The 576716-nt window shown below is 40.0% G+C and overlaps 12 protein-coding genes and 1 long non-coding RNA gene across 37 annotated transcripts; 6 read left to right on the top strand and 7 right to left on the bottom strand.

The window, feature by feature from the left end:
- Window positions 1–66259: 66259 nt before the first annotated feature.
- LOC142599448 (uncharacterized) lies at window positions 66260–71678 on the bottom strand. Its single transcript, XR_012833005.1, has 3 exons — window positions 71101–71678; window positions 70600–70637; window positions 66260–69091 (listed from the first exon to the last, which is right to left on the bottom strand). It is a non-coding gene; the product is annotated as an uncharacterized LOC142599448 (long non-coding RNA).
- Window positions 71679–72989: 1311 nt separating this feature from the next.
- Window positions 72990–103233, top strand: POC5 (POC5 centriolar protein). Its single transcript, XM_075741189.1, is given in 12 exon segments — window positions 72990–73005; window positions 73008–73093; window positions 82085–82232; window positions 89310–89506; window positions 89859–90035; window positions 92754–92858; window positions 94171–94350; window positions 95475–95637; window positions 98996–99114; window positions 99935–100048; window positions 100937–101113; window positions 102811–103233. Coding segments are annotated over 12 exon segments (1632 nt in total). The 3' UTR covers window positions 102961–103233.
- A 1389-nt stretch (window positions 103234–104622) lies between these two features.
- Window positions 104623–132469, bottom strand: ANKDD1B (ankyrin repeat and death domain containing 1B). The gene is made up of 14 exons (XM_010309702.2): window positions 132372–132469; window positions 130244–130342; window positions 125078–125176; window positions 124883–124987; window positions 122982–123080; window positions 121231–121329; window positions 119322–119420; window positions 118367–118465; window positions 116681–116779; window positions 112835–112933; window positions 109564–109659; window positions 105821–106019; window positions 104968–105099; window positions 104623–104701 (listed from the first exon to the last, which is right to left on the bottom strand). The coding sequence occupies exons 1-14, from the start codon at window positions 132435–132437 to the stop codon at window positions 104643–104645; spliced, it is 1449 nt and encodes a 482-aa protein (XP_010308004.2). The 5' UTR covers window positions 132438–132469; the 3' UTR covers window positions 104623–104642.
- An 8505-nt stretch (window positions 132470–140974) lies between these two features.
- POLK (DNA polymerase kappa) lies at window positions 140975–177773 on the bottom strand. 3 transcript variants are annotated; one of them, XM_075741182.1, is made up of 15 exons: window positions 177653–177773; window positions 166484–166660; window positions 164166–164285; window positions 158168–158320; window positions 157659–157790; window positions 155816–155969; window positions 153442–153654; window positions 151810–151934; window positions 151468–151634; window positions 149358–149390; window positions 147386–147482; window positions 145991–146162; window positions 144170–145126; window positions 142959–143010; window positions 140975–142813 (listed from the first exon to the last, which is right to left on the bottom strand). In XM_075741182.1, the coding sequence occupies exons 2-15, from the start codon at window positions 166616–166618 to the stop codon at window positions 142729–142731; spliced, it is 2595 nt and encodes an 864-aa protein (XP_075597297.1). In that variant the 5' UTR covers window positions 166619–166660; window positions 177653–177773; the 3' UTR covers window positions 140975–142728. The 3 variants fall into 3 exon arrangements, with proteins under 3 accessions (XP_075597297.1, XP_075597298.1, XP_075597295.1); XM_075741183.1 differs by lacking the exon at window positions 177653–177773 and adding an exon at window positions 177041–177343; XM_075741180.1 differs by lacking the exon at window positions 177653–177773 and adding an exon at window positions 170380–170704.
- Window positions 177774–177924: 151 nt separating this feature from the next.
- Window positions 177925–259766, top strand: CERT1 (ceramide transporter 1). Of its 2 annotated transcripts, XM_075741187.1 has the most exons (18): window positions 177941–178398; window positions 181941–182075; window positions 203663–203779; window positions 229313–229420; window positions 230224–230362; window positions 231322–231405; window positions 237136–237293; window positions 242317–242409; window positions 243847–243933; window positions 244923–245015; window positions 245567–245644; window positions 250607–250702; window positions 251368–251500; window positions 251613–251683; window positions 253133–253261; window positions 254019–254148; window positions 255495–255631; window positions 256812–259766. In XM_075741187.1, the coding sequence occupies exons 1-17, from the start codon at window positions 178303–178305 to the stop codon at window positions 255620–255622; spliced, it is 1875 nt and encodes a 624-aa protein (XP_075597302.1). In that variant the 5' UTR covers window positions 177941–178302; the 3' UTR covers window positions 255623–255631; window positions 256812–259766. The 2 variants fall into 2 exon arrangements, with proteins under 2 accessions (XP_075597303.1, XP_075597302.1); XM_075741188.1 differs by lacking the exon at window positions 245567–245644 and having other exon boundaries at window positions 177925–178398.
- On the bottom strand, window positions 206169–293952 carry HMGCR (3-hydroxy-3-methylglutaryl-CoA reductase). Of its 3 annotated transcripts, none has more exons than XM_075741178.1 (20): window positions 293808–293952; window positions 289118–289313; window positions 288597–288708; window positions 287972–288059; window positions 287796–287880; window positions 285298–285403; window positions 282735–282841; window positions 282186–282302; window positions 281526–281677; window positions 280411–280655; window positions 280106–280278; window positions 279460–279654; window positions 278706–278864; window positions 278407–278564; window positions 277222–277327; window positions 276110–276280; window positions 274138–274278; window positions 273872–274030; window positions 273409–273563; window positions 271287–273251 (listed from the first exon to the last, which is right to left on the bottom strand). In XM_075741178.1, exons 2-20 carry the CDS (start codon window positions 289280–289282, stop codon window positions 273197–273199), a joined length of 2649 nt encoding a protein of 882 aa, XP_075597293.1. In that variant the 5' UTR covers window positions 289283–289313; window positions 293808–293952; the 3' UTR covers window positions 271287–273196. The 3 variants fall into 3 exon arrangements, with proteins under 3 accessions (XP_075597294.1, XP_075597293.1, XP_075597292.1); XM_075741177.1 differs by lacking the exon at window positions 293808–293952 and adding an exon at window positions 293150–293173; XM_075741179.1 differs by lacking the exons at window positions 271287–273251; window positions 273409–273563; window positions 273872–274030; window positions 274138–274278 and adding an exon at window positions 206169–206250 and having other exon boundaries at window positions 293808–293930.
- MED18 (mediator complex subunit 18) lies at window positions 262625–263677 on the bottom strand. Its single transcript, XM_075741191.1, has 2 exons — window positions 263540–263677; window positions 262625–263314 (listed from the first exon to the last, which is right to left on the bottom strand). Exons 1-2 carry the CDS (start codon window positions 263610–263612, stop codon window positions 262761–262763), a joined length of 627 nt encoding a protein of 208 aa, XP_075597306.1. The 5' UTR covers window positions 263613–263677; the 3' UTR covers window positions 262625–262760.
- A 2142-nt stretch (window positions 293953–296094) lies between the features above and the next one.
- On the top strand, window positions 296095–383862 carry ANKRD31 (ankyrin repeat domain 31). The gene is made up of 26 exons (XM_075741194.1): window positions 296095–296212; window positions 297544–297599; window positions 301803–301882; window positions 306086–306132; window positions 306777–306871; window positions 307885–307925; window positions 317173–317829; window positions 320703–320977; window positions 321298–321425; window positions 328082–328261; window positions 331429–331571; window positions 333996–334140; window positions 340420–340481; window positions 342813–343356; window positions 343917–344165; window positions 349202–349396; window positions 350256–350398; window positions 354818–354977; window positions 356190–356293; window positions 357074–357152; window positions 362171–362267; window positions 364528–365581; window positions 367809–367949; window positions 368497–368593; window positions 371801–371998; window positions 382383–383862. Exons 1-26 carry the CDS (start codon window positions 296109–296111, stop codon window positions 382532–382534), a joined length of 5226 nt encoding a protein of 1741 aa, XP_075597309.1. The 5' UTR covers window positions 296095–296108; the 3' UTR covers window positions 382535–383862.
- Window positions 383863–386591: 2729 nt separating this feature from the next.
- Window positions 386592–407873, top strand: GCNT4 (glucosaminyl (N-acetyl) transferase 4). 7 transcript variants are annotated; one of them, XM_075740159.1, is made up of 4 exons: window positions 386681–386737; window positions 387886–387937; window positions 391089–391296; window positions 404637–407132. In XM_075740159.1, exon 4 carries the CDS (start codon window positions 404638–404640, stop codon window positions 406003–406005), a length of 1368 nt encoding a protein of 455 aa, XP_075596274.1. In that variant the 5' UTR covers window positions 386681–386737; window positions 387886–387937; window positions 391089–391296; window position 404637; the 3' UTR covers window positions 406006–407132. The 7 variants fall into 7 exon arrangements, with proteins under 7 accessions (XP_075596270.1, XP_075596274.1, XP_075596269.1 ...); XM_075740158.1 differs by lacking the exon at window positions 386681–386737 and adding an exon at window positions 387067–387103; XM_075740155.1 differs by lacking the exon at window positions 387886–387937 and having other exon boundaries at window positions 386592–386737.
- Window positions 407874–468586: 60713 nt separating this feature from the next.
- FAM169A (family with sequence similarity 169 member A) lies at window positions 468587–505459 on the top strand. 8 transcript variants are annotated; one of them, XM_075740775.1, is made up of 13 exons: window positions 468588–468726; window positions 484487–484624; window positions 485989–486088; window positions 487295–487380; window positions 488778–488949; window positions 491164–491343; window positions 492797–492925; window positions 493134–493243; window positions 496973–497027; window positions 497391–497529; window positions 499664–499829; window positions 500485–500691; window positions 501451–502133. In XM_075740775.1, the coding sequence occupies exons 1-13, from the start codon at window positions 468652–468654 to the stop codon at window positions 501988–501990; spliced, it is 2097 nt and encodes a 698-aa protein (XP_075596890.1). In that variant the 5' UTR covers window positions 468588–468651; the 3' UTR covers window positions 501991–502133. The 8 variants fall into 8 exon arrangements, with proteins under 8 accessions (XP_075596896.1, XP_075596890.1, XP_075596889.1 ...); XM_075740774.1 differs by having other exon boundaries at window positions 468590–468726; window positions 493131–493243; XM_075740780.1 differs by lacking the exon at window positions 468588–468726 and adding an exon at window positions 468736–469041 and having other exon boundaries at window positions 501451–505459.
- A 2245-nt stretch (window positions 505460–507704) lies between these two features.
- On the bottom strand, window positions 507705–512261 carry NSA2 (NSA2 ribosome biogenesis factor). Its single transcript, XM_075740784.1, has 6 exons — window positions 512060–512261; window positions 511630–511817; window positions 510492–510642; window positions 509997–510176; window positions 508655–508847; window positions 507705–507988 (listed from the first exon to the last, which is right to left on the bottom strand). Exons 1-6 carry the CDS (start codon window positions 512060–512062, stop codon window positions 507921–507923), a joined length of 783 nt encoding a protein of 260 aa, XP_075596899.1. The 5' UTR covers window positions 512063–512261; the 3' UTR covers window positions 507705–507920.
- Window positions 512262–512290: 29 nt separating this feature from the next.
- Window positions 512291–530221, top strand: GFM2 (GTP dependent ribosome recycling factor mitochondrial 2). Of its 7 annotated transcripts, none has more exons than XM_075740772.1 (21): window positions 512291–512309; window positions 513249–513338; window positions 513911–513995; window positions 515779–515824; window positions 516821–516918; window positions 517933–518058; window positions 518466–518554; window positions 519254–519342; window positions 519583–519643; window positions 519739–519918; window positions 522176–522256; window positions 522975–523123; window positions 523626–523766; window positions 523848–523947; window positions 524726–524915; window positions 526213–526289; window positions 526699–526837; window positions 526989–527174; window positions 528615–528730; window positions 528966–529148; window positions 529630–530221. In XM_075740772.1, exons 2-21 carry the CDS (start codon window positions 513276–513278, stop codon window positions 529756–529758), a joined length of 2328 nt encoding a protein of 775 aa, XP_075596887.1. In that variant the 5' UTR covers window positions 512291–512309; window positions 513249–513275; the 3' UTR covers window positions 529759–530221. The 7 variants fall into 7 exon arrangements, 6 of the variants coding, with proteins under 6 accessions (XP_075596887.1, XP_075596883.1, XP_075596882.1 ...); XM_075740768.1 differs by lacking the exon at window positions 512291–512309 and adding an exon at window positions 512376–512580; XM_075740767.1 differs by lacking the exon at window positions 512291–512309 and adding an exon at window positions 512376–512841.
- Window positions 530222–530674: 453 nt separating this feature from the next.
- Window positions 530675–547865, bottom strand: HEXB (hexosaminidase subunit beta). Its single transcript, XM_075740783.1, has 14 exons — window positions 547294–547865; window positions 547033–547190; window positions 544268–544333; window positions 543439–543485; window positions 543112–543222; window positions 541443–541544; window positions 539717–539846; window positions 537777–537957; window positions 536542–536628; window positions 535904–535976; window positions 535112–535286; window positions 533974–534064; window positions 533653–533757; window positions 530675–530871 (listed from the first exon to the last, which is right to left on the bottom strand). Exons 1-14 carry the CDS (start codon window positions 547584–547586, stop codon window positions 530808–530810), a joined length of 1683 nt encoding a protein of 560 aa, XP_075596898.1. The 5' UTR covers window positions 547587–547865; the 3' UTR covers window positions 530675–530807.
- Between the last annotated feature and the right edge of the window lie 28851 nt (window positions 547866–576716).

The raw sequence follows: 576716 nt of genomic DNA, 5'->3' as shown, positions 1-576716 counted from the left end.
ATAGACCTACCTATACTTCCAAAAATGCAGGGGAGGTTCAGTGTGCACCTAATCAAGGAACACCATGTGAGCCCTTAAGTTATTTCTACTGGCTTCTGAATATTTCCCTTTTTTATTGCCTCTTTCTCATTCTTTTTGTTCCGCTATGACTTACTCATTATGAAGCACTGCATCTTTTACTTTTCTACATCAATCAAGGCATTAGTCTTAGTTCAGTTCTCTATTGACAGAACATAAGAAATGCTTTCATCCCACATTGTCAACATGATCATTATATGATAATACAATCATAAATAAAATTTTCAGAATATTTCTCCATGTCTGCCAATAACTAGTCAGATCACAGCAAGTAAAAAATCACACTACCTGCTATAAACCTTGCTTGTTTAGGATCATTCTTGTCTCTAGAGAAGTCTCTTGTTTTTTTCTAACATCCTCAAACCTTTTTAGGGATAATGTGCTAAAAAGTAAAGACTCAGATAAAAAATTACTCAGATAAAAAATTCACTCTAAACAATTAATTCAGCAATACCAGTCCTAATAGTTCATCTGCATACTTCAGTTAAATTTCTCAGTGTTTGCAGATTAGCCTTTTACTTTTTGATCCTCCTTAAGGACTAATTAAAGTAATCAGACTGTTTAGTTTGCCTTCCATTTCATACTTTTTTCCACACTTGTAAATATAACTGTTTCCCCTCAGTTTTCTTCAAACTATCAGTTCTCACCTTGTTCAGAAGGGAAGCAACCCAAACATCTGGATATTCAACCAGGATTTTGAGAACAGCATGTTTATTAAAAGTAGGAAGATATTTATCTGAGCTGCTATCAGATATAACAAGAACTGTGCTACAGAAGACTCTTCCAAAAAAATGCATGTCTTTCTTTACATCTTGTATCAAAGATTCTTGTAATCAGTGCATTTTTCTTCATGATTCTTTTAAATAAACATCTACTGAAATCTGAACACAGGCTGTCATTACCATGAAATAACTGCTAAATTAAAAATGCAGATTAAATTAAGTACTTGTCTTTAAACACTAGTAAATAAAACAAGCATAAATGTGTAATTTTGCTAAGTTGTATATGGAAAAATAAAGATTTTAGCAATACACAACACTTAATTTTTTAAGACATATTGAATATTAACACTATGGCATTTGGAAACTCAAAAATACGTTTATGGTTTTCATGCAAGCATTCCAATAACACATAATAACATAGAAGCTTATAAAGAGGAAAACATTTAAATTCAAGATAAGCCCTAGATAGATACATTAAAAAATACACTGATAATCAGGTTTTTTTAAACAGTGGATTTTTCCACATTCTGAAACATACTGTATTTAAAAATACTCTATATGAGAATAGGATAATATATCTTATTTTTATCAGTGGTATGCACTACTGCAGTTTTAGAAGCAATTGCTGCTGTTCTAATAGAAAGTGAAGCCTTTTCACTACCCATGGGAGAGGCTACAAACTGCCTAGGAAACATTTGTGCAAAGACATGAATATTGTGCCTCTCATGTACAGTAGCGATGAAAAATTGAGAGAAAAGCCATAGAAGTCATTAAAATGTCACAAAGTACATCTTTTTGTGAAAGACTACAAAAGATCAATCTCTCATCAGAAAGAAAGAAAGGACTATGATCTGATTAATGTTGAGATATATGGAGACAACGTGAACTAAAGGCTAAAGCTTCAAACTAGATAATATTAGACAAATAGGCATAATATTTTAACAGGAAGAATAATTAATAGTTGGAGCAACTTCAAAAAACTAAGTTGTGTTTTCTGTCCTTGACATATTTCGGTTAAGCCCAGACATTGGTCTGAAGATGTACTCAACTTTGCATAGCAATTAATTAAAGGAAGACTCATAGCCTACAGAATGGAGACAGTCAGTCAAGATAACAAAGGTGCTGTCTGGCTTCATAATCAATGAACGTGTAAACTCTCATGCCTTTTATTGAAGTTGAGAGCATTCAGCATCTTGCCAGAAGTTCAAGCCTAATTGGTTTGTCAACAAAATATGTGTTCACAGTTTCTTGATACATAACCTTGGACCAGCAAGGTGAAAGCGTGGGCCTATAGTGGCATACCTGCCACAGAACTTAAGAAAATCAGAATTTCTCTGGGCTAGTAGCATTCCTCAGTACTGAAAAAAATGCAACTGCCTTTGAGTGTTTCCCCCCAAATACAGCTCCCTAGCCTCCTGTCCTGGTTTCAGCTGAGAGGATTGATTTTTCTTCATAGTAGCTAGTGTGGGGATACGTTTTGGATTTGTGCTGGAGACAGCATTGATAATATAGAGATGTTTTTGTTCTATGGACTTATTGTTGAGCAGTGTTTACACGAGGCCAAGGCCTTTTCTGCTTCTTGCACTGCCCTGCCAGCGGGATGGCTGGGGGTGGACAAGAAGTTGGGAGGAGACACAGACAGGACAGGTGACCCAAACTGACCAAAGGGGTATTCCATACTATATGACGTCATGCTCAGTTTATAAGGAGCTTGGAGGAAGAGGAGGGGGGGGGCGGCGGCGTTCGGAGCAATGGCGTTTGTCTTCCCAAGTAACCGTTACGCGTGATGGAGCCCTGCTTTCCTGGAGATGGCTGAACACCTGCCTGCCCATGGGAAGTGGTGAATGAATTCCTTGCTTTGCTTTGCTTGTGTACGCGGCTTTTGCTTTACCTATTAAACTGTCTTTATCTCAACCCACGAGTTTTCTCACTTTAACTCTTCCAATTCTCTTTCCCATCCCGATGGGGGGGAGTGAACGAGCGGCTGCGTGGTACTCAGCTGCCGGCTGGGGTAAAACCACGACACCTCCAAAAAGAGTTAATGTTTTAACTCTTATTAATATAATACACACTTGATTAAGGTATCTTACAAAAATTGCAAGGTAGTTGTTTTCCAAAGCCTGTAATTATATATTGCCTGCAAGACACCAGTCTAACATTGTTTCTGTGGACAACACTAAGAGTTCAGTTATAGTTATTAAATTTTCTGCACCTCATATGTTGTATTCATTTTTAATACTTGGATCAGAAATTGGAAACCATATTCAAGAAAACCCACACAAGTAACATGAAAGAATACATCCATTAAAATAAATAAGCAAAGTTAAATGAGAATTTGAACTATTTCCAAGCTTCCAAAAGATTTTCAGGATTATTAACAAAACTATATCTGTTCCTAGCACTTCATCTCTGCTGCTAGGTTTCTTTCTCAGTGTGTTTTTTACATTAAGACTCTTTCATTCGGACACATTTACATATTCCTTCACTTGCTTTATGGTATCCCAATTACTTCCATCTTCTTTTACAGATAACTTGAGAAAAAGGAATGTTGACATTTCTGACTAGTCCTGTCATGTTATGAATTTATTCCATTTAATACTAATTGGTTCTTTTAGGCACCTCCTTTCTAAGGCATCCAGAGACCTATCTATTGATATAGAGTATTTCCAATTTCATTTCCATAAATTGAGGCCAAAAAAAATTTAGTTGAAGACTTGTATGGGTTATAGATTCTCCAGTTACTAACTTCTGGATTATACTTTTTAAAAAAAAAAACAAACAAACAAATTTCATGTCAATTTACTACCTCATCTTCTAGGCATTCCTACTTACTATCATGTTACTACCAACTGTATGACTTCATTCTCTGTGTCCTTTTGTCATCTTTGTGATAGGAACTGTGGGTTTTGCTGAAGAAATTTTTTTCATAACTGATCATTTGTCCTATGTTTCATGGAATTAGAAGGATTTCTGGTCTTTTTTGCATGGTAGCTAGACTGTCAGGCAGAACAGCTGAGTTTTGCTAATGACATGCAATTTGGCTTTTCTTCTTCACCTCATTTTTGTTTTTTTCTCATGCAAAGTCAATGGCAGTCCTACAGAAGACAAGTAAAGTAATGTATTAGTATTTGACAGTTACAATCATTCATTTAAGGCTACACTTGTTTGAACTGTGAATGTTGAATCTTGAAGAAAATATTCCTAGTGAAAAAAAGACATCCAGCTTTTCAAAGGACTTCAGTGTAAAAGTTTAATTTTCTAAATGTCAAGAGAAACTCCTTCTTTATGCTCACATAACTCAGGATTGCCTTCCAATTTTCCCATTAAAATAATCACTTTTGATGAAGAATAAGCAGGAAAATGCCAGATGAAAAAGTAATTTTGGGAAGGTCATAAATCACTGGAAAGCTTCAAACAAAACTATTGTCTGACCCATAATTATAGCACTCAGAACAATGCTGTACTAAAATAGGCCTCACTGCCAAATTATGAGACAAACTTGTTGTTACACTACTGCTAAAATCATTCTTTGTGCAAAGCCAACAGGCATAACGTTTTGCTTTCAGTACCCACCCACAACTCCTCAGAAGAGAAAACACATGTACCACACTTGTACAATTAGCCAGTCAGATAGGAGAAACTCTTCAGCTCTGCCAGCTAAGTAAAACGGCATTATAAATACACCTAATACGGGTATGAATATAACTTTCTGTTCTCTGCATTTGCAGTGAGTCTTCATGAGTCCTCTACCACAGGACAGAATCAAAAGTCAAAAGCTGTAAGGTTACATTGCAGATTTCTTGCCCTTTAAAGGGCAGGGGATAGTATTTGGCATTAAACAGACTGCCTGAAAGGATGGTGATTCAAAGTAGAAATTAACTCAGAGTGAGAATTCACTGTCTTCATTTTCTCACTATTTATGGAAAGACGTAATGCCATTAATGCAGTGAAGTATTGCAAGAAATGCTAACTCTGGAAGAGGGACAGATTTTGGTGTCACATATAGGCACAAGCTTCTAGAAATTATGTTGTTATAATGCTGAAGATATTTTAAAATTTATTTAAAGAAATTATGAACCCAAGAGGAGAAATTCAACACTAATGGCAAGTCTACCACAAACAGCTGTGGAGAAGCCACTCTAAGATCTTCCTCTTTCAGTCCCCCAAAAAGAATGAAGATTTTTCCTTCCAATTACTGAGATGAGAAGAAAATATTTTCCATCTTTCTTTTTCCTTATTCTGCTACAACACAAGTCTATCCTGTGCACAGCAAAATAATCAAAAGAGGGCATTTCAACAGGCTACTATGTGGACTTATGTCTCACAATCTGACAGAGCAATGGAGAATTCATATCATTTACTGACGGCTGTTCAGTGCTGCTAGGTTCTGGGTCCTGTTGTCTACCTACTAGAGGGCTTTACCTTATTCCATAAACAGCATAAACTCTTAAAATTAGATGTCACAGTGAATATAGATGATAGACCTGTGTTAAATGCCATTATAGTGGTCTAATTCTATAGTTCCACAGTGAAGTTGCAGTGCACATTTATTTATCTTGCTTCATGGCTGTTTTACTTCCTGTGGTGGCTACACAGTTACTAGGACTAATTATTTTAAAGCTAGTTTAATTTACACTGCTATTCTTTTCACCACCTCCAATATGAACTTACCTACAGTTAAAATACAGCAGTTACATCTTTTACTGCGGTCTTCCCACTGTGGGATAATATAGCTGGAACAGAGTGCAGAAAATCTGTGTTGTGTAATAAATTCAGGCTTATGCTATTGCTTTAGGGAAAGTATTACTATACTGGTAGGTCTAAGGGCAAGTTTCTCCAGGACATGCTTGGTAACACAGCTATTTAAGAGAAACACCAAAAGTAAATTCAACAAAATCAACAAATTTAGCATACAAATAAGACAGTCATTAAGTTTCATCTGTTGTCCCTCCTGTCCCAAATAAAGAGAAGAAACTACTGTTGTGCTCATATATACTAAGGAATGCTGTAATATTTGTTACTAGAACTATTGCAGGGTTACACAATTATTTTTTATGCTGAATATTTTCAAGAGATCAAAACTCTGGGGGTTTTATGGGTTTTTTTTTTAAAGTTATTATTTAGCAAAATCGGAAAGAAATTCCCATGACACTTCCATGTTTAAGGTCCATGTTGATGGGTCTTAATGATAATGATACTGATGTTCAAGTTCCTCACTGCTTGGTTAATACCAAAGTGCTTCTCACTACTTAGAAGTTTAAATTTCCCAGCTGCTAGTTATCCTTCCTCAGGTTTTTGTAACCAGATTTGAGTTTGACTTACTGAAATTGACCTTGAGCAGTTCTTTTCTTGCCTGAAAAAGCCTCTGCCCCCCTGGAACATGTCTTCACTTTTTCTGGTTATTTTTGTTAAGGACTGTATCTAACCTGTCTTATTTGAGACATGTCCTTTGACTTCACTTTTGAAAGATGGGGCTGTCTGCATGGCTAGAGACTGACAGGATCAAATCCCTGATATGTAAATTCTTCAAGCTTTTGAACCCAGTAATACTAACTCTATGAATAAGAGTTCAATAATGTCAATAGGGAGTTCACAGTCTAACCCAATATCTGCTTAACATCTCACATACAAATAAAAACAAAACTTTCTCTATGCAGCATTTAAAAACTAAGGTCAACAATGTGACTAGGTATAGGAGAATGATGGGAAAGAGCAGAAAAAGGTCAGAAAGTGAGAAGCAGAGCAGAAACTACACATCCATTGTTCCACTATTCATTAAAAAAAGCTGCATCTAAATATTAATCCAGCTCCAAATAAACAAACTGATAAAATAGGAGGCAAAAGACCAGACAGGGCTGAGCATTGGTGGCCTGTTTTGCATAGTCCTGTATCAGAAGGGAAGTAGTGGGTCTTGGGGAAAACCAGTGAATATGCTGAAGGGCACGTTCTTGAGGAACAAAGTCTCAAAAGACCTACATAGATTGGAGGAATGGGCCAAGAGGAACTGTGCGAATGATGAATTTCAGCAAGGACAAATGCAAGTTCCTCCACTTGGGAGGGAGGAACCCCTTGCAGTCATAGAGATGAGACAGGAGTCTGTCTGGCTAGAGGGTGGCTCTGCAGAAATGCCAGCTAAGATGGTGTGGTGGGTTGACCCTGGCTGAGGGCCAGGTGCCCACCAGAGCCGCTCTATCACTCCCCTCTTTCATTAGACAGGGGAGAAAAGGTACAATGAAAAAAAAAAAACTTACGGGTCGAGATAAGGACAGGGAGAGATCATTCTCTAATCATCATCACGAGCAAAACAGACCAAACTTAGAGAGGGAATTCATCTTATTTATTACTAAGCAAAACAGAGTAGAGGAATGAGAAATAAAACCAAATCTTAAAACACCTCCCCCCACCCCTCCCATCTTCCCGGGCTCAACTTCACTCCCGGCTTCAACCTCCACCCCCCCCAGCAGCACAGGGAGACGGGGAATGGGGGTTACGGTCCGTTCATCAAGCGGTGTTTCTGCCGCTTCTTCATCCTCAGGGGGAGGACTCATCGTTCCCCCGCTCCAGCGTGGGGTCCCTCTCACGGGAGACGGTCCTTCACGGCCTTCTCCAACATGAGTCTCCTCCACGGGGTGCAGACCTTCAGGAGCAGACTGCTCCAGCGTGGGTCCCCCACGGGGTCACAAGTCCTGTCAGCAAACCTGCTCTGACGTGGGCTCCTCTCTCCACGGATCCACAGGTCCTGCCAGGAGCTTGCTCCAGCGCAGGCTTCCCATGGGCCACAGCCTCCTTCAGGTGTTTCCACCTGCTCCGGCATGGGGTCCTCCACGGGCTGCAGGTGGAATCTCTACACCCCCTCATCCTCCCTCCATGGGCTGCAGGGGGACAGCCTGCTTCACCATGGTCTTCACCACGGGCTGCAGGGGAATCTCTGCTCTGGTGCCTGGAGCACCTCCTCCCCCTCCTTCTGCACTGACCTTGGTGTCTGCAGAGTTTCTTACATCTTCTCACTCCTCTCTCTGGCTGCAAAAGCTCTCTCTAACTGTTTTGCTCTTTCTTAAATATGTTATCACAGAGGCGCTGATTGGCTTGGCCTTGGCCAGCGGCAGGTCCATCTTGGAGCCGGCTGGCATTGGCTCTATCAGACACAGGGGAAGCTTCTGGCAGCTTCTCACAGAAGCCACCCCTGTAGCCCCCCCTGCTACCAAAACCTTGCCATGCAAAACCAACACAGATGGCCAACAGAATCCTGGGCTGTATCAACAGGAGCACAGCCAGCAAATCAAGGGAAATTATTATCTCTCTACTCAGCACTTGTTGGACTGCATGTAGAAAACTGTGCCCACTGTTGAGCCCCCCAACACATGAAGGCTTGAATCAGCTGGAGTGAGTTCAGCGGAGAGCCACCAAGATGGTCTGAGGGCTGGAGCACTTGCCCTGTGAGAAGAGGTTGAGGAAACTGGGCTTGTTCAGCATGGGAAGAGAAGGCTTCAGGCAGAGCTAACAGCTTTCTTGCAACACCCATAAGAGGCCACACCAGTCACAGTGGTGCCTGCTGGGAGGATGAGAGACTGCAGATGCTAAAACAAGGCAATCTCTAAAGGTCCTTTCAAACCTCAACTAGTTCTGTGCAATTTTGTTGGAGGTTGTGTAGTTATGACCAGATTGAATAAATATCTGTGTATGAGTCTCTGATGCTCAGCTATAGAAACCCCATGAGTTACTCCAACACTGCAAATAATTTAATGGCACAGTCATGTCTGAACTTTTTTTTAGGTCTACTACTGTAAAAAGATAACAACGACCAAATATAAAACATTACTCTTGGGTCCATGAGAAGCAATGAAGACAAGCACACATTATCAAGTAGACTTCACAGGGAACATCACAGTAATACTATTTGATGAAATTATAACTGAAATAATGAAGCAAGCAGTTTTATTCACCCCCATATGCAAAGCTGCAAAAGATATGGTTGAGAGAAGATAGAGAGGTGACAGTAACATCTAAAGAAACGGCTACAAGAAAATTATAAGTAATATCTTACTGAAAGTTTTTTATTTGGAGAAACAGTTTGTCTGCAAGCATAAAAATGAACATCAATAAAATCTTTGTCATGGATTCAAAAGGAAAAGAAAAAAGAAAAATACAATTGCTGCTTACATCCTATGTGCAAGAAGTAGGCTAAATCTTGCTCAGTTATATACACCTGGAGTCCAGATTTTATAATGTATGTCTGATGATGGAAACTATCCTGTATAAGGAAGAGCAGAAATAAGGTCCATCCTGATTGCCTATTCAGAAAGAGAGAGACAGACACGTGCTCATCTAGTCTATCAATCTAGTTGATTGTTTTGGGTTAAGGAAAACAACTGAAAAATTACAAACAAGTTTCCATAACAAGGAGACCATGACTGACTAACAGCTTGGCATCCGAAGAGAAATCACAGTAACAGCTGCCTTTCCAGCAAAGTGGTAGTTCTATATATAATTAAACATAAGCTTACAGGAAAACAAAGTCTGCATAACCATCTGAATGTCCTCCAAATTAAAAGGGGTTTGGAGAATCACTTCCAAATGCTTGGTTCATCCTTGCTAGAGAGAAAAAAATGCTTGTACAGGCTACAGGGGAGAATAGGGCCCAAACTCTTTAAAAAACCCTCACAAACATGGATTGATTCAAAACAATACATACTGAACCCATGGCAAAAACAAAACTGGTTTCAGTTAGTCTGATGTGTCTATGTTAGGACAGCATTATCTGTGAAGGAACAATAGAAAAGAAAGCCATTACAAAAGAAGCAATTAACTGAAAGTTAGAGATTCTCAGCATCAGCAAAGAGAAGAAAATGCTGTGAAAAATTGAAGATGAGAAGGAAAATATTCAAAGTATTCTTCTAAAGGTCAAGGAAAATATCAAAGAAACTACTCAATGGAAATGTCATTAACTTTAAAATCCTGATAGTAGCAACAAATATGACTTGTACAATATGCTTTGTTGAACATACCTGAGTGGCCCTTACTACAACTACATTTAAACAATGTATTGTATTGCAAAGATTATTCATTTAAAAATTAAAAAAAAGTTGTCTGCCACCAACATTGTTTTACTTTCCAGTGAAGAAGAGAGAAGACCCTTTAAAAGCCCAATCAGCTTTACGTAATAAGAGCAAGAAAACAGTTGTCTCAGTGAATATACATCTCAGAGATGAAAACAGTTGAAACTAGAACCACAGTAAATCAGGTTTATTTCAGCATTTCAAGTTTAGCCAGAAAGTTCAGATCAATTTTACTGGATAAATGTCATCTTCTCCTACTGAATATACTTTTACTAAACATGGGCTTTGATCGCCTTTTTTACAATTGCTATAGTCTCTTTTAGAACATTTAAGCTTTTCTAGAAATACTTTTGCTTTCTACAAATCCATCTGACTTTTAAAATCCTGATGGTAATCCTCAGCAGCCATTTATCCAGATGAATTTTCATTTTCTGAATAGAGGAAAAATAAAGGCTAAAATTTTTCCACATTTTTATTTCCTATTGGAATATGGACCATGTCTCATTCAGTGCAGATGAACAAAATGTTGGGGGGGGGGGGGAAGGGGGACATGGGGAGGGAACAGTGAAAGAACTTATTCACTGCCAATACATCTTAAAATGTTTTAGTACTACTACTGTCTAGGAATATATCAGATAGCATAAACTGCAGCCTCTGCATGGACTGGGAAATGCACAATAAAAAAAGCCAGTTATTTATTATTTATTTACAGCTATTCTGTAAAGCCAAAGATTTATTTCAAAAGAAGGACTCAAAACTAAATCATTTGCAATACTGTTTTCATTATTTACAAGCTATTAGTACTACATAATAACAATTATAATATTGTAATTCTAGAAATTTGTGATTGCATGGTTTTAAATTTAAGGTTAAAAAAAGATCAAATGGCAGGAAAATCATACTATTAGGTATTCTGGGTGACACAGTCATTAGATCTAGGAATCTCATAATCTATCCAAATCTGAAGAGCATCAATTATTAAAACAGAAAACATAATTCTGTGTTTGCTGAAAACAGCAAAACTCATTTAACTTCAATTGGATCAATGTTTCACCTACATACAACTCTAGTATCTTTAGTGGAGACAACTCACTGAATTGGAATCTTATTGAGCTTATTTTTTTTAACAGATTACAAAATAGACTATATGTACAATTTACATTTGTGTAGCCCTTGCCAACTACTCTTTTCTCTTCTACAGAATTTCAGTACCCTTTCATTTTTCTTGAAAATCCCACAGGCTTTCACATAGAAGAATGGGTTTTGTCAAGGAGCTGACTTGTCACTGCTGCTATAAAGGTTACTTTGGTTGACATTGTTTGAATGAGTATGGGCCATTAACTTGAAAATGGCTTGGAAAGTCAGGGCACTATATTAAAATAAAATTTTGATCTGCCTTAAAAATATTGTTTAAAACATTTTCAATCTTACAATCTGAAGGAAGGTGGTAAAACACTCGAATAGGTTGCCCAGAGAGGTTGTAGATGCCCCATCCCTGGAAACATTCAAGGTCAGGTTGGATGGGGCTTTGAGCAACCTGACTTCGTTGAAGCTGTCCCTGTTCATTGCAGGGGGGCTGGACTAGATGATCTTTAAAAGTCCCTTCCAACCTAAAGCATGCTATGATTCTATAGATGAAGAAAAATTAGCATAAGCATTTTTCTTCTGTGCTCCCTGGCATATACCTCTGCCTCTTACAATTTCTTAAGAAAACCAGAACCATATTCTGGGTAGTTTTACATCAGAAAAAAAGCTGTGTCTCATTTTTAAACTGGATTACATTGTCTGAATAAAGATTGCTTCTCTACTCTACTCCCAGGCCCTTCTTTGTAACTTTGAGTGCATGTAAACGTACTGAATAACATACAGTCTTTGCATTATTCCCCTGTAATGTGGGTCAAGTGCCCAAGGAGCCTAAGCTGCTCCACAGAGAGGAAAAAAGCTGGCATTTCCCATAGCATAAGATCAACAAGGAAAGCTTTTTGATGTTCCATGCAAACATGCATTCTACAGTAGTCCTGAAGCAGTGTACTGCCCTTAGAGAAGACTGTAAAATATGAACTAGGGATTTTAACATGCAGAGGAAAAACCTGCATAAGGAGTCAAAAACTGTCAAGTGGTTGAGATACAGGTGTTTGGGCTATGTTTCATTAAAAACACCACAATAAGGAATTGTATGCATACATGTGGATTTTCTTATACGTAGCTTACAAGCATACAAAGATTGATTTGTTAACCATAAATGAGTACTCTGCAGTATTCCAGAATTTTCCTGCTTCAATTTGCACCACAGAATTACCTCTTTTGTTTTCTATTCTCATTACTTACTTTCTCTGTGACTTTTCCAACAAAATGATCCTGCTTCTCAGCAAAAGTTGTAAAATACTTTCCTTCTATATTCCTCCTACTTCATGGCTCAAGACCATCTGCTGGCATTTCTCCTCCAACATGCTCTGTTTTAGTAGATATAACAGATATTAATGAACAAGTATCACGGTAAAAGATGTGCTGGAAAGGGACAAGATGGAAAATAAAGTTGTAATGATATTTGATTTGCTCCTTCTCATCTCTTCTGTGTCATAATGTGACATGAAATACAAGGCAAGAAGTATGTTGCAGATTAGGAACTACAGTGCTTTAAGGGATCGAAGTACTGAGTCCTACACTAAAGGAGGAGGTGATGTGTAAACAAGGTGCATCAAACTGACAAAGATGGCTTAAAGGTATTACAGACCCGTCACTGGGAGCATAAAATGAGACACTCATCTTTCAATCAGATCAGGACAGAGTCAGATCTTTCAAAGGAATAACTGTTCATGACTACTTCTGCCATGTAAGTGAATCTCTGAGTCATTTTTCGTTTACAACTGAAGGGGTCAACCAGGGAAGATATTCCAAAATTCTACTGTATATACCTGAGAGCCAGATCAGTAAACAAGACAGAATATTGGTAATACATAAAATCTGCCAATAATTTAATCAAAATTATCTGTAAGTGGTTTAATATATGTGTGGTGTTTGTGATTTTCATCAAATTGCTTTTTTTCTTCTGTGTCACATAAGTTCCCATGGCCATTACTAGAATTACATGTGGGGTTTAATTTACCTGCCAGACACCTTTAAGAGAGAGAAATATGCCTGTGATCTTAGCTCAAACCTGAGCTTACAGAAACTGAGATCAGAATATGGCCTGTTTCAAGGCCATCGCAGATTGTAGTTCCTTACATGAGGGAAAGAGTAACAGTAAGTCTGGGAAAGAGCACTTATTCTACAATGTTATTTTCACAGTTCCATGAGTCATTTTTGTAATAATAATAATGTATGGCTGTAGTGCTGAATTAATGACAGACAAGTTCACATAGTTACAGAATTATGATATTTCATAGTAGTAATAGTAACAGTTGCCCTTATGAACTAATGAGAAAAATGCACCTTTGTGTTAAGAATGAAAGCTCTCTGGGGCTCTACTTATTTCCTGAACAAGTACACTGAGAAGCAGTGTTATGATATCACAGCTAACATCTGACAAGCTAGTCATGGTGGTGTAGGACTCTGCATTACTGGCACTGTACTATTTTACTCCTCAAAGCTCTTTCAAATCTTCAGTACACTGTGTTATGATGGGTACTAGACATGTATCCGCAGCATGAGACCATCTTATACTGCCTCACTTGTATTGTAATTATTTCTTCCTTGTGCTCACTTAGAATTAAAGATTGAACATGCCTTAAGTGTTGCCTTAGAGTTCAGTAGAGGCAAGTCAATTTAACATTAAGGTGTGTTTCTTTTAACTTCAAACACACCATTTATCCTGAAATGTTCTGTCACTTAGCATTCAATCATATTGTAGGAAATAAGAAACCTTGGACAAGCAGTGCCAACACTACCAGTGTCCCAGATATCTTGCCAAGTTTTGCCATATGGAAGGCTAAGTGACTCAGAGCAGGGCTAGTGAAGGAGTTTCCCACATAACAATTCTTCACTGGAAAATGATGATTTGAAGAAATATCAGCACTCAAAATACTGTCTATTTCATCTTAGTTATTAACATGAATTCACCAAAACATGTCCTTTCACAGACATTAGACCCTTTTCTTTCAATATGTTCATTTTGACTGTAAAATAAGCAGTTGCAAACTGATCTAACTGTAAGCAGTCACAAACTTTCTACCCCCAAACTAGTAATACCATCAACTACAAGCAAGGCATCATCACTTGCAAAAGAAAAATCTGACTCCTATAATTTCTATATCTCCATTCTTCAAGAAAACATAATAACATATTTAAAATTTGGAAATAGAACTATACAGACAACCAGTTTATTAATAAACTAGAAATATTCCTTTTGCCTCTGAAGTTATCTGTATTTCTTATAGGGATATGCAGATCTCTGAGACAATATAATATTTTATTCTGCAGCACTAAGTCTACTAGCAGTGGCTGAATGAAGTCCCATCAAGTTTCAATTTAAATTGAAAACAATTAGAAATGAAATGTTAATGTGTATAATTTTGACAAAGATATGTAGCCCTAATGTGTAGAGCTCTTAACCAAACTCTTAGAAGCCTAGTAGGAAAATAAGAGCTAAAGCGTTTCCTTCCCATCACAACACATAGTAAGTAAGCATTAATGCCAAATAAATAAGCATGGGTTGATGAGGAAAAGGGTCATGCAGACTTAAATCACACTTTGTATCAGCAAGTCCTGAAAATTCAGACAAATAAAAATAAACACCCATTTCCTATAAGTCCCAAAGATCATCTAGTCCACAAACCCAGCTTAACAAAATGATTCCAACACCTTACAACACACTTAAAACCTGTAGAAAAAAATATAATGTTCTAGATGAAGAGTAAAGAAGTTATTTCCAATGTCCTAGATCCATAATTGAGAATGTTTGGAAGGAAAGTATGCCTAACTACTACTAAAAAGTAGATTGTGCTCCATATTACACTGGGGAATAAAAAATAGGCTGTTCCTGATGAGATGATAATAGAAGGAATTTCTGGCTGATCCCAAGTGTGGCTGATTAACCATAAATGTACAATGACCACACATCAACCAGCCATCCATAGGTTATTCAACTAACAACATACATGTACATATGTACACACATGCACACACACTTTCAATATCTGAGATAACAGAAAAATATCTCCCTAAACTAAATTACGCACTTAGAGGAAAAGAAATTTTTTCTTGTTACGACTCTTGAAGCATGTGATTAATATAAAATAAATATTATGCAAACAAAGAATAAAAAGGCTTATTATAAATCTTCTTGGAGCTATCAGTGGAGCCAATATCCTAAAACTTTAAATGTTACTTTTATCCCTCCAAGAACTCTGCTATTTTGTGATGCAATCCTTCAGTAGTTCAGCAAATATAAAAATGGTAAAGTGTGGTCAACAAAACATTCAAGAAGTAATGTGGCAAATATATGTCCTCCATGGCTAGAACAGAATGGTATCCATCAATGAGAAAACAGCATTTATATGTCAAATTAGAGGTTATTTCTCCCATCTCCCAGCTGGAGTCTATTGGTTATTGTCACTTCTGACAAAGGAAAATAGTGGTTCAGGTAAAAGAAAGTCACAGGAAAATGAGAGGACTATGTGTTGTGCTAAGGCCCATGACTAAGTAAATTTTTCTCAAAATTAGTCTACCAATTTACCCACATTTCAGGTCAAAGGGATATGCTTTTCAATTATATTGAATGTCCTGAATTCAACTGATGAGCCTGAGTTTCCTTGCAAAGCTGCGATAAGCACCACTAGCTAACTGCTTTGTTCTGGCTGATTAGTTAAGTAGTATCTCTGATAAACACATGTCTTCAAATGTTTGACACAATCATATATGTTTTTCCTAGACTATATTTCCTAAAATATCCCTAAACCCAACAGCACATACTATGCCACCTCTTTTTCGGAATCTGTTTATAGCTTTTGTTAGTGCCTGCCTGTTCTATCTTTGACCATATCGTGATAAAAGGATCTCACCAACACTCTGTTAGATGCATTTGTAGGGACAGGTAGTGCTGTGCAAAACTGCAAGGCAGTTGTAGTGATAGGGCATGCAAGGCAGACTAAAGAATCTAGCCAACTCTCTTCTGTTACCACCTTCTTTACACAGATGATAAAACACTTAAGAATGTTAACTTCTTCAATTCAAAATATGTGACAGAAATCTTAGAAACTGTGATGCTGGTTTATGTTGAATCACAGTACAGTCAAAGATCTTTCCATTTTCCTTTTGAGTAGGTGCATAATCCAGCTATTCCATTAGAAATACATGTTTACAAGAGCAGAAGCTCCAGTATAACTAATGTTGTTGAGACAGAAGTTAGTTCAGAGACTGCAATGTATAAAATGTGATTAATCAAGACAAAAGTAATATGAGTCTGGATCCACAGAAATTAGCTTTTGATAATGTTATTTGATTTAAAAGGAATGTTAAGAGACCAGGCAATAAAATTGGCATGGTCTCTTTTTTAAGACTTACAGATGCACTAAACAGAAGAAAGCAATACAGTACACTATCAGTCTAATGATAACATTAATAAATACTTGACTTTTGGAATGTGGTGATTTAAGAAAATGTAAGTGGAAACTGCTAACAATGTTATTGTGCATGATTGCACTGTAATTGCTTTTATGTCATTGATATCAAGCTGTGCATGATTAGAGGCTATTTTAATTCTAATAATAATGCATCTTTGTATTGCTGAAATAAATTGTACAAAACTACTGTACAACAGTACTGTTGTTGTCACTAACAATAATTTTAGATAACAGTAACTAAAGTTACAAGCAAGCTACTGTGATTTAACTAATTAACACCTATTAGTTTACATTTGCAAACTGTTCATCTATGCACTTTTAGCCAGCTGAGAGAAGAGTATTACCAGGAGAGGTCATTCAAGCTAGCTTAGCTACCAGTGTAAGACATGGAAGCTTTATGTTTCTAGAAGGCTAGAAGCATCTCAGACAACTTCTGTGAATTGCCTGATGATGTATTGCCTGATGTATTACCTCGAGACTCTTTGTGTCATGGTAACTTGCTCATATTTCCAGTCTATTTCTTCATTTAAAATATACTTTTTTTTTTTAATAACCCATTTTTATTCTGTTGCAAAGATAATCAATCCCCCTAAATTTCTCCTCACAACAGCTTTTCTCCAAAGTAATATTTTTCCTTTAAGTTTTATAGAAGTCATAAAAGTTATGGTAATCTTGAGTGTTCCTCTCACTAGCACTTTTGTTTACACTAGCAGTACGTGTAGAATGACTTGGTCTACAAAACCCACATTTAGTTTTGCTTCTATAATTACCTGCTGGTTTTTATGACAGGAATAAAGGGATTGCTTTATTCCTGCAAAGGAATAATGAAGGGACTATAAACTTATAAAGAGCTAATATGAGAGAAAGGAAGAGCTGCTCTCAAAAGCACCAATAGAGACATTTCAAGGAAGTGCACAATACCATTAAGGGAATTCTATTTCTACATGAACTACAAATATCAATAAATTCTCCTTTTCTCCAACTGGTTTTTAAGTTGGACTCCACAGTCAGTTAGTGTTTATGAGCTGATACTGTTTCCTGTTCTTAGATACTTGCCATCTTCTGGCACTCTTGTTCCACAGGTGACAGTCCTCACAAAAGCAACAATCTCTGCCAATGCTTTTCCCAGTTCGAGAACTCTCCTTGGGTTAGTCCCAGTTTTAATCTTCTCAAACTGCTTCTCTTCTGTCCCAGATCTGTCTGTAACCCATGGAGCCTAAACTGATAGAAATCTTGGAATCAGAATAATAATGCCTGCCTGACTTTGACTAATTACACATAGGTAAATAAAAAGACAAAAAAAATCTAAAGGATCATTCAATAGATCATTAATTTAGAGACAAAGAAATAAATAGAGAGGTTGCACAATACAACCATATGTCCATATGCATTCTGCTGTGCACATAGACCTATCCAGCTATCACGATAGAGGTTCAATCACACAGTATTTAGATGGGTATAATTTAGCCATTTACTGCACGGACATAGCTTCCACCTGGTCTGCCGCAGGTCTAAACTATGCTTGCTCTTCTTTATTACAACAAGAAAGGTCAAGGAGTTTGGTCATTCCCTTAAGGTGCAGCACCAGCAGTTCTGCCTTTTTGATTCCTAGCTCCTCAGCGGTGGGGCTCACCTAGTCATCAGATTACCATTGGCACCACAGCTGGCTGCTGTGTTTGATTTCACTTTGGGGGGAAGAGTGAAGGGAGAAATTATGACATATTCTATCAATTTCATTGTCTGTAGTTTCTGGTCTGCTTCCTTTATTTGCCAGTGAATTAAAGAAAGGGCTATATTATGCAGGGCAAATATATATCCTTCCAGGACAAACCCTACAAAGTTCTAATATATTTTGACTTCCTTCCAATGAAATGCATATTGAACAGTAAAACTATAGAACAGCACAAAACCATAAAGCATCATCACAGAGAAGCTTTTGAAAAGAAAACATTTGCGTCTACTTTTTTAAAGGTTTCAGTAATATTCAGTGATGAACTTTGCACATTTTAAATAACACCAGATGAACATTAAATTCAATAATGGGATGGCTAATAAAATCAGGGGTGCTAGAAATAGAAAAGCAACATGTTTTTGCAGAGAAGTAATGAAGAATAATGAATAAACCCTCAAGAATAACCTATCCAATACACCAGCTGGGAAAAAAAATGAAAAAGCAGTATCTAGTGTTTACGTACTTTGTTACTGTATGAGAACAGAAAACACGTGTGCTCACAGATTTAGTTTTTCAATGCAAAATAACTACAAATTTAAAAAACAAAAAATAAAAAGCTGTGGTTAAAAACATTTTAGCAAATAAACATTAAAGGATGTAATTGTATCTATCATAACAATTAAATGCTTAAAAAATGCATTCAGTGATGAGAGAATAGGCTGAAGGTCAAAAAAGGTTAATTCGTGGTGATCTGAAAGTCTTACAATAATTCCATGTTGCAGAGCATTTCTCTGATCTGTCACTGTTTCATTATCTTTTCCCTTGCCATTTCTTTTCCACTTTCATTTCTTTCCTTATCTCAGTGATATTTTGCAGCTTCAAAGCTAAATCAGCAGTGCCAATGCAACATTGATCTGCCAAGAGCAGCAGATCCCTGCCAACCATAAATTAAGGTCAGGTGTGTGCATTAGGATGGGAGTCAGTCAATGGTTGCACCTTCCTGACATTTTGATGAGTCCCAACCCTGGAAGTTGCTGTAAATTCAGCCAGCTGACTATGATGGTAGAAAATCATATCCAGCCAGCAAGCAGGAGCTCCTTACTCTGTCTCTAAACATATCAGACATTTCCATGAGCTAGGAAAATAATTAGATACCTATGCATAGGTTTTATCCACACCTACAGTCTATAGCTGAAGTTGAAGGGAAAGATTTCATTTGTACATGTTCTCATCTTATACACTCTATTTTAATTTTAAGATCTGCTCATAAGTCATTTGTCAATGGATGACTATTTATACACACTTCTCCTTGTAAGTGTTATCATAATATCTGACACATGGTGAATATATTTGTGCTGAGAAATACTGTGTGCCTCCAATTTAACAACTTAACATTGAAGAACTTACAGGTAATTCCATTATTGTTTTCATAAAAATATGATTATTCTGTTCTTTATGTCCTATAACACACCAGTTAGTATGTACCTGTACATAGAAATTGAACCAAAATCATTACAGGTTTATGAATGAGGGCAATGCAGTACTACTAACCCAGCTGAAGAGAAGATAGCCAGTGTTCTGCCCTCAAAACCAGGGCTACCTTCATCTTGTGAGTAACTCCCATCTTTTCATAGTAACCATTACCTGCTCATTACATGGCTGATTTTAGGAACCAATCATGACCAGTATCTGTCATGGTTTAGCCCCAGCCAGCAGCTAAGCACCACATGGCTGCTTGCACATTCCTCCCCACCACCAGTGAGATGGGGAGGAAATCAGAAGAAAAATGTAAAACTTGTAGACTGGGACAGGGACAGCTTACCAGGACAACAATGGAAGACAAAATAACAACAACACTACTTATAACAGCATATACAAAGTGGGTGATACACAGCACAATTTGCTCACCTGACCCAATGCCCATCCCAGAGGTGCAACTCCTCCTCTCTGGCCAGCCCCCTTTATATGATATGAGCACGACACCATATGGTATGGAATGCTCCTTTGGCTAGTTTGGGTCAGCTGCCCTGACTGTGTGCCTCCCAGCTTCTTGTGAAAATTAACTCTATCCCAGCTGAAAATCAGGTCATTATCCACCTGTGGTGGGTTGACCCAGGCTGGAGGCCAGGTGCCCCCCAAAGCCACTCTGTCACTGCCCTCCTCAGCTGGGCAGGGGAGAGAAAGTACAACGAAAGGCTCCTGGGTCGAGATAAGGGGCAGGGAGAGATCACTCACCAATTACTGTCACGGGCAAAACAGACTCAACTTGAGGGAAAAAAAAAAATCAGCTAATTTATTATCAAGCAAAACAGAGTATAGAAATGAGAATCTTAAAACACCTCCCCCCACCCCTCCCTTCTTCCCAGGCTCAACTTCACTCCCCATTTCTCTCCCTCCTCCCCCCCAGCAGCACAGGGGGACGGGGAATGGGGGTTGTGGTCAGTTCATCACACGGTGTCTCTGCCGCTCCTTCCTCCTCAGGGGGAGGACTCCTCACACTCTGCCCCTGCTCCAGCATGGGGTCCCTCCCACGGGACACAGTCCTCCATCAACTTCTCCAACGTGAGTCCTTGCCACGGGCTGCAGTTTCAAAGTATGAAACTGTTGGTTTTGCACAGATGCAGATACAATGTATTTTTTTCATTTCTTCTGTCTCCCCACAGATAGGTAAAAGAGAGAGCAAATATCAGAGCAGTGGGAAAGAAGGAATAGTAAAGATTCTCTATATTTAGAAAGATAGGGATATAGATTATGTAGTTTATGAAGCCCAACCCCTGTGCTCTTCCATTTGAAGTCCTTAGCTTCTTCATGATACCATCTATTTAGAAGTTAGAATTTCTTATTCTCTACAAAGGCATTTTTCAGGCTGCTGATACTGGTGTAGAAGTGCTGCTGAGATTCTGTACAGGTTGGGAGGACATTTGCAGAAATAAAGCCCTGTTGGAAGCTGATTATATTTGTGATTATAAGAAAAATCCCCCTAGAGATTTTTGTAGGCAGAATTAGCAACCATAAAGACAGGAAGGTTTAATTATATGTGCTATTCTTCTGCTCTGTACTATGTAATCTTGACAGACAGTGCAGATTATCTGTAACATTTCTCTACTTTTTTAAAAAATATATTTTCCGTATATGCATATCATCTGCCAGGAGCAAAAACAACTCCAAAACTATAGTGCTACAGCTATTGATGTGGTGGAAGAAGGGAGGCAATACTGAAATGCTCCTCTTTCTTTCTTTTGTGGTTAATTACTGGAGAGCCATTGTCTGCTTGGGGTGTGAATGCCTTTAATAATACAGTTACTACTAAAAATCACATCTGGTTTCTCATTTCTCCTCAGGGAGAAATGGCTTATGTGGAAGTATATTATTCACACTAGAGTTGTGATTTTCAGAAGGTATTTCCACTGTAAGTAGAAATTTCATTCCACCACTAAGTGGCCGTCCCACAGGACTATTAGAGCCAGAGGATTCCCAGAGCATCGGCTTGAGAAAGCACTTAAATGGCTTCATTCATAATGAGAATGCATAAAGGTAAAAAGTTCAACAGTTCTTCTCTCATTGCTTTCACAACATAAATAAGAACACAGGATACAACAGTTTGTTCTTAACATCATAGTAAAGTATGAACACAAAAAGCCATGGCACAAAACATCAGCGTACAAATCAAGGACCCATTTTGAAAGTTATCAATGACTTTATATGTAGCCCCAACCGTCATGTGGAGAATCAGGTGCTTTCAAGCTGCAAAGCAGATCACAAAGCTACATCTAAATAACAAAAAGGAACTCTGTGACTAACTACAGAAAGAAAGGACCAGTATGCATTGCTATATACAATACAGATTGTGCATGGCTGAGGTCTTCAAAGACATTTAGACATAAAACTCCTATGCAAATTCTTAAATAGTACTATATAGATCAATACACTGTCACACACAATCCAATCTGTCACGCATTCCTAGTCCATGTGTACTTAGTTCTGTATCTAGCACCTTCTCTGCACATCACTTGTCAATGATGTCTTTCAAAAAAGAACTCATAGATTTAATTATATATTCAGAAAGTTCAGAGAACAAAAGAGTGTTAAGCTGGAAACGAGTTTCTGTCCTCATTTCTTTCATTTCCCACATTTACTTCAAAAATAATGAGAGAAGAAGATAACAATAACAAGGTTGGAAGACTGCACACCTCCCACAATATATGGCTCTCTCCTATTTTAAATAGCAAATGAATCTAATCGATTTTTGTGGCAGTAACACAATAAATAATAAATATCTTTCCATAATTTGGAATAAAGTGTGACATAACAATATCATTGAAGAGTCTTGTCCATTTTTCTGAAAGAATTTTAGGGGGGAATAAGTGAAGCAGTGGTAAGAAAAGTATGTGTTAAAAATATCTGACACAAAATATCCCAAGAAGACAGTAAAAACTGTGCTGTAGAAGTATTACATAAACTTCACATTCTAAAAATGCATGTCAAATTTAAACTTACCTCTTATGTACACAAGCAACAGCAAAAATATACATCTTCTGTTGCATCAGCTTGCTAGGTACAGAATATCATCCTATTTGGACTCCTGTTCCAGAATAGACTATCCACGTTAGGGAGTTTTACTGGCAAAACCATATGTTTAATTGTAACATTAATCTCCAAACAATACAGGGGAAATAACCAGGGCATACACATCTTCCTGAAGGATATGCCTTCAGAAACTCATAAACACACTTGACTGGAGGGGGGCGGGCGGGGGGGAGCTACAAATTAGACATGAATATGAGCCAGCCATGTGCCATGGTAAGTTGCCATATCCCTGCAATGGCTCCAATAGACTAGTATGGAAGCTGACAATCATTGCAGTATAACCCCTTTTGCTTTGGTCATCAAAGCTGTACTCTTTATCATCAACAGAAACTTCTATATTGCTGTAAGTTGCCTGTAAATGCCTAGAGCAAATTAAAGTCTGCCTCATACCAGCAACATGTTGTTTACAGGCTCCAGGCCACAGTAAGTATCAACAAGCGCAAAAGGAAATTGAGGGATGATCTGTCATATGAAAACATCACAAAAGTCTTCAATATACATCCATAAGACATACTAAAGGAGGAGCTGTGAAATTACTGGAATTACTATTAACAACACTTCTGAGTCATAACATCCACGACACAATTCGGGCTTCTGTTAACAGCTCACTAGCTAGCCTACATAATTATTTTAGAAGACAAGTCAAGCTATTGATGGAAGATAAATACAAACAGCAAGTTAAATACACCCATTATATTGTCAGATATATCAAGGAAAGCACCACTGTTGTTAGATTTATCAAACCAGCAAACAAAATAACCTGGCAATCTTGCCAGGAATACAGAGAAATTGGCCAAGCAGCTAGGGATCAGGTAGGAAAGCTAAGCCCTGATAGAATTAAATCTGGCCAGGGATGTCAAGGGCAACATGAAAACCTTCTATAGGTACCTCAGAGATAAAAGGAAGACTAGGGGAAACGTGTGCCCTCTCCAGAAGAAAACGGGAGACCTAGTTACCTGGGATATGAAGAAGGCTGAGGTGTTCAATGAATTTTTTGCCTCAGTCTTTGCTGGCAAGTGCTTGAGCCACACTGCCCAGGGCACAGAAGGCAGGGACTGGGAGAATGCAGAACCGCCCACTGCAGGAGAAGATCAGGTTTGAGAATATCTAAGGAACTTGAAGGTGCACAAGTCCATGGGACCTGATGAGTTGCATCCACAGGTCTTGAGGGAACTGGCGGATGAAGTGGCCAGGCCACTCACCATCATATTTGAGAAGTCCTGGCAGTCCGGCGAAGTTCCCACGGACAGGAAAAGGGGAAACTTAAGCACCATGTTTAAGAAGGGAATAAAGGAAGACCCAGGGAACTGCAGGCTGGTCAGTCTCACCTCCGTGCCTGGCAGGATCACGGAGCAGATCCTCCTGGAGACTATGCTCCGGCACATGGAAAATAAGGAGGTGATTGGTGACAGCCAACATTGCTCCACTAAGGGCAAATCATGCCCAAACAAATTTGGTGGCCTTCTACAATGGGGTGACAGTGTTGGTGGATAAGTGAAGAGCAACTGATGTCATTTATCTGGATTTGTGCAAGGCATTTGACACTGCCCCACACAACATCCTTGTCTCTGTATTGGAGAGACATGGATTCAATGGATGGACCACTTGGTGGATAAGGAATTGGCTGGATGGTCGCACTCAAAGAGTTGCGATCAATGGCTCGATGTTCAAGTGGCATCCAGTGACGAGTGGTGTTCCTCAAGGGTCAGTATTGGGACCAGCACTGTTTAACATCTTTGTGTGGAGCAGTTGACACGCTGGAGGGAAGAGGGACCTGGACAGGCTTGAGAGGTGGGCCTGTGTGAACTGCATGAAGTTCCACAAGGCCAAGTGCAAGGTCCTGCACATGGGTCAGTGCAATCCCAAGCACAACTACAGGCTGGGCAGAGAATGGATTGAGAGCAGTCCTGAGGAGAAGGACGTGGGGGTGTTGGTTGATGAAAAGCTCGTGACCTGGCAATGTGCACTTGCAGCCCAGAAAGCCAACCATGTCCTGGGCTGCATCAAAAGGTCAAGGGAGGTTATTCTGCCCCTCTTCTCCACTTTCGTGAGCCCCCACCTGGAGTACTGCATCCAGCTCTGGGGGCCCCAGTACAAGAAAGACATCGAGCTGTTGGAGCAAGTCCAGAGGAGGGCCATGAAGATGATCAAAGGGCTGGAGCACCTCTCCTATGAGGACAGGCTGAGAGAGTTGGCGTTGTTCAGCCTGGAGAAAAGAAGGCTCTGGGGAGATCTAATTGTGGCTTACCAGTACCTGAAGGGGCCTACAGGAAAGCTGGAGAGGGACTGTTTAGCAGGGAGTGTAGTGACAGGACAAGGGGTAATGGGTTTAAACTAAAAGAGGGTAGATTTAGATTAGATGTTAGGAAGAAACGTTTCCCTGTAAGGGTGGTGAGGCACTGGAACAGGTTGCCCAGAGAGGTTGTGGATGCCCCCCCCCGGAAGTGTTCCAGGCCAGGTTGGACGAATCTTTGGGGAACCTGGTCTAGTGGAGGGTGTCCCTGCCAATGGCAGCGGGGTTGGAACTAGATGGGGTTTAAGGTCCCTTCCAACCCAAACCATTCTATGATTCTATGAAATGCTGTAAACATTTAAGTATTTCTAAGGTATGGTAGAGAAGCCCATCAGAGCAGAATGGGACTACTCTCTGTACCTATAAAATATTTTTGGAAGTATAAAGAAATTGTTTAGAAGAGGTGATTTCTTTCAACATTTCTAATTGGCACAATCAGCTCCGCAATATTTTATAGTCCAGGCTTCCAGCAATATTTTATAGTGTATGTTTGAGATTATTTTTTTTTCCTTTTCAAGTACACACATGTAAATTTATCCTTATACCTATAAAGACAGAGACTAACCAAACTGAACTTGATGAGGAAACAGGCAGAGTTCTTAAATGATTGATACTTTTCATATTCGCAAAGATGAATGACAAACCTTTGAGATGCATTCTCCTAAAAAAACTATAGTATGGAATTCAAATGGATATTAATATAAGTGGTCCTGTACCATAGCCATGAATGTTACCAAACCAAATCTCTCAGTTCTATAATAAATCCTAGACTAGAGTACGTAACTGGAAAGGAAAGATCAGACATTTATACAATCACGTTTTAAGCATTCAGTTAGATACAAAATTCCAATAACTATAATCCACATGTTGATAACCACTTTAATAGGGAAATTATAAGTAATAGCCATTGTATTTAACAGAATGCTGAGGTCCATTTTCATCATCATTTTCACAACCAACACCATCTCTTGCTAGAATACAACGTCCACCCAAGTGATCTCTGTGGGAACAGATGGAAAACCCATGACAGATCAGCCAAAAGGTTTTGAAGCACATTCTGCAGAACTTGCATGCACTTTGCGATAAGCACTAATATATGACTGGTCAATTCAGAAGTTTTGAATCTTCTGTGTACCTAGTTTGAAATATTCTTTACTGTGATACAATGCATACTATGTCAGGGACAGCTGATTCAGTACATTGTACTTTTGCAGTATAAAGTTCTGGATGCCCTAGGAACTTTTTTGCAAAGCCTCACAATTTAGTAGTGTGTTTTCTGGTATTGTCTATTTCAGAAAGAGCTCCTAACTCTATTCTGCATACTGCACAAGCATATTCAGCCATTTCAAGAGAACACCTTTCTCTGCCTCCTGATCAGTCCTCACACAGTCCTTGATTTATCCCTATAGGAAAAGAGCAATTTTGAAAATAATAATCTTCTGGGACAGTCTGTAGAAATCCTTTGAAATCTGGACACTTGTGGATGTGTTATGACCAAAACTAAAATGCTAGGAACAACTGCCACTTTTTTTCAAAGTGCCCATTTTTGCAGGCATAAATGGTGACTTCTAGGCACAATGGTAATAAAAGTAGATAAAAATAAAAACGTGGCTTACACTTTGCGGGGTGACATAAAATTTCACCTTCCTTTCATCTTTTAAGATTTCATCAGCTAATTAGTGGGTGGGAGCACTTACCATCAGGAAATAGTAAGGTAATCAACAACGACAGAAATTTCAAAGGAGAAGTATCTAAACTATAAGTAGCCAGAAGCAAGCAGCAGTGAACCAATTTATCTGTCTTTAACACAGACTTATTTTTATTCACAATACCTTTCTGGTGATCAATGAGATGTTATCGATTCCATGGTCCACACTACAATGAAACTATTCAGGAAAAAGATTCTTTCTGTCAAACGTATGAACCCATAAAAGAGCCATTGGAAGAGCACTGGGGATTTTTCTAGGTTTTGTAAGAGTAAAAGATTTAGGTTTGCGCATTTTATTTCTAGTTACTGCTTACTTAGCAAAAATTCTATGTAGGAAGTTTGTTTGCACTGATATCAATTAAAAAAAAAAACAACAACTTCCACTGATTTCCATATCATGAACATACTCTCTAAATATTCAGTCCTTTGCCAGTGCAAACTGGTAGAGTTTTACTGAAGTCTGTTTTCCACATCCTGTTAAAATTATTGTGCTTCATGTCCCAGAGTTTACTCCTGTATGTTCTGTGTACTGGACCAAGTTAGTTTCATAAGGAAATTAATTTATACTTTGAAAGTGCTTCATCTTAGGGCTTTTAATACTTTCTCCATCAACTTAAGCAGTTTTTGCTCACATTTTTCAGAGATTACTTCCAAGTTTTTTAACCTAGTGTCTTTCCTAATATTTACAGTAGGGTACAAATCTGTCTGTGGCTTTGCAGTCATAATATTCATGCAGTAAACTGGTGAACAAACTTGATTTTTATATAGAAGGATGTTGAATTTGCAAATGTTTCACTCCTGTATCAAATTTGCAAACATTTCACTCCCATATCACAAAAACGATCCAGACTATAACTTCAAAGTTTAATGTATGCTGTATGTAATCTCTTCTTGAGTGGAAAAAAAAAAAATTATTATGATCATGTCCACCCTACCATTTATTAGATGGCTTGCTTTAAAAAGTCCAGGAAAATTAATAGTTTGAAATTTCAAATAGCATCCCCTCTATTTATTGAGATACTCAGAGGAGTTAAAGGCAAATTTATTGCTTCAACATCAAAAGAAATTAAACTAATCAATGTTTTTTTCTGAAGAGAGGCAATTACATTTAAGAAAGTAAAAAAGATGGTTTCCAAGCAACTACATTCAGCCTACATGTATTATCTATTCATAACCTCTAGCAGAGTACAGGAAAAGACAGGCTGTCACTACAGAACAGACATGCAGAATTATGCCATTTCTTTCCTGTGTTACCTCCTACAGCAGATAGGTCAATTATATCCTACATACATTGATTAGGTTAAATAACTTCAGAAAGTCTGAAATGCTAGGATGTCTCAGAGTAGTCACATAATGCAGTGAGAATGCTTCCAAGAACATAGCCACTTACCTCTAAAACATCACTGCCATCCATAAACTGGACAAGCATCTCTTGCATAGCTCTCTGGGTAAAAATGGGATGAAGTTCCCCCAGAGTTTCAGAGATAGAATTAGCATTTCAGTTTGGCCCATCAGTGTTGTAATTTACAAGTTATTGTCTCAATCCCGCAATTATAGCAGACGAGCAGATTGTTGTGCCAGCATGAAACAGCATTAACTTCACTGAGACTCTGCATGGGTGTGACCTGTGAATTACAGAACTAGGGCCTATGATGGTCCATCCTTGGCGACTTTCTGAATACATGACAGAATCAATGCCTAAATGAAGTTAATAAGAATTCTGCCATTAACTTCTATGACAATTTCATAAATTTCCTTATAATCTTTATGTCTAAAAGAACCATGAGATTAGGGGACATTTATTTTCAAAATCAATTTGGGAAAAAGAGAAAAGGAAAAGCTTGAGAACGGATATTGCTGCAATTTCAGCAATATGGCTGGGATAATAAGAACCAATTCCTGTGTTGCCATGATGGCAAAAGTACTTGAACGTGTACTCAAGCAGCATGTATCTCACTGTCAGCAGCAAATAGATACTGCAAAGTAGAATTTGGAATTTTGCAAAAACATTTCCTTTGACTGCACACACTTTGTTCTGTATTCCAGTAAAACCACAAAACAACAAACATGATTGAATATTCAGAAAACTATAGAAATGAGAATATCAATGTTTGCTTGTCTTTAGAACATGGACTTTATTCTCCATTTTCATCTATTTTTCCCTGCCATGGCTGCAGAAAAACTCTTTATAGCATATTTTCTTTTTCTTATTACTGCATTCATGCATGTCCAGTTAGGAAAAACTTACCCCTCTTCAACTGCAGGAACAGAAGTGTTTCCCATCTTGTTTTGTGCTAAGCTTTACAGATCCCATACAGAATTTACTTGCTGTAAACATCACCATGCAAGGATTTAGAGAAAGGCCAGGAGTGTTTAGAGTAGCAACAGAGCTTCATTTACCCCAACATAAAATACTGTTTGTGTAGAAAATCCCTTTTCTGCTCAGATGGCAAGAAAAGCTGCTTTCTTGGACTCCACACAACACTGATCAGCTGCTTAGGTAGTGCATAGGGAGCAAGCATCTTCTTGCACCCATATTCCATTTCAAATAATATACCCTGAAAGCAATTTAAATCTAGTTATCATGAGTGTTAGGAACACTGTAACAAACAACTCTTCTGGGGCCAACACACCAAACTATGAGGATTTTTGGGGGTGGGGGGAGTTCAGCTATGTAAGGAAGCATTACTTTCTGCTTCTGAATTAATTGCTAATAGCTAATCAATTAGTTTTACCTATTTATTAATGATTATGTATTTCTGGACCTAGCAGAATGCATCATTTACGTATACAGTTGTATATACTCCATGCTTCATTTATCATACTAAAAAACCTAAAAATGGTCTACATAAGGTTAATCACTAAAAGTACACCTAAGAAATACCTTGCTTACTTGCAAGGTTTTAATCAAGTTAATCATCAACAACTACAGTCTTTTTAATAATGGTCCTTCTAATCAAAACCAGAGGTGCCTCAAAATTTTGACTGAGCCCTTGACAAATCAAGGAAAGTGAATGGTATTAAATGAATGATGGTATGATTCTTCTTGCAAAGAATAGGGCTAGGTCCCAGGGATGGGAGAATGTAAAGGAAAAGCAGTGGAATCGACAGTGGCTGCATGTTCAAAGGAAAAGATGCAAATAAGTGATAAAGGATGAGAGAGTAACCATTAAGCAAAGGGTGCAGAAGAGGAGTTAAAATGGCTGACTTACAAGATAACAGAAACCAACTGTTCATCATGCACAAAAAAATTTCCTTTCACAGCTACCTAAGTTTTTCTACAATTTTTGTGATTTGCTTCTACTTCAAAAATTAAAAAAGTAAATAGACCATTAACATCTTCCATTCACTGCAAAAGTATTTTCCCTCCTTCTTATTAGCGGCAGTGCTTCATGGTCAGCTCCTTGTTACAGTCATTAAGTACATGCAACACACATATGACAGTCACAAAGTGGGACACAGTCCATGCCCTGGAATGCCTCAACAGCACAATTCATGTTCAACTCCTGTATCCTTTAAGTGGTTGTACAGATAATTCTAGCTACCCTGAAGACAGCAAAATGATGCTCCTCAGCAGAAATACATACAAGAGAGAGAGGATGTAAAATGTTGGTATAAACCTAGGCATTTGCATTTTTTGCCAGCTAGGTTATGATTAGGAGCATCTAAGGAAACTTTTCCAAGGGTTACTTCAGGCAAGTACTAACAAACAGCCCCATTATGACAAACAAATGGCTAGTGTGCTAGTTGTTCCTGTTACCAGCAAGTTGCCAAGTCAAATGTAGCAACAAAATTACTTTCTCTTGTGTATCAAAATAGCTTTAAAATAAAAAATCGTTGTACCTGAGCTTTACTACAGATGAATTGCATAGAATTATATTTCTTAGATTTGCAGAAGCATAGTATTAACTCAGTAAGGCAGAAGCAACCCTAATAGAAAACATCTGCGTAGCAGCTGTTGCTATGGAATGACCAGCAGAATATTTTTTTCAAGCATTTATTTAAACAGTGGAAGAGTTCAGAAGGTGTACAAAGAATCTTAAAACAAAAGAGCAAGAGCGAACAGCAGGAAATCTGTTCATTCTGTGCTCTCATCATTATTTTTTAAGTTATTACAGATTTACTGCTGCTGAGAAAGTCTTTTATTCTAATTAGAGACAAGGAAGTGGTGTGCATCAGTAGCAGCTGTTGCAGAATCAGTCTCCTTTCAGTTATTAGCCCAGGTGGTGAAATGGAGGAAAAAAATAAAACAAAAGATACCAAAAAGTGTTCTCCCTGCTTTTCTTTTCTAAGTTTCTGAACACCATTTTTCTGGTGGGAAAAAGCTTTACTGGTGTTTAACATTAAACTCTTCTTACCACGCTGGACCTAGGACACAAAACAAACTGTGCTTTAAGTCTCCAGCTTAGAGTTGATTTCACTCAACTTGCAGGGAATCCATTTTACTGATAGGCTCCTGAAGGCTAATAGTCCCACATGGAGCTTGGGATTTCTCCAACATATAATGCAGACTAGAAGTTCACAGGTCTGGAAGACAGATTTATCTCATTATCACAGGCCATTCACTCCCAGAGAGCTAAGCTTAAGAAACAATATAAATAGCAGGTGGCAGCTAAAGTTGTCCTGTCTTTCCTCTTCTTTATTCTCCTATTTATCTTTGATAATTCTTTTTTTTTTCTCTCTAATTTGGAGCAGTTTTGAACAATGATAGAGACTTTTATGCTGAAAAAGTGAAGAAAAAAGACACTTTTGTACCTTTTTTAGTACCAGTGTATTAGAGTAAAACTGTCTTAGCTATTCTAAAAGAAAGTCCCACAGACCTGCCTTCTCAGTATCAAACTAACAGCTCTGTAAGCTGCAACTTGCATTTTTATTTCTAATGGGCATAGATAAAGATGCAGGCTCCAAAATATCTCATGTTTAGTTCATTAATGGATCTATAGATTTAAACAAGGACATTGAGTTCAGCCCAACAACAGATAGAGAATATAAATCTTTCAAATTTTCAAATGGATGTACTTTCTCATCACTCAAGAGATGGAAATAATTGTGTCTGCCATTGTGCAGCATTCCTTGGGTCAAGAAAAGCAGAACTCTCCTTTGAAAGGAAAGTCTTGGGAAAAGGAACAATCTGGAATGCCCAATCTATTTGTTTGGGCTTTTCTTCTAAGTTTAGAAAAACTTTCAATCCTAATTAATGAACATTTTTGAAGCAGTCACAAAACTGTACTGAAAAATTCTTGAGCAGCTTCAATTCTGAACCAGGTAATAATCCTGAATAGTTTTCAGAAGTATCCACTGCCATAAGGTATTTAGTCCAACATAAGCCAAACAGCTTAAGCTCTTGTAAGGTTCAAAACGGGAAGATAAGATTTGAAGTTGCACAGTTACAGACAAAATAATGACTTAACTATGTCTCTCTGACACTTTAAAAGCAAAGACAAAGCCATCCATGTTTCAGGTGTGAATAGAATGAACAGGTATGTATACAAGTTAATTAAACAGTGCTAGGCAATGTTCCTGGGAGCTGGAATTTGACCATCTGTTCCTTTTGGTTGTTAGAATGGTGCCTGGACCTGTGACAACTAGTACTTATGCAAACAATGACAGGTTTGTGAACTAGCCTAGGCTAAAGATTTTTCCTAGTAGGTAGTTTGGATGTGACTATCCTGCTTTGGCAGGTAAGAGAATTCAATAGCATGGACACAGGCCACTCCGTGCCAGTTGACATTAATGCTAAAGATTAGGGACAAGCATGTTTATTTTGCTATCACAGTGTATACGGGTTGTACTTTTAGTAAATAGTCAGATAGTAGTACTCGATGATCAATAATACTGAAGATTGCTGATAATTCTAACATTTAGTAGGGACATTTACACCACTCTGTTGTCCTAAGTGGTTCCGTAATACCCAGGTTATTATGCACGTGTTTATTTTTGGTGTGCATCTCTGAAAACCACTTGATGCTGAATTTTGTTTACCACTGCTTTTTACCACCTTTTACAAAAAGACAGATTAGCAGCTTTAGCTTTAGTGTTTGTTATGATATTTGTTAATATCAACATAGTATCTTTTTGAAGAAGCAATGAACTGTTATTAATTAAAGGGCTTGAAAACCAGTTCCCCCCCTTCAGAGAATGTGCAGCCACAGTTTGCACCACACCTTCTAAGCTCTTGCTAATACTCAGGAGTAAACACTGGTGAGCAAAAAGGCAATGGTGTGATGTCACAGAACTCAAATGTCACAAGAATTCTATACAGTACATCAAAAAATATGCATTGCAACAATTTGATATTTAAGTGTCAAATACACGCATCTCAAATTAGCTTGGCCAAGACTTTAATCTCTCTCAGTCTCAAAAATCATGTGCTTCAAATTAAGACAATTTGATCCTAAAGAACAAGATACATTTTTATACAAATACCACACAAACATCAGAAAGCGTAAGAAGTCACTATCATTGGCCCAGTGACTGCCATCTAGTGTTCCAGGATCTGGTGCTGGGTTTTTTTCCGAAATTAGTCTTTGGCAGTTCTTACTTCAATTCTTACAGTGATCTCAAGTAGTATGGGCAGGTCTCTGAAATCCTCCTGTTGAAGGAATTTTATATGTGATGTTCCTTGCCGTATTGGGTTTGCGTGGCAAGGTTTTGGTAGCGGGGGGGTACAGGGGTGGCTTCTGCAAGAAGCTGCCAGAAGCTTCCCCCATGTCCAATAAAGCCAATACCAGCTGGCTCCAAGACCCACCACTGGCCAAGGCCAAGCCCATCAGTCATGGTGGTAGTGCCTCTGGCGTAACATAGTTAAGAAGGAATAAAAAAAAATAAAAAAGAAAGAAGCAGTTTTCTGAAGCCATACAGAGGATTGAGAAGATATGAGAGAAACAACTCTGCAGACACCAAGGTCAGTGCAGAAGGAGGGGGAGGAGGTGCTCCAGGTGCTGGAGCAGAGATCCCCCTGCAGCCCATGGAGAAGACCATGGTGAGGCAGGCTGTCCCCCTGCAGCCCGTGGAGGTCCATGGTGGAGCAGATATCCACCTGCAGTCCATGGAGGACCCCATGCCAGAGCAGGTGGAGGCACCCAAAGGAGGCTGTGACCCACTTCATGGGAAGCTTCTTCTGGAGCAGGCTCCTGGCAGGACTCACATTGGGGAAGCTGGTGGAGGACCATCTCCTGTGGGAAGGAACTCAAGCTGGAGCAGAGGAAGAGTATGAGGTCATCCCCCTGAGGAGGAAGGAGAGGCAGAGACAACATGTGATGAACTGACCACAACCCCCATTCCCCATCCCCCCATGCTGCTGGCAGGGAGGAGGTAGAGAAATTGGGAGTGAAGTTGAGTGTGAGGACTACTCACACTCTTCCCCTGTTCCAGCATGGGGTTTTTCCCACGGGAGACAGTCCTCCACCAACTTCTCCAACGTGAGTCCTTCCCAGGGGCTGCAGTTCTTCACCAACTGCTCCAGTGTGGGTCCCTTCCACAGGGTGCAGACCCTCAGGAACAGACTGCTCCAGCATGGGTCCCCCACGGGGTCACAAGTGCTGCCAGCAAACCTGCTCCAGTGTGGGCTCCTCTCTCCACAGGGCCACAGGTCCTGCCAGGAGCCAGGCTCTGCCTTGGCCAGTGGCGGGTCCGTCTTGGAGCCAGCTGGCATTGGCTCCATTGGATGTGGGGGAAGCTTCTGGCAGCTTCTCACAGAAGCCACCCCTGTAGCCCCTCCACTACCAAAACCTTGCCACACAAACCCAATACACTAAGGGAGTGATGACATCTATTTATAAGACTGCTACAAATACTAAATCTAATAAACATTTCCCTAGTTTGATTTCTTCTCTAATATGCACTGGTTTTGCTCCACTTCATACAGAAGTGAATGTATAATCAGGTCCATGGTCCTTTTCCTCTCTAAAGACATGTGCCTTTCTTCAGGTGGCCTTCATTTCCCCCAGCATCTCAGCCAGGCTCCAGCCAAGTTTACTACACCATCAGAACTGGAAGCATAAAACTAGGCCTATGTAAGATCTCCTGGGATTAAATTTTGCTTTTACCACAGTTTTTCAAATAACTTGCAGGACTGGAATATAAATGTAAAGAATGAAATCAACGGGAAGAAAAAACCCATTCCATGCAACTGGTTAATATACAGTTTCTCTACCAGCTGCACATGAATCCTTTCATGAGTACTCCTGTATTACCTGACATACCTCTTCCCTTCTCCAGCTTTAATAGCATCACACTTTTTAAAGGTAAACCAGTCATCTAAAATGCAACATGATACACAGGGACTAGGCTGTAACGTGTGTCTTTGCAAGTCATATCATCCTTTGTTTATAGAAATTAAATGCAAAGACTTGCACTTTTTAAAGTATGAAACATTTCTACAGCCAATCTAATAATATGATAGTATTCATTTGCTCAGCTGTGTGCAAGAGGATAGTACTTTCAAAATAATAAGTAACAAAATAGTAACAGTAACAAAAAACGAAATAGCAAGCACATACTGGATAGGACTAGGAATAATGCAAAAGCATTATTTTTTATTACATAGTAGGCTATATCAAAGGCGCAGGACATGTGAGCTTTCCTTAGTGCTGCTGGTCTACATGCAGAACTTTGCTGCCTCAAACCACAGTGGGGCATGCATCACCTATGAGATCCTTCCTGTCCCGCTCCCTTCCTTCCCAGGCATGGGAAGGGATGAAAGGAGACCTGCACACAAGGGTTGGCTGGAAGAGAACTGGACCGTATGCTGCCTTGTGAGCAGGGAATCAGAACTTCTGCCACTACATGGTAACATGAGATTCAGGCACAGGTCAGGATGCTGGAATGCCAGGTACAGAACACAGTGTCATCTTCAAATGCACAGGACAGGAATACTGCTCTCCAAAGAATGCTCAAAAAATATAAATGTTCTTCAACAATTCATCTATTTTATCAGTCAGCTTTCCTCTAGACATTTCATGAACACATAATAACTTGAAAAACACAATAGAGGGGGTAGTGTATTGTTACTGCTTTACCTTAAATCTCCAATATTTATACGGGCTAAAATGAAAAGCTTCTTTTCTTCAATGTTTCATCATCCCCATTACTTATGCACATTTCTGAAATTAGGGGAGGCGGGGAGGAGTTCTTGTGACCTTTGTGACAGCTTGATCCAAATTCTTTTGTGGTAGAACTGCATTTACTTCAGTTAAGTCATCGGAAGGATGAATTTGGTTTGCTGCATTCTTTCTTCTGAGTGAAGTGGCAGCCTCAGAATTTCAAAATGTTATTTTTCAGTTTCTCAGTTTCTGTCTCCCTGAAGGCCTGAGCCTCAGATTGACTCAGGTTACCCTATGTACTGTAAAAATACACAAAATCAATGCAAGTAACATGACACTGTCAAGCAAACAATGCATTTGCTTGGTAGAAAGAAAAGCAAAATACCATCTGTGATACTGTTTCTAAACTGGAAAAAAATCTAGACATTGTGAAGAGGGAAACATCATAGACAGGAGAAATATGTAGTACTAGCAGAACTGGAAAACCTTATATGGCACATCGATTTTTTTCATAGTAGACTTGCCAACAGGTTTGTGGGTTTTTTCCAGCAGATTTAGCAGCTAATTTTTCTAATTTAGCAGCTATCCCCAATTGGTAAGGACCTATGTTTTCATAGTGATTCAGAAAAATTAGATCCTAAACATATTTTATTCTCACTGAGGTTAGAAAGGAAGAGCAAGGGAAAAAAGGCAGCCCAACTTTTACTCTGGACTAAATATGTAATGAACAAAAAACATAATGAGAAGAAATCTAGGACAAACAAAAAAAATGTGGACCTGTTAAAACAAGAATATGCCAAGCAAATCAAGTGCAATTGGTATGTAACACAAAGCTTTATGTCAACAGATAAACTAGTCACTGGGAGGAGTTATATGATGGGAAGAGCAAGCAGTACCCACCAATATAAAGAAAAGTAGGTTTCTCCTCTTCTAGAGGAATCTTCTCTCATGACTCAGTACAAGGATCAGTAAGAAAATATGACAGTTACAATACATTTTCTTACCTTCAAGGAAGTAACATAATTTACAGTGACTTTTTTCCTCATTAATCTGCAAGACAGTAAGAATTTCCCAAAAGAAAGAAGGAAGGAAGGAAGGAAGGAAGGAAGGAAGGAAGGAAGGAAGGAAGGAAGGAAGGAAGGAAGGAAGGAAGGAAGGAAGGAAGGAAAGAAAGAAAGAAAGAAAGAAAGAAAGAAAGAAAGAAAGAAAGAAAGAAAGAAAGAAAGAAAGAAAGAAAGAAAGAAGGAAGGAAGGAAGGAAGATAAATGTAATTATGCAGGAGGTAAATATTTTGGTCCTTGTCATTAAGATATTGTAATAATCAAATTACCATGGGAAGCCATACTCATTCTGAATATTTCAGTTTTTGAGACTGTATAAACCAGGTTTTATTTAAGATATATACTGACCAATAAGCTGATCCAGCATGTCTGAAAAACAGTTCATAAAAATTTAGAAAACAGCAAAAGAACCAAAAGAAGAGCCTGGGTTTTAGAATTTGGACATGCCAAAGAATTCTCAATCCAAACATTACAGTTTGGCCCTATTCCTACCAAAGCTACAAATGAAGTACTTCTGAAAACTGATACATACTAATGCATCTGACCAGTCTATTACTAGCGCACCTTGACAGGAGGCACAAAGAAGAATCCCGGGAATTGGGCAACTGATGTCTGTAACATCAAAGAGAGACATGTTCAAACAGTTCAGATGCAGGACCTGATAGCAGCACAGAACTGGATGACTATAGAAGTACTTTAACAAATACATATTCTTTTTGCTATTAGGTACATCATTACATGGATATTTTTTGGCCCTCTACATGTTACTTTTTCTTTAAAGGGGTCTCAGGGCAAAATAAGCCCTCTGAGTGCTACAGTCTCAAAACGATTAGCTCAGCAGGTAACAGCACTCTCCAAATAAGACAGATTTTATATGTGTCCACATACATACTGCACCAACTGCAACAAATGGTTCAGTTAAAAATGAGATAAAAGCCATTGAAAACATGGATACTATCAAACCTAAAATGACAAAATAAAATGCTGTACCTAAATGCAGGACTCATGCTAGTCATAAACAAAGTTTGGAGTTGACAAGTTCAGAAGAGTCAGTAAAATTGTTACAGTCTACTACTTTACTCTATCAGAGTCCTAAAAAAACCCATTTACTACTGATGCCACCACTGAGAGATGATTCAGCAACTACTACTAGGGGAAAGACAGGAAGGAAAACGATACCTCCCAGTAGCCACAAATATAACTTCCGAGTCTTCCTTTCCCTTGAGGAACAGCAAGCTTGGCCCAGTTCTGACCTTTCTCTTTCATTAAATGTACTAGCAATAGTTGAATTCTAATTTTGTTTCAGTCTTCCACCACCTGGATGGCAAAACCGCATTCCAGGTATGCCACTAAAAAAGTTCTGAGCTGGAAATTTCTAAACCCAAACTACAGTGAAAAATATAAAACTGGAAAAACTCTTCAGCATAGAGTCAAACATACTCATTAAAATCTAATTTTTAGAGCCACATTACTGAATATCAATGTAATATTTAAGTTAAATTATTGCATGTTTCAAATAATCTCATTTATCTTCACTGACTATTTGAGGTAGAGATGACATTTAATAAAAGGCAACTCCTGCTATCGTTCATGTTAGTTAATCGAACACGTTCAGCTTTATACCCAGAAGGATTTGAAAATCCAACACAAACCAAGTAAAAATACTGGACTAAAACAATGTTTCCAAGCACAGATCAATGTCATGCATAAATAAAGAAGCAGGCAAAACAAATCATGTTAGCTTGAAGTCCTACTAGCAGTTCATCTCTAGAAATGAGGGATTTTTTTTAAATGGATAAGATGAAAAAACTTAAAATACATCCCTCCTCTTCCTGACACATATATATTTCCAAGTTATTAAAATGCATTTTGATATACACCAGAAGCTAGCAAAGTGCCAAAGCTCATACTTAATTTCAAGCATGTTAATTATAATCATTATATACAGTACAGTATATATACTTACAATAATATATATTATGTTATAAAATATAGTCTGATAATACCAAGTTAAAAAGCAAATAAGGATTGTTTTATTGTTTATTAATAAAACAAAAAAAAGGTAAGCAGCCCTTAGGAACTGACATGCTCACATGACATTGAAACTGCAGCCTGTAAGTACAGTGGGTGAAATCCTAGCCCCATAGAAGTCCTGGACAGATCCTTATATCTGCAGTACAGACAAGGTTTCACCGAGTATAGATAGTTTTGATATAAAATAAATTCTTGAAAATAACTTCCATTGTTGCTGTTACCGGAACATTGTCTATCTTTTGTATCAGAAAAGCAAGTTACCCCAGTTTTAGGACTGCCGGAAGACTTAGAATCACAGAATCATAGAACTATTTGGGTTGAAAGGAACCTCAAAGACCATCTAGTTCCAACCCCACTGCCATGGGCACGGACACCCTCCACTAGACCATGTTGCCCAAAGCCCCATCCAACCTGGCCTTGAACACTTCCAGGGAGGGGGCATCCACAACCTCTCTGGGCAACCTGTTCCAGTGCCTCACCACCCTCACAGGGAAGCGTTTCTTCCTAACATCTAATCTAAATCGACCCTCCTTCACCTTAAACCCATTACCCCTTGTCCTGTCACTACACTCCCTGATAAACAGTCCCTCACCAGCTTTCCTGTAAGCCCCTTCAGGTCCTGGAAGGCTGCTCTAAGGTCTCCCTGGAGCCTTCTCTTCTCCAAGCTGAACAACGCCAACTCTCTCAGCCTGTCCTCATAGGAGAGGTGCTCCAGCCCTCTGATCAGCTTCGTGGCCCTCCTCTGGACTCCCTCCAACAGCTCCAGGTCTTTCTTGAACTGGGGACCCTGGAGCTGGACGCAGTACTCCAGGTGGGGTCTCACAGGAGCGGAGTAGAGGGGCAGGATCACCTCCCTCAACCTGCTGGTCACACTTGATGCAGCCCAGGACACGGTTGGCTTTCTGGCCTGCAAGCGCACACTGCTGGCTCATGTTGAGCCTCTCATCCACCAACACCCCCAAGTCCTTCTCCTCAGGGCTGCTTTCAATCCATTCTCCCCCCAGTCTATAGTTTGGCTTGGGATTGCATCAACCCACGTGCAGGACCTTGCACTTGGCCTCGTTGAACTTCATGTGTTTCACACAGGCCCACCTCTCCAGCCTGTCAAGGTCCCTCTGGATGGCATCCCTTCCCTTCTGCGTGTTGACCACACCACACAGCTTGGTGTCGTCGGCAAACTTGCTGAGGGTGTGCTCGATCCCACTGCCCATGTTGCCGACAAAGATGTTAAACAATGCCAGTCCCAATACTGATCCATGAGGAACGCCACTCGTCACTGGTCTCCACTTGGATTTCTGCAGTGTTTGACATTGAATCACAGCTTTGCATGTATATACTTTTGAGACCAGTGGCAAATGACTTTCTGATTACAGAGACGAGTTCCCATTATTTCACTGGCCTGAATATTGCTGGCTTGACCGCTGTACAGAAAAGATCGTTACAGAAAAGAAATCACTCCATCTCTCTTGAGGAAGTATCTCCCTCACAGACATCCACATGGTCCCAAACACAGATTTTTTTCTGCTAGTGTTATAATCATAGTGGGCTTCCAACATTTTTACTATTGTGTCTTAAAATACCAAAGAAAAGTAATTCTCTTTAAGAGATGTTGAAGCCACTAAAGTTAACATTTATATCAACTGTATCAATTCCAATCACATCTTCATCCCACTTCCAATCTGGTAACTCTCCAGTTATGTCCATATTCCCATATTTCTAGTATGAGATGGTATTATGTTTTATTTTCTCTTCATTCCTAAAGTTTTGTACTGCCTTTCACAGGTCATTTCAAATTTCCCAGTTATTACCCAACATATTAATCAGAGAAGCAAACTCTCAAAGACTTTTAACCTGGACTGCTTCACTTTAAATACAAGTCAAAACTAAATAAACAAGCTGTTGGAAAAGGCAAACATGACAGAAATCTAACAAAGATTCCACTCAAGAAACATCTTTAAGTACATGAATAAATCTGATCCCTATTCAGCAAAGTCCTGAAACCTTTAAGCATATGTTTAAGTTAAGCTGTCCGCAGCATGACACAAGAATTTGTTCAAATTCTTTCCAAAGTTAGTGATATAATTAATGTGCATAATTATAATTTTTGCAAATTTTCATTTAGGCAGGTGATAAAAGGGGAGGTAGAGATTAACTTGATGTACACAGCATGTATTTTTGCAAGTACAGAACCTCAGCATGTTCTTCTTTAAGTTTTTCTCATTCGTGCATTCAAATTCTTATCAGACGGAAGACTGGTCACAGACAGGCATATGTGAGCATGCTAGAAAATAAACAAAAACCTTCCTAACCATTCATTTTACAATTCATTTAAATGCTTCAGCCAAGAAATCATCACTTAGTTGGCTTCATACACTGCAGAAGCTGACAAAGCCAATTTTGACAAGAAACTGAGCCTCAAGAAGAAATGCTGGTTCCAACAGCTGTTTACAAGAAAGCTATTAGACACTGGGTTGCAACGTTGATTTGACTGAAGAGTAGCTGACAGCTTCATCCAAAAATCATCTGGAAACTAACAAATTAATTCCTGCACCACCTTATTGCAAAGCTTCATTTCTCAACACTAATATCAGAGTTTACCTTAGCTAACATTCTGCTGCCATTTCCATTCCATTAAAAAACGTAAAACCTGCATGACAGAACTGTACATGCATTTCACACAGTAAAAATCAGTTTGTGGATGGATTTCAAACACCAGTAATATCCCATGGAAGGCTGAAAGCAGCAGCACCTTGGATATTGTAATTTCACTACACCTTTTCTTCTCTTATTTAAAGCAAGAAGAAAATTCTGGTGTATTTGTTACTTCTTTTTTCTTCTCAGCTCTTCTGCCACATTACAAATGTCAGAGTTGCAGTCACGAAAGAAACCCAGAAGAAGTACTCACTATTACAATTCAAGGATTTAAGAAATATTGCTCAGATGTCTTTGTGGAACTAGAAGTGCTGACTAAGATTTCCATAAAAGGTTTGCTTATGTCAGTATTGAGAAGAAAAATGAAACCAATATACTAATATCCTGCCCAGAATTTGGATGACAATGTCCTTCAGTTACTACTGGCTATTTTTCTCAAATCCTGCCTGTCACTTTTTGAATTTTAACCAATCTTGTGCCTATAAAGGAAGAAGCTTTTAAGTTCATTGGTACTCTTCTCCAGTACTGGGTGAAAAATGTAGCCTTCTACCCCAAGTACGAAACACGACTTTAAACAAAAAAGCACGTTGAATTTGCACGCCTGTGAAATGGGCATTCAGTTCCTTAATGTCCATAAATGTTGATGTCTTCTCCTAAGGTAACATTTTCCACTGTTACTATAATTTAAGAAGTACAGGTTTAAAAGTGGTTAAAAACGTCAGCATGGCTGCAGATTCATGATGTAATTGGTATGCCTGCAATTTTTTATACACAACTTTTAAGATGGAATTGTTGATGTAGTCACTTGATTTGGACACTGCCACAAGTTCTGTAATTCGCATCTCTAGTTTCATTTTGATGATGTTCTCCAGTTTTCCCTTGATAACTGATGAGCTGACTCCTGGCACTTCTATCTCAACTTTCTCATTCTGGGCTGTCAAACAGAAAACCCATCTCACACACCTTTTATTAACAAAGAAAGAGAATGTATGCAGCTGCTTCTCTCTGGAAAGGGCTAATGATTTGCTGTATTAGAACAAGTGATGTTCTATGTGGGGAAAAAAAAAAAAAAAAAAAGGTTTACTGAAACACAGAACCAGCAGATTATTAAAAATAAAAGTTGCAGGAGCAAAACCTACTGTGTATTACAACTGAGATTAGCTTACACCAAGCTATGTGGAACACATTGATGAAATGAATTCCAGCCCCCATTATGTTTCAAGGGGGGGGGGGGGGTGTTTGTGCATGCACACACATGCATGCAAAATTAATTTCTGAGCAGGAAATGGCAGGGAGAGAAACCAGCTTTTGTTCCCTGAAGCTGAGTCCTGCTGCTGCAATCACCACAGGCTTTCATAACACACACAAGGATATATACACACTGCTGAGAGGAAAGCTTTTAGCATTCTGGTCCCTTCTTTTGATTTCTAACCAAAAATAAGTGAGAAACAAGGGGCGGGGGGGGGGGGGGGGGGAATCAAAGAGAGAAAGAAAGGAAAGACTGCAAGATCAAATTAACATTTTATTTGCAATTTATACTCAACCATGTTTATCTTTACAATTGCAAAATAATGGTGGCATATTGCCAATGAAAAACAAAACTGCTGCTTCTGACACATTTTATGGATCAGACTTTGGGTATTACACCACTAGAGAATCAAAGACCATCCTGAATGCTTAAATAGCAGCTACTTGGAGATTTCATAGTTTAAGAGGGAATCCTTGCTTGCTATAAAGTTGGCATGATTTTTTCTTACAGATTTTCCTTCAATGTAGAGGAACATAAGAGGGCATTTGACAGTCTGGCTGTTGAAAGTATACAGCTGGAAAGCTCAGGTCCCTCAGCACCGTAGCGTTTTCCAGCTGTAAGCAGCAGATCCACAGTGGCTGTCACAGCTGAATGCAACTTAGAGTGGCCCACTACTTCCTTAGATGGGCCACAAAGTAAATGGGGACTTGGGTGGCCTGACAGTTAAGACAGAGATAATAAAAGTCACATGAAGTCACTTCTCACAGGTTCTCAGAATACAAACAGGAAGGCTGATACCTGAGTCAGTATTTGCAACATAAAAGCTTGACCTTCGTACATGTGTATGCTGGTATTCCTTGACAATACAGCATAGTTCAACTATTATACGCCCACAGTATTTCCTAATCTTAAATGGCTCTATGTTGTTATTTGTACAGTTTAAATAGTTTTGGATTTACAGTAATTGTCAGAGAGTTTTGTGATAGAGATTGAAACATTTAGTTATGTACCCTTTTGAGGGCTAAATTTAGGGGTTTTCTTCACTGCACAGACTTCAACTAGCAGCATCACTTTCCATCACACCAGAAGTGAGGCACTTAACTCTGTTGTTGATTTCACTGTGGATAGAGAAAAATCTAAATTTTCTCACTAATTTCTGTTGAATGCTCCCACATAAAAACTCTTAAAAGAGTAAAAGCCTCTAAAGCAAAGGACCAAAAATGGAAGTCTATGGTGCTTAAGCAAACTTGATCTGAGCATTTGTATGAAAATAATCAATCAATCAACTACATTCCTGTTGTCCTGTTTCTTATATGGAGTACCTATCCCATTCCACCACACAATTGTACTTATTTACCAATCATCTATTTGGCTTTATCTACACTGTTCGGTGCAAGACCCTAAATCCAATTTACACCATTCCACTCCAACATTTCTCTGATGTCCAAACCAGTATTAATGATTGTTGATTTTTTTTCAGTATAGTCACTACTTTAATATCTAACTGCTTTGCACAAATTATGGTCTCAATTCAGGTGCCTAAACATAGTTGTCTAGTGCTATGCTACAGAAAATATGAGTTACCTGCACAAGGCTGTTGTATAACACAGGATCTACAGAAGATTGGTGTCCTTCAGAATTGGCCAAGTGCAGTAGTTTATGGTATCACAAGTGCCTATGTTCATGCAACCGATTTAAACTCTGAAAAGCTTATTTTCATGATACCCCACCCCCTTACTATAATCCCCCTCCACGTTCACTGTGAAGTTTTCCATTCATGTAAAAAATAAGGCAGAATCCTACAAACCCTAGATCTCCAACTATAACACAGTATCATCTATTATCTGAAAAAAAAAAACCAGAAAGTGAGTCTGTAACTAAAGACTGTAGCACAGATTGTCTGCAAAGTGGCAGTTTGATGATCTCAGCTCTTGGTTGAAACTGGCTATCATCTCCATGCCTTCCCTGCTCACCTCACAGGGGCAGTGGGACAGGGACTGCCCTGCCATCCATGCTCCTTGCCCTTGGCTCCTTGTCCCTTAGGAAGCTGTCAGACTGACACTTGCCTCCTTATTACACAGATGCCAACACCTCCTGATACCAAGGAAGAAGTGAGGAATGCCAATTCCAATGCCCAGCCTCAACCTGCTGCAGGCCAGGCAAGAGCATCACAGAGCCATTGCAGCAGACGTAATTACTCTGCCTAAACATCTCATGCATGGCCCTGTCAGCACTGGGAGCTGTGTGAGACTGAAGCATGCCCTGACAGAGCAGGATTTGCAATTTGAGTCAATTAATACTAAAAGACTCGGCCTATGTAAATTAGAATCCTTCATGGATTTATATAAATCGAATGTTATAAGAACAGAAGAAATGTATCCTTGGCTGAAATGTTGTTCTTATGGTGAATATCAATATTATCCCAAAGGGCATAAGAATATCTGATTAAAGAACTCTTCTTTACCCTTATTTTAAGCACTGGGAAAACACACTTTTTCTCTATCTTTAATCCTAAGAATGGCTGAAAACAAACATACTATTGAAGTAAATCACCTAGAAAAAGCCTTCAGACCAAACAATCAAAATTTGGGGCAATTATAAGCATCATAGGAAACCTTGGGCAATTTTAATTAAAGATAACAGTACCACTCCCAAACACTATATTGAATGGGAACTTTGTCATAGGAGCTAGACTCTGTTCTCCGTACATGGAACATTGTACTATGTGCCTATCACAGTCAGTTTACTTGGTGCACACAATATGGCACACAGTATACATCTGTGTAACTCAGTTGATTGAGAAAATGCTATGCTGCTATACTGCAGTGTTTTAAGAAACACAGTTCAAGATTTTAGTGTACTACAGCTATAGTATTAGTACATACATAGTACATAAATAATGAATCTTTATTGAGGTGCTTTTCAGAGCTGTACCTTTCAAAATTAATATTCCTTTAATGACATTTTTCTCTCAAATTATGCATTTTTCTTATGCATTATGTCTATTAAAGCATAAAATTAATGTGTTTTTTAAAAAGAAGCTTTGATCCCCAAGATGTCAGTGTTATTTACCTCTAGGACAGAAGCAAATAGGAGTGTAAACTTTGTATTTGTCCTGGTATTTCTGGAACTACATGTTAGCAAGGCTCTCTTGCAATTTGTCAAAGGAATACTTCTTATGTTAAATTTCAGACAGCAGTATCTTGAATATCCATTGCATACATATGCAGTCTTCCTCATGTTTTCTCTGAAATTACAAACTACAAAACTGAAAATTCAATACATATATAGTTATTGAAGGCTCATATCTAAACTAAACTAAAATCAGAAGCTCATCTCAATGGAAATTACAGGAGAATCAATTTTAAGCTTCAGTTGCCAGCGTTTTGTTACATATAGTATCCAAATGAATGCTGCATTGCAAATATATTACATACATAATACATTTCCACAGATAAAATCATTGAACCACATAACATGTGTATTTCACATAATTTCCTCTTTGTCCAGGATTAAACCTCATTAATTGTACAAGCAAATAATATTACATATTGCACATCTATAGTAGCCTAAGACCACGCCCAGATGGCTCACAACAGCATTTTAAGTTGATCTTTTGGTCACTGACCATGTCCAGTTCCCTATTCATTACTCTAATATACAAGTTTATATCACCTATCTGAATCATATTTTCTAACAGTATATAAACTTAATGTCCTTTGGCTTTCTTAAACTAGTATCAGCACCAATAAATGAGGACCCCAGAACATACCACATGTCCACTGTGTAACACACATTTTTTTTCACTCCAGATCCTTTCCATTTCACTGAAATACACACCAAGTATAGTTGGTTTCAAGTTGCTATCCAATTTCCAATTAAACAAATTTGTTATACAAAAAAAGAACAGGCCAGATAATTACTATGTCTGTTTCACAGACAAACCATGCTACAAATTAAATGCCTTGAAATGAAAGCTTACATTTAAAAGGACACTGTCAAAATATTTTCATAAAATAGACTTTTCTCTTTTGTTATAAAGAATTGAATACTGAAAACTGAAATCTATTTCTTCACCAAATTTCTGTCTTTCCTCCATGCATATACGCTTCATGTTTCTGTATGGTTCCTCAGGAATAATAGCTTGCTATTCATTCTTTTTAGAAAACACCAGTACAACATTTATTTTGGGAAGAAAAGAATAGGTAGATACTGCAGTTTGTGCTTCTTTTTATAAAAAGAGAAATACCTATGGGAACTCCCCATATATTATCTTCAGAAGCTCCTTTCCATTCTGTAATAGCCAATACTCCTCAGGAGGGACTGCAACAATAATTCCAGGGACATCCTGGTGCCTTGGAAGGAACAGGTTATGCTTCTATGAATCCCAGCAGAATAGCGCAGGAAAAGGATGCCCAGGGTGCTCTCTTGACCAGCATCTTACCATTCAGCATCAGAACTCTCACTCTCTTGAAACTTGCTGCAATTATTTTTCCACTAAGCCCTAAGTATTGTCTCTTTAAGGTTAAGACAAGAAATTAAAGCTGGTCATAACAACACTGCATGAATTTACTGTCCAGCAGGTTGTGGAAAAGGTGGGCTACACAAAAGGCCAAAGACCTCAAGCCATACCGTTCAAGGTCTGGAGCTGCTTATAGCTCTGAGACTGTTAGGCTTGAGCTTATTAAGTGTAGAACACATTGGTATTATTTCAGCAAAACAACTAAATATTTGAACTGTATGTGAGTAGCCCAATGAAACCAAACTTGCTTGTTTCAAGTCAAACATGAATGAGCTGGGGCTAAAATGGTAATCAAATCAACATTTCTGATGAAACTAATTCTTTCTGCATTCTTCATTTAAACACATTTATCTTACACAGCTAAATAAAAAGCAAAATACTCTAGCTTCTCTGAAGCTCTCCACTGTATACTCCACTATGCTGAGAATAGTGTTAACAGTAAAAAGTGCATGGAAAAAAAGTAAGAATCTACTTCTGCAGCTCTCTCTCTGCTACTATGATCAGACAAGCTGCTCAGCTGACATCCATTTTTGAGACACTTCATCCGTCCACACAGAAAACACATTGAAAACAGCATAGGGCTGCAGCTTTAATCTAACATCCTTTATTGCTGTATTTATTATTTAACTTACAACTGTCAATAAGCTTATGATCTTACACCAGATTTACAATCTGCCCTGCTGAAATCAATGGAGTTAAAGCTGTTCAAAACAGGTTTGATGTAGCAGAAAAATACCAGGACTTCAATCTACAGAGACAACCTTTCAGATCACGAACTCCGTTATCTCTGAAGTTAACATGAAAGGTGATTTTTCTTTCTGTCTTCTCTTCATGGCGTGCAGATTAAGTTGGTGATCAAGAACGCTAATATAGGAATACTTCTTTGAGATATAGCTTTGCGAAAATCTACTCCTACAGGGTGGGGTTGGTTTGGGAGGCTGGGGTGTGCGTTTCTGTTTTTTTAATTGGGCAAGTGAAACACTTTCAAATTTTCCATGGAAATACCATCAGTTTAAAGGGAAGGCAAGCATATGTTTTGCCTGGACTGGTAAATCTTCATGACAATTTTGCAAGGCTGCTTAAAGATTTTTCTTCCCTCTTACACACACGCAATTACAGCATCACATGTAACTCGGAACAAAGACTACAGGGAACAGAGTTTAATGGGCTGTGATTACTGTTCTGGAACAGATTGAACCTCTTTATAGCCTATGAGAAGACGATGTGAACTGAATTCAAACAAAGAACTAATAATGGATTTTACTGAAAGCTACACAGTTAAAAAAGACTCATAATTCAAAGCTGTGGAAGGTATCTCAAAGCAAAAAGGGATTTAAAATAAGTAAGAAAGAGATGTATTACGTGTAAAACAAGACACACACATTTTATCTTCATATAATACTCTGCTTCCAAGAAAGGAAAAACAATGATATTATTTAATTTATTTTAAATTATTTAAAATTTAAATTAAATTAAAAATATTATTAAATTTATTTTAAATATTTTCATTAATAGTGTTGTGTTCTGGCTTTTTTCCACTATTACAGTAACTGAACCTACAGTTCTGCTCATGTTTCTATCTAACCTAAGTCCCTGCTGCTACCAAAGCAAATCAAATTGACTGTACTTCAACCAACACTTTGAAAATAAAGCATATTTCATGTTAGCCATTCTGTTTTGCTCTACTTCTTACTCCAAATCAACCATCCAGCCATCAGCGAGATGAGGGAAGAGGCAATTTTTCAGCTATCCATAATGATCATTCTTGCCTTGCTCACAGCATGGGGGAGGGAAGTGCCTCATTCCTGCATGTATACCTCCCTTCGTGAGTACAGACGTCACTTCTGATGTGCTGTCCTTGGTGGCTGTTTTCTTTAATCTGATATGTCTCCAAGTAGTGGAGGAGTAGGCTGCCTAATTCTGAATAAACAGGTTTTGAATTTTAGCCAGTAGATGAGAAAATCACTTTAAAATATATTTACTGTAGTACTATCTGCTTCAAATTCTACCTCTTATACATGTAGGGTAACCCTGTTTGTAAAACCAGAATACGCCCTATTAAATTTCTTACCAAATGAGATTGAAGGATTAAAACAATGCATACACATATATATATACACACCCCCAAGTAGACGAATCTTTATGATCTTTTTTCACTGTAATAAGGTGGATTAGTTCTGCATATGAACAGTCTTTTACATATCTCGAATTACATTCTACAAATATTTTTATATGGAAATATTGGTGAGTTTATAATAAGCAAGCTCAAGCTGAAGTTTTTCTAATAGATATTTTTCCTCTAACTTTGAATCCTCCCACCAGACACCCACATTCTCCTAGTCTTTTTGTACAGCCTGTGTAACAGACATCTCCACTAGAAAAGACTCAAACAATTACCTAATGGTGCAGAACTAGCATGACAGCCCTTGCTGCTGTGCACCCCATTTCAATGAGGATGTGTTTTGTATGACTCAGAATGAATCAGACTGAGGAAAGAGAACTGCAGTCCCAGAAATAATAAACAGCAGCATACAATCTGGAACAAAGATCCTATGCTACTTAATCTTCACTGCCCCACAGCTAATTGCATTGCACGTTATATTGCACGCCTTAATAGGATACGTGTGTGGATGTATGATCATTCTTCTAATGAGCTCCCCAAATATTAATCAATGCCCTTTGTTGAAAATATCAACCCCTAATCAGTCATGACTGGGTACTGATAAAAAGCTAGATGCATTAGCGAAAGACGTTAAGTCATTAAGAACTCCATTCCTATACTCATGCTTCTGTCTCTGCAAGCCAGCCTGGTGCCTACCTGTGGGAGGGGGGCACATCACTTAGGAGACACAAACCCACTTCTTCCAAATATCCAGCACAAAGACCAGACACAATAAGCTGTGGACTCAAGGTCCTCCACAATGGAGAATGCTTATGCATATAGCCCTTTCACACAGTCAGTCTCAAAGCTAGCAGAATGCCTACTGCTTTTAGAGGGTCAGCAGACCTGTCCTCCTCCTCTCCCAAGCAACAGTGAGATTGCTACTTACTTAACAAAGCCCAGGTGCCAGGTCTTCACAGCAAAGCCACACACCTATTATGAGGCTCTTAGGAGCTTTTGCCCTTAACCTCGTGTGTGAGGTTGGGGCACAGCCCTTGGAGAGAGCTGGGGAAGATCCCTATCGCTGCAGTGACCTCACACGAATCTTTCCCGTGGAAGGTCACAACTTAGACAGCATTACACCAGAATTTGTACAGTAACCTGTCATCACAGCTGTGTAAGGCTCAGCACACTCCCCAAACTGTGTCAGATTCATTTTCTAGAGTTGTATCAAAATCAATATACGATATACACACTGAAGGTATGCCTTACCCCAGCCAAAACTTCTACAGAGTTCTCCCGCTAAGTGCTGCTCTCTCACATAGTCACAGAGTCTCATCGTCACATAGTGCTCAGACCCCCATTCACATTTCTTAAGCACAGATCTGTGGAAGCTGCTTTTAATCACAGAAAATCCTACTCTATCTCTCCATAAAAACAAAAAGGAACAATCTGTTTATTAAAATGCTATCAACATACAGTACTTTCAGTAAAAAAGAAAATGGAAAGTTTTCTTAGATCATACAAAATAACAATAGAATCACCGCATTCCCATATCATGTTCCTTTTTTTCCCTCCTTAATCCTCCATTATTTACTTTCTGGCTTGGTTTGTCTAGGTTTTTCTCACATATATTGATGCTTCTAAGATCAATGTCTATTTAATCTGCTTCCTTCTTACATTTACGTAGAGATCTCTTTTTATTCCATTTTTGCATAATGCTTTTTATTTCTGTATTTTTAGAAGAATAAATAGGTTTTGTAGATCAAATTTTAACAGTTCACCACGAAGGGCAATAAACCTCTGTAAAGTCACCAAGTCCAGTTCCTTCACTTTTAGAAGAAGTCCAGTATTTAAAATCACTGCACACAACCAAAAATCCTTGAGATGTCCTGTACTGCACCATCTTATGGTCAACTGCATTTGTTTAAAACATCTGAAAGTATTGCAGTGCTCCCTGACTTTTCAAAAGAAGATTACATTCCCTGAGGCAGTGTCTCAGGGGTATCACAGCTGCATAGTTTTCCTAAAAAACATTATTTATTGATATTTTCAGTTCATTACCTTTGGCCATGAACAAAATGCCAACATCTTCTATCCCTAGGCCTGGAATGTCACAAAGGGCTTCCCTGAAGCTTTCTCCACATGACAAAAGAAAGGCACAAACACATTTCTTTGCCAGCTTTACTCCAACACTTATTTAATGTTAACAATTTACATGTCAGCATTTTCTTACTTCCAAAGGTGGAAAAACTAAATACAAAGGATAAATTATCTCAGCAGTCAGCAGCTATGCCTACTTTTGTTTTATAATCTCTTCATCAGCTTTCTGTTCCATCAGGGATTACCCACTACTGGGTTTGGTTTCCTCTCTAGCTACTATGCTGCACTTCTTTACAAGAGAAGAGAAAAAAGTTCTGGAATCTTCCCAGAGAGTGATAATGGCTCATAGGCCCCATATGTTGTATCACTAACCCCCAAGTAATTTTCTCCCTATGGAAAATGGAAGAAAGAAAGAGCATACTGGAAGGAATTGCACTCAGTGTATGGGTATCCTGACTTCCTTTGTTCTTTTTTTTTGTCTTTCATCTTTCTGTCACGCAATCTCTGGAACACCCAAGTGCCAGCTTTATTGTACTGACTTCCAGCAGGGCAGAGAGTGGCTTGGGGAGCACAGACATGATTTGGCCTTTTCTTCTGCAGACATTGACTGAGAGCACAGTATAGCCTGCGTAGCATTAGGCTGCTTTTAGTGAGGCTCTCAGAAGCTCACTTAGGGAGAGAAACATTATAGGTAGTAAGGAAATGCAGACCTGGACTGGCAGTCTGTTAATCCTCTGGGATGTCTGGACACATAGATCCCACTGGGCTTTCACAACTGAACTAGTATTTATTTGTAGTCTGGTTCCTGCATACCCTGTGAGCATGGTCTTGAGGACAATGCTGAAATTGCCCTGAGAAAAGAGTCTAGACACGTACACTGAAGAAAAAAAAAATCTTTATTTGTATGCTTTTCAATTTAAAAGAGCCAATTAATTTAAATCAAAATAATCCCAATTATAAGATATTAAAGTGATTGAGGGCACAAATTAACCCTAGACTTTTATGATCCATATAAACAGTCAAATCAATACTTCTGTGAGTCCAGGCCCTGAATTTCATAATAGCCAAAACCAAGAGCAAAAGGTCTGTATTTTCTCTGTACTAGACAGAAGAAAAGTTTCATTACTGCAGGGGACTGTTATCATCAGACCTTTTGCTTAAGGCAATTCACTGAGTGTCCCCAGTGGCTTTTGAGTTGAGCCCAGAATTTGTGTTTGAATCTTTTAGAAAGATACCCAAATAACTAGGAAAAAAGGAAATACCGTCTACTATGCCAAGCAGTTATGCCATAAAAAAAGAGGTGGAGAGATGTAAAACTTAGAAACTAAGTTTCTCAGCTGAGATTTCTGATGGAATACTGAAGATCACTCCATGCCTCTGGGATACAAATATTTCAGATTTCTGCAAAAATGGTGTCATCCACATTCATGCTGGATAATATTTCATCTTAATTCCATGTGTCATTATATCAGACTATAACTGCCCATTCTTATTAAAGATTTTGTTTATTTAACAGATTAAGTTTAGTTTATATTGAGAAAAACACTATGCCATTAGCTACACACAACACTGGGGGAAAAGATTTATTTGTACTTTAGAAAATAAACCAAGATTAAGACTGTTGAAATTTAAAGAATTACAATAGGAAAACCATTAACTATATACCAAAGATGGAACTATATTAACTATAAACTAACTATAAAAGTATATTAACTATAAACCATATACTATATGTCACTCAGTAGATTCAATTCACAGGCAAAACTGCTGTGAAGTTAGTGATCAATGAATGGGTTTGAAAACGCACATGCTTGAAATTATCCAAAAATATAATTCAGTGAGCCACAATTCCAATAAAGCTTTTTAAAAATATAAAATTGAGAAAAACCACAGCTTATATAAGGCAAGCATACATCATCTTTTATATTTAAAAGCCTTGAAGAGAACACCTTATTTCACTGTTTGAACTAAATCTTCACACCCTCTAAAACTCTCCTTTATGAAAAAGGTTCAGTCTAAGCCTATGAGCCCAGTGCTCCAGTTAAGATTAAATTAAGGGATACTTAAAGTATCCCATAATGGCTGTAAAATTATGAATTTCAACCACTAAGAGGATGACTTGATTAATTCTGCATTGTGTTGGGTTTGCGTGGCAAGGTATTGATAGCGGGGGGGCTACAGGAGTGGCTTCTGTGAGAAGTTGCTAGAAGCTTCCCCTGTGTCTGACAGAGCCAATGCCAGATGGCTCCAAGACGGACCCGCCGCTGGCCAAGGCCAAGCCAATCAGCGCCTCTGTGATAACATATTTAGAAAGGAAAAAAACCAGCTTTTGCAGCTGGAGAGAGGAGTGAGAAGATGTAAGAAACTCTGCAGACACCAAGGTCAGTGCAGAAGGAGGGGGAGGAGGTGCTCCAGGCACCGGAGCAGAGATTCCCCTGCAGCCCGTGGTGAAGACCATGGTGAAGCAGGCTGTCCCCCTGCAGCCCATGGAGGAAGGATGAGGGAGTGTAGAGATTCCACCTGCAGCCCGTGGAGGACCCCATGCCGGAGCAGGTGGAGGCACCTGAAGGAGGCTGTGACCCCGTGGGAAGCCCGCGCTGGAGCAAGCTCCTGGCAGGACCTGTGGCCCCGTGGAGAGAGGAGCCCACACTGGAGCAGGTTTGCTGGCAGGGCTTGTGACCCCGTGGGGGACCCACGCTGGAGCAGTTTGCTCCTGAAGGTCTGCACCCCGTGGGAGAGACCACACTGGAGCAGTTCGTGAAGGACTGTAGCCCGTGGGAGAGACTCACGTTGGAGAACTCGTGAAGGACTGTAGCCCGTGGGAGAGACTCACGTTGGAGAACTCGTGAAGGACTGTCTCCCGTGAGAGGGACTCCATGTTGGAGCCGGGGAACGATGAGAGGAGTCCTCCCCCTGAGGAGGAAGAAGTGGCAGAAACACCATGTGATGAACTGACCACAACCCCCATTCCCCGTCCCCCTGTGCCACTGAGCGGGGAGGAGGTTGAAGCCGGGAGTGAAGTTGAGCCCAGGAAGATGGGAGGGGTGAGGGGAAGTGTTTTAAGAGTTGATTTTATTTCTCATTCCTCTACTCTGTTCTGCTTCGTAATAAATTAGATGAATTCCCTCTCTAAGTTCAGTCGCGTTTGCTCATGACAAAAATTAGTGAGTGATATTTCCCTGTCCTTATCTCGACCCACAAGCTTTTCGTTACACTTTTTCTCCCCTGTCTGGTGAACGAGGGGAGTGATAGAGCAGCTCTGGTGGGCACCTGGCCCCCAGCCAGGGTCAACCCACTACATGCATGCCAAGAGTAACATCAAAGACAAGGTACCATGTTGTTCATTGAGATACTGAAGAAGAGAACCTTTCAGTGTCTATTTGGTGGGTGTTCTTAGACCAGAAGTTGTTGGAACATGAAATGCTGTTTCTTTACATAAAAAGCCTCAAAATACAGGCCTGCTGGAATTGCTCCAATTATTGCGAGAAAACAGATATATCTAAATGTATCTTTAAAAAAAAATGCATACACAAATATCAGATGGCTGTAAGAACAATGCCATTCTCCTAAAACCAGAATGATCCCATTTTTCATTAAGATGTAGTAATGGACTATCCTAAATATGCTATCAACCAAGGATAATACATTCTTCCAAGGTGATGAATAATTGCCAATCCCAGAACACAATACAGACAGGCAAATATGCCACGTACAGGGATGGCCTTCTGCTTTTATAGCCCAATACAGCAATGCAGAAAACAGGAATTCAAGTCTATTTCTCTCTGCCTCAGGTCATTGTGGACAAACCCCAGAGATCACCTTTACTGAAGCTGTAGCTTTTTAGTATCTAAGATGGTGAGTATGTGCAAAACTGTTGAAGAAGAATCTGCTCCTGTCATAACTGTCCCAGGAGCCTCAGGAAGGGAATGCTATGCAAATGTCTGCAAGTCATACCTTGAAAGAACACTTAAGAGTTCCATGGGTTCAGCTGCAAAATTTTATGCATCCTTTGCCTCTATGAGTTTCCCTTAGCAAAGAATACTTAACTTGTAATCTGTGTTTAAGCTTTAGGGCCAGAGAGAACTATCATTATTGTTCATTTTTACATTATATACATATACTGGCCTGCAACAAGCCCCACCATTAGTGACATTAATTCAGTTTTTCCTGCAAAGAATCAGCCCTCATCTCAAATAACTATCTAATGTTAAAAAACATATACAGAATTCAAAATGTGCATACTGAAATACTTTTCTACAGTTCCCAAGGGGAACTGGTTTGTTACCCTTTTATCTCTTCCAAATGTTGTGATTTTCAGACTCTGTTGAAGATTATGTCTATAGCACAGAACTAAACAACATCCAGAAACATCCCTGAACACTAGAACATACTTGTCTGTGCAAGCAAATTCTTAAAATATTCCCTAAAATAATTTTGTCATGTACCTCTCCCAAAGAATTCATGAGCATGATTTGGGAGGCACAGTATTCCCCGAACTATTCCTAAAAGTTAATTTGCACACAACCACCCTGGGTTTGGAGGGTAAGAGAGTTTACTAACATATGTGCACAGCATTTTCTGCCAATTAGTCACAGTGCCTGGGAGAGGTTTTAATTTACTAGTACAGACATAACCTTAATTTAGATAGCTAGGAGATTCTTACATTGGTAGGTAGAGGTAGCAACTGACATTGTTCATTTGCTGGCCAACATTATTTGGGCAGGTGTTGAACACATTATTAATGAGTCAGATCCTGTGAGATCCTGCATGGCTCATGAGAAGTACTGAGTATTCTAAAATCCAACTTCAAAAGAAAAAACGCTCTCTGTAGCCTCCAAGGAGGGAGGACATACAGGATTAGGCATGACTGTGATGATAATAATAAACATTCAAGCGCTGTGGTAAGAGAGTTCATTTTAGAGTCAATACAGTATCAATGAATATAACAAATGTCACAAAAGCACTGGCAGCAAAAGCTAATTGCAGTCACGCTAGAGAGCCATGTTCAAGGGAGGAGCTGGAGAGGTTAATGGAAGAAGAAACAAGCAGAAAGGACTCGTCACACCTTTATCTGTCTTCCTCCTCTTGTGTTGTATCATGTGCACACTACTTGGAGGAATGATTAGAAGTTTGCATCTACTCATGACATTGCAGGACATGCCGTATTTTAAAATTTACCTTTTTATAGAGCTTATATTACTGCCTTTCAAACTGGATGGATTTTACAGCACATTTTTCCTTCCTTCCTACCTTTCAAATTGCAGATGTTCCTGCTAGAAAACAGGCATGTTTTGTATCAAAAAACATCTCTTCAGCAAAATATGTCTTTACATAAGAAAATTTCATTTCTTTTGGAAGCCCAAATAGCTGAAATTATTTTTTCATTTATAAAAAAAAACTATAAAATGGTCTGTTGAGTAAAAATGCTCTGTTGAAAAAAAAAAAAACAGTGAATACCATAGCACTTTTTTCTACCATTCTTTTGTTGAAGATTTGGACTGAAACAATTAAAAAGCACCCAGTAATGACATAAATTTAGAAGATTGCTGTACATTGTCCCATTGCTGTATGTTGCTGGCTGTTCTCACAGCCTGTTGCTCCACTACAGGTATTTATATCAGCAGAGACCTGGCTCATAATCACAGAAGCTAACAGGAATTAAGAAAATTATTAGGCTGAGTGTCACTGGGCTAGCTAACCTTACTCCTGATGAAAAGCATGGGGATCCCTAAGAATCCTACTGGCCAGGGTCTGGAAGTTACAGTTCCTTCACACAAGACTTTAAGACTGGCTATTTGTTAAGCTAAGTGTGCATATTCTACACGAGTGAAGGAAAGGAATGGTTTGTGACTAGTAAACATTGCCAAGAATCCAATAACACTAGCTGACAAGTAAGTTCACGAGTACCATTCAGCTCCACATGCAGTGAACACTTGCAGCTTCTACCGCTCTTGAAAGAACCTGAATACTCAGCACATCTGAAGAAACACAACATGAAGTCCCCTCCTCAGTGGAGGACCCTTCTATCAAATTCTATTTTATCTTGTAGTCAGCACATCCAAATGGGCACATGCAAAATTAACACTTGATTTGAAAACTGTAAGACTACAATTCTCTACATTTCAATTTCTTAGTTTCTTAAAGCCCAGCAACAGTACTAATTAATGATATTTAGCTACTTCATCATTAAATAATATTTGAATACCAAATCACAGGTATTGGTAGGAATACAAGGCTAACTCAAAACTTCTTCTCAACCAGGCTGTATTTGTTCTACTGAATCATTTCTTGTGGACACCATCACCTCCTTTCTTCATTCACTTTTCTCCTTTTTCAAAATGTGGGACAACATGTTTGCTGAAAAAGCTCTTTTTAAAATTTCACACACATCCCCAAGAAAAGCTGCCTTTCTCCAAAAATATCCCCAAAGTACCTAGAAATCCTAACAACAAAATTGGTCCCAAAAACCTAACTTATTATGTGAAATGAATTGGTAAACAAAAATATAATTACACAGGCTATCAAATAAAATAAAAGTTAAACATTCTAAGCATTATTCTTCTCAGTACCACATTTTCAGGTGCTTACACATTAGCTGTTTTGGCAAAGGAGACAATACAAAGCGAACTACACACTCAGAGGATCTGTATTTGTGTGAACATTATGAAATCCAAAGGAGACTTCACAGGGCTAACAATTTATGCAGACAGGGGAGGAACATGACACAGCGTAAAAGTGCTAAATCTACAACACAACATAACTGAAATACCCATGACCAAATTTGAAGAGATTTGAATAATAAACATTGTGTAATGGAAAAGATAAGGGAGATCAGATAAAAGGATAAAAATAGTTTTCACTTTATATGAATGCTAAAATTCATGTAACCTCAAGAAAAAAGAAAAAAAAGAAAAAAATAGAATAATTATGATAAGCCTGACAAGTATAACCATCACATTAGTACTGTCTACTAGGATAAGCTGTATCAGAATATTCTGGAGATGGCCTGGCACTACAGAAGGCTTTCCTAAATGTGAAATTAACTGTGTAAGCACTGCTTTGTTAAGGTAAGCTACCACCAGTAGCTTTTAGTAAAAAAAGAAAAATGTAGCTTTTGGAAGATGTACTATAGCAATAAATCAATTAGTCAGTCAAACAAATTATAACCCTGGATCCACTCTAAGGCTTTAGAAATGTAGGCTTCTGTGTGTGGTTAAAAAAGAACAGAACAGTTAATGCTTCTCAAAGTCACCAATTAAGAATCCATATACCTTGTAGCTTTCCCAGCCATGAGCAGAGTCAGGCATCTGCTTGGTTTCCCTAACATGTCCTTTCAAATTTACCAATTCTCAATCCGTTGAGCTGCTGGTCTCATTGAATGGTGTTCATGACCTGAATGTAGAGGGAGTAAATAAAAAGACAAGTAGATGAAAAAGGATGTTGGATGTGATTACTTATTATGAATAATGATTATCTAATAAATCGGGGTATTTTGCTGTACATATTAGTATATTTTCTAGCAAGATTTCAAAGTGCTTCACAAACATATTGGGGTATCAAGCAACAATCCAGAACTCCTTAATGCCAACTATTTTCTCTGCCAGGAACATTAGATCCTTCTTTTTATCAAATATTAGCACGAATAGGAAGGACTATCTCAGGAAATCCTGATTTTCTGTACACAAAAAAAAAGAGAACAATGCCTGACTAATGTTAGAAACAGATGTAGTCATTATGACACAGACAAAACCTAAGAGTCTGTATCACTGAAGGGCTGGCCAAACCCCCTATCTCTGATTGAATATATATAACATATAAACACTTTTTATATTTAAAATTGTCCCTTAGGTACAAGGAATAAAATGAGCTATAGAGCTGACAGGCTGATGTCCCATCTGCATTCAGTTTCCAAACAGAAATCCAAACATTCAGAAATCCAAACAGGACTCTGACAGCGTCTAGACATGATATATTCTTGCTATATAAAATCAGTGATAATGCTTAACTGTTCTGCACTGATGCAATGCTACATCTGAGCGATCTGAAAAAAGAAAACCCCCAAAACCTACCTTTTGCATAACAATGTGAATTTTCTTAAGGGTTGCCAAGGCCACCAGCTAGTTAAGAGCCTTTATGCAATCTACTTAATACCACATTTCAACTGCTCCCTTTAGAAGTAAAGAAACATGTTCTTTTCAAGACATACCGGTATCTTTGTAAGAATTAAAAGTGAAATAATGAAACTGCAGCATGAGGCAGCATGAAGAAGAAAATTAAGATGCAATCTTGCAAATAAAGTCTCAGTTACTGAAAATTAACAAAGGGTTGCACAACTGTGCTTCACAACTATGGCTAAGACAATGCTTTATTCCCTCAAAGTATGTTAAACATCTCAACACAGATCACAGTCTTGGCTTACTGTACACATAACTTTGGGGATTATTAACAAAGCTCTTTAAGATCAAAATCTGTTCACACATAGTATCTCAAATGGGGAAGTTTAAAGCTTTAAGTCAATTAAAATTGTCATAACACTTTAAAAACTAAAGCCTATGAACTTGATAGAAACTCTAGAAATGGTTAGAAATATTGAAACATATCTTAACTATGTAACTAAAGGAAAATTGATTCCAACTATTACTCAGTTATCTCTTTTATTTCCAAGGTTTTAATCAAGACTTTGTGTTTGAAGAATCTGTTAATCATAAAAGTCTAGAAAGCAGCACTTCGCATGGTGTCTCACAGGAAATGTTCTTGGTGCATTATTAATTACCCTCAGTAATTCTCATTCTACTTCCCTTTTTACTCAAGTCATAATGCATTAACTATGACCTTTCTTTTCTGAATTATGTTTCTTAATCAAACTCCTAGTTTTAGAAGGATTCTCCTCTATCCCTGAAGAACTACTATAAGTTAACTGATATGACACTAAGACCCTTATTTGATATTTTCATTGCATTTATAGGCAAAATTTTAAGAATTGCAATGGTAGGCATTTCAGAGACTGTCAAGATCTCACCATAAATCAAAAACTTATTTATCACCTAGCTATTAAGTTTGCTATTACTCTACAGCAAAAACTGTCCTTCCTCTTCTGTGGTGCTGTACTTCACAGCTGTACTCAGAGCACAGCAGCAGTAACAGTATATTGGCCTCAGAGTTCTCCTAAACATGATTCATTATTGCAGGGAAAACCTGCTCAGTTTACACCAAAATCAGAATTGAAGCAATTTATTAACAACATGTAATTAACTAGCAATCAGTGAGCTGTATATTTAAGATTCAGCAATACAAGTAAACCACAATATTAGATGCATACAAAATGCTAATAAACCACACTATTAGACACATATGAAATGTTTACAATAAACATATACGAAACCAACCTCCTACAGCAATCTCCCCAGGGAGCTCTAATCACACACAGATAAACAATTACACACGCAGCTCTGTCTCTCACGGGACCTGTGAGTAGTTGCAAGCACACACCCCTCATCTGGGAGTGTTGGTTCCCCTCCTTACACATCTCCTGCCAAAGGTGTGGGTGCTCTAGCTTTCTGTGCATCTGTGCAGCTCCTTACAACCTGCTGAATCACATACGTGTGCAAAAGCACTCCATAACTTCATATATGCATTCCATAAGTGTGGGTACATATTGTTGCAGCCTACATTGACAGTTCACTAGCTGGATGCAGACACTTCACAGCATCCAACAGGGAGGATGCCTCTTGCTTCGACAGAGGTTTTGATGCCAGCAGAGCAACTTCTCACCCTATCAAACCATGTCATGAGCACCATAGTCTCCAGTCCAAGATCTCTCCCTCCTTTTTACAAATTTCCATGCTGATTTTATACTTATTTTCAGGCTGTCTCCTTCTTTCAAGAGTCAATACATGTAACTATGATTCTGTTAAGATAAAGAAGCTATAGTGATCAATCTCCCAATGTAATGTTCTCATGAAAACAAGATCATAAATATTGTGTTTCCTGAACTCGAATCTGAAAAAGAAGTTTTTCTCCCCATTCATCTTCCTCTTCCTGCACAACAGCACAATAAGGACACCCTTACAACAACAAAGAATGTAATATGTCTCGCTTAGCTTTAGATGTCTGCATCTGAACTAGTCATCTCAGTCCTGTAACAGGTTTTAGATGAAATAGGATTAAATAAATCACATTAAACATGCACGTTTCTTTCCACTTATGGGAAAGGGAGTTTTGACTTGTAGCTCAGATGTAATTCCAAGTTGTATAACTAAATTTATGCAAGGAGACTCTCATCCCAAAAGTTTACAATGTCTTCTAAATCGGCATGGAGCACCTCCTCATTTTTCTCTTTTCTTTTTTTCTTTTTTCTTGTTTTCTTTTTTCTTTTCTTCTCTTTTCTTCTTTTTTCTCTTCTTTTTGCTTTTTTCACTTTTTTCCTTTCTCTTTTGTCTTTTCCTATCTCTTTTCTATTTTTTCTCTTTTCCTCTTTTCTATTTTCTTTTCTCTTTTCTATTTTCTTCTCTTTTTTCCTTTCTTTTCTCTTTTTTCTCTTTTCCTCTTTTTTCTTTCTCTTTTCTTTTCTCTTTTCCTTTCTCTTTTCTTTTTTCTCTTTTCCTTTCTCTTTTCTCTTTTCCTTTGTCTTTTTTCTCTTTTCTCTTTTCCTTTCTCTTTTCTCTTTTTTCTCTTTTCTTTTTTCCTTTCTCTTTTCTCTTTTTTTTTCTCTTTTCTCTTTTCCTTTTCTTCTCTTCCATTCTTTCTGGAGAGGTTGTTTGGTTTCTTTTGCATTGGCTTCTGTCTTTGTCCAGATTAAAAGAGTTATAATTTTTAAGATTTTCAAGTCCTCTGCTGCATCCGCTTCTCCCCTTTTTCCTCCTGCCCCTAGCTACCATCCATCAAAGTCAACTTACAACCCAAAAATAGACTGGCACTAGCACATACCAATACTGTACTGGTCAGATACTTACTGGAACTAATTTCTCTATTTCAACACAGTAAGACTTAACTTACCACAAGAGCTCATCCATTCTAGGCATTCTTTAAAGGTCTGCTTCCTACTACAATCTTTCAGTCACTGATGACTATGCACACTTTGACAAAGACTCTTGATATTCTATTTTTTTGCAGGTTGCCTGCTGAAAAACTCTTTTTCAACATAACTTTGAGCACTGATTATGTAACAAAAAAGAAAGCTGGGAGAACTTTAATGTCTACCTACAGATGGGTGTTATGTTTCCAAGTAATGCAAAAAGAAATCCCCACATGGCAGTATCACAATAGGCTTTACTGAGTATCAGCTTGATGGTAGAGAAACTTAATACCTTTAAGGCTGTTCAAAATTCTAAGTTCTAAAATCTGTTAAAATAAAAATTACATTGAAGAGGTGCCTTTTATCTCTCAAGTCTGCCATACATTGCCATGACACTATCAAAGCAAATAGTTGTTTGTTTCCTTTTGCTTTCTTCTTCCAGGTTAAATTTCTTATCAGTGTGCTGTTCTTTCCCGCAAATGTAAGAGCCATCTGTATTCACAAAACACACTAGAAAGTATATAATCCACAGCCCTGAAGAAGAGAAGCAGGAAAACGTGAACGACTGTAGCACTTACCACAGATTTGGTATTACTGAGTAGATATGCTCTCCCATAAATAGAAAAGGAACACACTGATAAAATGGAAAATAGGAAGTGAATGTTTTCATTTTGGCGTAACTACACTTACTGCTCATCTAAAGCAAATGGGAGATAGCAAATTAAATAAACCTAGTGAACTAAACTGAAAAGAGAAGCAAAATATATATGTTTGAGGAAGAAAACTAGAAAACAGCAGATTTAAAGGTAACATTTCCCTTCACTATTTATTCTCCTATTTATTGTCTTCACTGGTTTTGCTACAGAACTCATATATTTGAAAATGTTAAACTTTTTTTAAGTGTGCTCCAGAAATGACAGTAAGGATACCTGTAATTCACACACAGAATAAAAAGCATTCATTCTACCTTAAATGAAATCTGATAAATTTCATGTATTTACCTGAAAAATATCTCAATATAAATTACATACTTTTGTTGTAAATCTATTTTAACACAATTAATTAAATCCATTATTATTTAAAATCAGCACTGTTTCTAATATAACTGCAATTCTAGGACAGAGCAAAGGCTAGTGATTCATCAAACTTAGTATCCTGTTTCCAAAAGTAAAAAGAAAACAATATGCTACATAGTGGGATTTCTCCTGAACAATCTCCTAACCTCCAAAAATACGTAACATTGGGACTTCCTCAGTCAGAGACAATGTCTTTGTATTCAATAAGTATTAGTGGATTTTGCTTCCATGAACTTGCCCACTCTTCTCCTGAAAGCATGTAAACTTTGTAGAGTGAATTTGTGGAGCTTCTTGCAAAAGATAGTACAGATGCCAATACAAAATGAAGAACCAAGTCTTCTTGTTTGCTTTGAATGAGGCTTCTGTTAGCTTCAAATGATGCTCCGCAGCTTTTTTATTGGAAGCCAGAATAAACAAGAAATTCCTAGTGCACCACCTTCATACCACTTGGGGTTTTGCAGGCCTCTATTACATTTCCATCGAACAGTCTTTCCTCTAGACTGAAGAACTCTGGTTTGCCTAATTGTTCTTCCTATTGTAGTCACTTCATACTTCAGATCATCCTTTTTACCCTTCTTTGAACTTTTTCCAGTTCAACTGTAGCTTTTTTAAGAGGAAGGGATAACAATTGTTAAGCCAGAAGCTCATGTTCTTAGGAAATCTGCTGTAAACTGAAGACCTTGTTCCTGAGTGAAGATGGGCAGCTCAAAATCCAACATATTATAGGTAAAGCTGGGGGTGGTTTTATGTATTTGGATACATTTGCCACCTCAACCTCTAATCACTGTCTCAGTCTTCTTGTAAAGATAATCAGAGATGATCTGTGAGTGCCAGGCAGTGTTTATTTCACCCTGTACTGCTAGTATCCTTGAAATAAGAAAACTTTGCAAAGTGGTAGCTTATGGACTACAAAAATTCATAATTAAAACCTAGTTATTCTTGCAGAATTTCCAGAACGGTAGCTTCTGACCTTGCTGATTAATCAATTCATTGTTAAGTAGTCCCATACAAGCTTACATTCCACCTTGTCACTGATTCTGTTTGGCTTCACCCCAATGGCAAAGCTTTTGACATTCTGCTAAAATATTGTCACTTATCTACATAGAAATGCCTTTATCTTCCTCCCTCTCATCGAATGGTTTGGGTTGGAAGGGACCTTAAAGATCACCCAGTTCTAATCCCACTGCCATGGGTAGGGACACCCTTCACTACACCAGGTTGCCCAAAGCCCCATCCAACCTGATCTTGAACGCTTCCAGGGAGGGGGCAGCCACAACTTCTCTGGGCAACCTGGTCCAGTGCCTCACCACCCTCACAGTAAAGAACTTCTTCCTAATATCTAACCTAAGTCCACCCTCTTTTAGTTTAAAGGCATTACCCCTTGCCCTATCTGCTCCTTCTTCTTTCATTTAAGGCTGCAAAAATTTCCACAAACACTTTTATTCGCTTAATTTCAGTTCACGTTCATGGATTTGATCTTGTCTGTATCATTCCTTCCATATATCCTTCTATCTTCCCATTCTCTTCCATAATGCTGTCTTTTGTAATAACTGTCTCATTTGTCAGTTTACTTGTTATTTGCATTTTAAATACTTCACAAACTTTTATTTAACCACAGCTATGTTTTGCTTTTTACATTTGTTGTACAAATCTCACAGAATAAGCCATTTAAACTTTTAACAAAGACTCCTTCCTTCCATCGCTTTTACTGTTTTTATTACATGAACACAGTGCTCTGGAATGGAGTCAGGCCCTTATATTCACCCCTCACCTATTGTAATGGGAGTTGTGTCTACTTACTCCAAAAATGGTTTAGAATTACTCAGATCAATATTTAAGCCAGGCATGCAGCATTTGGGTGCCAAATTGACAAATTCTGGGGTTTAATAATCAAATCCTCTGAGAGTCTGTAGTTCCATTTGAAGTACTATTAAATTCAAATGACAGGAATCATCTGAGCAAATGCAAATGTCTAAAATTTAGATATCTGAACTAGTTGTCTAGACTTTCTTTATAGTCACAACAGAGATAAGCACTTTTGTAGTATGATTCATCTGACCTTTCAAAAATGTATGAGATAAGTGAACCCTGCAGGCAATTGTTTCTCTGCTAGGACTATAAAAGACTAAAATACTTTTCAGATGAGGCTATCTCAGATGTCCCTTAAACAACTATAAGGGGAATCCAGAATAAATAGCCCAGAAGAAGATGTCTGCAATAACAAGGCCTTAAGTTAGCAGGATGAACACCACACAAAACATTTCAGCCTGAATGTCACATATATATACAGATACGCACCCTTTCTGAACACTTGTTTGAAAAGCATTTTAATAGCAACCAAAGTTTTTATTACAGTCTGCATTGGGGGTGCTAGTCCTTCAAAGACTAGGAATATTGCTTTATTAGCAGAGAGAACTTTTTTATTAACTAGGTGCAAGAAAATGTGAAAGAAAAACTATCATAATATATAGTATTTTGCATCTTAAAATGAATGCCAACAACCTTCTCTAAAACTTAAAAAGATACCTTTGGTGTACGCTCTCACACCATCTGGACCACCTAATTAAATTACTTTCTTCCTTTCAGTTAATGGCATTCCACGAGTCTTCGTCAACATTAATATAATTAATATAATAGAATCATAGAATCATAGAATGGTTTGGGTTGGAAGCGACCTCAAAGATCATCTAGTTCCAACCCCCCTGCCATGGGCAGGGACACCCTCCACTAGACTAGGTTGCCAATATAATATAATATAATATAATATAATATAATATAATATAATATAATATATAACAATACAAATTCCAGAAACACTTAATCTGATTTCCAAAAAAAAAGGAAGGGGTGGCAGAGCCAGGATATTGCTACTACATTTGTGATTCTAGGAGTAATCAAGAACAGTTGCTTACACCAATATTGAGTCTTATTTGTGACTGTCAAAAGAGCAAAAGTTTCCACTAAGCCCCAAATTCTAGAAAATTCTACAGCTCTAAAAGGTATCCAAAACACTCAGTCATATTCTGTGTTGTCACCTAAGCAAGAAAGACCAAACTGACTAAAGTTTCCTTTGTCGCTTTCGCATCCTGGCAAGCACAGCAGGGCAGCAGATGGTGGCTTTTATACAGCTTTGTGTTTCTACACACCTTAAGCAATGCAAGGTCAAGCTTCAGCCTAGTGTATGTTCATCCTAGTACACACTGAGTCCTGGGATGTGTCTAGAGAGCTATTCCAGAGCTGAATGTCACAACACTTCTTGCAGAACATCTCAAGCTGGTCAGAGAGTTTTCAGAGCTCTTTAAAATAGCAAAGCTCCTTTAAAGCTGAATAAAGGAGTGCTGGGAGGTCAGGGGGATAAGCAGTGGACAGAATATTAACAAATGAAGATTCAACACCTAAAACTGATTTTTCCTTTCTGTACTGACTGAATTCTACAGACTGCTACATATTAGAAGTGTTTATTGAAATCCAGTTCACAAGCAGAGCAGCATGGTATGTGGCCACCTGGTGTAGAGGTGATGTAAAAATGCTTTCTGACTCCTGTATGAGCAAAGGCTGTGTCACTGCAGAGGCACATCTTCGCGTGGCCCATCCCGGCAATGTCGTCAGCTCCCTTGCCTGCTCACTCACGTCTTGGAAAGAAATCAGCTCTGAGGAAAGCAACTGTCCTTCAGCCTGCGATGATGCGAAGCAGGCAAGTACAGGGACTGCAGAACTTGCCTGAGAAAGGGGAGACAGGGAGCAACAGCCACAGGCAAAGGAGCTGGAAACATTCAAACCAGAGTGTAAATGTACCTGTTTACAGCTGTCAACAGCCAATGTATTGATCCTGCCATAAGATGCTGGAGAAATGCTGAAACGTTACGACTGTTACACAATCACTCATGTAAATGGGCTGCTCTTAGAGGAAGGATAAAAGTCTGCTTCACATTAATCACTTCAAGCTTTTCTTGCACGTCATTTGCCAAACAGATCTGTGCTTTATAATGGAAACCTCATTCAAATAACCTGCCTAGTATTCCTTTGTGCAAAGGACCTCTTAAAAGTGGTAAAGCAAGTACAGTGTGCAGATTTTTTAAAGACAACACTAAACATCACAATTATTATTTATAAAGACTGTGTTTTCCTTAGGAACAGATCATTAATATAATTAAGCTTGGAAAACCTTTTACTTATTTTCAAAGAAAACAGTTTAATTGCTGCCAACTGCTTTCTATAGACTCCTACAAAGAAATATGGTTTTACCTTTCTTTAAAATCCTATGTGCTGCTGTGAGGAACAATTACAAAATCAAAACCAGCATTCGTTCTTCAGATATGATTTTCAATAGCAGATTTATGGGCAGCCTTAATGCTAGTCTTGAAAGAAGCTGATGCTGTGCATTTTGTGGTCATTCAATACTCTATAGCACAGTGGTGTTCTACTGCCCCTGCAGCAGAATATGTCATCACAAATATGTTGTACATGTGCACCCTGCCACTGAAAGATCTCTAGGGATGTTGACCTTTTGATTTCCTATGAGAAGAGATTTAACTGATCGCCTGTTCTCTACAGTTTAAAAGGAGAAAAGTAGCATTACCACAAAAATATTCCAGGTGCTGTTTGGTAAAATTGTTGACAGATCTTTTTTTGGACCAGTTCAAGAGTGTTTCTTATAGCAGGAACATACCCATGACCCTACGACTTATAATGCTCAGGTTTTTTATGCAGAGTATCCATAGCATTGTAAAATTTTATCAAGCTGCTTATATTTTTTTTCAATTCAGAAGCTGGCAACAGAAATTATTCTTTTAATTATTAAAAATGTAAACAATGCATTGCTATTAAGTACTTTACATAGAAGACTATTTGACTGAAACGGTATATTCTAGTCACTGCAGTACTACCATAATGTGCTACAGAGGAAGAGCCAATTACTGAAGTCATACATAGCCATGGAACAGAATTGAGACTACAGAGTGCAAGCAAGAATATTCAGGTGTCTTCCACTCCAATTCTTTTCAATATTCGGAACAGAACAATATTGAAATACCTTCCTTTTAATCAGCTGGTCTCCTATTTCACCCACTAAAGACACAGCAGAAGTTGCTGGTATTTCTCTAGCTTGAGGAAAAATAAATCTGCCAAAGGAAGATTAAATAATCTTGAGGAAAGCATTCTCCTCACATTCACCCAAAGCCTACAAAATCAGTTTGATATGTGGTATCACACTGGAAAAAAGTTAGAAGTTTGAAAAACAGGTGAATGTATTGTTACTCAATGCACTGTAAGAGAAGCACTTTTTTCCATGTAACTGAAAATCTTTTTCTAACATGCCAATAAGTCATTACGGTAGAAAAAACTTTCTTGCAATTCATGCAAAATCTATTCATAACTTTAGTTATGATAGGTTCTGTTACTAATGGGGAAAAGACTGACTGATGTGGAAAAGATTACTTGAGTGAAAAATTCAGATGCCCTAGGAGAAACTTTTAAGTATATATGAACACATTCACTAGGCCTACAGCATGTAGGCTCATCAACACTGTCTTGTGTCTGTCAAGCTATATGCTGATGCATCTGTGAAAAAAAAAAAAAAAGGAGAATGTATTTTCAGACATAGCAAATACTACACTCCAGACTATTTTCAATCTTTCAATACTAATTCCAATTCACATGTTTTCTTTGAAAAGGATACATACTTAATATATGCACTAACAAGGCTGGAGTTTTTGCTCATCACATCACGCAGACCTTACCAGATACTGCAGTTAAAAACAGTCCTTTGTTGCCACTTTCTCTAACTCCCAACTCCAAATATGTCTCCAAATTTTTCTTAGACAAATTCCATAAAACCTACAACAGTGGCCAGTCAGGCATTTCTATGGATTAACAGCCTCCATCCCCTTCCTGCGGATCTCCTGGAATGAAACTGATTTTCAAACCCTGCTGGATTCAAAACTGAACCCACCCCCTTTCCATTTTCAGTAATAACCAGAGTCTAATAAAGCACATGTGTAGCAGTCCCAATCACACTTCTGCCAACAGAAGGTCCCATCCTAGGTCTCAGACAATAAATGCAGTTTGTGACAATATAACCAATTGTTTGTGTTTAGGTTGGTGCAGACATTGATAACTTGGCTATGGCCAAGACTAAAAAGCAAGGATGTGCTTAGGGCCAAGTTTTGTAAAAGGAATGACTGAATGCAGTTTATTGCTCAGTTCTGAATATGTACTTAGCTAAGATGGAAACTAACACAGGCAAGGGCGAATACATCATATTTGGGTTTGGAACAAATATGGTTAAGACTTAGACAAGGTTTAAGGTTGGGGTTGGATTATTGTTTGGTAATCAAGAGTTGAAGGGTTTGGCTCATTGCAGGACCTTCAATAGACTACACTGCTGAAGTCATAGTGGTATTAGTAGGTTTGGGAATTATTTAAATTTAATTTTAGAAGATGCTTATCTTATTTATTATAACCTAGAAATGCTTCTAGATGTAGTTAGGGTTACAAATTTACAGAAAAATATGGGAAATTTGCTCTATTCCTTGAGCTCCTAGGCCTAATGGAAAGTCTAATGTTTCTAAGTGCCAACTGCTAAAGCATTTAGTATTAACAATGCCAGCACCTCTCTTTAGCTAAAGCTAAACTGAAATTTTCATTATGTCTTTAGAAAAGAAAAATAGAACAGGTAAACAGATGGTTACTGTGTAGATTGCTAGAATGGAGAATTGAGGCTGGAATGGAGAATTGAGGCTGATAAGGGGCAATGTTTTCTGTTAATTCTGATAGTTCTTGGTCACTTACTATAGATTCAAGTTATGACTGGGATTAAAGATTAGGTTTCAGAAAAGTAGGAATGAAGAATTTAGTTTACTGCATGAAAGCATATGGCTGGGGTAAGGAAATATCTTATGTTGATGTATACACAGACATCAGCCACCTGGATGTGATCAGGCCTGTGTTTGAGGTATGATTTGGGCAATCAATTTTCCACCAAAAATACATGAACACATTATAAATACAACAGACAACTATGTAACATATATAAAAATCAGAAAGCTATGAAAATGTAAAAAATATACTTGATATATGCCATGATAAAAGATTTATCTTGAAATCCCTGAAAAAAAATCTGTTAAAAAGAAAAATAAAAAAAAAAGCACAAAGATCATATTTCTACCAGCCTAACAATTTTACCAAACCATCCCTGGGATAATTTAAAACTATTCATTGATCTGGAGGCCGTGGTGGTCTTTTTTTTTTTTTTTTTTTAAGAGATGACCTAGAAAGTGGACATTTTTGTATTAATGTATCTTACACAGTTTGAAAAGTACTCTAAAAAGAGAAACTGAAGTCCTGGGTTTGATTATGTTCTGTATGGCTCAGATCTGAGACTGGGAAGCAGTAGAACTTTTGGGGAGCAAAAGCACTCCACATTAAGTGAAGCTTTGCATTAGGTAAAATTGGCAACTAAGTGAATGCTGCAATAGCCAAGAGGGTTTTTGAAGAAAAAAACCCCAACCACCCAACCAAAAAAAACCCCAGATGTTGAAGCAGGCTTTTTACTATGGAAAAAGGCTTACTTTGGGAGAACTTAGTGCCTCTCAGAGAGGTGAAATTTTGTGCTGGTTTCCTTATTAACTGTGTTTCACAGATGCAGAAGATTCTAGAACAAGATACATATATTGCTATAAATGTTTATAAAGTGCAAATTATAAATTATAATTTTGTGGATGTTTGGCTATTTTATGTCTATGCTATCTTTCTTATGTCATCAGACAAAACGGTGCAATATAAGGTATATTCACATATTATGGAGCTTGACCCAGATATCTGTGGCTCTAGTATACCAGATGATACAGCTGTGACCAGTTCAATGCTGTAAATTATTTTGAAACGATTTTCTGTGTCACAGCTTGGATTACAAAAAAACCAAGTAAGATGGTATCAAGACAAATGAAGGCTTGCAAACAGAAGGACTCTACTCCTTGATGCCTGATAGAAAATCTTTAAAACTTGCTGTTGAATTTATGTTTAATACAGCCTGAGACAAAAATAATAAAAGCAATTCTCTCAGGGATCACACCGAGCAGTTACTGCTCCAACTGCTGAACCAGCAGCTTTGCCTCAGATGGGGTGTGGTACACACAGCTCTACCACAGGGTAAACCGAATTCAATACTTGAAATCATTTAGTGTGTCTGACAATTAACTGTTTAGCTGCTTAAGGACATAACTAATGTAACTAACATACCACATACATACCCAGTTTATTTTAGAATGAAGTATACTTAGATAAGATGTAGCAAAGCAACCTTGAAGAGAGGAACAAACTATCGAAACAAGATGTACATTCTTGGGAGTCAAAAGTCAGCAAAATTCCTCTAGTTGGTGTCTTTAGAGTGAACTGTCTCATTATAATACGAAAACCATACCTCCAGTGCTGAATACAACCCCTCCCCAGATAAAGATCCCTACTTACTGAACATGTGTAGTGAATTTAAGAGGTACTGTATCCTTAAATCAAAGTGAGAAAAAGAGTTAACAAATTGCAGAACTAACATTCTGAACTGTGTAAGTATGCAATGTGACTACAACTGGGGTGCTAGCTTTGTGGAATTACCACCCCTCTCTGAGCAGATTATGTAATAAAGCAAGTATCTTGACTCTGTTAGTGGCACTTTGCACACCAGGTAAAGAACCCCATTTTGGGATGTCAACCTGTAAAAAGGTTTTATTGAAAGGCTAGAATGGAGAGAAATGCTGGAAACCACAAGCCCAAAGCACCTTCTGTAACATCAATGCAAAAAATTATTTAACGCACATACTCTAGGAGGTGTTCTAGCTTCATAACTAGCATAGATGGAAACATTTAAGAATCCTGTTTTTTTTAAAAATCTTCATTCTCCACAGGAATGCCCTTCAGCAGCTGCTCTCCAACGTGGAGAATACCAGGCTCCCCCACCATTGCCTTGCCCAAGCTTTTAGGCTGGCACGGTCACACACACACACACGCACACGCACACGCGCACACACACACCCCCCCACCCCCCCCACCCACCCCCCCCACCCACCCACCCACACACCCCCCCCCCCCGCAGTGAGAGGGCCATTAGCCGCTTTGGCGCTCAGTAAGGGGCGCAGGCCAGGACCACGGAGGCACCACAGCCTTCGCAGGACCACCGGACCGAACCCAACACCCTCCAGCCTCCGCCCGCCCTTCACGACCCCACAGGACCGCCCCGCCCCGCCCCTCACGCTCATGCACCCGCTAACGGCCCGCGGTGGCCCGCGCACCAGCCCCGGGAATGCTGCCGCCAATCAGCGTGCGGCAGCCGCTGACAGGCAGGAGCCGGCGGCAGACGTAGCAGCCGTAGGCGAAAGGGGGACGGTGATGGGACGGACTGTTACGCCCGCCCCCCCCGGCTGAGCTCTTAATTGGCTACTTTGCCACCAAACTGCCCAATCAGAGAATGCTTTGTAAGCGCACCCGAGCCTATCGGAAAAGCGCTTCTTCTTCCGCTCTGATAGTTTGAAACCGTCTGGCTCGGCGGCCGGGGGCGGCTGGTGCTCGCAGGTGAGAGGGGGGGGGTGCGGGGGCGGCCGGCGGTGCTGCGCCGCGCCCCGAGTGACCGTGACCGTGACCGTGACCTCCACAGTACCTTCTCCATAACCCCGGTGTTCCTGCCCGGCGGCTTAGCCGAAGCCCTCCCCTACCTGAGCTTCCCCCTGCTCTCTGAGGGGGTCTGTGGGCACCCCCTGCCCCCGGGTAGTTGGATTGGTTGCCTTTAAAGGTCTGGCTTTAAAAAAAAAAAAAAAATCTCCTGTTCACGTACGGAATTGTGCGTCTTCCTGCTGGTCCACCCGTGTGCCTACCCGGCTCTGCCTCCCAGGTGTCTTTGTGACGCCCTGCAGTTTGTCCTTATTGTCGCTGGTTGACATGACAGTGGTGGCCACCGTAGTATCAGCTCTGCAGGCTTCAAGGGTAGTTGCAGAGAAGCTGTAGTGAGATGCTTAAAAACGTGGACTTGAGCAGTGTTGCTTTGCAAGGGAGTACAGGAGAAGGGATATGTCCTGTGTGTACTGGGTGATTAAGTAGTTCTGTCCTAGTTGTGAGTCCTCTGATCTGAATGCAACATTAAATTATTTGGAAAGCATCACTTTTAGTGAAAAACAAACCCAAAAGCACAAAATCCTGAGCATAGCTCAAGCAATTCAAAATTAAGGATGAGAGCAGCTATGGTGAGTCAGACCAGAGATCTTTATAGTTGCAATCTGTTTCTAAAAGTAGCTGTCTTAGCATTGTAGGCATACACTTACGGTTTGGAAAAAACTACTGTTGTTAACAGGAATCTTTCTTTAATGAAGTCAGACATATGTTTTGGCAGATGCTCAGGGAAGATTAGAAGAACATGGGAAGTGTGAAGATGCTTCTCTCACTTTTCTCTCACCATGTAATGATTTGCAGCTTAGCAAATCAACTTGTTGACACAGAGGTGGTGTCTTAGTTAATATCCCTTTATTTCTCTTTTAGAAACTTAATGAGTATTTTCTTCAACTTAGTGCTTGTTCACTGAGATCAAAGCGGACAAGTTATTCTTAGCATGACATGGCAATGATGCCTGTAAACATCAACTTAAAAGAAGTGTATTTATCTTAATTTATCGTAGTAATCCAATCTGTTCTGTACGTAAGCAGACTTCTAGAATTTTAGGTTTACTGAAATTTTCACTGATGTTAAAGGAGAAGCTGCCTGAGCATTCACACACCATTCATGGTGTCACGCACACACTTATTCCTGGGTGTGCTTCCTCCTTCTTCAGGCTTGACCCTAGGTTTCCTGCAGCAGAGCCTCAGGCGTTGGGTTTTATAAAATAATTAATTTAACTGAAAGGTGCAGCAGCAGGATCAGCCCGAGCTGGGTGCCTCCAAAGAGAAGGACCTAGAACAAAGAACTCCTGGGGCAATTACACCCTTGGGTCCCATACACCCACCCCTCACGTGCTGTCCACATGTCCTTTAGTGCAATGGTGGTTTTTGTTCTGGTGTCTTCTAACATCTAATTGGATTCTTCTTCTGTGTCCAAGTAGGCAGGCTCTTATCTTGTTGATTTGCAGTTTCTGCTGAAGGTTGAAGCCTCCTTATCTTCTGGTTTAGACTCCTGGTGCACCTGCCCACGCTGGTGGAACATGGAGAACTGAAAAGCCCCAGACTTGGGAAAAGCACTATGCAGACATCAGTGTGATATCAAAATACTTTCCCATACTCAAAGACTGAACACAGCTCTGTACTGGCTGTTAAGAAAACTAGGAAAATTACTGAGAAAAGTACCTCTATTGCATCTTAAAAAGGGTTCACCAAATGTAGCCACTTATGCTAAGTAAAGCTAAGCAGACAGCAGAAATCACACTCTATTATAATCCCAAGTAATTTATTCTAATTAAAACCTACTTATTTACATTAAACAACTAATGTCCCTCAACAACTGGAATGTTGCAATAATCAAAATGCAGGGTTAGACTCTAGACTCAAACATTAGAGGTACAGACAGGCAAAACATAGAAATGTGGGAAAAGCTTGAACTTTAAGTAGTAACCTGTTAGTGGAATCTAAAGTGGCATTCAAGTCGGTAAAGGCAATCAGGTGTGAACTGGATGGACAAACACAGTAGGGGGCTAGTCTACGGGTATAAAGAAAAGGGATGGGAAGAGGAGGCAAACATACTGAGCTTGAGGTGACAGTGAGTGACTCTTGTAAGACAATGTCAAACAGGTAATCTGCAGTTATAGATTTGAAGGGAAGAGTGGTCTGGAATGGAGTGGTGCCATCACTTGTGATGAAGGAGCCTTTTGAGTTTTGGAAGACCACAAACTTGAGAGTAGTTTCGGTGATAAGCAGAGAACTAGATACACTAGACTGAATGCTGAGGACATGATCTCAGAAACCTGAAAACAGAAGTCAGGACAGTGGTCTGGAGTTACTGAACAAACTGTTCAGAAGAAACCTCTCTCCTCCACTTCCTTGGCCTCATCTGTGTTCATGTGAAACTCCATTTGTCCTCCTGTTTCTCAGAAGAATTGATGGTAGTTTAGTTCTTTTTAAGTGGACTGAGAAGAGTATTTGTAATTTTTGGCTGCAAATATACCTTTAATTGCTCTAAGTGCTAGATAGCTGGTCCTTTGTGATCCTCCCTAATGCCCCCACACACATGCAAACATGCGTTTGAATACCTCCAGGACTGTTAAGGTACTCAGGACCTACAATTTGAGAAACTATAAGAGTAGGAAGGCATATGGAGTTTAAGCTGACTTTTTAAGGTTACTGAAGTATTTTTTGGCTATTAAAAGAATTTATCACTTAAAGGAAGGGGAAAGTGCTAGCATAAAGTTATTTGATTAGGTAGAGAGGCCAAACTCAAAGGAAGGAATAGGGAATAATTTGTGGAAGAGAGGAAAGAAGAAAATTATCAGAGCAGGAGACAATGAAAATGGAAGAGAGGAGGAAGCTAGTATTTCTTCTCTCATCTATCTGTTATTTCTTCTTTCATCTACACACCGGTATACAGCAAAAAAGTAGTAAACGTCCCAAAGACTTCATATTTTGTACTTAAAAAACATGGTTGGTATGTTAGGGCTCAGCAGGAAGTAGAGAGACGTTAATCATGTCTTTTGAACCTTCGGCTATAGGAAATCTCAGCATTTAAAATTGTCTTTATACCATCTTTAAAACATCCATCTTCAGCACAGAAACTAAATTCCCATTCTGAAAGGTGCAGATACCTGTGGCAGAGAACTTTTGTGGTGCAGGCAGAATCAGCATCTAGAATAACTCAAAGAACAAAAAGGCAATTAATTTCCATCTGTATTCTTATATAGAGAGCTATGAGATTATTGCATTTTTTTGACATTTTGAAAAAAGATTGTGATATTCCTGCCAATTTAATGACAGTGCAACTAGCAATTTAAAAATAACATTTCTGTCAGAAAACGCGTCTGTTCAAAAAAACAATTGAAAATATTATAAATGACAGTTGTTAAGGTGTCTCTAAAAATAAATTTTTCTTGCAAGGTGGTTCGCTACATTGTACAAGCAGTCAGTTCCTCTGGTTATGGTGGTCTTCTTCCTGTCCTTACTCTCTGCTGGCAGCTCCCTGCTCAACATATCTAATGATTGTTTTTCATGTGCATCAGGCAACTATATAACTCTGCTATTCCTTCATTAACAAATTCATCTTGCTTAATACTAAGTTCCCACTCATTCTGTAATTCCTTCATTCTCCCCCCATATCCTTTAGAGTTCTTTTTCCCCATATCCTATGAAGTTTTATCACAAGAGCTTCAGTTCTTCACTGAAGGGCTTATTCAAGGCCGCAGTAGACAAGATACACATATCTTTCAGAAGGTCTTCAAGTTTCTTGTCAGTTCTACAACATTGCCTGCTTCCCAAATGTTCAAAGAATACCTCACTGTCTTACTTAGAAATTGCTGGAATGATTGACATTACCTGAACCTAAGGCATTACTTGTCCTCCCACATCTGTTTGTCTTTCTGGGCCTGTAAGGCAAGAAGACTCAAAAAAGTAGAGCGACAATGATGTTGACCACTAAGTGAAGACTTCAGGGTATTGAACTGGAGTGTTCAGGGCATCATCTGAGATTGGGCTGTGGTAAAGGTAGTTCAAGGGAAAAGAATAGCAGTGTAGCTCAGTCATTCCTGTGTCACTCTATACCAATTTTGTATTGAAATAAGATGATAAGCTCCAAAACAATACAGCATGAATAAGAAGCAGGGATGCACACAGGAATGTATTTGTAAATAAAGACTTATGTTATTCTTGATATATCTGTTTCTCTTTTTTTTCTTCCAGCAGTGTATTTTAGTTAGCAATAATGTAAAATTTTACATTGTGCATCAAGAAGCATTAGGTATTAAACTTATTCAGTCAATGTAAAATAAGCGAAGACTTCTATATTGTTGCTTTTGGGTCTTCCTTTGTTTTCTTTTAAAGTCAGTGGAAGTGTTTTCATGTTTTTGAGTGTAGTTTCAATCAGGCAGATCTTGCCTAGCATTATATAATGAGACTATATGATCAGTTTAGCCCACCAATTGGGTGTTAATGTAGTTTCTACAGTAAAGTCTCTGTTTCTAGGAAAAATGTTGGTGAACATGCAGTGAACATGTTGGAACTGAAAAATGAAGTTGAGCTTTTACTGTTTTATAGACTGTCTTTGTGCAGAATGTCATCAGATGAGGAGAAAAACACAAGTCCAGTTTTGCCAAAAGACTCTGTTCGGGGCAGTTCTGTTTCTTCAGATCTTCAGGTAGGAAAGAGGCAACCTCATTTGGTTCACTGTCATGGCATTTTATTTGGCAAAGGATAATTATGAGGAAATCTAGCAAAACTTGCATCTTTCTTATGTTTCACATGTACAGTAAAATAAAAATGTTAGTGAAAAAAAGCAAATTAGACAAATCTGAGATTAAAATAGCTTCACTTAGATTTCCTTTTGTGCATTTCACCAGAAATTTCAATTTATGTGAAAATTCTTAATCTAAACTTAAGAGGTTGATCAATGACAAGTGAAATAGTACAGTTTTCTGTACAGTTTTTTTTTTCCTGGTGTTATTTTTTATGTGTGTTATGTCTTATCAAGAAGCATAAATTTGACACTGTAAGTATGTGCTAGGCTTGAACTGTAAGTATGTGCTAGGCTTCTTACATGATGGTGTAACAACTGATTTATTTTTTTGTTAATGGTTTTATTTCCCTTGGAGTAGGATTGTGGCCAGATTAATCTCAGAAAGGAAATGCTTTTTTTTTCCCTGCATTAAATATGCCAAGCTATGCTGGGATTATAATGGTGGGGTTTTTTTCCTTTTCGGTGCTCGGCATTCTTTTGAGAGGATGCAAAGATACTGGATAAAGTCTTTTGTCCTATTCTTCTGAAAGTGGCAAATTTTCATCCTTTAGTAATTGGTTATTCCTATTTGAGTAGTGGGTGGGGGTTTTCTTCCCCTGTGATTGAATGCTATCCAATATAGATACCCTGTACAAAAGCATCTCTGTTTTTGTCACCTGGTGGAATGGGCATGTATAGCAGATGAATTGTTAAATTAAGGGTGGGTTCTTCATGTGAATTGTCTTTGTCCTTTTCAAACTACCTGTTTACGGGCAATTCATTTCTGCAGTTCGTATGCTTCTCTATTTTTGGTCGTATCTTATGGATAAGTTTTCTTAATCTTTGTTCAGCAATAGTAATTAATCTCTGTTTCCAATGCTTTTTGTAGTTAGAAAACAGGATGAAGGCGTTTGTGTAACAGATTTTTAAACACCAGAATTCTCTTTTATGATCCAATTGATTACCAAGGAGGTTCTAAGGCCACCTTGTAGAGAATAATAAAGTAAACTAATATTAATTAATGACTGCCTTGCAACTGAGAACACATTTAGAATAGAATAGTTCCAGTTGGAAGGGACCTACCAGCATCATCTAACCATCATCAACCATCATCACCCCTGACACAGCTTTGAACCATTCCCACACGTCTGGTCACTGGATCACAGGGAGAAGAGCTCAGCACCTCCCTCTCCACTTCCCCTCCTCAGGAAGCTCTAGAGAGCAACGTGGTCACCCCTCAGCCTCCTTTTCTCCAAACTAGACAAACCCAGAGCCCTCAGCTGCTCCACATAGGAGTCTATTACTGTTGGAAAAGAACACTAGGATCACAGTTAAGCAACAGGAATCTTGATGGGAAAATACTCCTTTTAGATAATTTTGAAGGGCCTTGTTTTGTTTTGTTTAGGCCTTTTTAATAATTTCATGCTTTCAAATAGAGGCCAGATTATTACCTTTTCTTAATAAAAAGAATCCAATGGCTCTTAGAGAATTTACGTTTACTTACAGTTGACTTATGCAAGACTTTTTACAGTTGACTTATTGACTCCATTCAATCCATTCTTTTCATGTTGTTTAGTAACCTTGACTGCAATCCTAAGCACAAATACTATGCAGCATCTATAGATTTTTATAATGCTTTAAGAAGGAGGGAAAAACCCAAAGCTCTGAATGCTCTTGTGCCCTTTGCTTGTTGCAACACTAATTATTTACTTCTACAAAACCAAGCTAGTAAGCATTAAATGATTAAAGGTCTCTGACCATCAGGCCTTAGAGTTATATTCCTGCAGTTTCATGCTCTAACAGAATTTTTGTAGTTGACAATACAGCTTGAAAGTTTTGTTTAAAGCAGAGCAAAGATAATAAGTAAACCAAAGGAATATTGTTAATTTGATTTTATTATGTTTTTATTTGAGATTTATTGATCAATATTGCATTCCAGTTGCAGCGTCCTTATTATGGAAGATTATTTAAGACCGACAGAGTGTACACTTAATCAGTCAATGTTTCCATTTCTCTGTCTTACATATTCTTGTTGCACTTTCCAGAATGTTTTTTTAAGTGTGTGTCTAAGTTTCTGGTTACAACTGAGATACTATACGTTTTTGTCATATTTTCTTTCAACTTCATTCCAGTAGTGTTGTAATACTGTAATTTATAAGCCTTTATTTCCAGATTTTTCACTGGATGCTGTCTATTGACACTTCCTGTTGGTGCATAAGAGAGTGTATTCTTGCACTTAGTGGATTCTTTGGGTTTTAATAACAGTGTTAGAACTTGAAAGACTAGATAAATTTTATGCCATAACTTGATATGTATATTTTGAATGCTCAGGATGTCTAGTAAGACAGACTGTGTGTTAGTGATTAAATTGGGTGACTCAAGCCACCTACTTGCACCTGACATATTACCTACTATGCCCCTTGAAATGGATAAGGTACTCACAAAAGTACAAGCAAAAACTCTTGGCTATGCTGGATCAGCTCTGACTAAAAACTAACTTGTTTGGGGCAAAGAATTAGTTTTCAGTTGCTATTTGGTCACATGGTCTCTTTGAAGAAAACAGAGAAGTGATCTAGTGTCTTCTACACAGTCATTGAATTTAGATGAGTTAAGATAAAGACTAATATATTGGCTTTTTTACTCTGCTGAAATTTTGCTGCAGGGAATTTTGTATAGATCCATGTAGTTCCAGGTTGAATAACTCATCTGAAGATACCTGTTTTCTTCTTCTGACATCTGATAAAATCTAAACTCTTATTTCTTTAGAAAGATATGGATATGGAAAAATTGGTAACTTGTTGATTTGCAGCTAACTATACCTTTTACGTGGAATGTAATACTTCCTTTTGCTTATCTAAAAGATACGCTATGTATTTGTTTGTGATTATATAGCTTCACATACATTTATTTAGCCTTTTAATTTTAACATGATAGGCCAGAAAATGGAAAATGGAAATTTGAAACAAAACTAGAATTCAGCTAAAATATACAAAATTTACCTTCTTGAAATGTTCTCTAATTAGTTGAAACTTACATATATGTAAGGATTACACTGAAAGTTTTAAAATATTATCCTTTTCAGGTGGTAGATTCAAAAACGTATTACATGTAATTGGTAACTTCAACTGATTTTTTCCACTCTAACTTTCCCCAGCTTGAAGAGGAAAATAATTTTTCAATTCACAATTGGTTTCTGAGGCTTGACCTCATTAGGATAGTAAACAGAATTAGTACGATAGTATTAAGTGAAGAAAAAATGATTGCTAGTGGCCTGGTTTAGTACTTTCCAACTGGTGTTTTTTTCCAAATGATTAATTAGTGGCTTTGGTTTCAGCATTTAACTGGTACTGGAACTTTTAAAATTAATTACTGGATTGCATGTTTAAGCTATAATACAGATTGTTCACAGTTTCACATTGAACTCTGTCATTCTGAAAATCTGTTAAACTAGGAGATTTCAAAAAAATGTTAATTGGCTTACTTTTATACATAGTATAATGCCACATGTAAGTTCGATTGGTTTACAACTTTTTTAACAGGGAAGCTTTTATATTAGTTATATATACATATTCCCTATACCTCTGTAATTTTAAAAATACATAATATAAATTGAGAATAATTATATATAATCTAAAGAAAATACTGGATAATCAAATGTGTTTTGATGATTGGCTTTAGAACTCCCACCAAAGATATTGTAATGTTACGGAATGTGAAATGTGACTGTGTTCAGTAGCGTCTTTGTCGTGGCTATAAAAATACATGTTTTTCTTTGCAGTGGTAGTAATGCTCAGAAATAATATCAGGTGATTAATAGCTTACATGATCTGGAATTTTTTTTTTAGTTCATGTTTTTTGTTTAAGGTGCCTATTATGGTATCCAATTCTGGCTTCTAGTAAAGTCTGTGTAACTATTACAGTGCATCTAGTTGTAATTGGAATGAACGTGAACATGAAACAAGAGAAAGATAAATTATTATAATCACGGTAGGAAAACAGCTTGCTTTTGCAACTTTGAGGAAAATCCTGTTTGTTTTCACCATAATAATAATAATAATCTAAAAAAAACTCTCAAAAATATTGAAAAACATTTCCACTCCTTCCCACATGTAACTACTTTTCTAAAAAGTAATTGTAGTTTTATAATTATTCCTTATCACTTTGTGACAGGATGAATATGAAGAGCTGCTTCGTTATGCTGTAGTGACTCCGAAGTTTGAACAGGGTGTCTCGAAGTGGTCAGAACCTCCTTCAGAACGGAGAGCAGGTGGCAGGTTTTCAAGTGTAACAGATGATGCCACTCACCATAAGACTCCAGGTAGTATGTGCAAAGCTATGTGTTGAGCTTACAAGAACAGTGATATAACTTTTTTGACTTAAGTTGTCTCATAGCTTCGGTTTGAAAAATATACATAGCTCATATATAGTATTTACATTTTGCACAACAAGATATCTAGGAAGGCATATTCACTGAAGGGTTCTCTCTCTGACATTGCTTTCAGACATGGTACTGATGTGCATACAGTTCTCTGTGTTTTGTGATGCAGATGTTTAAAGTGGTTCGTGTAATATTGCAGAAAGGGGTGCCCTTACTTACGGTGTACTTCATCAAAATTTGACCGGTCACAACTGTTTTTGTTCATACCTGTGCTGCCATGATAAATGAGTAGTTAAAATATGATTATTTGGAGGTGAGAGTTACCTTAGAGCTTTGTGTACTGACTAATCATATCACTACATGAATGTCATTCTTGCTCCTGTAGTTCAGTCACTCTATTCCAGTTTTACTTTATTGCTTGGTATTTAGGACTGTATAAACTTAGTGCCTTGTGATGGATTAGTAACACTTGTATTTACAGTTGTATGTTGTTTGCTTTTGTCACTAGCATTTAGATTGAGGAAGCTCTGTTAATTTTGCTTCAGAAGAAAGAGTAAGCAATCATACCTGCATTATTTCTTTACTAGGGAGTTTAGCTTAATCAGGAAGAACTTACTTTAACTTCTATTCTTTATCATGCTATTTCATGATAAAAATATTTACCTACAGTTTTCTCTTCATTCTTCTTTTTGTGATCCTTCAGGATGGGTTCCTCTCTACTATTTAGAGGAGAATGGGGTGCAAAATATGTATATAATTTTACTACTAGAGACTAAGCAGCCCTGAAGTGCTGTGTAAACCTGGTGCTAATTGTTTTGGAGTAAATGTTGTTCGTGGCTAATGTATGCAAAAACTCTTGGCCATGCTGATCAGACCTGAATAACTCTGCTAGCAGAAATTTACTAGTGCGATTGCAAAGGGCAATGCAGACACTGAAAGCTGTTTATTTCATGTTAGAAAAAGAACCATGAATAAAAATAAATGTTCTTAAATTGTATGTTGTTTTCACTGGAATATAAAGCAGTCTTAGTAAGCTGACAATTATCATTTAGTTACCTTATGTTAATATAGTATAATAAGTCAGCTAGAAACAGGTTCTTAAAATAAGGAATATGATTTAGGTGAGGGTGGTAGTATTGGTTATGCTCTGTATCGTTCCACAATGAGTCTGTGCAGTGGAGTTTAGGTACATTCAGACACCCAAGCCAATACCTCTCTTTCTAGTGTGCCATAAGAAGAAATGTTTTATCATTTTTATAAACTAACAGAGAATCTTAGTCCTTAAGGACATCATATCTGTAACTTCTCCCCATGCAGAATTAGGGTGGTTGTTCTTCTGAATATTAGACTGCCATAGGAAATGTAGAAGGCATTATTTTGGGTTCATTAAAAGCATGAGAATGGAGATTTGTAGAGACAGAATATTCTGTAATGGAAGTAGATCTAGAATTAGAATGTGAATGATGATAGAAAAACTTCTTTAAACAGAAAAGTTCCAACTGTAGCCTTTGCATTTTTATTTTTACATACTGAAGGTTATTAACTTCATTTGGTGTAATAATGTCCTGTATGGGAATTGTACCAAGTTGCATAAGAAATCAGATCAATAGAAACTGTTGGTGTTTTGTACTATGGCAGTTATTCTTGAATAGTGAAGCATTGTAAAAAAAAAAAAAAATCCACTATAGTAAGAGGTATTCCTGCAACTCCTAGAATGAGAGCAGTTGCTTGGGGTTTAAAAAATTATGATACAAAATATTTTGATTGGGGGAATAAAACATCCTCATCTGTTGTGTCAGGTTGACGTACCAAAATTGCAGTCTGATAGTTTCAACTAAAGGTGATTTCCACAGCCAAAGAACATTCTGTGGCTAATGTCAAGAGTCCAATACTCTCTGGCCAGGTTCCTTTAGATATTGCACACAAGAAGGCTGTATTCTTCTAATACCAAATTACTTGTCTGAAGATATTTGCTGTTACATGGGATCTTGGTTTAGCAGAGTGATAGAGCAATACACTGAAATTGTGATGCAAGCACATGTCACGGTCTGTTTGGATCTCTCAAATTTACAGGTCAGCATACTCTGTAAATTAAATTTTATTTTCTGAGCTCTATAGGAAAGAAAATGAACACATCAAGTAAGGGCTCAATCCCCTTTGTACAGGCTAGTCTAACATGCAAATTCACTAATTCTTCCCTTAATTCCTGAGCTTTCTAACTGAAAAGTTCTCTAGTTCATAACTTGCAACTTGTAGCTCACACTTCTCTGAGCAAAATAGTTGCCTAACTGACAGAGAGACTGCTCATCCTTCCTCCTCCATCACAGTGCGGGCCTTCCCTGCATCACAGCAGGAGGCACAAAAGCCTTAGCAATCTGACTGCTGTTGGTAAGCTGAGATATTTATACCTTGCAGCTTGGAAGTTTGTTCTATACTATTTCTGTAAGTTAGTAGATTCTGAAGGAACTGCCAGACAATCAATGTACAAGGATTATGGCTGCAGGAGACAGCAAGCTGCAGGTGATAACAGCTGCCCTTCTATCCATCATGTCCTGCCTACATGATGCCTTGACTTAATGGCATTACTCCCAGGATATACCAGGCCTTAGTGCGAGCTGTGTGTTAGCCCAAATCTAAGCAGGACTTGGTGAACAGTCACAGCATGGTAGAGTAATTGTAATATACAATTAGAACACAGTACAAATGTGATTCCTGTTACTGGTCTGTAACTGGGCATCCCCAGTTGCCAGGAAGGACTCTGTGGTTTAAAGAGCTGTTTACAAGGGCATGTAGGGATAGGACAAGGCATAATGGCATTAAGTTGAAGGAGGGGTCATTTAGATTAGATGTTAGGAAGAAATTCTTTACTGTGAGGGTGGTGAGACACAGGATCAGGTTGCCCAGAGAAGCTGTGGATGCCCCCTCCCTGGAAGTGTTCAAGGCCAGGTTGGATGGGGCTTTGGGCAACCTGGTCTAGTGGAGGGTGTCCCTGCCCATGGCAGGGGGGTTGGAATTAGGTGATACTAGAGGTCCCTTCCAACCCAAACCATTCCATGATCTCCTCTTAGACATTTGTTCTTTCCCTGTCCAGCTCTAACACTGTTGCTGTGTTAAAATAACAAAAGCATAAATTATTGCGGTAGTGTTCTATAACTTCATAATTCAAAATGCATGTCTGTGCTGGGTGTAGAGTTAATATATAAGTTTGGTCTTCTGCAGGGCTTCTCAAGCTCACAATGTTTTTTCCCCTTCTCCATGTGATATTGGTATTGAAATCAGCAGTTTCCAATGCCACATGATGTCTTCTGAAATGATGTTCTGTCTGTGGACTATTCTTTGGTCTGACGTTTTGACTTTCTCCTCAGGTTTTTGAAACTGAAGTGAATGTTTCCACCATGACAGTAGAAGTCTAATTCCTTGTACTCTCTATTTGTTGCAGTACATTTAATGATACATAATATCTTCACTAAAAGCTTCCAGTCAAATAAGAAAAATAATTGGAATAAAAGATGCTGTACTGTTCAGTTCAATGTCCAAATGCTTTTAAACTTTGAAACCTAAAACTTAATTTCCTGTTCTTGTTACCAGTTTAGTTGACTAAATTTGAAAATGACGAAGACTGGAGCACTAAATTACTTGTAGCAAAGGTGTGTCATGATGACTCACACCCAAGCAGTGGGAAAATTCCTTCTCTTCAGGCTACCAGTCCTCAGTATCGATCTATTAAACTTCTGAGAAGACTTTTTTAAAAAAACTATGCATTTTAGCAAATTGCTACCCTCAGCTTGGGCCATTGATAGCGGATCATGTGTGAGAATAGTCTATCAGGACTGACTGACTTAATAAAAGCAGAAGAATTCAGATGCTAGAGGAAAACAGGAAAAAAACCCCAAACAATAGTATTTGGATAACAGACATGTGGAAAAACAGCTAATTTCATTACCTTACTATAAACAATAATAAGGTCTAGAGATTTGTTGGAGTACATGCATGTAGGGATTATTTAATAAAGTACATTTTTATACTTTATCATATCCAAATGGTTCCACGTCCTTGGTAACTTAGTCCATTGTAGCTGAATGACATCATGTAATGCAGTAGAAGAAATAGAGGTGGCAGAAGGACAACATTAGGAATGAGAATGAAATTATTTATACATAGAAGTAGAAGATTATGCCAATACTGGAAGGCCAACATAAATTACATGAGATGATGATATAAACATGTAACAGATATACTCAGTGGATTCAGTGAAAGATACGTCCTATGGTAAATGAGAAAAATGGAAGCTGATAATCTGTACATAGGGAAGATTAAGGGGAAGAGAGTGAAGAACTTGTAATACTACAGCCTCGTACTATGGCAGTTGTCAGTCTAGGTTAATAACCTGGTTTTGGTGGTTACATTTTGTTCTCTTTTTTTCCTTGTAAATATTTTGCAAATTGTGCTATGTAAGTTGGATATCTTCGTAATCCAAGCAAATAATAGGAGTTTAAAAATAAAAACAAACCGTCAGGCATTTTACAGCAACGTCACAATTCAGGTAAGAGCACAGTGACATGCAGGTATGGGAACAAGTGGTAAAGGACAGAACTGGGAAAACTTGAGAGCGGTAACACTGCCAAATATTTTATTTGAAAGAATCTGGCTGTGAAAGGCCAGCCAGATTCTTAATCACTGAAATGAGAGATATTTCAAGTAATTTGGGTCATCTGTGTAGCATGTCATGCTCTTTGGAGATATTTACAAGCATTGAATATTCAAATTCTGCCATTAGCTAAGCTATACTTCTCTCATTTGCAGGAGAAACAATGACATAAAGCTAGACCCTGATCTTAATATACTGGTGTCATTGGGAATAATTGTTTATGGTCTTCTACTTATGTAATGGAGTAGGGAATTTAGTCTAGACAAAATGGTGCTTTTTTTAGCTCAAGCTGATTTTAATTTTATGATGTGTAGTTGTACATGACCTTGGGAGAAACACCAAAAAGCAGTTGCAACTGTGTCTTGGTTTTGGCAGGGATAGAGTTAATTTTCTTTCTGACAGCTGGTGTAGTGCTGTGGTTTGGATTTAGGATAAGAATAAAGTTAATAACACAGTGATGTGTTAGTTGCTGCCAGGTAGTCCAGGACTTTTCAGCTTCTCATACTGCCCCGCCAACGAGGTGAGGGGTGCCCAAGAAGCTGGGAGGGGGCACAGCCAGGGCAGCTGACCCCAACTGACCAAAGTGATTTTCTGTACTATATGATGTCATATCCAATTTACAGCTGGAGGATGGGTTGAGAAGTGTTGAAACTGGGGGCCTGGCATGGCAGCTGGAGGGTCTTGTGTGGTAGCTGGGGGTCTTGCACAGCAACATTTGGGGTGATAGCATTTGTCTTCCCAAGTAACTGTTACATGTGATGGAGCCCTGCGTTCCTGGAGATGGCCGAACACCTGCCTGCCGATCGGCAGTGGTGAAGGAATTCCGTGTCTTGTTCTGCTTGCACCTGTGGGCTGGGAGGCTGGGCAGCAGGGGGTCTTGTGTAGCATTGACTTTGAGTGATAAGAAATTGTGCTGTTCATCACTTGTATTTATTATTATTATTGTATCTTCCTTTTTTTGTGTGTCCTGTTAAACTGTTTTCATCTCAACCCACAAGTTTCCCCGCTTTTACTCTTCCAGTTCTCTCCCCTGTCCTGCCAGAAGGGAGCACACGGGCAGCTGCGTGGTGCTTAGTTGCCAGCCGGGGCTAAACCACGACAGACTGCCTCTGCATCACAGTTCTTCCTTATTTCCTTCTTGTTTTGAAGCAAGAGTGTAGTAGTTGCAATTCAACCTACTTGATGGGGGGCTGTCTTAGCAGACAGCTCCTCTCACTTCCTTTGGACAGGAGACCTAAAAGTGACAGTAACTGTGAAAGAGTGTCAGCCATCAGGCTCAGCCTTGAATAAATTAGAAACATGCATTTCCAGTGTCCACTGAAAATACTGCTTTGTGACAAACAGTTAAGCTTATCTCTACGTGCTTGTACCAAAAAATAGTACCCATCCACTATGAAACCAATTGTACAGACAGTATTTGTTTTCAGAAGTGAAGACTATAATTTTGAAGGTTTTCTCTCTCCATTTATGAAAGAAGGAGAATATTGTTTTGAAGTTGTCTTGATTTTTATTAATTCCAGGAATCTGCTAGTTCCTTCTCTTTCCAAATTTTTTTATTCAGCTGTCAACTCAAACAACAAATTTGCTGTAAGGAATAACTAAATATGAAACAGTGTTTCATTTCCTCTGTTTACTTAAATATTAACTTCTTTATTCTTAGCCCATTTTTTTCTTCCCATCAGTTGGAAATCAAACACATGCCTATTCGCTTCTGGGCATGGATTAATTATTACTGCAGTGGTAGTTAGCCCCAGCACCTGAAAGTGAGGCCTTATTGTGTAAGGCATTATACAAATTCATGGTAGATACTTCCTTTCTCAAAGAGTTTAAAATCTAGTTAGATGAGGAAATTAAAGTCTGTAAGAAAAATGGATGCAGGTACATACCAACACTGAAATATATCCACAGGTTGCATTGTGAATGCACAAAGGCAGGCCCCTGGGCTCAGGAGTTTACAGTCTCATTAAGGAAAATGCAAAAAATTTTAGATTTTTTTACCTGAGATGTTAATTGACAAAGTCTTTACTAAGAGATATGCTTTCTGTTTCTGGCAATGCTACTTTTTTGATACTTGCTGTAAGCATCCTCTTTAAAATGAAATGACATTAAAAGATTGTGTTCTTTAAGGGAGTGGTAGTTTTGATTTGACTAACATTACAATAGGACTGTTGGTTTAAATATACTTGTATCTTGGAAACATATATGTGAATTGGGTTGTTTGTTTTACGTGGGAAAGGTTTCTGATGGCATAAATGTTTTAGGGTTTTGTTGTTTTTTTCTTTTTAATGCCTGGCTTCTGACTTCTATCCAGAATGCAGACCAGTTAGCCTTTCCAGAGTATCGATGCTTATTCTCTGTTTCATTTTTAGTCTTAATATCAGTGAAGGAGCCTTCTGAGGCCAATATGGAACGACTTTGCCCTGCTCTTTCAGAAGAAACTTCTTCACAAGGGTCCACACGCGGTCCAAGAGAAGTCAAGGAAACTGTAGTGACAGAATTAACTTTACCCGATGAAAAAGTAACTCAAATAGAAAACATACTTGATCTCTGGAGTGGAAGTCTTAAGGTATTTATTTTGTATGGAATCCTTAAAAATCAGATGTCAATGTGTTGTAGAATAAGCAAGAGTGCAGTGGAAGTTGCAGTGTGATCGCACTGGGAAATGGTAGTTTTCTTTTTGATTGTTTTAGTTGTTGCGTATTGCATATAAGTACTAGAATCCACTAAGGATGTTCAGTTATTATCATTCAATAGTTCATTATGTCTGGTAGTATTTATAGATATAAACAGCCTGTGTAATGAAGGCATCACTCTAAATATTCCTGTGTCCTTAAGTGCTAAGTGTTTTAAGATTAAAAGATTAGGGAGGAGGCAATAATTTTACTAATTCCTCTACTGTCACCCCTTTAACTTTGCAGACAAATGTTCTGACTGAATTGAGAAAATGGAAGCTTAGTTTGATTGAACATCACAAGCTTCAAATGCAACAAGAAAAAGACAAACACACTGCACATGTGAGACAATTGAGCAATGAGATGGAAAACCTGAAGGAGTTGCTACATACTTATGAGATTTCTATTGGCAGAAAAGATGAGGTAGTAGTTCAATTTCATAATTCAACAGTTTCTCTTTTAAAAATATCCACACTGAATTTTTGGGTCCATCACTTTGAACAAAGTGTTTCTTGCAGCAAGTGACATAGAGAAGTAAATAGTATGTTTAGACTTCATAGTAGAAAAAGAATCATTTTTGCTGATAATGTTGTCCATACTAACAATGGAAACTTAACGTGTTGTATGTACATATTTCACCTTGTTTGCTTCTTAAATCTAGGATTTATTGTTCCTTATTTATTTCATGAAGATCACACTGACTTAGATGAGTCTGTTAGCTTTTACACTTTAAAAGCCTTTAAGTTTTCAATTATTGGATTGGTTTTCTTGAATTTTAAATGGGCAGCAGTCTCCTAAATGTCAAAGAGTCTGGTTTACAATTCTTAGGAATTATACATTTGTACAAATTCTTAGGATTGTACATTTGAGGCCTCCTAGTTATGCTTTTCTGCTATCAACAATATCAACAATTCCAAAATTAACTAGAACTGTGGAGGTCAATATAAAATTTTGGCAGCCCTGCAATCACATAACGTAATTCAGTTGTCTTATTGCTATCCTGAATTTTTAACCTTGTACTTGAGAACACTTAATGGAGTTTGGGGTTTTAAATTCCTATTCACCATTTTTTAAAAAACATCCATTGAAGGACTTGAAATATGGAGGAAGATGATATTCTGTGTCTGTCTGGGAAACAGTCTAATTTTACAGACCAAGCAAATATAAATATTGTAACATTACAAAAACAGGACTAGTGTAATATCATTTAAATAGTACATATGTGCAGACCCATAGTTATTTCAGTGTATACCATTCAAACATATTTAATTCTGTTGTATATTATTGTATGTCAGCCAGGTTTAATGTGTCATGATTCTCAATGATACTTTGAAACCAGTGGGGGTTTTCTGCCACCTAAGAAATTATTTTTTTCAGTCAATTTTATAGCTCTATTAAAAAAAATTTGTTTTCAGTAGAAAATTATTATTGCCACCATCTTAATGGCAGGTGGTAATGCTTCCACGTATCACGCCATAGTTATCAAAACTGCTGTGTTCTGGCATGGCCATAACCCAAACTGCATCAGCCTTACAAATGTTATGAATACTGTAGATTTTTTTTTCATATTGTAAATATCACAAATGCTTTTTAGTGGCAAAAATGTACTGATTAACAAACATGGATTTAGGCTAAGACTTCTGGTGTGTATCAACAGGTATGCAGCATCAAAACTTGATGGTTAATGTTAGTATATGACACTTTTTCAACAAAAGTAATTAATTTATTATATTCATTTCCTTTGCTTTCTATTTTCTTATTGATTCGTGCATAATTTATGCAAACTTACATCTAATTTTAGATAAATCGTTACTTGTATAGCTGAGACTTTTCAGTTATTCTGAAACTGCAAAAGTTAAAATGAGTCATATTTAAGCAAAGTAGCTTATACTAGATTTATTAATACAGTATTATGAAGAACTCATTCTTAAAACTCTAGAGATGGATCAGCTTTAAATTACTTTATATGTATCAAATTGCCCTATATTTGGTTTTGACTTTGAGATTTTGAACACCTTAAAGAAACCAAGCTTATGCCTAGTAATATTTCATTAAACATTCTGAAGATTGACTGAAACCGTTTGTATGAAATTCTGTACTGAAATGAAATAGGAGTTTTGTACTATTTGCTTGATAACTTTGTTGATTTAAGGGTAAATTTTATGTTAAGTATCATTCATTTCATTGATGTATGTTCAATAATTATTGCACGTAACACATGCAACATAACATATTAAAATATGTTGACATATAACATCATAGAATATTGTTCTTCTCAATTTTTATGCAGTAGTTAAAATGACAACTGTTACTCACAGGAGTCCCAAGATTAGCGACTATTGCCCACTGGAGTTGCTCAGATGTGACTGATGGCAGAACCTAGCTTAAGAAGTTAGGCAAAAATATAGAGAAATACTCAGTGATTTGGTGTACCCAATTTGCATCACGTATGGCCTAATGTTTTATTCAGGGAACCTCAGCTGTTTCTGTAAAGAAATTAAAACGTATTTACAGATTGGTGATAAAAGTCCCTAGCTGCATTCTCTGTCCAGTAGGCCATCTTGCCTCTCAAATGTTTTGATTGCTATAGGCCTATATGCTATCTTTCATGAGAACTTTTAAAGAGAATAACAATTTTTAATCAGATTTTTCTAGTTCTTAACTTAGCTTGTTTGTTCTGATCAGACAACTGAATAAGCTTTCTGCAGATAAATTGTTTCTTTATACTTCAGTTAATTAATAATTAAAACAAACTTAAAAATACAGATTTTCCTACTTATCAAAATTGTCTTTGAAATAAGCGATTCTTCTGACCTTATGCTACAGTAACATTTAAGTATAAGGAAGTAGCACAGAAGCCTGCAGATGCAGGATGAAATAAGTCAGTTGAACTTTTCTTAAAGCTACGCATTGAAAGTGTTTAAGTGGCGTAGCCTGAGTGTTGAAGCCACAGGAATTTTACTTTTGATTTGAATTCTGATTATTGTTTCCTGCTTGATTGGAATAAGGGGAAGATTCAGTCAAAAGTGTCTGTTAAAAGCAGGTGCTTTAAGTGGAAAAATAACTGATGCATAAAGTACATTCTATTTGACCCTACAAAGATCATAGCTATTGGAATAGTGTTAATAAATATTTTTGCAGGTGATTACTAACTTGACCCAAGCACTGGAGAGGCAAAAGGAGAGAGTAGAGTTGATGAGAAAGTTTTCGCTGTGGCGGATTCAGCACATTAAAGCCAAACAAGAGGTATGTGCACGGAATAAAAATGCCATGAAAACGAAACCTCTGAACTCAAAAGGGTCAGAGTTGCTGCAGTTCCTGTTACAGTTTGAAGAAATGACAGTGTTTCTATTTTGATGTGTTTGACAATGTCAAATAAAAGTTTGAAAACATCAGTTCTAAAAAGAACACTGCCATCAGAATAATCTTTGGGATAGGGAAAAAATCAAACCTGTACTTGTCTTATATTGTTCCAGTTATGTGATCAGCTCACAGCAAATCACCATAGTTTACAGTATCTGCATTTAGCAGTAGGTGCTAAGGGAATTTCTATCTAAATTTCAAACGCATTATGTTTGAACACAGTATCACCTTTTTTGGGGAAGACACTTTCACAATTAAAATTTCAGCTGCCCTCTTTTCTTTGTCTTGTGTTGCCAAAACCTGAAGTAGCTAAGAGCTAGTTGCACACAAAATGTTGGGCCTTATGTCAGTCATCTAACAGTAAACAGTATACTAAGTGAAGGATGACAGAAAAGAAGGATCCTATGTCAAGACTGCAAACCTTTCCCATTCCAGGTTGATAAAAGGAGAAACTGTAATGGGGATCTTTGTTCATTGATACAGATTCCTGGCTAGACTCAAGTTCATTGATGCTATCTAAAACTCTGCTGATTTGCCGAGAGGGATAGCCTTTTTGTGTTTTCCTTCCCTCTCATTTTAGAATTTAGTAATAATTTCAGTCTGGTTTTTACTCAGCTCTTTTTATTTTTTTCTAATTAATTTCTGAAAAAATAATTCAATGCTGAAGTATACTGTCTGGTGACTATTTTGGAATAGATTAGAATAATAGAATTGTCTTAAAGGACTTTTTAAAGCATCCTGAAGTCTAAATTTATTAAAAAGATAGATGGTTTATGCTAATCATCTGCAATCTTTGCGACGGCAGGTTTTACACGGTTCCTGCAGTGAATCAAAATGTGCCACATATCCACTAAATGGCTTCACACATGCATGGTTACACCCTATATGTGAAGTTGTTGCTTAAGTGTCATTAAGCTAAGAGTAAAACCATGAAACACTGTTCTATGTAACCTAGGAGTTTGCGAATTTGGTTTCTCATACTGGGGACAGTAATGCTCTGTGACATGTGCGGGTAGAAACATTGAGCTGCTGACACTGTTTGTGTACCACTTCACTGCAGCATGTATAACTCAGTTTAGGCATTCCTGCGGTGGTCTGTGTAATAAGTTATAAAACAATCATCCACGCTCTTGAGTACTTAAAATTTTTAAGAAACCTGAACTTGCATATGATGTGGTTATGTTTGTTTCCTAAGGAATACGCAAATAGAATAGCAGACAGACAATTCCGAACAGCTTTGATGAAGAAAGTATGGGCTGCATGGCGCTCCCTTAGTGAAGAAAAATGGAAAGAAAAAGTAGCAAAAGCCTGTCAGTTAAGGGCAGAAGATGTCTGTGTTCAGCTCACCAATGATTATGAAGCCAAAATTGCAGAGGTAAAATAAGGCTTCTTTTTTTCCATTCTTTCTCTCCTTCACTCCCCCAGCCCCCATCCCTCCAAAGTATCTTTCTCAGAAAATTTGAAAAACATGAGGACTTTCCAGCAGAACAGGGCTTGCAAGTACTCAAGAAGATCTGAGGAGAACTAAGATCTCTACTATGGTTTCCAGATGTGATTTTTTTTTTTTTTTTTCCCCTCTGTATATGATGTGAAATGTTGGTGATCTGCACGTACAGATGAAGTAAATTGGACTCCTCCTGAAATGAGACAAACCTCTATTTGCCCACCAATAGGGATGATACTTGTTTTCAAAGAGCACACTGTTAATACTGGCTATGCATTTTGAGGTCTTATTGAAGAAGATAATGGAAATAAAAGACCATTATTATGGTCATGATTGTACTCATGATGAGTACAATTTTTTTTCTTATAATGGCTACTCTGTTAAAGGCTGAATTTAAATATAGTTTTGCCTTCAAGCTTCTAAAGAATTTTCAGAGCTTAAGGTGAAGTTACTGCGTGCATTTGGTGCACACATAAAGATTTATAATACACATTTTTAAAGCTGTATATTTTAACAAGAAATCTAGAATTTTAAGAATCTAGAATGTTAAGAATAGGCTTACCAACTGTGGCTTACCAGCACAAAAATAGTAAGTAGTGAGTTACAAAGGTAACTTGGTCTGTCTTTTAGCAGCATTTTTAGGGTTTTTACAGTCGCTAGAAAAGAGAGACAATTCACCGTATGCTTAAATAGTTTTCTGGGAACAGTGAATGCATGTTCCTGCAGAAATCTAGCTTGTGCCAGATGCCTAACTTCTCAAAGACAAAAACTTGCAAGAGAAATTTCTGCTTAGCTGGTTCAGTAGGGTCTGACAGTCCTTTCGAATGCGCTGTTGTCTTTGGTATGCTCTAGTACAAATAATGTGCAGTAGTACAAAGAAATGACAAGTAGCTCTTAATCTCTGGTGAAACAGAGATTTCTAAGAGAAACAGAGATTTTGAGTGAAAATGTGTATCTTTGTAAACATGGTGTAAGGGACTGTTAAAGCTAATAGAGGAATATGTTTGTAGTTTGCATTCAGAAGTGTAAGACAGCTGTTTCCTTCTCTTTTGTAGCTAACTGCTACTTTGGAACAGACAAAGGCTGAGATTCTGCGACTGCAGAGTGAAAGAGAACAGTATGAAGACACCATGAAGAAAGCCTTTATGCGTGGTGTATGTGCTTTGAATCTGGAAGCAATGACCATGTTTCAGGGCAAGGACAGTAGGACAGATCCTGGTCAGTATAAAAAGCAGCTCTAATCTGGTGGGGGGTGGGGTTGTTGGGTTTATTTGGTTGGATTTTTTTGTTTGTTGTAAAGGATTCTGCCTTTTCTCTTTTTTTTTTTTTTTTTTTTAAATTTAATATGAGGACTTGTGACATTACAGAGTTTATCAAACTCTTATTGCTTTAAAAAGTCCTGTTGAATATGTTGAGAAATACTGTGATGCTGAAATTTGTAATGCTGTAGTTGAAAGGTGGAGCACGTTCTCCTCATGCCACCTTGCTGTGAGGGTGGTAACCTGCAACTGTAGGCAGAACAAGAAGCCAGGGATGGCACACTTCTTAAAATACTGTGGAGGATTATCCAGAATTCTGTCAGCACCCAGGTTATGGGGGCATGAGGAGAAATTTCTGTATAACCCTTCTCTGTTCTCTGGATTCTTAGTGTGCGATGAATCTGCTTTTCCCAGACAGCTCTCCCTTCTTTCTTAATCTTGCCTTTTAATGCAAAAAGGGCAACTAAATCTCCTAGGTTCTGTATCTAGTTGGGAGTTCTGTGCCAGAACAGGAAACACTGGTGTAATTATATCAGCAGCACACTCATAAAACTTGTGCAGCTGCACAGGAAAGAGCTGCGCACCCTTACTGATGCAATGAAATCGCCCCCAGAGTGAGACAGTCTATAGCAGTCGGAGCATAATCATGCTGATGCAGCAGTTATATTAAAGAGAAAATAGCTGTGCCAGCAGGAGTGTCACAGCTGTACACGTGGCTTAACAACGAGCTGTACTGGCAGCAGTTGTTCATGGCCTTAGACAAGTAACTTCAGTTGCTAAACTTAACGATCTTATACCAGAAGTTTGTGAACTACTTCAGAGAAATTTCTGCCCAAAGATGTAGGTCTGAAGAGGAAATAAAAACCTGAAGAAGGTCTAAGAGGATGCTTATCTGAGCAGCTGTCTAAGCCTGTATTTGTGGAGTTGCTTAGGAAACTAGAACATGACATTGGTTAAGTGCAGTAGCTGTGTGCTGGTAAAAACATAGGATCAGTATTTGGGGAAGATCAAGAATGAATGATTTCTTGGAGATACTGACTTTGGGAATAAAGTTACAGGGCTTTATTTTTCACTGTCTTATAAATTAAGAACTACTCTCTCTTGAAGCTGTATCTTATATTAATTGATTGTTTTCCAAAACCATGCAACAGACAGTGGGTCTCCCAAATAACAATGGGTAACTGAGCGGTGTGAAATAGGAAAGCATTTTTTCTGTAAACCTGTAAAGAAGAGGGTAAATACGAAGGAAATGAAGAAAATGGAGCTCTAGAGCTGCCACGACCACCCCTGGGATTCATGGACCAAACATTCTGCTTGATTTTTTTACTATGAAGCAGGTGCTGATACTCTACACAGGCACAATCCCTAGAGATTTTGCTGTGCCGGACAACACTGGGGTGCCTGTACCCAGCTGTTTCGGGTGTCCAGTGTCATGCTTTTTAATTTCCTGGGGTCACTGTAGTCCTCATTAGGCTTCGTAACATCTCACAGTCTCTGTTGTCTTTGGTGCCACGCCTGCCATCTTCTTCCACTGCCTCTTGTACCACCTTCTCCCCTGCCCCAGGCACGCTATTTCTTTCTTGCTACAGCCAGACGGTGCTTGTAATGAAGTTACTTACATAATTATTTAATATGGTTGTGCAACCATTTGTTTGCATTCTTCCCGGGTCTAACAGAACAGTTTACAGAACATCAGGGACTTCAAACATCAGATTAGATGGTTATTGTGATTTCTCTAGTCTTGTAATCTGTGGACATTAAAACTTCCATGTGCCAGAGTCAATCAGTGATTATATATTTATATGAGCACTGCAGTGCCACCTACTGTCATTGGAAATAAAAGCAGAATTTGGTGCCTTTACAGATTTCTTATAATTAGGTTATTATAATGTATATTTAATATACATCCAATATACAAGTAACATACGTATACATTATAATTTAGGTTATTAATCGTTTGCGAGTATCACAACCTTAATGGGTCCATAACATTTGGAGTCAATGTTGATGGTCTAAAATCTCTGGCTGATTTACTGACAGATGTTGGGGTGATATTATTGTTATTAATTATTGTTGTTACTATTGTTGTTGGTGGTGGTGGTATTATTAATTATTGTTGTTACTGTTGTTATTATTATTATCATTTTGAGATTATTTTAAACCTCTTTATGTAGTTAAACGAACAGTGAAGCCACAATAATTTATGACTTTTTACTTAAAAATACTTAAGACTGCTTTTTTAAGTAACATAGATCAGATCTGATTGGTCTGTAACCATGCATTGGTCTTGTCTATGCATAAGTTTAATGTCTATGTACGTACGTATATATGTTCAAAATGCATATTCTGGCATACTTTCACTTTTGAAATCTTTGAGTATTGCACCGATTCGAACTATTTTCCTTATATTTTTCCTGCTCACATCAAGAGTAAAAACAAAACCCAGAAAACCCACAGCTACCACATGGTGTCACTCTAGTCCTAGGAATGAGCAAAGTTCCCTTGTCCTGGAACTGCTGCTAGCATCATCTGCTTCAGAAGTAAGAAATAAATAAGAAGACCTCTTTCTGCTTCCTTTAAGGAAGTTTATATTCTAAAGGAAAAGGCTGAAACTGCTTGGAAAAGATATTGGGCTTAGGTTTGCAGATCTGACCTCCCCAGGATGCTTGCGAACTCAGGCTTACCCAGCTGGCAGGGGGAGGTGAGGGCTGTAGGGCGCCATAGATCATCCCACCCCTACAGCCAGGATGCGGCGGTGTCCAGCCATTGTATGTGGAGATGAGATACTGCTGAGCATGATCTATGGCTCCTTGAAATTGCAATACATTCTCAGGAAAGTTAAAATACCATTTTATTTTACTGACAGTGAGCCCCCTTAAAGATCTTATACCCTTGCAGAAGTCCAGTATGGCCTTTCTGTTTTACTGCTCTCCACCCACACTGGATTTTGGCCCTTAGCGTATGAGCAGCTCTTGCACACTGGATTTAGTATTGACAAGCAGTACAGAGAACCTCAGTTCTTTGCACTACAAGTATGTGACAAGTAAGTGCCACAGGGGTGTTGAGGCATTACACAGAAACAAACCCCTTGGAAAATACTATTTCCAAGCATCTGAAAAGAAGGGTCAAATACAGGATGCTTATGTATGTATATACATATATACACATCTATAAGGAACATGCTGATCCTTTTAATTAGATTATACAGAAATCCCAAAGGAACAGTAAAATTTTTACTGTGACTTATCTCTTTTTTTTTCCCCTTAGGGTTTGCTAGATTATGTGCTGATCCCATTACTTTGTGTTTCTAATAATAGATGTAGGAAGTAGGAGAAATGATAATGGTACCATTGTTGCAGGAAGGCTACCTCCTTCACAATGTACTCCACCTTCACCACCACCTCCACCAGCAACTACTCTTCAGCTGGAAGACATGGTAAGCATGTAGCTGGGACAGAACTGTATTTGCTAGTGACAAAAATGAACTTCCTTGGTTGGAGCCTTTTAAAGGTAAATTCCATAGCCTGTGAATTGAAGGAATTTGAAGACAGACGTCTAAGTGTAAAAAGAAACCTATGAGGTATGTTCAGACTGCATTGTGTAAATGAAGTAACTGGGCACAGCTGCTGTGACCTGCTATATTTTCATTAAGCTCTGTCTTTTATTTTAGTGAAAATGTGTTAAACTAATGAAGACAAGGTAACTATAATAAGCAGAATTTGCTCTCTAAGGTTCGTTCTGGAAAAAAAAGCTGTTCAGGAGTGTTTTGCAAAAAACCTGAGCTTGATATAATCTGAAAAGAGGAAAAGCTGGCTTGACTTGAAGCTCGTTTTTTTAAAAGTGTAACATATATAGACACTGCAGGAACTCAGCTTATTGTCCTGTCAAGTCAGCTTAGCCAGATCATTATCCAATAGCTTAGATGTCCTGGACCTGCCCTGGAGTCATGCTGCAGACATTGCCACTGTAAAACAATTTCACGCTTGAGTACAGGCTAGAATAGAGAAGGTGTGCTTGCCTGTCTTCCTGATTTTTCAGTCTGATTGGTATCAAATGTTATTCACACTGTTTCTACAATTTTTAGACAAGTATTTTTAAATTAGCCAAAAACCAGTAAAAATAGAGATAAAATATCTGCCAAGAAGTTAAATTTAGAAAGGTAGTTGGAGTAGTCAAAAAACGGACTAGGTAAAGAGTAAAACGGTGTTTTCTACAAACTTATACTCATTCTTTGTAAACTCTGGTTTCATTCACAGTTTTCTACCCACCTGGGTCATGCAAGCACTTCTCAGACCAGGCTAGATTCTGATTCTCCAGTAATCGTCACTAGCACAGCTGCAGGATCTGGTGGGGCGTCCACTCAGAAACTGGTAACATGTTAAAATTAACTTCTAATTTTTTAAGGCACAATTATAACAAATATTAGTTTGGGTATTGTTATTTCTGTGTTTTTGAGAGCAACACAAGTATGTAGTTGAGGAAACTGCCATAGAGTTTACATAGCTATATGAAGACGCTAGCTTGCAAACGCTCATTAATGTTACAGAAACCCATTTATGATAGGAGCAATTTTAAATTATTTTTGGAGTGGGGAGGGGGAAGTGTGACAAAATGAAGAAAAGAGCACACATACACTTGAGCATAGTGCAACAAGAACAATTAGTGTTTCATGTGATACTATTTTGTTCTGGAAAGAATATGCTTTGCTCTAGCATCCTGCTGTTTGAAATGTCTCTCTCATTACCTCTTCTGTATTTGTTGCTAAACTGTCCTTTTTACTTTTCTCCACTGTCTTCTGTATTGCTGCTCTTTCTTTTTGCCATGTGATACAGTTTGCTACCAGCTGTCAGAGAAAGATGCAGCATTTTACTGCACAGAAGATTTTTTTATATCTGCGATGTCATTGCTAGAAACACTTTCCAGGGTGATGGAAGTGCCTGCAGCTGTCACTCAAGTATGCAGCCAGTGAGCAAAGCTAAACCATCCATGCTGCTTGGTTTTTGTCAAGTCAGCCTTACTCCCCTCAGGATAGAAGTCACTTGCTTGAAACGCTATCTCATACTTGGAGTGGAAAAAGATGGAATAAACCAGGTTGCAAATAGATGGAGCAAATTCAGTCCTAAATAACATAACTGGATTACCTGCAACATCCCACGTTCTGTTTAGGCACATGGCTGATAAAACTAACCAGACATACTAGAGCATTGTAAATATTATGCTTAGCATTTTTTACCAACAAATACTTAATTTATTTGCAGCCCATGGCGAAAGTAATAACATCTGCTCAACAGAAGGCAGGAAGAACAATCACCGCTCGAATCACAGGCCGAGCTGATATGGGACAAAAGGCCAGAATTGGTGGTAGTTTAGCAGTGATGGGAGTTGCTCCACCCATGAGTTCAATCATTGTTGAAAAACATCATCCAGTCACTCAGGTAAGCCAGAATTATGCTTGTAACAGTATTCTTATTACAACGTGTCTGGTAGTAGTTTAGAGGAAAATGACCACCGTGAAGAGGTATTAGGCAAGGCTCAGACCTGAGTCCTGTTTAAAATAACAAGCAGTACTGTCTGTGAGCTTGGTAGAGGTTGCTAGTGAGGAGAGGAAGTAAATATCACCACTTCAATTTATTTGTCTTGTTTCTGTAGGAATTGTTTCACAGGTGTAGTAGTCTTGGCTGTCTCTTTCTTGGCCAGCTCGTCCTCTTGATAGAAGTGGTCACTTGGTATGGCAACCAAGTGTCATCACCATGCAACCACAGTTTAAAGACAAACTTCATGGTATGTAGCAGGAGGAGTGACGGAACCAGAGGTGGCAGAGATACAGACTTGACCAACAGCCTAGGCGTAGCAAATTATTGGGGAAAAAAGTAAAACCCTTGTCCAGAGGCAATCAAATTCATCAAGGCTGCTGCTTGTATTTTTGAGTCTTACCCCTCCCACCCCCCCATTTATCCTGTAAAAACCAAAAACCACTGAAGTAAGTGCATGAATAGGGTATGAAACCAACACACAAGAAGACTGTAAACAGCGGCCTACATGGCCTAGACAATTGCTATGCTTTTAGACCAATCTAAAAATGGTTTTGATTGGATGTGTATGAAACAGTTGAAGATTTTTTTTTTTATATATATATATTTTAACCGGTAAAGTAGGATCTGAGTTTCCTTTGTGCTATCGGAAAGCCCAGTTTCTCTTCAGTGATACTGCCAGAACAAGCAGAGCTACATCAAGTCCTTTCATTTGAGCTGGAGATACTGGTACCTTCTGTCTGAGGGATGTTCTGCTTTCACTTATTTCCTGCACTGAATGGGAGCCCTGTGGCAGGCTGCACATAGCTTTTGAGAATTTGGGCTCCTAAGCAGAAATTCATATTTAAATTGAATGTCCTTAGAGGTTTGGTGTGAGACTTCCTTCATTAAGAACAATTTCTGGATTCAGGTTGTGCGACTAGTGTGACAAGTAAAGTACCTGAACTACCGTACCAAAAACTGGCTTCGAAAAATGTAATAAACGTTGCAGTCCCAGGCATATGTTCCATATACTCCCTTCTGCAAATAAACGCCTAAGGGGAAATCAATTGGATTGAAGTATTTCTCTTGAATTAATCTGACAGGGGAGAGAGTTTACCTTAATTAAAACCAGAATGACTACTGTTTATTGCAGTAAGGTATTTTTTTAGGGACAAAATTCATTGTTGCTAAATAAATGCAAACCTTTTCCTTTCAGAGACCAGAGACCTTTCAGAGACTTCCTCATAGCAAATACTGAACTTCAAAAGGAATGTTGGCATGATTAAATTAGCACTACAGAGGAAAATTCTGAACAATTTGGTAAAAAAACAAACAAACCAACCCTGAAATAAGATCTAGGTGATAAAAGCTCCGGGTACCTAGTTAATTAGAAGTTCAGCACTTTATGTTCTAAAAAGTATACTACAGATAAGGAAAGAAAAAAGGTTACTCATTCTGTTAAAGTAACCCGCTTTTTTGGGTTTTTTTTTTTTGAGAAGTGTATTTCAGTTTGCTGGATTGCAAATCTTCCTGCTTAAACTACAGTTCACTTACAGCTATTTTAATGCAAATTTTTTTTTTTGCCATTGAGTGTTTTGATGTATCTGATTACTTTTCAGCAAACCATATCCCAAGCCACTGCTGCTAAATATCCTCGAACTGTGCTCCATTCTTCTGGTTCTACCACTGTGAGACCTGCAGGACAAGTTGGGCGAATGCTTCAGGGCCAAACTCATAACAGTGTTCAGTCAATAAAAGTTGTTGACTGAATGAATATCTTTCTCCTGGTGGGGATTTTTATCAAGGTACAATTTAAACCTCTTCCCAGTCTTTTCAGATTTGATGTAGCAAGGCCTAAAGTATGTATCATGTTTTTACCCTTTTCTAGAAAGAAAAAATTAAGTAAAAGTGGTTTTATAGTAAACATCTGGAGGGGAAAAAGAGAACTTGAAATGTTGTTCTACCTCCAAACTTATTTTATTAAGATGAACACTTGTTATTTAAGGAATCTTTTGCACACTTTTAAATAAAGTATAGAATGTGATTTTTTTTGTCTGAATCTCTTTGTTTAGTTCTAATGTTACAGTGAAAATTAAATTTATTTTTGCTATGTATGCTTTTAGTTGCTTATGCAACTAAATGTAGTTGACATGCATTTTAATTTTATCCTACAACAGCATAGTTAAATGAAGAATAACAGGGTGGTAGCCTTCATGCCCAGGGTGTGACTTGGGCCCAGTGAAGTGCCAAGTCCGTCAAATTGTTAAACATTCTCATTTTCTAAGCTAATGTTGGAGAGCTTGATGCATACATGGCAAGAGCTAAGAATTTGTGATCTTAGATCCCTAGTTCCAAAACCTGAGGATTTATCAGTCTGTTCTTAATATTCATATGATGCTCTGCAGCCATGTCAAAACAGGTTGCACACAAGAGGGCAGTTAGGCGTAAGACTTCAGACTAAGATACAGATCATCATCTTTTCAGTACAAACAGTAAGATCTAGTACAAAATAATGCTAGTTATATAGAGATAAGGCAATTAAATGCTTCCATTACATAAAACTATTGGTGTTTTCTTCTAGAGGAGACTACGAAAATAGACGTTTTACATATTTTTCAGGTGTGAAATATATTCAATAATGAGAAAACCTTTAAACATGTTCAGCAAGACACTACCAAATATTATTCAAGACATGAATAAGAAATAGGTAAATAATTGTGTTACGTATCAAATGTTCTTTTTTGGGTATGTATACAAGGTTATGTCATGCCAGCCACACAGAGTTTTAGACATGACATTTTTGTATAATTTCACTACATATATAAAATGTTGAAGAAGAAAGACTTGTCCTAATCCTAGCACTAATTAAACAAGAGAAAAGCCCTCTTCAGACAGGAACACTATAATCCTAGTAAGACTTTGTAAAAACCTGAATCCCAAGTGAGACCTATTTCTGGAAGTGTTGATTTATACATATAATTTTCACTTATTAAATTAAATTTCTTTCAGGTAGAAAACCTCTAATTTACATTTCATGCCAAACACAAAATAGCTTAATTTGCATTTCCAATACAGAATTAGTGTATCCATGTTAAGCCAGGTGTAGAAATTGTAGGGGGCTGGTTGTTGCTTAGCAGTATAGTCATAAATTACCAGCCAGCCATTCACTCTTAAATTCTTTAAATCATTGTATAGCAAGCATATGAGAAAGAACTAAGCAATGTTTCAGGAGTGCAAGTTCTAGGTTGGAAAAGGTCATACAACTTCAAAGTAGGTTTTTGTTTCAAGAAAAGTTATTACTTGTATTTGAAAGTCACTTTCTCTCTTGCATGTAATTCCATCATATTTTTATGATTTTTTTATTATTATTTTTATATAATTTATATATAAAAATATATATATATAATTTATATATATATTTATATAAAACTGCCAGGTTTTATTAATGAACTCATGAAATGGCACATTTTCTGGAGTCCATGTCAGTGTCACTTGCAGCTCTGATCTTCTCTGTAAAGCAAGAAGAGAAAAAGCTTGCTTGACATGCTCTACTTTTTATAAGGGTCAGACTAATCTAACTGAAGGATGGCAAATCATATTTTAACCGTGTTTGCAGGACAAAGGAGGGAAGCAAAGTTTGCACATTTTTATCTTCCTTTAGAAATCTCAAGTCTCACTTAAACTCCCTTCCTCAAGCAACCTCACCCCCCGGCAAGGGCACATTCCCAGAAAGGAAGAGAGTGTCCTCCAGCTCTGTACACCACAACACAACTTACCAGCTAAAGGCTGAAATCCTGCTTCCACCAGATTTTCATACATATGCTTGACAGGGTTCTGATGAGCCAGCAATATGCCGTGTAACCAGATGAGCAACATCCTGTTTCCGTGTTCCTTATAACTTTTTTTCCCTATGCAATACACAAAGCATTTATCTGTTCTACGTGCTGGAAACTGTATTTTGTGCTTTTGCACTTCTAGAGTTCCAAGAGGTTTTAAAACATACTCTTTTACTCTTATTTGTTTTCTCACCTAGAAGCAAAATGAAGACTGAGACTTAAAAAGGTTAAAAAAGAAAAAAAAAGCAAAACAAAATTCTAGTTTTATACTAAGGCTACTGTAAAGGGGAGAAGCTAATGTATCTTAAAATTAATTTTTTCCTTTAATTTTTGCTCAACATGTGGAAATATACCCTGGATTAGTAGTAAACAAGTACAATGCATGCTATAGAAATATTGCTTTCCCAGCACTTGAGATGCCTGAAACCAGAAACTGCTGTTTCATGGCAGCTGTGAAGACAGAGTGCGAACAAGGTCTTCATGTGTCACGGGGCTCCCCAGGTCCTCACTTGCAGCATGACCTGCAAGACCCTTCCACACTGCTCGCTGCTGCTATTTTTGATTTCTAAAGATGAAGGTTCCTTCAGGCCAAGAGGGGGAACAGAAGTGGCCTGTACTTCTACAGCATCATTTCCCAGGAACCAGGGACAAGGCTTGTATCCACTCTTTTTCATAATTTAAATAAGAGCATTATGGCCAGTGCATATCTGTGATACTCACATAGTTTAAAAGCAACTCTGCCTTGTGTTTTTTATAGCTTATATATTATGTCTAGCCATTCAGATATTGTTACCTGTCCATTGTTCTTCAATAGCTTTAATTTGTTCATCTGTGAACTTCCAGAACAGGGCCAGTTTTTTCCATTCCTGGGGTTTTAGCTGGTTGTATGCTAGATTCCACAGGGATGAACGAATTTGCTTGGTCTGTGTACTATGATCTTGTTTGAAGGACAAGCTGAAATCTGACCTATCGTCACTATGAGCTAGATGTTCCTGAAAAAGAAAGCAGGTGATAAATTTTGTAATGAAGCTGGGAACCTTTGCATAGCAAGCAGTGAACACTGTGTCCTGTACAGCCGTGTGTAGCTACTGACAGGATTTGCTCAGTGCAGGTAAAGGAACTCTGGCTGGTAGAGCTCTTTGGAAGATGTCTGAGCATGGATGATGTTATTACTGTCTTAATAACAGAACAAAAATGAAGTCCCCCTGTGTCTACTGCTATATCTTACTAAGTTAAATGCAAAATAAACCACTTTCTCTGGCGCTTGATACACACTAGGAAGTAAGGGCAAGTACTACACCAGCACTGGTGTGCTCCTTGGCTCTGCTTCATATGTCACATTTTGAACACCACAGTTTCAACCACAGTTCTTCCTCTCCTCTTGCTTCTCGAAGTGCTAACCTCTCCCTGAGAAGAGGCTAGGCACCACTGGTGTGGCAGCTGCTCAAGTTGTTCCTGCCTGTGCCCTATCAGCTCAGCTTGGCTGAAGCGGGGACTACCAGGTCGTGTGGTGGCAGGACAAGCCATTGGGTTTAGCACGCAGAGCCTCGTTCAGCAAAGTGTCTAAGGACGAATAAGCACATGCACGTTGCACCTGGATCTAGTTTTATTGCCTGCATCTGCAAAACCAGATAGATACCAAAACCACAAGTATTTTACCCTCCAGATTAAAAGTGATGTTGCCACCATGTGAATGGCTCATCTGAAACAGGAGTGATGGGGTTGCTTCTTGTTTGGCACCTCTGCAAAACTCTTCTAGCAGTGATTTCAGCCCTAGCTGGGCAGCGCCCAGGGAAAAGCCTCACTACTAGTGTAGGTAGGCTCACATGACTTTGATATTTCATTTTGTTTACGTGCTAGTCCTGTTTCAAGTCAGTGTCTTAAGTGAAAAATGTCTTCAGGAAGTTGACACAAGATTACAAAGTAGATACTAAGCAAGAAAAGGAAATGGCAGCATTTGAAAAGTGCTGAGCATAAAATACTCCATTCCAGATTAAATTCCAAAAAATAAACCAGAGTTATTTCCTAACCTTATGAGGGTCTTGCAAGAAAAAAAAAATAATCTTAGTTCAATAAACAAGCATTGTCATGTATGTTTGATTCCATTTTTCTTGTGCAGACTTTATTTCATGCTTCCTGACACCACCTGGTGACATTTAGGACATTCTACAGGACAGCTTCAGGCTCTCCCCAGTTCAGTGTTTCTCTTCAGAGGTTTAAAAAAAACAAAACAAAACCCCAAAAACCCCTCACAAACAAACAAACATTTTTCTCCTCCCTTTGCAGCAGCACAGCTTCTCTTTGCTGCTAGTTGTGTGTCTAGGCAATAGCAGGGTGGGACAGTAACAGCAGCCCTCGAATCCCATCATTGACAGCCTGGGCATTGACAGGGAAAGGTTAGATAGAAGCAGTAAATATAAAAAGGGTAAATGGAGAAGACGACACTCTCACACACATTAGTATCATGTGCACATTCTCACAGTAACATGAAATTTCCTTTTGTAATTAACGCCTGGGCACAGATGATAAGTAAGCTCAATGTAACAAAAAGAGTTCTTAAAATAATGGTTCAAAATGCTTCCATTTCCTATATGGTAACACCACCGGAAGAACAGCATATTTCATAACTGTAAGATCTAAGCTGCTCCCAAAGGCTGTGCTCTTAGCTTCAGGTAATGGGATGCAAATACTTCTGTTTCTCTATCCCAACATTTGTGGAGCTCTTGCAGAAAACCATCTGCTTAAACATCTCCTCTTCTTCCTAGGCAATTCAGTAAACAGTGCCGAAAGGTTAGGAGCATTATGGGCTCACAGCTGTCAGACTTGTCATGCCTTCTCTGGCAACAGATGACTTCACTTCTAATTCCCCTTTAAGCCAAAAGAAACAATAACATACATGACAACTCCAGCTGAACTGATGCAGATAAATATGCACAACACAGGGAGTTCATGGAGGTGTTTTTCATGATAATTAATCTAGATCTGTGATTTACCAGCACAATGCCCTGCAACATTAAGTGTCAGGGGTTTGGACACTTAGGTCTGGAGTGGAATGGTATAAGACCGGCTAATTGATGTCCCTGCACTCAGGCAGGGTCAGTATGCTTATACTGCTCCAGGACGCACTTGGCAAACCTAGTAAAATAAACATTTCCCAGCAGGAATGAGAATGAAGTTATAGATTTGCATGGCAGCTCAGCAATGAAAGTGCGAGAGCTGACAATCAAATGAATTCATTTCACCCATCCTTTTGCCCTGGTTTGCTAGCTCTGGTGCTCACAGAATTACTTGCTCTACATAAATAGATTGTGTTAGCATCTTCCTTCTTGCAGGTTTTATGGTGGATGCTACAAGAGATGTCTTTTACTGCCTCACTAGGACCAGGTTACAAACAAACAGTGTATTTGAGAGATGGGGATTTTAAACTGTATTGTGTCAAAACCCAGCAAATTGAATCAATTCTCAGGGAGCCCACATAAACCTATGGCTCCAAACAAGAAAAACTGAGTAAGCCAATACAAGACTGATTTATGGAGCATTAATAGGCCCTAAAATGAACCTTCACCATCCTGTGAAATACCTCCCTTTCATCAAGTGTGTAGGTATAGCAGGTTCTTCATGGCTCATTGCTACAACTGTCATTGACTGAATAAACTTTCTCAGAACTAAATGGTCCCATTAAGACCCCGTGACATGAGATGTCTTGAATTTTTCAAGACCCATTTGGGCTGTGTCTGAGTTTCAAGGCACATCACTAGGCACATGGGCCTCACCAGCAGCCCAGCTCCAAATACTCCTTTGATTTTAAGTACTAAGCTTAGCTTTTCTTGTTCAGACACTTACCGCCTATAGAGTGTATACATATTCATGAGTGATGTGGGATAGTCAATGCAGGCCAAAATAATTGTCATATACATTTGAATACATCTGACTCTTACTCCTTTAGGGAGGGCCATCAGTAAGCAGCCTATGTTTAAATAGTAACTAGGGAAAAAAGGTAAGAAATTCAGACAATCTGAGGTCAATCTAACCCACATCCTTCACACTTATTGCCTGGTTCTTTTGCATTTCATTGATTGTGTTTTATAATTAACACACATAAAACAGAAGAGGGAGCTCCTGCCAAAGCAGCTAAGCCCTTAGTAGCAAAGGAGTGGCAGTCACCTGCACCCCTCCATTTTTTCAACCACAGATTTTGCTGTACCAAAGGACAGGGGGATCAATGTGGATTCAGGTCGTCCCAGTCCTGATGCTGATGGCACAGTTTGAATTTGGGTCAGAATCTCTCTCCACCCCTTCATCTCTGTGTGTAGGGCATGATGCAAGAAAACTATAAGATCTGTCTATAATTTTATAGCTAGTCAGGAATAAAACCTGGATGGAGTAGAGACCTTCCTGTTTCCAATTCTAACCTCAATTTATCAAGGCCAGTCTTGCGACCTGCCAAAAGGAACCACCTCAGGCAAAAGGCGCTTCAAGATCAGAATCGGCTTTTCCCTTATAGTTCTTTTCAGTGTAATGAAAGATATCTCTTACCTGTTTCGTGGCATAATACCTTTCTGCTTTAATGATCATATCTACAATGAGGGCGTGATTGCTCCTTGATGCTACAGCTAGTGCAGTTTTTCCATGCTGAAAGCAGAGATAGTGAATCAGAACATTCATAGAATCATAGAATGGTTTGGGTTGGAAGGGACCTCAAAGATCATCTAGTTCCAACCCCCCTGCCATGGGCAGGGACACCCTCCACTAGACCAGATTGCCCAAAGCCCCATCCAACCTGGCCTTGAACACCATGCCATGGTGAACAGTCCCTCTCCAGCTTTTCTGTAGACCCCCTTCAGGTACTGGAAGACTGCAATTAGGTGTCCCTGGAGCCTTCTCCATGCAGAACCACCCCAACTCTCTCAGCTCCAGCCCTTTGAGCATCTTCGTGGCCCTCCTCTGGACTCACTCCAACAGCTCCATGTCTCTCCTGTACTGGGGCCCCCAGAGCTGGACGCAGTACTCCAGGTGGGGTCTCACGAGAGTGGAGTAGAGGGGCAGGATCACCTCCCTCAACCTGCTGGTCACACTTCTTTTGATGCAGCCCCGGATGTGATTATCTCATATATATGAGGATAAGTATATCATAGAAGAAACACAGGAGCTTCATTTACAGAGCTCCATCCCTTTTTTTCAAGAAAATGTTTTACTACAATTTCATGGCTTCAGGGTAGCTACAATCAAAGTTCTATGCTTTGCATGAGCTGTGTGCCCTCAGCCCAAAGGTGGTCAATTTTTTCCTGCACTGAACTCCCTAAAGAGTTTCTGGTGAGGTACAGCTGCTTTCAGAAGCCTCCTGCACTGAGACTGCTGCATACTTCATACCATCTTGTGCGCTCCAGTCGCTGCTTCCAACTTGATGCAAGCCCAGGCACCTGCAGCCTGAAAACTACCTCAAATACAGTTCATTCCCATGTTATGGTTAAACTGGCATTTCAGATCGATAAGCTGGCAATGGCTCTCCAAATTTAAGGGCAAACCTGTGTCTTGTTTTGGACAGTAAGAGAAGCTGGCTCACAAAACGTAAAGAGGGTGTGGGAATGACTTTCTCATGACAACTGAAGTGAGCACAACTGAAGGTGGTATTTCATGGTTTACAGACAAAGGAATTAAAAGCCATTGCTTTAGTTATGGCTGCAGAGGGCTGCTCAGTCAACCTGAACCCATCTCCACTATCAGCACTTTGACGTAAAGGCATATCAGGGGCTCTACAGGGTTCTCTCTGCAATTGTCCATTTCTCTCTGCAATTGTGTTTTCAGCAGGTTTGCCCTGAGTGGAGCTGCCTCAGATTTAAATATTCAGGGTATTCTCCACATACCAAGTGCTAGGCATTCTAGAAAATTAGACCTAAAAGAAGCCAACTCTTTAATTAGAAGGTTAAGTAGTTAAATTATAAGGTGTTTCAACTCTCCAGCTATTATGAAGTTCTCCAATATATACTGTTTGAGTTCTAGCTCCTCACTCTGCTCAAGATCATTCTTTAGGAAAGCATCACACTGGAAGCCAAGGCATTTGCATTTCATAAAATTTTTATAGCATGGACATACTTTATATGTGAAGAGTCCAGAGACCACAAGAGCTGCTTGGGTCACATATCTGGAAAGATGCTCTGCATTTCACAAGGAGGTGGAGGGGTGGAAAAACGGGTGTTTCTGGCCTCCTGTGCTAGTGCAAATACTGCTGGCGTCCTGCGTGTACAGGTAGCACAGCAGTCCTGCACACAGGGACCACTGTCTGCACTATCAATCATCACAACCAACTACAATTATATCTGCAGATGGGAGGCAGGAAGGAAGAACTCCGGAGAAACCATTTCCTGAGCAACAGTTTGCAACTCATGCCAATGCATGACATGCATGGAGTCTTACTTCTGGGAGATGGAGGCCAGGAAAAATGTGCAATCGAAGCAGGATTCCCTTTTTGCTGCCTACTGTTCAGTAAGGACGGGAACATTTTTGGCATTTCAGCACCAATTCAGTTCAGAGGGCTGTACTTGCAAATGTTCTCAGCGGTGGCATGGCCTCAGGTCATCCAGCAAACAGGCAAGTGAAAAGCTACTCCAGGAAATAAAACCAATGCAGAAAGGTGACAGAATTTGTGCTGGCTCAGAGTCATATTCTCATAACATGCCCTGAACTCTGTCAACACTGCTGTAACACCAGGGCACTACTCAGCCCAATGGCTTGCAGGTGCTTAATGTCAAAGCAGGCAATAAGAAGTCATTTTCTGTGCCTGCCCTTGGAATACAAATAGGTAGAGACAATTTTCTACTGGCTAAGGTGCTGTCTAAAGCAGACAAGATTTCATTCTGGGTTAGCCCATATGAGAACTGCAGCTCCCTGGCTAGTGTAGGCATGATTCTGAATGGGAAGGCTTAACTGCAATGCAGCACGTTACCTCAGCCTCCCAAAACACATCAACTGTGTCATCCACACTCAGAGCCCCAAGCCTCATGTCAGGATAGGGAAAAAAGAGATGATCCTAGTCTGTAAAACATTAGTCCTCATCAAGATAGTTTTGTGCAGGAAAATTACTTCTTAAAATTACCAAAGAGCTAGATTTTGCTCACAATAAACATCAAATCTGTCAAGTGAGTCATACAAAAACTCAATACAGTGGTAACAGTATAAAAAGGGGAAGATCAATCTTGAAGTAATTTAGCAAAAATTTTAGGAACTGGATTTGGTACTCTGTCCTTTCAAAAGCACTTCTCCAGTTTCTTTGCTTTGGTACTTCTTCCAGCCATTGCCATTCTTGCCTCAGTCTTTCCAGGCTGCCCATCAGCAACAGGGTCAAAGCACCCACCTGAATGTATCTGGGATGGCTTCTCAGGGACACCACACCCATTTCCAGATGGCCCACAGTGCTAAAGGGCAAATGCACCATGACTGCACTTAGTGAAGCCGCCTATACCTGTGCCTCTCCTGGCAATGAATATGGCTGTGGGTACACAGTTACAACAGCCGCAGGCTGTTTTCCGCTCCATAAGCCTAGTCCTTTTTTCCATCAGAAATATCTGCCAGCAGGGTTTACCCTTCAAACTACAGAGCTTAGAAGTTTTACAGCTTTTCACTAAAACCATTTCAGATCTCTGCAAGCAGTAAGTACAGCAGTACTAAAAGAAGACTTCCTTTGTAACAACTAACAGCTTTACCTAGGAAAGACAACTGCCAACAAGTAGTTCCTGCATGTCTGGGAAGAAGGTTATAAAACACAAAATAAAATCACATAATCCTTGAATGGGTAAGGAATGCAATCTACCTTATCCACAGTCTTGAGATCGCAGCCTGCCTTCAGCAGCACTTCCACCAGCTCCACATTGCCAAGATCAGCTGCCAGATGTAGAGGGGTTTCCTGCCTCTGGAATTAATGACACCAAATAAATACAGTAAGTCAAACTCCCTCTTAGAAGCAGAGTGCTCACAATCTGAATCAAAAGAAGATTCACAAGAGACTGCCTTGGCTAGAGAACATTGAACAGAATGAAATCATTTCACTTTTGAGTGATCTAACTGCCAGTTTTGTTTCAGGCAAATAAGACAGTACCTGTGATCTCTGTAGGAAAACCAGGCAGGAGTTCCAGCTGGCTCAGGAAAAAGTTGCTGTCATGCCCCTCTAATGTACTACTGTAACCTAACAAGCTCGCTCTCTTCCTTCTTAAAACAAGGTGTTTTGGACAGAGAGCTTCATGCAACTGCCAACCCCCACCCATACCTCTCGAGTAACATTTTCCCTGCTGAAATTCATGCAAAGACAACTGAGCATCCATATTTTTCGTTAGTACATTGTGCCACAGTTCACAACAGGGTTTGTTAGCCAGACCTGCCACAAAATGGTGACATGTAGCAGAAATCTACCTGCTGCATAATGAGTTCAGTGAACCTTAAAACACACACGCACAAGAAAAAGGAGGGAAAAAAAAGCATTAAACAAAACTAAAGCATTAACAAGAAGTACAGCTAAAGGGGCATTGAGTTTCAGGTCTAATCTTTGGGTCTGAAATGAGGGTTGTGTAGTCTCCACACAGCTGCATGTACCCAAATAATAGCTATTTATTTATCTATCCTTCTACAGAATATATGAAATTCCAGACATCTATGGGTGTAATGCAGCAGCAAATAATATATGTTATTTGTGGAAGTCCTCCATATCTGGACATGTCCTTTAGCATGTTTCATGTGACACAGCATCCTTTTAAGTTGAAGGTTTTGTACCTATGCTTGTCTGTGTTGCAAGTCTACATTCTGTAGGTCTGGTTAGAAAACCAGCCTTTAGATCTTAACTTAAAGGTTGCAGAGTCAAACACCAAGACCTTACACGCCAAGAAACACCAGCCTCAGGGTTCCACATTAGTCTCTCCTCAGCTTTTTTGGGAATACACACTATAACCACATGACCTCATAAATTTCCCCCAACACCACATCCTACTTTGTTCTCTGCAGTAATTTAGAGATACGTATATAGCTATTGTATGTCACTTCAGACATGCTATAGACAAAGTGTAAAACATCTCTCAAGGATGTGTTCATGAAGTTTATGAAATTCTCTATGGTATGTGACAGAAGAGCTTATCATCATACTTGACTCCAGCCACAAACAACAGCCTCTGCCTCCCTCAGAAATGTGTATAAATTAATCTTTAGCAATAAAATTATCAATAGGAAGGGGCAAACTACAGATTTCTCAAAGACTAGCCCTTGTTAAGATCGTGAGGAGCATCCCCACCTGCCACAGGAGACCAGGGTGTTTCCCCAACAGGGAGCCACAATGCCCTATGTGGGACTGAACAGACCTGGTGGGACAGTGTCTCCACAGCTGGAAAGTTTCTTTGAAGTGCTGCAGCTCGCAGGCCAGTCTATACACAGTTGGTGCCTCAATGTCTGCCAAGTCCATTATGGCCAGGGTGCCAGTGTACAACATCCACAAGCTCTGTACAAACTTCTGCCACACAAACCAGAAGCACTGGATGTCATCAGAATCTTTGGAGGCCTGGTTGTTGGCCGGGTTGCTGTAGACCACCTCCACCACCATTAACTCCCTCAGACACTGGATACCTTCTTCTGTGGTAGTCTACTTGCCTTGCTGGTTTACAAGCCAGGAGGAGATACTTTGCCTTCACACTTGATAAGAGCCACCTCCAGAGGCCTGCAGGTGGCTGCCTGTCTTCTGATCCCTTTGTCAAACTCATAGTCCTTAGAGATGGACCGCAGCTGCTGGGTTTCCCTACCTTCCCAGCACTGGTGCAACTAGACAGCAGTGTGCTCACCTTGCTGATGGATGAGTACTTGCTACCTATCTCATAGGATGTTCAGAGATGGGGACTAGGTAGTTTTCATCTCTTTTGTCATTCCTGTCTCTTCCCTCTCCTGTCCTGCTGCAGGCCAGGCTGCCTCTTCTGACTCTTGCCCCTTCCACCCCTCAGCAGGAGCTGCTGCTTCTCTTACTAACCAAGTCAACATCCACTTCCACTATTTCTTCTTGAGTACAGGAGCAACTATTATACTTGAGGGCTGGGTCTCTGGTTAAGCCACTGAGTGACCTTTTCAATGTCTATATGGGTGGCTTCAGAGCAAGAGACCTCATCGGCCCTTTGTGTGCTCACTGATCAGGAGATCCTCTTTCTCTTTTGAGGGCACTGGATGGCAGCTCAGTAGGCATGGGCCAGGCCCCAACACAGTATTAGAAGTCACCATGTTCCATTGAGGCAGGCAAGGCTCCACTCTTTCAAAGGGTGTACTAATTACCTGGGACTACATGCCTGTTCAGCCATGAAATCCCAAGCTATTGGAGGCAATACAAGCCCCCAGGCACCTGCCCAACTCCTCCCACACACCCTGCCACCCGGATCGACTGCCTCCAGGCACATTCCTGTGTGACATTATGAATAAAAATCAAAATCAGGCTCATGACACACACTAGTATGAACAGTTTGATTACACAAGGATATTCAAGGAACTGAGAGGCTGTTACAAGAAGGTGGGAGAGACCTATCCTGGAGGAGAAGGAGGGGTAGGTGCCTTTCAGTCCATTCTCCACAAAGCATCTCGCCAAGGTGAAAAGGAGAAAGGTGTAATTGCTGATTTTCTCCATGAGATGGTTCTCTAAGTACCTGGATACCAGCAGCATACAGCCCAGAAATACCAGATTAGTCTCAAGGCCAGTGCTTTTATCATGGGTCTCCCAGGCAAAGCAAAACAAAGTGATACGAAACAAAAGTTGAAAAAGGTCATTAACAATTACAGGAGGTTTTGTACAGCAAAAAAGGGATCAAGCAAGCCAGCACCAAAGTAAATACATTGGCGTGCATCATATGGCCTTCCACAGAGAAGGGTATCCAATGCCTGAGGGGATTAGTGGTGGTGGTCTACAGCAAACTGGCCAACAACCAACCAGGCCTCTAAAGACCACCAGCACCAAGCAGAGGCCAGACAATGCCGGTGTCCCTGGGTGGGCTTGAACCACCAACCATTCAGTTAACAGCCGAATGCACTAGCCAATTCCACCACAGAGACCTGTGACCTCATCACATGGTGTGATGTTGGGTGGAGCATCAGCTCTGGTCATCTGCTTGGTTGTGTCACCTCCCAGCTCCCTGGACATCCCCAGTGTATTCACTGGAGGGTCAGAGTGTGAAACAGAGGCGGCCTCAGTGTTATGCAAACTCTGTTCAGCAACAGCTGAAACACTGGTGCCTCACCAGCGCTGGTTGTGGTCACAAAGCTAAAACACCACCACATGGCTGCTATGAAAAAAATCTAACTCCATCCCAGCCAAGTGACACTCTGCACTGGGTTTCCCTCTGAGATCAGTAACATTGAGACATTTCTGTCATTTATTACACATAAATTGTAACACTCGAACAATAAATTAATCCAAATATTTTCTGAGTAGATAGCATTTTGCTATCCTTATCTTGCGCAAGCAATACTAGCACAGCATGTACCAGTGACTAATACATATGCACACATGCAAAAAATAGAGAGGGAACTGCCTCTTCCTTCCTATTCCTTTGTACCCTAAGCTCATAAGGAAAAAAAATATTTCAAGCAAAATCCACATAATCTCCTCTTTACAAGTGAAGTTGTGTTAATTCCCAGTTTTTCTTACATGATTTAAGGAGTTTATATCATGATTGGCATCCAAGAGGCTTTTTACTACTGGTAGATGATTATTGATGACTGCTAAATGGAGAGGGGAATTCTTCTGCTGTGGAGGGAAAATAAAAAAACTATTAACTTGGGTATATTATTGTAAGTTCATGCAAACAAGAAGGAGGTTCCTATTAAAATCTGCCCCTTGCAAAGGTGAGATGCTCTAGCAGAGGTTCAAAACTGCACCCTGAGGTGTGGAGTTATGCCAGAGATGGCAACCTGCTCCTGCAACGCCTACAGCAGCAGGTAAACAAATACAGCTGAGAAACCTGGAAGTGTTGGAGTGTACAGGGTGCATACCGGTTTGTCACCACGTAGGAACATGCAAGGCACTCCTCTTATGTGTTCATACCTGGGATGTGCTGCTACCCTTGGCTGACAATAGACAGGTTAGGGTAATGTTTCTGTTCCCTCAGAAAAGTGCATTTGCCCTTAGTTCAATAGGCTGGAGACAGATTAGTTCTGTATTGGGTCTGTACTGGGTAAACAGATGTCAAAATCTACTTTCCAGGAATAAACTTGTCACATATAGCTGCTGGAAATATTCTTCATACTAAACTGACCTGCTGTCATATTTATAAAAAGCAAATTACAGCTATAAAGAAATTAAGGATTTTTTAGTTGAGTGATTATTCATGAAAGTAACTGGGGTGCAGGTCCAACGCCAGTCACAATCCATTAGATCAGCAAGATCACTTTGCATGTTGAACATGTGACTCATCAGTTTCTTGTTAAATACAGCTGAAAAATAATTCCATAGCAGTGCCATTCACTCGTGCCAGTTCATTAGTGTCTTTATAAACCACAGCCATTTCTTCAGGGCTACAGAAAAATAAAGCAAGCTCTTACACAATGCTGCACTGGAAATGTTTCCAAATCCTAGGTTAGAATTTTATGACTTGCTTCTACTACAGAAAGCTAATGAGAGCAAGCAGCACAACTGCTCGATCTTTAAAATAAATCATTTCAAGTAGATAATAAATTGTTCTTTCTTGATAAGATTATGTAACAGGCCAGTGATCATGGCAGATAAGTCAAGAAGCCCAGATTGTATTTACATCCTGTACTGTAGAAGTGGAAAATAATTCCCTATGCACAGGAAATTTCAGAGGTAACAACTGTAATATCTAAATTGAGACAAGATTTGAATATTAGGCCTACCTCATTCTTTTAAAACCCCAAAGAATGGTGGCATGCAGATTTTGAAGGCAGATGCTTTGAGTGCAGAGGGTGAAAGCACTGAAGTGTTTATTTACCTTTTATTTACCTTTATTCAAAATCAGTTACAGGTGTTAACTCTTTGCCCATGACAAGATGAAGTGGCACACAGGGATGTCTGCATTACTGCTGCTTAGTTCAAGCAGGGTACTTTGCTCATCTTCTCATAGTGCTCAGTCCTTGGCTTAGCCTGGCCACTTCTACACTGCACTGCACCAGTCTGTCCAGGCACTAAGTTTGTACAACATATTGCTAACCAACATCCATAAACCACATAATAATACGTAGATTTAAAAAAAAAAAAAAAAAAAAAAAAAAAAAAAGGAACTAGTCAGTCTTATTCAGCTGTCTGTATCTCCAAGGAAGGCCATAAAAGACAGGACACACAAAAAACAGTAGAACAATTATACTGATATACACTCACCTCAGGTTTAGGGACCAGGTCAATATTCTTATCAATAAGAAAAGTGACCAAGGATAGATGTCTATTCTGAATTGCAATCTGCAAAGCACTGCTTTTGTTCTGAAAGAAATGGTATGGACAGCAAAAACTTAAATTTTTGTTGCTGGAAAAACAGCACTAGAGAGTTATCAATACCAGATAATCTTTTATTTAAATTTGTGTTATTATCCACCCCCAAAAACCCCCACCCTTTGATAAAATGATATAAAATTAAGTGGATTAGCAGTTAGTGTCATGTGTTTTTGTAAATATGGAAGGAACTTCCCATTTTTTTCTATATGAGAACAAGCATGCTAAAACCACCAGTATTTGATAGACTTTTTCAATCTCCCTTAGGAAAGGGATAAATCAGCATTGTCAGCTACCCTGCACTGGGGACAATGACAAAGCTAACATGCGTCCCAGTCTGTTAGTTCAGTTTGACCTCTAACAAGCAAGTACAATCACATTGACAAACTTCTAAAAATAAATCAATAGAAAAATTTCATTTAGTAATTCTAAATCTGCTAAAACAAACAAGGTCTCAGCCCGCTGGAATCATAAACTTCTCACAGGCAGACAAGCCAAGGCCATTCAACAGATGTGTGCTGGACTGGAGTCCAGGAACCAGATGTGGTTAACAGGTTTGTCATCAGTCATATATGCTGCCAAAAAGAAGGATTTTCAATTATCCTAGTTAGTTACATTTCCTAGTCATATGTTTTACTATTGGACAGAGAGTAAATAAAAAAGCTCCACCACAGTATTCTGTGAAATAAATCTATGCTGTATTTCTTCCACATCACTGTTATTCTGTTAGCACTCTCTACATTCCCAATTCTATTTTTTTTTTACCATTTCATAAAAATAAGCAGAGCGAATATACCAGTCCAGAATGTCCCAGTACCAGTGTGCTGAAGGGATACTGTGTACATACTTGAGTTAAAATATTGATGTCACTCCCTGCTTCCAGTAAGAGTTCAGCACATTTTTCATGTCCTCCTTCAACAGACAAGTAAAATGGAGTTTCTCCATTCTAGACAAACAGAGAGAAAATGTCTGTCCCAACCCAGTTTAAGCCACATGATGATAAGGCTGTGACACAAAACGGGTTAGCTCTATCAGACCTGTCCAGCTCAATAGAAAAGGGAGATGGTCACAAGAGAACACAACCTGCATGCTCCTAAATTAATATTTAAATGAAATGGCAACTCACCAACACTTAAGTGACAGATGACATTTATGTGGACAGATGTACAGTAAGGTTTACAGTACAGATAAATAATAGATATTAATTGTGCTCTTTTCATTGAAGATTGTTAGCAACAGGCACAGAAACAAAGACGGTAGGTAGCAATTGCTGCCATTCAACACTAAGCAACACCTCTAGCATGCTAGCACATAAGTGCCAATTTCTGTTAGTCCAACACCATGGATTTCTGACGAATTCCCTACTCTAGTGGTAGTTACAAGGAGCACTTTCAGCAGGAATAATCCTGTTGCGTATTTATTTCAAATCTTCTCACCCAAAAAAAGTCTCCATGTCTCCACAGCAAGTCTCTGAAATAAGTTACGTTGCTGCACAATGATCTAATCCCTGCTTCTCAACTCCTAAAATGCACAAAGGTTTACTGAAAGTTGTTCTAATTTTTCAGCATTCACAGAAGCCTCAATAAATCCTGATTTTTCTTTGCTTAAACTCCTGCCACCATTATTCTGGTAAACTTAATATATTTTAGTGCTTTGCTCATGCTGGGAAAAGAGACACCTGTTTATCCAGAACATCTCCAGCTGGACAAGAAGGCCCACACCATTCACCATGGCAAGGCAGGGGCACAAGCAGTACAAGATTTGTGTGCAGAAGCAACGTTGTTAGACAAGGCTTGGAAACACAAGGGCTTCACATTTCAAAAGGGCTCATGTGCCTCAAAGCTTGCGAGCTGGAAATTACAGACAAGTTGGATAAGAGAGAAACCCTCGACCCATGTATCTGTTGCTGATTAAGGAAGAGGAGGGCCTTGGTTAAGAGTGGGTATCCCTTACTCATTTCGCCTGCAGGGCCAGCAGAACAGACTGTCAACCACATGGCAGGCTCCCACAATGGGCACAACGGCCCACTACAAAGTGAATTAACTTGCCCAGTTCGTTCCAGCTGGGCTGCAGAAGAAGCAGAAGACACAAGGAAAGCAGGAATGCTGAGTCGAGTAGTTAGTGTGCATTTTCCTCCTCCACCCCTACTTTAAGCCTTAAAATTAAGATCACGAGTGCATCAACTCAGGGCTACAACCTTCACAGCTAATATGCAATTTATGAATATGCTGGCTGAGCTCACCAACATTAACTCGGGGAAGAAAAAATGGGTAGGCAGTGTCTGCAGCCAACTCTGTGCAATCAGTTGAGATCAGATGAACAAGGTACAAATCTGAGACCTCTTTGCTGAGGTGCCTGTGATAGTATGTGCTGGGTATGCATATTGAACTAGCTCAATGAATAGCCTGAAAAGCACCAGAGACACTAAAAGGAATGGGATCACATGGCCAGAAATGCTGGAGGACAGGAAGCAAGGTGGAGGTTAGGCCTGCCTCTGTTTCCTTCTACCAGTAATGCAAGGGCATTCGAGGCAGAGGGGAGGCCACTGAGTGAGGAATAGAGGACAGAGGAAGAAGGAGTTAATGGAGATGAATTTACTGGAGGAGGGACAATGGATTAGGGTGCAAAAGTATTAGAAAAACAGCAGAACTAATGAAGTCTACTCAGTGCAACATTTATTCCTTTAAAATGTTATTTTTCAGCTGATTTTTTCAAATTTCTGACTTTATCTCTTTCAGTAATTTCTGTGTCCTTACCTGATTGAGGTCATTTATTTCCTCCCACTGTTGAAGCAGAATTTCTACAACTTTGCCGTGACCATTTTTGGCTGCTAGATGCAATGCTGTGTTTCCCTCCTGGAAATTAAAATGTCAAATAAGATATTTTAAAACCCAGAATAAAGTCAAAACATTAAGTAAAACCAACATACATACATTTAAACACAAAGCCTTTGGTCTTTCCATCTCTCTTTTACACAAAAGGGGAAGGAGGCAGATCCACACAGCATGTTCCATGATTCAGACCAATCTGAAAGGAACCTTTTCACATGCATGCAGATGTGACCTTTGTCTAGTTGGTTGTCTCATATTCTGAAAAATGCAGTGTTACCAAAAAGACCTAAAATTCTAACTCCTAAAGAATTAATCAGAAGATCAAATCCACTTGGGCACTGGTTCCTACAAGGATGCAGACATCAGTCCCCCAAAAGCACTGATTTAAAGACAAATGGCCAAAACCTAGGTAAGTGTATATAATCCTGTGCCAACATCACAATCTTCAATCCTCTTCACCATCAGTATAACTCCTGACTAGCTAATTAAGAAAAAAATAAAAAAGAACACACAAAACCAAAGAACAAGCTAGATGATTATCAGGAAGAGCAGCAGCTTTTGAGCTAGAAGACAATGCTGGCATAAGAACAAGTATAAATCTGGCTAGAAACAAACTGCAGCTAGAAATTTGGAGAAGGATTCTACCCCTTAGAGAAATGAGGGTCCAGAACAGCTTTTCAATCAGAGCACTCAGGAGGTGGAGGGGCAGAAAAATCAACTACATTTTAGGAAAAGGTATGTTTGTTAACTGATGGTTACAGTGCTTTTCCTTTCAGTGACCCATGAGATGAGTTGCTGTCCTGGCTTCTCACCTACTTACTCTTTAGGATCACAACATTTGCCTCCCATCATTGCTGCTTTACATGTCAGCCTGCTAGATATCTGGGACAACACTGTTGTTTAACTGCTGCTGATAAACTACTTAGCACATCAGAGCTCCAGGTTGTACTGCAGCTTTTAAAGTATCACCAAAACTAAAACCAAAACAAACAAAAACTTCCTAGGTGCTTGCTTAGATGGTTCTATAAATGCAGTATCTGACCATTTTCCAATTTTTAATGTATTTATCCGTGCAGTGTCTTGGATGCAGAGAAACATTGACAGGCTCATTCCACAAATAGTGAAGTAAGGAGTAAGGAAATCTAAGGGAAGACTTTGGAAGTTAGTTAGACACCTTAAAATGCAGTGTCAAAAGCAAACTCAATCAGATTGAAGTGTTTAGGCACTTCTGAAAAATACCTATGGGTGTTTATTTGCATCCTGAAGTATTTAAGCAACTTTGAAAAATTAGTCATGTGGGACTTAGCAGTGATGCACAGACAGCCAAGCAGAGCAAAAAACTGGGAAACATGATCTCCCAGTACAGAGGCTAGCACCTTATCGTCAGACTTTGCCACTTCTCGGAACAGACAGCATATGCCAGTCTTGCTTTACGTTAATTATTAATGCTTATGGAAAATTGTCCTGGCAATAAGACCAGAAGTTCCACTGTCATCCCTTAATTACTGAAGAATCATCATCCTTGCATATTTGTTGGTCCAATATATATCACTGCCAGCATCATGACATCTGCACAGCTTATTCGTACCACTTGGTTATGTAGTAACTACGCTGAAATGAAGTAATCTTTCACAAGCACATTTTTAGTTGTACTTTTGTGGAAAAGAAACCTCTACCTTATCTTTTTCAGAGGTAAACAGCTTCAGAGTAATCAAAGTGTTTATCATGTCAACATGGCCTTTTTCAGATGCCAGAAGAAATGGCTTTTTACCTTTCTAGGAAAAAAAATATGGAAAGAAACACAGTGTTATCGAAAGTAAAAATACTTTGCTTCCAGTTACTAGATATATGGCATGCATATGTGTATGTATGTTCTGCATAAAAATTTATATATCACGTGACTAAGTAAATTAACAAAAAAGTAGATTAATACAAGAAGAGTAAGAATTTAAAAAAAAGATGCAATATTTACTTAGTATAAAAAATCAGATTCTACATCTTGCATAATCTGAAGAAAATATTTTAAAACTGTTTGGAAATGGTAACAAAGTAGAAAATGTGCTCTAAATATTTAATTCTTAATTATTCTCACTATGAAACTATTTATCAAAAGAATTGTTTCATTAAAAGTCTGAGGATGCTCAGAAACAGGCAGTAAAGAAGTTGCAAGATTTATTTCCATGGCATAGCACATTCAATCTGAATTCTACAAACACAGACCAGAACAACCATATCTCAGAAGTTTCATCCAGGACTTGAATTTAGTGCTGTATATTGTGGGCAGCTTTTTTGGAGGTGGTTAAACTAACAAAAACTTTTCCAACTGTTTACAACTCAACTGCAGAAAGTTATCTTGACATAAAACCGTACCACTGGTCAGACAGGGAGGCTGTCTAACCAACTAGTGGTCTATATTAAATGTCTAAGAAAAAAAATGCAAGCAACTAATAGATAATTATGAAATAATCTCAACATAAAGAACATTCTTCTTCACCTTTCCCTTCCCAAGGCTTAAAACACAAAGGTTTGTTTTGTTAAATTAAGCCTGTTTTGTCAGCCTTGTCACATGTAGAAAGGATTCTGAATTTTGCACTATTGGGTCAATACAATTCGAGACTCAGAAAAAAGGATAGGGGAGCTTTGTTCTTTTGGTGACAGATCCTACAAGACTAGATTTTTCTCATGAAAAGATAAAACATCCTACTTAGCTAAATAAGCCTTCAAAGCAAGATCCTAACATTGTGGGAAGGAAAAATAAGAACACAGCAAACCTGATGAGGACAACACCCTGGCACTGTTGAAGAGTTGGTGCACTGTTGAAGAGGATAGCTGCACATAGTTTTATGTTCTACATTTGCGAAATATGCCTGTGTTGGCCATAACTGGCAAGTTTTGGTAAGGGCAGGGGGCTGCAGAAGTGAGCAGTGTGGGAGGAGGTCAGAGACTGACTGCCCTGTGCTGGTCACAGCTATTTTCAGCTGGCTCCACCATGGACAAAACTGACCCACCATGTGTCAGCACTCAACCCTTCAGAGAAGCATGTGATACCTCTATGGAAACATATTTAAGAAAAAGTGGTCACTGCTTCGGGGAGGATGCACAAGGGGAGGTAACAGGAGGACACATGAGAGGAGGCAAGGCAGGAGACACAGGAGGAGGTACACCCTACGGGTGACTGCAGCCTGTGAAGAACCCTTGCTGGAGCAGACGGAAAGAGTAAGAAACAAAGAGCAGGAAAAAAAAAAAGGAAACCACTGACTGACTGACCCCAGCCTCCTCTGCCTGCCATCACCTCATCCATGGGACTGAGCATCATGTGCAGCAAAAGCAGGGGGAGCAGGGGAGGAGAGGTGTCTGGAGTTCAGTTGAGTCAGGCAAAGAGAAAGGAAAGGTGTTTTCCCTAAGTGCTTGTCTGGCTCTTTGTCTTACTTGTTTCTCAATACCCAAATCAGTAATTAGAAGTTTATATAACTGGCAATAAATTAAACTTAACTGAAATTCCCCAAGTCAAGATTGTTTTGCCCACAACAGATGCCTCATGACATAAAAGAAATAAACAGAAAGAAACATACTGTACCCCATCAGGCTTGTTCAAGTCATTCAGGTGAAGATCTTGGAGAAAATAATCAACTATTTTAACGCTGTTGTTCTGAGCTGCAAAGTGCAGTACATTCATTCCTTCCTGAAAAAAACATAAGCAACTTTGTAAGAACAAGGGTTTTTTTCCAACATAAACAGGTTTAGAGTTGGTAAAAATTTGTCATCAACAAACCTCATTCTTAGCCTTTTGATCAGCGCCAGCTTTGACTAATTTTCGCATTATATCCAGATTTCCAGTCCAAGCTGCAAGATGAATCACTGTCAGGCCATGCTTCAAATAAAACAATAAAGGCAGAAATTACCATCAAAATACCTCAAGTCAAATTCTTTAAATCTTTTTGATTAATTCAGTGTATGAGTGGGTTCAGCTCTGCAGGCTCTTAGAAAATCAGTATTAACACCTGGCAGTGTGAGTGGGATTCATCTCACTTAATTTAAGCTAGATGTCATGCATCAAGGCCTAGCTAAATGTTCAGGCTACCCCTCTTCTTGACAGAATGTCTAGCATCGCCAGAGAAGGACTGATCCCATTTTAAGATGGGGGGGGGGAATTAAATACTACCTGGAAATATTTCAATCTCCCCAGAAACGATGTAGATAGATAGCACTGGGTGCAGAGGATGACATTTCAGGTGATGATATGTAATGACTATATTTCCATGAGTCACCATGATTCTCCAGTTAGCCCTCTTTTTAAGGTTCTCTTTTCTTCTCTCAAATTCTCTAAAAAGTTATTCTCTTACAGGAAAAAAACTTCTGTTGTTAGCTTCTTAGAGCCAAAAGGAATAGAGATATGGAACTTCCAGTCCGTGTTTCCCCTCTTGGCCACAGATCTCTCTACCTATTCCACATCTCTCTCTCAATTTCTGTGTACTGTGTCCAGGTGGAACATGACAAATTATGGCTCATTATGCTAAGTCCTGTGTAAACACAAGACATTCATACTCCACCATAAAAGCACCCAAAGAGATGGAGTCAGAGCAACCTAAAGGAAGCAAGAGGGATCAAGAGACTTCCTTAACAGTTATAAACCTTCCCCAGTTTCTCCTCTGTAAATGAGGAAAAAATAGCTTGATTTCCATCTCTAATAGAGAACAGGAGCAGGTTTTGTGCATGTTGGTTGGTGCACTTTGGACAGCAGGATGCTTGCTGTTACAGAGACTTCAGGACAGTACTCACAAACTACTCACTGAATAACAAAACAGTTCAGGCTGACAGAGACCTCTGGAGGTCACACTTCTACGGCCTCCTGCTCAAAGGCAGTCCCATTCGATCAGGTTGCTCAGGACTCTCTCCTGTCAAGTTTTGAATGCGCTAAAGATTGAGACTCCACAGACTCTCTGGAAAATCTGTTCTAGTGTTTGACCACTCTGACAGTGATTTTTTGTTTTCTCCTTGTACCTAATAGGGACCTCCTGTATTGCAATTTTTGTCCATTGTTCCTTGTCCTATCACTGCCCCTCTGAGAAGAGCCTGTCTCTGTCTTCTCTATGTTGTCCCCTTACGTATCTGTAGACAGCCATAAGGTCTCACCCTTACCATTCTCCTTCCAAGGCTGAGCAGACCCAGCTCTCAGCATATCTTCATACACCATGTGCCCCAGTCCTAATCATCCTAGGGGCTCTGCACTGGACTCGCTCCAGCTTATCAATGTCTTTCCTGGACTGGGGAGCCCCAAACTGGGCACAGCAAGCAGAAATTGCAGTGGAAAACAGTGGAGGGCAATATGGAACTTGCATCTGGTGCACAGGCTAAAAGAATATAGCTGGGCTTGGGCAAAATTTACAACTGTGGCTCAAATGCTGCCCTGAAAAACATTCCTAACTGTGACCAAGGAGAAAAAGTTACTAAACCTGATAGCCTTATGCAATGAGAAGACTAGCCTGGTGGATGAGTGGAGAGAAGTGAATGTTTATCTCAATTTTCATAGCAGTTTTGACACTGTCCGTCATGACATCCTTGCAGACAAACTGATGAAGTGCAGGCATAGATAGATATACCAAGGTGTGCTAAAAGCCAGCTACACTGCCAGGTCCAATGTCTTCTGATCAGCAGCACAAAGTCCAGCTGGAGACCAGTCACTAGCAATGCATGCTAGGCATTGGTCATTAATTACCTGAATGATGGGGCAGAGTGTACCCACAGCAAATTTATAGCCAACATTAAATTGGGAGGAGTGGCTGATGGACCAGATTGGTGTGCTGCCATCCAGAAGGACCTTGATAGGCTGGAGAAATGGGCTGACAGGAACCTCATGAAATTCAAAAAGGGGAAATGCAAAGTCCTGTACCTGGGGAGGAGCATCCCCAGGCACCAGTACTGACTGGGGGCCAACTGCCTGGAAAGCAGCTCAGCAAGGAAGGACTTGGGGCTCCTGGTGGACACTAAGTTGAACATGAGCCAGCAATGTGCCATTGAAGCACACAAGGCAAATGGCATCCTGGGCTGCATTAGGAAAAGTACTGCCACCTAGTCAAGGGGGGTGATCCTTCCCCTCTACTCACTGGTGAGACACACCTGGAGTACTGTGTCCAGTGCTGGCCTTCCCAGTATAGGAGAGACGTGGACATACAGCACAGAGTCCAGCAAAGAAAGAGCCACAAAGATGATTAAGGGACATCTGACATATGAGGAGAGGTTGAGAGACCTGAGACTGTTTAGCCAAAGAAGGCTGAGATGGATCTTAGCGTTGTGTATAAATATGTGATGAAAGAGAGTAAAAAAGATGCAGCCAGACTCTTGTCTGTAAAAAAGATGCAGCCACACTCAGTAGTGTCCAGTGATAGGGAAAGAGGTAATGGGCACAAATTGAAGTCCAGGAAGATTGTCTTAAACATAAGAAAAACCTTTTTTACTCTAAGGATGGTCTAACACTGAAATCAATTGCCCAGAGAGGTTATGGAGTCTGCATCCTTGGAGATAATCAAAGCCCAACTGCACATAGCTCTGCGCAACCCGCTCTTCATGACTGTGCTCTGAGGAGGAGGCTGGACAAGGTCATCTCCAGAGGTTCCCATCTTAGCCACTCTGTGTGATTCTGTGCATGGGCTGTTTGATAGGGAGGAGTCTGGGAAGAGAAAAGGAGGCACAAGGGTAGCAAAAAAGGTGGGTTCAGGAAAAGAAAAAATAATGTTAAAAATACAAATAAGGTATAAAACCAGTTGGAGAACAAAAAAGGGAAGGATCCCATGATGTCCACAATCTTGTGATTGTGGATTCCTGCTGACAGTGGTGAAGGTGACCTGAAGACCCAAGCTCCTCCCCAACACAGGAAGGGACTACCTTGGACTCTTCTGCTGGCCTCTCCATCAGGGCCATGTCTGCAAGAGTTGGGATGGTAGGGTAGATAAGAAGAGATAAACTTTTACCTTGATGTTGTGTGCAAAAGGACAAGAAACAGAATTGCAGCTTAGCAGTATAAGATTTCTTTGCAGTAATGTAATTGTGTATCAATGTTAATACTGATAATAAGCAATAGAATTGTAACTCAATCACTGCAACCTGGAGTGATATAATTGTGAATTAATACTACTAATAATAGTGGTATGTTTATTAGCCAATTAATATATTCTTGGTTTCTTAGAGATGTGCTCCTTAATCAATAAACATCTTAACTATCTCCACGAGTTATGACAAGTGTCCAATCTAAATGTGGGAGTACCACATATCTGCTGCTAAGAACATTATTGGGTGTTTTTAATCAGCTTACTTTTTGTACTAAGAAATGTTAAGAATGCTTAAGACCCTACATTTATTATACAAAAAGTATGTCAGAAACTGAAATGGAGTAAGAAATAAAGTCATAGTATCTTCATTCTACTTGTTATCTATTGCAAGATCAAACTGAATGCCAAAGAGTACATGAATCACTGTCAAATACATTATGTAATGTCATAATATTTAAGCTCTGTAAGCTAATTATGATGGAGTGTTTCCAATGGTCTTTCAACAAAGATGGTTAACAACATCTAAGAATTACAGACAGCTAATAATTAAAAGGTAATCCTTAATGAGAATGAGATTCTGAGTGTTTAATAGAACCCAAACATAGGGGGAGGGCCTATATTTCCAACCTGGCTTCAATTCACCCTATCAAGGCAATTAAAGGACCAATAAAAATGTTTTGAGTCACCTTATTGCCTGAACAAATCTGGGAGATAGCCACTGAAAAACAATTTGCCATAAAGAACAATTTACAATAGATATAAAATAAAATTACATTAACACTGTACCCAGTAGTAGTCTGTAAAAGATCCAGGGATCCATTTCTTAACTGTTGCTATAGAGAGCGCTACTACTCAAAGAAAACTGTCTACTTAGCATTTATATCATAGCCTATTAATTCTAGAGTACTTCATTCAGGCAACGTCTTTCAGCTTGCACAACAGTGCAAGATTTGCTTAGTAGCTCATAGGATCCGGAAAGACAGCCGTATTTCTTCAAAGCAGTATGTGAGGTATTCACTGACAGGGCAGGTTGGGAGACCATTTCAGAGCAACTCAAGCAGCACTAGTGAGGAGATGGTTACCTGCACTGTAAGAACATGCTTAAGCCAGGAGCTGCTGGTAACTGGAACTGACAGGTCTCTCTCGTCTTATTTTCATTCGAATACAATGTGAAAACAAAGCAGCTTTCTCCCTCCACCCTCCACAACCTGGAATTTGTCTTACTTACAACTGAAACACTGCCACATACAGTGGATAAGGAGAAAGAAGCAAACGGGGAAAAAAAGATAAATTAATCATCTCTTTTCGTTATTCGGTTCACTGGAAAACTCCTAGTTTGAATAGCCTGTTCATTAATATACCATACATTGAGTTTAAATATCTGAATCAAATCTTGCACTGTGGATCACCATCTGGCCCAACCAAAGCAGCCACACACTGCTAAACTCCTAATGTCTTGAAGGGTGCAGAGTAGCTGACAGTTTTGCATTAAGCATTTTGCATTTACTCACATAAAAATGGAGGCAAAGAACACAAGGAGTTACTTTCTGAGGTCCTAGCAATCCCCAGAGCTCATTTTTACTTTTAGTGATTGCTTTTGTATAAAGTGGCCAATGATTAATACAAAACTACCACAGACAGCATATTTGCACAGGTTAGCTTCAACCACCCTTGCGCTCACTCAGGTATTCAACATAGCCAAAGCTCTGGACAAGGTGTTTTTCCTCTAACAATATTTTTTCATATAAGTGTGTGCAGTCTTAAGAGAAACTGAACCATTTACAGGAAGCACTTAACTTTGTAAAATGAGGAGCATAAGGCAAATATCTACTTTTACTTTCCCCCTAAGAGGTTCCTAAACTGTGTTAATCAAAACATGTAAATCAGCTTACCTGATCCACCATATCAAGTCTAGCTTTGTGATGGAGAAGAAAATCCACCACCGATATATGGCTTCTCGCAACAGCAAAATGGAATGCGGTGCGCTTCAGCTGAAATAAGCAAAGCTTTGGTTGTCAGGTCCGTAATACAGTTCTTTTCCTTGTGCAGGTGATCAGGATTTCTGAATTCTCTGATACATATGCATATTTCTCCTTCAACAGCCACACTTGGTCTTTATCTGCACTTTTCTTCCCTTGGATAGAATTTTGGTGTTGATCTTAAAGATTTCTTGTAGAACCAGAATGATTTAGTTACTCTGTGTTGCATGATGCCTTCACTGAAATGTCAAAGTGGGATTAATTGTATACTGCCTCGAGGAGATGCATACAGTACAGGAAGCATCCATGTTTACTATTTTATTATATGGTTTGATTTGAAAAGCTGAGGACTAGATCTACACAATTAGATTTGCTTTTGGTATCCTCCTTGCTTTTGACTGTATCTCTGCAATGCATGATGAGATCCCTCCCTCCCTCACTCAATATTAGTCATCTTCCCAGACTGAATCATTATCAATGTAAATGAAAGCTTCCACCTTGCAAACAGTGAGTAATTTTACACAGGTGAATAGGCTTAATGCTTAACAGGAACACTTGATTAATTTTTCATTAAAGTAATTAATGGTGTGAATTTAAAAGGGATTGGTTAAATTGAATTAAACTTTAGTAGAGAGAGTTTTGCTTCCAGTTGAAGTGAACATAACTGGATTTAACATAATTCACTGCAAGTTTCCATACAAGGATATGTAAGTGATTTAACCAATTAACTTTAAATCAGTTTGGATTTGTTCTCGTATGCTTCTCTGCAGTCAGCTGACTTATCCATGTATAAGTTTAAATTTACAGCTATGTGTATTAAAAGGATAAAAAAGGTAGGATTTATGATGTGAATTTATGCCAGAAAAAGCCTCTTGCACAGAAACAGTTCTATCAGCAAAACTCACCTTTTGGCACCCTTACTTATTTGGCTTGGGAGCACAGGGGCAGGAATAATCAACATGAGCAAAATAATGTTTTTGCCAGTATAAGCTATGTCCCACTAGGAGAATCAATCAATGCACAACACCCACGTAGCTATGCTAGTAAAGCTATTATAGGTCTGATTTAAGATGACAGAGTAAAGATTCAAACTACTGGACTGGAAAATTATTTAGTTTAGTTTCCTGAATTCTGGAAGGCAATAACGAAGCAAGAACTATTTTTAAAGTGACTTTTTAGAGTACTATGTAATTGATGAGAACACTTCCATTGTTCAAGAGAAGTTTACTCAAAAGACATTTTTGTCTCCCTCTCTTTTTCACAAACAAACCAGGGAATGCACTTGTACTATCTCCTCAATTCTCCAGTGAGGGAAAAATGCCCATGGGCATGGGAAACAAGTTTTTTCAGAACCCATGATTAAGTAACATTGGATATTCATGGGTAGATGATTTGTACATAGTCACTGAGGGCAAACTGTTCTCCACAACTCCCAGATAAATATCACAACCGCTCCATTGCTGTTGAACTACCTCTCATGTGAAACACAGCGCTATATTTTGTTACTGTGAAGTATACATCCTCAGATTTTAGGCCTAGAGTGGATGTCAGCATAAGAAATGCATTTGTATCTATCTAGGGCAAATCTGAACTCTGATCTCAGCCTGGAGCCAGAGGATGTGGTAGAATGCTCCCGTGGTTCCATACAAGCCAAACAGTAGCACTTCACACTTGAAATTTGTTAACGCTAGCAGCATAAATTCATTCTCAAAACGACTGTGAGGTGAAGCTCTCCTGCTTTGAAAGATGGGAAACTCGAGAAATTAGCCACTCAAGAACACAGAGTAAACATCAGAGCAGGGACCACAATTCAGAAGCCCTTAGTTCCCAATGTGATGCACAGACTAATAGCCAAATGCAAAGAGCTGTGAGTTATGCTGCACAAATCCTACTGTCTGTAGTGGACACATGAAATGTTTCTTACTGAGGTCTTAGAAGGGACTCCTGCAGCCTCACTACCTTGCAGTTGACAGGGATTCCACCACACAACCCCAAGGAGTCACATTTCAGATCAGCAATCTGTTAGATGCTTCATACTCACAGTATCTACAGCATTTATATTAACATTCTTTTTCAACAGCTTTTCCATGGTTTCCAAATTGTTCATTTTAGCAGCATACTGAAATTCTCTCTCATCTGGCAATACTGTGGAAAAACATGATGGAAAAATTGGATTACTAAAAAAATTAGCCATAACCAACTTAAGGGATGATGACACTGTTCTTACTTTCTGTTATTTGTCCTGACTTCATATGTTACGAGAATCATTTCCTTCTTGTCATACAAGTGTTCCAGGATTACATTTTTCTCCTTTAGAGACATCTGGCTGGTGTTTCTAGTTTCAACTTTTAAGTGCAAATAGAGGTAGACTTTTCACAGCATGGAATACCATTATTTACACTGCTCACAGGAACAAGAGTTCATTTATGAAGCTCTCACCATCTAAATAGGTCCCAAAGTATTTTATAGGCATAGCAGTGAACAGTACAAACTGCAGCATTTATTTCCTATTCTTGGAAAAGTTGCTCTGTTTTAAAACAGAACACACCACTAAAATACGTAAAAATGTGTAGCAGTAACCAAATTATATGACCCAACCGAAAAAAACCCCAACCCTACAAAAAAAAAAACAAACCCCAACCCAAAATCCCCCTAAACAAACCAGGAGTTTTATAGGGGGTGGGGGCAGGGGTGGTACTTGAACTCAAAATTTGGCCACAATGTGGAATTTACTATTAAATTGGGACCTTCCCTTAATGTCTCAACCCAAAAATTAACATCTGTTTGGTCAACTAAAGTAGCCGCAGCATGCATTTAGACACCTAATATTCAGTAACTTTGGAAAATAAAATTCCAGTGTCTGATAACCAGTTTAGCTAACTTAGAGGTCAGAGTATTTCTCATGTTTCTACCTTAACATTTAATTAATCATTTAGAAGAAATTAGTGTAGCAGTTAAATCGGTTTCAAAAATGTTAGTAGGTATTTTTAATTTCCTAGCATATTATAGCATATCAACTCAAAGAGTTAATCACTTGGGTATCTTCTGTCTAGAGTATTTTGGCCTGAAAGCCACTTGTCTAATGATGTTATCAAAGAGGACAGCACTCTGTTGAACTAGAAACTGCAACAGTTATCTGTTCCTTAGAGGCTTCTCATGCAAGTTCATCCTACTGCATCACATCTAAGTTTGTTAACGCCTAATAAGAATACAGCTTGACGCAGTATAACTGCAGATCATACTAAGGAAAATCAGTACGGCATTCACTTAATTGCATTTTACATGTTACTGAATCAAAGAAAATTCACTCAATAGCCAATGTGACTATTAAGCAGGTATCCGTTATTGCAGCGCTGGGAGTCGCACCAGGATATTTCCACGAACGTGCGTCTCGACGAGAAACAAATTGTTCGTGATTTATATTACAAAAGAGTTTACATATTCATTAGGTTTCTGATACATTTAATACATATTCATTATTATTCCGGGAACTCCTGAATATATGCTAATGTCCTGATACGCCTGCGCAGTTTCTTTCTCAGGTGGTCGTCAGGGGTCATCCTCCTCAAATCTTCCTCTTTCTCCTCTTCTTCAGTGTACAGAGTTGGGTGACCTCTTCTTCATTATCCCCGTTTTGCAAGCTCAGCAACCTTGTTATCCATCCTGCCCAGATGGTCCCAGGCTTGTTGGCATGTTGGGCCTCCCTTTATCAGGTTGCCTCAAACTTTGTGTCTTTTCTAGTTCATAACCCAAGGACTATTCCCTAATTTATGGCTTCTCTTATCCTGCTTCTGGATTCCAACTATTTTATTAATTGTTTTCTTTTGTACTGGAGCATGAGACAGGCGAAGCCTGAGTTTGTGGGGCCTGACTCAAGTATTGCCAAGTTATATATTTTTTTTTTTTAAATTGTTATACGCTAATTAGATTCCCCTATTCATTACCCATGATTATAATCTAGGTGGAAATGATCACACTTGTACAGTACAAAATGAGCTAGAAATTAAATTGGACACTTGCAAAGCTGTTTCCAGTTTTCCTATGACATTATCGAAGCATGTCAAACAAAAGAAGCATCCTCCCGAAATTCTCGGGAAATCACAGAGTATTACTTCCTTGTTTTACAACATGGGGGCACCACCAAAAATAATAATAATAAAAAAAGGCAGTTGCAAAGAGAAACACACCCCTGGCATCTGTGACAAGGAGTGTGGCTGACAGCAAAATCAGCATCATGAACAGGGATCTTTACAGAATAAATGCCGCACTCATAGTTTCCATAGTCTGCACCCTAAAGAAGTATCCAGCAGAGCTTTCCACTACCCTGATTTCAAACATAGGTAAACCAGTGGGTAAAACAGTGACCGCAGGGTATCTTGCTGATGGCAAATTTGTGGCAAACATGGAAACAAAACATAGGGCGCCCATCAGCTGCAATAGGTACAATCAGGCCACATTCATTCCTACTGACTGCTGGTGAACACTCATATGTATGTCACATGAGGATGCAAAGATAAATGCTGTGCATCTCAGAACATTCAGGAACAATCCCAGCAGTTTACTTGCACTGCCTTCAAGAAACAAGAGAATGATGTTTCTTTACTGCATCGGCAAGGACAATTTAGTTGTAGTTCTGAAGTAATGACTGTTTTTTTCTCTCCTGTCCAGAAGTTATGAATTGGCCGTATGCTGTTAAAAAGATGCCCTTTTGCTCTGGGTGGGATGTTTCTTAATAATTTCTCTCTCTCTTAACATCTTTTAATACAGGAATTAAGAACAGTGGCAATCCAGACATGCCATGGCACTGACTCATGGATATACTGCATAACCTTCTGCTGCTTTTGCAAAATGATTTTTTCATGCATGAAATTAAAGGAGTATAGAGCTGTCAGACTACAGATTTATGGAAGCTTTCTATCCAAGCTGAGGTCTCTAGGATTTGGTACTCCTTGCATTATTAGCAATCACTCAATTTTCAGGTAACAGCAGCAATTGATTATCTAATTCATGGCTGTCAACTTTGGGGTGGGGGGGCGTATTTTGTTTGGTTTCATACAAAATGTCTCACTTATTGCCCTATAGGTTATATCATAACTATGTAACTATAAAATCATATATTCAAATTTTTTTTGAGCTAATTAAAAGTAGCAATTTCATAAATTGATTTCCTTTGTAGAGAGCCCTGTCTGTGGTGTGTTGAACATCCTGACACTTCTCATCTCTTGGAAGGACAAGGAAGTAAAAAGATACAGAAAAGCAAATCGCTTTGTTGACCTGAAAACAGAGTCTTTCTCAACAGAAACTCAAGCTGTGAGGTACCTTCAATTTTTCTTTTGTCATATTTACATCTTATTTTAGTGGCCTCAATCTGTCTTTCAGTAACACCACAAAAAAGGATGACTTCCAATGAAGTAAAAAAATGCACCACAGGTTTCAGTACTCATAGATAAAGGAAATCTTTCCACTTTCTTCTCCCCTATTTTTAACTTCCTGTTGTGAAATCCCCAAGATGAAATCTGTCATTGTCTCAAAAAGCACGTGGAGAAAACACAGGAATTTGAATTGGCTGAAGAGTTCCAAGGAAGTAAAATACAAAACCAATATTCAGATTCAAAATGACAACAAAAATTAGTTTTACTCTATTGTTTCTAAAAATTAAATCATGTATTTTATGCTTTGATAACATTTTCAATGTTTTCTCTATGTTTTATTGTTTGTTACTGGAAATAAAATGACTAGGGCAAAAGAGGTATTTTGTTAAGTTGTATGAGAATCTTTGTCTAAAAAATTGTTTTCCAGTTCAAAGAAGTCATGGGGGAAAACACCTATTGAGTCCAGCAGTGGTATTTTATTAGTTTCTTTATCTGCCCTCTTTGCAAGCCTGGAAGCATGGCCTGGGGGAACAGCTCCTGGCTGTCAGGCTGTGATCACAGGACGGGGCTGCAGGGCTGCGGCAGGGTTTAACAATTACCGCTCAGTTTCCACAAATAACCCATTTTCACTAATTGCAGCCCACGCCCAAGCAGGCTGTTCTTTCACAAACCGGTTTGTGGGATGCAAGCCGGAGACCCCGCGAGCTGTGCCGCTGAGTGCAAGGAGGCCAGAAGGTCCTCTGATTTCTGTGTGCTGCCCAAAATGGGGGCCCATATCGGTCGTGCTCAGCCCCAGAGATGTGCCTAATGCCAGCGACCCCCCTCGGACAGCTTCAGTTTAAAGCTGAAGTTTAAAGCAGGGCGCTGGGCAGTTTTCAGGGCCTGTCCCTTGGATGACAGACATGCCAAACCCCAGCCTGCAATCCCACATCCACACGTCCTCACTGATGTATTTTACTGCATATGAAGCAGCTCTTGTTTAACCTCCACCTTTTTCTCCCCCACCCCTCATTTTGTTCTTTGATTGAGGCAAAAAGGGGGTTCGGGTGGGCCCCACTGTCCTGACAGCCCTGACAGGGCCTGGTGCTCTGCCTGCGGACAAGGCAGCCCGGGGCTGCCCCCACAACAGTGGCTGCCTGCTGGGTTGCCTTGCTTCCGACCCCCGACCCCCGTGTACTCACGGCCATCATGGCTAGCTGCCATGACTCCCTCCACGGCATCCTCCTCAGCACAGAGCAGGTGGCTCAGCCCCTTCATCGCTGCCCTCGGTTCCTCTTCCTCCTCACCTAAAGGAGGGGGCCCCCAGGGCAGGGCACTGAGGGAGGTGCCCTGTGCTGGCCCCAACAAACCGGTTCCCGGGGCTGTGAGTTGACTGGAGCACACCCAGCCAGGCCCAACACACCTCTGCCAGCACGCCTGCAGCAGCACCCTGGCACTTGGCCACATTATCTGAAGAGGCAGAGGTGTGGAGCAGCTGTAGGAGTTTGTTTTAAAAGAAACCAGGAACTAAATGTACAGAAATTCTTGATACTGGCTAGGCACCGAACAGGGTCATCCTTGCACAATCCCCCTCGGGTCTTCTCTAGTGAATAGCCTTATGTGCAAACAGCAATTTGCACCAACAGGTGCACACACAAGACAAAAAAGTAATCATGTTTGCTCCTGAAGTGCTTCGCAAATTATCTCTCAAAACAAGTGGCACCTTTGAAAAGCCATGCCACAAATACAGACACATAAGGGCATCACAGCTTGCACAGCCTGGAACCAGGCAGCTTTGTTACTAATTGCAGGGTAGTCATGGAGCTCTCTTGGCAGGTTGAAGGCCATTTTGGGGGGAAATTCCTCTTGGGAGTTATTCTTACTGCTGTCAACCAGTGCTCACTGGACTGAGAGGGTGACTGTCCCTGCACCCCTGCAAGCTTGACACAACCGTGGGGTGTGAGAGACTGGGGTGCTTCTGCCATAGATTTGGGTGGAAATACATGCATGCAGCAGCAGTACTGATCCAATCACAAGACTCTTCATTTCCAGATAGACAATGCTTTCATTTGCTTTTGTCAAAGTCCAGTCAAAAATCAATACACACATACCCAAAGGTTCAGTTTTTGTGAATTGACATACCGAGATCTATCTAATCTACGTATTTCTGTATTTATCTTGAAGTCCAGTGTTACTTTGGCCTACTTAAGACAACATTGCTATTTCATTTAATGTAGACAATGACATTCTGATATAGGGCATAAAAATTGTTTAAAGTGACTACGTTAATTTTTACTTTTAAAAAAGCCTTTGACATTGCTAACATTTCAAAAAAATATTGGAGAAGTAGCTGAAAGAATGCAGGACTGTCAGTATTCAGCCTGACACAACTGAAGACACATTTGAGTTCCTTCAGTACAATTTTTTCTTTGTAATTAAATTACACAGTCATCTTAATCTCCATGATTATTAACACCATAGCTGTCTATGGTAAAATTAATCTGAACGACTCAAAAAGAGTTTGTAAACTGAGCAAATCTGGAAACAAAACTATTTAGATTCTGCTTATCTTACATGAATAGATTTCACGGTTTTCTCCTTTAAACATTTTTTATACAGTCAGGCTGTGATGTATAAGAATCTTTACACTTGATACACCTTGGTTTGATAAGATGGTTTCATCAACTGTACTTCCCGTAGATGAACGTTACTCAGCTGAAAAAAAAACGCGTGTGAAAATAAACCCAGGGTGAGAAGAACAACTAACTGATTTAGCTGTAGCTGAATCATGGAGGTTTCACTTTTACTTGCTTCCTGTGAGTCAAAGGTTACAGCAAAATTTATTGAGTTTTATTTCTGTATGGTGACTAGGCTAGTAATACAGACCTACTGTTTGCAACATTAATGATCCTTTTCAAAATGAGAGACAACAGACAACTGTGAAATTAAGTTTGCCTACAAAGCTGGCACCAAAGGAGGAATAGACTTGCAGCCTCCTATGGAGCACGAGTTACAGTGTGACTCTCTAAACCAGGATCATAATTTTACATAGAGTCTGGAAACATCAGCTGTTAGTTTCCAGTTCCAGTTACTACCACACAATACTATTTCACAGTGTATCCCTGATCTCTGAACTAACTTTGCCAGTAATATACTTTATGTGCTTGAACTTTGCAAATAGCAAGTTTACCGCATTCTTCAACCACTTCCCACAATCTTTACCCTTTCAAATGGCCCCAAGCACCTGCAGAAAAGACTTGATGCAGAAACTAACAAAGATGCAAAATTGAGTACAAAATGCAGAGTAGGGGAGAACCGGAACATCTGCCTCACTTGCCTTCACAGAGCTGTCAGGAACTCAGAGCATTTTTTAAATATTTAAAATAAAAGTAGTAATAAAAACATAAGTATAACCAAGACAAAGAAAAATCTTAAGGTAAGACAAAAGCACGTTGAATAGTGCATAAAGAGGAACAAGCAAAAATTATGTCCTGTAAAAGATCTGAAGAGAAAGTCAAGGTAGCAAGTATTCTGTTTTTATTAAACTGTGTATTAATCTGTATAAAACCATGTACTTTTATTGAAAGTGTGAAACTCTGCAGGATTCGGACTCCTGTGGTGCACAAATTGTTAGCCTGTGCAAACACAGCACCTTACAGTTATACTCATTCCTCCCCTCATCCCTGCTGGTTACAGCTACCTGTTGCCACCTGCCTTTGCTTATGAGTAGTAATTAGAACAACAAAATGGAGAGGCCCAGGCCCAACAGGAGCTCACATATACAAATGGCAATCAGAAAAGACACAGCAGAAATCCCCAGAACACTAGCTGGCCAACAAACTCAGGCACCTGCAGGCTGCTCCCAAGGCTCACCTGTAGGCAGTACGATTCCTGATGGGTCCAACCTTCTGCTTGGATCTGCATACCATGTGAGAGACAGTGAGGGATGTGATAAACCATCCCCAAAATAATTCCAACGTGGATCAAACTACAGGCAGAGCAATTCAAGCCCAAACTCGGTCCTGCTGATGCTCCTGCCTGTTACTGACACTTAGAAGTGGAACTTCAGCAGGTTTGAGAACAAAATAGCATAAACCAAAGTACATATTCCCAACAGGAAAGTTTCTAAAAATAAAGATTTTGAGACACCCAGGCCAGACAACTAATAAACAGAATTGGTCACTGTGATATCCAACAACAGAAAGACATTCTGTTGGCAAGACTTTTCAAAACTTGAAAGTAATTGAAGATACTACTATAATAGCAGTAAACAGATTCAATAGGAAAATGCTCTTCTACAGCCTAAGTTTTTGGGTATTGAGAGTTTACAAGATAAACTCAAGCAAGTCTTGTTCTTAGAGGGGCATCTCTATGGCTGTCCCGCTTATGCCAAGCACCCTTACAGATAAACACTCTGTGGTCATGTGTATGCTGTCTGCATTCCTTTCTTCAGAAGTGGTGGAGAGAAGAACATAACATCACAGAAATGTCATCCTTTTTCTGTATCATTCATAACTAAAAGAGGAATTCAAGATAAAGTATATACATCTAGCTTAAACAAGAGAGATACTTACACTACATAAAAATTCTCATCTGCTGCTAACCTAGATCTGTGGATATAGTAAGCATGGAATAGCTCACACGTAGGAAATAATTCATACATTAAACACAACTATAAAGAAATTCCCAGATGCTAATGAAAAGATATTTTAAGTTAAGGTCAATTATATAACACACACAGACACTGAGAAAAATGCAAAACAAAAACATTGCTTAGAGAGTCTTCTCCACAAGAATTGAGACAAAAAATCATATCACAGAAGTTTATGACAACACTTAATCGTGTGCTGAAGGCCTTCTTCAGATAAAAACAGTAATAAATGTAGTTTAAGAAACTGTAAGGAATAGGAAAAAAAGACTTCTGTTTTGCATTGCAGTAAATAATTTACACGGAAAACATTAAAATAATCTCACCAAGCACTTTCTGTAAACACAGAGAATCACCTTTCCACAAGGTATATTTCCACACACATCTCAAAAGACACAGACATGTCTGGCTTTAGAATCATAATATGAGTTTTGTTTTGACATTAACTGTAACATATTCCATGATTAACTTCATGACACTCAGATAACTCTATGACTTTTTTTTTTTTTTTAAACAGATGGTAAGACAACTTCCGAGGCTAAGCCAAACTAACTTTAAGCACTTACAGTAGTTTACTTTTTGTTAAGTAATGCATATGTAAAAATACACATTTTAAAGAAATTAACACAATGACAAAGGTAATACTTAACATTCTACACTTTATTGAATCAAACAGATACAAACTAATAAAGGGACAGGTATTCACTTTTTAAACAGTATTGGTAAGCTTAAGTCATTGTTCCCTCAGTTGCCTTTATGTCTTTCCTACCAAAAGTTTCCAGCTCCCACCTCTGCCAATGGAACAGCTTATGCTGAATGCTCACTGACCTGGTTTAGAAAAAGTCAACTGTGTCAGCTTACATAGTCTGAACTAGTCCAGCTGATTTGGTCCAAAGCAGATAAGGGAGCACTGACATGAATTCAAATGACACAGCTGTGGGTACAGTGGCATCTGGCAAACAAACAGATGAGCAGGTAGAGGTGGTGAAATCATTCCAGCAAGTTTGGAAACAAAAAAGCACCTTCTGGGTTTAACCTGGGCATCGAAAACATACCAGGTACAAATGTTTAAAAAACAAGCAAACCCCAAAGTACTTCCAATACCATTAAACATCAAAACAGATGCTTCTATAGTAGCCACTTCTTTCAAAGATTTTGCAATGAAAAAGCAGTTTATATTTCATACAGGGTTTGACATTGTTTGTATAACTTATAAGAAATATGCTGTCATCATAAATTCTTTGCTGATAAATATTTAATGATAATAAAATGTCTACATTTAAGCAGTTTGGCGTGAACAGAAAAAAATTTAAACAGAGTATTTTAAATATTTGCACTTTACAACTTCCTCCTCCCACGTATGCACTCATAAAATAGTTTATTCAGAAATGCAAAGTAATTTTAAAGAGTCAGATAGGTAAACAATAAAAAAGGTTCAGCATCTTGCATATTTGCACATCATTCACATCATTATTGCACCACAGACCTTTTATTTATAGTAAATTTAGTGCTACTGATTGGTAAGAATTTCACAATTGTGAAGAAAACGGAAGTTCTCAGTCTCTTTGGAAAGGCCAAGGATCAAACAACATTTGTCTGACCAATCTGGAAGAATTCTTCCCTCATCAATAGGTTTGTTAACATTTTTTAAATCAGTGAAGTCAACCTGTATCTCATCATGAGTCCTGCAGGGCTGGCCCATCAACTCTTACTGAAGTCACTTTCAGCAACAATGAAAGCTTGACTTTGCTCTAAAGTCTTGCTCTTTTCCTTTGAAACCATGAGGACAATCAATTTTTGTGTCCGCTGAGAAGACAGACATTCACAAGCTGAAATCAAGCAACTCGTCTCTTCCTTGTTATCACACAGCTAATACCACAATTAAATTTGGTGTTGAATTGTCCAAGGAAGTGTCAGCCTGAGCTGCTATGGCTACCATGGCCAATACAACCAACACAGAGAAGTCAGCAGGTCAGGTGTGGGAAGAGGGCCTTCAGTAAGCACAGCGTGGCACTCCAGCTAATGATTCCTGCTTTCTAGCGAGGCTTGCTCAATGGCAGCTCTAATCCCCCTGTTCTGTTTGTTGAACAGCAGACAGTTCATGAGGCTGCTCGTGACTGTAATAAAGTTCCACACATTCCATATAAACAAAGTTGAAGTGCTAGTGAATTTTGATTCTCGGAAACAACTGGAAAAAAAATTATTATTCTTAAAAAAAAAAATTAAAAAAATTACCTCAGTTGTACCTCTTCTTCTACCTCAAACATCATGTTCTCTTTAAACAGGCATGCAATGGCTCCAAAGCAACAGGCACCTGGTCCTGCCTACCACCAATGCTAAATTAATTTGCAGTCATAAAACACTATGAAATATTTCATATAGAATATGTTGCTACACAGTCATTTAAAAAACATTTCAATTGTATGCTTGGAATTGCTCGACTTGGCCTTTTTTGATACTGACTGTGAAGTTGTTAGTCCAGACCTAAAGTTAAAGAAAGAAAAAAAAAAACCAAACAAACAAACAGTAAGAGGTTAAAATAGACAATGCATACCTACACAACTTCTATTTTTCTAAACTTGATTATTTTAAAATTAGTTGTGTACTCAAATTTCCAGAAAATCCTTACCTTTTTGTTCCTTGTGATGGATTTGTGCATTGCTGTCCTCTGCTTAAACCTCCTGAAAAGTAATTGGAAACAACCAAAATGAATTACTTAACAAAGGAAAAATGCTTCAGAAATTACATACATGGTAGAACTTTTAAAATTTGGGTAAAGCTTTTCTTTCTTTCTAACATAACTGAATTTAATCTGTCTCAAGGAACAGACAACATTTTATTATCTGCAGTTTGAGTACTGTAGTTTATATTAACACTTTTAAAAGAGAAAAATAAAAAGCCTTTAGTTTATTGAATTCTAAGGAATTAATTTGAACCTTGTTGTAGCTTTCTGAAATATTTCAGCATAATGTAGTTGATTTTCAAGGTTGTTGAAAAGGATATTTTTAAATTTATTTTTTTTATCCTGGTGGGGCAGGGGGAGAATACTTGCCAACAGTTAAGTTTTTCATTTAAAACAAAGTCTGTTTTGCATATGTAACAACAATACTGCTTATAAAATTTTCTGTGTAAAACATTCATATCGTAAGTCTTAATTGTGTTCTGATAATTTGAACACATTATCATTTTAATTTCCTCTTATAAAGTTCCCAAGTTAGATTAGGGGCAAGGTACTTTCAACAGATACTTAACTACTTGCACGTGTCCTCTAATCTGGCCAAAGATTAACTCTTCACCAAAAAGAAAAACTACTTGAGTAAATATGCTACTGGTTTTGCATGTTACAGGTGCAGTTAAGTGATATATTTTATTAGATGTAAAACAGGCTTGCACGTTCCTACCTTTATGCTACTGTTCACCACCTCTCTGTTTTTTGCCAGCACATTACATAATGGAACTTTTCTGTCTACTGAATCTCTGAAACAATCCAGCTTTAAGATGGTATCATTGAGTTTCAATTATTTGATTTGATTTAAATTTCAGGATTTGATTTAAATCTCAGTGGTCTTACGAACACCTTTCTGAACATGGCTGGGGGTTGGCAAACATACAATTTACAGTAATTCCTATGTCACCATTGTGGCAAATGAGAATGCACTGTTTGTCATGAAAACTGATTTGTTATTTTTGAAATAAAAATGCTCACTCTTACACAGGCCTTACTCAAATGAACTTGTTGCAAAAATCTCAATGCCCTGAAAAGTTCAAAGTATACAATTACCAAATTATTTTAATTCTACAAGCAGATAATTTGAATAATCAAATAATGCACATACTCACCCACTCTGTTTGAGTTTTCCATATGATAAGTCTGAGTAGGAAAATCTTTTTTTTCTGTCAGCTCCTGGATAAGACCTCTATTTAAACAGACATCCACATGTCTGTTAAATGACACAAGACTGGTGGTCTTCTGTTCTGAATTACAAACTGGACAAACAAGAACACTGTCTTCTTTGGCTTCAAAGAGACAGGACGAGCTAGTTTCTTCTCTACGTTCAGTCTTTTCAAAATAGTCTTCATTGCCTTGTGAACTTCTTTTGGGGAACAGACACTGTTTCATGCACACATTTCTAGCAATATCACTGAGATTGCTGGGCTGTCTTTCTCTGTGAAGTTTATCAGATATTATCTGAGTGAATTTTTCTGTGCTGTTGCTACTAGAGTTGTCAGATGTACTTGCACACTGGTCTGTTCCTGCTAAATGGTCTTTTTTTGTTTTTTGACATTCATCGACATTTTCATTTTTAAATTTTGGAAAAAAGTTAATTGTATTTTCTCTTAAATTGTCATTCTTGGATATTTCCACGGTATCTTTAACAAGAGTCCCGTTGAGGCAATCATCAATATGCCTATTAAGTTCTTCCAAATTATTGTTTCTTTGCTCCTCAAAGCAAACAGGGCAGGTGAAGATCTTATGCACATTAGAATTCTCTAAGTCTGTGACTTTCTTTGTTTCTTCCACTAAATTTGCCGATGATTTCCTATCATGAAAGACCTGCTCACCTACAGTTTCATTTGGAGAACGACTCTCACTGTTTAGTTGCCTTGCAGCTCGCTTTTTATCAAAAAAACTCCCTCTGGAAGATGCTTCTGAATTTTTTGTGAAATATTCTTGGTTGGACTTCCCTGGCTGAAGCCTAAGAAAACCAGTTTCTTTTCCTGATTTTAGGAAACTCATAATGCTTTTTTGTTGGTACTTCCTCTCTTCTTCACTTAGAAATCCTGATACTCTTACACCTAATGATGAAAAACAAACTTAGTATCAAGCATTCATAGATTTGGTATTATAATTCTTAACTGACACCTTTTGAGGTATACATCCATTCAATAAAAGTGCATTTTATCTCTAAACAGAGGCTATACTACCTGCAAATGCTAACAATGGATCACAAGGTTCATGAAATTTTATCAGACCTGACCACTTGCCAAACCATACTATTAATTTCAATACCCATGAAGCTTTAACTGATTGCACCACAACATGAGGCTATAAACTTAGTACAGTTATATAGAATTCAGTCTGAAAGAGTTTTGCATGGTTTCCCCACTGAAATATTTTTTCTTCAGCATATTCTAATACCATAGACAAATAACTTTTATATATCACTGAATGGTTCAAGCAGAACATATAAGCATCTGAAAAACACAGGTCTTAGAATCAAAACACAGACTTTACTTTTGACAGAAATTATGAAATTTCTTGCAGAACATAGCATCTTCAAATCCATACGCACTTTTATTTAAAGCATTTGTTTCTAAAAGAGGTTATGGACAGAAACTACCTGTTGCTGTGGTGCAAAGCAGATGTAAAAGCTTTTTTAAGGCAGAATTAAGCACTGTTATGTGTTAAGATTCTACTCATGCCAATGTGTATGTTGTTCCAGGGCTAACAGGTGCTAGGAAAAGTACAACCTCAATTAGTAAAACATTCCTGAGTCACCATTCAGCACTCCAGACCTGTTTCACTTTGCAAAAACTACCAGAGTAATGGAGAATGGATAAATCCATTTACAACGTTTTTACAGTTTGAGTACGTTCTATTGCTATGATACACTAAAAGATCTAACTCTGAAAAGGAAGAATGAGTTTGAAACATTTTACCCATAAGTCTTATCCGTAAAGGTTGAGGAGCAACACTATCAATTTCTGTTCCCAGTAAGTCTTTAGCAACAGCAAATATTTCCTCCTCAGTAGAAACAGCAGACAGTACAGTTGAAGCTCTTGTTTTAACTTCAAAGTTCACATTCTTTAGCTTCAATGTAACAGTTTTACCCTAGAGGGAATTAAAAAAAAAAAAGGAAAAAAAAAAAGAAAAAAAAAAGAGGTTAAGCATGCCATATAGAGCACAGAAACAATTATTATGTAGCATCTATACAAGGGCCCTAAAGCCATAGTCAAGACTGTGTGCTTAACTGCATACAGCAAGGGGCGCTGCCAAGAATTTGTCTGCAAGATTCTGCACTTGCTCCTGAACTGCTGCCAAAGTCAAATTTTCTGAACTGGGTCATTTGGCTACCGTTCCCAGCAGACCATCTGCCACCAGTGCATGTTCAGTATATTTCATGCTCTGGCTACATTCACAGCTTCTATCCTGTCTACAAAAAAATATTTCTTAACTTAGAACCCTTCAGTGCCAGGTATCTTAACTTTGCTGGGAAAACTACTACGGATTCTTAAGTGATATCCAATTAAGGGTTCACTGAAAACTTCCTCCTGCATGGTGCTATCAGAGCCACACACAGCATCTGTGTTCCCCTGGCAACTCTTTCCAAAACGTTTGTGTGATTTAGTGTGTCCATTCAAATGGAAATAAATGGCACTCCTTTTGTTCTGGTACCTTTGTAAGCTTATCCCTTTGTCCTTCTTAGCTGATTATTTCCTTTTCAATCTGTCATCTTTTGAGACAATCTTTTATGGCTGAAAAAAATTAATCACAATTCTTTTAGGTCTTGAATGTTATTCCTTGCTTTACCAGAAAGACCTTCACAGAAAATATCAACTGTTCATTTTAGATAATCAACAGAAATTTTGGGGGAAGGAATACAGGGACTGTTCCTACCATTCATACCTTTGAATGGTATGAATAACTTGTCAGCAAGTTTGGGACATGTGAACTTCTTAAATAACACTACTGGCTGTTGATTGGATCCTGTCTGAATACAGGAGAGAAACACAGTGTTTTAAATACATTATTATTACATGATTGACAGCTCTAATATTTGCTTATAAACATTGCTTTTAGCATAAAATGTTTAAATGCTAAATAACTTGGTTAATTAGTTTATTTTTTCCCACACATATTATTAGATAGCCACCTGAACAATATCAAAATGCTATCTAAATAAATCTAAATATCTGCAAACTGAAGAATGGAGAATTCTGAAGATAGATTACATGGTATGACACTGCTGAAAGCATTCACACTAACACCACATTTGATAAATTTCAGTGCAAAGTGTTGTCTTTTTGCAAGTAAAAAGAGAATAATATAAATACCTTAAGACCCTCTTTCAGTAGCTCTTGAGCAAGGTCTCTGCAGAGTTCTCGACACAAGCTGTACTGGTCTTCTGCTGTGTTTATTTCACTGAATGTTCTAAGATAAAGATATGATCTTTTTGTCAGTGTGAATCCTAAAATTTCTTTAGTGACTGCCATCTAAAAATATTTTTTGTAGTTAAACAAAACTACATCAGAAGACTGTTGTATAGATTTGAGTGTTTACTTCAAGAAAAAAATATCAATACAAATATTATAGAGAAAGATTCATGCACATTTATGTCTTTCAAAACGTTTGCAAAGCCCTTAAATAATGAAATAATTTGGCTTTCAATTTTTCATGCACTATTTGAAAATGTATCAGATTTAAGGTCATTAATGCTTAAATATTTGCAAGAGAGAATAATAATACCAACTGAATTAATGAGTCAGCCAATTTATTTGTATTTAATCTCCTTTGTACAGTGCTGTGTAACATCAGAAGAAAGACAGGATTAGAAAGTCAACATCAGAGCCAAATATCAGAAATAAATAATGCAGATGCTGAGAAAAAGATGTCAGCTAGGATAATTATGTCTAGCCTCACAGGAGGAAAAGTATCTTTCTGCCAAAAATGTTGCTAACTGGCTTTGCTAGAGCTTCTTAGCAGGGGGAAGTACAGTATTTTAAATTTTTTTGTGTGCCTCTGCTTTTTAGTAATAACATCAGAGGAAAGGCAACCTTCAGTTAGCAGTGACTTTAAGAGAAGCGGGAAGCAAAACTTAGAGCTGCTAGATGCTTTTGGAAAGGTCTCACAGATTCATTGTTTCATGCCAGGCTTTATATTTACGAGTGTAAAGTCCCTATAGCTATACTGGATTTCACATCTCTAGGTTATATTCAGGTTTACCTGATCATATTGACGTCATCCTCTATTATGATTCACATTCCCCTAAAAATGTTTGCATGCTGCCAAACTAACGGGATGAATATTTTACTGTGGGCCCCACGTCATTATCCAAGGACTAAGTCATATTATCCTGGCAAAGCTGCAGTGATTTACAGCATTGCAATGCTGCAGTAAGTGGGAAGCTGTAAAAGTCCTAAGTTTGGAAAGGGCAGGATAGAGAGTGCTATTTCAGGCCCGTCTCTTCCCCCCATACAAACAGTTTCATGATCTCAGCAGCCCATTGATGTCTCTGGTGTAAAACTATTTCCCTTAAGGAAAAAAAGAAGAAAGAAAGAAAACTAAAAATGTACGGTAATAGGCTACCTAGATTATCTGTCTGCCTGCAAACCAGCACAAGACTACAGCTATAGATTTGTCAGCTCTGGTGGTACCAAACCTTACAGGGCTTACTTAAGCTGTCCACAACTATTAAGTCTCAATAGGAATAAGAATCTTATTTTCTTTTCTAAGAAGAGACAATGCGTGAGGGTAGGCATAACTATTACGGTGCTCTACAGATTCTCCTTGCAGTATTTCCTTTTTAAAAATGAACTTTTGGAAATGACATACACCACCTTCTTAAGGAACTTTACACTGGTAAAAACCTGAAAGCTAGGAAACATAACCAATTTTTTTAACCAAGCAAAATTACTGTCTGCTTTACAAGTTGACATTATGCTATACTTGCTATGCACGGGACTGCAGGTTACTAGACTGATACTGACATTAAACTGGAACATACATAAAAAATCAAGTCCTTATATATTTCCACCCTGTATTACGGCTTAAAGACCACTTTGATGCATTAAAGGCATTAGGAGAATCAGATGTTGATAAAAGAACCAACAGAAGTACCTCCATAGTATTCTGAAGCCAAAGAAAAAAAAATAATGAAAGCTTGAATGTGATTTAGTGAGCTTGTTGTATATGCAGATTTTTAACATATATAAATACACAATGAAATTATATGACTAAGTATACGCTATTTGGCATTACGTAGGCTTAGTGACTAACGTAATTTTTTTCAATATTAAAGAGGCATACCTTTCAGTGCTCATACTTTTTCTTTCTCCATCCCTTTAAAGAGAAAAACAATTTAATATACTCACTTTACCTAGAACTGTTATCTTTTCAATAAACTCCAAGTCAACCGATCATCTTTCAATAACTAACAGTGGTCCCTTCTATAAAATTCGGATGTTAACTTTTTCTACAAACCTTGTACATCAAGTTTAAGCAAATACTAAATGGAGAATGGTTTTTTTAAAAAACTTAATGAAGTAAAGACATAGATCAGCCACAGACACCAAAAATAATAAACAGTTTGTAAAAAAAAAAACCAACCACAAAAAACCACCAGAAAAAACCAACAGAACTCCCCTCTCATATCAGGAGTCTTATTTATAAACAAAACTAACTATAAATCATATGCTTTCTCACCTAGCTGTAACTGTGAAGCACTGCTATTAAAATCCTGAACATACTATGTATATTTGAATATTTAACTGAGGAATTAGTTTGCTCTCTGTCTAAATTATTGCCCATATCAAAAGGTATATGTGTTAAGGCTTTTCTTATTTGTTTGCTTGTTTTTTCCTTTCCTTTTAATTGAGCATGCTTTAACAATTCTGCATACAAGGAGTTCTCAGAGCATTTTCTTCTTAGGTCCTTCTTCTGTTTTTAAGTATTGGAAAAAACAAATTTTGTATTCTCAGATTTTGCTAAATGAAGGTGGCCAAAGAAAATGACCATAAGATGAACATTTACTGAGGACTCAGGTGTTGGTGCATTAAGGGCTTGCTTTCTCCACACTAAAATCACTGAAATGAAGTTGGTGCTAATAAAAATAAGCCCCAAAAATTTAAACACCACTAAATATGTGTTCCCCTTCACAATGATAATTTTGGTTTTTAAAATGCTCTTTTTTTTGCTTTTTAATGTACTGGGAGATTTCTCAGACTGTAAAAAGCCTAAATGGGAAAGAGGGCACCAATTATTAAAGGACCATTTGAGGTTGCATTATCTTAACAGAAACAAATATTTGGAAAATCACATTTTATCTTTTATCACGTCACCTTCACAAACTCAATCTTACTGCATATTTTGTTTCAAGTCAACATACTTCTGGAAAAAAATAAACAAAACAGCCTAAAACAAAGACTTGTTCTAGCACATTCCTGGTCTACAAGCTACTAACTGTGTATATTATTTTGTAGTCAAATGGAAAAAATGGAAGATTTCTTACTGTCAGAGAAGTAACAGAATTAATACAGCATAAATCTTTTACTCTTAGAAGTGCATAAGTCACTTTGGAATTCCTAATGAAACCAAATCATTGTCAAGCCATTTTTAAATAGAATTTCAGCACTTTGGGATGGATAGAAGGATATTTAAGGAAGGAAAATTTAAAAGAAAAGACTCAATCATGAATTAAGACTCTTTGGTTACACAAACAGCAAAATGCTATGGGTTTTTTTAAGAACAAGTGTTCAATGTTTGTATCCAGGACAGGCTTAGAAATACCGCATATTATTGAAAAGATGTATTCACTAGTAAGACTGTTTTCTCCCCTCCCAAACAGGAGTCTAAAAAGCCATTAGTCATCTGAACCTTAAAGGAACAGATATGAAGAAGGATATAAAAATCTTCAGTTCTATTCCAGCAAATTCACAAGTTGATATTACAAATATGTACATAAACATGACAGGAGACACAGAAACTCCTCTTTCTTTCATTAGAAATATGACAATTTAGCACCAGAGAAGATCAGATGCCAATGCAATTTTCATTACAACCAGATAATAATAAAAACCAATTAATGTATATTATTTTTATAGAAGAAACAGGACTGAACACCTCCGCTTAGGTTAACTCATTTATCTTTAGCTATTTTAGTAATTATGAGGTTATCCTAAATGATACTGATTGATTTCTTGATATACACTTATGCACAACTTCTCTTACACACTTTTTGGATTTCATATATTAGACATGGCTGTACAAACTTCTGTTCTTTGATGTTTGGCTGTTGTGTGTATCTTAACCATGAAATTTGTTTTTGTCAATAAAATATATCTTAAAATGTACAGACGTAACATACACAAGGAAAAATTTAGAAAAATGTAAATGCAGGAGAAAAACCCCCAAAACATACTTTTCCAAATGTGTTGAACCCAAACCAAGGGAAATATCCAAGAAATTACGCCAAGATGCTTCTGAAAACAGAAGAGAAAGCAGTGCCCTCTGCTGGTAAAGTTCTGAGCAAGTCACAATTCCAAGGGCTTTTAACATCTTCTCTGTTACTTTTCCTATACCTGGCACCTGAAAAAGACTAAGTATCATTATGTTGGAAACTTCCCATTTATAGATCCAATATCAAGAACAATTTACATCAAACACAACTGGGCAGATTACCTAGAACAGTCTATTTCTTCAGTTGAAATCTTGCTTTTAGAACATAAGGAACATACATAGTAAAATTCATGGTATCTCTCACCTTTCTAATGGGCAAATCTTTTAGGAAGTCTAGCACTGCATGTCTCTCAGGAGCAATTCTGCATTGCCCGTTAGGTTTATTACGATCACTGCACATTTTTGCTAACATTGTATTCGGCGCTATTCCTTAAAAACAAACAAACAACATATTTTTAAAAAATACAAGACAATGTTTAATAAGAACTGTCCAATATTTAAAAGCACAAGAGTAGCCTACACATTTGGCAAAAACTAAACATAAGCAAAAGAATGATGATAACTGATAAGCAGATTTCTTAAATTTTGCAAAACATTTTGTAATAGATGTGTGAGAACATAAATACATGTTGTAGATTAAACAGAACGGATGCACCAGATAAAGTGTACCTACTATTTTACGATAGTCAGGGTAACACAACATGCACTAATCAGCCATGAGGGGTTAAATACCAAGTGTTTAAAAATAACATCAGTTACGTGATTGAACTATTTTATGATGGTGATTATGGTAAGACAAAAGGAAATGCTTAAAACAGCAGTTATAATAAACTCTTAATGAAAAGGAGATATTTCTTCCTTGTATTTCTGAAAAAAAGATTAAATTAATTTTGACAAAATTTACCAAATTAAAGTCTTTTGTGAGATACCACTGCTATGTAGTCATTTAGAAATATATATATATTTCACTGATAATTGCAGGGATGAGGAGGGATTGCTCTTTTCTATCAAAGTAACTATTTACAAATGAACTCTGGAATTGATTTAGCAAGAAAAACAGAGTTATTCTGCACTAGTGGTTTAAATTTTGATTTGCACACTGATAGAATGTATTATTCAAGATGGCAGAAGTAGTTCTATTTATTATTGATTTTCAGTATTTTTTCTATTAGCCTTCTAACAGTTTTTCATTTTTGGGCCTAAAACCCTTGATGCATTTATAACAACTATGTCTGTTTTCTAAACACTAACTTATCCTTAGGAAGACAAAATGTCAGCAGAACAAAATTATTATTTTGCTACCACTCATGAGATAACATACATGGAAGGTGGCATGTGTGTCTCATCCTGCTTCTTCCTGCTAGCTGTTCCTTTACCTCTGCTTACACTCAACACTTCCCTGGCCTTCCACATCTGCTTCATAAAGCTCAGCACTTCCTATGCTAATGCCTCACTGACCTGAAGAGGCTGCAAAGCAGTTCAGATGGCATCCAAACTAAGCGGCTAGGGACATACAATTTTTTTAGTGACCTAATCTAGATTATAATCAAAACAGCTGAGACTTATAGGTACATTGCCCGAAGTCAAAAGACACAACATTTGAATGGTAAATATTAAAAAGCTAGTGGATAGTTAACTTCAACACATATTTACTTCTCTGAGAGCTAACTTTTTAATTAATTTTTATATTGCTTTAAGCAAGGAATAGTGTGGAGAACTGTTAGAAAAACTGAACTTTCAGTGGCTTTCACAGCCATGAAATCTGCTGAAACACTTGAAAGTCACAATCTTTGCAGACTTGCAAAGAGAACACCTTTCTTTGCAGCATAAGAATGCTGTGGCAATCCTAATTTTTTAATTAATGCCCTCTGACTTTAGTGTAGAAGACACTGTCGAAATACACAGCATTATTATTATTATTCACGTTTCTGAATACCTGCACTAGCAGTCAGCTGAGTTTTCTGCTCAATCCTAAATCGAATTTCCTTCACAACCTCCTCTGCAGAAGTTCCAAAGATGATCAAATTTTCCACTGACTGATCTCGTTCAGGGTGGTCATCCATCAGAGGTGTGTTGTCTTCAAACAGCACCGGTGAAGAAGAGTATCCATCTTCATTAAATTTGGCAGACATGTTTATATCCTCTTTATCTATGTTAGATAGAAACACAAAAATTAATCCATCCATATAAAACATATACTTTATTGATTTCCTTCTGCAGTGGCTGAGGAGAATGCATTAGTAGTTTGATTTTTTTTCTGTTTGGAAAAAAATATATAATTATTTAGCCAAAGCAATTGCATTGCTTTTTTATTTGAAGAAAGGAGAGTCATAACGGCTTTGTTCTTAGTATTATTACACCTTGGCTGCGATTGGAAGAACTGGCTAGGAGACTGGACACGACTTCCAGAAAAGCAACAAAGTTTACTGGCCTGTTGCTGTAGCAGCAGCAAATGTCAAAATTTTGGCATTATTTTTGTTTCATATCACAGTGAAGGCAAGAAGCTCCCTTTTTTTGCGGAAATAAAAATCTTTTGCAGAAGTTTTTTCAATGTTCTCCAAAGAAAGTGAGGGTTCTGAAATATCTGGTGAGCTTCAGCCTGGTGAACTGCTTGTTTTCAACTGCAGTCATGGTAGAACAAGTAATGTCAGTAGCAACAAACTTTACTATTAAGGTTTCACATTCTGAGTGTTTGTGCTTCAGAATAACAAATATATCAGAGAAGTATGAAGAGGCACCTAACTACACATTGATATTTCATTTTGTAGACACTATGCCAGTTTGTTTCTTTCTATTCTATTAATGCTCTTCAGTAGTAGTGTATCCTTGATTATCCTCTTAATGGCTATTTAGATAATTTTTGAATATTGGTAATATAAATGTTCCTGTTTGTGCATCAAACATTTGTATGACTCCTCATTTTTTATTATTCCTGATGGGGTATACAGTTGTGGATGTGGTTCCCACTCCATCTTCTAGAGCCAAGTGAAATCCAGTCATATTGTAAGCATTATTGTAATTCCTGCAGCACTCATTACTTTATACATTTTTAGTCTTATAAAAGAATCATGTAACTAGAGCACTGTCTTTGCAGACAATTTCTCATGTTTCTGATGCACAGTATTTTAGGAAGTATTTTTTCAAAATACAAATAACCTTTAGAAAAGTAAGTTTATTTATTCTACGGTTCCTTAAGTCACAAGATTATTACTACTTGCAAAATTATCATGTTGAATTGTAAAGGAAAAATACACACCTAAAACATGCAATTTGGTTTAGTAAACCTAGTACCACTTTTCATACATTTTACTCAAGTTAAAATATCCTCCAAGTCCAAATCATCAGTAGCATACCTTTTATGCATGGGTGAGTAGGAGAGGAAGTTAACCTGTAAAGTAACAAATTGGAGGTACGGTAGTACAAATTACCCAAGGACTTAAGTATCTACACTTTCGATGGGTGCAGCTTATATGACGCTTATGTTATATGCATATGTGACTGGTACCCCCTGCTCCCCACTCCAGGTAAGGTGGTTAGCATAACTAACGCCTTTTTATAGGGCAAGCAGCCATTCTCTGGGACAGAGCGGGTCATGTATTCGTTCCCTTTCCTCTCGTTATCAGGCCCTGAAGGTCCTGTGCACCAAGTGGAGGAACCAAACAGATTTCTTCTTCCTCTCTCTACGGGCCTCAAGGTTCCTGGGCACAAGGCCGATTACTCCCTTCCTTTCCAGCCCTGAATGTCCCAGGCACCCGGCCAACCCGGTGGTGGTGATGACCCCATCGCAGAACAGGGAAGCATAACAGCCCCCCAGAGTGCTGTCAGTAAACCAACAGCTGTAAGTCCTAAGGGGGAACTTGGACCAGAACTGCTGCAGGACAGTGAGACCTGGGACCCCCCTGTGGCTAGGGATGCCTCCACCATCATCTGCATCCTCCAAGGACTGAGGGAGTGACTCCTCTTATATGTGAGTCTAGATTATCATTGTTATATAGATACAGCAAGCCATGTACTAAGATCCAATCCGATCTGCAGAGGGTCCAGGTGATTACAAATTTTAAGTTAAGCTGAATTATAAATTCTGTATTACACTACTTACAGATCATACTACATTGATTCTGCTTGTAGAAATCCTGTGCTATTCTAATCATAAATTCTGTGCTATACTAATCATAACTTCCTATTAAGAAAATAAAGTTTAAATTGTAACTACAGTTTAGTGCTGTCATCATTTTGCCAAGGATCTCTAAAAGAAGCCATCTATCCCCTCAGTGTTAGGAGACCACATGAAAAGAGAATAATTTGCTTACCTTTTTCTGTAGTGCTTTCTGAGTTAAAAAAGAATCTTCTCTTATCCTCAGGCCAGTTCAGTCTTTCCTCCAAGTGCTCTGTTATGTTCAGGCAGGCTTCATCTAGGCCCATAGGCATAAAATTGGGATCATATTCGGTCAGTATTTCTCTAACCTTGGTAAACACATAATGAAAGTTTAAAGCCTTGTAGCTGTAAGAGCAGATCTTGACACACAATTATGAGGTGAACAAATGTGCTCTGAAACTTCAAGATAACCAATGAATAATTAAGATATTTATAGAACAAGTTATTTATTGATATTGGAAAATTATAGTACTGCTTCTCACAAGTAGCAAGAGATCAGTAATAAAAGAGAACTAAACAGATTTCGAGCAATGTATTTTACTGCAGAGATCATTAAGATCAGCGTATAAGGACTCCACAGGCACTAGGTTCACAAACACTACAGTAAACACTTAAAACTCTAGGGACCTGGGAACTCAGCAGAGTATGTGAGCTGATGCACCTTTCTGTGCACTGTATGTCACACATCACATATGCAAAGGTTCAAAAAAAAAACCCAAACCAACCCACCTAAGTTTTACACTACATTCAAACTAAAGTTATAGCCAATGTTTTAGAGCACTGGTTAATGCCACAGGCAAAACTTGTTAAGACAAATCTTTAGTGATAACTGCATCTTCCCAAAAGGAACATAATAAATTAGAAGATCAAAATAAATCCTCTACCTTTTTTCCTCTTTTTTACCCCTCTCTTTTTTTTAAACAAGGAGGAAAACTTGACTGTGTCATGTTTCCTCTATCAGTTTTGGTCAAATTCTTAGATATCACAACATTTGTTCACGTGCACTGCATCTTTCTGAAACTGATTAAAGATAGGATTCACTGCTCAACTTTTTATGACAAAATTAAATAAATTTAAATATTTCCAATCCAAATCCCAAGAGAAATACATAACTAAAAAACCAAATCAACCTGAACTTTTAATACTTTACTCCAAACATCAAATGAAATACGTATCATGAAATCAAAAATTTTTAACAAGTTCAAACCATTCTAAAATATTCATATTTATATATGCTCTTTTTTGCAACAGAAGGGGGAAAAATCAAATAAGACCAAAATTAGTAATTAGCTTACTTTATTTCTGTGAAAAGATTGAGGCTTCAATAAAAATAAATAAATAAATCTTGGCATAATTTTATTGAAGTCAGGAGACTTGTGCCATGTGCTCATTTGATTTAAGACCTTCAGAAGATCATTTACTTTTCTTTCTTTTTTAAACTGGATTTTGGGTATCCTAAGTATTTCTCCTGGTACTAAGTAAAATTACTTCCATTAAAGCACAATGTGATTTATTTCCTCCTTAATTTTTTTCACAAGTCCCTTCTAAAACAAATGAATCTGCATTTAGAACTCACTAATGCTCTTTGCTTCTCTCTCTAGTAATTAGCATTCAAAATGGTGATTATGCATGATATGAAATTATCATCTCCATGTTTCCTATGTACTTCCAGCTTCCTAGTAATTAGATTATGATCCATGGTTTTGAAGTTTTAAGAATAATAAGGCTCAAGTGGTATCACTAGATCACTGTACAGTTTTGAAAATCTCTATCAGCATTACTACTGACTTCATTAAAATGGCAAGATGGGTGAATGCAATGCTTTTTCATCTCCTTGCACAAAAGCACCAATGTTTTGTTTAATTTGTGTTCAAAGCCAGATCACTGAAGAGTTTAATATTTAAACTAACACTTTGCATATTATCTAGAACTGACATATTGATAGAGTCTAAAACCAAGTACACTGACTTTTAGTTAGAGAGCACTTTCAAACTTACCTCTTTACTCACTTTGCTGTATTTTTCAAAGTTTAATGGTACTATAGTTAGATGTGGACATAGCTTTTTAGCAATAAATCCAGGCATGGCTGCACGTACACCAAATCTCCTAGCGTGGTAATTGGAGGTGGACTTAGGAGAGATTAAATAAGTTTAATGTTCAGTAATCAAGTTTTTCTTGAATTTTAGTGTTAAATAATCAAGTTCTAATCACATATGTCCAGGCAGAAAAGACTGACAAAGCTGAGAGTCTACATGCATTCCTGACCCCCCCACCTTTCAATCTGTTTACATTCTTTGAGCTTTCATCAGTATACTTTTTATTGAAAAATAAAATCCAGCTTACATGGTCTAGTCTTAGAACAGATGTTTCCTCTATTATTTTTGTTATTTTTTCCACACTTACAAAAGTTTTCTATGTAACAGTGTCATTATATTATTATTGTATGAATTATTAAGCTTTAGATTCATGTAATTGATTTCCATATTAGCTTGACATTCAGCCTTACCAACATACTCATTGATCCCACTGCTATTGGCTTTTCCTTCAGCTCTGGATTGTCTCTCATTTCCACAGCTGCATAGAAGGCATCCATGTCAATGTGTACAATTGTATTGCTAAGGTTACGGCTCTGTTCCAGTTCTATCACAAGTTTGTCCACCTGAACAGAATAAAGCAATAATGGAAAACTATTAACCCAGCTGAAGTGCAACAGTACAAATGATCCTGAAAACTCAAATGCATCAGGCATATAGTTAAAAAAAACCACCCCAACAAACCCAAACCCTGCCAAACCAGCACCAACAAAAAAAACCCCTAACCAAAATTCTGATGAAACTTGCTCTTACAGAGAACACTGCTCCAGCAAATGGTGCAAAAAATCTCTAAAGCCCAATGAAAAAAAACCCAACCCAACAAACAACAAAAATCCACCTATGTAGAAAAAAAAAAGATACAACATCTAATTGAGACAGAAACTTTGTAAGACCATTGAATATGCAGCTTTAGCTACTGTGACACAGGTTATTTAAAAAAACTGAAAACATGCTATTAGAGAATTTCCAACACTCCTAAATTAAGCTATCACACTTCAGAAAATTGGCCTAGATAGGTGAAGAGAAGAACAGCTCACAGGGCAGATCCATCTATCTTGTCTTGGCAGAAATAAGGTCTCAAACAGGTTCGTGTACTGCTAAGTAAGCTACTGTTAATCCCTTCATAAAATTCTTCAGTATTTGTTACAGGAATCCAGATGCCATTAGGCTGGATTGCTAGCAAAACCGCAAGGTGACTTTTAAAGAAAAGCCTGTACATAGAAAGTGTGTTTCAATCCAAGAGTTAAAGATGTATCTGTTGTCTACTGGTAGACTGTGAGCAGTACTCCTGCTTCATTGGCTCCATGGTGTTGTGAAGCCGAGGCCAAGCGCACACACACTTCTCTATGAAATACTGTAATTGTGCTTAATTTGCTTACATTCTTTTACCAAAAGACTTGCAGATCATGTGCTTGTTTCTGAAATATCTTTCAACTGTGAATGAAGTATGAACTGTGAGTGTCACCAGAAAGCATGAATGCATTATTTGACAGGTGATTTATAAGGTCTACTGATTTAAGAGGACTATGTCGGCAGTACTACACAGCATTCTAGAAGTGAAAGAGAAAAATATTTAAAAAAAAAAGGAAGTGCTATCAAACTATGATTATCTAACCACACTAACGACTACGCTAACCTCTCTTTACACCACAAAAGGTTGCTACTGCTGGAAAAAAACCCAACAAATAGGCATAATAGAGTTCAAGAAACTCAAGTAGTGAAAAGGAAGCAAAGATCCACTGCACTTGCAAGCATAAGGACACACACAGACATTCATGACATCAAGGTACCATTACAGAAACATCTCTGGATTGATTGCAACGAGTTTATAGTCCTGGAGAAGAAAGTTTACGTGCAATTTCATGGTTACTTGAAGACAGTTTCTCTCTTTTTTGCCCTCGACAGAGCTACTTAATAAAAAACATTAAAATCTTATGCAAAAACCCATCTCTGGAGCTGAAGACACTTAAGCCAAGGCAAGTGGCTATGAATGTTCTAACTATATTGCTGAGTAATGATTTACAAAGTCTTTTCTGTTTTGTTCCAAGCTAATTTGAGAGATGAAAGGCTAGAATAGGGCCTCAAACTAGCCTATTCCATACAGAAGAGCACAGTATACTCTCTGAATCTGAGAAAACTGGTTTAGACAAATTAAAAGCAAAAGGGGAAAGCCATTCAAACAACAACAAAAAAAAGTGAAAAATTTACATTATTTTCATTATGCAACTAATTCAGCAAGGGTTAAAGTTACACTAAAATAATGAAAAGCATCCTTGTTTTGAACTATACATATAATTTTTAGGTTACTCTCAAATTCAAATGGCTTAATTAATACTGTCAATTGCTCCTCTAGTTACGTAATTTCTATATTTCAATTTATCACATTTATAACAAACTTTTTGCTTTTTCTCCCCAAATATATTTCTAACATGAAAATCACTTATCAGCTAACACATGCATCTAAGGAATGAAGTACAATTACATTAAACTAACTGGAAATACAAAAAGCTAACTCTTCAGCAAAAGCAACTGATAAACTAATATGCCAAGACAAAACACATCCAGACATACTCAGAGAATTCTGGGCACCTACAAATGTTTCCTTAGTAAGATACAGAAAGTTATGGAATAGTTCCTTAAATGCAAGCCAGGTTGACAAGTTTTTAATAGCTGCTTTCAATTTTCCTTTGAAGATAAAAAGAGATACTTTTTTATTTCTAAGCTAGATGAAAAAAACTACTAAAAAGTACAAACTGTAATTAGAAGTTTAATCTTACTTATAGTGGCTTTTAGACAATTTAATGAGTAACTTCTCATTCTTTCTTATCCCATGATGCAAAATACAAGTTTTATCAAAGTAAGACAGAAAAGATTATGCAAAAACCTCTTTTACATTTGTACAAGCACCTCACAAGGTGAAGAGATTAACAAACAGTGATACTATTCTAAGAAAATAGTAACTATTTACAGAATAAACATTTGGGATAAAATCCACATGGATAAAAATAGCAAACTCAGTACAGCAGTCTGCAAATCTGTATGTAGCTGGATAGTTTTAAAAATCATAGAATCATCGAATGGTTTGGGTTGGAAGGGACCTCAAAGATCATCTAGTTCCAACCCCCCTGCCATGGGCAGGGACACCCTCCACTAGACCAGGTTGCCCAAAGCCTCATCCAACCTGGCCTTGAACACTTCCAGGGATGGGGCATCCACAACCTCTCTGGGCAACCTGGTCCAGTGCCTCACCACCCTCACAGTAAAGAATTTCTAACATCTAATCTAAATCGACCCTCCTTCAGCTTAAACCCATCACTCCTTGTCCTGTCACTACACTCCCTGATAAACAGTCCCTCACCATCCTTCCTGTAGGCCCCCTTTAGATACTGGTAAGCCACAATTAGATCTCCCAGGAGCTGCCTTTTCTTCAGGCTGAACAATCCCTAGTCTCTCAGCCTTTATTAATAAAATATTATGTCAAGCAATTCCACTCTAGGTTGTTAGGGTAATCTCAGTCTGTTACAGAAAAGTTTTTAAAAATTAAGAATTACATGAAACTGGTCAGAATACAATTTCCCTTAAAAGACAAAAATGACATTCATTAGGAAAACTTCAAACTACCTTTCACATTTCCGATTATTAAAAAAAAAAAAGGAAGAAAACCCAAAGCAATATTTGTACAGGGAAATGGCAGTTTTAAGAAGATTTACAAGTACTTTCTAATCTCTGATATTTGTAAAATCAATGGTGTAAGTGCCTTTCTAAGGAAATCTGTAAAAATATGAGAAATACTCTTCACAAATTCCCTGGCATACACACACTCTAGTGGTGAGAAAGACAGCGTTACATTGCAGATTCTACATTTTATTTCTTTTACTGTTTGCACCATGCAACCAGGATTTTGTCCAACAAATCTAGTAAGTGAGGGGGTTTTTATTTTTTTTACATTACAGCACTTACACTTAGGAAGTCATATCTGAGCCTCTAACCATCCTACAAACTTGCCTTGATCTGCTGATGAGAACTTGCAGCATTCATAGAAATAAATATATGGATACATTTCTAATTCTGGAGTACTTCCCACTTACAAATTTGAGGAGAATAAATTCTCTCATGGTATATCAGAAGGTAGTACTAAGAAGAGTTAAAGAACTTGATAGCCAACAACAATAAAGAAGTAAAGCAGGTAACGAGAGCTGACTATATCCATATCTGAAGACATAAAGAAGCTTATTAACACACAGCACATATTAAGAAAACCAAATAGGACAAACAAGACTTGCAAAGTTAAAGGTGGAAATAATGGCCTGGGGAAGAGCAGCTGGCAGGTGAGTGAAAGGAAGAGACATTTAGGATATCAGACACAGATAAAGACTGGCTAGGCCAGGAGACTGGGGACTTCAGTGGAGACGCTGGGGGCATAGACAAGCACTGCTTTGGAAAGAGGATTGATGGTAATCTGGGGATGTGGGACAAGAAAAGGAAAATTCAGGATAGGATAAATTAAAAGAAAGGAGAGGAGAGAGCTGAAGGGTCAGAACTTGTGATGAAGAAATGAGGGCAACCACAATCATGAACCAGAGCTTATCTGCATACAGAGGATGGAACCAAAATCCAAGATTTTGATATGTTTTTGTAACAGCAAAGATCTAAAATTAGCCAGCAAAAAAATGTGCATGTTATCCCCCTCTAATGACAGTTCTCATGCAGTATGACAGCTGACTTAACAGTTACTCCATTGGAAATAAAGACAACTGCTATTTGAGCAAGTGGCATAAAGATTTCAAACATGGGGTTTGAACCTCAGGTCCGCATAGGACCCACATGAAAAAATTCTCTCTTTTTTGAAGCTTTTCTTCTCCAGAAAGGGATTTTCATACCAACCATTAACAGTAAATAACATTATGTTGCATGATCAAAGAATCAAGTTCAGAAAAAGACAGCATGAGCAATTCAAATTTATTGGCTTTCACTATATACTCTTTAATTACATAACCATATCCTAATTTCATAGGATGTGTCATTAATGTAATTCATTTTATAAGAAAGATGATTCTCTGTAAAATAAGAAGTTCTGTGGTGAAGGACATATTTTTTCACAATTGACTTAAAAGCTACCCAAAAAACCAAACAAAAAACCCCACAACCTGGACAAGAAGAGACATAACTGATCCACGTTAAAGATTAACTAAAACCAGTTCAGGCATACAGGCTTATAACAAACTTTTCAGAGGTGTTCAATAATTGCAAGCTTTTCTGGGCACAAATTTGAGACACTGGCATCCAATTTACAGAAGTGATTTGCAAATCTGCAATGAACAAAAAAAGATTATACACCAAAGCTCAGGATCTATAATGCTCACAATGGCATTCAAAATTAATGGATGTGTTTAATCTTCATGTGCTTCAGCTCCTTGTCTACAAAACAAAAATATCACCCTACTTTACTGGAGTACTGCAAGAATAATTTAAAGAATTCATACTATGTGGCGTACAACATAGAAAAGCCTATGAGGAAGTCAGTAATTCTGCATTCAAAGCTGGATTAGACTAGTGTACAACAAATAAAGCTTGGGGCCACCCATTGAACAATGAGGACAACAGTAAATATTGAATAATTGCCCACTCAGTGAACACTATCTGCACTGTGCACTGAATGAAGCAGGAATCCTGTTAGGGAAAAATAGCAAGCAATCATGTAATTAAAGATTGAATCTCAGTACAAAAGAAAAAGGAAAGGAATTAAGCTTCTACAAGCAACTTTAATTCTGTCACGCCTAAGAAAGTTTAGCATGCAACCTTGGTGCCATTGTTTTCTTTTAACAACCTTTCATACACAATAATACTTTGAATCTTATTATCTATCATAAGCATTTGAAAAGAGAAATAGCCTCTTCATCTTTCTAGTTCAGGCCACTTGTATTTCTTGTGACAGCTTGCCATGATGATTTTTTCATTAATTAGTATAAATAAGTATAAATATATCCAGAAGTGTTGACAACTGTGATCCCCTCATCCCATTGCAGGCCACTGAACACAAACAAACATATACTATAAAAACAGAAAGTAAACTCAAGACTGATATGATACTTATTAACAAGGTATTTAACAAAACTTTTACATAAACCGTAATGACATTCCTTTAAACTGATCAGACTTAGAAGAACAGGCATTACTTTGCCTCATTTTACTCATTTAGAGAACACTTTGGAGTGATTTTACAATCTATTCTTCTAGCAAGTTTTTATTAAGATTACATCATCAAAACATTGTGTACTTTTTACTTGCATGACATAACATCAAAATGGTAGTTAACATTGCATTAAGTTCTGGTGAAAAGCACAATAAACTAAAATGCGCCAAAATTTATCATTCACCTTTTACTCCAAAAAGTCTTTACAAGCTTAGTACCTGCAGCTGTGCTTTCAAGAGCTGTTGTGTTGTAATTTTCTCTTTTAGCTGCATCATTTTTTCAATTCGTTGGTTAACTTGCTGATCTTTTTTAACTTCATTTTCATAAAATCTAGAACCCTGGAAGAAAATTGTAAAAACACTAAGGTTTTTATTTGTCTTCTCCTATAAACAACCATATTTGATCTTTAAATACAGAAAATGTAAAACACAGTAATGTTTTCTAATGTATACTTTGAATTTTCATATAAATGATACCCAAAATAGACCAGTAGTGCTTTACATCTCTCTCCTCAACCAACATAAATATATTTCTCCTTCCCTGATCCTCTATACTCAGATCTGTATATAAGGGACTATTTAGAGAACTTACTATGTTTACCTGTTCTAACACTTGACAACAAAAATTCCAAAATAGTAGATAAAAGTCAAATCATTCTTTGCAATATCTCCAAGATAAGGAGTATAAAACAAAAAACAAACAAAAAAAGAGAAATAAATAAAAATTTAAGCATTTTGCCAGACTTTCCTATAGTTTAATCTACATGGAAATAAATAATGACATTGTAAAAAGACAACAATCATGTACTGAACATATGACGTCCCTTCCTGACTCATTACAAAGACAAGAGGGCACATATTAAATAGAAATAGAAAACAGAAAAATTCAAAACCAGGAAATAAAATACTTTTCTTGCAACATTTGCTTAGCTTACAAGAGAAGTAATGTTTGCAGGAAGAGGTAATGTCTTTTATTGAACCACCTGATAAAATCTGCAAAAGTGGACAAATTTTTAGATCTAAGCCTCTGACTACCAAACTGTCACTGGTGCCAGGAATTCATAGTCAAATAACAATCAGGCATTTATATAAAAAGTAAAAATATCCACTTTTATAATAATGATAAAAAGGATGAATGGCAAGACTGTAACATGTCCTATCATTGCTTAGAAGAAATCTACTTAGAAGAAATTAGCATGTGTTTTCTTTTAATGTCAGACATGCATTTCATCTTTTCTCCCCTCTGCAATTAAACATGACTTGTTGAGACTCACTGAAAGAAATAAGTACTGAAATACTGGTGTTGGGAGCAACACAATACTTAGGATTGTTATTAAGCTGGGTTTTTTTTTTTAAGTCTCTTGCAGTATTTCATAGTGGAAAAGCCGCAAAATTTTGTTGCAATACAATTGTGGGTAGTGTTTGTAGGTGTAATTTTAAAGGCTAAAGAAAAGCTTAAGAAAAAAACTCAGGACTTCTTTTCAGATTTCTCAAGCTATACCTGGTATTTATATTCTCTTGCTTTTTTTGACAGAAATATATTCTAATACATAGATGCCTGTATACCAGTTTTGAAAGCCTGTTTTCCAGTCCATTCTATTTAATGCCACGAAATGAAACAGTAAATATTCTGACAAAATAATTTATCTAAATATCATTATTAGGGATATGTCTGACAAAGCGCTAAGTTTTCAAGAAAGAGTGAATAGACTAAGTAGAACAAACATCTAATGAATAAGGGACTTGATAGCATATAAAGTATCATCAAAATGAAAATGCAAGCAAAAAAAGTTTGCCAAATAAGATCTGTTTGTGGTATCTTTTCTGCTTCCCCCACCCCTGCAGTTTACCACAGAGCAATAGTAGTCAACACAGAATTCATGAGCAAAATATCAAGCACATAACCTAGAGCCAAATGAAATACACATTTGTGCAAGGAAAAATAAGAAAATCCAGAGTTGCTCAAATAAAGTGTTATCCCCACACAGTTCTACATTAAGACTCTCCAATAACAAGAGGACTAGTATTTCAGTGCTTTGTAGATTTGTGGGGTCCTCTGTGGATCTTTGGTACAAAGTTGCGTGCTACTGGCCACCTCTCTTGAATACAGAGAAGACGGTGAAGAAGACATGCAGTAAGCACAAAGAAATTCTACTGTAAGTACTAGAAAAACCCGATTACATCAAATCCATCAGTTACAGGAAGATAACCAAGAGGTAGATCTGCTTGGCTGATTAACGATGGGGTGGGCAAAAGCAATAGAAAAGGGGAAAACAAGAGGCCTAAGGAAGATGAAACCTTCACAATTACCTCTGGAGAACGCTGTGATATTTATGTACCGCTTTGGGTAAAAAGGGAGCACCTATAAGGATGTACTCAGTTGCTAAGGCCCTCCACTTCCTCCCCACACATGCATTTCTTCTTAGAAGCTGCCCTCCATTTACACATGTGAGGGATAAAATTCAGGGAAGGGAGGAAGAGGGCTTTATGATACTGGACAACAGATAAAGCACCACAAAAAGAGTAATCAAACCAACCTTGGTAGCTTCCATGATGATTTTATTGATTTTCTCTTTATCCAAACCTTGCATTCCAGCTTTGTTATCATTGAGGCCCATTCTAAGTAGAACATCATTGCAAGAGCTGTTACCAACTTTTTTCATGTCTTCCATAGCACTTCCTGAAAACAAGTATCTCTTTTTAAGACTTAATACCTGAAAAAAAGAATTTAAAAAATACATTTGTTTCTAAGTTCCAGCTGAACAATAATAAAAAAAAGGAATTCATTTTCTGTATTTATTGAATAAGCATTTTATACTTCTTCAGAAAACAACATACTTATCACAAATATGAAGGCTTGTATTCCTGTAAAATGGCTGACCAGCAATGCTCACCACATATGGCCACCTGTAAGTCTATCAGTGCTTGGAGACAATAAGATCTTCCTTTTTTATTAACTTAAAAATATACTCTTTTTAAGAGCTCCCTTACAGAGGTAATTGAGCACCAACAACTTCAGGTAAAGGCTAGTACCTTACACGTGCTCATGAGATTTATGACTGTATGTTATCCTGTCAGATGAAACAACACTGCCTTAAACACACAATACTGCTCATTAGATTATTACATTAAAAGAAAAGAAATGGAATTATTTAAGTTGCAGAAAACCATTGTTCATTTAATCCTCATTCCTGCTTGAGACAAGCCATAGAATCTTTAACCAGTAATTTCTAGCTCAAATTCAAACCTTTTGTTTGTGTTAAAGCTCATCTTTTAGAAACAGATGGCTTCAATTAAGTTTTGAATAAAACCCTATTGTTTAATTCAGGGTAAAATTAAGGCATTCTTTTTTCCATTAATTTGTAGAGCCATGGCATCCAACTAATAGAACTTATCAAGCCTTTACTACTTAATTACTGCCATCAGTAATTTCTTACGCATGCAGATACTTCTGATATGTGAACTTCCCACATCTTCCCTTGTTGCTTATGAAAGCGAATAGCTGAATCCTTTAACAGGCTCTAATTACATGGTAAATTATCTTGTTATTAAATTGAGCTTAAAAAACTAAAGAAAACTAATTTTACCTTCTGTAGCATAAACTTATAGTCTTATTTTTGCCAGATTAAAACAAGCAGAATCCAAGTGTGATACTGGTATAAATTACTTAACATGTATTTATTACTGGAAAAGCATACAGAAAGAATGTCTTCCTACTCCAAGTTGCTGACTCATAAGCTTTACTCTCATGCAGGAAGCACATTCACTCCTAAACCTCCCCTTCAAACTGCTCCCCGTGACAGTAGCCCTTCCTGTATGGAGAAGCCACACCCTTCAGGCACATACAGCAGCTCTATGAACAACCACAAATTACACAAATCTAAGACTGTTAAATTTTTTCTTTAAATGTCACTTTCCCACTCCAGGACTTAAGTGGGCCTCATTAGCAGCCAAACTGAAGGAGGTCATTATGTATTTTTGTATTTAGAGATGAATTTTTGCCATTAAAGGACCACATGGGTGACTTTAAAATTAATGGTGGCAATGTTCATATTTTCCTGAAGATCTTCTCCTGAAACATACTAGCAAACTGAAGTCAAGATATTAAAGAAAGGCATCTTTAAAAACATGTTCTGACAAAAATATCCCACTTCTAATAAAATTCTATTAATTCAGATTATTATTTATGATGTCTTCTGAAGATGCAAGATCAGTGTGCTGATTTTGCCTGAGAGAGAGTTAATTTTCTTCATAGTAGCTGGTATGGGGCTGTGTTTTGGATTTGTGCTGAAAACAGTGTTGATAATACAGGAATGTTTTCACTACTGCTGAGCAGTGCTTACACAGTGCCAGGCCTCTTCTGCTTCTCACCCCACCCAACCAGTGAGTAGGCTGTGGATGCACAAGAAGGTGGGAGGGGACACAGCTGGGACAGCTGACCCCAGCTGACCAAAGGGATATTCCATACCATATGACATCACACTCAGCATATAAAGCTGGGGGAAGAAGAAGGAACGGGGTGGGGAGTTCAGAGTGATGGTGTTTGTCCTCCCAAGTAACCATTACAGGTGATGGAGCCCTGCGTCCTGGAGATGGCTGAACACCTGCCTGTGATGAGAAGTAGTAAATGAATTCCTTGTTTTGCTTTGCTTGTGCATGGCTTTTGCTTTACTTATTAAACTGTCTATATCTCAACCTACAAGTTTTCTCACTTTCACCCTTCTGATTCTCTCCCCCATTCTGCTGGGGGGCAGTGAGTGAATGGCTGTGTGGGGCGTAGCTGCAGGCTGGGGCAAAACCACCATCATCAGCCAAGTAATGCTGTGTTTATCTCCAGCTTGTTGTATTTCAAGGAACAGAAGGTGAGGTACAGACCAGAACTCTTCTCTTAACCCTTTAGTAGCAGTTGAGCTACTATGACGGCAACTAGGAATGGGAGTGACTTCATAGCTCTTATGTGTATCTATCAAATAAAACACCATGATGATGAATATTTTCATAATTTTTTCACCTAGAGTAGAAAAATCTCTTACAGTTAACATACATATTTACCAGGTTTGCTAGACTTCAATCGAAGGAAAAAGCATTGCATCCCACACAACATTCCAAGTTTCATCTCAAGCTCATAAGCACCCCTGTATCAATTAGCTCCACAATAATTCCATTGTTACTGGCAATCTCTGGTAAGTTACGGGCACAATTCCCAATAAATATTTTCCTCAAGGTAAATGCCCCTCCACTATTCCCCTTGTTCTTTTATCACTCTTTCCCTCAACTCAACTTCTTGAGTTGGAATGAACACAAGATTGCTTCCATTTCCTATTCCAGTCTTTGCAACATTTTTAGCTGTTCCTTAATTCCTGAAAGCGTCCCTAGCACATACAACTCTTCCCCCCACCCACCCCCATTCAGATCATTCTTAAAGGATCAGTTTTATAGCAGAAGCTTTAAACACTAATTCATGTCAGTCAAAAGCCTCCTCTATCACAGTTATATATCCAGCGAGAAAAGAAATTATCATGATGACACCAGTGATGGAAAAAACATTTGTCTTTCAAAAAGTCTCATGAATGGTGGTCTCCTGATGTGTTTTATCTTTACAGCTTCTTGTCTGGAACAAATACATTGCTGGTACCAAATCATAAAGTGTATAAATATCAAATAATACCTTACTTGGAATTAAGAAGAAAATATTTATTTGAGGACATGACATTAGTCTTCTACCAAAGATTAAAGGTGTACAGAAGAGAAAATGTGAATAACAACTGATACAATTTTCAGCATCTAAACAGAACCTAAAGATTATCTTGGTTACAGATTAACATGCCTGAAAAAAAATATGCAAAACCCTGAGCCTACTGAAATGAATCACAAAAGCTACAATAAGGCAACCTGATCTAGTGAGAGTGTCCCTGCCCACGGCAGGTGGGGTAGAACTAAATGATCCTTAAGGTCCCTTCCAATCCAAACCATTCTATGATTCTATGATATAGCACTGGCAGATAAAACCAGTGGATCATCTCAGATAGACAAAATGAAAATGTAAATATTTAAAGGAAACATAGGAGAAGCACAGTTTGAAACAGTATGCAAATGCAAAAAAAATGTCAGCATAGAAACTGGTAAGGACAAGTAATAACTGTTTTAATGGTAAATTGACATAGAGACAACATTTAGCTTGTGGTGACACAATTTCATAAATTTTTTGCTACAACTACTAAGAAAAAGTAGGTAGAGGTTTAGAATCACTTAAACACTAACTCAGGACCGTCTAGGCAGAGTGACATATTTTTGGCATGCTGTCACCTCAATAAACTGCTGCAAGACTGAGCTGTTTGCTCTAACACGACACGTTAAATCTTTCTCAGCATCGTACTAAGTAAGGTGTGAAATCAGAGAAGTCTGTGAAGGCAGTCTACAATTAAATACTAACCTATTATTCCTGTGATTTGGGAATGGAAGGGAGCAGGAGAAGCATCCATAAGTGGAGAAAGCAAATTTCCAATTGCTGCTGGAAGGACTTCTAAAGGTAAAGAGGAAGACTTCACCAGTGGAAGTCAACAATTAATACAAAACAAAAAAGTGGAGAGGAACCACAGAATAGTATTACTGTGTGAGAAGCTTTGTTAGTAACCTGGGATGCTTACAAGTGGAAAAAGACCACTAATAAAGCCTCTATCAAGCTCTTCCAGGAGCAGGCACAGAATCTCAACTGAACCAGCCAGACAGGGTTATATAGTATACAACAGTTGGCCTTTTACTGATAGCGTTAATGACCTAGAAATAGTAGGACTGGAAAATGACACCAGTATGGAAAAGCTTGAAAAAGAATTTATTTACATACTGAATTATAATTTGATGCACGAAAATTGTGTACCAGTCCTCAAAGAAAATCAAATTCTGACATCTTTGCTACCACAGATGCTCATGCCAATAATGAGATGCAAAGAAGTTACTATGATACACAACTGACTACTTCCTCCAGAGCTCAAAAGCTAAATGTAGGAATCAAGACATATTTTACAGATGTAAAGGACCATTTTTTACACCCTAATTGCCCCAAGTAAGTCTCCGCAGTGTGTAAAAAAGCACTGATGTCAGAAATAGCAACACAATTGTTAAAGACCTTTCTACGCAATTTTCTAATTATTATTTTTAGGAGGGCTAAAACCAGGATCTAAATTAAATAGTTGCTTTAATTTCAGTAAAACTCATAAAAGCCTCCAATAACATTTCATCAAAATCTGACATCTCATTTATTGTAGTATGAGCCCAAAATAAACTTCCCATTTTCCCTAGATTAAAATGTTTTAAAGATTCCTTTATTTAAATTCTTCTATTCTTACTTTAGCAAGAAGAAAACAAAATTACAACAGCTAACTTCACATACAGATGTAGAGAATGGATGAAGGGTTAGCTTCAGAAGTCTTGTGATTACATAGGCTGCAGCAGAAGAAAATCAATATTACTCAATTTCAATGACAAGGTCAAGATGTTAATAGAAGTTTTGTAAAAGCACTGAAAGTACAATAAACAATTAACAAAGTTAGGACTTATTTCATCCACTTTTGACCACAAAGGATCACTTCTCAGGCTTTTGGCTAAAATCCAGTGTGGTGTAGTATGGATCACTCTATGTTCAAAAGAGAAATGCCTCTGAATTTAGCAGTATACCAAAAACATCTAAGAGAAGAAAAAGACAGAAAAAAACATCCTTTCAAATAACAACATACACACATGAGATCCCTGGGCTTTTTTTTTTTTTTTTCTCTTCTGAAAACTTTACAAATGACCCATTATCAAATATTACTAAAGTCTGGAGCACTCAGTGCAAGTGTGAGATGGAAAAATTTCTTCCATAAAACAATTATTAAAATAATCACATCCAGGTAGAAAACGGTTGTGAATAATATGAAACTCCTACAACACTTCACAAGTGTTCATAAGATCCTCAAAAGTCAAATATGAAACACCCAGCTTTAACATATCTTCAGTATAAGGGTAATTCAGTAGTTTAAGACTCTAAAAGAGGCAATTTCAGTTACTTCAAAAAATACACTTGTCATAAAACTTTGCTGGGCCACCACCTCACCATAATACACACTTAAGCCAACAAAAAACCTCATAAGCCAATACAAGCAACATAAACGAAAATAAGCAAGCTGGTTAAGTATGTGAGAATGCTACCAAAAAAAAAGTTACTAATAACTATTCTTTGCAGTCACTTTATTTTATATTGAGATGGAATTAAGCGCAGTACTTTAAGCAGCTTCCTCTACCAAAAACCATAAACTAATGAGCAGTTACTGATCTACAGCTCAGACAGGAACCTCCTACTCACCCATATGCAAAAACTTTTGGTTTATATAAATGTAAAATATAAAATATACTCCAAAGAGTACTCATGTATAAAGTTATACACCTACTGAATCAAAGGATAAGAAATCAAGTCATTCTGAAAAAAACAAACAAAACCTAACAAAAACTGTTTTGACAAGAGGTGCGTAAAGCTGTTAAACTCCACCGTAAGTGAACAGGGATAATCTTGGGCAGAAGTGAACTAAAGATTGTACTAAAGATTATACTTCACAAGTAGGCATGAAATACTTTATCTACTTCATTACTTTTTGCCAAACATTGAAGAATACTTGAAGAACAAAGAATTGAAGAGTGAAGCCAAGCAGACTGATTCAAGAGTAACTCTCAATCCCAACCCTTCAAATGTCTCCCTTGCACTGGAAATTATTACAACTGGAAACCACTCACAGGCCACCTTTAAACAAAGCCTCTGGGTACCACTGAAATACTACTATAAGTAATAAATGAGACTATATGAGACCTTCCCAATAAGACTAGAACTCATCTAAATCAACGTTTATAATGGACACCACTTTTTTTTAACTCAAATTGCTACTTAAGATTGAACGGGTGGCCACATAGCTATACTTCTTATTCCACTCACTGCACAGAAATATCCTCCTTTAGTCCGCACATGAAACTGTTCGAGTCACCATCACTAAAGAACTAAAACCCACCTAACCCACCTTGGTATAGAAATTCATGTACCAATAGTCAGGTCACTTGAACAACGGTTTTCCCACACATGCATTGCTTTATTTCTTGAATTTCTAAGACAAGAAAAAATATACATTCAACATCTATGAAAACTCAACCCCACTAGATTATTTTTTTACATTTCTGAAAATCAAAAAGGTTATACTACAAACTTCAGTAGCACATTTGATTTCATACTACTTAATTTATCCATTACATGGATAAGGATTTAATCCCAAAACAGCAGCATTACATTACATACTTTCCAACAAGAAGTGCACCTGTCTTTTCTGAGTATTTATTTGGCAAGGAAACATTCTAGCTGACAGGATCAAATTTAACAAACTCCTTAACTCTCATTTCCTTGTAAAAACATGTTCCTCCAATAATGATTTAAGTATTAGCTGCTCTAAAGTCTCTCCTTCTCAGCAGGATAAACCACCAACAAACAAAGACATGTGCAAGCAAGCACATCAGACTGTTCTTCTGAACTATGTGCTCAATTCTTTTCAGCCACAGGGGGTTTGATATTTACTAGAGCCCTGGTTTCCGAATAGCCCCGAGAAGAGGGCTCCTGTCAGTTTTAATCCTGTAGTGATTTACAAGAAAAGAACTGGCAGGAGGAACTGCAAAACAGTGTTACTAGCATTTAACACACACAGTGCTAACCACCTAAGTTCCCTGCTAGTGCGTTCAAAACTGCTGTTTCACTATTCTCTCTCTCTCAATATATAATAAAATCTAGTTCCCTAGAAAATGGAATCTTCTAAAAAAAGATGCAAATGTTTTTACAAATGGAATAAGCCAAGGTACGTGGTAAGTTAATAGTGAACAGAAAATCAGGCCAGTATTCGTGGAAGCGAAAATTCCAAGTGTCCAAGCTGACACAGCTGAATAGGACTATTTTTCAAGTAGCAGCTGACTCAGCATTTTACAAAAACATAGATCACATACAAGCACCTAGAATTAGCCTTCAAAAAACAAAGCCCTAGAATCATGTCTTTTCTGAACTCACTAGCTTTAAGATATAACAAATTACAGACAATTCAATCCTTTTAAAAAGTAAATAATTCACAGTACAAAGTAAACAGCAAATAGAGACTGCTTCTGACAATGTCCAAAATTAAATGTCAAAATACGTATTTTATGCCATTCATCAAACTGTTTGAATAGTTTGCCACTTATACAAAGAGTGATGCCAGTGAAACAAGTGGAATGCTCATCCCCTATTAATTTACTGCAGGCAAGATACAGTATGATTCTGTTGTAAATCCTGCTTTCAGCTTCTCTGTCTAAAAAACCTCATGTCTTTAAAACTTCAAAGCTTAATCAAAGGGCAAAGAACTGTCGTATCTTCTTCTGTCTCTATTCAGCATTTTACAAGACCTTTTAAGCTGAAAGATTTATCTCAAGTTTCTAACCAAGTTTTCCTAGCACTTAGATTACTAAAACCAAATATTTTAGCAGTTTAATGCATACAGAAAATAATGAACTGCACTATTATTAACAACATCCATCAGTAAAAACTACACCAGCAGTGGTGTAGTTATCTGCAACCTCCTTTCTACAGATGTGTTTATTGACAATATATTAATAAATAGCAGTAATCTTTTGTTTACTTTTTTTACTTAGAAGAAAAACCCTAATACAGTGATTAACAGAGACCACAAGTGTTTTAGAAAAAATTATCTTAATCATTTATCTCCCAGACTCTGGACTATTAGGCAATATGCTGTGGCATAAACAAAGCTCCTTCAAGGATCCTCCTAAGAAAAACAGTCTTAAATTTAAGAACAAACATAACCATGTTTATACACTAGTGGTGAATGTGTTTTAATAACACACAATGAACACACTAAACCAGAAGGTACAATAGTGGAAATAAGAGATATAAACAAGGAGAAGAAAAAAAATCAGGTATTTATAAAGTTACCCATTTTATGATGTTTACAACTGACATCTTTAGAAGTAAAACTCAAAAAAAATTTTTATATTACAAGTAGTATATAAGCAATACAGAACAAGAGTATCTGTTCCACTATTCTAACAAAGGTATTCTAACTATTTCCAGTTCAAACAGTAATTTGTAAACTTCTCACAATCTCTAAAACACTAGAAGGGGCACAGATTGAGTACTGGGGCTTGTGATGAAAGAACAAACACAGCAGTGACGCGCAAAATAAAGGTCCAGTGGAAAAGCCATAGAAAGAGGTACAGAGGTGTGAGTGGTCTACATCAGCATATCAGTTTGATCATCTCCATTTCCCATGCTCTGGTTTGCATCCCAGATCGGTCTTGGAGCAGGCAAACCAGATTATCTTCTAAGTAAACTAAACTGGAAGACTGTGCTTTCAAAACACACCTGATGCATTACAATTGCTAATGCAGGTGTCCTCCATGGGACTAGACTAGTGCTAGTCTGAAGAAACAGCTCTTAAAGCATATATAAGTTGAATTAACTTCAGGCCCTCAGACCTAAACCCTTCCTTTACAAGCCTACTCCCACTGCACCATGTTTGTGCTAATGTAGACATGGCCTGATCTCATTAAGACTAATAGCAAGTTACATATCAAGAAGAGGGTCACAACATTAGAAAGAAGAGTTCATTTACATAAGTTATTCACAACCCCAGTATACCTTTTAGAAGAATATAAGCCGGTGACATTATGGAAAAAAATAAGACATATTAGGAGGATGTGGCAGATGTAAAAATATCTATTAGTTATCACAGACAAAGCATTACATGAAAAGTTGAAAAGGCAAAACTTTCAGCATCCAGTATTTAATCATTTAAAGTTTGCTTATAAAATATTAGCTAGAATTAATAATTAACAAATATTCTAACAAGGATGAGTATGTTTGTTAAACAACCTGAAAGAATGTCTACCCACAGCATTTTTAACACTTGTTTGAGCCAATAAGGAAAGGAAAAGGAAAAGGAAAAGACTTCTGGAACTACGTGAATAGTTCTAGACCAAAAGCATGACAGCGTGTGGCTATGTAGTACCTATCACTGCCACTGCCAAAAAGATTTGCTCAGACATGTCTCTCCACCTCTTGCTCTCAATCAGGACAAAGAAAGAAGTTCATTCAGAGTTTAGTGGGGAAACCATGACTGGCTTTACAAGTGATATTACTTAATTTCATCAACATAATTTATAGTTCTTCTCTAAAGTATTCTCATACATATCAATACATACAAAAGTCAGGCACTCTGCTTGCTTAGCAGATGCAATACATTGCACCAGACACTAAGAAAAAAAAATTTGCTTGGTTTCCTTCCAAACAGCTGGTGAATCAAAATACGTAGTTTCTCAACAACATTTTATATATTAGAAAATTGTCTAAAATAGCACCCACAGTAGACTCACATAAAATTTTTTCTATGTGTTCCAGTGATTACACAAATATTAAGATGCCTGTGACTGGTCCTTATTTCTAATTGTTTAAGACAATGATGCTGCTTTACCAATCACTCTCAGTGCTGCATTCATTGTAAATATCTTCATAGCAGAGACTTCGAGCTGGTACTAGTATTATTTAGCTTTTAGCTGCTACATATATAAAGAATGCATATAAATAGCTGTATCAATGCTAAGAGCTCTCTCAAAAAAATAATAAACCCTCAATGGAAACTTTCAAGCAGCACAACATGGAAAAATTACACAACGATGTGTCATAAGGAGGAAGTCAGAGAAAATACAACTGTTCAGCATTGCTCTTGCAATATAACCAGAAGTGTGTGTTCCAAAATTGACCAACACTATTTAACATACTTTTTTTTGTTTTAAGAAATCACGAGAAAGGAGATGAGCCAGCACAAATCCCAAGTCCTTCTCAACCCACTACATCTGTTCATAAATTATGGAGTGACATGTTCAACTGCCTTTTTTTTCTTTCCTTTCTGCAAATACTTCTCCACCAATAAATATCGGCAAGTATATATATATATGTCAGACGGAAGCGTTAAGAAAAAAATTATAATTTCGTTCCCTAAAGTGCGAAAATATCAGAGAAATAAAAGACTGGACACCGCTACCTCGCAGCTGACAGAGACTGCTGACCGCCACTTTCCGCTCTGCTCATCACACGCCTTCGGGCACAGCCAGTGAAGCAGAACGAAAGCGGGCGGAGCAGAGGCGCCCCATCGGCCGGGAAGGAGCGGGCTGCCGAACCCATCCGCGGCCGCACACCGCGCGTAACGGCGATCGCCGCCACCCGCAGGGCGAGGGCCTCAGCGCCCTCTTCGCCCCGCGGCCTCGGGGAGAGGCGCAGGTGGCCGCCAGCCCTGCGCGGGCGGCAGAGACCCGCTACCTGCGGCGAGACGACCCACCCTCCCCTCAAGACTCACCCGGGAACCGGCAGCACCTCCCGCCCCTTCCTGCGCCTCCACGGCCACCATTTTTGTTAAGGGAAAGGTTTGGCGCTCACATTCCCCCCCCCCCCCCCCCCCCCCGCCCCGCCGAGTCCCGCCGGGTTGAGGCTGGGAAGACAAGGCCACATCTCTCACACTAGAAAGCAAGCAGGGCCGGAGAGACGCTTCACCTCACTACAGAAATAGCCTTTCCTCACCCCACAAAAAATAAAGCAAACATCGCCCTAAGCAGCACCGCTGCCCTCGCCCGACGGCAGCAGGAGCGGAGTTCCCCACCTCATCAGGGGCACGGAGGCGTAACCCGCCGGTAGCGCCACAGAAACGACGAAGGCAAGATGGCGGCTACCCGCCGACGGGAGGGAGAAGGCCGCCGCGGCGGACTACAGCTCCCAGCATGCCGTGCTGCCCCAGCGAGCACCAGAAACTACCTTTCCCGAGAGGCAACGTTGCCTGGGCTTCCCGCCTTGTGGGGAAAGACTACAACTCCCGTCAGGCGCCGGCATGGCCCGGCCAGCCGGGCTAGGAGGGAGGGTGTGGGGCGGAGCTGGTAAATAGTGGCACAGCACAGCCGCTTCGCGTAAGATGGCGGCGGCGGCGGCAGCAGGAGCGGCGGGACTCTGAGCCGGGTGCGCGGCTGGCGGACGCGCGCTCGCTCGCTCGCTCCTCCTCCTTCTCCTCCCCCCCCCCTCAGCACCTCTATGTTGTGGCTCTTACCACGGGCGGGGGCCGCGGAGCTACGGTGAGGGGAAGCCCAAGCCTGCGTGCCTGGGGACCGGCCGGCGCTGGTGGCACCCGTCGGTGCGGAGCGGTGCCGCTCAGGTAGAGCCCGCCGCTCCCGTCCCTTCGGCAGGAGGAGGCTGAGGCTGCTGTGGGTGGGGGCCGTTTCGGCTCTTCCCTGCTCGGCGGTGGCTGCGGCTCGGGTCTCCATGTCGGACAACCAGAGCTGGAATTCCTCCGGCTCCGAGGAGGACCCCGAGACCGAACTCGGGCTGCCTGTTGAGCTCTGCGGGGTGCTCAGCAAGGTAAGCCGCCTCTCCCCCGCCCCGCGGCCTCTCGCTTCCCCGCTTCGCGGCTGGGCGCAGGCTCTTAGCCCCGTCCGCCTGTCTGCTGTCCGCTCTGGAGGATCAGGCCGAGGCTCCCGGCGCCGGTGGAGGGGCCTGGTGGGGGGGCTGGGAAGCTCCGCGGGAGGCGCTGGCACGGCCGGGGCAGTTGCCACCTGACGGCAGGGAGCCTGCCAGGCAGCCGCTGCGGCGCCCGGCGCCAGCCGCCCGCGCCCCCTCCCTCAGCCGCGGGCACTGGCACATCCCTGCCGCCGGGGCCTCTGCGCAGCTGCCGCCTGCCCATCCCCACCCGGTGAGGAAGCCCTTTCTCAGGGGAGAACCGCAGGCGCGTCTTCAGCGCGGCCAGACAGCTGGGGGAGGCGCCGCTGTCGCCCGGCCCGGGTGTCCCTGTCGTCCGCTGGCTGCCCGGCGTGAGGTTCCGGAGAGCCGGGCTCGGGAGGAGGTGGCCGGGTGCTCCGGGGGAGGGCGTCTCCCCCGCGCCTCAGGCTCCCGGTCGAGCCGGCGGCGGGCCCCCGTGCGGGCCGGAGCCGCGGCACCCCGGGAGCTCCCGAAGGCAGACGCAGCCCGTGGTCGCTCTCCAGGAGCGGGCAGCGGAGCGGCACAGCCTTTAGTCCAAGTAACAAAACAGGGCAATAAAATACTCCTGCAGCAGTAGATACGGGTGGTGGAGCAGAAGATAATGGCACTAAAGCTTGTTTCCCTTTTAAAAAGAAACATAATTTTTGCCTTTTTTATCACTGAAAAGAAGATGACTTGCAAGTATGTGTCAGGTGATACTGGGAAATTTTATTTTTAGAAGTACTTTGAAGTTGAATCACTAAGTTTGAATGCACATTTACTTTTTTATTGCAGAAAGTACCTTCAGAATAATGTTGAAATATCTTTAGAATTAAAGCACTGCCTTTTGAAATTTTTTTCCTGCCGTACATCATAAGGCTGGACACAAGCCAGTGTAGGATGCACAGGTCACAGAGATCATAAACTGGCTTTGAATGCTGAGAAAACAGCCATAATGGGGCTAGTACTCTGCTTTTTGTGAGGGGCTAGGTGAACTCCTTCCAGCCTGAAAATGTTTCTAACCCTAGAGATGAGAGAAATGGTTAGGCGAAAAGAAGGGTCTCGGCTTTCATTTGTAAGATCTTGTCGTCTAATAGTGGATGGGAGAGGGAGAAGATGAGGCGGATGTGAGATGTTACAGCAGTTAAAATGTGAGGGTTTGCTCAGTGTAGTTTTATTGGGGTTTTTCCACTGCAAAGTTTTCCTTTAATTAGATGCGCCCATCATTAGAAACTTTAATATTTGTGGGATGTAATTGATTTTCATGTTGGCAAATTAAATATTAAGCCTAGGTGCTGTTTCTTACTGGTGTAGCACGTGAAGCCATGGCTTCTGACATTCTGTGGCTTAGGTATGTGCAAACTTTTTATTTTCTGGATGATTATGCTGGCTGTAGCTGACGCTGCTGTTCCTGTGAGAACATGGGATGTAATCTGAATAGTCAAGAATGGTGAAACCTGTTGCAGTAAATATGCTTGAGGGATAAGTTTACCTTTTGTTAGTTGCTGCTTTGGTAATACTTGAGACAAACTAATCAATGAAATGGTAGTATACTGAACTTTCTACTCAGGAAATATTTATTTTTAATTAACTTATTGTGTATAATTAAATCCTAAAGCAATAAAAGTAGACTGCAGTTCTCTGTGTGCTTAGTAGTGTTTCAGTTCTTTTGCCCTTCATTAAAGAGAGAACCTTTGAAGGAAACAGAGTAATTTGGTAAAAGAAGCTTATTAGAAGTACATCCTGCTGGTTTCAGAATTCTAGGCAGTTTTCCATTTTATTTCGTGCTAACAATTTTACGGTGGATATGAAGAAAGAACTTCAATGTGGAAGAGCCTTTCTTGGAGCACAAGAATCTAGATGCTTGAAAAACAAGTGGTCTTTCCTTTTCCAAAACCTTGTTTCTACCCAGTGTACTTTAAGGAGTCCTTCAATTCATGGCACATTTTGATTGCAACAGCAAGCGTTGATTGCAACAGCAAATGCAAGATTGACTGCTATATTTGTCTCACTTAACTCTGTCAAAGAAGGAAAGGTGCTTTCCTCCCTGTCCCTTGCTCTTTTGCCCAAGATAACTTTGGACTTTGCCTTTCACATCTGGGAGGAGTTGGGAACACGAGATACAGGAAAAGAGGGAGGCAGGAAATAATATACCTCCATGACCACTTGTGCTACCAGTTCGTGTACTGAGCACAGCTGAGACTTTCTTTAGAAATACTGAACTTAGCAAGGCAATGTATTTAAGAGATCAAAAAGGGCTTTATCTTTGGAGAGCAAATCAAGGTCTTACCTACATTTCAAAATTGTTAAGAATTTCTCAGCTATAGAATTTGTTTTCCTTAGATCTCCTCTTGTAATTACTAGAGTAAACATGTAGTTATGGAGCATGTATTAACCAATACATGTAGTTGGTCATATATTACAAAATGATGAATAATGGTTACTTATATGCTAAAAAAGCTTGTTTCTCAGAGCTTTTTGTCAAAGTACGGTTGTCCTGATCAAATAAATGCTTGCATGATAAAGCTATTTTTGATGCTTTTGTTTCCATTTTTATCTAATTTATAATTTTTGCACTGTGATTGAAGACCAAGCCTCAATGTATAGTCAGAGTTACAGAACATCCCTGATGCTCTATCAGTGTTGCATGATTCTACAAAGTGCAGTTGGGAAGATGTTGCAAATACAAGATTAATAACCAGAACTCTTAGTCAGTTCTTAGTAGATCTCTGTAGGATGAATCCAGGACTTGTTCCTAGAATATCAGTTTCATTCCATGTCTGACTGTGGAGTCCTTAGAAGAATCTGAGTAACAGAAGTATGATTGCATGTCTCCTGATAAGCAAGTATCTTCTTAATGAGACAGTGGTTAGGAATTAAAACCTAAAACAATATTTATGGGTAATACTAAATTGGTAAAGAACTGATTACTCTAGGCACTACAATAGTTGCATACTGTACTGTAGGATAATGGCATGCTTGTATGTATATGAAGAGAACTAGATACTTCAGTAAAATCATTTTGTAGACATTAACTTTTATATTAAATTATTTCATGTTCCACTTAAGTTTGGCTTTTGGTCTAACTTCAGATTTTAAATCAGGTGGATAAACTCACCTTAGTGATTAAGTTTGATTTATTTTTTTTTTCCTTCTCTGCCCCTTTCCTCGATTTGTGTCATCAGTATGTTTATTACCTTTATTTTAACTGGCCTTGACAATGCAGTTGCAATCAAGACATATTATCTTATTGTTCATTTGAAGCAACTGGGTTTTGGTACCTTTAGGAGTTTGTAAAATTATTTTAGGAGCTCTGAGCAGAATTAGGAGGAACTTCTAAAAATAAGTTGCTTTCTTCTTCTGGTGCTTGAAAGCTTGAGAAAATATCAGCCACTGTGTGTTGTTGTTGTTTTCCTATTAGCTGATTGTTGGAATTTTTTTTCCAGTGGACCAACTACATTCATGGGTGGCAGGATCGATGGGTAGTTCTGAAAAGCAACACACTCAGTTATTACAAGTCTGAAGATGAAACAGAGTATGGCTGCAGAGGCTCTATCTGTCTGAGCAAGGCTGTGATTACAGTAAGTGCTATTTCATTATTGCCATCTTATCATGTATTGAGGTGTTACATATTTGTAGGCTAATGTCTGGTGAAAGCAAATATGGGTATGGCAAATTCTATGATGTCATCTGTTAAGAAAGTTAGTGATACCAGTGGAACGCTGTGAAGCAGGGCAAGGACTTCCTAATAAGAAAACAAGATGTTCTCATTTGCAGCTGCAGTAAGCAGCTTTTCACATCTTACATTAGAAGTTTCTGTGGGTAGGGATGCAGTTTGGCTCTGGAGTCTACAAAGTTTTTCCAGGGGTCAGCCTAAGACCCCAGATCAAATTCCCAAAGGAGGTACCATCCATCACAGTCTTCACATTTTGCACTTGAGAGAGAGGGTAGTAGTTCTTTGACTGTACTGTCTGAACATGACTCTGTAGAATGTTTCCAAAAGAAAATGGTCTACCACATGCTTCTTCCTGTGAACAAGTTAGTGTGGTGCTGGTTTTGTCTAATGTTAAAAGATCTGGTATTACACTAGTAAGAATAAAGAGCCTACATATAAATGAAATATCAAAAAAGATGAATTGGCCTTTTTTATGTATTAATTATGGATTTGTTATGACTATGTATTAATGATATATATTAGTTATGACTAATGCTTGCCAAAAAGCATGCTGTAGGTTTTCTGTGTTAGATAGTTAGATAGTCCAATTATGTGATTTAGGGAAAAAGTAGCTGGACTTGTATAACACACAAGTTCCTAGAGTAGTAGTGTTAAATTCTAGTATTTATGTTCTTATTCCAGTGAATGTGGTTTTTTTTTCAAACTGAATTAAGAATGACAGATGAGAAGTTTTCTTTCTTACTAACATTCAGTTTACAAATAGGATTTTAGTAAATGCATCTTGGTTTGAAAATAAAGACTGGATTGGATTGATTGCATCAACTGTATGCATTTTGGAAAAAAGCTTGGAAGAAAAAGCAACTTTTACATTTAGACCTCTGACAGGTATTACAGTCATCTAAAAATTAAAACAGATTGTGTCATTTATTTTAAATTTTTTTTTAAACTGTTTAAACTTTTAAAGCTTGCTCAAGATTTGACTTAAAAAATATGGTGCACAACAACAGTTTCTAGGAATTGTGGCTTAAGTTAACTTTTGAAAGTCTGTAGTAGTACCGGCCTCTGATCAGGACTTCCAAAAAGGTCTCAGGTTCGCTAGCAAGAGGCTTAACATGCCAACCAGGCAGAGACACAAAGGTGGTGGCAAGGAGCCAGCACTAGCAAGGTGTCTGGGAGCACGCTGTAGAGCACATCTCAGCAGCCTGAATTCCATTTGTGGTGGGAAAGTGGGAGATTATAGTGATGCTGCTATTGCTGCTGGAATGTTTTGGTACATTGCACTTTGTGAAGGGAAGTTGGCGAGCTTATCTTCTGACTAAGAAATGTGTAACACTGGAACTTCTCACAGATAGCTTTTTTCCTCTTCTATCTGGCACTTGTTACATCTGGTAACTTGAATCATCGTGTTCTTTTCAGTTCTTGAGCTTCTTGAGTATGTTGAGAAAGAAACTATGGAGTTAAAGAAGGAATAAAAAGTGGGCACAGTTCTAAAAGTTAATCTGGTATTTTAGTTGTTCCATTTTTATTCAGGCTTAGGCTTTGAGAGTGGTATTTGACAGTTTAATTGCTTGATTGTGGTTTGAGATGGCATCTCTGAAATCTAGTAAACTTAATTATTTGTAGCTGCAGTTAAAGTGATTGTTGTGTAAGTGTAAGAGGCTCAGGAATACTATTGGATGAATTCATGTGTCTAGGATATAGAAATTTACTTTTGAAACTGTCATGTGATTATGTTCTCTCTTATTTTTCAGAAGTTATTCTTCTAAGCCAGAGTTTTAGCATGAATGAGTCTGGTTTGATAGTTACTTGGTAGCAAATTGAATATTTGAAAACCTGTGTTTTCAATAGAAAATTAATTATGCACAAAGATAAATGTTTAAAATATACTTCCTGAAGTACGCAGTTAATCTTTACTTTCATGTCCTTGTAATGTCTTGCTAACTATAAGCTTACTAGCGTGTATTTAAATGCACAGGAGAACACCAATAGCTGATAAAATAAATGTTGAGATGATAATGTGTAAAAACTACTTTTGCCATAAGTGGAACTTTACCGTATATCTTGTGATTACTTTGCTAGATAGGGGAAGTCAGGTTTCTTACTGGTTTAATGTTCAGTTACACTGATTTGATGTGTTTGGGATCTTAATCTTGAATATTTTTCATCAATCTTTCACTATACTGGAAGTTTAATTTTCCTTGATCTTGCTGATCCAGAGTCAGGCATAGTGACTACCTATCTCCTAGGTGTGTTTCAAAAAGTTCTTCTTAATACAAAGCAGGACATGAGTGGTATGAAGTGCTGTTGATGGCTGTAATGTTTCCTTGTAGGAAAGGGTGATTGGATTTTCATGAAGCTTTCTTTTAGGCATTCAGATTAGATATGCACATTTGGATGCAACGGGGAATGTAATGATTTTCTGTGTGTGATTAATGCTACTAGTAGTATAGAATGTCCACAGTGATTTATGAGCATAAATTTGGAAAGCTGCTGTCACTGAGTAGTCTTACTGTACTTCCAGCAATGAAGATCAGCATAAGAATAAGCATAGTATTGAGACATGAATGCTGTATTCAGAAAGGTGCAGCCACTTCTGCTCTTGTTTTATGATTCCTATCACACTGGGCAGAGATTGATAGATAATTCTACAGGGATATTTTATAAGATGACACTTGTGTCTCCCCTTTATTTGATGAGAGGAAGACTTGTTAAATTAGCTTGTTAAAATATCTTCTTTAGTGTTTCAAGTGTAGGATTATAATGTCATCCCTCCAAAACAGGTAGGTTCCTGTGACAGTAGTCTTTAATTGAATGAAAAAGATGGGGTCTGTTTGGACTCCTTGATATATTAACCACTGGGACTGAAAAGAGCTGATTTTTCTGGAATAGGGGACTAAGGAATTAGTATTTATTGTATACTCACTGGATTACATCAAGTAATGAACTGTCAAGAACTGGCCATGTGAATTAAGTTATGGGGGAGGACAGTGAAAATCAATACATGATGCTGAGTTGCTTTTAGCTGCATGAGGAAAAACACCTCAAAGATGTTTAATTTTTTTATAACAGAGTGGAGGCTTGAACTCAAGTTAAAAGTTCTCCTATGTGGTCAAGGGATGCGAAGAAATTATGGGTATCATTAAAGTTCATATATATACAGATTTAAGCTTTGTTATATTAATCTAGCCTGGACATTCTAAAATACTGCTGTAGCTGGTTGTCAAAAACAGATGGCGTTTATTAAAGATACCCTTCATTACTTTAAAGCTTTATAGTTATTTCATTCCTAAAGTCAAACTTTCAATGGGGACTTCTGTGTACAGGGTTAGGAATGGATGTTGATGGCAGTCCTATAGTGGTGGATCTGTGGGATTCATCTTTGGAGTTGGAAGGTCTAGAGCCTGTCTTCAAAAGAACGACCAGAAGTGCAGCTGGAAGTCCAACTTGAGGCAAACTAGCCTTTCAGCTTGTACTGTCTTTGCCTTGATTTCTGTGTCTGTTCTGATAGTGCCATCGCTGCTTTTTTTTTTATGAGTAACTTCCACTAACTCGTGCAGTCACAGCAAGTTGTATCAACAATAACATGGTATGCATAGAAAAACTTAAACTGGAAGGGAATTCTTGAGATCATCTGCTGTGCTCCCCCCCTGCCTCCTTTCAGGCAGTCTCACAGAAAGGCCAGCACTAATTTAATCCTGGTGGTAATTTATATTAATAGATTTTCAAACCTATTTAGAAGTTCTTAACAACAAAGTGTTTATCTCATGAGTTCTAGGATTTTTCCAGAAAGGATTTGACTGGTCAAGATAGCTCTTCTGCATGGATCCGTATGGAGGATCTTGAAAAATACTTAGAGAAATGTTGTGCGTGATAAATTTTAAGAATGCTTAAATTCAGCCATGTGTGAACTTTGTATTTTTTGTCACTAGAGGTGACTACCTGTACGTGAAGAGTTCCAAAAGCTTACATTCCAAATTAACCTTCAGCTTTTCTTCAGATATGTTTCATACTTGCTATCTTGTTTTAAGTGTTTAGTCTTCATCTTCCTTTCTGAATATAGTACTGATCTAGAAAAACGTATTGATTTCTAATTTGGTAGCTTAAACAAGATGCCAGAACTGTGATGCAATGATTTTCCTTGGTTTTGGTTATACTATGATGATGCATGCTCATGTCAAAATCTTAATGGAAACATACTATTGGTTATTAGTATTTTTTTTAGAATGCTTTTTTATTTTGTTGTAAAGAGACATTTAGACAGTTCTGTGGAAATGCCTGGACCAGGATTAAGCAATAAATTCAGTTTGTATAATGGAGATATTTTCAGTAAGCTAGGTTGTTGGGGTTTTTTTTCCCAGAAACAGTAATTAGAAAGCACAGTTGCTTAATGAAGGTGGTAGTGATGTTTTATATTAATATACAAGTTGTAAGCCATTCCCCTTCAGAATGGACTTATGAAAGGGTAGATTTTTGAGTATTTATTGTGAATATCTGGAGCTCAGGACAGGCAGGAAGATAGAAAACTGAAATCTGACTGAGGCAGCTTAGTGAATTGTCTTAGCTTTTTTCCTAAATAACAATAAATTGCTATTGTGAAGAACTTAATAAATATTCATGTTATAAATTAGGGCTGGTGTAAATGTGTGTTAGTTCCAGTTTACGAAAAGAATAAGAACGTGGTATGTGAAAGAGCTAAAGTGGCAGCTTCCAATTTTAAGCTTTTCATTTCCTTACACATAGTCTGAAGAAAGAGTGAGATAGTTCTCTCCAGTAATCAGCCACTAATAATAAAAAACTTACCCCACTTTTGAAAGATACAGTTAATTGAACAACCATCCTTCCTCACTGTAGCAGTATTTCTGGTTTATTTATAGTATGATGCTGGCCACTGTTAATAATTGGCCAAAGTACAGATTGATGGCTTTAAAAATAAATTGAGAAGTTAACAGAGGATGCTTCATTAGTCAATTTAAACAAATACAGAAACTTCTTATCAGGGCTTTTTTCACAAAAACTTTAAACTCTACAAATATTTAAGTTTTAGAATAAAGATGTGTTTTTTCAATTAAAGGTGTCAGTGCTAGACAAATAGCAGTATTGTTTAAAACACTTTTAGCATGAAGAATCATGTCTTCTAAAATAGACTTCCAAAAATTTCCCTTGATGTTAACAGTATGTTGGCATGTTTCTTTTAAATTTTTTAAAAAGTGAAATGTAACAGTATTTTGAAAGCAGTTGGAGTGGTAGTGTATAGAAGTGTACCCACTTGGAGTAATGTGAGTGTTGGATCTGCTTTTTTGTAGCTACTGCTCCGAACTTTGATCTTGCTAACAGACCTGCTTATGATAAAAGAAGAATGATGTAATTGCTTTTAACTGATAGGCTTGATTCAGTCTGTTGCTAGTTAAGTTGAATGGGAACTGGTAGCTTTTAGTTGGTGAAAGCTTTTATTAAAAAACCTAAGCTATAAGCCTGTGCCTTGGACAGAAATACCATAGCAGTAAATTTGTAATAATTGCTAATTGCATGGGAAAATACTGTTTCCAACTGTCTGAGGTTGGAAAACAAATCTGGTTTAGTATGAAGTGATGAGCATTTAATTAAATAATTCATTTTCTGTAATTTGGTAAAATGCTTCCTCAGACTTAATTGCTACTCAAAAGATGACCTGGGTAAACTAAGACATAGAATACAAGCCCTAACTAGTTAGGGGTTTATTTAGGACACATGGCAATTAGTACTTTTAGGCTTTGGTGTGTGCCTTGATCAAGTAGCTAAATCCAGACTGGTGGAAAATCTTGGCTAAATGGGAGAGAAATCTGAATGAATATTCAGGACAGAGGCAAGTATGGTCAGGAATGCTTACTCATATGTGAGAGGCCTGAGGTGATTGTATTCTGGAAAGTGCCAAAGAGCAACAGGAGAGTGAGCGAAAGGGAATTGATGTCTAGGAGATAATGACAGTGGACTGGTGCTGATGCACCAGGCAGAAGTTGCTTGAAACATGGGATTCTCCTTGGACAATTTCTTCTGGCATTCACATCCTCTACAAATTTGTATATGCCTTTGAGTTGTCTGAACTAGCATTGAATGGGTTGATGTTCAAAGAGAAAATGTCAGAATGTCGCCCTGTATTTATCAAAGTGCTTTAGAGTGCTATAACCTTGGGAAACAAAAAGCACTTACTTGACAGGATGGAGAAATGGAAGATTTCTTCCTTAGTATGTATTGAGGAAATTAAGTCAGAAGTGGAAGAATACACATCCAGAACAGCTCAGGTGAGACTGTTCTTCATATTATGATGAAGAATTTCATAATGATTAAGATGTGAAAAAAATCAGTAATGTGTATTAAGCAAATATTTTAGGATTACTTAATATTGCTGAAGAATTTAGCTTTTGTACTTGAATGTAATCATGTGTTACCACATACTTGAAATTAGGACTGTAATCCAACAGTACTTCTGTCAACTTTTTATTATCAATTAGAATATCATTCTTCCACTTGACTTTTTTTATTAAGAGAATTAATTAAGTTTTAACAGTGTTCATGATTTAACATCCACTTCAGAATCATAATTCCTGCCCATGGTTTATATCGGAGCATTTTCATGCTGTGGAGCATTTCTCACTGATGTTATTTCAAGCCTTAAATAATTCCAGTGTTTGCATTTGATGTTAAAGCAATGATTTTATACCCAGCAATTTATTCGTGCTCAATCTGAATTTCTATGCATCTTCATAAGATTGATCTATAGTTCATAGAGTCATAGAATGATTTGGGTTGGAAGGGACCTTAAAGATCATCTAGTTCCAACCCCCCTGCTGCCGGCAGGGACACCCTCCACTAGACCAGGTTGCCCAAAGCCTCATCCAACCTGGCCTTAAATGCTTCCAGGGATGGGGCATCCACAACCTCTCTGGGCAACCTGTTCCAGTGCCTCACCACTCTCACAGTAAAGAATTTCTTTCTAACATCTAATCTAAATCGACCCTCCTTCAGCTTAAACCCATTACCCCTTGTCCTGTCACTACACTCCCTGATAAACAGTCCCTCTCCAGCTTTCCTGTAGGCCCCTTCAGGTCCTGGAAGGCTAAGATCTCCCCGGAGCCTTCTCTTCTCCAAGCTGAACAATCCCAGCTCTCTCAGCCTGTCCTCATAGGAGAGGTGCTCCAGCCCTCTGATCATCTTCATGGCCCTCCTCTGGACTTGCTCCAACAGTTTGATTTATTGTTCATGGATACAGTTGGTTCATATGTTACCACCTTCTGGGGTTGTAGTGTTGCTCAACAGTCCTGCTAGGCAACCTGCTGTTGATTATCTGATCTGTCTTGTGATAGTCATTAATGACATTTTTAACATTTCTATTGAGTATTTGTACAATACCAGACCTCACTTTGATATACATACCTAAGTAAAAAGGTCAGAATACTCTTTCTTATCTATTAATATGCAGCTGCACCAGGCCATCTCCTGTTTTGCTGTCTCCTAAGGTTGCTAACTTATCAGCCTTTCACTTCTGTTCTTATACTCAGAATAGTTCTTCACAAATGACTACTTGAGTGTTGTTTCTGCTTCTCCCATTTCATCTTTTGCCGCCTCCTTTAGGCATATGCTTAAATTGATGCTTTTGCAATGTTCCTCATGAATTCTAGTCCATGTGGGTTAGATTAAATACTCTGGCTGACTTCAGCCAATTTTAAACTTTAGAATGAAAGCTTTTAGGCTGACATTCATTAGCAACGTGCCTTGTGCTTATGATTAGTTCTTACACATTGTTAATTATCACTATACATTAGTTCTTACTAACAGTTATAGAATCATAGAATGGTGTGGGTTGGAAGGGATGTTAAAGACCATCTAGTTCCAACCCCTCTGCCATGGGCAGGGACACACTCCACCAGACCAGGTTGCCCAAAGCCGCATCCAACCTGGCCTTGAACACTTCCAGGGAGGGGGCATCCACAGCTTCTCTGGGCAACCTGTTCCAGTGCCTCACCACCCTCACAGTGAAGAGTTTCTTCCTAACATCTAATCTAAATCGACCCTCCTTCAGCTTAAACCCATTACCCCTTGTCCTGTCACTACACTCCCTGATAAACAGTCCCTCTCCAGCTTTCCTGTAGGCCCCCTTCAGGTACTGGAAGGCTGCTCTAAGGTGTCCTCGGAGCCTCCTTTTCTCCAGGCTGAACAATCCCAGCTCTCTCAGCCTGTCCTCATAGGAGAGGTGCTCCAGCCCTCTGATCATCTTCGTGGCCTCCTCTGGATTCACTCCAACAGCTCCATATCTTTCTTGTACTGGGGCCCCCAGAGCTGGATGCAGTACTCCAGGTGGGGTCTCACAAAAGCAAAGCAGAGGGGCAGGATCACCTCCTTTGGCCTGCCGGTCATGTGTTATCATTATGTTTTCAAAACTGTCAGTCTTACATCTGACTTGTATCCTAAATTAACTGTAAGTATGCAGTACCATGTAGCCAATATCATATAGCTAGCCTGATATCTTTGTTCTTGATGGTCCTAGTTGCTGAGGTCAAGGTGACCTGACTGAAGAGGTCTTCAGTAAGGGGTGGGGGGAGGTGGATGACAGGACAGGGACAGAATTGAAGTAGGCATCTTCTTTTGCCTACTTGCCCCCCTCAATTTAGAATCTTTTATTACCATCTTTTATAAAATGATTGAGGCTCCTGGTCCTGGACTACATGTGATGTGGTGCTACACCATGAGGTGTTACTTTCTCAGGTTGCATCAGGTGCCTTGCCCTGTTACTCAGCTGTTTGGTTTTTTCCCCTTGTGTAGCTGATGTTACTCAGAGCAGAAAGAGCCTTCCCAGCTCTGGAGGTTGCAATTTTTCACTGGTTCTGGGGCTTCTGCTTCTAGCCTGTGTCCATATTTTCATGGCCTTTGTTATCTCATGCTTAAATTTTATGTCATAACAAGAGACACCTGGTACCAAGGTCTAGTTCACAGAGCCAGTTTTCCTAAGTTCGTAATGAGCCTTACAGATCAGGACTGGGGCCTTGCGTAGTTAGCATAAAACCTATTGCTAGTAATGTTATATGGCATATATAGAAATGCTTATACAGTTGTACTGTATTAAGTTGCTTATGTTTGGATTCAAACCAAGCTAATCTTAAGTCTTAGTGTGCTGCTTTCACAGGTACAGTGGGCCTCTGCTTTAGCTGCAGCTACACTGCTCTCTTGCGATGGGAACTCTCCATTCTCATCACTGTGAGTCTAAGTCCAGAGGGCTCTACTCTCTCTGCTGGTTCAATGTAGTGCTACAGAGCATGGGTTTTCTCTTAAGTATCTTCTCTGGGTGTTGCCTCATAGTTTTCTTGTGAAATCCTTATCGTACTACTGTTGCTGCTGGTGTGCATACAGCTTTTGATTCTTCCATGACACACTGCAGTACATAGCATGAGATACCACAAAGCTCATCAATATATGAATAGTGATTTTAGGGGTACAGAGGTGTTTATGTGATTCCTGCTCCTCTATTTGACTGGCCTATGAAAATAAACTTTTTAAAAAGTGACACATAGGTTTTTCACATTCTCTAAAGTCGATATGAAGTCACCTTGCTTCCTGCCTGATTAATAGCTCTAGTCTTGTTGTGCATGATAGGATTCCTAATGAGTTTAACTAGGTGATTTCAAATCAATTCTAAACTGATGTTTTTTTCAGGTAGTATAATTCTGATTTTTTTTTCCATGGCTGATGCATGATGTTGGTGGATAATGCAAATATTTTGTTCCTAACGGATACCTGAAAAACATCATATGCATTTTTCGGCAGGGGACTCAGTTCTCTGGTTTTGTTACTGCCAAAGTGACAACATGCATACTTCCATTTCCAGTATCTCATGTCCCAGAGTCATTAACTAATAGTTAGGTCTAAAGACAAGTTGTTATGACTTCGATAAAGTTTAGGATTCTTCAGACTGTGTTCAAACAGGACAGGCTCATTAGTTTCTCACAGTGTGTATCTAAATCTGTTAATTACCCTATCACTAATCCATGGAGCTCTTATATAGGATATCCACCGTCGCTACTAGATCACTTCGGGCAACAGCTGTGTGCACATACCATTTTACAACTATTTCAGTCTTGCCCTCATTTCTTCTAGTAACACAGTGCCATTCCATGTCTTTGACCAAAGTTTAGCTGATATTTCAAGTGCACCTTTGTTATAGTCTAGCTCTTGCTATTACAAGTCATTGGTTTTTCAGCAGGCAGTTTGGAATAACATGTCAGATTCCAATACAGCATGACTCAATACTACATAGTAATTCCAAATTATTAACAGGGAAATAATTGGATAAAATATTAATTAACAAATTGGGTACCATAAGACTATAGTATAATTGATTTCCCACAAAAAAATCTAAAAATTATTTTTACATGATTACTGCTGCATCTGAATCTCTCTGCAGGTATGCAGAAAACCAGCTTAACCAGGTTTGTTCTTGAGAACTGTACATTTCAAATTTTAAATGTCTTTTCACTGCTAAAGTAACACGTACAATATATGCTTGTTCCAGACTTATGAAGGTCATTCTCAGATGAGAGAGCTACTTCGCAGTGGATTAAACCAACCTAACTTTAAAGTTTGTATAGCATGCTAACAAGCTAATATTAAATTCTACTTAACGTGCTTCTGTTTTCATGGGTGCAGTGGACCTATACCTTAGCTAGGTTTTGGAAAGATAAGATTATTATTTAAAAGAAAAAGCAGTGTTGAAAGACATTTTGACAGGCAAATATCCAAATCTAAGACCTGAAGTGAAATATTTCGGTAGTAGCAAAGAATGTAAAAATATTTAATAGACTTTTATATTTTTAAGCCTATTTTCATGATAAGATTTTTCTACTTGTATAAATATGCCATTATGAGAAAGTTTTTCTTTTTAATGTAGTATGAGCAAATTATTAGATGCCCCATGTTTTGCCACCTAAAAGGATCATCATTGTTTCAGTAGGCAAAAAGCTGTCTCATTTACTTGCTTGTTTGCAGTAAGTTTTGCTTATATCCTGATGTATCTAAAAAGTGGGTTTGTATTGCTTAAGAATGACAGCAATGAAAGGCAAGACATCCTAGTCCAATGTTTATATAAGGTTTTGCCTGGGTTTTGGAATTCAGAAAGGGAAAGCAGAATTTTGTGTTGTGAATTTTGGCTGACCCTAATTCCCCAGGTTTGTGGATCTCCTTGGATTTTGGTTTTGGGGGGGGAGGGGGAAAGTGTTACAAAGTATATTAGAACTTGCAACATCACTTGGGTTTTCAGTATGTTTTTAATGAAGTATTTTATAAACAATGAAATATAAGGCTTTCTCTAAGTTGCTCCGCCCTGACAGTTAATTATATTAAAAAACCCTTGCAAAAGTAATGACTCTTTTTAGTAACTTTAATATTTACACTTCCAAAACGAAGCGTCTTAAAAAGTATCTCATGGAGAGGAAAGGATCTTGATTGACTTTTATAATTGCACGGGGCGGGTGTACATGGCAAGGGTGGGGGCTGTCGGGCGGCCTCTGTGAAGAGAAGCCGGGCTGCCTTGCTGCAGGCATGGCTGGTTCCAGCCAGCTCCAGCAGATCCACTGCAGGGCACAGCTGAACCCCTCAGCTGCTATGGTGACACTGCATGATAAATGTTGTTAAAGGGCAAAAATGTGGCTCAGCAGTGTGTGAGAAAGAGAAAAAAATGTGAGAAACAGCCCTGCAAACACAGAGGTGAGGAGGGGAGGAGATGTTCCAGGCACTGAGCAGAGATCCCCCACGGCCTGTGGAGGAGAGCACTGCACAGTAGGTGTTCCCCTGCGGCCTTTGGAGAGGACCACACCAGATCAGATGTCCACATGGCAGCCTGTGGAGGACCCTACCATAGCAGCTGGATATGCCATGGAGGAGGCTGCAGTCTGTGGAGAGCCCATGTTGGAGCAGGTTTATACTGAAGGAGTGCAGCCATGGAGAAGATTCATGCTGGAGCAGAGGAAGAGTGTGAGGAAGGAGCAGCAGAGTTAGTGTTATGAACTGAATGCAGCCTTTGTTCCGCATGCCTCTGTGCCTGTGTTTTTAGTTTTGTCTTTGCTTCTCACCATCCAGCTCTGCCAATAAATTACATTAGTTTTCACCAACTTGAGTCTGTTTTGCCCATGATGGCAGTAGGTAAGTGATCTCCCTGTCTTTATCTTGACCCATGAGCTTTTCATCTTATTTTCTCCTCCTCTACAGCTGAGAAGGGGGAGTGGGAGTATTAGAGAGGGTGGGGGTCTGGCAGCCAGGTAGGGTCAAGCCACCACAGTAATCTAGAGAGTCATTATGGACATAGCTTGTGATTAATGTACTTGTTTAAAAGAATTTAAAGGTACAAGGATTGTCCCTAAGCAGAGGGAGGATTTTGCTGTGCATACTCAAACTTTAGGAAAGGAAGAAATCTCTAAAGGAAAATAGTGATGATTATTGTGGTTTAACCTGGCAGGCAGCTAAAACAACTACACAGCTGTTTGCTTACCACCACCACCCCCTCCACAGTGGGATGGGCGCGAGAGTTGAAAAGGGGAAAAAAAACCCCAGAACCAGGACTTGTGGGTTGACATAAAGACAATTTCATATGACAAAAAAGGGAGATTAATAATAATAATAAAAATATACAAAACAAGTGATGAACAGCATAATTTTTCACCACTTGACACCAATGCTCAGCTAGTTCCCAAGCTGCCTCACCTCCTGGCTAGCCCCCAGTTATATATGGAACATATCATATGGTATGGAATATCCCTTTGGTCAGTTTAGCTCAGCTGCCCTGGTTGTGTCCCCTTCCAGCTTCTATGAAAAGCTGAAATGTTCTTGACTGCTTGGCAACGACTGAAAACATGAGTGTGTTATCAACTTCATTCTCATCCTAAATTCAAACCACAGCGCTATACCAGCTGCTAGAAGAAAATTAACTCTGTCCCTGCTGAGACCAGGACGATGTTTATTCAGAGGAAATAATGTCAAGGAAGGAGTAAACCATTTGTAATCGTAATGGCTAGGCTGTATTCTGAAAAATGAGCAGTAAGTCCAGAAAAAAATATGCTAACTTGACTAAATACTTCTGCTTAGTATTTAGTAGGGCACAAAAGACCATGTTTTTAGACCTGTCTTGTCTGGTAAAATTTTTATCAAGCATAGTATTCATTGGTAAAACACATATTTTGGTTCAGCTGGTTGGGAGGATTTTTCCATTGATGATTTCAAGTACTATTCATCATATAGAATACAACTTTAAAAATTGTCTCTGTGGTACTTTATTTCACTATCTTTTCTGTTCAGTGTTTTTTCATAAGTTAGCACGTTTTCAGCCATTTTAGATTTTGTAGGGAGGAGACATAATTCCTCTGCAGTTTGAATCTGTCATGAATTAAATGCTTTAGAAAAATTATTTTAAGATGTGCACTTTTTGAAACTTGGCTGAGGTTTTTCACTTGCTTTTTTTTTCCTAGCTGAATAATCACAGCCTTTGCCAGTTCCAAGCTGGTTTTACATGGGAGCTGAAATGCAGTTTTCCTGTGTACTTTTAAAATTAATTCCTTCAATCATGTAGCACAAATCTTAGAGTAAACTTTTTATCTGGGTTTTTGTTAGTACCTCAACATAAGTACATATAGAATCCGTTCATACAACTTTTTCTACCTGGCTTCAGATAGATTCTTTTTTGTTTTGTTCCCACAGTCAAAATACACACTTTGGTGTTAGCCTCACTTCTCAATAACTGCAATGTTTTTCTTAATTTGATACATGCTGCTTACTGAAAATGGTGAAGAATTTTTTTAATTTCATCTTGTTACCTGTTGTTACTTTACATTGCTTTCACTGGCTTTCCCTTTTTCTGTTGCATCAGATAAGCTACTTTAACTCCATCATATTTCTATAGCTCATCATATAAGATGAGCTCTCTCTGTTTAGCATGCAGTAGTGGTTTTTGTCCTTTGCTTCTTAAAGTATCAAATACACATCTCTCTTTTTGTCCAGTTTGCTGCCTTCGGCTGCGAGGAGGTTTCCTTGCTTATGTGTGAACACAGTCCTTTTTTGAATGTCTGTCTGTTTCAAAAGTAATACCATGTATAGATACAACTTAGTGCATTTGGATAATTGCTTGTCCCCCTCTATCCTTTCTTGGCCTAGACATACTGTCCTGGAATGATCCTTTGGATTTCCTGTTGGAAACCAGAGATGGTAGAGGGGGTTTTGACATTTGAGTGAATATGTCGAGGTCCAGAACCTATTGAATGACCTATGAGAACATATAGACAGATCTGTAGATCTTGTTATGTGGTACCTGCTCTGAACTCCTTTTTTGTGGAGGAAGTGGTAGTTTGTTCAGGTACTATGTAACTGGAGGATTTCAGGAAGTTGTAGAATGGTACAGAAGGAAAACTTTTTCCTAAATTCCATGGGGATGGTGGAAACACTGTTCCACAAACCAGTGGATAAATTGTACCTTGCAGGAAAGTGACACCATTCAGGTGGGAAAAGATTGTGTATTCAGCTGTGAGCTGGCAAACATTGGTAATGATAGCCTGGCTTGAATCTTATTTTCCATGGTATAACTTATGTCCACTTTTCTAAGAGGTATTTAAGTTGCAATTGGTGGAGACTGCTATCTTTGAAAGATTTTTCAGGCTTGTCAATGTGAAGATGCTTGCAGATAGACATCAGAGTTGCAAAGTGGTATTCTAGTACTATCAGATATATGAAGAGATGAAATGCACCAGCTTGTATTCTGAGTGGAGGAGACGTGATCTTGGGGTGGTTTGTCCCTATACATGTCCTGCTTGCAAAAATAAAATCTGTAAGCATGGGTTACAGCATTTGCATCAGTGGAATATATGCAAAACACTTTACACTTGTATAGTAAGAATAATCTTATGTTAAGTCAGTTTTATTTACATAAGGCATTTTTTGTTTTTTAAAAGCTGAGAATTAGCACTTTTAATAGACTTAGATATTCTGACATAAGGCATATATGTTTAGGCCATTTTTTAAGAAAAACATTTCAGTATGTTTATAAAAAATTAATTCATTTTCTCAATTTTCAGTTAAGTACCTTTTGATTGATACCATCCTTAAGCCTACCTGGAAAACAGTGAGGAGTTGTGTTAACTTGCTTTGAGCTGCACTAAGATAAGGAGGAAATGTCAGGTTTCCTGTTTCAGCTTAAAGCTACTACTAAAGTCTTTGCTAATGATTGAAAGTGAACTGATCATCAGAGGAATTCAGATCACTTGAGCTTTTTCCCTGAAGAAAATTTTGTAAAGCCTAATTAAGTAAATCAAAATGCATTGCTTCACAAAATGCCTTTTCTAAAGCAATGATTTCTCACAATTTTGCAATAGTTTTATTAGAGGGAATAAACTAGGTAGTACTTAATATTTGCCTTCATTGTAAAATTATTCTTTTATGAATATAGTTCTCTTATAAGATTTTATGGCTGTGATAACTCAGTCCACAGAAGAGTAAGTAATGTGGTGTTCTAACAGGATGAATGAGAATTAGCATTAGAGGTTTTTGAAATCCAGCTTAAATATGACTGAAATTTAGAAATTCCTGCATTGTATTCAGCAGCTGAACAGGTTTTCATATTTAGCTGTGGGCAAAATCAGTGTGTAGCTATACTAAATTTTTCTTAATCTTGTATGAAAAAAAGACTTATTGGCATCAGAAATAATAAACAACTGCTATGTCAAAGCTTCAGGGATAAATAACTTTGTAGTGCTGAATTAGGTAGTTACAATGCTTGTCTTCACTCATTTAATATATGTTATTATAGTGTATAACACTGGTGTATTTGTAAACTGCAGTTATCTTTATAGCTGTATATAGTATTGTTTTGTTAATAATCGCAAACTGATGGAGCTAGGCTATATAACAGCCTCTGTTGCATTTATGCTGGTGAGATTCATGTCTGAGGGGGAACTAAAGAATGGTAGTTCTCATTTCCCGAAAGCCACTGTTTGTGTTGCATCCTAGAGTCCTGCTTTGGATTTTCTTAATACGAAAAACCTTCAAAATTTTAAAATAAGTTAACCATAGAAAAGTTCTAGTTCTACAATGGAAATAGCAGCACAAGCACACTTAAACAGTTGTAATGTGCATACCTGAGTTGGATCTGCTGTGCACTGCCCTAGCTTTCCTCTGTAGGAAAAAGAAAAAATACTATTTACAGTAGTGATAGAGCAAGCAAAAGTTTATTAGTTCAAGTATTTTGTTTCTTTCCCATGGAGTACTTTTGAAGGTTAGAAGTATATAAAAACACTTAAGCTTCCCTGTGTGATATGCCTTAAGCACTTGAACCAGTATGTTTCAGATACTGCTCTGACGCTTGTTTCAGGAGTACCTCAGGCTTGAGAGCTGTATAGCAGGAAGGATTTTGTGGCAATGCAGTCAGCTATGACTCATGAGACCTGAGCTGGCTATGGACTTCCTCAGTAACTGTAGCCAAGTAAATGTTTCTTCGTGTAAACTTCTTGCTTGTTTAGAATTTAAAAGCTAGTATCGGTTGGTTTTATACAGAAAGACCTGGGACACTTGTATACTTGCAATTGCCTTATTTTGGCAGAATTCTCTGCAGGTGCCTCAGGAAAAAAAAAATTAGGATGCATGCCAGAAAGGGTGTTTAAGGATGCTGGAGGCCTATTTCTTGCAATGTTTCTTGCAGGGAATTATGATTTAGCTGTTTGGCTTTGTTTTGTTTTTTTTTAAATGGCTCTGGCAGGAGCCCTTGGTGTGCACACAGGCTGCTTCTGCCACAGACTGTTAAAGTCTGCCCAGCTCACCTTTGAAAATTCCATAAAGGTTTGCAGGTGCTCCCATTCATAGTGTCAGTCTGGGTTTTGTTCTCCAGTGCCCTCTCAATTTAGGTATGTATGCTCCTTGAGGCTGCTGCAGGGTGGGGGGTGTTAGGAAAAAGCAGCCCTAGTTCTCCAACCTGCTTTAGGTCCTGAGGGTAGATAGTGAACTCCTACTTGCTTCCTGCTTCCCTGCATGACTAAAACATTCCTTCTCCTTGCCTTATCTTGGTTGTGAAAGGGCAGTAGAACTTATGCTGGCCTGAGCACAGGTCCTTAGCTTGTTACAGATGAAAATCCCTGTTTATCCTCCAACATCTTGTCAGGTGGCTGGCTAAGAACTGTACCATTTTATAATCGCTTCTGAGCACAAGGAGGAAGGTGAACATTAGGCTAGAAACAGTGAACCTCAGAAAAAAAATCTAAATTAAATGAATTGAGATCTACAGGAAGAAAGTGAAGGGAAGAGAAATGGAAAAACATCCAGCGAGTGTAAGGAGAGGCTCAAACTAGTCTGAGGAGGATGTTAGAAGAATAAAGGACAGACCTGAGAAGTGGTGAATAGTGCTTTGTGGTCTCTGCTAGATGCAGCTATGGAAAACAATAAAGGCGTTTATAGCAAGAGGGAAACCAAGGGAGTTTGTCCATAGCTCAGTGGGGAGGAGGATGTAACAGAATTCAGGGTTCTTACAGTGAAGCCTGTCTTAAAAAAAAAAAACAAAAACAACAGAGCAATGGGGGGCGGGAAATAATGGGTTTGATTTTACTTGCTGGAAAATAGGTAATTAATAAGTATTATAAGACGGTAAATAGGTAACATACATCTGTTGAGCAAATCATGTATGACCTGCCTAACTTCCTTTTGAAGCAGTAGTTAGCCTTGTTAGTGGCTATTTCTTTAAGCAACTTGTCTAACAGGACCACCTGATCAGCTGGCTTTTTTGTAACATGGAACTGTACAGTGAGCTGAGTATAACCCTAGACTTGATTTTTTAGATGGCCTAGTCTCTTTAACTATAGGTAATGCAGAAGTGTGCATGCAGTGAATGGCCCAGAAAAGTGTGTAAAGGGTTTAGCTAGACCTCAAGGAAGACATTTCCCTTCCCTGTCTTAGCAACGAAGCATAGATTTTCAAATATATTAAAAGTTGCTATGCAAAGAGAGGGAATACATAAGCCTGCCTTTGAAAAGGGCAGAGAGGTGATGGTCTTAAATCCCATTAGAAGATGTTTAGCTTAGAGATGGAGGGGGTGGGGGGCAAGCAAGGATGGTTGTGCACTGAAGTGGTGTATGGAAATGTGGAATCAGTAGTACTGCAGGCTTTTAAGATGAATTTTGGCAAGTCTTTCTAACTGTACAGTATGTAATTGCTATAAACTCCTCCCAGAGGGTTTCAGAGAGAGGGAGAGATCTAGCAGAGGAATGCTGTCATGGCAGGAAAAACTTTGATAGATAATTCTTGTACACTTGCTTTGTGGGTGATTTTTCGGAGAATCTTCCATTGTTATAGATGCATGTCCCTCACCACGTGGCCAAAGGAGGGCCTAGCAGGCAGGTGGCTGGGAACAGGTATATAAGCCTGACACATTGGTGTGGAAGCTTTACTACCCTAAGGCAGATAAACATCTTTCTCATATGTAGTAATAATAACATAGCAAATGCAGTTTGAAGAAGAGGGGCTTGGACTAGAAGACTTGATGTCCTGTATTGGGTTTACGTGGACAGGTTTTGGCAGTGGTGGGGCTACAGGGGTGCCTTCTGTGAGAAGATGCTGGAGGCTGCCCTCATATCTGACAGAGCCAGTTCTATCTGGCTCCAGGAGAGACCTGCTGGTAGCCAAAGCTGAGCAAATCAGTGATGATAGTAGCACCTCGGTGAGAACATATTTATGAAAGGGGGAAAATCTGTGCAACGGCAGCTGGGGGAGAGGAATGAGAAAATGTGAGAGGCTATGCAGACATCAAGGTCAGTGAAGGAGGAGTAGAAGGTGCTCCAGGCGCCAGAGCAGAGATTCCCCTGCAGCCCATGGAGAAGACCGTGGTGAAGCAGGTTGTCCTCTGTGGAGGTCCATGGTGGAGCAGATGTCCACCTGCAACCCGTGGAGGACCCCATGCCAGAGCAGGTGGATGCCTGAAGGAGGCTGTGACCCTGTGGGAAGCCCATGCTAGAACAGGCTCCTGGCAGGACCTGTGGCCCCATGGAGAGAGGAGCCCACGCTGGAGCAGGTTTGCTGGCAGGACTTGAGACCCCGTGGGGGACACACACTGGAGCAGTCTGTTCCTGAAGGTCCGCACCCCGTGGAAGGGACTCATGTTGGAGCAGTTTGTGAAGAACTGCAGCCCGTGGGAAGGACTCACATTGGAGAAGTTGGTGGAGGACTGTTTCCTGTGAGAGGAACCCTACACTGGAGCAGGGGAAGAGAGTGAGGAAGAAGGAGTGGCAGAGACATGATGTGATGAACTGACCACAACCCCCATTCCCCGTCCCCTGTGATACTTGGGGGGAGGAGGTAGAGAAATCCAGAGTGAAGATAAGTCTCGGAAGAAGGGAGAGGTGAGGTAAACTGCCTTTAGTTTTGTTCTTATTTCTCACTATTCTACTCTAATTTAAATTGGCAATAAATTAAATTAATTTCCCCAAGACAAGTCTGTTTTGCCTGTGATGGTAATTGCTAAAGTGATCACCTTGTCCTTACCTCTACCAAGGAGCCTTTTGTCTTATTTCTTCTCCCCATCCAGTTAAGGAAGGGAGTGATAGAGCAGCTTGGTAGGTGCCTGGCAGCCATCCAAGGCCAACCCACCACATGTCCCTCCTTACATCCTTATATTCTGTGGTTCAATGAAAGCAAAGCAGTATATAGAAACAGTTTTGAAAGTTGTTTGGACTGAATTAAGTTGAGATGGTCAGGTACTGAGAATTAGTAGCTGCAGTTGATTGACTTGTCAGTTGCTGTTTTTTGTTTTCTGTGCGAAGTTTAAATTTCTTTAAAATGAACTTAAGTTCTGATACTTGATGAAATATGTGAAGCTTTTTTTTTTCTAAAAAATACGTGAAGTTTCACTTACTTTCATTAAATTCTTACTAGCTCATTTTTTATTTGGTAGTTTGGCTTCTTTTGGGCTTTTCTTCCTCCTTTGTATATTTAAACAAGAAAGATTGTGTGTTATGTCTAAATAGCTTTTGATTTCCAGATCCTTTGACAATAATTCTTACTGACCTTCAACTGTCCTGCATGACAACAAATGAGACTTTTTGTGGAGTGTTTCATGAGTAATCCACAGTGCTTTAGTTGTCTGCAAGATGAACATATTTGCAGCATGGTTCTTATAAAGCATAGTACCAACGTGTAGATTTGTCTTTACCATCTGGAATCAGTATTTGTGGTCCTTATCACCATGTTCCAGTATTTAAGAGGTGGCTACAGAGAAGATGGAAACTCCCTTTTTACAAGGAGTCATGTGGAAAAGACAAGGGGTAATGGGTAAACTTACTCCTGGGGAGATTCCTGTTGGACATGAAAATTTTTCACAATGAGAACAACCAGCCATTGGAATAATGTCCCCAGGGAAGTGGTGGATTCCTCAACATTGGACAGTTTTATGATTCAGCTGGACAAGGTGCTAGGTCATTTTGTCTAGACAATGCTTTTGTCAAGAAAGGTTGGACCAGATGATCCTTGCACTCCCTTCCAACCTGGTGTTCTATGATTCTGTGATTCAGATTGCATAATTTGCCTTAACCTTAAAGTCTGTTAGCTTCCAATGGTTATTTGCATGTGTAACTTTTCTTTGCATTCAAATGCAAAAAGATATTCAGCTATACCTGTATTATGTTTATTTAAGAATAGTTTTCAAGGAGTGGGTGGGGGAGATGTGCTCAGTTGGATGTTTACTAAGGAGTAGCTTTGAGGTGACAGTGTCGGGGCACAGGGCAGGTTAGATCATTGTTTTGTTTCCCTGTACTTTCCTTACCAGCTTCATTGTAATGCTAGTAAAAGCTTTATAGCATTTGAGGCGTTCGAACCAAAAGTTAGATGCATTCGAACCAAAAGTTAGATGCATTCGAATGGTAATATTGGAAAGGATTGCATGTTGCTCCAAATTAACTGAAAATCCTGTCTACAATGTGAAAACAGTTGAGGCAGAGAGTGCCACAGCTTCCTTTAGTTCCTGCTCTTCCTTGTCGTTTTGCTCTAGTGTGCTTTTATGGTTTTATCCCAGTGCTTTTTGCTATGATGTATGTATTCCTTTCATCTAAAAGCATTACTAATAGCAATAACCTTAACTTTTTTTTTCCTGCTTTGAAATAAATACACGTATGTGTGTCTTCCTGACTGTGTCCAGTAGGTTTTTTACTAAAGGATTTGTTTCAAAGTGTGAAGTTTTGGTCAATGTTTGTGTGGAACATTTTTGTGAAAATTTAATCTAATAAGAATGTATTAAACAGGCTTTTCTATTTCGGAAGACTGGCATTTTTCATTATGAGAGTGTATGCTCATTATTTGAGACAGCTACATTAAACAGAATTTAGAATCTAGGGTAAATTCAAGACAATATAGACCAGGTTTTCTAATTACAGTGTTTTAGAGTGTTCAAAATATTCTATGAGGTATTGTTGATCATGTTTCTAATTTTAGCTTTTCTTATACTCTCTTCTGTCACAGCCCCATGACTTTGACGAATGCAGATTTGATATTAGTGTAAACGATAGTGTTTGGTATCTCCGAGCTCAGGATCCAGACCACAGACAACAGTGGGTAGATGCAATAGAACAACACAAGGTATGTTTGATTTTTATTTTTTTCCTGATTTCCTTTCTCACTCCCTCTTAAGATCTGATGGTACTTGTGGAGAGTTGTAAGCTTCCCTGTACAGTCATTGAAGTAGTCAAGGTATTTATGACAGGTAAAAGCTGCAAGATTGAAGCTGTTAAATATCTTTCAAAGGAATTGATTTACTTGTTCTTCATAGATAAGAGCTTAGAGAACTGAGAGCTGACAACTGTGAACCTTTCTTGAGCTTCCTGGCTTGAGAAAGAAAAAGCTTGCATTATGTTTGAGTGACTTCTTAATGGTTTTGTCCATCCTCTCTCATTGATTATTGAATTGTTTCTTATCTGTCCTAGATGTTAAGCTTGTTAGTCAATTTTCTTAGGTTATCATTCTGGTTTTAGGCTCCTCTCTTTCATTTGGCTGCTTTTACTTGTCTGATTACTGACTTTTGTCTACTTATCGTTTGACGCCCTACTCTTCATCAGCATTTTGGTTCAGCTTTCCTAATCTATTCCTTATGTTTTCTGATGAACTTGGTTATTTTCATTTTACCTAAAGGGCTTGAAGGTCAGCTCTTTTTAAAGTACATAGCGCGCAAAGCATCAGTTATGTTTTCAGGTACAAGATAGGCACTGCCCCAAGGTGTTGAGTTTAACTACAATACCTAGCACAATGCAACTTCTACGTCTGTATTGCACGGGTGTTAGAGGAATACAAATTAAAAAAGATATCTAAGCAGGTACATATTTTTACCTTGAGCTTCTTGACATATTGCTTATATAAGTAACATGATTAGGAAGTTTCACCTTTTGTTGGGCAATCCTTACAATAAGCAGTACATGATTTTAAATTTAAAGTGCTGTCTTTTGATAATGGTTCTCTTAAAAAAAAAATCATCTCAGTTAAAGTATTAGTCCATTTATAACTTGACATTATACCTTCACTTTGAAACAGAGGTAACATTAAAACATGTGAAATTAAGTTGCAAAACCATGGTTCTTTTCTGTAGTCTAGTGAAAAAATACAAAGTTAACTGTACAGTATTCTTGAGACAAAAACACTGCAACTTGTTACTCTTGCAACACTTGAGAGAAATGTCTCAAGAGGATACACTGAATAAGTTGCTGGATTACACATCCATAAAGCTGGCATTTCAAAAACTCTTTTACAGGCATTGGGGGTCTTCAGGTATGGGGTTGTGGGGACATTAAATTGATAACCCTGGGCTAAAATTCAGGCTAGGTTTGGTGAATGATTCAGCTGCCGAAATGTCGAACTTAACCTGAAGTCTAGATAAGCAGAAATGCGGACTGGGTCATTGCAAGCTACCATGCAGGAATGAATGAGGAAAAGACCCAAATACTGTCTTAAACTCTGCCCTACACAACCTCTAAGGGAAATCTTTTTCATGCTGTTCTTTTCCCTCTTTTAAGGCTGTCCTTAATTGTTGCTGAGTTCTGAGCTGATAATTTTATGGAACTACCTATTTATAATATTGTGATGGGTTGACCCTGGCTGAGGGCCAGGTGCCCACCAGAGCCGCTCTATCACTCCCCTCTTTCATTAGACAGGGGAGAAAAGTACAACGAAAAAAAAAACTTACGGGTCGAGATAAGGACAGGGAGAGATCATTCTCTAATTATCATCACGAGCAAAACAGACCGAACTTAGAGAGGGAATTCATCTTATTTATTACCAAGCAAAACAGAGTAGAGGAATGAGAAATAAAACCAAATCTTAAAACACCTCCCCCCACCCCTCCCATCTTCCCGGGCTCAACTTCACTCCCGGCTTCAACCTCCTCCCCCCTCAGCGGCACAGGGGGACGGGGAGTGGGGGTTACGGTCAGTTCATCACGCGGTGTTTCTGCTGCTTCTTCATCCTCAGGGGGAGGACTCCTCTCATCGTTCCCCTGCTCCAGCGTGGGATCCCTCTCACGGGAGAAAGTCCTTCACGAACTTCTCCAATGTGAGTCTCCTCCACGGGGTGCAGACCTTCAGGAGCAAACTGCTCCAGCGTGGGTCCCCCACGGGGTCACAAGTCCTGTCAGCAAACCTGCTCTGGCGTGGGCTCCTCTCTCCACAGATCCACAGGTCCTGCCAGGAGCTTGCTCCAGCGTGGGCTTCCCACAGGGCCACAGCCTCCTTCAGGTGTCTCCACCTGCTCCGGCGTGGGGTCCTCCACGGGCTGCAGGTGGAATCTCTACACCTCCTCATCCTCCCTCCATGGGCTGCAGGGGGACAGCCATGGTCTTCACCACGGGCTGCAGGGGGATCTCTGCTCTGGTGACTGGAGCACCTCCTCCCCCTCCTTCTGCACTGACCTTGGTGTCTGCAGAGTTTCTTACATCTTCTCCCTCCTCTCTCTGGCTGCAAAAACGCTAACTGTTTTTGTCTTTCTTAAATATGTTATCACAGAGGCGCTGATTGGCTTGGCCTTGGCCAGCGGCAGGTCCATCTTGGAGCCGGCTGGCATTGGCTCTGTCAGACACAGGGGAAGCTTCTAGCAGCTTCTCACAGAAGCCACCCCTGTAGCGCGCCCCCCCCCCCCCGCCGCTACCAAAACCTTGCCATGCAAAACCAACACAAATATGGAAGTATTAAGTGGTAACAGTTTAGAGTCTGTCATGGTATGTGTAAATTTGGAATTGTTTTTGTGTCACAAACAAAAATAATCTTGTATTTATCAATACTGAATTTTCTTCTCCTTTACTGCCCAGCCCCTGTCATGAGGTATCTGTTTGCTTTTCTTTTTCTGTCTGGTGTTATTGGTAAACTTCAGTCATCTTATTCAGCCTCCTTTTCAGATCATAATTAGTGTTGAGGAGCATGAGTTGTAGTGTTCCAAAACTGGCCTTCCTTTGTGAAGAAGCCTGATTAATTATGCAGTTAAAAAACCATTTTAATATTGATTTTGGTCTGGACAATTTAAACTTTTATGCTTTGCAAGAATTTCATGGTTCTGTAAAAAAAAAAAACTTAATAAATTGTACTAGATATCTGTCTTCACATTTAAAGGAGTGGAATGAGAGGTTTCTTGAATAATTCCACTTTCCACTACCCAATTTTTGCAGTATTTATTTAATATCAGGATAGGAGTAATGAGTGCTTTTTTTTTCATTATTTTGTTGTTATCTTTCTGCTCATTGTTAAAAGAGTGTGTCATGTGTTCTGCAATATTACATAAACTGAAGAAAAGTATGTCTAAAAGTAGGAAGTGGAAATAAAATTATTTCTGTATATGCTGAACTGACAAGAAACAGTTGTTTGCATTTTGCTGTCCTAATGTAATAACACTGGACTTTACTGTTTGGAATCTCATGGCTTTTTCAGTATTTGTAGTTTGCAATTTCATGGATATTTGACATTTTTCAATTTGTTGCATATTCCTTTTTACTCTGTATTGTTTACAGTATTTAAGACAAATAGCAGTTGTTTTCATTCTGTCCTGGGTTTTGGCTGGTGTAGTGTTAATTTTCGAAAGAAGCTGGGAGGGAACACAGTCAGGACAGCTGACCCAAATTAGCCGAAGGGGTATTCCATGCCATATGATGTCATGCTCAGTACATAAAGGGTGGTAGTTGTCAGGGAGGAGTTATTGCTTGAGGATGGGCTAGGCATTGAGTTCTTGGTGGTGAGCAAATTGTGTCGTTATTTTCCTTTTCCTTTGCTGTTCCAGTAAACTGCCCTTATCTCAACCCATGAGTCTTACCTTTTCTTCCTGATTCCCTCCCCCATCCCACTGGGGAGAAGTGAGTGAGTGTGATGCTTAGCTGCCATCTGGGGCTAAACCACAACAGTCCTTCTGGGTGCCCCACATGGGGCTCAACGGGTTGAGATAACGATGGATCTGACCAAAGTGTGTCAAAACAATTTTTTTTATACATATTCTACACATTCTTAAATGGAGAGGGAAGTATTATGTCACCTCACTTCTAAATAAACCAACAAACCATTTAGTGTATTAAAGCAATAGATTATTTAAAAGCATTCTCTTTGTAATATACAACTAAATACCATAATCAAGATAAGAGAAGGCAAGGAAAACAGCAAAAGGTAATGCAGTCTTGTAACAATAGCTTGGGCTCAAGTTAAAAGTAAATCTCAGAAAATCATGTTACTAGCATATTTTCCAGTGTCTTCATAATACAGTAGCAGATTTGTGTGATGAATGTTGTAGGTGTGGAGATGCATCTGTTTCTACTAACTGTTCCTACTAAAATACATAGGAATCTTATCACCAGAAGTCGTGGAAAAATGCTGTATGCACATAAATAGGTGTTTGATGTAATTAAATATAAAACAGAAATGTCTAAATCCAGTTTTTAGTCTGGTTATCAGTGTTTCTTAAAGAATGTGTCTCCAAATGTCTTGTTTCTATATTTTCCAAATTGAGTGGTTAGTACTATATGCTCTAATTTATTACCACTTTGTAGGAAAAATGTACAGGAAATATGCATTACTTCTATTTTTTCAGATCCTATCAATGTTATCAGATTTTCTTGGAGTCTGGAAGTTAATCCCATTTTTCATTTGACTTTGTATGGACAATACATCAGTGATCCATAGTTTTTAAGTAACTATTCACCCATCCTTTAATTTTTTTTCAATTCTTGTAGAAGTTTTATATCTACATACTTGATTGAGAGTAGTAGATGATGGGCTTTTTAGAGGCAAAATATCCTATTTCACTGGGAAGTTCAGATTTTTGTCTGCTCACTCTGAAGTTTTCTAAAGGAACTTTTCTGGTCAGGTTACCGAAACTCAAGCAGAAGTTCCTTGACAAGCTGTTGTTAGCAGGTAAAGATTGTTTTTCTTTGGGAACTAGGTTCTTGAACTGACACATAATAATTTGAATAAAATTGAGAGGGGAAATTATTTCCTTTACTAAGCAGTTGTTTTGATTAACTTGAGTCTACTGCTATATAAAGTACTTTTTTTGTTTGTTTTTGAAGCTCTTTGTTGCTTACTGAGTGGGTAGGTAGTTCTGGTAGGCTGCTTAAGCTGTTCTCTAACAAAAGTGTGTTTGTGAGACTTAGTGTAGCGTGTCACAAGGTTGTTTATCTTTAGAGTATGAAAGATGAACTAAAACTTTATGACTGTGTTTCATTGTGCTCCAAACAGAGAAAACACTGATTTAAAACAAATTTTATATTAAATTTGAGTACGAGGAGACTTAGAAAAACTTCTGCTTAGCAACACCAATGAGTAGCTGGTAGCTGAGAAATGTAAAACATCTAATGTTCAAGCATAAAAATGGCTGGAATTTGCTCTTTCTTTTAATCCTTGCACTAGCCATTTCTTGTATTGAGGTTCCTGAATGCTTACTGGATTAAATGTTTCAAGTACAGCTTCTAAAATGCTTATTAATCTCCCTGGACTGGAGGAGGAGAAGTCTAAAGCAACAGTAAGATCATCAGTGAGACAAATAAGGAAATGGTTTGTGTGTGTAACCAGGAGTCCTTTCTTCTGTTTAAATGTTTCATTAAATGTACTGAGCAGATAAATATCTGTAAAATATCTGGTTGTAAGGGTGTGTTATCATTAGGAAGCTTCTCTGTTCTCCTACCCTAAGAGACAGAGGTCGAGGTCTAGATGGCTGATGACCTTTTCTTAGATGGATCTAATGGTGATGTATATTGTTGAAGAACTCCAGACTAGGTTTCCACTGATGTGAAAAATATGGATAATGCATGAGCACCAAGGTATTGATGCTTTTGAAAAGTTGTTCTTCTTAAGTAACAAATGGAAGGACTGACTTCAGGTCTCTTCTGTGGTTTGAAAATGGAGTATGGAATTTCTAATGTAGGATTAGAGAAACAGTCTTAAATATTGTTAGTTCTGTGCTGTGAGGAAAATGTCTGGGTTTACCTATAGAAAACATGGTCTCCTGAAGCATGTAACTTCTAACAAATAAAATGAATGTGTGCTATGTAGTATAAATAAACAAGATTTACTTTTTCACTGAAGTGGAAGGTGTTTCTTTACATGATTAAGCTTATCCAAAGCTTTCATTCTTTACCCTCTACTCTGGTAGATTTGATATGTTAACTTACAAACTTGCATTACTTCCCAAAGGTATAGATGAGAGGAGTAAATTGCTGTTTGCTGTGAGAACCACCTGGATAATCAAACTTATTTTGAGCAAATGAACTTGAACTTCTGAGGTCCAGATAATTATTTCTTGTAAAGTTAATCTAACACCTGAGTTAAAAACTTGCTGAGAATTTATTTAGAAATGAATGTTTCATAAGAAACTCTGCATCAGCTTAGGTTTGTCCCATTTTGTTCCATCTTAGATTTAGTTTTTTCTGTACAGATTCTGCATGTGTTCATTGTTGACTTTGTGACTTCATCAAAATAAACTGCTTTAAGTCTTGGATTTTCAAAATCTTGTGTTTATCAAACTGAAATACTGTTTTAAATCTTGCTGAACTTCTTACAATACCTGTCTTCAGTGTGTCAAACTGGAAAAGGTCATTCTCCAGAGGGATATCTAGATACCCAACAAGTTTGGCATGTGAGGAGTAGGTAGGTTCCGTTTTTTATTTTGAAGTGATGACATACAAGGTGTGTTTATGTAGCGCAGGAGGCATGAATTTCGAAGTCTGACTGTGAAAGGAATCAAATGGCTACCTTGGAGGAGTGACTACTTCATTTTTACTGTTGATTAGACACTGGGAGAGAAGTCAGCTTCTTAGAATAGGGTTATACAGGAACATTGGGAAGAGTAAATCTTATGCAATGTCTCTTTTCTAGCAGTTTTTCCCCCCAAATAGCTTGGGGGGAGGAGATGTGGCAGCCTCGGGGGATAAAAGATAGTTTAGCTTGTAAGTAATTCTAATTTTGTGAAATTCTTAATATACAACTCTTAAAATTATCAGTTGTCAAACTCAGACAATTCATTTTTTTGCATTGTTTAAGTACAGATCTAGTTAAGATGGTGGAAAAGAACAAAAAGCTAGATTTGGCAGGCTAGTAAAGTCAAATTCAGGCATAAGTGTTAAACCAGTTGATTCACATCCTTTAATAAACACTGATACATTTCCAAACATATAAACTAGAATTGGGACATTTGGTTTTGAGATTACGATTTCTGAATGTGGCTCCTAGTTCACAGATTAATTTAGCAAACTGCAGGGCAAACTTTAAACAGCATAATTGTGATTGCAGTCAGTAAGGGCACTTTAGAATACTGTTGTGAAAAACAAAACATTGTCAGTTTGAAGTTATCACAAAATGCCTGTTAACCACATAATATGTAGGGTTTTTTTCCACATAATAAAAAGTGAACAGTTACGTTATGCACAAAGTATTAAGTCATTAATTTTACCCCTAAGCTCATCTGCATGTTGTGTTTTCTCTTGTCAATGTACTGTTCTAAAGGAGTTACTGAATGTTCTGTTAGGCATTGAAAAAATATTACTTCTACCAGTAATTGTGATGTTGAAGCAGAAAAGGCAGGCAGGTGTCTGAGGAAAGGACAAAAGGTAGATGTGGGCTTTTGCTAGTCTAGCATGAGTGCCACAGCATACAAAATCAAGACTCCCAATGGCTAAAAACAGCACCATAGTGTTGTGCACTTGAAAAGCATTTAAATATAGCAAAATATCAGAGTACTCTTAAAGGAGCCCCTTCAAACCATTCTAGTTGTTCCAATTCTAAAAGGTTGAATTAGTGTCAGATTGCTTAAATGTGTTGGTAATGCAAATCAGCTTTTGGGTGAACAGTATGAAGGACATCAGGTAGAATCACAGAATGGTAGGGGTTGGAAGGGACCTCTGGAGACCATCTAGTCTAACCCCCCTGCTAGAGCAGGATCACCTACAGTGGGTTGCACAGGATCACATCCAGGTGGGTTTTGAATATCTCCAGAGAAGGAGACTCCACAGCCTCTCTGGGCAGCCTGTTCCAGTGCTCGGTCACCCTCAGAGTGAAGAAGTTTTTCCTCAAATTGAGATGGAACTTCTGTGTTCCAGTTTGTGCCCACTGCCCCTTGTCCTGTCACTGGGCACCAGTGAAAATAGTCTGGCCCCATCCTCTTGACATCCACCCATTACATATTTGTAAGCTTTGATCAGATCCCTCTTCTCCAGGCTATACAGACCCAGCTCTCTCAGCCTTTCCTCATACAAGAGATGCTCCAGTCCCCTAATCATCTTTGTAGCCCTTCACTGCACTCTCTCCAGTACTTCTTTGTCTTTCTTGAACTGGGAAGCCCAGAACTGGACACAGCACTCCAGATGTGGCCTCACCAGGGCAGAGTAGAGGGGAAGGACAACCTCCCTCGACCTGCTGGCCACACTCTTCTTAATGCACCCCAGGTACCATTGACCTTGGCCACGAGGGCACACTGCTGGCTCATGGAGAGCTTGTTGTCCACCAGGACTCCCAGGTCCTTCTCCACAACGGTGCTTCCCAGCAGGTCATCCCCTAACCTGTACTGGTGCTTGGGGTTATTCCTCCATAGGTGCAGGACCCTACACTTGCCCTTGTTGAATTTCATTTGGTTCCTCTCTGCCCAACTCTCCAGCCTGTCCAGGTCTCACTGAATGACAGTGCAGCCTTCTGGTGTTATCAGCCACCCCTCCCAGTTTAGTATCATCAGCAGACTTGCTGAGAGTACACTCTGTCCCTTTGTCCAGGTCATTGATGAATATGTTGAACAAGACTGGACCCAGTACTGACCCCTGGGGCACACTGCTAGCTGCAGGCCTCCAAGGAGACTCTGCGCTGCTTATTGCAACCCTCTGAGCTCTGCCATTCAGCCAGTTCTCAACCCACTTCACTGTCCATTCATCTAACTCAACACTTCTTAAGCTTGCCTATGAGGATGTTATGAGAGATAGTGTCAAAAGCCTTGCTGAAGTCCAGGAAGATAACATCCACTGCTCTCCTCATCTACCCAGCCAGTCATGCCATCATAGAATGCTGTCAGATTGGTCAGGCATGATTTTCCCTTGATGAATCCAATCCAAAATACTGAACTACACTATTAAAATTTTTCTTAAAGTTAAACTTAGCATTCTGTTTTTGTGTTATTTCTCTTATGAACTCAAGTATGAGAGGTTATGCAGGAATAACTTTTTTCAAACTCAGAGGAAACCTTAAATTTCACTTCCAACTTGATGATAAGCACCCAGAGTATCTCTGTTCCCTGTGTTCTGTATTTGGAATGCTTCACCTTCAGACTGAGACCCAAGTGCATCTACCCATTACTTCAACCTAATAGCTGCCTTAAGAAATTTCATATTAACAATACTTTTAAGTCAAGCTTTTGTATGAATACTGTATGTAAATATTGATCTATGAGATTATTTTTAGTGCTAAGAAAACATTGAAAAATGCTATTGTAGTTAACTTCCTCATATTACTATTTTATTAGCAGTGGATGCCAGAAGAAAAGAAAAAATTGTCCAGTTAATCTAGTGAGGAATCAATATCAGAGTTTTATTTTGTGAAAAGTAGAGCTCAGTGCATTAACAGGAAAGCGAGAGTATGGAAGGGTAACTTGTCCATAGGCTGACAGCAATTGCGAGGAGAGGTATAACGTTCTCTGAAGACAGGATAACTTTCTCCTTTTCTACACCTCTCAAATCCCACCCCAAGATTGAACTAATTTACTGACAATGGCAATAAAGACATGCAAATAAATCACCCAACATCTGTTGTATGTCTGGACTGAAGCTAATATTAGTAAGATAATTCAGACTGAATAGGAAAGTATATGAAGAGTAGGAATGCTATACAAACATTTTGATTCTGGATACTGATGTAACAAACTTTTAAAATAGAAATTGAGTAGTATACACTTCTGCTATCAGTAAATAATTTTGTACATTAAACTTAATTTTCCTGTTTTCTGGCAGATCTTTGTGGAGCCACTGAAATAAGTAGTTTGAATGTTTATGTAGGCTATATTTAAGTGCATGATAAAACACTGTGTGAATGGTCTTCAGAAGTCTACATTGAAGTTATGACCTTTATAAATCTAATTTTTTGGTACCATTTTACTATATTGCTGATAAATAGGCACTGTCAAGTAATTTTTAACAAATGGTATCTGTTCTAATGTTGATGAGTGAATGCTAATTATAAATACAACCTTGTTGATTATTCTAAAATTAAAATTTTCCAATAGCGTAGTTTCGAATATGTCATACAGGAGCGATCAATAGGAATAGTGCCTATTGCCCTTTCTCCAGGTACTTCCTCTCCTGGAGTTTAAGTGTTTCAGTAATGTGTGATTTTTTTTTTTTTTTAATGATTTGCTTCCTCAGCAGTGGTTGCTGAGGTCTGAAAGGAAGAAAACGTGGCCCCCTAATCTATTTGTTCTTTTGGCACTTCATCCTAGCACCAGTTCCTGTGTCCCTACTTCCCCTCCGTACCCATTCACAAATAAGACTAGCTTAAGTGGAAGTAACAGTGCAGATGAAGGAAGGCACAGGAGGCATGGCAGTAGGTAAATATTGTTTAACTTTGGTTTTATTTATCAGTTTCATAGTGAGGATTCTAGGAGAGTGATGCTGAGGCCTCCTTTTTCCTCTATTGATATCAGTGGCCTAAGTTTTGGAACAAGTTTCTCAAGTAGTCTTGGTGTCAGCTACTGTTACCTACCATATTGATTTGGGTTGCCTTGTCCTGTTGTCTGACGCTCTGCAGCACATCAACAAAGTCTAAATTTTTGTTTGATGCTGACACTTTGGATTGTATGGAGTGCCCTGTTAGTTTCTGTGATATCACATGTTGCTCCAGAAGCTAGTGCCCCACTGTCACTGTGGCGTTGCGAGGCACTGACTTGCAGCAGCAGTGCAGCTTGCCTGAGAGTAGGCTGGAGAACAGCATTCGGATATCTGTGTTAAGCTGTAAAAATTGTTATCTGTTTAACAGACTTAAGTGTGTAGTCAAGTCGCTGTTGAGTGGTAAAGACATATGTATAAAGGTGTTGCAAAAACATTGTGTACTAGTTTGAAACTAGAAAACCATGAGCCACGTTGCTCAAGCTTATGCAGGAACTTAGATCTGCTCTTGTTGCTGTTCAGTCATTGTTGTATGTTGACATAAAATATTTAACTTAAGTTCTTGTGTATTCACATTTGACATCTCCCTTCAAAGCTGAATTTGAAGTGTTCACAAAAATATTACCTGATAACAAAAAAATTAAGTTTAAGCATAGTCTTCTGAACTCTGCAGTAATAAGCTTGCTTATTTTGGATTTTGGCCTCAATCTCAGACTAAGTGGGAATTGCACAGGAGAAGGATGTAGCTGTCTCAAGTCCAAGGACCTGGTCTAGTTTTTCAAGTTCAAGGGTTCTTTAACTGTGAATATTGGCTTTTCCTTTTTGCTCTTCAGTAATGTCTGACTAGTATAGGTATCAAAGGAGATTTAAACTGAAGGGTCCTCCTGAAGGAAAACTCATAAAGTTCATCCTAATTCTTCCCCTCATATGAACTAAAGTCATGCGTATTGTAAGTTAGACTGGTAAGTATTGTAATAGTGAGGGGTTGTGGAATCATTTTAGCCTGTTAAAGGGATTTTTTTCTTGCCATCCTCATCTAATCTGAGTTTTCATTTATTAGTGTAGTCTTACAGTCAGTCTGGAGAGGAGATTCTTCCCTTCGTCTTTACAACGCTTAAGACTTCATGTCTTTTTTAGCTGGCCTGTACAGCTCCCCATTCCTCAATTGTTGTTCATGTGGACATCTTTTACAACTGTCTGATACCTTGTATGGCTTTCTTCTGAACTCAGTCTTCATCTTTCTCTGAGGTACAGCACCAAAATTAGACTCTCTATTCCTACTGAGAATCTTACAGATGTTGTATAGTACATAGGATTATTTTGTGGGTCTTGTCAACTATCCTGTTTTGCAGCACCATGATTTTTTTTTACTTTTTCAGCTTGAGAACCACTAAATCTGATTCATCTCTAGAACAATCTGCAGATTGTTACCTGTCCTGTACTTGTGTGGTATAATATTTCCTATAACCAAGTAAACCTTGAACTTCATTTTTCTCCAGTGTACCCAGGTTTTTGCTGCTCTTCTGTCAAATTTCAGTCTTCCCAAGTCTACTGTCTTGGGATTTGGTTTCCTTCCAGAAGTAATTCTTTGTGCTGCTTGGGTTGGGTTCAGTTTTTTAACTGATTGTGCTGCTTCTAGTACTTTCTGAAGTATGGAGACTGACTGGGTGAAGAAAGGCTAGATTGTTTAGCGGTATTTTGGTTGATAGCTGAGCTTGCTTGTTACTGTGTTGGGAGCTGCTTATCTGAATCTGAAGCTGTATAGATATGTGCACTTAAGATAATCTTAAATCTTTGTATCCATGAAAGCTGTGATCACTGTCTGCCATATGTTCTTAATTAAAAAGTTTTCTCCTCCATCTAGTCCGAGCATTAGCAAGTAGTCTTCATAATCTTAGTAAAGGTTTTGAACTCTTCTCTCAAACCCCTACCCCATAAAGGTAGTGAAATTAGTTGAGATGGTTTACTCCTATCTTTCTCTTAAATTAGCTGATCATATGAATTGACTGAAGACTGGAATGCATGTAAAGGTTAAAGTGACTTTTTGATTGCTGTATAGCCAGACTTGGTGAAACAGGGTGTTCTGAAATACCTAAAGAATGCCTGAAAATTACCAGCCAAAATGCACATTAGCAGAGCATTGCCTTGTGAGTGCAATACCACATGAAAGAAAACCCTTTGAAAACTGCAAACTTGATATCAGATATCATGAAAGACTTGTGACACTGCTGCTAAGCTGTTAAGAGTATGTCAGTCAATATTTCTGTAAGGCTGTTTAATGAAGGGTGATGTACATGGCTGAAGTAAGCTTGGTGCCAAGTCTAATGCCGAGTCTTGAGATGACCAGAACTAAGCTACTAGACTCAACATGCAGCTGGCTGTGCAGTAAATAACCAGTCTCATTTCTATAAACAGGTGGTATTCTAGTAGTAAACTCAAAGGTGTTATTAATTCACTTTGTGAACACAACTGTGGTAGATCATTTTGATAGCATATACTTTCACTTAATAGAAATACTGGGAATGTCAATGTTTGGAACCGGCAGATTGACACACGGTAGATGTAGGAGTTGAGCGCTCTGTGGCAGAGTGACAGCACGTTTTTGCATGATCTCCCTGGAAACAGTATTGTTCATTGAGAGAGACCTGTGTCAAGCTTGACTTCAGTGGTAAATGCCCCATCAAATCACGGTAAGCTCTTGGCATCAAGAATGGAAAGTACAGAGCTGCAATATGGAAGCAGTGAGTGATTAAACGGTTAAAAGTTGACACTTGCCAACTGCATGCAGTTTATGCAGAATTATTAATCATCAGCTCAAACAGTATTGTGCATGAACAGTTTAACAGAAAAATCGTGGATACTCTGCCTCCATCTACCAAATGCAGTCTTTTTTCTTTCTAAAAAGACTTTGTAAGGGATGGTTTTTCTTCAGTGAGCTTTCATTACAGTGAAACTTGGGAGTTGGTATTAACAGACCAGAGTTACACCCTAGCCATAGGGACTAGATGCTGCTCAGCCACATGGGTGGGGTGCACAAGGAGCAACGATAGTTATTCAGTAACAGTCATCAGAGGTAACTTTGTGGCTCTTTTGAGAGAGACAGACAGACACACACACCTCCACCACCACCCCCGTGCCCCTCCTGAAAAAAGGGATAGCCGCATGAGCAATTGTGACTCTAAAGTTGAGGGAATTGTGTTAAAAACACAACAAGATGACTTGGGGCATATTCTGCTTTTTTAATTCAATGTCCACTTGGTGTTATTGGAAGCTCTTTAGGTAATTCTTCTAATACAATTTCCACTGTAGGACAACAAAAAGATCCTTTTCTCTGTCTGAAAACAGATGATGCTTAAAAATATGCCTTTGCTATCACTTTAGTGACATCTAGGTGAATGGACTTACTGCAGAGGAATCAAAATTCTGATGTCTTGAGCATACCTATTTTAAATGGGAGGGGAGGAAGAAAGATTTAATATTTAACTGCTAGTATTTAAATGTCCTATATTGATTGGTATGAACACAGGCATTAGGAAATGTTGGAGAAGGAGGAATAAAAAGAGAGGTATCCATTGTTCTTCCCCCTGTGGTAATCTGAAATAACTTGTGGGGATTTTTGTATTACCTTAGAATTCCTGGTTTAAGCAAACAAATATAGCTGAGGCTGCTCAGCTGGTAAGAACTACTTGCCCTGATGTATGTTATGATGCTGCTAGTGAAACTTGTACAGAAGCTGTGCTTTCAGGGGAAGATTAGATGGATTGCTCAAGTTATTAGTCCTTTACTGAAAATAAAAGTTTCTTTCTTTAAAATTGAATCAAATAGGCTCTTTCAAGGGGGATAGCTAAGCTTGGGTATGTCTTACACGTTCCATTATTTTAGCACTATTATCAGCAGGAACTCTTTAATACATATGATATTGCTTGTCATTTAATGTTACTAAATTTGCTAAGTGCACTTACTGCTGGAAACTATACATTTCCTGAAAGAAGGCTTTAGGGGAAAGACAGTGAATCAGCAGTTTCAGTTGACTACACAATGCTGCAGCAAACCTTTCCAAACTGTTGAAACTTCCCTTTCAGGAAAGAAAAAAATAGTTCTTTGTCTTGGCACCCTTTTGGCACTCTTGGGCCCATGTTCAAACAGCAGCTGTAAGTTGCAGCTTTATTAATAAGTATTTACAGTTACTGTTTGAAGCTGGACTAAAGCTGTCAGACTGTTCCAGCCCAACACACTTGATGAATTTCAAACAATGCAGATTGTTTAATTTTAACCAGCCCAATCTTTCTTTGCCTGTGCGTTCCAGTTATGTTTTGTAAGAATCACTTTGGCTTTGAAAATAGATACTGTAATTCTCTGAAGAATCCATCCTTATGGGATGGAAGCCTGAGCTTCTCATTGGACATGCTCTGAGCAGGAGGTGGTACTAGAGATAGCTTGCAACCTCGTCATTCTGTTTATATGATAAAACCACACTTCTTATATAGCAGTTCAATTCTTCCTTGCTCATGTCACAATATTTTCCACTTCACAACAAAAGGATTCCTCATTCCTGTCTTGAACGAATCCTTTTTTAACAAAGTGAAGTTTTATTTCCTCAATTTGCTCATTTTAACACTTTAAATAAAAGGTCTGGTTAGACTGTGTGTCCTTCAAATTTTGCTTTATTCTTGCACTGTCTGAAGGTGCAGCTTCTACTTAATATATGCTGAACAAGGTTAACACATTTCATGTGTTTAGTGGTATTAGTAGGTTTGAGAAATCTGTTAGGTAAACCTGCCATTTTGAAATGTAAAAAGAAAGTGCAAAGGTAAGCAACAACAGCTATTTAGACTACACTTTACAAAATCTAATCAAACACCACATAGGACTTAAGGTTTGTGCAAGTGTATGTAGAGAATCTATGGATCTACAAAATAATTTATTCTGAGGACATACATATTGAATGTGTTTCTGCAGTTGCCTGGACTTTTTATAGTACAGGTGCAGGTAAGGCACAAGTTCTTGCAAAAAGTACTCCTACAGCTTGTACAAAACATCGTGGTGCTGTCATGGACTGAGACAGTTTAGTTTACTACAAGACTGAATTAGAATAGGCTACTAAACTGCTTGTTTTATCAGTAGTACACTATTGTCTAGCTAATGCTTATTGCAAGGAGGTTTTTGTGTTGGTATCCAACAGTGCACTGGCATCCTTTGTCTTGTTCATGCTTTTTTACCCCTCTGGAAAGCAGTGAGAACAAAAAAAGATGACCCCACAGCTTAATGCACAACATGATGATGGCCAACAGTATTACAATCCTATATAAAAGTGGTGATAACACTTATCTCCAAAGTCCTGGGCATTTTAGAGCCTAGATCCTTTGGTTGCTTTCTTCTGGTGCACTAGAAGCAGCCTCTTGCAAGCTGTTTTTCCACCAGTTCCTAGGTTTTCTTTCAAGGGCACGGTAGGTCAACTTATTGTAGAGACCTGTGCTTCACCTGAAGTTGTTTTTCCTATTGTCTTGCACAGAGGGTGTTGGCTTTCAGCAAATAAAAGCAGTCTATTTCTATTCACATGAATGAATAATGATAGTGTGGGGGGTGGTTTTGTACTGGCAGATTAGGTTGAATTTAATATTTTTACTGATATGTTTACTGTTGCTGTGTGTAATGTCAGATAACATTTTAATTATCAAAGATTAGCTTTCTGAAAATAGTGTTTATGCATTGCATAAAACAGTTTTACAAATTCCTAAGTAAGCCTGCTCAAACTTAAGCGTTATGATTAGGCTAGATAACTTTTTCAAGTGAAATGTCTCTGTGTCGCTACTGCATGGCTCTTTATGGGTTTGGATGGATTTAGCTAGAACTTTGTTTCTTCTGATGCTTCTCAAAGTGCATATGCATACAGGGAGAACTAGTTTGGTGAGAACCTCCTTAATGCATACTCTGTACATGAAGAAATCCTGTGCCTGTTCATCTGGCTGGTATATAAAACTCCTTTTCAGAAGAAGCTTTATGTTTGACAGCTGCAGACTAATGGCAGAGCCATTGAATGGGAAGAAAAGTTGACTACCTGGGCATGGTACTGCAGACAGAGTTGCCCAGTTTTCTGTATGCAACATATTAAGCATTCTTTTTTAAAGCTAAATTATATTGAGCCGAACTACTTCATGTTAGATGAAGTTTAAAAACCTGTACCTAAACATTTGTCGGAGTGTTTAATTTGGTGCTAATGACTTTGAACAATCTGAACTGGAAATTAGTTGCTTCACTGTTTTGAACTAGCTGAGAGGTGTGACTTAAGAATAATGTCATTCATCACTATTAAGACTTAGAAGTCACTGTCATTCTTTCAGCATTAGATGTCATTGTTACTTCTTGCATACTGTGCGGAAAACTTTATCCTCAGCAATGTGTCTGAAATGTAATTACAAAGGCTAAGGGTAAAACTGCTCTGGTTTTAATTGCCAAGGAAAGGAGGTTTATGTGCACAGGGACTGAAGCAGAAACAGGGTGAGGGTTACTGTTGGGCTTTGACCAATAGTAACCTTTAGACGAGTCTCTTTCCTTTTTGCTGTTTCCCTCTGGCGGTCACACAGGATATTGACTTGGGGAGGTTAAACACGTAAACGGGTGTCTTTTAAAATGCTTGTGCATGGAATAAACTAACACAGAAGTAATATGGGGTGTATGGAAAATGAATTTGCCCAGTCCTGACCTGTTAGAACGCAGTGTATGGTGATATCTTGTGATGGGAGACATACTTTCATGCTTCAGGTTAGAGATTCAACAAGCTTTTGGAAATTACCTGAATTTTTATCCTTTTGGATATACAGATGTGCTTTTTAATTGATACAGAGCTCTTACATAATCTAAATTTGCTTCTAAAGTTTTTTGAGGTGGAAACTGCACTATATATATGTGTATCTTTGCCTTTCTGTATCTGAGACTAGGTCTTTACATTTGAAGTGTTAGGATAATGTATCACTTTAGCATTTTGTTTTTATCATGTTAGATTTGTTCTTGACCCACAAACTAACAATTATAGAATTGGGTAGTGCTAGTCTTTGTAAACCAATTCATGTTTTCATTTAACTTTTCAAAAATGTTGGTACATCCATTGTGTATCAGGTGTTTGACATAATATTTTGCAAATGTTTCTTATCCTGTAAGCTCTTTTCTGCTTGTCCTGCAGAACTGTTTTTGTTGTTGTTTATATAGTTATCCTTTCAGGACTTTATAATTGATACTTTCTATCTAGTGTGTTAATTTTTTCTAAAAACAAAAAAATTACCTCTGGACAGAATTATTGCCTAGTTAGTTTGAGCTTAAGGTACAGAATCTTTATGATGCCAAACTGACGTATGGTTGGAAAGAAGTGTACAGCTTCTACTGATGGTAGGATTCTGTGTGCATAAAGAGCTTTTAAACCAGACTGGGTTTCGTTTCTAAAGAAACATAATTTTGACACAAATAGAAGGACTCTTTTTATGAAACTTCAACCCTGGACAACTTCAGGAATCTGAAGCTATATCAAAAACATGACAAAAAGATGTATGTCCTGGGAAGCCCCTTATTTCATATAACCTTTTTTGTTCAACTGTGTAATGTGTGCAGTCAGCCTCTCTTGGTTTTGAGGGAAGTGATAAAAACAGGGGCTACAGCAAGAAGGAAATAAGAATAGGGAATAGCTTTTGAAAGTCAAGAAAAATGTGTTAGGGTGTGAGATGCAAAACAAGCAGTATGTTGAAAGCAGACTCCTTCTCCCCCACCTTTTCCCAAATTACTGTTGTAAGATTGCAGTTTAAACCGAGTGTGTTCTCATGGTTTTCCTTTGGGTGCAAGATCAATTTTTCTTATGTCCTCTGTCAAACATAATATGGGCTTTTGCATCTTTGACAATTCCAACTTTCTTCATCCTCCAGTGCTTGCTACCTATTGCATGCTCAGGGCTATGCCAAGCATTTAATAAAGTTTTCTATTCTGATGGCTAGATGACTGTTTGAGGATTGAGTGGAGGGAAAAATTCTGTTCCCGTGTGTAGCAGTGACAAGATAACTATTAACTGCACTAGGTGAACAAGAGATTTAATGATCTTTGTGTTTTTTGCAGAAGCATTTGCTTTGATAGTTTATGCTTATTGATAAGCCTGCTGATGGATTTGTTCTGTGTTGCGGTAAAGCTTTTCGTAGCCCATTTCTTCCTGTGCAAGAAGGCCTTGCCTGCACCTGTACTTTGAATTCTAGGGTTTCCTGATACATTTCTTCTGAATAAGCAAAGCGTAGGCTTCTCAAGTCCAGGACCAAAACTGGCTCAGACTTGCAACAGGTAATTTTCTGCAAAGGTGAGGAAAAAAAAAAGAAGCTTTGCTGTTTAACTATGGTCTCTCTTTTGCAATCCAATTATAGTCTTCGGCCCAAGATTGTTCAGCGTAACGCTGATTACGGATGTGTTTTTCCACTTCTACACAGAGGTGATGTTAATACAATACTTCGCTACCTTAAAAAAGGCTTTAAAAACCCGAAAAAACAAACTACAAACCCAACCACGTGGTGTAAGCGGCCATCATTCCTTCCCTGCGGCTCCGACGGGGGAGACAGGCGCGAGCCAAACACCCGGTAACCGCGAGCGCAGTTGCCTGTTGGCACGAGCGCGGCCCGTGCCGGCAAGGCGCGAGCTTTCCCTCCACCTAGTGGGCGCTGCGGGGAAGGGCGCGCGGAGGCCGGTTCTCGGGCCGCTGCAGCCCCTGCCCCTCCTGGCTCGCGGGCCTGCTAGCGCTCGCGCATCATCCCTGGCCACACTCCCTTTTGAATTTTAAATTAATTTGAATTAAAAGGAACGATATGGCAAGCGCTTTCAGTTAGGATCAGAGCTGCTATTATTTTTAAAGCCACAGCTGCGCCTATCCTTAAACCGAGATCAAGCAGTATGTTTTTTGAACTCATTCTTTAAAATCTATGACTATTCCCTCTAGCTTTCAAAGCATTAAAGCAAATAAGAACACTTACTTCAGTGCATTGGGAGCTGCAGCCAGAACATCAGTGCTTTTCCTGACAGTGTCTAATAGCAGAATGGAGATTTCTAGTTCTTGTGTAGCTCTACAGATCTTTGTTCCCCTCCCAACAGTCCAGATTCATAGGAGGGACAAATGTAGCCCTCTCCCAGTCTTGCTGTAGCCTCATGGCCCAACAGTACAAGCTGCTGTAGTTGTATTACTGAGTCACTATGCAGAAGGATGCAATTATTGTCACCTTGGGTTTTGGTGCTTTTGCTCAGGGAAGAGTTTTATTCTGTAAAATCACACTTTGACACAGTGGTTCCCAAGCCTGAGGAGCAGGTCCGTAAAGGTGTTTTATTGCTCACTTTCTCTGTGGGCTCTTGGGTGTCCTCCTGCTCAACCTCCTGGGTGGTGTTCATCATGCTTTTAGAGCACCTGCCTCTCCCTGTTCAGCTTTTGTGGAGTCTTGGCATTTAAAGATGTTGAAAAATATTTGGTAAATAGTTTTCCTGTGTACATTAACAGTTTAGAGAATTCATGGATAAACAGTACACATCCATGTGATAAAAAATGTGTGAACCACCTGGATAAAGATTATCAAAGGCCAGTCGTTTGCCTTTAGTTTCCTCTTTGTCAGCCTGCATTCTCTTCTTTCTGGAATGATTTGTGTGTTGATACTGCTTCTCAGCCCTTTCCCTTTCTTTAGAAAGCAGTATGTGTTTCCAGGGCTTATCAGCTGGCATACTGCTGTAGCTCATGCAGCTGTTAGAGGCTTATTCTCTGCAGGCAACACCTGGTGACTTACCAAAAGTATATGGAGTTTGAGATGTAAAGAACCAAAGGATAATTGTTACTTAGATTGGACAACAGGGTATAATAGTTACAACAATCTTAGGGTTATATTGCTATAGTTTCTATTTTTTCAGTTGTCTTATTATACTTATTTTTCAACTCAAAATTGCTGATTTTTTTTCCTCTTGTGCACATAGAATGCTTATTTACTTGCAGTTTATCACTGTTGGAGGAAAAATATATCTACATTTCTTTACCTGTTGTTGTAGTTGCAAAGAAAGGTCACATTAGAATAGGAGCTTTTTTGCTTTCCAAGTAGTCTCCTGCACTGTGCTTGAGAGGGCTGTAGGCAGGGGAATCATCATTCAGCTACTGTGACCTGGATTGTGAAATTCCAATCTCTGCCTTCCTGCTAATAGCTACTCGGTTTTGAAACCTTAAATTGCCATTGTCAGTGGCTATGGAGCAATTTAAAAATCTGACCTACACACAGATGTTAATTGTATCTTTAACTTCAGTCCTCAGAAATGCATCCCAGACTGCCCTATCTGTAGTGTCTGTGGTGTTTGTACTGTCTGCAGCCATCCCTAGGTAGCCCTTCCTTGGCTCTTTCTAGCAGTAAGGCTTCTTTCTTCAAGTATATGTTGAATCATTTGCAGCAAGTCTAAAAATTGCCCTTGGAACATAAATGTTTTACAGACCTTGTCTGCTTTGTGTCCACCAAGTCTTTCATCGTACCGTCCAGTTCTTTCATCTTGCATTTTTCCTTTTTTCTGCATTCTTGTTTTTCAAAAGATACTGTGGTTTGATCTCTTGGATGTTTTAGCAGGATTTTTCACAAATACTGCAGAGAACATGATTAGAGTCACCGTATCCTAATGTCTGTTTCATCACCTCCTCGGGTGAGCCATATGCCTTAGAGGGAGGAGCTGCCTGCTGCTTGTGTTATGTAAAATAATAAATAATTTATAATGCTAACTGAAAATATCTGCCTTGGTGGACAAACATACATTGAAGTGCTTGACAGGCACTAAATTAAGACATAATCAAAATAATTCCTTGAAGACATGGGAGAATAATTTGCTTTATTTGATTTTTTTTTTTAAGTGGGGGAGCTTTCCTGTGCGTCTGTGCTTTACTCGAGAGTATTATTGACCCACTTTACGAAATTCTTAACTGGTGGATCAGTGTGAGCCGTAATGGAGGTCTGCAATATGATTCTGTGAATACTTAGCTATTTTACTGAAAGCAGCTTTTCTGACATACTACCTTGTTGCTGATACCAGCACCTGCTCCAATAAAGAATCACATGAAGCTTTGGATCATGTGGCTCTTTCCTCTCGTCTATCATAACAAAAGGATTAATGGATTTTGTGCACCGCCTTAGAAGGCTGAAGGTGTTGCAGTATACTAACAAATGCCAGTTTTAGTGTAGCTTTGAAGCTATGATGAATGCATGGAATGTCAAAGAACTGCATCTAGGTACTGAGCGTGGTAATTTAACGTTAGTGCTTGCTGGTATGAATTGATAAACTTCTGCAAGTTATTTTGTTTTCAAGCAGAGACTGTTAGCGTCTATCATATGGACTCTACCTGCTTTTCCAATTTTTATCTTTGGACATTAAAAATTGTGTAAACAGAAGAAGCTTGTGTCAACATTCCTCTTCTCAATGTAATTGAGTATTTCTGCAGTGAATAGTTAATGATGATCTGCTTTGCAAGACATAAATGCGGCAGTGACCTGCTCTCGTTTAGATGTTGCGGTAGTAGAATGGTGGGGCTTTGCATGATGCACGCTTTCATTGTGTTAAGCTGCTTGCATGAGTCTGCTGTGAGCTGGATGAGTTGTCTCTGCATCAGTTGTAAAGGAATACTTATTTTCTGTTTATTCTGACAAATAAGTATTCTTGATGTAATTTTCATTTTTTCCCCTTGGCTATTAAAGCATAATTGTCTGAGACCATTTCATGAACATGATCTGAAAATGCACATGCTTTAGATTCATGTTGTGTGCTGTTCAGTCTGCTGTTCCATCTGCTGAATTGGCTCCTTGGTTGTGAGTAGTTAAAACTGCCTAAATGCTTTTTATGTAGCACCTTTTTATTGGGAGGGTTTAGAGGCTGATAACTGCATACAGTGGATAGCTATATATGCTGTTTTGCATACAATTGTGAAGCATGGATACGCTGTTTAATGGAATTATTAATCACAAGCATAAATGACAGTCAGATAAACATACAGCTGAAAAGGTACCTTAAAAATCAAGTTACATATTCATATGGAAAGGTTTTTTTTCTTTCACCCTCAGCATTTATTTTGTGAACTAAATTAACTGAGAATGGACTGTATGGGTAATACTGGAAGAAAAGGATTTAATTCAAATGTAGAATATAAGTTACCGAATTTTCTACTTCTAAGATTACATCTATTCTTGTAAGTTCTAGAATAATACTGTTAAGATGTGACTTTGATTAGGTCTTCAAATAGAGAAATTCAGAAATTTCACTTTCCAGGCTTAAATCCAGGTTTTGCATAGGTGTGTCTTTCTCACTTAAAGGAGAAAGCAATCAGAAGACGTTTGCTGTCCTTAGCTAAAATGCTCTGACATCAATGCCATCGATATTTTGGCTCCATTTTAAAATTGATCTGTTCATTAAGTTATACCCTATTTAAATGAAATTTTACCTTCTTTCTAGTGTGTACAACTTACAGAGAAGATAGAATGAGTCCTCACTGTCCAACTAACTGTAGTAAAAGCACATTCAGAGTCATCTTAATATTTGTAGCATATGATTAAATAAACACTGAAGATTTTTTTTTTAGATATGCATTTAAAGGAAATCTTAAAAGAAATGTTTCATGCTTCAAAGTGTTGTGTGACTTATAAATTGCTCTTTTGATGTTTATGCTCGTTAAACACTTCTGAAACGAAATAATTATATGCCCAAAACTCTTACTTCTCACTTTAACAATCCTTTTATTCCCTTACCTGCTTCATTTTTATTTGTCAAGCCTTTGGAGGACTTAAAAAAAAAAAAAAAATCCGTAAAAAGAGCCAAAAGCCCTTTCTTGAGCATTTGCAAAAAAAACCTAATGAAAGCTTCATTCTTTGATTTGTCATACTTAAAATTACAACCCAGTGAATTAAGGTATAATCTTTGCACTGATTGCAAATTGCATTGCAATTCAAAATGTTGTCTAATATCCCAAACACATTACCAAAGCCAGGTATACTGTTTAACTCTTGAACTGATGTGCTAAAAAAAGCCCATGTATCCAATGTGAATGTTTTAAAATATCTGTTGGGATAGGCTTTTTATTTAAAAGCCAAGCTTTAAAACAAGTAGTAGGACTAATTCTTAAAAAAATGAGCTTTTAGCATTTTGGCTGCTATTTTTCTAGGACTCTTGCTCAGTATAAAGTAGCTTTAAATGCATGATTTACAGCAGAAATTACTAAATAATTAATACATCCCTATAGTATTACTTAGTAACGAAACTATGTCTTTTGTTCTATCATTTCACTATAAGCTGTCATTAAACATAAACTTCTATTTCTGCTACTTCAGATAAGTTGTAGTATTTCTAATTTTGTGCTAAATTAAGCAATGAACTTAAGATATGCCTTATTAAATCTTTAGAATTTACAAGTGCCCTCTTTTTTTTAAGTTGATGATCACTTCCACCAAGACTTTTGGAGTACCTTTTTCTAACTACATTTGCATTTCTTAGTCGTACTAATGTTTCAATTCCACTTCTACTTTTGATACTCAACCTGTTTCTCTTCGGTTTCCTTCACACTTTCTTGTCTTCCACCTCATTCTTTAAATGGGCCAGATAGAAATTGACTCTTGGCTCCTTCTTGCTTGGTTTTGCTGAATATTCTCATTCGGTTGTGTTCATTCAGGAATTATGCTGACAACTCTGGGACTCACATTTTTCAGTCATACCTTAATTTCTCTAAAAAAGTGTTTCTCTGCCACTGTTGCTTTGTAACCAAAACATACGTTATTTGTCCCACACATTGCAGTATTGTCCAAATCCCACTGTTTTAATCAACACTTCAACTTTTTGTCCTTTCTCCTTGCTTTTAATACTCTTTAAGTTCGTTTGTATATTAATTTATCAGCACTCTCCTGCCTTCCCAAAGCCTATGCACTTTCATTTTTTTCCATAAAAAGTACAACAGCTAGAATTTCATCATTACTTCTTCTATATAATTTGTTCTGTCTCCCCTTCTCCCTGCCCCATCTGAATTTCTATGCTACTGCAGAATTTATTTCTGTCAAAAGTCCTTCATAATGTTGTCACTGTCTACTTGATCAAACTCATTTACTAATAGTATTTCAAATATTGCTCTGAACCATCCATTTATTTTTTACATTCTCTTACAGGGTTTTTCTTTCCTTTTGTTATGTGCAGGCCATTTAGATTAACCTTTAGGGAAATATTTTTCTTCCAGTTACTCAGTACCTGCTTCTGTTTGGTTTGTGAGGAAATTTTTCAAACTTTATAATTTTAGATCTTTTTAATATTACTTTAATCAAGATATGTTTTTCTTTTCTTCTCTCTTTTCATTATTTAATTATTTACTATTATTGTCTTCTCCCTCTTGCTTTTAGTATCTCACCTTGTTTTATATAGACTTCTGTTCATTGTAAAAAATAATTTCAATCCAGTATAAAGAATTTTGTTAAAGAAGCCTGGAACAACCCATAAAAAGCCCCAAAAAGGTTGATAGCAGTAATCGTTTGGTTTTCTATGATCTCTACTTTGTTACTTTAAAAAATAAAATGTCACTATTTGAATGATGGGAAGCATTGACTGAGGCTTATTGTCTTCAAAATGAACCATGTTAACCCCCTGTTTAATTGTAGAGTACTGTATGTTTTTGAATGCTGTGTGAAAATTGCTTGGTAGGGATTACATAAACCAAAATAATGGAACATTGTCCCCTTTTTGAACCCTTAAATATATGTTATGTTGTTCTTTTGGGGGAACATAGTAGATTGTAGATAACTAATTTTTTACAGATCATTACGATAACAAAAAATAGATTCATAGTAACTTTACAGATGCTGCATCAATATCTTAAATGTGCAGACACAATTTGCATTATTAAGCCCCTGCTGCTTCCTGACATGAAACAAATGGACTGGTTTCAGAGGAAATTACATTAATCTTGCTTTCATGATTTCTTTTTTATTAAAAGCTTCAGCACTCTGGTTTTGTGTGTGGTTTGTTTTTAGACTGAATCTGGCTATGGATCAGAGTCAAGTTTACGACGTCATGGCTCCATGGTGTCTCTTGTTTCTGGAGCAAGTGGATACTCTGCGACATCCACCTCTTCGTTCAAGGTTAGTGAATAAAGTTTTCTTAGTATTGGCGCATAAATAACAGCGGAACTGGAAAAGAAATAACTTTTGTGAAGACTCATTCACCTAATTATAAAAGAAATGCAAAATATTTGGTTTACTGTAAGTGTTAGTAATTCATCATATGATGATGAATAGATGATACAGGAAGCTTTCTTGTGCTTCTGTGCAGTTGTCCCTTTTAAAGTGTTGCATCATCTTCTAATGGCAAGAAAATCAAACCTGTGGGAGCATTAATTAACCTTTCCTAGTTTACTCCTCAGAATATCAGGGCCTCTAAATGAAAAAGAATACTGATTCTGTGACTTAATTTGATTAATGCTAATTGACAAAAGATGTCTTTCCTTGTCTATGCATATAAATATTTAACATATGAACTAGGGTGGGCTGTATTTCTGTGACAGCAGAAGAGGAGCAACACAAGGAAGGGGAGTAAAGATTGGAACAAAGATCTTAAACTAGACCTGACTGTTTTCAGGCAAACAGGCATAAAGTTGATAGCGTACAAGACTGCATTTTTAATAAGCTTTTGCTGAATGCTCTAAACTAGCAGATGCAGTCAAGAGGTAAAATTGAGACCAGTGGACAAAATGTGAGGAACACTTGTATACAGTTTCTTACATTCTTCTAACATTAACAGTATTTCATAGCTGGTGCTATCTGAAATGTCTTTAGCGTACTTGAATTTGTTCTTCATAGCTGCAGAAATATTTTTTTTTTGTTTTGTATTGAACTATTGCTAAGTATGTAGAAGCATTTCAGGCTTTTTTGTCTCATATTTTCAGAAGGGCCATAGCTTACGTGAGAAGCTTGCAGAAATGGAAACCTTTAGAGACATCTTGTGTAGACAAGTTGATACTTTGCAGAAATACTTTGATGCCTGTGCAGATGCAGTTTCCAAAGATGAACTCCAGAGGGATAAAGGTAAAACTGTAACTGAAAACTCTTACCTCCATAGAATTTAGCTTTTTACACAGTAATAGCCCTTGAAATAGTTACTAAAGCATTTGATGCCATATAAATATGTATCCTAAATTTAGTTTTTAGTATAGGGATTAATCGTAGATATTTCTGTATAAACAGTGTTAACTATTTGCACTTCAGAAAAAAATCTACTTGACTTAATATTAACCTGTAGCTGTCAACTGTACAAAAAAAATGCTCTTTTCAGCATTTGATGTTATAGAACAGTAATTATTTACCCTCATAAGATGAAGTAGAGTTAGTTTGTCGGTGTGTCTCTTACCTTTTATTTTGAAAAAACAATAGAATATTAGCTTTGTTAGAAACTATATTCTTTTGAGAAGGCAAAGGTGCTGCTATAATGAATGCTCCTGAAATGTACTGTCTGGAACTAGAGCACTGAGAGCACACTTGAGGCCCTGGTAGACTCAGATGTGGATGTCTACGTATCTCTGAATTGCCCTTTGCATAGTGCAGCTTGTTGTATACACGCACTCTCCTGAGACATTTATGTTCATCCTTGGGCTTGTTATGGCAGCCTGAGACTTTTGGTAGTAAGAAGCCAGTGTATAAGCACAATTCCACTTCTTTGAGAACTTGCTAGTGTAGAAGAGTAGATAGTTGCTTAATTGTGGCTCCCTGCTTATCCAGATGTAACACCGAAATAATGTTGTTCTTACCATAGAATCAATTGCTAAACTTCAACACTGAGCAAATGTTAGTCTCCTGATAGTTTCTGGCAGTAATGTTTATAATGGTCTCGGGACAAAAAAAATAAGGTGGGGGGATGTTCATGACTGTTGTTGTAAGAAAAAATCTTAAATATTGCTTAGCCATGAGGATGCTCTTAATTCTTTCTTGCACACTAAAGAATTGGAAAAGCTTTCTCACTCCTATAACACACTGTTTCTGAAATTTAGTGGTAGAAGATGATGAAGATGATTTCCCTACAATGCGTTCAGATGGGGATTTTTTACATAACAGTAACAGCAGTAAGGAGAAACGTAAGTGTGTCCCAACTTTTTCACTGAAAATTCATATGAATGGTATGATGATATGCCCAATACAAGATGACTATTTACGCTCTTTTTCTAAGGAGAAAATGTCAACAACAGTTATTTAAATGTATGTGACAGGAAGTTCTTATTTATGTTACAATTCGTTAGCTGCTTTTCATGATTCGCTGAGTTATTCTTAATCTACACAAATACTAATGCAAGCTTGTCAAGCTGGAAATTCCTATTCTGTGTCCAAAGCCATTTTCACGATCTGTTGAAACAACTGCATCATTCAGATATTGAGAACTGAGATTTGTAACAGGTTAATTGCAGTTTTTCTTGCAAGTGTTACCTGCTTTAGGAGTGTGGTGGAGCACAATGCTTCTCCAGCTAGGTATGTCACAGTTTGGTGTTCCCAAGTTCTATGGCTACATAGTGGTTAAGCAAACACTGTTACTGATTCTCAATCATCATAATTTTAGCACTTTTTACTGTATTCTCCATTGTTATGATGAACAGAATTCTGATTTTTATTCTTATCTTAAATGATCTAGTTATTGTACTCATTGCATCCGTGCAGTTAATGTGAAGAACTTGTGCAAGTCTTGCTGTTCTAGAAACCTCATATTTCTGGTCTGGCAGAAGTCATGCATTTGAAATCTATTTGCATTTTTCTTAAGTTTTCTCTTGTTTCCTGACTGAAGTATTTTAGTGTTTCCATTCTCTACATGTTGACAATTCAGTTAGTCCTTAGGTGTTTCTAAGACTTTGATTCACAAAACTTTGAAGTTGCACTACCTCCAGTTTCAAATCCGATGGAATCTCCCAAAGAACTCGCCAAAAGTGTTTTTGAAAATATAAACACTTACATCAAGAACCTGGAAAATGTAGGGGGAAAATAAGCCTTTTCTGTGTCCACTGTTTTCTTTTTAATTGGCTACTGTCCCCATGTGTTATATCTTTCCTTGGTGTATTTAAGTGCTCTTTCTGGAGCATAGCCAAAACCTTTGCAAGGAAAGAGGAAAGGAAATTGAAGGAGCTTTCAGCATACTTCTAGAATTCATCATATGAGTAGATTTCTTCAGTTATATAAAGTGCTTGCTCTACTGAGGATTAATTGTAATGCTTATTTCAGAGGTTAAGTAGCATATAACTCTGAAGTTTTGAATAAATCTTTCTTGCCACGTAAAACCAAAGATAAGCAAGCTTGCAAAGCTCACCTGTAAGCACTAACCTGTGAGCCCTAAGCTCGCCTATTCCACTAACCCTATTGCGTATATAAAAATGTACTTTTTTTGGAGGACTGTTAAGTCAGAACAAATTTCATGGAACTGAAAAAGGCTTCTTTAAAAAATGTTAAGTTAGAATTTAATTTTACTGCATGATTCATTTTGAAAGAGATATCTTTGTCAAACTTAATTTTTGTAGGATCATGTAGGAGTTTCAGCTTAATTTACCTTTAGAACATTTCTTCATATCTACATTCTTCTGGTGTATCTGCTATATATACACATATGATATGGGGAATGTCATTAGGAAAGTCTATATTTTTAGTACATCTGGTCATCTGAGAATATTTAAATGCAAAGTAAGTGACTTCATTTTTTTCATCACCTGTTTACCAGGAATTTGAACTGATACCTATATTCCTCTTCTAAAAAAGTTCTGTATCAAGTCTTTGGGAACTTACGTGCTAGGAAATTCCTGTGTGTTGTGGGTACTTGTATATAAACTCATACGTAGCTCACTACAGAAAATAATTTCTGCAACCACTTGCTTTTTGCAGAACTTCTGATTCCAGTTGTTATGATTCCCGATTCCATTAAATTTACTTTCCATCAATTATTTCTATGAAAAGCTATATCTCCATTTTAGTTTTTCTGTGCCTTAGTTTGATTTCCTAAGGGCTAGAACCATTAAATATTTAGTAGCTGACTGCTGCAAAGCTTGATTAGAAATGAAAAATTGGAGTCTCTGCCCTCAAGTGGAATCATAAGTCGTAAGTGATGCAGTGGGGGAAGCAGATCTCTCAGGTTGAGATAGCCATGTCCAGGTATTGGGCAGAAAACTGCTCAGACTAACTGATAATAAAAGATTTATCTTCAACTTCACTGTTTTCTAAAGCTTAGCCTCAGAGCAGCTGTTAAGATTCTTTGGTTTCTCAAATTTCAGGTTTGTTTCTTGAAGTCTCTGTCCAGTCCTGGAAGGACTGGAACGATCTTTTTAACTGTAGCTGAGAAGTGATTGCCTGTTTATTCTGGGGCTGTTCTGCAGTCAGTGCTCCAGAAAGTGAGAAGCATGGATTCAACCTCTTATTTAGCCTACTATAATAAGAAGGAGTGTTTAAGTCTATTGTTCTAACCGCTAGGGCACCAATCTAATGCTCGAATCATTAGATTTAAGACTGACTTAAGGGACCATATTCACATTGTCTTTTGAACTTGGTTCCCCTCTGCACTTGCGCTGGGTAGGAGGAGAAAGTTAACGTGACTGTAGAGATTTGTGTACTACTCTGAAGACGACGTTTTGGATACGGAGGCTTTTTCTTTTCTGTGTTCTCTAGGATCTTTCAATGAAGAGGTAGGAAGAAAGAGTACTATGAATCTATTTAAATTTATTCGTCACTTTCCAATTAAAAAATTTGGTAACTGAAACAATGATAATTTGTATAAAACGCCAAGGGAGAAGCTGGTTGATGCATATTTATCCATTGGGATCTTACTCTAACAATGTAGAATCTTGATCAGGAATTGTTCCCATCCATCCACTCAGGAAGATGAGTGTATTTGGATTTAAATTATGTAAGAATAGGAAGAGCAGGTGAAACCTACTTAAGGAACCTCTTGGAAGATGGAAGGTGGTTTTGTACTGGAACTATAAAGGTGGAAATGGTACAGAGGCTGAAGGAGAGAAATTTGATGTAAACCACAGTGGGATTTATGATGGATTTTTGTGCTTTGAATGGAGGAAGAATATTTGTCAACATATTGCTGAAATAATGGGGTTGCTCTCAGAGGAACACTAGTCATATTGATCCTACTGCTATCCACAGAAGATCAAAACCAGTAGGTACCAATAAATGGGTCATGTACCTGAACATTTCTTTTTCACTTAGAATTAGTTTAGTGACATAAGATGTTGTGGTGGCATAGAATGGAAAAGATAAAGGAACTTTGTACTTACTGTCTTCAAAATAATTTTCTATTTCACTGGAAAACAGATTTGATCAAACACATGATGTTTGGGACATCTGGGAAGGCACTACAAACAGAATCTTAGGAACAAGAAGGGAAAACTGGCCTATCAGAGATAGAGGTGTAGGAAAGAAGGGCTACAGAGCTATTGAAGGCTAAAGGGTGGTATGAAGAATCCCTTACGTGAAAGGCAAGAGAAAGCAAATCAGAAATAAAGCAAAATGCTTAAAAGACAGGACAATTAAAAAGGAACCACTTGGAAGATGTTGAAATTGAAGTTAAAGTAGGAAAAAATCATCCTGCTGCGTTTTTCATTTGACTGCATGCAGTACGATCACCAAGCTAGAAGAGCAGCTGCAGTAAGAACACTTTTCTATTAGTCTTTACCTTGAACTGTATGGATCTCTTGATGCCAGATTTCATTTTGAAACACTCAATCTTGTAGATGACATGAAAAAATGTAAGAAAGGAATAGGAAAGATGTTCAGACTCTCCAAATAGAAAATCTCCTGACATACTTCTAATGTGCTGAAGCTCAACTGCTGCTGAGACGTGGCTTGAGGTAATTTTCTGACATGTTTCAGGAAGACAAATGTCACCTGTGATGAGGAATGAATCAAAATACTCCCATCCATCGTAAGGAATCTCTTGAGTGACCACTTCTTCAAAGAAACAGCTTTTGCATCTTTCTACACCAAGCTTGTTTTTGTCCAGAATTATAGCAGAAAGGAACTATGTACACTGACTTTAAAACTGCAAGCCTTGCATGTATCACTGCTACTTTAAGATTAGCCATTAAATAATGACTTAGAATAAATGATGACTGAAACTGTATGAAAATATTAATGAACTGTAGCTGAGACCTAAAGATACCCAGGAACAAAAGCTGGGGTTTTTTTTTCAGGAAATGAGGTTGCATTGCTGCATCTCCCTTAACAATCTACCATAGAGATTTCTGAAATTATTTTATAGTGTTGCAGCCAGTGGTAGTTTCTTCAGCATGTTACATAATTAAGAGAGAAAAATCACATCTATAAGCATTGTAGCTGTGCTTGTAAGCCTGCACATGAACACAGTCTACACCAACAGGACAAATTACTAGTATAAACTATTTTTAAGTCATGAAGTTTTATGGGTGAAGCTCTTTTTGTGTGCTTTTCATTATTCTCAGTGAATCCACTGCATCGCCTCCTTGCCAGCTTACACCACTTTCAGTCTCAGCCTCCTCCACGTTCCCTCTGCAGCTGTTAGGGGGAGAGAGAGCTGCTCTACTCATCATTGTTTCTAAAACAGATTTGTCTTTCTCTTACTTTCCTTTTTTTCTCCAGCCCCCATCATCTTTACCTTTTAGGGAATATTCTTGATTAACATGAAACAAAAAATAAGCTGTGTTCTACCACAGTATGTATGCTTATTGAGGTGTTTGAAGTAGTGTGTGGTCCGTCATCATCTGTTTGAAAAATAGTTTGATTCCTTCTGAAAGGAGGGTGTCTAAAACCTCTAGAGATTTTAAACATTGCTTAAGACCGTGTGACGATTGCTTTCTGTTCTCAAAGTGCAGATGCTATGCTCTACCATTAGAGAACAGCAATTGCATTTCTCTTCCATATGAGAACTGAGCTGCTTGAAACCTCTGCTTTGCCCTTGCAGACAGATATTGGATAAACTTACACAAATATTTGTCTGTACTTTTCAAACCATAACAGTGGCATATTGACAAACTGGGGGGGGGGGAAGCGATATCCAGCTAGGTGATAAGTCATTAGCTTGCCCCATGGCACAGCAGGAGTTACTTTAACTTGCTGGCCTCAGTCAGCTTCAACATGAGTGTTACTTCTGCCTTCTAATATTTTCTGACATTAATGTGTAGTGTTTGATTTGTTATTATGTCAACCTACATATGAGTTTGACATATAATAGTTACTTTTTTTGGCACACATTTTAAGTGACTTGTTTAAATAGCCTTAGCAACAGATGGCTTGGTTGACAGCATGAAGTAGTTGTTGGAACTGCAAAACCCACAGTACTTGGATAATTCAACAGATTTGATACTTTTATCTTATATCATACCTTTTTACTTTGAGGTTTTTAAGTCTATAATTACTTGCTTAAAGCAACTTTGAATGTTACGTTTTGGGTTTGATTGCATTATGAATTTGTTCCTTTCTTAGTGCTGTATCAGATATGTTTTAAGGTTGCTCTGTGTTAATTAGTCCCCACTTCAAGCTGTCAAACTGCTATTGTTACAAAGTATTACCACTCCCTCCACCCACATGATTTGCAGAGTGCAGAGTAATACAGCATTACAAGCAGACTCGAAATACAGTATAGCAAGATGAAGCTGAAAGGATGTGCTCCTGCTTTTGAATCTCTTTCCTTATCCTGTGGATAGCTGAAAATTATTAGCACTTTTGATTTTTATTTTTAAATTAACTTTCTACTCAGTCTATTTTCTTCAAACAATTGTAATGCAAAGCATATATGTTAAATGCTTGTTTGAGTTAAAGGCAGCTGTCAGTGAATGATTCATATTTGGTTTTAGTGTTTCCGCATGTGACACCCAAAGGAATTAATGGCATAGACTTTAAAGGAGAAGCTATAACTTTCAAGGCAACTACTGCTGGAATCCTTGCCACACTCTCTCATTGTATTGAACTCATGGTAAAACGTGAAGAAAGCTGGCAAAAAAGGCTAGATAAGGTAAGATCATTTTCCTTTTACTTTTGTTGAAAAAAAATGTTTCTTTAGCTTGAAATTGAAATTTCAAATGAGCTGTTAACTTTTTTATTCCAGGTATTGCTTTTATTTTTATGTACAGCATTTATTAATTTTAGTTGCTTTCATTATTACTCCTATAAAACGTTAAAGCCTCATCCTGACTGGTGATATAATAACATTATTCATAGTCTCTCTTTTCCTAGCCCTTGTTCAGATAGTATTCCTATATTTTTTTATATCTATAGAGAATCTGACAGTATTCCATAGTAATAAGTGTATTGCTTCTAAAAGAGACCTAATTATCCATGCTTGCAAAATGATGTGCAAATCTCTGAAATGTTTTAGTTGTGATGAGAGATGGTGACAATACTGAGAACAGCTAATTCTAACTCAGATACAATTATTTCACCTTCCTTTAGGAAACTGAAGATATTAAGTCATGTTTTATGCTAATTGGCTAAATTTTTTAGGTGTGTGGTATTAGAATATCTGTTATTCTAATTGCACTGACAGTTTATGCTAGGCCTACTCAACCAGTATAGCAACTTGAAAGGAGTAGTGTCTTCTCTCAGGAGACGTGCGGGAGGCATGGCTAGGTTGTATGTCAGACATTGATTTCTAGAATCCTGCCATCGCTGTCTGGTGTCCTGTGCAGTCCTCTAGCTGTTATTGTCTCTTGTTTTTCATTTAACATGTTTTCATGTGATGTACATCACACTTCAGATCTTACTCCATATGTTTTAGTGGTACATGATTCAAAGAATGAATGCATTCAGGTAAAATACATCCATGTTTGAATCCTTGCCTCTGTCTCCTGGGTCGTCTTTGTCCATATGTCAAAGGCCTGGCCTTGTCTAACTGTATTGCAACTTCTGTCAACGATTTGTTACTGGTTCATCTAAGTAGTTGGAGGAATTACAGTGCATCCAAGACTTGAAGGTTGTTCATAGGATCATTGGGTAATTCAGGTTGGACTAGAGACCTCAAGAAGTCTCTCTCTCTCCCCCCAACTTCCAGCTTGAAGGACACTTTGAGAGAAGACCAGGTTGCTCAGGGCTTTATCAAGTCTGGTTTCAAGTCTCCAAGGCTGGAGACTGTACAGCTTCTCTGGGCAGCCTGTTCTGCTACTCAACTGTTGTTACAGTGAAAAAGGTTTTCCTGATATCTAGCTGGAGTAGCTCTTACTCCGGTATCCGCCTATTGGTTTTCATCCTTCTACTATAGACTGCTGTGAAGAGCCTGGCCCAATTTCTTTATTACTTTCTTGGAGGTATTGGAAGGCTACTATTGTCCCAAAACTGGGGGTTTGTTTACCAGGTTGCATTAGTCTTGGTTACATTTGATTTTGCTGTAATACTATTAAGTCCCCCCACAAAAGCGTTCCCTTCTCCAGGCTGAGCAAGCACAGTTCACTCTTGTTGATCAGTCTTTGCTTAGAGTTTCAATGAAGTGAATTTTTCTTGTCTCTAGGTTAGTATATGTTATACAGAATAATACAGAATTTGAATTTGTTGAAAAAAGTGACAAATAGCTAATTTATTCTTCTGTGGACTAACTTTAAAGTATTTGGGTTTTGTGCAAGTGGTTAACAAATTCAAACCTAAATTTTACTTTGGGTCTCATGTCACTGATACCTCATACAGCATGAGTAAATCCATTTTAAAGAGGGCCACAAGCTTATTTGGACTTGTTTTCCCAGAAATTAAAACAGCAAAAGTTTCTAAAAACTTGGAGGTTTTAAGTTGCTCTGCTTTGGTAGACTTGCAACTTTTTTAAAGTCACATTTGTCAAAGAAATTTTCTAGGGTTTACAGCACATTCATGGTAAAGTACTTTAATACAAAATAATTACTTGTTATTTGTATTCCTCTAATTGCTAGCCTTTTGGAAGAGGGGATTTTTTATTGACTTAAATAACATAGAATTGTGGTGGCTAGCCTTGGCTAATAGCCATATGCCTGCCCAGCTGCTGACCACCCATCCAGCAGGATTAGGAGGGAAAATAGGATGAGAAAGCTTATGGGTCAAGAGAAAGACACAGAGATTGCTTACTGGTTCTTGTCATGGCAGAATGTTCTTGACTTGGGGAAAATCAATTTGTTGCTGATTTAAAATAGATCCAGTTAATGCAAAACAAAAAGACAAGCACTAAAACAGCTTTCTTCATTTTTCAAGCCCCTCTACCTGCTGCTTGCTAGCCCCAAGCAGTGTGGGATGAGGAATGGGGGATTGCAGTCAGTCCAAAACACTTCATCTCTGCCACTCCTTCCTCCTCATACTTTTTCCCTGCTCCAGCGCAGGTCCTCTCCACAGGCGGTGATCCTCTGGGAGAAACCTGATGCAGTGTGGGTCCTCCATGGGACGTGGTTCCTTTAGGAAATGTCCCTCTGCCCTGGCATGGGATCCTCCGTGGACTCTAGTGTGGATATGTTCTCTCCCCTGGAACTGCTGCTCCTCCTTTTCTGGTCTTGGCATATCCTCTGTTGTTTCTCACTTTTTGTTCCCCCTTCCTCTGTCCCTGGGGTATTTTTTGCCCTTAAATAGATTTTCAGCGAGGTGCCACACATGTGGTGTCACCGAAATCTGTGAATAAACCTCGTAACACCAATGTAGTGTTAAAAGGCAGGCATTCTTTATTGCAGCGCTGGATGTACGGGGGATAGCTCCACCCAACGTGCATGCCAGGTGATCACCAACACACAGGTTATGTAGGATCAAAACATACATATTCATCATCTTTCTCAGAAAAGGCAGTCCTATGATAATCATTTCTTAGAATCCATTTCCATAGTCTCCTCCCCGTCACGCATGCTCAGTGATTTGAGTCGGTGGTCCTCAAGGGTCTCTGGTGGTCATCAGTGGTCTTGCACCCGTGTCCGCTTGATGACCCCCTTTATGCAGGCATGCGCAGTATCCTTGCTGTGGATGCACCTGTCCGTAACGACTTCATAAGATTAATATCTCCAAACCTATTGTTCAGTTTGGTAGGGACTGTACATGGAACATAGCAGCATTGTACATTGCCATGGTCAGTTAGCTTCATTACGTATTACCTTGGTTACAAACTAATTATCTCAACCTGATTCTATAGTTTCTGTTTCACGGCCCCTATCCTACGGTTACAAGATGGCCAGAATAAAATTAATACAAAAGCATGTAATGTTATCTAAAGGTAATTGTAGTTACAGCTTTGCTTTCAACATTTTACTCTTGGCTGTTAAGATCTTGAGCTTGACTTTTATTTTTCCAGTGCAGTATATTTTTCAGTATGAGCCTCTTGAATGTATTTTAAGATGAACTTTTCTTAAACTGGATAAACAAGGAAAGGATTTAATGTCTAGTCTTTGGTCCATTGTTTTATTTGCAATAAAATCCTCGTGGTGATGCTTTTCTTTTTGTCTTTACTACAGCAACATTTGTCTATTCTTGTTTCCTTTGATCTTACTAATTGTTATTAATGAGCACACTTATTTTCTGAACATTAAATTTTACCTTAAGATTAACATGATTAGGTAGCTTATTTTGTTCACCTTTGACAATTGTAACTTAAATGTCTCATTAAATTTTGCAGAGTTTTAATACAGTAATTTTTCTGCTGCGCAGTCAAACAGCTTCCCAATTTCTGCCTTATTTAATGTAGTTGCCAAGAGAAGCTGGCAGATTTGAAGAGTTGTCTTTTGACACATGTGAATTAACACTAATTTGCAGACTGAAGTACAGAAAGTGTGGGGATTTGGGGCAAGTGGGAGGAGGAGTTGTGTATTGGGCTTTTTTTGTTTTTCATTCCAAGTGTTCTGGTAAAGTTTCTATGCTTTCTCTCAATGACTTATACTCAAGTCATGCTTTATGCATCTTCAGGACTCTCCAGTTACTTTCAAAAAAGATAAACTTGCAAAATTTTGTGAAACGTGTTAGCAGTTATTGCCTCTTTGTGATAGTTTCAGAAAGGAAAAGCCTATGTTCACAATAAAGACAATATTATCTTCCTTTAAGTGCTGCTTTTTTTCCTAAGAATTTTCCCATGGAAAACCATACTACTTTATTTTATATCAGAACTGGTGCTTTACTTTTAAAACTTTCCTTTAGAGACTGGAAAATGGGTTCTAGAGTGAATGTTACCACCAAATTCCCAGTTGGTAAACTCAGACTTTCAGTGTTGCTTAAGGGTTTTCCACTGAATCTTTAAAGTTCAAATTGGGTTGCTGAATAGTTATATCTGCAAGAAGTAGTGTGTGGTGTCCAGTTGTCACTTGTAAGACTTAATTTTCTTCCACCTGAAGTAATTCTGAAAGGGGACTGAGAAACACCTTATGTATTACAGCTGAATTCTGCAAGAATTTCCGAAGTGTTTATAGCTTTTTCACTGAGAATATCTGCCAGTATGTAGAATTTGCAGAGGAAATATTAGACGTAATCTGATTCTGACATTACTCCTTTTTTATTCAAAATATACAATGATACAGACATCATCAGTGGCTCTAGTACAGTCACACACTTATTAAGGGAGAACGATGTTAGGTTGTTAGTCTCTGCATGGAGTTCACAAAATCATTCATGTTGATATCCTGTGCCAGGATCTGTCACATACTGTGACTCATTAGTATCTCACCACATTCAACAAGTTAACTTTTTTCCTGTCTTACTTTTCACCCTTTGTTATCACTTCCCAAGCATCTGTGTCAAGGAGGTCAGTCAGATACGAAGTCTGACCCTCAATGAACCATGAATATCTATGCTTTAACTAGATACCAGTTTTTGCTTGCTGATCTAGTTTCTTCCACATGACTTAAAGAAATTATCCTCAAGGTAGATAGCTCCCCAAGCATTGTATTATATATGTGTGTATACAAGCAAATACAATGCATGCATGCAAATAAATTCAGAAAATCAGCAGCTTTGCAATTGTTACTTGGAAAAAAGCTATACTGGTCATTTGATTTATTGGCATGTTGACTATTATTAGTCAATTCATTCTCACTGCAAAAAAGCTTCATGTAATTTTACAGGAGATAGAGAAAAGGAGAAGAATTGAAGAAGCATACAAAAATGCTGTGACAGAACTGAAGAAAAAGTCCCACTTTGGAGGGCCGGACTATGAGGTACAAATTCTGCTTTTGACATTTTAAAAAATGCTATGACTTTTAAAGATTGGTTTGTTTCTCAAAGCAGGGAAAGGGATATGCAAATCAAGGCGTTTGGCTCATGCAAGTGTGTTCATGCCACTTCTATTTTTACACCGTGGAAACTGAAACTATGAAGAATCTCAGTCCTTAATTTTTGAGAATGGGAGTCTCTCTTCACCATGCTCTGCTTTTGTCTAAAGCATTTTGCTTACAGATATTTCTGCTGATTTTTATTATTGTACATTTGATACTGCTTATGTGTAATAGTTTTGTACTTTCTCTTTTTAATGGTTCAGCTATATAGATATGTAGAGCAAATATGAAAACCCTGACTGCAGAGGCAGTCCTAGAATCTGAAGTTTAACCTGAATTGATTTTTAACTTGTCACTGCCTCTTGAAATTTCATGTTGACAAATCTAGTGATTTTAGGCTCCTTTCATGTTAAATTGCATATTTCAGCAGCTTCCTCCTCAGTGTGATAGTCAAATTCTAAGATGCTTAAACCACCCTCTGAAGAATAATGTAAACTAATATACCTATAATGCATTTTTTAAGAACTTGACCCTTTCATGTACATTAGTCAAGCACGTTTCTACTTACAAATCATGAGATTTAGTAAGAAATAGCCTGAGAAATAGTAGTAGTATGTTGAGACATTTAAAAGATGATTGAGCTTAGGTCCTCTCTTGTGACTGAGGCATACACTGTAAAAGAGAAAGATGAATAGGAAGTTAGACTTTGTCTACCTGGTTATGAATCCAGCTGCTTCTCCCAGATATCCCTGTTGTAAAGTAGTTTTTTGAAATTTGCTGGACCAGCTTGTTTTACAATACAGTAAATGAAGTAAACTTAATTTTCTGAAATTACCATTTTACTTAGTAGACTCAAGATTTTAATAGTTGACTCAACTCTACCTGCTGTTTAGTATTAAACTGTGCTTTCCAGGAATTTTCAATAGAGATCCCCAGAATTTTGTCTTCTCATGTTATGTTTTGAGGACATATCTGAACCTGCCCTAAGGCACTGGAGTACTTGGAAGGAGTGTAACTACACAATTATGTTAATATGTGTACTTTACTGACACTGTATACATTTTTAAGAGAAGATATGTATTAGTTAAAACCTAAATCTGGTGTCACAGTGTATTGAGACTGTTACTCAGTTTCCTGGTTTTTTTCTTCTTTATACAACTATACCTAAATTGTAGTTGGAGGTTGTAACTTCCATTAAGAAGTAGAGTTTTCAGAGGAATTGTAGTCTAAGAATATTGGTGAAAATATTTGAGGTCTATAGAAGAAATTTGCTTCCATCAGTTATAAGCATAATATATAAATATATATTTCTAATATTAAACTTAAGTGAAACTCTCACGTCTCCGAAATGTTGAACTAGTTTTGGTTTTTATGCTCTAGGAGGGTCCTAATAGTCTGATTAATGAAGAAGAATTCTTTGATGCTGTTGAAGCTGCTCTCGATAGGCAAGATAAAATGGAAGAACAGGTATTGATATTTGAAAAATGCCTTCATGATGGGCACTTCATGGGAGACTTCTGTGACTTAAACTCAGTTCTGGGGTGCATCTCCTGAGTATTTTATTCTGCCACTGATAAGGGGAGGTCACGATATTTTTACAGTTGCTTATATATTATTGCTTATATATACAGTTGCTTAACACTAATTTTGAGAAAGTGACTTCACAGCTTACATAGAAAAGGATAGTATAAGTGTTAAGCTAATTGAGTATCTCTAGTTTCTGTTTCCTAACTAAGTGTCCTGTATAAAACTTATCTTTGTATGTAACTGATGCCCTGTGCAAATAAGAACTTCATACACTGCAGCTATTTATCAAAACCTTATTATTGATCTGAAGTTTCTTTTGACTCTGGCAGTATGTGAAATAGGAAGGACAGAGTTCTGCTGGTGGTTGTTTTTATTTTAAAATCCTGTAGGCTCTAGCTACTTCTCAAACTTATTTCTTGAGTACACTTCAACGACAAGGATCAAAAAGGGACAAGGTGCATGTGCGGAAATGTATAGAATATGAAAACATATAACAGTATATAAAATGAGAGGGAATAATAGTGGTGCATCCTTTGTCTTAAAGTGTTTAGGCTTTTGAATGTAGTGAATACAATGACTTGGTTAAGAATGGAAAGACTTTCTAGTTGGGTGTACAGTACCCAGCAGAATTTACCTATGTTGGAACCTCTTAGTGGAGAGTAAAAGTTTTGAGTGGCTGTTGTACAACTACATGGATCCTTAATGCTGCCGATCTATTTTTCTTAACTCAGAAATACACCTTGAAGTATAGACAAATTCAGTCTCCAGGCCCATTCACTAACAGAGAATTCCAGCAGGATGACAGCTTCCTGCCTGTCATGGACAGCATTAGTTGTTGTAGTCACTATGTAGACTGAGGATGACTCACTCTGTTTCATAGTCCACCCAGTAGCAGCTGACTACTACTAATTAAACCTGTTTTGTTGCAGTCCCAAAGTGAAAAGGTCAGATTACACTGGCCAACATCCTTACCTTCTGGAGATGCATATTCTGCTGTGGGGACTCATCGATTTGTCCAAAAAGTAAGGTATTTCTCATGATCTCTTCCGTTTAATGGACTGATCTATGATAGTTCTACATAATATTTTGTATGGGTAGGTGAGATTTTTCTGGGGGGTGTTTCTAGTAACTTTCGATGGTTTACTCATTTCCAAATGAAGTAGCTGGAATTGGAGAAGGACTGTTTTCTGTCTTGGCTCAAAACATACTGATTTGAGTACCTATTTAGAATACTCTTGACTTGTATCAACCTTGTCAGCAGTGTTTTCATGATACCTTCACCAAAATTCATTGAACTGACTTTGTAAAGAAAAAAACCCAGCAAAACCAGTCTTTTGTATTGGATGAGTTGACTTTTTTTTTAGTGTTACTGGAAACACTATGCTCCTCTCAGGGCTACAGTGGGAGCATAATACATAATAGGTGCATGAAATCAGCATTCGCTGCTGTGCTTGCTGCTTATGGTGCTTTTGTTTTCCTTTTCTTCATTATCTTGTGCTTGCAAGTTGGTACTGAATGCTCTGTTGTGCCTGTGTTCTGATTACTTGGTTTTTTCTTTGTCTGTCTCTGGTAGCCCTATAGTCGCTCTTCCTCCATGTCTTCCATTGATCTAGTCAGTGCCTCTGACGATGTTCACAGATTCAGCGCCCAGGTACTGTATTAACGTGTAGAGTGGGGGTTGCATTTCTTTGCTGTATTTCATCCTCTTCTCTAGAACCTGGGTTTTTTGTTACATAAGTCACTGCTTGCTTTAAACTAGTACGTTGAGACAAACAGAAGAGTTCTCTATTCCTGTACTAAATGGTTGTCTTTTTACATTACGCTTGCTTTGCATATCACTTGTGCAGATGCCCAAATCTTGTGAAACTGTTGGATTTAATTCAGAAGCTTTAATAGAAATGCCTACAATTTGAAAGTTTTGCATTTCTGATTATAATAAAAGTAGAATTACACCTGGTTTGTGAGGGCTGGGAATGGTCTTTGCTTCAAATTGAGAAGCTTTTCTTGCTTTTAAATCAAAGGTTTGATTTTTGTCTTTAACATTTGTTCATAATGGCTTTAAGATACTAAATGTTAAGGTTCCCTATTACCATTTTTTACCTCTACAACTAGTTTTATTACTGAAAGGTCATAAACTGTGTTGTTGACAAACAAGATTGTGGGTATGAGAATTTTTATGGAAGAGTTTCAATATATCCACTTACCCTTCAGAAAGTAAGTCTGATGTCCTGAACATGTCAATGTAGTCATAGTGGCATATTCCAGTACAATGGAATGTACAAAATTACTCTAGGTGCTTGCTCTGAAGGTTGTATTTCAGAGCAGGATTAGATAGATGACTTGAGGTGTTTGCTCTTGTGTCTCAAAAAAGTTGTGCAGACATGGCATTCATGGCATTAATTTCTTTCTGCTGGGCTCCATATGTGATTGTGAATATGGAGCTTCGTTCTGGGATCTGATATTGGAGGTTTTTTGAAATTATTAACTAACACTGCAGACAACCTGCTCTTTCAAATAGAAGGAATGGATTTTTTGATTAACAGAGCCTGGAATTGTACCACCTGCAGACCTTACTACCAGCTTTGTGAGCAGGACCCTAACATTTAAGGACTTGCTTATTGGACTGAAATCGCGACACTTTCCTTGACCTTTTACAGTCAGTTTATCTCTGAAATTTGAACTTATCACAAGGGGAAAAAGTATGCAGGTCATATCGCACAACACTGACAGGATCATCTCCAGCAGTCAAATTAATTTTTCAAGCTTGTTTTTGTTTGGGAGGAGGGGGAATATGAAGTAGCAGAAAGCAAGTTTGATTCCAAAGATAGGAGCTAGTTGTCTGAGGCTATGGCTACATGGGCAGTTCAGTAGAAGGGAAACTCAGAGCTGCTAAAATATGCAGGCCTCCTCATTTTCACCTCTTTTATGCCTGTGGTAACATTTATGCATTCATGTGATAAACCTGAGTATCAGAGCACTAGTGTGGCTGAAAAACTAGCCATTTAGAAACAAATCTGAGGTGGACCAGGTCCTTATCACAATGAAGCAAATTGAGGATAAGGATCAAAATCAAATGGACTTGGAGTCAAGCTGTTCCTTTTTTCAGCTGCTGCATGCATTATACTGTGTAGTAGTTACTACTGAATGCAGTTTTGAGTTAATGAACTCACTGCAGAAATGATGATCCTGAACTTACAGGAAACTACTCCCCCACCCTCCCAATTATTTTTCCTGGAACAAATTTTTGCCAGATCAACAAGTCAGTCCACCTGCACTGGAGCATCATTGCTACTGAACAAGCAGGTGAAAGACAACTGAGAGCATGAAGAGAAAAGCAGAACACCTTTTGGTGGCAACCGAGTTGGTTATTAATAGGAAAGTGGCCTCTGTCCCCAGGCTGAGGGTTTGACTTTTGGAAAGGCAAGCTAATATCTTGATTCTGAATAGATGTGACTTGTTTCTAGACTTCATTAATATGAAGGGAATTGTGATATCAGTAAAAGGTCAAGTAGAAACTTACAGCCTTGTTTTCAAGATTGAGAAGTATAGACGTATTCTGATGGGAGTTGGTTTTACAGTGTGCCTCTAGAAAAGCATTGATTTACCTTCTGCCAGTTGATTGGCAGGTTGATGGCTTAAAAGGCTGTAGATGTTTTGTAGATCACTTTATTTTGAAGGACTACGAGATTTAAAATAGATTGAACTGTTCTGAGGGCCTTGAAAGTGAAGAACTTGCCACTTCATATTCAGGCCAAGGCTGCATGGTGTACAGGTTACAAGTATTTTTGCAGACCATGCCTGTAGCCTGGCCAGGAACCCAGAGGTAATCGTGTGGCCTCCCCAGTGGGAAAGAAGCTGTGAATCTTGATTCTGTGGCTCTGAAATAGGTGCAGATTGACAGACAGCAACCAGTGCCTAGATTATATATATACAGTTTGGAGAGGTAGTATGTGCAAGGCTGTTGTAGGTACTGCAATTCCTTGGTGAAGCAGAAGTAAGAAAACTGTTTAGGTTGTACTCCTGTGGATGCCTCCTCCTCTTCTTTCCTTGCTATTCCCCTCATCCCTCTGCATTTAGCAAAAAGCAGCAAAAGACAAAACAAACATAGAAAAGCTAGCTTTGTCCTGAATAGGTGAGGAACTAGGGGAGAAGAGGCATAAGGACCTGAAGGTGTTGCAGGTAAATGTTGGGAGCGTGGTCAGGATTCCTTTCTGAAAGAAGCATAACCTAGAGCTAGTAAACTGAATCTTTAAATAGCCCACATTCTTACCTGGTTTGGATTGTACTGTCATTGTTTCACTGGAAAAAAATAAATGCACAGCTACAGGCTGGGCAGGGAATGGATTGAAAGCAGCCCTGAGGAGAAGGACTTAGGGGTATTGATTGATGAGAAGCTCAACATGAGCCAGCAGTGTGTGCTTGCAGCCCAGAAAGCCAACCGTGTCCTGGGCTGCATCAAAAGAGGTGTGACCAGCAGGTCGAGGGAGGTGATCCTGCCCCTCTACTCTGCTCTTGTGAGACCCCACCTGGAGTACTGCGTCCAGCTCTGGGGGCCCCAGTACAGGAGAGACATGGAGCTGTTGGGGCATGTCCAGAGTTGGCCACGAAGTTCATCAGAGGGCTGGAGCACCTCTCCTGTGAGGACAGGCTGAGAGAGCTGGGATTGTTCAGCTTGGAGAAGAGAAGGCTCCAGGGAGACCTTATAGCAGCCTTCCAGTACCTGGAGGGGGCCTACGGGAAAGCTGGAGAGGGACTGTTTATCAGGGAGTGTAGTGACAGGACAAGGGGTAATGGGTTTAAGGTGAAGGAGGGTCGATTTAGATTAGATGTTAGGAAGAAATTCTTTACTGTGAGGGTGGTGAGCTACTGGAACAGGTTGCCCAGAGAGGTTGTGGATGCCCCATCCCTGGAAGTGTTCAAGGCCAGGTTGGATGAGGCTTTGGGCAACCTGGTGTAGTGGAGGGTGTCCCTGCCAGCAGGAGGGGGGTTGGAACTACATGATCTTTGAGGTCCCTTCCAACCCAAACCATTCTATGATACTATGAAATAGAAGAATCTTCTGCAGGAAACCTACCAGTAAGTGGCAGGAAAAGATGGCCTGTCTAAAAGCAGAAACACAAATCTTGCAGGTGTTTTTAGTTCATTATAACTCAAAACCAAAACAAACCCCAGAGAAAACCTCCAACACTGGACTGTTAACTTTTCTTTCTGTAGAGAAGTCTATAGTTAAGATAAACTAGAATTTCCATCCAATGGATTTTATTTTGATACTGTACTTTGAGGATTTTGACTTGATTCAATAACCTTTTTTCTTCCTGGCCTTAAGTGTATTGTTCATGGAGTACATAGTACAAACAAAATTACTGCCTTAAAAGTAAATAACATCCTTAAATTCTGTATCATATCAGAAAAAGATCATTAAGTATTTTTAAATTTTGCTTTCTACATGTACTACTTGCTCAAATATATGTTTTATACATTATTTTATATGCACATTAGGCTTACTATTTTTGTAAGTTGTGCAAAACCATTTATGGGTTCAGGCTGTTGATCTTGTGATTGAGTACTTAGACTAATTTTTGTGTCAGTCAATTAACTAACCTTTGCTTGTAGTGCTTTTCCTTTTAAAAAAGGTATTTCTAGTAACTCAGGAAAATAGTATCAATCACATGGACTTATTTGCTGTGACAAGTTTTAGTAGTCACCTACTTTTTGGCTGGAAAAAAGTTATTGAAGTGTTTCTAGTACTTGTATCCATTGCTGTGTAATGTTTACCTTTTATTGTTGCTTCCATTTTTCTTTGGGGGAGAGTGGGATTTGGGAAGGGGTAGGGAACCAAAGAAACAAAACAGGATTGTAGATTTAAAATAAAAATCCATTTCCTGTCCCAGCACCCATTTTCTTGCACATTATATGGAATTAAAAAGTATTCACACAGTTTGATAAAAATATGTCAAATATTTGGCCCTTTAAAAAAAAGCACACAACTGTCTAGCTAAATAATTTTAAAATTAGTATTTTATAATCATAGAGTCTCTGTATTATCATATTTTTTTGAATGTAAGCATTTCTGTTCTTTTTTTCTAGCTGGTGACTGCAAAGATGCCAGTGAAACAGAATAAGCATGCTTTGCTCATGACTGTTTCCTCACTGCTCTTCCAATATGACTTTTGATATGCATTCATTTTTTTAGAGCTTGTCTGTCTTCCTCCCCATCCCTCTCGCCTTTGTTCAGCTTTTAAAATGCTCTTCAGTGAATATCTTACAGTGCATGGTAATTCTATTTAAAGATACCTGAAGTAAGTTCCTATAGGCGAAAATAAAACTGTCTTGGGTAGAAATAGTGAGTTTTGACAGTTTAGAGGTGCAAAGGAAGGAGAGGAAGTACCCATAAAGAATGAAGTTGGAAGCTGAATCAAGATTTTGGCTTTTGTTTCTGAAGGCCAGAAGTATCTGCTTGTTCTTAACCTGTAATAGAAAGCTCTGTTGTCCAAATTCAGCTTTTGCACAGAATTTTAAGTATTGATTTGTGGCTTCCAACACTGTGCAGTCTCTGCCCAAGAAGATGGAAGGAATGAGTTAAAAATGTGTAATTTTTTTTTTTTCCTTTAAGGTGGAAGAGATGGTACAAAACCATATGACATACTCCTTGCAAGATGTAGGAGGAGATGCCAATTGGCAGCTAGTGGTAGAAGAAGGAGAAATGAAGGTAAACATTTGGGGTTTTGTTTAACTGATAGAAGATGATACCCTGTGAAGATGGATACTTTCAGTCTGGCAGACTTGGCAGTGTTAGATTTACGGTGGGACGCGATGATCTTAAGAGTCTTTTCCAACGTAAATAATTCTATGATTTTCTGGGAATACTATCACTCAGCAAGTTATGCTGTTGAAACTTCTCTCTGAGAATAGCATTGTTTAAGTTAGGACTGGAGTCCACAAGAGCTCTGGCTTCTAATATATTTCTTCATACAAAATCCTGTGTAACTCTTGTAATAGCTTTGTCTTCACAGATTCCTTTCTTATTCTCTCCTACTTTAAAATTTGATATCAAAATGATGTGTAAAACAAATGTTACAGAGTAGCAAGTTACTGTGTTGGCTGCTGTACTGCTGTATTGTGCTTGTATGGATCCGTATGCATAGTGATAAATAAGGTAGCTTAATCGTTTTTGGAGACTGGTATTTTAACGTGGACTGCCATGTTAAGAATATTTGCATTGGTAGTTACCAGAGAACACTGACATGGCAAATGATCCATGTGTTATTTTTCTAGGTAAGTGTTTTTTAAAAACTTCATGAAATTTTAAACAATTAAACACGAACAGTTTTGACAATTTCTGTTCTACATTTCTTTCTTTCTATTTGGCTATAGGTATACAGAAGAGAGGTAGAAGAGAATGGAATAGTGTTAGATCCTTTGAAAGCAACCCACGCTGTTAAAGGGGTAACAGGGCATGAAGTTTGCCACTACTTCTGGAATGTTGATGTTCGTAATGACTGGGAAAGTAAGGAATTGGTTCTTAAGCTTTGCATGTATACCAGCAAGGATATTGTTTAGAACATTGACCTAATGTGCTTGTTTACTGATGGATTTTTTTTCCCCCCCTCATCTTTTAGCAACAATTGAAAATTTCCATGTTGTGGAAAATTTAGCTGATAATGCAATCATCATTTACCAGACACATAAGGTAATAACACTTCAGCTGTATGCATACCTTACTGAGACAGTCTGGGGCATATGTGTTCTAATCTTATTCTGAATACTTTAATGGCTTAACAACTTAAAATACTGTTCAAAACAACAGTTCAGAACAAGTTCTCTATTAAGCTGCAACTTTGTCAATTTTTCAAACTTGTCTTGATAGCATAATTGGATGTGCATGTGTCTGATAGAGCTTGTAACAACAAATGAGGACTGTTTTTAATCTCTAAATATGCCAGCAAGGCAATGGTCATCTAAAGCAAACTGAAGCAATAAATCAACACTGACTGCAAGGAAGAAACCTATACCACTGTATCATATATTTTGTTGCAATAATGCAAGCTATTGTTGACCACAAGTAGTTGACGTACACATTTGCATTTTGAGGTGATATAATTGCTGGTACAATATTTGATTTTGTAACTTCATTATGTTTCCCTCCCCCCCAATCAATTCTGGTGTAAATTTACTAAAATGTTCATCTGAATTATAGCCCAACAACTGTAACTTAAAGGTTCAAAAAATGGGACTGAAGTGTGCAGATTCATTTTTAATCTTGCATGATTCCAACTAGTAGTATACTCAAATATTAAACCAAGTACTTTTCTTTGACAATTTTACACCAGTAATGCAGTTACCTTAAAACTTCTGTAACAGAGGACTCATGATTTTGAGTAAGACAGTTGTGTAAACTGTATAGTGTTGTGGTAGAAGCTAGGCTTTTTTCCCCTATTGAGTGTCAGGAAAATGGCTTTTGTGTATTTTCTTTATCAGACATTTTGCTTCTGAAACTTTCTCTTAGATAATATCAGTTTACCCTATCTGTCTTACTGAAGTAGTAGCTTTTTGAAATAATATTTGTTTTAAATATTTCTCCCCTTCTCTCTGAAGGCATAAGTAACTGTAGATGCATCTATTTATACTTATCATAGAATCATAGAATGGTTTGAGTTGGAAGGGACCTTAAAAATCATCTAGTTCCAACCCCCCTGGAACGGGCAGGGACACCCTCCACTAGACCAGGTTGCCCAAAGCCCCATCCAACCTGGCCTTGAGCACTTACTTAATCACTAGTTCAGTTTGTAACTTACAAGTATTGACTAAAATGTAAACCTGAGGTTGAGGAAACAGGCGGGGAACTGCCTCTTCCTGTTCGTCTACTGAAAAAGTCATTGCTGCTTGGCTTTCTGCATTTCAAAGGCCTTAAACTTTTGCCTTACGTTTTTTAAAATGGAGCATAGTCTTATAACCTGATACATATCTGTACAACAGCTATGTTCTGTTTCAGTTTTGAAAAGTTACTAACCTGAAGAAACTTTTACTTAAGTAACATGACTGACCTGGTTTGCCTTGCTTGCTTTTTTCCTTTCTGTGAGGATAGTAAGTACTTAATTTGCAAAACTGGAAAAGCTTATATTCAGGTGTTTCTCTGCAGAGGGTGTGGCCAGCTTCTCAAAGGGATGTCCTCTATTTGTCTGCCATCAGAAAGATACCAGCATTCAGTGAAAATGATCCGGAAACATGGATTGTGTGCAATTTCTCTGTGGAACATGACAGTGCTCCTGTAAGTATTAGTTGCATTCTATCAAGTTCTGCTTTTAAGATAACATTTTCCTGTTATATGGTAGTGCATGTGCAGTACTAGAGTAAGGGAGATTGGGGGGGGGGGGGTATGCAAAAATATGGTTTATTTAAACCAGGTGATACAATGACCTGATGAAGGCATTCTGAGCCAAAAGCTTTCTTGCCTTATCTCAACAGTTGGCAGATCTATGGTGTTGCAGCAGAATGGAAGCAGAATTTCTGGAGATGTGAAACCTTTTTAAAGAATTGAGGTTATACTCTTTGGTATTGTCAGATATAGGAGTAGGCTTGTATAAATCTAGATATGGTATCTGTTAAAGCTCCATCTTACATAGTTCCGCAATGATTGTTTTCTCTGGAGTATTTCTGTTCTGATTGCTATGCCATAGCCTGCTTACAAGGGAGTAGTTGCTAACAGATATTTGTAAGTTCCGATACATTATTCTTTAAATGTTTCTTTACTCATTTGTCACAATAATTGAAGTAATTCACTTGTAATATTTATTAAGCAAGCAGAAACCTGAGATTCAGGCATTTTAGTTTAACCCTTTCCCTATTCACCATGTACCTTTCATTTCACTCAGATGCATGTTATATCCACGCAATGCTAGAATGCAAACTCTCAGCAACACAGCTTCTGGAGTGTCTTAGACTTCATAGTAAATTAAAATGTTAGCAGTCAAGTGTGCTGAAACAAATTTAGTTTGAGGCTTACAAGTGTTTCATTTTTTTGGCAGCTGAACAATCGCTGTGTCCGTGCCAAAATAAATATTGCTATGATTTGTCAGACTTTAGTAAGCCCACCAGAGGGGAACAAGGAAATAAGCAGAGACAACATCCTATGCAAGATTACATATGTAGCTAATGGTAAGTCTAAAAGTTTTTGGTATGACATTCATGATCACTGCTAATTCTGGGGAGCTGAATACTGGCAAAAAAAGCTTGATGCTGTTTCCTGTTAAATTTATATATAGCACCACACTTGTGGTCTTCATTTTCAAAAAGATTGATTCATGCGCTATGTGAGTCAGTGAATGGGATCATTCCTCATGTGGCATTTTGAGAGGATTAAGTATGTGTAGCTCAGTCCTAAGTACAGAACCTTGGAGTGCAGGAGGCAGAAGAAATGTTTGCAACTGGGATGACTTGGCATAGCTTTTTATTTCAGCACTACTGTGTTTTTTTCCTGTATTGCTATAATGTGTTTTTTTTCTCCCCCGATTCATCTTGTTAGGCTGAAAAGCTGCTGATAGTAAAGATACAGTTCTTACCCTCAGTGTTATGAAGGAGCAAATACATTTTGTATGAGGATGTTTACAAGCTGTATAATCTAGCCTACAGTATTTTATTTTTTTTTAAACTGATAGAATCCTTGGTATTGGCTGAAAATTTATCAAAGCCAAACTGTATTGTTACTGTACCTAGTATTTTGCAGTATAGTGTAGTATTGGAGCTACATACTTATTAGCTCCTCTCCTGCAACTACAAAACACTTCAAGAGTAGCTCGCCTGCTTATTACTTCTAACCACCTACTACATGGCTTACTAAGAGTCAAAGTCTGAAAAATTGATTCAGTAAATCTTTGCTGTATAGGAGTGACGTAATTTGTATTAAACCCTGTACAAATACTATATGGTGTTAAACTCTGGGGTAAGCTGCTGTGTTTTCCTTGTCAGAAGTTTCCCAATTACATAAAAAAATACATTTTCATTAATAAATTCTGAGCTATGATTATATGGGAAGTGGCAACTTTTTTAGCCCTATGAACCAAAGCATATTTTAGAATTAGTTTGAATTTTGTTTGAAGTGCTTTAAAAATAATTTGTAGGACATTGGCTATTTAGCAAGTCTGCAGACAAATGCAGCAGTTATTGAAAGGTTAAGACTGACTTCTGTTTTCTTTGAAGTAAGAAGTAACTCAAATGTCTTTTTCTGTTGTTTCCTGGAAGTCCTTAGAGAATATAATCTTCCATTTGGGCATTCCCCAAAGACTCACAACACAACATCAAATGTGTTTTCTAAATAGTGGCATCATAGAACTGGACTGAGCTTGAGTATTAAGAGTAGAAAGTGCTACAATAGAGGCTGTAAGGCCATTAAAAAAATCTGCTGATCAATATTCTTTCCTGTTACTTCAGAAGGAGTTGCAGGAGTACCAAGTTTTCTTTTCTAGCCTTTAGCTGATTTGTTCTATTTCAATGTCTACTTCTAGTGAACCCAGGAGGATGGGCGCCAGCATCAGTGTTACGGGCGGTGGCAAAACGAGAATATCCAAAATTCTTGAAGCGTTTTACGTCATACGTGCAAGAGAAAACAGCAGGAAAGCCTATTTTATTCTAGTATTAGCAGGTATACATTCTTTTTTTTTTTGTTCTTAATTCACTTAATTTACTTAATTCACTGCAAACAGAAATATGCAATCTATAAATGTTTTACCATGATTAGCATGAATTCAGTGCTTAGTTTTAACGTGTGAATGCAATATACTTTGTAAAGCATTCATGTAATTCATTTGTATTATTAGCATGAAGAATGAGGGCTGCACCAGTTATCAAGTATTAGTTTTTGTAGACTTTTGCTAGTTTATCTTGCAATTTTTTTCATACATGTCTAATTTATGTAAAAGTATAGAAGGATGAAGTATTGTTTTTTCTTGCTATCACAGGCATTTTACACTTGCTCTGAAAAGAAGCATACATACTGAAGTTTCTCTAGAGCCTCTTGAGGTTTTGATGTCTTAAATTCTCCTTATAATTGCATATTTGATAGAATATTATGAAGGTCAAAGTAGTCTTTTCTATTGACGGAATAGTTTTGATCTAGGATTTTTATGAATGGAACTTTTCTGACAGTCCAGTGTCCGTTATTGGAGTATCTAAAAGGCTGTGACTGAAATTTTTAGCCTTTCTGATGAGCCTACGGAAGAAAAGGGATTTGCAGATGTCTGCTGAAGTCAATGGATGTATTTTAATGGTATAGGTCACTGGGCTAATACAAAATTATTTTAATGTATAAATGATGATATGACACTAGAAGATGATTTCTTGATCACTTTGGGGGCTGTCTGAATCTGTCAGACATAAGCCTTAGTGCTAAGTAAGGCTTTGCTTAATTTTTGTTAGTGTTGACTCTTGCTATGTACTTCATTGTGTATAACTATAGTGTCAAACCATTGAATTCCATTTGGTAGTTCCAGTATTACAGTGTGATCTGAAAATTAGTTTTATCACTTTTTCTATGAATGACATATGCTACCTCTACTTTTGGGTTCTATTTATTACATCAGACTCCCAAAGTCTTAGTCATTTGATCCTTCTGTAACAGGTAGCCCTGTAATGACTCACATTTTTAATTGCATATTGTTAGAGAACTAGTGTAGGTGAACCATTAAAAACGCAGCTGTCATGAGCCAACAGTTCAAATGTGATCACAGCAGTGCTGATAGTATTTAAGGTGTTTAACAAGTTTTTGTTTTTCTGTTAGTGTTCAAACTTTTCAGTGCTGTATTTTTGTCTTTCCTTACCTGCAGCAATCGGAACAAGACTGGGTGAGCATTCCACGTGGGAGAAGTGACCATGCATAGAGCACTCCATGTTGGAACGAAGGATCTACAGTCTTTTTATGGCCCAAGTTCTAGGCTTTGTATACTGAAGTGAAGAAGTGTTGCAACACCATGAGGCTGAATATTTAACACTAGCTCTCTCCTGCTAACTTCTCTTGCTGAATCAGTGTGTAATTATAAATACATGTATTGATAACATGTAGATGGCTCTATTTTTATTTGCTTGCTTTAGAAGAGGAAGAATGCCTACAACTTGGAATCACCAATGTGGGTTACTGATTTAATTTTAAACAAGTTGCAGAATTTCACTGTCAACCTTCCTAAGATACTAGTGCAGTTTTTGTGCATGTCTAAAAAGCACAAAAGACAAACGCATATATAGGATACTGTATGTGCTTTATATGCACAGAAATCTATGTGGTATTTTGGGGGAGAGAGTGACTTCAGTAAAGCCTAGGTGACTTATTGGCAGGTTTTGTTTTGCTTTGTAGAATCATAGTTCATTGCTGCTGGTTTCTATAACAAATCATCTTGTTACATAAAATGTCCATTAATAACTGAGGGCTGTTGATATCCTTATGACTTTGCCTTTTCTATTGTCTTACTCTTATGATGATCTTTGGTTCAGAAGGAGTAAGAGTGTGAAAAGCTTTATTTTTTTCCAGATATCTTTATATTTCTATTGTATTTTTAGTTATGTAATATGTGCTACAGAATTTTTGTTATTAAACATGATCTAGAACTGTCTAGCAAGATTCTGTATGAGAGGGCAAGAGACTGCCTGAAAGCTAGAAGTCATCTGTCCATGCTATATGTGGACTGCTTTCTTGCATGATATCCAGGGCTTTCCCAAAGCTGTGAAAAGGTACACTATAATATATATTGAAGTAATTTGGACTACATAAGACAACATTCCCAGTCTAGAATGAGTACGTTATTTTCAGATCCTGCACGTGTTTTCCTCATCTTAATAAAACCATGCTGTGAGGTTCATGTAGAAAATTATTTGCCTCTTGATCAAAAACCCATCAGAGCTGTAAGGATGCGTAGTTCTTATTGGAAAGTTCCCTTTAGTTGCTGTGAGAATTTACATGTCAGATATTTGCCTGCCTTTGATTCTGGAGATGCTTATTAGGAGAGGACTGTGGCAGACTGGTACTGACTTTGAGGTCTTTTATCCATGTCCCATGGTTGGAAACTCTTCAGAGACTGCTCAGTGTTTCACTAACTTGTGTATCTCAAGAAAAAACTTTCAGATATATTTTTGTCAAAAGAAAGCTGGAAGTCTTATTTGATATAGTATGGTAGGTGCCTGAAAATAAACATAATATAGTAACTTAATGAAGATTTGGTAAATGATTAAATGTGATCTGCACAGTGTAGAAAAACGTTATCTGTTCATCTTCTCTGTACAGATGAAGTCGTACATAACACATGATTACACATGCATGCGGAGTTCATGCTTCATATCTCTTCCCTTTTTATTTGCCTTTCTCTAATGGTGTGCATGGAATATGCCTTATTACAGAGTTATTCTGTTAATTTGAATATGTAGAAAAGTGCCTATATGGTAATGCTAGTAAGGCAAATAAGATGAAAATTTGTACATGTTTACCGTATCACCAGTGAGCATTTTATATAGCGATGTTAAAAAAAATATCTTATATCTCAAATGTACTTCCATCTTTTTACAATCAACCAAGTAATGGTTCATTCCACCATAGCCACTGATGGGAACTTTAAAAAAAAATCCAAAATATAAAGAGTTTAACTCCATATTTGCCATTTCTAGTAATTGTTGGAACACAGGTGAGTTTATTAATTTAATTGGATAGCTTTATTTTACAAAGGTATGGAAAGTTTACAGAGCAGTATATAAACTTATATCATTAGTTGCATTTGCACTAAATGTGATGTACTTTTGCAATTTATTCTGTAAATAAAATGACACTACAGATACTATTTGTAAAGAATACATTTTACTTTTAGGTAAAGGCACTGGTACTTCACTATAGCTAGCCCTGCCCAATCAGAGTTGGAAGAACCTTCTTAAAGAATACGGAAGAGGTTGCAAGATCGAGAAATCAGTGTTAATTCGTATCTTTAAAAACAAATGAGAAAAAGGCAGTTGTCTGTAGGCCTTTCACATTGTCCATGCGCAAGTAGCCATTAGATCCATCCTTCTGGAAAGGATCTTGGTTTTATGGTTTTATAAGACTTGCCCTGTCTCTTGAGCCCATCCCTCTTTTCCGTCACGGCCACATATCTGTGTGCACTTGAGTTCACTTCTTCGTGTTAATGGATCGGTAGTATTTATACAGCTGTGGTGGTCTTTGCAGAAGCAGCTCCTGAATCTAGAATGGATGCCTTTATAAGCTGAACCAATATGAAGGGTTGAGAATGCAGCAGTCTTCTCCATCAAATGTCATTCTCTGGATATCTGCGTCCATTGGAGAATTTGGATGTTGCCAAGCTAGATCTGAAGGAAATGACTTGATAGAACTTGTATTGGGAATGAGGATGAGATGGGCATTTTTACCCTAAGTACCCGAACATCTGATTTTGACAAATTTATCTGTGAAAAATGTGATGCACTTTGAAAAACAAATTAACTTTTACTTAATTGGGCTGAGCTGGCTTATATGAAGCTGTGCAGATTCTCTATAATCAGATTGTCCACCTGTATTTTTGTCAAGTTGTACAGATAACACTGTATTTGACTCGCCACTGTTCATCTGCAGACTTAAAACAGGAATCATATTTTTGAGTACCTTGAGTGTGTAGAGTGTAACTGTTCTATAATAGCTTTATGATCCTCATGATAAGTTTTAAAAATGAAAAGAAGTTGGCTCTTCCATGTTACAATCACAAATTTAAAAACAGTATTTAAAAGTGAAAAGTATTAAAAAATATGAAGAAAAATCCTGGTTTGTAGTTATTTTTAACTTTCAGTGCTTTGGAGAAACTTGTTTAAATCATTTTACCTTTTAACCAACTTTTAGATCATGGATAAAGTTATATACAATATTATAATGTATGGAGTACATTTAACAGGAAAGCAGTTTGCTTGAATTACTGAGGTTACTGAGGTGAAAACTTGAATGCCACATTAGTCTGTATATCAAAAAGCTCATTCTGTGCTAGCATATCAGACACATGTTAAAAGATGTTCCTGTACAGTATAGTCTTAATATAGAGCACTTCCAAAGCATTTCAGCTCTTGTCTTCGCTTGTACAGAATTAACATTACGGAAGTTTCCATGGGAAGAATAGAGACCCAGGACTGAGGAGTGCCAGAGGATAAACTTGTGGCTTTTTCTAAAGTATGAAGAATTTTTAAGAACTGAGATAAGCTTCTGCAGAGCAAGCTTTCTTAATAGCAGAACTAGCTGGTGCCTAATCCTACCTTTATTTTTTATGCAGGGATTTCTACTTTTTATATGGTAATCAATAAATTTGTAGAAACCTTAAAAGCATGCAAGACTGGAGGAACAGTTTGAAATAACAGGAGGCATTACTTGCACAGAAAAAAATACTTAAACTCAGTTGCATCAGGCCTCGGGTAAGCAGAGTATTGCAACAGAGTCCTGAGGTAAGCCTTGCCCTTGAAGAATGCAGCTGTGGTAGCTGGCAAAAAGAAATCTCCCAAAATAAAAATAACAGTCACATTCTTGGTCCCGTAAGTTATGCGTGTAAGTTAAAAACCACGCACTTTTCAGTATGGAGAGGTTGAGCATTTCTGTAGCTGTCTGTAAAACCACAATGTAATTTGACCCTAGATATAAAGAATCATAATTGGAGTTACGCCACACAATTTAGCAGTGTGTATTACTTATAGTGTTGCTATTGTCTTTAGTCTCCAGCTATAAAAGCTGAATTTCATAGGAGGAGAAAAGTGTATTTCAAAAAAAGGGATACACTTTGAGCATTATGTGCCTGAAAGTGTCCATTTTTCTTCAGCTGTAACCACTGATGCAGTAAGCTTTTTTTTCCTCTGCACACCTTGCCTCTTCTGTGCATAGGCTACAGCTAAAATAAGGAAAGCTGGTAATGTGAGTTGCTGCAATTCTTAAGGTTTAAACTAATTATCCTTAAAAAGAGCTATTTTAAATGATCATTTTTATTTTTGAGAACTTAGACCAAGCAATAGTCTGATGTCACCTAAAGCATAAAAACTTCAACTAGGAACTTCACATTCAGTCTCCTCTTGCTTGAGCGGGCCTGCCTGAAATTCCATGTGGGATTTTTCTCAAGCCATGGATCGTGGAAGTCTGTGCCAAACAATTACTGGACGGCGTTACAGTGGTAGGATACGACAACAGCCCTGAGGCTTCCCATTCCCACCTGCCAGGGTGGGACTGCAACCGAATCATGGAGCAACCCGGCAGGTTCAGTACAGGCAGAGCTGGGGGACCCACCCCTGGCCCCCTGGGACGTTATGCAGTATGGAAGAATTCCAGACCAGAGGCCCAGGATAGTGTGGTGTCAGCTGAGGGTGGGTCATGCCTGAGTACAAACAAAAGAATTGTAGGTATGTCTGTACCCTGCAGAAAGTATTTCCTGTCTAGGGAATGAGCAAACACATGCGTCACCTCCTAGCTTGTAGCATGTTGGAAGTCATTGCTATGTAGTCACTGAATGGTCTTCTATAGCACCCAGTGTTCAAGTCCGCAGTTGTCCTCATGTCCCCGTATGCAGAGCCTGCATCAGTGGAACACCTGAGACACTTCACTCGGTGAGCACTTAGCCAGTTGTCATGGCTTATCTTGTCCAAACTCCAGTGTTGAAAATGTAGCCATTAACCTGAAAAGCTTTTTTTAAACTTTTTGTGGGAGTGGTCTTTGCCTTGAGTTATTACATAGGATTGTGTGGTACTACAGGGTGGCACTGTCTCTGACAGAGGTTGGTACATTTTAGTAATGGGTAAAATGGTTGCCTTCTCTAAAGAACGTGAGACATTTAAATAAGCTTCTTTATCTTTGTTTTTCCCAACCTTTTTTTGTTTGAACTGTATTTGAAAACTCTCAAACCTAACTCAAATGTCACTAAAATATAGGGATGGTAAGGAACCATCCCACTAACCAGAGCAGTGCTAAGCAAAATCATCACTAAATTAGCAGCTGTATGATGCTCTAATTGTTTAGTGTCAAATTTTCCATACTGCTGTCAGGTGTGAGAAGTCTAATAATAAAAAACCCCACGTAATTTACTGCTTTCTCATTAACTAAGACTGCCATACCCATCTTTGGTGAAAAAGATGGAACAGCATTAAAAGATTTTAAAACCTCTTGCAATACTGCTAAATTGTTTTCCAATTCCAACTGTAGTTATATCAGAAACAGTTCCACTACGAAGTGTCTTGTGTCCTGGCTGTTCCTGTTACATATGCTCTACTATTCTCTTGTAAACTGGTGTACACTTACTCTTTCATACTGTGTAGTTCCTCATTTACGCTTGTGTTAAACACCTCCTCCTGCATTAAAGGATATTAATTTCATGTATTACTTAAAAAAACTGGATGACTAGGTAGGATATACAACTGGTGCTTAAAAAAAAAAAAAACCCAAAAAATGAAACAAGCAGCACCAGGATGTTGGGTACACAGAAAAATGAATTCCAGGAAGTCAGACGTTTTTGGATTGTAAGACAATATGCTTTCTGACAGGTATCTCCCCAACAGGAGAAGGAAGACTACCACTATTAGCATTTACTGATGTTTTTAATGGCATTACGGTGTCCATTTGTGTTCATCCACAAGTGAAAGAAAAAACACTCGGTAATTGCAACTGGCAAGACTGATATGTAGTCCTTTATTCCCCTCTCTCTGTTTTGATTTGCCCTCAAAAGGCTTTTTTAGAAACACAGCTCCTTTGGGAATACTAACAAAACCAATACCTTAACTGCCCAGCGTTTCAATCACATTAGCCTTTTGGGGTCAATTTTTTCCAGGTGCACTAGAGGCTTCAACTGCTCAGCAAAGTTCCTCATGTCATCAGAAACGATGTCCTGTCCTGCTGGCGCTACCACATTGAGCTCCACCAGGTAGGAGAGGGAGAGCGGCTCAATGTTCTCTGTGTTTCCCGGCATTAGGATGCGGAAGATCTTGTACACCATGATCTTCATGATGCCCTTGCGGAACACATGCCCTTTGGCCACAAACTCGTGGTCCATGCGGAAGCCCATCTCCACCAGAAAGTCCGTCAGGTTGTCCGAAGTAGCGATGTCTACGCAGTTGCGTACCAGTGCGTGGCGGCTCTTGTCGCCTATTTCCGGCTGGCCCAAGTAGCGCAGATGCCAGGGCATCCCGCTTTTGTCCATGGACCGCCGCGCCCGCAGCACGAAGGGGCTGGCCTGCTGCCCCTTCAGCAGGAACACCATCTCGTGGTCCAGGAAGGTCTCTGGCTCCATGTTGTCGCACAGGCCCCGCAGGCGGTGCAGCAGGCTCTCCAGGCTCTGGTCCAGAACGCTTCCTGTGGCGGGCAGAGACCTCGGTTACCCCCTCCCCTCCCGGGTGAGCGGGCCTTTCTCCAAGCAGCCCGCCGGTGTCCGGATCCCCTTCCGAGCCCCCCTCAGACCCGGGTCCCCGGGGGTTGCCCGTCGGCCGAGGTGGCAGTGGCAGGCAGGCCCGCGGCCCGCCGTGCGCTTCCCTCGGGGGCAGGAGGGAGCTGCCCGCCGGCCCGCCCGCCGCCGCTTACCTTGCAGCAGGTACTCCATCATGTTAATGGTGCCGCCCGTGACGGGCATCATGGTCACGGGGGGCGCCTCCATGGTGCGGGCCGCGCCGCGCGGACCCGGCCGCGGGGCTGAGGGCAGGCGGCGACGCGGCGGAGGGAGCGGCGCGAACGCGGAGAGGGCGGCAGCGCCACCTGGCGGCCTGGCGGTGCCGCTCGGGCCCTTGCTCGCTGAGGCGCGCCGAGGCGCGGAGGGTCACGGCCGCCCCTCCCGACGGAGGCCGCCCGGGGAGGCGCCGCGGCCGCCTCACCTCAGCGCTGGAGGCCTAGGCGGAAGGGACCGGGAGGCTGACGGCGGGAGCGGCCGTGCGGGGTCACTGCTGCTTCAGCCGAGCTGCGGGCAGGGGCCGGTCTGCTGTGGCGGCGGGAGCAGCCGCTCCTTCAGCTGCATCCGTAGCAGCGCTCCCCCCCCCTCCGGTTTCCTACGCAGTGAAAGCTGTACGCGTAAAACGCCGTGTAAATTTTTCGTCGGAAATACCCGGTGCTGCCCCTTGCTGCCTGCCAGTCGCTGCGTGTGGTTCCGCGGGCGCGGCCGGGGGCGCAGCAGGGAGGGCTGGGGCTGGCGCTGCCTTTCGGCGCGGCGGAGGAGACCTGCGCAGCCAGCGGAGGAGACTTGCGCAGTCAGCGGACACCTGCGCAGCCAGCGGAGGAGACTTGCGCAGTCAGCGGACACCTGCGCAGTCAGCGGAGGAGACCTGCGCAGCCAGCGGGGGCGGAGCGGGAGGGCGGGAGTGGAGCTGCCGCGTTCCTCGCCTGGGTGCGGCAGGTTTTGCACCGTAGTTACTAGAGGGAAAAGCCTTCATTTTGAAAAGGCAGCAGAAATGCCCGGTGTGTATCAGTTAAATTCGGTTCTGCAGATCCCAAACCTAGAGTTATAAATTTTTTTTTTTTTCCTTAGCTGTTTTTATAACAGGCCTTCGTGCTGCAACGGCGAGTAAACAGTGTGTCTGTCTTTCCTATCTGTATCTCTACGCGGTGGTTGTAACCCCGGCCTCCCCAAGTAAATTTGAGCACACAAATATTAGCACAAGCTAAACACCTGCAAATTCAGAAATGGTGTAAGCGTGCTCTCCCAGGGCAGTAATAATTTATTTCAGCCCTGATAGATGTGAGCTAGCTTGGAGTGCAGCCGTGCAGCTGAACTGGGGTGACTTGAGGGGCACAGCGCAATGGAGGAGGGACGTGGCTGTTGCCGAAGCCGGAGCCACACCGCGGGCGGCTGCCACAGCCTGCGTGCACTGATGTACTTCCCTGATTGCAGATAAGAGGCCTGTGTTGAAATAAAGGAAGAAAATGGTCAACAAAAGGTTTGGGTAATGGTTTGGAAGCTTCCTTGCACTTCTAAGAGCAAAAAATAGGTTCTTTTTTTTTATAGATCAGCTTTAGTTAATGTGGTCTTAATAAGATTAGAATGAAACAATATATATTGAGAAAGTTAGCTAGGAAAGGTAAAAATTAATCCAAAATGCACTCTAGTGTTTCACAAGGGATAGTTTCTGAGGTTCACATCTTTCTGTGGTGATAGGGATCGTCTTTTCTGCCTAGCTGAGGTGCACAGTGGAGTTATTAGAACTGCTGTAGAAAAAACCAACCTAAGAGGACGGCTACTTTGTTGTTTTGAAATGCAAATTCTTTTAAATTCCCCGGTTGCAGCTACCTCAAGTAGTTCTGCCCCATAGTCTGAGGAGCTATGCAATGGTGCAGTGCAGAAAACAAACATTACCCCAAAGTGGGCAGACCCCCTGTAGGACTGGACAAAATAGGTCAGCAGAAGTGGCTTTTGCACACACACAGAGCATCTCCAAATCCCCTCACCAGCTGTGTAAAAGCGACAACACAGGCCTGCAGCTGCTGAGCTGGTTGTTACCTTGGGCTTGGAGACTCTATAGTGCACCTCCGTACCTTAAAGGTATTGTAAGAAGAACCTTTTTCTGCACTTGTTGAACACAAGGTGCAGCAGATGCAGAAGACAGTGGGTCAGGCAGATGGAGGGGGTGGAGAGAAACAGAGATAGAAATGGAGGGTAAACACATTATTCCCAGCCACCTACCACCTAAGTGTGTGTGAGCTTGTTGAAATTAGTTATTCCTTTCGGTTATATAATAAGCAGTTTATATAATGGGTTCATTCCATAATTTACATTTTTAAAAGCTGTTGACAATTTCAAGGCTAAGATTACTCATTAAGTGATTTTTCTATCTTAGCAGGTTAATTCAGGGACATTGGGTTGTTCTGAGCCATTTCACCACAGCCAATGACTTGTCAATAGCTGAGGGACTGTCTCAAATAAAAGGACTTCATAAGCTTACAGCATAAAGACAGAAGACAGCAAACATCCAATAACTGATGGCTTACTATCACCCTCAGTATAGTACACATTATGATTTATTCCTCTCTACCTTGCAAAGCAGGAAAATTTTTCAATGAGCTGCCGAGTCTGGTGGCTTCCAGACTTGACCCTGTTCCTAAACTGATACTACCAAAGCAAAAACTAATGTTGTGTATAGTTTTCTGTACTGTCCCCCCTGGGTTTTAAATGACCAGTTTAGGGTCATAGTGTAGCCAAAAAGATAGGCCTGTAACGAAGGCCTGCTTGTATTATACATAATAAGAAAATGTAGCCAAGAAGAAAGGCCTGTAATGAAGGCCTACTTGTATTATATGTGATAAGAAACTATTCATTATTACTTTAGGTAGAAGGCTAACAATTCTTAGAATGAGCACCTGCTACACATCATGAGAAAAAGGAGGAGCTACAAGACACTTCAAGGTCCTTATGTACATACTTTGCAAAAGGGAGGACATTAATTGCCTCCAGCAACATCCTTATCTTTCTGAGGCGTATAGCAAACAATTACCAACACTGAAATATTGAGAAACTAGGAGAAAGGTAATTTGGGCCAGGGTCCCCACGACCACCGACCCATAAGCCCCCTACCCAAATTATACCACCTACTCAAAAGATAGAGGCGGAGAACAGAACTGAGCATGCGTTCTAGTTTGCATACTAAGCGAAGAAATATGAACCAATTATTGGAACGGGGAGTGTACCACTTTGTAATCTTTGTAACATTTGTGTATAAATATGACAAGAGAACCAGCATTAGGTGTGCCTGATTTGAGGAACTATCCTCCTGACACCCAGCGCTGCAATAAAGGAAATGCCTGCTTCTTAATGCTAAATTGGTGTTAAGGAGTTTTCTTTCATTCCCGAATTTCGGTGACAATAGTACTAAAAGAAGCTGCTATGAGAACATTTCTTTAGTGAGTGTCCAATTGTTTTGACTGACTTACTTACCCAGAAACAATTTTCAAATGGGAAAGCCAAGATTATTGCTGGAAAAGTGCAATTCTGTTTAGCCAGAAACTTTGCCAACAGTGGTGCTTCTCTGTGTGCCTAATAGACCTGTCCATTTTATTTTTTTTCTTTTCACTAATGAAGCACTCTTTTAGAGCCAGTATTCTCAAAGATTGAGGTAATTTTAACTGGTTTAGTGTCATTAAACTGGACCAGGTCACACAGAGCTATGGCAGCTCTCATATAAAAGAAGGGGAATGACCTGGACAGCTGTATGTACTGTTATATACATACATGGCTTGTTTTGAGAACCTTGGCAGCACAGTTATGCCACTGAAATTGGGGAATGAAAGAAAACTCCTTAGCACCAATTTAGCATTAAGAAGCAGGGGTTTCCTTTATTGCAGCGCTGGGTGTCAGGAGGATAGTTCCTCAAATCGGGCACACTTAACGGTGGTTCTCTTGTCATATTTATACATGAATATACATGAAAGATTACAAAGTGGTACGCTCCCCGTTACAATAACTGGTTCATATTTCTTAGCCTAGGATGCAAAGTAGAATGCACGCTCAGTTCCTCTTTCTGCCTCTATCTTTTGAGTAGGTGGTATAATTTGGGTAGGGGGCTTATGGGTCGGTGGTCGTGGGGACCCTGGCCCAAATGACCTTTCCCCTAGTTTCTCAATACTTCGGTGTTGGTAATAGTTCGCTGTACACCTCAGGAAGATAAGGATGCTCCTGGAGGCAAGTAGTGGCCTCCCTTTCTGAAAAGTACATATATAAGGACCTTGAAGTGTCTTGTAGCTCCTCCTTTTTCTCATGATGTGTAGCAGGTGCTCATTCTAAGAATTGTTAGCCTTCTACCTAAAGTAACAATGAATAGTTTCTTATCACATATAATACAAGTAGGCCTTCATTACAGGCCTTTCTTCTTGGCTACATTTTCTTATTATGTATAATACAAGCAGGCCTTCGTTACAGGCCTTTCTTTTTGGCTACAGTTACACGTGTGCACAGTGTATAAAGGAGGCTTGATTGGGTGTCGGCTGTGGGCAAAACACTGATCAAGCCGTCTGTGCTGGGCAAAAGAAGGCAGCAACATAGCCCACTTGTTTTGAGAGTGAAGTAATGTTTTCAGGGCAGCTTTTCATGGTGATTGCCTCCTTGGAAGACCGCTTATCTGAGATTGTGGACTGATGATGATGCAGCCTATGGCATACACTTACTGTAGGATTGCCTTCCATTTGACCTTGGAGACCAGCGTTTTCCTACAGGGGCACTGGGAAGCAATTTGGCAAACCGTGTTTTGGTACCAGGTGGAGAGCTAGAAGCTACAGACCTATGTGACTAGTCCTGCTCTGAGCTTGATAGACTTGCCTAAGTCAAGTCAGGTCTTTCACCCAGTAGTCGCGGTTGAGACTGACAGTTGGCATAATTTTTATGGCATGGTTGTTTCATCCTGGTGTTCTAGCTTATGAAAATGGACTGACCTTGTACAATTCTTTTCCAGCAGTAAGTAAGGAAGAAATTCTTTGCTGTGAGGGTGGTGAGGCACCAGAACAGGATCTCAGCAGATACCTGTGCCAACATCTAGATTTTCTTTTTTGTACAGGCTCTGGCAGGGATGGAATTAGTTGTTTTCACAGCAGCCTGTATGGGGCTGTGTTTTGGATTTGTGACTAACAGTGTTGATAACACACCAGTGTTTTTGCTATCACTGAGCAGGGGTTGCCAGCATCAACATTTCCTTTTTGTGCTTCTTTCTCCCCTGCACCCCCAACAAGTGAGTAGGCTGGGGTGGGCGTGAGGTTTGGAGGGGACACTGCCGGGACAGCTGACCCCAGCTGACCAAAGGGATATTCCATACTGTGTGGCGTTGTGTCCAGCGCTAAAAGTTAAGGGAAAGAACGAGGAAGGGGGGGGGTGGGGTGTGGGGGGGGTGGGGGGGGGTGTGGGGGGGGTGGTGTGTGTGGGGGGGTGTGGGGGTGTGGTGGGGGGGGGTGGTTATGGCATTTGTCTTCCCAAGTAACCGTTAGTGTGCAGAGGCCCTGCCTGCTGCTGGGAAGTAGTGAATCAATTCCTTAGTTTGTTTTGCATGGACAGCTTCACTTTACTTGTTAAATGGTCTTATCTCGATCCATGCATTTTTCCCACTTTTATCCTTTCAGTTCTCTCCCCCATCCTGCTAGAGTGGGGCAAGCAGCAGCTGGGTCAACCCACCACGTTTTTCTACATCAGCCGAGTCTTAGGGTGAATGCTGCTGGGTTCTGTAAGCGGGGAAGAACCTGTGACAGCTGGGGCTGAAGCCCCTGGTGTCCCTCTGGGTAGAGTAAGCAACACTCTGGACACAAAACGGTGGTGAAGATGGGACACTAGATAATTTTGCATTGCATAATAGACTGCAAAAGCCCTGGAGTGCTGTAGAGAGAAGCTTCAGAGGCAGGTCTCCTCCCAAGACCTACCACAATGTGACCCTGGGGCCAGCAGTAATCTCTAGGCAGGAAGGCAAGGTACAGAACTGTCAGTGGTGGGAGTTTCACTGGATGCGCAGCACTGTAGTTGCCTTGCACGTAAGGCCAGGTGCCTCTGCCAGGAATATGAGCTTCCCCCAAGGCAACAGAGAGGACCTGTGGAACAGAGACTGTTGCTCTAACAGGGACACCACCTGAAGCCCAAACCATCATCTCCTTGTTTCAGCAGGTGTCATCGTGCAGCATCATAAACCTTCCCTAACCAACGCCAAAGGGAGGGAGGTAAGAGGACACAACCTCAAAATGGTAAAAGTTATGTCCCAAAAGAATTGGAGATGATGATGTATTTTAAAAGCACCATGAGTAGAGAGCTCTCAGTCCAGCACAAAAGGCAGCTGAGAGGCGTGGGAGGCAGACCATCTACCACAGCTTTTCTCAGAGCTGCGCTCACCTTACCAGCAGGACTCACGCCAAGGATGAAAATTAACCCAAGCAGTGCTGTGTATAGACATGCCCAGAGCCCGGACGTACCCAAACGCTTCCATGCGAAAGCAAGCGGGGCTCTCGGCATCGCTCTCTTCTGGGAGCTGTTGTGCCTGTTCAGCAACACCTGTGCTGGGGCCCTTGCTGGCTCACCCCCATCCCATCACCATCCCTGCACCATCCCCTACAGGCTTCTGGTGTCAGAGTGACCTTTGGCGCGACGGCAGTTTGCACCCCTGCACCACGGGAGCAGAAGCTACTCCTCCTGGTGGAAGATTTGGTACACGTCACTGCTAATGTCATATTACGGCTGAGAGAAATAAAAGTGGGCAACAGTGGTGTAATTAGAGACAGCTGCTGCTGCAGAGCTTCCAAGACTTTCATGTCAGACAGCACGGAGGGGACTGCTGCGTAACTGGCAGTAAAGTAGATACAGGACACAGGGAAGAAAGGAGATAATCTAGGTAAAGAGAGAAGCAAACTAGCAACCTGAGTCAAATACACTATTTTTACTGGTTTTTTTCTAGGATTTTAAAATATTTGGAAAACTCTAACAATTGTGGCAGCATAGCACTGCAGTTGCAGCAGCTTTAGATTGATTTATGGACAGCTGGTTTGGTTTTGCCAAGGACTCAAAACATGGTGCAAGGCTGTTTCTTGTACTGAAGCAATCCTGCTACACAAAATTTTCAGTGTGTATGCAGGGGAACAGCAGCCTAAATGTTTCTGTTTCTGGCATGAAACCTGTAGTTCTGAGAAGACTGAAAAAGAATGCAGAGTGCATTGTATGTCTGGTTATAGACTGATGGACATTGACAAGACCAAAGCTGGGAGATGGACTACAGGTAAGGAAATGAGAGGGAGAGGGGGAAATTTTTGTGAGTTTCCAGGATCTGTAGTGAGGTACTGACTAAAAGCTTGACTACCTTGCTATTAACATGTACTATGATATAAAAAGCTCTGATAAAAATTTCACATAGTTCCTGACATGGTACTGATGGGTTCTTTTACTCTTCCAGCTTAACCTGTCTTGCAAGAATATACAGTACCGTCTATTTTGATAAAATTACATTTTCCTGGTGAAAGCAGAGTTTAAATTCAGGTAGCAAGTTAACAGATTAAAAAGCACCTTTGAAACTTTGGTTTTAATGGACATGTGAGAAACCACCACAAGTACAATTCAACAGTTTTCAGGAACACAGGAGAAATGCCCAAACAGACCCCAGCAGAAGGTATCACTAACGCTGCCGTGAATTAGTTCTCCCACGTGGGCAAACTGTGTAACTCAGATTCAAGGAGAATAAATGAGTACAGGCCTCTGCGAACGAGGCTGAGAAGTTCTGGTATCGTAGCCCTGCTATGCTTAGCACTGTATGTCAGTCATATTTTCCTTAACCCTCTTATTTTGTGTTGTCTACTAAGACATGGCACTAAGTAAAATATCACAATTAAGCCAATAGGTTTTCCATTGTTTTACTGAAACTGAAAAAGTAGTTCTGTACCAAAATGTACACAATTTAGTAATAATACAAAATGTTAATTCTGCAAGACAGAATGTCAGTTAAATCCACCGAAATGAACACTGAACCAACATTTATTGCCAGAACAGTGTCGCTTTAAATAAGATCACCAGATGAACATAGAAACAAAGTAGTTCCAACTTTCCTTAAATAAAATGGTAGCTATTAGGAACAATACTGCAGGAAGATACACATTCGTGATATTTACATGCTATCATAACATATCTAGCATGTAGTATGTCTTCATGCTTGCACATTAGCTTTATGAGCTCATTACAATGATATTAATGTGTCCGTGAACTACAAAACCACCCATCGTTATTTGGATCAAATTTGCACATTAGAAGAGCACCTCTGCTAGTCACCCTTTTAGGAATGCCGCTGCATTCCTGTAAGAACCCCAGTTCAATCCACTAATTCCTCCCCCCAAAAAAACAAACAAAAAACCCCAAACCAAACAAAAAAATATGCAATCCCATCATCAATCATATTATCAATTTTCCTCCTGTGATTAACTAGGCAGGGCAATGCATTTAGCAACACTCCCAAAGGTGAACCAAACCAGAATAAATCTGGGTTTTTTTGTATTACATTAAGAACACCTGAGACTGCTTCACTGGTCCAAGTACAGTATTTTAGTACAAAACCTGCTTGTTGCAGTAACATGTAATTTCACTGAATTCCCTTAATTAGTACTTTTCATTAAAAAAAAGGATACATTTTCTTCTTAAAATAAATACTCCCCCCTCAAAAAGAAAGTTTAAAAGGAATTAAAACATAAAAAAACCCTAGTGTTAAAGAACAGTGTGATTTTTCTGGCTTCATTTTATCTCTGCTTAAGCAGTGGATACACACCTATTCCTGGGGAACAAGTGTCAAACACTTAAAAAAATAAAATAATAATTAGGAATATACAAACACACTGTACCTTAAGAGACATCTTTTAAAAGAAGTGTAAACATCTGTTCTTGACGCCTGTTGTCTGAATGCACTCCTATCACAAAAAGTTTGAGAGACTGCATTTGCTTAAATTACAAACCTGTCTGACACGTAACTGTTTTTGGAGTTACCATTTTCAAAATCAGTTTTTTCTACCTGAACAAGATAACAAAACAGTTGAAGACACTGTTTTTCCCTACTTCAGTACAGAGTATATTTATCAGTTCAGAACTTTATAGGTCACAAGTTTTCTATAAAGGAATAACCTAAACTGTGGAATTAAAATATTGAATGCTGCTTAGCTGAAGCAGCAGCAATTAAGCACTATATATAGACAGAGGTTTCTATAAAACTAATGTGATTCAATAAAACTGTGTTATAGCCTAAGACCTAAATTTTACATGTGAACAAAACTAAAATTGGGAGTTTATGGAAAGTGATTAGGCTTGCTACCACTTTAAAAAGCATGCTTGTCTAACCAGAAAATAAAGATGGCAAGGACCAGCGCATTCAAGCCAAATTTAGACCAACTACATAGGTGTCTTTTTTAAATATACAAAGTACATTACATCACTTTTCAGCTTTGTAGTTACCAAGACCTAACTAGTCAAAATAATCTCAACCTGTAAAACCATAAGACTGACCCTTTAGAAAATGATGTATAAGAGTAAGAATTCCAAAGCCATGTTCAAGACATCTGACAGGACTTCCTTCACGAAGTAATCGCTAACCACTGAAGAAGGTCAAAGGCGTAAGTAGTCTCGCACAAGTCTGTTGATCTCTCCGTTTATCTTACATAGATATCATTGAGTTGAAGGTGATTTTCATTTTACACTTCACAGATATTTTTTCCCCCCGTGCACGTGGTCAATTGCTAAAACAATTCTTCATTTCAAAGCCATTTTAGTATTCAAGCCACCTTCTTAGTGCAAGTTCCTTGAAGATCTTGTAGATTTATTTTTGACCTAATAAAAACAGTAAGATAACTACATTAGATGCAGTTAAGTAAAGTTAATAATTGCTATTATATGTTGCAATTATTCATGTAATTATTATTGAGTCTTGTGTACTTGGGCAAAGGGCAAACCAGCAGAGAAAGACAAGAATTTTTCCATTTCTTACCTATTGTGGATCATGTGGCTTTTGACTAGATGCCCAGCTGCAAGAGCTGCCATTAGTGATAATTCCCCTGCCATCACTGTAGCACAAACAATTTTAGCAAGCTGACGGGCATTTTCACCAGGGTTATCTCGGCTCGCACCTTGAACCCCCAACATCTGGGGAGAAAGATGTGCAATATTATGCTATGAAATCTAAGTAAATTTAGGCTAAATTTAGTATTAAAGTAAGTTTTTCCAAATTAGATCTGATCAATTAGCTTTAAGTCTCTTTAATATTAAATATCTTAAGCTTTAGAAACTAGATACACAAAACCACTTCATTAGATCATTCTAAAATTTTCATGTCAAATCCACCAAATTTCAAGAGGCCCCATTCCCACAACATTACTCAGACACAATATACACAACATGAAAGCGAGGTTTGATTTAAGAAGCTAAGTTGCTTTAAACTCTCTGATTTATACCTGCAAACAGGCCTGCTGTGGGAGTAAGTTGGTGCCTCCGCCAACAGTTCCTATTTCTATAGAAGGCATTGTGCAGCTGATGTACAGGTCTTCGTTGGTGGAACCAGTTCGCTCCATCAAAGTGATGCAATTAGAGCTGCCTACGTTCTGCGCTGCATCCTTCAGATCAGGAAGGAGAAACAAAACAAAACCAAAACACTCAACTAAGTGTTTGGTTAAGATTTACTGAACTAAAGGAAGCCTGAATTGGTGTAAAGCAAACCTACCTGACCACAGGCAATGTAGATAGCTGTCACAATATTTGCTGCATGTGCATTGTAGCCACCTATGCTACCAGCCATCGCAGAACCCACCAAATTTTTGTTTATATTGACTTCAACTAGATCTTCTGTAGTTGTCTTCAATACCTAGACAAAGTGATACACTTTTACTACACCATTCCTTAGGCAGGAATAGCAATGCTCTATTTATGAAATATCCCATTAATTCACTTTGACGTGATAGCAACATTCCTCCCATGTTGCTCCAGACACTAAACCCTCCCCAGTTTTGCTCTGCCTAAGAACATGGAGCTAATCTGAAGAGTTCAAACACAAACCACTGTGCTACATTAGTAAATAAACACTGCACAGAAATATCAAATTAAGTGGCATCATTATACTATACTGACTGTATTTTGAAACCTTCAGGTAAGAGATTTACACTGAATTTAAAAATGAGCAAAGAGAACAAAAAAAAAAAAAGATAGTGCTGTGAGCATAATTCAGACATTTGTAATTCAAGATATTCCAGTGTAGTAGGAACAGCAACTGATGACAGAGACCTGCACAAAGTCTACAACACTGGCAAAAATGTTAAACTTTATGTATTAGAGTTCAATGTAAGCCAATGTAGTGATGATGTGGCTCAGGAAAAACATCACAAATTTACATAAAAACTATCCTTGCCCGTTACCACAGGATTGGCTCCCCATTACTACACTGGAATGACATCTTGGGGTTATAACAGATATTGCTACTGAATCAGCTGTAAAAATGCAAACAATTTGAAAATCAGGAAACAAACTCAAAAGACATAAATTATGTCAATGTATAAATCCAGCCTGCACACACACTTTGAATACTGTGTCCAACTCTGTATACAGAATTTTAGAAATTTTAGAACTGAAAAAGATCTAGAGATAAGGATGTTCAAAGACATACTAGAACAGTCTTTTTACTCATTCCTCAGAGAGAAACTTGTACTTTTCAGTCTGGAAATGAGAACGGCTGGGAAGGTGGAAGGGCTGTGTCAGCTATAAAATCTTGAGCAGTAGAGTGAAGTAAAAGTTTTAAGTGTCTCTTCCAATGCAAAACTGGGGCATCATCAATGGAATCAACAACAAGGAGCAGGTAGTTCTCACACAAGGTGTAGCTGCACTGTGGAATTCTGCCTGGAATACTAGGGCTAAAAGTTTACACAGTTTCACAAAAGGGACTGGACAAACTCCTGGAGGAAAACGAAGAAACCAAAAAAAGTCCATCAAATACAAAAGCACCAATTCAGACAATCTTGAACAAGTTGATGGAAAACTATGCTGAGAACAGCATAGTAAACTCCTCCCTGGGTATCGTATCTCATGGCAAGTGTGGTGACCAGGTAACAGGCAATGGATTTGGTCTGACATACAGAGCCAGTCTTCGGAGCTCGGGTGGAAGAAAATCTAAGACAGCTTTTGTGAGGGAGGACAAGTTTGCCAGGGGCTAGGACTGGCACTGTTATAAAGGTTACCCTTCATCATACAAGATGCTAAGGCAGCTTTGGAATTAAGTCAAGCACCTGATTATCTGTTTTCACTGTAGTAGGAGCATACAAACTCTGAAGAGAACATCAGGTTTGTGTGAGAGACAACAAATGAGTGAAATTATCAAAATAACTGGGTTTAATGACAGGCAAAACCCCATGTGTAAAAATTTGTTAAACTGTGGCATAATTTTTCAAACATAAGAAGTGAAAATCCTAATGCCTTCAACTAGATATGCATCATTAAATACATGCACATTATGTCAGAAGAGCAATGAAAGGAAAAAAACTACATACTGTCTCAGGAAAAATGGCTTATCCTACAGCAGTATCTGAAAATGTGTGTAGGAATTATCCTTACGTGGAAAGCAGCTTACAGCTAATATTTATGATTAAGATAGGTGTCGGGTTTGTAAACTGCATGCATTTTTGTAAACAGTAAAAGAAAGCACTTACTTCTCTAACAACCTTGGCTGGAATGACTGCTTCACAGACAACAGACTTCCCTCTTCCTTCTATCCAGTTTATTGCAGCAGGTTTTTTGTCTGTACAATAGTTACCACTAATAGCTATAACCTGGAGATGAGGAAACTCTTCATTCAACCTTGCCAGAGCTTTTTCAGTACCCTGTTTGAAGAGAAACAGATCTAGGGCTAGTATATGTATTATGATTGCAAAGCAAGCTACTCGAGGACAGTGGAACAGCAAGATTAGATTAAGTTTAATCAGATCATCAGTTACAGCTGAAGAAATAAATATAATTTCAGGAAGGAACCTGGAACAGGGAAAAACAAACCCAACCCAACTATCACTATCTTTTTTCTAACCACTTTGGGAATTATATGGGGAATAATTGGTTCTTCCTAGTACATATGGACTCTCTGGATACATTCTAGGTGAATGGGCGTACGCTTACCAGACTGACGATACAACATGAACCAAGTCAAACACTACAGGCATGAAGTGAATTCATTTTAGATGCAGCAGAAAGAGCTTCTCCACACTATGAAATCAGACAAAAGGTCTGCTGCATTTAGTACCTTTCTATGACCAGACCCATTTATGTAATGCTTCTGATAGACTTCAATTTTATATAGAATACGTAATCAGTATTAATCTCCAACAGCACAAGGCATCCCTCCAATCCACGGGTCATGTCTCAGGTTCTTTCACATGTTTGCATAAAAACACAAACAAACAAAACAAGAGAACAGCCCTCTGCTGCCATTCACCAGATTCCTAATCCCTTATTTACAAAGAAGTGATAAACACAGTAACAGATTAATTACTGCTGGATAAAAATCTTTGGCCCAAAGCAACAGAGCAACCAGCTTAACTTCCACGTTATCAAGAATACTTTAAGTAACACAAAAAAATTAAAATACAAACTTATTTTTTTCTTTCATCATTCTCATCCTATTCTTGTTTACACTTGACAAAGTCAAACACTTTCATTATTTTATAGCCCTGCAAACAGCGCTATGTCTTATCTTTCTGTCTTTGCATCATCAGTAGGCTATAATTTATTTATTTTAAAAAGAAATACACTTAAGAGGACTGGTACTTACTTTCGAAATCATATTCATTCCCATTGCATCCCCTGTTCCAGACTGAAAACGGATATAAAGGTTACGACCAGCCAAACTGATGAGAAGTTTTTGTAGGCGGGCAAACCTGCAAAAAAAATTAACTATTACTTACAATCCTCAAGGGAAAAGACTGAATTAGTTTTAAGTGGCAAAATGACAGGAAATCACTGCAGATAGCGCTGTTAACTACACTGTGTTCCACCTCCTTCAGCGCAGGAAAAAACCTTCAGCTACCATGCACATAGTAGTTTCAAGTAAACACCTCTGAAATGTTCACTGTAAAAGTGTTCACTGCCTTTTTATGTCTTCTGTCCCTGGACTTCATGACATAAAATATCCTGAAGTGCTAATATAAATTTAATTCATGTGTATTCCTTAAAACACCTCACTACCTAAAAATGAGGCCTTTGGAAATTCTTATGTCTGTTTTACAGCAAGGTAAACCCCATGCTATCTTCAATAACAGTGTGAGCTCCACGAGTCAAACAAAAACCAGGAAATACTGCATTTAACCAGCAGCATGAGTTGATTCTGGCTGAAATACACATATATCCTTGACTCACACTTTTAAGATTGGTAAGAAAAAAACCTGATATGGAAATCTCCCTCTGAATCTTCCTAAAGAAAGCAGGTAATCATAAGTCTTAGGAAAAAAAAAAAAAACAAACACCACTCTAGGACTTGAAATAAACTTACTCTTAATACTGTTCTAGCAGTAGTTTTTAGCATTTCAGTTCTAGCGTTAGTTTATCCTGTATTCTCTGGAACCTCACAAATGAATTATTAACATTAGTAATATAATCTGAAAGGCTAGATTCCAAACGTGGAATTCTTTTTTGCATAGTAACTACTAAAAAGCCAAATAAGCTTTTATGTTTAAATGCTTAGACAAAATAAATAATATATTAAGTGTTACGCAATGCAAATGTATTTGTTGCTAAGATACACTTGTTTACCACTTATCATTGGAAAATGCTTATTACTAGCCTTGGTACATAGCCAGAAAGACTTTTATTCTCTTACATTTACACTACATGGGATAGTAAAAATGAATATGTAATTTCCTGTATTGCAGTATGCAAAAAAAAAAGCCAATTAGGAGCTTTCTACCATCCACAGAAGTCTTATGTCAGGAAATAAGGCTGAAATAACCATCATACTAACCTACTTGTGCTGTCAAAAGCTTCCTTCATTATCTTAAAGCCTTCAGGGCTTTCGAGCCACACTTTAACTTCTGCAGCCTGGCAAGCAGTGGGCAGCCTTACAACAGGGCCTCGAGTCATCCCATCTGCCAGAATGCGGCTACTTGCTCCTCCACCAAGCTGAAAATCAAAGCAGAAAGGAAACAAAGAAAGATACTGAAAGTGAATTTTAGTTTTTAGGAAGTCAAAAACATACCTTATATCACCCCAAATGTGTTTAATAATATCGAAAGTTTTTCAAGCTAGTCAAACAATACTTACACATATTGCTCTACATCCTCTGTTTGTGCTTGCTACCAGACATCCTTCTGTTGTTGCCATTGGCACCTGAAACTCTTTGTTATCCAAAAATAGTGGTCCTGCTACGCCTACAGGAATAGGCATATATCCAATCACATTTTCACAGCAAGCTCCCATAACCTTACACAAATAATAGAAAGGTATCATTAAGGTTACACCACAGTGGTATGGTACAGCATGTTATATACTGTGCCTGTGACTACAACAAGGTATCTTAGCAAAAACCCCACAACCCTAACTGTAAAGCAGCCAGCTCCCACCTCAGAAAGTTAACAGCTACAGCCATTGACACCTAATTCTGTTCAAGTTCGGCAGACATACTGAATCTTACTAAGTCTTAAACACTATTAAAAAAACCCAATACTGTTAAATGAATTTTAAATAAGCTTCCATTTTAACTTGAGCTCAAGGTAATATTATCATTCAGCTGAACTCAGGCTCAGTATTAGTAGAAGTCTGCATTTCTGAGATAAGGTAGCTGCATACTTTGGTAGGAAGTATTTTTTGGGTAAGCTACAAAACTTACCTCCCTAGGTTTAAAAACATCAAGAGGAATAAAAGGTAGTGCCTTATGTTTGCTTTTTTTCTTTTTTTTGCCTTCTACATCAGTTTTGACCAAGGTCATTGTTAATTCATGTACCACACTTTGAGCATGTACTTCATGTATTTGGAAAATGGTTTTACAGTGATTTTTGCTTGTCTGCCTTTTACTTACCAAAGAATAATTATAATTCCTATAAGGAAGATACTGCAAAGATGAAGGTTCAGGGAGTTTCTTAGATAACATCTGCCTGCGAATGGACACACCTCGCTCCTGAGTTTCCATCAGGGTTTCCAGTTTGTATGCAGGAATATGCTTAGCATTAACTAAGCTGATAACCTCAGCATCAGTAAGAAATTTTGCTCCTTTCTGGAAATGTAAAGGGTGGGAGAGAAAGTACAGATTCTCTTGGTGAAAAGCCTTTTAAATGTTTCCAAATGAAAAGGGCAACAACTTTGACTTTATCAGAGTACATCTAAGGGAACCAACTGCTAGTGTCAGGTTTTAAAGGAGGCCAGGATATGATGAAAAACTTTTTACTCAGATGTCCAATTATACGTGTACATGATGAAGCTTGGTATGTCATGAATGATGAAGCTGCTTCCCACTCCCCTCCCACCCCAACTGTCTGGAGGAGAAGTGACTTACGAAAAGGTTTTGTTTCAGTCATGACCCCACACCCAAGTTATTAAAGCCATATAATTTTCTCAAGAATGACATTACAATCAATAGAAACATGTAAGAGTTGGGAAATGAACTGTAAGAATTCTTAAATCAAATGTTGCAGTAGAGGTTAAAAAAAAAAGTTATTTTTCCATACCTCTGCATTTCCAAGTATACGAACACATTCCTCAATAGAACGTGGTTCTTTAGGTAACTCAATTTCTTCCTCTCTTCCATTAAGAAACAAAGATGTTTCCACAGGGTTGCAACTGCCAACTACAAATGTAGCCTTGACTGATGGCTCTGCTAATACAGGTTTTATGACTTCAGCTGCATAAAGACAATTGAAATGAATTTTGGTTTACAAAAGTTTTCATTCCAAAACCAACATGCTAACACAGATGTCACTATTTGTTCCAAATATTCAGGAATAGGTTCAGACTTTAAAATGCTAAAAATTACCATTTCCACCTTTGGGAACTAAAGCTTCTTCTACTGTGTTAGATTTCTGATTGTTTTTCAGAAGTCCAGACTGCTTTATGCAACAATTCTCAGGCACCTTTTTCTGGACCATCACTGGAGATGTTATGGGATTCTTAAGTGACAGCGTGGATTCAGTCTCTGCTTGCTCAAAGAAAATATACTTGACAGCAAGGAGAAGGGCTAATCCAAGAGTGATTACTTGTTCAATATCCATACTGGCCATTCTAAAACAGAAAAATCAAAAAGTAAACAAGTTGTGTATACAATTTGTTGTTTATAACAGTATTCTGCCATCTCTTTGCTTTAGAAAAGGTTTCAACATAATTTATACAGTTACAGAAATTCCATTCAAAAGACATTTTCTACCAGGACACTCAAGTATGCTAGGTTAGGGTAGAGAAATCCTCCTTTATATTATTAACAACATTAGAATTATCAGATGTCATTAAATATTTACTAAATCTTAGATAAAAAGCAGTCCCAGTAAGAGAAATGACTGTAAAATATTCACTAACAGCTACATCAAATTGATTTGACACCTATCTCCCAACAATAAAATAGAAAGTTTCAATTATCATCCTCTACCAATAATGACTACTGTGATGCAAGAGGGAGGAAAAAACCCTAAACCAGACAGTTCTGAGTTTTCAGAAGTAAAGTGCTAACTTTAAAGTGCTTTTTCAGAAGTGCTGCTAACTTCAGTTGAGCTGAAGGAAAAAACAATAGTGGCATGGCTTTTGCAGATTTTTGCCCTTGGGTGTGAATGGTCAGAAGCTCTGCATAAATAATTATTCTAGTGCAGTCAGAAAATTTATTTTCCAGTGTGCTCTGAAAGGTTTCAGAGCTAGTGGCAAAAGGTAGTGTTTTGATGCATACAGGACAGCTGGCTTCTCACATTCTTGATTACTTCAAGGAGATTGGACAAACAGCATAATATTGAAATATTTCTTGAAATGTCATCTCTGGTTCCAAGAAAGCCTACGTTGGTCAGATCTGCAAGTTTACAAGTGTTGTACCCTCGGACCATAGCTTGGCAGGACTGCAGAATACACCCCAATCAAGGAAACACACTTCTCTCCTGTGAAGTCACCTACCGAGAAAGGTAGAACTGCCATAATGAAACATTAGGTTCAATTCTTTTCGGGGCATTCTCATCCAATCCCACTGAATTTTCTACAGTACTGTTTTGAGCAGCTGGTTCCGCTATCCAACGACTGTGGGCATGAACAAGAACCAAACCCAGTGACTGTATTAAAAACACAAAGCAACATAACAAGTATTAATTTTTCAACAATAACTAGGTTAGATAACCTACTAAGATTAAACATTTTCTTTTTTCTTTTGTTTGTTTGGTTTTTTGGGCTTCTTTTTGTGTCCCATGCCTCAAAAGTCTAAAACTAAGGGCTGATTTTCCACACCTCTCATCAACACCCTTTTTTGGCTTATTGTAACACTCGTAGCTTTGAACCTTGTCCCACCACATCCATCCCCTTGCTCAAGTAATGAGCAAAGGAAGCTGAGGGTACTGTAGAGGTAAGAGGGAGGGAATTAGTACACATGAAAAAGCCCTGAGTATTTGGCACAGAAATGCATATGCAGGAAGACTTTAGGTGTAGATGCAGGGGATGTTATTAAAAGTCACCACGGTAAACTAGACTAATGGGATGCACAAGTCTACAGAAAACAAAAGCTTTATTCATTGGAGCAGGACATCTTATAGACTGCATAACCAGATGTGAAAAAGAGCCACAAACCATAATCATTTTGACCCTTTGTGTTACAGGATTTGGTTTATTTTCTTCTTCTTCCAGAACACGAGCAAAATGGCTAAGTTGCCATATAGGGCGCCCTTCACGGCTCTCTCGAGAAAGCTGGAAAAGTAACAAAATTTACAAATAGGTCTTATTTAGTGCATATTAGAAGAACAAACAAGTGAACTTCAACATTGTATTTTTATTTGATCATTAAGAAATTACCACCAAAAAAGGTATCCTACAGTCTACTGTTTAACCTACCTTAGAATTAAACGTAGCAAAAAACCCTAGAGAGCCAATAATTTATAATTTAATTCATTTACTCTGCTTTAGATCAGAATTCATACTATTGAGTGTGGCTTATTTACAGTGCCATTAACAAGTTACTGTTATCAGCTAAGCCACTATAAGTCTTTTTTGTGCACTCCCTTTCTTCACTTTGAAAGGAAGACAAACATGCTGGTGTATAACTCTGTGAAGAAATGTACAGCCTACAAGAAGCACAGGGTCTGAATACAAAGCTTGATGTTATCTTGAAGTTGGTCTTACCTCCAGTACCAAGGACACACAAGCTGGAAAGAAGGTCATGAAGACAAAGTAGTTGGCAAGAACAGACATACAGCCAAAGCAGCACATAATTTCAAGTTGTCGTACACCTACATAAAAAAAAAGAAGACATTTTTTACATTTGAATATGCAATGGACTTTCTATATACTTGAAGAAGCATTGCAGAAGTGAGAAAGAAACCATTAAACTGACACTGCAGATTATAGGACGACCTGCCTAGATTAATGAAAAACAAGCATGTTAAACCCTAGTCATTGTGTATCAGTTTATTCTAAGAACAATCTGTATTTATGGTATTTACAGAAAACTTTTAAAATATAATTCTAAATAAATACAAAATTTACAGTTCACCAAGATTTTAATGCTTCACACTGAAAGCTTGAAACTCCTCATTTACCTAAGTAAAGAACAATCAGCCGACATTATGTATTGAAATCCCTTCTGAAAGACAGCCAATTAAGTGTTCAGGCAGTAAGAAGCACTATATGCTCCACTTAGTCTTTCACAAGCCTGGTATCCAGAAAAAGTCAATTAGCCATGTCACACATGCATTATGGAACTGCCTTAGTAAAGATGAAAGAGCTAACAGTATAAATCATTAAAAACCCAATAAACTATATGCTACAGCACAATCAGTTTTCTTCCTAGATGTAAACAGGAGAACAGCTTATTAATACACAATACCCTGAAAAGGTCTGCAACAATTTGTAAAGTGCTTTGAAAGATGCCTTTAAGGTATGCAAGATAGTTCAAAAAAACAAAACAAAACAAAACATAAAAACCAACAGACGAAACCAAACATGCAAACAAAACCCCACTTCAGTCCTAACTATGGAACTTCGATTTATTTTACTAGTTATTTATACATGAAAATCCTTTCCTTATTACATTTAACTGTTCTCATTTTATGGAAAGACAATTGCTACTGCACACAGAACTGACGAAGACCTAAAGATGGGGTAGGGAAAAACAGTAAAAGATTGGTTATTTTTAATTGAACTAGAATAATCTTCCTTGCCTGGAGTGATTTTTAGAAATACTTGTTTTTGCAAGAACATGAAATAGATGTGCATGTACTGAATGTGTAACTTATTTTTAAGAATGCCCAATAGAAAATTTTAGCAGCTACTTCAAGATGTTGACAGGAATGATGAGAATGATAGGTTGCATTGGGTTTGCATGGCAAGGCTTTGGTAGCAGGAGGGGCTACAGGGGTGGCTTCTGCGAGAAGCTGCCAGAAGCTTCTGCCATGTCTGACAGAGCCAATGCCAGCCAGCTCCAACGTGGACCCACTGCTGGTCAAGGCTGAGCCCGTCAGTGATGGTGATAGTGCCTCTGGGGTAACATGTTTCAAAAGGGTAAAAAACTGCTGCACAAGAGCAGCTGGGAGAGAGTAGTGAGAACAAGTGAGAGGAAAAACTCTGCAGACACCAAGGTCAGTGAAGAAGGAGGGGCAGGAGGTGCTCCAGGTGCCGGAGCAGGGATTCCCCTGCAGCCCATGGAGAAGACCACGGTGAGGCAGGCTGTCCCCCTGCAGCCCATGGAGGTCCATGGTGGAGCAGATATCCACCTGCAGCCCATGGAGGACCCCATGCCAGAGCAGGTGAAGGCACCCAAAGGAAGCTGTGACCCCATGGGAAGCCCATGCTGGAGCAGGCTCCCGGCAGCACCTGTGGACCCATGGAGAGAGGAGCCCAGGCTGGAGCAGGTTTGCTGGCAGGACTTGTGACCCCGTGGGGGGACACACGCTGGAACAGTTCGTGAAGAACTGCAGTCCGTGGGAAGTTGATGGAGGACAGTCTCCTGTGGGAGGGACTCCATGCTGCAGCAGTGGCAGAGTGTGAGGAGTCCTCCCCCTGAGGAGGAAGGAGCAGCAGAGACACCGTGTGATGAACTGACCACAACTCCCATTCCTCATCCCCTTGTGCTGCTGGGCAGGGGGAGGAGGGAGAGAAATCAGGAGTGAAGTTGAGCCCACGGAGAAAGGAGGGGTGAAGGGAGGTGTTTTAAGATTTGGTTTTATTCTCATTACTCAACTCTGATTTTATTGGTAATAAATTAAATTAATTTTCCCGAGTTGAGTCTATTTTGCCTGTGACAGTAACTGGTGAGTGATCTTGCCCTGTCCTTATCTTGACCCAGGAGCCTTCTGTTATATTTTCTCTCCCCTGTCCAGCTGAGGAGGGGAGTGACAGAGTGGCTATGGGGGGCACCTGGCCTCCAGGCAGGATCAACCCACCACAAACGTCTTAATTTTCTAAAAGCAGCTGAACAGAAGTCCATTCCTACTGCACTATGCTCAAGGAAAGATGTTATCTGTATTTCAAACTTTCCTTCAACATGTACATATTATTTGTATCTCCAGAAAACTAGTAATATAGGCTAATTATGAAGCTAAATAAATAGTTAAATAAATAGATTAAGTCACTCCACTGTCATGGGTAACACCTATTATCTGAAACTCTCAATATCCCAACATCTTTCAAATAGTCTTTTATTTGGAAAAGACTGGAAAGATTTAGATCCTTAGACTGTATCACTCACCTGACATAGTACCAACACCGATAACAAGACACTCCACAAGTGCATCCAGTGTAAACGTAGGGCCTAAAATTGCCATTCCACGTGAAATATTTTCTCTTACTTCATCCTGAAAAGAAAAATTTCTGTACATTATCATAAAGACAAAAAAATCAAATTAAAGGAGTACATGCAATGTGATTAGTACGTGACTAGGAAATTGAGTAGCACTATGGTAACAAGGCCTTATAAAACATACATTGAAAATGAACTATTATGAGAGAATACTTTCTTTAATTGTTTTATTTCTCATAAGTTATTATACTTTCATAGTCTTCCAGAAGGCCTGCATGGATGAACAAGGAGCTCCTGGGCAAACTCAAACACAGAAAGAAGCCTACAGAGGGTGGAAGCAAGGGCAGGTAGGCTGGGAGGAACACAGAGAAACTATATCCAAGCAGCCACAGATCAGGTTAGGAAAGCCAAAGCCCTGATAGAATTAAATCTGGCCAGGGACATCAAGGGCAACAAGTAAAGCTTCTACAGGTATGTCAGGGATAAAAGGAAGACTACAGAAGATGTGGGACCTCTCCACAAGGAAACGGGACACCTGGTTACTCAGGATACAAAGAAGAATTTTTTGCCTCTATCTTCATCAGCAAGGGCTCTAGCCACACTGCCCAGGTCAGAGAAGGCAAAGGCAGGGACTGGGAGAATGAAGAAGATCAGGTTTGAGACCATCTAAGGCACTGTGCAAAGCATGTGACGCTGTCCCGCATGACATCCTTGTCTCTAAATTGGAGAGACATGGATTCAACAGATGGACCACTCAGTGGATAAGGAATTGGCTGGATGGTCGCACTCAAAGAGTTGTGGTCAATGGCTCAACGTCCAAGTGGAGAACAGTGATGAGTGGTGTTCCTCAGGGGTTGGCATTGGGACTGACACTGTTTAACATCTTTGCTGGCGACACGGACAGTGGGATCGAGTGCACCCTCAGCAAGTTTGCTGACGACACCAAACTGTCTGGTGTGGTCAACACGCTGGAGGGAAGGGATGCCATCCAGATGGACCTTGACAGGCTGGAGAGGTGGGCCTGTGCAACCCGCATGAAGTTCAACAAAGCCACGTGCAAGGTCCTGCACGTGGGTTGGGGCAATCCCAAGCACAACTACAGGCTGGGCAGAGAATGGATTGAAAGCAGCCCTGAGGACTTGGGGGTGTTGACTGATGAGAAGCTCAACATGAGCTGGCAATGTGCGCTTGCAGCCCAGAAAGCCAACCGTGTCCTGGGCTGCATCAAAAGAGGTGTGACCAGCAGGTCGAGGGAGGCGATTCTGCCCCTCTACTCCACTCTTGTGAGACCCCACCTGGAGTACTGCGTCCAGCTCTGGGGGCCCCAGTACAAGAGAGACATGGAGCTGTTGGAATGAGTCCAGAGGAGGGCTATGAAGCTGATCAGAGGGCTGGAGCACCTCTCCTATGAAGACAGGCTGAGAGAGTTGGGGTTTTTCAACCTGGAGAAGAGGAGGCTCCAGGGAGACCTTATAGCAGCCTTCCAGTACCTAAAGGGGGCCTACAGGAAAGCTGGAGAGGGACTGTTTACAAGAGCAAGTAGTGATAGGACAAAGAGTAATGGGTTTAAACTAAAAGAGGGTAGATTTAGATTAGGTATCAGGAAGAAATTCTTTACTGTGAGGGTGGTGAGGCACTGGAACAGGTTGCCCAGAGAGGTTGTGGATGCCCCATCTCTGGAAGTGTTCAAGGCCAGGTTGGATGGGGCTTTGGGCAATGTGGTCTAGTGGAGGGTGTCCCTGCCCATTGGAGCGGGGAACTAGATGATCTTTGAGGACCCTTCAAACCCAAACTATTCTATGATTCTATGATTTTTTTTTAGGAAGGAAATATTACAATGCGTGACAAGAAAGATGTCCTGTTGATCCTTCCTGTTGTGCTGTGTTAATTGCATTAGAGCATGAATTTTTCTGTCTACACATATGCTATGTTTGTTCTGCTAAGATTTTGTCTAGAAATATACTTTATCCAGTATCAGCATTGTAACATTACATGTTCCTTTATATATTGTTCTTGAAATTGACTTCTATCTATCGATAACTCTTCTAGGAAAGACTTTGGTCTAGGAACTCTAGCCTCCTTACCAGAGCTATAAGCATTGCTGAACCTATAAAGTACTCATACATACAATTAACTTAGCTCACATAAGATTATGCACACTAATTTTACAGCATTTTTATTCACTTGAACAGTGATCAAGACAAGAGAGCACAGAATCTGGATAAAATCTAATCCTTTTTATATATCACCAATACAGTATTCACCTGTGTGTCTCTCCACCTGGATTATTCATAGAATCATCAAATGGTTTGGGTTAGAAGGGACCTTAAACATCATCTAGTTCAAACCCTCCTACCAGGGGATATGTTCATCTTTGATCATTAAATTGAAAAGCTCCACTGCAAAAAAACAAAAACAAAAGAAAGAAAAACCTCAACCCCCCTGACCTGTGAGTTGGAACTGAGTGCAAATTTGGCCAATGCACTTGCTCTTGACAGATCAATCAGAAGCAGGAAGAACGGTAAAGCTTCACTGAAAAAAGAGGCATATGTTAAAATTCCAGGTTTATTGTACAGGAAAAAAAATTCAAGCACGAAATCCAGAATAACATTTCATTACTTACTTTAAACCTGTCAGTTCTTTATCCAAGAAGTGAATTACCACTGTACTAAAAACAAAACTTGAGAAGATTGTGAAGAGGCCAGCAATACCTTTAGGAAAAAAAAAAAAAAAAAGATAATTGGAATTTTTTTATATATATACACACTGGAAAGAAAAAAAAAAGGACAATTAAAAACTGTAACTTTAGATCAATCCTGAAGCAAATAAATGACAACTATAATCTCTCAGAGTGCATTAACAGCAGTTGAGATACAAACTAAAGTAGATGCTATTTTTATATAGATATTTAAATCTAAAATCTGCACTACATTCAAAGTGAGACTTTAAGAAATGTCATAAATCTTCTCATTCATTCATTAATTCTCATTCATTAAACAGCTCCATATTAAGTGTTTCACACAATAAAAAAATTATTTCAAGAATTAAATTTCCAGTGTTTATATAATCCTACACAATCTCTCTTAAAAAAAATTGCACTCTGATCTATGGAGAATATTTATTCTGCTGTTTAGCAAATAATTAAAAGAACTCTGTTCTGACATATTAAAATTCTAATATTTATTACCAATTCATATTAAAAAAACAGTTAAAATGCATACAACAAATACAAAAATCAGATACAGTACCTAAAATGTATTTTGACCCAAGTTGTCTTAGGTTCTGAAACTGGAAATATATATAAAGGATTGCTATACAGCGTGTGATTGTCAGGATGATGATGTCACTGCTTAGAACATCCTGTTTGAAATACAAAACGATTTAGTTAGCTTTTACATTAAGTAGTAACTTGTTGTTAAATTTCAGTAATAAAAAAAATCCATTGTGGAGCTGCACTAAAAACGAAGTTTCAGAATAAAATAAGTATCACTGTTAGTCTGTCCTAAAAAAATTAAATATTGCAAATAATCTTAATATAAAATCCTTGTTCACTAGATACTGTGCAACTGATAGTTAGATCTAATGAAAACCTTCTGTAGCAAATCATTGCTTGCATACATCTTTAATATTCACAATGAGAAAAGAAAGCATAAAGAATTTTCTGCATAGCTACTTTCCTCCTAATACATCACAACCCAGTCTTATTCTACAGAAAACCCTAGATCTACTGATTAACACTAAGTACTATAACATGAATTTAAATCCTTACTTCTTCAAGTTTGGGGCATTCATAATTCCAGCCACAGATCTTATCATTCCCAGTGAACATCTTCATGGACATCATACAGATGGTGAGGGTCACTGTTCCCACAATGACTTCCCATGGATGAGAGGCTACAAAAAGGCCGTGCATTCGAAAAAGCCTGGACAACATTGTCAAGACTGTTTTTCTATACTTAGTGAACCTGCAACAAAAAAGTATTTCATATAAGCAAGTACAAGATTCAGGGAAAAGAGATAGAGCTCTATAAATTTCTGCAAGTCATCCTCAGGAAAAAAAAAAAAAAAAGAAAGAAAAAACAACAACCCAAACCAGTTAACAAACAGATGAGTAAATCTGAAACTAATCTTCACCCTTCAACCTTCCATATAAAACACATTTTTTTCTAACCATCTGAAATGTAAAATGATCTGTTCCTGCCATCTCAATTTTTTTTTTTTTTAATACATATCTCCCTTGTTTCTTCAAGGTCTTGGTAATAGTAAGTCTCTACCACTGTCACAACATCTCTTAGTAACTTCCTGTCACACAGTTTTGGTACCACTTTGACTCCAACTTCTTGTTTTTACCACCTATTTAAGCACTCACTAAATTCTGTTACTTCTTTCTACTCACTCTTCCCATCAGAAATATTGATTATCTTAACTACATAAATTACCAACTATCCATTGTTGGTAATGCTTAATTTCAACAGCAGGAATTTCAATGTTATCTTCCTCTGACTGTATCTTCTCTACTTTCTGCTCAATATTCTTCAGTTATTCAATTTAATTACATTCAAAACCGTTCCTTTTTCAACTCAAGCACAAGTCCTTGTCACATACAGTATTCTGTGACAGTAATTCCCAGGTTACTGATGCATTTCATCATCCCCTTTGCTTTCAAAAGATAAACACTCAACGGAAACTCTCACACCTCTCTTTCACATAACTGAGAACATGGATGTTCTGTATGTCCTTCTGTTACAAACCCCACATCCTAGTCTATTTGCTCTGTGTGGTACCTTTAGACAAGTTCATTAAGGATGTTTACTTATGTTTTATAGCATAGAAACAAAATATCATAAAATTCTCTCCTAAATACATTAGTATTGGGACTTTGCTTTTCTCAGTGTGTAAAATCAACAGCTTATGAAACTCTGTGACAAATGTTAACTATATAACTATATCATAAAGTTCAAAAGATGCTTAAATAGTAGCTTGGCTAACAGATAATTCAGTGTCTACACGTACAAACCTAGCACTATAAAAGTTTCCATAGAAGAGTTGAGGGTTCTACACATTGTTACTTCAAACTGGATACAAAAATCCCTTCACATTGCCTTAAAAGTAGCAATCCATCCATCAGGCTTCTGGGAAGACAGTCTTTCTAGTATTATTTCTTTTGCTTGCACATTAAAAATGAAGCTGTCATTCAATGGAGGAAATAACAGAAAGAGCAAATCTATCTGTTTAGTGTTCCTGAAGATACCAGAATCACCTTGGTTTCCTACCAATGACAATCTCGATCATATGAGCACCAACAGCACCAATATAGTTTTCTTTATCCTTCCACAGTGAAGGTGTGGCAGGATATTTGTGGCTTATGTAACCAAATGGGGAAAACGATTGAAAGGACTGCCTTCCTTATGAACAAATTATTTCATTTCCTGACAGAAAGCTTAAAAAAAAAAAACCTAAACAAAAAACAAATAACAAAAAAACCCCATACAGAAAAACCACACCTTTTAAACTCAACATTATCCTTTGGTAAAACCTACATATTGTTTTGTAAATTTATGTTCTTGCAAAACTGTTCCAAAGTAGTATTATAGTTTTTCCTCAGTAGAATGGAACATGTATTTTAATTAGAAAAACTAAAATAAGACATAGACAGAACAGTATCTTAGTGCCAATACTTTTGAAACAATACAAAAAATATAAAAGGTGTAACAACGTCCTATGAAAATATGAATCCTTTTGAATACTACACCGTTTCAGGAAAATCAGAATTAGTACTTAGTACATTGTATTGGGTTTGCGTGGCAAGGTTTTGGTAGTGGGGGGCTACAGGGGTGGCTTCTGCGAGAAGTTGCCAGAGGATGTAAGAAACTCTGCAGACACCAAGGTCAGTGCAGAAGGAGGGGGAGGAGGTGCTCCAGGCGCCAGAGCAGAGATCCCCCTGCAGTCCCTGGAGAAGACCATGGTGAAGCAGGCTGTCCCCCTGCAGCCCATGGAGGAGGATGAGGGGGTGTGGAGATTCCACCTGCAGCCCATGGAGGACCCCACGCCGGAGCAGGTGGAGGCACCTGAAGGAGGCTGTGACCCTGTGGGAAGCCCACGCTGGAGCAAGCTCCTGGCAGGATCTGTGCACCCGTGGAGAGGGGAGCCCACACCAGAGCAGGTTTGCTGGCAGGACTTGTGACCCCGTGGGGGACCCACGCTGGAGCAGTTTGCTCCTGAAGGTCTGCACCCCGTGGGAGAGACCCACGCTGGAGCAGTTCGTGAAGGACTGTAGCCTGTGGGAGAGACTCACGTTGGAGAACTCGTGAAGGACTGTCTCCCGTGAGAGGGACCCCACGCTGGAGCAGGGGAACGATGAAAGGAGTCCTCCCCCGAGGATGAAGAAGCAGCAGAAACAACATGTGATGAACTGACCACAACCCCCATTCCCCGTCCCCCCTGTGCTGCTGAGCGGGGAGGAGGTTGAAGCCGGGAGTGAAGTTGAGCCCGGGAAGATGGGAGGGGTGGGCGGAGGTGTTTTAAGGTTTGGTTTTATTTCTCATTCCTCTACTCTGTTTTGCTTGGTAATTAGATGAATTTTTCTCTAAGTTCAGTCTGTTTTGCTCGTGACAATAGTGAGTGATCTCTCCCTGTCCTTAATCTCAACCCACAAACTTTTTGTTACACCTTTTCTCCCCTGTCTAGTTAAGAAGGGGGAGTGATAGAGCGGCTCTGGTGGGCACCTGTCCCCCAGCCAGGGTCAACCCACCACATACATGACTCAATAGGGTCCAACCAGTCGTAAAACTAAGAATATAACTACTAAATTCTGACAGTTGTGATTATTATCTAGACAATTACAATTTGTTAGCAGAGCTAGACAGATTTCAAAATCTTTCTTCAGATACTATTTTCCACATTTCTTAGCAAAACTACTAAGTGTAAAATGGATTCACATAAATTAGTTAGGGGAATGCATTAATTTTATTATGAAAAATAATTATGCATAATATCTATTATTAGACAATGTTTTATAATTAACTGCTGCTATGAAATACAGGATGCCTCACTGATGATCTTGGGATTAACTCTAGGGGCAGTAACTCCTAACCTAAAAGGATTCTTTAAAGGTTTGGTGTTTATTTAACCTGCTTGAAACACATGGGTTTTTTTCTATGCAGTTAACATTTCTAGAAAACATTGATGAAGGTTTCGTACACTAGTTCTGCATTACTGAGTGCTGTGAAAAAATATTTCAATGCATATGATCACCTCATATTTCTAATTCTTTTTGAAATATCTGTATTTTGAGCTACATTGACTCAGAGCTTGAAATTAGCAAGATATAACATTAAATATAAAGCTGAAGTTTATCATTAATATAATTTTGTTAAATTTCAAAATGGTGTTTCAAAAGGGATGCTTTATAAATCCTGTTTCCTGCTTGCCTTTGTTTTCAATCAAAAATTTCCATAAGTCTATTAAGTATAGCAATCCCTTCTGGGAAATCAAAACAAAATACAAACAAAAAAACCTGCAACCCCTTCAAAAACTTAACCATCACATAAAAAGCAAACCAGATTGGTTGTATGTAATGATTTAGAGCATTAATCTGCCACGTAACTGTATGATTATTCGCTTAAATACCTACCTAGGTTTGTTACACAGCTCTCACTAACCTCAGAGCAATCATCTGCAGCACCATCTATTAGATCAGCACAAATTTCCCACCTCTTGCTGGCTGACTCAGCAATAGCTACAGAATTATAAAGAAACCATGTGGCAAAAATAGCTGAGCAAAAACCTGTTCAGAGCTCACCTGAAAAGCACATGACACCACACAGACTCTGTCAAACTGCCAGGTAGCGTTTTTAGGTTGTGTTTTTAAAAAGGAAACCACCCCCATGTAGGCCCATCACCGCAGCCCCTCAAACCCCACCGAAAGCCAGGGGGCACAGCCCTCCAGCCTGACGCAGGCTGGGCCGCCCCGCAGCCCGCTGGAAGCCGGCACGGGGAAGGCCGAGTTTCCCCCGGCAGCCGCAGAGGCCCTGCGGGCTGCCGGGCGGAGCTGGCGAGCACCGCGCAACGGCAGCGCGGCCAGGGCCGCAACGCGCTGCGGACGGCAGGTGCGGCGGATGGCCTTCCGCGGCCCACGCCGTGGGGCCGCGCCCTCCGACGTCAAGGAGGTACCGGGACAGCGACTCTGCCCTCCCCCGCCCCCCACCCAGGGCGGCCGGTAAGGCGACCCGGGACGCGGGGCGGCCTCCGCTTACTAAGAGGGGCGACAGCGACGGTAACCTCCTCCGCGTCGCCGTTATCCGGCCGATTTCCGAGGAGCCCCTCGGGGCCCAGAGCTGCAACCCGTCCCCCGGCCACGGAGGACCAGTGTCGCAACGGCGGGCTGCCCGCACCGCGCCTGACCGAAACGCGGCCCTCCGGCCCTCCTGCCCTCCGCTGCCCCGCCGGCCCCCGCTTACCGCGCCGGCGCTGCTCCGCCGCACACAGGCAAGACCCTGCTCCTTTCCGCCGCGCTGCGGACTGAGCCGGCTGCTCCTCTCCGAGCAAGGACACCCGGGGCACGACACGCCAACCGCCGCCATCGCCCGATCGCGCAGCCAATGGCGAGGGCCTGGCACGCCCACCGTGCGTCGCGTCACTCCCTGCGTCGCCGAGGCAACCGCCCGTCGAACGCCGTACAGCTCGAGTCTCGATCAGGAGCGGGGAACACGCCATCTCGCCATGGGCTGCCCGCCAATGGGCCATCGCGCTCCCTTCCCCGTATTTCCTGATTGGGCGGCAGGATGTGGCTTATTTACATATGCTGATCGACCGACCCCGCCGCCGCGCCCCCGGCGCCGACAGCGCTCTCGGCCGCCCGGAGCGGCGCAGCTGAAGCGGGGTCCCCTGCGCTGCCCGCCGTCCTGCCGGCACGCTGTGCGGGCTCCTACCGGGCAGGGCGCCCCCGGTAAGCTCGTAGAGTCGTGGCGCCTTTACGGCTCACGCTGATGCTGACCCGCAGCCTGGATGCGCTTTACCAAGGCGTTAAGAAGTCGCGTAGTAATTCAGAGCACTCCTGCTTGTGGAAAGCAGTGGTGCCTCAGACATTCAGAAAAAAATGTATTTTTATTGGTGGCTTTCAGCCAAAGAGAAAATACGATTTTTTGCTCATGAAGCACAGGAGGCTCCTTATTGTCTTTGGGCACTGAGTCAGGTTCTCGGTTGCAATATGTTGCAATATGTTGCTCCAGTTTTGCACAGCCATTTTGGTTTCTGGGTCTGAGCTTGTGGCTAACATCTTTAAATACAAAATATTATCTGCAAGGATTTTGCTGTAGATGATATACACTCCAGCTTTTCAAAAACTGCTGCTTACGCATGCCATTTCATTCAGAAGTATTTCAAGCAGCTCCACACAGTACTGTGCTGTGAAGCATTCATGTGATTCTCAAAAAAGGACACACTGAGGAAAAGGTTTCCTATGAACTCCACCCAAAATAGCTGTTGTCAGTGAGGAAATCATTCATGCCAGCTCAGCCTTTTAGGATGTAAATACACTTTTCATTCTCATCTTCAACATGATTCTTCTAACTCCTAACAACCGACTACTATGCATCCATCTTCCCTGCCAGCTTCCTGCTTAACACGTTTTCTTGAGTATCTCACTTTTATTACCTGAAAAGAGTAAAGTACGACCAGCAAGATTTTTTGAGTCATTTGAGCATATGCACAGCAATTGCTATAATTGCATACGGATATGACTAAGTTAAAGCCAAATAGCAATTTATACACACTTGCAACAATTATGTAATAATTGATACATAATTTAAGATGACCTTTAGTATCTTGCTCTGTTTTCCACCCTTTCTCTGTAGCAGTGAGTGATGAATATGATTTGAAAAGTACTAAAAATGCTGATTTTATCACCAAGTTCACTGGCAGCAGGAGTCACTGCAATGATTTGGAATTTGCAGTCTGCGCAAGTATGACATCATACTTTCTGCCACCCAAGTTTTCCTATCTGTAGCTCTTGCAGTGGCCTGCTGCAGGGACAGAAGGCAAAACTGAGGTAGAATGAGAAGGCAAAGCTGAGGCAGAACAGATCTGCCTGAGGAAAATGTTGCTGTGATTTAACAGATGATCACCGGCTTACATACAAAAGCACTACTGCAAATACTGTGAAAATACTGGCAACTAGTAATTTGGTTATCTCAAATATATGAACCATTCACTGCGCTCAGGACAGCAGATGAAGTTAGCTGCTTACACGTGGCCATGGAAATACACAAATTAGGAAAAGGGAAGGATTTTAGCTGAGAGGTTGGTATGAGCACATTAAGTGCTTTGTGGCTGTGCTGAACGATGTGCACCACAGAGCAAGAACGAGGAGCCCAATGCCAGGGAGGAGGCACCAGCCCTGCCGACGGTGTGGGGATGGCATTCCTTGCCCCAAGCAGGCCAAGCCAGTTGTGCTGAGGGAGACCCATCCCAATGGTGCTGAAGGGAGAGCTGCCTTTAACTTCTACCACCAGCCACTCCAATCCTACCCATGCTTGAGGGGCTGCGCTTGTTGAGGACGGGCTCTCTTCTCTCGCTCTGCCACTCCCTAACCCCCAACCCGTCGGCCGGTGCCACCCGAAGGGAAGGAAGGCGCCGCCGGCCCCAGGCCTTCACAAGATGGCCGCCACGGCCTGCGCTGAGGGGAGCCGCGCAGCACGCAGGCGGGAGGGGCGGCCAGCGGCGGCGCCCGGGGGAGGGGACCGGAGCGGAGCGGCGGCGCCATGGGGGAGCGGGGCGACGGCGGGCTCAGCGATAGCGACGGCACCGTGGTGGAGGGGTCTGTGACAGAGAGTGATGTGGAGGAAGAGGAGTTCCGTAGGAGGAGGTGGTAACGCGGTGTTGCTCTGAGCTGCGCGTACCTGTGCGAGCGCGGCGGCGGCGGCGGCACATGGGGCGCACGGAGAAGGGAGGGGCCTGCGGCGGCTGGCTGAGGGCCGCTCCCGGGCCGCCCTGAGGCGAGGCGGGCCGCTGTCCCCGGCCTGCCCGGCTCTTGGTTTGATCTCCGGAAAACACCAGACACACACGGGAACGATCCCCTCTTGCATCTGACATACCGGAGTGCAAGCAGCTCTTCTTGATTATTTCATAAATATGTATTTTAGGGTTGTGGGTTTTTTTAATTTTTTTTTTTTCTCTGGTCAGACCAGTTTTGTGTGCCCTCAGACTCAGTCGTTCTCAGCTCTGCAAATGACCCCATTTACTTTACACATGCACCTTTTGGGCCTCAGAGTTTGTGCCTCCAGACCCCCCTGAATAACATTTTAGTCAGTGGAATTGAAACTCAGAGAAAATAAAGAAAACACTATTAAGGAAGATTGCTGCTGGTGTTCTTTTTCTGCAACTTTTAACTTGACAACCATTTTCATGTCATTATTTCGTGTATCTTTTAAGACATGGCAAAAAATTGAAACTATAAAGCAGCTGCACTTTGTACTGCTTTGTGTCCCAGTATTGCTTGGAAATATGTAAAGCAGTGATGTACCTCCTGTTGAGGGATATTAGTTGTTTAGAGTAAATAAGTTTTAATTAGAATAAATTACTTAGGATTATAATAGGGTGAGATTTGTGCTGTCTGCTTAGCTTTACTTAGCATAAGTGGCTACATTTGGTGAAGCCTTTAGGCCATGATAGACGTATTTTTCTCACTAATTGTCCTAGTATTTTTCCTAACAGCCAGTACAGAGCTGTGTTTAGTCTTTGAGTATGGGAAAATATTTGATATCACACTGCAGCACCTTTCCGTTAAATTAATTATTTTGTAAAATCCAATGCCTGAGACTTTGCTGTGGGAAACCTATGGTCAAGCCTGAAGAAGGAGGAACTGTGCCCAAGAATAAGTGTGCGTACGCATGCGCGTGCACACACATGAATGGTGTGTGGAATGCATGGGCAGCAGCTTCTCCTTTAACACCTCCCTACCTAAGGTTTTCTATGCAGAGTTTCAGGTATATCTCATAGTTCAACAGTCCTGTACTGTTGGTGTTAGCATGAGAGGTGTGCTGGCCCAGTGAGCAGTTAGCAGTGTCCCAACAGTGGAGCTAGGATTGGTGTACTCGGCTGCCCTCAACTGCCCTTTGAGTTTATAGGACTGAAAAGCACAACATAGAACTGTTTAACGCCTTTTTTTTTTCTTCTTTTTTTCTTTTTTTTTCGAAGGTTGTCTTTTTCTGATATGGACATGGCTTTAACAACTGAAGTAAGAATTAATGAAGGTAGGACAGATGCTTTTTTCACTCTCTCTTGTTTTTTTCTATGAACTGTTGCTGTGGATGTTGCCTGAGTCCATGTTATTTAAACTTAAGTGTGGAATTAAGTTCATTCTTAAGAACTGTATGTGCTCTCTTGTTATATCCATTGTTTTAGAAGAATGTTCAGCACATTTTTAATATTTAAAAAATAGGTTTGCTCTTAATTTCTCCACTCTTCATATGTACTATAACTGAGAATGCCTGGCAAATTTGGTGATGATACAAAACTGGGAGGAGTGGCTGACACACCAGAAGGCTGCACTGCCATTCAGCGAGACCTGGACAGGCTAGAGAGTTAGGAGGAGAATCATAGAATGGTTTGGGTTGGAAGGGACCTCAAAGATCATCTAGTTCCAACCCCCCCTGCCACAGGCAGGGACACTCTCCACTAGACCACGTTGCCCAAAGCCTCATCCAACCTGGCCTTGAACACTTCCAGGGATGGGGCATCCACAACCTCTCTGGGCAACCTGTTCCAGTGCCTCACCACCCTCACAGGGAAGAATTTCTTCCTAACATCTAATCTAAATCGACCCTCCTTCAGCTTAAACCCATTACCCCTTGTCCTGTCACTATACTCCCTGATAAACAGTCCCTCTCCAGCTTTCCTGTAGGCCCCTTCAGGTACTGGTAAGCCACAATTAGATCTCCCCGCAGCCTTCTTTTCTCCAGGCTGAACAATCCCAACTCTCTCAGCCTGTCCTCATAGGAGAGGTGCTCCAGCCCTCTGATCAGCTTCATAGCCCTCCTCTGGACTTGCCCCAACAGCTTGATGTCTTTCTTGTACTGGGGCCCCCAGAGCTGGACGCAGTACTCCAGGTGGGGTCTCACAAGAGCAGAGTAGAGGGGCAGGATCACCTCCCTCAACCTTCTGGTCATACTTCTTTTGATGCAGCCCAGGACACGGTTGGCTTTCTGGGCTGCAAGCACACACTGCCAGCTCATGTTGAGCTTCTCATCGATCAATACCCCCAAGTCCTCCTCAGGGCTACTTTCAATCCATTCTCTGCCCAGCCTGTAGTTGTGCTTGGGATTGCCCCAACCCACGTGCAGGACCTTGCACTTGGCCTTGTTGAACTTCATGCGGGTCGCACAGGCCCACCTCTCCAGCCTGTCAAGGTCCCTCTGGATGGCATCCCTTCCCTCCAGCGTGTCAACCGCACCAGACAGTTCGGTGTCGTCAGCAAACTTGCTGAGGGTGCACTCGATCCCACTGTCCATGTTGCCGACAAAGATGTTAAACAGTGTCAGTCCCAATGCCGACCCCTGAGGAACGCCGCTCGTCACTGTTCTCCACTTGGATGTTGAGCCATTGACCACAACTCTTTGAGTGCGACCATCCAGCCAATTCCTTATCCACTGAGTGGTCCATTTGTCGAATCCATGCCTCTCCAATTTAGAGACAAGGATGTCGTGCGGGACAGCGTCACATGCCTTGCACAAGTCCAGGTAGATGATGTCAGTTGCCCTTGGCCACAGTAACCCCATCATAGAAAGCCACCAAATTTGTTAGGCACGATTTGCCCTTATTGATGCTATGTTGGCTGTCCCCAGTCACCTCCTTATTTTTGATGTGCCTGACCATAGTCTCCAGGAGGATTGGCTCCGTGATCCTGCCAGGTACGGAGGTGAGACTGACCGGCCTGTAGTTCCCTGGGTCTTCATTTTTCCCCTTCTTAAAAATGGGGGTTATGTTTCCCCTCTTCCAGTTGGCGGGAACTTTGCCGGACTGCCGGGACTTCTCAAATATGATGGCGAGTAGCCTGGCCACTTCATCTGCCAGTTCCCTCAAGACCTGTGGATCCATCTCATCAGGTCCCATGGACTTGTGCATCTTAAGAAGAAGAGAAGAACCTAATGAAATTCAACAAGGGCTGTTGTAGGTCCTGCACCTACAGAGGAGTAACCCCAAGTACCAGTACAGGTTAGGGGCTGACGTGCTGGGAAGCACCGTTGTGGAGAAGGACCTGGGAGTCCTGGTGGACAACAAGTTCTTCATGAGCCAGTGGCATGCCCTCATGGCCAAGAAGGCCAGTGGTACCTGGGGTGCATTAAGAAGAGTGTGGCCAGCAGGTCGAGGGAAGTTATCCTCCCCCTCTACTCTGCCCTGGTGAGGCCACATCTGGAGTGCTGTGTCCAGTTCTGGGCTCCCCAGTTCAAGAAAGACAAAGAACTACTGGAGAGAGTGCAGTGAAGGGCTACAAAGATGATAAGGGGACTGGAGCATCTCTTGTATGAGGAGAGGCTGAGAGAGCTGGGTCTGTTTAGCCTGGAGAAGAGAAGACTGAGAGGGGATCTGATCAAAGCTTATAAATATCTAAAGGGCGGGTGTCAAGAGGATGGGGCCAGACTCTTATCAATGATGCCCAGTGACAGGACAAGGGGCAGCAGGCACAAACTGGAACACAGGAAGTCCCATCTCAATTTGAGGAAAAACCTCTTTACTTTGAGGGTGACCGAGCACTGAACAGGCTGCCCAGAGAGGCCGTGGAGTCTCCTTCTCTGGAGATATTCAAAACCTGCCTGGACATAATCCTGTGCAACCTGCTGTAGGTGATCCTGCTTTAGCAGGGGGGTTGGACTAGATGGGTCTCCAGAGGTCCCTTCCAAGCCCTACCAATCTGAGATTCTGTGATACTGTGATTCTGTGGCTTGGAAGTGTTTGAACTATATATAGGGATATCCTTTTTATTTAGAGATGTGTATTGTGTTTGAGCAGAATAAAATAAATGGCATCTGAACACATAATAGCCATATAAATGGAATCTATACACATAATAGTTGCATGTAACTGTAGTTGCATATAGTATTTGAAAAAAACCCAACTTTAATATTGTTAATATATCCATTCTCTTTAAATGTAATATACAGAATTTGTGTAGGGATATTTAAGTGCACTATGAAAAGTGTATTATTAAATTACTTTAAACATAAATGCATCCATGCTGATTTAAAGCCTCAAAATCTTTCCTAATAACTCCTTTAGAGCAGGTTGTGTGAGCAATCATGTAGTTACATAATAGTTTTACTGGTACGTCCTTGGCATTTTTACATAATCCATCTTTACTTGTATCCTGTATGTGTTACTCCAGCAGTACAGAGACTGCCTGTTTTTTAAGGACACAAGGTGTTTTTAGTGTTCTTCCAGATTTTTTTTTTTGTCTTTTTGCCAAAAGATCTGAGTGGACAGTTGGTTTTTATCAACCTACTCTGAGTTAATATAAGTCTTACCTACAGCCCATTGAAATCTGCAGAAACTTTTCCTATGGCTGTGATATCCTGATGCTGAACCTTTCATAGTTGCTCAATAGTTTTGTCTGAGGAAAGAAGCATCATTCCGTTTTCAACTTACCTGTGGTTATCCACTGGAATTAAAACCTGGCAACATTCAACATATATGGTTTAAGGCATGTTTATTTGATTCATTGTTCAGTTTGTGAGGTAGGGATTTGTCTGCGGGTTGGGTGGGTTTTTTTTGTCTCTGTAAAAATAATGGATTATGGTATTTTTAGCATTCTGCCAGTGGCATTTTATATTCAGAAAGTTGGAATTCATATTTCATTTTTCATGCATTTGTGCATACTCGTATAGTAGCAATTTGGTGATGAGATACCATTAATTTCATGGATATTTTATTAATGTCAGTAACAACATTTTAGTTTTGAAACTTAAGGGTCCAACCTTAAGGGTTTCTCTCTTCTTTTTTTTTTTTTTTTCCAGAGATCAGTTCTTCCTTTGCATAGTCATTAAAGAAAGTAATCCATATAGGAATACAAATATTTTTAGTAAAATGGGTCAGGCAGCTTACCAAAATTCCAGTTGTTAGTTTAAAAATAAGAGCAAAGAGTTAATCTGCAATATGAACTCAGGGAGGGTTCCAGACCACTGAGTGAAATAAATTTCCCCTCCCCAGCTGGTTTTATTAATTTCTGACCTCTCCTACACTGTGGTTTCAAAATCTAGTTAGATAGACTGTTTAACCACTGAAGTCTGTTGCATATCAGAAGCTTTGATATGTATACCTTATTTCTACGTACCAACTTACGTAGAAATTTATGTAGAAATCTGTGTAGTTATGGAAACTTAGGCAGTAATTAAGGTAATCAAAACTTCCTTTAAGTACTTATTACTATATTTTTCTTCTGTTTTTTTTTCTTTTTTTCCTAGGAGCTCCTTCTCCGGAAATCTGTTTTATGCAGAAATTTTGTGATCACACATATAGTCAGAAGGCAGAACAGATAAATCCAGTAGGTATAGAAGTGATACATCTACATGATATGCTACACATCGCTAACTATTAATTATTAATAAACTCACTGGGCCTCCCATTCTTTATGTGCAAAAGAGCCTGGTGGCTTGCAGCTGAAATGAATTTTTATTCACAGTTGTCACGTCTGTAGCACATTCTCTGCAGGAGTGTATACCAAAGTCTCTTTCCTGGTATTTCATGAGGGTATAACCTCTCAAATTTGAGGAACAAGCCCATGACAAATAGGAAGAAGTCATGGAGCACAAACTTTTTAGTATGTTCCCTTCAGGAGCTGAAAGATAGCTATCTGAGTTAACCATGCCAGAATACACCCTTGGTTACTCATTGTAAGATTAGCTGTGATCCAACGATTGGACAATTGTTTCTTTAAAAATGAAAGAGATAATCTGAAATGCAGAATAAAATGTCTGCTTGCATGATAATGGGGTAATCATTGTACTGTATGGATAATTCTGCATTCCCTAATCTACTAATTACCATACCTTTTAATGTATTTGCCACAATTGGTAGCTAGCCCATAAGCTGTTCAATTGAGCAATCAGCTTTCCACCTACATATGACATGCTGTTGTGGTTTAACCTGGCAGGCAGCTGAAACAACTACACAGCTGTTTGCTCACTCCCCGCTCCCAGTGGGATGAGGGAGAGAATTGAAAATGGAAAAAGAAAAAAAAAACCCAAAACTAATGAGTTGAGATAAAGACAATTTAGTAGGACAAAACAGAACTAAAAAAAGAATAAAAGTAAGAATAAGAATAAGAATAAAATACAAAACATGATGAACAGCACAATTTCTCACACGCGAAGTCAATGCTCTCCGCAAGACAGAGCCCTGAGGAGAAGGACTTGGGGGTATTGATTGATGAGAAGCTCAACATGAGCTGGCAGTGTGTGCTTGCAGCCCAGAAAGCCAACCGTGTCCTGGGCTGCATCAAAAGGAGCGTGACCAGCAGGTCGAGGGAGGGGATTCTGCCCCTCTACTCCGCTCTTGTGAGACCCCACCTGGAGTACTGCGTCCAGCGCTGGGGGCCCCAGTACAGGAGAGACATCGAGCTGTTGGGGCGAGTCCAGAGGAGGGCCATGAAGTTGATCAGAGGGCTGGAGCACCTCTCCTATGAGGACAGTCTGAGAGAGTTGGGATTGTTCAGCCTGGAGAAAAGAAGCTGCGGGGAGATCTAATTGTGGCTTACCTGAAGGGCCTACAGGAAAGCTGGAGAGGGACTGTTTATCAGGGAGTGTAGTGACAGGACAAGGGGTAATGGGTTTAAGCTGAAGGAGGGTCGATTTAGATTAGATGTTAGGAAGAAATTCTTCCCTGTGAGGGTGGTGAGGCACTGGACCAGGTTGCCCAGAGAGGTTGTGGATGCCCCATCCCTGGAAGTGTTCAAGGCCAGGTTGGATGAGGCTTTGGGCAACGTGGTCTAGTGGAGAGTGTCCCTGCCTGTGGCAGGGGGGGTTGGAACTAGATGATCTTTGAGGTCCCTTCCAACCCAAACCATTCTATGATTCTATGTAAGAGATTGTAAGTAAGACTTTTCTTCCACCAAAGATTCAGCAGATATACAGACAGATTTTGTAAGATTCATGTTCTTTCCAATTGACAAGACGTTTCCATTATCTATTAAAACCCTATTCCATGGCTTGTTCAGGCAGGCCTTGTTAAAGGAGAAGCTGCTGCCCATGCATTCCACACACCATTCATGTGTATGCACGCGCACGCGTACACACGCTTATTCTTGGGCACACTTCCTCCTTCTTCAGGCTTGACCCTAGGTTTCCCGCAGCAAAGTCTCAGGCACTGGATTTTACAAAATAATTAATTTAACTGAAAGGTGCAGCAGCAGGATCAGCCCAGGCTGAGTGCCTCCAAAGAGAGGAACCCAGAACAAAGTAATCCCGAGCCAGTTATACCCTTGGGTCCCATACATCTGCCCCTCACACGCCCTTCACGCGGTGTCCATGTGTCCTTTAGTTCAACGGTGTTTTTTGGTCGGGGGTCTTCTAACATCTAATTGGATGATTATTCTGTGTCCAGACAGGCAAGCTCTTAATCTTGTTGACTTGCAGTTTCTGCTGAAGGTTGAAGCCTCCTTATCTTCTGATTCAGACTCCTGGTGCACCTGCCCACGCTGGTGGAACATGGAGAACTCAGGAGTCCCAGACTTGGGAAAAGCACTATGCAGACATCAGTGTGATATCAAAATATTTTCCCATACTCAAAGACTAAACACAGCTCTGTACTGGCTGTTAGGAAAACTACTAGGACATTTAGTGAGAAAAATATGTCTACCATGGCCTAAAGGCTTCACCAAATGTAGCCACTAATGCTAAGTAAAGCTAAGTAGACAGCACAAATCTCACCCTATTATAATCCTAAGTAATTTATTCTAATTAAAACTTACTTATTTACTCTAAACAACTAATATCCCTCAACAGGCCTCATGATTATAAGTTTGTGCTTTCACCTTTTTCAGGCATTCTTTTCTTGCCCAGTTTGGTGAAGTGCACCTAAAGTTTTTAGGTAGCACTTACAACTTTTAAGCATTAATCTTTTTTTTTGGAGCACATCCAGAGTCCACTCAGATAGTTCACTGTATAAATAAGTGCTCAAATGACAAAAGTCAGTTGAGTTTTCCAGGAATTTCTTTACCAAAAGCAAGAGAGCACGACAAAAGGCTCTTCCCAGTACTTGCAGTCCGTGGCCACAAATAGTATTTGTGTAACTTTCATGATTTGAGAAGACTGCTCAACCAATCAGCAATACACTGATTTTGCTTAGAACCTAATTTTTTAGCAGACAAAATAGCTCCTCTTTCTTCTGAGATATGGTAGTTCACTGAGCTTTAAACATCTATCTGAGCAATGTTATCCCGTCAAAGAGGTTTAGTAGTTGTTCTGCTATCCTTCTGACCTCGCTTGATCTCTAGATAATGTTCTGTGTAAATACCCAGGCTGATTTGTACAAAAGGTGTATTTAGCAAAGTCAATAACTTTCTGCCAACTATCCCATTGCCATATTTTGGAACTACATCAGTCAATACTTATTGCACAAACTGTTTCTGAAGAATCTGTTCTGTTCTAGGGAGCCTTTTAGGAGTCTTTCCTACTGGGCAATCTCCACCTGTTACTCTGAGGCTTTGGGCAACGTGGTCTAGTGGAGGGTGTCCCTGCCCATAGGAGGGGGGTTGGAACTAGATGATCTTTAAGGTCCCTTCCAACCCAAATCATTCTATGATTTCTTCAGGAACATTGCTAAAATGATTGTTTTGTGTTGCTAATACCTTGTGCAAGCCACATAAGTCATCCCTTGGTGTCCACACCAAGATCTTCTTTGCCAGAGTTTTCCTAGTGCTGTAAATGATCTCCATTGTATGCCAATGATTTGTTTAAAATTGCAGCCAGTATGCTGATAGTCCACTAGTAATCCCCAGTCTTCAGCTCATCTGGAAGAGAAATGTTCTGCAGTTCACTTGCCTATTTTAATCATTCCTAGGTTGCCTTAGACTTTACATAAAGGCTCCTTTTTCCATACTAGAGGAGCTCTCTCCCTTTTATATAGTCAGAGGCACAAAAAGCAGATCCAAGCTCCTGTTACGAAAGAGTTTGAATTTGGCTCCTGCTCTGACAGTAGCTGTCTCCTTACCCACATGCCCCTTCCTGTGTCTGCATGTGGCAGCCCTGCTACTAGAGCTTGCTGATGTGCAGGTCTTATCAGCTAAGTTCCTTAATTCTGCCTTTTCCAGGGATATTGAGAGTTGTATACTGCTCCACAGTCTCTGGAGCAACATCCTGTCTTACTTAACAGAAAGAGGGAATTGTTACAAAAAAAGATTAAAACTGGGAGTTAAAATAAAAATACTCTGTGTTTTTGTCTTCTGATGTATAAAACACCTGAAGTTTAAAGCAGTCATATCTTACTTGCGTAGGTATGTTTTCCTTCTGAGGGAGTATTGTCTTTCATAGTCTTGATTTATTTTTTGACATTTTTCTTTAACAGGCCAAATAAAATATCTAAATGGAATGTTTTTTATATCTTATTAGTAATGTGTGTAAAGATCAGATCTAAAAATTCCATTTCCCAACTAAATCACAGAAGGAAAAAGATAAGCATGTAATAAAGCTGAGAAAATAAATAATGAAGTACTTTTTGTTTATTAACTTGATTATTTTTTTTCATTCAGATACCTCAAGAGGCATATGCATCTGACCAGTCTCAGTCTCTACTGCAGTGAGTATAATACATCACACAGGAATTCCAGTCATGCATGCTGTAATTAAACAATTCCGCTACACCTCCATTTGCATGTTATTTCATTCTCGGTGTTCTATTGTGAAGCAGTTTTCTTGTTTGCTTAGTGAAGGATCTATATTTATGTCAGAGGTAATTCTTTGTCCAATATGGGTCAAACTGTACCTGTATTTGTTTATATTGATTGTATTACCTTTAATGGTATATGGGCATAAGCAACAGGAATGACAGTAAACTACTCAGAGAAAACCATTAGACAGATGAAAATTTGTAATAAATAATATTAGACCTTTTGTTCTTAGAAACTCTGTAAGGATTTCAGTAGAAGATGGATTTATAATAGAAATACAGAAAGAAGTAATAAAAAATAGGAAGGTCTGTTTTTTCACTTAGAGAATGAATGTACAAACATAGCTAGCTCCACTTAGGAAATCTGGAAGTCTTAGTTACTGCATGTCTTCATAAATAGAAGTGTGCCTCTAAAATAACAGCAGTTGTTTTCACAAATAATTGTGAGTACAAAACTGCATAAATAAACTCAAAGTACTGTAGAAATTTTCTTAAGCTGAGCAGATTACAATTCTTTCTGGATAAGAACTTTTAATTATATTATTTAATTCTAGGGGTTGGATAAAGTGTCCATCACTTACCGAAAATATTTCTAAGCCTGGTTTTTCACTAGATGCTGCAGTAGAGGGACAGCAAAATAATTCTGTAGGTATGTTGTATTTTGTAGAAAACTGAAAGTCACTCTAGCTGTAGCAAAATCAGTTGAGAAGCTGAAGATGAGTATCCACTTAGGTTGGTTTAGAATCTGACTATGTGGCCTTTACAACAGTTGTTTAGTTTTCGTAGTTGTCTTGGACTACGAGTTACGTTTTTGTAAGTATTCTGTCAGGATTGTTTGAAGAAATAACTGTTTTCCCAAGCCAGTGGTGTATTTCCAGCTTAAAATTCATTGGTGTGGAATTTTCTGACAAAAGTTACAGGCCATATGGTACTTAAGTGCCATACAGCTCCTTAAGGTAAGCATGAATATGACAGTTATTGAGGGTTCCTACATGCTTCTTACTAACATATCCAAGAATCAAAGCCATCTGTAAGAAAGGAGAAACAGAAATGCTACTGGTCATACCCCAGATCTGCCTGTCATCTGCTGCTACTTCAGTTGTGCTTCCCTTCCTCTGTGCTGCCAGCAGCACAGGCCTGTCCCATCTGTTTTGCTTTCTCCCTGTTTGAGCTAATTTTTGCTAATGCATTAGAAAACCATTCACTTTATTTCTGATTAGGAAATTCCCAGGGAGTCACATGAACATTAAAATACGGTGATGGGAGCGGCAGGGGGAAGTGGTTTGGGACCAGCCCTTTTCAGAGGCAGTAAATTATTGGATTACTTTAACTGTATTCTCTAATTGCATTGTAATTACAGAGGAGAGGGGATAGGTCTCATCCTGTGAAATGGGTGGCAATTCCATGTGCTGATAGTCTTTGGAAACACAGACCTCTGAACCACAGTGAAGAAATTTGACCAAAGAGCCCTGGAATATAATTCGGTGACTAACAGAGCCTAAATAGAAACGTTATTGTCAGTTCAACATAGGGAACATGGCAACAGTCATTTTTAAGGTTTGAAACTTCAGCCTTAGTCAGGAAGTGAGGCCATTTTATTAGAGATTATGAGAACTTTCAGAAGTGGAAAGTACAACTGAAATATTTGTTTTCTATATTTAGATACCAAATTGGATGGATTTCAGAAAGATTCAGAAGGAAAGGTTAGTGTATTTTTACAACTGAATGTATATAAAATATAATTTAATTTAATTAGCATTAGACAATATTTTACTGAAAAATACCTGGTTCTTTCATTTTAAAAAGCAGGCACATAGTTGTTGAAACTGACATTGAGTGCATTAGGTGAAAACAATTTAGGAGCTAACCATTATTTTCTCCTTTTTGTGTAGGAACTGCAGTTATTACGCTTGCAGGGCACAGGGGTAGAAGCATAGCAGTAACAGTGAAGTAGGAAAGACATCACCATGACACAGAATCTATAAGGGCTGTTACTTAAGCCAAAGTAAGGAAGACTTTCAGTAGCTTAAAACATGTTTTCCACCAATGGAAGTTATGGGAGAGGCATTATGAAGGTCTTTGAGGAGGAGGAGAGTATCTGAAACCGTCCTTCTGTTTGGGAGTAATGACATGTGGCCAAAAATAGGTAGTACCAGTCTCTTTGGTACATCTCTTTGGTAATCCTAAAGCTGCTCATGAGTGACAGGTTTCACTACTTTTGAAGTAAAAGTGAGGGAATAGCTTTGGAGCTACTTTTTCCCCCATTCATTTGTCAGCTGCTTTCTCTGCAACACTGAGGCAGGGATGATTCCACTCCACTGTAAGCCTATCTACTTGAGTGTTGCAAGGTACTGCCTATTTTCTTTGCCGTGTGTTTCTAGCTTCCTTTGGGCCAACACTAGCGCTTATTTGAGACCCCCGAGATGAAGCAAGTTTTGGGGAACAACTGTCAGATGCTGTTCAATTTTTTTCAGTTGGCTTAGTTTTCAGCCAGGTCATCTTTTCACTCCACCTCCCCAGGAATTTAGATAAGTGCCAAAGCAGCGCAAGAGAGGATGTGGAAATGCACAGCTGAAGGCAAGTGGAAGGGTAGGAGTTGTACTAACCCTAATTTAGATAAGCTTAATGCAATCTTCATGTTATGAGTGCAGCTTACAAATAATAGTATTTTAGTAATTATCTACCTGGAAGCACTGCATTTGCATATAAAAGAAAGAAGACCTTGGAGGAAAGAAAGAATTCCCTGAAAACTTCCAGAAAACACAGTGGCAAAAATTCAACAATATATCCATGTGAACTGTCCAACCCAGAAATATCTTGAGCAAGAGTTGAAGGTTCTGCAACCTCTGACATAAACATCCGGTGGTCATATGTTGCCCTGATTCCTTTCCACTTCCACTCTCTTTTCCCTTCCAGCACTCCCTCCGTTCTTGGTTTGAGCCGTCAACCACAACTCTTTGAGTGCGACCATCCTGCCAATTGCTTATCCACTGAGTGGTCCAGCCATTGAATCCGTGTCTCTCCAATACAGAGACAAGGATGTCATGCAGGACAATGTCAAATGCTTTGCACAAGTCCAAGTAGATGAGATCTGTTACTCTTCCCTTATCCACCAACACTGTAACTCCATCATAGACGGCCACCAAATTTGTTAGGCACAATTTGCCCTTAGTGGAGCCATGTTGGCTGTCCCCAATCACCTCCTTATTTTCCATGTGCCAGAGCATACTTTCCAGGAGGATCTGCTCCATGATCTTGCCAGGCACAGAGGTGAGACCGACCAGACTGTTGTTCGCCAGGTCTTGTCTTTTTCAGTCAGTGGGAACTTTGCTGGACTGCCAGGACTTCTCAAATACAATGGAGAGTGGCTTAGCCGCTTCATCCACCAGTTCCCTCAGGACCCACAGATGGATCTCATCAGGTCCCATGGACTTGTGCATCTTCAGGTTCCTTAGATGGTCTCGAACATGATCTTCTCCTATAGTGGGCAGTTCTTCATTCTCCCAGTCCCTGCCTTTGTCTTCTGTGACCTTGGCAGTGCGGCTTGAGCACTTGCTGGTGAAGACTGAAGCAAAAAATTCATTGAGTACCTCAGCCTTCTCCATATCCTGGGTAACCAGGTCTACTATTTCATTCTGGAGGGGGGGGGGCACATTTTCCCTCATCTTGCTTTTATCATTGACATACCTATAGAAACTTTTCGTGTTGTCCTTGACATCCCTGGCCAGATTTAATTCTATCAGGGCTTTTGCTTTCCTAACCTGATCCTGCCTACCAATAGGCAGATTGAGTGCATTGAGGATATATCCAGAGAGGATATTTTAGGACCCTGGAGTAAGATGGTTAGGATTAATCATAGAATCATAGAATGGTTTGGGTAGGAAGGGACCTCAAAGATCATCTAGCTCCAACCCCCCTGCCATGGGCAGGGACACCTTCCACTAGACCATGTTCCCCAAAGTCTCATCCAACCTGGCCTTGAACACTTCCAGGGATGGAGCATCCACAGCCTCTCTGGGCAACCTCTTCCAGTGCCTCACCACCCTCATAGTGAAGAAAACTTTCTTAATATCTAATCTAAATCTACCCCCATTCTGTTTAAAATCGTTATCTGTTGTCCTATCACTCCATGCCCTTGTAAACAGTCCCTCTCCAGCTTTCCTGTAGGCCCCCTTCAGGTACTGAAAGGTTGCTGTAAAGTCTTTCCGGAGCCTTCTCTTTTCCAGGCCGAGCAATTCTCTCAGCCTGTCTTCACAAGACAGGTGCTCCAGCCTTCTAATCATCTTTGTGACTCTCCTCTCAACTTGCTCTAACAGGTCCATGTCCTTATGTTGGTGTCGCAGGTGAAGGTGTTTGACATAGTTACAATTTAGTCAATTCAGAATTTATTAATAGGATGAGTTAAATCAAAGGTTGAATTTTAGCAGTACTCAATGATTGACTAATTTAAAGATTTACAAGTAATTCAATAAAATATACTATGATCAAAACAGTGACTGAATTACAGATTTGAAGATAACAAGATTCACACTAACTTCCTATGAGGTATCTTAAAATTTATAGATACATATATATAAACATAAAACATGCAGGTACACACACACACAGACAGAAATATTTGGGCCCAGTGATATAAGTCACCCACACTCATGAAGGCAAAGTGTATATTTAAACATATATATAGGTAGGGAGATAGATGAAGGAAGCTAGCTTATAGCTAAAATTTCACTCTTCGAGTTTGGAGTAAATGCATCAGCATTCCTCAACAAGCGATAGTTGAGACTCGAGGAGGCTGCTTTCGCCCTAGTCTTACATTGGCAGATGGCCCTCAAGAAGTTTGTGCCTGAGAGGCATCCCAGCTCAGGGGAAATGCTGGTCACAGCGTGACGTGATCCAGGAGAGCTCAAAGGGTCTCACTTAGAATTGCTATTTGTAGGATCCAAGATAATTGACTTTTGTCAGGTACTTTTCCACTTTGGCCAAACTTGGATGGCAAAGTATTCTGGTACTTTCCACCATCTGCACAGACTCAGAACTTTTCTGGCATCACCTTCTTTGGGCCACAACCCAGGTACAGGTGCACCAGGCTGTCAAGAGGTGATCGATTGTTGTTACTGTTCCCAAACAATAAGGGAGCAAGAATGTCATGATCCAAATACAGATGTACCAGGCTGCTACCAATGCCAAGCAAAGCAAGAACCAGGCACATTAAAGAGGTGCCTTAATGCTTTGGTCTGTTGCTTAGGCATGTGGTCCAGAAACAGAGGGAGAAATTGAACCAAGTACTGAGCAGCTCATGAGGAGGGGGAGTTGCACCACCACAGTTGGGGACCGCAGAGTTGAACACAGTACTCCAGGTGGGGTCTCACAAGAGCGGAGTAGAGGGGCAGAATCACCTCCCTCAACCTGCTGGTCACACTTCTTTTGGTACAGCCTAGGACATGGTTGGCTTTCTAGGCTGCAAGTGCACATTGCCAGGTCATGTTGAGCTTTTCATCAATCAACACTCCCACGTCCTTCTCCTCAGGGCTGCTCTCAATCTGTTCTCTGCCCAGCCTATAGTTGTGCTTGGGATTGCGCTGGCCCATATGCAGGACCTTGCACTTGGCTTTGTTGAACTTCATGAGGTTGGCATGGGCCCACCTCTGAAGCCTGTCAGGATCCCTCTGGATGGCATCCCTTCCCTCCAGTGTGTCGACCACACCACACAGCTTGGGGTCATGGGCAAACTTGCTGAGGGCGCACTCGATCCCACTGTCCATGGCGCCGACAAAGACATTAAACTGTGCCAGTCCCCAACAAAGACGTTAAACAGTACTGGTCCCAGTACCAACCCCTGATGAACACCACTCAGGAACACTGCAGTGAATTATACTTTTTGCGTATTGGGTCATGTTGGCAAGATCTGACTGCTGCAGAAAGACCTCTTGTGAGAGGAACCAATGGCCATCACAGGTTTCTGTGTACTGTTTTGAAGAAAGGGCAGGACAGATGCCTTGACAACCAGCAGTTAGTCACTGGACATGTTAGTTTTGTGTATCTATTCCTGAAAATACAAGAGAAAGTCATTAATTAACATAATCTCTGATTAGAAGTCCTGACATCATAAAACGAGTCTTGCTGGGTTTTCTTGATTTTGATGACCTAGCAGCTCTGATTTCTGTTGTGGTTAATCTGTTAATAGTGGGGCCAATACTGTTCAACATCTTCATTAATGGCCTGGAAGATGGAACAGAATGTGCCCTCAGCAAGTTCAGAGATGGTACTTGGAGGAGTGACTGATGCATCAGATAGTTCTGTTGCCATTCAGAGAGACCTGGATAGGTTGGAGAACTAGACAGAGAGGAATGCCATGAAGTTCAACAAGGGGAAAGGCAAAGTCCTGCATCTGGGGAGGAATAACCTCAGGCACCAATATATGCTGGGGACCAACTGGCTGGAAAGTAGCTCTGCAGAGAAGGACATGGGGATCCTGGGGGACAATGAGCTGGCCATGAGCCAGCAATACACTCTTGTGGCAAAGAAAGCGAGCAATATCCTGCGCTGCATTTGAAAGAGTGTTGCCAGCAAATCAAGGGAGGTGATCCTCTACTCAACTGGTAAGGCCACCCTTAGAATACTGTGTCCAGTTCTGGGTCCTCAGTACAAGAAAGATACAGACACACTGGAGTGAGTGCATCTGGTTCTGTAAGGCCTTTGACATGGTCCCCCACAACTTCCTTCCCTCTAAATTGGAGAGACATGGATTTGATGGAGGGAACGTTTGGTGGATAAGGAATTGGCCAGATGGTCTCATCCAGAAAGCAGTAGTCAATGGCTCAATGTCCAGGTGGAGATCAGTGATGAGTGGTGTCCCTCAGGGGATCATATTGGGACCAGTACTCCTTAATATCTTCATCAGTGACGTAGACAGTGGGGTTGAGTGCACCCTCAGCAAGTTTGCAGGTGACATCAAGCTGAGTGGTGTGGTTGACACGCCTGGGGAACAGGATGCCATGCAGAGGGACCTGGGCAAGCTTGAGAAGTGGGCCCATGTGAACCTCATGAGGTTCAGCAAGGCCAAGTGCAAGCTCCTGCACTTGGGTCGGAGCAACCCCCAGTATCAATACCTGCTACAGATTGAAGGGATTGAGAGCAGCCTTGCAGAGAAGGACTTGGGGGTATTGGCAGATGAAAACCTGGACATGAGCTGACAGTATGCGCTTGCAGCCCAGAAAGCCAACTGTATCCTGGGCTGCATCAAAAGAAGTGTGGCCAGAAGGTCAAAGGAGTTGATTCTGCCCCTCTACTCCACTCTCATGAGACCCCACCTGGAGTACTGTGTCCAGCTCTAGGGCCCCCAACATAAGAAGGGCATGGAGCTGTTGGAGCGAGTCCAGAGGAGGGCCACAAAGCTGATCAGAGGGCTGGAGCACCTCTCCTGTGAGGACAGGCTGAGAGAGTTGGGGTTGTTCAGCCTGGAGAAGAGAATGCTCCAGGGAGACCTTATAGAAGGCTTCCAGTACCTAAAGGGGGCTTATAGGAAAGATGGGGACAGACTTTTTAGTAGGGCCTGTTGCAATAGGACAAGAGGTACCAGTTTTAAACTAAAAGGAGTGTAGATTCAGACTAGATATGAGGAAGACACTTTTTACGATGAGGGTGGGGAAACACTGAATCAGGTTGTCCAAAGAGGTTGTAGATGCCCCATCCCTGGAAACCTGATCTAGTTGAAGATGTTCCTGCCCATGGCAGGGAGGTTTAGCTAGATGACCTTTAAAGGTTCCTTCCAAATGTAACTATTCTATGATCTTTCATATGAGGACAGGCTGAGAGAGCTAGAACTGTTCAACGTGGAGAAGAGAAGGCTCGGGGGGATCTTACCAATGTGTATGAACACCTGACAGGAAGGAATGAAGATGAGGGAGCCAGACTTCTCATTAGTGCCCACTGATAGGACAAGAGGCAATGGATAGAAATTAAAAAGAAATAAATCCCATCTGAACACAAAAAACCACTTTCTAACTGGGAGGGTGGTCAGACACTGGAACAGGTTGCTCAGAGAGGTTGTGCATTTTCCACCTGTGGAGATACTCAAAACCTGACTGGACATAGTCCTGAGCAACCTGCTGGAGCTGACACTGCTTGAGCAGCAAGACTGGGCTAGATGATCTTAAGACCTCCCTTCCAACCTCAACTGTTCTGTGATTCTCTATGCATCCCTCATGTCCCAGTATATTGCAGTAATCTTCAGCTCAGCATTCTCACAGAAGCTGGTAATGTTGATCCTTCTGAAGCCTTAACTCTTTTATAGTGATTCTCTTACATGTATGTATTGAAAGGCTGAACTTCGCTGCTGTTGTTTGATGCAGAGCTAGCAGATACAGGGGTCCACTTAACATTTCCACTCCACCCTTATTATTTATGCTTCAGTTAGTCAGTCCAGTTGTATCTTGTAACATGTACAAGCCACAGTCTGTGACACCAAATAGCCACCAATTTCCTTAATAACTTTTTAATTGTTCTCAAACACAGAGGAAAAAAAACATCTTTGCATGTCAGGATTCACCAAGGTGATGTGAATGCACTGCCATCTGCTGGAACTGACAGGCCAGGTTTAAGCTTGCTCATACAATCCACGGAAAGAGGTAGACTTCTATGGCTTAGCTAAGCCTGGCTTGCTCACTAGCCTTTGGTGCAGTGAGTTTGTTAACACACACTTTTTATATCCACGGTCAAGTAAGTTGGTTTTTTTTTAGATGAGTCCTCTGCTTGACTTCCCTGTCCACCTTCTTCCTCTGGTGCGAGGTTCTGAATCAGCTGAGGCTGGAGTTGACTGGGGTCATGCTCAGTTGTTACCCAGTGTGTGCTTACTGGTAAGATGGGGGAACGAGATTCTGGGATGATTCTGGAAGGTCAGCAGGATTTCTGCCTGGATTAAGGAGCACTTTGCTTTGGATTTGTAATGGGAATAATTGACTCTTGAAGGTAGTGGGATTTAAATCAAGCCTTTAGATACTTCTAAAGTGTGTTCATACTCAGTTGGAGACATTCACAGGTGCCATGAGATGGTTGGCATTCAAACCCTAAAAAGAATTAACAGCCTTACGCCAAAGAGATACCTTTTTCTCTTTGGCATACTTACACAGGAACCCCTTTTTTAAATGAGTTGCTTGAGGCATAGCTCTTCTGGTGGAGGATGGACCTGAACCTGAATTTACCACAATGTAGATATTTTACTGCTGAGCTACTGACTGAGGGGGAATCCTGCTCCTCCTTTGAGTGAAACTTATGTGTATTCAGACCATATTTACCAGACTGGGGTCCACAGGAGAAAGAACTCCCTCTTTTGGTTCAGTTCCCAGCTGGCTCAGCCTTGCTCCTTCAGCAGCTCCTCTGTTCCTTTTGAGCAGACAGCAGAAGGTACAAGGACCTTAGGTATTGGGGCTTTAAGTGTCTTTATGAATAACTGGCAGCTGAGGATGGGTTTAAGGGAGAGAAAGTTTAGACTTTTATTATGTTTGCAGATTTTAATAGAGCAAGTCCCGCAGGATTTTGCCAACAGAAATGAGTGCTAAAGAAATTTAGGCATCTGTAGTTGGATGGGGATTTTGTGAACACCGGTCACATTTAAGTGTTGGTTTTCAGTTGATGTTTGGGTTTTTTAGAATCTTGCAAAGTAGTCATTTGTGCCTGCCTGATCCTTCTCCAGTAATATAAATATAAGTTTCACCTGTCCTTCAACAAATGCACTGAGCCTTTTTCTTAGTAAATTTGTAATATACATACACACAGTATATATATATACACCACAGTTCCTCAAGTACAGAAAGTTATGCCAGTGAGTTTTTTTTCCCAGTTGTTTAAAGTCTGCACAAACTGGAGAAGTGGCCTAAGAAGAAACTGTAATTCAATACAGCCAAGTGAGAAGTAGTCAGTACTTAAAAAGGAACAATTAGCTGCACAGGTGCAAGATTGGAAACAGCAGACTGAGGAATAATTTTTCAACTAAGAATCAAGGATTTATAATGGCTTAGAAACTGAACATGTGTCAATGCTTTCTATTTTATTGTCTGTGAGCTTTACCAAAATTATGTTACCAGTGGTTAAAAGATTCTTGCACTGCCCAGTATTGCCACTTGCTGGCAGCAAGAGTCTAAAAATGTTTTGAAAGAGATTTTCTTAAGATCCTGTACTACTAAGCAACAGCACTATTATATACAAAAGTTATATAGATAAAATATGTTTTAGATCTGCCGAGGCATCTGATTTTCTCCTGCAGAAGCATGTGAAACAGAGATAGGAAAAAAAAAGAAAAAGCTATTAATTGGTATAAAAATGGGTGCATCTGCTGAAAGCAGCTCAAAGTGCTTAGAAAAAAAGTAGCAGTGTTACTGTTCTGAGAGCAGTTATGGTTTTGTGGTTCTGTACTCAGTGTGGAAACTCAGACATGCAGCCTCCAAGCATACTCCTAAGGTTTTGAACTGAAGCTTGTGAGGCACAAATGCTCCATACCTATGTGGAATCCACATAAACACATAATGAAAACTCATACATGGTGTTTTACTAACTGTGCTTTTTTGTGTTATTGTGAATATGTTCACTTTCATTATTTCTGGATGACAGAAATTTTTAATGCCTTTCTTTTAAAGCCCTTTAACACCTTCGGGTCATTAGCAATGGCGTAATATCTTTGACTTTATAATAAATTTAGTCTCTCTTACTCTGGATTTTCACTGCTAGGGAAGTCAACAGCTGAAGTGCTCTACTTTTAAAGCTCAAACCTCAGTCTAACCCTTGCTAAGAAATTGTATGAGTTCTTAGGGAAGGCTTTAGGTCTTGTAGTTTATGCAAAAATTGTAAATAAAATGTATGTGTATACATGGATGACTTCTAAAGTGAATGCTAATTACATGCTTTTTAGAAAGAGTTGTTCCTTTTTGTAAACAATTTTTTTTTTTTAATGTTTAGATTTCACAGAAATTAAGTAATGAAGATCTCTCTCCAGAAACAAGCCTCTTTCTGGATGCCCCTCTGGAGGATATAATATTGGTTCCAATGGAACAGACACCACAAGATAGATTTCTGCGTGTTTTAGAAGATTGCCAGAGAAGCTGCATGACCATCATTGACACAGATAACACAGTGAAAGAACATTCCCCTAATAATGATACAGATCTTTCACTGACAACCCCAGGGAAGATCTTCATGGAAGCATTCACTGAGCAGAGTATAGAGACTGGTAAATTTGAAATCAGTGATTTGTTGAGATCCTTCAGTGATTCTGAGAGTCTTAAAATGATAAACCCATTGCCTGATGAGTGTCAGGGTCGTGCCTTTGACATTGATCCATCAGCCGATGAGAGCAGTGATGCCCTGCCAGCACAGCTTGTGACAGCTCTGAGTGCCTTGTCAGGATCTGTAGTACAACCTGTCACTCCTGTAGTGCCAGATGAGAGACAGCTTAACACCGAGGGAGAGCAGTTAAATTCAGAACCCAGTATTCCCCAGTTAATTGACGACTGTACACAAATAACAACCATGATTCAGCCTCAACTTTCTACAATTCAGGCAGAAGAAATAAAAGCCTTAAGAGGATCTGACTTGCAGAGGACAACAAATGAGCAAGTATATACAGTTTAATTAATATTTGAAAATTTATGTTTATCATAAAATATTTTATAGAATAGTCAAATTACTTGGGAGATGTGAATCTTAGTAAAGAGTAAACTGGCATCAATAATTTACATATTTAATACATTTCAATTGGTTTTGATTTAAAAGTCCAGTAGTGGTTTTCTGTGTTGATATAGCCATGTTATGAAAATAGCTGAGCTTGCTGTGATGTGAAATCCTAATAAAGTTACTTCAGTGACTGAAGTGGAACTCTAGAATCAGCATGGGAGTTTCAAAAACTCTAGGTCGCCCTGTATCCATCATCTATGTCTTGTGTTCTCTTCAAGGAAAGTTCAAAAACACTATTCTGTTATTTCATTGGAGCACACTGCCATATACCAGCCAATTCCAATTCTAGCTTCCTAACCCATCCAATTCTGTTTTTTCTGCAGACTATGTTGTTCTCTGCTGTCATAGTTCTCACTGCTGTAGCATACAAATGCTTTGCAAGTATTACAAAAGAAATTATAGCTATGTCTTTCCTGTAGACTAGAAAGATGACTTATGGGGATTTTTTACACGTATATTTAGAATTGCATTTATTTTGTTTAGTTCTGCCTATGCAAGACTTACTGAAAAAACTGAGGCATGGTTTTGTGTTCACGTCCTCCCCTGAAGAAACCTGTATGTATGGATACAACATATGATCCCTCTTTCTGTTTTCTTCTCTTACCCTGGGCTGTTCTCTCCACAATGTTATGTCCTGTGCTGTGAAGGTGATCTGAAATAGGTCATTTGGATTCAACAAGACAAATGCAAAAATTGGGAGAGGAACATGAAGGGAAAGCAATACTATAGTCTCTTCCTGTTCAGGTTATAATAAGGGAAAGAGAAGAACACATAGGAGATGTGTTTATGCTATAGAGTATAGTAGTCATCCCTTGTAAACATGGAATCAGATGCTCTGTTCTGTGTTCTCTTTGAATAATCTGGAGCTGCAAATCAATGAGCAGCCACATATAATGAGCCATTTAAAGTGGTTTTAGGGCCTCTTTGCTTCCCCACAATGGCATAAAGCATGCAAAGACTATGTTAATTCTGATTTTGCTGGTAGCATTAACTGGATATAACAGTACGTAATGTACCACAAAGGTAGCTAATTTCAAGGTGCTGAAAGGTCTCTAGGCTAATTGCCTCAGAACCATAGCAACTTACAAAGCTTTTTCAGTGAAGTGTTGATTTCTGAAATTTGTAGCAGAGCTGTGTGAAGCCTAATGTATACATTTTCTCAATATTGCAGTTAAGATTGTGAAGCAGAGTCCTATGGGAATGGGGATCTGTAACCTCTTGTCAATTAATAATTGATTTTAGCTAATTTTATGCCTCCATCTGCTGTTCTTGAAGGCAGAAAGTAGGGAGGCAATTTAATGAGGAAAAAATCCCAGTTAATATTTTAGTAACTGTTGCATTCTAACAGTATATTGTCCACCTTGGTCTTTTCTCATCCTTGTTTCTTGAGAGTATCCTTGTTATGGTGAAACAAGTACCCAAAAAGGACAGCCTGTACAAAAAGGTAGATGCAGTTGGGGTGCTGGATAGCCCATTTATTTTAATATATGGTCCCTTATAAAGCAAGTGACTTTTTTTCTCTTTGAAATGTTTTCTTCTTCTTCTTCTCTAATCCTCCTCCCATAACAGATGTGATGCCATGGGAAGTACTGCATTGATAGTTTTGTAAACTGAAATAGTTGTTTTTCCCCAACTGCCATGTTAACATGCACCATCTCTTGACCTGGAGGGACCACTTCTAGGAGTGCACTTCACCTCTTCAGTAGCCTCTCTGCTGAACATGTCAATTTAAAAAATTAATCAGTGAAGCCTGCATTTCCATCTGTGCCCCAAGAAAGGACTAACAAGTTCTCCCACATCACTGTCAAAGCATTTGTGTGCATGTGCGTGGAGGGTGTGTCCTAAGAGCTTTCAGCATTACTCAAGCGTGTAATAAGCTTGAGTAATGCTGAAATAAGACTCAGGTTTCAGCAACTTGAGTTATACTCAACAGCATGTCACACTCACTTGACTGAAACAGTGAATAAACTCAAGTAACTCAGATTAACTGCCACGTAAAGACATGTCTTTGGCGTGGGAGTTCTCTCCCTTGTTGTTAGAGGTAAGCCTCTGGTATACACCAATCATTTAGGTTCCCCTTGCACAACTTAGGACAAGGTGTATCACCATCATCTCTGAAGGTAGCTCTTCCTCTTCACTAATGATAGGGGTAATGAGGATGCCTAGTGTCATCTAGATGCCTGGCTTTGAGAAGGGTGAAGGTGAGTGAAGTGAATCTCTTCTGTGGTGGCAGTATCTCGGGGATGGTACGTCTTTAGAAATAACTTCTCAGCTAGGAGTTTCTGAACCACAGGTTCTTGATCTTGTGCATATTTCTAGGCTTGTGCGAGAGTGCTAGCTCAAGACGTCTTAAACATCACTTTATATTTTAGGACAAGAGCTCATGTCCATAAGAAACTGAAATGAATTTGTTAAGTCATTTCATATGTCCAACCAAACAACTTTCAGATAGTAACAACTTTTGTTCACTGTCAGCAAGCCTACATTTATTATTAAAGTTGTGGTTCTGAGTATCCTAATTCCCTTGGCTAATTCTGCCAGGTGCACATGGTGTGGCATACTACTTTAGGAGTGGCTGTCCTATGGCAGCCTCTGTCTCATACCTGTAGAATTCCAGTTACTTACTTAAGCAACCCCTCAATTTTCTGTGAGCACAAATATATTTATAAGACAATGTTCTTGGAGCTCTTACATATGCAGCCCTTGTTTTAACTGCATGCTTACCAGTTGCTCATAATACTTCTTTTTTATCACAGCGTGTGGGTGATCAGCAGGGAGAGAATCAAGTAATTTCAGGTTACTGCAGTGCCACTTCTAGCGAAAAGCAAACTGGTGAGGGAAGTTCACATTCAGTGGAGGCTGCAACATTTGCAGAAACAACCCAAACATCATCATGGAAAGCGATGCAGTTAAGAGAGATGTCCTCAAGAAAGCACAGAAATATTTCCAGTCATTGCCAAACACTAGAAGACACTCAGCAGGGGATGTCTCACGCTGGCAGTACAAGAAGAAACAAAGCTAAGGATTTTAAGTATGACAAAATCATGCATAATATTCTCATATATTTTTTTGAAATTAATGTAACAAATACAATGTGTACAGAGTACTCATTCCTCATGTGAATGACCTTGAATGATCAAAAGGTAAAGGTTTTACTTTTTATTTAAAGATCTGGAAGTTAGTTTCTCTGCTGATTTACTATTTATTCAGTACTACCTAAGTTAACAGATATACTTGCATGCTATTACAGACTTCTTTTTAAAATTAAATATATTTGCATTCTTTAGCTCTACTAAATTCTTGATTTATACAGAAAATATTTTTGTTGATTCTAAGTAAATCTCTTGTCAGTAAAATTCAGAAATCTACTTCTAAAGACAAGCAGGATCTAGAAACCAACATATGCCAAGAAATAACTCTGAATGAGGATAGAAAAGCTAAGGAGAGAAGAAGGAGCAGGAGAATTGAAAACAAACGAAGTAAGATATTCTCTGATATTTATCATACAGATTTTTTTTTATTTGAACAACTATACTGAGTCAAATATAACTCATAAGCATTCCAATATATTGTGGCATGGATTTCTTTTAAAAAGGTGGTATAAACATTCATTTTAATAATTAAAATTATTGATAATTTCCCTCACTTTTTAAAATCGGTATATTAGCAACCTAACAGTTATCTTGTTTGCATAAACTCCTTAAGAATCATGAGATTTTTTTTTCAGGATGCAATTTTTATCACAATATTATATATGAAAAAATTTTGGTGTATTCTGGAAAGCAGAAGAAAAATGTTTTAATGCAGAGTGAAAATGTAGATCCTGATAAACATCTATATATCCTTCTATAATCTAATGTTGTGTGTGTAATGTCATTCTGAGGGCAGTGTCATCCCCAAGAATTGACCTATACAAAACAGTTAATTCTATTTTGAACGCCTGCTGTTGTTATCTTGTCTGTTTTAAATACAGGATAACAGGCCCTTCACTACCACAGTCACAGAGCACTCTTTAAAGTATTTTTCTTTGCAATGATGTGCTTTGTCAGAGAGAAAGATTGCTATTTATCATCCTGAAGATGCATGCAGAGAAATTCTTTGCCCTGCAGAGGAAGTGTGTAGGAGAATACAGAGTTTCCTCACTTCAGTGCTCACTCTAGCACCTTTAAGATTGGGGTCTTGAAAGGTTGTGTGTGGCGGGTTTGTTTGGTTTTGTTTTTTGTTTAAGCCCACTCAGTCTGGATTTATTTGTGCACCTACAATAATTTAAACAGCTGACAAAATTTGGAAGTATTTGAACTGTAACAGCTATATTATAGATCTTACAAAATATGAGTAATGCTACCTCCAATTAACAAACCTTCTCATTTACAGGGTTTTAATTAGTCCCAGTGGAAGCACCATTTTTATTAAAGTTGTATGACTAAGTGCTCGTCTATTTCAAATTGACTTACTAGTTCCCACTCAAAAAACGAAGCTGTTTTTTTAGCATGATTTCTGCAGAAAGAGTTGCACTGCCTATAGCGGTAGCTTCTTTTTAATCCAATCTAGCAAGTTTACTTCCCTTTTGCATCAGACCTAGCAATCAAGAGTCTGTGAGTCATCTTAGTTTGGTAATTCACTGAAAAAACAGCCCCACAAAGTTTTGGTTTGGGTCAGCAAGCATCACTTGTTCTGCACAAGGTCACACACAAGCAAGGTGGTAGGCAAGGCAAGGTAGAAGTGATGGGAAATAGGTCATCTTGAAGCAACAAGTTAAATTGGGTTAAGTGTAATGTAAAACTGCACCTTGTTCTGTGTATGTCTGTGCAGTTTAATCCCTCCTGAACTGCTTGGCTAGTTTAGACCAGCTTTGACTAGGGACTGCAGTATCTTAAGTGATTAAAGTCTTGCAATGCTAGACAGGTAGAGGAGAGGGATTATCCATGTGCTCAGCTGAGGGAAGGTCCTGGGTAAACCTGTATCTATTAGATTCTAAAAATCTACACAGAGTCAAGAACTTAAGAAGACTGGGAATTAGTTTGAGCTCACCGTACATCAGCATGCACAAACCAGCAGAGATATCAGGCTTTGTGAGTTACAGCTCTAGGAGAACTATTGTGTTTTAAGGTCATACTTAAAATGTCTATTTCTGACACCCAGGTGGAGTTTTACAGTCAGTGAGTCACATCTGCTACAGCTTGTGGAGAGGAGCAGTGTGCATAGCCTGCTGTCCCATGTTTTTTCATTACTAGATCCATTACAGAATCACAGGATGGTAGGGGTTGGAAGGGACCTCTGGAGACCCATCTAGTCCAACCCCCTTGCTAAAGCAGGATCACCTACAGTGGGTTGCACAGGATTATGTCCAGGCGGGTTTTAAATATCACCAGAGGAGACGCCACAGCCTCTCTGGGCAGCCTTTCCAGTGTTTGGTCACCCTCAAAGTAAAGAAATTTTTCCTCAAATTGAGATGGATCTTCCTGTGTTCCACTTTGTGCCCCTTGTCCTGTCACTGGGCATCATTGATAAGAGTCTGGCCCCATCCTCTTGACACCTGCCCTTTAGATATTTATAAGCTTTGATCAGATCCCCTCTCAGTCTTCTCTTCTCCAGGCTAAACAGACCCAGCTCTCTCAGCCTCTCCTCACACAAGAGATGCTCCAGTCCCCTAATCATCTTTGTAGCCCTTCACTGCACTCTCTCCAGTAGTTCTTTGTCTTTCTTGAACTGGGGAGCCCAGAACTGGACACAGCACTCCAGATGTGGCCTCACCAGGGCAGAGTAGAGGGGGAGGATAACTTCCCTCGACCTGCTGGCCACACTCTTCTTAATGTACCCCAGGTACCACTGGCCTTCTTGGCCACGAGGGCATGCCGCTGGCTCATGAAGAACTTGTTATCCACCAGGACTCCCAGGTCCTTCTCCACAACGGTGCTTCCCAGCAGGTCATCCCCTAACCTGTACTGGTGCTTGGGGTTATTCCTCCCTAGGTGCAGGATCCTACACTTGCCTTTGTTGAATTTCATTTGGTTCCTCTCCATCCAATTCTCAAGGCTGTCCTATCTCACTGAATGGCAGTGCAGCCTTCTGGTGTGTTGGCCACTCCTCCCAGTTTTTTATCGTCAGTAAACTTGCTGAGAGTACACTCTGTCCCTTCATCCAGATCATTGATGAACATGTTGAACATGACTGGAACCAGTACTGACCCCTGGGGCACACTGCTAGCTGCAGGCCTCCAACCAGACTCTGCACCGCTTACCACAACACTCTGAGCTCTGCCATTCAGCCAGTTCCCAATCCACCTCACTCTCCACTCATCTAACTCACACCTCCTAAGCTTGCCTATGAGGATGTTATGAGAGACAGTGTCCAATGTCTTGCTGGAGTCCAGGAAGATAACATCTGCTGCTCTCCCTTCATCCACCCAGCCAGTCATGCCATCATAGAAGGCTATCAGATTGGTCAAGCGTAATTTCCCCTTGGTGAATCCGTGTTGACCACCCCCAATAACCTTCTTTTCCTCCACATGCTTAGAGATGACACCCAGAATGAGCTGTTTCATCACCTTTCCAGGGACAGAGGTGAGGCTGACTTGCCTGTAGTTTCTTGCCTTTCTTGAAGATTAGAGTGACACTGGCTTTTCTCCAGTCCTCAGGCACCTCTCCTGTTCTCCATGACCTTTCAAAGATGATGGAGAGTGGCATGGCAATAACATCTGCTATCTCCCTGAGCACTCGTGGGTGCATCCCATCAGGGCCCATGGATTTGTGGATGTCGAGTTTGCCTAGATGTTCCCTAGCCCAATCCTCAACCAAGAGGTGGTCTTCTTTTTTCCAGACTTTCCTATCTCCAACCACCAGGGTCTGGGATTCCTGAGGGCCAATCTTAGCGGTAAAGACTGAAGCAAAGAAAGCATTCAGTAATCCTCTTCCGTCACCAGGGCACCCACCTCATTCAGTAGCAGACCCACATTTTCCCTAGTCGTCTTTTTGCTGCTGATGTACTTGAAGAAGCCCTTCTTGTTGTCCTTGACAACCCCTGTCAGATTTAATTCCAAGTGGGCCTTAGCCTTCTTGTTGCGTCCCTGCATACTCTGGACTACATTCCTGTATTCCTCCCAAGCGGCCAGTCCCTTTTTCCACATTCTCTAAACTTCCTTCTTCCCTTTGAGTTTTTCCAGAAGTTTCTTGCTCATCCATGCAGGTCTCCTACCTCCTTTGCTTGATTTCTGACTCTTCTGGTTGCTCCGATCTTGAGCTTAGAGGAAGTGGTGTTTGAATATCCAGCTCTGGTGGTTTGAAAATCCCGCTCTCTTGGACCCCCCTACCTTCTAGAGTCCTAATCCATGGGATTCTCCCAAGCAAGTCTTTGAAGAGGCCAAAGTTAGCTCTCCTGAAGTCCAGGGTTGTAATCCTACTTATTCCCCTGCTTCTTCCACGCAGGATCCTGAACTCCACCATCTCATGGTCACTGCAGCCAAGGCTGCCCTCAGCCTTCACATCCCCAACCAATCCTTCTTTCTTTGTTAGAACAAGGTCCAGCAGCACCCCTCTCCTCATGGGCTCCTCCTCCACCTGTGTCAAAAATTTATCATCAGTGCTCTGCAAGAAGCTCCTGGACTGTGCGTGCTTGGCTGTGTTACCTTTCCAGCAAATAGGGTGGTTGAAGTCTCCCATGAGGACCAGGGCCTGTGATTGTGAGGCTACTTCCAGCTGTCTGTAGAAGGCCTCATTGACTTCCTCTTCCTGATCAGGTGGCCTGTAGTAAAAAAACCACAACAGTGTGACCCATATAAGCCTGCCCCTTAATCCTTACCATTAGCTCTTGTTCTTCATCCATGCCTAGGCAAAACTTGATACATTCCAGTTGCTCTCCCATATAAAGAGTAACTCCACCACCTCTCATTGCTGGCCTTTCTTTCCTAATAAGTATATAGCCATCCATGACAGCATTCCAGTTACGCGAGCTATCCCACCATGTCTCTCTAATTGCAGTGAGATCATGTCCCTGTGACTGTACACAGGTCTCTAGTTCTTCCTGTTTATTCCCCATGCTGCATGTGTTGGTGTACAGGCATTTCAGAGAGGTAATCGAGCATGGAGGTTACCCTGGAGGGGTGCAAGAGGGTCCACAATAGCCGTACACGCCCTTGAGGTGTTTGGCTTTCTGGTTCTTGTCTTGGGAGGCCACTAAGGAACACTTGCTGCTGTTCAGGTTGGCCTGGCTTATTCCCCAGTTGGATGCAATGGCATGAGCATTGCTACTTTGGACCCCACCCCCTGAGTCCTTCAGTTTAAAGCCTGCCTCACCAAGTTGGCCAGCCCGCTGCCAAAGATTTCCTTGCCTCTTTTAGGCAGGTAGATCCCATCCCTCCCTAACAGGCTATATTCATTAAAGAATGTCCCGCTGTCATAAAAAACAAAACACTGGTGATGGCACCAGCCACATAGCCAGTAGTTGGTATGTATTACACACCTATTTCTTGCTGCACCCTTTCCTCTAACTGGTAGAATGGAGGAAAAGATAACTTGGGTGCCGATGTTTTTCACTTGCACCTGTAAGGCTTTATAGTCTTCCTTGATTCTACCCAGGTTCTGTCTTGCAGTGTCATTCATGCCCACGAGAAAGAGTAGCAGTGGATAGTCGTCTGTGTTCTTGACACTTTGGGGCACCATCTTGGCAGTATCTCAGATCTTGGCTCCCGGAAGGCGGCATACCTCTCGTGACTCCCTGTCAGGTTGGCAGATGGGTGCCTTGGTGCCCCTTAACAGGGAGTCACCCACTACAAGCATTCATCATTTCTTTTTATGGTATCCACTGTGTGCTGCTGGTACAGTTTCTCCTTGCAGACCTTACTCGTGGGTGTCTATAGCTGCTAAAGTTTCATGTCTGGTTTTGGTTGTGAAGCTGGAGGGTGGAGACTGAAGCAGAGCCCTACTTTTGTGGGTCCCCAGGGTCTGAGGTGCCTCATTCCCAGTGGTGTCCGCTACTGCAACTTGATTATGAAACCACCTATCTGTCTCTCTCTCAGCTTCTCTAATACTGTGCAGTCTTTTAACTGTTTCCTGCAACTCGGTCACCTGACATAACAGATCATCAACCTGTGCACACCTTATGCAGGTACTGGCTTTTTCACCAGGAGAAGGGTCTGGGCAGTCACTGCAACCTACTGCCTGTACTGAGGTCTCCTTCCTTACCAGTTCTGTCTGGGTGGATGCATCAGACATCTCAGGGGAGATACTCTCTGTAGGAACACACCTAGGCGATGGATTGTGCTTTCCTGCAGGCAATCTTCCTGTGCTTTCCTTCCTCCCTTCTTTGTTTCTTCTCTCCATGTTTTTCAGAACAGGCAATAGCCAGGATGCTCTTCTCCACAGTGTGAAGGGATGCTGGGATGTCACTGCTGGTGAAGTATAGAACAGGTCATCTATGTATTGGAAATAATTTCCCCTAAGCTGAAGACTAATGAGTGCATGATGGGAAATAGTGTTTGTTTTGTAAAATAATAAACTAGAAGTTAAAACCAGTATCTTTTTTTTTTTTTTTTTTTTTTACATTTAGGCCTTATATTCCCAAGCAGCTGTTCTCTTTCTCTCATTGCAAAAGTGGCCAAGCTGGTTGTGGAGTAATGGGGAAAAATAATCTGAGGGAGCTAATCTTAATCACTATCCTAGTGTAAATACTCCTTGCTCTTGAAGCGGAGGTTTTAAAACATAAATGAGTAAAAAGAACTACTGATTAATTTGACTTTTAAGAAAAGAGAAATTACTGAATAACTGGCTAGCCATTGAAATGCTCATCTTGTAATGAATTGTAACCTAGAATAGCAGTTTTATAATCCAGTAGGAAACAATGCACTTTGCAAAAATGTAATTAAAAAGGAAGAAGTCTAAACTTAACACACTTTTACAAAATCATATTTCTGTGTGTTGCATTTCAGTTTTAGTTTTGTTATGGAATTCACAATGGCATCTTTTTTTGAATAGTATTATTATTTAATTGGTAGTGTGTTTTTTGAGATATTCTTTTCTACTAGATTGAATGACCATTTTTCCTCTGGAAAGCTTATTTACTAACTGTAGTGCAAAGTGAAGCCAAAATAAGAGAGGAAAGATATTTTTCTATTCAACAAATCTTTTACATTATTTTTCAGGACAAGAAGCCTTTGGTAGGAATTCTGTAAATCCTCTTTGCCTCCTTTCACTGTCAACAATTAATAGGAGGAATATTTATGGTGAGACCTTACTGCATAGAGCTGTTGCTCGTCAAGATGTAGACCTTGTACGTAACATAATAAAAGCCAGTGGAAATGTAAATGTTCAGGATTATGCTGGTAAGTTGCAATAGTATTAAAATACTATTTTCAAAATAAGTATCTACCTGTAACCAATAAAGGGCATATTATGAGTTTGTGCAGTGGACAAGACTGTAGGTTTGTGACTAGTCAGTAGATTATTAAATTTTTATTCGTTTAACTTGGTATTTGTTCATAAGAAAATATATAGACCTATGTATAAGTTATAATAAAAAAATAAAATTTTGTGGAAAAAGTGAGCACTTAAAAAATTAGAAGTGATGCAGTTAAGTTTATTTAGCCTTAATTCAACAATCCTGTGCATGCTTATCACAAAACAATCCCTTAATTAAATAATCAATGTAATATTTTTTAAAGATTTTTTTTTTTGTCCATTTCAATGGTGAAACTGAGACACCAAGACTTAGATTTTTCAGTTTAATTTTTCAGGGACTCTGATTTCGACCCTTACATCTTAAAGGAAGCTGTAGCTTCATAATGTAGCCTTGCTTTGATTTTGTGAAGTTGTGAGTACTTGGTATTTTGCGTTTTTACTTCATCTTGGGCACCAAAAAAAACCCAAAAACAAAAAAAAAGACAAATAGTGGCCAGCTGTGAATGTTTTGATTGAAGCAATTCACCTTATCCAGCTTCATGTGTCATCACACTTTGTGCCAAAGACATTGCCACGCCCTGAAGTATCAATTGATTGTTTCAAGTGTAAGACTGTTGTGCCTTATTTTGCAGTTCCCTGCCTGTCTCAAGCATTAGGCTCTGATAAACTTCCATAACAAAAGAAAAAATGGTTTCACAGACAGCTGGCTCATTTGGTAGAAAACTTTATTAATTCTTAGAGTGTTTCCATCTGGTGCAGTGGCTAGGATTTCACAACTGTTCTGTGGGAACAAAAAAAAAAAAGTGTTCTGCAGTTAAAGGCTCTTGCATAATACAAACACATAACAGAACAAACATTAAGGTAGAAATTATCTGTCTTCTGGAATATATTGAGAGATAGATTGGGTTAGCAGCAAATTTCAATCTTTTACAGTGTAGGACTGGCATTTGAGCTAAGAGTGACTCGTAATGTGTGTTAACTTGTGCTAGAGGTAGATGAGAAAATATTTTGTTGGTGAGTTTCAAAACCACCTACTGACAACAGAGAAACGTTGATAGTATGGGTTCAGCTGCAGCCTCTGTGGGCAAGAGTACTAAAGTGCACTGGTTCCAGTTTTTGGTCTCACAACTGCTTCCTTTTTCTGCCTTTGCATGTTTTGCCAGGCCACTATTTCTTCATCCCCCAGACTCTGACTGCTATTTTTTGGTGCGACAGGAGCACAACTGCACAAAATGTGTTTTAGTTGAACTCCTTGAAGAGATAAGAGGCTGACCTGGCCCTTCTTCTTTCCTTTTTAGTGAGAGAGGTGTAATCAGAAAGAAGTAGAGTTGCCAGACCTGTGCCATCTTAAAATGCACTTTCATCTCCCTCTCTTTGGAAATCATTGTTCTGATTATTGTATTCTGCCTCTGTGCCTTTTCCTTTAAAGCCCTCCACCAGTGATTATCCATATCTCAGCCTAGTATTTTTCCTTATTCCTGTGCTGCAGTACTCTGCTTCAGTACCTTACTGAGTTCTTGGGTCCTTTTGGTTTTTTTTTTCCTCCTTTTTATTTCCTGGACATCAGCATGTAGGATATGAACAGCATGGTAGAGATACTGTCTGTGCTCTTAGTTTGTCTTGATTTACATTGCCTTGAGGGAGCCAGAAGACTGTTGCAATGAAACTTGTGTTTCTCCTTAGTCTGGAGCATTCACAGTGTCCTTGAAGAATCATGTTGCTAAACTCTCATGATTATCAGTTGACCATGTTGCAGGTTCAATTTTTCAGGGGCTTATTAGTATAAGAGATAGAGGATATTTTTTACTGAGGAAGAAATAGGTCCTTTCCCCTAAGTGAACCTTTTTTATCTTCCCCTTAACAGATTTCAAGCTTTTGCTCCAGAATATGGAGTTGCTAGAGCTTCTTAATGAAATAGGGTCTATAAAATGCAAGTAAAATGTTTTACAAGTGATAACTGTTAAAAGTCATTCATCTTGAAGCACTGTCAACATTAGGCAATGTAGTTAAAACTTAGCTGAGTTTCAAGCATCTGAAAACTATGCATAATAGCACAAAATTTTTTTTGATAACCTGATGCAACATCCTGTTGTAAACGCAACTCTGTATGAATATACAGTATTCTGGGTTGGGTAGTGTATAAGAGAGCCTCAAGAGTTTCTCTTTCCAATGAAATTAATATAATTTTGCTTAATGGGAGCACAACAGTCTTAATAAGTCTAATTCACATATTAATTCACATATCTAGTATGTGAATTATTAGGCCCAGACAACCTTCTGATAATGAGAGATGGTCGAAGAGTAAGGCTGTCAATGAAAATGGTCTTCTGAAGGGCATGCTGGTTTGCGAGCTGCAAGATAAGAAGTGGAAGGTCCTCTGTCTTTTACTTTTTTACACTACAAAAAACTGTACATAATGAATGTTTAAGGAGCTGATGCAAGGCTATGCTAAACCCAGCTGAAAGACTTATATGCCATGTTCTATTTTTCCTCAACACCTCCTTCATGAAGTAGAATTGCTCTGTGGGTCATGAAGCTTATATCTTGCTTTATCCATTTAGATGGGAATGGTTACGGAATTTCAGTAAGAATTTTTTATTACTCTCTTTGGAAACTTGAACCATTCTTGGATAGTCTTAAAAACATTTTTGTTTGGCAGTAAAGACTCTGGGTCTTTATTTTGTCTCTTCTTTCTTACTTAGCCTCTTCAGCATAGCTATGTAGATAAAAGTGCCATGAAAAATGATCTTGTTCTTAAAATAGCATATACATTCTATTTGGGGAGAAATTACTAAGATGTGGGTGGAATAATTTTTATTCTCTTCTTTCATAACAGAACTATCTAAAGCTAATATTGTTACAGCAACACCTGTTTCATCAGTAATTGCAAATTTTGACAAAAGAATGAGATCTCCCAGCCCTTGTGACTTTTTTATAAACTTTTCTTCATACAACTTACTGCAAAGTGCATCAGTTTTTAACTTTTCAGTGTACTCTCTGGAATATTTATCAAATAGACAAGGTAAAACCGACATAAATGTTTATAAATTATTTCACCCAAACGTGAAATACAGGTTTTTCTTTTTTGTAGGCTGGACTGCATTACATATAGCAAGTGTGGAAGGCTTTTATAGGATAGCAAATGAACTTTTGAAAGCAGGAGCTGATGTTAATGCTAGAGGAAATGAACAAATAACACCATTGCAAGATGCAGTTAAAGAAGGCCATTATGAGGTATTCCAAATTGAACACAAATTATGGTTGAGGAATAGAAATTAGTGTTGATGGGTCCAGAAGGTCACACAATGTTTTTACATGTGGCTGTTTTTTTCGGGTTGTGGGTAAATTCAGGAGCTTGCAAGTCCTTTCTGCCCAATTTCTGTTCAAACCATTTCATGCTTTACAAAATTTATCCAAAGCAGAAATAAATTGATTTTCTAACTGTTTGGGACGATGGCTGAAGTACTAAGGAATATATTGCTACTGTTTAATACTACTTGTTTCACTTATTTTATAATGACCTGGTAGAATAATTTCTGACTGGAGCAGTCTTCTGGAGTTTTAATGATTCTTTTTCATGATTTAGTAAACGTGTATGGTATACAGCCACAGCTATGCATAGACATTTTTTGTGTGTTAACACATAGTGTGGAGAGTTATGAAGACATGGCTTTATATTTTGTACGGTCTTAAACAGAAAGTCAACTGAATAGTCAATGTGAATTAATTATAAGTTTTGTTGCCAAATGCGGTGGTTTCATAAGACTGCCTGAATTGTGGATCCTCTTTCAGTCTGGCAGTGGTTGTCTCTGCCTGTTCGTGCATGTTCCTAGGATGGCCCAGATCTGTGTAGGAATTCTGCATGTCTCTTTTGCCTGCTAGCTGTTTCTTTCTGTAAAAGTGCACGTATGCTGCCTAATATTTATTGATTTCCAAGATTTTAAAGGGTGTTTTTGGTGAGGTGTAAGAAGTTTTTTCCCTACAGCTTTGCTCTCTTTCTGTTTCACAACTGAGATAAGACTTAGCCTATTTCTATCCAAGACTTCCTGAAGCAAAGAGGAAGGGTGGACTTTTGGTTAATAATTTTCTCTGAGACTTGAAAGCCCCAGGCTTGGTTTTCAGCTTGTGGATCACAGATTCTTGCAGGTTCATGAAACATTTCTGAGTTCTGTTAAAGTACCTAAACCACCATGTCCGTGGTTATGGATGAAGGACTCTGCATCTCCACAAGTAATATTTAGGGGTCAGCAACTTGAATGATATTGGAAGAATACTGATCTCAGCTAGGTCACTTGGGGCATAGCAAGATCATTCAACACAGAGCTGTGTTAGAGTTATGTGAGCTGGTATGTCCACAGGGAATGGTACTACATGGTGGCGCTGTATTTACACAGGAGCAGTATAGTTGTATCAGGGCAGTGGTCTGTCAGACTTAATTTTTGATGCTTCTGACTAGCAACAAAATAGTGATAGTGATTCAGTTATATGACTTTTGTAACATGGTATTTGGAGCTGTTTCTTTCAAAGCTACCTTCTCTGCATTACGTTATTATTGTAGATTGGGAACACACCTTTTGACTGCTTTATCCCTTTCTGTGCCTGCAATGTTGAAAAATTAATTTCTTATTTCAGAGAAAAGGTAACTATATGAAAGACTTTTCAGTAGTACAGTTAAGGGGGAGAGCATATGAGTGTGATGTGTAGCTAAAAATCTCATTAAGGAAGAAGAGTTCTCAATGTTACTGGTTGAAAAAAAATCCACAGATTTGTGACAACTAGTAAGCCAAGAGGGTTTTTGCTGTGGATTGAACCTTATTTTATTTGCTCTGTTGTTAGGAGAATGTATGAATTGAGAAAATTTCACTAGCAACTTTCTCAGTAGCAATCTGGTTAGAAGTAATGAGGGACTTTAAACGCATGGGTGAAGGATGTGAGTCAAGTTCAGTCTGAAATGATAACAGACGCTGAAGAGAGAAAGGCAGAGGTACAAGTAAAACCACACTAGTGCTGGAATAAGATTGCAGGGTTACCCATAGAAAGGAAATAATCCGATTGTAAATTTCCCATGTCTTCAAAAAGTATTTTGCAAAGGTAGATGGAACATTTTGCTAAAGTGATAATTTCTTGAATGACAACAGAATCAGGCTTTATATTTGTACAGAAATCATAATGTTGGTAAGATCATCTGAGTGGGTTTAATTTGACCAGATGTGTGTTGTACATTTGAAGTATCTGTCAAAGCTTCCCTTTGCAATCACAGGAATCACAATAGACACACCTAGAGCACAATTTATTTTCTCCTAAAATAGATACCCTAAATAGATAAGCTGACCCATACCCTAAAATCATGTTTGTTTTCCACTAATTAAGAGCTATGGGGGGGATGAATCCTATGCTTTATTTTGGGAGACTTTGACTTAATGGCATCAGTTTAGTAACTGGAATGAATTTATAAAAATTCAGATAATAACACTGTAGGATAACAATGCATCTAGGAGAATGCTTGGGGTATATTAACTAGAATATAGAGGGATAATTTGTCATAGGTTTGGTTTTAGTTGCTCATGTTGTTGAGTAAAAGAGAGAGAAGCCTGCATAAGGAAGGAGTATGGAAAATACTGTCAGAAAAGAAACAATCTGAAAAACTTATTTTTCTAGATGGCAGAGTTATTACTTTGGTATGGAGCTGATCCCCTATTAAAAAATGAGATGGAAAGGTGTGCATTAGAAGAAGCTTCTGACCCATCTATGAGGAAACTGCTTAAAAGCTATATAGCAAAATCCAGAAGAGATTCACTATCAGGTAGGAGAGAATTATTCTGACATATGATTAACACTAAATGGAGAAATTCAGAACAGCTGTTGCACTATATTTCCTTAATTACTGCTGGTGGTTCCATGGGCTTCACTGTCTGGTGCCTGAGTACCAGTGAGCACTCCTTAGCCAGCTCAGTTGCTGTACATTGGCAAAGTATAAAAGCTGATGATGCCCAGCTTTTCTGTGGGCTGGAGCTACCTTTACATTTGAAATGCAGATGGAAAGCACAATATTTGTTGCCTATTTAAATGTAAGATGGGGCATGGCTGGACTTGCTGATGGTTGAGATATGACTTAGAGCTAAGGATAAAACTTAATTCTAAACTGATATAGAGGTTGAATTTTGGAGGATCCATAAGATAAAAAATGGAGGATCTAGAATTAGATCTAGGTCTTAGGGGTTTCCAAGCCTTAACTGCTTATCCTTAACTGCTAATGTTAGTGCTGGAACTATAGTAATATTACTGTATGTAATAGCTAGTGCATTTGCAGGGGTTGGTAGGTGAACATTTTGGCCTAGGCAAGAGTTGGATCTTGTACAGTCTCAGGAGCTAAATTGAGAAGGATGTTCAGAAGAGGCTGCTTGGTCAGGTACAAAGAAGTGCCACAAGATAAGCCTTGATTAGAGTTACAATTAGGACTATTGGACACCGTGTGGACTGTGGCATATTTAAGGATATTATCTGTGTAATTAAGGATTATATTTATGGCATCTCCAGGATCCCCCAGCCCTTGGACGGTTATCCATTATTGCTTTTCCATGTGGGTGGCAAGTGGGTGGCAATGAAGCTGCAACGTGTAGTCCAAGGGCAATCAAAAGAGACTTCAAGGCCTTGGGACAGTTGGTAAGGGAATCTGGCACACAGATAATTTTTTCCTCTCTCCTTCCAGTTGTGGGCAGCGACACTGGAAGAAACAGATGGAGCGAGTCTATTAATACATGGCTCCGTGGCTGGTTTCACTTCCACAATTTTAGGTTTTCAGTAATGGGATGGTCTGCACGGCACCAGACCTGCTGGTGTCAGATGGGATTGACCTTTCTTAAAGGGGAAAGAGGGTCTTCGTTCATGAGCTAGCAGGGCTCATTGACAAAGCTTTAAACTAGGCTTGAAGGGGAAGGGGAATGATATCAGGCTTGCCCGTGACGAGCTGTTGGATGACATGCCAATGTTAGAGGGATGGACTGCTAGCAAGGGCCCTCAGCCTGTTGCTCTGAGACGTGCTGGGTACACTGGAGCACACTTGAAGTCTTATGGAGATGAGCCGGGGGCTCCTGAGGTAATAGGAGCCAACAGGGAAACACCAGGGAAATACCTCAAAGGAATTAAGGTGTTTCCCTCTAAAAAGGTGACATGGCTAACAGCTCACCTGAAGTGCCTCTACACCAATGCACACAGCATGGGCAGCAAACAGGAGTGGGAAGCCAACATGCTGCTAGAAAGCTACGACCTGGTTGCCATTACTGAAACTTGGTGGGACAAATCTCAGGTCTGGAATGCAGTTATCAATGGCTACAGGCTGTTCAGAGGGACAGGTAAGGAAGGAGAGGCAGAAGGGTTACCCTCTATGACAAGAAGTGGATAAATTATGAAGAGCTGTCTCTGAAGAATAGCCACAAGCAGGTTGAAAGCTTATGGGTAAGAATTAGAGACCAAGCCAACAAAGGGAACCTTGTGGTTGGTGTTTACTATAGGCCACCCAGTCCAGGGGAGCCTATTGATGAAGCCTTCTTACTCCAGCTACAGGACGCATTGCACTTGCAGGCTCTGGTCCTGCTGGGGGACTTCAGCCACCCTGGCATCTGCTAGAGAAGGGATGTGGCGAGCTGTAGGCAATCCAGGAGATGCATTGTGGGTAACTTCTTAAGCCAGGTGTAATAGAGAGCCGTACCAGAGGGAATGTGATACTGGACCTGATGGTCACCAATGCAAGTGAGCTAATCGGTGATGTCAAGATTGAAGGCAACTTGGGCTGCAGTGGTCATACACTGGTGGAGTTCATAGTCCTGAGGGATATGGGTCAGGTCCCAAAAGTGGGATCATTTACCCAGTGTGCAGTACGCCAATATACACACAGAGCAGAGGTACTTTATTTATTTCATCTCTGCACATAGATGGGTGTTAGGTGGTAATTCCACAAAGCTAGCACACTACACACAGAATCTACCATATATTTATCTTGTTACAGGATTAGAAAAACCCACCTAAATTTACGCTAATTCGTTATTTATTACCGCATCATCTACTATTGGTCAAGCATCTTTAAATTAGCAGGCATGCTCCTTGAGGGTGTGGGGGGATGTAATTTGCATAGTCCTTTAATTGGGTAGGTGGTGGCGAACCTGCCCCCCCCAGCCACCTTTCCCTTCCTGTGGTTACTGGTGATTCTTGTTGACTTCAGGCCTCTCTGGCAATCGCCCAGCTCTCAGCGCCTTCTGGGGCAGGATGTTTCCTCTTTATCAGTTTTTCAGCTCTCCTTCAAGGATAATCTTTAGCAAAGCATGCTTTTTATCAGTCTTTTGGCTTTTCTTCAAAGATACAGTTGTCAGCAAAGCAAGTAGTGCATTTAACCCTCAATTAAACAGTGTCTAAGCACTAACCCAAACACATTTCTGTCCCTGTAAAGTGGAAAATTCTACTTTATGGATATCAAGGTGAAGTGTAAAGTCGGGACCTTGAATTTTAGTGAAGCAAACTTCCAGCTGTTCAAGGAGTTAGTCAATAGGACCCCTTGGGAAACTGCCCTCGGGGACAAAGGAGTAGAACAGAGTTGGCAGATCTTTAAGGACACTTTCCATAGAGCACAAGAGCTCTTAATCCCAAGGTGTAAGAAATCAGAGAAGGATGGCAAGAGACCAGCATGGATGAGTGAAGACCTGCTGATCAAACTAAAGGGCAAGAAGGAAATGCACAGGCAGTGGAAGCAGGTACAGGTATCCTGAGAAGAGTATAGGGACGTTACTACGTTGTATAAGGATGGGGTCAGGAAGACTAAGGCATGTCTGGAGTTGAACTTGGCAAAGGACTCAAAGAATAATAAGAAGGTCTTCTGTAGGTATGATGTCAGCCAGAAAAGGAACATCAAAGAAAGTGTATCCCCCCAATGAACATGACTGGCAAACTGGTAGCAATGGATGAGGGGAAGGCTGAGGTACTCAACAACTTTTTTCACTCAGACTTCACTGGCTACCTCTCTTTCCACACCTCTTGAGTGGCTGGACCTCAAGGCAGGGGCTGGGGGAGCAACGTCCCTCCCACTGTAAGAGAAGACCATGTTCATAACCACCTGAGGAACCTGAATGTACATAAGTCTATGTAACCTGCCAAGATGCATCCCAGTGTCCTGAGGGAATTGGCTGATGTAGTTGCCAAGCCACTCTCCATGATATTTGAAAAGTCATGGCAGTCAGGTGAAGTCCCCAGTGATAGGAAAAAGGGAGACACTGCACCCATTTTTCAAAAAGGTAGAAAGGACAACCCAGGGAACTACCAACCTGTCAGCCTCACCTCTGTGCCTTGGAAGATCAAGGAACAGATCCTCCTAGAAGCTATGCTAAGGCACATGAAGGACAGGGAGGTGGTTTGAGATAGCCAGCATGGCTTCACCAGGGGCTAGTCCTGTCTGACCAACCTAGTGGCCTTGTATGATGGAGTGACTACATCAGTGGGCAAGGGAAGAGCTACTGCTGTCATCTGTCTCGAATTCTGTAAGGCCTTTGACATGGTCCCCCACAACATCCTTCCCTCTAAATTGGAGAGACATGGATTTGATAGAGGGAATGTTTGGTGGATAAGGAATTGGCCAGATGGTCTCATCCAGAAAGCAGTAGTCAATGGCTCAATGTTCAGATGGAGATCAGTGATGAGTGGTGTCCCTCAGGGGATCATATTGGGACCAGTACTCCTTAATATCTTCATCAGTGACGTAGACAGTGGGGTTGAGTGCACCCTCAGCAAGTTTGCAGATGACACCAAGCTGAGTGGTGTGGTTGACACGCCTGGGGAACAGGATGCCATGCAGAGGGACCTGGGCAAGCTTGAGAAGTGGGCCCATGTGAACCTCATGAGGTTCAACAAGGCCAAGTGCAAGCTCCTGCACTTGGGTCGGAGCAACCCCCAGTATCAATACCTGCTACAGATTGAAGGGATTGAGAGCAGCCTTGCAGAGAAGGACTTGGAATTACTGGTGGATGAAAAGCTGACAGTGTGTGCTTGCAGCCCAGAAAGCCAACTGTATCCTGGGCTGCATCAAAAGAAGTGTGGCCAGAAGGTCAAAGGAGGTGATTCTGCCCCTCTACTCCACTCTCATGAGACCCCACCTGGAGTACTGTGTCCAGCTCTAGGGCCCCCAACATAAGAAGGGCATGGAGCTGTTGGAGCGAGTCCAGAGGAGGGCCACGAAGCTGATCAGAGGGCTGGAGCACCTCTCCTGTGAGGACAGACTGAGAGAGTTGGGATTGTTCACCTTGGAGAAAATGAGGCTCTGGGGAGATCTAATTGTGGCTTACCAGTACCTGAAGGGGGCCTACAGGAAAGCTGGTGAGGGACTGTTTAGCAGGGAGTATAGTGACAGGACAAGGGGTAATTCTTTACTGTGAGGATGGTGAGGCACTGAAACAGGTTGTCCAGAGAGGCTGTGGACAGATCAGCCCTTCTCTGGACTCGGTCCAACAGCTCCATGTCTCTCCTGTACTGGGGCCCCCAGAGCTGGACACAGTACTCCAGGTGGGGTCTCACAAGAGCAGAGTAGAGGGGCAGGATCACTTCCCTCGACCTGCTGGTCACGTCTCTTTTGATGCAGCCCAGATGGGGACAGACATTTTAGTAGGGCCTGTTGCAATAGGACAAGAGGTACCAGTTTTGAACTAAAAGAGTGTAGATTCAGACTAGATATGAGGAAGACACCTTTTACGATGAGGGTGGGGAAACACTGGAACAGGTTGACCAAAGAGGTGGTAGGTAATCCATCCTTGGAAACATTCAAGGTCAGGTTGGATGGGGTTATGAGCAACCTGGTCTAGTTGAAGATGTCCCTACCCATGGCAGAGAGAGTTGACTAGATGACCTTTACAGGTGCCTTCCAACTCAAACCATTTTATGATTCTATGTTTCTATAAGTTTAGAATCAGTGCAGTAGGAGTAGGCAGGAGTCAAATGTGAGTGAAACCAAGGTTAATGCTACTGTAAGATATTAGCCTGACAGGGACTGTTGTATTTGGGAGGTCCCATGATTAGAGTTTAGGGCTGGAGCCACCAAAGGTCATCTAGATATTTTGAGGCTTACAAAGATTGTTGGGCTAAAAATATGTTTAGAATTATGGTTTGAATTAGGCTTTGGCTTAATCAGTGCTCAACAGCTGGGCCATTTGGCTTAATTTAGGACTAAGCCTGGCAGGATCCAGTGAACTAACAGTGATCCTACAGCTAGAGTTAACATCTGGCATGCCAGATTCCCTGAAGCAGTGGAGAAAGAGTTGCAATGCTGTGAAATGCCTGTTAAATTTAAGGCTGGATCCAGTGTGGGTTATTGGGTGAATCTTAGGGCTGGGGTTGGGGTTTGTGTTGCAGTACAAAATAACAAAGGGTGATGAGCTAGATATTTTTTGATATAGTTTGGCTACTCTAGGTAGGTGTAAGAACATAACTTGCCAGAAGTAAATGCATAGAGTTGCAAGTATATTAATATGTGGGGTAAGATCACGGTAGCTGCTATACTCTTGTCAGCACAGAGGATAGCTGGAAAGCTAAACAAACCACTAGCAAGGCACTGAATTGGTGCTGGGGATTATCTCTGCCTACTTTTACAGCAATGACTTGGCTTTAGCTACTCCATCCCTTTCCCTGCCCAAATATGCTATACAGGGAAAGATGTAAGCGAGGCTATCATCCCACCATCACCAGCTTTGGAAAAGTCTCAGGAAGCCTATTACAAGTTAGGGAAATGTGGTAACTCCAAATGAATTGCTTAGGTCACTAATCTTCAAAATAAAATTGGAAGCATAATGTCATACTTTACTCTCACCTGTCCTGGTTTGTAAAATATGCCATCTGCAACAAAGATCAGGCTCCAAGATTTTAATATATATTTTATATATTGATATGTTTTAGAGTCTATTAAAACCCTTATGGCTTGATAATTTTTCTGGATAGCTAAATTTGGTAAGTACTGTTACACACAACATTGTGGACACAAAGTGATATATATGTAAAGAATTATGGTCTCTCTTCAATTCTGGTTTCTTTCTGTCTTTCATTTTCATTTCAGGTGGAGATGATTCAGACAATATGTTAAATTCTCAAAGTGTAGATGATACAAACCTGCTCCAGGTACATCTTTACAAAGAATCCTGATGTAAATTTGATGCTGAACTGTTAAAGGCTTGCTAACAGTCTTCAGTAACTAAAGCAGACAACTATTTCTGAAATGTATTTCAAAAGCAGCACATAATGTATTGGATGCTTCATACCCAGCAGAGACTGAAACAGAGTGATATTTGATGTTACGCCAATTCTTTGGCAAGCAGTTGCTGACCCTTACTGATACTTGGGATAAGCTGCAGCCTCATGATGATGCAAGACAGAGGCAATCAGCTGCCTCTTATGGACAGTGGTTCTTGTGGAGTTTTTGCTAGTGCTGCAGAGGTAATTTACAAGCAGCATGGTTCATCAGTACCTCTTTGTACTTGCAGAAACTTGACTGAAACTGCAAGCTGTTCCCTGGCATGTAGTAGTAGGATAGCTGTGTCTTGCCTCTGTGTAGTAGGTTGTCTTGGATTTTGATAGGGAAGGGTTAGGGAGCCACTGTCTTGCACGGAGGTTGCACAATTATGCCTTGAGACTTCAGTAAGATGCGGGAGCTGGTGCCTCACATGAAGACAAGACACCATGATCAGTCACTTGGGTCATAGTTTGTTTGCATATATCACAACAGCTTTTGGCATTAAAAGCTGTACTCTCCCCCTCCTGTTTGCTCCCCTTTGAACAATGATAACTGGTAATACCTGAAACATACAATGCAGTGTGCACACACACTTTATTCTTACTTCCTGAAGTTTTGTGTGGTTATGATGACTGTCCTTGTTACTCATGGTCGTACAGTCTATGATGTCCTTAGAAAGGTTATACTGTAACAGCATCCATGGTGTATAGTCTTAGATTACACTTTAAAACATTAGTTGACTGATGAAGGATATTCTCCAAGTAGAAGGTGTTGTAAACATTTAATTAGGAAAACCTGTTACTGTGGCTGTGTAACTGATGATTTCAATAGTTGTGTGAGTTGTTGCAGTGTTTGTGTTCAGATTCTATCTCCACATATGAAGTAGTGAGCAGGATAATTCTAATTAGTTATTGGCCTTTGGAGCAGTTTTGTTGTGAGATTGCCATGAGTTAATTCTGTGTGGTTTTGCTGTGTTATTTCCCTTTCTTTATAATTTCCTAGAATCATTGCAGACAGGTTTGCCAGAAATGTGAAACTGTAGCTCTGGCATATAACCAGAGAAGAAATATAGTTTAAATTATTTAAAGGCGGAGTGTTAATTTGAAACCAGTTCAATTTTCAGAAATAAATGTGTAAAGCACTTCAGTAATGTTTATCATTGGATTTCACCCATTATGTTTTACACTTTTATACACATATTTTTAATTCCTTAATTTCTTTGTCCTGTTGTATTTAAAAGCTGCACAGGCAGAAGAAATCAGTTAATTTTATACTAGTGCAGTTTTCTTTTAGTACATAATAAAACAATTTATCAGAAAATGAAATTAAGTATATAGCCCGTTTTGTAGATATAATTAAATGCAGATGGCACAGTTCAATGTGATAATACTAAAGCATCAAAGGAAGTTTTGCTAAAAATGAGCAAAGCAGAACTACAAATTTGGTGAAATATACAAAAAATAAAGTTCTTCAGGATTCTGAAGCCAGAAAACTGAATGAAAAAACACAAGTTCAAAAAAGACAAATAGATCTGCTATTCTTATAGCAGAGGCTATAGCCAAGAATAAAACTATTGAGCAATACTGTCTCATGTTAGATAGACCTCTTGTTTAGGTCCACTTGCAAACCAAGGAACAGTTAAATTACAGAAAACGTATTTCCCTGATGCTGGACCTAATGAAATGGACCACACTGTTGCTGTTTGTAATCAGAATTGTTGCATCCCAGTTAATGTTGTAGGAAAACTGAGCTAACTCAGACAGAATTACAACAGGAACGTGAATTCAGCAGTGGTAAAAGTGAAGATCCATTTGCAGAAGAAAAGGGCAGAACTGGTGGAAGCTCAGCAACTTCTCTTGTAACAGGGGAGATCACCAGTTTGCCTTGCCCCAAGTGGTTTCTGGAGTACAGCATTGTCAGACTACTGATTTAACAGAACTTGATTGTCAGTCAATACTTACTTGCTTTGACTTCCTCTCACAATATATCTATTTTAAAGTTACAACTGGAAGTCTAGATTTATGACAGTGATCAACATAGTCTCAAACAGAGGAACAGTAGTAGTTTGAGTGACAGGAATCTAAATACTGATACAAGAATACCTTCAGAATGAATTTTCTTTGCAAAACTTGACAAATCAAGTTAAATCTGATGTTGATGGAAGTAAAATTAATGGATCAGCTCTAAGTTTAAAACTCTCTTTACTTTTGTTTGAACAGATTTCCTTACAGACAGATGAGTCAGAACCAGTGTGTGCAAATCTTGTGGATTCAGACAGCACGGTCATATTGCAACAGACTATTGTAAATGAGGTGCAAAACACTTATACTAATATATCTGAAGATGAAACCAGCTGCACTGAACAGACACTTCAAGCAAATGCAGAAATACTGTTAGCACATGAGCTTTTAGCAGCTACTAATGGAGAAAGCGTTTCTGAAAGTCCTCGTAATTCTACTAGTGGTGTACTAAGCACCATTGAACAAAAGCCTCCACAACCAGAAAAAGGAGGGGGGATCCTGCTTAATGCAGAAAGTGTTGAAGCACGTCACACTGAAACTGAAAATACTAGTAGTTTAGAGATTGAGCCTGTAGCTGTACAACTCCATGAAAAGGACACACTTCAAATTAGATCAAAGAGAGACGATCTTCAGGAGACCAACTCAAAAGGAGATTTGCGTTTCAGTGTTAATGCAGACAGCAAGTCTCCTTATTCATTTCAGATTGTGGAAAATGTACAGCAAGAAACCTCCCAGAAAACAGGTGCCGTATTTTGTTTGAAAATAATTACTTTATGATGTTTTTGTAACCATTCTGTGTATTTTATTAAAAAACCACCAGCTGTTAGTCTCTAGAGAATGTATTTTGCCATAAGTAAAATAGCAGACACATGGAATGTGTTGTGGTACAGTTCACTATGCCAGATTAACTAGTTAGTAATTTTGGCTTTGTATTTTTGGGGGCTGTTTTATATCCAAGTCCCCATTGTATTTAGCAAAATGTGACCGTAATGGTCGTTAGAATAATTAGAACAAAATACTTAAGTACCTTATTCTTTTAATACCTAAGAATCAATAAAGCTTATATATTCGCAAAAGAATCTGAATTGTTTTGGATTCAGTCTCAGTACACTAACATACAGTGAATAGTGGATAAAAGATTTATTATGTTAATGTCTTCTCAAAAATTGAGTGAGTTACTGCAGGCATTTTTTAACGAGAATAGGTGGTCATTTTGACATTAATTTTAATATCTGTTATAATTTCTGAAATTACTGAGTATTATGTCATAGATACTTTTAATTTCTTTTGTTAAACCAACAGATGAAGGACTGTTTGCTGGAGTAGATGGAACAAAAGGCACTGAAAAAAATGGAGAAGAAGGAAATGCAAAGACCGACATGCTTTCACAGTTTACTGAAACAGAAGAAGTCCAAACTAAAAGAGTAAGACTGGACCCTCAGGAGACAAGCCAAAGGGCAGCTTCATATTCCAGTAGAAGCAAAACCAAGTTGTCATCTAATCAATCACAATTCAGTCAAGCATCAGAACAGCAAACATCTAAGACATCAGGTGGAAATTTAATAATATTTTATAAAAACAGTCAGTTTTTTTCCAGACGTACATGAAGAAGGCTTTTTGTAATACATGAGGGAAAGTTTGGGAAAATACGTATAGCATGTTGAGCACATACTCTAGTGAGTTCCAAATACTTGAAATATTTCCAGAACTTTTGTATTCCATTTTACGGAATGCACGTACTTACTCTGTTTTGTTTACGTTACATTCATCAGTCTTTTTGCGTTGTGGTTGAGTGAATGCAGGATCATAACCGAGAGCTTAAAATAACATTAAATTGGTCCTTAGTTAACTATGTTACATAAATGATAGTTTAACACTAAATTGGTCCTCAGCTAACTATTTTAGGTATCACAGATCAAAGAAGAAAACCTGGCTCTCCGTATATTTGGCACACATATATCCACTTACATTTTATAGACTATGTCCTCATCAGGCACAAATCAGGATAGGCTCTGATAGTACTGGTACATTTGATTTTAGCTGTAATATAGAAACAAACCTCCTTATATGAGCATAAGAATCTAGCATCCTATATTGTCTTCTGCCTGCACATACTTTTCTGTTTAGCAGTTTCATCCCATGTCTAAGACTGGTATTTATTATGTAGTCTTACCATCACAATAGAGCCCTGGTCCAAAGCATTACTCATCATAACTCTGAAATATTTTTCACTTACTGCTTTTTTTGGTAAAGCTGGAAGTCATCTTGTGTATTTTGGTTCTTTCTGGAACCAGAGAACCATAGCACTCAAGACTTAGTGAAAACAAAACTTGTAGTTCAGGTGGGATCCCTCCTCTCTTAAAACTTTTAAATGTAATATATCTGGACTGCTGATTCAAAAATGTTTATTGTCATACCGTTTGGCATTCTCCTTAACTTGTGTTGAAGTGAAAAGAGCAGTTTCATTACATGACAGGAGTTTCTTGTGTAGCTTTGCCTTGATATGGAATAGAGTATTTGTCTTTTCTGATTGTCTTAGGCAATTCTGTCTTTTTTTTAATTACTTTTTCTGGTTTTGATAGATTTTAAAATACTGCCTTCTCAAGATCTTAGCTGTCTGTTACTATCTACTTGTATTCTTTTGTTTTCCATAGCAGTTTTCTGTAACTCCTTATTTACATTTGCTACCATTCACTTCCCATTTTTCAATTTCTCATTTACTGTTGCTCTCTAATTCTCTTCCTAAGCCAGGTTAGTTTTTGAATCGGTGCTGCTTTTCATCTTGAATGTGGGATATGTTGTGAAATACATCGTAGCTATTAATCATATTTTTCAGCTGATATTTTTTATTCAAACTGGTTTTTATTTATAATTGTTTCCAGCTCCATGAAACTTTGCCTTTCAAATACCTACTGTGCCAGTGAAAATGTATGCCTTGTATATACATACATAGGAAAAGATGGTTTTTATGTATATAGGTTTATAGAATTATGTGTGAATGCATGTGTATTTGTGTGTGATATAACATTTTATTTATTTTTTGCAAGTATGTGCCGGAAAAGATTTTACTTTCTTACTTGGACTGCAGCTATGCGTTGCTGGGGTCTATTGGTCAAACTTTGCCTTTGAGTGGGATGTAAATGAATGCTAGCATTAGGTATATCATATATATTTTGGAAATCAGTGTGACTCATGCTCTTAGATCCATTAAATGCTTCTAAAACCAGCGTACATAACAGCACGTATACTTAAAATAATACATATAACAAATATACACGCCCACCTGTACATGCACACACAATATGGACAAGTACATCTGCACACATACTATCAACCTACTCATTTGTTTAACTCTTTCTGTTGTTTGCTTAGTACCCTCCTTCTCTTTGGGGACTTAGTCTGGATGCTCACTAGTTTTATAAGTTGAATTAAGGAGTCATTAGCCAATCTCTGCAATGTCCTGTAACATATGACAAAAAACATTCGCGAAACTGTGTGAAGTTCCTGCTGATCCTTTTCTCTTTGATAGTCACATCTTGTCCTCTTCTGCTTTCAGCTGTACAGAATACTGTTTCCTCTTCCCATCTCAGGTGGTTGCTATTTTCAACCCATCTTAAGTGTCTGCTCTCTTGAGTTTCTGGACTTCAAGCTCGTGTTTTCTTTTGGAGGTTGAAGGGAGGAGGAAAGGAATAGGCGCTTCTCGTTACATAGTACTCTGCAGTATTTGGCAGTAATAGTACTTGGCTTTCCTAACTCCAAATTGGTTCTTCCTGTTACAGGAATGCTTTTTTACTTCATTCTGGAAAAAAAAATCCATGGCATATCTGATACATCATCTGTCATCATCCCCTGCTAATTATTGGAAGAATAAACACTGAACATAGAAATGATTCTTATTCCTTACAGTTGCTCTTTTTTGTAGCTCCTATATTTCTGCTCAATCTCATTATAATAAGTCTATATGCATTAATACATCTTGGGATTTTTTGCCTTTATATTTTTGCCTTCTATATATACAATTATGATTTTTTTAAAAACTGTATTCCAAACATGTGTTTTAGATTTTGATCTCCTCTGGAACAGCATTTCACAGATTACTTTTTCCCCCAAAAGAGATGCTTCAGGTAATATATTGTTCAGCTAAAATTTAATTATTTCCTTCATCCCCAGAGAAGGTTGCTGTTTGAGAGGTGATGCAAGAAAGTATAGCTCTTTATTCAGTTGAAGGCATTAATAGGTTTGGAGACCAGGACAATGGCATTCAGATTGCAGCAGAAAAAAGTGAAAGATGGGATAATGTTTTCTGATTTGGATTTCAGATTTTTTACTGTCTCATGCCTTTTTTTCATTAACTGGCTTTTATATCTCATCTAGTTGTTTCTGTGTCCCAGTGTTCTTCCTTGTATTACTCTGTTCTGAATAAAAATCTTTCCTTCCTAAATAATGCAGTGTCATTTTCATCTACAGTCACTTACTAGGCTCTCAGCATTCCTGTTCTGCTTACAAAGAAGGAAGGTGCAAACAGCTTGTTTCTTTTCGTATAGTTCAATCTGTGGAAAGAATTTCTCATAGATCGATGTTGAAGTATTCAGGTGTCTTTTTGAAGGATATCCTTGAAGTTGCTGAGGTATGGCAGTCTAATCTAGTCTGATTGCTGGTTACTGTAATCTTTCCATCTTATCTTTGTATGTGTGCTTACTGGGTTTTGTATTTGCCAAATTCCTGATCTTTCCTGCTCATGACCCACCTGGCAATGCATTCCACAGAGAATGTGATTCATGTACCAATGTCCTGTTACGCTTTTGCAAATGTTTCCTAACAACCGTGAAGAAACTGTTGTGCATGACAACTTCACTGGAAAACTTTGCAATTATTTCTGTTCACTTACAGCCGATATTGCAAAGGGTCATTAGCTTAATGGGCTGTTGTGCGCCTTTTTTCCCCTTCTACATCTCTAAAGAGTCCCTAGGACATTCTCCCATGACTCAAATGGGAAGAAAAGGAAGAACCAGAAAGTGGATGCTTGCTTTGGGAGTTCAGACCCAGAAGCTTTCAGACAAAACACAATACATTATCTTACCGAAAAGTAGGTCTCAGATTGGAGTTTTTCAATAATGTGACCCCTCTGTGTGCTCTAGAATCTCAGTTTTCATTTTAAAAAGAAACTCTTTAGCTCTTCTGTTTGCCAACATGGTGTGGGCCAAGCACCCCCAATGCAAAGAGGGCCGCCTGAATATTTTCTGACAGGTTAGAGTAGCCTACAGTTCACTCCATGCTGCCATAATCTGGCTGCAGCAGTTTAAAAGTAGTATGGATATATCCTCACTATATGTTTGTATTTAATATAGTTTCTTTCATGTTCTTCCAAACAATCTTGGATGACAAGCTCAGTAATTTACCTTAGAGGAAACCTTGGAAAAGCAGATTTTCCAGAAGGCAGGAGGAGCCTGAAGAAAGGTAGCTGTCAAATAATGGAAGATATCTGATAGCAATGTCTACTGATAACTGAAAATATTTGAGAAGATAGCTTGTCTGATGAGAGGAGGTAATGCTTGGGATGCAGCAACTAATTGGACATAGGAAGAGTTGAAAAATGTTTACTTAAAACCTTACACTTTCCTTTTTTTTTTTAAAAAAAATTACAGATTTTCAAGAAATCAGAGAAAGAACACAGTGAACTTAAAAAAAAATCTGGTAGCATATTATAACAGCAGGGATGGGACTTAAAAAAAAAAAGCTAACATGCATGACAGAGCTCTTGAAGCTAGTCCATTTGATAGCAGTTTGGGGAGGGGGTTGTCTTTACTCTGTACACAGTCAGTATTTTTTTAATCTGGTTTTTTCTTTATATCTCTTACAATTTAATATATCTGTTACTTGAAGCTTCAGAATTAGGATCTGTCTGATGATCACATGATAAAATGTTGTTTGCTTTGTGAACCAATAAAAGAAGGTTTATATCAAGTTTATTTACAATTATAGGTCCAATCCTGCACAGGTTTAATTAAAAGGCAGTTCAGTTATGTCATTAGACATTAACCAAAGATTTGTAATCAGTCTACAGGACTTTCTCACATCACAGCAGTAAAAATAACTTCTCTTCCCTGATACAGAATTAGGAACAGAAAAGAGGTGATGGTCAAGTCTTCACTTTTATGTAGTTTCTGAAATACATTTATGTGTGCATTTTATATATTTAGCAGGCATGCCTGGTAACTTGAAAGCAGTCCATGGAGGAAAGTAACATGCTACCTACCTGTAGATGACTTAACAAGGGTACAATGAATTAGGGATCAATGAAAAAGGTAACAAGGTTGAAGTTTTATACTGTGACCCCTAACTCACTGTACCCTTGTTAAGTCATCTAGATTTGAACTGTAAATTCTTTTGCGCAGGGTCTCTTTGTTATTTGAGATGTTATGCAGTACCTTCTAACCTTTTGATGTCGTAACTCAATGTTACTGAATAATTAAGGCAACAGTATTGCACACATTTACATTAATTCAAGTGAATTGTGAAGCTTAATTTTTTGTTTGGAATGAAACAATTTTTTTGTGGTTCCTAATGAACACCCAATATGTGTTTAGAATCCTCCCTATCTACCAGAAAAGAAGCTGTAATTTTGCATGGTACCTGTAATACAAGATCTGGGAAAAAGATGAAAATTAAGAGAAATGCAAAAGGGGAAACTCAGCTGCATGTTGCTGCTAGGAGAGGAGATTTGTCTTTAGTGAAAACTCTATTGTCATCTGGAATTTGTGTCAATGAACAGGACTATGCAGGTTTGAAAATCACTCTCTTATGGGCTTGTTTTATGATACAATTTTATATAACTTATAGCATATATGGTTTTATATAATTTGTGTAATTTTAATATAATTATGGATTATTGATTTATGATATAATTGTGAGGAGGAAAGGAAGTCATTCAACAAGTGCAGGCACAATCAGTGAATCCCTGGACTTTGTGTCTCGGCATGGAGCTAATGCAGCCATTTTCTCAGCAATGGTATTAATTAGGTCTTGCTCCTATGCGGAAGAGCACATTTGATATGTACAGAGCACAGAGATATGTACAGAAAGTGGACTTGGAGGTTCGGTGGGAGAACTAATGCTTACACACATGAATATATACACGTGTGAAGCACATTCACACAAATGGTATTTCCTCAGAAAATGAGGACAAAAATCAGATGACAAGATTCTTTTTTTCTTTTTTCTGCCTAAATGTATAAAGCATTTCTGTTTTTCTAGTCTCAGAATGAACGATATTCTATTCTGGATGCCTGGCAGACTTGATGTTATAAAATGCCACTGGGATTAGAAATCAGATTATTAATATTATGCTTCTGAGTTTTTAGTCTTTCTACTGTTTCTTTTATTATTTTTAGTAGTGTAGTAGAAAAATAAACAATAGTTTTCTTCTAAATATTGGATACCTGTCTTTCTAAAGTAAACTGAATTACACAGGAAATAATTTACCTTGACATTTCAAGATGATTGTATAAGATTTGTCTTAAAGAGAGTAGTCCATTGCTTGTAGTACAGCAAACGCAGCAAAATGTATAATGAGTAACTAGTAATCTGTATGGATCTTTCCAAATCATATGCATGCTGTATGTGTCATCTTGCTTTTATTAGGTTGGACAGCAATTCATGAAGCTTCCAATATGGGATTTACTGAAGTGATCTTAGAGTTACTGAAAGCTGGTGCTGATGTTAACAGCAGAAGTCTGGATGGTATTTTGCCAATACATGATGCTGTTTCTGGCAATTATTTGGAGGTACATTTTTCTTTTACATTAGATTTCCTGAGCCTGATTTCCAGCAGAGGGTCAGCAAAGGAAAATCCTGGTTTAAATAAGGAAAGGCAAATTATTAGTACAATTTTAATGTATATTTGCATTTAGGAAATAAACCAATATTCTTTAAAATTATCATGATTAGAGAAAGAAATATTTTTCAATAGTGACAGTTGAAATTGTAGAGTTAGCTGACTTTTTCAGTCCAGGGGATGAATCAGAAAAATTCAGAAGTTCCCCATAGTTCTCTCCCATGTATTGGGCTTTTTAAAAATAATACTTAAATTGAGCATTCTCAATTTGATCATCTACTCCAACACCCCTTCCAGTGATGGGGCATCCACAACTTCTCTGGGCAACCTGTTCCAGTGTCTCACCACCCTCATTTTAAAAACTTGCTTTTTGATAAAGTAAAAAACCCCTAGGCCTGCTGTTTAAAAATCAACCATTTTTTTGATTAACTGGTCCCTTCCAACCTAAACCATTCTATGGTTCTTTAGAATAGGATAGACTATTTCAGTGGAAGGAACCTACAACAATCATCTAGTCCAATTGCCTGACCACTTCAGGGGTGACCAAATTAAAGCATGTTATTAAGGGCGTTGTCCAAATGCCTCAAACACTGACAGGCTTGGAGCATCGACCAGCTCTCCAGGAAGCCTGTTCCAATGTTTGCCCACCCTCTTAGTAAAGAAATGCTTCCTCATGTCCAGTCTAAACATCCCCTGACACAGCTTTGAACCATTCCCATACATCCTGTGTTGGTTTTGCGTGGCAAGGTTTTGGTAGCGGGGGGGCTACAGGGGTGGCTTCTGTGAGAAGCTGCTAGAAGCTTCCCCTGTGTCTGATAGAGCCAATGCCAGCCGGCTCCAAGACGGACCCGCCGCTGGCCAAGGCCAAGCCAATCAGCGCCTCTGTGATAACATATTTAAGAAAGACAAAAACAGTTAGAGAGCGCTTTTGCAGCCAGAGAGAGGAGGGAGAAGATGTAAGAACATCTGCAGACACCAAGGTCAGTGAAGAAGGAGGGGGAGGAGGTGCTCCAGGCGCCGGAGCAAGATTCCCCTGCAGCCCGTGGTGAAGACCATGGTGAAGCAGGCTGTCCCCCTGCAGCCCATGGAGGGAGGATGAGGGGGTGTAGCGATTCCACCTGCAGCCCGTGGAGGACCCCACGCCGGAGCAGGTGGAGACACCTGAAGGAGGCTGTGACCCCGTGGGAAGCCCGCGCTGGAGCAAGCTCCTGGCAGGACCTGTGGATCCGTGGAGAGAGGAGCCCACGCCAGAGCAGGTTTGCTGACAGGACTTGTGACCCCGTGGGGGACCCACGCTGGAGCAGTTTGCTCCTGAAGGTCTGCACCCCGTGGAGGAGACTCACGTTGGAGAAGGCCGTGAAGGACTGTCTCCCGTGAGAGGGACTCCATGCTGGAGCAGGGGAATGATGAGAGGAGTCCTCCCCCTGAGGATGAAGAAGCGGCAGAAACACCGCATGATGAACTGACCGTAACCCCCACTCCCCGTCCCCCTGTGCCGCTGGGGGGGCCGGAGGTTGAAGCCGGGAGTGAAGTTGAGCCCGGGAAGATGGGAGGGGTGGGGGGAGGTGTTTTTAAGGTTTAGTTTTATTTCTCATTCCTCTACTCTGTTTTGCTTAGTAATAAATAAGATGAATTCCCTCTCTAAGTTCGGTCTGTTTTGCTCGTGATGATAATTAGAGAATGATCTCTCCCTGTCCTTATCTCGACCCGTACGTATTTTTTCATTGTACCTTTTCTCCCCTGTCTAATGAAGGAGGGGAGTGATAGAGCGGCTCTGGTGGGCACCTGGCCCTCAGCCAGGGTCAACCCACCACAGTCTTTTTTGGCGCCCAACGTGGGGCACGAGAAAATCGAGATAAGGATAGTAATTGGAAGAGGTAACGGGCAAAACATTGACTGAACGTAACTTGAGAGTGATATAGTGGTGAAGGGACTAGAGGTAGATTTTGTGTGTAGATTGTCCACTCTTGTTTGGTGTTGTGATAGTGTTGTTTTGATTTTGGTGTGGGGAATTCTTTTTCTTTTTCTTTGTTGATGTGATTAGTGTTTGTGAAGTTTTGTGTTGAATGTATATTTTAATGGTAATTCTTAAATATGTGATTCACAGAGGCGAGGGGTGGAATGTGTTGGTTTTGCGTGGCAAGGTTTTGGTAGCGGGGGGGCTACAGGGGTGGCTTCTGTGAGAAGCTGCTAGAAGCTTCCCCTGTGTCTGATAGAGCCAATGCCAGCCGGCTCCAAGACGGACCCGCCGCTGGCCAAGGCCAAGCCAATCAGCGCCTCTGTGATAACATATTTAAGAAAGACAAAAACAGTTAGAGAGCGCTTTTGCAGCCAGAGAGAGGAGGGAGAAGATGTAAGAACATCTGCAGACACCAAGGTCAGTGAAGAAGGAGGGGGAGGAGGTGCTCCAGGCGCCGGAGCAAGATTCCCCTGCAGCCCGTGGTGAAGACCATGGTGAAGCAGGCTGTCCCCCTGCAGCCCATGGAGGGAGGATGAGGGGGTGTAGCGATTCCACCTGCAGCCCGTGGAGGACCCCACGCCGGAGCAGGTGGAGACACCTGAAGGAGGCTGTGACCCCGTGGGAAGCCCGCGCTGGAGCAAGCTCCTGGCAGGACCTGTGGATCCGTGGAGAGAGGAGCCCACGCCAGAGCAGGTTTGCTGACAGGACTTGTGACCCCGTGGGGGACCCACGCTGGAGCAGTTTGCTCCTGAAGGTCTGCACCCCGTGGAGGAGACTCACGTTGGAGAAGGCCGTGAAGGACTGTCTCCCGTGAGAGGGACTCCATGCTGGAGCAGGGGAATGATGAGAGGAGTCCTCCCCCTGAGGATGAAGAAGCGGCAGAAACACCGCATGATGAACTGACCGTAACCCCCACTCCCCGTCCCCCTGTGCCGCTGGGGGGGCCGGAGGTTGAAGCCGGGAGTGAAGTTGAGCCCGGGAAGATGGGAGGGGTGGGGGGAGGTGTTTTTAAGGTTTAGTTTTATTTCTCATTCCTCTACTCTGTTTTGCTTAGTAATAAATAAGATGAATTCCCTCTCTAAGTTCGGTCTGTTTTGCTCGTGATGATAATTAGAGAATGATCTCTCCCTGTCCTTATCTCGACCCGTACGTATTTTTTCATTGTACCTTTTCTCCCCTGTCTAATGAAGGAGGGGAGTGATAGAGCGGCTCTGGTGGGCACCTGGCCCTCAGCCAGGGTCAACCCACCACAATCCAGTCACTGGACCCCAGGGAGAAGAGCTCAGCGCTTCCCTCCCCTCTTCCTCGCCTCAGGAAGCTCTAGAGAGCAACATGCAGCAATCCCAGCATCCTCAGCTGCTCCTCACAGGACATACCTTCCAGCCCTGTCACCAGCTTTGTTGCCCTCCTCTGGACACATTCAAGGACCATAACCACCTTCTTAAGTTGTGGGGCTCAGAACTGCACACAAATAAATAACGTTGTTTTGGCACAGTGAGTTCCAGGGAACTGAGCGTAAAAAGGTGATGCCAGATTGGCTCATACATACCACTTCTATTCATGTCAGAAGAGCTGATATTTCATCACATTTATCTTTTCTGTCAGCAAAGATAAGATGAAGGGGATGATTTCACAGGCCTGGTACCAAACTATCAGTAGGGTTCTTGAAAAAACGTAAGCTATTATTAATTGTGGGGGAAAACCAATGGAGAATATTCTGAACTTCTAGAGACTATTCTTTTTAGGTCCCTTCCAACCCAAACCATTCTATGATTCTATGATTCTGATATTTAACAGCACTCTCAATCTATGAAAGAAGAAGAAATGCTAAAGATGAGAAATCATATCTATGAAAATTCTTTACCATCCAAGCTCTGACCGCATCAACACTTTCGTATGATCTGAATTTTAGGGGGTAGATGATTCCACTGACACTACTAATCTCATTTCCACATTTTACAATTAAGCAGACTTGCAAGTGATTTGGAATTAGGAAAAAAATCATCAGTGTGTGTAACTAAAAACCAAAACCACTATTAAATACCTAAAGAAAAAAATACACTTCTCTTCTCCACTTTGGTATTAATACAATTGACCAGTTCATTTTAATTTAGATATATGAAGTTTTGTAATTGCTTTCTATAACAATACCTTAGAGATGATACGTTTAATGATAAGTTATGAATTATTTGTGTATTTTAAAGGAAAAATTGGAAGTGTAGGATACAAGTCTGTTGATAACAGTCAATTAAACTTGTTTGTTTAATTGGGATTGCAAGTGTAACATGTTTTAGAGTATCTTCTTTGTACCTTTATTATTTGTAATTTATGATAGATTCAATGCATATAGTTGTATTATAAGTCCACAACAAGAATTATCACAATACAAATAATAATAATATGTAATAGGCAGTCAAGATTCTACTACAGCATGGAGCGAATCCCTGTGAGAGGGATGATTCAGGTGAAAGTGCTTTGAATAAAGCTTCTGGTGATGAAATGAAAGAACTGCTGAAGTCTTACAGTGCTATGGACTCTGTACTTCCTGTTGAGACTATTGAAATTACAGGTATGTTGGTTTTGTGGTGTAAACCAGAGTTACCCCGTAGTCTTAAGGAAAAACTGTGCATTAGAATGCTGCTGATTTGCAGAGCTGCATATTGGCTGGCACTGATATTTTTAACGCTATTAATTACTGAAATTTATGTATGTATTTAATTATTTTCAGAAAATCACAGAATCACACAGAATCACAGAATGGTAGGGCTTGGATGGGACCTCTGGAGACCATCTAGTCCAACCCCCTTGCTAAAGCAGGATCACCTACAGCAGGTTGCACAGGATTATGTCCAGGCAGGTTTTGAATATCTCCAGAGAAGGAGACTCCACGGCCTCTCTGGGCAGCCTGTTCAGTGCTCGGTCACCCTCAAAGTAAAGAAGTTTTTCCTCAAATTGAGATGGATCTTCCTGTGTTCCAGTTTGTGCCCCTTGTCCTGTCACTGGGCATCATTGATAAGAGTCTGGCCCCATCCTCTTGACACCCGCCCTTTAGATATTTATAAGCTTTGATCAGATCCCCTCTCAGTCTTCCCTTCTCCAGGCTAAACAGACCCAGCTCTCTCAGCCTCTCCTCACACAAGAGATGCTCCAGTCCCCTGATCATCTTTGTAGCCCTTCACTGCACTCTCTCCAGTAGTTCTTTGTCTTTCTTGAACTGGGGAGCCCAGAACTGGACACAGCACTCCAGATGTGGCCTCACCAGGGCAGAGTAGAGGGGGAGGATAACCTCCCTCGACCTGCTGGCCACACTCTTCTTAATGCACCCCAGGTACCATTGACTTTCTTGGCCACGAGGGCACACTGCTGGCTCATGGAAAGCTTGTCATCCACCAGGACTCCCAGGTCCTTCTCCACAACGGTGCTTCCCAGCAGGTCATCCCCTAACCTGTACTGGTGCTTGGGGTTATTCCTCCATAGGTGCAGGACCCTACACTTGGATGGGATATGTGTGTTGTTTTTTTTTCCTGAGAGAATGAGGTATAAGGACATATTTGGCTCTTCAGATTCTTGTTATTGTCCATATATCTTTTCATAGGAACCCTGTGTTTTCAAAAGTGGTAGCTTTAACATTTATTTCCTTATGCTGTCCTTTGCATATACAAGGTATTTTTTTATGATGTGATCTGCTATTGCATCTTTGTAACCTGTATTAGCTAATCTAACCTATCACGGTCCTGCAAATTCATTTTACATTCTATTTATTTTTTTCTTAATTGTGGAGAGAGGAAATGTCCTTCTAGGTCAAGAAGATCAAAGCGTCATTGTTGCAGCTACTGTAAAAATGATGATGCAGCTTTGGAGCAACAACATGAGAACTACAGTGTGGTAAGTATAGATAATAGAGTTTTGATAAACTGCTTCATATTGTAGTACTGCATAGTGTCATTTACTGACTGAATAACATTAAAATATCATTTGAATAATTAATCCTTTAGAATGTATGTTAAAGCCAGCATCATGCAAAGGCTTGCAGTATGTAAGCTGTGGTTTACAGTATATAAATGTGTATATTATCACTACTCTCTGTTCCTGATTCCTGTGCACATTTATTGTGCAAACAGTAGTCAATGCTTACATACATTTCTTACTGCCTATGTGAATAGAAAAAGGATCAGGAATCCTGAGGCTTTTCATCACATTTCTAAAATGGCTCTTTGAAAGAGTAATGATTTTTCTTCATCATAATGAAGGTATTTAGAAATTGTTTAGTCTTAATTTAAAACAGCCAGGAAGATTTTTGCACAAGTTGTATGTTAGGAGAGCTCTTGCTGGTACCTGTAGGCTATGTCTACATTGTCTATGTGATGCTGTCATGGTGCAATTCACTGTCTAATCCCTGCAGTGCACTCAGAGGTGGGATTCTGAGCATGGGCTAATTTGAATGTCTGGGCAAAACCATGCTGTGACAGCCTCTTGCAGAGCATAACCTTGGCAAGATGTACATCTATCCTACCAGTGCCCCCGTTGCCTTTACACAGTAATCCCCTGCCTGGAATGACTCGAGTCTACCAATACTTATCCTGCAGGCCACGTATCGTGGCCTGTCTTTTGTGTGGTGCACTTGGCTCTTCTTCTTACTATCATTTCTGTGTCTGTTAACACAAGTCTGTTGCTGCCATACAAGATACAGAAGAGAAGCAAAAAGAACTGTTACTACTTGAATTGAGAACTGCCAAAGATGCAGGTAGATATAATTTCAAGTTGTTTCACTTTTTTTTTTGGAGAGGGTAAATATCTTTGGTAATATAACTGTTTTTAAAATAGTATTGCATGTAATATATTCTAATATGTCCTCTGGAAAATACAACTTCAGAGAATAAGATTTTCATAATAGCTCCCAGGTAAGTGCACTTCCTGAAGTACTTCCAGTTTTCCTAGGAATGAGTCTGATGACAAACAAGGGAAGCATACCACTTGGAGGTGTGTGTTTCAAGTCAACCTAATCATATAAAAAAAGATCATTAGTTAAGAATCCACACTGTTGGCAACATTATTCAGTTACAAGCATGAGACCCTTCATGATCAAGAGCAGCTATGTCTGTATGTGAAGTAGCAGATGCAGCATTTTCATTCTAGTGCTACTGGACTTCAAGGAGCCTAAAATAATTTATAAGGGGAAAAAAGAGAAATCTTTAAGGCAGACAGTGTGGATGATGGGCAGTTTTAGAAATGTTGGTGCCCAGAGGTGTAATTTGTCTTCGGCTATCAAATCTCAGTTCAGATTAATCTCAAGAGCCTACTAAGTGACAGTGACTTCCTAGGAAATCACGAAGCTGGTGCTGTGTAGCAGTTTGAGTCTATTGTGCCTGTGCCATGACTGTTCAAGTGGCAAAGCTTGCTGAAGGAATGCCTTTGACCAAAGTGTCTCTCCATCTGCCCTTGCTGTCATGGCAGGGCTGTTTACTTTGTTTACTTATGGCCATGAAACAGTTTTGCTTCCTGACAGAAAGGGGTTTTTTAAAATTTATTTTCCTGAATCTAAAGTGGAGCTTTCAAATTATATTTAAAATAGTCAATTTATCCCTTTAAATTTATCCTCCAAGTGATAGAGGAGCCCCTGAGGAGAGGTGCCATGCTGAACCTTATTCTCACCAACAAGGAGCACCTGGTAGGGGATGTCAAGCTCAAGGGCAGCCTTGGCTGCAGTGACCACAGAATGGTAGAATTCAGGATCCTCAGGGCAGTGAGGAGGACGCGCAGCAAGCTCACTACCCTGGACTTCAGGAGAGCAGACTTTGGCCTCTTCAGGGATCTGCTTGGTAGAGTACCATGGGACAAAGCCCTGGAGGGAAGAGGGGCCCAAGACAGCTGGCTAATATTCAAGGGTCACCTCCTCCAAGCTCAGGAGCGATGCATCCCAACAAAGAGGAAGTCAAGCAAAAACACCATGGATGAACAAGGAGCTCCTGGGCAAAGTCAAACAAAAAAAAGAAGCCTACAGAGGGTGGAAGCAAGGGCAGGTAGCCTGGGAGGAATGCACAGAAACTGTCCAAGCAGCCAGGGAGCAGTTTGGGAAAGCCAAAGCCCTGATAGAAATTTGTCTGGCCAGGGATGTCAAGGACAACAAGAAAAGCTTCTATAGGTGTGTTAGTGATAAAAGGAGGACAAGGGAAAATGTGGGTCCCCTCCGGAATGAAACGGGTGAACTGGTTACCCAGGATATGCAGAAGGCTGAGGTACTCAATGACTTCTTTGCCTCAGTCTTCACTGGTAAGTGCTTGAGCCACACTGCCCAGGTCACAGAAGGCAAAGGCAGGGACTAGCAGAATGAAGAACAACCCACTGTAGAAAAAGATCAGGTTCGAGAATATCTAAGGAACCTGAAGGTGCAAAAGTCTATGGGACCTGATGAGTTGCGTCCACGGGTCTTGAGGGAACTGGCGGATGAAGTGGCCAGACCACTCACCATCATATTTGAGAAGTCCCAGCAGTCTGGCAAAGTTCTTACCAACTGGAAGAGGGGAAACATAACCCCCATTTTAAGAAAGGAAAAAAGGAAGACCCAGGGAACTACAGTCTGATCAGTCTCACCTCCATGCCTGGCAAGATCATGGAGCAGATCCTCCTGGAGACTATGCTCAGGCACATGGAAAATAAGGAGGTGACTGGGGACAGCCAATTTAGCTTCACTAAGGGCAAATCTTGCCTGGCAAACTTGGTGGCCTTCTATGATGGGGTTACAGCGTCAGTGGATAAGGGAAGGGCAACTGATGTCATCTGCCTAGGCTTGTGCAAGGCATTTGACACTGTCCCGCACGACATCCTTGTGTCTAAATTGGAGAGGCATGGATTCGACAAATGGACCACTCAGTGGATAAGGAATTGGCTGGATGGTCGCACTCAAAGAGTTGTGGTCAATGGCTCAACGTCCAAGTGGAGAACAGTGACGAGCGGCGTTCCTCAGGGGTCGGCATTGGGACTGACACTGTTTAACATCTTTGTCGGCAACATGGACAGTGGGATCGAGTGCACCCTCAGCAAGTTTGCTGACGACACCGAACTGTCTGGTGCGGTTGACACGCTGGAGGGAAGGGATGCCATCCAGATGGACCTTGACAGGCTGGAGAGGTGGGCCTGTGCGACCCGCATGAAGTTCAACAAGGCCAAGTGCAAGGTCCTGCACGTGGGTTGGGGCAATCCCAAGCACAACTACAGGCTGGGCAGAGAATGGATTGAAAGTAGCCCTGAGGAGGACTTGGGGGTATTGATCGATGAGAAGCTCAACATGAGCCGGCATTGTGCGCTTGCAGCCCAGAAAGCCAACCATGTCCTGGGCTGCATCAAAAGAAGCGAGGCCAGCAGGTCGAGGGAGGTGATTCTGCCCCTCTACTCCGCTCTGGGGGCCCCAGTACAGGAGAGACATGGAGCTGTTGGAATGAGTCCAGAGGAGGCCACAAAGATGATCAGAGGGCTGGAGCACCTCTCCTATGAGGACAGACTGAGAGAGTTGGAATTGTTCAGCCTGGAGAAAAGGCAGCTCCGGGGGAGATCTAATTGTGGCTTACCAGTACCTGGCCTACAGGAAAGCTGGAGAGGGACTGTTTATCAGGGAGTGTAGTGACAGGACAAGGGGTAATGGGTTTAAGCTGAAGGAGGGTCGATTTAGATTAGATGTTAGGAAGAAATTCTTTACTGTGAGGGTGGTGAGGCACTGGAACAGGTTGCCCAGAGAGGTTGTGGATGCCCCATCCCTGGAAGTGTTTAAGACCAGGTTGGATGGGGCTTTGGGCAACCTGGTGTAGTGGAGGGTGTCCCTGCCAGCAGGAGGGGGGTTGGAACTACATGATCTTTAAGGTCCCTTCCAACCCAAACCATTCTATGATTCTATGAAATGTGAAATATGGAATTACGCAGATTTATAGCTTCCAATTCAAATTTATGGCATATGAACTGTTAATTAAAATTTATATGTTTTCTTGAAAAATGTTTCACAAACAGGTAGATGATACAATAGCCAGAGGCCTATAGACAGAGATTGATGCAATTTCATAAATGAGCAAAACTATCAGACTTTTCTTGTATAGGGCTATGAGAGAAATGAACATGGTGATCTGTTACCACTCCTGATAAAAGTGTTAACAATCTAGCACCTCTTAAACTAGCTCATAGTTAGTACTTGCGAAGAGGCAGAAGACTGAACAGGAACGTAGAGGCACATTGACGAATTTGTGATGTAGAATAAAATCTTTAAGGTATTGCATGCAATACAACCTACTGTAAATAATAGATTCACATTCCTTATTAAGGTGCCTTAATAAAAGCAAATGTTTATATTTTTCTGTTTTAATAAGTAAATTCTAGTAGATACTATGAAACAGGTTTGGCAAACTATTTGTAAATGACACTTTTAATCCTGTAATTTCCTGTTTTTCATGATTATGAAAAGCTTGTATTTCCTGTTCTAGAATTTCAGGAATTAGATTACATATTTAGCCTGTTATCCCAGTGGTATGCGCTGGTCATGCCTTCTGAGGTCTCCCTTATGTTATATGGCTGAGAGATAGGTGGTGTGGTTTAACCTGGCAGGCAGCTAAAACAACCACACAGATGTTTGCTCACTCCCTGCTCCCGATGGGGGAAGAGAATTGAAAATGGGAAAGGAAGAAGAAAAAAAAACCCCTTGTGGGTTGAGAGAAAGACAGTTTAATAGGACTAAACAAAAAAAAAAGGCTAATAATAATAACAACAATAACAATAATAATAAAAAATATACAACACAAGTGATGAACAGCACAATTTCTCACCACTCAAAATCAATGCTCCGCAAGACCCTGAGCTGACCCACCTCCCAGCCCACCCCCTAGTTACATACAGACCATGACGTCGTGTGGTCTGGAATATCCCCTTGGTCAGTTCGGGTCAGCTGCCCTGGCTGTGTCCCCTCCCAGCTTCTTGGGTGCCCCCTGCTTTCTCATTGGCAGGCCGGTATGGGAAACTGGAAAGTCCTTGACTGCTTGGCCACAACTAAAAACATCAGTGTGTTATTAACATTATTCTCATCCTAAATCCAAAACACAGCACAATACTGGCTACTAGAAAGAAAATTAACTGTATCCCTGCTGAAACCAGGGCAATAGGGCATATAAAGAAGAACTTATAATTGCTCTTCTTATTTTAGAAAAATATACCTTAAAAAAAAGGGACAACTTATAATAGATTTTATTTTATAGTATGGATTTGAAACTATGCAAAACTATGATGCATAGGTTTTTACCATTATATGTAACTTGGAACAGTCTGAGCTCATTAAATTATTTTATAATACTTCAAACATAAAGGTTTTAGCCACTTTCTTAAGATTGTGTAACTTCTGCAGGTAGCCTCACATATAATTGTCATGTTATGTAGCTCCTTGCAACAAGAGAACTTAAAAAAAAATCAGTTCATATCATCCATAGGACAGTTCTTTAATCTATCCTGTTCTCTTAGTAATTTCCTAGACAAGGCACTTGCACTTCAAAATTTTCCAGTACTTGGGCTATTTCCTTTTAAGTTAAACTTGTATTTATATCTTCCTATGAAGAATTTCATTAAAAGTAGTCTACTTGTAAAGAGCTATCCGTATGCATGACAGTATAAGGTACTGCTCTAACAATATTTTCATACTTCGGCTGTGTATTTGCTACACTAAAATGTTATTACTATAATTACTTTCTACTGCTTATTGCATCATCATTTTGATTATATCAAAATATTGGACAGATGTGTATATCCGAAGGCTGTCTCAGATGCAAGATACTTTGAATGAAATGCTTGCAAAACAGAAAGCAGAAAGGGATAGCCTTGCTAAAAAATACAGGTGAGTAGAAAACAAGGATTGTATTTATAGGAAGCTATTCTTTAAAGCAATAGTGATAGAGGCTGTTAGAAAGCTAGCATACAGTAGCATGAAAGTAAAACTGTGTGGTTTTCATTCAGATTTTGTGGAAGCATGATCTATATTGGCTTCAGTTACCTCCAATAAGAGTTTACACCAAGGAAGAACTTCAGGGTTTAGCTAATGAATACTAATTAGTTATTGTGCACACAGTGAGCACTGAAATTAGGTAATCAACATACAAAAGGTATGGAAAAATACCTAAGCTGAAATGAGGAAATTGAGAGTACTGAGCAATTAGATTACTTTTGCAGCATTATGGAGCAGTAGCAACTCAGATACTACTTTTAGTGTCCCTGCCTCCAGTTTTGTTTCTTTAGCACTAGATTGGGAGCGTTCCACCAACAGCCCACAAGACCCATTTAGAGCAATGGCTTGAAGCATACTTGCAAACATTCCTTTTTTTGTGAGGACACCTCAAATGTGACCTGGGAGCGCTTACTTCAGTGTGAGCGTGGACTATGTGAATTGTCAGCTTCCTGCTGCTAGCTCTCACAAGGTCTCTTTTTACTTCCTTCTAAGAGGAACTACTTGAATGCTGGTCATATAGTGAATGCTCAGCTAACAATGTGTCATCATCTTCAATGGATGCTTCTAGGCCTTCTGATGAGGATATCTACATATTGTTTGTGTGAACAGTATTTGGTTACGTAAAAGCAACAGTGTACAGCATTCAGGTTGTTCCGTGGCAAAACATAAAGGTTGGTTGAGCAAAGAGACAAACATTTCTGTCACAGACCATTTTGCCAGCTATAAAATGTAAGATACATAGATTACAGAGATAATAAAATAAAAAAGAGAGGATTTTATGTGAATAGAAGTTAGGGTTCCAAATCATCCTTGTGAACAAACTGGTGACTGAATTAAGAAACAAGAACAGTAAAATTAATATCTCCACAAACTTAGAGTGAAGTGGTAAATATTTCTGAGTATTATTAGTTGCAGCTAATGCAACAGGTATCCATCAACAGTAATGAGCTACATGCCAAATTATATTAAATTTCCTTTTTATTATTTATATGGTGAACATTTTATTTTAACTAATTAGCATGTAAGCTTTTGTTACACAATGCATAACACATACAGAGGATCAGAAGGCATCATCACATTTTCCATCTTTCTGTTGTTCAGTTACTTGGCCCAAGGAGAGATACTACTAACACTTTTCCGTTTGTGTCTGTTCCTTTGCAGATACTAACATATATCTTTCACCTAAGAAAAGTTAGGGAAAAAAAGTACCATATTTGTTAGTGGCTGTAAATTACTTTCCCTTTCTCATGCAGTCACACTATCTTTACCTCTTCAGTTGCAGCTTCTTCTGTACCTATATAGCAATAAAGCAACAAACCTCTCATGGAGAAACACGGCTGGAAAAGTGTGTGGAGCCTCACTGGCCTGTGTAGGAGTCCATAGTTGTCAAGGCTTACTCATATCAGTGATTGAGTATATCTGATATTTGATTGTATTATGGATTCTAAACACATGTGATAGCAAGGAATATCATAGTACGGACACCATTACTGTCACACTGTGGTTTGGCTGTACTTGTTCTGCACCAACTAGTCTTGCTGTACCTCTGTCCTGATCCTCTCAACAATCTCTCTCTTCTCAGACTGGGATGGTGTTACTTGCATGGCACCTCTGCTGTGGATGAGACATTCCCAAACTAACACAAAACATCCTGAACTGCTCTGTCCTTTTTTCTTAATGGTCATGTGGTATTATTACAGTTGTGGCTTCACAAAATGTTTTGTTGTGTACACCGTGAAAAAATTCTGTTAGTATCATCCTTCAGTAGCTCACCCTGAGCTCATTTTAAAAGGCTCCAAATTACAGCCTCAAAGGCATTGAATTCAATGAACTACTGTGATTTGCGGTGACAGAAGAGCAGCCAGTGAAAATACAGATCTAGTTTCAATTCTATGAATTAAGTGTGGTATAGAGGAAAATGCTATTACTAAAGTTTTGATGCTTTGCCTCCTACTTCTAGACGGGATTCTGTAATTTGTTGTGCATAAGCCTGGTATTTGAACTGATGCTATAAAAAGATTATTCAAATTTTAGGTATTGGCAGAGTCTTTTGAACATATTCCTGTTCTTAGTGGGTTATGTCTACCAAACTTTTTATTTTGTGCTTACAGTAACTCTGGTGTCATTATTATTACTTTTTTATTTTCTACAGGGCTTCAGTGGAATCTTTTAAAAATGGAGCACTGAAGAAACAATTAGTTAACCTTGCTTCTAGGCAAAGGAATCTGTTGACTGTTGCCCAAAACCAGGAAGAATTATTCCGTAAAATACAAAATTACAGAAAAACAAAACAAGTGTTCAGTGCATCATGTTCAGAGAAGCAAATCTCAAACTTAGATATTTCCTGTGGAAGTGATAAAACACAAAGTTTAACTGCTGATGAAATCATGTGTCCTGATGTAGTTACATTTAGTATGGGGCTTGGTGCCAGCATGCCTAATGGAAACAGAGTAGAAGCACATCTCTCTTTAGAAAATAGATTTTCAGCTCAGGAATGCAGCCAACATCCACACATCTGCTTGGATGAGACAGGAGCAAATAAAGAAGCAATTAGAAGCAAAGAGGCTTCTGATCATGCTTTGGCATCCGAAAACAGGGCAAGAGAATATCCCTTCAATAACACGTCAAAGCTGACAAATGCTGTAGAAGTGGTAACACTGCCTTTACAACCTACTGTTTCCACTACTAAGACAAAGTGCTTACAGCAAAAATACATTGATTGTGTAGCAATTGCAGAACAAGGAAACAAGTCTTTAAATCCCACTTCAGTGACCAATGCATTAAATATTGTAGAACCCCGAAGCACTGTTGTCAATAACGATGTCTGTCAGCCAGGCAGTGACTGCTGGCAAGTTCTTACAAAGGAGGATCTACGCAGATATGTACATAAGAAGGAAGCTTTCCAGCAGCAGCAGCAAGTAATTTTGCCAACATCTACAAAGAATTTCCCTAATACTCCGCAGCAAGTGATCTTTCGGAGTAATGAGAACTCATTTAATGCCAGCTCGGTGCTTACAAATCTTACTTCAAATACGGATTATCCAGTAAACCTCAGTGAGAAATCTTTCCAGAGCTATAGCAATCAGGGATTTGAACAGAAACAAGTGAGATATGGAAGAAAAAGTAGGAAAAAGCTTCAATTGATAGATCTACTTGAATTGGGAAGGATTAAGCCAGGAGAAGATGTTTTAGAATTCAAACTGCAGGTAATTGTTGAGATATAATAATGTTAATATTAGCATATAATGAAAAAAAATGAAATGGCAGTTGTTGTGGTTTAGTCTACATCTTCAGCACTTAGTATTGAAAATTTTTATTCATTGGTTACAGATAACCTTTTATGAGTTTTAAAGGAAAATGCTATGAACGATGTCTTCTGTCAGCCCATAATTTTAACATCCAGAATATTGCATATGTAAAATTTGTTTTAATTTGCATTAGCAGTTTGTTAACATTTCTTGTTGCTAGAACCAGAGTGAAATTGTTGGTTGGTCTATATTGTATAGTATCTGATTTTTATATTGGAAGGAGCGGGAACATTAAAGTTTTTATGACTTAATGTGATTCTTGGAAGCAACTATCAAGTCTCCCAAATCAAGAAATGTGACATCAAGTATTTCATAGTGCTGTGATGGACATTAATATATGCAAAATTACTTGCTTACATGCCAGCTGGTTCTATAGTTTACACTCTTGTATGAACTGTATTTGAAAAAAAAAAAGAAAAAGAAAAATGAACTTATTTTTTTGATACATTTAAGCATGTCCCTGTGCCTCCAAATACAGAGCAGATTTGCAAAGCAGCTGTCAGCGGACTGGCTTGGTATTGAGCAAATGATGAAATTATTGAATGAATTCCCAGCTGCAAGCTAGTTAATTTCCAGGACAACATACTGATTAAAACATGAAAGGTTCTTTCGGCCAACTCACCAGGTGTAGTTAATATAGAAAAGACTCCTTTTTCTGTACCTGTAATCTGCTTGGGAATGCTCTTCTGCTGAGAGTTACCATTTTGTGGGGTCTTGTATTTTGTAACATAAGGCAGCGTGAGTAAGTCACAAGCCTCTACGTTGGGCGATGTCATAGATCCATACACATGCTTCTTTTCTTTAAAGGGCATGAATATTTCTCTGAACCTCAGGATGACTAAATGGAAGGATGAAGAATTCAGTATGCTTACTGTCATTTCTCAAGACTGTTATCTGTGATACTAGCTTGATTCATGTGGGTCTTAAGGAATTATAACTCTGTATTGAAATGTTGATGTTTGGAGTGTAGAGAAGTCAGTGATTTTTACTAGAATGAAAATGACATTCATTTATGTCTTGGAAGACAGTGCTATAGAGATTGAAGTTTAGAAACCTGTGTCTGTTGCGTTGCAAAGAGATGATCGGTAAAGTTTCCTTCTTTATCATTATAGAGATGTACTTGATAACAACATACCACTAGTACGCAGTCCTTACTTAAGGTTATCTCTGGACAGGCAGAATGCGCTCGTTGAATGCTGTAGACTTAAGCTGTGAACTGTGAACTGTAGTGAGTGTTCATCAAAATATTTGGGTTAAACATCTTAATTTAAATTCTTATAGATACCCCAAGCCAGTGGATATGGCAGAAGACAGTTCAATATTTGCTGGTGGATCATTCTCTTATTCTGATTGTTTAACCTCACGCATGCTAAGCAACCATACTGTTCTAATACAGTTTATCAACAGCTAATTTTTGCATTTAGCTGTGTTAGGCTAACTGAGACCAGTATAACAAAATCATAATTTACTGAACTATAAACAATTATAAGCTGTGCTTCTGGAGGTGTATATATGATTGCAGAACTGGGCTGTATTAGTATTGTCAAAGAGGCAGTAACAAGTTCTTTTATACTTAATTTTGCATAATAGAAGGCTGTCGGGCTCCTCCTAAAACATGTAAGCGATGTCCCTTGACAAGTGGAGTTTTTATGCAAATACGTTTCATCTTTGAATCCTTGCTGGAATTTCACTGAGACGTGTTTGTTCTACGTGTGTAAGGTAGATTGCACTTGAGTAACAGTTTCTTGTTGCACAGGCTTGCCTACTATGAGTTCCTGAGTTCACTGTTGCAAATTAATTTATTCACACACATAATAGCCTTGTTATGTGTGAGAGGAACTGAGATGCAAATACACACTGATAAACACACATAGGGAGATTTCTCCTCTGACAGTAGTGTTTGTGTGGCCAAAACATCTTATTCTGATGGACTAAAGCCTCTTATTTTACATACCACCATTTATGACAGTGGCATCAAATTCTTTAACATTTTTTCAGAGAAAAACAGCTGAAACCCCCCCAACTTTTCAGCTACTTTGTTCTTTAGCATTTTTTCATGTTTTAAGGAAGTTAATTCAGATTTGTTAATTTATGAGTTGAAAATTTCTTTATTTTTCTTTTTTAGGAATTTAGGCATAAAGCCACACTCTTAAACAATGGCAAGATCAGAACCAGTAAGGGACAAATACTGCAGAATCCAGTTCAGTGGGTTAAAGACATACTAGGAAGTGATATTTCTGTGACATGGAAGTATGTGTGGAATAAGGTAGGCCTGATTTTTCTCCTAAAAATAGCAACAAATGGCAATAACAAATATCTCTAATCTGGGTCTCCTTACTGTTCTTAAAGTGAAAGACGGTACAAGCCTAAATTTTCAAAAGTCTTCTTACTCTTAATGAATAAGCAGCAAAGAAAGAGCTACATAGCTATAGCTGTACAGTGATGAACTAGTCACGAGTATTGAGAGAATGTGGAATGCCCACTTTGTAAGCTATCAGTGCATTGAAAGAGTAGTTTTAAAGATGATTAAGAGACTGACAGAAAAAGCTCAAAGGTAGAATAAAAAGGAGCAAGCTTGTTGAAATGCCAGGGTGTCAGGGACAAAGGTTGCAAAAATACTGGCAGTTTAGAGGGCTGTGCAGATGGGTTGTATCATGCTTTTTTAGTTTAGAATTCAAATTAGCAGAATTTCTGCTTGATCTTGACATACAAATTAGACTGTTAAATGCATAAACTCAGTTTTATAAGAAGAGTTTTATCAGAAAAAACTAATTATAATGACCAGTTAGATCCATTTAGATTTGTTTGTACAGGTTACATATCTTGGAACACAGTTGTCAAAACTTCTTCTTGAAGAAGAGTCAGTTTCTAGTGACCTGGAATTACCATCACAAGAAAGAGAGCCATTGGGTATGTACCACTTAAAGTCTAATATTTACCATGACTGAAAGCAGCAGAAAGTGATTTCTAAAGAGCTTAAATTCCAAAACTCCTCTATTACTTTCTGATTTTTTTCTGGGCTATGTGCTTATCACAGATCTTGGACTTGAAAAATAAATAGAGCCAGAACTTACACATGATGTCTAAAGAAGTACGTTTCTTTTCTTCTATAAATTGGTTATGTGAAGATAATAATTACTAGTTACTTGGTTGCTATGTAAATATATTTATGTGACATTTTATTTTAAAAATATATATAGTGAAGTTTTTAATACTTTTTTATTCTGTTGAAAGCTCAGATACACTAGCATAAGTTTTAATTGCATGTACATCTTAAAATCACTTTAAATAATCTGTGTTGGTGGAAATCCCAGTATGCCCAAGGAACAGTAATAACTGGGGGGATATTTTATTCTCTAAAAATAAACAGTCATAAGAAACAGAGTGCATTCATATGACAAAATGACATTGAACAATTTTTTCAGAACTCCCCGTCAGACTTAAGAACTTCAGCCTAATTTTGATAAGTAATGTATTCCCAGGAAAACCCAAGTCCCTTTGACAGCCAGTTGTACTTGGAGTCCGAAAAGCTTTTGGGCTTTTGTGATTGGTTCTGTTAATTTGGTGAGACACTGCACTTCACGTGAACTGGGATACCAGGCTTGGTCTCTTCTTAACATAGTAAAAGTAAATTAAAAGATAGTAATTTAAAATAACTAATTTGATATTCAGACTACCATCTTCTACTGTTATTTGCTGCAGGTTAAGAGCATCCAGTAACTTAAGTTTAAGCTTCAGTAACTTAAGGTGTAAATGACTCAATAATGGGTTTAGTCTCCTAACTTTTTAATAGCTTTTGAATATTTCACCAGTTCCTGTAAAATATTCCACTTGTGGAAAAGTTGTGGTAAACATTGTAACTTCTAAAACAGAGAAATCTATTTATTCAAAAAATACTCTTGACAAACAAAAATCAGCCTGAAGATCAGTAAGTGGTTTTCACCTATGTTTTTTACAAATAGCCCAGGGTAATCTGGGAAAGAGGATTTAAAGAAATTTTTTTGTCACGTGTAATTTAACATCATGATAATGCCTAACCATTAGCCTTAGGTGAGAAACTGAGGGAGGGAAAGCCAAAGTGCTCTCAGTTTCAGTTCTGTTTCAGATACTATATGGCCAGATATATAGTAGGAAATTAAACAGTGCCTTAAATCATTCCAGAAGAGGATTAACCTGTGCCGTTGTATTCTGAGAACGGTTGCAGGCGTTGAGCAGCTCCCAAATGGTTTCCAGGCTTGGTTCAGGAGCTAGCTTGTTCTAAGGGCTGTTCCCAATGGGCACTTTGCCTCCAGCCAGCCTACTCAGAAGCACACAAAAGTTTGCTTGTGTGGATGTGAGCTATTCTGTGCCACTTGCCTGGGGACATTCCCAGGCACTCTTTTATCTTTCTAATATACGTACAGCCTGTGTGTGTTTTATAGTAGAAGTTTATCCTGCTTTTGTAAAGAATCAATCTTCTTTTTTATTTTCTGTATTAATGAATTGAATTTTTTTCTGTGCATCCTGGAGCATCATTAAAGAAAACTGGGTCCTGATAATTTGAAGGGTTTTGCAGGAGAATGCAATTATTTTAACTAGCCCTTAAGTAGTCCACACTCCTTCCAGCTTCCTGTATCTTAGCTCAGTGTTCATTGAGCTACTATATAAAGAGGATGCAGAAGTGGGAAGAAAATGATAGAAAATTAAGAAAATGGCTGTATCTAGCCGTCTTTTAACAGGAAGAAGGAGCTACCACTGAACTTTGTATAGAGCCCAATTTAGGAAGCATGTCCTAAGAACCTCGATCAAATCAAGGACCCTAGACAAGACAGGTGAAGGAGTTGGAAGTTACTGGTCTGTGGCTGTCAGCGTGAGAAATGTCCCAGCTTTTCAGAGTGGTTGAGATTAAGGTGCTTCAAGGTTTGTATAGCAGCAGATTTTTAGGTATCTATCTGAGGAATGTTAATGCAAAAAAACTTGGAGACTCCATGAAGTAAAGCAGTCTCAGACCAATGTAGGTATTTAACAGAGGCTATAAAGATTGCGATTTTGGAATTAGCCATCTAAATCCTAACTAAATTTCACTTTATGTCTCTTCTTTGAATCTGAGCCTTTAGTCTGTTCTAGGATCATGCTAGCGGAAAGCAGGAATTACTGTATTCAGGTCTGAATGAGAACTAAACATTGAGAAAATAAACAGTACTTTTAGACTATCTGTATGTAGGAAAGCAGAAGAAACAGTGATTATATGGCTGGGAATTTATTCCTCTGTGCTTTCTGATACATGTAATGATGACATAATGTTTGCTAAAAATGACCAAGAATAACAAGGATTCAGAAGCAGATGTCAGCTGAACAGCAGATGTCAGTTGCAGAGCAGATGTTGGTGTTAGATATTTCACATTGAAATTCCAGCAAAGTCGCTTAAAATAAAAGCATATCCAATTGTTTCAGTAAGTGTGATATGTACATTCATTTTTCAGATTGTTATTTCAGGAAAATGGTAATTGGAAAACAGCATGACTAGTGCAATTCTTGTGCTCTGGCAATCCCTTAATGCCTTTAATAACCATTAGCCACCTGTAAAGATTAGAACAACTCTTGCTCACCTTTAGTTCGTGAAAGACCCCAAAGTTGTGTGGAATAAAGGGAATCCAGATGATTTCCTAATGGCTGAACCATGGGAGCTGTATCAGAAGGTTTATGTTAGTGTTACTTCACGTATGTACCATAAAATGAGCCGCTAAGCATGAAAGCAAATTATAATTGTTTTGCAGTGATATATGTGATATCATGTTTCTGTTTTTCTTGAGGCAAGCAGTGAAACACACATATATTTAGTAGACTACTTTTCAAGTTAAATTTGCATGGCATCTAATGTAATTTTGACAAGGAAGACATATTTTAAAAAAAGAGAATGCCTTACAGCTGCGGTAAAGGAGCAGAGGAAGGTCAATTTGCCTTTATGTGTGTTAGGTGGTGTAAGGCTGTGAAAGCTGTGGATTTTCTAAGTGAAAATTTCAGCATGTGCCTTTAAGAAAATTAAAAAGTGTAACAGCTCAGAGCATTAAACCACCAGTGTGAAACAATACTGATTGGTTTTAGAACAAAGTTGTCTTGATCTTTTTATGCTCTCAGGAAAGAATTTTATCAAAAGGGACCCCAGCAACCACAACCAACACCACCAGAGTCCTGGTACTGTCTCCATTGCTCAGCCTGTTGGGATCTTTGACCTGAGCAGTATGCACCCAAAACCCCCATCCTTGCCACAAACAGAACTTGTGAAAACATTGCAATGTGCTGAAAGAGAAGCAGCTGTTACCAGGAAATTTAAAAGTTAAGATTTTTTTTTTAACTGCCTAAAAAACCTAATGGTAGGTGCAAGGGCTATACAAGAGATACAAAAGGAAAAAGAAAGTAAGTGGCATGGAATTCATTTGTGCGTGGGAGGAGAGAGTGCTGGGGAAAAATGATGACTCTGCTGATGGGTCGGATTGATCTAAATGACCCAATAATGAAGTTTTTCAGAGCTCAGTGTGTTTGACTTTCCTGTGTCCAAACTAGAAACATTTTCTTATTTTGATGTAGTTAACAGAATAACTGTTTCATTTTAAGTACTCAGTTAAATGTCTCCACAATATAATAGCATAGACAAATGTCTTCTGGATTTAGATGGAGAAATCTGATACAAAAGTGTTGCCGAATAATCTCATGTCCTCTAATTTAAAGGGAAAAGTGGAAATGTTCCTGAAGATGCTCTGATCTTTGTGGAGTTGACTGACCTTGTAACTTTGTGTTTTCAGTATTACATTTTTATGCTGATTGCACATTAAACCCTATCTGTAATATTCATACAACTTGAACAGTGCTTACTGCACTCTGTCCTAGTATTTTTGCTTCTACCACCTTTGATTACACTGCAGGGGAATGACCCTGATTGACCACAGCGTAAAGTCAGGGTGGTCAGCTCAAACTCCCACTGTGCCAAGGTCAGGTAACACTTTGCGCTGAAGTGTGCAACCATGCTGAGTCGGGTCTGCTGTGGGAGGCAGTAAAAAGCAAATCAGAGGTGAAGTGCCTAATCAGTGTCAGCCATTGTAAACTGAAAGTGTATCCACACTATAAAGCAATTCTTTATGCTTCTGCAAGTCTATGCATAGGCCCTGCAGCTGCAGTGCAAAGGATTAAGTAAACCCTGGAGCTGAGAATCCTCTGCAGAAAATGCTTTCTTATCCCACTTTTTTTTTTTTTGATAGAAGCGAATAGACTTAGTATCTTAAATGCCAGGGCAGAATATTTGGAGGGAGATGGTCTTTAAAGTTACAGAAAATAGATTGTGTAGTAGATTGTTTTCACATTTATGTATCAAAAAACTCATGTGGAACTGCCCATTTATATGAATTGAAAAGCTACATAAAAGTTATGTTTCTCTACTGAACAGATGAACAGCCATATTCGTGTTTTCTCAAACACAATTACTAGTTATAGTGCTGCTTACCAAGATAATGGTCATGTAGCATGTATTGTCCTTGACACCCTATCATCTCAGTGCTCAGTCCTGTGTGGAAATTGTTATAGGAAGAGCACAGAGCCATTTTGTAGCAAAGGTAACTGCTAACAGACAGTAGGGATTATTCAAAAATAAAGATTCATAATATAATAAAAATTGCTAAGTTGGAAATTCACAGAAATGTTGTTCCCTATATACATTTTTGTTTATATCTACTACAATTACTCTGTTAATTGAAGGAAGAAACTGCTTAACATGCAGTATAACCCTTAAAAAATTTAACCACCACATTTCTGGCTTACAGAACCCAAACCTTTTGCATCCAGTTCTGAGGAGAAGCTTCTCAGGTTTCATAGTTTGACAAAAAATATTTTTGAAAGCAAACTATGAAAAGCAAATTCGCACTTAAGAAGGACATTCCTTTAAAAACAAGTGTCTCAGGGTGAGTATTTCATTGAGTCTCTTAAATGAAGCTTTGGAAGTGCCATGAGAAACCACATAGCCCATAGACAGATTTGGTGTATTTGTTTGCCCTCTACATTTATTTCCAAAGAACCAGTGAGATATGCAATGCCTTTGCTGCTTTACTTCACACTAAATAAATTCTGAATGTAAAGCTCAGCTGTATAAATTGGCTTTTAACTAGTTTACTTTCTGGGCTTCGCTAGTCTGGGAAAATTATAGAAGAGTAATTAATTTCAGTTTTCTTACTAGTCAATCTTATCTTCTTGTCTTGTGCACCAGTACAAAGTAGTGATGCTGAAACTGCTGACTTGGCAGGAGAATATTTAAACCCAAATGAATTGTTCCAGTAGAAGGAAACGAAGCTATTAAGTATTTCAGTACCTCCTAGATGGGTGTAAAATTGGGCTACTAGTAAACATTTCATGTGCATATTTGCAAGAATCTTCCATTAAATTATAAACTCCTCAGAAGAGGGATCTCATATGCATCTTTGAACTGGTTGAAGATATTACTTTGGTATTAGTCCAAACAACGAATCTAGCCTATTGTAGAATATTTTTCCTGCAATATGTGTAAAGCTCCATGTAATTATAATGCAAAGACACATTACCCATTCTCAAAAGCTTGCAATATATTTTGTGCTGCATAGTACTCCAGTTCAGAGCCCCAGATTCTGCTTAAGCTCAGACAATTATGTCAGAAACTACTTTCACTGAAAAACTCTGCTATTCTTATCTTCATTTTTTTGGAGGAAAGCTGGAGAAGATGATGAATGTCATTTAGTAATTAAAAAGTCAAGGTATAAACTCAAAACCCCAAGGTTAATTTTATTTATTTTTTAAACAAAATTACATGACTTAAAGGAGCTTGATTCTGTATATCTGAAGTACTTGGAAGAGTTTTAAAAAACCCCAACAAACCACAAAAAAAACCCAAAACAAAGCAAAACCCCCACAAGACCAAAACCCTAGCACTTAATATATGTGTTTTCCTTGTTACCTATAGCAGAATATTCATCAACTACACAATGTCCCCATTAATGTGACTGTAAAAGACAGGGAGATTAACTATATATTCTTTGTATTTCATACTTTGGAAGCAAAATGAGATTGTAGACAAATATCCATAATCTTTTTCCATCTCAGAGGTATCTCAAGGTGCAGCTATTATCCTGTTTTCTTTATGGCTTGCAGACAAAATATTTAAAAGTATTTTCCAGTACTTTAAAGTTCCAGGCATTTGCTCAAGGTACTTTCATACTTCACAAAGCACATAGTTCTGGTAGCAGAATTTACAAAGTTATATTTTCCAATAACTTTACATACCATGACTGAAGTATATGCTTCCTCCATCTGCACACTTTTCCTTTCCAAAATCCTCTACCTGCTCTTATTTGACTGTCAGCAAAGTAGAAGGTAGAATGTCACATGACTGACTCAGAGTTGAGCTATGTGGCCAGCAAGAGACAGACAAAATTCACTTTTAGGTGGCCAAAAAAAAAAAAAAAAAAAAGTAGCTCTCAAGGACTACATGCCATGGAAGCCAATTCTAAGAATTTAATGACTGTGTTTCTTATCTGTCAGTCAGGTCTTTCTGAAACTGGCAAATCACTTCTAAAGTACCTAGATGACATTGTGATGGCACAGAACCATAGACTAATGTAGGTGAGGTAGGGCCTCTGGAGGTCTTTAGTCCAACTGCCTGTTCAAAGCAGGACTAGCTTCCAAGTGAGATAAGGTTGCTTAGTGCCTTGTCTGGTCAAATTCTGAATATCTTCAAGGATGGACTTTCCACAACATCTCTGTGCAACATATTCGTGCGCTTAACCATGCTCATGGTGGATTTTTTTCCCCATATATCTAGTTGGAATCTTGCTTGTTAAAACTTGTAACCATTGCCCGTTTTTGTTTGCATACAGAAACCTTGTTTCCTTGAGAAGCCTGGCTAAAAATAAGTAAACTGACTCCTAGTCAAGAGCTTTAAACACTGGCTTTCTAGCCATTTTACTTTGTGAAACACTTTGTAAAAGAAATTCTTTGATAACTGACCCATCTTCTTAATTCATCAGCTGCACTATAACATTTTCATCTGCTTTGGTGGTCCCATGGAGACTGAAAGAAGACTAAAAGACAAACAGAACTGTTGTAGATAATCTTCCTGGAACACATCTATCTTTTCTTATCTTACTTGTGAAAGTGATAAATGGAAGGCAATGTGACAAACAGCAAGCTCCAAGAGGCAGTAGCTGAAGCTATTGCTTTGCTTGAAACAGAGAAGACTGACTTTTTTGACACCACACTCTAGTAATGTCAAATGAAAGCATTTAGGAGACTGCCTGATCTTATCTGGGTGAGCGTTCAGATTATATCGCACTTCTTATTTTTTTTCAGGAGTGACTTTTATCAAAGTTGGGAGAAAGCTTCTAAACAAAACACTTCAGTCCTTAAATCACCACATGAAAGTAGCCTAAGAGAAGGCTCTAGAAGTTTTTCTGAGGCTGTACATAAAACCCACCAAATGAGTCACAGCTTCTGTAGATTTTGCCAGTGCATGGAAAACACAAACTATTGTTTTTTCTATCAAATAGCTGTTCTTACCTCAGCTGAAACTTGATTTATACTTTGTCTTCTTTTTCTTCCCATCTGCATCTCAGTGTGGTATAAACTGCAAGAATTTTAAAGTGTTCTGGTTTTAATTACCCAAGGTTGGCCCTCGAACTGCTTCTTATCCACTATCTTGGCACATTAAATTCAAATTTTTGAAAATTGTTAGAAATAACTTGAGAGAACCATATATTTTCCTTCCACATGAGTATACAAGCAAAGAATTACATAATCAAGTATACAATAGTAACTCAAAATAATAAGTTTAAAAAGAAAGAAATGTGTGGTGGGAACATGCACCCTGCTAGCCATACCAAGAAATAGTCTCTTATGAATCGTTTTAAAGCAATCTCAGGGCCTTTTAATAAGGATACTCATGTATGCATTTGTTGTTGTTGAACTCGGTAATTTCATATTCAAATAGAGTGACTTAATCGAGAAACTGAAAGACCATCTGGACAGCTGTATAATATATATATGTATACACACACAAATATTTGTGTGAGAATCAGTCATTATGTTTTATTTTAAAAGTACTTATTTATTTTATTTCCTTATAAGTTCAATCTTGAATATAGACTCTTTTATGGGAGGCTGTATGTATTTCCCAGTTGGTATTTGCATGTATGATGTCAATCATATATCTCTCACTTTTTGAGGAAAAAATACCATATCATCTCTCTCACTTTTTGAGGAAAAAATATCATGTTACACCTATACTAAAGAAGGCCACTGAGATTTAAATTGTTCTTTTGCTTCTCTGATAAGTTATTGTAACATTGATGGATTTCTGTAATAGATTGGAGGTTTTGAGTTCCTCGCATTGCTAAATGAAAAACTTAACAATATCCTAATACACCAATCTAAGGCCCCTGAAGAATAATAATTCAGAATGTATCATATCATATCCTATAAAGTATTTGTTACTGGCTAAGAGGCGTATACCCAATATATCTAGAAGAGAAAAACCAGTTACTGTATAAGATTATGATGTAGGCAAAAGTTTTAATGGGGAATAATATATTGTGTTTATATCACTTACCTACATAATGCTTGCAAGAAAGCTATAAAGTATTGTCAATATTGTCCATTTTTCAGACAGTTAGAAAGATTTACTATCAAGTGGATCTCTCGAAAAAGTATAACATCTTCAGGTCCGTGTTGCAGGAACAATACTTTCGGCCACATGAAGCATAAAATAATTAAAAGGATTTCAGCATAAGGCTTGAAACTGATGCTTTAGAATAAAAGGCATGAATTCTTGATCTTTAATCATACCTGCAAGTCCTTTTTCTATGCAGATATCAAGTGCAACAAGAAAGGCCACTGTTATGAAATACTTTCAAAGAAGAATTATTCTAGATAGCTAATCTTTTTTCTGCTTTACGATATTGCTTTTGCCAATCTCACTGGAGGACAAAAAGAAAGAATGAATTTCTGAGGAATACTATTCTTTATTGAGTGGAGGAAGAAATGTTACTTTCTCAAATTTAGCGTTTTATCTTGAAGCAACCGAATAGAATAATGAACTGTGAAAGTACAAATTAAGTTCTACATTATTGCTATACAAATTCCAGTTATAGGCAAATGATGAACTGAACCTGCAGATCATTCATGGTGAGTTGTGTCTGGAATGTGACGGAAAGAGCTGTAGACTAAGGGACTATCAGATGGTGCTCTAAGTCCATCTGGCACTGTTATAGCTGTGCTATGAAGTATCTCGTCATTATAGTCCATTAGGTAGCTTCCAAACTGAAATGATTTATTTATTTCATAAGATGTTATAAATAACCTTTGATTTTTTTCAAAGGATCATAACTACCAGTGCAAAAAATGCAGCATGCATAATTTAGGATCACTTGATAAATTCATTCTTGGTGAAAAAGTACTTTCAAAATCAGGATGGGGGTGGACACAGAGGATCATGAAGCAATTAGCCAAAATCCATGCTGGCCTGTATCTTTTAGGGGATGGACTCCTTAACTTCAGGTGTCTGACTGGCACGATATGTCTGATGATTGTTAGAAAAAGATCACTCCTTACTTATTGGTTTGTAAAGGCAGAGACCTTTGGACTCTAGCATTCATAGGAAAAAAAAAGAATTAAGATGTATATCATGTGAAGTGACTCAAGAACTGTGCAGAGACCTGGAGAAAAGCAAAAGCATTTGGGGGGGGGGGAACAATTAAAATAAATTACCAGGAAAGCATTGTATTTTTTCAGATACCAGGTCTTTTCTTCCGAGATACCAAGTCTTGATCAGCTGAAAGAAAAGTTATTTTCAAAATTACCACTAGCATGGACAGAATTCATGTGCCTCAGTTCAGTAGCCCTCCTTTAAAGAGTCAGAAGATCCAAAAATGTTGTTTATGTGAGGCGCTAGCTGTCATTTCCCAGGCCTTACTTGGTTTGAATGGACAATGCCTATTGGCACTCCTGGATTTTAGCTGGTCTTCTCTGATTCTAAGCTCTTGAGAGGAGTGTGGATAAGGCCAAAGAAACTTGAAAGCTCTTAAGACAGATTTCGTTCCAAATACTCCCTTGTGGCACTCTAGATCAAATGCTGTCACCTTCAAGTGTGTTGTTCTTAGATCTTCTCTTTGCTTACGCATCTGTAGCCCACGTCAAGACTAGCTGCACTGAACCAGATCCATTTGGGTCAGAAGAATAACATCTCCTGTCTGTGACTTTGCCACAGACAATGCAAAACAGTTTGTCTTTCCCTCAGATGTGATAGTAATCTTTACCTCTTTTACAGAAGTATTGAAACTGGATTTAGTGATACCTGTAAATTGACCCAAATATGTTGCTTAAACTGCAAGAGCATTTAAGTTCATTTTACAAATAATTTACAGAAGTAAAATAGTTATAAAATGCTTAACCATATCTCTGGATAGTTCTAGCACTTTCTTGCTTGGGAAAAATAAGGAGGATATGGGTGGGATAGCCATTTTTAAAAACTGATCTTTCAGGGGCCATTTTAGAGATCAGAGAATGGTGATTCTGCATAGAAGTGGCAATCTTTGGTGACTAACCTTTATGCAACTGGAGATTCTGGTCTGACATTTATATAGTTGCATCACTAATGGCAATTCTCCTTAAATGTACTTTTCCGGTCCTTTCAGAAGCCACAGAGACAAGGTCTTGTAAAGCTGTAACAAAATGGAAACACAAGTTGAAACAGAATGGTTTCAGAACTGTAAGGCTAAAATAGATGCCATCAGAGACAGAAAAGCTATTGCAAGCAGGATGGAAAAAGTATCAGGAGACCACTTGTGTTTTCCCCAGATTTATGGAAAAAAAGCTCATTCTGATATTGGTACTGATTGATACTTTATCTTGTAGTTCATGAAGATGGCAGAAAGCTGAGAGCACTTAAAAGGACAGCAAGGCTAGGAAAGCAGAGAAAGACCCTGCCTTTGTGTGTCTTGCTCTACTAAGCTTTCTTCTGTACCCGAGACACTAAGATGAGTTTTGGATAGCCTTTCTCCGCTGCTTACAGCCTGTGAGCTGCTGGTCCTTTGTAAGGGGATGAGAGCTAACAGACAGCAAAGGAAGAAAGGAAACATCAAAGTGGATATTAAAAGATTAAAAATAATAGTAAGCAAAAGGAGAGAGAAAAGGGAAAAAGAATTGAGAAAGAAAAATGGGAAGGACATTAGTAGGCTGTGTTGGAATATGGAAGAAGAAACACAGGGACTAAATGTTCAAATGCTGATCCAGCCCTACTGGGAAAAAAAAAAATATTTTCTATGGATATAAAAACTTTGATAGCCAACATAGATGTCAGAACTGAGGAGGACAGCTTTGGGATGTATAAATTACTGTGCTTTTGGTAACTGTTGACTGTTACCTGAAATTGCTGAAAAGCAGAGATTAGAGAGAGTAGAGATTTTAATTATTCACTCAGGCAAAGTTGTTTTTGTGATGGAATGCTGATATTTTATCAACAAAATCTTAATGCAATAGGTAAAACATTAATTTGGCCCAAAGGAATCAGCAAAGCAAGCTGTCTGCTGCTGAAAAAGGTTATGTCAATAGATTTATTTGGTCATATTTTTATTACACTTTCAAATTTGAGTTGAAAAATTTTAGTAAATAAGTGAGAGTGCTGAGAGTAGCATTTTCAAGGTAAGAAAACAATGTCTTTTCTCCAATTATGATCTCTGAAAACAGAATATGAAATGAGCTTCAGACTTTGCCAGGAAATTTTCCTATACTTGTATACAAAATGTGGGTGGACCTTTCAGAACAAAAAAGCTTTTTTCAACAAATCAAGACAGATTGAAATCATGCCTGTCATGTCAATGTAGACTCAATATTAATGACAATGTTTCAGCTCAGTTTCTGCCAGTTTAGTTTATAAAAAATTCCCAGACTTACTTTTAAGATAATTTTTACGTGAAGGTGTCCTTAAAACTCTTTCGTGACTTCCCATCCAAGCAGTCCTGCTTGTGCCCTTTGAAACATCACCTGTAGGTGAGTGTGACTGACTCTGCTTCATAAGCTGATGTGACTGACTGCTGCTTCATAAGCAATAACGACTGTGTGAGGAGCGTAGTGATGTAACTTCTCGAGTGGGACTTGTATTCAGCCCATCTTTGTTGCAGTCCAAGATACTTAAATATACCCTAGACATCAGATCATGCTTTTTGTTCCATGCTATGGCACAAGCATGCTGAAGATGAACTGAGGATGTAAGATACCAAATGCAATCCTGTTCTCACTGGAGTCGAAGTTTTGCTGTAGATGTCATGGGTGGGTGTGGAACGATATACATCCTCACACACAAGACTCTGTATTTGCATTTCTGAACACAGACCGCTCATTTCTCATAGCAGTTTGCCACTTTGCTGCTTTGGGTGGTGAGCTCCTGGAAGTCAGGAAATGGAGGGAGATCCTCACCGAGACATGGAGTTAAAAGGTCTAATACATACAAGATACACTGTTAGCATTGGGACTTACAGATGTTGTCAGTTCAGTGAATATATTTTGCATTTTGGAATTGGTGTACGTGACACAACTGGAAAACTGTGGTAACAAAGACAAACTCTTGGGATGGCACATGGTAGCCCAGAAATAAGTGCAAGCTAAATGGCCAGCTGCTGTCACTTCAAACATGTTTTCTCTGCATTTTGACAAGGGTTTATCTTGACTGATCTAATAACCCTGAAATACCTATCCTGTTTTGCTTTTCAAGACACTTGAATGGTGTCTGAATACTTTGTTGTTGGTGCTGGTGGTGTTTTTAAAAGAAAAAACAACAGAGGTTGTCCCTACTTCCATGATAGCCCTCCCTCTCCTGATAACATCTGCTACATGTGATGGGTCCGCCCACGCTGGCCTTTTCTGTCCTGGGCTGGTTGTGGTTGCATCAACAGGTCTGATATTTTGTGCAAGAGTACTGAAGGGAGAAAGGGTGGACGAAAAATGAGCAAAACCAAGTTAACTCTGGAAACTGCAGTTCCACATGCCTTTTGGAGTCTGTGTGTTACAGAGAAAATGTCTTGTAACATTTCCTGTTGCTGGATCTTTACAGTGTTATGTTGTTACTGATTTTAATAGTGAAAACTGAAGGTGCAGCTTCTCCTGCACTGATGCAAGTGCCTTAAGTTTATGCATCGCAATAGCTACTTCAGTCCAGCAGATATTGAAATACTGCAAACACTCATTGTTTGGTCCTGCAATTTCTTGTATACAGGTGTACGCCTTCCTTTTTACATAGTCCTTTTGGGACTGTAGGAAGGGCATTCCCTGTGAGACAGATTCCTTAATTTTGGGGACGTACACTACACTTAGCCCTTTGTGGACATAATATGTGAAATTCAAGAAATGCTGAAGAACAACTGTATTTTCCTGTTATATAACTGGAAATGGCCAGGACAGTTGACTTCTCACCCTGAGCACCATGAAGTGTAGTACAGCCCTTGTCTCACTGAAGTCTGGGTGCAAGTGAGAGATACCAGTGAGATGGCTGGGGTCTTACACTACAAGATTCCTAGGACACCTTTCAGATTCCAAGGGATCCTAACTCTTACCTGGTTCTAATGAGCTGTTAACACGTCTCTAGATAATAGCGCCAGTGATTGCTTTTCATTACTGTAGTATATATTCTGTAATCATTTGCCTTCATTTTCAACAGGGTCTTCTGTCCAGTTCAACTCAGTGGGAAGTCTGACACATTTTCTTCAATTCCATGAGATAGTAGTGGTATGTAAAGAGGAGTTTCTACCATGCCCTCTAATGGAAAAGCACTGGAGTTTCTACAAAGGATGTGAAGATTTTGGTTTCTAAAGACTTTTTGAGTGCTAACATTTTTTTCTTCATCATCACTTAAAAGTAAACATCTGAGCTTTTAGAACCAGAAGTGCTTTGTTACTGTCATTTTGATAAATCATTTGCCCAGCACTTGGAATGGACTGAACATTGTGTAAGTGAGGAACAGGGGAGTACTTTGTAGCAGGTGAGGATAACTGTTGATAGTGAATTTTGCGCTGTGAGGTTAAGAAATGGGGAAGTAGACTAGGACTGTTACACACTGGTGTTCATTGTGAATTACATTGCAGGTTAATAACTTTGTATGAAATTCCACTGATTTCAGTGGGCGCCCATGCTTGATGGGGCTGCGCAGAAGCAGATAGGTATCAACACCGATAGTCACTTCCTGTACCTAAGCCTGAAACTGCTCTGCCTGAGCATATGCTATCAGAAATGGCTACGCGTTTGTGTAATAACATAAGCTGTTAGCTTAGGCAAAAAATCAAGATGGGCAGCTTTGAAAATCACCAGCAGCTTTGCTTTATGTGCTGTGGATATATACAAATATTTGAGAAGGGGGTGGCTGCCAGGAGGCGTTAAAAGAGGAATCTCAGCCATTGGAAGTGCTCAGGGAAATTCCATTCGTGTTCCAGCCAAGTTTTTCTGATAGGCAGAAAATGTGCTTGCATGTGGCAGGAAATACAGTTAGCCTGTTCGTGGAACAGGAAATTTCCATCTAATAACATATTAGATATTCACCCCTATCTCTGGAGGATTTCTATTTGTTTTAGTTTTACAATGTGTGAATCTGCCTCAGTAGCATATTTATAACACATTTGACTGTCATGAGCGTTATCTGCATTCAAATGGCATTCTTGCTCTTTCGTTCTCTGGATTCTAAGAAGAGATGAAATAATAGCACCTGCTACTCCTAACTCCAGTGAATGGGATGAGAAATATCTCCTGTCAATACATAACAACCTCAGCTAGCTATTTGGAGTGCGAAGAGCTGTTCTGCAGAGATTTGATTAGTGTCTTAAACAGAAGGTGGCTTAGGGAAGAGAGAGGGGTCTGATGTGCAGAGAGCTAATACTGTGCCCTAGGATGCATGAGCAATCATAGCCTGATGGGCTGTAAGGATAAAGAAATGCGAAGTGCCTGGAAGTCAAAAAAGTTAGCGGCTACTGAGTGACAGGTATTTCATAAAGGTCACTTCGCGCACAGAAAGCAAATGGAGCGGTCTCACAGTTGCAGCAGCAAAACAAACCTGAAGGCATATTGGATTAAAGGAAATGTTCATTCAAATACTACACTTCCACTTAGACTGAAAATTGAAAGACTTTTGACTGTTAAAATGAGTTCTGAATTATACACCTTTGTTTGACTTTTTTCTTCGTTACAAGCTAATAAAATTAATGTATAAAAACTGGGAGGATTTGACAGTAATACTTTTAGTCCATTATAGTAACGTGATTACATGACCTAAGGCAGCCCTAAGATACAGTGACAAAAAAATCTGATTGATTCAAGCTGGGCAAAGAGACAAAAATGCAAAGTGTTACATGAAAACCACTGTCTGTTACTGATGCTATATGAAAAAGTAAGCTACCAGGGTTTTTTTTTTTCAATATTTTATATAACTATCTTGAGGAAAGTGTTAACTTCACAACATACATTTTAATATGAGTAAGAAATGTAGGATGCTGCTTCCCAAATCTTTTAACTGTGAATTTTCCCTATTCTCCCTACTGGAATCTTTTTCTTAATGTGAGGACCCATTAAGAGATGGCAAAAAGTTATACCATCATGAATAGGATTTTTTGTTTTCTCTGTTTAAATTTATGCAAAGTGTACTTTTGCATAAAAATATAAGCTGTTGTCACAGGTCCAAGATAGGCAGCTGTTAGTTATCCTATCTACAGCAGAGTAGTAAAGCTTCTGCTCACAAGTGGCAGACAGCAATGGTTAGTTCTCCCAGCCCCTCCTGCTCCTTTCATGACTCAGTTCTTTTATTTAGTAGACCCCTTCTGCACTCTTAGGCTGTGAGTTAGCACTTACTTTGTGTGGCACAGGCTAAAGTAAAAAGGACATAAAATGCAAAGAATACGAAACCCCTGACATTCTGCCTGCTGGGAATAAGAGGAGAGAGAGATGATGAAGTGAACAAAAGCCACAAATTCAGATTCATATTTCTACAGATTTATTTATTTATTTATTGCTGAGGTGGCATTAAAAAAATCAGTGGGAAGATTAATACCAGTGAGGAAGAATGCGAGGCGCAAAACAAAAGAATGAGAGTGAGAAGGAAGAAAAGCAGCTGGGAGGCAGACAATGCAACACAAGATTCATAGATTTTAAGGCCAGCAGGGACCAATGTGATAAGCTGACCTCCTGAATAACACAGGCCAGAGGTTATGAAAAGGTATAAGCAAGGGAGGTACAGGGAAAAGAGAAAAGAAAGAAAGGCAAAGATGCGGACAGAGCTAAATTCACTCTAGGCAGAGGATCAGCACAAAACGTTGCAACTTCTTGCCAGGCAAAACTGAACTATAGCCAGCAAGAGGAGTTAACGTAAGAGAAACGTGGGAATGAAGGCCAGCATTGGAAAGGTATTTAAAGTATTGTAGTGCACAAATACAGCTCCGGGTTTTGATGGTGGAAGTGCAACTAAGGGGCGGGGCGGGGGGGGGGAAGGCAGAAGTGATACAGAATAATGTTGCCATAGGAATTTGGATAAATTCTTGGAGCAGTTGCAGTTGGTGAGTGTTTTGTCATTATGATGCAAAGGCAAAGACTTTTTCTGGCTTTCAAAGCTTAACTGGAGAAAAATACCCTGTTTAAATTATCAAGAGAATGAACAACTGCATACAGGAGATTCAGGCCCTTTTTCTGGTCACCAGCAGTCAAGTAATCAGTCAGGAAATGATCTGGATTTTGAATTAAGTTTCTGGCCATATCAAGAACCTTAAACATGACGAAGGAAGTGAAACATTTCAAAGATGGAACAGAATTCAAAGAACTCTTAAGTTTTTCACATAAATATGTGGGGTTTTGTGTTGGGGTTTTGGGGTTTTTTTGTTTGTTGGGTGGAGGTGTTGTTGCTAAAGCTTTGGCTTCATCTGTGGGAGAAAGTCTTACCATTTACACCAATATTATTATAGCAGAGTAACTCATAGGTGAGTTGTCCAGCAGCTGCGTCCTTTTCATTTCACATTTGTTACTGCGGAAGGAGCTCAGGCGTACGGTTACACATGACTCAGTTACTGTGGGTTAATCATTTACCAGCCTTCAGCGGAGCTGTCACAGCTGTGCCCAGCTGCAAGGTCTGTGCTATGGGAGCAGAGAGATGCTCTCCGCTCTGGTGGCGTCTTCCAAATTTCCCACCAAACCCATGCGCCGGGCGTGCAGGCCCTCGGAGAGCAGAGCCCGGCAGCTCAGCCTGACTCCCAAAACACCGGCCTTTGCCGGGAAGTCGTTGGGGAACGGCAATATTCCGGTGCAAGGGCACGTTGTTTCACTCTCAGTAGAGGTTTAAAGCTCGACCGCAGCTTACTAGTTCACAACAGTAGCCACCGCCGGCCCGCCGCGCCCACCCGCCGCTCGCCCCCGGGCCGCGGCAACCGGTCCCTTGCACGTCCGTGCTTTCCCAGGGCAGCCGAGCGCAGGCCGCCGCCGCCGCCGCCCGAGGGGGAGGGCGAGGAGCCCGGGCCGCCCCCGGACCGCGGGTGGGGCGGCAGCGCGGAGGCCCGCTCCCGGAGGTGGGTGCGCCTCGGCCGCGCCCGCAGCCGGCGGCCCCGCCCAGCGCCGTCTCGCCGACCCCCAGGAGCGGGGTCTCTCCCGGCCGCCGCGTTTGCTAAGCCGCAGCGTAGACTTGCGCTTTCCCCCGGCCGCCCCGCCTTCTCGGGGGCAGCAGCGGGGCAGGTCCGCGCCGCGTTTTCAGGAGGAGCAGCGGGGAGGCGACAGGCTCCTCTCGAGCCCAGGTGGCGGCTCCCGGGCAGGGGCGGCAGTCCACGCTCCGCTCCCGGAGACCTCGCAGCTTCTTCCCGCCCCCCCCCCCCCCCGCCCGCCAGGTTGTGGGGCGGGGGGCGGCCCCTCCATTTTTCCTCCACGTCATGGGGTGCCGTGTCGCACACATGTCCATGCACACGCATCATATACACACACTCACAGGCGCGCCTCCGGGCAGAGGAGCGCGTCCTGCCCGCAGCGGCCGGCCCGGGACAGCCGCGCTCCGCTTCGGTGAGTGCGCTGCCAGCGGGCACGTCCCGGGACGGCGGCGGCGGGGAGGGGAGCCCGGCTCGGCCCGCGAAGCTGGGCCCTAAGTTTTTTTGCGCGGAGCGGTGCGCTGGGTCCTCAGCAGCTCCCGCCTCCTCCGCAATAGGCGCAAACTTGGAGGTTCGGCTGCGGCGGCGGAGTTTGAGGAGGAGGAGGAGGAGGAGGAGGAAGGGGCTGCAGCTGCGTGGCTCCGCGGGCGCGCAGCGGGGCGGCGGGTGCACGGGGCGGCGCTGCGCGGGGGCGGGAGGGCTGGGCAGGGCGCGGCGCTGGTGGCGGCCGGAGGAGGAGGGTCGGTGACGGCGAGTGCTGCCGGGGAGCTCCGGTAAGAAGGTGCCGTGCATCTTAAAAGTTAATTACGGGGGGGGATTTTACGTCTCGGGAACAGAGAGAGGCAGCGGTTAAGGGGCTGGAGGCGTTTGAAGTCAGGGCACACACCTGCCTGCAGCTCGGCGGGCAGTAGGTGTGCCCAGCTGTTGCAGCCACATAAGCTTTTCTTGAGCAACAGTTATACCAACTTAACGTGTGGTTTGATAACAGGAACCGGGTTTGTTGTGATGTTGGCTGAAGTCTCTTGTGGGTGTTTTTCTTTCTCAGTAAACCGCTAAAAACGTATGTGTTCGTCTGTAGCTGTGTTTAATTTGCCAAGTGCACGTACTCATTTCTTTAGTATGGAAAGAGGGCCTTTTTCCTTGTGAGGAAACAAGAAGTAACAGAACAGCAAGGACCTGTCAGAAAAAAATGGTTTTTTTCCTCGAGGAGAGACAGTAGCAGCTTCTCTCTCATTACAGGGTGAACAGACTTACTAATACCAGAGTAAAGCTTAAGGGGAACTTCCCTTGAGGTGAACTTTTCTGCTGTGTCCCACCTGAGGATCTGCTCCACTGAACATCTTCTGACTTGTTCCAAAGATCTAGTTCATAAACCAGCCTGTTTCATTTTGAGTTAGGCAAATTTCCTTAATGGTAACTTTTTAAAATAAACAAACTTCCTTAATAATAATCTTTTTGCATTTGATAGCCTGGGAGAGAAACAGCTGAGGGGTAGATATGGTAGATAAACTTGCAACGGGAGTGGAGGCGATGAACAGGAAAGAGCTGCTTGCTCTCTTTCAGACCAAGAACTACAGCAGTCAAGTGACTCTGAAAAGGAAAATATTGAGAACAAGTGAGAGTAAGTGGGTTTTTACACAATACTCAGCTCAGCTGCAGAGTATTTTGTCCGTGTTCCACCCCCCTCCCTTGCCCTCTCTCCTCAAGTCTACTGGATGTCAGAAAACTTATGTGGGTTCAAAAGCCACTGGATGGAGGAAATTGAAATTTCATGAGAAGCAGAAAGTTGTAACCCCTGGCTTTGGAAACTGCTAAGTTGCAAGGGAACAGAAACTGAAAAAGCATGTGGAGAAGACGTTGGAGAGTACTTATTCTCCTGCTCTTTCTCCTCTTTCCAATCATCCAGGTACTCTGAGACAACATGCTGGGCTGGATGGGCCCTATGGATGTGATGTGGCTGTTCTTCCATATGTACTGCTTTTCTGAGATGGTCATAGAGAGGGAAGTGAAATGCTACTTTATTTGTGCACCTGTGGTTTTTTTGGTCTTATGTATCTGATACTGATGGGGTTTGGTCCAGTTCTTGTGTATTTTTCTGTACACTGCCCAGCTGTAAAGGCATTTAAAGATCACTAACAACCCCGGCTAATGCTTTTTGACACGATTTATATAAATGAACAATTCTTAAGGACTACAACTTTTTGAAAAGCAGCAATGGTGATAAGGGATACATTCAGGTTTGAATTGCTTGTGTTGGCACAGCCCTTGTGCTGGGATCACAGCAGAGATGCAGGAAAGGGGACCAGACACTGAAAATCGCTTGTGTACCAAGATCTATAGATTTTGTGGATGATAAGCTGTACTGTGTATGCTATTTTCTGGCCTAATATGTGCAAATTATTCTAGTCAGTCAACAGGCTGTCTGTGATCATCTTACAAATGCCTTCATGGCTGAGATCTCTGAAATTCTTTAGAAGTAGTCCAGGTGAGCTGGAAAGAATTAACCAAAGGTAAAATTAAAAAAGCACAAAGGGTCAAAGCTGTGTGCTATCATTAGATATAAAGAAACCAGTGAGTGCTGATGTATAGGATTCAGGGAAGCCTGGAAAATGTTGAAATGTTGGTTGAGAACAAACCAGTAAGTCCAAAGACTTGATCATGCAGATCTTGCCAGTCTGGCAGCTACTTAGCCTGGCCAGATACGGCTGAGGGCCTTGGCAGGTGTCCACAATGTGCAGTGTGATTTCAAGAAGCTTTACGTCCACTAGCAGGACAGAAACGCAGCGTTTTCAGACTTCAGCAGAAAGATTTCAGGAAGGGCAATGCAGGGATTTTGGAAACGCATTAGCTGTTGGTTAGAGGAAGGAGCAGAGCACTGGAGAGGTGCTGATGTACCCGCTCGGCCGTTAGTCTTGGTGGTTACTGTGTACCGACACGACAAATTGACTTCAGGTAGGAAGTGGGTAAGGAGTGTGGGCTGTCCTGTTGTGTGCTGATGCAGCGAGTTTGGTCTCACTAACAGATGATGCTTAAGAGGACTCTAGCAGGAGCTCACGGCATTTGTGTAGCTGTTACAGCTGCAGAAAGGGCATCAGGAGTCAGACAGTGACTCCAGTTTTGAGGTCTTCCAGGAAATATTGATAAAGGAACTAAGAGACGCAGCAGATGAGTCACAAAAGGCTCATTTCTGCAACATAAACTGCAGGATGCCAAATCCAGCAACAGAGATAAGTTTTGCGTAACTCTGCCAACAAGTCAAGCCTCATCAGACCTCTTGCTGAAAAACTTAAGGAAGCTTCACCAGGATTTGCAACGTGACCAAGTGTGACACACAGGTCCCTCTGCTTTGAGTACAAGAGGGACAACTGTGAATAATGAGGAGTTCTCTAATCGCATGACACCCAGACAGACGCGTTATTAAGCAGATGACAGGGTACATACAAGCCCATCAGAGACCAACACGTCCTCGTGCTCTGTCGTATTGTCTAACTACGATGTGGCTTACATGGTGCATCAGGAAGCTAGTCACTGGCCTGGGCAGGATTCCTTGGTGCTAATCAAAGACTTTTTTTTTTTTTTTTTGATTGATGTTGTGGAGTGCAGTTGGTCTGTGTGCGTTTTTGTGGTACATAGTGCTGGGAGCTTTTGTCTTACAGGAAATTCCCACAATCACTATATTTCTATGTTCTTAATTTTTTTATCAATTAATAACATTTTATACCATTGCCTGCTGTACCCCCCCATTACACTGAAAAGGGGTAAAGTTGACCAAGCTACTGTCATGCCAAGTTGCATCTTATGCATATAGGGAGTGCCAAATATTAAGTGAGGAATTCAGAAACTGTTTTCACTGTATGAATTTGCCATGCTGGGCCCCTCCAGCTAAGGCAGAACTACCGGATCCTGTAAATCTGCACCACCCAGACCTCTCTTTTGAGCTTATGAAATTCAGCCTGCTCCAGCCAGACTGAAGAACAGTGCAAATAATAAGCTCCGTAGTACAGAGGTGTGTGGTTTATAAATCCATATGAGCTCTAAGGCTAATGATGAAGAGGAGGCTGTTGTGCACAATTCTTTAGCCAAAATGTGGATGGAGAGGAGGTGAATGCTACATATGCCTTGGGAGTACTGCTGCTGTGTTTTCCTTGAGAGAAAATACCATGGTATTTGTTTGCAGTAGGTGCAAATGTTTCTTTGTAACCATTGCACACACAAAGCTTAGGCATAATAGCACAAAAATGTATTTCTTGCCATATAAGAGACATTGTATACCATATGAGGTACTTATGTATAGGTGAACTTGCAATGCAAATCATTGTGTCTAAAGGGAGTTTCAGAAAGTACCATCAGGACTGTGGGGGTCATACCAGTAGACCAAATATCTAGCTTTGGCTGAGTGGCAGAGCTATTTTATCTGTGGAGGGAGCAAGGCATCTGAGACCTGAAGTCTCAGTACCTGAAGTACTGTGCAAGTCTTGAACTTGCTGAGGCTTCTGACAGAGATTCGTCACAGCTGGGTGCTTTTCTGCCTCTCCCCAAGTTCTCCTCACCCTGCCGTAGAAGGAAATTAGGTTGCTTTGATGTGATCTGTTCTTTTTTATGGTGGTTTTTCCCCCATCTTCTTGAGGCTTAGAAATGCTATGCGAGTAAACAAAAATATATGCTTATTATAGAGATAATGGCTCTCACAGCTTATCACACAAAGCCTCCATACTCACTATTTTTCAGCTAACATTTTATGCTTTTTCTTTCGTAATCTGTGCAAGCAATAATGTCGTCCCTGCTACTTCTGTACATCCGACTTCATACGCGCTTGAAACACCGATAAAGCTGAAGGCTGCAGGCACCAGCAGGATGGAGCAGACACCAGGACTTTGTTCAACCACTGAGCCAGCTATGCCCATGTTGATCTTCTGGGACAGAGCATCCTAAAAGAGCTCCACAAGGGGAGGAGACCACAGCAAAGTCCAGGAGGTAAGTCTGCAGCTCTCCTTGAAATGATCTTGCTGATGTGACAAGCTGTGACTTTGGCAGTGAAGACTTTGACGTGGGAGGAATTGACTTGAAGGGGATGATTTACAGTGGGGGCTTGCGGACGACAAGAGTCTGCAGGCAGCTTGGTGGAGAGGTGAAGGAAATGGAGAAATATTTTGAGCTGTTAATGTGAGCTTTTCTGCAGCGCGGTGCAGTTTCTCCTGCCTCCCTGTCTAACAGGAAACTTCCACCCTCTTTTACAGCGCTACTCCTTGCCAATGTACACAAGTTCTGGCCCTTTGGGCCCGATTTTTGTGTTATGTGGTAGTTTGGGGGTAAAAGTTAACCCTCTCTCCACCATAGTAGTAGTATTACTTTAAACTCTCATATGAGAGTTCTTAAATTCTAGATTGTCCCAAATTAGAAGTAAGTACAGTCTATTTAGCTGAGTTTGTGGTGTTTAAAATTTTTTTTTTTTTTATCTTGACTCCTGCCTTTATAGTGCATTAAGTCCTTGGCAAACATGTATACTCACATCTCTTAAAGTCAGAGAATTTAAATACTCAACATATAAGCAATCAGGCTTGAGAATTTCCATGGCCAACTATCCCTGGGCTTTCTAAACACTTCCTTGCTTTAACAGGGCTGCAAATCCTCTGGCTGGCAGGACAGACTATTTTGGAATGTACCAAGGGATTTGCTGAGAGTTTTTTCTTTTCAGACCTCCACCAGAACAGCTTCCATGAAAAGTTATTGTAAAGCAGTTCAGATTAGTTGGGGATGCAGAGGAGCCAGGTTCACTTCTCTCTTGTGCTGCTGTCTTCTTGCATGACCCTGCAGAAGTCACTTGCATCTTTTCCTGGCCAGAGAGCAGAGACCTCAGCGTATCTCTGGGAGATGTATGTGCAGGAAATAATGTTGGATATTTTACTGCAATTACAGGGATCGCCAGTGTACTGGAAGCACCTAGAAAAGAGCATCCAGCCTTTTCTAAAGAACAGATACAGAGTTGGGACTGAGTGGCAGACAGACAAGCAAAGCAGGCGACTGTCAGCGCAGCAGGTTCTGTTAGGACACACAGATCTATGTGTGTATCCTGTGCAACACAGATCCCTCATGTTTAGCACTGGGGACAAAATCATATGTGATACTCATAATTGCCAAATCTTTGCTGAACCCATGTTTACTATGTATGTGGTGAGAAGCTGTCTTTCAGAAGCATAAAAGAGGCTGTGGTAAATTGTAGATTTTTGTTTTTGTTTTTCCTTGGGGCACTGTGTTGTTTTAAGTCTTCAAGGTCTTAAAATTGGCAGGCTTAGCATTTAATTAGGTTTGGGTCTAAAAGGAATGGCTTGCTTTTCCACATCTTGCAATCGGAGGTCCATAAGGCAGCATGTAAGTAATTGCAGTTATTTAGCTCTTTAGTTGTCCATCATGTAGAGGAAATCTAAGCATTACAACAGGCAGGCCAAAGCCAAGGGGTGAGCCATGTGGAACGACACTGGTAGTGGGTGCTGCTATGTTACAGGGGCATAAGCTGAGGCTCCAGTGCAGGGAAAGTGGGTGGAAAACCAGACAAACTCGATAGAATCAACTGATCTAGATTTAATGCCAATAAAAAGTACTCCTACAGAAGCTCCATGATCTCTATCAATAGATAATTTTGCGATGGAAATAACCAGCTAGCAGCAGTAAACACTAGTTAAATTAACTTTACCAGCTAGCAACATTGAATAATCAAGTAGAGTTAAAAGTGTAATTTAGACAGTTTACTAAAAAAATAAAATAATAAATTGCTCAGCAAAGCACATCATTACTTTTTTCCTTCCCCAGCTTCCCAGGAACATCGTTCCCTCTACCTTCCCCACAGACCCATCCAGTGACTTGATTTGTATATAGTAGAGGGAACACCAGAAGGAACCAACTGTGTCTTTCTGCGGAGTTGGTCATCTAAACAACGCGACCAAGTTTGCATTGCTGTGTGAGAGGTGTGTATTAGGCAAATAGAGATATTTTATCAGGGAGAACTTCTCCCAAAGTGGTTTTGCCTGGAGGACAGGGAATTGTTCCCATAGTTCCTGTTATTATATGGTAATGGTGTTGGTTGCTGAAATACACTGTGACCTGGTTTCCAAGGAAAGGTGTAGACACTGGTTTTGCCTCAGATGCCTTTGAGGGACGGGGGAGTGGCATGTCAGAGAAAGCACCTATTTTGCTGCAGTTTCATTTTTTTTTGTTGTTGTTGTTGATGCTGCCTACATAAAAGCAGTTACCCTCATTGATCCCTTTCTCCATTCTCCTCTTTCATCATTTCCCAACCTGTTCTGCTGCTTCTTTTCTTCTCAGCACCCATTCCCTCCCTTTTATTTTTTTTTTTTTAGCCTAAGTGATAAGCGAGGAGCCTGGTTCATGCTGTGCATCAGCAGAAGGGCTTCTGCATGGGAGAGAGAACAGCATGATGGGGTAGGAGCGCTCCTGCTCCCCTGCATCCACTCTCTCTGTTTCCTCTCCTTCCATAGACTTGCATTCAGACTTGACTTTTTCACCTAACTCTTGCTCTGTGGCAACCACAAAAGCAGGTTGCCCCACAACAGCATTTGTAGCAAGTACTGTGTATTTCACATTCACCGAGGAGAGAGCACTGCCTACTCACAGCCTGAATTTACCAAGAATCCCTATTCTGGTAGCAGCAAACACGTCTTGCCACTCCACGCTCTGGGTTAACTACTCCCAAACTGATATGACAACAGATAAAGAGGTGGTTCCCACCAGCTGGCTGTCTAGCATGACACCAAAACTCATTTGTGGCATCTGTAGCCAACTGTAGAGAGTCACAGACCTCTTTGATGGGTAACGCTACAGTAGAAAAGAAGTAGTATAAATTCAGTATGGCTACACATTAAGGGAGATCATGGCTTTTGTTTTTCTGTAGCTCAGTGTAGTTGGTGGTTGAGCTTGGACTTTTGCTTACCTCCTGAACAGGTCCTTCAGGAAGGACTGGCAGAGGGCAGAGCAGGAGGGCCAGTGGACATTGGCTGATACATACCTTGCGTTCCTCAGGAAAGCTGTGATGGCGTTGGTTGTTGCAGACAGGCAGGTAACAAGGTTTTTCAAGTAGTCCTGCCTGTATGTCCTGCTGCTGAACCTATTGCTTTCAGCACTGTCTGAAGCACCTTTCCCTCTCCATGGGGCCAGCCTGCTCTGAGCAGAGATCCCTCCAGCCTCACTGAACAAACCCCAGCCTTCAAAGCAGGATATTCATCCTTCTGCCTGTGGAGAGGCTTCTGGTGCATCTTGGTCCCACCAGGCTCTGGGCTTCCTGTGATGGATCCAGGCAGTTCATGACAGCTCCACCCTGCAGGCAGCATCCAGGGAGCTTGTGAGTACTGTAGATCCACCTGGCAGCTTCTACCTTTAATCACTGAAGTGATTGCATTTATTGGAGCACAAGCTATATCAGAACAGACACAACGAGGAAAGGGAATGCAGTGCTAGGGAGTTGCACAATTCCTTGTAGTCTCAAACAAAGTGTTTGACACGCTGTTAATAAATCCATGTGATCTGTATGCAGACAAACTGGGAGCACTTCTGCAGTGCATAGAAGAGGTTGAAAGAAGACCACAGATTTTGGTGAGGCCAATGACACATTTGCCCTTTTTGGATTGGTTAAAGCAAACTCTTAACTGGGTTCTTTTCCGTTACAAATGGTGTCTGTCAAAAGTAGCTTGTCTGAACCTTCACTGTTTTTCATGGTTGAGTTTGCCCCACGGGAGTTTTTGCTAGGTGGGGAGAAGGAGAGAGAAGTAGGTGTTAAAATGTAAATACACACAGGTCTTTGACTTCTGAGTTAAAGACAAATTACCTTGAATAATGCAGCTGTTACTTTAAAGGAACAGTTTTTTGGAAACTGCTTTATTTTCAAGAAGGCTGTTTCCAATAGCCATAGATGAGTCATTTGCAAAATAGGAACAGAGGCTTCTGGAGGGGCTGGGGCTGCTTTGTCGGTCCCAGGCGGGGTCCGCTACCTTTTTTACCACAGTCAGTTTTCATATTTTCTGATTTGTACTGCTGATACAGGGATGCAAGAGGTGGTTGACATTGTGGACTGCAGGTGAGACTTGCCATGCAGAGCAAGAGGAATGTGAGAGTTGGTCATTTGTTCCTGCTCAGGGTGAAGGGAGCTGCAGACTCCTCCTGTGCTTTAATGACATTGGCATCCCTGAGTTGCACAGACTGGGAGTTGCTGTTACTCCGGGTACATGGGGTTTATGGAAACAGCAGTAATAACAGTTTGAAGAGCAGCAGTAAAGTCCTGGGCTCTCTAAGGAATCAGTGCTCTCCATATGTAAATCATTAGGGTCTTAGTAAAGTGGAAATGCCTTCAGAGAGGCAGCATGTGCCCAAAGCCTGCCAGTTTCTCGGCGCTGCTGAAGGGAACCTGTGTGTTTCTGAGTTGCTCGAATCCCTCCTTAACTCTCTATAGAGGGATGGCCTCAAAGAGGGCTGAAAGCTGCTGTGACCCTGGTGGCTACAAGCTGTTGGAGGTCAGCCAGAGTGGAAGCTGGGTTCTCCAGGCGAGCTCAGGGTTGTGCTGACCAGAGCAGCTTCCAGGCCGGTGTTTCTCCACTGCTCCTGTGTGCCGCTCTGGGGCAGAGGAGTTGCGGGGGTGTTATGGGCAGAGGATCAGAGCTGATTGCAATGCTGCTATCCCCAGAACGCTTCACACCAGAGGTGCACCAAGGCTGCACCATTGCGAGCAGAGCTGGCAGAGCTCGTGGTGCTGGTGCAAAAGCTGGGCTCTTGTCCTTGCTCCTGTTTGTTGGGGCAGTGACTTTCCTAGGCATGCCTCATCCAGCCTGTCTCACAGCCCACGCTCTGGGACAAACTGATGGTCCTTTGCACTTCCTTGTATCTTTCCACCAGCTGTGGAGGGACCTCAGATGCTTAGTTTGACAAACATTGGGCAAGGTGGGTCTCACATGTGTGGTATTGCAACCAGGATACAGAACAGGTTCTCTGCTGGTTTTCTTCAAGGCCAGATCCAGAAGCACTGTGGGTAAATTAACCACTTTGAGTTCTGCTCCCTGGCATAAAATATTCCTAGATGTTGTGGTTCAACCTCAAGCAGTCCAGTGGAAATGTCCCTGCCCATGGCAGTGGGGATGGACTAGATGACCTTTAAAGGTCCCTTCCAACCCAAGCCAATTTATGATTCTATGAAATTTTGCACAGTGGCGTGGTTATATGGTTTCTAAGTATAGGTGGTGTTTTAAACTTGCTTTTGCTCTGAAGGAATGGATGTACACCTTGCAAAAATGTTATTCCCAATAAATAAATTTGCATGCTCACAGGAGGCTCTTCAAAGTAGAAGTATGGACCACCACATTTCATTACTGCACAGACTCAGCTGGTTAGTATCTGACTGCTCAGTTCCTCTTCCAACACACAACAGCAGCAGCTCCTGTTTTGCTTCCAAGGGCTGTGGGCTTACAAGGAGGTGAGCACAACTTCTCCCCACTCCTCTGTGTATGTGTGGTCTGCTTTCCTCCAGGGAAGAGATGCTGAGCCGGTAGGAGGTTTCCTATGCTACCCCAGATACGCAGTTCACTAGCTGAACTGTGACGATTTTTTGTCTGCATAGCACTGAGAAGATGCAACAGTTGAAAAGGTCTGCTTTTGCAGTGATTTGGTAAATACAGTGAAACTTCGGGTAGGTACATGCAAAGCTAATTTAAATCTGGATTACACTGATTGGTGGTGTTTCCACAGCTTGTTCAATGTTATGGAACTATAAATAATACAAATTAAATAGTATACGAGCGTTACAAGCACCACACGCAGTGACCTTGCTACCTCGGTGCTAGTGCACAGTGGCTTTAGCCAGTGTGCTTAGATCCAAATGCAACAAAAGTTACACAGTATTCCAGTGACACTGCAGAAGAGATTTTTAGGCAGGCAGATCATCATGCTCTCTTAGGCTCTGCCTTGGAGGCCAGGATTACCACTGCTACTTTTTACTAATTTTTATAGAAGAGAACATTTTTTTTATTATGAGAAATGCAAATGAAGAAGCAAACATTGCTCTAATCCAGCTTAATTTTGATGAAACAAAAAGCTAAACAGCAAAACAAGCCCAAATCTGGATTGTTGCCATCTCAGATACTTTGTTTCTGTGCAAAATTGGATTTCTTTTAGAACTTTTTTCCGGTTCAGTTTAAATAAAAAATCCTAAAATAGGAAATGTTTCTTTTGAGTTTGAAAGAAATATATTGACTTGAGGCAATGCGTGTGTTTTTTAGGTGTGCCAGTGAAATGCAAAAGCACCTGGTTGTTCACATGGCTCACACAGCAGGATGTTTCTAACCAGATTTCACCTGACCCTTGCTTAACCCTTCTTGTGGTTTAACCCCAGCTGGCAACTAAGCACCACACAGATGCTCACTCACCCCCTTCCTCCCCCCCGTGAGTGAGAAAACTCATGGGTTGAGGTAAAGAGAGTTTAATAGTTAAAGCAAAAGCCACGCGCACAAGCAAAGCAAGACAAGGAATTCATTCCCCACTCCCCAGGAAAGTAGGGCTCCATCATGCATAATGGTTACTTGGGAAGACAAACACCATCACTCTGTATGTCCCCCTCTTCTTCTTCTTCCCCCAGCTGTATATGCTGAGCAGCAAAAGGCCTTGTCCCTGCCTGTGGCAGGGGGTTTGGAACTAGATGATCTCTGAGGTCCCTTCCCACCCAATGGATTCCATGGTTCTATGATTCTATGACTTTGTGTAAGCACTGCTCAGCAATAATGAAAACATCCCTGTATTATCATTTGTGTTTTCAGCACAAATTGAAAACAGCCCCATACTAGCTACTGTGAAGAAAATTAACTCTATCCCAGCTGAAACCAGGACACTCTTATCAGGGACGGCCTTTTATATTTCAAAATTGCAGAAGGCACACTAGAGCCTTGCTGTCAATCAGAAGAGTTGTAATTAATGCCTGTGGTTCATGGGTGGAAGCTTTTAGCTGGACCGTTCCCAGGCCACCATGCTGCACTCACACCAGAAGCCTGAGCACCTGGGAAGTGGATTTCCTCCTCTTCACCTGTTTTCATTTTGTGATTGAATCATGAGCGGTGTGCATGGCTTTAGGAATAAAGAAACCTTCAACACAGCATTGAGGACATGATCTTTGAGAGGCTAAGAGCTGTAGTCGATGCTTGGGGGATGCTTTGCCTTCGTCTATCTTCTTGGAATGTGAGCAGCAGTTGTGAAGGGAGAGCCACTTCCCAGATTTTTGTATGGGTTTTTTCTGGTTTTGCATTATGGTGCTATTGACAAGGGAAATGCAGATTTCTCCAATGGAAATCTTCTGATGATTTGTCATGGATTAAACTTTGATGTAGCAAATTCATAATGGGTCTGTTAATCAGACTGATACAAATCTGGGTGTTTGTTCCTGGCTAGCATGGAGAGGGTAAAAGTGTGGTGCAGAGAGAGGAGAAGAGGATTTCCCTGGGAGCCAGCATTCATGAAAGGGCTCTGTAATTCTGGGAGGATCTGGACAGAAGTCCTACGCCCAGTGAAGACCCAGGGCTCCTGTCCTCCTTGAGTACTTGGCTGTGCAAACTCACCCCTGTTCCTGTTTGCAGGAGTCGGGGTGACTCCTGGAATGATGAGATGGGGAAGGGCAGGCATGGGAGAACGTCACCGGCTGTGCTCTCACGCTGAATCCTCTCCCGTCCCCCTCTCAGCATGCAAGAGCAGAGTCCTGGAGCCCGGGTTGCACCAGGGTCAGTGTGGGAAGGAGAGGGGGAGGGCTGGGATGCTGCGGGTGTTGCTTCCTTCTGATAGAGAGGCATGCGGTCAGATGTATGTGTGACACGCTCGTCTTTGCTTGTGACAGATCTGGACTAGCCATGCCCCAAAGGCATGCTTAGGGAAGCCCACAAGGTAAGTGCCTGGTGGTGTGTAGAAGTGTTGTCAGGGAGCTAGAATTAGAATTGTTCTAATACTTCCCACCCCCTGAAAGAATCCTAAAAGCAGGCTTTAATTTACCTTTAATTAGCCTTTCATTTGGTTTCACCTTGCCAGCATTTAACATTTCAAGCAATTACAGTCTCTAAGTAGAAATTCAACATTTCTGTGTTGTTGTAGTAATATATATTGTAAAAGCCAAGAGAGATAGCCACCAGTTCAGTTTGCTTCACTGGTGCACTTTACTGTGACCTCCGTGACAGTGTTCCACTATGAGCTTGGGTGACTTACACAAGCAAGTTGCCTATGGATGGTGTACAGGTACAAACACTGCTTTTCATGGTTGTGATGTGCCCAGTGTAGCAGTTTACACCCTTTTGAGTACTCGGCAGCTTCACGAGCCGTTAATCTGCGTTTACAGATTGCTGGAACAAGATTCAGTAGTTTACAAGCAGGAGTGACAATTTTTCTCAGGAAGGTAAACTTCTGCATGTCCGGCTGATAGCAGCTGGAACTGACTATTGAGGCAACAGGTCTTTACAGGTGCTCCCCTGTGATCAGACCACACTTCACTTCTCCAAACCTTTGCTGTGTTACCCATAATACATATATGAATATCGATAGACAAATATGTGTTATTCCCTCTGTTCTTATTTCCATGTTCTCTGTGTCTTCCCCGGTTGCTGCGAGTCAATAGAAACCAAGGTCTAATTCTAGTGTATGTCCTTGTATGCATTTTCTATCGTGCTTTTGCCTTCAGCTTGGCCTTCCTTCCCAGTGCTTCCTTTAACTGGCCATAGCTCTGTTCATAACTTTCAACACTTTCAGTACACAAGGGATAAAGCTTATCCTCTGGTTTTATGGGTTTTATGACTGTTGTGTGAGCCCCAGGAGAGCTGCAGAATTCTTCTGCAGCCTCCCAAAAGATGAGACGTGCGCACTGGGTTGAAGCACGGAGGAAGGAGGGGAGCTCCACTGCCCACTTGAAGAGTGCCGCGTATTTTCTGGTCTTTCTGGAAGTCCTTAGGCAGACACAGACAGCTGAGCCCGGCTGGAGAGCACCTTGGAAGTGAGGACTGAGAGTTTCAATTTGAGAGCAGCATGGCTCAGTCTTTGCCCCATCCTCTCGGGAGGGTTTATTCTGCTGACTAAGGCCAACACAGCATTCAGTGAGCGAAGTACTTGATCTGCAGCTGATCCTTTTTAGGACGGTGTGAAATTCTCCTGCTACCTTGTTCCTCCTTTTGTGTCATTGCACAGCTTGCGTAGTTGCAGAAAGCAAATTATTTTAAGTGTTTGAATGTGTAAAGCTGCCCAAAACAGCTTCTTTCAGGGAGAAAAATACAAAAAAAAGGCAGTGAAATACACCACCAGAAAACCCGACTGTTTTCTAGGTGGCATACAAATATCATGGATCTAAGTAGCAATCCCTCTTCTGATCCAGCAGTAGATAAAAGCAGATTCAGAGAACAGAGCAATGGTCTCAAGAAATGTTTTTATTGGTAAAGACTTCCTGTCAGAAGTCTTGGCAGCTGGTAATTGTCTGATGTCATGGTTCTAGGGAATTTAGCTTTCTGTCCATATTTATGTACTGGCGAAGGTAACTCTGGAAAGTCTCAATAGCCAGCTGATTGCTTATTTCCTTCTTGAATCCTGCTGAGGTCATGTCCTTTAAGATAACTTATGACAGGCTATAATTATGTGTTGTGTAAGAACACATGTTACACAACACAAATGTGTTTCCCTTGTATTTGTTGCGTATCTGTTTTCTTTGAACATCCCTTGCTTCACAGATGCAAAGAATAAATAAAAACACCCATTTACCTTCTCTAAATCATTCAGTGCTTTGCATCCCAGCCAGTAAGTGCCCTGACCAGGTTAGATGTTGTATATGTGTGTATATAGACCAGGTGTGCAATATGTGTTGGTTGCAAGATGAGATCAGTCTCCATTCATTTCCTCAGGAGTCTTCTCACATGTGGAAGACAAAGTGCAAGCATTTTACAAAACGAGGCAAGATGCCAGTTCCAAGCTCCCTTCCTAGTATAAAATCTTTGTGCAAAAGATGGAATGTTGGTCCTGCATATGGTATGGTAGCACCTGAGAAAAAAATACTTGTGAGCAAGATAACCGGAGGTAGCATCTGGTCAGTGCTACCCCAGATAGGTGCTTCAGGTAGCTCTAGGTGCCTTTTCTTATCTGCCATGTGTCATCCGTTCTCTCCTCCTGTACACTGTGTGTACAGTACACTGCTGTGTCTGAGTGGGGCTTTGAGTGCTGCATGTGGTAAGAAATAGTAGTTTTGCACTGAATCAAAACCTGATGAGATTTGTGGTGGCCCTTCTGTCCCAAGGGATTTCATTCCCTGGTCTTGCACTGTTCCTCAAGAAATCCCGGTCTTTTGCAGAAATGAACTTCATCCTGGTTAGAGGCAAATGATTTATGGGTAAAGAGCAAAGCTGTTACCCTTGTGCTAGTATACCGAGCCTGGCTGTGGAATGCAATGGACATAAGAGAGTATGAATTTAACGTGGTAAAGATGGAACAGGACGGACAGCGCAATGTTGGTAGTGGTGAACTGCACTGCTGGAGAGATGTTAGAGTCCTTAAGAGTGGTTGGGGTCACACATGGCCTGATTCTGTCTGGACCACTGTGGTGATGACGATGTAGTGTGTGTTGTAAAAAAACAAAACAAACCAAACAAGATAACAAAAAACCACCAAAAAAACCCCCAAACAAACAAAAAAAACCCCCACCAAAACCCCAAACCAAAACAAACAAAAAGGGAAACACTCAAAAAATCAACAAACAAACAGATGGGGCTGTGGATGTAATTTCTGGCTCCTGATGCTCTTCATCTGACCAGATGCTGGCCAGAAGCAGGGGGAGACCCTCCATAAACAAGGGATTCGGTGGAGGAGCTGAGATTTCTCACCAGTGCTCCTTAATTCCTTCCTCTACAGGGAATTCGAACCATGTCACCATAGTCTTCTGGATTTCTATGACCTCTTTATATGGCACAATAGTGTCTTGTGATTGGCAGTGCCAAAAACCATAGGAATGTTCAGGGAGCCAAGTGTGGATCCTTTGCTCATCAGCTGCAAAGAAGGAGTCCTCAGTGGTGTCCAGGTGATTTCTTGCACATCCTGCCCTAACTCTGGACTGCACTGGGCTGTAATGGTCTATATTGGTAGTTTCAGGCAAGGAAGTGTGGCATGATGGCTTTTGTGTTGGTTTGCCTAGAAACAGAATGTTTGGCACCATTCTGGAAGGTGGCCAGAGCTACGATAGATAGAGGGGGTTTGGAGCAGTGGAGGATATACTTTTTTTTCCCCTCCTTTTTCTTTGTTCAGGGTCTCTTTTGCCTTTTTCAAGGAGATAGAGAGGAAGGGAAGATTCGCTCCGTGGATGAGGCCATTCCTGTTCAGCTAGGAGAGGTAGGGGTTGTCCTTGGTAGCCAGGGCGACCACTGGGCAGAGGCACAGGGCAGGCTTCACAGAGAGATCGCACCACGCAGGTCTTCTCCCTCCAAAGAAAAAACAGGGGCAGGTTAGCTCTCTTCCCCTCTGCAGGGCTTCTGTCACGTGTCTGGAAACCTGGCTTTGGTTAGCAGTGGCTTTCGAGAGCAACTTTTCTCCAGGAACGTAGGTACAGGAAGGAAGTAGGTGAAGGGGAGACCTGGATTAGACATTGAGCCGGGATTATTTTGGAGAAGTGAAGGAGAGCACTTGCGGGCTAAGGGGGAAGGTGGGGTTTTTGGCTTTGTGGGGAGATAGATCAGTTTTTTTCTCTTTGATAGGGTACCTGGAGGCTGTTTGCAAAACCTGCAGAGAGCTGCTGAGCCCTGGTTTCTACGAAATAGGTACATGTTGGCTTACCCTGCTCTGTTCCCCAGTCTGTACCTGGCACCCCCAGGTGAAACAAGGAGGTGGCGTTTGCTTTTCCTTTCTGTTGCTCCCAGAAGAAAAATATCAAGGAGAAAGATGCACAGGGAAAGGGAATGTCAGGGAGAACAGACTAATGAAGCAGCTCTGCCTTGACAGGCTGTATTTTAACTGAAGCTACAGCTTGCAACAGCTGACATTGGAGGAAATGCTAAAGATTCCTGTTCGTCTTGCAGTAAGTGCTGCATGCACACCTCAGTACTTGATTTTACATGCATACATGGGATCTGCAGACATCTGAGCCATTTCTGGTGGCCACACCATTTTATTTACTCTGAGGCATTCTGGAACAGCTTCTTCAAAAGAAAATATTGGGGGCTGTTCAATTTAGAGACAAAGTAGAGCTTAGTTTAAGCTAGGTAGAGCTAAGTTTAATGCAGCAACTGGATGTGGACTCTGGTCTGATTTTAATTCAGGGATAGCAACAATGCTGCTTGCAGTCAGCTGGTAAAGCAAACCTATATGGAAAGAGGATCACTGTATTTACCTTTTACTGTGGTAATAACTCAGTTGTTGAGTTGCTACACAGGAATGTTATTAAATACCCTGCTGCATAAAAAGAGGCCATGTGTGTGTTTTTGCAGTTGCATCTGAGGTTGTTTCACACAGCAGAGAACAGAATCGATGTGCCATTGCTCACAGCTACCCCTCCTGCCTTCGAACGGTTACATTATATACTCATTCCAGTGGATGGAAGTGCTGTGTCTTCATCTGTCTCTTTCTTTAGGGCAGGTTAGCAGTATTTTCCAGAAGAAATCTGGACACAGGGAGGACTTTGTGCTTGTCAGACCCTGTTGGGAGAGGATAGGAAGGAAATTAATTTCCCCTTTGACATCTTCGTGGGCCAGCCCGGGTGTTGGAGACAATGAGGATGCTCTGACTGAATTCTAAAGCCTTCAGTTTAATCCTTTTTTTTTTTTTTTTTTAAATACTAATACCTACCATTAAGCACACATTCCTTGCAGACTTACAAGAGATCCCCTTGCTGCTCCCATTGAATCCTCTGGAGTTACTCAGGAAAATAAACAATCCTTCCTACTCACTTAAGGACAGTCATGTTTCTGCCAATGTAGCTGTACTTCAGTTTGTGACTCATAAGAAATTAAAAAAAGGTTTGGAACATAAACAGTGGGAATCTTGTTCCAACATTCTTATTTAGCTGGAAATCATCTGAAATCTGAGTTGGTTTATTGCCTTCAGTCAGCTAATTCAGGGAAACGAAATCTTTGCCTATTATTGTGGTAAAATCTGTCTCTGAATTAACATGGTGATTAAGAAGAAACTGCAGATTTCCAGTGCCTTGTTCTGCTAAGGTGGTGTTTATGCTGTAGACAGACTGGTCTGCACATGTCTTTGTTAGAAGCTGGAATAGTCTCTGATGGTTTGTTCCTGATTTAAAATACCATCATGTCTCTGTTTTCTTGCAGAATGAAGAGACGCAAGTGTGCCTACAAATGTCCCTCACGAAGGAAGATCCTGATCCTGTGTGTTACAGGGTGGCTGATTGCACTGCTGAAGCTCCTCCATGTCGAAAGACACTTTTTCCCGTCTAAGGGCATTTATTTGGTTGAGCACTTCTTGAGCACTTCTCCTTATGTTAGGAACAGGTATTCCTACCTTAGAAATGAGTTCCAGTATGAAATTAATTGTTCATCCATATATGAGCAAGATCCCCATGAAATTGGCAAGAGCTTAGAGATAAGAAGAAAAGAGATAATTGATTTAGCTGATGAAGATGTCGTAGCAATGACAAGTGATTGCCACATGTATCGTTCACTTAGGAAATACCACCTAAAACCTGTTTCTCCAGAGGAGGAGAGTTTTCCAATTGCCTATTCTTTGGTTGTTCATAAAGATGCAGTGATGGTAGAAAGGCTCATACATTCACTATACAGTCATCAAAATATTTACTGCATCCATTATGACCAAAAAGCACCGAAAAGTTTCAAATCTGCTATGAACAATCTAGCTAAATGTTTCCCCAATGTTTTCATTGCATCAAAATTGGAGACAGTGGACTATGCACATATTTCACGGCTGCAAGCAGATTTCAATTGTTTGTCTGATTTGATGGACTCTTCAGTTCCCTGGACGTATGTTATTAATTTGTGTGGCCAAGATTTCCCTTTGAGGTCAAATTTTGAGTTGGTTGCTGAACTGAAGAAACTTGGTGGAGGAAACATGCTGGAAACTATAAAGCCAAGCAGTAGCAAAAGAGAACGATTTACTTATCATTATGAACTTATGAAAGTGCCTTATGAATACATGCAGATGCCTGTAAAAACCAACATTTCCAAGAATCCTCCACCTCATAATATTGAGGTATTTGTAGGCAGGGCCTATTTTGTTTTAAGCCGAGCATTTATTCAATATACCCTTGAAAGCTCTCTTGCAAAAGATTTTTTTGAGTGGTCAAGGGATACGTACTCTCCGGATGAGCATTTCTGGGCCACTCTTGTACGTGTTCCTGGGGTCCCTGGTGAAATTCCAAGGTTGGCGCAGGACATAACAGACCTACAAAGCAAAACTCGTCTGGTGAAATGGAATTATCTTGAAGACCATTTGTATCCTCCCTGCACTGGTACCCACCTTCGCAGTGTCTGCATCTATGGGGCTGCAGAATTAAGATGGCTTCTGAATTATGGGCACTGGTTTGCCAACAAGTTTGACTCCAAAGTAGACCCTGTCCTGGTAAAATGCTTGGCAGAAAAACTGGCAGAACAACAGAAAGAGTGGGTATATTTGTCCTCTGATAAATACTTTCTGGACCTATATTCTATGAATGCCTCGCTGTAGCAGCGCTGTCATCCCTGCTGTCAGTACTGCATACTGTTCTAGCACAGCACCTGCAGTTCCTCTGCCTTGACGTGCTGCAGGATGTTAGCGAGTGAAACGCTGGTTCTGCACAAAGTTCAGGGCCCTGGAGAGCCAGGTTCCTGGCCATTTATTTATGAAAAGTCCTGCCTCTCTGATTAACAGTTTCATAACTTGCCACAATAATCCTGTAATTGTTCTTCAGGGTGATTCTGAGAGGGTGAGGTTTGCTTTTGGAGGCTCTGGCGCTGTCTGTCCCAATAGAGTATTTCAGAAATGTGTTTTACATCAAGTGTGTTTGTGTCTTTCATAAGAAACTCCAACGCATCTGCCTGCCTGTGCCCTTTTCCTTCGCTTTTGTTTTTCTTAAAGGTATGAAACAAAGACCTCTGTATCTGTTACCTCAGGAAAACTGGAAGTGCCCATCTCATGGACAAAACCAAGAGATCAGCGTGACACCAAATGAGCCGTGTGGCCTCACCTGAAGTCCAAACTTCCCCACTAGACTGTGGGAGCTAACAAAGATCTTTGCAATGTGAATATGACTGGATGATATAAGGGAAAGAAGATCCTTAGATACTGCATTGTCTGTAGCATCGTTCTCTTCTCCCAGCTCATCTGTGCATTTCTTTTCCTTCTGTGAAGCATGTGCTCAGGTGCCGTGCCATGCCTATGAAATCAGTGGTGGTTGACTGAAACAGAATTATCCATTTTTATTCTTCAAAGGCAGTATACGAGCATGCCCTAAGGGCAGTCTCTGCACCCACTTGGAGTGGATATCCATGCCAAAAGAGGTCAATCTTCATTTTTATCTCTGCCCGTAGAAATACTCTCCTGTGAAATCCCAATCCTCTTGAGACAGTATGTCTACACACAGTGCATAACAAGTGTTATTTCTAATTGCAAAACAAGTGAAGTCAAGCGGTAATCATAAGAATAGCCATATTGCAGAAATGAAGACCCTGTGTAGAACTGTCCTTCTGTGCAAGTCTCATGGCCTTGCACTGCCACGATCCCATGCTGAGGGTGCCTGAGCAAGCCCTGGTTGAGTGACTGTTCTCCAACAGCTTCTGCTTCCCATGGCCCTGCCAGGCCTCCTGGTAGCGAAGCAGCCCATGGCCCTGCCAGGCCTCCTGGTAGCGAAGCAGCCCGGGAGCCTCCTCGAAGCTGGGCTCCTCATGGTACAGCATCAAGGAAGTGTTTGTTAGTGCAGGGGTCTCTGCAGAAAGTCTTGCAACTTCGAAATGCCTGCTAGCATTTTGAGGGTTTCTCTGGAATGTTGCTTTGCCACAAGTTCAGTTTCAATGGTTCCAGTGGACCCTGGGGTCTAGCTTGCTCCATGCTGCTGTCCTCTTTCTACCCATCTGGCGCTTATTAAGGGGCCTCTTCCCACAAGTGGCTTTGGGATATCTGGTCTTATCAATCCACAGATTGCTGCAATAACAACCATGTCTTATACCCATGAAAAATCTTTGTTTCTTATTTCAGTTGAAAGAACCAAGTCATTTTTTAGTCTCAGTTTTTGTTTATAAATTTAGTCATGGTCAAGTCATCTGTGGCTTAAGATTAGGTTTGAGAGTCAGCCATTGTGGGCCTTTTTCCCCATTCATGGCACTGATTTCCTATGAGACCTCACACAAGTCATCTGAGTTTTCTGTTTCAGCTATTCCACCTGTAAAAGGGGAACAATGATGTTCTATTATCTTGTGAAGCACTTCGAAACCTATGGGTGTTGTGGGTTTGTTGCACAGTACTAATTGCTTATCAAACTATTTATGGAGTCTGTGGATGCACAGGTCAAGTATTTCTTTGATGTACTGTTTCTGAAATAAATGAGGATTATTTTTAAAGTGTGTGTTGCTTACTTCAGTGACTTGCTATGTCTGCCCAGGGCTGTCCTGACTTGATATGATTTATACACACTTTGTAGAAAATGAAATATTGACAGTATTTGCAGATTCATACATCTGTACTTGTATATAGAGTTCCCATGTGCAGAAAGGAGAATAAAAGAGGATGCTAGGATCCCAGAGGGCCAAGCCACAGCCTTCTGTACACATAAATTGATGTCTAATCATACATTTAAAATTTTTTATTTAGTTAAACTGGCTTTATGTATGTATATACGCATCCCCTTCTGAATTTAATTTGAATGGATTGCTCTACCATAAATTTATAAAAATAATCCACCAGCATATTGAACTTAACTGAAGTAAATAATTTTAATCAGCATGCAACTTCGTACTACTTTAACTGAATTGGGTTGTATGATACCTGTAATTTAACTAGTTTGAAATAAGGCAACTCATGTTTCCTACCTAAAGAAGTGGATGCGGAGGTGGTGCAGCATCACCCATTACAGCAGTATGTTTGCTAGCTGGGGAAGTACAAGTTGTACAGGCATAGTTGCAACTTTAACAAGTGCTGATTTTCTAATGAATTATAGATATTTCTGGTTTTTGAAGGTAACTTTAAAGGCTATTCAAGCTTGTAGAAAGGAAGTTCACAAAAATCATAGGATCACTCAGGCTGGAGGATCATCCAGCCCAGCCTCCCAATCACAAAAGGATCAATACTAAATTTGGGCCAGGTTTCTTGGGCTATGTCCCAGGGAGTCTTGCAGATCTCTAAGGAAGATCCTGCAGTCTTCTGGGCAATATTTTCCAGTGTTCCCAGGAAAAAGAATAGCCAAAATATAAGTTTCTTAACTTTTGAATAATTTTCTCTCTGTTTTTTGACTTTGCATTCAGCAATGTAGATGCCATACTGATGCCTGTGTCATAGTTAAGTGATTAGACTGCAGGGGTGGCTAACAACTTTATTGTTTACCTTTGACTTCATCATCTTTGTTTTTTACACTGCTAGGTCTTTCTTTGCTGAAAATGGACCTGAGGCATGATCCACAAACACCTTTCTCCCTGTGAGAAAAGTGGCTGAACCTAGTTTATGGCAAATATGAAGTTTTATTTGGGCTGGAACTTAGATTGTAGGCAGTTATCTGCCATTCTGCTCTCACAGGCAATTTTTTTTTTTTCCTTAGTAAAGCTCAGACATCTCTTTCCTCTTCCTCTCTTCCCCTTCCTCACTCCTCCTGAAAAACATTCCTCATAAGTTATTTCACAAATTTGAAATGCAAATGCAAAAAGTCCCATGCTGGATTTCTTCCACCCACCCTGCCCTGTGCTGGATGCCTGGAGCATCTGGACTATCAGTTAACCTGATTTTCCCATTCAGGAAGGATGTGTGGGCAGGGTGCTAGGGCTGCTCTTGGCTGTCAGCACTGGTGTAGGGGGTCTAGCCTACCATTTCATTAGTGGCTGAAACCAGCAAAAATGCTGAATGCATTCTAACATGGAAAAGTTAAGTGAGAAAGAAAGGGAAATCATGAGCTTTAATGAAAGAGACACAGAGACAGCATTTGTACAACTTGTCTTGCTAATGAATTTATTAGGCTGGACATGGCATCAGGAGGATAGTATATACAAACATAAATGCCTCAGTACGTATTTTCTTTGACATTGGAATAAAAGGATGTGAAAGGAAAGACAAGAAATTAGACACCTAATCTGTAACTGTAATTAAAACAGACTTGGCCTGTTGAGCATTTCTATGGCTGCTATGTCATTACTGTGGCATTTGAATCAGATTGTATAAACATGAGAAAAGCAGTATTTGGGCAGCAAATATGGAGTATATGTGGCACACTAGTGTGTTTTTACAGTGTGATCTTGATTTTTAGTTCAGGTATAATATCTCTTTCTATTGAGTGTTTTTACAGAACTTGTGTCATTCTTGGTGTTGATAGTTTCCACTCACATAGAAATGATACTTCAGAACAATGTGATCTGTTAGTAAGATCGCGGTAAATCTGTACTGAAAGTACTCCAGCGTTGTTTGGTATTTAATGCTGATAGTTGAACACTGTATCCTGGTCCTGTTTTTCCACGACTACCAGGCTCTTTGATTTTTCTATAGCTAAAGTATACTGATCTTTATAGTACCAATCCTTCTTAGGAAAGAGAGCAAGCAAAAGCCATGAAACTTTGGACAAGACATTTCCTCAAGTGAGACAGGAAGGAGCCAGATGGTATATTGTAAATGGAGACAGGGGCAATACGTTTTCTTGCTACAGAGCTGCCACATGTGTGTCTTAGCAGAGATTTGCTTAAGTGGAAATGCTTGCGTAGAGCACTGTTGTTGCTGCCATCGCTGATCGAGGTAAGCTAGACTTGAGTTAGTACATTTTGAAGATGAAGATCATTTAGGAAAAAATGCCTGGAGCATGTATGCCTGTGTCAGTTTATCTTCTTGTAAAAAACAGGTGCTCTGAAAAATCTTGAAAATTTACTGCAGCTTGAGTAGAGCGTTACAAAAAGACCTGGGAGACTCTGCTAGTTGCATCAGAGAGGGCAAAAGAAGGAGCCTCTGATTTTTTTTTTTTTTTTGCTTAAGGCAGGTCAATGGTTTTTAATGATGCTTTCTGTGTTATTTGTAGAAACCAGTTTGAAGATATGCTAATTTGAAAAACTAGTGACTGATTTCCACCTTGCATGTCAAGTGTTTGCTATAACACATATGAGTTTATTTAAAAGCCTCTTCCCTGGGCTACAATTAGAGACTTCATTGTGATTTAATTAAAGGCAGCAGCTTTTCTATTGCTGAGCCTCTTTTCTCTGCCTGAGTTTGTTCTCTGTGATGGAAAGGATGGCAAGACTAAGCTTTACCTGGGGCGATGAGAAGATTAGAGAGTATACAGAGATGCTGCAGGTGGCATTATTACCACCATAGCATAACAGCTCGGAAAAAAAGAATAACTGCATCTTATACTGTAGAGGTTCAAGTCACTATTTATTCATACACATAATAGGAACTGGAAATCATACAGTTGGAAATAACCACACGCAATGATTTTAGCGCTAAATTGCTAGGGACCATAGGAAGTAGGATGAAAATACAAGTGATATGTGCATTTTTATCTGACACATGGAAATATTAGCTGTAGATGTATTACAGGACCTCTCAGTTAGCAGAGAAGTAGAAGTGTTCTGTAGAATCCTGCAGGGGTTTGAAATGGCAGAATTGAAGGCATCAGCTTATTTTCTCTGAGAAATGTTATGCTTGCTTTTGTTTCCTACAGTTGTTTCTTACCTTTTAATACAGCAGTCCCAGCTCCTTTATGGCCTTAAGATACCTATATCAATTAAATTTTGTCATTTACCTCTCATTTACTCTAAGCAGCTTTGGAGTCCAAAACTTGCCTTCTGTCCTGTAGCAGGGTCAAGGGCTCTTAATACAATCAGCATGTGGCATGGCTGAATTTCTCTTTAATTGGCTTTAGCAGGACATGTGCATGTGCTCAGCTACCCTGGGCCTGAACTGGCACAACAGTTATGACCTTCCATCACTAGGACATTACCCATATTTTACTCCATTTGCATTTCAAGGAAAAATTATCAAATGTATCCTTTCTTCCTACACCACACTTAACTTCTTGTCTTGAATTCTGCTTGGTACAGACTATATATAAAAAAGCTGTGTCAAGAAGATACAGCCAAAAGAGTAAAATTATATACATCACCAAAAACGGGGAAAGAAAAAGTTGGTTTGGAAGAGTCATTTCAAGGAATTGAAAAAACAGATGATGCTGGGACTGAACAGGGATAAAATACATGCAGCTGTTATTGGAGCCAGTTGGAGAATAATTTTTTTTTGCATTGCTAATAATGTTCTTAAAAATGCACTCATTTCCAAGCTTTTGCTCAACTGGGATGTGAATGCCTGCAATTGGTAAAGCTTCATCCCTCTTCTTTTCAGAACAGAGCTGTACTCTGTGAAACTATGTGCAGGTTTAGATGGTTTATTTCTTTGCCAGGGCTCACATTCCAGACTTCCTATATGGTAGTGCAGAACCAGAAAAGCATCTGGCCATTGGCATGCAAGTGATCAGACAGCACAGCCTCCTGAGGACGGAGCTGCCTCCAGAAACCGAGCTGGAGCAGGAGTCAGCCCACTCAGCTGGAAAAGCAAACACTGCCTCTGTTTCATTTCATTAGAGCACATCAGCATTATAATTTTCAAGACCAGCCAGCTAATTGTGTTATCTGTGTTGCTTTCATTGGCTGAAGAATATTGGAATTCTCTCTTATGGCTTTCTTAAATGAAGATTTATTTAAAATCTCTGTACTTATATTTTGGGAACAGACACAGTATGTCTTATTATACTGCATGCCTTGTCCTCATTTGAAACCAAGGCAGCCAAATCAGATTCTGAAGTCATAAAGCCATAAAGACCTGAAGACATGAAGAACTGAGTCATTCTAAAATTATGTAGCCGTAGCATTTTGCTTCTCTATGGTCATTAAGTAGATAGTTTTATATTCAGTTTCAGAAACCTGAGGCATTTCATAAATCAGAATAGCAAGAAGTAGAGATATTAAAAATTTACCTGGAGCACTCACCTGGAAGTTTGTGTTTCAGTCTAAGTGAAGTGAGCTGCTTTCATTTCAGTTGCTGGACAGACACGTACAGCACAGAGTTGCTGCTGGCACCATGGCACCATGGCCACCTTCCCCAGGGCTTCGGAGGCTGCGCTCTCCCCCTGATGAGGCACTGCTCACTGCAGTCACCGGACGAGGGGGCAGAAGAGGGGGCCTCTGTCCCACCACTCTAGAAATAACCCTTTGGGCAGTGATCCTACCTGTCAGTGTTTAAAGGCCGTTGGAGTAGATAAACATGGCAGATGATGAGCTTCAATATTGCAGCCTTGGGAAAGAGTGGAGACAAGGGCTGCAGTGGATCCCAACAAGAAAAAACACTCACACTCACACATGCAGACATGTTCCCTTCAGATGACCAGCTGCAGAAAGTGGATGTGTGGGTTGCGTTAAGGAAATGCATTGCACTCTGTGAACTAGTTTAACCCGTAGCAGAAACTCACTTGCTTAGTCCAGGGGTATTTGGCCACCATTTCATCAAAACAGTTTTCTCTGCTGTCATAATTCTACTGTTTTTGATTGGTTGGGGGTTTTTAAATAACAGATTATTTTCAAATCTACTTCAAATTTTTTTAACAACTGAACTACTGAGTTCTGCATGGTGTTCAAGTCCAGCTGAGGGGTAGAGTGACATGAACTTGATTTGACAAGGGTTTCAGCTGCCTTACAGGCTTTCCACCATTGCCAGGTTAGCTTTTGGTAGCATGAAGTTTGGGTGTTGCTCACAGACAGTTTAAAATTAAGCTGAAATGTTTCCTGTTAAACAAGTGGCACTTTGCATAGCGTCTGAGAGAGATGGCTCTGACTATCTCTTCTCCTGATGCCTTCTCCTCCAAGAGAGGCATGATGAAGCAGTGAACCTTCACACTCCAGGAAGCACAGTGACTGTTGGGCTATAAAGAGAGAGGATACATGTCCTCTTTCGGGTGCTGATAATTAAGCTGAATGTACAAGGCTGGGTTAGGCGGCAAGACTGGTGAGAAGATCATGTTCGTCCACCCAGTCAAGGCAGAGGGATGAGAGAAGTGCCTGCTCAGACAGTTCAGTTAAGATTTGGCTGGTTGTGCAGTGTAAGAAAGTGGTGCAGTTCTGGAGTGCTATCCATCGAAGGGTAGGGCACCCAGCAGCTTCTCTTGTCTCCAAGGCTGGGATGCAGTTGTGTTTGAAGACCAGAACGCCAAACCTATGGAGGTTGTGTAGCTGCTGAATTCACACCTGGGTGGTTACATTGCTTCACAACAGACTGGTCCTGAAGTCTTTCTAAGGGTGGACTCATTCTCCTTTCCTCTCTCTGGCTGCTCGGTAAACGCTCCTGAAAAATCCTTGTATTTCTGTTTTCTGTTGTATCTATTGTTGTGATCTACCACTTGATCCTGTTCTTCATTTTAGCGATATGTACAGAAAAGCAAATCCGTATGTGTCTCCTTGCTGAGGAGTCCTGGAAGGCACAGCCAGGCCATTGTTCATCGCTGCAGTTGACCCCGCTGATGTGAACGAACCATGTGCTGAGTGTTTAATGGAAACTGAGTTATGGATGAGTGACTTGACCAGATAAAAGTAAAAGAACACCCAGAGGGAAGGGAAAGTAGCCAAAAAGAAGTTATGTCAGTGCTTCTGATAAATGGACATACCTGCCTTTTTTTACCCCCAAGCAAAAAAAAAAAAAAAAAGAAACTTGATCTTGGGCCATAAATGCAGAAAATGAACAAATCATCTACTATGGTATTGCTTAATCTAGCAGACAGAAATATAATGGAGGTCTAGTGGCTGGAACATGATGCCAGATATTAGCAGCAATATTCAAATTATAACTCTTTTTCAGCAAAGGAATTTGCCTTTGGAACAAATTGCCATGGAGTATGTTTGATCCTGTGTCATCTGAAGATATTGGTAGTTTAGCTGCAACTTGAAGGCTTGATGTGGGAATTACTCTGATTTTTCATGGTCTGTACTATGCAGAAGCCAGGCTGCTTTTGATCAAGGCTGCAGATAAAAACATTGAATCAATTTAGGAAAAAATATAGCTAAATTCAAGTGGGAGTTGCTCATAATGATCATTACAAACATAAAGAGCCCTTCCATTAATTAGCACCAGTGATGGTGGTCTACATGTAAAAGTGTCTAGCTTTAATTTTTCTGCTCTTGTTTAAACAGCTGAAGCACTACTAGTAGGAGAAGTTACACCTGTTTAACAGTGCTTATCCTTACGTAGTTTATTCTTGTTAGTCAGGAGAATAAGCAGTGAAGGGGAAGATTATCTGTACAGCACATTACAAGCAGTTACATAAGTAACAAGTCATAAGCCTAATCAAAGATATTAGACCCTTACAGACATGTCAACATAAAGGTCAAAAGACCTGAGATCTAGGAACCTGGTGTGGACCCAGCAATCCAAATTGGTGACTGTGGGCCCTGGGACTTGAAGTGTTGGGGCTCAGGTGTCAGCTGCAGCTAACGATGCTCCCGGCTTAGATATGCGGGAGAAGTCAGCAGCTGTCACTTGTGATTGCTGGTCCTGCAGCAATAGCATGATGTACGTGAGCTTTCATGCTACAGCGTTCTGTACCAATGCACCTACCCACAGTCTTGGTTTAAAAGCTCAAGGAAAGTTAACAGCCAGCGATGCAAACTTGGCCTGAAAGCCAAGCTGAAGTTTTTAGTGGGTCCCATGCTGCTGAAAAAAGAAATTCTGCAACTGAAGTTAATGAAGAGGTGCTGCTGCTGCATAGTTGCACCTTGAATGATCCTTGGTGTAAAGTAATCACGCTCTCTCTCAGCACATTCCCACTTCAGACTCCAAAGTGTTTCTCCTTGCTGGTCGTTGCCTTCACAGGAATCCCATTCCTGCCACTAGGTAGCTTTAAAAATTATAGACAGGCCTTACTCAAAGGCTTTCTGAGAAGCCTAATTCTTGACAGTTGCAAAGCAGCTTTTCCTGTTCCAGAAACCTTTTGTCCATTTCCTGGAACAGAGTTTTAAACTCCAGTTTGTCAGGCTCCATGAGGGCCCCCTCAGAGAAAGATTAAAGTTTAACTAAATATTAGGAGTAAAGAGAAGTGGTTGAAGCATGAATGAGCCATGGAAGTAAAACGTAATTTCTGCTTGTAATTCTGGCTGTCGTCTCAGGAGTGTGTGCCTGTGGCCTCGGTGTCGAGGGACCGATCCCTTCCTGCTGTGGCTGCAGCGACTTGGCTTGGTTGTTTGCTTGTTTTCCAGTGACAGGAATGGGCTATATGGCAAATCATTTTTACACTTCTGCTGGCAAATATCTTAAATCTTTAATGACTCTGAAATGGTTTTTGATGTGTTAGGGCAACAGGAGTGTTAATAAGTGGACTGTGGTCCTGGAGCTGTACTGGACTGGTCAACCGGTTTGTCCCCAGGGACAAACCATATTAGCCTACACTTATGAAATGCTTGTTTCATAATTAAAATGGCTAAAAAAAAAAAAATTCTGTTTGTAGATATAGCTCTGGGAGCAGGGCTGCTTGATGAAGACAACAGCATGTTCTGGGGTCGGTGGCACAGCTGGAGGACCTGCTGCTGCAGGGCGTTTGTGGGAGGGAGGCAGGGAGGGAGCGATGCTCCCCTGCGTACAGCCATGCCGAGCTGGAGCAGAGGGAGCGGGGGGGCTGCAGCCCTCCCTTACTGCTGGGAGGGGAGGGGGCTGTGAGGCCGGCTGGGGCTCACGAGGGATGCGCAGGGTCTCTGGTGCGATGTGGGGAAAGCAAGGCCTGGGGAGAGGCAGAGAAGGGAGTGTCTGCATGAAGGCGGTGGGGAGCACCTTGCTGAGTATATATAAGATCTGGATAGCTTGAAGGCTCTTTTTTTTTTTTTATTCCTAATATGCATTTTATTGTTTTAGCTTTTGTCAGTATTTTTCCATTATTACTTTTATTGCTTTGAAAAATGCTGGTGATCTAAGACAAACTTCAATTTAAGATCCAGGCCAATGCCTTAATCACATGCCTGGGGCCTTACCTTCTTCCTGGATCTGTATGTAAAGAAATAGCAATTTCTGAGGGCCTGAATATAGCCAAAATAGCGCCAATGTGTGTACGCTGGCTTTATCGTGCTCAAGTGAGCCATTGTTTAAGTGGTATGGCTTTTGTCTCTGTCCATTCCCATGACTGTACAAAGGTGTAAATTCAGACAGTGTCTGAATTTGGTGGGTTTGATACTGCAAGTAACTGGGTGTGAGAGCAAAGCATGAGTGATACTAGGAGGAAGAAGAGACAAGATATCACAGGTGCACAATACCTCTGGGGAAAAAACGTTCAAAGGTATGAAGAAATTAGTTTTGCTTGGGTTCTGCTATGACAAAGCCATTTAAATAATGTTAGTAGGATGCTAATTATATTTTGATTTGAAGCAAAGCTCTGAGCTTGATCTTGAATTACTGCGAGGCTTTCAGCAAGTTACCAGTGAACTTGTCAGAAAATATCTGCTGAAACTGCTGTTCTACAGAATACTGGACTTTTGATTAAGTTACTTATTCTGCGACCATATTGGCTTTCCTTTGAAAAAAGTTAAGTTTTAAAGATTCCCTGTGGATTTTTTTGACACTTGAATATGAAAAACTCAGGTTTTCAGGTGAAACATTTCCCGTTTCTCAGTGAAAATATGTCTAGTTGCTGTGAGGTTGTAATAGGTAGCACACTATTGGAAGTGAATAGTTTCTGTTTGCAAAATGCGTTGAAGAACAGAAATGCTAATGAAACTTATGCAAACAAATCTCAAGGAGGGTTTGACCAAATATTAATAACTTGATGGTGTGCATATACTCTTCAAATCCTCTCCAGAATATATTTATCCTTCTGCTTGCTCCTTTTCTCATCTTTCCCTTCTGGTTCGTCCTATGTGGTGCTCTTTTCTGCATTTGTGGCTGGGTAAATTCTACTCTGCAGCCTGTCTGTAATACCACTTGTCCTGATAAACTGAAGAACAATGAATTACCAAGGTGTATACTGCCTTTGACCTGGGGAAAGGAAAATCTCCTTGTTGTATTCTTCAAACCTGTTGTCTAAAATAAGCAGGAAAGCAACACGAACAAGACTTTGGACTTGGTCATCCACCCAGCATGCACAGAACTGGAGCGTTCAGAATATGTACTGAAATTCTGAGATTTGATGGCACTGTTAGTATTAAAAGTGTAAATGATTCTTGCAAAGCAAATGAGCAGTAAATAATAAATGAGCATGGTACTTCTATTAGGAAGTAAGTCTCCCTGTGGCTTTGTGTATGTGTATATATGTTCTTGTTACCTCTCTGCTACGAATAAACATTTGACTCCCTGCTTGGCACATAGATTTTCAATCAGCCCATGTATGGTGAATAATGCAACAGTTACCAATGTGATATTTATTTCTAGATGCTGAAAGTTGGTTTTGGTTCAATAATTTATGAAAATTAATTATGCTGTCTCCATCAGCTTTGGGAATGTCTGCAGCATACATCAACACAGAAGGTCACTCTGAGGATTCTTTTCTGATTGCTTTATACTAGCTTCCTCCCACAGTATTAAAGAAAAAATCCTCTGCTCAGTATATTCTGCCCATCAGTATAGACGAGTACAAATAGATGAATGTGTATATGTATGTGTGTCTGTTTTCACTGTGATCTCATAGATGTTGATTAGGGGCTTCATGTCCTTATTTGCCCTGTCTGTTCTTTATGTTGTGCTTCTTTCCTTTCTCACCTACATAACTGTCTTGCAATGACCAAGAAACCTGCAGAGCAGTTCTTGTGCTGCTTGTGAGGACAGAGCAGCTGAGCAGCATATTTTAATAAGGTTGAGCTCGGCTACAATAAACATGCAAATGCATTAAATCCTGCTACAAATGCACTGCACAGTTTTTAGAGAACTAACGAAGTTATGGCCAAAGCAATTTCCTAATGGGAATTTGCTCATTATCTTTCTATGCTAGCTTACTTTCAGCTTACTCGTATGAACTTCTTATAAAAGTTATCAGTGGTTTTATAGGCTAGAAGGTACAACTCCTACTCTCCCCAAGGACGTGCTCATTGATTGAGGAACCCATTCTGTTCCCCTGTGGACATGCACTGTAAGGACAGGGCACTGTCACCCTTCTGCCTGTAAGCCAGATGTGCCTTATATTTCTTTAGACTTTCCTTCCCGCAGGGTCCATTAGTAAGAGTGAAACTTGTGTACTACGAAAAGGAAGAGGGAGGAGACCTGTAAAATTCCCGCATTTGTCCAATATGCTTGGAGGAGCAGGAACATCGTTATGTTTCCTAAGGGTTGTAATGAACGGTGGTTGTAACTGGAACACACTCTTTTTCCAGAGTAGAGGAGGAGGGATACTTTATAGTCCATTGGAACAATGAGCAATTTAGGATAGATAATAGAGAAATAACAAGGCTGTGGTTTAGAATTTATTGAAAAAAGGAGAGCCTGAAGAAACACAATGCTGTTATCATAGCATCAAAAAAGTAATGAGATTTTTACAGAGCAAGGGATCCTGAGCTATCCTGATTTGCAATCCCAAAGCAATCCCTTTTGACCAAAGCTATATCTTCCTTTCCAGTACAGGTTATGTGTCTATTTGCTAACACCATCAGAACTGCCTGTTCTGGGAACACTGTGACCGTGGGGCCTCAAGCTATCATTTAATCCCAGTCCTTTTATGAGGCCTAGACACAGTAGCTACCATACGACAATATAGAAATTAGTACATGCTAACCATTAGAGGTAGAACGGCAGAGCAGTTTGACACATATGAATAAACCTTACAGAGAGCCTAGATCAATTTAATGTTAGGCTAACAAATGATGACTAGAAAATGTCAGAGGTGAGCAACAGACCGGAGCCTGGGCTTTCCACAAGTGGTAGGAAGCAGCAGCTTGAGTACCAGGTTCCCAGCAAACATAATTTTTATCTTACGAAGATGATGTGACCATATACAGTTACCTGATATAAAGTTATATGTATTATTAATTAAGAAATAAATAACTGGTCATTGTATTTCTCTGTCTTTGAATGTAAAAGTTCATATCTGTACGTAACCAAACCCTTGTTGAAGCTTAGATAAGTGTAGTAAAATTTCCACCCTACACAGGGATTTCCCTAGTGTTCATTATAATCTTTCCTCTTGATTTTAAAGATCTGTTTTCCTTCTTTTTACATTTATTGGTATTTTCATTCCATTTTGACATAGCTATCACTTGCATATGTCTCCTATCCCTGTAGCAAATCAATTTCTTATGTTCTATCCATATTTCTTGAGCTCTTGTGATGTCCCAGCTAATGTCTGCGCACAGCACTGCTTTTTTACCATGTAAGAAACAACATGCCTAGAAATCTTCAACAGGAATATAGTGCTCTCATGCTAATATAACATGTATCTTATTGAATGGATTTTTTTTTTTTTTTACTGTTTAATAAAATGTGTGTTTTGTGCTTGCTGATAACAAGGGTCTGTCATGCTGCAAAGTTAGCTGCTGCAAAGTATGCAGCCATGTAGTTCAGGAAATGACATGGTTGCTGGGCCAGGAAGCAGTGCAACCGCGCTGAAAACAAATGTTGGAAACATTACTGCACCAAATGCAGACAGAGTGATATGGATTAACGGTAAGGAGAAGTGAAACATATCAGAAAATTTTAATTCCTGAAAATTGCTGACTTTTGTGTCTAATGGTCCTGTGAATTTCAGATGAGGGGGTGGCTGTGACACAGCATACAGGGCAGTTTGCATAACCACAAGTTGCAAACAGTAGAATTTGCAGTAAGGAAAAAAACCCTATATAATTCAGTTAGTTTACCAGCTTCTGCATCATGGAGCAGTTTACTGACGTACTAAGCTCAACTTCACTTTTCATCTTAGACAGCCTTGATATGAAAAGCCATTAGGAAAACTCCCTGAAACACAATGTGCCATCTTTTGTACAGGACCACTGGAGGAAAAGGTACTTACCATGCGTTCCTGAAGCGCACAGTAATGACCTGAGAGAGCTGATGAAAGATTGTTTTAGGCTCAGCCTTATTGCAAAGATGACAAATAGTGAAGGTCACTTATGTACTCTGTATTGTAGGGACGATTTTATTCTTTGTTGATGGTTCATGAGAGCTCTTGGGAGGAGCTTTGATACCTAAATGTCATCTAGTCATCTCTTGAGAGAGTGACCTTCTGAACAGTGAGTCAGCCAGTGACGGAAGCAATGCAGAAACGCAGCCTTCCTTTTAACAAAATTGCTGCCTTTGCTTTTGTGAGTGGCAGCACTTCATAAAGGATGAAAAACTGTGGGATTGGACACCCGAAGCACCGCTTTTGAGCGGCGAGCATGTGGCTTGCGCAAAGCAGACGCCTGGTTTTCACAATGATTCATGAACAAGGTTTGTAGATGCAAAATTTGTGGCAAAGGGGGAAAAAAGTTCTTCCTGTAGCAGCTTTCCCACAAAATGGGGGAGGGAATAAAGGTGGCCGTGTGTCTGTCAGTCACCTTGGTGATTTATATGGGGTTGTTCTTTTGGTGGTGTTTTTTCAGCAAAATTGAAATTCTGCTGTTTGGGCTGTGGTTTCCTTGTGCAGTCCATGACCTAGCCACTCAGATCGGTCATCAGGGCTGCTCTGAGGAAAACTTTATGGCTCACCTGAAATGTCCATGTTTCAATGAATATCCACCATTCATTCACCTATTCAGAGCTGGGTTGATGGGTGTTGTCAAATGGAGGGAAAAGGTGGCTGTGCTTGGCCAGGCTGCTCAAATTTGGAGACACTTCTTGTGCCAGGTCCTGTGCCATGCTGCCTTGGGTCTGTGCCCGGCCAGGTCCTGGGAGAGCTCGGTTTGATGCCCTGGCAGATCTCCTTGGCTCTGGCGAAAAGCCTCTTCCCTCCTCTGCCTCTACGGACTTCAGCCTTTGCTCTTTTGCTGCCTACAGGAGTTCAGAGTAACTCACTCACTCATCCCAAGGCACATTTCCTCAACCACAATAATAATAATGTGCCGTCCCATAAAAATTATAACCACAGGGACAAAACTGTAAATCATATGAAGTTTGTTTTCCCCTTTTCTACCACAGTTAGAGCATTGAGCTCAACATCTCTTAATTTTCTAGTCTCAGGTTTACATTAGGGCATACCGTGTGCTCCCATGTGAAATGGATATGGGATCTTTAATGAGGACAAGTGCTGATGTCTTTGCTTTTCTCACCTGAACAGCTCTGCTGCATTTTCTTTAGTAGGAGAGATGTGCAACATCTCATGGGAAAGAGGTGCAACCTAATGAGGTCCCAACCACTATTGTTCCGGTATTTGGTTATTCCTAGGACAAATTTGGTTCAAATAGTGACACAGTATGAGACTCACAGCCCAAGGTGCAGTGGTTTCAGGAGAGCAAGACTTGTGCAGTCTGCCTTAGTCAATGGGAAAATTACTGTGATAGTGGGCATTTTCTGTAGGCAAGCCCTGGAAGCTGGGAGCAAGATGTGATCCCATTTGCATTAGCTGTTGCACAAACACTAAGCTCCAGCTTTTAATATCCACTTGTTTCATACAAAAGCTATTAAGATATTGCATAGAGTGCTTTCAGGACACTTTTATTTGCAGAGATAACTAGTGACCTAGGAAAATCTTCCCATTCTGCATAATCCAACCCACAGTAATTAGGACTTCTAACAAATGAACCAGAAAGATATGATTAATTTCATGAAAAATTATGTTAAAATTAGAACAGGGTGCTGTAATATGGGCCAGCTAGTCATATGCATTTATAATCACTAAGAAGATTTATGTCAAACCACATGAAAATTTAATTCCGTACATTTGCAACAACTCCCCTTTTTTCCCAGCACAGAAACACGTTTGCTGGTTGAGGATGAATGTAACTTAACATTTTTTCACAGACATAGCTCTCAAAAGCAATCCAATGATTGTCTGGTAGTGACATGCACCAAATATAAAGTGTGATCACTGGTGACAGTCAAAACAACAGGAAGGTGCTGCCAGGATCAGCTAACCATGACCGATTAACACTAGCCTATTAAAAGCAATTCAAATTATGGGAAATAAGGCTGTTTTTAACTGGATAACCAGGGGAATATGAAGAATAATTTATAGTTGGGAGAGATGAGTGAGATTCAAGCAAGCCGGTATCTCCAAAAAAATGACTGGAACCTCAGAACGGAGTTGTTCTGGGAAGGACCAGGGTAGTCAAAGGTAGCAGAGTAATGGCAAAACTGGTAATGGAAATGGGTAGGTGGAGGATAAAGCTGAAGAAAAGGACAATGCTACATGGGTTGCATGCATAGGAGGAATTTGTCAAAGAATGATTGATGCCTCTGTACAAATTGAGGAAGCCAAATTTTCCACTATACAGTTAAGTTAATCTGAATTTTCATAAATAAATTGGTGTCCAGAAGTCTGTGGTTTTGTCTCTTGCAAGCTTTAGCAATGAGTCATGCTTGCTGCTACCCAGAAACCTGTTTTGCTGACAAGAGTTTCCTCCCTTGTACTGAAGACCATTGTATTTGCTGCTGGAAAGTGGAACAGAAGATTGTGTTTCAGTAGGCACTCATTTTTTGCTCCCTGGAGGAAGTGGCTTGGGCTCTGCAAGATGCCCGAGAACATCATGAGACCAGAACTTCTATGGGCAACCCTGTACAGAAAAATCCGTGATGGTTTCTCAGGAAGCAATCTTTCTGACAGATGGCTGAAAAAAATCCTATAGAATAAGTAGCAGACTATCCCACTGTAAAACTTAAAGGCAGTTTTTTTTCTAACAATCACAGAAATGTTACCATTGTCTGGGACAGAGCATTGGCTCTGGCCAAAAAAAAACAACCCTCAATGCATTTGTTTTGTCAGTGATCAAAGCACTTCCTTTTCTGGGTGTGTTTTATACCTCCTTCACCTGTCAAATTTGGCTCTAAATAGAAATAATGTTCTGTAGGAGCCACGGCAGGGAAGACAGGCAGGGTGATGTTAACGTTAGGGATGCTGTCCTCCAGAGGGATGTATCTGCTTCTAGCAGCGGATCCTGAAGCAAGTGCCTTTGTAGTGCCGTTCCTCTGAGGAGGATGGAGGAGCAGATGGCTTAGACACTGCAAACCTGCAGGGTGAAGGGGATGCTTTTGCATATCCCCCATGAGACTTCAGGTTGCTCAGCTCCTTTAATGTGTTGCTGATTGCTCACAGCTTCAAATACTTCCCTTTTGATTTTCTAAATAGATGAAGGTGCTCAAAAGCACATCAGCAGTAGCTGCAGTATTGCAGTCTTCTATGCTTGGCTAGTGTTTGTCCTTCCAGATGAGAGTGGGTTTTGTTTGGAGCTCATGGCAGCACTGGGCACAGGACTAAACTGTTTTGGACAGAGTGAAGAGTGCTCTTTAAGACAGTAGAAAGAAATAGAAAAGAGGAAGCAAAAGAGCTTTGATTTGGACTTGGTGAGTTAATTTTACTGCAGCATGCAAGTGTTATGCTCATGAGAAGGTGATAAACTTAGAAGCTGGGCAGATAAAATACAGAAAATCCTGAGCCTCTGTTGCTAGGAGTGCTCTCTCAGCTATGTGCATAGCACTGAAGACACTTAAGGATGGTGAAGAGACACTGTCTAGACAGGCAAAAATGGTTTGTTTTGAAGCCATGTTCAGGTGGATGCACATGATTGAAATCTGTGTCCTCTGGGCTGTGAAGGCATCAGGGTTGCTCCTGAGCTGTGAGTGACAGGGTCACAGGCTGCATGCTGAGAAGTGGAAGGCTGTTCTAGCCCCTGGATGAGCCCAAGGGATGCCATAAGCTCAAAGGCTAAAATCTGAGGAAAGAGATAAGGATGGGAGTTTGCAATGCAGCCTGGGGAGGAAGAATTAATATAAATGTCAGGTACATTTTCAAAGAACTCCCCCAATGGAAAACCCCCTTGTGCTTTCAGAATTAAACAGCCTCCAGGGAAAAAAAAAAAAAAAAAAAAAGGAAGTTTGCAGAGGCTGGCTTTTTTGCAGGGTCTCCCTCAAATGGTGCAGCTGATATGCTGTGGGTGGAGAAAATGAAGGAGACAGCAAGGACTGTCCTCTGTCACCAGCTGCCTCTCTGATTTCCTTGTACTGATTTTTTTTTTTTTTTTTTTCCTTAACAGTAGTGCTTCTGTATTACTGAGAATGCTCTCTGAGGAAGCCTGCTAGGTAGGGCACTCTACCAATTTTGGGGCAAACGGGAAACTTTCTTTCCATGGGCAAGCTTTTTTGCACAGCAGAGAGTTCTGCTGCTCCCCTTGGCTTGGTGGGCTCTGCCACTTGGTAAGCTGTCACCAGTGCATGGTGAGCAGGGCATCAGAGGCCCTTCTGTGCCAACTACTGTAAGGAGATCAGTTTCCACTCCAGCCAGCACTGGCTTCACAGCACGTTGTGTTTCTGCAGCAGGACTTTTTGCATCTGGTCACTCACTGGAGGTGGAATTTAGTGAGGCTGCCTCTGGTTGCTGGCTGTACTGGGACAGCAAACGTGGCATCCCTGTGCTAGCATGTGTATGTGCATAAATGCATATATATATTTCTGTGTGCATTTATGTAGGTGTACATGTATAAATACACATTTTTATGCAAATACAAACATAAAATACATATTCTAAATGAAAGGGTTTGTATTCACTTTCCTGATTCACAGGGAATTATGCTGTTGTATCTTTCAAAAAGAAAATACTGCAAACAGCACTTACAGTTTGTGTCTTTTTTTGGCCTCTGCTTGAGGCCTGTATTGTTGCTGTTCATACTTAGGCAGATGCTTTGATGAGTACAAACTACATATTAATGACTATGTCTGGCTAATTTCCTCCCATTTTGTTAGAGCATTTTATGGTAGTTTGCTCAGATATGAATGAATTCATGCTTTCCATTTTTCCCTTACTCCTACTGGATTTATTAGAACATTGCTTAGATTTGAACTTTGGGATCTCCGATTGATGCTTCTCAGAGCTTTCCCTGGCTATTTTGAAAGCCTGTGTTAAAAAGAGAAGAACAAGGGGTGTGAATTCAGTCACATTACCCTGACTGTGACAGCAGTATTTGCCCCAGTCACTTGGCAGAGCGTATCACTTCATGTGCCTTCTGGATTGTTCCAGTCCAGCAGAGCCTGCCCCAGCAAGGATAGCTCAGGACTCTGGCTGCTCTCCCATCCATCCCTTCATGATTCAAAAATATTCCCCTGCCAGCACTAGGACATGGAAATAACATAGGCTGCATAAAATGTGGGGACACTTTCTGGCAGCTGGGGGAGCAGCATTTAGAATCTGTTCCTTCGTGCTTTTGCTGGTTCTGCACAACCTGTATCCATGGTGCTTTGCCCCTGCTCCTTTTTGCTTTGCTCTGCTCTAGTGTGATAAAAGCACTCAGTTACTTCCTCCTCTTTTTTCACATCTGCTTTCACTGTGTCCCAGATAGCAGAGACCTCCTTCCTCATGTCTTTAAAATAAAACATATCTTCCATGAAGTCCTGATCATCTCCTCAGATGATAAAAGTAAATCTCCCAGAACCTTCAAAAGGTTGTCATTACCTGGCACAACATCTATAAGCTCTTGTTGCTTACTATATCCTCTTTTCCTAGCAAATGCTTTCCTGCCACAGTGTTTGTTCCTGCCACTCATCCAATAATAGTTTAATGTAAAGTCTTACGGGTCTTATGGATGTGACCAGGCTTTATGTGTGAATTAGCTGAAGAGAAATGGGTGATTCAGGTTGTATTTTACAGCAAATAAAACTACAGTAGTTCTTTTCACTCTATTGGATCTGCTGTTTTCATGTGGAGATAAGAACCTGGCCAAAAGAAGTTAATTCTTCGGAAAAGGATCAGAAGAGCACAAAATGCAGTCATTGGATTTTAAGTTCATTCATGCATAAATACCTATAAAATACCTTGGACAAGTCATCATCTCCTTATGAGTACCAGAAGGTGAAAGATCACAAAACATTCTTTTCAGTGCTTTGAACAGATTTGTTGTTTGGAGTGTGTGTGTGTATGTATAGTTAGTGATACTAGGAACTAAGCAGAATCAAGAAGAAACTATCTGATTATAATGCTACTACATATGAGAAAATGTAGAAGCGGAAAATCAATAGATTAGATTATCACTGAGGCATTTGTAGCTCGTGTCCTGTTAAAAGCCCAGGCTGTCTATTTGACAGACCATGAAACTTAAGCTTCTGTATGAAAGTGAGCAGTTCTGTCCATGGAGATGTAACTACAGGTTACAATCGATCTGCTGTGCGTAGGGCAGCCAAATGGTTTTCCAGGCAAATGTTTCACAGACTTGTCTGTGAATGCTGCATAGGAAACAATTTTTCCATAGTCCTTTTGGATCTCTACAGAAAAGAATCACCAGCTATATCAAGGGTTTGGAGCCCCAGTACATTGTTTGATGTTAGAGTTTACACCAGCTGTTTGCCAGACTCAAGAGAGTACTGGAACAAGGCAAGGAAGTAGAAAATGAAGATATATAAATTTTCAGCCTCCAGAACTTGCATATCTGTCTGATTGCATAGTCATAAACTTCTGAAATAAATTTTTACTCTTTATCAGGAACAAAGTTCATTATCATACTCACTCTCAGGCAGTTGTCAATGGGGAAAATACTAATTACTTGTATGCTTGAATATATTGGTTTTTTTATTAAGGGCTGCAGTTGCAGTGAGCTCCATGCTCAAAGGAGTTCTGTATTTAGCTGCCTCCCTGAGGTCCTGTCTGACTTCTCCTGAAAGCTGTCACACTAACATTAATTGGTGAAAGGAACAAGTACAACAAAATCTGTCTCACTCAATGACTATATTCAGTAAGAGGTCATTAAAGTGAGCAGACTGCAACTGCTGGATGTGACCCTTTGCTGGCAGATCTCTCCATTTAGTATTGCCCTGATTCATATTTATCATGGTTTTGTAGGAAGCACACAGCAGGTGGAAATCAGAGAGAAAGGGGAGAGAGGGTTTTCCACACTTCAGCTTGTGGCTCAGGGCTCACGCAAAACCAAAATCAGCCAGGTGAAGAAGCACTGCAACATTAGAACCTCATACTGTATAGCACCAACTGCATCACCAACCTGGGTGTATGAGAAAACAGGGCTAGCTGTAGTCAAGTCAAAGAAGGAAATGGCTCAGGGCAGCAAAACAGCAATGGCCTTATTTTAGCCTGTGCCAGATCGTTGGGAAGCTGGTCTGAGGGTGCTGCTTCTGCCAAAATAAGGGGTTAAGGTGTGCAGACCTTGTTCCTCCCAGTGGCAGCATGCCTCTTCCCAAAATCTCTCACAGCTGGTGGTAAAGGTGAATCCAGATTAACTCTCCACAATCCCTTTTCCCCTACTTTTTCCCTTCCTGGGTGCACAGCAGCATGACCTTGGTCCAGCCCTGGCCCTTGTTGCTGATGTGGCCAGACAAGCCTTGAGGCAGCTCTGTGGCAAAAAATGCAGAGCTGAACCTGCAGCACTGGTTCTCCCGGGCATGGACTGGAGTAAGTTTATGTTCTCTGAAAGAGGAAAAAAAAAAGTGAAATATATCTCCATTTTCCTTGGACACAACATGGAGTAATTTTGAGACTTGTTTCTCTAACCATGTAACTGCTGGTCAGAGGCACACAGAGAAATCTTTACAGTTTCTGGGCCATTGAGTTAATCAGAAAGGCTGAATCTGCATATGTTTATTAATATTTTGTGTTGCTGAAGTGTCCAAAGCACTTGGCAATGCCTTCTGCAATCTAACGCCACTGGCATTAGCACAGCAGGCTCAAAGCAAGTCTGTAGCCTAGGAGATGGCTGCATCCAGGAAAACTTGGGCATGTTTGCTTTCAAACTGTTTAGAGATACGCTATATTACACTACAGTGGAAAACAGTGCATTTGGCTATACTGCTGCCAAGAAGTAACACCCACCCGCTGAATTGGGACCCATTTGGTTCAGTGGCCAAATAAGCTGAATCAAAACATTTGGGATTACTGGATCCTGTTTAGACAGCTGGTCTTGGGCAGGCTGGTCTGTCCCTGCATCTTGTTGCCCTCTCTATAGGGAACATAGGCATACACTTCAGGAAGATAACTTTTCTGCGTACCTAGAAATAAGGTATGACTTAAGTGTTTTAGTCAAGCAGAGTAAAACCTACCCTGGGATCCAACAGAAAGTTGGTCTTTTCTGGCCAGTGGCCAGATTAAAACAAACTGTGTTTGATGGAACTTCTGTACTGCCTTGTAGAGAAGATGGTGCTCACTAACAACCAAGAATAAAAGGGAATGAGGAGAGACAGCAGACTGGAACAGTTTGTTTTTATTGACAGAAATGTCCTGGATGCAAATTAGGTTCCTTCTCAAATCGTTTATAAGTAACCTTATTTTACCTGCCCTTAGGTGAGAATTGCAGGCTGTGCAACACGCTGTGGATTCATATCATCACAACTTGCTTTGTGATCTACAAATACCTGTGGTTCCTTCTCATTAGATTATGCACCACTTTTGTTATGTCTAACCCTAATAGTCAGTAGGTCTTAAGAGGGTTTCCCCACCTCTAATGTTTTGCCCTTCTCTTTCATTGCTGCTTTTTTTACAGTAGTGCAAGACACAGAAACATCTGGCTTGGCCTGATTCTCAGTATTTTCTGCATTGATACCAATGAAGCAATACCATTATATAGTGGTCTCCAGTGAGCAGGGAAGCATCTCCTGTTATGAGTGTTTTCACATAGATTCTGGTGAGAAGAATTATATTAGAGCGATATTCTTTGCTCTTTGGTTTTTTTTTAATTTCCTGCTCACTGCTGATCGAAGTGATAACATATCATGTAACCAAGGTGCGGGCAAATTGGTTCAGAAGAGGTAGGCACAGAAAGCAGTTAGAACATGTGCAGGGCAGAAATTGCAGTTGTTTTTTCTTAGTAATTAGGGAAGCATATTTCTGTGACTCTAGATACAAAAGCCACAAAGTAGATTGCATTAAAAGGTTTCACACCATATCAAACACTGAATTGCTTCTGAAGGGACCTCCTTGGACTAACTGAAGAGCCTAATACTCCTTACTTAGGTAGCAGTGTTTGTTGCCAAATACTAAATGGTGTGGTTCTTCTGCTAGCTCTACCTCAGCCAGATGGGAACCAGTCATATGTGCTACGTGAGGCACGGTGCCGTGGAGCAGATGAACAAGCGTAGCTGTGCCAGCTCCCTACAAGCCACGTGTCGTGGTTTAACCCCAGCTGGCAGCTCAGCCCCACGCAGCCACTTGCTCACTCCTCCCTGGTGGAATGGGGGAGACAATCAGAAGGGTAAAAGTGAGAAAACTGGTGGGTTGAGATAAAGACAGTTTAATAAGTAAAGCAAAATCCATCACACAAGCAAAGCAAAACAAGGAATTTAATCACCACATCCCACCGGCAGCAGGTGTTCAGCCATCCTCAGGAAAGCAGGGTGCCATCATACATAATGGTCACTTGGGAAGACAAACATCATCACTCCAAATGCTGCTGCCTCCACCCCCCCCCCCTTCCTTCCTCTTTCCCTAGCCCCTTATGTTCTGAGCATTATGTCATATAGTATAGATTATCCCTTTGGTCAGTTGGGGTCAGCTGTCCCAGCTGTGTCCCCTCCCAACTTCTTGTGCACCCCCAGCCTACTCGCTGGTGGGGTGGGGTGAGAGGCAGAAAAGGCCTTGGCACTGTGTAACCACTGCTCAGCAATAACATAAACATCTCTATATAACAAAACCATCTCTATATTATCAACACTGTTTCCAGCACAAATCCAAAACATAGCCTCATACTAGCTGCTATGAAGAAAAATTAACTCTATCTCAGCTGAAACCAGGACACCACGTGATTCTTGCCATCCTTTCTGTGGTCCTTCTGTAAAAAGAGATTATAATTTCTTCACAGATGCATTGACAAAACCAGAAGACACCAGATGTCCTAACCTGATCCAGAAGCTCAGACTCCGCAGAGCATAGATGTTATCTGTGTCTGATAAACCAGTCTCCAGTGGACCCTGAATAACAGTAACAAAGAGCAGAGATATAATAAATCTAAGTGTAGGGCATAATTCACCTAGGCCTTCATGACCACCCTTGAAAATGATGGCGTGATTGAAGATTTGAGCCCTCAAGACCCCAATGTAAGATGCTACAGAGCCTAACAAGAAACAATGGTGACAGATCCTGCAAGGAAAATGAATCAGAGCCTGCTATGAGCCACTTCATGGGTGCACTGCTGAGTCAAACTGGCCTCAAGGGCCAATTGGTAGTCGCAGTCATGTGAAGGGACCCTCAGGAGTGGTACGGCAGCTTGTGGTTGCCCATGCTACCTGCTTCACTGCGTACCCTGTGCGTCGGGAGGGTGAGGAGAGGAGTATGAGGAGACGCAGCAGGGCTCCTCTAAACTCCTCCCAGCACAATCTGGAAGGGTGTCAGAGTTTTTCTAGGCATCAGGTCAACCATAAGGCCACATGAGGGGGAAAAGCATAAAAATGCTCTACAGCTGTCCTACCTTACTGCTGGGGCTGCGGGCAAATGTGAAGCATTAGACAACATGTAATTTGATTACAGAAGCAAGTTTCACATTTCTGCAGCAACGCAGACAAAACCAAACCAAACCAAAGCAAACCACCACCTCCACCTTCACCCTCAGTCTTTGCCTTCTGAAGAAAACCATGTGTGCATCTCTCCCTGAGGGCAGCAATGTAAAAAGGAAGCCATTTTCATAATTTTCATCAGATTTCCCCTCTTCAGAAGTTGGTTGCTCAGGTCTCTGCTTTCCCCAGGTCTTGCCCAGCCCTGGAGGAGAGGCTGCCCCATAATCTTGTGTTTTTTATGTGGTGTGCTTTGGGATTGACTAACAAAGCTTATTAACCCTGCTGTAATCTACAAATCCCAGGCAGCTCAGCAGAACAAAGCAAAGACTGGGACCCTCCTGGACTGGTGTCTTTGCCACACGAGCAGGGAACCCGCCACCAAGCCTGTTTGGGGTTTTTGTCTCTTACTGTCTTGGTCCTCTGGGTCGGACAACCTCATCAGACAATCATTTTTCATTAACTCTTATTAAAATAAAAAACAGGAGCCAAGCTTAATATGATGAGCAGCCACGGTAGTTTGTTAAGAAGTAAGCTCATTTAGTGGATGAAAGCTTTTCCAGCAGTATTTCTTTTCTAAGGGGGGAAATACTCAAAGATGTTCACACTTAATTGATCCTCACTTCTTCTAAAAAAGACAACAAGACTTTGCACGTGTTTTAACAGCTCTCTTCTTTTTCTCTCCAGTGTCTGTGTCCCTCATCACCAGGAGATGGGCACAGAATTTTCCCAGTGCTGAGTATCTCTGCAAATTCTGCTTTTCATCTCCTGTCTCTGGGTACGGATCTGGGAACCAGATTTTGAACTTTAATTACTGTTACTTTATGCATGTTACTTGATCTCTCTGTGCCTCTAGCCTCACTATTTCTATGGCTAAATGAAATGAAAAAAAAATAGTTATCATAAAGTATGGCTCCCCACCTGCTTTTCTAACAGACTTCTTGCCTACAGTAAAGCACAGCAGCTGTGGGAAAAGATCAGCTTGAAAAGGTAGACATCTATCACTTGAACTAAAAAGGAGACCCATTAGCTATGAGTAGCAAGGTGCTATAGCTGCTAAAATCAGGCAAGACAGGGACGGAAGATCAAATACAAAGCCAGGATATGGCACTTTGCAATCAGAAGTTTGATGGTGGTTGTGAGGATTGTGAAGTGGACCTGTTGAGTTTAGTGATGAGGGTTTCATTGAACTTGATGGAAACAAGATCTAGACAACAAGGGCAAGAAGCAAACAAAAGTACAAAAGTGGTTCAAATCAGCTTTAAAATGTACATGAAACTGATGAAATAAAAATTTCCTCTGAAATATTTGCTGCTCAATGACAGGACTGCGAGGTTTTGGGGCCCCACCATGGCAGAGAAGAGCAGCTCAGCAGCACCAGCCGGTGGTCCCACTCCTGCACAGGCAGTGCCCATGGGTGCCTTGCCCTGACATGCGATCAGTGTGGGCAGCCACGGGACTGGTGCTGCAAGGTGCACCACGGCCGAAGCTTGGAGGGCACTACAGGTACCTGGCTGCAAAACTCCTCCATCCCCTACCTCATTTCAGGGATCAACATTTACTGCAGCTGGGGGGGCGGAATTCCCTCTACATGCGGGCATTTAGAGACTCTTCCCTGAGCTCTTCACAGTGTGAGTTTGAGAAGGGGACACTGCTGATGCCAGGCAAGCCAGGGCTTGAGGCAGAAAGATAGGCTAAGGCTGTGCCTCTTGTCGGGTGTGGCGCAGAGTACAGGTGGACAAAGCCATAGATATTTATTGTTTGTGTATAAGAAGTTACCTCTGAGTCCTAGTGAAGAAATGATCCTTTGATTTCAATGGGGTATTGTCAATGTTGCTTTTACAAGCAACATTTATGTTGGGCTGGGACTTTGTCAAAGCATGCTTTAAGCTCCAGTGGAAACTTCTGCTTTGCTATATTGCCATCAATATGCACAAGTTATTTTAGTATTAGAGCTTAAATGTACTTCTCTTTGAAAGGCATATTTATATTCAGGTGCTACAGCTCATCGCAGTTGGTTGGAAGATTCTCTCCAGTCTAGATGAAACACCTTTCTACTTTTTCCCTTCATCTGATATTCACCTGGCATTTCTCAGAGCTCAAGGCTGGGAATTTTTAATTTTGCATTCCAAATATGAAACCTCAAATGCAAATTTTAGGAGGTCAAAGTCAACTGACTTTCATTTTTAAAGCCAAGTCATCAGAAGCAAGAAGGGATAAGTTACCGTTTAGTTTTGTTGGTGGAACACTGGTGGCTGGATAACCCTCTGGGAGAGACTGGGTAAAGAGAAAGGTGAAGCCAGCCTCTGGAAGGCACTATTAATTTTAGGAGAGGGGCTAGTAAAGCAAACTAGAGAAGGGTTGGTACAAAGCTATAATGCGAGATACAGATAAAACTTTGTAGTCTACATGTAATGCCTTTTGCTTTTATCTTAGACACATGTATGGGAGATGTCAGAATGCCTGCTTTTTAGTGTAAACAAAAGTAGACAAAGACAGTGCTTGTGATTCTTGAACTGTGAATTGCCTCACTTTCTGATTGCAGGGAATTTAAAATAATGCTAACTCTGTAGTGCACTGTGCTTCGTATTACTGGACTTTTTTTTATTACTTTATCTGTATCTATTTTAGTCTGGGACCCACCATTTTTCCATTTGTTGGAATGCCATTTTTCTTTATGTACAAATGCTGTGTTTTCTTTAATCACATATTCTATGTTCCACTGAAACAAACAAACAAACAAACAAAACCCCAAACCAAACAAACCCACTTACTGTGCTTGAAAACTACTCCTGCCAGTGTTAATGAAGCACGCCCACACAGACTGAGCACACCGTTGTGGCACTGCTTTCTGCTCTGTGCCTCTTATGTTATACAGCTCTATGCCCCGTCCCAAAGCATGCACACAAGGTTTCTCTGTGCTGTTGAAACCTGCTGCATTCTACCCCAGAGGTGACTGCTGGTGACTGACATTTTCCCTCCACGGGGAAGATTATGTCAGGTTATTCGGCTGGATTTTTTTTTCCTGTCATTTCTGTCTGACATGAATAGAAGTAGATGAGAGGAATTACTTTCCAATTACATAGCATGTTGTGAAAGAAATGCATACAGTCCTCTCGCAGGGTTTGTTCTCTTATATAACACTGTGCTATATACTGTAAATATATAGATGCTTGTGACCTTATTAGTAGCTTACCTTTGTGTTCAGCCAAATCAAATCCTCCTTAACCATCTGCAGAAGCTATGCATAAATTGTTAAATATTTGGGTTTCCAAGCATCTTTCCAAATGTACTGAATATTTCAGCTGTCTTGTCATGTTATTGCTATTCGCCTTTCATTGGGCTCAGCAGAATGTATTTGGTCCAGATTTACAGCAGCTTAATATTAAAGCATGTCTGTGCCAACACTGTGTGATTTGCTGACTTTATAAATTATTAAAGCGTCTGGGTGCAGGAATATACTTCAGAGGAAGCTTTGCAGGCCTTTGGCATTAGGAATACTATGACAAGATAACCTGGGACCTTTGATACCTTTAGGAACGCAGCTTACTTGGGGAACCCAAATGTGTCCGTTACCTGAACTGCAGTGAGCAGAAGCTCTGAAGGACATACAGAAATGGGGTATGGAAACAACATGAGGTTTCCAGGTTCATATACCAATACTTGCAGAGTGCTGATGGAAAGGAGTCCTTGAAACCTTTAGGAGAGAGAGTTGCTACTTCCAGCCCCTTGTCCCCAGCGGTGACAAGCTCACCAGAGCCTGCTGCCATGCCCAGCTGCCTCAGTGCTGTGTGGACACTGTCTGTAGAGCAGACAGGGCTAAGGGGACCTGAGAGCCTCTGGATCCTGATGAGTTGAGGGAGTGTCCCAAAGTGTGGAGATGTCCATGGTGAAGAAGGAGACACGGCCGCATCCAGGAGAGGGGACACATAAGGCAGATCCCTAGCTGAGAGTCACCACACTTCTAGCACTTCTTGGGGTGGAATAAGGTCTTCTGTTATTTAATATGATGTTTGCAGCAGATGTCTGTGGAAGAACGAGCCATTGCCAGCATCCAAGCAAAGAGTAAGGCCCCTCAACAGAGCACAGCTGTTCTGGGGAGATTTGGATTTAAATCAGCATGGAGCAGCTCACGCCAAGCAGCAACCTGCTGCTGGCCTGGCAGCGGTTTTGCTTTTCCACTGTCTCCCTAGCCAGTTTTCAGCCACTGGGGTCCTGTGCTGGGTAATGTGAATGCCAAAAGAGACCCAGCAGTAGATCTTCAGCTGGGCTGTGGCCAAGCCTTCCTGTGATTTAAAACTGTTTTGTCTGGTAAGGTGTATGAAGGGAATTATAGCCACCCAAGCAAAAATTAATACAGATCCTAGGAGTCAGACTCTGGGGTGGAAAATATTGAATGTTCTATTTTCTGTTTCATATTTTGAAACATGATCCCATTAGTGCACTGATTAAATGCCACATTAGATATTTAATTTCAATATTAAAATTTTAATTTAATCTAGATTAACTATGGAAGCTATTTAACTTCTATATTTAGTATCTCTTCCCTGCCATATAACCCAGAAGGGGTTGTAGATGTGATGTGCAAGTTGAATTTCCTTCTTGCTCTCATACAATAGGACTACGTTTTTGAATGATGCACGTAGTCAAGAAATAAATTAGTGCAATGGAAAGGGAATAGATTTTTCCCTTTTATATTTAAAAAATAATGACGTTAGATGAAATTTGAATAGAAGAGACTGAATACCAAGAGGCCTGGACAAGGGATATGATGGGAACAGCATGTCTGTTCACTGCAGGGTTATGAAAAAGGAGCAGAGAATGCAAATGAGAGATAATGTGCAATCAGACCAAAAAAACCCCCATAAAGGCAGCCAACTGCAGAGAGGATATTTTTGTACTTTGGAGAGAAATATCTCAGTTTAAGTACTAGCCAGATAGTTACGGAAATCCCTCTGAACGATGTACTGTGTCAGGCTTGCCATCCTGTGCCTTTTCATAGTAAGCCTATTTTAGTACATCCTTTTTGTTGCTCCTTTCCTCAAAAGTGATATTGGAAGGCACTTCACAACTTGGCTGTTGAAACAATGAGCTCTATTTGTCCTGTGTCCAGAAGGCAACTACTGGCTCAGTGTTTACCATCACAATAAGAGGTGCATTTGGTGGCTAACACTAAAAGTCTATTCTTAACTTCTTTGTGACTTGAAGTAAAGCCTGTTGAAGTCACTGAGGGCCTATGACATCATTAGGAATAGAAACTATAAACCAGTCAGCCTCCTCGGGGTTCTTGGGAAGGTGATGGAATAAGTAGTCCTAGAAACCATTTTCAGGCAGATGAAGGACAAGAAAGTCATCAGAAGTAGTCAGCATGGATTCACAAAGGGAGTATTCACAAATTGAAACACAGGACCTTCTGTCCAGATGTCAGGAAACACATTTTTACTGTGAGGGTGACTGAGCACTGGCACAGGTTGGACAAGATGACCTCCAGAGGTCCCCTCCAACCTCTACCATGCTGTGGTTCTGTGAATCATGGTATGATCCATCATAGGCAAATGACTTAGCATGTCAGTGTCTCAACATATTTATTTTCAAAATAAACATATTACCCATTTTGCAGATGTACCATATTGGTGCACTGGTGAAGTGTTGTGAGACTAGGAGTACAAAGTTGGTGATAACCTTGCACCCCTTTTTCCCAATGCATTTGTATCTCAGGTCAATGTCCTCTGTTGACAGAGGTGACATGTGCCTTCTGGGAAGCACACACATAGATACGACACTCAGACAGACACAGGGGACAGATATTTTTAGAATCCAGTATTTCAGTGTTCTTCCATAGGATGGGAGGAAATGGTAGACAGCCAGTATTCAAAGACAAGTCAGAGACAAGTAGTTGGGTATCAGGAGCTGGGAACTAGATACTTAAATATGTTTGGAGCCTCACTGTTGATCCGACTTCTTCTGATGTCAACACTATTCTGGACTAAGTGCATTGGTTCACTATTTCAGACAAGGAGAAACTGCATGCTGGGAGACTTTCAGAAGCATCTGGAGGATTTATGATCGGAACATAAGGTCTTCTGGAAGTCAGTAGGGCTTCTGTCCCTAAATCTTTCAGCTGGCTTTTAAACTCACTCCTGTAAACTGTAAATGGCCAGAGTAAAAGGAATTAGGTTCTTCGCAATTGTGTTAGAAGGTCAGCAACTGTACCACTGAGAGGGAGAAGCTGCATTGATCGGTTACGTACAGAAACCTCTGAATACTTTGAGGCCTTCCCAGCTGCATTACTGCTGATTGCATCTCAGGAATTAATTCAGTGTCGACCCACTGACCCTGTTAATTATTCAAGAAGTTACATGACTGGCGTGGACCGTATTTCTTTGATTGCTGTTACATGTGAATTCCCCCAAGTCAGCCTCTCCTGAGGCAGAAAATAAAAAGTTACCTGTCTCTTCTCTATAAGCACATGTGCTATGGTCAGGTCAACGCGCATTCTGAATAGTGCTCAGAGTGGCTATTGTATATCCTGTTAGATGGAGAAATACAATTTCTCCGCTTAGAATTTTTCTCCTGGCAATCTCAGATGATTGACTGATTGGAGGTAAGATAATCACTGCTGGCAAGATAAAAACTGCTGGCAATGTTGAGGAGTTTGTGTCAGAACAGCTGACCCAGAATTATTGTGTATAAGACAGAAGTTGCCTGGCCTAAACCATCCACCATCAGTTTAAAGCTGCATGGAGCTTTTATTTGATTTGGAGCTACATTCTCCTCTCTATTAGTTTTCTGAATTATTTTCACTCATTCAATTTCTCTCTATCAAAAGTATGTCCAGAAGTGGTTCTTGAACACAGACAGTAACTAGCTGTGCTTCCTGAGCCTGGATAAATCCAATGCAATCACAATGACCTTTTGACCACAATTCAATTGAATAAGAATAAGCTTCATAATGAGGTAAGTCATAATAAAACTTCAGGTCCATTTGAAACAGAGATAATACTCAATTACTGCAAAATATTTAACAGAGACCTTCCTTTCTTAGTCCTTAGAAATGAACAATTTTTACTATTTCACAAAAACTATTATTTAGAAACTGGGGCAGGCTGACCTCTGTTGACTAATGACTAACGTTCTGAGGACATTGAAAAATTAATTCTGCAGAGAGGCAGAAGATGACTTACAAGTCTTTAAAGATCCTATGCCAGGTTTCTAGGGAAATGAACTCTCTTCATAAGAAGGATTCTGTCTGTTGTTTAGTAAAAAAAATGCAGTAAAGCCCTGTGATTCAAGTCACATGATAGAAAATATATTAGCATAATCAAATTTGTCTAAAAATTAGATCATGGTAAGAGTTTCACAGCTAACTCATAACAAGGGCAGAAAGTGAGGGTCAAAGAAATTCTAGGTATGGGAGGAGCAGAGAGGGTTGCCAGCTTGCTGTTCTTACCAGTGAGAACAATTAACTGTTTGAACAACTCAATGTAATCTTTACTTCTCCCACAGGAATTTTTTATCCCATGGGGATAAAAAAATCACCCACTGAGATGGGAAATGTTTTGAAAAATGTGCTATAATTGAGTGAGGAAGTTTTGATTTGCTAGCTACTTGTGGAATCTTATATTGTAGAAGAGATCATATCATAGTAATTTTTGAATCTGTGACTTGGATCAATATTTCTGCCAGGAGTTTAAAAATGACAGATTATAAGCAGTCACTTTTTTCTTGGGTCTTGCATGAAATTTTCTCTGGTATGGTCACTCAACATGAGTTTTGCCATGAAAGTAAAAGACAAAGATGAATTTGTTTAAAGAATTGGTCTATTGGGAGTTTGGATGGCTTGCAGGCATCAGATGAGAAGGCAGGAAATTTGGAATTAGATTTTGGAAGCAGATGAAGAAGAAAATATAGGAAGAGTTAGGAATGCATGAACCATTGTGATATGGCTGAATGTGTCTCATAGGTTGTGCCATAGCACATGGGAGAGATTTTCTGTCTATTTCCTTTTGTGTAAGTCAAATCAAGCCTAAATGGAAAGCATATCTGGGGTTTATGCTTTAATGCTAAAATCTCTTGAGATATTCCACTTAATAATTTAAATATTTTTCTAATACTTTAAGTACTTTCCTAGTATCATTCATACTATATTTCCTATAAAAAATAGTTGATCAGTGGAACAGGTAACTCCAATGTCAACTTGAAAGAAAGCTGAGATTTCACATTAGCTCAAAATGGGATTAAGATTATTTGCATAATCATTATATTTAGAATTGGGCTTTACCACAATAAAGGTCATTCTTCTCATTGCTTCTTTAAGACCAAGGCTTAATGGTTGACTCGCAGCATGCATAGTAAAATCTTAAGCACCATAACAAAAGAATGATGCTTCATTGCTCAAATGAGACTGGTTGCTAGGACCTTTTTAGAGCATCTTAAGTATAGATCATAATGTTCAGAGCTGAAGGTAAATTAATTCTGAGCATTTCAAAATTCAGTGGTGTTCAGATGCCAAACGATAGTCAAGCATTAGAGATTTCCTCTAGGCTCTGTCTTCTAGGCATTTTCTTCTTGTATTAGAGGAAGCTCTCAGCATAAATATCTAAAAAAACATGAAGAATGCTGGCACTGTCCCAACATGTTCATCATTGTCTTAATTTGGCAGGGCAGTCTAGGATAGCGTGAGGTCTCATGTTCTATAGGAGGAGCACAGCCAGGATTTCCTTATGCCCCTGATCACCTTTTCATCCCACTGCCTCCATTTCTCCTCCCCTATATACACCCCTCACCTCACAATACCTCAATGCATATATAGTCCCCTCTCACTTTCTTTAGATTTCTCTGCTACCTTTCTTGCATTCCTCTCCCATGTATATATATAGCATATCCATTTGCTGACTGTGTCTTTAGGGTTAGATTGTGTGGAACAAGAGAAGAGCTTGCTGTATTGGTGCTTTGCTTGTAGCCTGCACATCCAAATTCCCATTGTCTCTTCCAAATACAGTGAAACAGAGCTGCCTAATAATCTCAGATCTAGGCAATCTTCTTTCTGTGCTTGTTTTCTGGAGTGTCAGGAAGCTCATTTCAGATCTACTCATGGCATCTGATATTGCTGAGCATTGTAGCAGCTGTATACAAATACTGGGAGGACATGCAGAAATTACAAAACCAAGAATTAACATTAATTTCCATCAGTCTGCATCTATGTGGTGTAAATGTGGTGTAAACAATGGTAAATTGTGTGGCCTTTGTAGGGATAAAATAAATTAACTTTAAAATGGTGTGGGTATTGTTTTTGTATAGTTGAATTTAATGTATTTGTATCTCCAGGTGTCCAAATCTCTCTGACAATCCTGGAAAGTTAATTAGTGTCTCTAAGGATGGCCTAACAACTTTTCAAATAGTTGTGTGTGTTGGTTTTGCATGGCAAGGTTTTGGTAGCGGGGGGGCTACAGGGGTGGCTTCTGTGAGAAGCTGCTAGAAGCTTCCCCTGTGTCTGACAGAGCCAATGCCAGCCGGCTCCAAGACGGACCCGCCGCTGGCCAAGGCCAAGCCAATCAGCGCCTCTGTGATAACATATTTAAGAAAGACAAAAACAGTTAGAGAGCGTTTTTGCAGCCAGCGAGAGGAGTGAGAAGATGTAAGAAACTCTGCAGACACCAAGGTCAGTGCAGAAGGAGGGGGAGGAGGTGCTCCAGGCACCAGAGCAGAGATCCCCCTGCAGCCCGTGGTGAAGACCATGGTGAGGCAGGCTGTCCCCCTGCAGCCCATGGAGGGAGGATGAGGGGGTGTAGAGATTCCACCTGCAGCCCGTGGAGGACCCCACGCTGGAGCAGGTGGAAACACCTGAAGGAGGCTGTGACTCCGTGGGAAGCCCGCGCTGGAGCAAGCTCCTGGCAGGACCTGTGGACCCGTGGAGAGAGGAGCCCAGGCTGGAGGAGGTTTGCTGGCAGGACTTGTGACCCCATGGGGGACCCATGCTGGAGCAGTTTGCTCCTGAAGGTCTGCACCCCGTGGAGAAGACTCACGTTGGAGAAGTTCGTGAAGGACTGTCTCCTGTGAGAGGGACCCCACACTGGAGCGGGGGAACGATGAGTCCTCCCCTGAGGATGAAGAAGTGGCAGAAACACCATGTGATGAACTGACCGTAACCCCCACTCCCCGTCCCCCCTGTGCCGCTTGCGGGGGCGGAGGTTGAAGCCGGGAGTGAAGTTGAGCCCGGGAAGATGGGAGGGGTGGGGGGGAGGTGTTTTAAGATTTCATTTTATTTCTCATTCCTCTACTCTGTTTTGCTTAGTAATAAATAAGAAGAATTCCCTCTCTAAGTTCGGTCTGTTTTGCTCGTGATGATAATTAGAGAATGATCTCTCCCTGTCCTTATCTCGACCCGTAAGTTTTCTTTCATTGTACCTTTTCTCCCCTGTCTAATGAAAGAGGGGAGTGATAGAGCGGCTCTGGTGGGCACCTGGCCCTCAGCCACGGTCAACCCACCACACTGTGTTTGTAAAAAACGATTCCATGAGCAGAGCAATTAGTGAGGACTGGTTTCCTTCAGATTTCTGTCCCATTCTCTCTCCAGCTCTCCTCGTGTCCCTGGGACACTACCCCCAGAGCAGTGTTGGGTCCTTCCCGTGCTCCTAGACCTTCTCACCACCACCCCCAGCACCTCCAGTTCCTCCCAGAGCAGCTTCAGCTTCTTCCCCTCTTCAAACTGTACCCCACTATAACTCCTTTTTCTTCTCATGTCCCTTTCTGTTTTGCCTATGGCTAGTTTGAAATCTGCTGCACAAGTAGGCAGTACCTACAAACATGACTGCTTGGCCAGTGGGAGTTTTTTTTCCAATTCTGTTAATTTTGGGGGAATGTGTAAGAACTTCATAGACCTATGCCCCTTTTAAACCTTGGATGAAATTGGCATATGGTTTAAAATAGAGTTAGAAGATGACATTAAGGGCATGTCGTGGTTTTACCCCAGTCAGCAGCTGAGCACCACGCAGACGCTCACTCGCTCCCCCCCATCAGGATGAGGGAGAGAATTGGAAAAGTTGATGTGAGAAAACTCATGGGTTGAGATAAAGACAGTTTAATAGGTAAAGCAAAAGCCGCGTGCACAAGCAAAGCAAGACAAGGAATTCATTCACCACTTCCCATTGGCAGGCAGGTGTTCAGCCATCCCCAGGAAAGCAGGGCTCTGTCATGTGTAATGGTTACTTGCGAAGACAAATGCCATCCCTCTGAACGTTGTGTCCCCGTCCCCCCCCGCCCCTTCCCCCAGGCTCCTTATAAACTGAGCATGATTTCATATGGTATGGAATATCCCTTTGGTCAGTTTGGGTCACCCGTCCTGTCTGTGTCTCCTCCCAACTTCTTGTGCACCCCCAGCCATCCTGCTGGCAGGGCAGTGCACGAAGCAGAAAAGGCCTTGGCTCTGTGTAAGCACTGCTCAACAATAGATCCATATAACAAAAACATCTCTATATTATCAACGCTGTTTCCAGCACAAATCCAAAACACAGCCCCATACTAGTTACTATGAAGAAAATTAACCCTCTCAGCTGAAACCAGGACAGGGGACATTGAGGCAAACAGGCTATATGAAGTGGAGGTTTTCAAAAGCACATGGCAATTTAGGAACATTCTCTGTTTGTGGAGAACTGCACATAAGAAGTCCAGACTTTTACCAGCTTGAAGTGTTGGCTGGGGGAATTATTTTACTTTATGTTTAGACATGTTTATTCCAGTGAAAGCAAGTTGCATGTGTGCTGTTGGGGCAATAGAAGTCTTACTGGTACAATTTCTTTTATTCAGAAGCAATACTGACCCAGGCAATCTTTCATATTTTGCCACATAAATTTTCTACAGTAGGAGAGCCTACCAGTATCTCTGCACTAGCAAACCTTATCTGGTGTATGCCTGTGCTCCTAAATGCTTTCAGTATTTCTAGACCATTCCCTGCCCCTGTTTTTAGTATTACCTTGAGCATCTGTGAAAGCATCAAAGATCAATTGCTGTGATATCTAAGTTTCATTTTCAAGATCAAACATTTCGCTGAGATAAGCCTTGTACTATATGTAATGATGAGTTTGCAGCAGCAGCAGGTCTCAGATGGGTGTGGGGGATTTATGGAGAACAAATTGCTAGGGAGCTGCTGGGGCTCAGGCAAGGGAGGTGGCCAGGAAAATACCTGAGCCACATTTCTTGCTCCTACCAATTCCCTGCCTTCAAAAATGTTCTATGTGTCAGTGTCACATGGGGATTCCAGGAGAGATTCCCTGCTCATTAGCATCTGTCTTGTAAGTTTAAGCTCATACCATACAACTACAGTTATAAGAAAAAGCAGTATTTTTTTTAACATATTCCATGTAAAATGTAAGATTTCACTTAGATTACATATCAACATGCATTCTACACAAAAAGGCACCTTAGGATTTTCAAAGAGGTTTTGCATTCTCATTAATTTACAGTTAAACTGATGGCAAAAGTGAGCATTCGGTGCTTTCCTTAAAGCCCCAGATGCAGCAGCTGTGTGGAACCTCATTTGTGGGGGAGGACTTGAAACACCAAAGGCTGAAGGCGCTCAGACCAGAAAGCAGGCATAAATATTCCTTTTTGTGGTTGTTTTGTATCACAATTTTTTTAAACCATTATTCTTGTGACTAGGATGGCCCAGACAGGCTTTTACTCTTGAACCCGTTGCTGAGCAATAGTGCTTTGTGTTTATTCGCTCTGTCTCGCTGCTGTGTTTGAATGCTGCCCAGTGGGTGTCCACCACAGTGCCGTTCACTGAACCCCCCCCTGGGTCAGATCGACCAGTTAAGCTTCCTTAATACAAGACAAAATGTTGAGACCAGACCATGCCTGTTCCTTCGTTTTGCACAGTACCTCTTTCCTGGGGACTAAATGAACGACTAGCAAGTCTGATGGGAAACCGTAAAAGCTATTAGGTTGCAAGCCAATATCTGATAACGGGAGCAGCAATAGATTATTTATCGTGTGTTGGTTTCAGACAATGTTTGTGGTGGTGTCTTGGCATTGATCTTAGTATGCAGTTGCAAAATGCATTAGCAAAGGCCCCATTGTTTAAACATCCATTAGAGAGCAATGAAACATTTCACCAATTAATGCAAACCTTGGTCAAAGCATGTCTTTGGAAAGAGCCTTGAACAGCCCTGGACCAATTCCTTCCTGGAGAAAGGGATCTGTGCAGCGAAGGGCGGGCAGGTTCCTATTAGCTGGAGAATGAGAGCTCAGAGTGTAACACCATCCTCCAACACCGCTTCTGTCACGTCTCTTTGAGCTGCATTTGTCAACGTGTGTGACCTTTTTAGGTTTTCTGCTCCGATGGAGAAAAATAGATCTCAATTCTGAACACAGAATAAGCTGAACTTGCCAGAAATTGCTATCAGGAAATTATTACCTCCTGTGTATTCCACTAACAACAGCATGAGACTTAACTGAATAGGTTAGAAGAATGATTCTTCTAAAGGCCCTTTTGTCCACAAACATCTTGAAACTATTCTGTTTAAAGCTATTCAGAATTTTCAGTTTCTCTGGATACTTTTATTTTCAGCAAAACCAACCCTAGTTCCTACATCCAGAGATTTACATACCAGATTAATTTGTCTCTCTCTGTTGAGGTGTCATGGAAGGAAGGATTTTGTTTCTGATAAAATTAAGCACAGGACTGCAAATTGGGTTTTTTTAACAATTTGTAGCATTCATTGTTGCATTGCTATTGCAATATCTTAAACAATTCTTAGTTATACCACCCAGCTAACTAAATGTGACAGGCTGCTCCCCAGTGAAAACTGAGAGCCATCTCAGTTCAGGCAGATATCACAATATATTTGGTTTTGACATCTATTAGCTGTGTTATAGCTGAATATTATTTATTATGCGTCATAATAGTAGGATTTCTGCTGTCCCCTAGTGGCTAGTTAATTTTCTGAGCTCAGTACGGCCATTATAATTTCTGTCATTCTATCAGAAATTATAAACTGGCTTGCAGTTTGAATTACACCGAAAAATGCACACAAACTTCAAAAACTCAGTTAAAATATTTTCCAGCATAAAAGCTGACTGCCTGATAAAAGCCTTATGAAATAACCAGCAATTGTATCTGTGTAGCTTTAACTTTCCAGGATCATGCCAGAGACTGTGTGGTGCCCTTTCACACAAGCTTACAGTAAAAGAAAAAAGCAGCGAAACCTGGAAACAGCTAGAGAAAGCAGATTTAATTTTTATTGAAGCAATTAGTGATGTTTTGTCACTGTGCTGAATTTACTTAACTTGCTGATAGAGATACACCAGACAATGTTTTGAGAGGGCAGGAGCGGCACAGAGCAATTCCCTCCCCTCTGCATCGTGATGTCAAAACCAGCTCGTGCACCCAGACCCCATCACCTGCTGGTTTAAAACCATTTTTGCACCAGTAGAGCTGAACAGATGGCAGCATTGCCTGATGTGCGGCACGGAGACTGCAATAACTTCATGACATGAGATTAAAAGAAGCTTTGCGAGCAAGCCTTGTGTCATGTTTCTGGTCCCAATCCGTATGACTAGTATCCCTGCCGCTGCAGTGAGAACAAGGCTCTGCCCGGCTTCAGCAGACTAAAGATGGGGATAATGTGTGAAGTCCATAAAGAACAGAAATGGTTCTTGAAATGTAGTTCATGCATTAAAACTAATTTCAAACTACTCATGTAGAATGACCAGTCTTTCTGTAATACTCTGTAGAGTGAATCCAAGAGGAGTATGGGGTAGCCCTCCTGTCTTGGCATTTTTTTATCTCCATCAGTTAATTATAAGCATAAATAATACTCCACTGCTTAAAGACTTTTTTGTTACTTCTACCCTACATAAGCATGCTTTGAGGGTCCTCAAAAGCATTGCAGGGGTTCTGGCCTCCAGAGCGCATCCATAATTCAGGGAATAATCCATAATCCAGGAGCATCCAGGAAATTACAGGCCTGTCAGTTGTACTTCAGTCCCTAGGAAAGTTATGGAAAGAATCCTCCTGAGGACTATCACAAGTCAAATGAAGCACGTGACTGGGAAAAGCCAACACTGATTCACCACAGGCAAATCGTGCTTGACAAACCTGATCACCTTCTACAACAAAGTAACCTGCTCGGTTGATGTGGGGCGAGCAGTGGACATTGTCTACCTGGATTTCTCCAAGGCTTTCAGTACAATTCCCCACAGCCTCCTCCTAGAGAAACTGATGTGTTATGGTCTAGACAAGTCGTCTGTGAGGTGGGTGAGGAGGTGGCTGATAGGCTGCACCCAGAGCATGGTGGTAAATTGCTCTTTTTCAAACTGGCAACCTGTCACAAGTGGGGTCTTCCAGGAATCGATATTGGGCCAAACACTGTTTAATATCTTCATAAGTGATCTGGATAATGGGATCAAGTGCACCCTGATGAAGTTTGCTGATGATACCAAGCTGAGTGGGGAAGGGGACACTTCAGAAGGGAGAGCCATTCTGCAGGAAGACCTAGATAGGCTGGAAGAATGGGCTAACAAGAACCTTATGAACTTCAACAAGGACAAGTGTAAGGTCTTGCACCTGGGAAAACATAATCCAGGAGTGAAGCATAGGCTGGGATCCACCCAACTGGAGAGCTGCTCTGTGGAAAGGGACCTGGGGGTCCTGGTGGTCAGCAAGCTCAGTGTCAGTGAACAGTGTGTTCTGGTGGTAAAGCAAGCCAACAAGATGCTGGACTGCATCAACAAGGGCATCACCAGCAGAGATAAATCATTATTCCACTCTACTCAGTGCTTGTCAGGCCACACCTGGAATACTGTGTTCTGTTTTGGTCCGCGCTACACAAAAAAGATGTGGACAGGCTGGAGAGGGTCCAGGGAAAGGCCACCAGGATGATGAAAGGACAGGGAAGCCTGTGATATGAAGAAAGGCTGAGATAACTGGGTTTGTTCAGCCTTGAGTAAAGGAGTCTTAGGGGAGACCTCATCACCATGTTCCAGTATTTAAAGGGTGGCTACAAAGAAGATGGAGACTCCCTTTTTACAAGGAGTGACATGGAAAAGATGAGTGGTAATGGGTACAAGTTATTCCTGAGAACATTCTGATTGGGCACAAGAGGAAAACTTTTCACAATGAGAACAATCAGCCATTGGAATAATCTCCCCAGGGAAGTGGTGGATTCCTCAACATTGGACACTTTTAAGATTCAGTGGGACAGGGTGCTGGGGCATCTCGTCTAGATGGTGCTTTTATCTAAACGGAGCTTTTGCCACATGAAAGGTTGGACCAGATGATCCTTGAGGTCCCTTCCAACCTGGTATTCTATGATTCTATAATGCTCTGCTACACTTTCTCCAGTCAGGGAATAATTTACATGACTTGAAATACGCCTTGTTTGAGCTTCAGCTGATGGGAGGAATAGTCTGTTAGGGCAGCTTTTTGTATTAAGCTTATGGAGCAGAGCTTGGAGCCAGCAGTATGACTCTCTCATGAGCTCTGATCTGAGAAACCGAAAATACAGTCAGTGTTGCCAAAGCTCAGCATTTAAATGCAAGCCTGACAATATTTGGTGTTTTTCACGAAGCCTTCACCTCCCAGCATCACATTGCATTTGACTGCTGGCCAGCACAGGAAAGTGCTGTTGTCCATGCCTGTGGAGCAAGGGAATTCAGAGCAGGGGTGGCTCCACCTTGGTGAGGACTGACCAGTGCCAAGGAAAACTGACTGGACTTTGAGTCCCTTGGGAGTGCCCTTTTTCCAGACTGTGAAAGGACCTGTTAGCTCAGAGACAGTGCTGGACTCATGCTGGTCTCACACATTGGCATGGTGGCTCTACATCAGGTACATTAGCCTGTGTCCAAAATTTGGAACAAAAGGAGGAGAGCATACTTGTTTTTCTCCTTAACTGCTTTGATTAGATTAAGCTGTGCTTTGGGGAAAGAGAGTGTGTAGGTGGAAAGGCAGAAAGGTGTTTGGTATACGAAGGCGTGTGAAGAATCTAGCCAGCAACACAGCGGAGGGAGCAAACAGAGCAAAGGTAGAAAATAGAAAAAAATTTGCAGTTTTTACCTATTTGCTTGGGGCTGGATCATGTGGTATATGAGGGGCTAAGACATTTAGATCTGTCGAGCCTGAAGAAGAGCAGGCAAAGGGGACACCTTTGTCCTCTCTTCAGCTACCCAATGGGATGCTATGGAGAAGACAGAGGCAGATTTTTCTCGGAGGTGCACAGTAACAGGACACGAGACAATGGACACCAGTTAGGTACGGGAAATTCTTATTAGGTATAATGAAAAAATTTTCACCATGAGGGTGGTCAAGCACACTAACAAGTTGCCAAAAGAGGTTTTAGCTGGCATCCTTGGAGATATTCCAAACTTAACAAGGCCTTGCACAGCATGACCTCCTTGGACATGCTTTGAGTAGGGGTTGGACTAGATGATTCTTAGCTGTCCCTTCCAGCTGAAATTTTGCTGTTTCTATTATATTTTGCTGTTATTTAGCTAGTCAGTATTTCTGGCTTTCAGTCTTTGTGTGCAAACCCTGACACAAGGTGCTAATCAGCAGGATGCTGTCAGGACACAATAACGATTAACCATTAAAAACACAGATTTTTTGAAAGGGCTGGGCTGGCCCTCATTTCATTCAGATGCACAAGTATTCAGATTACAGTAGGATTAGGGGAGTAGTGGTGATAGTATAGTTGGATTTCTTGAACAGAGCTTTTTTGTATAACTTGCAAATAGGTGTGTCATATGCAAGTTATATTTTCTTGTATGTAAATCTGCAGCTCATCAAACTATTTCCATTATTAGTGGAAAAGTCTTATCTAGAATTTCAAAAGAATTTAATTATATTGAAGTTTAATGGAAGTTGCACCTGAATCTATGAAGCTTCACTGAAAACAGGGCCAGTTTTACAAAAAGGTTCTAGCCTAAAGGGTAGTACCTGGCATAAAAGAAGAGACATCTCAAGACCTCTCACATTGGTGGAAGTCCTATTTATTTCAATGGAATTCCTATTTACTTATGAGACCAATATGTAAATTGGTGTAAATTGGCATAAAATGCCCAGTCAGGAGAGGAGAGGTGCGGGCCATAATTTGGGCAGGCACCGTGTCTTTCCGGTACCTCCACACTATCTGGATGCAGAGGGTCCCGAGAAGTTTGTGCAGGTGCAGTTTAGGGTTGTGCATTGCAATACTGGAGCTGTACTGCTGGCATTGAATGTTACATATAATTTTTGACAGATGTGTGCTGCAAGGGTTTTTATCACACAATTCCCATTTTTTCAGTAGTTTCTTTGATAGAGACACTAGTTATTTTTTTTTATTACCTCTTAGCACCAAAAATGAACTTCATGCAGGGTGGCTATAATGTTTTCCATCTGCTAGCCACATCAATAATAAACAACAAACTAATTTGTTCTTTAATTTCCCCCTAATGACATAGAAAAAACCCCAAAGCTTTGCTCAACAACTGCTCTGTTGTTGATACAGAGCGAAATGCAGCCCTTATTTTTAAGTCAATGAAGCAACTACATAGATGAATTTAAGCATATTGAACACATCACATATAAAACAATATCTTATTTTGTTTGCACATCCTCACATGGTGTAAGGAGCAATAGAACAAAATAACAGATGCTTCTGTATTCTTTTTTTCAGTAAATCTTCAACCAAGCAGTGAAACTATTTTTTTTTACAGCACTAAAACTCAATGCAACTAATATATTCATAACGGATTTTTATGACCCACTCTTGTATCCCCAATGGCTCATTTGTAGAGCTTAATGCAATTTTCCAAAAGCTGAAAAATGTAATTCAGAGCAGCTTCCTGGTCTAAAATTACATTGATTCACTAATTCACTGATTATAGCTTCTTGTTGCAGACAAGGCAGGTTTTTTTCAGACAAGACCTTTCTCAGTAAGTAAAATATAAACCAGCTAAAGACCCCAATTCTTTAGCTGAAATCACCACGAAAGTGTTTAACCATAACTGCAATAGGCCTCAAGTACATTTTAAAACTGAAGCATATGCTTAAATATTCTCCCAGAGTAAAGAAGCTTTCCTAAACTAGTGCCAAAAACAGTCCAGAAGGGCTTGTCTACCAAGAAGCTGAAGAAGACAAATTACAATGCACCTAAATTAAAATATGTTTAACTCTTCAGTGCATTTTTTAAATTAGGGGAACAGAAGCCAAGAATCTCTGCTACACATACAAAACAAACAGCAGCAAAAAATGTAATGAATATAACAAAGAAATGACCATGAGAACACCAGACCATCTGTTTATCTCCTCCAAAAATGCTCAGCCATGACGCACTAAACGTCCATGAACTACATGTGCGTATTGCAAAAATTTGTTCTAATGCTTGGGCCTGCTGAAATCTCCTTGGCCAAAAATGATGATTTAACCTGCTTTAAAAGTGATCATTAATTCAACTTCTCAACTTTTTGTAAAAAAAGCTGTTGGTGTTTGATAGTTGTGGAGTTAAAAATTATAGTTTTCTTTAAACAAAACTAATGCTTGTGACTTTCCATCTTTAGGTGAAACTACATACAGTCCATCCTTCAGAGCCTGAATACTGCTGGCAAAAGAAAGTCCTGGGGTTCCGTTCCCCACCAAACCCAGAATTTGGATCCAATCCTGCCACCTCATTTACTTGAGCACTCCAGTGACTTTGGTAGGATTGGTACATTATTCAGGCATGTCTTGCAATACACTAAGATAAACATTACTTTCCTTTTTACAGCTGAAAGACCAAGTTTCAGAGACATGAGGTGGTTTACCACCTTTGGTGCCATCCAAAGTCCAGCTACCCCCTTGTCTGCTGTATGAGCCTGCCAGCACCTGAGACTTTGACATTCAAATTCCTCTGATGTCTGAAGGACTTCTCCCAGTACATCTAGAGGCTCTTGGTTCCTGCTGCTGCATGGATCAGCTTGCACCTCAAGCCTGTCAGGATTCACAAACCTGCTGTTTTCTCACCCAGCCTTTTTAAGGACCATTTTCTCACATGTGCCCAGAGACACCTGCTGCATTGGCTTCCACGTAAAATGCAGGTTCTTCCTGCTGGAGCAACGGGTGAGGCAGCAACTTCTTCATGGCTCGGGGTGGGAGTTTTGAGACCAATGTTCCCATATGTGCCTGGCGGCTTTGCTCTAACCACCAAGCTACAGGTTCTTTGGCTTGAGGCACAAGCTGGGGAAAATGTCCTAGCTCTCCACATGAAGCCATGCTGCTGGCAAAAAATAAATAAGATGGAGAATGATGTAGACTGAGAGCAGGAGCAGAACTACAACCAGGTGCTTTGGGATCTTCTCTGGGAATGGGCATCCATGCTCCAAAGCTTACCTGTGCAGTTTTAATAACCAAGTCTCTAATTTCTAGCTGATTTCCCTAACCTTTAGGTTTACCCTTTGTCACAAATGTTGCTTGATTTAAAATGGAATACAAAACCAGCTTCTCTCTCGAAAAACAACCTGTAGTAGGCATCTAGGACACTTTTTGGAGAGATGTGTGGTTTGGTATCCTCAAGCAAAAGTGAGAATAGGAACTGAGTCTTCTGCAGCCTGTAACTCATCTGAGCAGTAGCCATTTGGCACTGAAAGGAAGGGCAACCCGGTCCCAGGAGCTGTGTTGGAGGCACAGGTGTGACCCATAACACAGCATAGGCGGTGGATGCTCAATGTGGGCAACGTTTTGAGACACATTCTTTTGGATGGCATCACCTTTTCAGGCTATTTTCAGTGGCTCCCTGCCCAGCATGCTGCCTGTTGTGCTTTCCGGTTGGAAGCCATCAATTCCCACAGGTGTTTAGTTGGGAACTGACCTGGGAACTGAGGATTTCTCTGCAGAGATGGGTGGTTATAGCTTTGGTGTTGAAGACTGAGCATCCCACTCCCATTATGGATCTGGGCTTAAATTCCTTGTTTAGAATAATAAATGAGGGTTTGGGTCTGGAGAAGAAAAGCAAAGAACAAAACCCCTGAGGCTCATTCCCTTAAGTCTCCTTTTCTGGTGGAGACTCACAAGTGATTCCTTTCACATGGGTGTGAGAGGTCTCCACCCCAAGCAGGCTCCTCTGCAGGCAGATGGGAGTTCGGCAGTGCAGGCCCTTCAACGTGCAGTCTTGCAATTCAGGAACCAAATCAATTTGGTGGTTAATTATAAATGATGCTGTCATGGTTTTACCCCAGCCGGCAGCTGAGCACCACGCAGACACTCGTTCACTCCCCCCCCCATCGGGATGAGGGAGAGAACTGGAAAAGTTAAAGTGAGAAAACTCGTGGGTTGAGATAAAGACAGTTTAATAGTTAAAGCAAAAGCCACGCACACAAGCAAAGCAAAGCAAGGAATTCATTCACCACTTCCCATGGGCAGGCAGGTGTTCAGCCATCTCCAGGAAAGCAGGGCTCCATCACGCGTAATGGTTACTTGGGAAGACAAACGCCATTGCTCCGAACGCCACTGCCCCCCCCCCCCCCCCTTCCTCCAAGCTCCCTATAAACTGAGCATGACGTCATATAGTATGGAATATCCCCTTGGTCAGTTTGGGTCAGCTGTCCTGTCTGTGTCTCCTCCCAACTTCTTGTCCACCCCCAGCCATCCCACTGGCAGGGCAGTGCAAGAAGCAGAAAAGGCCTTGGCCCTGTGTAAACACTGCTCAACAATAAGTCCATAGAACAAAAACATCTCTATATTATCAATGCTGTCTCCAGCACAAATCCAAAACGTATCCCCACACTAGCTACTATGAAGAAAATCAATCCTCTCAGCTGAAACCAGGACAGATGCAAACCTGGAACTTACCAGGGAAAGGCAGGCAGTCCACTAAGCCTGTTCCCCGAAGAGCTGCAAAAGGCTTGAGAATAGCACCACCTCCTGGAAATACCTCATACAGCGTTGCTTTTCGAAGTTGGCTGAGTGCACTTTTTTCCCCTTAAAACTACTGTCATTCAAATAGACAGTTTGGTTAATGTATGCCCTACTGCTACCAAACAGTAGTTTGGCTAAAGTATTCTCATGCATGTTTTTTCCAGTGCACCCCGTGTTAACAGTGAACCAAATGTGACACGTGGCATAGGGCAGTTTTGTCAGTGTAAAAGTCGAGGACACGCCATATTTGCCACAGGGGCATGCTAGGATGCCTCAGAAGGCTAACTGAAACTCTTTGGACTAGTAACCTGCAATCCAAGCTAAACTAACTTTAACATTTTCTCTAAAGCCTTCATCTGAAAGCTGATTTTTTCAAAGTAACAAAGAAAATAAAAGAAAAATCAAAGTGTATTGGGTTTGTGTGGCAAGGTTTTGGTAGAGGGATAGCTTCTGTGAGAAACTACCAGAAGCTTCCTCTGCGTCTGATAGAGCTGGCTCCAAGACAGACCCGTCACGGGCCAAATCTGAGCCCATCAGCGACAGTGGTAATGCCTCTGGGGTGACATAGTTAAGAAGGGGAAGAAAAATGCTATGCAACAGCCGCCAGAACAGAGACGAGTGAGAACATGTGAGAGAAACAACTGGAGACACCAAGGTCAGTGAAGAAAGAGGGGCAGGAGGTGCTTCGGGCACCAGAGCAGAGATTCCTCTGCAGCCCCTGGAGAAAACCATGGTGAGGCAGGCTGTCCCCCTGCAACCGATGGAGAAAGGATGAAGGAGTGTAGAGATTCCACCTGTAGCCCATGGAAGACCCCACGCTGGAGCAGGTGGAGGCACCTGAAGGAGGCTGTGACCTTGTGGGAAGCCCATGCCGGAGCAAGCTCCTGGCAGGACCTGTGGCCCTGTGGAGAGAGGAGCCCAGGCTGGAGCAGGTTTGCTGGCAGGACTTGGTGGAGGACTGTCTCCCGTGGGAGGGACCCCACATGTGAAGGACCCCACACTGGAGGAAAGAGTGGCAGAGACAACATGTGATGGACTGTCCACAACCCCATTTCCCATCCCCTTGTGCTGCTCAGGGAGAGGAGGTGGAAAAATTGGGAGTGAAGTTGAGCCCAGGAAGAATGGAGGGATGGCGGGAAGGTGTTTTAAGTTTTGGTTTATTTGTCATTCTCCTACTCTGATTTCATTGGTAATAAACTAAATTAATTTCCCTAAGATGACTCTGTTTTGCCCATGACAGTAGTTGGTGATTGATCTCTCTGTCCTTATCTCAACTCATGAGCCTTTTGTTTTATTTTCTCCCCCTGTCCAGCTGAGGAGGGGAGTGATGGAGCAGCTTGGTGGGCACTGAGTGGCTAGGCAGGGTCAAACCACCACATTAACAGTTGATGTCACCCCACAGGTGTCACCCCCACCTGCCAGAATTGTCCCAGTATAGCAGAATACTTATCATTCAATACTTATTATTGCTTCCTTATATGTGCTGCTCATGTCACAGCCTAGCACAGTCCCATAGTCAATGCATTGCACTGCTGAACCACCCAACATCCAGAGGCACATTTCTTCTCTTGGCAGCATTCTCTTACAGCTGCAACAGGTTCAATCTAAGCTAAAACTTTAGTATATTAATCACATCAAATGGCAAAATTACCTAACAAGTAACAAGGGATTATAACTTTATGTAGTTTAGAGTCTTAGCTGAAGGTAAGCTGGAAACTATATGACGTTGTCTAGCCCCAGCCCTGACCGCCACACCCCTATTCGCTCACCCCTCCCCCGGTGGGATGGGGAGGAGAACGGAAAAACAACGGCAAAGCCTCAAGGGTTGGGATAAGGGCAGTTTACTGGGACAGCAAGGGAGAGGGAAACAATCAACAACAGTGGTGATAACAGATATTCACAATGGGTGATAACAAAAAACAATTTACCTGACCATAAAGCCCATGCCAGAGCCACAGCAGAACCCACCCCTCCCCCCCCAACTAGCCCCCTTTTATGGTGAGCATGATGTCACATGGTATGGAATAACCCCCGGCCAGCTTGGGTCACCTGTCCTGGCTCCTTGTGAAATTAACTCTATCCTTGCCAGAACCAGGGCACTATATGTTTCCTGTTAGGAACAGACATAGGATGTTAACAAAGTATTTCTTGCCATAAATGCAGACAAAGTATAGTTTTCTCCATCTACTCAAACTCCTGCATGAACATGCCCATCTTTTATTACAATAAGAGTTTTTTCTTAAGGAACATCAGTATTATCTCACTTGAACAGACATGAAAGTAGATAACATCTAGATAGTCATCTATTTTAGATAAAGCCTCTGGCAAACTTTGCCACACCAGTGCTTTATCGCATGTAATTTATCATACAAACACATACAAACCTCTTGAAAATTAGGTGATAGCCAGTCAATTATTAAACATGTGAGGATAATTTGAGTAATGCAATTGAAAATGTTACATTTGGCAATATGGAGAATTTTACTATTGAAATCTAGAGTTGCCTGTATTGTTCCTGCCAAGTGTTGCGTTCTGTCTTTGTATTTATACCACCTTAATAGAGGCCTAGCTAAATGCACACTTTGCTCTCTACTAAGGAGTACTTTTCCTGGTAGTAAACTGACTTGCTACAGTCTTTTCTTTTGCAGTTATCTTAATCTTTTAATTTAACATCTTTGCCCACTCTCTGAATTGAACACCATTCCTTATTTTACCCACTAGATTTTTTAGTGTTTGAGACAGGCCTGAATCTTTTTCTCTCCATATGAAACCTAGTCTGCAGATGAAGCAGCTGGCTGCAGTGATAGGTCAAGATGCTCTGCTTTGTTAGCTTTAACACATCAACTAGGCTGTGTTTCAGCTATTAAGTCACACAGATCTGCATGTGGGCTTTTCATGGCCTTAAATAGTACCACGAAAAAACAGATAATCCTTCTGTATCTTAAGGCCTATCATTAAATACTGTCAGCTCTTTGCTACTTCTTAAACAAGTGAGTGAAGAATGCGTAATTCCCAATGTAACATTTTTCCATGAGTCGTTATTGATAAGCTCATTTGGGATCTCAACTTATAACTTTCAAGTCCGTACTTTGATACTGCATTTTCTTTCTGTTTCTCATTCTTCTGATTCCGTGAATCTCAGCCTGACCCTTCCCAGAAGACTTTTTCCTGCATTCTGTTCTCTCGCATCTCTCCCACAAAATGTTACATTACCGAGGACAAACAAAGGACTTTCAACAAAACTCCCTTTTGTTTTCTTTCAGGAACAGAAGAAGCAGGGGTTTTTTTTAAACACTCCAATCAGTGTCGTCCTTTTGTTTTTTTTTCCCAAGTCCAGCTCAAACTATCTGTCTTTGTTAAATCTGGTTAAAACTAAACCAAGAGTCAATCAGATTTTAACTAATGCTTTCACCACTGTCAGTCATATGCTATGCTTGCTTCTGCTAATAAGCCATGGCTTACAGAATGAGGAATGGCTTGCTTAATAAAACAACATCCTTCATATTCCACTGGTGATGGAAAACATTTGCCACACTTTACAATATACAGATGCATAGTGGGTTGAACATGGAGATCAGACAGCTGCCAGTACAGAAGAACGGAGCTCAGTTTCACTGTAGGTGAAACAAAAATATTTCAAAGGAAACATATCAAGTTGCTCTGGCCAAAGTTTTTCTAGAAATGACTGCCCTTTCTTGAGGAAGCTAAATATATACTAAGTAAATAAATATATTTATTAAAAAGAAGAGAGGAATTGCAGTGGCTGCCTGCCTGCAGAGCAGTTGTTACACAGCAGAAAGTGACCTGTGTGGCCTCTGCACCCTAGCACCCAGATGACAAAACAGTCCCTCTGACCATGCCTGCTCTGCATGTCTTCCTGTGTGGCATTTGTCATTCTCCTGCCCAAGCATCCTGACGGCAGTGTGTCCAGGTCAGGCTTAGAGAAACCTGAAATGGGGACACTAATCACCTCAACGTACATCAAGATATTCAGGGAGCTAACGAGTGCTATCATGTGTTGCCTCCTATTGGTAACCTCTTCCATCATTTTTCATTAGCAATCACTGAGACTTTCTCTTCTCGATTAGGGACCCAATTATGGACCTTTCAATGTGAGTGATGATGCGTGGAGAGAAGTACATTAGAGATTCCTAGCTGACAAGCAAGCAGAGGGGTATGATGCTGGCTGTTGAGGTCTCTGAATGCTCTTGGCTTCATGAATTCTTTTGCAGGGTATGTATGACTGGCCTGCTCTGAGATGGGGGAGGGAGGGAGAAAAGCTGAATGAAGGTTGAAGCTACCTCCTGCTTGTATGCACTAAGCGAAGGTAGTTTATCTAAGGGAACTGAGCACTTACACAGGCAAGACCTCTCCCTGGAGCTCCCTCCTGTCTCCAGGCAATGGAATGGGGTGGAAGGTGATCGCTCTTCAGACCAGTGCAAGAAAGGATCATCTTGGTGACAAATGGCAAACAACCTGGCTTGTTGTCCCTTGAGTACTGAAAGACAGTCTCAGAGGATGGTACTATGAAACACATGCCTAAGTGCACCAGTGAAGTTGGTGGTATAAATAGAGAACAGTGCTTTCTGCTTGATGGCTGACCCACAGACTCTGAAGCCAAAAGGCTTCCAAGTGGGAAACATGAGCTGAACAGGCCTGTACCCACAGCACCTGCTGGGGATGGGAAAGAGCAATCAGCAGGAGAAATAAGAAAAAAGTAATTTCCTCCTTTCTTTTAATTTCACTTTTAATTTCACGCTCTCTCCCTACATCATTACTTACGTCCAGTATAAAGTGACCTATATAATCCTGGAGGGTGTTCACATCTCACTGTGTATTTATATTGGTTTTGGTGCAGAGGGCCATAATGGACCACTTTTGCCTTTTCAAGACGTTGATTAACAATTTCAGTTGTGAAACTGGTCAGATTTGTGTTGCAGAATCCTTCCTCTCCACCAGCCATACTGCTGTAGGGGCAGTAGGACAAGAGCGATGGATGGTGCAGGAGTCAGTTGGGAGAGACAGAGAGTGAGCTTTGGCTGGAGGCCACGGTGTGAACTCCAGCGTAAAGGTGAAGAAACATGGATAGACTTGATGTTTCTTGTTTAAAAGAGAGGGACCAGCAAGCTGTGTCTCTGAAAATTCCCCTTCTTTCATGTCAGGTTATCATGCTACAGGCATTGCTATATCCTGAAGCTTTGGCAATTTCTTGGGAGCTCAACTGAAGTCAGGAATAATTAGCAAAGTACCGAAATCAACAAAAACTATGTGCAAGTATTGTGTCAGATTTACTCATAAGTATTTGAAAGCCTCAATTTAGATCTCAGTTTGTAGTGTTAAAAACAACTTTACTATTATGTTCAATCCATAAATATCAATTAAGATAATATTGACCTACTTTAAAAGATCATGTTTGGACATGGAGTTAAGCAAGAGTAACATTTTGTATTAATATTTACCTTTCATTTTTTTGAATTTGAGGATTAATTAACATTGACATTTCCAAGTTAAATTTAAGCATATCTCAGAGCTTATCAATTTTCAAGTTGTAGAGGCCTGTTTTGTAACACACTTTATTTTAGTTATGAGAACAATGATTATCTTCTTGAATCAACCTCTTTAAACAGCCTGCTGTGACTTTCAGATGAGCTCTAGATGCAGTATTAAATGGTAAACTAGAATTTTTAATTACTGTGTTTTACACCTGCATTCATTCTAAAATCTGTGCAGTATCTCAGAAACCTAAAATGTCCTTGGAAAAAAACTAAAATCTACAAGCAGAAGCAAAGTTCAACTTTGTTTTTGCAAGCTTTATAAAAGATTTTTAGACGTCTCCAGATCTTCCCTGGAAAAAAAATGGCTATTTTTTTTTCTTACTGGTCCACTCTGATACCTATTTGGATGGCTGAATTCTGCATATCTAAATTGTGCCCTACAATTCCAGACAGATAGGACATGAGACACTTCTTGTCATCAACTGCCTGCATGTGTTCAGGGTGGCCTGATCCTCCAGCTCCAGCAGTAGCAGGAAGATATTGGTCATCCCACTGTGTATCAGTCCCCATGCAACAGAAATACAGTATCAGAGCGGTCTGCTCCTCATTTGTTATAGTACACAAGGGGTGTTGTAAGAGGAGAAATTTTCACCGGGACTAATGAGCAGAGTCTTAATTGCAGTGGAACTGGGACAACAACATTTCAATTGCAGCATAACTGCTTGAGGTAAAATGAGGATATTCTCCTCAGGTCATACTGGGCCTTTTGAAATGACCAGATATGCAGATGCCAGTACTTCAAAACCGTACTGTGGGGTTGGTTTATTTCAAGTATAGCCTAACAAGCATACACAAATGCAAAATTTCTAGTAATTTGTTCACCCTTTCTGGAATTGCCAGAGCCTCTCAGAGATAAAAGTGATAAGGAATTATTTTTCCCCCTTAAAAATTCCATATTTGGGATTCTTGTTCTTCTGAATTGGTATGAGAAGTCAAAATATTTTGAGACTGAGGTAAGATTTTATTATTATAAACAAATTAAAAAATCTTTGGTTGCAATGGAATGAAAACAATGTTCATACAATGTCAAAACCTTGTGATGGAGAGGACACATCTGGTAGTCATTACAGCTCCACACTCCCAGGTCCAGGTAGGAGCAAGGCTGAGTTTGTAGTCCCAATAGGCACACGCAGACAGACACACTTACACAATACACATAGCTGGCCACACTGATGAACATGGACGGAAAAGACACCACTCACACAAACACAAGCCACACCAATGGCCTTGTACTGTTCCCTTCTCTGGCTCATCAGGATGAAGGTCTGTTGGTGGGAAACATATCTATATGTATAAACAAAATATGGATTGCTCCAGTAACTGACTGAGACCCTCACTAACTGGTCCTGGAGCCTTAGTTTCCACAGTTGCTAGCACCTGTGCACACAAGCCTCCAGTGCCTGCAGACCCACTCACAGACACAAGCATGCTATGGGTCCCCCAATATCACCTGGATCCTTGTCTCCATTTGCCTCACACAGACACACACACATACAAATGCAAACAGATCTCTCAGTCGACCCCAGCCCCCACAGTTTCTTGCAGATCATTGCTCTCAGAAAGCTGAAAAATCCTCCTTAGCAGGTAGTGAGGTCTGACTTTTCCCAGGTGAGATGGTTCTACTCAAAGCTTCCTTAAGGAGCTTGCTTTGTTGTCCTTAAACAACAAAGACCTGACCTAAAGTTACAGGTGTTATAGCATTTTAAGACAAGGCATGTTCAGAATCACTTACCCAGCAGTTTCATTTCATTTCATTCTATATTTACATTTGCTCAATCCATGAATGTTTGATTTTGCGGGGTAAAAATCTCAGACTGATATTTGGAAATGTCAAAGTATGTGTGTAATTTGAAGAGAATGGAACATGAACATCAAATTGAAACTGGAATTTGAGTTGTTGCCTTCAAGACTGGATCACCAAACCCACAGCCCCTATCTAGTACGAAGACATTACTGCTTCTTGGGGAAACTCCACGGGGCATCCCAGGCTGAAGTATCCTTCCATCGTTGTGCTTCAGACACTTCCCAACCCACTAAGCTGACTTAGCAAATGGCTTGCAAAGGTGTGACAAGTAACGTGGTGCCAAAAACAGTTGCTCTGCAGTATGGCAGAAAGCTCTTATAAACTGGTGAGTGATTCTTGTAAAGCAGAAGATATAGTAGCAACAGAATGATCAGCATTGCTCAGAAAAAGCAAACTTCAGCAAACTTAGGCAATGGCAGAGAGGAGCTCTTTGGGAATGATAGCAAGAGGAACAGACATTGCATTTGGAAAGGAGAAATCAAATGCACACCTATGACATAGGGACTGATAGGGCAGGTGGCAGTCCTTAGAAAAGGACCTGAGTATTATAGTACATTGCAAACTGAATATGGGTCAGCAATGGTGCATTACTGACAGAGAAGCAATTCTTTTCACAGGACAATAAGGTAATTCAGGTTGGACCTCAGGAGGTCTCTAGTCCAACTTCCTGCTCAAAATGAGGTCACCTTGGAGGTCAGACCAGGTTGCTCTGGGCCTCACCCAGTCTCATTGTGAAAACCTCTATACATGGAGACTGCATAGCCTCTCCGGTCAACCTGTTCCAAAGCTTGACACTCTTCATCATTAAAAAAGTCTTTCCTTATATCCTGTCAGGATCTTTCTTGTTTCAATTTTCCAGGATACATTAACAGAAGTAATGATAACTATGGTAATTATTTGGTCTACTTGCGCTGCTGGAGTCTCAGGTTTGTACGTTTTTTGGTTTTTTTTTCCAGTTTGGTGTACTGCACTTAAAAGTATACTGAAAAGTTGCAGTGTCAATAAAAGAACAGTAAAGGGTGAAAAGAGGATTGGAAACATGAGGTAAGCATAAAAGGATGGGGTGGTTAGTGAAGAAAAAACAATGTACAGCACTGCACATAAAAATGTTCTCTTAGGCTGTCAGGGGGCTGTGATCAATCATGCTCATGGACACAACAATAAGGGACAAAAAGTAATTGACTTACATTGATGTGAAGTTTGTTTACACATCAAAGAAAGTTTTTTTTTTTTTTTTAAACTACAAGGCCAATTTTGTGGCTTCTTCTTCACTACAGGTTAAAAGAGCAAGTTCAGACAAGTATCTGCCAGAGTTGTGCCTAGGCTCAGTCCTCCCTCAGTAGGAAGGGATGGACAGGAGGGCCTTCTAGTCCCATGTTTCTGAGAGCGGGCTTGCTGCTATTAGATGGAGAAGAAAAAAAAAGATGTAAAAAAATAATACCAGGTTGTCAGACAGCCTCTCTGTCCCTCTTACACCCCCACAAAGGTCTTAGATGCTTATCTCTGCGACCTTATCACTCCCTGTCTGTTATTAGAGCTGTGGTGGGTTTCTTTATGCTCATTGGTGATTTTCTGGCCTTTATTGGGACTTTCCCTTCTGCAAAACAGTCTTCCCTACCTGTTATCATCTAAGTGCTCCATCTTAAGAGTGCTGCTGAGGGAGATTCCCCAGGTTTCCAGACACAACTTTAGAAGTTCTTCCAACCATCTCCCCACCCAGTGTTCCCTCTTCTTCTTCACACAGAATGCTATTTGCTAGTGACTGCAAGAAATGAAGACTTGAAATTTGTATTCATTCACTTCAGAAGCACACTGCAGCAGCTGTTCTCCTCACAGAAACACTTCCTCTGGAGCAGGAGAGTGTAGGCACGGTCACACAGTGGTGAGTGCCAATGCCATTGCTGTCCTGTGCATCAGGATGTACGTACACACCCTCCGCACCCACAGGGAAATCAGCATATAGAAACAAGTGGTACACAGGGAGAGCTGCAAGTGAATTTTAAGAGCAATTTTTTCTGTGAATTTTGGGAGTAAAAAAGCAGAATATAATTTATTTCTGAAAATGTGACTGTCCAGTAGGTGAGGTCACTGCTTTTCAGGTGAAAAAATAAAGTGCTAAGAACTAAGTGGAACAATTACCAAATTAATGTTTTGTAGTAATAAATACACATAGATATCTGAAGGTGACAGAAAGATTTTGCTGTTTTCTAACTTTGACATTAAAAATGTGTTCAGGTAGAGCAATTGTTTTCACTCTTTCCCACACTGCAGACCTCTGCTTTGTAATGCTCACTTCTGTATAATAAAACTAAGTCCAAGGACAGCAAATTTGCTTTTTTTTTTTTTTTTTTTTTAGTTATCCTTCAGAAATCTTTTAAAAGTTGCCACAAACACACAGGGATACATATCCATATTAAAACCCACTGTTTTTAACAAGTGAAAAGATTAGGTTGTGAGACATTTCTACCTGCAAAAGCATAGTATAGGCAACATTCTACGCACAACAACCTATGGTTCTTTAGGATGCGTTGAAGCTATGGGATGAAATCCTGGCTTCAGGATTACCATTTGTCTGTGGTAATTTGTATGTGGCATTTTAGGACACAGGCTGTCCTTCCATTTTCTCCTCTGCCATAAAATGTTAATCCTGCCATAGACGGGGAATGGTCTTATCTATGACCAGAAGATGGTTCCTGTTCAGAGAATTGACAGTCTCTTGATAAGAAAGGAAACATGAGCATTTATGGGTTGACAGAAGAAGCATGAGGTAACAGGGACACTATAGTGACCAGCCTGACAAGGACAGATTCAAGCCCATCAGTGGTCTGCATCCACCTATCTGCTATCAACTACCTGCAGCTATCACAGACAAAAAAGATATTAAGAATGGATTTGAAGGGAGCCATGGAGATGTGCTTTGGTATTTATTGAAAAAAATCTCTAAAGTGCAAGGGAAGTGTGTGTATTTCTGCCAGAAGCAGTAAAAGCACAGTAGATATTTGTTTTGTTTTAAAAAAATAAAAGGGGTAGCCCCCTTGTAATTACCTTATACTCATCTTTGGGTAAAGGTATTCTCTTGGGTAGTTATGATGGATTAGTTAAATCCACACCAAGAACTGCTTCACACTAACTTGTTCTTGTCACTACACATTGAGATAAGATAAACTGAGCTTGCTTACCTGTGGTGGGTTGACCCTGGCTGGGGGCCAGGTGCCCACCAGAGCCGCTCTATCACTCTCCTCATTCACTAGACAGAGGAGAAAAGGTGTAACAAAAAACTTGTGGGTCGAGATAAGGACAGGGAGAGATCACTCACTAACTGAACTTAGAGAGGAATTCATCTAATTTCTTACTAAGCAAAACAGAGTAGAGGAATGAGAAATAAAACCAAACCTTAAAACACCTCCCCCACCCCTCCCATCTTCCCGGGCTCAACTTCACTCCCAGCTTCAACCTCCTCCCCGCTCAGCGGCACAGGGGGACGGGGAATGGGGGTTGTGGTCAGTTCATCGCATGGTGTTTCTGCCACTTCTTCCTCTTCAGGGGGAGGACTCCTTTCATTGTTCCCCTGCTCCAACACGGAGTCCCTCTCACAGGAGACAGTCCTTCACGAACTTCTCTAACATGAGTCTCTCCCACGGGCTACAGTCTTTCATGAACTGCTCCAGCATGGTCTCTTCCATGGGGTGCAGACCTTCAGGAGCAAACCGCTACAGCATGGGTCCCCCACGGGGTCACAAGCCCTGCCAGAAAACCTGCTCCAGTGCGGGCTCCTCTCTCCACGGGTCCACAGGTCCTGCCAGGAACTTGCTCCAGCGTGGGCTTCCCACGGAGTCACAGCCTCCTTCAGGTGCCTCCACCTACTCCAGTGTGGGGTCCTCCATGGGCTGCAGGTGGAATCTCTACACCCCCTCATCCTCCCTCCATGGGCTTGGTGTCTGCAGAGTTTCTTACATCTTCTCACTCCTCTCGCTGGCTGCAAAAGGTCTGGTTTTTTTCCCTTCTTAAATATGTTATCACAGAGGCGCTGATTGGCTTGGCCTTGGCCAGCGACGGGTCCATCTTGGAGCCGGCTGGCATTGGCTCTGTCAGACACAGGGGAAGCTTCTAGCAGCTTCTCACAGAAGCCACCCCTGTAGCCCCCCCGGCTACCAAAACCTTGCCACGCAAAACCAACACATTCCACCCATCGCCTCTGTGAATCATGTATTTAAGAATTATCATTAAAATATACATTCAACACAAAAACTTCACAAACATTAATCACATCAACAATAAAAAAGAATTCCCCACACCAAAATCAAACCACCACCATCACAACACCAAACAAGAGTGGACAATCTACACATGGAATCTACCTGTCATCCTTTCACCACTATTCCACTTTCAAGCTATGTTCAGTCCATGTTTTGCTGTTACCTCTTCCAATTACTATCCTTATCTCGATTTTCTGGTGCCCCACGTTGGGCGCCAAAAGGACTGATGTGGTTTAGCCCCAGCCGGCAGCTGTGCACCATGCGCTGCTTGCTCACCCCTCCCCCAGCGGGATGGGGAGGAGAACGGAAAAACAACGGCAAAGCCTCGAGGGTTGGGATAAGGGCAGTTTACTGGGACAGCAAGGGAGAGGGAAACAATCAACAACAGTGCTGATAACAGATATTCACAATGGGTGATAACAAAAAACAAAAAAAATAACAAAAAACAATTTACTACCCCTGCTCAGCCCCCAGAGCCAGCAGCACCCACCCCTGCCCGACTAGCCCCCTTTTATGGTGAGCATGACGGTCACATGGCATGGAATAGCCCCCGGCCAGCTTGGGTCACCTGTCCTGGCTCCTTGTGAAATTAACTCTGTCCTTGCCAGAACCAGGACATTACCTTAACTTGTTCTGCTCCTCACCATTTAAGTAATATCTTGTAAATTTGATTTAAGTTATTCAGTGCAAATTTTTCCATCTGTGTCTTTTCCCCCTTTCTTCCCATGTGTGCCCTGCACAGGGCCTCTCTAACTCCTGAAGACTGCAACTGGTGAATGCCTGGTTGACTTTTTGCTGCACAGAGCAGATGGGACTGGTGTGGTATTTCATTTTACACTAGGAAAGCTGTGAGGGGCCAGAAGCCTTGGGGCCAGAAGCAGCAAGTCATGGGGCCAACAAAAGGACAGGGGCCACGAGGCCAGGTTTCAGATTAAGTGCATAATAAAAGCATTATGAAGGGAGATGGGGGATAGGGGATATACATCCTGCAGAGGCCAGACTACTGATTGCAGGCAGTCCTAATAGTGGAAGATGTGGAGGGTGAAACAACAAAGAATCAATGTATTTGAGCAAGAAAATTTGGGCAGTCTTAGAATGGTGAAGCCGTTTTTTCGGCCTTTGTGAAGTGTGCTCTCTTCTGTGATGGTAGAGGCCTCCTAGAGAACTTTCTGCATCTACAGTTCCACATGACATCTTCAAACACGCCTGCAGGTCTCTGCATTACTAATGCCTTTTTGCTATGAATAGCATTAAGACCTGCACATTGTATTGCACAGTGGCAATCATACATCTGACTGTAGTATCAATGTGGTACAAGAGGAGGTCTATGTTGGTGGTTTACAATGCAGTTTCACTTGCGTGAGATCAGAAGATCTCCATATATATGATATGACTTCTCAAAACAATGGAAGGAGGAATTACCAGATTTGATTCTCACTTTCTGTTGTGGTTTAACCCCATCCAGTAACTAATGCACCCATTCATTCCCCCCCTTATCGAGGGGATGGGGAGGACAATGGAAAAAAATCTCATGGGTTGAGATAAAGACAGTTTAATAGGATAACAAAGGAAGACAATAATAATAGTAGTAGTAGTAACAACAACAACAACAGTAGTAATTGTAAATGTTTAATTTAATATAATAATATTTCACAGAATCATCAAATGGTTTGGGTTGGAAGGGACCTCAAAGATCATCTAGTTGTTCTCCTGGCTGAACAACCCCAACTCTCTCAGCCTGTCCCCACAGGAGAGGTGCTCCAGCCCTCTGATCATCTTTGTGGCCCTCCTCTGGACTCGCTCCAACAGCTCCATGTCTCTCTTGTCCTGGGGACCCCAGAGCTGGACGCAGTACTCCAGGTGGGGTCTCACAAGAGCGGAGTAGAGGGGCAGGATCACCTCCCTCGACCTGCTGGTCACGCTTCTTTTGATGCAGCCCAGGACACAGTTGTCTTTCTGGGCTGCAAGCGCACATTACTGGGTCATGTTGAGCTTTTCATGCACCAACACCCCCAAGTCCTTCTCCTCGGGGCTGCTCTCAATACATTCTCTGCCCAGGCTGTAGCTGTGCTTGGGATTGTGCCGACCCACGTGCAGGACCTTGCACTTGGCCTTGTGGAACTTCATGCGGTTTGCACCAATGTAAGCATGATACAGGAGAGCAGGAATGGATACATAAACTCACAGTGAGATTACCAGGATGATGACCAGGAAAAGCACTAGTCACGACCAAGCATCTTTTGTCAAGATTTCTGTAAGCCTCACAACCTAAGTTAAAGAGAAAGCAGAAAGTGTGTATTTATTTGTAGGTTTTGCAAAGAGGTTCTTCCACTGATAAAATGGCATGAAAGAAGTAATAACAGTTAATAAAAAGAAAATGAAATGTAAATCTATTTCTAAACAATATTGGAGGTGACCTGTGAAAGCAGTAATTTATTGGAGGATTTCTGTCAGAATTTATTTTTCTGCCTTAAGATCATATCTGTCTTTGTATTTCTTCTCTTAGAAGACTTTATGACCAGGATTTTAATAGCACATCCATATCCAAAGCAACCAAGAGGGAAATATTTTTATTAAATTCCATTGTGTATGTTAAAGTCTCCTTATCTCCTTTAAAACATCCAGTAATAACGATGACAAAAAATGGATGAAAAATTTTTCACCAAAAAGAGGCCCAAAGGTTCTTGGTCCTTCCATGAAACTCTCAGCAAAAATGAAGGTAGAAACCCATAACCCATTTCTAGGTTCTTTCCTTCATTTGTCATAAAAGCAAAAACCACAGGAAGCGGAGTTATCTGACAGGATTAAATTCTAATCTTATTCCATTAACATGTTTTGTTTTCTACTACTATATATTGCAGAACAATTTTCACTGTATCACACTGCATAAAAAAAAATTTCTGCCTTTGAAATGCAAGTGCAAAATTTAACCAGTATTACTCTAATTAGGAAAAAAATGAAGGTAGCATAAACCTTGGTCCTACTACATAGAGCTGTATGAGTTGATCTTTGAGCTCACAAGGCTTCTTGATGGAATAAGTGTGGTTTAATACGATCTAAGAGATATTCCCATATTAATCCCTTTTTCCGTAGCCAACAGACCTTTGTCAAAACTTGGTTAGAAATGGATTTTTGCGGTAATCACTGAAAGTTCTGTTTGCGCTGTCTCCAAAAAGAAAGTTCTTTACTGTGAGGGTGGTGAGGCACTGGACCAGGTTGCCCAGAGAAGCTGTGGATGCCCCCTCCCTGGAAGTGTTTAAGACCAGGTTGGATGGGGCTTTGGGCAACGTGGTCTAGTGGAGGGTGTCCCTGCCCATGGCAGGGGGGTTAGAACTAGATGATCTTTGAGGTCCCTTCCAACCCAAATTGTTCTGTGATTCTGTGAAACTCCCCCTCATATCTGATAGTTTCTGCAAAGTTACATTATTTTGGACATGCACATAATCACTAACGCACTGAATCCCTGCTTGTCTGGCCCTGGAGTGACAAACCTATCTTTGGCAGATAGCATCAAGAAGTTCTTGGAAAGACTGCTGTCCCCCACATTGGGCAGTGACCCCATTTTGTGCCCACCCTCTTCTGTTCCACCGATGTCACTACAGCTGTGCACCTAGTATTTCCTCAGCTCCGAGCAAAGGATCATATGCTATAAAGCAAGGGTACGTTGCATAGCCAGAGTCAAGGGCAAGTGCTGTCCTCTTGCAAGAACCCTTGTTTGACTTTGTTATTCTTCAGCTCCTTGGAATGCAGGTCTTCTCAGGGGTGGACACTCAGGTGCCATGGCCAGTGGTGGTCAGTACTGGGGAACAGAGCTGGCCGTTTTCCTTTGGAAAACAAACTCCTGCCAGTAATTCAGTTCAGTCGCCCCCCCCCCCGGTTTGGTGAACAGGAGTGGCGCTGAGGACTTGGACTGGTCCATGGTGTGGGTATCTGCTGGAGACAGGGAGGCAGCCCTTTCTTGTAGAGGGAACACTTCACCCCTAGCCCCATGGTGAGCTGCCCAGAGCTAGGAGACTGCGTGTGGCCTTGCTCCTTCCTCCCTGCGGGTACCATTGATCTCCAAGGCAGCCCCGGGTTCCCTCCCTATGCTAGGGCCAGAGGGAAGGTACCACCACCCCCACTATGGTGAGCGACGACGCAGATACCATCACTGCCACCGAGGCTGACTATGGAACAGGTACCAGGGCTGCTGCCATGGTGAGCAATGACGCAAGTACGGGGGGCGATGGCGCAGGCACAACACTAACCGCCATGTCGGGGGGCGATGCTGCGGGGGCCCCGGCAGCCGCCATGGCGCGGGACGAGCGACGGCGGCTCGAGACGTAGCAGCGGGAGTGCGTCAGCGGCGAGGGGCGGGGAGGCCGCCGGGGGTGATATCAGGCGCCGGGCAGCAGGATCGGGTGAAGGCGGGTTGTGGCGTGTCGTGAAGGCTCTCAGGGAGTGTGGCTGTGTCCTCCTCTGCCTCCATTCATCCTTGTGCCGCCGCCGCGGTAAGCTGCTCGGGCGGCTGAGGTGAGGTGAGGTGAGGCGAGGCGAGGCGCGGCGGGGTGTGAGGGGTAATCTACTGGGGCGTCCCGCTTCCCCGCGCATCCCACCCCGGTCTGGCTGGGCGGGTGGGAGATCTGGGCAGCCGCCTGCAGAGGCCGGGGGAAGGGAGACAGGCCCGGGCCTCTCCGGGCCGTGCTGCTCTGTGGGAGGCAGGTGGGCGGGCCGGAGCGGCCACTGCCCCGCGGCCCCTCGTCTGCGCCAGCGGCAGGCCCCGGCTCCAGGTGTCCACTGGCATCCCCGCTGCCACCCCCCCGCGGGCGCCGCGCTCCCTCCCCGGCCGCCGTGAGCCTCTGCCGTGGGGGCCGCCGGGGCCGCGGGAAGGGGGCGGAGGCAGAGGCAGAGGGGACTGTCGGGCGGTGGGGCCGGCCAGGCTCTCCCGTAGCGGGGGGCGGCCCGGTCTCCCCTCGGCCGAGCCCTCCGCCCCTCGCCTCGGCTGGCCTCCGCTCGGCGGGGGGCCCCGGGGCTGCGGGGCGCGGGCCGGGGCTTGCGTGATGCCACGTTTGGTGTGAGTTTTGGCCCAGACCGCTCCGCGATGGCTGGGGCCTGCCATCTTTTGTGGGGGCATCTATTGTAGCAATTTATGTGTTACTGCAATTGCAGTTTACATGTTATAGCCACACATGTATATAAGATCTATTAGGCATACATATACCTTTACAAATATGTATGAAAATAATAATTGCAATGCTACAATAGATGCCTCCTACAAAAGATGGCTCCGTGTGTGCAAATACATATGAATATGCAGAGTCACACACACTATGTTTTCCTATATGTGATGTATGAGACTTCTTGAATTTTATTTTGAGGTAGGGTTGACTCTTGCCTCTTGAAACAAGGGGAATTGTCTTGCCTAAGATAGCCATTGACGTAGCATTGCTATCCTGCTTATGTAGTGTTAAATCCAGCCTGAGAAAGTGGGTTACTCTGGGAGCTAGAGCAAAAGGTTTTACTAGCATTAATGGAAAACAATACACTAACTCACTGATTTTTATATACATATTAATATCCTATTTAGAGGAAACTATTAAAGAATGATCTTTAAGCTCTTCTGGGCTGTGGACTTTTCAGTATTAATAATGAGAAATTTGGAAAACTAGCCTGTGGCGTGGAGACATTGTCTAGCTGATACTTGGGGGTTTTGTGTATGTGTGTGCAGGAGAGAGGAGGGAACTTTTTTTTCTTTCTGCTTAAGTGCAGATACTCGTTTTGTGTGTTGGGCTGCACCATTGGTCATAGCCTGGTATATATCCCACTAGATTTTAAGGGAAATAAATATTATGGCAGAGTGATGAGTATAATAAAATCAGTGCTGCCTCACTGGAGGACCTATAAAAGATTGCTACAGATCAGGGTGTTCATGGTCTCACTTCTCCTTCAAACTCTTCCTGTGGGAACTGACTGCATCTTTTCTCTGTTTCCTTAACTTCACTGGTACCTTTCTTGCTTAATTGACCTCTGCTTAATTAGATATTGAAGAACTACTCACTTATTATCTTAATGTTGGCTAGTAAGAAAACACTTTAGCACCTGTTTCATAGAAGGAAAACATCAGGGCAGAGAGTGTTTTGTACTATAAATGTTTAAATTCAGGTGTTGCTAACCTCAATGATCATCTCAATTTCAACACTTTTTTATGAATGAAAAGGTGAAATGCTGAGGACTCTTGACATAGCAGATGAGTGTTTAAGTTGCTTCCCTGTTTCCGTTTGCCCAGTCTGATCTTACTTAGCCTCTGCTCTGTATGGAAGCAAATGTTTTACAGTTTCTTTCTTTACTGTTGTGGAAGAGTAGTAAAATGGGATTCTACTGTACTTTTCTGGTAACTATCTCCAAGTCTTTTTGGAGTGTTTCATAACTAGCTCCTTTACAGAAAGGCATTACTCTGAGAAATGACTTGGAAAGTACTATTAATTTCTTCTATATGCATATTAAGGTAGATAACATCTCTTCACTTTAATTATTAAAAACAGTGGTTTGGTTTTTGGAGGTGGGGTTTTTTTTACACCTATAAGTTTTGCAAAGATAACATAACTCGAACTTAAAACTCTCCTTACTTATCCAAACATCCTATCTGTGCAGGTTGGTTTAACTAGTGGCAATTGCACACCTATTACAATGCAGAATCTTTGCTGGTGAAAGATGGAAGAAGTTCACTTCAGTGTTAAGGTTGATATTAATGTGGGGTTGTTTTTTTTTCCATTTTTAAATGTGAAAAGTGGAAGTGTTTGATATGAAATCACTAAGAGAAGAACCTAGAATTTGGTTGTATTAGAGAAACTCATCAGAATAGAAGAGTCCTTTGCTTGCTTACATTCTTGGGTATAGTAAGGCTTGGTTTATCAATCTCTATCTCATACCAATCAATGAATATCAAGTAGTAGTAATCATTTAAAGATGTTACCAATTACGTTTATAAACTTTGAATACAAGTAATACTATTAGAGCTAAAATAGTGTGTACTTATGCTTATTTTCACATTGCTATTCCTTAAATATTTCTCTGTTCAAGTTACTAGTGTCTCATTTCCTCACAGATAAATACAGCCTTCCTTTAGGTTGTAACCTAGTCATCAGTTGTATCAGCTATACATTCCAGAAAGCTATAGTCATCCTTTGATCTGTGAAATACAAAGTTTGGGGCAGCTATGGTAGAGAAGCATGCTTTTCTTTGGAACGGCTTTCATCAATGAACGTCTCTTGGGTAATCATTTTGTAAACGTTAAAAAACCCCCACACCTTTTTTATAAAATAGAAATGGATTTAAAAATAATAATAAGCAGAATTCAGCTCTCCTCTCAGACTTCTGCTCCCAGCTGTTACCATATGGATTAAGCAATCCTGAGTGGAAAAGACTGCTTTAATGTGTTTCTTCTACTGCATTGTTTTAAATAAAATTGAAATGGCACATGTAGTGTCTTGATACCTCTTCTCTGGCATTCTTGCAGTTTTGTCTGCTATTGCTGACTTTTTCTTTTTTTTGTTTTAACAATGGGATGTGACAGCATGTATTTATTTAATCATTTTAAATTTAGTTGGTGTTCTCCAGTGAGCCTGAGATTTCAAAGAAGCTTTTAAATATCTCCCTAAAATATGTAAAAGAATCCTGTACCAAAAGAGTGATGAGCTTTCAAATCTTCCCTAAAATCTAGCTAAAATTAGAGAGAATGGTCAGGACTAACGTATCTTTCTTTGTTTTCAAAGTTAATGGAAAACCTACTAGTGGTTTAAATGATTGTCATAGTTTAACCTGGCTAGCAGCTAAAAGAACCACGCAGCCGTTCACTCATTCCGCACCCCTGTCATGGGATGGGGGAGAGAATCGGGGGAGGGGGGGAAGGGGGGAAAAAAAGTATGACTTGTTTGTTGAGATAAAGACAGTTTAATAGGACAGAAAAAGAAGATAATAGAATATATGAACTAAGTGATGAACAGCACAATTTCTCACCTAGTTCCCGAGCTGCCCCACCTCATTGCCCACTCCCCAATTATATATGGAACATGACATCATGTGGTATGGAATATCCCTTTGGTCAGTTCGGGTCAGCTGCCCTGGCTGTGTCCCCTCCTAGCTTCTTGGGTGCCCCCCACCTTCTCGTTGGCAGGGCAGTATGAGAAGCTGGAAAGTCCTTCACTGCTTGGCAACAACTAAAAACATCCGTGTGTTATCAACGTTCTCATCCTAAATCCAAAACGCAGCACTATACTAGCCGCTAGGAAGAAAATTAACTCTGTCCCTGTTGAAACTAGAACAATGATACATCTGTGTGTACTAAAATGATTCCTTGAGTTGAAAATTTAGGAAGATGCATTTGTCTGAATTGTGTACTGAACTGTGTATTGTACAACTATTCAAAGTAGCATTTTAGATTTTTTATTTGTTTTCAAATCTGAGTCCTGTACTTTGTAGTAAAATAACATCTTAAGATTTTATTACTGTAAAACAGCAGACCTACATATTCACAGTGCTAGTGTGTCTCCCTTCAGCTTATGGTTAGAAATTGTTTATGGGCCAGGGTGAATTGAACTCACCGTTACTCTTTCTTCTAGGCTTCATCCAAACATGTCAAGGGTGGTTAAATAGGTTTCTTTAATTCTATGGATCACTGAAGAGGAAGAATAGTTGGTCAAGGTGTGGTCTCTCTTGAATCAGTAGCCCTTGAGGCAGTGCTAGGAGAGTACACCCTAAGTTCGAGCATAACAATGGTTGTGAGCCTGCTGCTGCACTGACCTTTACCAAGCACTGACTATACATCGACTTTGAGCAGTGTGGAATGCTGCATTAACCCTAACTGACTTTATACTTCTTATATACCAGGTGTAAAAATGTGAAATGTGTTTAGGTTAGCAAATGTGTTGCTAGAAGACCAATCTTTTATCTAGCTCTTGCAGGTAGCAAATGCTGAAAATAGGCTTTCTGACTTGAATAGCATTTCTTACAGTTGTTGTAGAATTAGTCAGCAATAATCATAAATTTAGGGAATTTAAATGATTTGTGAGTTGATGATCATAAAATAGTTGGGGATGTTAACAATAACAATATAAATGCTACTACAGTGCAGCATGGACAGCTTAAAAGGATTTTAAAATGTTGGAGGTTGTGGTTTTGGTTGTTTTTTTTTTTTATACTGCAGTGAAGGAGTTTTCTGAAGAAGCAGGAGATAACAACCTGATCCTTGTAACTGAGGCTTAAAGCTGAACGCTAATTTAGGGTTAATATCATGAGTTAGCAGTGGTAATACTGTCTAGGTTTTTTTGTGCAGTATGGTATGGTGATATGTTCAGGGATATGATTAACTTGCTTATCTTTGTTCTAAACCAACCCCTAACAAGCATCTAATGTTTATATTTCTAGAGAACATCAGTTACTGAAGCTTTTAAGGCATTCTTTCAAAAATTAAAGTACACCCATAACAGTATAGCCTAGGTACTAGGAGATGTAGCGTAGAAGTTTGAATTTTACAAATGTATATTACAGTGAGAAGCAGGGGAAATGCTTTACATTCACAGAATTGTGTAAGTTCTTGGAAGGATGTCAGGATGGCTGATGATGGAGATAAAGACAGGATAACACCAGGGAGGAGGTTGTGTGTGAATTCCTTTCCGCTATTAGAGACATTCTTGCTAACATTCTCAGACATAGAACTTCAGTCCTGTGGTAACATGTTTACTGATAGCTAGTGAATGCATGTTAACAAATGGGGTTTTTTATAATGCAGCTGTGATAGGTTGAACTAAACCAGCAGTGGCTATACCCACACAATTGTGAGAAACAAAAATGAACCATCTGCAAGTATGAGACTGCTGAAAGCAAAGGCAAACACGAGCTGCTCAGGAATGTGCTCTGACTGCTAAGGAGTTTGCTAGATATTGGTTCTGATGGCAGTAAGTATAGACAGTGGGGAGAACTGATTCATTCTGGGGACGATGGTGTGCCCTGAGCTGCTGCCCATTTGTGTGGTCCTGATGGAAAGTTTAGAGAAGAGGGATGTAAATCAGTTGATGTCTGAACAGATTCTTGAGGGCTCTGAGCAATGCAATACTCTTTTGATGTTTTCTTCTTCCTTTGTTTTGGGAACAAGACTTCTACATAAACAAGAAATACCAGACCTTGCTACTTATTTTTTTTTCCTTCTAGCTAGAACAGCCTACAAGATGCCTGACTCCTTCCTAGCATGTTAGTCATCTTGATGCTAAGTTTGAATTTCTGTTTCTTGAATGCTTATTTTTCAGAGGATGGAGTTTACTTCCAGTTTTATAGTTTTAGTTTACACGTGCCTTTTTTCCATCCTTCTGAAGATGGGAAGAGGAAGACACACATATTCACTGCTGAGTCCAGCTGTGAGCTAGATTGGGGTTGTCTCTGTGGCCTTTGTAAAGATGAGGAAGGGTTGGTGCTGTTTTGCATGGGCATATGGAAATGCTTACACTTGCCACTGTATCTGTGGGAATGGTGACATCTGGGATGGTAGCTTGAAATACCTCTTGACAAAATGACTGAGCTCAGACTGACACTCAGTAATGGCTTCTTTATCATGTCTGTGGCCCAACAATGGTGTCTGACAGCCCTGGTTACTTCCTTTGAACATTGTTCTTGATGTCTGTTGTATTCTTGTCATCTGATTTCCACCCTACCTTTCCACTGAGAAAGGCAAGATAAAGTTCTTTATAGTTGTCTGTGTCCCTAGCTCTTCTGGTGTTCTTTGATCCAACCCTGTTTTAGTAAGTTCACAAACTGCATTGTCTGTGAGGTTGATCATTTTGTTGTACCTTGTCAAGCCTTCAGCTGTGTGTAGTTGAAAGAATTTGGTAGTGTAGAACACTGAGTGCAAATAGCAAGTAATATTCAGAATTTGCTTTTATTAAGCACTGTATTTTTAACCATCTGTGATCTTCTGAAGATAATTATAATAATGGTTGGAGATAGCTGCCTATTCTGTTTCTGGAAACCGTGCAATTCTTAATCTACAGTAAGGCTTAAATTCTTACTGCTCCAAATATGTTATACTTACTGTAGTGCTGAATTCCAGATTCTCATCCTCAGGCTATTGTAAATGGGGCCATATAGTCAGACTCTGAAACTTCTTAATTCTGCATGCTTGCTGGTCTGCAAGAAAGTTTTAGGGTTGACTGACAGGAATCAGTTGTTGCAATCTTGTTTACTTGTTTTCCTTGCTTCACTTCGGCGAGTTTCTCCTACTCCTGGGAAGATCCCATGTTAATTTCTAACCCCCTTTCTGCATTTTCATTTGAATTGCCCACAAAACCAAAGCAATTGCTGCTTTCTTAGTTATAGGTCTCCTGCTGCAAATGACTTTAAAAACAAAACTAACAAAACCACCTACAGATAATTTAAAAACAGCAAGAAGAGCTTGAGTACTACTTAATCCTTGAATTTCCTACAGCTCCTGTGTTGAAAACCATGACATCCACAGACTTCACATGGCGTAGTTGTAGCTCAGGCAACTGTTCTAGGTACTCCTTCGGTATGAAGAGTATGATTTTAAAGCTTAATGACCTGCTGCTCACCGTTAGTAACCATGGTCACCATCACATTTGAATTTGTATATGGAATATTCTCGAAGCAGCCATAAAGGGAGTTGCTGTTGTTTGGCTGATGAGTAGTAACCCATTAGACTGTGCTAACATGTGTCTGCAATTGCCTACCTTAATCTGTGCAGCTTTGAAGTCTGCCCTGGTTGTGGGGATAGGATAGCACAACCAGGCTTTTTAAAAATAAATGCAAATGTGTACATAGGGTTACTGCAACACCAGCCTCACTGTGGTGTTAGGTTAGTTATGTTAGGTTTGATAGTCCACCAGCTGTCTAACCAGATTCAGTGGATTTTTTTGTAAGTATGGTCAAGAGAAGATCTTTCGTTATCGTTCTCATCTCTGAAATCACTAGATGTATTTATGAGGTGGCCCTTCCAAACTGAAGGGATAATAGTAGAGGAAACATTTGAAAACCGAACAAGTTGCCAAGAAACATGGGTGCCAAGTGGGAGTAAGAGATGGTCTTCTGATGGCAAGTGGCAAATAAAGTCGCAGAAGATCAGAGAGGAGGTGTATCTTGCCTTGTTGAAGAGGCGCCTGGAGAAGCAGATGGCAAACCTAGGGACTCGGAGTTGTGGAAGATGAGCAGGGGCAAGAGCAGCGTGGCTGGGTGTGTCCCAGGTGGCCAGCAAGCCACCTGCGGAGGGAGGCTGAGTGTGAGCTACAAGTGCTGAGCTATAGGAAGGCCTTCAAGAGCAGATGCTGTGGGGTATATAGTGCAGAAGCAAAATTGGAGGGAGCAGGGGATGGTGCTGGAGAACTACAAAACAGCAGCTCTAAGCTGCTGAGGCATGGAAGGGAGAAAGAGCAGTGACCAGAGAGGAAAGGTGGGTCATTAGGGGTATCTGTTTAGGGTTTGGTGTTATTTTTTTAAGGTACTAAGCAAGTTTATCTCATGTAGTGAAGGGGAGATGGAGGAAAGTGGGAGATTAGAAAGAAGAGTGGGTGCTGAGCACAGGAGACATCAGATATGTCAGAGAGGCTGATCCTTCAGTCCTATTTTTCTGTCCTTTAGATATTTGTTATTTTCAAACACAACTGGAATGGATTTAATTTTGTGTATGGATATATTCACCTCAAATGAGAAGCTGAAAGGAAAGGCATAGAAGTTTTCTTATAGAAAAGTTCATTTTTTGATTTATTTATTGTGGCTATTTTGAGTAGTCTCAAACACAAAATTTTGATTTGGTAAATCTCTGGCACGCTTTCCTCATAGGAAGCACTTCTGCATATTAATTTCCCACAACTCCCTACTGAAGAAAGTGCTCTTCAAGAAACCAGATGATAATCTCATTAAAATGTGAGACTGTGTAGAAAAAATGTAAATAACAGGTCAGTAGTTTGTATACCTAAGAACTTAGTCTCTGGTTAAATAATCTACTAATCAAATGCCTAATTTTAATCACTTGAGCAAAATGCTAATGGTGTTACACAGGTGCTTAATCAGGCATATACTTAAGAACCTTACCTACCTAAGGCAGGTGTGAGAGTGAAGTTGTGTAATGTATTCTAATACTACTCTGTCACCTCAGTTTTGATAACTAGTAGGTTTTCTGTCCTGTTTTCATTAAAGCCATATAATATTGTAATTGTTAGTGGAGTTCATGTTTTCTGCAAATCTAACCACCAGTTTGTTAAATGTACTCTTTAATGTTGTTGCTTACACTTTAATTAAGAGTATCTAGTTTTACGTTAGTACATTTTGGTTGCAGTTTAGTCTTTTAGAACTACCAAATGTTATCTTTTTTTTTATTCCATGTTAAAACAACTTGGATATATTTAATTGTAGAATGAATTTTTAGATACTTTAAGACTATCTTGTTTTAGTGAAGTTAATATACATTTTTCAAACTTTTATTTTTTAATTGCAAAGAAATCATGTGCAAATACTGTTTGTTTTTTAATGTGGAGGGCTATCTCCTTCCTTCTTCATGTTTCATTTGACAAGAGACTGTTTGAACCCAGTCATGTAGGTCTTTCCACTATCATTCTTGCTGATTTCCACTGCAGTTGTGTTTTATACCAGGACTGGGGAGTTGGATCCTTCATGTAGGTTTCATAATTCTGTGTAATACAAGAAAAATTAAAGTTAAATTGTGGTAGCTAATTAATGAACAGAAAAGATTGATTATTTTTGTTAGTTTATTTACATTCATATCAACAGCTTTGATTTGTGTCTCTGGTAGAAAACCAGAGCTGCATAAGCTGCTTCAAGCAGATTACGGATAATGTGGTTGGCATATTAAGCCAGAGCTCTTGTTGGATGTTGACAACAATTTCTAGACCACTGTCCTGTGTTGCCTTAAGAACTTTCTATTTTGGGATTTTATAGGGTACAAGTAGATGTTATTTTGGGGTTTATGTTCCTTTTTTTTAAAAAAAAAAAACTTTTTAATTTTAGGGAAAAAAACTAAACCCTAGACCAGAGTAAATTTATTTGAATTGGGAAGAATTTGTATTTAAGATTGACATGTCTATATTCTCTAAAAAATGTGAACAAAAGCCACACTGCAGGAAATAGTATTTATATGACTTATTACTATGGTGCAGATAATGGTTTGAAGAACACTTAGCAATATACAAAACCAATCTTTTTAAATTAAAACCCAAGAAAACCTACCTTTAAATATGTAGTTATTTGAGTGAGGAGGGTTTGAGTTGTGTATTCAATGTGGCAGATCAAATAGTATATTATGGTTGCTTCTTCAAGCCTATATGGTTTTCAAGAAATCCTTATATATTCTAGTGTTTAAAAAAACCAACAACTTCCCTTTCCTAAAATGTCATCATCTTCCCACAGACGACATACATTACATTAAAAATTAAAATTGAGTTATAAAAGAGATAGGGATATTTATAAAACATAAAAGCTTTGTTACAGTAGTGGTTCAAATGGTTAAATAAGGGACAGGTCTTCTCTATGTATTTCAAACTACAAGACTCATAATAAACCAGAGAGGTACTCTCTATACCTATTTATATGATTGATTACCTTAGTATAGGTTTAAAATTTAATTATTTTTATATTAGAAAAGGATGAACAACTTTTTTTCTTACTTAAATATTTCAGAATGTATTTGGGTAGAAACAAGAAAAAACATTTCAAAACAACCCCTCACAATTTAAAGTTTTGGATGTTAAATAAAGAAGAAACTAAAGCAATGAGAATGTTTTATGTGCGTGACAGCTGGTAGTCTAAGCAAAGAAACTTTTATGTAATTTGTCTGTTAATAGAATTAGTGCTAGTAGTACTTAACAGTTTTAGAAGTGGTAGATGTGATGCTCTTTTTTAGTTGAAGCTAGAAAACTAAAAATACTACTTTTTAAAAAAATTTTTTTCTCCCAACTTTTATGTAGTTTCACAGCTTTCACCAAATCAGCAATTGGACCTTGCAAGGTGGGAAACTAACATAGAAAGATAGAGATGAGGTTCCTGCTGCTCTGATGATGACGATGATTGCTGGTTTGGTGCATCATCAGATCTGGTTCTGGAGTGTGGCTTGGGACTTCTGCAGTCCTGGCTTTGTTTTCTCTGGAACATCAGCAGCTAGTGTATATGTGGAGATATATATTTAACTTGTTATTTATGTCTCTTCTCATGATGCTGCCCCAGGTGTAGCTTATTGCTAGTCTGGGAGATCATGGTAGGATTATATTTTTAAGATAGAACTTGGTTCAAGGTGCATGATGATTTGTAAGAAATGTATGGCAGTCCTTGGAGTTCTGTGATCCAGTACTTCAGCACTTGTTTAAATAGATTAGAGGTTAGGTCAGGCACTACTGCAGTTACCTTTTCTCCGAGTAGGCCAATACTTCATCACAAGATTGAACCTGATGTGTGTCCTGTGGGCTGGGGCTGGATTAGTTGCCCTGATTAGCAGAAAAATTTGGCAGGTTCTAGCTTGAGCACCCTGGTGTCTGTTCTCTTAAACTTCAAATTTTAATGAAATAGTCACACCCTAATTAAATTATAATTCTTTATTGTTAAACACAAATTTAAATCTGAAGATTGACTTGCTGTGTAGCTGTTGATTTTGTTTTGTGCGTATTTGTTATGCCAGGCCTGTTTATCTGTCCCAGTTATGTTGAAAAGTCCTTGGTGAATTGTGACTTTTTTCTTTTTTTTTTTGAAGGAAAATGAGCTCTGCAGTTAAGTTGTGCTGTGCAAGTTATTGTCTACTTCCAATACTTGTCAAGTTTTGGTACAATATGTATTCAAGTACCTCATGATCTGATAAAGTATTTCTCATACTGGTGTCTCTGAGGTAATGATTATTTGCATTTTGTAGATGAGGAGTTCAGGCAGATCAAGTGTCTAGCATGTCTGCTCACATGAAGCTGGAAATTCATTGTGATGCCTCTAAGTCCTTGGCTGGCAGCCTAACCACTTAGCCTTCAGTTCCCCTAAGATAAAGGCATCCAAAACCAGTTTTAAGATGTATTTAAGCCCTCCGCCATGCTGTAAGAAACAATATAGCTTTTTGGCTTCTTATCTTTCTGCTATTTCATGGCCCTCAGTATTGAGGGCCTGCAAGGGGATGAACAGAACAGATTCCTGCTGAAATCCATGTGTGAGCTGGAAGCTGCATGTACTGTGCACTTCTAAGATGAAATAGGGGTCTCAGCTATAATTTATAATTAAATAAATTTGCAAAGTTGCCCACTTATTCTGCTTTACTACTATAAGCATTAAGGTTTAAAAAAATAAATTGTGAATAAGGAACTGCCTCAGTTTCACAGGAATATGTTTGCTCATCCTGTTAAATGTGGGTTTTGTTGGTGTTCCTTGAATTGATCTCTGTTACCCTCTGGTGCTGCAGCCGTTCCTAAAAAAGGATGTGCCATTTCTCACGTAGTATAATGTTGCATAATGTTGACAAGGGGGAAAGTGATACAATTCCACATTAAAGTAAATGTTGCTCATGTGAGTTTATTACATACAATCTTTAATACTATCACGTGAAATGATACGGTTCTGAAGAGTGTAAGATTTATTTTCTTTCACTTGAAATATGGAAAGCATAATTTGTCTTATTTAAAAAATAAGTTTTATTCCCCCTCTCCAAACACACACTTCTAATATGCCTTTTGTACAAATAGTTCTGATGAGTTTGGCTGCTTAAGGCTATATCACATGTGCTAGGTCAGCCTGACTGCTTACCAATTGGAGTGGTACCCCGTGAGTGGAGCACAGTCTCACAATATGTGACAAGGATTTGACCTGACAGTTTTACAGTTGTGCAACAAATGGAGGCTTAGAGCAACAAAAAGGGGCATGAGTGGCTGTGTGACAGAGACCTGTGCTGTTCCTGCAGGCTCTACAGAGAAAAATGTGTAATTTTTCCCTTCTTGTCAAGGAAAACTGAAAAGCTATTTCCTCTTTACCTTTTTCTCTCTCCTGCATTACTTGAGACTGGCTATATGTGGACCTATCTGTATTTGTACTTTGTTAAAGACACTGACAAACCAATTGTGGGTTTGTGAGAGAAATACATTAATTTATTACTATTGGAAGCCATTTGGTTTGTCTTTGGGTTATTCTGCATTTCAAAATGAAGGTGCTTACATTTTGGACTGACCTGTGCTCTGCTGTAGATTGGCATGGGACATTCTCCTTTTTATCACCTGTTTAATGTTTTTAATGTAATTTGATAACTTTCTGTGTATAGTTACTGATTTCTTCAGGGATCTAATGAATTTATATGTTGTGAAATACTTCTGATCTCATCAACACTGAAACAAATTACATCACACAAGTGTTTGAGAGCTTGTCACCTTCATCTAATCTGCTGCATGGTACAGGTGATAGATGGTTATTTAGCAGGGATGCCGAGTAGGTTTTTGTTGGTTCATGATTGCTCTGTATTGGGTTTTTTCTGCATAACCCATTCTTCAAATGATATAAGATGAAAAGTTAAGTGACTAATGTGAGTTGGGAGTGGATAAAATCAAAGTATGCTATATAAGAGTCTTAAGTAACCCAAAGAGCTAAACAGAAAGGAGGTCTTTGATTTTGAGGGTAATTCAATTAACTTATTAATTAGCAGAAAAGAGGTTTTTGTCTTTTTTGCTTATAAGCAAAGATATGGTTGTTGCTTTTATTTTCATAGTGGTGTAGTGGTTGGAACTCAGATAATCTCTGGAATTTCTTATTGCATGTTTTCTGCTTTGGCTCTGCACTATTTTATTCTAAAAAAAATGTTAGGAATTATTACCTAGAGGCTTTTAGTTACAGCTTGTGGCTTGCTTATCTCCTTGTCATGTAATAACAAAAGCTCAGTTCAATTTGTCTATTATGCTCAGAGTTATCCAAGCATTTAGGTATTTCTTTAATAGTGGAGCGGGATTTCCCCTTTCTTCCAGTGTACAGAAAATTAAATTTTGTGGTTTTCTTGTGTCTGTACTCCCTTAAAGCAAAATTTACATGGCCTGTTGCAGCTAACCAGCTGCTAAAGCCTCATCCTGTTGTAGAAGCAGTGACATGTAATCTCATGTAACCTCTCTTCCTGTTCCTCTTACAACGTACTTATGTCAGGCTAGTCCGTTTGTGTACTACAGTTGCTGGTGTGTTCTAGAACTGTAGTATGGGTGAGTAAACCATATCTTCCAAAGGTGAGACCAGCAGTGGATGTATTACTTCCCTGGCAGCAGTTCCTCTGGCCACACAGCGTTGCTGCTGTGTTCCAAGGCACCCATGCCTCACTTCCGGTTCTTGAAGTCCCTTTGCTTGGGAATAGGGGGAGCAAATTGAGTTGGCTGGTGCCAGTTGTGTCTTGCCTGCTTCTGCCCTGTTGACAAGGGCAGCACCTGGAATGTGGGAAGAAACAGGTGGAAAATTAAAACATGCAGCTAAGCATCTAAAAGGGGCAGTGAGCAATAGCAGGAAGAATATGAGATACTGGAAAAGAAGGCTAGAGAAAATCCAGATAACAGGTAAGGGGAAGGAAGGAGCTGCATTTGAAAGGAAATTGCTGTTGGGAAGGTGTGTGTATATCTAAACAATAGCATTCATGGAAAGCTTTAGTGTTTTCATCAGCAAAAGCATTAAAGCTAGCAGTTGTAAATGCCAATGAAGTCATGTCCAAGCTTGTTTTTCAACAGAAAAAAAAGAAATCCCTTTTGTAGAAGGAGCAGCCTCATCTATTCAAGCAACTTAGTAGTAGTATATTATTGCTGTTAAAAAGCTTTTAAAATGCAGACTTTTTAATTGCTGCTGGGTGAGTTGAAATAAAAGTTTCTTTTGCATTTGATTTACCTGTATCAGCGTATACATGGTGGATTAGAGAGAGGGGACTGGAGATAAAGGAAAAAAATAATTGGGAGACTAGAATTTAAAATAAAAATTTTAAAAAAGACTCCATAGTGGAGACTAGGGATCGTAAATCCTGTATGAAAAGCTTTGTGCTTTTGGGAGTTGGGTGATGAGTTCCTGGGAACTGAGTGAGACTGATCAAGAGATGCCTGTGTTCCTCCAGAACAGGTTCTCATGAACTTGTGGTAGCTCATGCTTGTGAGAGTCAAGGGGTCTGTTTCTGTGTGTAGTTTTATAGACCTGGAAGAGCATTACCTGAAGAGCACTCAGTGGATTCCAGGAGCTCTTGTTCATCTTAATTTGACACCACTTTGACAAGGAAAATTTGAATCTAAGAGCTTTCAGGGAGCTATTGCCACTATGGTTGGTCTTCAGTGCTTTAGTTTTGTCTTGTCACCTGCTTAAAGTGTCATCTTAGTCTGTTGTGGGCTCTTGTTTTTAATGAGCTTGTAGCATCTGTTCACAATTGGAATGCTTTTGGAAACAGCCAGCTGGTAGGCATGCTAACTTGCCAGTTGTTGAGAGAAGTTCTGAGCAGTGCTTTGGTTTCTTCAGAGATGTATTTAAGTGCAAAGTCTCCAAAATAAATGAACTTCTCTTTCTTGTTATCTTTTGGGCTGTTCACTTCTTATTTGACTGGCCACTTTCTGCTTAATCTGGCCTCAAAAACATCAACTGGGAGGGAGGTAACAGCTAGCCACCTCAAGGCAGTATGTGGTCTATTGTACATGTGCTGCAAACAGGGGGCTTGGATGTTGGAAATCTGCCACGTTTTGATCTAGGGGAATCTATGGCTAAACCCATCCTTTTTCTGCTTATCAACACAGATTGGGTTCATCTATTGATTTACAGACTGGGTGTTAATAGGCGCTATCCTAACAATGTCTGGAGCATTTCTCCTTTCTGGCTTGGATATAGAGGGCTCTAGAGAGTAGCAGAGGGGGAGCGTTCAACAGTTTTAGTTACATGTTTGATAGGAATATGTGATAAACTGTGCATTGCATCTCTCTACCTACAGTAATAATCTTGCTTTTTTCTCAAGAGGATGTCATTCCCTGTGGATATGTTGAATGGCTACAGTCATGAAGACTTGGAGAGCTCAGGAGAGGACTACATGTCTTACCTCCGGTATGGGGATCCAAACAATCCTGAACTCTTGTCTCTGCCAGACCACGGCAAAGTAAGAACCAACAAATACCTTAGTCTCAATTTTCTTGATACACTTGTAGATTTAAAAGACTTAAAATATCCAGTCCATAACTATTGAATTATATAATTATTTTAGCAAAGCTTTTGTATTTTCCAAATTCCTGTTTGTGTGTCAAGCTCTACTTCTTTTTTCATTCTGTAATTGTGTTTAAATCTGGGCATCAGTGACTATTTGCCGCTTCTGGGCAATGGATCTGTATGCATTAAGTAATTTTTAGAGAGACTTAAAACTTCAACTGATGAGTCAAACTTTCCTAAAAAGCACTAGCATATGCAGTCACAAAAATCTATCATAGTAACTAAGGGGTTCATGATTTACTGAAGCCAACTGGCTCTTTTTTGTATCTAAGTCCCTCAGTGCTTTTCCTGGTTGGGTTCAATTCTTGATCAGCAAGTTTCACTAATTTCAAAGATAAGTTGGTCAGTGTTGGTTCTGTCTAGGTGAATGTTTCTATTAGAATTAGTACCAATAAAAGCCATGGTGTATAACTTTAATGAAAAATAAGTGAGCTGAGAGGATTCTCAGCGTGAACAAAAGGTCGGTGCTGCCGATTCCTTGGCAGAAGCAGAGTCTTGAGTACTTTCCTGCATTTCTGCAGATGCTGTATGCCTACATATTTGTACTAACATCCTCGTTTGTGGCATAGCATATCATAATCTTCTTAAATTGGGTAAGCAAGTCTATTTACCACACCATTAATATCTGTCAATTTTTTTTGCATTAATTTAATATTGAAAACTTGTGAATTTAAATATTAAAATGCATTTCCACAAAGGTACTCAACTCCTGAAAGGTGGAATGGTTTGACCCTTCTCATGTTGTTCCTGAGGGGAAATCAAGCAGACAACTTTAGAATTTCTAAAACGTGTGCAATTTAAAGGAAGAAAACCCTTTTGACTCCAGCTTTCCCACCTTAGGGCTCATGTTAACTAACAGCAATTCTTCTGCGCCAGTTTGTTTCTGTTCTTGACTGCCTGCCGTATTCTTCTTGGCTTTGACAGCTTGCATAGCTGGGGCAGTTGAAGTGAATGTACTGCTGGCTCTTTGCACACCTTCAGTTATGCACAGAAACTCAAACTGCTGACAGCAGAGAGCTGTAACAATATAAATTACTGCAGCTAAATCTGCCACAGCTTGAGTCAGAGTTCTTTATAATGTAGCCTGTCTTTAGGAAGAAACTTCTGAAGTAGGGGCTGGGGTCTGATGCTTGTCCTTTACAGTTAAGCACTCAGTTTTCAACATTTGTCTTGCTTACCCTGCTAAACATTCTCTGTATATTTTACTAATGTTGTTTTAGCAAGAGTCTATTGAAGTATTGTACGCTCTTGTTTCAGATTCCTATTAGGTTGTCATCTGTGGGCTTCGTTCCTCTTTATGGTGAAGAGCAGACACACAAAGTTCTTGCTTTGTTTGCACCAGGGGACTCGCTCACAGGTTTCATTTTAAGATTTTAATATGTGTGTTGCTTTTTCTTTTTCTGTGACAAATACATGTAACCAGACCCTTGCTCATTCCATGCTAGAGCAGCTCATAACTTTGCCACTTTTGCATTTGTTGTTCACTGTGTTCTTGTTCCTATGCTATTATTTTTGTTATGGATTCATGAACACAAGTGATAGAAATCTGCACACTAGTCGGAGTAGAACTGAACCCGTTGAATTGAGAAGATATCATAGAATCATAGAATGGATGTGGGTTGGAAGGGACCTTAAAAGATCATCTAGTTCCAACTCCCCTGCCACGGGCAGGGACACCCTCCACTAGACCAGGCTGCCCAAAGCCCCATCCAACCTGGCCTTGAACACTTCCAGATATGTAGCAAAATAACATGGTGCTTATCGGAATACAAGAACAACATGTATCTCTTGATTTCTTTATGTACACCTTACCTCTCCAAAAGGAATTTATTGAATATTTATAGAATCCATTAATTTACCCATGAATTTAGATGCTCTTTATTAGCAGTGATTGATCATCATCAAGTATAAATTTGTCTTTAGCTTTAGGTCCTAATGTAGCTCTGGCTAAGGTGGTATCTCACTGGTTTTTGAGTTTTTTTCCTCTCTTTCTCCCTTTCCTTTCAGTCTTCCATGTTTCCATCTCTTTCTGTTTAATACCATGTATATGATCGCCAAGTTTGCCACAAATGGTCACAGATCAGACTCTTCCTGATTGCTAATCATGTGCCTATCAGTCTTTTTACATCCATCTGACTCCCTAAAACCTGCACGGTTTCAATATCCTTATCCATTAGCAACCCAAAACTAAAATACATGTATGAATGAGACTCCTTGGCAGGCCCAATTTTTAGTGGAAGGAGGTGCTAGGGCACAGGGATGAAGGATAGTGCTTATGTCTGAAAAAACAGTTCCTATATGTCATACTGCACTAAATCTGCATTTGGTTTTGTTGTTCTCAGATTTCAAACAAGTTTTGGACTAGGGAGCATTGCATGTGGGAGAGTGTACAGCACCATGCTTGTGTTAGGTTAGTAAGAGCTGCATTGATACAGTCCCAACTAGAAGATGCTTAACTTGGTTACTACAGCGCTATTCCTAGTTGTTTAGCAGCTTTAATGAATATGTTTCTTTTGGAATAGTGAGAATCACTAACTTCTTATTTCCCCTTGTTTCTTTCAAGCTGTAGCCCTGTATCTTGCTGACCAGTGGTGGTCAATTGATGACATTGTGAGAACATCTGTCCCTACTAGACAAGGGCTTCATCAGGTAAAGCACTCCAACATTCACCTAGCAATTGTTCTTATCCTTCAAGGTAATGGCAAATAGATAGCTTCTGCGATGTTAGGTTTTCATTTTATTCAGAAATGAGTTGGCTGTCTCACGTCAAAAGCAAGGTCGATGGCAATAGAGGAATAGGTACTAGGGGGAAGTAAACTTGGTTATGAAGGCAGTGTCTAGAGTAAGAATGACTCTGATACAATAGCTTCATATGTAAGCTATTTAGATATTAACGATGTTAAGAGTTTTTTCTTTAGTTTTTAGAACATTGTATGTCTGGTTGTATTGAAACATCTTAGTAGAGTGGTACATTGTGCCATAGCGGTACGTATTGGTGTTATCAGGAGGCTAGTAAGCTAAAAATATTGTCAGGAACCTGTTTGATAGAGGCGAGTTGGAGCTGGTGTCTTGCAGTGGCAGTACATGAGGTTTGGGAAAGTAAGTTGTCTTTATTGCAACTTACTTATCTGCTTTATCGCTCATCATTGACCTTTGTAGCATGGAGTTTTGTGTTTTTTTCCAAAACTGGAAATCTGTATTCTTTCAGGAGTGTAATTTATATCAGCTCATAGAATCCGGGCACTTGTCTTTGTTTTATTTTTTTTTATTTTTTTTTTTAATTTTTTAATTACTCTAGAGAATTTGGTGTGTAGCCTTGTTTTCCATATGCTTCTTAATGGTAGGATGGTGATTAAATCAGGAAAGCTGAATCTTTTACAGGTAGGTTAGCTGAGACTCTGGGGTCTGGGTGTTCTTCCTTCACTGTGGGTAGGATAGTGGTGAATTTAAATTTCATGTGTAAAAGGAACCCTGCAGGACAGGGAAAAGGATACAGAGTTCCTTGTTTCATGCCACAGAAACTATTGTAACTGGTTCTTCCACTGCATCATGTCCTGTTGTCTGCCACTCTGTCAGCAGTGATTGAGTGTGCCAAGTCCTGCTACCCAGTGAGGCTCATAATTTCTCTTTTGTAGGACTCCAATTACCTGCTAACCTGGGAAGTCTGAGGCTGATGTACTGCTATTGTATTTGGTGAATGTTTCTTAAATCCAAAAATAGTTTTTGAGTTGAAATTAAAAAATTTTCCCCCACTGCCCCACTCCCAGCACTGCTGTAAGCTTTTAGCCATTGAATTAGGAGTCACACTGAAGTCATGCAATACCTTTTGTCTATGGCAGTGCTTTATACTTAACCTACTGCTGTGGCTTCCGAGCACCTCCTTGCCCTCAAACAAACCCCAGAGCTTCATTCTGCTTTAGCACTTACAGCTTCTCTTGACTCCATCTGCATTTGTGTTAACTGGCAACTTTGAAAAATAAGGTCCTGATGTGTGAATATTAACTAATCTGACAATTCTTCTAAAATGTTCTTCTGTGTTTCCTTAGGTGAAGTCTCTTGGAGAGAGGATTGTTCTCTATGTTCTGAATCGAATTATCTATCGGACGCAAGAAATGGGAAAAAATGAGATCCCTTTTCTCTGTCACGGTAGCAATGCCTATGCTAAGATCATGTGGAAAAAAGGAGAGGCTATTGGGTTCTATTCTGTTAAACCAACAGGTAGAACACTTGAGTAATGTGGGATTTGGGGGTAGAAGGGGGGGGATAGGGAGCTTATTTGAAGAATATTGTGTTTAGTAGACTTTGCAAGCCTTGCAGGCCTAATGAGTTGGTGTTTTCCTGAAATCGTGCTTATGTGCTTTAGCAGTCTAAGAAGCTTTTTAGATTTCTTCATATTCTAAAAAAAATATTTTAAATTGTAGAAATGAGGTATACCCAAAGGCTTTTTTTTTCTTCTATCTGTTGAACTATTGTTTACAGTTGAATTGAGCTGTGCTTGATTTTTGGGTTCGGGGGAGTGGTTTGTTTGGGGTTTTTGTGGATTTTTTTGATGCTAGCTCCAGAATGCAGAGATCCTGTTTATCTGATATGATTGTAGAATCAGATGTCATTATCATTAAACATTTCATAGCATAACAGTGTAGAAACTTTGCTCACAGGCATAAGATTGAGCTATACCTGCTGATAACAAAGAGATTGCCTTTCCTTCCACACGTGCGTTACCTCAGAGATTGCAATTGAGCTGGGAGGTTTATGTTATTAATGTACAGTCTTTCTGTTGTTTTTCCGTTTTTCTAAACATTATAATTTCCCTTTAGTTATTTTGGAATTTATTGTGGTTTTATATTTTGCTGAACAAAATTTACTGTTTGGATATTCTGGTTAGCACATTGATAGCACTCTGTAGAATATCAATATTTGGATCACGAAGAAACAGGTATTTTTGTTTCATCTCTAGAGGGGGTTAATTAATTCGGGATTAATGATGGTACTGCAGGCTTGCTGGAGACTTTCTCCATCTAATGTACATATATGCCTTTGCTAACTGTTAAAATAGTAAAATGTCTGGGTCATTGACCTATTTTGGTCTGGCAGTCAAGACAGGAAAACTAGCTAATTTGTTCTGATTGTTATCTTTTTTTTGGTAGTTTTTTAAAAGAAATTATGCATTGCATAATTTGTGTAAGTCTCAGTCTTATTTTTAATGTCAAAATTGCTGTAGCGTGGTGATCACAAAGCAGTATTTACATTGCAGTGATTTTTGTTGTGGCATCATAAAGCTGGAAATTAGAGTAGTGATTCTTTTTAGTCTAGAATGGGGACGCTTCTTTATAGCAAAACTTTGGTGCCATAAACTCATGCTCACTTGTTATATTTCTCATGATGACCTCTCATTTACTTGTCCTGAGTTAGAAAACACTGAAGGCTAATCTTCCAGCATTATCAATATTTCACCCATGTTTGATTGTGTGCTATATTCTCCAAATGAGTAGTCTACATGGAGGACAGCTTTGGAAACAGTTAGGAAAGAGTAGTAGACCTTGACTGGTGTTCCAAAGGGTGCCCAAGTAACGTGACCTCTCTGCCCACGTTTTCTTTGCTTGAAAAATGAAGATAAATATGTTCACTGGCCTCAAAAATACAGGGTTGCAAAGACTATGTTGTATAGACAACTGTATGCTTCTCTTTTGGCCTTGTTAGAGGAAACGACAATTTTTTTTTTTTGCATAGTTCACACTGACTTACAAAATGAGGGCCTGAAAATGGATTGGATAATTGATGATCTTAATGCCATTATATGGCATCCTTTGTCGCCACTGATTCCCTTGAATGCCCTGATACTGAAGTACCTATGTGTTATGACAGTCTTTCATCTTTGTTTAATTAGGGATAATGTGTTGTTTAAAGGACAATTTCAATGTAAATTGTCCTAGGATTTTTTGTGATTTCATTTAAAAAATTGGAATTATTGTTTCAGTCTTTAAACAAGAGCTGAATTATAGTCTTCATATTTGTCCTGAAGAGCGATGTGCGATTCAATAATTTTGTTGTCTCCTTTTCCCTCCTCCCTCCTTCGTCTTAATTTTTAGTATAGTTTTCCTATGGAATTGTATAGTGAGATTTCAAAGTGAGCCTTTCATCTCTATATCTGCTATTCTTTTCTGGTACTATAGACATTTTCTAACATATTGATATTTCTTGGCAACATCATGAAGCTTGCCCAAAGAACCAATAAATGGCTGATAGCAATTACTTATTTTTAATGAATGTTATAAATTATTTTTAGAATTTTTAAGAAACTTTGTATGACTTACAATTATGTAGTTTGGTATAATTTTTACAAATCATAGAAGTCTTGGAGTATGCTAAAATCCATGCTACAACATGTCAATGCTGAAGTACTGAGGGATATGTTTTCCCCTCCTATTTCAGGAAGCGTTTATAGCTCTTACCGTGGTCTGAATTATAACCTGCCAGTGCTAGACACAATCTTTGTAAGAAAGAAACATCGTGGGAAAGACTCTGGGCTGATGATATTGGAAGACTTTGTGGATTCCTTTGCTGAAGAATCTCTTGGTCTACGATACCCACTGTCGTCCTTCACATACACAGGCAAGCTCTTTAATTTTTTCTTCTGTTCTTTGTGCTTTCTTTACATGTCCAAATGAGTGCTGTCATTCAAGCTCCATGTTTGTGGCGGCATCCTCAGTTTTTGTATTAAATGTTCTGCTCTTCAGTGAAGATTAAAAAACCTGATTGAAGATAGTGAAGTAGTTCCTGATTAGATTTTTAATCCTCTGCATGAGATGAGATTATTGGATCTCCATTGGCTTTCTGCTACTGTGAAGTTTACCACTGTATGTCTCCCCTCCCTCCCCCCCCCAAGCCTCTAGAATGGGCTGAGGTGTTTCTATGTGTGATCTAATGCATGTATTCTTTGTGGCACTTTTTTCTTGTTTGCTCCTAACCCTCACAAGGTCGTTTATGTCCATTTGACAAAGAGTTCTGAGAAAGCATGAATTAATGGGCTACGTTTTAACTTGGGTGTAAGAAGGCACTGTTCTGATGTACAAGGCAAACATTTATGGCTCTTCCATTAGCAACACAAGAGGGTTATGCCATCTAGGAAATGATACACATTCTGGAAATGATTTGCTGGGGACTGTTCAGGCAAGAAGCACGTTTCCTTTGCCCTGTTTCTCAAGGCTTGTCTTACTCTTAGGTCATCTGCCAGGCTTCTTTCTATGAACTTTTTCATCTGGCCTTCTTAGCCGCTGGAAATTTTCTGCTTTTCCAAGTTCCACTGTCTGTTGTTACATCTGACTAGACCTGGTTTGTTAGGCTTCAACCAGCAAGCTCTATTGAGCAGAATTTAATGACTAATCCATTTCCATGTTCAAGGAATGATATGACAAGGATCCTGTCCACTGAGATTATGCATCAATAGTGAGTCAGATGAAAAACAGTAGTTTTCCTGGTAGCTACTACAGAATAATGTCAAAGCATGCCTCTCCACATGGGTGTTTAGTATGTGTATGGGGAGAAAAGAGGTGGAGGGACAGCAGAGAAGAAAATATCCCAGAAGTGAAGAGTGAATGGATGACAAACCATGCAATGGTAACGTATTTACATTCCCAAACAGTGGTTTTCATGAGTACCTATAATAATATGGAGTGACAAAAATCACTTGACTATATCCTCTGCCTGATAGCCCTTCCATCCTGGGCTGGGTCTTGTGATTGGCAGGGACAGTGACCAGTGAAGTTGTAAAACTCAAGTGAGTGCTTAGAGAAGAAGAAGAACCCATCCATCTTTGTTTGCAGTTTAAGAGAATAATGGAAAGTCTTTAAATCTGAAGAAGGGATTTATTGAGAAGGATGGGTAGAGTAAAGCAATATTATGTTTCTCAGACTCAGCTGTTTTGTTGAACTGTTCTTTCTGTGGTGGTTTATGTATATGATGGAAGATTGCAAATTGATTTGATTTCAGCTAAACTTTTTAAAAACTGAGGTACAGCTAGGCATATAGTATATATAATACAGTATTTGTTCTTATGTTTGTTCAGCTTGTAAGCGGTATCTTGAGAAGTACCCTGGGGATCACAATCTTTTGTGGGAAGTGGAGGGAGCAGGACGTTGGTTCCAGAGAAAACCCATTATATCTGTGTTGCAGAGGGAAAAGCTCAAAATTGCAGGTATGGATGCTTTGTTTTGTTGTTTTCTGACACTTACAAAGTTGAACAAACACTCTACAAATACAACAGTGACTTCTGTGAACACTGCCCATGGAAGCTGGCAGAAAGATTTTATTTGTCCTGAGATCTGTGATATCATATTAGATTGTTATGTAAAGTTACTATGATTTTCTATTTCCCTGTTTCCTCTTTTAAATCTTAACAGCAGAGGCCTCACAGAAAGAAAATAAGAATGTCCAAGCAGAGGATAGTTTGCGGCAATCTGCAGCAGTATCTGAAGCAAGTGGGCAGAAGACTGAGCTAGAAACACAGCTAAGCGTACGTACACAAACTGCTATCCATATATTAAAAAGGCTTGAGAGCTTTCAAGTTTTCTGTACCATAATGTATCTTGTCCTTGTCTTTTGACTTTAATTATCTATTCTTTATGTTCAGTAAACATTTCTGAACTTAAGAAATGAAGCATTTCAGCAGATTAGTGTGTTTGATCAATTGTGTATTTGATACTCATATTTTGAGTTCTTAAAGAACAGTCCTGGGTTATGCGGAGAGCTTGTACTTGCTGTATCTCTTTATTTTAAGTGGCAGCCAGTTTGACAGAACCCATGGCTTTTACCCCAGAAGGTGATACCTCTTTTTTGATTGCTTTGTGTGGTGGTTTAACCTCAGCTGGACACCAGGCATCCACCAAGCCACTCTATCACTCCCCTCCTCAGCAAGGCAGGGAGGGGAGGAAAATAAGATGGAAAAACCAACCCCAAACTCCTGGGTCAAGATAAAGGCAGTTTTAATGTAGCAAAAGGAAAAGGCTGCACATGGAAGCAAAGCAAAAAGCAAGATTATTCTCTACTTCCCATCAGCAGGTGATGTCCGGCCACTTCCTGGGAAGTAGGGCTTCAATATGCATACTTGTTGCTCTGGAAGACAAATGTTTAAAAAAAAAAAAAATGCTCCCACCCCATTCCTCCCCCTCTCTCTCAGCTTCTTATCACTGAGCAGACATCATACGGTACGGAATATCCCTTAGTCAGTTTGGGTCAGCTGTCCTGTCTTTGTCCCCTACCAAGATCTTTCCCACCCCCAGCCTACTGCTGAGGCAGGGGGAGAAATGTTGGAGAGACAGCCTTGATGTGTGCCGGCACTGCTCAGGAGGAGCCAAAACACTGGCGTCTTACCAACACTTTGCTAGCTACCAATACATAGCACAGCACTATGAGGGCTGCTGTGGGGAAAATTAACTCCATCTCAGCCAGACCCAATAAACTTTGTTACTAAAAAAAAACAAGAATAAGAAATGCTTTTTGTCCATCTTACTATAATTGAATTGGCTCAGGTCCGCACTTCCATATAAAAGACAAATACTTTTGTTACTTTTTGGGTGGATATTATTCTTCCCACTGATGACTAAGCTGGGGTTAAAAATACCAATTTTTTGTGTGGGGGAGGGGGGCATGGGTGTGTGTGTGTGTGTCTCATGAATGTAGAGGGTCTATGCCACAGCTGTCAGGGTCTGTAATTTGAGCTGTTTGCTAGCAACGTAGAGAAGGGAGAGTATCTCAACAGGCTCTGAAGTTAAACTGTCTAAAAGGTTGTTGAACAGTAGAGTCATCGTACGAGTGGAGAGAATGAGGAAAAGTGTTTATAGAAGTGCACATTCACATCATAGTTCAATACAACAGAAAGTGTTCAGTTTGCATTCGGAGCTATACATTGTCAGTATAGAAGGACTGCAGCTTTCTTTGTACATATTGGAAATATCAACCAGATATATGGTCATGAATATTTTTGTGTCCTTGAATATTACAAAGCTGTTCCTCTATCTCATTTGTGTTCTTGTCACCGAAATTGGGGAATGAAAGAAAACTCCTTAGCACCAATTTAGCATTAAGAAGCAGGGGTTTCCTTTTATTGCAGCGCTGGGTGTCAGGAGGATAGTTCCTCAAATCGGGCACACCTAACGGTGGTTCTCTTGTCATATTTATACATGAATATACATGAAAGATTACAAAGTGGTACGCTCCCCGTTACAATAACTGGTTCATATTTCTTAGCCTAGGATGCAAAGTAGAATGCACGCTCAGTTCCTCTTTCTGCCTCTATCTTTTGAGTAGGTGGTATAATTTGGGTAGGGGGCTTATGGGTCGGTGGTCGTGGGGACCCTGGCCCAAATGACCTTTCCCCTAGTTTCTCAATACTTCGGTGTTGGTAATAGTTCGCTGTACACCTCAGGAAGATACGGATGCTCCTGGAGGCAAGTAGTGGCCTCCCTTTCTGAAAAGTACATATATAAGGACCTTGAAGTGTCTTGTAGCTCCTCCTTTTTCTCATGATGCGTAGCAGGTGCTCATTCTAAGAATTGTTAGCCTTCTACCTAAAGTAACAATGAATAGTTTCTTATCACATATAAGTAGGCCTTCGTTATAGTCCTATCTTTTGCTGCATTCTGAGGCCACACATAACATGCTTGAGAGTAACGTGTAGCTCCAAATACAGTGTGGATGGACTTGTGTGCTTCAGGACTGTAGTATTGACATGACTGTGCTGTTGTAGAAGCCAATGCTTTAATTAAAAATAGGAAATAATGGCTGAATTGATATTCTCAGCTATTAATATCTAAACTTCAGATTTGAAACGTAAGTCAAATGTCACTTTTCCCAGTTGAGAAAATTAGCATTTCCCAAAGCAAAACTGACAGCAAAGTAGTGATGTTTTTAATCTCTAAATGACAAGAAGCAACAGTTCTTCACTGTCTCTCATTTGTAACAGTGCCTCGAGCATTATCACAGAGTTCTAGGTTCCAATGCCAATAATGATCATATCAGCAAAACGATCTTAAAATGTATGCTTTGCTTGTAGAGCTATATGGATATGCTTGGAGAAGATAACAGAGGGATAGTAGTTCTTACTATTTTTGTTGCTGTGAGTTAAGAACTCAAGCCCTATCTCTTGCCTTCTTCCAGAAGAGAAAGACAGTACATACCAAAGTGCTCCAACTCCTCATAGCATGGTAGAATTGCCAGCAGCTCTCTTCTTGGCACCTGCACTATCTATAAGCAGTTCTGCAATGCTTTGAGAACTGTTGGACCACCAAACAAAATAAAACACCCCACCTTCTCCCAAATGAGGAGAAAAACATTCCCCAACTTTCATTTTCACCTTTCACTTAGTGCTCCCCATTTTGTGTGTTTCGATGCTAGCATAATTTGTCATTGGTCGACAAAACTGTATGTATTTAAAACTCACTTGAAACTGTTTCAAGCAGCAGAATGTAGATGTGGCTACTCTTTGCTGGCCTGATGTAGTACCAGAAGTGAAGCTGGAAAGGTGGCAGAAAACTGGGATGCTGGTTATTGCCAGTTATAGATTATTTCCAGCAGCTAAGAAAGAGCAATGTGCATAACTTTATTTTAATGTGTACAGCTTGTGCCCACTTCAGAGTATCAAGTGCTCAACCACAGTTCTTGGCTAATTTGCAGGAAAAAATGGAAATACTGGGATGGTAAGGAAGAACAAGAGGCAAAAGAGCTCTAGGGAGAGGGAACTCTGACATAAGCAGCCTCTTGTGCTGACTAACCTGCATTACTGCTGAATCACTAAGTTCTGGTTTTTCCTGTCTGATCTCTTTTTCTTTTACATGGGCTGCCATTTTTTGTTGGATGCTATAATAAAAATAAGACTACAAAACAGAATGCAAATTTAAAACTAAAACTTTCTTGTTAAATTTAATCAGCTACAGTAGTGTAACCCCTTGGGTTTATACAGAAAGGGAAACAAACAAAAGACTTCTAGCATTTAATTATGTGGACACCTGTTATAAATGGAATGTTTAGGAAAAAAACTTGGTAGTGTTGTTTATAACTTATCTTCTATGTTCAGGCCAGAAGTAAAATGCAGAAAAAAATACTCATCCTTGTAATAAAAAAATAGTTTTAAAAAACCCCCAAAACATAGTGCTTTAGAAAGACGCAACCGTGGACTGGGAGATGAAGGTATTTCAATCAATTCAGAAGTTTTTGGAATAACATTAGCTTTGCTTTTGCTTCACAGGCTGACTCTCATAAAGGAAAAGGATCAATAGATGTCCGTGCAAGCACATCTGAAGGTAAAAATAGCCTTGATTATCATCAGTATTTTGATTTCTGTAGATTAATAGGTTAGTGGGCTTTTTTTTACTGCTTCCAATCTTAGCATATTCATCTGCAAAGTGTATGAAAAATATGCTGCCTTCTAAGGTGCTGAGGCTCAACTCATAAACCTTTTAGAGGACTTTGAATAAAATTATGAGTCTTGGTAAAGATATTATGCATCTGTGTTTAGGAAAAAAAGGACCACAATGGAATGCTGTTTTACTTGCACTCAGTTGCTTTAAATATTAGGGGGAAAAAACTATATGCAGATCTTAAATGCAAGTGAACAAATGCAATCTATTTTGTTGTTGGTTTTTGTTGTTTTTTTTTCCCCTAAGACGTTAATGTGACTTTCATTGCCATTCGGACACGAAGCAGTCATTTAAAACGTCCCAGGATAGGAAAATGTAGCCAGGAATCTGAGTCTGGATCTTCCCAAGGAGATGTGGAAAATGCTCTTCATGTGTCAGAAAGCAGGTAGAGGAGCCCATAGTTTACTGATTTCTTATTTTGTTGCTTGGGCAGTCACAAAGTAGGTCACTGTCTCTGTGCGCTACTTGATATTTCTTCTCCTTTCTTCCTACTTTACTTGCTTGATTTTAAAGTTACTAAAAATGAAGCCTGATGTGAGAAAGAAAATTGCAACATCATGTGAAGTGATTGCACCAAAATTTAGCATCCCTGAAAGCTTGGCAGATGCTGGAAATAACAGTAAGAAAACAGTGAGGGCTGAGGGTGTTCTGGAGTCTGCGTGAAGGTAAAAATGTGTGTATTCATACAGCATAGTTTCTTGCAATAATATGACTAGACATGTATCCACAGTGCTAGGTGTGATCTTTGGAGAGGTGTCCCTTCCTGATCTCTTGTTATGGTGGCTTATTGCAGTAAAATGAAGTCTGTTTGTTTAGGAGCTGGTTACTGCTTGTCACTTAATAACAAAAGAGTTATAGGGAGCCACCCATCTTCAGAGTAAAGCCATTTGTTTAGACAAATTTCAATTTTAAAACCATCATATCCAAACTTACATCCTGGAAAAAAAACGTGGAGACAGCTTTTTAAAGGATGTTATCCCTTGTAATAATTGTCAAGTGGTGATGTGAAGAATTGTATGAATTGTTATGGCATGCAAGTGGTACAAGACAGGACCTGAAGTACTAATTTGCACTGGCTTACATTCTGAAAGCAGAACTGTGGCTATTGTAAATAAATAAATTGCTCCTTCCTCCTGCTTCCTGTGTGTGAGTAAATGTGTGCGCATAGACACATGCTGCCACTGCCTATCCCATGTCTGTCTCTCATTCTCTTCCAAAAAAAACCCACTGCAAGCCCAAAAACCTCTTTTGAAGAACTGAAGATCATCTGGTGACTTTCTAGAAAATCCCTCAAACTTGTTCCATTAGGTTTCTTTAAACAAAATTAGTTGGGTGTTTGGGGGTTTTGGGTGATTTTTGTTTATTTTTTTTTCATGTGAAGCTGAGGCCTTCAGCTAGATACAGCCTCATTTTTGTGTTTAAATTGCTCTGTGGAACTACGGATACAGCACTACTGTTCTGCTGCCCTAAGCTGGTTCTGACAGGCCAAATGGCGTGGTTTGATGCTGCTACTGGTTGAGAAATTCTTTGCCCTGTTACTACTAATAAATGTCTAGTTGGTATGTGAGAGGACTAGTCTGTTATAGAATGTCAGGATTTTGGCCCTTGCAAAATGAAGTCAATGAGGTGCTACTGCTCCTTTGAACAAGCTGCATGACGTGGTATTTGTTAGCAGAGCTAAGGGGAAACCTGATGGCAACAGGGCAGGATATCAGCTTGGTTTTCTGCAGGCACATAAGCAAATGCAGCAGTCTTCTGTCAGGGACTTTATCCTATGGAGTGCCTTCATCTCAAGACTGGCACCTGGGATAAAACCCTCCAAAACTGCCTTTACTATGAGATTGTGAAGCAGCCTCCTGCAAATCTATCGCATGTACTTTTTTCTTTGCTTGTATGTAATACTTCTAGTTCATCTAAGTTTTATCATCATAAAAATGAGAACTGAATTTTTGAGTTAATGTTACTACCTGTACAGTGCATCAGAGCTTCATCTTTAGCTATTTGCTAATTTAATCTCTAGCTGATTGAATCTTCTTCAGCCATAATGTGTTTACTGCCTGGAATTATTTTCCAGTCATGGTCTTTGTAATCCAAAGATTATACAAACATATACAAACTTTTATAACTCCATAATTTTAAACTGTTTCTACAGTGGGGGTGGGAGAAATTGCTTCCTTTGTCACCCCTTTGTGGCTTCCAAATATGTAACTGATTATTACTTTCTAAATTTAAAATAACAGACTTGAAACAAATCTCTGACTTTTTTTTTCCCATAAAATGGAAGTGAGATAGATGTCTTCATTTTCTAATTGTCAAAGCAGTTTTTCATAACTTACGTTTTTTTTCCTGATGAGGAGTTAGCCATTTTTAGATGTATCAAGTTTTCTGGATTCTTATTTCCTATGACAAGCATGTGATACAGCACTTTATAATTGGTCCTGAAAGAATTTCCCTGCTGAGATCACCAAAATTATCTATTAATCTAAAATATTAAAGGATATATCTTAATCCTGTTGCAGGCTGGAACTTCCTGCCCATGCATCTGAAATCTCTGAAGACTTACTAGTAATACCTGAGGAGAGTACTGTTGAGAGTGATGAGGAAATGGTTGTTGAAAATGAGAATCAGTCTGTATCAGCAGTGGAGCTACATGTGTCACCCCCTGAGAAACGGAGTGAGAAGGAGGTGAGCTGGATGTAATAGCGATAGCAGATAAGTTTGGAATACATCTACAGTTTCTGTTAAATATGGTCCTTGCTGCCTTGATCCATCTGACTATCAACTCTTCGTTTTTTTCATACCGATGAAAAAAAGTAGGTCTACCAACTTACTTTTCTTAATTGATTTCTTCAAATCAGATATTCCAGAGCACTGGAGTAAGGTCAAGATCTGATCCAGTATCTCGTACTTTAAAAAAAAAAAAAGTTTCTTTGAAGCCAATAACTGGTATGCTTCAGTGACTACTGTGGCTCTTTACTTACCCACTTAAAGCTTGCCTGCTTTGATGTTTAAATCCAACTTTTATCTACAACTTGTTAACAGATTGAATTTAAATCTGTGAGTACCCTTTGTGCCTAGTGATACCTCCAGGGTTTTATGTTCTTACTGATCACAGAGAAAGTGGGCTCAAGGAATGACTGCAGCATGTATGGTTGTGAGATGCATTAAAGCTGCTTGTTTTGGCTCCTAACAGTGTAAGTTGTGGTCAGAAATTTAGTGCAGGTGACAACACCAAGCTAATGCTTCTCACATTAAGCTGCAAATTTAGATAATAGTTAAACCCACTGGTGTTGGGGAGCAATGGCTGGGCATAATCTTGACTTAGAAATGTGATTTTTAGGAAACTCCATTAGAACCTCTTAATGGTGAGGTAACAGAAGAAACTGGCAAGACGTCACTTATGGCTGAAGAGGAAATGGCAAATGAAGTTCTAAGTGGCGAATTAAAATTGCAGTCTGAGAGTCAGGGAGAAGAACCCTTAACGCTGTTTGTTCCGCTAATCCTTGAGCCTCCAGCAAAACCTTCAGAAGACATTGTATCAGAGAAGGTGAGAGAATTGAAACAAAACGTGAAGTCATCTTTCCTTCAGAGGGTACATACCTTGCTGGTTTTTATTTTGTTAAGTAACAGATAGAAGTAATTCCTACCATCATATGAAATTCTCGGGAGAAGCAGTTACTATGCCAGATGATGTAAATCCATAAACAGAATATACTAACATTTCTGCTTTAATATGCAGAAGTGGAGCATATAGGCATGCAATCCCAACAAGAAAGATAAGTCGCTCCAGTTTGTCTTGGCAGTAATGAAAAAGTTCTTTCTCACCAAAATATTATGTGGACATACTTACATTGTCTAGTAATTTTGCCCTGATGAAGTGTACAAGCAATTACTTACTGGTAAAATACCCTTCTAGAACACAGATTTTACTGGTTTTTGTTTCTAGTGCAAAAGCACATTGTTACATGCTAGCAAAATTGTAATTGTGTATATCTAAAATAAAAACCTTTTTTTTCCCCGGTATTAATTTCAGAATGTTTTTAATGTACCTGAATAATCCTTTGAATCATTTAAATCTGAAATTAGAGGACAGCAACTCTGGATATGAGTACAGTTCACAAAATAGCCTTGTGCAAAAAGGAGGCAAGGACTGGTTTGTTTGACTGTACGTGTAGTATAAAAACTGCTGAATGCCAAAATACCCTCCCTCTGATGTTGCTAGCCAAGGGCAGTAGTTGTTCAGCCTCTTGTATCTTCAATTAATTGTCCCTTTGGTTCTTTTGGCACCCTTCTCCTCTCCCCACAGGTTCTAAATGCAAATGTTTCAGAAATGCTGACTGAAGAAAGTGCATCAGTAGAGGAGGGCACTGAAGAACAGGAAGAACCCGAAAAGACTATCGCTGAAAATGCAGCTGTTTCAACATCAAAGGAAGAGCCCGCTGACAACAGCCTGACCAACTCTATGGTAGCTGAAGCAGCAGAAGAATCTGTTTCTGACAATGTATTGTCCAAAACGGCTTCCTCATTGAAAGATCAAAATGAGGAAGCAGGGCACAACTCACAGGAGGCCCCTGCTACCTTGAGCAGGAGGTCTTTGATAGTGGTTGAACTCGAAGGTGTTTCTTTTCAGCAGCCTTCTGGACAGGAAGGACAGAAGAGCCAGTTGGAAGAGCACTCAGAAGAGTTTGAGCAAGTGGATCAGTACACGCAGACAACAGCAGAGCGGGCTGGTGACAGCAGCTCTGAGGAAGCAGAAATTGAGGTACCCATTGTAGATCGGAGAAACTTGCGAAGAAAGGCCAAAGGCTACAAAGGTCCACCCAAGAAAAAAGGAAAGCCAGCTTAAAAATGAAATAGTGATTGTTAGCTCATCTATTTATAAGAAAGTTATTATTTTGTGTAAAACACTAGGGTATAACTAAAGCATATGGGAAACAGGACACACATATTTAAAACTCTGGGTTGGACTTCCTCTTGGGATTCATCACCTTTCCTCAAGTTTTCCTGAATTTTTAACCACTAGATGTTGAGCTTCATCGGAGTACAAAAGTAAACAGTCAGTCTCCTCCTCTTATAAAGGATACATGCTGAATAAATACAGTTGTGCCGGCAAAGGGAACAGTTTGCATATTTGAGGTGGCAGTTGTGGAAGAAAAATGCAGAGTGAAGTCCTGGCCCTACCAAGGTCCCTTAAATTCCCATAGACTTCCATGAGGCCAGACATCACTCTAGCATTTTTTAAAATAACTTTTGCGTTCTCAACTGTGGAGAGAAGCAGAACAAGAAAAAGTCCTTCCTCCCCATAGATTTTTCTCAGATGAGATTAAAAGAATGTAAGATTTTGTAATTCTACGTCTCAGAATACACAAGAAAGTGTAACTCAATAGATCAGATAAACATAAGCAGTATCTGTCTTTTAAGAGAATCACTTGAAACAGCCAAGTCAGTAGAAACATGGTCAGTGCAGTATCCACTACCATAGTGCACTCTGATAATGTTTTTTACATGAATATTAAGAGATACCTATGCCGTAAACTATTTGTAGTTTCCAAAGCGAGCATCTTGGTAAGTGTGAGTTTTTCCAGAACATACGGAGTGTAGACTCAGTACATATGTGGAATCGTTTAAACTGCCTTCCTAACTACTTGTATGTGTTGAGTGGATACCTGACTACTTGTTACATTACAGGAAAAGGATATGACAACTTTTGATCTCGTTTTGGTCTGAATGGAAGTGGTGCTTTGTGTTTTCCAAATGCTTGGCTAGTGCTGTGGGCTACTGAAATGTTGTGCCTGCCAGGTTGTGAGTGCTGGCATTTCAGGTGGTTGTGACATTCATTAGTGTGACTTTTAGTGGGTGTTTCAGCAAATGCTTGTTTGCCAAACTTCTGTGCCTTTAGGACTTAGCAGGTGATTGCTTGCAAATACTGCCGATTCCCACTTTTTCTAACTTGATGATAGCTTCCCAGTTCACAGCTTTTCTTAAAAGCAGCAGCCAAACTTTGCTGTATGCAAACAGAAATAAAAACAGGCCTTTCATGCATGTTTCCCTTCAGATGTTCTGGCAAACTATATATTTAACTTAATTTGTCACACATACATAATTTACTCCTTAGTTTGCTATATGCTTCTTTCAGTAAGTGAAGTTCCTCTTGTAATGGGTTAAAAACTCAGAAATAAGACAGAACGATGGTTGTAAGAACAGGAAATCACACCGCTATTTCTCCTGATACATGCCTTTTTAAAGATAAGTGAGCTAGTCTCCCACAGTGTCTCAAAATTGCTGGTATCTAGAAATTGCTGTTCAGGACTTCTGAGTACATGGTTCACTTGAATAATTGCAACGCTGTCTTAATTTTTATCCCTCTATGAAGCTAATGTAAGAATCTGGGTTTGGATTGTATGCTTATACAGTTTAACTGTATTTATAAGATATTTTAACAGTATTGGATACATTAATACTATTGTCTTCCAGCTGATGAAGCACCATGCTCCTTTCTAATCTGTTAAGAGCAGCTTATGGAAGAAAAAGAAAGGCAATTTTAAAGAAGTGTGTGTTACCTAAACTTGAGATTCAGGGGGCATGGTATTACTGAGTTAAATCTGGGTTTCTTTTAACTATTATAGGTAGCTGTAACTTCCTATCAATGTACATACAGGTACTCCTTATGAAGCCCATGAGTGATAGATGTTAAAGATCTTTCATGATTGTTTGTAAACATATTCAAGAGAACCTTAAGCACTTATAAAACTAATGAAGCATTTTCTATACAGCACACGAGACAAAACTTTTGTTATCTTCTGTATGGCGTCTCTCTTAATGCTAAGATTTATTGTGGTAAAAAAAAAAGTGGCTAGAAAGCACATTTACTACCCTGCTAAGAATTTGTGAGAGCTGGTGGCTTAAAATGTCACTCACCTGGCTTTTACTTTTCATGGCTAAGTTAGAAATTATTTCAATTAGTATCTTTCTTTTAGGACATTTGCATTTTGAATGCGTAAATATTACAACAGGATTATTAGATTAAGTCTTGGTTTCTACTGAGAACAGTTAGATTTCCGAACTCATTTCGGTGAGTCAGTTTTAATTACTGAACTTACATTCACATCTTCAAGTATACTCGAGTGGATAGCTCTCTAAATCTGAGGTACCCCAGACAGTAGCTGATGGCCAGACTGTTACAAACAGAATGGGGGCAGTTGAGGTGCAATTAGCAATTCCGATAACCAGTACAGTCTTTAAAACTGGACATTGTTCTAATTGTGATTGCAGCAGTACTTTGAATTAAAGGGCACAGTTTATATCTATAACACCTTCTTTGGCATCAATCATCTTGTGGTAAATACAGAGTAGCAAAGTCAAAATACTTTAAATAATAGTTTTTACTCAGGTACTGATTGGCCCATTAGAACAGTGGTTTAATAGTCTGTACCTTCTATTACATTAATGTAAGGGAACATATTTGCAAAGGTATTCACTGAAGTGTTTTACCTTGGGCGGGTTTTAGGATTGGATGGTATTTTTTGATCTGTTAAGCATTTGATGGTAATTAGTTAAAGAATTCTTAAGATCTTATTTGCACCAGCAACCAATGACTAAAACACCAACTTTATACAAGTTTGTACCAAATGCTGTTACGTTGTGGAACTACATGTGTACAGTGAAAGCAAGCAGTATTATTTTCGAGCTCTATTTAGTCTAGGAATAGAGTTTAAAGAACACTAATATGTGACTTCAGCCTTACATGTAAATGGTTTTGTATTTGAATCCAACATTTGTTCAAGTATCTCTTGTACGGCTTGTTAATTTTTAACAGGATTTGCTTTGCTTCTCCCACATTTTTTGGTCTGTTTTCATTTCATGCAGAATTCTTCTTTGCTGTTCTCATGTTTCATAGCCCTTTACCTGAAAATGTATACATGTCTTAAGTTAAAAACACTCTTGAAATACTTGAGATGATGTCTGACCTTGGTTTGTTGCTTTTTTTTTATACCATTTCATTTGCAGATGTTGGTAATCGATCATTTGTCATCAAGTTAAACATAGCAACAAATAGGTCTAAGTTTCAGCTTCTCTGCTTTAAGTGCCCATTCTGCAGTTTTATTTCCAAGAGGATACACTTCTAAATTTAACAAATGTGGTGTTAGATGTTTTCTAAACTAGTGATACCCTGTTTGTAAATCTTAAGAAAGATGTGTTGCTATTCTAGAGTATTGTATTTAAGTCTTGTTACGGTATTAGTTTTTCCTTTTTATAGTACTGTCTTGGCTGCTTTTGAAATGTTTTGAAGTAGTAATTAAACTTATATTTTGTGACTATTTTTTTGCTTTTTTAATATTAGTCCTTTCTGCTATACAGAAGGCATATTTTGAAGTGATTCAGTTCACTAGAACTAGCATCATTTTACAATCAGTCTGCTACTAAGGAGCTTTAAAAGCTCAGAGATTATTAATTGAAAAATCTTTCACCAATTAAAACAAATTCCTGTACTTAATTAGCTTATGCATGAGACTTTATAAAAAAACCCACCAAACGGTACAATAGGTTGCTCTGAATGTTACATGCATTCTGCTGTTTATACCAACTATGCAAGATGTAAACTTAGCAGTTAATAATGTAGTTTGCTATAGACAAGCCACCTAGAAATGCTGTAACGCAGTCCCAACTGTGTGGTACTTTAAAATGTCGAGTGCAACAGTTGCGTTATTTAGGCAACAAGTCATGGATTTTATTACATTTTGTGCTATAATGTTCTTGAGACAGCTGTAGAAAATGAAAGTATTTTGTTCTTGGTATTTGTTAACATGCAGTAAAGGGTAACAGAACAAGAACTTACATGGAGGCTTATCTGTTTTGACAAAATGCCCTCTCCGAGCAAATGATTTACTGGCATGTGACCCTGTCTTACTTTTGAGTCACTTGTCACTACACAAAGAAGTAAAAATCACAGTAAGTCTAGACTAGGGTAATGTGTTAAGCTAACAAAATAGCCTGTAAAAGAAGGCTTTGGTATAGTTAAAGTACTGCCTCTATCACATAGTGTAAGAGAAATTAGAAAGCTGGTACAAAAGCAGCTAGCTTGACTGCCTGGCCAGACCTGAAACATGAAGATGATGAAGGGACTGGAACATGTCATGCAAGAGGCCAACAGCTGCAATTGTTCAGCCTGGAGAAGAGAAAGCTCTGGAGGATCTTACCTTGTGTACTAATACCTGGGAGGGGAGGGGAAGGCATATAAAGAAAATGGAACAAAACTTCTCAGTGGTGCTCAGTGACAGAACAAGAGCCAGTGAGCACAAATGGAAATATAGAAAATTATATTTAAACATAAACCATTTCAAACTCTAAGAGTGGTCAAACACTGGATCAGGTTGCCCACAGAGATGGTAGAGACTCCATCCTTGGAGACAGTCACAATCTGACTGGATGTGTCCCTTGGAGACCTGCTGTAAGCAAGGGGTTTGCACTACACAATCTCAAGAGGTCCCTTCCAACCTCAACTACTCTGTGATTGTATAGTCTGCTACTCAGCCTGCTTACTGCCTGTGTGACCACCTCTAGCTTTAAACAAATGCTTTGTTAATGCAAAAAAACCTCAGCACAAACCTATTCACATTCTGGCTTCTGAAATTACAAATTTTGTTTGAGTTTCCCTCTTACAATGTTGAGGGGTAAGAGTGCCTTCATAAACTGGAGAAAGCTTATAAGAATTTGACTTCCAATTTGTGTAAAAGCTCCTTGGCTTGAACTTAGGTACTGTTTAAGAGTAGGAATATAAAATGGTGAGCATTAGTGAGATTGTGTTAAGTTTGTTTACCACCAAATTCTTGACTGAAAGATACTGATGCAGTTAATATGTAGCATTGCTGAAAGCTTTTGAGTTCAGAAGCAGCTTTTGTTTCTTGTATTTTGGGGATGCAAAGTAAATATATTTTGATTGGCTGATGCTTGTGACCTTTGGTTTTTCTTGGCTGTTTCTTAAAACCACCAAAATATCTGCAAGTAGTTGTACTATCATCAGGTGTGTCATACCATTTGCAAATTTCACATCTTGAAATGCCTACAACTTCATAAATGTAAACATTGAAACTGTTCTCCTCTTGCCTGGGACCACAGTACTATGTTGTCCAGCCCTTACTCTTGCCATTAATGGAGGCAAAGGGGAAAATGACATGAGATAATAGGAGATGAGGGGGGGAAATAGCTGCCCTCCTAGCTATCCCTCCCCACCCCCCCACCTCTCATCCCCATGCTGCTAATGGGTTCCCAGGCTCATGCTTCTGTAGGGACCAGTATCAAAATGAGTGTTCAATTTCTGATGTCAGACTGCAGTAAGATTCTAGCTGCATTCTTCCAGCTGTTCTGCTTTCCCAGAAGCAGAATACACATTAGTATGTTCCTCTGTACCTTTAACTATTTACAGTAGGCCATCATGGGAGACAGTGGCTGTATTTCCTGTGATAGGAATGTGAGCTGAATTAATTATTCCTGAGCCAGGAAACTGCTCCTGTAAAAACACCAAGGAGGTTTAGATCAAATCCATATGACATTAACAAAACATGAAAATGGGATCACTTTATTTGGACAGTGCTCAGCTGAGTAAACATAATAAATACAAAAACCTGAATAATTGTTTCTGGCACACTTAAGTTCCTCACCGGCTAGTACGGTCAATGTTCTTAAATGGCTGAAGGTTTCAGAGATCTTGCAAACTTGCTGAAAATGCACTGCAGATTTTGCAGGAGCCCGTGTCCAATGCTTAGTATCAAACACATCTTAAACAAGCAGAACTGCATTAATACAGCCATCATTTTCTGGATTGTTTGTTACTTGTGCATATTTCCCTAAAGAGAAAAAGGAATTAAATGTCTACAAAAGCTTGAAGTAGATCACATAATAAATTACTCTTCTATATTTGCAAGTTCAATCCACAAGTCTCTTAAGTGTAGGGAATTCCTGTTCCAAAACTGAAATGCATTTTGAAATCTAAATCTGCTTTCTGCTGAGCTATGAACTTAGGTTCTCAAAATATTTTACTCATGCTGTTTTTTATAAATGGATTATTTAGAGTTCTGGGTACATTTAAAAAAAAATAAAATTCCTAGGTCCTGCTATTGTCCAAATCAACCTCTCTGTTAAAAGAAGTCAGCCTGATCCTACGAAGATACTTCTACACAGAACTTCCACTGAAAAGACAACACAATTGCTCATACTTTACAGGGTTAGGTCTTTATAGACTTGCAGCACTGCTTAAAGTGAGACACAGGCAAGCAAGTTGAGTCTTGGTTCCGTACGTCACCTAATTTGAAACTGTGAACAGAAAGCCTAAGATTAAAACTTAAAGCTTGTATTTTTAGACTTGCCCAGTAGTTGGTTCTGCTACAGCCCAAACCTAATATTTAACAGTGGATCAATTATGACTATATGACATGGTCTTAACAATACATCAGGCAATGAAGACAGAAAACTTTTAAAAGTAGTTCTGCAGCATAGCTAGTTTAACTACTTACCCCAGATAACTTTGCCCCCTTGTGTCACCAGGCCAAGCTCGCTCACGTTCACCTCAATGACGGTACCCTTTGTAATCACACCCAGTGTTGTATACAAAGGAGAAGAAGGATTCTTTTTTACACCAAGGATAGGTAGGCAAAAAGTAGCTTTAAGTTCAGGATGTGTCACGTGTGCCTTCTTGAAACGTAAGCCCTGTTGCATAAGGAGTGTTAGAATGAGTTAATATTTGCTTTACGTGCTCATGACTACCCTAGTTTAACACTTTAAGCATGATGTCCTCAGGTTTGTATGTTTTGAGAGACTAGGAAGAATACAACAACTTAGAATACAGAATGCTGTCTGCCTACTGTAGAATGCTAGATTTGTTTAAAAACCTGATTAAGGACAAGATAAAAATTGACATCCCAAAAATATACATGGAAAGCTTTAATAGTAGTACAAGAATAATACTTGCTACCCCAGATGGCTGCTGTTCCATGAAGAAATTAAGTGTTTATGGTAATGCATTTAACTGTGCTACTGGTTCTTAAGACTAGAAATTTTTCTTTTTTCTTGTAAAACTGAAAAACCTTTCAAATATGGTAAAATATTAGATACCCATCTCTTACAGCACTTTCTAACAACCTGTGCTTTGTAAAGGGTACTTTACTATGAAGTACCATGAACTTTTCTGTGTCAATAAAAATCTATCCAGGACTTCCATGTAAGATGACCATGAAACTAGTAATGAGGTATGATCCAACAGGCAGCCTTTGTACTGATACAGTTGATTCCTGTGAGGAAACAGGAATTCATAGAAACACTGCACTATCTTAGTGATCCTACTTTTTCCTCCTGTGCGCTGCCAGGCTGCTTGAGCCCAGGCACTGGTCCCGCAGCTGCGTAAGAAAAGGTGAGGCTGGAGGCACAGCATTTCCCTGGCATACAGTAACAACTGTGCTTCAAGCTCAAGCCAGAAGGAGGGAGTTCTGGAGTCCTAGAACAGAGTTGGCTTCTGCAGCTCAAGAGAACCACAGCAACTTGAAAAAGAAGCCTCCAATTTTAAAAGATATTCAAAGTGCCTTTGCTAAAGATCTTTGCTAATTTGGCAGCTCATAGCTTTAACTCACTGGCATCATCTCAGTTATGGGAGCAAGAGCAGAGAGATTTCAACACAGACTGGGACTGCAGGGGCATCTCCCCACCCTCACGCTATTTAAGTTTGGACTTTTGCAAGGAAACTACTAAGAGTGTTCTACATCAGTAGTAATCAAGTGCATTATCATGGAAGAAAGTTTCCTCCCAAAGCAGTAAGTCAACAGAATTATTACTTAAATGTCCTTTAAAGCTCAAGAACATTACCATTGGTCGAATGAATCGCTCGTATTTAGGAGGCTTCCTAGTAAAGCCATCTCCAACAAAACAAACTTTTGTAACCATTCTCTTCCAGGCCTTCTTCTTTCTCTTTCCCGTACGAATCACTTTTAAAACTTCTGTTTCTCCTTGTGCACGGACCTTTGGCACAGGAACCTCCCATTTCCCCTAGAAAGGGTGAGAAAAGTAGTCAGTAGTCTTAAATGCCACATTGCTAAATGAACCAAAAGATAAAACTTCCCGGAAAAAAAGTGGTAGAACTTACTTTTTATACAACTCATGCTACTTATTTTAATTAGTCTTTAAAGTTTTTAAAATCAAGATATTGCCTATCTTTCTTTGTCCTAGATTGCTCCATTACTCAAAGTTTCAGGTTTTATTTAGACTTTGCTTGTAGGCTGTAAGTCACCTAAGCATCAGCAAGACAAAGTGGTCATTGTCACAAGTAATTGCAAGTATCTCAATTTTAATACAGTTACTTACAGCTTTTTCTTTTCTTTTCTGCTTGATCATGTTAGAGAGAACCTTAGCCCGGGACTGGCCTTCTCTGTCCAGCAGGTATGCTGGTACAGCTCCTTTAGGCGTTTTTTCATCATCCTTTTTCTTTGTATTTCTCTTTTCATGCATTTTAATGCTGCAAGGAAAGAAAACCTATATTAAGAGTAGGATAAAAAGGCTCATTTTTAGAGATATCCTTTTAACTTACCTTGTGCCTGCTCAAACTTTTTAAGAGATATTTGTAATATACATACTTATATTTAAAGAATAATCCTAAATAATTTTCAAGGTAAACTAGTAATTTCACTTAATGTAACAACAGATTGTACAGTGCATAAAAAGCTTGTCAGTTCCCACCAAGACAGGAACACAAGACATGCATCTTATTACGGAATTTCTGAATGACTTAAAACAAGTAGCCAAGCACTCTGAGAAGGGGTCATGCTTCACTATTTTTGAGGCCATTTAGGGGAAAAAGAGACCTACAAACTAGTTAACAAACCAAATACCTTTACAGGTAACAGAGGAAAATAACTGTCTATACTTGGAAAACAACAAAACCAGAGTGGATAGATACTAAGTTCATTGCCAATAATTTGCAGCTATTTACAGCTCTGATTTCAATTTCTGAACAACAGAGAAAAAATTCAGAAAAATGCTTTAGTTTATCTATGCTTGATATTGTAATTTATCCTAGACATTGTAATTGCTTGATATTGTAATTTATCACAGACAAGCCCTATGTTCTCCTGAAACACTGTGTACGTTAGTATACTTTTTCTATCAACACCGTTTAAAAAATGCCTGCTGCCTCTTGCTACGCTAATACAGAAGCACTAAGTAAACGCATTCATGTTTTTGTCATAATTACATTAGTCACTGCTATTGCTCATTAACACGCTTTCAGGAGCGGAATTGTTAACATCCATTGAGAAGAGAGGAAATCAGAAACGTCTTCACTGTGGCAAAACCCTCTTTCTACTACAACCTGCGCCCTGCTTAAAAGTATGACGTATGATCCAAGTAGTAAGTAAGGTGTTTTTTGGTAACGATATCAACGTTTCATCTCATCCTTCAAATATCAGGATGACTGGACAGCGTCAGAGAGGCGGCGGGTACTCACGTCTTCTTCATCTGTATCTTCTCAGCGTGCCGCTGCTTGTGGTAGAGCTTGGCCTTCAGCCCGATCATCTTCTTGGCCTTCCGCGACCGCTCGTGAGCCTCGCGGCCCTCCTTCTTCCTCCTCTTCTCGTGGTAGTCCAGGCGGTACCCATAGCGCTTGCGGTGCAGCTCGATGTACTCGTTCTGCGGCTGCGGGCACAAGGCAGGGCGGTAAGCGGGTACCGGCGGCCGAGAACCGGGCGGCCGGCTCCGGCGCTACATCCTCACCGAGGCCCGGCGCCGTTGGCACACGCGGCGGGGGCCCGAGCAGGCCGCGGCCTGACGGGACCCTCAACGCGGGGCGGCGGGGCCCGCTCGGCCACCTTCACCTCCCCCCCCGTGCCGTCCCGTGCCCTGTCGGCCCCATCCCGCCACGCCGCCCCGGTTCCTACCATGGCGGCGTCCCCACGGCGTGCCTCCGCGCTCCGCCGAGCCCTCCGCCCGCCGAGCTCCTCCGCAGCGAAAAGGCTGGGCGGGCCGAGAAGCGGCCCCGGCTGGAAACGCTCCCCCGCGACGTTTTGGTTCCTCCTCGCGGAGAGGCGGCGGTCCGCGTCCCCCGAGGGCTGCGCGCCCACTTGGCATGGCCGGGAAGAGGGGAAAAACGGAGGGGGAGAGGCCGGAGGGGCAGTGCTTGCCGCCTGGGTCTGTCAGGTCGGGGTGGGAGAGGGGCTGGGTGGCGGGGCCGGCAGGGAAAGGAAGAAGGAGCACGCCTTCCGGTGGCATGGCGGCTGTCCCGGCCGGGGCCAGGCCCGCGGCGCAAGCCCAAGCTTGGTGTCGTTAAAGCTCTTCGTCCGGAGGCAGGAGGGGGCCGGGGGAGTAACGTCCCAGGGGTTCGCAACGCGGCAGGCAGGGCAGTGCGGAGCGTCACCGGGCCGCTGGCGGGGCTGGGCTCGGTGGGCTTGTCACGGGCAGGGTGAGGGCCGCGCTCCCGCCCTGCGCTCCAGGTCAGCCAAGTGCAGCGGCGGCTCCAGGAGGCGGGCGTCTGGGGGGTGGAAGTGAGCCTGTGTGTAGGCCCCTTTCCCTTTGTCGTGAAACTCTGTCGCCGAGCGTGAAAGCACTGGAGCTGGGTACTGGTGGCTCCTTAAGTTAGCAGCAAGCCGGCTAGGAATGCTTATGAAGCTTCTGCACTTGGGCTTTGTGTAACAGCGGTTTTGGCGATGCTTAAAATCTCGTGGTATTTAACGTTTTCTTTTATTTCTGTCCCAAATACATAATTTTCCATGCTCCCCTTCCTCCTTCAATATCAGAAGAGCTGTTCACGCTTCACTGATGGGTAGTAGATACTCTAGAGCTTATCTGAGCATACACTCTGATGTTAATTTTTCTGTTTTACTGCTTGCAAATTGCTTTGAGACATATGTTTAATGTTTGTGAACGGGCATTTATGCTGCATTTTTGAGGCTTACTAACGTTGTTTTTACAGATCTGACACCAATTTAACCTGCAAAGTAATAACCTGAAAAACAGGAACCTGGTCTAACTTGAAAAACAATGAAGTTTCGTGATTGATTTAGGTGGAAGTAGTGTAGTTACCTGTTTTCTGTCATAAGCATTTTGTACAATGTTTATTTATCTTGGCAGGGAGCAGCTTTAGAGACAAGGGCCAGAATGTTGAGAATTATGAGGAAATTTTTGGTGAACGCATTGAAATCATCAAGTTTGTGCAATGAGGTAAACCTTTTCCCAGATTTTGATAGTTCCTCTGTGAGCAAGAGAAATGCTTTGTTACTCTGAGTAAACGTCTTGTGTGTGTATGTGTCTTTTTTTTTTTTTGTCTTTCCTTTAAAAATTGTTATCCAAACAGAACACATAATTTCATGTTGGTATTGGACTTCACATAAGTCAGAATGTGGAAGCTGAATTTGTAGTTTTTCTGTAAACTCTTTTACTTATCTGTGATTTGATTACCTAATATTTGTCATTGTTAAATTTATATTATTTACACAAATAATTAGATGTATTTAAAATATTGTGGGTACCAACAACATGTTTTGATGCTATCATAGATTTTTACTGGACTTCCCAAATAATATTGGGGTTGGACTTTGTTTAAACCTCGGTGCTACCATCTTCCTGCTTCTGCTTCCAAATAGCTGGTATCTTGAACTTATATAAATATCTAACAAACAACATCAGTTCCTGTAGGTATTTTTTTGAGTTTAGTTTTCTACAACTGGCAAAAATATACCTACAAAGTAATTATTTATAATGATAAATACTCTATTTTTTTTCTTCCTTTTAAGCATTTGTATTTCAGGAAGACAAAAATGAGAATTATAAGTGTAACACAGAAAAACTGCAGTCTAAGAAACTACAGTTCTCCACCAGGTATAAGTTTAAATTATTTTCTTAATAGTAGTGTTTACTCTAAAAATCTGGAAGAATACTTTCTAAATTGTGTTTTGTTGTATTCTTTTTGGTCATTATTTATAGAATTTGTGTATGAAGTGTGAACAAAGCAATTAAAAGGTTCAAGGACTGAAAAGAAGTGTTTTCTCTTGTTGCCATTTTCTCAGTAAATATATGATATAAAGCCTTTAGAAAACAAGAGAAAGAAAAGACACAGATGTATAAGGAATCAGGTCAGTTGTGAAGCGTGCTGGAACCCCTGTCCAGTTGCCTGAAGTATTAATTGGTTATCAAGTAACTGATGATAGCCAGCATGTTGGACAAGGGCAGAAAGACAGGGATCTGATTATATTGAAGCATTAAGTTATCATTAGTGTATTTTCTTTGCAGATTCAGGATTAAAGAGAGTAAAAATAAGATACTTGGAAAACAACATTTCAATTAAAAGGAATTTTTGTTGGGTTTTGAGTAGCTGCACTGAGATTGAATGGTAATTGTAGGTAGTGTTGGTAGTATAAGGCTGCTTTTCTACATCAAGATAGAGATGGGAAGAAAGTACTCATAACTGGTGGGCAACCAGCTTCTTTAAAAAACCCAAAACTGTTAATGGATTCAGCACTGTGTATCTTAGCAAAAGTCTTTAACCTGCTGTCCTGTACCTGAGAAGAAGACTTGTTCTTCTCAGTTGCTAATGTCCACACGGTCTCTGTTGCTATGTATCACAGCTTCTATGTAGTTATCTACGCAATGTCCTTGCTGTCTACTGCCCAGTTTTGCTGTGCTGAATATTTCAGTGTGTCACACGGAAGCAGAGATTCGTTCCACACACAAGAAGATACCATGACTTAGGCAAGCAAGAAATCTCCAACATACTAATGTGTTATTTTGTGGGTTATTTTAGAAACCGGAAGGAAAAAGTCAATGTTCATTGGAGTCTTTATCTGGGGGGGTGGTGGTGGTGAATTTTCAGTCTGCTACCTTGCTTCTCCTAAGATCAGTCTTCCTCCTCATCGAGACGTTAACCTCTAATATACCTCTTTAATGTCTCTCCGTTAAGAGGGATGATCTGTGAATGAATGTTACTTCAAATATTGTGAATTCTGTTTGGTCTACCAAAGATACACTAAAGTACTAGGAAAGTGAGTTCATGAAACACAACTGAAATAGCTCGAATAACTGAATCGTGAATTGGTTTCATAAAAATATAGCTTGGCAGCTTATTTTCCAATTGAATAGGGTGCGAGAGAGGAAATACCTTTCAAGAAAACAAGCATTTAAAACTCCTCATTCCTATGTTTTCTTAACCTAGGTCAGTTTGCATTTTCTCCCTGAGAACCATGCTGTCTAGCTTCAGTGTTTAAAGGAGAAATGACTTTTGAAATTTGTTATCTAATAGCCAGTTCAGATGAATATCAGCATTAAAGTTGTCTTGAACTGTGGCATGTATTGTTATTGCTTCTGCAGAGTAAGATTTTACTGTGCTGATGATACTTTTCTGTGTTGGCTTTTTCCTATTGTTTCTAAATTACAGCTGTTTTGAAGAGTTTCTCTTTTTTTTGAGAGAGAGAGATTTATTGAAAATTAAATACATATCTTTAGAAATTTGAGATGGTAGAGAGTGTCGTGAGTTCTGGCTCTGAATCTTTCTTTTAAAAATAAGTTTTTTAGGAGTTTTCTCAAATATATTTGATTTTGTTAAAATCTATCATTTCTACACTGGCCCCAGTCTTACAAACTGTTGTTTTGTTTTGTCTGTCTCCAGGAGATGTTAAGTCTCTGCGTTCTGTCATCAATCCTCATATATCCAGGTATGTCATGCTAGCTTATTTTTCGGATGTAACTGGCAGTCAGAGCAATTGATGTGATAAAAAGTCATGGGTGGTTGTTGTGCCCGTCACATGCATAGTTCACGTGCATGTTCTAGATTAAAGTTAGTACTTCCTTACTTTCACCCTTCTGACGTTTCAATACAGAACAGTTGTTGGTGTCAGAGACTGTGTCTTGTTTACATCATCAGAACAAAAACTGGGCTCTTAGGGAAGCTCCAAATCCACGGTGGTTCTGGGAGCTGAACAAGGGGGAAGGGATGTCTTGACAACTAGACCACTGATGTGGGAAGGGCTGTATGCTTTGTGTTCATGGGAGCGCTCAGCCGTGTTAGATGAGGGCAAGGTAACAGGGGCTGAGCTGCCAAAGAAATGGTTTGGGGTGAAGCTCCCTTGGAAGACTGTGTGTGTCCTGAGGGCGAATTCAGCTAGCATTAATGGTGAACCGGTGGTGGGGGGCAGGAGGGGCGATCGCAAGGCTGTGATGCGCAGAGCTAGTGAAGCCGTTTTGGAAGCTACTGGTGAGGTACTTCAGAAAGGAAGACTTGGCTGAGCAGAATCAAGGTCAACTTTATGGGAACTTGGATGCTGTCTTTGGGGCGTAAAGGGTATATACGCAATGGATTGTTTCAGGCACCAGGGGCTAGGGATTGGGATGGATGAGAGGGTGGACAGGCTGCTTCTGTCTGTGGGGTGGGCAGGTGGGTGAGGATGAGGCCAAGAAGTGGCCTTCCCCTGAAGTGAAGCATGGAAACCTGTTCCAAATCTCTTGAGTAGTACTGATCTGAAGAAAATCCACAACAATTTCAATACTAACAGACTTCATATCAGAATGTACATGATATCAGATATGGAATAGAGTAAAAATGTTTTTAATCTGGTATGCTATTCCCAGAGATTATTAATTGTTTGTATTAGTAACAACATCACTGAATAAAAAAATTATGACAGTAAGAGCAATGTTTTTGCTTTATGCAGAATTCGAAACATTGGCATTATGGCCCACATTGATGCAGGGAAAACTACGACAACGGAAAGAATGCTGTATTATTCTGGATACATAAGAACACTTGGAGGTTAGAAATACCTTTTGTATTTCAGCAGGTTTGAGAGATTTAATAATATACAATAACACGCAATGCAGTTAGAGGTTGCTGGTGGAATACTTAGCATAGAAGCCAGTTGTTCAAAAGTTATGCTGCAATGTAATTAAATTTGAACGCACGATCCATTATGTTCTAAGGCAATTGTACTTTGAGAGGTCATAGGTTCTTATTTTTCTTTTACTTTTAGTGCCTTGACTTATTTAACGTTTAATTAGAAGTTCTCCTTGTTTTACTTGCTGCTTATTGGCCCTTCTGGTGAAGCTGTTTCTTCAATTCTCTTTTGACATGTAAAGAAACAGATTAATAAAAAAGTAATCATTTCTTTTGAAAGCCATAGCACAGTAAGAATTCTTTGCTTCAACAACTCTCACAGAATTCTTCAAGATTGAAAGGGCACAGCAGCTTCCACTTGTGCTACCTTTTGACCTTTTAATTCCCTGTTCTCTACTGTGTATGAGAATGGTAGATGTTAGGCTTGTGCAGCAGTTGTACTTGGTGTCCTGCCTATTTAAAAATGTCCTGCTTCTCTTTTTATTAAAAATTAAAAAAAAAAACCCCAAGCAAAATGCAACCTCTTGTTTGTATTTTTGTTGGTTTTTTAACTTTAGTTTTAATTATCTTTTAATTACTAAATTTTAAAATGTCATTCCATACAAGGTGTGCAGCCAGGTTTTAAAAAACTGTAGTTTGTTCATGATTTTGGACTTTGCTTTAGTTTTTAAGTTTCTCATGGTGTTACTAGGATTAAGAACAACAAAAAGCTTGTTGGAATTGCTTGTCTTTGACTTATGGAGCATTTGTTCCCTGGAAAGGGAGGCCAGGTAAATTAGCTGACATAATTTTCTGAAAAAAGCTAATTTTCATAGCTTATACATACATAAAAGGGACAGTATTTCCCAATCTCTCTCAGCATCTGTATTCCAAGACAATTTCAGCTTTTGAATTATTTACCTACCCAACTGTAATCCTGTTTCCTGTTCGCAGATGTGGATGATGGGGACACAGTGACAGATTTTATGGTACAGGAGCGAGAACGTGGCATTACCATTCAGTCTGCTGCTGTTACATTTGACTGGAAGGACTATAGAATCAATCTGATCGACACCCCAGGTACTGCACTTTAGCAGTAATCACATTATGAAGGGAGAGTAGATGAGGTGGGGTGCTGTAGAATGTACGTCTTAGTTTTAAATATGGTGCATTATTTAATTGGTTTAATTGCGACAGTGAAAAGGCCTATACTGAGCTCTGTTCAGCTTTGGCTAATTGTTGTTTGTTGGTGCCTAATCCAGCTTATTTAAAGTGAGTTCAGACATTTCCACACTAAATTGCTCTCAGTTCTGGGATTACAATGTAACAAACTTGTGTGTTTCAAGGACTGATGGATGTATTTCTCTGCAAGTGAAGACAGGGTTGTTTTGGCATGATTGTTAAAAAAAAAAATTTAAAAAATTGTAATGACCTGTTGATGTTGCCTGTTTGAATTATGATGGTATAAAAGAAAGATTGTTTCTTAGGTCATGTGGACTTTACAGTGGAAGTTGAGCGTTGCTTGAGAGTCCTGGATGGAGCTGTAGCAGTGTTTGATGCTTCAGCTGGTGTTGAGGTAAAAATAACTAGTAGATTCTTTTTAATTTTTTTTAGTCTAATGATTCAAGTCAGACTGAAACAATAATAATAATAGTACAGAGATGTTGCTCTGTATTATCTGTTTTGATGCTGTGATCAGAATTTCAAATCCTGTAGTGTACAGGAATTTCCATAGTAATAAGGGTCAAATAAGTGGGATTCTCAATAAAGTCTCGTTTTTTTTTTTTCTTTCTGTCATTTTGTTACTCTCCTTTGCAAAAGTTGATTGAGGTGAATGCTTCTGGCCAGCTCCACTAGTGGAAAGAAATGATTATCTGTTCATTTCTCATTTTCAGATTTCATGTAGAAAATTAGTCTTGTGTGTGTAGCTACAGAAATGCTTGCCTGTGTGTGCTTAAGTATCTTGGCAATAAAGTCTTAAGTCTCTACATTACTGAGTGTTTTCCATATATATCCCCTGTAACGCTTAGTTTCTCTCCGTGTTCCCTTGCCCGTGTGCCTGTGTGCCTTTAGCAAAGGATGGGGAATGATGACAGCTGAGAGAAGAGAAGAGACGAAGCTGCTTGTGGAGTGCGTCTGTGCCGCTAGATACAGAACTGCCACAGCACATTCAGTGCAGCTCCCTTCTGTACTCTGAACTCGGTCCTGCGGTGGTGCTGGGGAGTGTATAATTCAGCTATGGGCACTAATGTTTCCATTTTGTCTTTTGCTGTAGGCCCAAACTCTGACAGTGTGGAGACAAGCGGACAAACATCAGATACCACGAATTTGCTTTTTGAACAAGATGGACAAAACTAGGGCAAGGTATTTAGTTATTTTAATCATTGCTAAAAACCTTATAAGATAATGTATCTAATCAAGTTTAAGTTTTTCTGTTAAGCATAGAGCCAATTATGTTAATACTTGCTATATACTTCTTTGATTATGCAGATCTATGTTTTTGTGTAATTTTAGGAGTAATTTTTGCAGTAAATAAGGAATGGTAAACCTATTTTGCCATATCATTAAATTTTGTGTAACTTAGTATCTGTTGTTTTAATACAGTTTCACATACGCTGTTGAGAGTATCAAACAAAAGTTGAAGACAAAACCTTTGCTTTTACAGGTAAGCTTAGAAATTAAATGTTTATTTGCTTTCTTTTGACTGGAAGTCCTTTCTTAATCTTTCGCAGCTGTCTAAAATCTCCACTGTATCTGCAGTTGCCCATAGGGGAAGCCAAGACCTTCAGAGGACTGGTTGATGTTGTGACTAAGGAGCAAATAATTTGGAAACCTGATTTGGATGATGGAAAAAATTTTGAGCAAAAGCTCCTGCTGGAGGCTGATGATCCCAACCTGTTCCAAGAAGTCCAGGATGCCAGAAATACCCTAATAGAACAAGTAAAGTTCTAAAGTAAATACATAATATATTTAAAACTGTTATTTAGAACAGCGGAAAAAATAGGCTGAAAGGGACCTCTGGAGGTGTCTGCTGCAGTTTCCTGCTCACAGCAGGGCTATCTTCAGCATTAGATCAGGATGGTCAGGCCTGAGTTTTCAAGTGTCTAAGGATGGAGATTACAATCTGTCCAGGCAACCTGTCCCAGTGCTTGATCATATGTATAATGAAACCTTATCCCTTGTCATCCAATGGGAATTTACCGTGTTGCAACCTGCAACAGTGCCGCTTGTCCTTGTGTACTTCTGGCTGTGTTTTCCTTGAAGCAGGCCCACCGCCATTTCAAGTAGTAAGAGACAGCATTTGCATCCCGCCTTAGCCTCTCCAAGTTAGACAACCCATCCCTCTGGGCCTCCAGCTGCACTCCAGCCACCTTAGTGGTTTTCCGCTGGACCTCCCACAGTCTGTCAGTCTCTTTTGTGCTGGGGAACCTAAAAGCAAACAGATGTGACCCAGAACCTGCAGGATATCCATACCCTTCTGGACTGGCAACTAGTAGCTGGATGGGGTGTTGCAGGCTGGTAAAAATGGCGCTAAATACTGTGTTAGAGGCAGCTGAATTCCACCATAATCTTGTTCCAGATCCATCCCAAAAGTCCATGGGAGAGATGAGAAAAGAACAGTATAAATATTTTTAACATATTGTCGTACTGTGAAGCTAAGAAAGATAACAGAAACTTGATCTACTTGATACCAGGTTTTGCACAGTTGACAGTTTAGAAGGGGTGAATAATGGAAGAATTAATGGAAGTACAAGAATAATTTGCCTGTTAATCAGTGCAGAACATTTGAAATAGCTTGTCCAGAGTGTTTTTCTTCTCCCCTCAGGTGGCATTTTAAGTTCCCCCATTATTTTGTGTAATTTATATGATGATACTGGAAGATTTGGTTGTACTTAAAAGACTGTAAGCAAGTCTTCTCTCCAAGTAAAAAGGTTTTTTTATTACATTTGATTTGCTTACATACAACTTAAAAGTGTAGTAGTGATTACATTTGAATGTGTACTTTTAAAAGCAAAAATATGGGAGGTTAACAACTATGTTTATTTCAGATATCAATATCTTGGAAATTATTTGTTGGAAGGACTGCCCTCCGTACAACTTTGAATAGCATTGTACAAGTGCATAAACAGTGATGCTAGGCTTTCAGTTTAGTTTGTAACATCAGAATCAGAGAGATCCATTTTATATTGCTGAGTTCAGTAAAACACATACACAATCTTGTTTTCAAAATTTCGAGGTTTTTAATGGGATTGTTATTACTCAGCCTCTTAAGAAATGTATTGTCAGATAAAAAGCTTTGTAAGAACAGTGTTGGGGTTTTTTTTTTCTTTCATTTCTGGGCCCTTCCTGAAGCAGGAAGGGGTGGACCAGTAGTGTGATAATTGAGATAAGCTTGTTTTTGTGAAGTATTTTTAATATGCCGTCTATCCTATTAATACTCCTTATCAGAAACACTGTAAAATGTAGTATTTCGAATACCAGCCATCTTGCACACTTTGCTTTTACTTAATTAAATGAATGCTTTCCTTTATGTCTTGTGTTTTAGCTATTAGCTTAATTAGACTTGTAATTGCTTATGAATGACTCATTTCAGTATTTGGTCATTTACTGTCATAACCAGTAGAGGGGGCAAAGTGCCTTCTTGCATGTAGGGTATCCAAGGTCTATGACAGTGCAAAGGTGTATGTGAGATGACGTTTAAAGGGTAGTTAATTTGTCAAGTTAAGTGGTACAGTTTGAAAACACAGATGAGCTCCTGGACCTAAAAGCCTTTGATATGAAGGTGGTCAAAATGCCCTGAAGGCTTGTTTTTCCAGCTGTGTATCTGTGGGCATGCCAAGGTTACTTGCCGCTTAATTCAGACTTCACCTTGTTTGCAGATCTGAAATATATTGTTATACCCTTCATGGCTGTCACTGTATGGCTGCAGGCTTTTTCAGTTTCGGGAAGACATACAAGCATTCTCTCTCACTGATGTTTTGCCTAACAGCAGCTTTATAGTTGATGTACTTTTTTCCCCCCTGTCCTTTCTTGAAACCTTAATTTCCATAATTTTCTGTGGTTTGAGTTTATGATCTCTGATGTCTTTAATGGTTTTTTTCCTGCTCTGCTTAGCTACATATCCTACATAACTAAGATTTGTGACTTGTCTGTGAAACTGTTGTATGCCAAGTAATAAAGAACTATTCTGTTGAAGGTTGCAGATCTGGATGATGAATTTGCTGAACTGGTTCTAGGAGAATATAGTGAAAATTTTGACTTAATACCAGCTGACAAGGTAAGTTTTACATTTCATTATTTATAAACAAGTTTTTACTAGCTGTTATTCTGAAGGGCTGGGGTTTTCTTCCTTTGGCACATGCAGATTATGATTTTGCAGATATGCATTTTTTATTAAAAAAAATCACACCAGCTTTTGTAGTGAATTTACAGTACTGTGTATTTAGGACAACGTATATTCAAGCTTAGTATGAATTTTGTACGATAATGCACTAGCTATGATTCTCAGACATCCTAGGCATAACTTTAAAAAGTAGGGTACCTTTGTTCAGGAAGGTTGTTTTTCTTGAAAGTTAGGCTGCTGCAGAAGAGTTTAGGGAAAGGTGAATGGAATTTCCAGGTAGACTCACTGCAGTCTGTGTCTGAGCTGCTGATTCTTACTAACAAAAGTAGCTTCTCAACTGCTATGAATTGGTTGGTTCTTCAGACACTGCATGTTGAAAGTGGCAAGGTACAACATTCTGAATTCAAAGGACTGTTAGCGTCAGACCTGCATGAAATGTTTAGAAATCTTAAAAGCAGTCTCTTCTGTTTTAGCATGTAAACATTTGGGTTTATAGTTTGGAGCTCACTAAAAGGAGTTTGGTAGAGTGATGTTATATTTGCAAACATACTTTTTAACTTTTGGGGATTTGTTAGCAATATCTGATAGCTGGAATGCAACTTAAGACTAAATTGTAGTTCATAGGTTAACAGAAAATAGTTCTTTTTTGCAGTTACAGTCTGCTATCCGCAGAATCACGCTTGCTCAGAAAGCAGTACCTGTCCTCTGTGGCAGTGCGCTGAAGAACAAAGGAGTGCAGCCGTTACTGGATGCTATTACCATGTATTTGCCTGCACCTAATGAGCTTTCATATGACTTTCTGTAAGTACAGGGAGAAAAGGAGGGTCAGAAAAAGGGGAAAATGAAAAATATCAAGAAAACATTCATATCTTTAAAAATGTTTACTGTTTTTAGGTATTAAACAACAGTAAAGATGTGTGGACATAAAAATACACTTGAGTGCTAAACCTGCTTTGGTCAGTGCTACTGGAATTGTATGCTTTTATCTCCAGTTGTCACACTTGCACTTTAGAGTTCTAAAGTCTATTTTTTTTTTATCTGAGGATATTGCCATTTTACAAAATTGATCTGGGGAATCATCTTTAGTATTGGCTGAGTCACATGACATCTTGCATCTCCTACTGGAGCTGGAACTGCTTAGGTTAATATTTTTTGGTATAAATGATGATTTTTAAAAGTCTGCTTCTATTAGTATTACAATAAGAAACATACCACTTCTTAAATTAGTGGAAATTTAGGTAAATGTGAGTTTGAGTGGATTAATACTACAAGTATGCTTTTTATGGTGCTTTTTATTTTGCAGGCAATGGTACAAAGATGACCTGTGTGCCCTAGCATTTAAAGTTCTCCATGATAAATGTCGTGGACCACTCGTTTTTGTTCGCGTTTACTCAGGTTCATTGAAACCTCAATCAGCTGTCTATAATATTAATAAAAGTTGCACGTGAGTAAGATAAGACGTGTGGTTTAGTGTAGCATTAGAATGTCTGTTAAAGTCTGAGTAATGCAAGAATTTCATTTTCAGGGAGAGAATGAGTCGGCTGCTCCTGCCTTTTGCTGATCAGCAAATTGAAATACCATCACTAATGCCTGGCAACATTGCCCTTACTGTTGGGTTAAAACAGGTAATGGAAAATACTGATTCTGTAAGGGAGCTTGTTTCATTAGTGTGCTTCCTCTTCTATGGTATTGTATCTCAGACTTGTTTTTGATTATTGTGACATATGTAAACTTGCTTTATTTGAAGTACATGTACACGTACTTCCTCCTAAAATGAAATGTACAAATGTCAGTAATTGACTTGGCAGATGCAGTGCTGATTACATGGAAAGGACTGAAAGCTGAGAACGTATTTTAGTGGGGTTCTGAGCTTGTATTTATATTCTAACTCTTAAAATACAATGTAATGCCATGGAGAGACCGCCTGTGGGGAAGCAGAGTGATGTTCCAAATCAGTTACCCCAAAGCAACAGTTTAACTGAGGTTCAAGTAAGTTTATTTCATGGTTGGTTCTATTAGTTTTGTAATTAAAAGTTTTATTGTCTGAACAGATTTTTAAAGTGTATCCAACTTTGGCATGCATAAGCAAATTTTCATTTAACAATACTGTTCTTTGTGGCTTTATATCATGACTGGTCAGTTAGATTTAAAATGCAGTGAACTGGACAAAGAATCGTTAATTTAAATTTGAGCAGTTTTTCCTCTTCCAGATCATTTTAGTTATCTGAAGAGAGAACTTAGAATAATTGTTTACAACTAAGTAAATAAGTGGACTTAAGCATGAGTGGTTTTGAGGAAGAAAAATTATCAGGGTTTGTAGTTATTGTTTGTTTCGGTTTTCTTTCTCATACCCCCTCCTCTCCCCATCCTGTGTCTTGTGGGTCACTGGGTGTTGATGTGTAGAGTGCCACTGGAGACACCATAGTGTCATCAAAGGCTTCAGCGGTAGCTGCAGCGCGCCGAGCTGGAAGGGATGCTGGGGAAGAGAAGAGGTCTACCAGTGATGTAGAGAGCCTTCTGCTGGCAGGCGTTGAGATCCCTGACCCTGTCTTCTTCTGTACAATTGAACCTCCTTCAATGGCCAAACAAGAAGGTAGAACATAGCTGCCTAACAATATGATAAAATATTCAACAAATGAGATATTCAAGCCTAATCATATTCTCATATGTAAGGAACAAGACTCTTCCCCAGTCCATGTGCACATTTCAAGGTTATCTGTATCAGGACACTCTATATAGCACACCAGCATGACTGCAGCAAAACTAAGCATGACAGTAGGAAATAAAAGTGTCTCCATCTGTTCTTTCAAAATGAAGAACTACTACTTTTCTAGACACAAAAACTAGAAAAGTACTAATACTGCTTGATGTAGTAGTAGCAAAGGATACTGACAACCATGATCTAAAACATATCATCTGTGCGAAACAGCAAAAAGGGCCTTAATAGATCACCGATTGATAAATTTGTGCAACTCACTCATGTCATGTTACTCTATGGTGTAAAGTCTTCACTTACCAGGACCTCTGTGTGTCTAGTTAGGGTTCACCCACGCAGTGTGACCTGTAATCTTACTGCCTTTCCCAAGAATCTGTGCCAGAGAAGTTGGTTATTTGACTCTTTTTGGAAATACATACGTTAAAACTTGTATCTTCATTCCAACAAAGCTGAGCTAGGTTGGATATGAAGAGGAGGAAGGCTAGGTGCCAGTGTAGTATGATAGAATGGAGCAAGGTTGAACATAGATTTGGAGCAACAGGTCTGTAGGCTGAGCTGCTGGGTTGTATTGTGTTCCTGTTTTGGGGGGTTTGGATGTTTTGTTTAGTGGGGTTTTTTGGTTCATGTTTTTGTTGTGGTTTTTTTTCTTTTCCCCATAGACTGTAAGGTAGATAAATGCAGTCTCAGCTGTGAGTTTATCATTCTGTAGCTGCTTTCCTGTAGTTTCCTCAGCAGATAAGATAATGGGGAATAAAAAAAAAAAATTGCATTTGAACCTTTTCATGTTGAACTCATCTTGAAATATCTAGGCAAATCACATAGGAGTTAGTTGACAATTTTTCTTATCTGTAAAAAAAGGTGCAGTACTTTTTACTGATTTGATGAAGCACTTGCAGATTCCATTCTGTCTTCATACAAGTACGAAATATCACTCTGACAATAGCACTTTTAATAAATTCAAGCACTCTGTAGCGTGCAGTTTATTTGTTGGATACAATCAGAAGTTGCAAGTTGCTTGTAGTTTGAGTTGACTTCGTTTGCCAAAATCCATGCTTCTCTCGGATTCCTTCTGAGAATAAGATTTGACCTTACGGGGAAATTGCTGTTTAGACATTCATCGTGATTCTCAAATCACTGAAGTCTCTTTAGATAATATAATGTTTGGTATTTACAGACTTAGATAATGCATTGAGCTGCCTTCAGCGTGAAGATCCAAGTTTAAAAGTGAAGCTAGATCCTGACACAGGACAGGTAAGATCAATCTTCTATTGCTCACCTTATAACCAAGCTTTATTTCAGAACTGTCAAGACCACCCTCCAGTTAGTACGTTTGCATACTGAGATTTTCTTGAACAGAAACGATTCCCTAAATGTTCGTATCATGTATGTGCAAAGTTCTGTGCATCAAACTAAAATGGAGCCTTGTGCACTCGTGCTTTACAAAGTAGTCAAATGATGACCTTTTTTATAGTGGTCACAGCAGTGGTAATTACCCTCTCACTTATATGGTGTTTATGTCAGATGACCTAAAGCAGTCCTGTTTTCTTTCTCTGCTCCTTAGAATTTGAAATATTTCTAAGACTGTTAAAAGCATGCAAGTCCTTGCTTAAACAGTTTGTATTAAAGCCTGAGTTTTGCATGTTTTTCCTCTTCTTACTAGACTATTCTTTGTGGCATGGGAGAACTACACATAGAGATCATTCATGACCGAATCAAACGTGAATATGGAATTGAGACTTATTTGGGACCTCTTCAAATAGCATATAGAGAAACTATCTTAAATGCTGCCCAAGCTACAGGTAAAATGAGTGAATGGAAGGAACATCTTGTTTCTGGTTTTGTAGCTTGATTTACTTTAAATGATCTTATGAGTGACTTTGACGTGGATTTTATGTATTTGGTTGTAAATGGTTGTTTCACCTTTTTCCCCCCCACCCCCGTCGCCTGCAGATGTATTGGACAAAACAGTAGGAGATAAACGACATTTTGTAACTGCAGAGTTAGAAGTGAGGCCCAGGTTAGGGGAGAGAGCAACGACAAAACCTGTCATCGAGTATGCTGCGAGTGTCATTGAAATGCTACCCAAAGAACTCCAAGGAGCTATAGAAAATGGAATCACAAATTCATGCATTCAAGGTAAAGGAAGTGCTCTGACAGCTATACTGGTGTAATGTTTCTGTAAGAAGCAATTTAATACATTTAAACTATTAAATGTTAATTTAAACTCCTCAGTAGCTTGAAAACTAAAAGGTAGTACTATTAACGTTGAATGTAAAGGAGAACTCTGGAATTTCTTGAACTACAGAGATCACCAAACAATCCTTTCCCTAGGCCAAGAACGGAAGTCAGCATGCCTTTGGTTTTAAGGCTGATTTCTCCTCAGTCAACAGCGAGCTTGGGGGTTCTTTTGGTTTGCTTTTTAATCTGGTATGAGATACAAGGCGTTTACTTGATGACATCACATAAACCACAGTGATGTGACAGAAGTGGTTTCAGAGGCCCACATGTACATACCACGCTTCTATTAGAGCTACTGATGAGTTCTTTTAATTATTATTTTCAAATATGTTAAATCCATGAAAGTATAAAATAAAAAGCCTTACCTAATTGCAAAGTATACATTTTCTAAAGGACTAAAAGCATCCTTTATGTTTCATTAAAAACAGGAAATATTTAATAACTTGTGGCCAAAGAACTCTCCTTTACGGTAAAATTAACAGGCAGTGGATTGATAAATGAAAATTACTCTAGAAGCAGCAGTGTGAGGTGTTTTTTCCGTGTTGCTTTGTTGAGCTGGAAAGCATCTCATCTCTGGCTGTTGAATGAGTCTTGACTGTGTGCTTTCTTCACGCTCCTCAGACACTTCACAACTCTGCTGTCTACAGACTAAAAATTCATGTAATTAAGTGCTTTAAAAATAGATAGACAGATAGATAGATCTGGCCATGTTCTCTGTAGGCAAAAAGCTGTGTTTTTTCTCTGATGTGGTTCAGGCCTCCCATCCAGTCTAATACATTTTTTGGTCTAGTAGAGGGACATAACCTACCTAGGACACAAGACAAGGCTCATCCCTCATGGAATCGAGTTAACCCTGGTGGTTAGTTTTGGTGGTGGGTTAGTATCAGGCTTTGCTGTGATCACGTTGTGTTTACAAGGAAAATACAGACGATATGCTGGCTTCAGGTTAAACAAAAGGTTTCACTACTTTCTCAAATGAGGTCTTGTTTTAATAGACAAGTTTTAGATACTATAATGTATTAAAAACTAACTTAATTTTGGGGGACAGTTGTATGGATGAGCACACTCAGGAACTCCCGGTTCTGAGAATTAACTGTGCTTTTGGTAAAGAAAGTGTGAGTCTACATTCCTTTGTCTCTTTTGGCAAAGCTAGTGTAGTGACATCATCACAAAATGAGGAACAAGACCAGTAGTCAGGCCCCTAGAGAGGGAGGAAGGGGAAGGAAAGGGGAAAGAGGGAAGTGAGAAGCTCCAAATTAACAGTGAAACTTTTTTGCATTTGTCTTAATTTTCCAAAAATCAACTGTGCTTTTTTTCATCTTTTTTTGTTTATCCTAGGACCTTTGCTGGGGTTCCCAGTTCAGGATATAGATGTGACAGTGCAATCACTGACGGTGCACCCTGACACCTCCCACACAATGATATCGGCCTGTGTCTCTCGTTGCATGCAAAAGGTACAGGGAAACTGTAAGCTGCCCTAGAACACAGTAGCATGATTACTACTGGGAAAATGTATGTGTATCAGTATCTGGTGATTGTTCTTCTCTGGCAGCGTAATGCACTCGCTGGGGTTGTTACAGCTTTTGGAAGTAGAGAATTTAAGAGGCAGTGAGCTTGAGTTATAGAAGTACTTATTATGTCAATTTTAAAAAAAAGTTATCAATGTAACTCTCCTTCCCTTCCATCTAGGCTTTGAAAAAAGCTGGTATACAAATACTGGAGCCCCTGATGAACCTAGAAATCACAGTGAGTGAAGATCACCTCAGCGCAGCACTTTCTGACCTTGCACAGCGGAGAGGTAGTATTCAGGAAATCCAGAGTCGTCAAGATAACAGAGTTGTAGTTGCTGCTATTCCACTAGCAGAAACGATGGTATGTGACTATCTTATTAATGACAAAATGCAAATCTGATCTTTTTTTATATGTTTAAAAATAATTAGGCTTCAGTTCACTTTTCCTGTTGTTATGGATGAATAATTTTGGAATGGATGTCTCTTACTGTATTTTAATTACTGAAGGTCTGAAGCATGTCCCCACAAATCTAGTAGTATTTTTGTACCTGATTCAGATTGTTAAACCAGCATGTTTTTCAACTCTTAAGTCAGAGAAGTAGTAAGTACTACTAAAACAGGTTTTACAGCGAATACTTTTTTTTTTAAAAAAAGGTATATTACTAGGTTGACTCATGCATGTGTTGCACTTTAATACAGTAATATTAAAAAATTAACTTACTAGTATGTTGCAGTATACTTCTTACTCTGTGTCTCTCTTTCTCTGTGACCTAAGCAGCTTTCTGTGCTAACGTATCTTCCCTTTATCATAAATTGAGTGACGTGTTCTCCATTTTGTCTAGGGCTACTCAACCGTTCTGCGTTCTCTGACATCAGGCTCAGCAACCTTCACTTTGCAGCTTGCCAGTTATCAAGCTCTGAACAGTCAAGAGCAAAGTGCACTTCTTCAGAGGAGGATGGGATTGGTGTGATCGCTGCACTCTGTAGAATGACAAAGCTATTTTCTAACCTCCCTGTTAAATATTTTCAGGAGCCTATTTATGTACACCAGTATGCTCTTCTGAGACCAACTGGTTGTGGTAAATGAATTAGCAGCTGTATGAGCAGACTGTCCAAGGGAAGGTTCAAGAGACAGTGTTCTTCTGGCACAGCCTTGTAATGGCAAAGCAGCCCAACCAGGGATGAAAACACAATTTGCTGCTTTGCCAGTTCTTATCTTGCAGATATCTGCAATAAGACGTGATGCAAATCCTCGTCACAGAAATGAGCGCTGAGTGCACTTTAATGTGCCATTAGGACTGTTTCTTACTTTACTTACTAAAGTTTGTGAAGTTTATGTCTGTAAATGAAACAGCTTTACAGTTTTGGCAGTCTCTATCTTCTCTATTTCTTTTCAGCTGAATAAAACAATATGGTTAAGTATTTTAAACTAAATACTTCTAGTGGTGTATTGTATTGTTAGAAACCAGTTTGAACTAGAATTCAGGACTGGGTGTAGCTTCTACCAGAGCTTGCTTTAGCAAGTAAGTAAGTGGAATGGATGCTTCTGCAACCTGAGTAAGATCTGTACAAAAAAATACAAGAAAGGCAGAGTTCTGTCACGACAGTGATCCCTACTTACCACCTTGGAGTATGTTATGGGAGGATTTTTTTTGACCCTTAGGAGTGAAAGATTTAAGCTATAATGGTGCTGATTTGCAATTATCTGGTTACATAGAAAAGTAGCAAATGCTATCAAAAAGATAGTTTGGTCTTTAGGGTCTTAGCTTTCTTTTCCCTCAACTTTACAATGTAAGGAAATTGGAATTGGTAACTATCATATCAAGTTTCAGGATTTCACAGTGAAGAATCCCCATTTCTAATGAAAGCTAAAACCCATCACTCTTATTCCAACAAGAACATCAAATAACTTTATTTGTAAAATGAAAAACATAAGTCTTTGTTCAAATATCAAATTGCATAGATGTATATTCATACCCCAGAGGCACTTCAGGTTGTTGACTAGAAGTCTTTGCAGCAGTTACTGCCCTCTTGCTTCATGGGCGCAGTATCCAACAAATACAGGTTCGGCTGCTATGCCACGGCTGTTAAGTGGAATGTGTATGATTGATTATAATCAAACAACTGGCAGGTTCCTGGTAGGCAGGAAGAGAGATACTGGCACTCTATTTTAATCTTTGTGTAACCAAAACTACTTCCAAGAAATAACAGATGACCCATTTAGAAAGTGAAAAAGGGCCCTATTCTACCATTGATTGTACTTCAGTTAAGTACAGTTCTCTGTTGCCATCAGATGTATATAGGTTGAAAAGCTTAAATTCAGGGGCTAGTTGTCTCAATGTTCTGCAAAATCTATTGCTTTTATTGAAGAATAGTCATAAGAATGTGAAAATATGAATAAGTTGACATTTGCACATTCCCCCTAACCCCAGTGTTTCCTGCAGCTGTCTGTCATTTCCATTCATTTTTGGGGGGGCCATTTTAGTAAACAGGATTTTCTTCCAGCTATGCTATCATAAATTGTTCTGTTTCAGAGTTAAAGTAGTTGTAGTCAAAATTCTGCCTCTTGGGTATTTAAGAGCTAGACAGTACTGCTACAGTAATTTGTACGATAATATATACTGGTGTTTAAATTGCACTTAAGAGCTGCAGTGGAAGAAGCTGAATAATGAAATAGCTCATCTGAACTATTGCTTGCCCCTTAGTAAAAGACAGGGTTGTTGTCTAGGTCTCTGTAATATATACCCACCTGTTTGTTTCCCTTTTCCCATCACCATTTCTCTGCTATTTGGGCTGCTGTATCCTACAGAAAGCTGAGCTTAGATCTGAATAGCAGCTTCTGCTTTCATGGTAGTATTTCAACAGCAGTGGCCTCAGCCCTGGATAGGCAGACCTACTGCTCTTCCAGTGGACCCAGCTGTTCCAAAGTTCCCTCACCCCCTGGTACCCAGCTGCAGAAGAAGCTACACCTGTTCGTTCTTGGAAAGGCTCCTTGCCCCCCTACAACTGCCACGGTCTGTATATACCATGTACGAAAACATTAGTAGGGACATAGTTCTTTGTCCATGCTCTAAGACTTTACAACAGCCTGACTGATTAAATCAGCTCTTTGAGTTCACACAATGCTAAGGAAGCCCCACATACATGAAAGGCAGCAGCTCCAAGGAATACTCGTTTCATCAGTGCAAAAGGGAATGGTTTCTCTAGTATTATTCTGGTTCAAGGCCTGTGTAAAAACCATCACTTTCAGACATGTCCTTTTATTAAGGTAGTCTGTTTATACCAGGAATTGTTTACTGTAAGTTTATATGCCAGCAGAGCAGTTTAGCATCAAAAAGTAGTTTAAGGAAAAAGCGTGCAACAAGTACAGGGAGTGGTCCTTACTCTGCTCCTGCATTCTGCATCACTCATGCTAGCACTACCAGAGCAGCTGCAGTCACCTGGATCAGCTCCCTGTACAGCAATACAAGTGCCAGCGTTAAGGAAGAAGATGGTGATGCAACAATAGTTAACTAGGTCCAGGAATAGCACAGCTTAGTTCACTGTAAAACGCTAATCCCAGTGCTATGGCCACTGTACATGCCGCTGTTCAGTTCTATCAGTGTTTTCTCTGAGGCCCATCAAGAGATGCACCGTCCTGTTAAGTGACGGGACATAAGTTTTTAAAGCCCTTTAATCTTATTTTTTACATGTATTTGTTAACTCTCTCACTGTATCTATTTTTCTCATGACTGAGGAAAATAGCTGTATGTTAATTATGTTATCTTCCTATAGCATAATTTTAAGCCAACTTGAAATAAATCCAGCAAGTCAAAACTTTCGAGTCTTTCAGTCAGTCTCAACTTAAGAACTAGTTTATGCTGTAAGCTAGAAGTCAGTGATTCCAACAGATAATCATGCTAAGACACCTACAGGAACATGAGCAGAGTGCTTAAGTGCTCACTACAGCCAACTGCTATTGTATCTTGTTCTCTAAAAAGTTGATTTGTATCTACCTTGAAATACTTCTTCACACTGCTGGGATTTTCAATGACTTAACATAAACTTTTGTAGAGAAATTAAATGGCATGTTGTGTTCTTGCTGCAGTCCAACTTTGCAGCAGCATTTGGGAAATCCTAGAAGGCTCTCTGACTGTATACTTTTAAAAGTGGAGTCAAACTTGGACTTAAGACCTAGAAATCACTCATTTCTACAACTGCAAATATACAAAGACAGCTCTACCAATAATTAACCAGCAACTTGTCTAGGTACTTTTTAGGAAAGAAGTGCAGAGAAGAATATGTTACAAACTGCCTTTGTTTACAGTAGCCACAAATGAATTAAAATTTAATTGGGGACTCCTTGTCCACCCCTTTCAGTCCCTAAACTAAGGCAATACCTGAAAGAACACCTCGCTCCAGCTCACCCTCTCATGCAAACAGCTCCACTAGATTGCCTTCTGCAGGTCTTTTGTTTATTATTTATTATATATTATAAATCATTAACAACTTTTTAAAAAATTCTACTTTTTCTCCTGTGTACTCCTCCCACATACCCTTTAACATCCTTTTTGTCTAAAATAAGTCAATCATGGTGGTGTTTTTTCCTTTAGAGGAAAGAGAGACATAGATGAGTTCTAGTATTTCACTGAAGAAACTTAAGGCATTCTGAAAATGTTAGTTGCAAAACTGTCTAGAACTCCTGTCTTCATGTACCTGTTCCTCCTCTTCTGTGGATACAAAAACACATGGGATGACACTTGCATAGTCAGATTAGACTCATAGCTCTCCTCCCTTCATTTCCAGGTCAGCAGTTTAGGCCTCTACTTGAGCTCCATTGGTGACAAGGCATGAGAACCAAGCTTTACTACAGCTATTAATCTTACCGGAGCATGCGGCATCGATGATTAGTCAGTCTTGTATAGGCATCCTGCAAGTTCGTCACATTCCTGCTGCTCCAGAGTCTTTCCCCTACAGCACTTGCTCGAGGCCTGTAAAGATATACTGAGTTTTAGAGCAAGTATGGTCTATAACCAAGAATGGATTAAAGTTTTTAATACCAGGTCTTATATATCCAGAAGCATCAATTTTTATAGTTGCTCAGGTTCAGCACAGAGCACTGTTACCACTACCATACAGTCCTGTTGGATTAAATAACGCTCCTTGTAGCTGGCTTTCTAAAAATCTAACAACAAAGCAGTTCATACCATAATCTTGGTGTGAGGTTAGTTGCATCCACAAATTCCCCCCACAGGCAGGCTTCTCCACCTATTAAAAGCTTTTTCTGTTTTTCAGATCCTGAATTCAAAGCAGAAAGTTAGAATTTCTATTTGCCCAGAAGATAGGCATGTATCAACAATTTCACTTCCCAATATTGAGAGAGCATTGACATTCAGTTGTTTATCATATAAAATATCTATCCTGAGCAGTAACTTAACTTTTTGGTAGTCTTGTTACTGGATGTGAGAACCACCAGGCCATTTGCCCAGAGAACCCATTACCCTTCTCTGTCAGACAGGCTTTTACCTTTTATCCTCTGAAGACATTCCTCAGCCTTTTGACATTCTTCACAGATTTCAGTCCTGATTGAAACTGTTCATTCTACCACACACAGAACTCCTTGAAAAAGCTACGAAGTCAGCAGTCCTCGCTAATCAGCTCTGAGAGTTACCTTGCACAAGATGAATGCCCCGGGGAAAGCATAAGATGTTTGTATCTGCTTTAGCCAGAGGGAGAGAACACGTCTTTTTCTGGAACAGTCTGACACTCTAGAAGCTTGCTAACATAGGAATTCAACGTCTGCTGACCAACAGCCATTTTGCACAACTAATGCATGATCTGTCCACCTAGTCTGGCATCCTGTCTCACAAAAGCACCAGTGCCAGATGTTTGAAGAAGGTAACGCTTTTCACTGTGAGAAGTGGAAAGTTGAATTTTTTTTTAATTTGAGAATTTTCCAGAGTTCTAGCTGGCAATAAAGTACTTTGATTACAGCATATCTGATCATAGTGACTGCATGACTTCTCTAAATAGTCTTATTGTTTACATTTATAGCTTATTGTGAACTAAATACTTTCACAGAATCACAGAATGGTTTGGGTTAGAAGGGACCTTGAAGACCATCTAGTTTGAACCTCCCTGCCACAGGCAGGGACACCCTCCACTAGACCACGTTGCCCAAAGCTGCATCGAACCTGGCCTTGAACGCTTCCAGGGAGGGGGCATCCACAACCTCTCTGGGCAACCTGTTCCAGTGCCTCACCACCCTCACAATGAAGAATTTCTTCCTAATACCTAATATGTCTATTTCACGCACAAAATACGAATGTAAAAAAAGTAACAAACCAGGGAAGTGAAGTGGTTCAACGCTGTAGTATTTCTTCCAGTCCTGTCCATAACTAATGTAGTCCAAGTACCAGGGAGCTGCCAGGATAGCACTGAACCCAGCTCCAGTGACTATGCTCAGTTCATTAGCATAGTTGTTGTCCATCCACACTTGAACTACAGTGTCTGGTTTCAGCTAAAAGGGGGAAAAAAACAAAACAAAAAAAAAAACATTATAGACAATCTTAATTGCTATTATGAAGAAAAAGGATTTTTCCTGATAACATTTTGGAAGGTATCTTTTGTAATTTTTTTCCCCAGTCTAAAGCTGATTAGCTCTTTGCTGGTTTTAAACAGAGTTCACACTAGAGTGAAGCTTAGCTTATCCTACAGATAGTTAATGCCCTAAGAGAGTTCTGTAGGAACCAGTTATCTGCACCAGTTATCTGACCAGCTCTGAAAAGCTGAGCACCTGGTGTTACTAAACCAGACGCATGGTTATGTGAGGGGAAAAGAAGAAAGAAACTTGCAGAAACCTCCCTACTCTTTACTCTGATGCTGTAAAGCATATTGTATTATCTGTGTTCACCTTTAGAAAGCACTTCAGTACTGGTGTTCCTGTTACACCTATTTTACATGTTCAATAAATTATCATTTCAAGGTGGGCCCCACACCTGGGGAGATTTGCTAAAGTCAGCAAGCTTGCTTTAACTCTTAAGAGACACAACCGTAACTACTTAATAGTCTACTTTGGAAGCCTCCTACAATATTGTGCTGTTATCCAAGACTATCTTATTTATTTTCCCATCTTACCTGCGCTTTGTTATCAAACACTTCTTGCCAGACCATGTATCCTTTGTTATAGGAGGAAACAATGTCCAAAATCCTAGAATTTAGAAATAAGATCATGTTTGTGAACTTCAGTGAGATCACCACAGACACGCACAACAGAAACACTGTCTACCCTAAGGCACATCAGGCCTTTCCCAGCACTGCACAGGGGACGAAGAAAAACCAGGTTTTTCTGGTTCTGGCCTTCAGTGCTCTGCCTCGAAGAGGATGTTCTCCCATGTATAAGGAACACAAACCGATGTTCAGAACTACCAACAACTCATACAGGTGTCTAAATCCATGTTATTTAACAACGAGAGAAATAAATGCCTGCAAAAGCCTTAGGACTTGCCCTCCCCGCCCTGTGTGCTGACATGACAGCAGACACCTAGTTTAAGACACCAAATTACATTCAGAGTGTGTGTAGAACTACCCTACATGTCCTTGTCGTGTCCCACATTTTAAAGCTGTGAACTTTACATTCAGTGGGTAGTCTCTAATACATGGCAATTTTTGAAAATTATATAAGCTAACCTAAATTAGCTTCAGTATCTGCACCTCAGCACCACCCTTGGATACTGGCTGTGAAAAGCAGAGCAAGAATTAAAAAAACAACATACTTCTGAATATAGTAAGATTCCAGTTTAGCATAGTCAATGCCAAATCCTTGCTTCTTCATAAACTCTTTCACTTCAGGGTTAGATTTCCTTAAAGTAATAACAACAAAACAAGTTAAAAAAATAGAATAATTTTGTTTTGTTTTAAACCAGATTTCCCAACCATTTCCACCTATGCACAGCACACTAGCTGATGCCTTAGGCACACCATAGACTGGAATGCACAACTGAGCAGAGGCAGAAGCAGCAGACTAACACAAGTTCGGTATTTTGAAACAGTTTAATCCTGATTTGAAATTAAGCCAATAGTCCTATTTCTCTGGTAAAATTACTGGAATCCCTGTTCTGAAGCAGTATCTGGCAGACTGCCTCAAGCTTCTAAAAGCTTTAGGTTTCCTGGCTTCTCTGCAACTTTGTGGGAAGGTTGCCAGCAGGTCTGGAAACTGAGTAGTCATAAGTACCAGGGGATCTGCAGGAATGACACATCAAGAGTTTGGGAAAATATCCCAAAAGCAAACCAACACTTTTGTGATACAGCATTTGCCAGAAATTTTCTTTCTTTTAAAAAATTAAAGCAAGTCCTGAGTGTTCAGATTTGATGTTTCAAGAGAACATGCAAATACTAACTAGATCAATTTCAATATTCATCCAATTGTATCTACTCCAATTTCTGTATTATTAGTTACTCCAGCAGAGAGACTCCAAAACATTCAAAATCCACAACCAATTGAAGAACTCTGTTAATATATGCCATACTTTTAATACAAGCACACAAGAGTCAGTACTGTAATACTTAACATTAGTAGATTTTCTGGAAGGCAGAACCCAATGGAAAGAACTGCTTTTCCTTTAACACAAACCATTTAAATGTTAATTATCACAGAATGGTTTGGGTTAGAAGCAACCTTAAAGATCATCTCGTTCCAACCCTCGATTTATTGTATTATCTAGGTAGTACTTTTGTACCATACTAGTTCTCCTTCCTGACAGATTAATTTTCATGAAGAAATCTTTTAGAGTACCTGAACGTTTGTGAAAGTACTAGTCAAAGCAAAATTCTGCACATCACTTGCTTGTTGACGATCACAAATGCTCTTCCTATAAATAGTTACAGAAGTAGGAGTGGAGATCTTTGGGTTAAGTAGTGAAAACTGTCTTATGCATCCAAGTTCCATAACTGATAGATTTAGACAAGTTTAAGAGGCACTAGATATTTATTCTTTGAAGTGTCACCATACCAACAATCGAAGCTCACTTCATCTCCTCCCAAATGAATGTATGCATCTGGAAAAACACTGCTGATCTCTTTGAAGAATTTAGTCATGAAGTCATAAGTTGTATTCAAAATGGGATTTACAGGTCCAAAGGACCCAGTTGGCTGTTGTCCATTGTAACAAGGGGTTAGAAGATCTTTTTGACCTAATAGAAACAATTAATAGAGGATATTCAGTTCCATGCTGGTATGCTAACTTAGCTAGCAGGAAGAGGCAGTTACCTGTATTAAAAAGCTTAATATTCATGACTTAAGTGCTCATCTATTCTAAGTATAATCACACAGAGGCAGGATGAAATAAAAAAAACTTGCCCAAGGTTGGAGAAACCTGTAACTGGAAATCAGGACTCTGACTTTTAGATTTGTTATTTAACACACACTAATTTATGGAACATGTCACTGGAAAACAGCTTCTGGATGACTACTTGAATAAAAAAGCTTTAATGGATTTAGGAAGGTAGTCAATTAGAAGGAATCCAAATATAATCAGTGTGCTCCAGAGGCCTCTCTTATTATTCTGCTTTGTTAACACCTGATTAGGTGGGAGGTATACGGCTCAAGGTAGATGCCCTACCTCAGTCTGCTAGGAATTTACCTCTACACAAGAAAGGAAGGCTAGACAGACATCAAAACTAACCACTGGTTCTTAAGCCAAGACATCTGAAGCAAAATAAGCCAGGATAACAAAATAGGAAAAAGTTATTACATGTGGGTTGGAAATTCCTAAACGCAGTTTATTTGGTAAACTGTGGTTGCAGCAGCAGAGCACCTTCCTGGATGTGTGTTTCCTACTCCAAGCACATTTCCCCCAAACAGGGCTCTGGTGGCAGATTGTTTCAACTACCCTCCTCCCAGGCCTTAAGACTTCTCTCCAATATCTTGAATTTGAAAGCAAACAAAGCACAGCTACCCAGGTTCATAGGCAACACCAGGACTGGCTCCTGTGCATCACATTAAAAAAGGCTACTATACAAGAAGCTATCAGGAACAATTCGTTTTAGGCAAGGGAGCTGAACCTTGCTCTTAATATGAATGTAGACCACCTCACATACACTAGGCAAGCCAATGGCTTTTATTAGTGCTTCACAACAGTAAAGACCATAGCAGACTAAGGATTCAGAAGGACTGTTTAGCAAATTTCAATTTTGCCTTGTTCCTTTCCTCCTAATTTTAAATTAGTGAGAAAGAGCCCGAGGCGTCTTCCAATATTATGGCCACATCCCCACAGGATGAGCACAAGACTTCCCCCATGGCTAAAGATAAAGCTATGAACTGCTAGAAAAACATTTACTATTTCCAGTTTGGCCCAAACTACCTTATGTTAATTGCAGTGAAATCACAGTCAGTGTACCTTGAATTAAGGCACAAGATTCCCCAGTCCCTGAGTACATGTAAACACCACCACTCTCAGGATTGAAGCATTTTCTATCAAGAAAAGTATTACTCTGAAACCTAGAAAATAGAGTGAAGTATCCAATTTCGCTGTGTTTTGTGTACTGGTAGATTACCACTTTACTAAGAGACAGAAACATCAACCACTTTGAAAGAACCTTCCCAAAGCAGAAATCTCTACTCTAGAGACAGCAACGCTCTATTTCTAGCCACTGCCTTACTACTCTAACTTCAGAAGTACTGGATGGGTAGACAGCAACAACACGAGGTCTAAGGCAAACAGAATATATCTGTGCCTTCGCACACACATCCAGTACAGGAAGTGTCAGCTTCCTCCTTTCACTTCAGTTCCTCTAGCACATAAAGGTCAGGAACATGACTGAGTCTGGCCCTTGCTTTCCTCTTACCAAGGGTCTTTCAAAGCAGTTTCAAGGCTGCTTTTTAACAAGTTGATTTACTTACCACACCCTACTTACCACAATCTTTTAAGCATTAATACTTGCTTGGACATACCTTTTCCCCAAGACTGTGTGTGTCCTGGGGTATCAAACTCTGGGATAACTCTAATGCCTCTTAACCGGGCATACTCAATCACCAGCTGGACATCAGTAGGAGTATAGATGTGGTTATAGGAGTATGCTCCCTGTAAAGTAGTCACATTTAAAGACAGTTTACAAAGCATTATACCAGCAGCTCAAAAATTGGGATTAAAGTGTTATAATTTAGACTGGAGAGCAATTTTACAAGTTGGCCTTTCCTGGTTTATCACATGTGCAACTGCTCTGACAGAATTTCTGGGTTGACTAGTGCGGGGGAAAAAAAAGCCACCCACAAAGATCAACTCCTTTTTCCACACTAAGAGAAATCTCCTGAGGAGACTGTCCTTTCCTCCTTAGCTCACAGTTACTGAAGAAAAAAAAAAAGCTAGTTTCGATTCCATCAGATTTCGGAGATACATTTTTCAATTCTGTACAGCAGCAAGTTAGCTTTCCCCTCCACCTCTGCATCATTAGTTCTGAAACACAGGGCTCTTGTTACATGACATGCAAGACTAATGGAAAAATTCTGCTGAGTCAGAAAGAACAGCATCTTCTTCCAACACCTCCACTTGACAGTTTTGATGCAATTTAGCATCAGGGCGTGTTTGTTTTGTGACACTGAATTTGAGCGTTATTCCACTCCCACACAGCCAACAAATGTGACAAATGACCCAGACTGCTACAGTTTGGCAAAACAGATGCTTGCCAAACAGCCAAACTATATGAGAAAAGCATCATGAGGCCTCATAATTAATAGCACCTAAACAGCTTCTACTTGTCTGGAAACAATTTCCACTGCTGAGTTACTCAAAAAAGATAATGGTAAACAAGAAGCCTTTCAAAAAGGCTATTGAGACAAAGGCTATCCCCCTCTCTCCAGCTGTCAGTGGGCAATAGGACAGAACTCCACAGACACTACTAGGAAAAATAATCTGACTGCGCCATCCAACATCTACCTTTTTTGAATTATAAAATTCTTCACAACATCTGCTCAAGCACTGGCAACATAATTTTCATGAGGGTCAGATTCTAGGAAGCATTTTAAAACAGAATCACAAATCTTGTGCTTATGCTTGGTCTACTTAATTATTCATGCTTGATTTGGTTGCCATTGTACCATGAGTGAGCAAGAACCTCATGATGGCTTTCCTTAATTGGCAACATTTGCTGTGAATCAGGAAATAAAGAAGATACATTGCACCGTATGGTTTAGAAAACAACTCCTCACTTTTGGACCTCTTACAGACATGATGTATTTTGTAAAGTTAACTAGATCTCAGAAAGGGCCAAACTACTACTGCAGTGGTTCCAAACCTACAGCTGAGAAGAAACTCTTACATTTGTTTGAGTGGCAGAAGTCTACCAGTTAAACAAACAAACCAACAGAAATCCAAGCAGTGTTCGCCACAACAGGCAATTTGCACACCACTACTGCTTGAAGGCCTGCAAACATTGGGGATCATTGTCACCACCAAATTTGCCCAGAAGAGTCAGGAAGGTCATTTATCATGCACCCACCAAGGAAGACTTGAATATGTTCCACGCAGACACTCAGGTAGGATCTGAACATGGACTTGCTGGTTACTGGTTCTCTGGTACTGTTTCACAATCAGCCAAGGCAGATGTATTCAACCATTGGTTTTCATTAAATACGTGCCAGATTTCTGCCCTCCCACCCTGCTCCAGTGATGTTTGCTCACCTTGTCACTTAACTCAGGGAAGTAAATACTCTGGTAAGGGAATGACTGATCATCTACTATATGCCAGTGGAGAACATTGAACTTGTTAAAAGCCATGGCATCCTGTAACAGATAATGCAACACAGTCTTGTTAAGCACTTCACTCATACAGAAAACCTATGCAAAAAATGGTGGTCTTGTCCCAGTATATCCTGCATGCCTAAAGCAACAAGAGAAAAAAAAAAAAAGAAAAAAGCATACCACATTTCACTGAATCCTAGAAGCATACACCAAAGCACACCAGCCTGATTATACTACTGTTCCATTCCTCTGCCAACTATTTGCGCAACTCTTGTCAACAGGCTCTTGATCTGATCATGCTACTCTGGCTGGTAGAAGGGGAACTGCTACGAATGCTTATGAACTTCTTCCACTTCAGAACATATCTGGGTAATTCTCTATGCATCATCAGCTATTTCAGCTTACAGAAAATCTTGTACTTTTCTACCTAAACAATTTGGACTCAAAAACTAAACAGCATGAGAGACTATCCTACTAGTTAGTACATCCCTACTTACCAGTGACTTCTGCAGAATCCATTTCAAATGCACGCAAAATAAATATGCATTTTTCTCTGCAGAAGATAATGTTCCCCTTATGTTTTCAGTCATTGAAGCACCCTCAGTTGCAAATGAAACATTATGCAAACTACTTGCTGAGCAAGGACTGATCTTAAAGGTAAATACAAGTGGTAAACACCGACAGAGGGGTAAGTTCTGAGCATAGTTCAAGGATGACCTCAGAAATTAAGACTGGTTTTACCTGCATTGTCTTCCTGCCTGTCTTAAGCCTGCTCAGCCAAGTTCTACAACATGGAAGGGAAATTTCTAACACTATGTCATCGTGGAAAAGCAAGACAGAGACAAGACAGGAAACTGCAGGTTCCTCCACTCAAAGGCTCCTCTGCTTCAACCCACCAAATGAGCCCTGCTACAAGGATTTCAACAGCAGAAAGAGGCAGTACAAAACAGAAAAACCCACAGCTTTGGCTGCTCTGATTACACAAATCCATCACGTTCCCATGAAGGTGTGAATATACAATTCTTAGTGTGCTTAGTTAAGCTTTTCAGAGAAAGTTTTGTTTGGTGTTTTTTTTTATTATGTGGGGTTTTTTTCTTTTTGAATGGACACGGTGAAAGAAATCAGTAGCTTCCAGTGAACATTTCCAATTCCCACCCCCCCCCCTTGCTCTGTACTACTTAATTAACGGCTTGCTCTTAGAAGCTTAAGAAACGATTACCAAAGCCTGGTTATTGAAAAGACTGGAATTTTCCTGCAACCACTGGCACTGAAGCCAGGACTTGCAAGGTCTCCCCTGTACTGTTTGGTGACAGTCAGATGTCTCAAAACACGCTTCCAAGACATACTTGAGCTGGTTTAAGCAACAGAAAATACAAAAAACCAAGATACCACAAATCCCAGTCTCCTGTATGGATTCACTAATCACTATATCTTCCCACTCTGGTGTATGTTCTGACCTTCACTTAGCAAAGTTCATTCTGTCTTTTTAGAAGTCAGCCAGAGGAGATGGGTTCTCCTTTCATACCAGCTCCAGTTGCTACCTCCTTCAGCGGGCAAAACACAACAACAAAAAGCCTTCATTATTAATGATACAAACCAGCCCACTTACCAGGTTTGTAAGAATAGATTTCAATGGTAAATAATGCCTTGAAGTGTCTAGTAAGATTCCTCTATGAGCAAATCTTGGGAAGTCATCGATTTCAGATTCATTAACAACAAACTATGAAAACAAGATTTAAGAATTAGAATTCCCATTTTATATTCATAATTTCAAACAGTACTTAGTCACTTTTCAGTTTGTTAACAGCTTTCAAGGATCATTTTCCAAAAAAATTACTTAATGAAACTTGTAGATCTGCTGTTTCTAGAAGAGTGCTTAATAAAGAACATTGCTGTCTGTTAGCAAGACTAGTTTTTAGTTAATAGCTATACTTACGCTTCCATAGTCATCTTCATGAACCAACTGGCTGAAGGTCTCCAAACCTGGGAAAAAAATCCAAGAGAGGTATCTGGAGTACAACCCAGTACTTATCCTTAAAGTTTTAATTAAAAACAGGACCATAACTTTTTACAGGTGTTTACATAACTAGAAAGAATGCTTTGTAGCTGAGTTTCTTTCTCTTTAGCACAGTTTCCTTAATTGCTCAACCACCATAGTTAATGGTTCTCTCTTTAGAACTTCCTTCAAGTTCTTCATGATACACAAGTACTGAATATTAGCAGTATAGCTGAGCTGTACCAAATTAATCCTTGGATAGTATGGAAGTTACTGAGAGTAAGGTAGGAATTTCTGGTGTTGTCATGCATCTATTCCTATCATTTCTGGAACTGGTGAAGTTTCTAAGTCAGCATGAAAAATTTGCTAATTTAGACTAACTTTCCAGTAAGAACAGCAGGCTGAAACGTCAGCATTATGGTCTTCTTGGAAATGTGGCCAGCACATTCAGTTATTAGGTGCAGTCAGAGAATAATTTGTTCACACTGTAGATCAGAGAGCTTTATAGCAGCCAGGATTTCGTTGGCTTCACTGATTTCAGGCACAGCAAGAGTGCGTTTATGGTGTGCCACTGGATCTGAGATGCTGAGCATCCAGACTGAAGGTCCGACCAACACACATCTGGGTATCCTTCTGACCTCTATGCCCAAGCTTACTTCCCATGAAGGACTGAATGAGGGCACGGCTCAGCGGTGAGCTGATTCTTAGTCTGGCATGGAGTTTGTATAAGCCCAGAACAAATAGCTTTACAGGAAAAGTATCTGCTTACCTCTTAAAGCGCCCCATACCTCATCTGCTTTCAGTATAGCCACAGGCTCAGTTACAGTTAAATGATCTAAAGAAAAGAAAAAAAAAATTATTCCTCAAGGAAGCATGGATAGGACAATGCATTAAAGAGATCCTTCAAGTGCCACATCTCCCTTTGTTTTTTAAATTCTAACTAATGCTGTTTTTAATGGTGATACTGTGCAGCTATTTTTCATTTATGTGCTCCTGAAATAATGCAAGCTACTAGTCAGAGAGTCAACAGTTAATCATTAAGATGATAAAACGAATACAGTGCTTAATAATGGCAATGTTAAATACTGCACATGGGCCAGAATTCCAGCCAAGTTTAATCCAACTGATTTAAAATATGGGTGATAAAGGTTGGGTAACTAAGCCAGACCTAACCACAGAAGTTTACTTCTCCTTTGACCTTCCTTTTATATAGGCTATACTTACACACCTTTATAGAGATATAGCTTGTCAAGTAATATTGTTAGGTGCTTACTATAAAAGTCTAATTAAAAAGGAAAAAAAATAATCAGCCCCCACCATCTAATGAGCACGTGTATGGGGGCAGTAAGATGAACTAAAATGAAGAATAGTATCTGAAGGTATCTATAACAATCCTCCCTTAAGTTTGAGTACTGAAGTACAGTATAAAGTACTAGGGGGGAAGGGGAAGATAAAATAATTTTGGGTTTCCATTTAAGGTGATTCAGTAAATTTTCATGAAGAAGCAAATATCTTTTACATATGTTAATTTAAAAAAAAACCCACATACATCTATATGTATAAAAATACACTATATCTATAAATCTATAGATTTGTATTATTATTTAAACACTGAAGCAATAATAAACTAACCAGAGTCACACATTTGAAGCAAAAGATAAAAAAGTCAGAGGGATAAATTGCTGCATAATGATTTATTCTATCTGCCTCAACATGAAAGAATAGTTGGTTATAAGTTATACAGTTCAAACATTTGTCTAAACTACCAGAGAAAAGCCATTCAGGGACATAAAGAAAGCACCTCAAGCTTCCATTTTAACCTAAACACAGATTGCATGTACTGGAAGTTCTGGGTAAGAAACAGAATTAAAAGACTACTGTAATCTCCACAGATGTTTTAGTTGTAATTGTAGTTCAGTCAGGGATTTACTTTCAAAACAGCAGGCTTTTTTCTGAACATATACCTTAAACGAATGCAGAACAAGTTTTGTATGGCTATTTAGAACCATCTACACAAGCAGGCAAGAAGCCAGCAGGGAGAAGGGCAGATTACATGTACTTTGATTACACACCCAATACTCTTGCTATAGGATACTCACTGACTGACCCAGACTATCTCTATTAAGAAGAGGAGCCAAACTGCTCAAGTGACTAATAACTGTTTATTTCCGCATTTGTTCCCTAAACAAGCTATCCCATTAAAAGTAGAAAATTAAAATCTTGCAGAAGCCTGGAGAGCTCAGCTTACTACATGAGGAAAACTCTGTATTATTTCTAACAGAAAACTCTCTTCCTACAGCACAGGGAAACACTCTGTTCTGAAGAATGCAACTTAGAAATCACATGATCTGACAGATTCCCTGACAGAAGAGAAGAACCACCTTTGGTTAAAATCTGAGGTTCACAAACCAGTTCAAAGTTCAAGTAGTAGTAAAGCAGTGTAACACCTCACTGTGGCAAAAAAATTCTAAAGCATTAGCAATCTTGCTGCTATACCTATTTGCATTGAAATGTCTGATAAACTTGCACACAAAAATTGCACTACTTGCCTAAATGTACCAAAAAGATTGAGTAAACTTAAAATCAGTACATTCTATCACAAGTCAGGTGGAATTACCCTGCTGCAGATGTATGACTTAAGATTAAAAGGATCTTTTTATAAGGATCTGTATCCTGGATACCAAACAACTGCCTTGCCTAGTACAGCAGATTACCTCAAGACAGAACTAAGATGAACTGAATACGTTGAATTCTGTGCTAACCTGCCCAGACAAAAAGCAATACTATCAAGTCATCCTTACTTCTGTTAAGAAACTTCTCTGGTGATTAGGATTTGATTTTAGGTACCTCTCCATTCTGGACTTCAGTGATAGAACTGCAGAAGCATAGCAGAACAAATCCAATGTAACCATCATGTTTTTAAATACCTTCTTGTATCTACTGATAGAAAGAAAAGTGGATTTATAATACTGCAAGCTGATTAACAAGAAGTTCTGGTTTTCCAGGAAAACCAGAAATACCATGTATATAACCCAGTGAAGGTAGTTGCAATTCAAATGTAGTTATTTCTAAGGAGAGCAGATGAATAAACATCATCAACCTTCACTCAACACCCTGTACCGAAAGAAAGGGTTCTCTCTTGACCACGCACAGATCTCACCACACATAATTGAGTACAGCACAGCATAACACCTCTGATTTGTAATGACGGTGATGAGAAAGGATAGCAGCAGGTAAACGAGTTGAATGGTTGCTAAACTGCAGAAGTCATAGGCTACACCTCTAGCCACCTTCATGATTCACTGTGGGCTGAGACTTCCCACAGCACTAAGAGGAAGAATTATCTTCTGGTTGCCACTGTTGTGAAGTGTTCTTGAGAGCCTCAGTGAGCCTATGATTTCCAGTTCCTTGAAAAAAAACCCAGCAACTGTTGACTTTTACACTGGGCACATGATCGGGAAACAAGCGCTAACGGTGCCGTATAAGCCGTGGAAGGAGAGAGGAACGCGGTGACGGGCCGTACGCGGTACTCACAGGCCTCGCTGGAGGCGAGTTGCGGGTAGCTGTAACAGCCGGGGTCCCGGGACTCGATCACCACCTGCAGCTGCAACAGTTGAGGCTCCGCTCGGGCGCCGAGCGGCCTGCGGCCCCGCTTCCGCTGGCGGGACTGCCCGAACATGTACTCATAGTACCTGCCGGGGAAGCACAGACCCCGGCGGGGCCCTGAGGTAACAGCTCCCGCCACCGGGCCGCCACTTGCAGTCCCCCAGCGCCCCGCGCCCCGCCGCCCCTCACCTGCGGAAGGCGTCCTGCAGCAGACCGCAGGCCGGCCCCGCTGACGAGCCGGCGCCGTGCACCAGCTGGAAGCGGCCAGGGGCCAGCTGCAGCTGACGGGGGGACGTGCGGAGCCACTGCGGCAGGGGCCACAGCGAATCCTCGGGGACGGCGCCCGAGGCCAGCTCCCACTCGGCCAGCTCCGGCTCGGGGTCGGCCCACGGGGCGCCACGGCGAAGGCTGGTGCTCACCAGCACGGCGGGCACGAGGAACAGCCCTACCAGCAGCCCGGCCAGCCCCACAGCTCTTCCCATCACGCTGCGACCCCCGCCACCCGCGACGACCCGCTCGAACTGCAGCGCGGCTCCGCCTCCGCCATCACGGGACCGGCGGGGGCGGGCCTCGGCAGCGCGCCTCAGTGCCTGCCCGCCCGGTCGCCCGCGGCCGCGCCCCTCAGTGGCCACCGTGACGGCGCGGCCAGGGAGGGGGCTGGAGAACTGGACCCCGCCGGAGCGGGGACAGCGCCTCGCTCCTCTGGAGGGGTTTCTTCCCTCGGTGGTCGTCGTGTGGTCCTGCTCGTGAAACCGCTCGAAGGAATAACGAGGGAGCGTTGCTGGGTCGGAAATACTGACCTTTCTGTACGGAAAGGTCTTGATTTGGGTTACGTTTTTGGAAATGGAAAAATAACGCATCTCTTGCACTGCTACAAAGCAATTTCAGTCTCAGCAGAAAAGACTTTTTAACAGACTTTCTAGAGATTGTGTTATAAACTGTATTCCGAATAAGCAGAAGTCCGAGTTGTGGTAAAGTATGTCAAGCTTTCAGCAAACAAACTAGGTGCTTTGACAGATCACAGTACAAATTTTGGAAAGCTGTTGTGAAGCGTTCAGAAAGCAAATCAAGCGTTTGAAAGCTGGAAGTCACAATGGTGAGGAATTCAGGTTTTAAGCTACTTATAACTGAAGGGTTAATGCAAACGCTGCAGTGCCATCGCTGTTGCTTGGGCTGATGCACCAGTTAAACCCATAGCGATGAGGGAGGCGACACACCTGCATGCTGTTATTGCAGTTTAACTGAGGAACTGGTCAGCTATCGCTCCCTCGGCGATCATCCTTATGCGGAAGGTTAACTCTGGAGTCGTGTGCTCCGGATTACAAAATAGACTCTTAAGAAAAAAACGAAGAGCATCTCCATAATGAAGGTTACATCTGTTTGCAAAAAAACACAGACATCTTGCTATTGAGTTACTAAGAAGCAAAATCCCTCTACTTTGGTAGGGTTTGTCCTCTTTTGGCCTACCTCACTTTGCAAGTTTGGAGGAGAAGCTGTCCAGAGGGCTCCCCCGGGGAACACTGTCGCCTCACCTGCTTAGTGATTCACTGCAGGGCTGGGTCACAGCAGTGTAAGAGGAGGTGAGCCCCGGCTGCCAGGCGTCCCCAGCACTGCTGTCACGCAGTCAGATTTATGTCATCGTGCACTCAGCAGGTCCGGGGAGCTGATCCAATCTCACCCCCCTCTAAAGAAATTGATGGCACACTGGAAAGAGGGGGAATAAAGTGCAGGATGAGGACAAGGTTGGGACTATGCCAGGCCTGTTTAGACTGTGAACTGCACCTTAAGGGAATGACAAAACATGCCAGGTTTACAGTTCGCTGTGCCCATCATGCAATTGGAGCGTGAAGACTTGATGGAAGCTGTTTGATGCAGGCTATCCATAACAGAATGTTATTTAATCTTGTTGTGCTATAAGTAAAAATTCTTTATTATGTGATAGCGAACAGGCAGAGAGCACGTAATGCCTGCCCGTCTCCCCTCTGCCCCCCAGCATACCGTGAGAGATACGGAAATGGCAGAGCAGTCTTTTCTGGCCCTCTCAGAGGGAATTGCTGCATGTTGCTCTTAAAGTGGCAGCAGAGATTTTGGGTCGCTTGTTCCGTATACCCTTCCCTTTGCCTGCTGTGACTGTCTCCTCAACTGTGCGGACTCAGCTGTTTGTGTCCCCTACCTCTGTTCAGCTTTTTAGGGATATTTAGAAAATCTGGATTATTTCATAGGTTTCTTTGGCACAACTGAGAGATCAGTAAACTCTGTTGGGAAGTAGAGGGCAAGGCTGAGTAGCTGAAGTTGCTGGGGAGCTGTAAGATACTTAACTAAGTCTGCTGTTTACAGTTAAGTTAACTTAACTGGTTAAGTGTTAACCAGCCTGGCCATCCCAAAGGCATCGATGCATTTTTGCTTTCACTTCTGTTTTCAGTGGTTGTAGCTTCCGTAGAGCAAGGCTGTTCTACACCAATTAAGTACACCTATTTATTCGTCACCTAATAAATATTCACCTATTTATTATTGTCACTCTTTAAATAAGCTATTCTGTGCACAGAAACTAATTAAATAAATTTCGCAATTTTTTTTCTTCTCTGGGTAGATTTTCTGATGATCAGTAAAGAAAGCAGGTAGTCTTTCCTTGTGTAAGTTCATGAATACAGTTTCTTTATTTTACTCGTTTGTATACTGGACAAACTTGTAGGCACTTAGTGTCTCTAAGACATCTACTTCTCTGTCAATTTTGCTTGAAATTGGCCACTGGGATTTAGAAGTTCTTGGGTGGAAGGGTAGAGTAGACAGACATGAACATGCTATCCTCATTTTCTGAGGAAACCTGACTGTAGTGTCTTTAATAACCACAAGCAATCTGAGTTTGCATTGGTATTTTTAGAAACTACTATGGTTGAAGTGCTGTAATGTAACCCAGTTTTATATTGCATCTGGGGACTGGTTCTAAGAGGATAAGCAGGGAGCTGTAGAATTGAAAAGTATTTGACTGCAGGCTGCAGACCTCCAGTACGTTGGTGTCTTCAAGAGGCCTGCTGATCTCACTGGGGTTTCCACTGAGCATAGCAGAATGATGAAACCGCAGAGCTGGGACTGTAATTGTTTCCAGCATGTGCACAAGGAGAGAAGACATCAGTGTGATTCATGGTCTTTAAAAAAAAACCCAAACAACAAACTCTTAGTCGACTCAAGGAGCATATCAAGAGGAAGTTTAAAAACAATGAAGAGACTGGGATAGTACTGCAGAGATGTGGAATGGAGTCTGAGGGCAATAGGCTGATGAGTGTCTGTGCTTTTCCTCTGTAGGGAATGAACACAAGAAGACTGAATGGATACCAAGCACACGCAGTTGATGCTTTCAGTTCCTTAAAGCCAGCCACCAAAGCAGAAAGAAAATATTATGTGCATGGCATAAATCAGTTGTCAATAGGAAGCAAATTCCTTTAGATTAATTAATGCCCCAAACAAAATCTTTATGCAGAAGGGTACAGGGAAAATAGCCACACTTAAATTATTATTAAAGCTAAGGAAATTATAGGCTTCCTGGCCAGAGAGCGTGTTTTAGTTACCTTGTCTCTCATGAACCTCATAACCACACCCCATGACTACCCAAAGAGCTTCTTTCCATTTTCCGCTCCCCAGACAAACACAGTATGTCCCCTCTTCCGTGTGAACGATGAACCCTGGTATCAGTGAGGGAAACACATCCACATGCACTGGCAGAACAAACGGTTCCTTATGCTCTATGTGGACAGTAGGACACTAATAGAAGGTATTTTATGTGGTATGTTACTCCCTCTTAGTCTGTGGGGAGGGGTCTGGGAGAGAAGGGCTTTCTTAGTGGAAGTTATTAGTTGAACATGTAAGTGACGAGATGTGGCGTGATTATTTCCTTCACTTGAAGAATATGCAATGCGGGATTTAATTCTTGAGTAACTTTTCTGTCTTTTACAGAATTACTAGTTGTTTCTAACTGCCCTTTTTTAGAGAATCAGATACGGATGTTGGCAGTGGAGGAAGAAGGCAAGATAAGACATAGTACACGTAATAAATGTGGACAAAGCAGGAGCCTGGGAAGGAAGGAATCTTTTGCAGCTATCTGTAGAGATAAGGAAATGGGGCCATAACAGTTAGGAACAGTGATGGAGAAAACACCTCAGCTGAGACATTTTAACCTCTTTGTGTATGGAGGCTTTGACAGTGGAAGCAGGTTTCAGGTAAGAGGTACACCTTATTTTAGATACTCATTACAGTGGGTTAAAGAAGTGTCACAATTTAGGGGAGAATCCTTCTATTTTGTTTAGTTTTCTTTTAAAAATGTGTAGGTAGGCTGATACATCAAGTGATAGCTAAAACTTTAATGGTAACAGATATGGTTATGCTTCCAGACTGTACTGTGATTAGCAAATGATACTCTAAAGTAAATGTGAATTGTTTATACCTCTAATTCATAGGTCAGCCTGGGAAAGCAATGAGAATATTTCTCAAAGTCGCTGTGCTCCAGTATCAACTCAAAGTCTTGGATGTAGGAATCTATCATGCTTTATCCTTAGCCTGTTCTGTACCTTTGATGTCATGCTCCTGAGAAGAATGGATTTTGATCCTCTTTTATTGTAGACTTTTTGCTTTAATTGTAAACTGTGTAGAATGGGAATGTACTCTTATCTATGCCTGTAAAGACTTACACAACTTTATAGCTTATACATACCTAGTGAATGAGTACTAGAAGTACTATTTTGCATTTTTGTGCACATTTTTAAAAACTCAGAAGTGTAAACATGAATCATTATTCAGATAAAGAACCTAAATCCCCTGGTTATATCAGAGATGGCTTTTCCATTCTCTAAGGTAAAAGTGTCACTTATAGTCTAACTTTTTCTTCTGGGAGGTCTGAAGAAGGAGGAAAAAATTGTTACAGTGAAAAATAAAAACATGATATGAATATGGCTGAGCTTGACTTCTACAACAGAATTGTACAGATTTCTTCACACACACATCCCTGTGTTAAAAAAAAAAAAAGAGAGAGAGAAGAAACAAAAGCAATTTTAGACATTAAAGAATCTCAAAGGTTCATCTTGGTAACCAAAATGGTGGAATAGGGCTGGACAGCAGTAGCTTTTATAGGAGGAAGTGGTAGGGCTGGACAGCAGTAGCTTTTATAGGAGGAAGTGGTAAAGGTGGCTGTCAGTTCTTCCAATTCTGTTGTGGCTACAGCAGTCACTTCAAAGTGACTGGAGATCTCTCAGCAGTGTTTCCAGGTGTGCAAAGAAATTTACTATATAGTCTCTGCAGTTGACTCCCCTTCTTATTTGAGAAATAACAAAGCAGCAGACAGGAAATAGTGACTTATCACCGAGTAATACTCTGTGGCCACTGCAGTCTGGTCAACATATGGGGATGTTACTGCCCAGTAAACCAGGGTGAGAATTGACACCAGACTGGGAATTCCACATCGGTGTCTCTTGAAGAGATTTTTAGAGTGCGTTAAAGGCCTGTCCAGTAATTTTTGAAAGAAATTTATCACAGTTAGCAAGAAGTGTGACTTTCCCATTATTTGGAAACAAGGTGATATTTTACTTGCTGCATTTCCAAGCTAAGCTAGATTCCTAAGTTAATTGAAACTGACTTAAATTACAAGTAAATGTTTTCACTGTAGTTGTAAGCATTTCAGCTGTTCCACTATGTAAGTAGCAGAACATATCCTTTAAGTATGAGTAGTGCATATTCTTTGCAGATGAGCCTGAATCTTCACATGCAGTAGCTTACTCTCTAGGTAAATGGCATAGGGGAACTTCAGCTGAAGGGCTTGCCTACAAGGAGGTGTTGTGACTGACTAAGATAGGATGGTAATTTCATGCTACAAGTAGCTGCTCCCATTAATTTCCTATATGGAAAGGTTGTGAAGATTCTGCAGTTTGGCAATGGAATAAACTTCTAGCAGGGAGTCACTTGCTGCACTGTAAATTCCTAACCTAGCTTATACATGGTCTTCTGTATGGTGATTGGATGTCCAGATTTTGCCAGATGTATCTTCTCTTTCATCCTGGCCACTTTATACAGATTTATTTTTAAGGACACTCATTATATATCGGGGTATCCAGGCACTTATTAGATCTAGAAGGCTGGAAAACCCTGACAGCCTAGAAATCCTGTGTATGACCACAGAATATTTGAATTATGGGCTTAGGACCGGCTGACTTCAAGTATGATTGTTGGCTGAGGAGAATTTCAAAATGGAAGAAGATTATACAGGAGCTGTGTATGAGCTGTGCACTGAGAATGCTGGTACTAATGTTGACATACATAAGTAATTAGGGATGAGAACTAAACCAAAACAGGATGTTTAACTGACGTAAGATGTCAAGAAAACTTACAGGCCAAAACTGCTTCAAACAATAGCAAGGACAGTTTGTGAATGGATGCGCATGCCAGATTCATGAATAGTGTAAGTATATGAACCAGCTACAAAGCAAACTGTGGACACAGCATATATTATATACACATATTGTTTTGTAAAGGGAATTGTGGTTTAGGCTGTCAGCCTCACTCCATATTACTGTCTGATTGGTGTTTCAGTGTTTGCTATGTTGTTTGAATACAAGAAGATCTGACTGATTCTGGTACTGAGTCAAGTCTGTGGCTTTGGTATTTAAGCCCCTAGAAGGTGTGAAAAACATATTGGGAGAAAGCACCAGCATATGCCAGATGCAGAAATGTTCTAGTCTACTGGCTGGCTATAAAACTCCTCATGATCTTATGTGGATTTGTCTTTTTCCTTCACAGGTGTCTGGGAATTCTGATGTCTGGAGCAGCGCTGACTCCAGGTTTGGGGACTTCAGACTGATGGAGTATCCTATTCTGGTGGAGAATGGCTGCTCCCAAATAGATTGCTCTGGCGTCTTCAGTTTCATCTGCCCTGGTTCTTTGGTCTGCAGTGATTGCAATGAGGTATCAGAGGCGGGGGGCAAGGCTGAAGCGAGTAAGGGTTCTTGTACAGTCTGTTTTGAGTAATGATTTGTGCCTAATCATTACCTTCTGATTTCTCAGATCATTGTCCATCACTGCATGCACAGTTTGGCATGGAAGGACATGGTAGAGCTGTCCTGGATTAGAAGCGAGGTAGTCAGCAAATGAGTCACTATTTTGAGCACAGAGGAATAAGGACTATTCAAGCAGAAGGAGAATTATTTATGCTTCTAGGACCACTTCCCTGAAGATCTCCAGCCCAAACATTCAGCTAGTTTTGGCCTTCTGCTAAATAAAGTTGTCCTTAAAAATAGCTCCAGTTGTTCTTGACTTTCTTCTGTGAAGGCTTCCTCACAATTAAGCATTATTATCTCCAGCTTATTATGTGGCTTCCTGCAACTGCATTCCCTCAGTCATGGAACTAAGTGCTATTAAAAGGTCTTTTAGTGCGAAACTTCTCATGATGTTAGAGCTTCTTTGTACATGTATAGAGAGGGTGCAACTCAGATGGGGAGAGAGGACTCAGACAGGACCACTAGTTTGTCTGTGCAAGACAGCTATGATAGCAGTGCAAGACAGTAATTTCCTCAAAAGTTTTCTGATGTTAAGCATTCAGGGCATCCTGCCTCTTTGCTGCTTCCTGGGGGGAAATAAAATCCAGAATCCCAGCATAGCTCCAGCTGATAACATGACAAGGTAGCATAAAACATAGACCAGGTACCGAGTTAGGTAGTAGTTAGGTGCTCTGTCTCCTGGAAGTGGACCAAGCCCAGCTGCATAGCAGCATTTTTTTAGAGAGGTGACGTCAAGGCTTCTGAGATCTCAAGACCGCAGAGCGCATCCACATAAGCAGGCTGGTGAATCAGAAAGAGGTGCGGCACAGCAAGGCACCTGCTAATGTATTATGAACCAAAGGTGTACCCACACAAACATAACTACTGTACATTTGTTTGAGGTTAAATTACTGTCAGAGCATCTTAGTCACTTATCTGTTGCATCATTGTAATAAATTACACATTAAAGACACAGATCTTTTTACATCCCTTGCTTTATACTAGACTAAACTGCTCTAAACAAGCTCTAAAAGGCATGTTTTCTAGAGAAGCACCTTGTCAGCACCGAATATGAACATGATAGAATAATTGAAATGGCCCAGTAACACCTATTAGGAGTCTCCACACAACATCGAGGTGCAGAACCATTGCAAGTTTTATAATCAAAGAGGATGAGGTCTATAGAGAGAGGTAATTCTTTTTTTTTTTTCTGTCTTTCTAATTTTTTTTTTTTTAATTAAACCTAGCAATATTACAGGGAAAGATGTCAAAAACTTCTTCTGAAGCCTCGTCTTCGGCACCAGGTGGTGCTATGTTCTCACTGAATCAGCATTTGGCTCTCACTCCTGGGGACATCACCCTGAAAGGGCAACTACAGGCATGATGGAAACAGCAGTTAGTCTTGTCTGCACTTTTTATTAGCTGATTAGAAACCGCACCGGGATTCCACGTGCTGAGTTCCATTTTTTGCTGAGTTCCTCCATGCTGTGTATATATATGGCAACATAAATATCATTGCACTTTGTCACTGAAGAAATCCATGCAAATCAGATGCTTACTTCATGATTACTTGTATTCTGAGTAAACATTCAAATTTACTGATTACAGATTGCAGGATAACAGTTAATTGTCTACTTGTTGCAGCTTCTGAGACAGGGCAAAATTCAGTGCACAGGGGTAAAGCCCATGCTCTTTAAGGACACTAAAAGAATTTTCCAGTAGCAAAAAAGGTAAACCAGCTATGTATAGAGAAGCAAGAAACAAAATTACTATTTCTCAGGACCCAAGTAGATCTTGTTTTGTTCATGCCTCCCTCCTGTCACTGAAAATGTTAAGCTTAGGATGAATTCAATTGCCGGGGCCTTGGAAAAGTTTTGATCACTTTCTCCTAATGACTTTACTCTGTACTAAATCCTCACTAAACGAAGACACACTGTGGTTTCAAGTGGAGTCCCAGTTCTCTAAGGAGGGTTATGGTGGGTCTGTTGTGATACAATGCCCAATTTGTGGACAGTACAATTTAGAAGGAGAGGATGACAGGCCTACAGTTCAGAGAGACTTTGAGAAACTTAAGGATCGGACTAACAGAAAACTCAGGAACTTCAATGATGAGAAGTGTGCAGGGGTAGAATAGCCCTGTGCATCAGTACAGGCTGGTAACTCCTTTGGTGCAGCACCAGAATAAGCTACCTGGAGGGGCCAGAGTGTTTCATCCACAGGGGCTTTTGAGCTTGGCCAGGTAAAGCTGTGGCTGACCTCATCTGGTGTTGGTGTTAGTCCACTCTGTGCAGAAGTCCTTTCATGCCAGTACTCTTTGATCAATGTTGCTGTAGCTTTGTGCTAGCTGCAGTAGATCTACAACATAGCCTACATTTAAATTAAGTATATGTACTGATTAATGAGGTAAATGTGTGTGACATCAAAGTTATTAGGCGCAGTACCCTAATGATACTGTCTTCTGTTCTCCTTGGATACCCTTAACTAGGTTCAGCTGCTCTACGCCCCCTGGCCATGCTGTGCCTCTCCATAGCGCAGCTGGAGAGAGAGATGCTGCAGCTTCATTGTGATTGTGCCTTGGTGTGCCTGCGTAGGTAGGGTGCAGGAAAAGCTGTCCTGGACATGGAGCAGCACTACCACTGTGTTTTAGTGGTAGGGGAGTAAATCTTGTAGGGGGAGCAGAAGAGAAGAAAAAGGGGGGTGTGTGTCACTCAGGGCTCCAGGTTTTCCATTGAGGTTTTCCATAAGTCAAGTTCTGGCTCAAGAGCAGTCAGATGACCTAGCAAGAAAGGGGTTAGCAAAAAGTGAAAGGCAGAGATGCTCCAAAAATGTTTGGTATGTTTGTGTTATGATATCTGTTTGTATCTGTATGTCCAAAAGCTCAGACAGTGTTGCCAAACTAGATCTGGTGCATTGTTCATTGCTGGCAAATTGTTACTGATTTTCTATTATTTTAAAATAGGACTGTGATCCTGAAAAGCAGCAAGCTGCATGCAGGGTAGTCTGTTACAAAGAAAATAATCTAACCCCCCCCTTTTTTTTTCGATGTCAAATACAGACTCCTTAATGCAGGATGGAGTGGATGTGGGATATGGAGGAAGGACGTATGAATTAGCCTCCTTAGGGTCATTTCATTTTTATCACAAACTTTGATTACAGAAGAGGCATGCTTTATGGAGCAGTAAAGAAGCCAGTGGATACAAACTCTTCCACTGGTCCTTATAAAATGAAACAAGAACATGTGTTAGGATTACAGCATGTATGCAAACAGGACCCAGAGTACATACAAGGCAGATACATTTTCTAGTCCAGAAAATAAAAAATAGATGGATATCCTTTTTTCCTTGGATTTCATGAGAACTGCAAAAGGAATACCCTATGTTTTAGACAATAATATAGGTAACAGTATATTGAAAAATCCCCAGAGGGGCAAACTTTGAGTATACTGGGGTTTTTTAACAACACTTGTCTTTCTCTTGGACAATACAGTGTTGTAGTGAGAGCTTACAGATGCTTTCAATAAAAATTGATAGTGGGACACAGGTGAATGCATTACTCTAAAGACTGAGGATGAGGCCAGTTCTACCTGCTATATAATTTGCAGCTGTTCTGATTTAGCTTGGGATTGTTCCATCTCTGTGACTTGGTTAGCATGTTTTTGGCTAGCATGTTATATTTGGAAAGCTGTGTCTCCTTTGCAAAGTATTTGGAGACCTCCTAGCACTAACACTACTATTAACATTAATAGTCCTTATGTTCTTAGCTTTGGAAAAAAAAATCCATTTTGAGCATAAAGGTGAAAGTCTTGTGATGTTTGTAACAAGCTGCTTGTTTTGAATTCTCTTACTATTATGTGTTTATATTGCTGTAGTCAGTCAAGTTTAATTTCATTCTGTTAGATACACTATAAACATATTCTAAGTGACAGATTTGATCCTGAGAGGTGTCAGAATATTTAGCAGTGCAGAGAAGCTGAGTTGTTTTTACTTTCAATAGCAGGAGTCATATAGAGTTTCAAGATTAATTTAACCAGTGCTTCTTTGTGGGGTCCAAAAAGGAACAATTCACTTATATTTCCAACACAAAAACATTGCAGACAGCATGCAGTGCTGGAAGAAAAATATGCTATACAAGTGCATTGTCTCTCTCCTTGGTGGTGTTTGTACACAGGATATTTCTGCATACTCTGTCCTCTTTGAGCAATACGTTTTACAAGCAGAATCAGACATGCTCTTTGTCCAGATTCCTTCCTGTTTACTGTGAGAGAACAAAGAGTTTGAAAGAGAAAGGGCAGGGGATAAGGCTGATACATACAGTGAGATATATTAATTACCTCCTTAATCTTACTGCAACTATCTCAATCGTTGTACACAAACCTTTTGAGAGGGGACGTGAGGTCTCCCCTGGCTTTGGCCACAGGCCATGTTGAGAAGCCATTCAGCTGGATATTCACTTCCACCTAGAGGTCTTGTGTTTACCAAGGATAATCTCCTGTGCTGTGCTACTCAATCTGTAATTCTAGATGTCCTGGTCTTGTGGTTGGTAGTACACTAAACCACAAGTTTTCTGACTGGTTTAAGGGGCCTACTGAAATGCTAATCAATAAGGCAGTAGCTGGAGCTGTCTTTAGAGAATGGCTAATGGCTGCAGCAGGACAGGGCTAAACCTGAGAAGTAGGGTGTGGTACTGATGATAATCCTAAATTGATTTCTGAGGAACTATCCGTGATGTGGAGTAACCATCATATTTTTCATAGACAGGATGATGAGTATTTTCCCCATTTTTTGAGTCCTGTCTAAGCCTTGGGTCATGTTTACAGTCTACGTTGGGTTTCAGGTAAATGCAAGTTATGGGGTCATGGTATTCACAGGGCTGAAGTGAATTTTACCCTCTCAGCCATTATGTATATCAAACAATTTGGAAATGTTTTCTCGCTTTTTAGTGTATATAGTGTAAACCTTTTTTAAACATTGGTATCTAGTAAATCTGAAGAGAGGTACTCACGGAAGCTGACATTAGAACCATATACTGTAGCCTCCAGGCTTCTCTGAGACACTATTAGGACTGCTTCCCTTTACCTGATGTTTGTTTTTGTTGTTGTTGTTTTTTTGTTTTTTTTTAAATGGCTGTGCTCCTGCTCAGGATTTACTAACAAGAAGGTATGCTGTGAAAAGTAGTACATAATTTGAAACAGGACTCACAATGAATTAAGAACTTTTAGGTTTTCAGTGCCAGTATAGGAAATGTTACAAGAGCCTGGGGTTAATGTTACTTCTTAGAAGCAGAAGTTATGAGATCATGTTATGATGCCATTTTGAATGGGATTGTAAAGTAAGTTTACTATATTAATTCTAAGTTTATTTTCAGACATAAAATCAGAAATGTCACACTGATACACCAAATATTCTAAAAATCAGTGTGTTTTCATTTGGTAATCTTCACATCTCTGTATAGCTTGTACTTCACTAAACCAAATACTACATTTAATGAAATACACTTTAATTATAAGGAAAACTAGTTGCTATGGTCCAACCCTTACATTAGTGCCTACTTTCTAGTGGCATTCTTACAATTGCTTCATTTCTACCTTGCTATGCTCAAACTAAACCTAGCCCTGTCTCTTCTGACATCTTCGTGAAACACCATTTTTATGACATAGTGTCTGCTGCTTTTCCTTTCCTTTATGTGCTCACCTACATGCATTTTCATCCCCTCCTCTACCTCATACTTTTACTATTGCACTAGAAACCTGGCTTTTGTGGGGTAACCAAACAAACTTTTCAGGTGTTCTATGACTCCTTGAGAACTGTTGCTTTCATTAGAAATAATGTTTGAAAACACATTTCTGTTCCTTACAGAGAAAAAACCCAAGAAAAATCCCACAGCCCAATTCCAAATTGAAGGAATTAAAGGATATTAGTTTTCAATGTCCTCAGAATTTTTAGCTAACTGCTTGATATGTTTTTGGATATGGTTATAGTTACCAGCAACTTTTGTAGTAATGGCTTCCATTTCATTTCCATTAGTTGCTTGCTCTGTTTTCTGTAAATATTACCTGCAATTATGTGCCATTTACTGCTGGACGAATAAGTAAGTGCATTTTTAAAATGCAGTCAACTGAAATTTTACTCTGAATTTGAATTTTTAAGTGCATCTCTTTAAACATGATAGCACTGATGATTCAGTCACATGACTTGCCATTAACTGTATCACAAACATTTCCTGTAGCTTAACTCGCTATCCCTGTCCCTTGCCCTCTTGAAATAAATGGACTTCCAGCAACAGTTTTGACAATACTCTTGTCTACAAGTAATAAAACATCTGGAAATTAGGCTAGATGGATAAAACAGTTCCATGCAATAATACGTATCTGGCATTCATACAACCTCTCTATAATGCATGTTTTTTATGGACCAGATGTGGTATTTATGTGTTATGAGGAACAGAGGCATGTTCAGTCATGCTTTTTATTGCATTTAAATGCACGGTATATTTTAATAACTCTCAAAGGGAATTGTCTCCTATTGATTAGAAACTGTCAGTGTGTTAGACATAAACCTGAAAAAGCAAATGAATCTGTCAGAAAACTGTAGATGTAATTTAAGTTGACATTAAGCTGTATACTTATTGTGAGAAAAAGAAAAAGGCAACTAATAAATTTCTACTTATTCCTCCAGTGAATGTGATCTATGAATTCTTTGATCTAAGAGTTGTTTATTTCTTCTCTAGGACTGTGTTCTGTTACATTTACAGGTCTATGAAATAATTATTCTTTTATGTTTATTCTTCAGCCTTTCACATTTTCTCATTAAGACAACAGCTTTGCATAAAAGCCAGCTGCACAGTCTCCATTTTTACAGTCTTGCATGGCATTTTCAAGTAAGGTGAGTTGAACATCTATTGCATGGAAAAGGGATTCCACTGAACCCTGTCCACCTTGCTTTTGTCATTGTAACTTTCCAAACAGCCCTGAAAAGCACGTAACTGAGCTGTTCTCTCCTCTACACCTTTTCTTTGTCTGAGGTTTTTACTATTTTCAGTCTGAATCAACACTCCTTTTTCAAGAATGGCACCTATGACTTTCTTTCATTCACCATTCCCATTTCTGTTGAGACCATTGAGCTCTGTCTACATTAGATGATCCTACAATATTCTGCATTTGCTATAATCCTTCTGTTCCACATCCTTTTCCATGATCATTACCTATAGATGAGCTGTCAATGTCAAATATCTCTTACAGCTTTTTTTTTTACTCTGCAATATCTCCTCAAACAAATAAATCCTCTACATCTGTATTTACAAATATAGGTTATAGGTTGTTATAAAGCAAGTGCAGTGAGGCCTGCCTTGACGGGTGTCAGTACCAAAATACCACTGTAGTTCTTCTAGTACATCCCTCCTTCCCTTAGCTTTTATTGAAAGGGAGGAAAAGCCTGCAGGCATGCTGGCTTGGCAGCTATGATTTTTTTTATTTTTTTTAAACTTTTTAAGAAGACTTCAACTAATGCAATACTTTGCTTAATTACCTTCTGCAATAGGGAAGGCCAGAAATCTTGAAGCCATCCTTGAGACTGAACTGATCTTTAACCCTGCTGCCCCCCTTACATTTTGCTTGTGTGTCACTGACTTCTCACAATCTCTACAGCACTGCCAGGCTTATTCCTTCCTTCAGCTCTGGCTCTGCTGAAATTCTTATTCTTTCTTGAATCACTTCCTGTCTCAACTATTTCAGCTCTTTCTTTTACAGTTGTTTGAAATCCCTATACTCTTAAGCTTCAGGAGACCCAGAATACTGTGCTTACATTACTTTTTCATGTATATTCTCCATCCATCCCTCCAGCTAGATGCCTTTGAATTTGGGTTCAACACCAAGCTTCTGTTTTTCAGAACTCTTGCTGGATTTGTATCTTCTTTTCTGATTTTGAGTCTGTAATGAGCACAGTGGGTATACATGCTTTGTTCAGTAACAAGATCGAGGAAGCCAAAAGGAAACCATGGCTTAGAGAAAAAGGCCTGACATTCAAGTCCAAGATTCAAACAGTGTTTCTGTCAACTGCTTGGTTGTAGTAGTAAGTAAACTGCCACATAAGGATTTACTCATAATCTATAGCCCTAGAGGGGGGGACTAAGGCACTAGTATGTGCCTTGAGGCCACACCTCGAGTCTTGTGTTCAGTTTTGGGGCCCTCACTACAAGACAGACATTGAGGTGCTGGAGCGTGTCCAGAGAAAGGCAACCGAGCTGGTGAAGGGTCTGGAGCACAAGTCGTATGAGGAGCGGCTGAGGGAACTGGGGTTGTTTAGCTTGCAGAAAAGGAGGCTGAGGGGAGACCTTCTCACTCCCTACAACTACCTGACAGGAGGTTGTAGCCAGGTGGGTGTTGGTCTCTTCTCCCAAGTAACTAGCGAAAGGACAAGAGGAAATGGCCTCAAGTTGCACCAGGGGAGGTTTAGATTGGATATTAGGAAAAATGTCTTCACTGAAAGGGTTGTCAAGCATTAGAACAGGCTGCCCAGGGAAGTGGTGGAGTCGCCATGCCTGGAGGTATTTAAAAGACACATAGATGTGGTGCCTAGGGACATGGTTTAGTGGTGGACTTGGCAGTGCTAAGTTAATGGTTGGACTCGATGATCTTAAAGGTCTTTTCCAACCAAAATGATTCTATGAATCTATGTCTCAGCCTTAATGTGTAATTTAGATATGAGGGACAACATGAAGTGGTTCCATTGGGGGGGGGGGGGGGGGAATCATTCTAAGCCAAAATATTAGAGTGCTCTCAAAGCCCAAATTGGAACCATTTTTTAAAAAAATTGTCCCCCTCTCTCTTTCAAGTAGACTCAACCTGCTTGTACCTGACATCTTTATTGGCCAGTGAGGTTATCACAATATGCAAGACATCCAGCAGGCACTGCAGGAAACCAGTGTGGTCAAACAGAGACCATCTCACTGAGCTCAAACATGAGAAGAAACTGTATGGGAAGTGGAAGACACGATATATCACCAAGGAGGAGTATAGAAGGATCATGTGGGCGTGCAGAGATGGAATTAGCATTCTGTTCTGTTCTATTCTAATAAGGTTTCTCTGACCACTAGTGAAATTTGGAGGGATACCACCCACAGTAAAGGAAGATCAAATTAGGAAATACTTAAATGAGATGGACATATACAAACCCATGGAACCTTGCAACCATGGAACAAACAGGAACAAGGTCAAAACCAAGTGTGAAGTCTTGCATTTGAGGCAGAAAAAAACCCATGCATTGGTACAAATGGGGTGCTGACTGGTGAGAGACCAGCTTTGCAGAAAAGGACTGGGTCATTTGGTGGACAGCAGGTTGAACTTAAGTCAGCAGTGTGATCTTGCAGCAATGAAACTGAACAGCATCATGAGTGGTATAAGCAAGGTCATCATTGGTGGGTTGTGGGAAGTTAATGTTCTCCATTCTTGGAGATTTTTCAAAATTTGACTGGAGATTTTCAAAAGGGCTATGAGCAACCTGATTTCACTGTACAGGTAACCCTCCTTTGAGCAAGAGGTTGGACTAGAGACCTCCAAAGACACTTTCCAGCAAATATTCTATGATTTTGAGACATTAAAGAAGATAATCTAATATACTTTAGTTAGTTGAGGTGTCTCAGCTCTCAATTTAATCACTTAATGGGGAAGTGCAGAGTAAATTTGATGAAATTTATGGAGTTTATATTTAAAAGTGCTATGTATATAAGAAAGACTTTAGATTTCAAATATTTTAACTGTGTATTCATAAAATGAATGGATGATCAATCCTTTAATACATAATCAATATAGTTATTGATATACATACCTCCCCAATCCCCTAATTTTTACTGTGAATATTTAATTTATTGTGATAATTTCCTTTAGAAGTACAGTGTGGAGCCTGACAGTTGTGATCTGAAAGTTATGACTATGGAGAGTGTCAAAGAAAGATACGACTAAACACTGATTCACGATCCAAAGAGCTACCACAATATAACTAAGAGGCTTTTGTAAGCAGTATTGCTCAGTACACTGAGTTAGACCTGTTGAAAAGAATTTCAAGATTTATTGTGAAATATTTTGGAGAAAAGCTTTTTTTAAGCGATAAAGAAAACCTTACAAAATATTGAGTTTCAAAGAAAATATAAACCAATACATTTAAAGTGAACTGTGGATTTTAAAACCTGCAGAATGGTTTTGATTGCAGTTAAACAGTAATATTTTCTTTGTATAGACCCCAGTAACAGATGTTGCTTTCCTTTTTGGCAGTCTGTAAGTAATCTCTTTTGTTCAGTGAGCTCCAAGGCTTATGTATTGTATTTGCAGTTTAATTTGTCAGAAGAAGTGGTCAGATCATGTTATTTAACGCCTGCTTCTTGTGGTCATTAGTTATCATATTACCTGGGATGCTTTGCATAAATGTTCTTCATAGTACAGCTATGAATACATGGTATCAGAAATAGTCTATATATATTACTATAATTTTCAACACTATGTTCGGTCAGCTGAAGAATGCTTAGAAAGCCACTTTCATTCAAGTCAATTGTGTGGACAGGGGGAATGTGCAGTCAAATGGCACCCCATGGTTAGAACCACCTCTACCGATGCTGATAGATAAAATGGCTTTAAAGCAAACTCCCAGATGGAGGAGACTTGTGCTGCTCACATTTTGTGTTCCTGAAGTTGCACGCATGTACTGCCATTTTTCTGCTTTCCTTCCCTGAGGGCTATTTAATGTAAAGACTGTGAAAAGAAGCTTGGAGGTGGCTTTTTGCCTTGCCTAGAGCTGGAACTGGAGGAAGGGAAACAAAGAGAGGAAGACAGTTTAAAGCCTTATCTGTGTACTGCTTTCAGTTCTGCCAAGACCTGCTGTGCCACAGTGCCAATATTTGAAGAAGATTGCCTAATATCATTAGCCTTATGTTTTGTTGTATATAGATTTATTGGTTTTTTAAATAACCAGACAAAAAGACACCTCAGTCAAAAATACATACCTCTAGGCAAAGAGTCTGAAGTAATAACTACATATTTTTATACAGCTCGAGTTGATTTTCTGATGAAAAATGAGATTTTGATTTTTTTATTATCTTCTGTTTTCTTGACACTTCATATTAGTTGTGCAGAATGATATAACATAGAATCTACCAATGTCTAGTTTACAGCCCTTGCTATTCAGAAGGAAATGGGAAAATACTTAGGTCCTGAAAGAGGGGAAAAAAGTCAGAAAATAGGCTTGCAGACTATAGATTGATACTACATATATCTGATGGCATAATGTTTTAGTTTATCAGTTCACAAGTCAAAATGGTTTGAAGTCAGCATGGTTTGAAGTTGTTTAGAGTTATGTCTTCCAACAAAAGAAACATGTAGAGAATTTGGTGGTTTGCTGAAGGCGCCTGAATCTGTTGCCATCAAAGGCAAAGGGTAACTTGTCTCTACTTCACTGAAAGCATGATTGGATGCCTAATAAAATTACTGTGTAATACAGCATGATTGGCAGTTCCTGCTTAGGAAGCCAAGGAATAAAATAGCAGAGGCGTTGACATTCATTGGCAAGAGTCCCATTGAATTCACAAGAGCTGGATTTTAGTCTTAAATTAATAATGTAGAGAAAATGTGCTTCAGAAACTTCTGGGTTAATCTGTTGGTTCAGATCAGGGTAGAGTGGATAACTATGCCTGCAGGCATTAACAGGTCAAACCTATCTTTTCATGGTTGTGGGATTTACTGAAATAAGTGGATCAGATAAGGGGTGTGGTACCAAAACCTATCAGGGTGGAATCTGTGCAATCCTTCCAAAATCACTCTATTACCAGGGCGTGACTGAGTATATTTTGGCTGTGCAATTGGCAGGCTCCCCTCTCTGCAGCTCCTTTTACCTTTATGGACAACTACTGTTAAGCGAGGAGGGCAGCTGAGAGAAATGTACGTTGTTAACAGTTAGGACGCAGCCTGGATGCACTATGCCCAGATGCAGCAAGAGAGGAACGTGCAAAGAGAAATAAATATATTCAGAAAGCAAGAAAGGAATAAGTACCATTGTCATGAGTTCCTTAAGAATGTGTTTATCTATAAAGAATAAGTAATTGTACCATAAGAAATAATAAAAGAGGGAGGAGAGATGCATTTAAAGAGGGAAGGGTGGAGTGAGTTTTACATTTGTGAGCCTAGGTAATATAAATGCCTATCTGTTTTACTAAACATAATTGCCTAGCTCTGTAATAATTGGTGAGACAAAACCACGTCTCTGATCATCTGTCTACTGTCTTCAACAAAGTCAGGATTCACCCCATCCCTTTTCAGATGTCTGATGTTTGTTCATGATAAGGGATTGCCTAAACAGTCAGTTTAACATCGTTTCTCACGAGCTTTGGGCAGTTTCTTGTCTTGCCTAATGCCATGTGCTTGTCTCCCAGCCAGACAGGGAAGGCTGTTCGTGTCCAGGGGCTTGGGGCAGGCATCTGCCACCTCACTGCGAGGGATAGCGGAGAGAGATGGCTGCACAACTCAGCCCAGACTTGACGACTGTCACGGTTTAAAAAGAGGTGTCTAAAGCATTACACCTAGCAAGTAAATGCTTGAACATGATGGTAATTCTGCAGTTGTAGTGGTGGTGCTGTAACACTAGAAGAAGAATGAAGGTTTGGAGAGATTTGATAGAATCATAGAATGGTTTGGGTTGGAAGGGACCTTAAAGATCATCTAATTCCAACCCCCCCTGCTGCGGGGAGGGACACCCTACACTAGACCAGGTTGCCCAAAGCCTCATCCAGCCTGGTCTTAAACACTTCCAGGGATGGGGCATCCACAGCCTCTCTGGGCAACGTGTTCCAGTGCCTCACCACTCTAACAGTAAAGAATTTCTTTCTAACATTTAATCTAAATCGACCCTCCTTCAGCTTAAATCCATTACCCCTTGTCCTGTCACTACACTCCCTGATAAACAGTCCCTCACCAGCTTTCCTGTAGGCCCCTTCAGGTACTGGTAAGCTGCAATTAGATCTCCCCGGAGCCTTCTTTTCTCCAGGCTGAACAATCCCAACTCTCTCAGCCTGTCCTCACAGGAGAGGTGCTCCAGCCCTCTGATCAGCTTTGTGGCCCTCCTCTGGACTCGCTCCAACAGCTCCATGTCTCTCCTGTACTGGGGCCCCCAGAGCTGGATGCAGTACTCCAGGTGGGGTCTCACAAGAGTGGAGTAGAGGGGCAGGATCACCTCCCTCAACCTGCTGGTCACGCTCCTTTTGATGCAGCCCAGGACACGGTTGGCTTTCTGGGCTGCAAGCGCACACTGCCAGCTCATGCTGAGCTTCTCATCAATCAATACCCCCAAGTCCTTCTCCTCAGGGCTGCTCTCAGTCCATTCTCTGCCCAGCCTATAGCTGTGCTTGGGTTTGCGCTGACCCACGTGCAGGACCTTGCACTTGGCCTTGTTGAACTTCATGCGGTTCACACAGGCCCACCTCTCCAGCCTGTCAAGGTCCCTCTGGATGGCATCCCTTCCCTCCACCGTGTTGACCACACCACACAGCTTGGTGTCGTTGGCAAACTTGCTGAGGGTGCACTCGATCCCACTGTCCCTGTTGCCAACAAAGATGTCGAACAGTGCCGCTCCCAGTACCGACCCCTGAGGAACACCACTCGTCACCATTCTCCACTTGGACATTGAGCCGTTGACCACAACTCTTCGAGTGCGACCATCCAGCCAATTCCTTATCCACTGAGTGGTCCATCCATCAAATCCATGACTTTCCAATTTAGAGACAAGGATGTCGTGCGGGACAGCGTCAAATGCCTTTCCTCTTCTTACAAACTTTGTTGTAGTAATAAATTATTAATAGATCTTTTTCTTTTGATCCCTTAAAACAATGGACTTTTGGAAATTTTTTGAGGTTATTTCTCATACAGGAGTGTATCAGTGTATGCTGAAATATTCAGAATATTTAGGATATACTAAAAGGAAAAATTTGACAAGTTAAGGAGTCTAAAGATTAGTCCTTGTTGAAATCTACTCTGAAGACCATAGACAAAATTTTATGCTTTATATTTGGATTGGCTGGGAGCCCTGTGTTTTAAATGTATTTTCATTTCTATGGTCTGCTTATTGAGATGCATTTGCATGAAAAAGCTAAACCACATCACATTACTTAATGCATGTTTTAGAATTTCACACGTTAATGTTATTTGATAGGAAATAAGATGTAGGAAGTCTAGAAAATTTAAAATTCTTTTGCTCTCAGACAACACAGCTCTCTTGCAGAAACACAACTTCACTAGACCTGGTCAGAGAAGCAATATAAAATAATTATTGACTTTATAAGAACTGTATGGAATCTGCTGTGTCAATCATAAAGGAGAATTCTATGTTGTTTCTTGTTTTTTTAAAATCTTTTTTTTTTCTTTTGATCTGACTGGGATCTGGCAAAATCAATGGCATTTGATGAAACTAGTTATGATTTTTGTCAGATATTTTGTACCTCAAAGATTTCTCCCCATTTAACATACCAGAATGTCAAAGGCACCCAGCAGAAGGAAAGCTGCTTGAAATGTACTTTAGCAGAAGAGAACAAAAGGTCTTTCCAAAGTATCTTAGCCATAGCAGCTCAGGTAATCCTCCAGGCAAATTTTAGGATTTTGTTTGCATATGCACACAGCTTTCATTTGCATGAAAATCTGGCAGTTGTATTAACATTTATTGAGGTTTTTAGGTATTTTCAATCTCCATATGAACAATGAACATGTAATATTTGCTTGAGAAATTTTTAAAGCCAGATTTCCAGATCTGATGAATTTTCATATAATTCATCGTCCATGAATTTCTTTTCTTTTTTTTTTTGTTTGCCTCTAGCTGAGAAAATGAGACTACACACGTACAAACACAAGTTCTAGCTGGGCTTGTGCATACTATAGGCTGGGCTTGTGTGTGTGTGCCATAGGTGTGCTGGCATTTCACACAAGCTACTGAGCACTTAGATATCTGCTTAGATATTTTGGTGAACTATTACTTTTGAAGAACAAAATCCATTTATATGTGCTTGACAGCTGCTGAGGAGCACTGTCTTAAGGCTGCCAGCTCCTGCCCCCATCTGTTTATTGTGATATGACAAAGCTTGCAAGTATTTTTCCATCCAGAATACTTGTGATATGTGCAGTTTATCGCAATAAGCAATGAATTTCAAAGATGTCTAGAGAATGTACTAGTGGGAATCTTCTGATCTTTTAGCCAGCACAGGATATGATTGCTTCCACAGCTGCATGTGCATTACTCCTGTAGGGAAAAACCCGATGTTTCTTCCAATCAATTATTTGGATGTGGTGAGTCACGAGGCTTTGTTATTCTATATGAGCAAAAATCTAAGTTTACATACAGATGAAAGTAGATTCTGAAAAGGAAATTGCCTGTTAACTAAAACCTTAAATACATTTCTTTAAGAAAGCCCAAGTGATCAGTTAGCTATCTTCCAACTATGCACTTCAAATTCTTTCTAATTTAATGTATTACCTCTTTTACATCTTAACACTCGACCTGTTACAAAAGACAGAAGCTGTCTTTTGTATTTCCAAACTACTGTCTTTTCCTTAAGCCAAAATATACATATGTTGACATGCCAAGTGGCTCCTTCTTCAGGTAGGAACGTAGCAACATGTTCAGACATGTCCTGGAGGTTGGGAAAATGGCCAGAAAATGTTTAGCTCAAATAAAGCATCAACAGATTAATTTTTTTCTACTTTCAGCAGCAATCGGATCTCTAATTAAACTCCATTAGCCTAAAATAAAGCAGATCTTTGAAGATGCAAATCAATAACCAAAGTAAATGCCACATTGACTGTATTAAGAAAGTTTTGAAGTTTTGCCTGCACTACAGATTATTCCAAGTTTAAGCCCTTCTATTTAATTTGGGCTTAACTAAATCGTCCAAATTAAATTTAGAGTAGAGACGTAATGGGTCTTTTTGGAATACAGTTTACCTAAGAAATCTGGTTTTTCCTCACAGTTGAATGTGAAACTTGCAAGGTTTTGCCTATTATGAAGTTACATTTCTTCACTCATAAACTACTTTTTCTTTTTAAAAAAGGTTTTGCTGCAGATCTAAATGCACCAGCACTGCACCAACAGTGAATTCATCTTCTACAAAGGCTTGCTTATAAAAAAGATTAAAAAAATTCAAACCAACACCATGAAGGATTTAAACCTTTGTATAATACACAGGCTCTGTGGCAGGATCCAATTCACTGGTTTCCTTTGTACACAAGAACAATAAAGTCTCAAATAAAGGCTTTGAGAGAGTACATAAACAAGTCTTTTAAAACAAGCAAATGTGTCCTTTTAAGTCCTTTTCATTAAACAGACGTAGGCTGATGCGGATACTGAGGCTACTTGTGCATATAAGAATGCCTGGGAAACAACCCCTGCTGTAGGCAACATGTTCAAAAGTTAGATCTAAACCACAGAAATACCAGCTCCATAGGACACATTTAATTCTGTTAAAGTGTCTGGAATCAGATTACTTAGTGCTCACGATCATCAAGCTTCACAGAATAAGACTAGGTAACTGAGACTATTTTAACCTTCTCATGTTCTGCCAAGAGCCTTCAAAAGTGTACCTTTCTTAAGTGTTCTTAAGTATCTGTAAAAATGCTATTTAAGAACATCCAGAATTAATGTGGCCTCAAAACTACTAGTAATGCCATTCCAGATGTTTGTGGTGAATTGTTCAGCAGGAAAATTAATGAAGCCATACTTACACAAACAAGCTTACTTTAAAATACTTGTCTGGATCTGTCCTTAACCCATAAAAATCAGGAAATTCTGTACACTCTGTCTTTTTACAGTGGTAGTCCCCAACAAACCATGTTAACCTTCCAAATTTCTCATGCATTCTTACCATGAAACTTTTTGAATTGGAAACAATATAAACTTTACAGTTTACTTTGGTTCTGTGGAACACTTCCCATGACCTCACGGCCTGTAGTTTGGAAACTAGTCCTCTAAGATGTATGCATATGATGATGGAAAGCATGACTACAAGACGTCTGTTGACTGTTACTTTCATTTGGTACAGTGGATGATAGCAGCATTGAGACATAGACTTTTGGCAAGTGGGCAACCTGGACTTACACGCAAGGTCCTGATCTACCTATATATCCATAAGGACAGATTAGGTCAAAGTCCCATTGGCACCAAAAAACATAAGGAGCAAAAAAAGCTTTTCTCTCATGTCTCCTCTTATCCACCTGAAGAAATCCAATGCTCTGTCCTAAATATGTGACACAGTCAGGGCATTTCAGCTCCTATGCATTGTCTTCTTTTTTCTAGCATCTGTCGGCGTATGGCTTAACTCTTCAGCAGGCCTGAAGAGATGAAGAGCTAGTCCCCTTCTAACTTGAGGGCAAAATAGCACCTAAGTGAGGGGAATAGTGTAACAAGTCCCCAAGCTAAAATGTAATTTTTTTTGAGATAACCATGCCTGTGTTTCAGACTGAGTGACTCAAAGTTACACCACAAAAAAGTATGTGTATTCCCATCTCACGTCAAAAATCCTTGTCCTTAAATACTTTGAATAAAAGTCCTTAAATAGTCCTTACGTATTAAAAGTCCTTAAATACCTTGTATTTAAATGTGTAGCACTACTCATGAATGTAAGAATAGCTACTTAGATGTGTATTCCTGTCCTTACAAATCCAAAGCTATTAATTTGCATGAATACATTTTTGTCTTCCTGCTTTCAATACTAACATAAAAGATGAAGACAAGCAAAAAATCTCCATCATTTAGGGGTCACCCTAGATGACACAGTGTCCTCTGTTTAAATTACCTAGTCCCTTCTTAAAGACTAAACATTTAATGAACAATAAAAGGTACAGCCCTATTCTCAGAGGCTCATCGGTGTTGGTTGGGTCCAAACTTAGGTCTGTAGGGGCTTGAACGGGTCAGGAAGAACTGGCCCACGGTCCCTGCAGAACTGGAAGATGTGGGGAGTTCACAAGTCCTCAGGCCAACTTTCTGTTACAGTACAGAGGCTTTTCATTGCGGAGTGGGAAAACTTGAAATGAGAAGCCAGCTTAGCTGTCACCACTGGGGGCCACTGCTACTTTGCAAGAGAGAAGCAAAAGGAAGTTGCTGCAAGGCCTGGAGTCTGCACTGACTTGAGATGGCTCCTGGAGCAAAGCAAGGAAGTGTCCCTGCGTCGAGTCACTGTTCAGAGGTAGGAACAGCCAGCAAACGTATGCACAGGGAGTATCTCCTGACAACGAACATATGAATGAGATGCTAAGACTTTTGCTGAGTGTCACCATGAATGATGGCAGAGGTGGCACCAACCACTCTTTGCAGCGGTACTCCCAGTCCTGTGCTGGTACACGTATCTGTGGGAAGTGTCTTGCACACCAGTAATAATTGAGACCCCTTGCTAATCAAACCTAGTCAAAAGTGGGTCATCACTACTGTTGTCTTCATTGACCAGGAATGACTTTCTTGCTAAGAGGGAGAATGGGTAATACGGAAAAGGCAAAAAATAAAGTCAGATAGCAGGGACTTTTTGGGGAGTAATTAAAGAACAAGACAAACTGGAAAATTGTAAGATGGACAGAGGAATTATGTACAAAAGAGAAGTGGATGGCTTCTTCTTGTAGTCTGAGACATATTTTTTTCTCACTACTACTCTTCTGTATAAGCACATACTGCTGCAATAATGCAGAATTGTAAATTCTGGACTAGATGCAATAGTCAGGCTTTTCCAAGAAAATAAACCTCAGGTGAAAATCTTTCTCACTCCAAACATTATCCATATCTGTAACATTATTTTACAGCCAAATTGACACTTCTGAAAATCTTTTGTACAAAACATATTCAGCCTTAAATAGAAACCAAGGCCTTACTTTTCCTATCTCTTACACGTAAGATGAACGCGTAACTCACTGACTTCAAATGGGCCAGTGTTCATATACTTTACGAGTGACAAGGGACTTACACCTCAAAACCATTTGTCCCACTGGTGCAATATAAATGTTTTGGAGAGGTGCAGTTGCATGTCACACACACCAACATTTGCTCCTTAGCACTGCTGGTTTTTAGACAATAGCAGGTATTTTCTTTTCAGTCTGAGCTGCCATGCCATGCTGGAGTGACATCTAAAGGGCCAGCCTGACTGAATATAATCCTTTCGAAAAATATACAGAGGTGAGAAAAGGAGAACAGGGCAAAGAGGGTTTTCTCACCCCAGAACTAGTGGGAAAGCTGGCATAACTGTTGCTAAGAATTGTTGAATGTTGACCTCCCACCACTTTAAATATGTCTCTGGCACTAAACAAGCTTGTACCACACTGGGCTGTATCAACCCAAACCTCTGTTTGCAGGCCAGGCTGGAGAAGCCCATCAAAGGCAAATGGTAAGAAAAGCAGGTATGGGTCACCGAGGGGTGTTCCTGGCCCCATCTCCCTGTGAGATCTCTGGCACTGGTACTGCTGTTGTGCAGTGTTAATTAGATCATTCTAATTAATTCATTCGAAGGGTAAACTAGGAAGGAATGAAGATAAATTACACTAATACATTTAACCCCATGCTGTTTATTTAGCAGTTGAACAAAATAATGTGGTTAAAAAGAGACTAACAAGGCAAAAGCCTAAGACACAGCTGTTTAATAGCATTAAAAATGAGATCTCAGCCTGTGCTGCGGGCACATACTGCTTGTTTGCATTTAAAAGGGTTGCCAAGATAGCTGTACTGGCAAACCCTGCTACTGTAGATGCAGCTGATACTAACAAAACAAAAAATGTATTCCCATCTCCTCAATGAAATAACCTGCGCTGGTAAATGGATTATATTGCTGGTACAGCTCTGCCAGCACTAGAACTCTAGCTGGTGAGTAGTCTGGAAGATGTTTTAGCTACATAGGTATGCCTGCAAAACGTTAAGTGTCAATAAAGCCATATTATAAATTTTGCTATACATTCAAGTATCCAAGAACTTGTCTCAACACAGAAGCCAAACCAATTTAAATAAAGCATGAGGTGAAACTCATTTACTTAAAACAGCAGTGCTGCTCTGCATAGCAAGCTGGATTTGAGTTGAACAAAGAAGTTTTTGCTACCCTAATTGTTTCAGCATCAAATGTAGCACTTACAGTTCCACAGATGAAAACTGAAAATATTTGGGGTTTTACACGCTTTCTGTTTTTGAAGGCCACAGTTCCATTTCATATAGTCATTTTTTCAGGTTTCTTATTAAAAGAAACAAACAACAAAACCAACCCTAAGAGATCATCAATTTCAATGACTCTAGAAGCTGGAGCTTTGAGAAAAGGGCCAATTATCATTTGAATTGTGATAAAATAATGATATTTAGCAACACTTCAAAGATCCTATCTATCCCGTCATACAAATACTAGGAGAAACATGTTTAAACTAGTTCAGTGGGCATGTTAAACTATGCCCTGGGATAGGCTAGGCCAGCTTTGTTTTCAGCAGTGTCAAAATACAGATTGGCCCATCTACAAAACTGGCTTAACCGGAACTGTGTTTAAATGTGACCTGACTTAGTTCTTAGACCAATGTGAACGAGGCCAAAGATTCGCTTTGGACCAGGTTAATTTCTTGAGTGTTTTTTCCATGCTAGCCATGCATAAGAATGTTGTTCTTATTCTAAATGTGTTTTAAACTGTATTCAGCCAGAGCTACCTAGTTTTAACTCCTACGCAGAAAGGAGCAGAGGCACTTTGGATGCTCTTTGTCACCTGAGCATAAATAGGAGCTCCTGTGAGCATGTTCAAGAGAACCACTGTTGTGGTTTGTAAGCATTTCAGGTGTGGAATTACAGGCAGAGGACTATGGAATTACTTTTTCTTCTCTCTCTGCTCCCACCAGTAGCATTGCTTTACACAGTGTGTATGTGCTGTTACATGCGCACAGAAGGGGCTGTCTGGCTGTGTAGTTGTTTCCTCAACAGATGATGTATAGCTTCATCCAATCATTCTGCCCTGATTAACTTCAACAGGTTCCTCGTTTTATGGAGGACAAGGAAGATTACTACTTCATCGGGTCACTCTTTCACAGGATTATTGTTCATGTAGACTGTTACCCAAATCTGCATGCTGTGGGCAGCTGTGTAAGGCTTGTATGTTGTCCTCTCTACAGACGTCATTCTTCACTGACCAGTCCCCATAGCCACGATCAAAATCAGTTTTACAGTTCAAATGTAGCTAAAGCGATAGATTTGGTAACAATATTCTACCACTTCTGGTTCTCACTCATGATAATTCTGCCTGTGTGAAGTTTATCCTGATACTGTATGAAATCATGTGTCCCTGTGTTTTCAATTGCATAGGATGATATAATCTTTCTGACACCAGACTACGGAATATTCACCATAATGGAATTACCTCTAACGGGACAGGATTTGGGTGGAATGTCTGCAGGTTTTATCAGGGAAAATGGGAGAAAACAGGATCAAGGCATTTTATGGGAAATGTTATGATGAAAGGAAAAACCCAGACTTATAACATGAACAACGCAACATGCAACAGAAGTCAAACATTCACAGTCTAATCCAAAATCCTCTAAAGCTATATGACTCAAGTGAGCACTGGATTAGACCCATGGTGTCCGTGAATACCCCTTGCGTAAGGTTGTTTACAATTTCCAACAGCTTCTCACACCTAAACAGCTTTGAAACACACTTTATTACATACAGATGTGCAGCACTTTTAGACCTTGCAATCTGCGATACCTCAGGTCGCAATCAAACAATATTGTAAAAAGAAAGAATCTATGAAACAAATCACTCTTTCATCTGCTCCCTGTTCAGCCATGCTCTCCAGGCTTGTGTATGTCCCCAGGCTTTCTGGAATTTCAGATGTGTCCTGCTGTAAACTGACTGTGTGCTTATTTGCAGACTTAGGAGTCCAGGAACAGGAATACAAGTCACTCTCTGCATGTTGGTGAGCTGCTCGCAGGTTTAAGAGGAGAAATTTGGGGGATATTTCACTATGAGAAACGAAATAATTCTCCAAACTGTTATATGCAGCTATGAGTTTCCTGCTAGTGGTAGTAATTGTTCTTATCTTCCTTGAACCCTCTTTAAACTAATACCATTGCTTTAAATGGTATTAGCAAATGGTGAATGAGCATTATGTACCCATGTTTTGTGCGGTATCCTGTATTTTTCCTTTAGAGAGCTGCACAATAGCATTATGTAAACACTTTCATCACGTCTAGATGTTTATTTTTGAAACCGGCCTTTTGCACAAGTGCGTTTTTCTCGTTATTAACTGGTAAATAATTAAAGCCAGGCTTAGCTTTGTCCTGCTGAAGCAGTCGTGCGCAGCTCTGAAGCCCTAACTCTGCGAAGGCCTGATGAGAGCGCAATGAAAGCGTGCTATGCTGCAGCTCCGCCGCCCTGCCGGTACCGCCCCGCGGCCGCGGAAAGGAACAGCGTCCGGGAGCGGCGTCCGCCGCCCCTCGGGCCCTCCCGGCCGCTCCTCAAGGCACTGCGGAGGTGCTCCCCAGGGGCTGCTTTGCTCGGCTCCTCCCCGGGCTCGGCTGCCGCAGCTGCCGCGGCCGGCGGGACACGCCGTGCGGGCCCCTCCACGCGGAGCGACGCGCACCCT

This window comes from Balearica regulorum, chromosome Z (genome assembly GCF_011004875.1).
Source record: "Balearica regulorum gibbericeps isolate bBalReg1 chromosome Z, bBalReg1.pri, whole genome shotgun sequence".
NCBI classification, from domain to species: domain Eukaryota; kingdom Metazoa; phylum Chordata; class Aves; order Gruiformes; family Gruidae; genus Balearica; species Balearica regulorum.
Note: the sequence above shows the minus strand (reverse complement) of the source record. Positions and strands in the feature narration are given on the sequence as shown.

Excerpts from the sequence above, each read along its gene's own strand:
- HEXB (XM_075740783.1), bottom strand. The coding sequence starts at position 547,586 with ATGGGAAGAGCTGTGGGGCTGGCCGGGCTGCTGGTAGGGCTGTTCCTC. Across the intron at positions 536,629-537,776 it reads GAAGTGAGCTTCGATTGTTG|GAAATCTAACCCTGAAGTGA; the intron begins GTATGGTGACAC and ends TATTACTTTAAG. Across the intron at positions 535,977-536,541 it reads GAATCTTACTATATTCAGAA|GATTTTGGACATTGTTTCCT; the intron begins GTATGTTGTTTT and ends TCTAAATTCTAG.
- HMGCR (XM_075741178.1), bottom strand. The coding sequence starts at position 289,282 with ATGTTGTCCAGGCTTTTTCGAATGCACGGCCTTTTTGTAGCCTCTCAT. Across the intron at positions 282,303-282,734 it reads GTGTGTCCTTGGTACTGGAG|CTTTCTCGAGAGAGCCGTGA; the intron begins GTAAGACCAACT and ends TTACTTTTCCAG. Across the intron at positions 279,655-280,105 it reads GTATACTTGGAAATGCAGAG|AAAGGAGCAAAATTTCTTAC; the intron begins GTATGGAAAAAT and ends TTACATTTCCAG.
- FAM169A (XM_075740774.1), top strand. The coding sequence starts at position 468,652 with ATGGTGAGCGACGACGCAGATACCATCACTGCCACCGAGGCTGACTAT. Across the intron at positions 487,381-488,777 it reads CTAGACAAGGGCTTCATCAG|GTGAAGTCTCTTGGAGAGAG; the intron begins GTAAAGCACTCC and ends GTGTTTCCTTAG. Across the intron at positions 497,530-499,663 it reads CTTCATGTGTCAGAAAGCAG|GCTGGAACTTCCTGCCCATG; the intron begins GTAGAGGAGCCC and ends ATCCTGTTGCAG.
- POLK (XM_075741182.1), bottom strand. The coding sequence starts at position 166,618 with ATGGAAGACATGAAAAAAGTTGGTAACAGCTCTTGCAATGATGTTCTA. Across the intron at positions 155,970-157,658 it reads ACAGCAAAGTGAGTAAAGAG|GTTAGAGAAATACTGACCGA; the intron begins GTAAGTTTGAAA and ends GTGTTTACCAAG. Across the intron at positions 142,814-142,958 it reads CCATCACAAGGAACAAAAAG|GTCTGGACTAACAACTTCAC; the intron begins GTAAGGATTTTC and ends CTTTAACTTTAG.
- ANKDD1B (XM_010309702.2), bottom strand. The coding sequence starts at position 132,437 with ATGAACAATTTGGAAACCATGGAAAAGCTGTTGAAAAAGAATGTTAAT. Across the intron at positions 109,660-112,834 it reads ATCTCAAGACTGTGGATAAG|CATGGAAAAACTGCACTAGC; the intron begins GTAGATTGCATT and ends CTCTGCTTTCAG. Across the intron at positions 106,020-109,563 it reads GGTATTATGCCACGAAACAG|GAACATCTAGCTCATAGTGA; the intron begins GTAAGAGATATC and ends TTTCTTTTTCAG.
- NSA2 (XM_075740784.1), bottom strand. Across the intron at positions 510,177-510,491 it reads AGAAAAGAAAAGAAAAAGCT|GGGAAATGGGAGGTTCCTGT; the intron begins GTAAGTAACTGT and ends CACCCTTTCTAG. Across the intron at positions 508,848-509,996 it reads AGCGATTCATTCGACCAATG|GGCTTACGTTTCAAGAAGGC; the intron begins GTAATGTTCTTG and ends CTTATGCAACAG.
- GCNT4 (XM_075740153.1), top strand. The coding sequence starts at position 404,638 with ATGAAGAGACGCAAGTGTGCCTACAAATGTCCCTCACGAAGGAAGATC.
- GFM2 (XM_075740772.1), top strand. The coding sequence starts at position 513,276 with ATGTTGAGAATTATGAGGAAATTTTTGGTGAACGCATTGAAATCATCA. Across the intron at positions 518,059-518,465 it reads CAATCTGATCGACACCCCAG|GTCATGTGGACTTTACAGTG; the intron begins GTACTGCACTTT and ends ATTGTTTCTTAG. Across the intron at positions 523,767-523,847 it reads AATATTAATAAAAGTTGCAC|GGAGAGAATGAGTCGGCTGC; the intron begins GTGAGTAAGATA and ends TTTCATTTTCAG.
- MED18 (XM_075741191.1), bottom strand. The coding sequence starts at position 263,612 with ATGGAGGCGCCCCCCGTGACCATGATGCCCGTCACGGGCGGCACCATT. Across the intron at positions 263,315-263,539 it reads GATGGAGTACCTGCTGCAAG|GAAGCGTTCTGGACCAGAGC; the intron begins GTAAGCGGCGGC and ends TGCCCGCCACAG.
- ANKRD31 (XM_075741194.1), top strand. The coding sequence starts at position 296,109 with ATGGGGGAGCGGGGCGACGGCGGGCTCAGCGATAGCGACGGCACCGTG. Across the intron at positions 349,397-350,255 it reads CAATGAACAGGACTATGCAG|GTTGGACAGCAATTCATGAA; the intron begins GTTTGAAAATCA and ends TGCTTTTATTAG. Across the intron at positions 356,294-357,073 it reads AACATGAGAACTACAGTGTG|TCTGTTGCTGCCATACAAGA; the intron begins GTAAGTATAGAT and ends TGTTAACACAAG.
- CERT1 (XM_075741187.1), top strand. The coding sequence starts at position 178,303 with ATGTCGGACAACCAGAGCTGGAATTCCTCCGGCTCCGAGGAGGACCCC. Across the intron at positions 182,076-203,662 it reads TGAGCAAGGCTGTGATTACA|CCCCATGACTTTGACGAATG; the intron begins GTAAGTGCTATT and ends CTTCTGTCACAG. Across the intron at positions 203,780-229,312 it reads ATGCAATAGAACAACACAAG|ACTGAATCTGGCTATGGATC; the intron begins GTATGTTTGATT and ends GTTTGTTTTTAG.